The sequence below is a fragment of the Colias eurytheme genome, chromosome 18 (assembly GCF_061535395.1).
Source record: "Colias eurytheme isolate Ceu_HAF_F1 chromosome 18, ilColEury1 Martin Lab GWU primary, whole genome shotgun sequence".
Lineage (NCBI taxonomy): Eukaryota > Metazoa > Arthropoda > Insecta > Lepidoptera > Pieridae > Colias > Colias eurytheme.
Genome location: NC_142997.1, coordinates 9203489 through 9670412, shown reverse-complemented (window position 1 = coordinate 9670412; position 466924 = coordinate 9203489). Strand labels below are relative to the sequence as shown.

Below are 466924 nucleotides of genomic sequence, written 5' to 3'. Positions count from 1 at the left end.
CTAATGCTGGAGATGTCAGTCTATTGCGCGGGAAGAAAGCAGTGTGACGCGACATTCCGTTTGGATATATTAAAAGCTATTAATTCATTAAAAGTCTTTATTTAATATCTTATTAGATTCAGAAGTGGGATGTTTCTCACGAGCACAAACGATATATGTGATTTTTGGCATGATTAATTCGTTAACAAAAGTGTGTTGAAGTTTTACTAACCTAACTAATTGGTGACGGAAAACTTACTTGTTGAACTTTAATTTTGCAATAATGGATGCTTTTCACTGTTAAACGCTTAAACTAACTTTGGTGTGGGCTTTTGTTGTGTTTTATGGACAATTGTTGCTTTCTTAATGATAAATCTTATTGTGTGACCTTGCTCGCGGTACACGTGGTGACAAGTTTGAAATAAAAAGTTGGTGTGGTATATTGTGCAAGAGACCTTGGTGAGCTCCATCCATATTGTTTCTTTTCATATTGTCTTAATTCTGTTTGGATTACTAGAACATTAAATAAACAATAACTAGTGAATATTAAAACATTCTAAGTGTGTGGACTATTATAATAATAAATTATAATATTTTGAATTTATAGAAGATAATTTTAAAAACTTAATTTCTATTTTATTTCTTGTGTGCGTTATATATATTGGACAATTACTATAGAATAACATAGAGGTGTATATGTGTGAAACAGAACAATTTAATAAAAACCTAAGTCTAATTAGATTCTTGATATAGAACAATTTGTTATAAACCTAATTTTAAGTAGATTGTAATTAAATAAATAAGAGTAATATGGGTCGCTCCAAGGATAGGAAACGGGCTCATAGTAGCTCAAGTTCTTCATCTTCTTCTTCTGGGGAAGGTGGGAAAAAGCTGAAAAGTAGGATAAGGAAGAAGGAAAGGAGGATCAAGGATTTGAAAGAATTAGTCAGACAGTTAAGAAAGAAGAATATGCCCGCTAGGAGTGGGACACCACCCATATCTAATTCGAGTACTAGTTTTGATAAGGATATGCGACCTGTTGTGCGTTATGTAGGGCGTAACGACTTTGTACCAGAATTTAACCCCCAAACAACATCAGTATCGATTGAACATTGGATTCGGAACTTAGAGAGCACAGCCAAGATGCATGGGTGGGATGAACGTACCCTAGTATGCAATTGCACCTCAAAATTGAGTGGGTACGCTAAAGCGTGGTATGAACAACAAGCTTCATATGAGATTAATTGGGACGAGTGGAAGGAAAAGTTAATAAAGGCATTTCCTTTCACCAAGAATAAACTTTCTCAGATTAGGGAACTCGTCAATAGGGTGAGGTTGCCAGATGAGGACCCAATTGAATTTTTCTACACAAAGCTGGGTATTGGAATGTCTTGCCATCTGAGTGATGAAGTAATAACTGAAGCTGTCATTGGGACACTTGGTAACAAGCTGTGGGAAGTTGGTGCTAAGTCAGCCGGGTGCCGTGATAGTGGTTCTCTTTTGCAATACTTAGCTAGCATTAATTCTGCAGATTTGGGCAATGATAATGGTCAGCCAAGCACCTCCAGACCTAGTGACCAAAAATTAAATAAAACAACAAAATGTTTTTCATGTGGCAAAATTGGCCATAAGGCTAGCAGGTGCTATAGGAGTACTAAGAAGACAACTCAAATTCAGAACAAAAATAAAACTGACAAAAGATGTTCATTTTGTGATCGGGTTGGTCATGTTGAAGCTGACTGTTTCAAGAAACGAATCCAGAAACATTGCAATTTCTGTGATATTAAGGGCCACACTCTTGATGAATGTAGGAAACGGTCCAGAGCGAGTCCTCAAAACAAACTGGTCCGAAAAGTTCAGACAGTATGCAATGATGTCTCAGACAAAAAGTATTTTAAAACTGTACTGATTAATGGGAACCCTGCTGAAGCTTTTGTTGATTTTGGTAGTTCTTGCAATACTATGAAGCAAAGTTTTTGTGAGCAACAAAAATTGGAATGCACAACTAATAATGACATGGTTATAAAGGGTTATGGCGATGCTCTTACTCTACCTCTTGGTTTGACTACAGCTGTGTTGACGGTGGATGGACTTGAGTTGAAGACTAAGTTTTATGTAGTACCAGATCAAGTTCAAGATTTTGATATTTTAGTGGGACAACCATTTACTGAAGCGGAAAATGTGGTGGTGGTTAAGACTGCTTCTCAACTTAGCGTCTTCAAAAGGGATATGGCTTTGGAACTCGCAGAGCTGTGTGAAGACATTGAAAAGGTGCGCCTCTACCCTTATGTTGATGTTGTGTTAAATCCAGGCTTGAATAAAGTAACAGTCAGAACTGAACCATTGGCTAGGGGTATCATGGATGTGAAGCCCAGTGAACAGAGACTGCCAATGCATGAAAAGGACATACTGAGTGGGGAAGTAGAGAGTGAAGATGGATCAGTCGTTATAAAACTTATAAATAGGACACATGGACAGATTGAACTAAAAAGTGAAGAATGTGTAGCTCGAGCTGAATTAAAGAACATGGTCAAAGAACCAGTGAATGTACCTAAATTGGGTGATCACTTGACTGATGAGGAACAGGAAGCTTTAAACTCACTTCTCAAGCACTATAGCGGGTGTTTTGCCAGCAACGGCATGGAGTTAGGGAACTGTAACATTGAAATGAACATAAAATTGACAGAAAACAAGGTAATTAATTACAAGCCATACCGGATGTCCTTTCATGAGAGAGAAGTGGTAAGAAATATTGTGGCAGAGTTACTTGAAGCTCGTATAGTGGAGAAATCAACTTCGCCTTATGCAAGCCCTGTACTGCTAGTGAAGAAGAGGGATGGGGGCTATCGCATGTGCGTTGACTATCGAGCATTGAACAAAATTACCGAAAAAGAAAGATATCCCCTACCTGTTATTCAAGATCTACTGGACAGACTTGTTGATAAGACAATGTTCTGTTGTTTGGACCTGGCGAATGGCTATCACCAGATTAAAATAGCAGCAGACTCGAGACCTTACACGGGTTTCGTCACACCTGATGGTCATTTTCAATACCGGATGATGAGTTTTGGGCTTTGTAACGCTCCCGCCGTATTTCAGCGGGCCATGAATGAAATACTTGCTCCTGTTATTCATGAGTGTGCGGAGGTATACATTGATGACGTCATAATTTGGGGTAATGACGTCTCTAGTTGTCTGGACAATCTCAGGAAAGTTTTAGAGTTGATTGATGCTGCTGGTGTCAAATTGAAGCGGAGTAAGTGCTCATTTCTTACCAAAACTGTAGAATATCTTGGACATGAGATCCATGGAGGAGAGATACGACCATCTTCTCACAAAATAACAGCTGTTGCGGACTTCAGGGCTCCCTGTAATGTCCACGAGCTTCGTCAATTCTTAGGGTTGGCGAGCTACTTTCGCAAGTTTATTAAAGGGTTTGCTACAATTGCGAAACCACTTACAATGTTGACCAAGAAGACTGCTGAGTGGAGCTGGGGTACCGAACAGACTGAAGCTATGGAAACATTAAAGAGGGTACTTACTTCTGATCCAGTCCTTGCAATTTATAATCCGAATCGTGAAACACAGATCCATACTGATGCTTCGAAGTTGGGTCTGGGTGGAGTGCTACTACAGCGACAAGAAAATGGCGACTGGAAAGCTGTTGCTTACGCGAGCAGACAGACCACAGCTACTGAGGTAAATTACCATAGTTTCGAACTTGAGGCGTTAGCTGTCGTCTTTAGCATTCAAAAATTCAAAGTGTACGTAACGGGCATCAAATTTCGAGTTGTGACAGATTGTTCAGCTCTGCGACTGGCATGGTCAAAAAGAGACTTGTCACCTCGCATAGCGCGTTGGTGGCTTGATCTACAAGAATATGATTTTGACGTGGAGCATCGACCTGGGACATCTATGGTACACGTGGACGCGCTCAGTCGAAATCCTATTACAATTAAGCATATCGAAGAGAAGGATTTTATTAACGCCTTACAAGATGCTGATGAGGATATTCAGTCAACTATTACGAATTTACACTTGGAGTTAGACGCTAATAAACACAAAAAAGAGGGGTTATCTAAGGACTACAAAATTGTAAACGAATTGTTGTGCCGTATTGTGGATGGTTCTGCTAAGCCTGTTGTGCCTAAAAGCGCGAGATGGCATATCATGAAGACCTATCACGACAACAATGGTCATTTAGGTGTAGAAAAGTGTCTGGAGGCTATTCAAGCCAAATATTGGTTTCCTAAAATGCGGAAAAGTGTAGAACGGTATGTGTCAAGCTGCATTGGTTGTCAGTTCGCCAAGAAACCGACTGGTAAACAGCCTGGGCTCTTACACCCGATTCCAAGAGCTCCTGTGCCTTTCGACACCCTACATGTCGATCATTTAGGGCCGTTTTGCAAAAGTAATGGAAAAACTTATATTTTTGCTCTGATAGATGGATTTACAAAGTTTGTGTGGCTAGAAGCTGTTGCCAGCGCCAATGCAAAAGGAGCTATTACTGCCCTAAATAGGATAATTCAAGTTTTTGGTTATCCCACAAGGATAGTGAGCGACAGAGGCACGGCATTCACCGGACGCGAATTTAAGGAATATTGCAGTGAGTTTGGAATAAAGCATGTTCTGAATGCCGTGGCGACTCCACGTGCGAATGGGCAGGTTGAGCGCCTGAACCGCACCATTCTTAATTCGCTAACCGCTCATATGGGCGAGGAGCAAAAAGGGTGGGATAAATACCTGCCTAAAGTACAGCTAGGCATCAACTCGACCGTGAGCCAAGGGACTGGCAAATCGCCGTTGGAGCTATTATGTGGTTTGAGACCCCGTTTAGCTGGGGATATACAGGGAGCGTCATATGCGCCATCAGAGATAGCCCCGAACAGAGAGGAAGCCTCCCGCAAAATTATTGATAACGCCGCACGAATGAAACTGCGGTATGACAAGGGTCGTCGTGCTAGTTTACCAATTGCAGTTGGTAGCTTAGTGATGGTTGAGCGAAAAATTATGCGACCAGGGTTGTCCAGTGGCAAGTTGATCCCTAAATACGCGGGACCATATAAGGTTACTGCAGTTTTGCCTAACGATCGTTACGAAGTCACGTCAGCTGCTAAGGGCAAAAAAGCCTATAAAAACATAGTGGCACGTGACAAACTGAAGTTATGGCGAGCTCGATGTGAGTCGTCATCTGATGATAGCGCTACCTAATGGTGTATTAAATTATTATCAATGAGCAGTTTCGTGTTTTGATTGGTTACTGCGTTGCATATATTGTGCCAATTAAAGTAGTTTGCCTATGGGGCCTTATACATTTGATTTTTATGTAAGAATTATGCCTCCGGGGCCTGTCACTGTCCGCAGTGGTTACCTCCGAGTATCTGATACAATACTTGCCTCTGGGGCCTAGTGTATTTGTTAACACTTGTTTTCGGAGCCTGTTCACACTGAAATAACTTATGTTGCCTGAGGGGCCAAAGCATCATTGTCGTGTTGTACGCTTGCCTTAGGGGCCTTAGCATAGTGAGCCAATGTCTTGTTTGCCGTGAGGGGCCTCAGCATTAACTAATATCCTTTTGCTTGCCTTAAGGGCCTCAGCATTGACAACGACTCGGTTGCTTGCCTCAGGGGCCTTAGCACTATCACCGAAGCCTGCGGTTGCCTCAGGGGCCTCGCAGAGTTGGCTTGCCTCAGGGGCCTTGGCAATATCAATAAATCCTGCATTGCCTTAGGGGCCTCGCAGAGATGGCTTGCCTCAAGGGCCTTAGCTGAAGAGCTGCCGAAGCTGTCCGTTCGAGAAGCAAGAATCGTCGTGTCCGCGGGAATGAGTGAGTTCCTGTGGCCGGCCGGGTGAGCTTCCTTCGGGGACCGAAGGGTTGCAGGATGGCCGAGCTGTTAGATGAAATCAAGAACGCACATCACTAGTCGCGGCCACGTCCCCTCCCTAATGCTGGAGATGTCAGTCTATTGCGCGGGAAGAAAGCAGTGTGACGCGACATTCCGTTTGGATATATTAAAAGCTATTAATTCATTAAAAGTCTTTATTTAATATCTTATTAGTACATACCTTTTTGCAATAGATAATTAATTTACAAAGAAATAAATCTGCAAAGGTTGATATAACAAATTCTCATCAAAATCGCATTTATGTATATGTAACTACTTAATAAACTAAAACGATGAGAAACGTTGCTCACAATACTTATCCTATTGAACAAATGTGTTATACGCTACTTAGATTATTATTGGAAGCACCAATTTATTCAGCATGTTCGATAGTATAATAAATCGCAAAACAAAAGGTCACTTTGGATTTTGGAACTAATAAACCTGTTTATAGCTTCTAATTGTGAAGGGTGCGTTCGGATTCATGACCGCAATTAAATTTCTATGATATCGTGAGCCGATAACAAACGATAATGTAATTATTATACTGTATTTACCTTTGGCACATCGATTCGTTGAAAATGTTTTTAACGAGAACGTCTTTAGGATTTGTATCTTATTTTGTTTAATATTGGAGTATGTAGGTAATTGTTATTAGTAGGTATGATCTATACTATACTAATATTATAAAGCTGAAGAATGTTTGTTTGAACGCGCTAATCACAGGAAATACTGGCCCGATTTGAAAAATTATTTCGGTGTTAGATCGCCCATTTATCGAGGAAGGCTATAGGCTACCTAATACCTATATATCATCACGCTAAGACCAACAGAAGTGGAGCACTGCGGGTAAAACCGCAAGGCACAGCTAGTATCTAATAATTGGTGAAAGAAAAATCTATAAATTAAAATAAACAAAGGGTTACGGAACTTCATTCTCCTATCTTCTGTTACAAATAACCTTGCAAATAACTCTCATCAGTGAAATTCAAAGTTATTCCATTGAAAAGTTACATTTGGGGTTGCATTTTTTAGAGGACGCAATTTTATTTTTTTGATGTGTAGGGGGGTTCAGTGTGAAGCTATCACCAAGTTTGTGGGGTCGCCACCCTTGTCCCACGGCCGCCATCTTGAAAATTGCGGTTGATATGGTTTTTACGATATATCTCTTAAACTATTTATTTGATGAAAAACATTGAGTAACATTATTTGTTGCAAATTAAATTCTCTACAACTTTGGTCCAGTAACTTTTTGTCGTAGAACTATAAATAAAAAGTTATAAGCGAAAATGTTCAGAAATTAGAGATATTTATATTTTTCAATAAAACTTTTTTTTATCATTTTACGAAGAAATGATATCAGACCATTATTGTAGATTGTTTTTTGAGGAACAACTTTTACATACAACATTTTTTCATTAAGTAAATAGCTAAGATTTTACAGCGCTCCGAAGTGAGTACTATTTTTCAGTACTCTTAACTATACAGTATACATATATTATGTGTGTACTAATAATAATTTGTCATCAGTAATTGTTTTTAATATTTTTAATAATTAATAATTAATTTTGCAATATTATTAATAATTAATTATTGACTGAACTGACTTGAAGTCTGGAAGCGCATTTTTTTTACGTCGAAAAGCAGGGCTGAAATGTTCTGCAGTGTGCTTCCATTGTTCTGGAGTCTGGGAAAAGAGCCAATAGCCATTATATGTATAGTTAGGAGTACTGAAAAATAGTACTCACTTCAGAGCGCTGTAAAACCTTAGCTATTGACGTAATGAAAAAATGTTGTATATAAAAGTTGTTCCTCGAAAAACAATCTACAAAAATGGTCTGATATCATTTCTTCGTAAAATGATAAAAAAAAGTTTTATTGAAAAATATAAAAAGCTCTAATTTCTGAACGTTTTCGCTTATAACTTTTTTATTTATAGTTCTACGACAAAAAGTTACTGGACAAAAGTTGTAGAAAATTTAATTTGCAACAAATAATGCTAACAATTTTTTTTATCAGATAAATAGTTTAAGAGATATATCGTAAAAACCATTTCAACCGCTATTTTCAAGATGGCGGCCGTGGGACAAGGGTGGCAACCCCACAAACTTGGTTTTAGCTACTCACTGACCCCACCTACACATCAAAAACATAAAATTGCGTCCTCTAAAAACTGCAAGGTTAGGCCTAAAAAATGTAACATTTCAATGGAGTAAGTGACAAACGGCAAATATTTTTTATTTTTTTTATCCCAATGGAGGAGTGGTATATGAACAGCTGGGGTGTGAAGTGGATTAAGAACCCATTTTTATTTAGTTACTAGCGGTCAGCCCCGGCTTCGCCCGTGGTACATATTTCGCAGGATCTAAAGATTATCTGTGCCAAATTTCATCACAATCGGTCCAGTAGTTTATGCGTGAAAACCATACATACATACATACATACACACAAACCTTTCCTCTTAATAATATTAGTATAGAAGTATATATTTAAATAGTATACAGATTATGATGTGGAATATCTTACAGAAGCTTGTCCATTCGCAGTTTACTTTTTTTAGCGAATCAATATATAATCTTATATATAAAAATGAATCGCAAAATGTGTTGGTAAGCGCATAACTCGAGAACGGCTGAACCGATTTCGATAATTCTTTTTTTATTATATTTCTTGAAGTACGAGGATGGTTCTTATGTAGAGAAAACGTAAACATGTACCACGGGCGAAGCCGGGGCGGACCGCTAGTTATCGATAAACTTAACTTTACTATCCTACATTGGATTTTCCTGTCCCAAACATTAGAAATAACATTTTGAACGTGTGTTTTCACAGAATACAGTTATAAATGCTGTACGTAATGATATAAATGCGCCTATTTGCGATGCTTTGACATTAGTTTCGCGCGTTTTGCATTTACCACAGATTCGTTCCCACGGTGTCGGATCGCCAGTAGGTGACTGGTGTCCTAGAATCCAGATAGACGATAGGTCGTGTTTTGAAAGCTGCGTGTCATCATTCCCAAGGTTCTGATTTAATATATAAATTTTACCTTAAAATAAAATTTGTATTATGTTTCCTAAGACGTCCGTAGTCCATTATGAGAGTACATCGCCTTTTTCCCCGTGAAGTCGCTAGATGGTGCTAGTTTTAAGCCCGTCACGTGGTACCGCCGCCAGCGCCGCGAGTGGTGGGGGACAAAACTCACCACAGTCCCAGCAAGCCACCAGAAATATTCTCATTGTTCGTCTCATAAATGATACGGAATGAATGGTGCAAAAATAACACCAGGAAGACCTTATCTGGACTACGGACGTCTTAGGAAACATAATACAAATTTTATTTTAAGGTAAAATTTATATATTATGTGTTCCGTTTGACGTCCGTAGTCCATTATGAGAGAGTTGTTTGATATCTCCTGGTGGCTTGATAAATAAGATGCAACAATGTGATAGAGTAATGCCCCAAAAAGCTTATATACATCCTATAAACAAAGTATATAATGTATAAAATCATGACTTTGATAATTATTGAAAATTTGTCTCAATACCATGCATAAAATACATCCACAAATATACTTCAAGTATATCTTGTCAACATTTTAATCAGTATAATATGCACTTAAACCTGAGTAGGCTGAAAAATCTCGATTGTGATTACTAATGACTTCTATTTTGATTAGTATTAGCGTATTAGATACACTACGACAATAATATAATAATAATTCCACCCTGTGGCGGAAAGACGGGGGTTTGAATCCCACCTTGTGATCGAATTTATTATATTCTTTAAAAATTTGTAAGTAAATAATAATGTTTATAAACATATCTAGATAATTCTCCAAATAGATTGATGATGCTACTATAACTATGTAACATTACCCAGATTTCAAACTCGACTCTAAAAGAGCTCACTTTACCCTGCCACCTATGATAGCCGCTGTAGCTGGTCTCACCGGATGCTGTGTAGTAATAAACAGATTAGTCAGAGAACCTCTTATGGATTGGAAAATGCGCTTGAAACTGGATTCATATTTACATAATATGTGACAATAATTTAGCTAACTTGCGGAATGCGAGGTAAACGCGTCTTCACTCTCGACCCATTGTTTTGAATTGCAATGTAAACAGGAATAAATAGAAAACACGTCCAAAAGCTAATAACAGTATAGTAGCTGCGCGTTAATAAATGCAAACAATTTTTTTTTTTTTTATTAATTTTATAAATCACATAGTTAAATAATTATTTTTATTATGCTGATTTATTTTAAAAATATCTCGATAAGAGTTTTGAATAACCTTCCTTGCCTTCCGGATTTGTAATTTTGAAAGATTTGTTCTAGCTAAGGTAATGTTTGCTTAAATGATAAGATGAAATTTTAATATACTTTTATTTTAATACAAACCGACTGATTTTATGTATAAGAATAGTGTACTAAACCGTCAGTTATACATAATTTAGCTAAGTATTAAACATCCTTTTATAGCCTGGTCAGTGGCCACCAGCAGTCTATGTATGTTTATTTTTTTAAGCTGTCCCTCAAGGTGTACAACAGGTTGACCTATTCAAAATGAGCCATACTTTCAGCTGTAGGTTCTGTATTTGCTTTGGAGCTGAACCTGCGCGTGTTTGTCAGTGAACGACTGAGAGGACTTATCCTGATAGTAGCACGCCTCTTTAGGTCTGGGTGCAAAGAGGGTTTCTTCCACTTGGGTACTATAATAATGACCTCGAGGCAATAGAGCTGGTTGTTTAAGACTGTCTTACTTGAAATAACCTGTTTGAGCTGTGATTAAAATTTATTTGTAGAATTCCCCTCTGAATGGAAATGTTTGTGTCGACTGTTCGAGCACGTTGTAGTAGGAGCCGGTGCAATTGCGCGAGAATTCGGCTTCCTAGCTGTACAGCCCTAGAAGGTTGTGAAGTGTTCAAACGTTCAAACTAATAACTCTTGTCAAAGAGATTTCGTTCTGCCTTTGAATGAAATTTTTTCTTACTACCTCGACAGTCAAGATTAGGAAAGCTATTACTGCAAACATTTCAATAGCACTAGGTCCAAGGTCCTTTCACTGCCAAGACTATCCTGTGAATTGGGTACGGCTGGTAGATATTATACTTGTTTTTTCACTTACTTGTTTTTAAAAGATGTTCTTGAACTAGGTCTTTAACAAGAGCGGCAGTTCATTCTTCCCCGGAGGGAGACAAAGGTTTCAAAGTTGATTAGCCCAAAGAGGCGTTCCTGTAACGCTGTGGCGTGTGTCAGTACATCCTTCCCCGGAGGGTAATAAAATTTGCAACGATGACAAACCTTGATAGGCGTTCCTGTGGCGCTGCCGCGTGCGTAAGTGCTTCCATCCCCGGAGGGTGATGAAGGTTTCAAAATAAAAGGCCTGAGAGGCGTTCCTGTACCGCTGTAGCGTGCTGCGCCACTGCATCCATCCCCGGAGGGTGATGGAGGTTGCAAAAATAATAATAAGCCCGTGGGGCGTTCGTGTAGCGCTGCAGCGTGCTCCAGTGCATCCTTACCCGGAGGGTGATAGAGGTTCCAAAACTGATAAGCCTGTGAGGCGTTTCTGTAGCGCTGCAGCGTGCGCCAGTGCATCCTTCCCCGGAGGGTGATGAAGGTTGCAAAGTTGAGAAACCCTAAGAGGTGGTATGCCTGCTTGAGGGACCAACTGCCTGCTATTAAGCCTGTTTTTAGGCACTGACACTTTCAATTTAATTTCCATCGCCAATTTCAAATTTGCTTCCGTGCTCCAAACCATTCGTAGAAAATCTTAGCAACGCTCGGGTGTCAGAATAGATTCTATCGGATTGATATTCCAAAGTAGGTTAGAGACGGACTTTATTTCGAATTGAATCGAGTTGAATTGCAATTCCAAAGTCTCTGCAAGCCAATCAATTGACGATTTGTGCGGAATAATGAAACAATATAACATATGTAAATTTTTCACATTTCTTGCAAAATAAATCATTTCATTTCATTTCGTTTCAATGTGGTGTACATGCTGTTCTGGTGAACGCAAATCATTGCCCATGTAAATCACCAAGTAAAGGCCACAGCCCCTTGGTTCTTCAGCAGTCCAGTTTGTGACTGTTGCAAACATTCTTTGACCTGACGCTAGCCCGAAGGGCTGATACGTTATCTTATGTAATTGACCTTCGTTTATGATGTATTTATAATTATAATATCGATATGGTATACAATAGTGATACAAGGATATAGGAGGCGTCGATACGTACGGGTAGTCGATAGCCTCGCAAATACAAAAATTTATGATTTTATGTTGAGTATGTCATGTCACAGTTAACAGTGGGTGTGAAATTGAAAATTACTCTGTATTTGCAGAACTTGCTTTTCTTAATTATGAAAAGGGGTGATTAACAATAGTCATGGTGTTCGTTTGACGAACCCCTGATTTTCAATAGTGACTTGAATCTTCAAAGACATAAAGTATGATGTCAGAGTTAAAGAATAAATAAGTATTATTACCTCTTAAGTGAAAACTATGGCTGGTTTTCGAATTACATGGTATTCGAGGGTGACGAGATTAATTTAAGCTTTTATTTGTTGAAAATCTCCCCCCCCCCCTTTTTTATTCTTTTGGTGTTTCCTTTTGTATTCATGAAATGATTTGAAACGACTTAAAAAGTCGATCTTAACGGTTATTGAATGTACTGGTAAAAACTGATTGTGACGAGTTTTAAACCAAATTATCAAATCCGCCTATCTGCATATGCTACTAATCATGTTAGTAAGTTAAAAATTCTTTCCACAGCGGGACGAATTTTATATGACTTTAAACTTATCAATAATCCCCTTCAAAGCATCTCTATTAATTCTTAAGTTTATTTGTATAGAGAATAGAAGTCGCATTTAAAAATTAGCAGTAATTAGGCACAGAGTCGCGGACTAATTTAATGCGTCAGGCAAAAATTATTAATAAATTTTAAGAATTCGTAAAAATTTACCTATTTCTATTGTGCTTACAAGATATAGGCAACTACATTCTACTTGATTCGACTCGTATCGGATGAATTTTCTAATCTAACGAGATTAAGAATTCGTTTTTGATATTTACCCTCAATTTGGAAAAGGAAGGCACAATTCACATACATTTAGAATGTCCGCGTAGCGAATACGATTCAAGGAGGAATAAGATCAAAAGATCGAAACAAGTTTCGAATCTGCTTTCGGCAATTAATATACTATCTTAAAACAGATATTTGTGAAAATAGGTTATCTAACGCGTAACATCTAGTAATAACCATTAACGTTGAAAGATTTGTATTGAAATCATCGTAAATCACGTATAATGTATTAATAACATGACTCACCGTGTTGAGACAAAATCTCAAACCTGCATACGAGCGGCTGAACGCGCGCTGGCGGCGCCATACTCGCTGTGGCGGCTCCTCGTCGTCGCTGGACCCCGGACAAGAAGAACTCAGCTCGGAACACGTAGAAAACGCGCTGTTAAGACGCTCGACACGATTCGGTAGGCCCTTGGCCTGCGCTATAGACTTATGGTCGCGATGCCACGCTCGTGGTTGCAGATTTATACTTCAAATAAATCCGATTTTCGTTATTCGTTTGAAATAACGATAACGCAGGTAACACTTGAATATTCATTTCACTATGAAACGTAACGGACTTAAATAAAAACTATTTAAAAAGAAAAAACTGAACTTTCTACTTCAATCTCGAAAGTTCGTATAAAATTATTATTTAAATTTAAATTATTATGTAATTTAAAATACAGTATTTTAAAATTACATATAATCTAACGACTTGCGTACGGTTTGAAAAACGACGCAACAATGAGAATATTTCTGGTGGCTTGCTGGGACTGTGGTGAGTTTTGTCCCCCACCACTCGCGGCGCTGGCGGCGGTACCACGTGACGGGCTTAAAACTAGCACCATCTAGCGACTTCACGGGGAAAAAGGCGATGTACTCTCATAATGGACTACGGACGTCAAACGGAACACATAATTTAATGTTATCTGATCCCGGGAGTAAATGCCTATTTTGTGTTTCAATGTGTTTGGGACGTGAATTATTTAAATGTTATGTTTTATTCTGTTATCTATTTCTATCAATAATGTTTTTAGTTAGTTGGTTAGGTGTAGGTAATAATAAAAATTATTGACGGTCAAAATCAAGAAAAAGATATAAGTAGATAAGTATCTAGTTTATGTGTCTTTATTTTGTAGGTAATAATTTATTGTCTCAATTGTATGTTTATCATTATTTTAACACTGCAAGCACAATTCTTTGTACCTAGGTACATTCTACTAAAACTAAAATTTAAAAAAGAAAATATGCAAAAATAATCATTTAACTATAAAATCATTATAGGTTCCATCTGTCTAATGATTCGTTTTATATACAGGTATTATATATTATAGGTATTGCTTCTTCCGAGCCCATTACAAAAACATCGGCAATAACAAGGCATCAGATTTACGGCTCAGTAACCAGTAGGCTCGCGAGCGACCACGCCCTCTTATTATCCCGGTTTTTTGGGAACTCGTTATATGGTAACACTATATAATTTAATAACGGTTATGTACTTGTAGAGTATCAGTTGATGAAACGTTTATTATTATGTATTGCACCTGTAGGTATAAGAAGTTTGATATGTGTTTAAAAAGTACAATAATGTAGGTACTTTTACTAAGGAAATTTTGTACATAAATTCAACATTGGTTCTGCTAGAAATAAAATTAAATAATGTTACAATTACCTAGGTACTGTAAAGTGAAGTCTATTAAAATTTAAAGCTAGTTACAACGATCTGTTAATTAAATAATGCGAACCATAACATCGTTGAAATGATGGTACTTCTTTTTATAAATACAAGTTCAATTTTATGTTACATCGTACCAACATTTAATTTTAAAGGTGCAGGCAAAAAAACAACACTAAGACATTTCTGTCGGTCCATCTGCGAGATCGAATCAAGATTAAATTCGTTTCCATCGATTAAACCCTGCCACTTATTATACAAAACCCTTATTCAGTCCATTTTCTTACGTATCTGTATTATTTAGACGTAATTATAAACGGCCAGCATTTAAGCGCTTAGGTTAATTATAGTGGGAGCCTTTTTTAATTGTGGCAACCCCGTTTTTGTACTTCTATATTTAAATCGTTCGTGCATATAAAATGCTTATAGAATTATTGAGAATATCTACTATTATGATGGTAATTATTTATCTACGATATATCGAGTAATTACATTGTTTCTGCATTATAGAAATTTTTACTACTACTTTCGATATTTGTAATAACATGACAGAAATTGCCGCTTATTTAACATTGCTAATGCTAAAAACATGTTTTCAATATTTTAATAAATAAAATATAAGTTAAAAAATAAAATAAATAATAAGTTCTACTATACTTAATTAAAAACAATAACTAATAACATTTTTTTACAGACTTTGTTGTAATAACATGAAATTGAAAGAACATTGATTAAACACAGTAATAAACCAAGGGACATATAAAATTACAATCATTTCTTTTTGATAAGTTTCTTAATAATAATTGTGAAAGTGACATTAACAATATTACAAATTAATATCAATATAACCAATTTAAAAACTCATTAAATCAATTGTATCAACAATGTTGCAGGATGTTTAAGGGTTGTTAAAGAAATAAGCCTGTTGGCATTCATTAAAAACGGATGAACGAATTCCGAATCGCGCACCGTGAAACAATTTGGCGCGCCTGACCAATTTCTTCCGAGCTTCCTGATTTAAAATGTCAGCGGAAGTGACGTCCAACACGATAATGGCTGATGCGTGCGCGCGAAAATCGTTCACGTTCAGAAATCAACCGCGTCTCCGTGACATTTCACATTTGAACTTGTAATTTAAGTTAACCTTTGTGTTGACGGAGCGGGTTAATTAATAATTTAATCGTTTTGGAATTAGGTTTCATGTTTGTGTGTTTAATAAGTGGCAGGGGTTTAAGAATAGATAGGTATAGCATTAACATACCTACTACTGTGCTACTACCTAGTGACGAGTCTACTGATAATTTCTTTTTTAAAATAGGGTTAATTGGGCATACCTGCGCATAAAATAATGCCAGGATACCGCAATGTCCTTGCGATATGAATTATATTACTTTACGACCAATTTCATAAAAATCGGCAAATTTTAAAATAATTAAAAATTTATCTGAAACGTCAGATAAATTTTGTAATTCGTCACTATTTGGTATATTATTTTTTTTACTTTATTACTGCATTGGTTCGATAAATTTTAAGTAAATTAAAACAGCGGCATTAGAAGGTATTTCTCGAAAGCCTCATGTTCTCAAATATTGCAATTTCTAGATCTTATCAGACTTTAGCACAGCAAATTTATTCCCAAAACGCTAATGATGATTTCGTGTTGTTAATTGTATTCAAAACGTTACTATATACGCCCAGTCATTTAGATTCATTCCATTGCGGTTATTAATTACTATGATCTTTCAAGAAAGTATAAAAATAAAATTAATCTAGTTGTTAATTAATTACGTGTGACGAGTAGTTCTAGTTTTTAACCACTAGTTTAACTATGTTTTCATTCTTTCATTCGTCGTTCATTCGCACATTTTTTACCAAAGAGTTTTAACATAACATTTTCGCGCCAATTCTTTTTTAATTCTTGCATGATTGTGTCACAGACGTTTTCAACATGGCTGTCAATTAAGAAAATTACATCTGCCGTAAACTGCAAAATGTTATCGAGAAATCTGCTAGCGTCTTACACCGGCAGATTGTATGAGTTTTGTTTAAATTCAAAACGGTGTGTTTACTATCGTGGTTTCAAATCGGTAACTGTTAATTACGCGTCTGTTTTGGGAAATAAGTTCAGGTGCGTTTCGTTTTTTATATGGATCATAAATGGTGCAAATAATGGGATATATTATTTAATTTAACTGCTTGTTGCTTGCGTTTTAAATTTTGTTTTCGACGACACCCAAGAGCAGTTACTATAAATGTTTTTAAGCTGATTTCACAGTTGCTGCTGATAATCTCCGTGTCTACTGTCTGTGAATTATGAGTGATTTTTATGACTAGCACACATTTATTAAATTAATTTTTAGGTACACAGATTAAGTTACTTACACAATAAGTTTTTATAACAGAAACTTTTACGTTTTTTAATCATTATTTTTTTAACTAGAAGGCCAAGTGCGTAAACACTAGTGAAAGCCGCGTTGTGTTCTATCTAAGAAGTCCACTGTATCTTATGTTTAGACTTTAATTGAAACAGGACTCGAACCGTAGTTCCTGCGAAGTGCGATAAGAGTTTTCTAATTTTTTTTTCATTAGATTGGCAAACTATTCAGCTTTATGATGTTATACTATGATGTTACTCTACCTAGATTGCAGATTTATTCCACCAATTCATTTTGTTAGTGTATGCAGGCTGTCTGCCAAACCAAGTAGTTTTTAACTTATCTCCATGATACCATCAGGGTCTGACCCACGAAGTTATGTAGGTTTTACATTTGCCACCACTTATTAATTTAATTTTCGCTTGGAACTAGCTCAAACCTCATCATTTTAAATGAGCTTCGTTGCGCGATCTTTGTCACAAATTAATTTACGCGTGTGACGGTATTGATTGGGGTATGCTTGAATAAATATAATAAATTGATATAGCCGGCAATGCCACGTGCGCCATGGTCCACGCGAAGAACTGGACTGGCGTGACGTCACGATGGAAGCTGAGCAAATTGTAGGCTACCCTACATCGTTCCTGAACCTGCGCTGGCTGCTCAATGATGAAATTGCGAATACCGCTATACATTTGAGAAAATTGGTCAGTTAATTGTTTTTGTGTAGGTAGTTGGTACTAGGTATATGCACATATCATAATACAATAGATTAACAAAATTCTATACGTACCTAGTTAATAGTTTAGTAACAACTAACATGTGAACGGAAATGATGTTTTAAAAAGTAATCAAATGGTATTCAACATCATAAAACATACCTATCTCTTTATTCTAAATAAGCTAAACGTTATCAGGTCGGCACCAATCATCCTCTGCTCAAGTCCGCCAAAAATTTGTTGATCGGTTCCAAAAGTAACCTTCAATCCGTTGGTCTGGTCATTCTCCTGGTGTCCAAGGCCGCTGGCTTCGACAGTAGTCGGTATACTGGCGATTATCATGACTCAGGCGTCCTGCATTCGCAACGAGCACTTGCTGAAATAGTGGAAATGAAAAGAACGGGGCATTTGATACATAAGACGATGGCTAATCTTCAGGATAAGGAAAAAAGTGGAGAGAAGTATAAGGACTTGCTGTATGGGAACAAAATTGTGTTGCTCACTGGTAATGTTTGTTTCTTTCACGGTAGTGGTACAAAATCTCCTTTTTATTTTCTATTAGGTATGAATGCTTATGGGCGGTCGCGGCTCCTCATCAAGAAGCGTTCAACGTGTTCGTTTGCCTGTAATGATAAAGGTGTTCTAAAAATTCCTTTCGGTATTATTAACCTAACCCAACAATATATGTAAATGAAAAGTGGTTGTACTCATAAAAATATTATAATTTTTAGATGAACTTAATTTTATTACCTCTCTGATGCCTATATACTTAATCCACCTACCATTACTATATCGGATGATTCAGATCTTGATTTCTATAAATATCTGCAGGGGATTATCTTCTAGCTAAGTGTCTGCAGCACCTGGGTGGATTGAGGAACAATGAAGTTACTGAGCTTATCTCGACCGGTTTAAGAGATCTGGTGGAAGGCGACTTCATTGGGGATCACGATGATGAACATAAACCCTTGCCGAGCAAGCCTAAAGGTAACTTAAATTACATAACAACAATATGCTATAAGTTTTTTTTAAGACTACGGTAACTAGTTACAACTTATAGATGAAATAAGTATAGGTATCGATCAGAAGTAAAAGTACTTATTGGAATACTTCGATGCCCTGCAGGCTAGAAAGTTTTTTTAATTCTTTAAAATAGCGTGTTCAAAGACCATAATATAAGATTGGATTCGATAATAGTGATAATTAAAAAAGTTTGTGTATTTAGCTACCAATGAAGTAACAAGCAACTACATTTGGGAGAACGAAGACAACTTAGCCAAACTGGGATCGAACACATTTCTGGGTCAAGGGAAAGACGAATGGCTCTTACGAACTATGCTCACATCAGGCAGTTTACTTGGCAAGGGTTGCCAGGGCGCTATGAAACTCGCATACAAGGGAGAGCAGTTCGAAAGAGACGCATACAAGCTGGGAGGACATTTGGCCATCATGTGGCAACTCTACCTCGACATAAAGGACTTCTTTACACACCCATATTCATACTCCTTGGTTGGCGCGCCAGTAATAATAGCCATGTGGGAGTATCCGTCGCTCTATGGCCATATATGGTCCGCAGCAGTTGAGAAACGGCCCATAGAGTATAAGCAGTTGTATTACGCGGTAAGAGGCACTAGATCTATGGATTATATATCGAAGTTTCTAGACGAAGAACTAGCTGCAGTTCTGAAATATAGTGATAAATTTCCTGTGGAAGATGCGAGGTTGGCCCTCCAAAAAATGGCGTTGACTATACACGGTGAAACGTTGCAATATATGGAGAAATAATGCTTTTATGTTTTATTTTGTTTATTGTTTATATGGGATGTGCTTGCCTTGACATGACGTGATCAGTTAACCTTAAGAATCTTGATCACCTTACAAGGGGATTTATTAATTATGAGATGCACCTTGTGTATTATAAAGAGTAACCTTTTATCAAAACCGAAATAATTATATTCCATTGAAAAGTTACATTGGTGATTGGGGGTTGCATTTTTTAGAGGACGCAATTTTATTTTTTTGATGTGTAGGGGGGTTCAGTGTGAAGCTATCACCAAGTTTGTGGGGTCGCCACCCTTGTCCCACGGCCGCTATCTTGAAAATAGCGGTTGATATGGTTTTTACGATATATCTCTTTAACTATTTATTTGATAAAAAAAATTGTTAACATTGTTTGTTGCAAATTAAATTCTCTACAACTTTGGTCCAGTAACTTTTTGTCGTAGAACTATAAATAAAAAAGTTATAAGCGAAAATGTTCAGAAATTAGAGATATTTATATTTTTCAATAAAACTTTTTTTTATCATTTTACGAAGAAATGATATCAGACCATTATTGTAGATTGTTTTTTGAGGAACAACTTTTATATACAACATTTTTTCATTAAGTAAATAGCTAAGATTTTACAGCGCTCCGAAGTGAGTACTATTTTTCAGTACTCTTAACTATACAGTATACATATTATATTATGTGTGTACTAATAATAATTTGTCATCAGTAATTGTTTTTAATATTTTTAATAATTAATAATTAATTTTGCAATATTATTAATAATTAATTATTGACTGAACTGACTTGAAGTCTGGAAGCGCGTTTTTTTTACGTCGAAAAGCAGGGCTGAAATGTTCTGCAGTGTGCTTCCATTGTTCTGGAGTCTGGGAAAAGAGCCAATAGCCATTATATGTACAGTTAGGAGTACTGAAAAATAGTACTCACTTCAGAGCGCTGTAAAACCTTATAGACCGGGAGATACTGACACAAAATTTCGAGTCATTTGTAACAGGATGGCGGTTCTACAGGGGTCTTAGTACGCAATGACAAAAAGAAAAACGATGGCGTGAACGCTGGTACCGGCGGCTTAGTCGCGTGGGCGTTAGTCGAACTCGTCGGAAAATAGCGAAAGTCAAACGATTTGTAACAGTATGGCACTTATTTTTCCTGTAAGTTTGAGGATCAACAAATATAAATACAAAATTTCAAAGATCTATGTGTTGGAAATCTTCACTTATATAAATTAATAATAAATTAAGTTTTCAAGTATGACAGCACTTTTTCCCCCTACTAGAAGTATGGCAAATATAATAATGGTCACATTTTATCAAATACTCTCCAAAAATCCAAATGCAATACTGGTACAAAAAGTTTGGCGAAATAAAAATTTTTTGCAGATTTTCGGCGGTATGGCGACCATTTGGAATCGTCCGAAAAGTATGGCATGGCGATTTTCGTAAATGGCTGCACGACGATAGTTACCTGTGCAAAAGTTAGCCTGGTACAAATGGTTGAATGATTGTTTTATTTAAATCAACACATTCGCATCGGTATGGCGGGCTGTAAGTCACACCGGAAAAGTATGGCATGACACTACCGCCTACTCCTTTTTTATGGGCTATCGGTAAATTCTAAAATTTTTGTGTTACAAATCGTTTGACTTTCGCTATTTTTCCGACGAGTTCGACAAACGCCCACGCGACTAAGCCACCGGTACCAGCGTTCACACCATCATTTTTCTTTTTGTCATTGCGTACTAAGACCCCTGTAGAACCGCCATCCTTGTTACAAATGACTCGAAATTTTGTGTCAGTATCTCCCGGTCTATTAGCTATTGACGTAATGAAAAAATGTTGTATATAAAAGTTGTTCCTCGAAAAACAATCTACAAAAATGGTCTGATATCATTTCTTCGTAAATTGATAAAAAAAAGTTTTATTGAAAAATATAAAAAGCTCTAATTTCTGAACGTTTTCGCTTATAACTTTTTTATTTATAGTTCTACGACTAAAAGTTACTGGACAAAAGTTGTAGAAAATTTAATTTGCAACAAATAATGCTAACAATTTTTTTTATCAGATAAATAGTTTAAGAGATATATCGTAAAAACCATTTCAACCGCTATTTTCAAGATGGCGGCCGTGGGACAAGGGTGGCAACCCCACAAACTTGGTTTTAGCTACTCACTGACCCCCCCTACACATCAAAAACATAAAATTGCGTCCTCTAAAAACTGCAAGGTTAGGCCTAAAAAATGTAACATTTCAATGGAGTATTAATACTAATAAAAAAATGAAATAAAAAAACGCTATATTTGACAATACACGATTACTTTGTGACTGACTTAGGCGTTGCAACTTCGAAAGGCTTCATTGATTTCCGTCACAATCAATTATTATGTGTTGCAATAACGTTGCAAAGATCTTTCGAAAGACTTTCCATTCTGTGAATAAATGCAGTAGTTCGTGAAGGTCAAGTGAATATTTACGTAAAAATAACTAAAACAAATCGACATATCTCTTGATTCCTAATTAATTGGAATGTATATTTATAACGGTCAAATATAAATCAATATAATAAATTAAATTTGAAATCGTATGACACTGTGATTCCGGAGCGGTAATGAAATACATTTTCCCGCTCTCTGACCTGTCATGCGAAATGCGCGGGAAATGAGGTATGCGTGTCATTTTTATTCAACATCTGTATTTAGAACTCGAAGAGTAAAAACGAACCCATTAGAAATGAAGATTTCAAAACTTTTGCACGCCTCATAAGCGAAGCGTTGAGGTGGGTACTACTGTCACTTCGCGCAAAACATCTGATTTTTCAAACTTAAAATGTCTTTATGTATCATACATTGCACTTGTAAGATAATATATACACACACATATTAAGAAAAAACACTATTTTTAACGTTCATGATATTTTTGATGTCATTTTTGTTATTTAAACTAGTTAAAAAACAGTTTAAAAAAGTTCTGTCTTGGACGTCCGTGTGTCTGTATGTGCGGATCCTTTTTCTTGTTAACACGATAGCGACCGAAATACTTTACTAATCGAGTCTTTTTTTCTCTCTTACGCTTGAGTATGCTCAGGAATAGAACCCTTTCATTTTTCAGGGTCTGATTCGATGTGGTTTAATTGTTATTAAATAAACAAAAATAATAATTAATAAATATTTATTAAAAAAAAAATTATGAGGCGTGCACTTTTGGATTTTCCAAATTATTTTTTTATTCATTAAGATTCGGCGGTTTTTCGGCAAGTCTTGAAGATATTCATTTTAATAAGGTAGCATATTATCATAATTCATATACCTGTTATTTTAATACGGTACCTACTCCATACGTACGCCTTATTAGGCGATTTAATTTTTTTCCTAAGATTTTTTTAACGCATTTACGAGTATCAAGCCATCACATAATGAAAGCAATATCTAGTAAGTACTTAGATAAATATTTTTTATCGTAAGTAGGTATTTAGTATGTTTTAAACTGTGGTTTTAAATGAAAAACGTTTCTTAAACCACAATAAATTTATTTACACAACACTAGTTAACAATTTTCTAAGAATTATGAAATATCACATATTTATAGTAACTTGACCATAATAATTCCTTCTATCCAAATCAAAGGCAAAACTTAAACATATTTAAATATTAACACTAAATTAAAAAAAAAAAAACACCTAATCGGTTTTACTAATCTAATCTGTGGAATTGAAAATACAGTAAATTGTGCCAGTATAAAAAGAAAGACAAAACAATAAAAAATAAACAGTTAAAAAAAGGAATATTATAGATATACATATTGCGACAAAATGATTAATTAATTTACATCTTAAAACAGCTAATATTACATTTCATAGTTCTAACATTTGTATGTGTAATAAATATAAAATAACAATACAACTGTGTAAATAATTTATTTCTTGTAACCATTTATATGTACTTAAATAGATAGGCCTGCCATGATTGCAAAAAAAAAACAAACAAAAAGAAGTATCAAATGAATAATTGTACACAATATAAATTATAAATGACAATGCAAAAAAAGAAAAGATAAACCAAGATAAATAGATAGCAATTTTTTAACGAATAATGAAAACATTTTAATTTTCCTCTTCAAAAGTATCATTTGCAAGCCCAAACAGGAGAACTTTTTCTAAGATGTTTTTTTATCGCACTATAACTGATCAATGTTCTGTATGAATTTTTGATGATTATGTATCTTAATAATTGTTTTAGTTTTCAAACTGATATAGGCTTTCGAACAGTACCTTATATTGTATTCCGCTTTCAACATTTGATGAAAATTTTCCCTACATTTCTCTACCTAATCAATTTATACTAAGCCCACACAAAAATGCAGGTATCCAATTTTTTCCTATTTTCCTATACAAATCCTGCTATATATTCTTAATCATTCTCTTTATAGTCCTAACTGCTTCACTGTCACCAAACAAATCAGCATAGCATCTCGCTTTGTCCGCATTTTCGCTATATAGTAACTTAGTCCGTTCCACAGCATCCGTTTCTAGTAGTTCCTCTTTTAAACCCACATAATCAACTTCTGTGATATTTTTAACGTTAAGCTTTTCATGTAAGTGAGGTAAACGCTGCAAACCGAAAAGAACTGGTGCACTAACTAAAGAATATGGTTCTTTGGTGTTTGTGAATTTGTGTAGTTCGCTCGCAGCCTGCCACGCTAAGCACAGATGACAGCCGAAGAGGAAAGCCTTTTTTTGCTCCTCGACACTTCTTTCAGCGAGGTACATAGCGCCCTGACATCCTCTACCGAACAAGGTACCACCACTGTATAAAGTCCGTAGCGTCCATTCCCTTACTGGCGACCCTAGCACGTCGCTAACATCCAAAGGCATGGTTTCACAGCTAATCCTGAAGTTATCCACTACATTTTCTTTTGGCTTGCTTGGTAATGGCATGTTTTGTTCATCTCTAGGCCCAAAAAATTCTCCTTCGCTTATGTCACGCAGTGCTGTCGATATTAAATATGATAAGTCTTGATTCTTCAATCGTGCTAGCATGCCGTTTGCAGTTACCAGTAGATAGTCACCTATGAGGATGGCAATTTTATTTGCATATAGAGAGTCCATAGCAACGTTTCGCTGCTCTGGGGGTATGTTTAATAAACCTCTGTGTATGTAATGGCCTGTGCGTATCATTTCTGTAAGTTCGGCCAGCATTCTCTGTTGTTCAGCGATATTACTTGCATGTAACGATGATGCTGGTGCGACAGCTTTGGATAGTAGGAGAATAATAAGGCCCCAAGGTTGTAGATTATTGTGTTCATTGTATAGGACGGTTTTGGCAGTTTTCATTATTGGGTGATTGCTTCCTACCTACAAGTACAAATAAAAATGTGCATTACATTAAAATGTTTGACTCCATGGTTATTGTAGCAAGTTTATAAATAAGAATAATTGGCCGTAAGTTTAAAGACCCTATTAAGAGACATAAAAGTCTTGGGCGCACCAAATTTCTAATATCACAATATAGATTAGTGGAATGAATGCAAATGCATATAACTAAAGCAAACAGGTATGAGTCGCTATAATACTATTTATTTACTTATACACCATATTAACCTATGTCAAATTTTTATCTATGTAAATATTTGTATATAATAGCATAACATTGTATCTCACTTTATTTGATTAACAAGTTCTTCAGTATACATGAAAATTAACAACTTGTTCATGACAATACAATAACATTTCAATTAGATACTTTAAAATCATGAATTTCTGTTTAGTGTGTTTGTGTGAATAGTTTATAAATATAAAACTTGTGTGGCCTTAAAATTTTTCAAGTGTATAACTTACTTCCTTTTAGCTAACCTTGAAATTATCATTACATAATAAATATATTTGTGGTGTAATACCACATAATTTAATTTATGTACAATAATCATGTTGTATACTAATTATAAATGAAATAAAATTAATAATATAGCTAAATACGTCTTGAATAATAACATATTTACACACATCTAATAGATATCTGTTGCATTGGCATGTCAACTTGTCTAACTTATGTTTGTATATTGAATAAAATAGGGAATAATAATTGCAATGAATGAGTAGATGGTGTATAACCTAAGCTGCCTACAATATACATGTAAATATAATGACTATTCGGTGTAATTATTGTAAATAATGTAAAATTTCTACTTACAATTTTACGTAGGTGCATAGCTAAATTGGCGAATTCATCACTCAAAAGCCACCTCAAATTCATGAAAGATGTTGGATATCCGACAATCTTTTCAGCATCTTTAATAACCTTGCTCCACTGCGTGAAGGGAGGCCGAAAAATATATTCTTCTTGAGTTAGGTTGGTCATGGTGCTCTCGACTCGGATTTGTTGACTTAACACTAGGGTACGGCGTAAATGCCTCATTACTGCGTACGGCATGTTGATACACTGATTCTAACATAAATTTTCGACGATATTTACACTCGACTTCAGTCACGTTTGTGATGAATTGTGTTGAAAATTATTACGCGCCGTCCTTGCACCTCTTATCAAGACCATATCTGACGGCTGTCAATGTGACAAATGACAATTTCTTTTAGATTTGACAGCTGCGTTTGGAAATATGTATATGTAAAGTAAAGTAAATTGTTAAAAAGTAAAAACCAAGGAAATTTTAAACTTTTATGTTATGTGCTGTAACTGTATAACAGTTGAGATTAATTAATGTTGATAGACTCAGATACTTTTGTAATTGAATAAGTATTTAATTATTTTCTGTTTTTATTATACATTTTAGAGTTCATTATGGAGTTTAAACCATTTAAACGAGACCAGTCGTTTATCTTACATATTCGTTAATTTCGTTTGCCGACACTTACAATTTGCTACTATTTTATGGAATTGCATTATTTTAGGGTTATAAGTTTGTTAAAATTAACACAATGTACTTGTACACTCAGAACATAAAATATTATGTTATAATATTTATTGGCTGCCAGATAATTATACGTACGGCAAATAAATGAGCAGTAAAACCATTACCCACATCATAATTATTATTCATTGTAACTCATAAATTTGTACTAGCTTGCAAGTTGCAACCTAGTTCAAATGAAAACAAGGGCCTGCGTGTATGCAGGATTATCCCTATGTTCTATGCAATATGTAAAAGTACCACTGAAATAAGTAAGAAAAGCTATTCCAGAAATAAATCTGATTTAACAAACAGGGCAGAATGAAAAAAAAAGACATTGTATCATAGCTATGTCTCATGTGGTTATGTATTTTAAAATAGCCTAGGTTGAAAAAAGAAAATTTTGAAATACGGACGGAAAATCAATTTTAATTGCTGGTCTATAAGCTAGGGCCTAGGTATGTATAATATAATGTATCAATATATAGGTCAACGATCACGAATCACCCCCAGGACTGCGGAAAGAGAGGGGATTGCAACTCTTGATTTTTTCCCCTTGTCGCATGATTTTTGTACGGCGCCGCGGAATAATGGATTAACAGCCGTATTGAAATAGTATGACACAGGTGCCGTACAAAATCAAATGACCAAATTTATCCCGGTAATTGTCGGAAAATAAATAAAAATTCCGACTTTGTAGACCACCATTTTTGTACGGCACTGTGCGTTTTCTTATTACATATTTTTAATGGATCTATCGGTGGTAAAGAATGCCGTACAAAAATATGTGATCAAAATTTACTCAGTCTACCTGTACTTTCGAATTCTCATCTGCACTCAGTTGGACAGCTTACAAGTGACGGCATAGTGCTGAATCTTATTAATTTATGCTCTTATATCGTTCTAGATAGCCAGATAGGTCACCTGGTGGTTCAAATGACCCATAACTTTTTCAACATGGGCCTGTAGTCTAATACAAGCAGTATAAATTGTAGTAGAAAATCTGTAATAAAATTTTCGAATTATATTGTTTATAAAACATATCATTCGATATTTAATTAATGACTATATGAATATTTATATACCTACTAAAAATTGCACATATTTTCAACCTACTAATTCTTACTATGCCATTTCTAGCAGATGCAACTCAACTCAATTATTAATATCTACTTTACCTATGCTGTATGCATTATACCAAACATGTATGTTAGTCCGGGATACATCGCCCATTTTTGCAAGTGATTACTATCAAGCTAATTTTTCGTGAGTAGCTTTATTTTGATGAGATGCCCAATAATTTGATGTACCTACGAAACTCTCGATTGTGGTAGCTTACAGAGGTAACAAGGATAAAAATTTTTGATTTGACGGTTCTCAAATATTTATTACGCAATTTGTAGGACAATATGTCTGTTGAATTATATAAGTATTAAATAAGTGACAATAAAAAAATCAGCTGGTTAGTAATCATTTATGATGACTTCGTTATCGACACACATTGGAAAGGGGGACTCTTTGATCAAACCATAGATTTTGTAGGACAAATATTTTTTCGAATAATTTAGATAATTATCTTGAGATTGAACAAACAAAAAAACATTCAGTTAGTAATTAATATTTGAGAACCATCAAATCAAAATATTTTATCCTTGTTTCCTCTGGTAGCTACCACAATCGAGAGTTTTGTACATGAAATTATTGGGCATCTCATCAAAATAAAGCTACTCACGAAAAATTAGCTTGATAGTAATCACTTGCAAAAATGGGCGATGTATCCCGGACTATGTGGTTTAATATATCCTTTACTTAAACAGACATCTTGTACCATAGCCGAAGTAAATATTAATTATATACCATTTTTGTATTCTAGATAGAATTACCGCAATTACGTATTCCATTCTAGATCTTATCTTCACGAACGCGTTCATAAACTCTCCAGAATGTTAACGCTTCCTCGCCGGCCAATCACGTGTCTGCGCGCCATTATTCAAAAATAGAAGGGTCAAGCCCCTGGCGAAGTCGGTGGCTTCCATAGCAATTAAAAATAAAACTGACGTATAATTTGTTGCCAGTTTATAGTGGCCCGTTCCGTCCGCAAAACGACAAAAAAGTGTACATTTGCATTTTGATCGGCGTATTTCTGATTGAGGCCTGTTGGACCAGTTTAAAAAGAATAACATTTTTAATTTCGACGACAATAAGATGCTCGTTTTGTTGTTTATTATCTTGCAGGATGTGAGATTACACGATGGTAGATACATTATCAAATTTCTGCGCTTATTATTAAATATTAATATTTTACAATCTTCATTCCTTAATTTTAAGAGTCAAAATAAGTCACTATGAATCTTATTGACATGAATTTGCCATTTCATAATTGGAATTTAAAAAAGAAAATCGAAAAGGTACAGATTATACAATAGTCATTCAGTCGAGTAGATAATCTATTTTATCTGTAGATCTAGAGTGATGGGATGGCGGGCGGGCCCTTCGCAATTACCCGCCTAATTGCTGCATTCATTTCGTAGAAATAATTTACTAATACTCCTGTGAGGCCACGCCTTGTATGATCTTATCGTTTTGCATATATGAAGAATACATTATGAACGATTTTCCTTGAAGAAAGTTTTGGGAATGGAAGTCGAGCACATGCTCGTTTAGCAAGATATGACGTGGTTAATATGGTCTTAATATACGAAAAATAACTCGTTAAATAAGTGGTATACGCAGGACACATTTCTAATAAGTTGAATATTAGATATCTTTAAATTATGCATGACACAGAATAAAAGCACATATTAAAAACAAGCGAAACGTAGGAGTGGAGTGTAGTAGTGTGTAGTGTGTAGTGTATTGGTAGTGTAGTGTAGTTGTAGTTTATTTTGGAATTTAAATACCATGAAGATACTCTACGTGTACCGGCAATTCTAAGCACGCCTCAATTCTAATATTATTTTTAAAATTCCCCTTCATCCTCCGAGCTAATAGCAGATTTCAAACTCAAACTCAAATTCAAACATTCATTTATTCAATTAGACTACTATTTAGTAGCACTTTCGAATCGTCATTACATAAGTATTTTTAACATTTACCATTATTCATGATCAATTTCTTCCAGGCAATCATTTCTTCAATTTTTCTTTGTACTTGTAGGTACAATATTTATGGTATGTACTTGTATAATTAAGTTTATTTAAGTTGCTGGGTAACCTTCTAAGTAAGTATGTAAAAACCTGCAATAACGAATCAGCCGTTTGGGCGTGAAAACGGACCAAACGTAAACCATTTTTGCCATGCTTTTTGCTAATATTATATCTTTTATCCCACGAATTATATTTAAATGCACGGAACGGCTCAGCGCAGTTAGTATAGGTTCGAGGCTTGTGAGAGACCACGCCTACAGCGCCTAATTACGGCGGGTCGAAAGTTCGAGACCGGATGGTACAAAATTGTATTTATTTTACATACTGCTTAAGTTTTAGCGTGAGAACAATACTTTAGGCTAGAATACTTTGGCTTCTCTATACCTATAAATTTATAAAGAATAGAAAAAATAAATCTCTATAAGGACTTATTCATAGACTCAAAATAAAGACTTGTGTCCCAAACTACAGCACTATTTTTATATCGATGAAATTTGGATGAAATTTTGTAAGTATATTGTTTTTCATTTGATATTTGTGGAGATTTGGCTAGTTTGATTAAGAAGGACAGAAAAATGTATAGAAAATCATGAGGCATACAAAAAATTGTTGCAATATCTCAGCTCAAACAATAAAAAAGCTACGCAGTGGTACTTGGTAGAATCATCTTTCTTTACGAATATCTATCTACTGAACACATGAGGGGTCGCCATAAAAATTCGTAAGTATGAGTAAGGTATACCTTAGTTATGGCAACTAATATAAGACACCCCATAAGGTATACCTTACTTAGGCAGTATACTGCCTTTTCTTAATAAATAAATAAATATTTCAGGAAAATTTTCACACACAGCACGATCCGATCCTTCGCTTGTGTTATGGAAATCAAATGGCTGATAAACATACATGATATTTCATTTTAAATAAATACTTAAATAGATAATCAACACCCAGACACAGAGCAAACATCTATGTTCATCACAAAAATATTTGACCTGGGTGGGAATCGAACCCATGACCTTTAGCTTGGAAGGCAGGGTCACTAACAATCTAGCCATCCGGTCAGTCAAATTAATAATTTGATGTGATTCAAATTTAATAAATTCTCGTAAGCCTATTCACAGTTTTATACATGTCGTTTTCCAAACCACATTAGCAATAATTATATTTACAACAAGACAGTGATTATTTTAAACAGCCAAGCTATATAGAAGGTAAATTAACATTACATAAATATGCATAGAGTAATTTTAAGGCTAATAAGTATGGGCACTGCAGGGCAAATTGCCTTGGAGTTGTTCCCATCGCCAATCGGGGCTATTTAAAAACGATTATCTTTTATTATAGCTGTAGAAGAAGATGGAAGATGGATTTGATACGTGCGAAAGGGATGGGTGATTACACTTGTGCAAAACATTGTGCAAGTTACGTATGTGTAAATCCATGATTTATTTTGGTGTGTAGGTTACCTACTTACTACCTTGTACTTACTAAAATAATAAAATATTGATATAAACAAAAATTCCTACTTATGGGCAGTTAAAATTTCATTGCAGTTGAAGAAATTAAGTGCAATATCATGATATTATTTAATTTAAAAAAAAAAGGCCGTATTTGCATAACCAATTCCTTTATTTTATATATTAGGCCAGTAGAAATCGACACTAAAAAACCCTAAATTCGCAAAGCACGATGTAGATTTGAATTTTTGGTATGTTGTTTGGATCAGTTAGGGTGATGTAAATCCCAATTTGCAACTTCGAAAAAGTTGTGCTCGCTGCGCACCACGTGATAAACTGCGAAAATTTTGGACTTTTTTCACTTTTTGCTCTAAAAGTCATAAACTATGCGTTTCCGACAAGTATGATTCAGTACATAAATTAAGGTTATTAAATTTGCAACAATTTAAGCCTAACCGCAGCTCTCTAAACCTTATAACGACTTAACTGTGGCCATTCGAAGATGGTTCATTTTTCCCGAAATATTGAAATTTTTAGTTTTGCTCCCGTTTGAAGCAAAATATTGGCAAAAACCGCTCGTTCTATGAGAAGTTCGTATAATAAAGTTGTAGTGCATTTAATTTTCTTTCATAAGAGCATAGAACAAAGTCTGTGAGACAAATAGTTCACTCACAATATCTGAAAAACAAAAAGAAGGTAGAAATAGATTTTTAAAGAATTAAAACTGAGGGCATATAAAATCATAAAAAGGATAATACTTTTTCATTTGCAGGATAGGTAATTAACAAAATTACAAAGATAATTAAATTTGCAACAATTTAAGCCTAACCGCAGCTCTCTAAACCTTATAACAACTAAGCTGTGGCCTTTCAAAGATAGTCAGTTTTTCCCGAAATTTTCAAATTTTTAGTTTTGCTCCCGTTTGAACCAAAATATTGGCAAAACCGCTCGTTCTATGAGAAGGTCATAAAATAAAGTTGTAGAAAATTTAATTTTGTTAATTACCTATCCTGCAAATGAAAAAGTATTATCCTTTTTATGATTTTATATGCCCTCAGTTTCAATTCTTCAAAAATCTATTTCTACCTTCTTTTTGTTTTTCAGATATTGTGAGTGAACTATTTGTCTCACAGACTTTGTTCTATGCTCTAATGAAAGAAAATTAAATGCACTACAACTTTATTATACGACTTTCTCATAGAACGAGCGGTTTTTGCCAATATTTTGGTTCAAACGGGAGCAAAACTAAAAATTTGAAATTTTCGGGAAAAACTGACTATCTTTGAAAAGCCACAGCTTAGTTGTTATAAGGTTTAGAGAGCTGCGGTTTGGCTTAAATTGTTGCAAATTTAATTATCTTTGTAATTTTGTTAATTACTTATACTGCAAATGAAAAAGTATTATCCTTTTTATGATTTTATATGCCCTCAGTTTCAATTCTTTAAAAATCTATTTCTACCTTCTTTTTGTTTTTCAGATATTGTGAGTGAACTATTTGTCTCACAGACTTTGTTCTATGCTCTAATGAAAGAAAATTAAATACACTATAACTTTATTATACGACCTTCTCATAGAACGAGCGGTTTTTGCCAATATTTTGCTTCAAACGGGAGCAAAACTAAAAATTTCAATATTTCGGGAAAAATGAACCATCTTCGAATGGCCACAGTTTAGTCGCTATAAGATTTAGAGAGCTTTAATTAGGCTTAAATTGTTGCAAATTTAATAACCTTAATTTATGTACTGAATGGTACTTGTCGGAAACGCATAGTTTATGACTTTTAGAGCAAAAAGTGAAAAAAGTCCAAAATTTTCGCAGTTTATTATTTGCGTATAATCTTTTTTCCTACTTTCCCAAATTTTGTAATTTTGTAAATTACCTATCCTGCAAATGAAAAAGTATTATTCTTTTTATGATTTTATATGCTCTCAGTTTCAATTCTTTAAAAATCTATTTCTACCTTCTTTTTGTTTTTCAGATATTGTGTGTGAAATATTTGTCTCACAGACTTTGTTCTATGCTCTTATGAAAGAAAATTAAATGCACTACACTTTTATTATACGAACTTCTCATAGAACGAGCGGTTTTTGCCAATATTTTGCTTCAAACGGGAGCAAAACTAAAAATTTCAATATTTCGGGAAAAATGAACCATCTTCGAATGGCCACAGTTTAGTCGTTATTAGGTTTAGAGAGCTGCGGTTAGGCTTAAATTGTTGCAAATTTAATAACCTTAATTTATGTACTGAATCATACTTGTAGGAAACGCATAGTTTATGACTTTTAGAGCAAAAAGTGAAAAAAGTCCAAAATTTTCGCAGTTTATCACGTGGTGCGCAGCGAGCACAACTTATTCGAAGTTGCAAATTGGGATTTACATCACCCTAACTGATCCAAACAACATACCAAAAATTCAAATCTACATCGTGCTTTGCGAATTTAATGTTAATTTCCACTGGCCTATATCTAATATAAATCAAAATTGAAAGCTCACATAGTACGAGGCAAGAATATTGCGTGGGAGAATTTTGGCGCCATTTGACAGCATTGATTGCCCGCGCTATATGTCATTTTTTTTCTTTTAAAATATCGGCACGGGCGCGCTGTCTTGAATTTTGATGCGGTCGTGAATGGCGGTCTAATGGCTATAATATAGAATTAAATATAATAACGAGTAACATGGCGATTGAGAGCTTTTGTTGAGGTCGATGAACTGTATTGTAATTAATAGCTTTTTGTTTTACTAATGGTACGTTAATGCAACTAAGAAAGGTTTTACACATTAGTTTTATGATAACGTGCGTAAGAAAAAAATGAAATTATATATACAGATTCATAAAGAGCGTATTGCCGTAGCTTCGCTCTTGTACGATTTGTAAATCTAAGAAATTTTTGAATACACCTGTAGTGATAGAAAAAAAAAAATTAGGTAATCGTTCAAGGACTTCAGTGAAAAACATACCTATGCACATAATAAATATACATACAAATCAACACACGTATCGAATTAAATTTGATAATTGGATATAGCAAAGTATCTATCGTTTTCAGTAGATACATATAACTACCTTTTTTCATTGAGATATACATATGGAGACGACACCGCCTACATCACTTATGTTCACTAGATAATAATTTTTAAAACTTAGTTAGATCAAAAAAATGGCGCACAGATTTTGTTCGTAGTGTCTCCTCCATACGCAGTAATATTATCTCAATGCCTTTTTTATAGAAGTTTCTTACAAAAATGAATCTGGCCATAACCATAAGGCAAATATTAAATTGCTACAAAAGAGCTACATTATAAAACAGATACTTTTAAATGAGTTGAGACAGATATATTAAAACTACAGTCGCAATTAATAAAATGGGAATAGGAATCGCCACTGGCTATCGTTAAACCAATGGTGCCACCTGGAAGTCGTTATTTTTATTGTTGTAGATCGGATTTGGATAATATTCTCTATTATAAAAACAACTTTATTATTAAATGAAGTAATAAATAATAATAAGTAATAAATCCTTACTAATATTATAAATGCGAAAATAACTCTGTCTGTCTGTCTGTTACTCAATCACGCCTGAACTACTGAACCAATTTGTATGAAATTTGGTATAGATATATTTTGATACCCGAGAAAGGACATAGGATAGGTTTTATCCCGGAAATCCTACGGGAACGGGTTTTTCTCTGAAAACGCGGGCGAAGCCGCGGGCGGAAAGCTAGTAATAACATATTATCGAATAGTTTATTTTCCACACTTTGGCCTATTTTTGGATAGCTATGTTAAAAGGTAATTTTAATGAATGTTTTTGATTTATTTTTAAATATTGGGCAATGTAATGTAGCTTTAACACGCGACCTAAGGCGTATTTTCGTAAATATTATAGATGTAGTTGGAATTTAATACGGGAACTAGGTATCTGAGACATTTTAAATAGATTGAAGAATCTATATGAAACAGACATTGAGAGTCAGATGAAAACGTGATAAAAGGAAGAAGAGCTTCTGTCCGAATGGTGAGTGTGAACTAATCTAGTTACGACTAAAAAAATCTTTTTATAATTTACTAGCGGTCCGCCCCGGCTTCGCCCGTGGTACATATTTCGCAATAAATGGTAACCTATGTCCTTTCTCGGGTATCAAAAGTCCGGGAGCCAGCAGCAGATTTTATGACCAAGTTCCTCTCAAGCGGTAATTAGTAAAATGCATCAAAGTATAGTATTATGAAGCCTCGTGAACGTCAGCTGGAGCTCGGTTGGGGGGAAGAGCGGTTGTAGCCTCCCGTATCAGCTGACGGTTTTTCCACCAAGATACAGCCAGCTGACATATATATTTATCCACAGTTACATATAAGCTATCATCAGGTAAATTTTTGTTTGAGAGGAAATAACGGAAAATAAATTTTTCTTTAAATTTAACTTTCATGTTCGAGACACCAGCTGACGTATAATACCTACACCATGTTGTAACCAGCTGACTATTTTTTTTCGTTGAGATATTGGGTTAGCTACAATTTGACAAATTTTTAACTGAGAGGAAATGAATGAATGAATGTATTTTTTTTCCTATGTGCGTGGGAGGCTACAACCGCTCACCCCCCCAACCGAGCGCCAGCTGACGTTCACGAGGCTTTATAATACTATACTCTCATGCGTCTGACGAATTATCTCTTGAGAGGAAATAGTTAACCAAATTTGCACCTGGCTCCCTAACCATATCTCCATACCAAATTTCATGCAAATTGGTTCAGTAGTTAAGGCGTGATTGAGTAACAGACAGACAGACAGAGTTACTTTCGCATTTATAATATTAGTATGGATTCGTGTAGTTAGTATTTAGTTCATTCAAAGTGTCAAATCGTGAAAGCAAATTTGGAAAATTAAAAGGCAGTGACGTTGTAAGGGCCACTGACACCCCGGGCGAAAATATTGTGGCGCCCACTTGAGGTGTTCTGAAGGTTTGCACCAGGAGAGGCAAGAGACTCCAACTTCAGTCTTTGGCGCCTCCCAGAATTTGTCGCCCTGGGCCATCACCCCCTCTAAGCCGGCACTGTTAAAAGGCAAAACAACCTAGTTAAGTTATGAATGATGCCAGTTGGAATGAAACACAGACTATTAATTATAATGGATATATTATTATACTAGCGGTCCGCCCCGGCTTCGCCCGTGGTACATATGAAAAATAGATGTTGGCCGATTCTCAGACTTACCCGATATGCACAGAAAATTTCATGAGAATCGGTCCACCCGTTTCGGAGGAGTATGTAGACTAACATTGTGACACGAGAATTTTATATATAAGAAGATTTATAATGGACTAGTGATTCCCCGGCTTCCTGTGGTACCTACCTAGATAAGTGTATAACCTATAGTACTCATGGATCACTCATGTATACACAACGGCTAATTTTTGAAATCGGTCCATTAGTTTGTGAGATAAGCGCGTTCAAACAAACAAACTTCAGCTTTATATAGATAAACTATCGGTCCGCCCCGGCTTCGCCCGTGGTACATAGGTATGGAAAATAGATGTTGGCCGATTCTCAGACTTACCCGATATGCACAGAAAATTTCATGAGAATCGGTCCACCCGTTTCGGAGGAGTATGCAGACTAACATTGTGACACGAGAATTTTATATATAAGATGGACTAGTGATTCCCCGGCTTCCTGTGGTACCTACCTAGATAAGTGTATAACCTATAGAACTCATGGATCACTCATGTATACACAACGGCTAATTTTTGAAATCGGTCCATTAGTTTGTGAGATAAGCGCGTTCAAACAAACAAACTTCAGCTTTATATAGATAAATTGGGAATCATTTCGTCATATCAGATCCAGTTTTTATTCAAGTACTAATGATGTACCATATACATATACCTTTTTTAATTTATCGACGCGGCGACAATCGGCCTTTGTCACGTCGCAAGATGTCGGTCAGTCGGCGAGATGAAAGGCTTACGCTTGCCTCCATGGAAGGATCTACATACTGGGTGTACACTGTACAACTGTATAGAACATGCTTATACTAGGGTTTGGGTTGTTTCTTTGGAGGTGTGTGAGGGATAGAAAAGATTTTGATATTTATTTTTATGCTTGAATAGAAAAAAAAATCGAACTCAAGCCCGGAATCGAACCTGCGTCGGCGAGAAGAGATACCTATTACCTATAAATAAAACACATTTTATTTAACGTAGATTAGTGTGTTATCTATATTTTGATTGGAATTTTTTAATTGTAACATGAACAGGTTTTAATGAGGCTTCAATGAGGTTTAAAATGTATTAATCCAAATCAAATTATAATAAAGTACACGGATTATAAGCTACATATATAAATAATTGTCAAAACCAAAAATAATATGTAAGTAAATACTCAGATCTATTCGTCGATCCTTTTAATTTCTGATATATGTAATCAAGTGGCGTATCTGCGAAAAATAATAACATTATTCATATTTTAGATACATACATGAAGGTCTCAATTTCTTGTTTATTTTTGTTTGAGTAATTGCTATTATTACTGGAACAATAGAAACTATTTATTGTAATAAAGACAAAGTAATAAAACCTCATATTTTGTTCATTAAAATATCTCAAGGTGTTTCTTAAAGGTAATTAAGTAGGGACTTAATACGTTGGTCGTGCCGGAGGCGAGCCATTCTTATAATTAGTTTCCTAAATCTATTATATTTTAACAAATGTTTATATATTCGCATAGCTTAAAATAATATTTCATTAAATGAACAATATTAAAACATGTTGATTAACTATTTTTCGTAAAACCGTGCAAATGCTTTTTTGAATAGTTCCGCTATCTGACACTAGATGGCGCTAGATGTTCCGAAATAGAGAAGCGAAAGTTTCACATTTTTGTTACTCCTGTGTTGTTTTGAATGGTTTTTCGTTTAGTTGAATAATAAAGAATAATAAAATTGAATATATAAGTCTTAATAATTAAATTGTTTATGTCAACTGTATTATTTCTATAATAAATTGTGTCACCTAAGATTTCATATTTTTTTGCAGGAGTATGCTGATTATTGATAATGTTATCTAATAATAATGTCATTTTTTATAAATAATGTCTGAGCAATAATAAAATTAGAAATAGTAATCTTGAAAATTAGAAATGTATGTACCACATACTTCTTAATACGAATACGAAGTATAAAGGCGAAAGTTTGTAAGGATGTATAGATGTATGGATGTATGGATGTTTGTTACTCTTTCACGTAAAAACTACTGAACCGATTACAATGAAATTTAGCACACATATAGAGGGTAACTTGGATTAACACATAGGATAGGTTTTATCCCGGAAATCCCACGGGAACGGGAACTATGCGGGTTTTCCTTTGAAAACGCGGGCGAAACCGCGGGCGGAAATCTAGTGTATAATAATAAGACGACCCACACAAACATTTCAGATTATTGCATTGAAAATTTAAATACGTACCTATCTATAAATAAAGTAAGGATTTTAGAACGATAAATTCAGGATATTATTTTTAAAATTGAGAACGATGTGAGTTCTCTGTACATTGTTGAATATTAGGTTTTTAGGAAATAATTTCTATGTTGTGTCCAATAAAGAATTTTTAATTCATTTTATAAATATGTATTTATATAAGGGAATTCAAACATCATATTTTTGATCAATAATTTTATACACTACTAGCGGTCCGCCCCGGCTTCGCCCGTGGTACATATGAAAAATAGATGTTGGCCGATTCTCAGACTTACCCGATATGCACAGAAAACTTCATGAGAATCGGTCCACCCGTTTCGGAGGAGTATGCAGACTAACATTGTGACACGAGAATTTTATATACCTACTAGCGGTCCGCCCCGGCTTCGCCCGTGGTACATATGAAAAATAGATGTTGGCCGATTCTCAGACTTACCCGATATGCACAGAAAATTTCATGAGAATCGGTCCACCCGTTTCGGAGGAGTATGCAGACTAACATTGTGACACGAGAATTTTATATATAAGATAAGATTAGATTCGTATGTAGTAGCGATTTTATTAATAATTTAATATTCCATAAATATCTTTACGTAAATTTTAATGATATTTAGCGTAAGTTATGGCCTATCTTATTTCATTAGAAGTGTGATTGGCGTTTATGTATATTTTGTTGAGTGTTGAATTTAAATTATAATTTATAATACTGATGATTTGTATCTTGGTACTTATGTTGTAAATATGTTTAAATTTTTGTTTCATGAAGATCTTTATTTTTAATTTAATATGGTCATAAGTTTTTATATAAAGTGATGTGAGGAATTATGTATTTAAAATTAATTTCATAAATAGTACAGCATAAAAGTGAAGTCCCGTGTCCCCGTAGTGGGGTAGGGGGCAGATGTAATATTCATACACCTGTTTCACTGATCGATTTTTCTTTAGGGACAAGTAGGTGATCAGCCTTCTGTCCTGCCAGACCGAGACATTTTTTTTTTCGTCTCCACCGGGAATCGAACCCAGGACCCCTCGGTTCTACGCTCACGCGTCAACCACTGTACCGAGGAGGCGGTCTATAAATAGTACAGCATGCATAGTATTATTAAATAACTAGATTCCGGTTCGTCGCCCGCGTTTTCAAAGGAAAACCCGCATAGTTCCCGTTCCCGTGGGATTTCCGTGATAAAACCTATCCTATGTGTTAATCCAAGTTATCTTCTATATGTGTGCTAAATTTCATTGTAATCGGTTTAGTGGTATTTGCGTGAAAGAGTAACAAACATCCATACACACACACATCCTCACAAACTTTCGCATTTATAGGTAATATTAGTAGGATTACGTAACTAAATACATTTAAAAATAATAAGTTTAAGTAAATTAGGGTAAAATTTACATAAAAAAAATAATACCAAAAATGTATTAATTTTATTCATTTATTTAAGATAGTTCTTTTTAGGTAAATAAGTAGTTCTAGATAGGAAGGTAGAGCTGGACGGGAAAATGGAGAAAATAAAATGAGACCATTAAAATGCCTGTACAGGTACATATCATAAAAACTGCATTTGTTTCTAGACAATTAGCATTTTATTGTTTGTATTTAAAATCGATGTTTTAATTATTTATTTTTAAAGTATTTTACGTTTTGGGAGCAAGCTCGTGATTAACAAAAGCTTAGATTGTCCTGACCAATATCGCGTATAAAGTACCTTAATTGAAGTGAAACTTCTTTAGGCTGAGTAAAATTTCAATATCGCGTCATGGCAATACCGTCACGTTATGGAGTAAGGCGACGATTTTGGTATCTTTGAATCTTGCCAAAGAAGTTTCACTTTTGACACTTGCGGTCGGCACACATGCTCTTTTATAATCAACTAGCGGTCCGCCCCGGCTTCGCCCGTGGTACATGTTTACGTTTTCTCTACATAAGAACCATCCTCGTACTTCAAGGAATATAATAAAAAAAGAATTATCGAAATCGGTTCAGCCGTTCTCGAGTTATGTGCTTACCAACACATTTTGCGATTCATTTTTATATATAAGAAGAAGATTAAGCAAAGTCGGCTATATGCCTGGTAAAAGCGATTTCTTTTCTTTCCCCAGTGTGTAGAATTCAAGTGTACCAAGTAATATTTAGTTTATTAGCAAACCTAAGCTAGACTGCACATTAATCACATTAAAAATGTAAACGTTTCACCTCTTGGCACCTTCCCGGCAATCAGAATCGCATTAGAGGTCCCATTTGGCTCTGTACCTTGTATTGATTTTTGACGCAATCAACGTACTACAATTGTGTTGAAAAAAATGTATTTTTTAATAACTAGCCACTTTTATAGGAAATATGTATGATATAAAAAAGTGCAAAGATGTAGCTTTCTAATGGTGTAAGAACTTTTAAAATCGGTTGCGTAGTTTATGAGATAAATCGTTTCAAACATAAAAAAAGTCTATTAAAATTAGACTAGCTTCATTCGTTAGGTACCCAAATAGGTATTCTATCTACCTAGTAGCCTATAATCATAATCATTTATTCACCAGATAAAACAAAATTGAACACATGGAACCATTATGTAATTAATTAAACATTCAAAATACAATGACATTATAATATACATTGAACCTAGTTACTATAGTAGGTACATACGTTTATTTGCTATTTCAGACAGTAGTAGGTAGTTCTTAGTTAAAAAATTTAAACAATTCATGGCCACGGTCTACACATTTGTGCAAAATTCACATTCAATTCTTGGTATTAAATTCTAAAGTTCTTTTATTTATTTATTTAATTTATTTATTATTTTTATACGATTTAAACTTAAACAAATATTTATATTTACGTAACGTAAAACTAATTTGAATTACAATCATTTTTCCGCTCGACATTGACCATCCTACATTATCTGCGGCATTAATCCACAGATTAAAAATAAAGCAGGACATTCACGTGATCGTACATAAGCGGGTTATATTAAAGTGGATGGTTACACTAACGTTCAGAAACTAAAGTTAAATTTGCAAGTGATAGATATGCGAGGCGCTCTCGGAATGTAATTTTCACACGCTCAAGCGACGTCACTGGGCTCCCGGCCGCCTCCTGCCACCCCCACTTTACCCCCACCCTGTGGACTGAGAGCTGGATGAAGTTTTTAATAGATTGTTTTTGTTGTATCTAATTTATGTGGTTTTGGGTAGTATTTTTTCTCGGGGAAAAAACTATATTGTATTAATTGATATGATGTGATTTTGCAGTTCTTTCTTAGCTAAATTATAAATTGTTACAATTAAAGGTTTCACTAAAATCTATCGCGCATTCGAAAGTCAATTAAAACTTGAAGAAAGTACTGATTAAATAACATTTTAAACAATACGAATTTTAAGTAAGCAAAAATTATTCAATCAATTAATTGCAATTATATCAATTAATATTGTTTGTCTTGTTGTAAATGAATGTGCCTATCTTTTAAAGTGAAACTTTTATTAGATCGTCTCAAACTTTTTGGTCTGTGTAGCGCATGTCGCGTGTATCGCGGCTGCCGAGTAGGTATACCTACTCGGCAGCCGACCGTCACGCGACATGCGCTACACAAAGCAGTGTTCGGAACCGTTCGAACAGTTTCACTTTTACCGTGGTTTCATAAAACCACACAACATTTATTTAATTTATAAACAAAATTGATATATGAAATATGAATTTAATTGAAGTGAATGGTTTCAAAAATTAATTAATGCAATAACTTTCATGTTAGTTTTATAACAGTTTTATTTTATTTTATTTATTTATTTATATACAACCATTCCTACCATTACAGTTACCCAATGCGATAGGGAGGTCAAATTTACAATACAATTTGTTCATTAATACAAAAAAAAATATAACATTAATTAAGACTATAATATACAACCGCTACAATTATGTTTGATACTCTAGTGACTAGTCAAATATTATAATGATTAATACATATAAAGCTGAATAATACATATTTTTTAACAATGTCAAATTTAAAACATTTTCAATTAAAAGTTAAAAACTAAATTTAATACAAAAACGCAATTTTAGTATAATATAACAGTACTAGCGACCCGCCCCGGCTTCGCACGGGTGCAATGCAGATACTAAATACACTACAGAGAAACTCTGAACGTTGTATATAAAAACATAGCGGCCCGCTCCGGCTTCGCACGGGCTGTGGCACGGGTATAAAATAGATAGCCGGGCGGACGGCCGGTACCGCCGCAAACGCTACGTCCCGCAATTTTTAAATCTGTAATATCTTCGAAAATTTTCACTTAAATCATACGGTGTAAAGGGCCATATAGATCTATATTAAATGAACAATGTATTCAAGGTATTTAATTGGTTAAGGATTAATGCTGTATTGGTTAAAATCGCATCGAAAATAAGCCATTATTTGTCGTAAAAAGTAAATGACAAAAAAAAGTTATTGTGGGTTATCCATAAGAGATAGACATATACCATCGCGGACTTTTCTGTAGACCTTTTCAATGTGTATAATACTTAGTACATTATTTTGATAAAACTCGTAGGGTTCAGCCTGCGTTTGCAATGTAAGCGGAAAAAATGTAATTTTTTACGACATCACATTAGAAACCTCAAAAATAACAGTACTTCTCCACTATTTAATGGATGTTATTATACATATAAACCTTCCTCTTGAATCACTCTATCTATTAAAAAAACCCGCATCAAAATCCGTTGCGTAGTTTCAAAGATTTAAGCGTACAAAGGGACATAGGGACATAGGGACAGGAAAAGCGACTTTGTTTTATACTATGTAGTGATCACTACATTGATTTAAATACACTTTATAGGTATACAGTTTTAGCACGTTTTAGATAATGTCCAATAATTGAAAACATAACATTCCAAAATAAAATTAAGTTACATGTAAAGTCTAGTTTATAGTTAGCTCTTAAACTACCGCCCCCGCGGCCTCTCACGACGGATGCCCCGGAAAATTGCTACAATGATTGTGAGCGGGAATTTCGAAATGAAGGAAATGTACTTAAAGCTCCCGTCTGACAGACTATACGAACATACACGTCGCGCCGAGAATGGCGCGCTTTACCGAATTACATTTGAATATAGATCATTTAAAAGTGACGTCTTGTTTTTTTTTTTCATAGACAACGCGTAAGTGTCAATTCTTGTTTTTTCTTTAAGGTGATTGCAACGATCTGTTCCCAGCCAATATCCCGCTAGATGGCGCTGAATTCTACATTTCTAGTTTATTTGAGTTTTTGCGTAATTGGAATAGTCATCAAACCTAGGAATAGTCATGGCGGTTACTGAATATTATATTTTATTGAAATATGTTATATCATTGCCTTAAAATCCACCCAATTCGGTAAAATTATGCGTTTTAACATCTGTCATTGCATACAGGGTCGTTTACACACACAGACGTATACAAAAATGATAAAGATTTAACTCTAGATGGCGTGAATGTAAAGCGCGTCACACACGGTGAAGATACTACCTATAATATTTTATCTAATCTAGTAATATTTTATATTACAGTATCTTAAGGTATCCGGTATCAGCGTTCTGACCATCATTTTTCTTTTTTCGCTGTAGAACCGCCATCCTGTTACAAATGACCCACAAAGGAGAATGACCACGGGTGGTATCGGTAAAATTTTAGTTGTGCCACGTATTCGTTATATTGTTAATTCCTATTTGTATTTATAATGATCATATGTATCAATATTAAGTCTTAATTAAACCGGATAAATTGAAATAATAGTAAAAGTAAAAGTTTTTCTTTTGAAACATGTATGACTACGTATGGAATCGGTAAAATACTAGTTGTGTCACGTGTTCGTGATATTGTTAATTCCTATTTGTATTTATAATGATCATATTTATCACTATTAAGTTGTAATTATACCGAATAAATAGAAATAAAAGTAAAAGTTTTGTTTTGACACATACCTATATCTATCTCTCTTGCAAACGTCATAGTTTCTATTTGAAATGTCAAATGAATGTGTTCGACGCATTGTTCGATGTTATTTTGAAATAATGTTTAAATTACGATTTACTTTTCACATTTGTCTTGTAAATTAAAATATTACCTATGTAATAAATGTAAAACTTAACGTTCATCGTTAGTTTAAACTCGATTAAGTAGTTTTTTGAAGTGTTGAATAAAACTATTGTTTTATTTTTATTGTCGCGAACTGCGGCTTATATTTACATAAAAACTTTAATCATATCTAAAAGTACTAACATCAAGCTTTAAATTGAGCTATATTTCATCTTGACACAATAAGTTTGATTGCGATACCAAGTGCCATAGTCACTTGGGCAATCTCCTGTGGTTTTCATTTTTCTGTATGGGTAGACAAAACTTCAAAACGCCACCTGCTACGGTTTATATTATTATGAACGATTAGCTTTCCGCCCGCATTTTCAAAAAAAAACCCGTATAGTTCCCGTTCCCGTGGGGTTTCCGGGATAAAACCTATTCAATGTGTCCAAGTTACGTTCTATATGTGTGCTAAATTTCATTGTAATCGGTTCAGTAGTATTTGCGTGAAACACACACATACACATCCTCACAAACTTTCGCATTAGTAGGAAGTAGGATTGTTATAAAAATAAAAGTTATATTTGTTGGCGTAAACTATTTTATTGTAATTTTGGGAAATAAATAATGTCAAAATTGATTACCTACAATAAAACGCAGTTTTATTTTATTACCTACATTACACTATTGTTTTTTTTTTATCAAAACATGTATTTGAAGTAGCAAATATGATATTATGCTGATCCAAGCATTTTCACTCAAAACTAATATCACTAATGATTTGTAAAAGTAAATTATTTCAAAATACATTTCATAACCAACAAGTAAGAATAATTATTCATACAACAACAAATCAAAAACACTATTTACTATGGAAAAAAAACCAGGAAGGTGAAAAACATATTTACGATTTCGATGCACTCGACTTTTAGTAAAATAATAGGTAAAAATGTTATTATGGTTTTGATCACAGACATATCTGTGGTTTTGATTTTAGCTACTAGTATCAGAAAGCTGCGTGTTCAATGCACGTCGGGGTCCCACAACTGTGGAGGAAGGAAGGTAGAATACCTCCATCGAATAAGTGAAGTTTCTCGACATACTCGATTTGCCGGCCGGCCTCAATGAAGATTGTCCGAAAGTTGTATATGTGCTCTGTAACGAAAAAATTTCGCTAGCGCGATTCAGAGTGAGGTGTCGTACAATATACCTACTGAAGTTTTTCATCTTTTTATTTTACTGCAAATACAAAATAAAAATTAAACAATGGTAATGTAAATTCTAAACAAACTACTACCAAAATACAATTAGAACAAAAATCATTTGACTTGTTTATTTCACCCAGAGGCCAGAGGCGGCTCGTGACAAAATTGTATAGGTGTTCACTTGAAATAAAACAACGAAAATACAATAGCGTTCGGGATGATTTATTACAAAAAAATGAGCACCACATTTTATAAATGTCTATAACACTAAAAATTACAAAGTACAGGCTATTTCAAAACGAATTCAATGACTAGGTATCAATAATTAGTAAATCACCGAATTTGCATTCGCGAGCGTAGGTATCCATAGTGTTTGTCACTGACGGTCACTGACCTCTATAACTTATAGTTATAGAGGTCAGTGGTGTTTGTTGTGTAAACATGTATGTATGTATTTGAGTAGTTAGTAGCATATTATATTCTGAATTTCTGATCCATGCCTATTCACTCAAAACTAATAACACTAATGATTTGTAACAGTAAATTATTTCAATAGGTAGGTATTTGAACATTTCCCAACAAGACGTAAGAATAATTATTCGTAGGTATACAAGATACAATAACAAAATATCTAATACACTATTTATTATTTTATTATTTACTAGCGGTCCGCCCCGGCTTCGCCCGTGGTACATGTTTACGTTTTCTCTCCATAAGAAGTAATAGCTAGAGAGCTAGCGCAAAGCTACCTGTATGTATTTGACCAGACCTGGATTTTTGTGTGTTGATTCCCCTATACATGAGATGAGGAGTCACAGCCCAGAGTGGTGGACGGGGCGCGCGCTTAGGTAAGACAGGTGGAAATTTTTGGCGAACTTTGAAACCATTTGACCACGTCTGCCATTTTGATATTTGAAAATAGATTATTATTACTATCGGAAAATAACAATGGCAGACCATTATCACGCGGATAACATTCTGGCAGACACTTATGAAAGTGCTGAAAAAAATACAATTTTGAAAGTATTTGACCAGATCTGCCATTCATATATTTTATTTATTAGGGTCTTAAAAACTTATTTTCGAAACGGCAGACATTTTCATTGCGTACAGACTTCAGCAGACAACAAAACTTTACAGACTTCAGCAGTCAACAAGACTTAGCTTCTACATGGTCAGATGTATATATGTATTACGTTCCCTGACCTTACATCAATGATTTACTTTATTAATGTTTTTATGGTCATTTACATTTAATTTTGAAAACTATGGAATAAAATTTATAAATTTGATGATACAAAACTAAATATACATTTGTAAAGAATCTCAAATATAAAGTTGTGTTGCAAATAACAAATCATCATTTAAATATTTAGTTTATTTCTTTATTTAAGAAACAATTAACAATTACAAAACAACATAAAAAAACACGCATGCATTTATTGAAATGTTCATTCATCATCACTATCGAATGGCGTTGTGTGACTCGTCTTCATAATCCATTGAATCGGATTCTGTAAAAGTAAAACGTAAATTATATAATAAAAGAAATGAGTCATTATAAACTTACCTAGTAAGGCAATGCCTTTGATGTCGCACGATGCCGCCGCGCCGCCAGTGTAGGTACTTCTGCTGCTACATGAAAATATGCTAGGGTTGCAACAAATGGGAAATAAAACAATTGTGATTATTACTATTATGATGTAATCATTTATTCATATTATGTACATTCAAAACAATTGCTATTATTAAATCTGATGTAATTATTTTTTCATAAATATATAATTATTATTAATTACATAATATATTGCACTGTGAAATATTAACGTATCACTTTATTTTTGATGTTCTTAATTGTCTTTTATAAAATTTAAGTGACGCATTCGCATTGGGATCAACAATCCGATAAGAAAAGAATGGAGACAACATATACATAGCTTTGATTTCAATTCTACAGATACAAAATATACAATCTATCTAAAATGATACAACGGATGTTTCCTGCGTTTTCTCGTCAAAATACCGAAACAACGTAATTATTGTATAGTAGTTGGGCGTGAAAGTAAAAAAACAAATGAAAAGTGTTTTCCATATGATTATTTATTAAATTTACGCGATTAAGAATAATTTCAACGATACAATTTAGTAACCGAGAATTCAGAGGATTAAAGAAAATACCTGCCTGATCATTTTATCAAACTCTAAAAGAATTATGGTTATTTCGCATCACTCGGTTTATTAGTTTGGTAATAATTATTAAAGGTAGTTACAACCCTAGCCATTGAGTCGAACGGTAGGCAACACAATATCGACTTTGTGCGGGTACATATGGTACATTTCTTCTTGCTGTGAAGCGTAATTATTATTATTAAGATTTTTTAGGCTATTTTGAATCAGCTGTTCTAATTTAATTCTAGAAATTTATTAAAACGTGATTTTTTTAAAAGTATATTATGAGTTTATAAATACCTCAACCAATAGTTATTGTGTCCTATCCTCATTTCTTTATATCTTGGTAGTTAACTAAAGTGTTAAATTTACATAACCTCAACAACAACATTTACACTGCCACTGCACTAAAACTAAACTAACTAGCTCTCTAGCTATAAGAACCATCCTCGTACTTCAAGGGATATAATAAAAAAAGAATTATCGAAATCGGTTCAGCCGTTCTCGAGTTATGCGCTTACCAACACATTTTGCGATTCATTTTTATATATAAGAAGATAAGATTATGTGAAAATAACCAGGAAGGTGAAAAACATATTTACGAAAACATAGTAACATAATATGGCTGTCGCTACAATAATTATATTTCAATTTTATCTTTTTATACCTAGTAGAACTGGCCGACGAATAAAAAAAATCGTATTAGAATAAATACAATAAATTACGGAACAAAAAAAGGATTGTAACTGAATTAGGTATGTTTGTTTCTGGGCGCACCGTTTTCGACGACGCGACGCGCGACGTAAGCGTATAGGTATAGGTACCTACTTTGCTAAAACAAACTAATAAAATTGTGTGTCTGTCTGAAAATTCGGAAAAGCATATTTTGCAAGTTTGTAATTACTTTGATAGTTTACCGATTTATAATAATTGTAATTGTAATTGTATAATATATAATTTGCAATGTGGTGAAATTTCATAAAAATCACGGGCCAATTTTTTGTTTTGAATCCCACCGAAAATATAATTGCGTTATTAGAATAATTAATTACTATACCTACCCACGATCAATTATTACAATATAGTCTCAAATGCATACTAGAGAAATATTGCAATTTGATTCAATTAAAATGCATAGCATACAAAAATAAATTCACAACACAAGAAATTCCGCGCGCAAATCATAGCGCATGTCAATGAAATCAAGAATGTTTTATATCAAGCCGACGCGGACGACGACGCGACGCCGAACAAAAGTACCTACGACGGACGACCACGCTTCGAGTTGCCAAACAACATGAGTAATAAATTGTTTACAAAAAAAACAAGTTTTCCATTTTTCTGTATGAGTAGACAGAACTTCAAAACGCCACCTGCTACGGTTTATATTATGAACGATTGTTATAAAAATAAAAGTTATATTTGTTGGTGTAAACTATTTTATTGATCAATAATTTTGGAATTTAAAATTGTCAACATTGATTACAATAAAACGCAGTTTTATTTTATTACGCTATTGTTTTTTTTATCAAAACATGTATTTGAAGTACCATATAATATTATGCTGATCCAAGCATTTTCACTCAAAACTTATATCACTAATGATTTGTAAAAGTAAATTATTTCAATATACATTTCATAACCAACATGTAAGAATAATTATTATTATTCCTACCTACAACAACAAACCTAAAACACTATTTACTATGGGAAAATAACCAGGAAGGTGAAAAACATATTATTATTTACGATTTCGACGCACTCGACTTTTAGTAAAATATAGTAGGTAAACATAATATTATGGTTTTGATTTTTGCTACTAGTATAAGAAAACTGCGTGTTCAAACTACTTGTTTGTCTGTCTGAAAATTCGGAAGTACTTTGGTAGTTTACCGATTTATAATAATATTGTATATATCGTTGTTTAAAAAATATTCAAACACAATAAAATATGATATACTGATTTATCACTGGTTTCAGTGATGAACTGATGAGTCAATTATAGCCACTATACTTTCGTCATACGTGTGTATGATTGATGTGATTTGCAACGTGGTGATATTTCAGAAAAATCACGGGTCAAATTGTCCCACCGAAAATATAACTGCGTTATAAGAATAACTATACCTACGATAAATTATACATAATACAATATAGTCTCAAATGCATACTAGTGAAATATTTTATTTGAATCAATAAAATAAAAAAAAAAATAAAAAATAATAATAATACAAAAATAAATTCACAACACAAGAAAATCCGCGCGCAAATCATAGCGCGTGACAATGAAATCAAGAACTTTCGAGCCGACGCGACGCGGACGACGAAGGAGCCTAACAAAAGTACCTACAATCATAGGCGGCTCGTGACAAAATTGTATGGCCGTGTTCACTTGAAATAAAACAACGAAAATAGGTACCTACAATAGCGTTAGCAGTACAAAAATAAAACCGGCCAAGTGCGAGTCGGGCTCGCGCACAAAGGGTTCCGTAGCAGCAAATATAATAAATTACAGTTAAATCAACCTATCTCAAAAACTATAAGAGATACTTTGATCAAACCAAAAATCGTTGAAAGAGTTAATTAGCATGCATCACCTCTATTTTTTTTAGAATTTTATACCCCGTAGTTATAAAAATAGAGGGGGGGGGACATACTTTTTACGACTTTGAGAGCTGATATCTCAAAAACCGTTCACTTTAAGAAAAATGTTTTTTAGAAAACTTTATATCATTTTAAAAGACCTTTCCATTGATACCCCACACGGGTATGTACATCGAAAAAAAAAATTTCATCCCTCAGTTACATGTATGGGGGGCCCCACCCCCAATTCTTTTTTTTACTATTTAGTGTCATATTTTTGTAGCGGTTCATACAACACATATTCCCATCAAATTTCATCACTGTAGTACTTATAGTTTCCGAGTAAATCGGCTGTGACAGACGGACAGACGGACAGACGGACAGACGGACATGACGAAACTATAAGGGTTCCGTTTTTGCCATTTTGGCTACGGAACCCTAAAAATGAGCACCACATTATAAATGTCTATTTATACACTAAAAATTATAGAGTATTTCAAAACGAATTCAATTATTATTTAGCAATAATTAGAAAATCCCCGAATTTGCATTCGTGAATCGTGATCGTATTCATAGTGTTTGTCTACACTAATATTATAAAGAGGAAAACTTTGTTTGTTTGTTTGATTGTAATGAATAGGCTCATAAACTACTGGACATTTTACCAATGTTTGCAAGTTTGTGATTACTTTGATAGTTTACCGATTTATAATAATTGTATACTTATATCATTGTTTAAAAATATTCAAACACAATATGATATAGGTACTGATTTATCACTGGTTTCAGTGATGAACTGATGAGTCAATGTTAGCCACAATACTAATCACTTTCGTCATACATGTGTATGAACTATGATTGATGTGATTTGCAATGTGGTGAAATTTCATAAAAATCACGGGCCAATTTTTTGTTTTGAATCCCACCGAAAATACATATATTACTAATTGCGTTATTAGAATAATTAATTACTATACCCACGATCAATTATTACAATTTACAATATAGTCTCAAATGCATACTAGAGAAACATTGCAATTTGAATCAATTAAAATGCATAGCATACAAAAATAAATTCACAACACAAGAAATTCCGCGCGCAAATCATAGCGCGTGTCAATGAAATCAAGAATGTAATTTTATATCAAGCCGACGAGCGACGACGCCGAACTAAAGTACCTACAGTACCATTTACCTTCAGTGTACAATACAGTTTACAGACCTACGACGGACGAACAATAATGAGTAATAAATAAAAAAAAACATAGTTTCTAAGGTCATTAGTTTTATTTTATTTTATTGTTATTTTCTTTGAACGATTGGAAATGAAATTACTCAATTTTTACACAGAACTTTGATTTATTAGAATTATGCTCATTATGCATAAGATAACGAACGCGAATGCACGACATCTAGCGCGTCAATGTCTAAACATCGCCTTTCGTTTAGACATTGACGCGCTAGATCTGTAATAAGTATATAGTCTATGCGCTAGATGTCGTGCTTTATGTCGTGTTTCGCTTGGCAAAAGTCACGCACACTACTGTAGAAGTGTCAAATTTTTCCGGTATTTTACTGTTGTTTTTCTAAGTAAATATTGTAAATTATTGATTAAAAAGGTCGAACGCGCACACATTTCATTATAGAGAAGTGATAAAATGATTAGTTTTAAAGAAATAGTGTCTGTGTTAAGTGTTTAGAGGTAATCAAAAATGTATGGAGGGACGGTCGGAACATCAACCTTAAATAGACTGTCCGGAGCAAGAAGCTTATATATCTAATACACTGGAGATTTCAGTATGAACATTAACTTATAACAAGAAAATATGACCTTGAATGACGCCTGTATGTTTTTTATCCCTTTCACACCTAACTAACTACCTAGGTATTATATAAGCTTCTTGGTCCGGAGGTTCCGGAATATTTATGTTTCGGTTGCTTATTTTTGACGTGACAAGTGACAACGTCTTATAATTCCATAGCCGGCTGCACGCACGAAAAAACATGACTCATGCGGCGTTACCTCGCTCTGAGGCGTTCCACGTAGGCTTGAAGAAGCACAATAGGCCGTTGTCACGTTCAACTATCGTCAGTAAACCGACTTTACAGACAACCAATTTTTTTTTCATTTAATCTGTACACTGTACACTTTGTATTAAATTTTACAATAAAATGATATTTTTCTTTTATAGTATCATATAGTATAGACTTTTGTTGTAATGATACGAAATATGTTATTCTAATTCCTGGTATTGATTCATATCCATACACTTCCATAAATTCTTTCAATAATTTTTATGTAAAAATAGCAATAGCACATCTTATGAAAAAACCATCAACCTATCAAATTTTCGCATTTTTACTATTCACGAAAACTATATTTTTGGCATCTAATTTAAAATTAATTAATTCATAGACTAACTTTCAAAGTAATAAGTAGTTATTTCGAATCGAATATATTTTCAAAGTATACATTAGTTACCATTGAGTTACCATGTACTACGTACTAGAGAGGGCATCTCTAATAAACTATTTCTAACACGAGTTAGAGTCAATCGTCTCAAGCCATTTTTTTTTCATTACATTGATTGGTTTTAATTGATAATTTTATTCATATTTTTTTAATAAGATAAACAATATTTATTTGTTACATTGATTGGTTTTAATTTATAAGTAATAAAAGGCAGAATATCTACAAAGTGTCTACTGACTAGCCGGCCGGTGCCGCCGCGCTTGTTACACAGATTTTGTTCGTGGTGTCCTCTCTATAATAATACCTCAATGTTAGTTACTGAACTAATCTATTACGCTGCATGTTTGTGTACAAACCAAAGTTTTCCGATAAGGAAAATCAATGGAAACATTACAAAAGTACACCATAAATCACGGGACATCTTTCAATAATCCAATCAGAGCATTTCCCTCCAAAACTAATGTTATTGTCAAACGTCCATCAGAATGGCCAGTCACGTATGTGCGAGAGGGATGGAGATATATGAAATCACGTATGAAATGTTGAGGAGAGAAAGAGGCAGTGGTTATTTCAGCAATTGGTGCAAAACGGTATGGTTTATCATCTTTACTCAAATGTGCGTTTATAAATAAATTTGTATTTATAGACGTAAGCTTGAAAATACTAACTTGGATGTCTATGCCTTTCATTTCGTAAAAATATTTTATCTATAATAACTACCTACTAATATTATAAAGAGGAAAGGTTTGTATGTAGGTATGTGTGTATGTATGCAGGTTTTCACGCATAAACTACTGAACCGATTTTGATGAAATTTGGCACAAACAATCTTTAGACCCTGACAAGAGCATAGGACACCTTTTATTGCGAAATATGTACCACGGGCGAAGCCGAGGCGGACCGCTAGTTTTTAATATTACTACTATGCTCCATAAAGAAATGCTTCACGTCCATATCTAAACTAATATTATAAAACTGAAGAATTTGTTTGATTATTTACTTGAACGCGATAATCTCAGGAATGTTTAGTCAAACGTCGAGGAATAAAGATATTTAGATTCATCATTTTGTATGTTATTGTCATTTTCATACAACATGCTTTCATACAACTGATTCTCAAATTTTCAGGATTCAGCAAATGCTACCACCCTTTACCTGTTTTTGCCCTTTGTTTAACCGAATATTTTAATTATTTTTAAGCTATTGCATAGCTTCTATCGCAGGCCTTGAGCGCGGGGACCGAATCTCATGGGCGTAGCCACGGTGGGGCAGGGAGGGGCGCTTGCCCTACCCTGGCTCTGACCTGGAAGGTAGGTACCTAACCAAATCTAAAAACTAAATTATCTAGGTACTGACTATAAATCTTGATATCCGTAGAAAATTCACACAAATGTCGTCAGTCGAAACAAAACATGCGATCAAAACAAAAAGCGCGCGAGTCGAATCTAGAAATTCCGTAACGAAAAAACCTCACGCTCCCCACTCCGACGGGCGGAGGTGTGGCTTGAAGGCATAGCATGCAATAGCTTTACCGCGGCAGTCCCCGAGTGCCACACGTTTTTTTATCATTATTTTCCAATAAAGCACAAGGATGTTTATGCATTATGTGCTGAATGTGCTGCACTTTACAAGTATGCGGGTAGTTCCCGGTAAGCGAGTGTATAATTATTATTCGTCAACTGCGTGTTAATCAGCTGACCGCAAAGCGTTTGTATGTAGAACCATGATTTTTCAGGTGTCCACGAAAACTGATTATGTAGCGACAGCAAATAAATTGGTTTTCTTCAGTCGCTACTTTTTTTTTGTATGGACGCAACGTAAAAAAATCTGTGTCCTTTGCTTTTCTGTATGGACATCAAAAAATAATATCTTAATTTACTTTTGCAAAGATATTTCCAATATTTGAAGTGAAACTTCTTTATCAGGGTTGGAAAAAAATTTAGTGTAACATTTTTTCGTTACGTGTGACATTGTTCCGTTACGCGCCATCTTTTTCTTATCCCTACCACGCGTGATTCGACGTATTTCTGTAAAGTTGCATGTAGTAATTTTTTTTTGAAAAATAAGGTCATAAAGAAGTTTCACTTCTTACGTGTGTACACTAGTACACGCACACATTTTTTTAGCTAGTTTAACTTTTGTTATATACCCAGTGAGGATTAGTTTAATTTAAGCTACTTAAATTTATTTATATAGGCTTTGCTATTTTTTTACATATAACAGAGCCAATCAGCTACTAAGCTAATCGAAAGAGTAGGTACCACCTACCAACTTCGCTTTACTTCATATTCATTTTGCCTTGTTACGATCAAGTATTTCTAAAAATTTAGTTAAATAATTAACATTTGAGTTTAAATGTAATAATATTGTTGTGGAGAGACAAATAAAGTTATTTTAGTTATTTATTACTAGCTGTGCCCCGCGGTTTTACCCGCATTGCTCCGCTCCTGTCGGTTCTAGCGTGATGATATATAGCCTATAATAGCCTTCCTCGATAAATAGGCTATCTAGCACCGAAAGAATCTTTTAAATCGGAGCAGTAGTACCTGAGATTAGAGCATTCAAACAAACAAACTCTTCAGCTTTATAATATTAGTATATAGATTTACATGTATGCTGACGCTACACCGTGCGACATCGACACGGCCGTTAGTCGCGCGACTGATCGTGCTCCGGTCGCGTGATGAATGTCGCCGGCTGAAGTAGGCTGCGGTTGTTTTTCGGCAATGTACGCTGCACTGTTTAGGACGCGAGCAATGTATGCTGAATTTTAGGAGGATTTATTGTTTTTTATGGTATAATTCGGCGTAGGAGTAGTGCTGTATTGCTACAGTTATTAAGTAATATTAAAGAATAAGATCGTGTGTGCCGAGCATACGTGTCAGAAGTGATACTTTGGCAAGATTCAAAGATACCAAAATCGTCGCATTGCTCCATGGCGTGACGGTATTGCCATGACCTTGAAATTTTACTCTCAAAGCGCCTAGAGAAGGTTCACTTCAAAATGAGTGTCTGAATAAGATTAGCCGAATCTATTCTTAGAAATTAACTGTTCCAATAACGTTTTGGTTTTCCTATAATGTTATAGCGAAACTGTGTGCAGTGTGACCTAATATTGCCATTTTGCGAGTTTACGCTGGGATTCGAACCCAGGACTGCTTTCATGTCCGTCCAAAGTCCAAAGCTTCATGTCCATCCAAAGTCCTAAGTCCAAGAGTGTAAAATAATTTGTTGTATTATATCATGTGTGTTCATAATTCAGTCCTAACAATAATTATTAAACTATTTTTGTTTAACCACTACGTGGAACGTTCAGAGCAAAACAGCAAGCGACGTCATAGCTGCTCGATTTAACTTAAAATACCGTTGAGCGAGGATCCATGGATTTATTGTGCTGGAACGCTGACGCAGCGGTTCTGTGATCATTCTACTGACCTGTTTGAAGCTGTAGCTGATTTCGTAAAATGATGCCTTGTGTGTTTAATATACAATAGAACGCCGATTATCCGAATTAATTGTGACCGGGGTCGATTCGAATACCTAATCAAAAATTCGGATAACTGGACATAGACTGGTATTTAAGAAAAACGAAGTGCCACACACAGAATATACTTTAAAAAGCGCAACTTTCAACAATTACTGTTGCAAAATATTTGAATTCAAATTCAAATTCAAATCATTTATTGCATACCAATACGTGTTTACATACATATTAGCTACCTTTTCCAACTTGTTACAACAAAGCAAAACCAAAATTACTTGGTTTCCATTTTTTTATATGCTTAGGACCGATTCGAATAATTCGATTCGGTTAATCGGCGTTCGGATAATCGGCGGTATACTTACATAATATGATGGGTTGATGATTTTAGGTCTTTGGTGGAAAGAGCAATAGAGTTAGAGCTAGCGCGTAGTAAGCGTAGTAAGAAAGTGCGCGCACGTAGCGACGCAACTCCCGGGAGACTTTTAAAGGGAAACTTTTATTACATCGTCTCAAACTTTTTGGTCTGTGTAGCGCATGTCGCGTGTTACACCGACCGACAAAGCAGTGTTCGGAACCGTTCGAACAGTTTCACTTTTACCGTGGTTTCATAAAACCACACAACATTTTTTTTATTAGCCCATAGAGTTGATGGGAGAGACAAAATAGTTGCGCACTAGTTCTTAATACGTTGGGGGAACCCAAACCCTTAGGTTTATTACAACTACAAGTTACAACAAGGGCAGTTACACATACTTACTTATACACAATCGGACAATCCTGATGTGGTACCTTACAGTTATTAATATGTGATGGTTATTGTTGTTGGCAGATTTCCCGTGAATTTTGAAGTGCTTAAAGTGCACAATATTAAAATATGTATGTGTGCATGGTTTAGTTTAGTTGTAATCCATACTATGATATTATAAATGCGAAAGTAACTCTGTCTGTCTGTCTGTTACTCAATCACGCCTTAACTACTGAACCAATTGGCATGAAATTTGGTATAGAGATATTTTGATACCCGAGAAAGGACATAGGATAGGTTTTATCCCGGAAATCCTACGGGAACGGGTTTTTCTTTGAAAACGCGGACGAAGCCGCGGGCGGAAAGCTAGTAATATATAAACTTAAAAAGTTTATTAAAGCTCTATTACACATTTCTTGCATTAAATATTGTAAATTAAAATTTGTTATTTATGAAAGAAGAGTTATTGTTAAGTAAAATGTGCACTAGAAATAAATAAAACTTGACCATAGCTATCAATTGATTACCTACGTAGACTGGCCAGGTGTGCAGAATATATTGTATTTATGTATAAAAAAGTGAAAATAATAATGATTGGTCTTTATTGTAAAAGTTTGAGAACATCTGGAATACGTTTAATTGCACAGTCAGGTGTGTGTCTTTTTTCTATATTTAAATTGGGTTTTTTACGTTTTTTTGGTAAAGTGATAAATAATTTTCATTTGATACCTACATGTTAAACAAAAAGTTCATTAAAACTAATTGCAGCTTTCAACTATCCTCATTCCAAATTTCATCAAAATCGGTGCTTTTGTTTTGCCTAGCCTCACAGACGGAAGACACACACACATTTATAATTATTTTAGTTCATTTTAATGATACCCAAAATCAAATATAATTATTTCAGACCAATAAATTTCAAGTGTTTAGACCCATTACCGGTTTGTCCATTATAAAGTCAATTACGAAGGTGAGGGGGGGTGGGGTAGCGGGGTAGTGAGGTGCGAGGGGGGAGGGGGGTGTAATCGGGATCGCGGATAAATTGTGCGCTCGCCTTATTGTTTCGCAGGCCGGTGCCGTTCAGGTGATTTTGAATGTGTACGGTTGGCAAAATAGGTTGTGGATTTTATTAAAATGCGTGACTTTCCGTGCTTATTCCACTAACTAACCAAAGGAGTGGAGAGTAACCTAGAGTGGTCAGTTTTTGTAAAGATCCTTTTGTAAAAAAAAAATTAGTAACTACATACTTGTTTTCGTAGTTTATGTTTGTTTTGCTGTTCATTTTTTTTAGAATAAGCTATGGAGGTTGGTGATCTACTTTGTTATCTTTATTGTTGTAGGTTTATATTTTGATTCGAATATAGATTAAAATTATTTTCCTTAAATGGATCGATTGTGCTGAACTTAATTCTTATTATAGTTAGTTGTTTTAAAATAAAAGTTCGTATCAATACATTAAAATTGCATTTATTGAATTTTTATTGTACCTAATTAATTATTGAACTAATTTAAAAGCCTAACGTAAATTATTAGTGAGTTTTACAAAACAGCATTTAATTTTCAGTTCACAGAAATGTTGAAAACATTTTTATGCACACCGTACTAGCACTTGTTTGTTTGAACGTAAAACTTTAATTAACCGATAAACATGTCTTGGGCCATCTTAAATAAGCCTAAGTAATATAATCCCTTCCTTGCTATAACCTTGTGAAATAGGACTTCAATTTGGGCACAAAAATAAATATTTGTTAATTAATGTCAAATCTTAATGATTTTCAAGTTATTTTGGATCACTCAATTAGTATGGAAGTGTATGACGTAATGTATTTTCGATAGAAAAAAGGTTTTCTTAAGGATGGCAAGATTTTTAATTTTTTTTGTATTTATTCACTGACAGCATTATAATAAGTTAGTACGTATAACAAACAGTACCTATTGATAAGTGTGATAGAGAAAATTGTATTTAGTTTGATGATAAGAACTGTTTTATATTTTGATTTATCAGTAAAGGAATTGTAACTTTTAGATGACATATTATCATAAATGATAACCTAACTTTCCCTGTTAAATCAACGATGTGATATAATATTATATTTAAATAATTAATGCAATTAACAGGCGTATCGTCTATTCGAGATTTTGTACTTTTTGTTGGTTGGCTTTTTTGGGAAAATACGCCAAAGTTTTGAGAACGTGCTTGCTATTTTTCATAATTTGGCCTACCTAAATTATTTTAATTTAAATAAAATAACAATGAAAATACCCATACATTGAATTAAAACAAAAAAACAACCTAGTACAAGTGCACAGAAAACACCAGGGCGGCAGGAATAGCTGGAGCTTCCAAGTTTCTTTGTGGAGGCGCGGGGGTGCGGGGTGCGAGGCTAAGGTTGACAAATGGGCCGCTCCGAGCATCCGCGATACAATCGTGTTGCTTACAGCTACAGAGGAAAAAACTAGGGCTGCTGCGGAATATTGGGATGTGTTCTAGATCAGGGATGATTTTGGGACAATAAAAAAATTATTAAAAATTTCCTTACATGTATAACTCTATTCTCTGATCTCTATCTAATTTGATTGTACTATTTCAGTTAAAACTACATATTGAATATGTTCAAGTATTAACAGTCGTTCATAATTTGATTCAGCAATAAAAATTACTATAGTTGAAACATGGTATAATCAGCAGTCATAAATAGATACTATCCTACCTAGTAATATTATAAATACGAAAGTTTGTGAGGATGGATGTAGGTATGTATATGTGCATGTAGGTATGTATGTTTGTTACACTTTCACGCAAATACTAATTATATTGTAATGAAATTTAGGACACAATATATAGAGGGTAACTTGGATTAATACATAGGATAGTAGTTTTATCCCGGAAATCCCACGGGAACGGGAACTACGCGGGTTTGTTTGAAAACGCGAGCGAAGCCGCAGGCGGAAAGCTAGTCTCTAATAATAGATAGTCCACTTATTGCGCTGAAAACAGGTCTGTAAAAAAGATACGATTTTTATGCATAATTCATATACTTACCCCATTTATATTTTAAATACCAAAACCTTACTTAGAAGTGTCCTTGTGTTTCTTTTTAAACAAGAGGCTATATTAATTATTACAGATATATGTGTAACATGGTGTGTGTTCACTACGGATTATTAATATAATTGATTTACGGTATGGTTGCTATATTGAGCATATATCAAGGTTTATGAGCTAATCAATAAATCAAATGTGAACTTTGAAATTCTGAGTAGCATTGCAAGTACCATACTTACTACAATTCAGTATATTCGGTTCAATTTTATAGTACTCTATCGATTCAGTAATTTTTGTTAGATTATTTTACAAATGAACAATTACTTCTTTAAAACATAGTATTTATTTAATAAGTTTTAGATGTATGAAATGAATATCAGTGTAAGTAGCTTCTATGGGTACCCATTATCATCTGTAGGAGCTCATCGTTATGATAACTAACATGCGCTGGGTTCGATTCCCAGTAGAAATAAAATATTGAATATACGTCTACATTTAGCTCATTCTAGAGAGATGATCATCTAGTTGTAATTATAAAATCGATCAGAAAACAGATTTGTATATTTGTGCAGTGGGCAAGGGAATAAGACCACCAAAGATCTTGCAAAAAAGTTTTTTTCCCACTTTTGACTATCTAATGTTAATAATATATTTAAAATTATAACATCAATGTGACAGCCCTGCAGCACGCGTCACTGGACCCGTCGCAATGTGCCATTACTCACTGTCGGACGCCATTTTCGATGCCACGCCCGCTACGCCGCTACGCTGCTACGTTTGGCTACGCGCTACGGCGTAGTAGCGTATCTAAACATTCTCTTGTTTATGTCGTGCTGGTATTTTTGGTTTTAATTACTTCAATTGTTTGTTTGTTTGTTGGAATGAATATTAGAAATCGGTGTGTGATATTGTATGATAAATAGAGAACTGATGAATCTTTTTCAGAGCATTAAAAAAAAACAATGCAGTGTCTCGTAAGATACAATAAAAAAAGTATGTTGTTACATTTAATTTACATAGGGTATAGACTTGTCCCTGTTTTATTTCATATAAATGATACACAGGTGTGGTGGGATGTTAAATGATTCGATGAATAAAACGAAAGAGATTTTTTTTAGTTTTTAATATTTTTTACACAATTCGTAGCATTCATAATGCCGACATTTTTCCTCGAAACGTCTCGTCAGCGTGTTAGTACGATTCCTATATTATATAAACAAACAAAAAAACTATTTCGTGTCCGTCCTGTTGCGATGTGATAAAATTATACAATACAAATATATTCATGTTTTAAATTGATTTAAATCGCTGAGAGACGACAAATGTTCTTATTATATTACTATATTTACAAATCTCGTGACTTTCGAACTCATTATGTATAATACATACATATAATAATAAGAAAAATCAAAATAAAATTCTTCAATTAATACATTAATATCTAATAACTACTATTTAAGACTTTTCTTAATAAAATATATTACACGCGATGCATTTTAACAATAATAAAAGTGTAACAAATATTGGTTTTTGGGGAAGATTTTTGAACCGAAATCGGGTTTTAATACTGAAAAATTTCACTGGAAACGAAACGTTTATACAAAGATAATACGATATATTTACAGAGTATAACAAATATAATATGTTTGTGACGTGATTGTTGTGAACCTACCCTAAATCAATACGACTTACATAGGTCTTTGTGAGTGTAAAAATTTATCGTAATTGACAATTTATGTTAATGTGATGATTCGAAAAGGCAAGGCTTTTACAAGATAAGACATAAAATATGTTTCAAACAAGTTTTTGCATTCCACAAACCAACAGAACTGTTTTAAAACATAAATGATTGAAAACATCGTATACAGAGTCATTGTACAAAAAATAAAATGCATTTGACGAATTGTAGAAAACTATATAACAATCACGTCACATCAATTAAAAATAGAATAAAGCTTGATTCCGGATAACTATAGCTATCGAAAACCGCGATCGAATTATTTAAATTTGAAAATTTTGTCAAATTTAAGAAGCTCCCATTCGTATACATTGCATAAGGCTGGTAACGAGTCATAGCTCGATTTATTTACGTCCGTGGTCGTCACCTTAGTATACTATCAGTTATAACCCGTGCCATTAAAGGATCGAATGGCAAATTTTGTGATTCCATCCTTTATTGGCGCGGGTTAATGTTACACATGAAACTAATTCTGATTCATAATCCATGAAGATGTTTAAATGCGTCCTAATTTTTTTAAGTCTTTAATGTTTCTCGTATTTTTTGGAGATTACGTATTACTACATAAAGGATTTTTTTTATTGTAATAAATTTCAGCAATTGAGTTTAAATTTAGTATCCAAGTAATTTTAAATTCATATTTCGTAATTTATCGCCAACACCAAGGTAATTTTTCTTCTGATTCACGTTTATTCTGTCATTGGTTATAATTATCTTTTTTGTCACTGACGCATTTAAACAATCTCCCTTACATTCTTTGTTTATCGTTCCATAATTCTGTTTAAAAACGTGAGTTTTCAACATTAACCACATCGTTAAGGCAATCCACAATTATCAATGAAGACGAAAAATATAGCTAAAAATCTCATCGTTTTAACAGTGTAAAATATTATTTTATTTCATCGTATACATGGGTTACAAATTGTGCTATATTACTGAACACCAGGGCAAGGTGAAATACTATGATACTTCATACTAAATATCGTAATAAATATAATATATAATAGTATATAATTCAAGATATGTATGTCACCTGTAAAGCAAAATTGCGTAAACGATAAGGGAATTGACATTGGAAACTGAGCTTTATAAATAAGTAGTTAGGTAACAGCGTAAAGAAATTATCATTAAGAAAATCAAAACGATGGTTGTTCCCAAATTGCGTTCGGACCTGTTCACGAACATGAATGTGCGAAAAGTCGCGGTGTAGTCGCATCATCGCTATCTCAATGACGATTCACATTCATGATCAAGTCATTTCGCATAACAAAAAAATTATACACAGAAATGATTCTAAATAACCTACTACATACATAGCTCTTTTACAAAACTTCTATTACCTTCCAGCGAGCCCAGCACTTGTGATAGTTACATCTTACAACTATTCAATTATTTATTTATATTTACGTAATAACAATACACAATTAGCTATAAATATTTATACGATAACTATCAAACCGTTTATTGTTACATTCATCAACTTTGCTCCTATAGTTCCGAGTGATAAAACCGTTTTCATAATATTTATAATAAGGTGATTGCACCAGTCGTATAATACAGCGTCCACAGTGTCACTTCGTTAATTTACATTAATTTAAACATTAAAGTTGACTTTAAACCTTAATTTAGGAGATCGTATACTGTTTCAAATATTACAAAACGTATAGCTTTATGTACATTAGCATCGTTCTCCTGTTTTGTTCGTATCACGTGCCAGTCCAGTCGCGCGTCGCGTCACGTCGCGTCGCATTGCGTCGCGTCGCGTCGAGTCGCGTACAGTCGCGCGCAGCATTAGTGGGGGGCCTTATATGTCGCACACTACAGCCTCTAGCTGAGACATCGTTGTGTGTACGTTATTCATATCTGTGAAAGAGAAATTAGATTTAATTACAATCGAAGACGAAGTCTCTTAAATTGTTCTTTGGTCAATATAAAAAGAAATCCAAAACTACAAAATTGTTATTGATTTTGTCCAACTCTACTGAGCTTTCCATACAAGTATACTACTTCAGGTAAACCCTTAAAATTAGATACGAAAGACGATGATCAGAATGATGATAATAGATATGAAGACTATGATGATAGTAAAAATAGTCATAACAAAATGATACTTACATATGTACAAGTTACATTAGAGATGGTGGCCGTAATACTCGGCGGGGTAGTGCGCGTAGCCCTGGTGGAAGGCGGGGTCCGTGGGGGGCCTGTGCATCATCTGCTGGCCGTCCATCATGTAGCCCATGGTGGCCTCGGGGCTGTACGCGCCGCTGGGGCCCGCGTGGGGGAACACTGCGGGGTAGAACACTGAGCGGTTAATGCGGCCTGCTGTTGGTAAGCTGGTATGTTTGGGAGGTCTATGCGGTCTATCTATATTATAAAGGCGAAAGTTTGTATGGATGTTTGTTACTCTTTCACGTAAAAACTACTGAACCGATTACAATGAAATTTAGCACACATATAGAGGGTAACTTGGATTAACACATAGGATAGTTTTTATCCCGGAAATCCCACGGGAACGGGAACTATGCGGGTTTTCCTTTGCAAACGCGGGCGAAGCCGCGGGCGGAAATCTAGTATGTCAATATAGGGATAGTAGCTTTGATTTTGTTCTTTGTAGTATTATAGTAGCTTAGATTTCATACTTTATTAGAAAAATGAGTGGTTAATGCAGCCTGCTGTTGATGTGCTGGTGTGTTTGGAAGGTTTATACTCTATTTTGTTCTGTTTATTAAGTTAGGATAATACAATAGTCATACTTTCTTAGAGAAATGAGTGGTTAATGCAGCCTGTTGTATGTTGGGAGGTCTGTGCTCTATAGTACCTTTGATTTTTATTTTATTTATTTTACTGCTTACTGCTTTACTGCATAGAGAATTTTTGGACTGAACAAAATGGCCAAGATGATGTTCGTCTTGTTGTCGAGAAATATCCGGTGGAGACGAAGAAAAAAAATGTCTCGGTCTGGTAGGACACAGAAGGCTGATCACCTACTTGTCCCTAAAGAAAATCGATCAGTGAAACAGATGTATAATGCATCTGCCCCTTACCCCACTAGGGGACATGGGACTTCACTATGCAACTAGCTTGGTTTTGTAATGCATTGTATCGTGAGCATATTATTTAATACAAAGTAAGGATACGAAGGAGGAGTTTCTTGATTACTTTAGCAATTTTATTTTCAGCTAATATCCAGACATAAAAAGTTTCTTTTCAATTATTTTTTTTAATCAAGTTTATACCACGCAACTTTCGCAATAACGTCACGCAAGTGCGCTCGCAATTAAAAAGTTCAATCAATTTCGTTTCAGCTTCCAAACTAATAAAGCCTTCTTGCGACTCGAAATTGGTTGACAACAAAAAAATCGCAACTTCGGCAATTGTGGAGTTGGTTCGCTCAATTTTACCACAAAACTGTTATGCCTTCCGTTGGCGATATATCCTCGGGATTATCAATCGAAAACTAATGGTCTACGTCCATTATTGACGCCGATTTCCGCTTTCTCGTGGGGTCTTTATGGCGACACGCGCCATTGCTCTGCACTCGCAAACACAAAGTTATGTCGTCGCTCGAATTACACTTTCTACGCGACAATGTTGGTGCTTCAGATTTGACTATATGCAAAACATAGGACTTAGGAGTGCGAGATTCATATCTATACTAATATTCAAATTCTGAAATTTGTTTAAACGCGCTAATCTCAGGAACCACGGGTCCGATTTGAAAAATTATTTCACTGTTAGTTAGTCTATTTATCGAGGAAGATATCATCACGCTAAGACCAATAGGATTGGAGCAATGCAGGTAGAACCACGGTATACAGCTAGTTGTAAATGAGAAAACTACATTGGAGTCGGTAATTCATATTGTAAATATGGTTTAGGTAATCTATTTACATCCAGTGTCAATTACATCAGTTTTTACATTTATTAATTATTCAGTAATCATACCCGTGTTATTAATGCAAAAAATAATTCAAGTATAAACTTTGATTACATTAGTTCAGCTAGCGTTGTTTCATTGTCGATTTTTACGTTATAGATAACTTAAATGTTTTGTTAAATTTACATTAAAATAAAAAGTTAAAATGAAATGTTTTTATGTAATGAGCAGATTCTTATGCCTTGTTTTCGAAAATGATTTAATTTTGAATTGTATAACAGTTACGTACGTTGTTATATAATCCATACTAATATTATAAATGCGAAAGTAACTCTGTCTGTCTGCCTGTTACTCAATCACGCCTAAACTACTGAACCAATTTTCATGAAATTTTGTATGGAGATATTTTGATACCCGAGAAAGGACATAGGCTACTTTTTATCCCGGGAAAATGAAACCCCGGAAATCCCACGGGAACGGGAACTATGCGGGTTTTTCTTTGACTGCGCGGGCGAAGCCGCGGGCGGAAACCTAGTTGAATATAAATATGAAAATAATTAATATAAGATTACTTCATATATTGTGTACTTATGAAAAAATATGTAAATACATAGGATCTTGATGTTTTGTCCGCGCACGCAAGCGTACCCTACTGTGCATTAGCGATAGAGCGTTATGCTTGCCCGCTCTCTGTTTGCGTAGTTTTTCACACATTTTATTATTGCTTCTATAAAAGAAAAAGCTTTTTGCTATGCGTTGCTATGCGATGTTTTTGTTCGTTGGGAATGGATATTTTGGATTAAATTGTTATGACTCATTATAGTTGGAACCAATTTTAATTGAAGAATTGACACGTATGTGTAAAAACGTGTCAATTCTTCAAGTTTTAAGTGTCTAATTAAGTTAATTGAGACCGTAAAACATACGACTACATACTTTATGACTTAGTTCATAAATACTATTTTTATATAAATTTGAATAACTTAATCTCTCAATTTCTCTCATGTAGGCAATTTCGCCCTAATATGTGTCACACGAAAGTACCAGGATGGCATGATGCTATAGAAGCATTTCGCAATAACACGTGAAGGACGTAGATTATCGCTCACTAAATCATAGTTTCCTGGTGCCAGTCCCTCTCCCGGGGGACCCGTTATTGTTTCCGCTACCCCAGTACGGAGACATGCATCACTTGATATAAGAAACTAGTATTTATTACGTGGGAATTAACATTTTTTAACAATATTTCCATTCAGCACATTTCAATCTAGAATTTTGACAACGCTCTAAATTTAAAATCAATAAAAACCTTTTTTACAAGATTCACAGTTAGAGCTGGTTAGTTGTAATTTTAGAAACAAAAAAATGATTCTAGAATAATCGAATTCCATTTTTAAACGGTCAATACTGAAGGAAAAAGGCCTTGGCAGTCGGCGACGCATACAGAATACATAAATGCAGGGTTTGGCTTGACCACAGGAAATGCGGTGGTCGTTTTCTTTAAGCGATTGCCAAAACAATTTTCTGTGCTCCGCGTTTTTCTATTTTCGACGGAAAGTTCGCTATATCCGCCGAGAGGGTTTATGGCGCGTGAGCAAATTTAAATGGCACTATAAATTTGCGTGTTCTATGATTACCTGTGGATACTTCCTTGTACCAAATATTTTAAGTAAAGTAAGGTTTTGAAGAGTGGGATTATATCAATGATACAGTTTTACAAAAGTGAAAAATGATCATGTGTTTAAAACAATTATGGATTGATTTACATTATATCCATCCTATAAAGTAGGGCCTTAGACAAAGTAACAATTAAAAAACGATAACGAAGTTAGAAAAGGCAAAAATGTATGGGATTGATTGATTTTCTAACTTCGTTATCGTCTTTTAATTGTTACTTTGTCTAAGGCCCCAGTGTACATATAAATAGTAAAATCCTAAGTACGGTCTACTAAGTTATTAATCCTATATCCAGGAGACCACGAAAGAAAACTATTTCCTTATTTTGTACCTAACTTTTCATCTACAAATCGAACAATTCCTACCTTTTTTGACATTGCTAAAAATAATATCTCGATGTTTCTGATCGCTCGGACGTCATTATCTAAATTGGTAGCGAGCCATACGTCATTACGTCACGGCCCCCAGAGACAAAGGCCGTAATCCCCGAATAGGCAAGAATATAAGATAGGGTGATTGTCGGCCAAGTGATGGATGTACGAGGACGGGTCAACGAATTCGGACATTATTCTTTTTTACCCTTACACCCTTCTTCCTTGGGGTTTTTGCGAATTGCGTTTTATATAGAATTGTAGAATTGTTGATGTTTATTGCTCTGGTGGGTTTTTGGAGCTGCTTTGAGATGGCTTGGTGATCTTATTTGAGTTGTGAATCTTGTTTATTATGTTTTATAATTAATTGTTTATTAAGATTTGAATTTTACTGCTCTAAGACATGTCACATCAAACTTAAAAAGGATATCCTATATATGTCATTGTAATTAGCGCTCGATATTCTTATTTTATATGTTGAAATTGAGCGAAATTGGCATAACGACACAAAGAATCGAAGAATGCATTGTGATTTGTTTTGTAATTAGTAAAAATAGCGTAAAATTCGTTTTTATTATGCACTATGGTAGGAATTATAGATCAAAATTTGACGCTTTTTACAGCAAATCTAAAACCATTACATATCCTTTGAAAATACGAAACTATTGGTCGTACGTCCGGCATTTTAAAATAATACCCATCGGTATTCTTCCCGAGTCCGTTTGAAGTGGAATTGAATTTACTGACCGCACCTTCATACAGTATGCATTATGCCCCTGGGAAACGACGCTTGGACGTCCACCCTTTGGCTCAGTGGTAAATCGCGAATTTTTTTTAATATTTTTAATCGATTTGGTGTGTAAAAAAAAATAGTAATTATTTGTGATAATAATTACTATAACTATATGTATAGGTAATGTTTAGTTAAAATAATCAAAATAATTTAGCAATTGTAAGGAAAAGACGAATATTTTGTTGGTCATTAATCAGTAAACCTATGTAATTTTATAATATTCTGTTTTCAATGGGAATCGAACCCATTACCTACCAATGTACAAGGAGTAAAACTAATAAAAATATTCGTATAAGAAAAATGTTACCTGCTCTATTCGACTGGTCGATCATTGGTTGAACTATCCTACGTCTTGCGTTGATAAACCTGTAACAAACATACATACATTAATATAAGATAAATAATTATAAGGAAAAAACACATACTTATTTAAATAAAATAATTAATCAATAGGTATCATTCAACGTAATAGTGTGGTATGTGAAAAAAAACATATTAATCAGTAAACATATTATATATCAATTTATCAAGAAATAATAAAAATATCTCATATGTAAGTAATTTTCATGTTACACATTTTAAATTCAAATTTAGAGTAATTAGCACCAATATTTTCTAATATGAAACAATGTTTCGCTTCACCTCGACGTTAATCCTTCTAAAAACCTAATTAAAAACATCCAACATCTGATACTACAACTAATAAATTATCCGAGATTAAATTACGTCATAAAATTATGAACTAATAACACTCCACTGCGAGCGGGGGTCAAAATAACCCCGCGCCATCTTCGCAGGGACAACCCTTACGTCCGTTCGTAATGTATCGTTAATATCCCGATTAGTTCATTAACTCCGCAGGTCCCATGGCCCAGGCCCCAGGGAGGGGGTTGTAATTGTTATTCTTACAATATGACGCGTGACACGAGATTTATTATTCCTTTATTGGATTCCGAGTTTCTAATGAAATTGGCATTCGTATGTATGTTCTGATTAAGATGTAACAATGTGGACTTATTTGGAAATTGTGTTATAATATTCAGTTATTACATATCCTTTCCATAATATAATTGTCCGTTTCTTGATTGCATTCCTAATTATATTTAACGGTAACTCATTTAGTTGTATCTCGAAATTTAATTTATGTTTGAAACCTCATGTAAAATTTAAATTGTACTAATAAACCGATTTTAATCAGCATAAGTTTTTAATTTGTAAATGGTCGTCCTTTTAGTTTATGTAACAAACAAAATTTAATATTATCAATCTTTTACAAAACTCATGCACCCTTTGATAAGCAACGCCAAAAATTCCAAATGTTTTTAAATATTATTTGTCCTCATAATGCTATCAACAAAACGCATTAACCCTATAGAATTTGCATCTGATGCATTGGCACAATGTACCCCAATAGTTTGATCATAAATCATAAAGCGATCATACAAAGCCCCGGCGAGAAAGGGTTGGGATTCACTAAAAATGCATATGCGTGTTGATTTATTTATTTTATATGCAAATGGGATAATTGTAGCGAGATTAAGGCGTTAAAGGGTGTTAACGTATTAGGACATGGCTAATGGGAGATATTATATGTTATGATGTGCAGATGCATCTTCTAATATATTATGTTAAAACTAATTATGCAAAAACAAAAACGTAACTGCAGTTTAATAAAGTCGATGTTACTACTTACTGACCTTTGATACTGTTTTTAATCTTGGACTTATCTAGATACTAATATTATAAAGCTGAAGACTTTGTTTGTTTGAACGCGCTAATCTCGGGGACTACTGATCCGATTTGAAAAATTCTTTCGGTGTTAGATAGCCCATTTATCGAGGAAGGCTATAAATCTCGCTTAGACCAAGAGGAAGCACTGCGGGTAAAACCGTTGAGTACATCTAGTTTGATATAAAAATGTAGTACAGAAGCCTTGTAACACTATAAATGTATTATCTAATTGCATTACCAGAGTCCTAATCAGCTTACAGGCTTACTTTATAAAAATCAAAACAAACACCTCTCCGAGAAAGCTGTGAACAGTCAATTTCATTTAAGACCAAGCCAATTAACATGCAACGCCATTACCAACTTTAATGAGGCAAAAGCAATCCATTATTTCAGAGGCCATTTTTATAATATTAAAAAATACTAGCTGCGTAAATTAACTCAAGACAGAATTCTAATTTCTCGTCACGGAGAGCCGTGGAATGCGCCCTCTTATTTAATTTACTTTCAGGTAATTAAAATCTAAAAGTTCGAGGCGAAATTAAATTTTATTCGCCTCTGTTGTTAGATTACGCTGTGGATTGAAGTACAATTTGAAGAGAGATTTGATCGTCATTATAATCATGACTGGAAATGGAAATGCTGCAGTATATATAAGTGCGATCTCATATCTAAATTGTCTTGTATTAACTATTAACTAACACTTACCATTCTTTCGAGATACTTATTATATACAGGACATCTTCTGTTATATTATATAGGTATTCTTGCCAAGGTGTTTTGTCACTAATTGACTAATAACACAACGCTGCAACCAATCATCATGGTAGTGTTTGCAAAAACAAGTGATAACTGCGTTAAAAACAACCGACTTCAAACTTGCACTTGCAACATTTACAAATACAGACAAAAATGCTCATAAAATAAAAACTACTGGGCCTATCCGAATAAAATTTTTATGGGACCAATTCGACACCATCCCGCATCGAACAAAAAAGAATCACGTAAATCGGTTCAGAAACCTCGGAGTAATCGGTGTACATACATAAAAAAAAAAAAAAACATACCGGCCGAATTGATAACCTCCTCCTTTTTTTTGAAGTGGGTTAAAAAGTATTTCTTTCAACAGCAGACGAAGTTGGGTTAGTATATAAGGAAACAGCCAATATGTAGCATAGTTTTATCTAGCTTTAAACGTCGCAGTCCCCAATACAGAGGAACGTGTCTGGCCCGTCAAATGGCCCTCTTAACTTTTCCTATTTAGGGAGGAAATCTCTCCGTAATAATAATCATACATATCGGCTATCATGTACTTAAGGTGTTTGTAATGGTCACTGAGGAAATTGCCTTTTATTTGGACAAATTATAATAGAGTAATATTGAGTTGGAAGTTTAGGTGGTGCAAGATTAAGCCAGAAATATGATGGTTTTCATTTATACTTGAAGCGTCGAATTCAAATCAACAATTCTTACGATTAAAACAATGCATTAATACCAAAAAATAAACACTTTAACCTATGCCCTATTCAAATTACTTCTGATTGAAGTCTGTGTTGAAATTAAAGGGACCCCAAGACAGTTTTGACAAAATCCTTCTCGAGCAGAATTTGACGATATGAAATTGCTCCATCCATAGCCTTACTCCCGAATATTGGGCAAGTAAGGAGAGCGGGCAATAAAAATTTACGACGTATTAGAAATACGGGCCGGAGCCGCACATATTTCATTATTAGTAAGTTGTTTTTGTGGATTGTGACCGCGTGGGGCCTTTATGTAATGTTGTTTGTAGATCCCGGTGGCTTGGACAGTATGTGAAACTGCGACGGTAGTACCATGTCTGGTGCACTACATACAAAAGACGATTAATGCCATCCGTCTACCAATAGATGCCGCTAAGTGTATCATTTTAACCAGCAAGAAACAAAATTAGATTTAATTGCAATTTCATTGCTTTTTATAATTTTTTACATACTTTTGTAAATGGAACCTACCTATTTAATTTAATTTTCACTCGATTTTAACTAATTTTACAGAAAAGTTTATATTCAAAACAACGCCATCTCATGAAACTACTATAAACAAGTTATTCTCCTCCGATTTGGCGATGCTAAACGAATACTAGATGGCACTAAGACGTTTTTACGTTACTTTTCACGTTTTTAACACAGACTAATAATAATATCACAGACCACAGACTAATAATAATATATGTACTACGTTTTTAATACATAACCTCATTGCCTTTGCAGTACCTATAAAAAATATTGTAAATGGGATAAAGCCGTTATTAATTATTACTAACTGCGTTCCTGTAGCGGCTTATATTAGGTAGGTACCTAGTGTATTGATCGTTTTCATACGAAAAATGAATTGTCGGAAAACTTGCGAGATTGTGTGAATATTTGATTGCAAGATCTCATTACAAAATAATATACATTATACAACCTATACTTAAACCGTAGTAAGTATATTATTTCTAGTCACATTTAATTATAAGTATATAAATTATAAATAAATATTAAAGGACAATATTACACAAATCGACCTAGTCCCACAGTAATCTCAATTAAGGCTTATGTTGTGGGTACTATAGTCTGTCCACTATAAGCTTAGATGTATAATCTAAGACTATAAGAATTGCTTTTTGACAGCTCGACGGGTGATACCAGAAGTGATGTTCAAAAGATTATCGATTGTGATACCATTTCAATTATACATTAAAAATATTATCATAAATCGAATCAGGTACGTAAATAATAATTACAACGTAAACGTACTAATAAGATATGTAATAATAAGACCACATATCTATGCATTGTATGTTAAAACTAAACTAAACTAATATTTTATTATTTATTGGTTTCTATCTTACAATTTGGTTGTCTTTACGTTTAAATTATAAATAGAAGAGTTATTCTGCATCGGATATATTTTACAGAGTATTTCTATCGATTATTATAATCTATCGACCCATCATTGAATAATTCTGTGTAGACATCACTAAGTGGGCGGGACCTGTCCATGAAGAACGATAATTATTTGTAGGTATGACATTTTAACATAGACAATACAATCCTTCATAGGCGTGAAGCTGTCAAAAAGCAAATATTAAAATGGACAGAGTATAGACGATGATAAATATAATTTAATATTTTATAAATACATATATATAGATAACACCCAGACCCAAAAACACATAATCAAGTTCATCACACAAATATTTGCCCTGACCCGGGATCGAACCCGGGACCGTCGGCTCAGTAGGCAGTTACTTTACCTCTGCGCCAACCGCGTCGTTAAGAATATCAAGAAATCATCATAATGATAATAAATCGAAACTAAAGTTAAATACCTACCTACGTCATCTTGTTTTATTTTCTAAATAATCCTATCAGATTACCTTTATATGAAGTATGAACCAAAAAGTTTTGAGATTTAAACCGTAGAAAAGGTTTTGAATGATCCTTTGCGTTTTTTTTCTTTATGCGCCTAAAATTAAATATTTCGACATCGATTCCCATAAGAATGAAGTATTTTCCCGTTATAAAAAGTAGCCTATGTTCATCAGGTAGGTATAATTTTTGCTTCGAATGGTGAAATAATTTTTCAAATCAATCCAGTAGTTTCGGATCCTATCCAATACAAACAAACAAACAATCAAATCATTTCTGTTTTGTAGATAAATACGAAAGTTACTCCGTCATAGTAGGACAAAATAGAAAATAGTGGGACCACGAGAAAATAGGTATTCCCGCACGCGTCTGAACCGATTTTGACGGAAATTTCGATATACATACACGGTACATACCTACGTTGAAAAAGGACATCTCAATTTTGTTGCATAAATATTAGTTGGATTCAAGGTGTAGGGGTATTGAATAAGGCACACGGTTGAAGCCGTAGAATGAAAGTTGGTAATTTATAAGATTAATTTATTGTAAAATAAACTACTTCATTTTACTTAAACATATTCTATTTATCATTCATTGACTTATCATAAACTTTTGAGTCTAGTTAGGTACTAGTATCTATTATGTGAAAATTTTGAAAAGAAATGTTTTCTTTAGGAAATTATTAGCATTAATTACCTTGTCTTGTCATTAATTTATTTACCTACTTGGTAATTATAATCGGTCGAACACTTGTTTAAAGTTTATTTTCCTTGTCTTTTCCAGGTAATCTAAATTATTTAATTTTTGCAGTAGGTAATTAATTCATTTCGGCTTGAACAGACAAGGCCATTAGGTGAAGCGAGATTGCCAAATATGGGTGATCTGTAGATTGCCGTCCTGCTGTCGAGCGTTCGCGGTACGGACGCCGCGCTGTTGCCGCACCGTGCATTTTGTATGAAAACAAACGACCGGCCGTGCGCCGTACGACAAACGCACAGCTTCGGCACTGTAGCGACTAGCGGTCCGATACGAAACGCATAAATTGAAAGAGCCATAAGTGTTGGAACAACATTCCACCACCATTTAACCAGTTTGACAAATATTAATAATTTTCGTTTCCAATACCGGAGACATATTTTAAAATCCTGTTCTAACCCTGCATTTGTATCGAATTACAGTTTACACATAAACTTTAATTAAATATTTATTTTATTTACTGGTTATAATATAACATAACATTATATAGACCGTTATTTTCTGCCTATTTATCATTATAATTATAAACATTGTAAGTATGTATATGTTAACGGAAATGTATGTAATCCGTCATTGTATAAAATTCCCAGGAAATGTATGTAATTCCTAAAATCGCATGGAAATGTGTGAAATAAATTATTTTATAGTACACATTTCCTAAAACATCTAAGATATTGGAAGGTACGCGGGACGAGGGGTATGTATGTCGCAATCGGATTGTATAATCCGCCGAATTACAAACGGCCGGCATTTTGTAATATGCCGAAAATTCGTAATCAGAATTTTTTGGTTTGGATAAGGGGGTGGGTTAGGTTAGGTTCGTGTTTTTTAGAACTATACAGAAATAGGAGCCCCACGAAGTGGGGCTCCGTCGGCTCGCGACCGTCTTTTTGTAGAATGTTTGAAAAAGACGAATTTCGGCATATTACAAAATGCCGGCCGTTTGTAATACGGCGGATTATATAATCCAACTACGACATGTACACGGGGACAGCAGGACGAGGGGACTGATTACCTTAAGGACGCTGTCACAAATCTGCGTTACTCAAATTTAGGTATTTAACGTCGCAACGTGGTTCGCGGGACATCACGCTCACGTAAACATAGCGCAATCCATTTTATAGACCATCTTCATACTTGATATTTTTTTTTATATTTTTATTGAAATTGATTCCAGAAGATTACTGGGAACTTTAAAAAATTCATTTTGTTACTTTTATTAGTAGGTACGATCCTTATAAGTATTTAAGTGTATTCAACCAACTTAAAAAAGTGGGACTATTTTACAACAATTTGAATATGAATTGTATTATTGTATACAATATCGAAGCTTTTTAAGAAATATATAAAATATTTTTTTAAGAATTATTATCATACATAATATTATGTTACCGGCAATATATTAAACCCGGCATTGTATGCAATTCTTAGTAAATGTAGGTATGTTATTCCGAGAAACAGTCGGAATTAAATAAATTAAATTCGTCACATTATCTATATCTTTATCTGAACTTTTCCTAAGTAGCAAACACATTTGCAAATGTGGGTGGTTTTTGGGGTAGCTATTAACCAATATGAGGTCAAAACTAAAATCCAAGATGGCGCCGACGAAAATTTGAAATCTTTTCGTCATGGGTGTCATTTTCAAGGAGTTGGAGTAGCTATTAAACAATATGAGGTCAAATCCAAAATGGCGCCGACGAAAATTTGACATCATTTCGTCATGGGTGTCATTTTCATGGTTTTTGGGGTAGCTATTAACCAATATGAGGTCAAAACTAAAATCCAAGATGGCGCGGACGAAAATTTTACATATTTTCGTCATGGGTGTCATTTTCATGGTTTTTGGGGTAGCTATTAACCAATATGAGGTCAAAACTAAAATCCAAGATGGCGCGGACGAAAATTTTACATATTTTCGTCATGGGTGTCATTTTCATGGTTATTGGGGTATCTATTAACCTATATGAGGTCAAAACTAAAATCCAAGATGGCGCGGACGAAAATTTTACATATTTTCGTCATGGGTGTCATTTTGATGGTAATTGGGGTATCTATTAACCAATACGAGGTCAAAACTAAAATCCAAGATGGCGCCGACGAAAATTTTACATCTTTTCGACACGGGTGTCATTTTCATGGTTTTTGGGGTAGCTATTAACCAATATGAGGTTAAAACTAAAATCCAAGATGGCGCGGACGAAAATTTTACATATTTTCGTCATGGGTGTCATTTTCATGGTTATTGGGGTATCTATTAACCAATATGAGGTCAAAACTAAAATCCAAGATGGCGCGGACGAAAATTTTACATATTTTCGTCATGGGTGTCATTTTCATGGTTATTGGGGTAGTTATCTATTAACCAATATGAGGTCAAAACTAAAATCCAAGATGGCGCCGACGAAAATTTTACATCTTTTCGACACGGGTGTCATTTTCATGGTTTTTGGGGTAGCTATTAATCAATATGAGGTCAAAACTAAAATCGAAGATGGCGCTGACGAAAATTTTACATCTTTTCATCACGGGTGTCATTTTTATGGTTTTTGTGGTAGCTATTTACCAATATGTGGTCAAAGCTAAAATCCAAGATGGTGTCGACGAAACTCTTACATCTTTTCGGCATGGGTGTCATTATCAAGGTTTTTGAGACAGCTATGTAGGTATTACCAAATCCCCAATGTAACCGTCGATAATTAGGTATATTTTTCTTACTCCTTTAAAGTAAACTTAAATAAAATAACTAAAACGTTAACAACTACAGTTTTGTAGAAAGTCTTAAAAAAAAACAACTTTAAAGAACATTGAAATGCATATGCATTTCAATGTTCTTTAAAATTGTGTGTTGTGTTTTATATTACATTTCTAAATTCTAAATATTAGAATTTAGAAATGTAATATAAAACGCAACTCTGTGGCAATCATCATCTGTGTTTATATTCTGACAGATTAACTTTAAATATATTCGCTAAACTTTTTTTAAAATAAACTTTATCTAAAACATTTAAACGAAGATAATAAAAAAAAGAACGTGTGTGCCGAGAAAACGTGTCAGATTCATAGCTACCAAAATCGCCGCCTTGCTCCATAACGCGACAGTATTACCATGACGCGATCTTGAAATTCGACGACCATCTTGGATTTTAGTTTTGACCTCATATTCGTTAATAGCTATCCCAAAAACCATGAAAATGACACCCATCACGAAAAAAGTCAAATTTTCGTCAGCGCCATCTTGGATTATAGTTTTGACCTCATATTCGTTAATAGCTACCCCAAAAACCATGAAAATGACACCCATCACGAAAAAAGTCAAATTTTCGTCAGCGCCATCTTGGATTATAGTTTTGACCTCATATTCGTTAATAGCTACCCCAAAAACCATGAAAATGACACCCATGATGAAAAGATGTAAAATTTTTCGTCGGCGCCATCTTGGATTTTAGTTTTGACCTCAAACTGGTTAATAGCTACCCCAAAAACCATGAAAATGACACCCATAACGAAAAGATGTACAATTTTCGTCGGCGCCATCTTGGAATTCAGTTTTAACCTCATATTGGTTAATAGCTACCTCAAAAACCATGAAAATGATACCCATGACGAAAAGACGTAAAAGTTTTGTCGGCGCCATCTTGGATTAGAGTTTTGACCTCATATTCGTTAATAGCTACCCCAAAAACCATGAAAATGACACCCATAACGAAAAGATGTACAATTTTCGTCGGCGCCATCTTGGAATTCAGTTTTAACCTCATATTGGTTAATAGCTACCCCAAAAACCATGAAAATGATACCCATGACGAAAAGATGTAAAAGTTTTGTCGGCGCCATCTTGGATTAGAGTTTTGACCTCAAATTCGTTAATAGCTACCCCAAAAACAATGAAAATGACACCCATGACGAAAAGATGTACAATTTTCGTCGGCGCCATCTTGGATTTCAGTTTTGACCTCATATTCGTTAAAGCTACCCCAAAAACTATGAAAATGACACCCATGACGAAAATATGTCAAATTTTTCGTCGGCGCCATCTTGGATTTTAGTTTTGACCTCATATTGGTCAATAGCTACCCCAAAAACCATGAAAATGACACCCATGACGAAAAGATGTACAATTTTTGTCGGCGCCATCTTGGATTTCAGTTTTGACCTCATATTCGTTAATAGCTACCCCAAAAACTATGAAAATGACACCCATCACGAAAAAAAGTCAAATTTTCGTCGACGCCATCTTGAATTGTTTTACCCCACCAATCTATTCAACAACCCATAAAAAAGAGCATCTGAAAAGTATCAAATATTTCAAATCACGAAAACGACAGTGCACGCACAATAATCTTTTTCTAATTCGTTTTATTTTTGGGACAAGGAGCGATACACCCGTCCTTCCAAGAGCGCTTCTGAGCGCGGTCTGACGACCCGCGAGAGCAAAATGTATGAAGAAATCAAGAAGTATTTTTAATTTAGCTAATAATTGAAATAAAATTTTGATTTAGATACAAAAAAATTATCAGAATCTATAAAGGACTATAATATATCCCTCAATAATTTATAGGTAAGAAGATAGATTAGGCTTTTAATTTTCTTAAAATTGTACCGTTTTAGACCCCATTTTTTTGCATTTTATGCGATCATTGTGCTGGGAAAATCGTATTTCAGCGACAATTTTGTATGACGTCGTACAATTTTTATAAGATGATCGTAGATCTGAATATATTATCTTTAAATTAATATATTACTTTGTTCTCACGTGTAATTGCTTTGAGTTAAAATGGTACCGTAAAATAGCGTTTTTTGTTAAAAATCGGTAATAGCACCCTTAAATAAATGAAAATTTGATTTGATTGAATATAAGTTGATTTAAGAAATGTTAATTAGTAAGATAATATGAACATATTATTATTATTTTACGGTAAGACTGTTACCCGATTGTCTCAATAAGTGCTATAATAAAAAAAAATAACAACGTGTTTTATTACAGAAATCATTTACTTTATATACATTTCCTAATACGATATTGGAATTATATATAATTCCAAGGAAGATTATACATTTACTAGGATATGTATGCATTAAATAGTTTATTAAACAATATTTTATACATTTCCCAAGTGGCATCGGCATTGTACACATTTCCTATTAGTTTGAGACCCATTCGTTAAAAAGTCTTCAAATAACGTTTGTTTTATTATCTCGAAACTGCAATTAATAAAAAATGAAAATAATTTTTTTTTAATAATTAATAAAAAATATCCTGTCCAGGATTTTTCCAGTCAAACCATTTTTAATACACTTAATTTATTATAAAATTGGTCTCACTCTATTATCACGCCGTTGCATTTCGACTTATATTCGGATCTTAGACCACTAGGATTTGTATACAATTCCTTGATTTCATACATTTCCGGTAACATATACATAATTTTATTTATTTACATTAAGTATATACATAATTACATACTGATATTATATCTACCTATACATAATATATATATGTATATATATGTATATCATGTTTTAACTGATGTATTTATTTATTAGTATTTATCATATTAATAGAAATATATCTTTCACATAATATACTCATGTTAAATTATCATTATATACAATTCTAGACTGAAACTCCAATAGTCACTTGGGGTCACTGAAAATCAGTGGTGGTGAGGTATTAATCACCTTGCCATCATATACTGAGTTGGCTCCATTTGTCAGGTCACTCACTGCCACATTACAGTTCTTAGGAATAAGATTATTTTTATTTAATTATTTTTCTTTTTATTTCTTTTTGTTTTTCCTTCGTTTATAAATGTATCTCGTGTTGTGATCTTGACAATAAATGTGTTTTATTTATTTATTTATTTAATGTCCCTTACTGCATGCTTTTCATGCAGTTGTCCGCACCATATGTATTGTGGTCTTTGTCCATACACACTTTCTCCAAAGCCCTGCTTTGGTCTTGTTTGATGTATAAGCTCCTGTATATTAGTAAAAGTTAATCAAATATTTAATTCTTATTTCTTGAAATTTGGTATAGTATTCTTTGTGTGATACAAATCAAAACCAACAGTCAGGTTAGGTAGACTACAATTTACAAAACTGGCAGGGTTGCCATGCAATGGTTGGTGGTTAATGAAACACTTGACTCGACTGTAAGCTTGTATTGAACTGCTTAAACTGTAGAACAACAGGACTATATATTCTAGACGCACACATACAATAGATTACACACTACACTGTAAACTGTAGAATTAATATTAAAGACATAGTTCACTATATATTTTGTAGTCTTTGATTATTTATACAACAGACTAGAAATAAATACTATGTACATGCGATTATACCTATTCTAGCCATCCATTTTAGTGTTCCTTAAAATTAAGTACATCTTAGTCAAAGGACAACTTATTGTGTGTTTGCCCGTAATGCACTCATAATAATTTTAAGTTAAATGTTTGTCATTCTTTATGTACCAAACACAGTCACGGCCACGGCGCTCATTCCATTTTACTGGTATTAAAACAGATGAAATCCTTCATGATCCCATATCCTTCTTAGTAGCAAATGTAGAAATCCCTTTCTTGTGTCTACAATGTTTTTGTGGAGAATCGTATTTACATTTGGGATGGATTAATTCTTCTCCTCTCTTGAACAAATTTGTTATTGCGAACGTAAGCAATAAGTCTGTAATAAAACAATCTTATATTGGGTTACAAATCCCTAAACCAATCATTAAAAATCATGTTTGTAAAAATTTATGTTCAGAGAAAATATCAGTTTACCATATAAAGCTTATTTTCTGCCGTTTTTCTGCCTGTAGATTCTACATAACACTTATTTTAGCACTTATTTTTCAACAATTAAAAAACGAAAACAAACAAAGCTTCTCGTTTTGGTTTTGACAGAATCTCGTAAATAAACTGAACTAAATACCAGTCATAATAATGTAGGTACTCTGTGAGTACCCTATATATTATTATACTCTTTGTCTGTGAGTCAGCTTTGTCTAATTAAAAATCCGAGTAATATTATGTTGACAGTTGACAGTTGACACTTGACAACTGTCAAGGACTTGAAAATAAAAGGTACGTGTACATATATTTACATTAGTGCCATCTAGTGGCTCTGGAAGGAAAAGAACATCAAGTCTGTGTTTATCGTGCCATCTAGTGTGTTAAAAGCAAAAGACTAAGAGATATAATCGAACATGTAGTACGTTATTTCCCCACTGGCGCTTTAATTGCGTAAATTCATAGTGCAACTTTTTTTGTATGGAGTGCACCGTCTCACAGTGGATCCAAATTCAAGTTTCATGGACCTAGGATTCAATATCGGTCTATCGCGCTGATTTTTTTTTTTCAAGGCAGATAATTGAACACCGATCAACTTTTTCTAATGGTAAAAATCCCCTAGGCGTATAGTTTTTGAGAAAAAAAATTGTTGAGTTTTTTTTGTATGGAGAAAAATCTTTATTATTTTTTTTCTCGCGTTGCTTTAAATTGCGAATGCTTAGATTCATATATTAAGTAAGTCCGGATGATATAGTATCCAGAAAAAAATAAAATATCTGCATCGACTTGCAGCCCCGCGCAGGAATGATCGATAAAAATTTCAATTTTCCTATGCTCTTTTCTCTTGTATTACCTGCGTTTTGTTGCTCAATACTTGCTTATTCGTACTCCTTACATGACATTAATGAATATTGAGAACATTTCAGCCCACTAAATACGTTAAGTTATATTTTTATATCTTAAAAATTTTCAAAAACAGGCAATTATAAAATAAGTCACAGTACAACGTAACCCGTGCCTAGAAACCAATTAGGTAACGACAACAACCTATCTGGAATGCGGTGTTAGTCCCAGTTAGTTCCGAGTATATAAACAACCTCATTAGTGCCCAATCGTTAACGATGTACAAGTACATAAACAACCTCGTTAGCTTTAACGAGGTTGTTTATATACTTGGAAAGATTAAGAGATGTTAAAACAGCCAAGGATTTGTCTTCAGGAATGTCTTGCTTCTTTTTAATTAACAAAAATTCTGATACACTTGGTAGTATCAGGGTATTTTTCCAAATGCTCTAAAATTTTCGCAAAGCTGCTTTGCCGTGAGCTTTTAACTTTTCAGTAAAGCAATAAAAAAGTTCCTCTTCATTTTTTTCACTCATAGTAGAGTCGGATCGTCGTTTTTTTTTTGTTTATTGCTCAAATCTTGGAATGGAACTCTAGATATCTTTTCAGTGGATGTACTTGCTTCAGCAGTGGACGTTGATGGAACTGATTCAACTATAAACGAAGAAAAGTTGGTCTGAGTTTCTTCATCTACATCCGCACAATCACCAAACAAAACATTTAAGTCCACCGAATCACAAGTAGGCCACTGGATGTCAGATTCCAACCACCTTTTATTGTTTTCCCGAGTCAGAAACGTCTTCAGAGATCGGCTTGACTCAGACCATTTTTTCGTTATAATGTGTATAACTACGAGAAAAATCTTTGTGTTTACTGCGATCTTCTTCAGACAGTTCATATGGGATTTTTGAGATGATAACTTCAAACAAATGGTTGAAATTCTTCAAATCACCAAATTTCCTCATAATCAGGAACATATCCAAATTAGTACTCAAGCCAGCCATTGTATAGTATTCGTAAATGTCGGAAATATAATGGAGCTCAGTTTAATGTGCGGTTTATTTATAAAAATTAAGAGTACTCAGGTACTAAGGGCATGCAGGATTAAATGCGACCGAGTATATAAACAACCTCGTTAAAGCTAACGAGGTTGTTTATGTACTTGGACCTCGTTAACGATTGGGCACTAACGAGGTTGTTTATATACTCGGAACTAACTGGGACTAACACCGCATTCCAGATAGGTTGTTGTCGTTACCTAATTGGTTTCTAGGCACGGGTTACGTTGTACTGTGACTTATTTTATAATTGCCTGTTTTTGAAAATTTTTAAGATATAAAAATATAACTTAACGTATTTAGTGGGCTGAAATGTTCTCAATATTCATTAATGTCATGTAAGGAGTACGAATAAGCAAGTATTGAGCAACAAAACGCAGGTAATACAAGAGAAAAGAGCATAGGAAAATTGAAATTTTTATCGATCATTCCTGCGCGGGGCTGCAAGTCGATGCAGATATTTTATTTTTTTCTGGATACTATATCATCCGGACTTACTTAATATATGAATCTAAGCATTCGCAATTTAAAGCAACGCGAGAAAAAAAATAATAAAGATTTTTCTCCATACAAAAAAAACTCAACAATTTTTTTTCTCAAAAACTATACGCCTAGGGGATTTTTACCATTAGAAAAAGTTGATCGGTGTTCAATTATCTGCCTTGAAAAAAAAAATCAGCGCGATAGACCGATATTGAATCCTAGGTCCATGAAACTTGAATTTGGATCCACTGTGCGTCTGTTGTATACGTAGTATATTATTATTAGTCTGTGGTAGTACTAATCGATTCGGTTGAGGTAAAACATTCTGAGGGGAAACTAATTAAGGAAGAATGTTATGTTTTGTAAATGGAAGAATAATCAGAATTTTTCATATTAGAATTGAAGTAGAAGAATTTAAATATAGCTCAAGTATATATTAAGTTTAGAAAGATGTTAGTAGCAAGATTTGTAAGTAAACAAATACCACATAACCGTCAAGTTAGATTTGACATAATTGCTTTTATTTATTTATTTAGATTTGATGACCTATTTATTTCTCCTATACATTTTTACACATTGGCTAGCACAAAATTGTGAAATTAAGCATCGATAAATAAAACCAGATTGAAAGCGAGTTTAATAAAACAAGTGCAAACAATGAAGGGAGAGCGTCAAGGTTTAATTAGGTAAAGCTAATTTATCTCCTGCCCTACCTGCCCTCGGGACGTAATGACCTTAAGTATGCTTTACGGCTTTTCGAGTTTTTGGGCTCTTCGGCCGTTTCACCGTGGGTTAGATTCCTATGGAGCCTGAATAGAAGGGATGTTAGGCTTTGGAAATTTAGCAATTTTAATAGTAATCGTTTAAATAGTATTGAAGTAATATAGTGATAAGTGGTATTGAATAGTTGAATGAATAAATGCTTAAGTTTGCGTTTAAGTACCGTAATATGAATATATTAAAATGATTAGCTTTAAATTTGACTATTAAAAGACATATTGTATACATAATATAAAATATTTATATATTAAGACACACAAAAAAAAGGAAACTTTGAAACACTCTATACAAAAAAGGGAATCATAGTTGTTCAACTTATTATATCTGCTATAGCAGTTATATTTAATGTTATCTATAGTTATAACGGCTTCTGGTATAGATTTCAACAAACAAATCTTACAGATTTGTTCTATAGCTGAACAAATAAAGGGTGAATAAATTGGTGCGTCTATGAAATCCCCTTAAGCCACTCGGGATGGACACATGTTGATGCTGTTTGATGGATTACTTTATCTCCTTGAGATGTGAGTCTTGACATTGGGTATGATAGGATTGTTTTAATATTAATGAAGATTTTCACCCTCAATATTTTTATTTGAACTTACAATTGCAAATGCTAACCGTTTCTTGTCTATTTATTTTAAACTAGCTGTGCCGCGCGGTTTCACCCACATTACTCCGCTCCTGTTGGTCTTAGGGTGATGATATATAGCCTATAACCTTCCTCGATAAATGGGCTATCTAACACCGAAAGAATTTTTCAAAGCGGACCAGTAGTTCCTGAGATTAGCGCGTTCAAACAAACAAACAAACTCTTCAGCCTTATATTAGTTTAGATTAAAAAATTTGTATTTCCGTTTTACTTGGCCACATAATAGTCCTGGATATTTTCTATCGTAAATTCTTCAAAATGTACTTATGAAAAGGACTTTTTTCCTCAAAAATCTATTCAAAATAATAATGAACACAGTTCCAAAATACAACATAAAATTATATTCACGACATAACAAAATATCCAGAAATAATCCCCGGGGGTATGGGGCGATAAATATTTTTCCTGATATTATGAATCCGAGGTCCGTGGCGCATAGAAAGTGCCTCAAATTAGACAATTATTGGCGCCCAATTATTGTCCTGGGATCAAAACAATTGCTCGTATACTGACATGTCTTGTAATATAAGTTTATATGTATTTTTATATAATAAAAATATGTTTTGGGTGGTCTTGTGACGTCGTTCGTTTGAACGCGCTTATCTCAGGAACTACTGCCCCCTTACACAAGTGGCTTTCTATTAGCGTAAAGTTCAAAAGAATAGATTATGAATGTATGAAATTGACGTTTGATTACGACGACGACGACGATTGATTACGTCAATCTCATACATTCATAATCTATTCTATTGAACTTTACGCTAATAGAAAGCCACTTGTCTAGGGGGGCTGGACCGATTTTATAAATTCTTTCACTGACTTATACTGTTGGATATGTACATTGTACGAGTTAAAATGTATGTACCACAAGTGAAACCATGTGAACTGCTAGTTAATTATATTATTGTATCTATTGTTAGATTGTAAAATGTGTAATGTTTATTAGGTATTTAGCCTACAATAGACATTAACTAACATTGTTACTACCAGCTAACCGTCTCACGCAATTACAAGACCCATCCAAGACGGCACCTCACTCGACGCGACTTAACCTTAATTACGTAAAGTTACGAGTGTACTCGTAAAATCCGATCCGTTCGTAATCGTCACCCTATTTTGGCCATGTGTTACAGTTGAACATTGCAATATTAGCAGTTATATTTGACCCTTATAGTTTTGACCTGAAGTTAACAATGTAGGGGAAAACACATTAATTTAAGTGCGCAGTCTTGTTTTCATGGAACATAGAAAACTTGGTTTTTATCCACGTTATTTAAAACGGTGGAAGGTTCTTAAAACTTACAGTTTAGTAAAATAAAATTCCAAAATTCATCAGATTTTTGGATGCTGAACATTTAAAATGTACTTGCTGCTTAATTTATTTTTGATTTTATTTAATTTGTCACTGATTTTTTTCGTGTCGTGTTACTGTAAATGGAAGACACAGGCTCCTGAAAAACAGTTCATACTATCTTAGGAACCTGGGTCGCTCTAATTTGTTAAATGTTTTAAGTGAAATAAATGATTTATTTATTTATTTGCTAAAAGAAATTGAATTAAATTAATCTTATGTCAAAGGATTATTATTTATTTTCTTCGTTTATTATTTAGGTTATTATATTATTAATTAAATAATAAACAAAGGATAACTTAATAAAGTGTATGATTAACGGTTCCAATTACCAGGGCGACATAAATAGCAGTAAATATCGTTCTGTCACAGATGTTGTCAAAACATCTTGTTTCAGTGGGGCCAAGAGATACGCGTTTTGATAAGCGATAGCGATTTATGTAAGAATTCAATTTTTGTTTGTTTGTAATTTGAAACAAATATGGTAGCCAGATAAATTTGCTAATGAACTGCATTTGATGTTTTTTATTTAATACACAGCAAGTAGCTGTTTTTGTTACTTCTACTATCAATACATGCTCCCTTAAATCCTACATAATAAAAAAAATGGAATAAAAATACAAATGTACCTTCAGCCACTGTAATTCTTAATGCTACGAACTAAAAATATATCAATAAAGATTTATTATTTTTTAAGCCAAAAACTTGGTAACATATTATTTTAATTTGTACATTTTCCGCGTATTTCCTGCCCCCCTGCCATTGATACGCGAATTCCGTACGCGATAATCACGGCACCATATTGCACTGAATGCTCCTTAGTCCTTGCCGAATTTATTTCGGATTAAAGGGGTTAAGGTAAATATTATATTGTAGTTTATGTATGGGTATGTATGTATTGTTTTTGAGATAAGTAATCTGTAGCTTATTTATTTGGTTTGTAAGAAATGAAAGTATATATGACTCAGTGTCAACAATAAGGCTTTTTTCGCATTTTTCGCAAGAATAAGGCTTTTGCTACACAATCTATTCCAGACAATCTGGTAGGAAAGGAAATGTAAGAAGCTATAATAGTTATTATCTAGATTTATTATAAAAATTAAATCTTACGGAATACTGTGGTTCCTTAAATGTTAAAGTCAGTTCGTCCGTATAGAAATAATTATTTTGACTTCATATTAAAATATAAAACGTATCAGTATGTACAAAATTTACAATAATTTCATACTCTACATTCACACGCATAAAATTTAATATTTATTAATAAAATGAGTATAAATTCATACTGGTATTTTTAATTGTGGGTACCAGGGCAACATAGACGCGCAGCAATTCGTCGACCACTAATGAGTGCGACAGCAGCGCCGTGCGGCCGCTGCGGCCGCCGCGAGAACTAATTTACAGTGATGGATCGCTTTTGATTCCGCTCGTCTCATGCCAAGGCGTATTTAAAATCCATTAGAGATATAATCACGTATTATTTTAATTAGACAATAAACTTTTTAAAATCGAACGACGCATTCCTAATTTAAATAAATTCCATTCTAACAAAGAACATTTTTTGAATAATCGTAATCAAAGGGGTTATGCATCACTACACACTGCACGATTCCATTTCTTCGAGGGCGCAATTTATAACAATTATACACAATGATGTCTTTATGTGTGAAAGCAATTTATTTGTGATAATCAACATTTCTTAGCTCCGATTGCGACACGCTCAATTAACTTGCACAATGCTAATTTGGTTGCATCGACACGCTAAACCGTCGTTAAACAAAGGTTAGGTCTCGACCGAACAACTTATAAATAAAACACCATAATAAATATCAAATATTAATGTTTCAATGTTAATTTTTAATAGGTTGTTTGTGACCACCATTGATATATATATCGTTTTGTAAACAGTTTATCTTTTCAAGTTGCTAGAACTTGCAAATGTGACAGTTTTTATTCAAACAGCATCGACGTTACAGCGATTGTAATAAACAATTGAATTATTTGCACAAAGGTTTTTGTTAGAGTAAATACAGCGATTTATATGCAATAAATACGCTCTCTATAGAGATGTTCAAAGATTGTTGTGACGTCACAACAGCCATCAGGTGCCCTTAAAACTGATTCGCGCGCCATTAATTTGATAAATGTGCGCGGATCGCAACGGGACGTTGGTTGCGAGTTGCGAGTTGCGACACACCCCGTGTGAGCCGATCTTTATGTTGGCGGCTTTGTTTAGAATGCGTTCCAATTTTGAAATTCAAACTGGCTGTTTTGACAATTAAAATTAGATTTCGAAATTTATTTCGAACATCGAAACGGCTTAAGTAGGTATTTTGAATTTGGAACGCAAATTTTCGACTCGAAATTAGAAGGTAAATTAAATTTTAAAAATATTATGGCTGTCAATTAGAATGTTCAGTTTAAATTTAGAACCGACGTTTTAAAAATTGAAAAGATGAGAGTTTGTTTGTTCATGTGATTCGATCAGCGATGGCCACCGCACGCATTTGTTTTGATTTTATTATTTGACAGCGCGCCACAAAATGTTGACGTGAACGTACACAGACGCTTTTACATTTTATTTATTATTCTTTACGAACAAAACATTTATACTTGATTGATATCGTGCATATATCATGCATACCTTTTAAGTTTTAAGTTTTATACATTGCCCAATGAGGTTTGGCATTACTATTACCGATTTCTCGATAGCAATACCTCAGAATTGGCGTTTTAATCTATATGCTAAACTTAAATCTGTAAGCCGTTAATGTTTGATTGACAAACAACAAATTTATAATACACAACTGTATAATTGAAATCGAGATAGGCTTGTATCTGTATTTGTCACACTAGGCGTATTTTTTCAATGTTCATATAACTTATAGTTTAAACCAAGGTTTAAACACACCTGCAAGTTATGATCTCATGACTGTCACAGATAGCTTGTTTAGCCATGTTTTGCATAATTATTAACAACTCCTATATATTACTATGTTGTCTGTCCATTTTGCGTAATCTACATTAAACTTTAGACCTGTCCGTTTGCCCGTGGCTATCTCGGAAACTGATTAACTCCATTAGCGCTGAATGTTTGAATTAAGAAAAAGATTAATTACTCGCTAATTTATACGATTTATTAGATGGAGAGATTTGTTTAAACGTGGACGCTTATAATGTTATCTTCATTGAAGTGGTATTTAATACATATATGAAATAATTAGGATCGCTAACGGTTATAATTAGATTGTATTAAAAGAGATACTAGAGAGTTTGTATTAAAAGAGAGAACTAGTTTTTTATTGCCGATACTGTTACGACAAAAACTAGCTGGTAATCTACATCAACTGGGGCTTCGGAGAATTTATCAATAATATCAAAATGTACATATTTTTTTACTAATATTGGTAGTAGTGGTTCTGTTGTAACGCTCTACCCTGTCTCAGGATAAGTGAAAAACGCTCACATTTCACAATTCCATCTCAACTTTAACTTTTAATATCAAATGTTTTAATGAAGACTTACGCCATGCCTAGAAATATGGGATCAAACGTTAAATAAGAAATCAGATCATTCAAAGAGAATCCAAGACGTGTCATTTAGATACGAATCGCGTAATTAGAAATGAGTTATGCGATGACAGAGCAAGCGTTATCTCTCCATCTCGTTCCTTCGTCATGTGTCATCTGGAGTTATATTTTATCTGTAATTAAGAAAGTCTGTTTTGTCTGTAGCTAGTTATGATACAGACATAAAAAAGTGACGTTTGCGGATGGAATTGAATTTTTTAATGAAATAAAGGTATTATATTTATTTGTATTATATACCTAGGTTATAATATGTACTCCATTAATAAAAAATAATAGGATTTTTTTAAAAAAAGAAGTAAGTATTTACTTCTTTTTTGTTATTAAGAAACAGTCTGTTCAACAACAATTAATTTCCCGCTAACAAATAGAAAAACAATTAACGGTTTAATCAAGAAACTAAGATAAGAGAAGTATTTTAACAACGTGTAGTACAAGCCGAATCATAACGAATAGATGACGGCAGGCGATAGCCAACAAAAGACTATAAATAAAGTTAAAAATTTAAGGGCCGAAGCCATTAGAGGCCCTTAGCGTTACCGTAGATGTGATCGCGCAATCGGACGCCGTGAAATTGCAACTTGCTTATTGAAAATAAATAAATAAATCTATTGTTTAAATTTAAACCACGTTTACAGAACCGCTTATTTGTGTAAACCATTCGCGGCATATGAGAGCAAAAGTGTTCCAAATTCAAAATTTAAATTTTTACCGCGAGATTATTTTTCTAATTCGTTTTTAAATTGGTTTGACATTTTGACAGGCTGGAAAGAATTAAGAAGGTTAGGTTATAACGTTTTTTATTTATTTTGAAATATTTGTTGTTATATAATGTAGCATTCGTTATAGATTATCACGAATTAATCACACAACGTAAAGCAGTTCATTATAGAAAAATAACTAATTTTGTATTATGTAAATTCGTTTTCGTTATTTAACGAACAGTTATTTTGTGACAAATATTAATCGGTTTTACACTTTTTGCATTTTCAATTTCATATTATGCTATCGGGACATTAATCACTAAAAATATAAATACGCATTTCTGTGATTTGAATTTCATTAGCGTAATTTGCATAAATTTTATGTATTTGTCGTGGTTCTTTAAAATTGGGCGTTTTGATAAATCGATTTTGTTTTAACAGCTCATTTTGTTGAGACATTTTGGTAAATGGTACTACAGCTCAAAAATATATGAATTAAAATTTTGTAACTCGCACTTCAATTAATGAAAAGTGAAAACATACATTTTAATTCCAATTTTATCAACATTGGTAGAGTAGTTTTGTATTTAGTAGGTACATAGAGGGGTTTGGTACATATAAGATAAATTCTTCACATATTAAACACGGTAATACCAAACCGTTGTAAGCGCAAAACTTAAAACCGTAAACGTGCATAATGAAGAAACACAATGGGGTCGCGAACAATGAAAGAAAAACAAAAGCCGAAAATTTACGTTAAAAACAACGTAGATACGGGATACGTATCTATCCTATTTAGATATTAATCTAAACGAAAAAGCAATTCAAAATAGGCAAGCAACAGTAGGGTCGGATAATTGGCCATTTATCAACCGAAGGGGTTAGCTCCGGCGTCCTCTGCTCTCCTGGTACATCGCTTTCGGCGGTACTGAAGGACACACACACGGATTTCGCTTCATTTGCATATATTTTTTGGGAAATTGCGTTTTTAGATACCGCCGTACATACAGAACAAAATTATTAATTAAAAACTTAAACTAAACATTGCATTAAGAAACCTATGATTCGAATATACGCTACCTTCAAATAATTTATATATCTAAATATGAAACTAATTATATTATTAATTATTTTGGTATAGGCTTGCTCATTTAAGTCACACGCATTAATAAAGCGTTAAACTTTGCAATAAAAAATAATCCAATAGCAATTAAAATTAACCTAACCTAAAGAAAACACAATTTAATTCGAAAAACGATGACAACGTATTTGCGAAAAAATTAAAAGCGTGTGTAGAAAATACGCCCAGTAATCCATTTCCTAAACACACAGGTGAGGTCCCGTGGACCCCCATAAACCTTATTAAGCCCGGTTTTAAATTCAACCTCGCCTAATGAAACTTTCTTATCAGCGCTTCTTGTTTTGAATTATTGCTACGGCATTTAGATTAGCCTCTACTATCTTATTGTATCCTGGTACCCGAATTTTGATTAGTGGCTTAATTTATTTCGTTAAATTTTGCTAGTAAGAGGTAATTTTGTAAATAATAATTAGTTTTTACGTTATTGTAATGTGTTTTAAAATGTGCATGCGTCCCTTAAAATCATAATATATAATATTACTAGCGGCCCGCCCCGGCTTTGCCCGTGGTATATATGAAAAATAGATGTTGGCCGATTCTCAGACTTACCCGATATGCACAGAAAATTTCATGAGAATCGGTCCACCCGTTTCGGAGGAGTATGCAGACTAACATTGTGACACGAGAATTTTATATATAAGAAGATGGAGACGTTAATATGTGTATAAAATTTAACTTACGTTAAAAACAGAATGGCCATTTTGAAATAGGAATCTGTTAACCAAGATAACATTAATGGGTACCATTTGGTTTGGAATCTCATTACTAAAATTTAAATAGAACACAACATTAAGCTAGGGGCATAAACAAAATAAACTGACAGCAATTTGTCACCCCAATTCTCTGATTGTCAAAGGGTTGCTTGTGCCAATCCAGCCGTGTAAAATTTAAGCTTTGTCTATGGTGTTTGATCGGAAAAGTTAACTTGTAATCTCTGCGCTTGTTTCGTCATGCCATTCACAGATAATGATTTACATTCACAGACATTTAAACGCGATTATGTTTTTCTTTTTTAATTTCCAAAACATCCAAACCGAAAAGATTACAGTATTGTTAATTTTACAAATTCACTTCATCGTTACGCTTTTATAATTTATTATTTGAACGCTTTTAACAGCCATCATCGTGCTTATAAACGTCGTTAAAATTAAAACACTCTAATTAAAAATAGACGTTTATTACATAATCATCGGAGAACAGGTCGTAAACAAAAAGTTACTGCTTCACAAATGATAATTTTTACGATCATTTCGACGCATGCTCTGGCCCTACTGAGATTTAAGTAAAAATTCATTTAGCTATTCTTGTTTATGACTGGGATAGCTTTCTTTAATGTTCTAATTATATTTTTAATTCCGAAATAGGTAATTAAAAGACAGATATTATGAAAAATGGGGATCTAATTAGTTCCCTCAATTTTTTTAAGTCTTAAAGTGTTTTCATATTAATTAAAGTATTTTTCCACTGTTACATTTAAGGAAAATTTCAAGACCTCTGTTCAACTCGAAATGCGTAAAAACGACCATCTAATGGCGCTCATATTTCGATGTTTCTTAGAAAATGATAAGACGCCGTAAGATAAGCAAAATGGCGGACTCAAATGTCAAACGGGCACGCGGTGGCATCACTATGCAAATACACCTCTTAATTGCCGCCAGTATCTTTACTACGATCTCGGCTCGATTTACTCGCTTTTCTTTTAAAATTATGTTAATAGCTACAAGTTGCCCGAATGATCTTCACATTCGTGTCTGCGGTTAGACGTCATTTGGGTGTCCATTGACACGACGTAAACTTTTTTTATTCCAATCTTGACAGCCAGTACGAGCATAGATAAAAAAATAAAGTTCAGCTTCACGTTCTTTTTAAATGGGATTGTATTCAGCCAGTTTGAATAGCGGAATAATTAAAATAATACAATAAATCCATCGCACAAATCGTAACCGTTCGTTTGTGACAGACATCATAATCTGCGTACGTTTCAAGTATAAATTCAGCTGTGGCCCGCCAGCCGTACATACGTCGGCATTAGACGCTCAAATTAATACAACGGCCCGTCTGAACACCTGCGTCCCTGTTTCTTTCGGAATTAACTCCGTACAATGGAGAAGTTTTGCACTGTTATTTTTCCCTGCGGCGGCTATATTTCAAACTGTCATACTTAATCTTTTTATCAAAGTTGGTGCAGTCTCCGTCGAAGTCTCATCTGTTCTAATTGCGTTTGGACTTAAGTTTATTATTAAATTAATAAGTTAGTCGATTCGATGTTGTATAAGCGAATTATATAAGCGTACGCCTTACATGCGTAAATAAATTACGTTACGGCGTTTAAACGCTTAAAGAACGCCATTTTTGTTTCGCATTAATTAGATTTACCTTTAATTGAAAATGTAATAGCGGAATACATTTTGCGTAACGAAAACTTTATTTAATTCAGCAGTAGCAATTCGCATTACAAAACGAACAGCGTCTAGGCGTATAATTTATATTTAATTTAAACAAGACGACATCGCTATTCGGGATACGATGCGTAATTAAAATTCCCGCCATGGCGGCCGGGCGCGCCGCGACAGTTTTCGCGCCAATTTCAACGGACCCGGAAATTAATTGTGACAGAAGACGCGGTCACATCCGCTTGCGTTCCGTTATTGCAAATGCATTAACATGCTATTAATTGCGCGGCAAAAATATCATGATCGCTGATCGAATTGTCAGCGGGCGTTGTTCAGATCATCGAAAATGTCAAACGCAATTTTTTGTGTTTATCTCGTTATGTAATTGAATAATATAAGGACTTATTAATTAAATTGATTACGTATAAAACGTAATCAATTTCATTATTTTCATACCCGTCATAAAACAAATGATAAAAAAATCATAAAATTCTCTTGATTATTTATTACAAAATACAAATGGAGAGAATAATTTAGCAAAAGCCATAAATAATTTGAATAAGTAAATAGTCGTATCTTGAGTGTAAACACTCGGAAAGGATTAAGTGCAGTTTTTATATAATTCAGCGGGCTCAGGTGGGTCCCACTTGTCATTAGCTGATGAGGGTCCCGGGCCCCTTTGTTTTCCCTTATTTAAAGTGTAATCGAGGAATTAAGTGTCCTTTCATGATTTTTTTTTTGGTACAAACTCTTTTCGCAATGTATTTTGACTATTTTAAATTTGATATTTTTGTATAAATTCATGCAACCACAATAAACCAAACTCTATTGTGATAGAAATATTTCTAAACATTGCAGCGCTATTTTTTATTCGACACTAAAATCCTAAAACTATTCCAGCCGAAATTCGTTTGGAATTTTTGTATTTCGAACAATTCGAATGACAAGATCTTTGCGTGGATTAAAAAAAAAAACAAAGCAGTTATCAATCGAGCCACAGATTAAGCAACATTCAGCCAGCGGCGCGAAAAAAACAATAGACACACAACAATGGCGGACTGGTGGGTGAGTGGAGATTATTTCCATTAGAAATTGATGTATGTCTCGCAATTTCACGATAAGATTGGAAAAATTTATAGTTTTATGCTCTATGCTTTTAGTCATACAGTGAGATTTATATACGAGATTATTTGATTAATGCCCGACAATATAGTATACATTTTTAAAACACGTTCGCGTAACTTTTTCTTGTGCTGGAATCAATTTCATTACTTCTAAATTCAAATTGAAATTGCGCCAAAACATCGCAGTTACTGGCCAGTGAGAAAAGAAAAAAACGAAGTAATAAAGATACAACAACTTATAGACTGTCCTTTTAAAATATATTTTGTGTACCTAATTATAGTGTTGTGCCGGACACAAATGTGTCGATACATAAATAATCGATTTGTAAATCGTATGTAGTGACATCTAATTGTTGCTTATGTCCGTACGAGGCAATTTGCAGTGGTGATTGATCGCTCTGCTGTTAATTGCATGTCATGGGTCCCCATTAACACGGCCTTTTTACATTTACCGACATGTGATTAGAAAGCCTTTGGAATATTTCAAATAGGTTCTAGATGCTTCTGTTTCGATTAATATTTTTACGTGTCCATATGTTGAAACTTTATTGTAAATGATGGTTTTGTATTGCTATCTATTTGTAATCAACAATGTTTATGAATAAAATATTTACCTGTGTAATTGTGTATGTCATGTTTAAGTACTACATTCTATTATTTTTGAATATTATTGATGAATATACTACGCCTCTATATCTCAAAAACAATTTGTACGAAAAATTGCAAAATATGTGTCATTATTTAAATGAACAAAAAATTTCCTGATCAATTTATCAACTATACGCATCCACTTAATTATAAACTAACAATATAGCTGTAAATTAACACTAACTTCATAAGTCTAAACAATAGATCTTCAATAATGACTTTCATCCAAGTGACATAGCGATACATTTGAAACGTATCGGTGTGAAACCCAATTTCCGAACGTATAGCCACTGTACAATCAAATAGTTGCACGCTACAGAAAGCCAATTATATTATAGAGAGAGAAATAAAATTTCCAAGTAATTATTCGATATCACGCATCTCGATAAATCGAATACGGTACGCGCACCAAATGGTAATTTCACTTAAATGAAAAAATACGTGGGTGTCTTAATATTTTATACTCTTCCGATACGTAAAAACTGGAATCGATTACACACGAGCGGTCACGATACATTACCTACCGGGAAATTAATTAATCGAATTAATAACAAAACAAATGAGACGATATCTTACATAAATCGATGCGCGTGGGCACAAGACGAATGGTCATTCGATATACATACGATTTTTATTCATATTTTTAAGTGCCTTTGTGGAAATGGTGACGTTGATTTACATTCACCTACTCTGTCAATTGTCATGGATAAAAAAAAGAAACGTCAATTTTGCCGCTGCACAATTTACTTATTTACAGCTGTATGAAATGAATTTTCTGAGTGTAAAGAAATGAAAATATTTAAAAATAATGCAAAAAGTTTATTAAAATCATATATCGTCAAACAAAAAAGATCTAAGCTGGCGCTGTAAAAAACTTTAAGATATGTCAGAAAAGGCGGGCTGTCATTTTACTTTTTTAAATTGAGGTATTAACCAGCACAGATAAAGCAAGGCGCAGTCCGCTTTTTTAACTTTCTTTTTTAAATGCTTATCAGATGGCTTAGGTTTGAATTTAAAGGTACGACTCGGTGAGAAGTTTTAATAGAGTTCTAGCAATCTGATCGAACAAAGTATTAAATAAATTCTTTAAGCGAGGATTTTAATGCGATTGCTTACGAAGATTTTTTAAAAATAAAACCCGTGTACTTAGTGCGGCTTGGATAGCTGGCTTTTGTGTAATCTTGTCTAGGATAATAATAGGAGATAGTGAAAATTGTTGTATAACTGTAATTTTGGTTTTTTTGAAAGAAAAAGAATTCAAACAGTATGTAAAAACAATATCTTATTTATCTGTAAAATCAAAGAGTTGATTGAAGATTGAATAAAAACTGCCTAATATTTTTGAATTCGTAATTTCTAAGTATCTTATTTGTAATCAGTAGGTACCTATAAAAATAATTATATATTTCAATTAAATTGTATAAAACGTTCCGTAACATACATACTTGAAAAGTGACTAAATTTATTCTAAATTGTAAAAAACACACGTTAAAAGCAAGCAAAACGAAATTTCAATTTAGAGCACTGTAAAAATATTGGTTCACGCAGAGTATAAAAAATTTCGGCTCGAGCTCCATAAATCCGACTGTAGCTAACTCCTTTGTCCGAAACCGAAGTGTCGCAACAAACAATACTATATATCACTCGCTCGCACTTAAGCAAAGCGCATGTGTCAGAGTGTGACAACATGTCGCACATTGTTTTAATGGAATTTTTTGTTCCAATTAATGTGTGTAATTAGATTATGTAATTCTATGTAATTGTGAGCCCCGTTTTATCGCTCTGTTTGTACAACGTTTTGTATCTGTGATCTATTAATTGAGTTTTTGCTTATTTAAGGTAATTGTGTTTTTATCTTAACTGACTATCTAACAGTGAAATTTTCCAATCGGACCAGAAGTTCCTGAGATTAGCGCGTTCAAACAAACAAACTATAATATCAGTATAGATATAATTTTAAGGTTATCTATTATATTTCTAGATTGTAAGTAGATGGGATGTATGAAGTGACATCCGCCGCTGGCTTCGCGCCAAAAGCTATGTTAAAAGCCTCCGCATCATGAAAGCTCAGTGCTAATACTCTGATATATCGAGTATTATGGCGGACAGTTCGTTTTTTAACAGTTTAGAAATCGAACAGTCTTTAAATTCGATGAAACCATAGAGATAGGGAAACTTTTTTAAATTTCGAATTTCGAATAGCTATGGAATGTACTGTTAAATTCAAAATACTGGCTGTCAAATACAGACTATGATACCTACTTACAAATCACTGGCACATATATTTTTTTTATTTAAAATGATGACATATTATTTCTAAAATTGAATCTCATGTTTTGAAAATTTACGTCATACGCAGTTATAATAAGTATTTATTGGCAAAGCCAGGATAAAAACGTAGTCTCAATCCCGGACATTAGCCGGGGCAGGGACAATGGCTTGATTTATCGGTCCCCGGGTAAGTGCCCCTATCCGGGGACGCTGATCTCTATTCACGGGGTATTGATTTGTAACTCTTTACTGTGCGTGGCTTTGCTTGCTTTTAATATAGTTATAATAATAATATCTACCTATATGTAGGGATGAACTATGTTGTCCGGGAATTTTTTATTTTTTTTCTTGTTATAAGATAAATCTACACTAATATTATAAAGAGGAAAGGTTTGTATGTATGGATTTCACGCAAAAACTACTGGACCAATTTTGATGAAATTTGGCACAGATAATCTTTATAGACCCTGAGAAAGAACATAGGCTACCTTTTATTGCGAAATATGTACCACGGGCGAAGCCGGGGCGGACCGCTAGTTTAAAATATTTATACAAGTAATGTTTTGATGGATTTGAAAGGTTCAAGAAAATTCTGCTTTCTTTGTAAGTATACGTTTAAATAGATTCAAGAGTATACTTACTCTAAAATATAATATGATACCAGAAATATAAAATAATACGTTATAACAATATTCACGTTTCGCTTGTGAATAATTAAAAATTTGGCACTTGCTAGGCATGCGGCTTGCTGCACTGCGCTCTCTAGGTACATAAACTTAGTGTACTTATATGTATTATTAAATACTAGCTTTCCGCCCGCGGCTTCGCCCGCGTTTTCAGAGAAAAACCCGTTCCCGTAGGATTTCCGGGATAAAACCTATCCTATGTACTTTCTTGGGCATCAAAATATCTCTATACCAAATTTCATGCAAATTGGTTCAGTAGTTCAGGCGTGATTGAGTAACAGACAGACAGACAGAGTTACTTTCGCATTTATAATATTAGTATGGATTTTAGATTTAAATTGAAGGAATGTTTTGTATTACTTGAGAATATTTTGCTGTAATACACTATAGGTACTACTATACTACACTAGATATGATGAAAGTGAGATTTTTAGTTTATCTGTCATACAAAGAAAGCTGATCGGAACTGTATGAAATTTGTAGATACAATAGCTACACGGTTCTCGAAGTACAGGGATTACTGGTATTATTTTTTTAATTTTTGTTATCAATTGACCAATCAGGTTTTCTGAAGTATAAGAATAAGTCTATGTTATGACGATTCAAAAGTGTTTCTAGAAGAAGTCTGATTGAAATAAACAAATGTCTGTGTTTCAAGTGAGTTCCTTTAGACTGCTTATCGTGTTCTTCATACTTAGATAGTATCTTTTCATACTGTTTGTATTCTTCTGAAAATAAATTGTTGGACTTGTTGTGATTAAGTTGATAACATAATTCAAATTCTCAATTCCCAAAAACTGAATAGCTCATGTTCCTTCGCCCTTTTCCTGAGTCCAGATTAAATAAAACGTCAATTTGTCATCGTACCACAATTTCGGGTGTACCCAAATACATACGTACACTCATTCATAGCAAACTTATGTGACGCCGCGTCAGGTATGACACAGTACCAGGGCGGCATGAAGCGCAGCGGTTATGGCGTCACGTCACGGCGCACAATGCTTGCGTTATTCTCCAACAATGCGTGAAATGGCGTGACAAACGATGACAGCGGTCGCCCGATGCGCGCTAGCTGTGTGCGATTTATGATAGCCTAGTACCAGATTTAATGAATGCGCTGATAAAAATTCAAAAAAGTGCAATTACAAACGTTAATGAACAATAAATCAATATCAATTAATTGTACCGCATCTAATAAGCAAAAGAAAATCTGCTGTAGTGTGATATATCTGGCAATGCTTAGTCTTTGTTTAAATCAAACCAAGTGCGTCACAGTATTTACGTCATACGATAATTTAAATGGGACCTATGTATTCACTTTTCACCATATCTTTCTTTACGAGCAGGCAAAGCAAATCTTAGTTTTCCCTAAATATTTGCGAGAGCCTCATAAATTGTAGCGGCAACATACATAATGCGGAGCTCGGATCGGTAAACATATTGTAATGGAAAACGTTGTTTGCACTTTATGATGTCCTGGTTGTTGTAAACTGACGCGGCGTTTGGACGAGATAGCAAATATTGGGGAATTTTCGCTTCACAAGTGGCAATTTATGGCGGCTTTTTGATTCTATACTGTGTACGGGACTTAATTTGATTCCGTTTGTTTGACGTGAAGTTATTGGCGCATTAAACGAGGGAGTAATTAAATTTAAGAACCTCTTGCTGGCAACATTTAAAACAGAATAGCAAAATATTTAAATAAAGTTCGAAACTTAAAAATTCATTACATTCCAAATCCGAAATCTTTCAAACATCGAACAATCAGAATCGAGCGACTTTCGAAACCCAAAACCTTGTCTTGTCTATGATTCCATTTTTAATCTGGAGAAGGCAATAAAACGGGCACCTCTATCACGCATTTGACAGGACGAGCGTATCCCATTAAACGGGAACTCACCTTTTCTCGCGCAGTTATAGCACGTACAAAATGAAAATAGGGTGGGGTAGGTGGGGTTGGTATGGAAATGCTGGTCAAATATATCATGCGGTGCCTGACAGGGCAATTCTCTTATCGCCCCGGCGCGGCTCCGGAGCGATCTAAGCGAGCTTAGCTAATATAAAATGGTTTTAAATTCAAGTTTAATTCTGACTATCTCGCCGAGGTCTGCCCGCACAAAGGGTCGATTTACGTAGCTCGCTTGTGTCGTATGGATTCTGAGCGTTTGTGTTTTAGTGTGTGCTTCTGAAATTTTCATGTAGATTTTTTGGGGAAATAGTTTTTTATGTAAAGTTTTATTATCTTGGACATGAAAAGACAAACTTGTTAATTGTCATTTTGAATAAATTGGAACTTGTTCCAATTTTGATATGAAAAAAACTGAAAATGAATCAACTTGTAAATAAATTGATCCATAAGATAAAGTTATAGAAACAACTGAAAAAAGATTTGCTTTAATCATTGTTATTTAGATTTATATGGCTTTTATCTATTATAATTCGTTTACAGAAAACACAGCATTTTGTACACAATATGAAGATACATATCGAAAAACTTTAAAACATTCGCTTTCAATTTACTATAAAAGTTGCCCCTTGCCCCACTGGGGGAAACAGAAGTTAAATCAATAAAATACAGAACATAATGCCGTGGAGCCGCAGCTGCTTTAATATAGTTGGTAGGAAACTCCATTCCTATTTTGTTCTCGCCTCTCGAGTATAATTTTGATACACTTATGGGAAAAGGGTTCTTTAAGTAATTATAATTAAGGTTATTTCATATGTTTGAGTTAATTGTGTGTAGTTTTGAAGTTTCTAATTATTTTGGGTAGAGTCTTTAACACAGCTGACGCTACGTGAATAATGTTAGTAATTTTGTGTTTCTCGTGTTATAGTTATAGTTTTAAGTATTGAGTGAACAGATATTCTTAAAACTTCCATAATATGTATATCTGCTTCTAATAATATACGTTACTGTAATTAATGTTAATACATGTACTCAAAAGTTAAAACTATCAACGATTGTCTCTCTAAAAACATCACTGATTGATTTATATAATTAACTAGCTGCGCTCCGCGGTTTCACCCACGTGGCTCCGCTCTTGTTGGTCTTAGCGTGATGATATACAGCCTATAGCCTTCCTCGATAAATGGGCTATCTAACACCGAAATAATTTTTCAAATCGGACCAGTAGTTCTTGAGATTAGCGCGTTCAAACAAACAAACTCTTCAGCTTTATAATATTAGTATAGTATAGATTTTCCTATTTAAGTACTTAATTGTACTCTTTCATTCATTTTATAAGCAATCGGTGTATGCGACATTAGAAAAAGTTGGAAATCAGAAATATAATTTCAAAGAGGCACGCCGTCGTATCGCAATTTTCAGCGCGTTAATTTTGTCCGCCTGTCTTGTCCTGTCGACGAAAAGAATCCCATACCATATACCTCGCTCAATTAGCACGCAATTACTGCCCTTATTGCACAGTCATAAAGACCATTTCACCGTGATACACTTCGCAACAAAGTAAGTTTTGGGACTACCGTACGAATCAGCCACCCATACCCACCCGCTCATGTTATCTTGCCAAAGGAAAAAAGAATATCATATAATACCGGTCCGTTGAAAAAAATAACGGTTGAATAACATCAAATATGTTTGGAATGCGACGAGATCAGATCACTAAGCCTTCGGGCGAAAAAAAATAAAAAAGACTGACCCCAGCCGCCCGCGTAAATAAGAATCAAATCTTCCATAATCGAATGTCATGTGGCCGTTCTATTCTTTTTTCAAATGCTCAATATGGCTGTTCGAATTTTTAATTTTTAATTTTGTTGAGCTCTCGCTTACTTTTTTAAAAAGCGCGCGCAATTAATCGAATGTTTTTTTTTATTATTGCCATCGTACGTACGTAACGGCTAAGGTCACAGTGAGTTATTTCCACAGAACAGAGTATTAAGTTTATTGTTTATTCTTAGAACTATACCAATTTATATCCGAGACGAGAACAGAAGCAATTACTTCACGAACAAACAGACGGGAGATACGGACATTTCTCTCATATACAACGATTTTATCTCCACTCGATTCCCGACACCGGTTTCAATCATTCGAGTTAGTATCGAATGACGTTGGTGTCTGTTACGGGCGATTAACATCTCGCTTTTTTAGTATCGATTTTTTACTTCGCCGCGTTGAATAATTTGTATTGTAACTTCTTATTGTTTGATTTAATAGAAACTTTACCTCGCCGTTCTTTCAATCGAGACTTACCTGGAAGAAAAGAGCAATTATTACAAAGTTGCAATCGAATAATGCGTCATGAAAATTCGAAATTCAAATTGCTGTGTTGCCAGTTGCTACCGTTTAGCGAATTAAATTAAATCGGGTTATAGTATCTGTGGTAATTTGCGAAATCGCCAAGTAGCAATTGCGAGTGAAAATCACGTAATGACAGAGGCAAAATAATAATTTGTTGCAAGTAGTAATTTGTGTTTGATAACAGTTTGATTGATTCCGATATAATGCAATTTGCCTGACATATGGCTATTTTTAAAGGGGTCTGTTCAGCTTGCGACAATTACCGTAAATGAGACCTAACTATGAATACAGGTTGAAATGAATTGGAAAATAATCTATGTTCGTTGTAATTACCCAATGAAGTTGTTTTCATCGAGTAATTGTGAATAAGTAAAAATGTTATGGCTGCCAGGTATCTATAGCTTTTTTGGGCATAGACAATTAAAACTTAAAAAAATATATTGCAGCTAGTGTTACTTTTGTTCGTTACTATCATAGTCGTTAGTTCGATTCTGGATTAAGACAAAAAATTATTATTGTGGCAAGGCTTAAGACTATCTGCTTGAAAATATAACAATAAAATGTAATAAAAATGTACACACATATGCATTAGATACAGTTTTTTTATTCAATAGCCTCTTCATTCATTCACGTAATACGACAATTAACCGCATAAAGAAATAATAAGAGCGATTCATATTTTCTTAATTGCAATAATGAACCTATAAAAACATCAACAAGACCGTATTATAAATAAAAACGTATTAAAACAATAAAATTATAAGCATTGTCTGTATGTACACGCATTACGTAAATTACCAACGGGCTAATAGAAAATAATTGGATGTAATTTTTGGATCAGGCAACACTGATGTGTACACAATTGAAACGCAACAAATTGCTGAATTAAACTTGTTTTTGAGCAATTTGAACAATTTTCGTATCATAGTGAGTGACGCGTCACGCCTCACGGTCACGATCATTGGCCGCCGGGTTGACAGATTATACTATTATTTTATAACCCAATTTTGAGTTTCAGCCGGTATTGCCATGTCGTGGTTTTAATTTACCCAATTTCTTTGTTATTAAAAATTGTTTGTTACTTTTATTTGTAGTTGCTTGAAAGAATAGTTTATTCGAGGCGCGAATGCATAAACCCAACCATTTTATAACAACTTTAATAACCCGTTATTTCCTATGAATAAAAATACGATAAATTCAAACAAAATTACTCTATATTTATCAAAATCGTTCACAATAAGACGTTGAAAAATGTAACCGCAATGCATAAGTACTATTCGCACGCGATTTTTTCCATGTTTTTCCAGAAAATTCTTATTCGAAAAGACCCGTAATGAAGTACGGAACACGTTTTAAGATTTTCCACCGGTCTTGCAAAAAGTGCTCCTTCCCGCTCGCACGCACTGCACTTGCAACTGGAATTATTGCCATTTCGCTCTTTTGTTTCGTTGTCGACACTCCGCTCCGCCCATTTGTAAAATCGATCCGTCTCTTTCACATCCCAGTGATTTATGTGAGAGAGAACGGGCTTGATCGATGTTTTGTTTTGCCACTTCGAATGTCCGCGCTTTGCTGCACGTCGGATTAGGCACAGACTCGGATAGTGCGGACTATCCGCGACTCCCGACTTATTGTTTCACGTATTTTTGATATTATCGTTCCGTATAACGTTACTTGAGTTATGATCGGACAAACTGTTTTCTATTCGTGTATCGTAATAAATACCACCATTTATTAAGTGTTAAGTAATTATCTATTCATGCCGACGCTAAAGAAATATTGGTAATTTGATATTAATAAGTCTTTAGACTCTAGTTTATCGGTCGTGCATTTTAATCAGTTATATTAATCGTTAATAGCTGTCGAGGTTCGTCGAATGGGCATAACCGACGAATTTAAATTATTTCAGACGTAATGAAGACATTAATAAGCAAACATCTATTCGTGGTCGGAACAAATCGTTATTGCCGATTGAGTTCTATAAATCGGTGCTTGTTTACGGCCCGGAGAAAAACATCGGAATTAAGATTTCAAGAGTCAAAGCAGGGGCTTAAAAAAGATTTCAAAGCGAGCGCGCGGAATTTGGCGCGCAAAAAGCGCGGGCAGTTTGACATCTTGAGAAATGTCACCGCGACGTATTTTTTGGCGGGCTCGTTTTTTAATTCTATTCTAATCAAAATAGTTTACGCGTTCCTCATTACTTAGTTCGAGGGCATTGTTTATGGGTCGGACGCGTCGTGGGAAAAATATTTTTTCGAGAGCATCTTTTTTTTCTTGACACCTATACCGAAATGCCAGCTTGTCAATTCTGTGAATGTGTTGCTTCGGATTGGAATTAGTTCTACGAACCGTTCTTATTACGGCCGCGAATATCGACACCTCTATAGCGACATATTATTATATCTTCCATTCAAGGTTCTTACCTATTTTTAAGCTATTGCATAGCTTCTATCGCGGACCTTGAGCGCGGGGACCGAATCGAGAAATTCCGTAACGAAAAAACCTCACGCTCCCCACTCCGACGAACACGGAGGTGTGGCTTGAAGGCATGCTATGCAATAGCTTTACGTATATCTTTTTTTTTAATCCTGACATAATTATTAGGTAATACGATACGATACCAACATAATTTAAATCAAATCAAATCAAATCATTTAGGTATTTATTTCTCCTCACAATTCCCAATCACATAAATTAATCTACATGCATACAACATAATACAATAATAACATAACCAACATAATTATTTCAAATTAACATGAAAAACCTGTATAGCGATTGATTAAAGAATAAATTCTTTTTTCAGAATCATTTTTGCTTCCTTATTGTTTGAATGAAATTGCAACACGTCTGAATTCAAAATAACTACCTATCTACGCATGTACTTACCATACGAAAAATTGTAAATGCAAAGATGATTTCGGATTCATAAGCATGTCACCGCGCGTATTCATGGGCCGATATATCACGGGAAGGGAATACAAGCCTCGCACCCGGCTTGACGTGCAATTACAGCGATAATAACGTTCTCACCTCCGAGCGTTGTTTTGTGTGATTTATTTCTTCCGAGTATTTTCAAAGGACTTCAAAAAATGGTTCAATTCGACTGTATTTTTTTGCTACCTCAACTTTCGACTGAACCGATTTTGATGTAACTTTATTCATTTGAAAGCTGTGTTTCGCAGTTTGGACTATCTAACACAAAAACAAATTCAAATCGATCGCGTAGTTCCTGAGATTAGCGCGTTCAACCAAACAAATTTTTCAGCTTTAGGTATATAGATATTCCACAAGTAATAAACAATAAAAGCGTCGCAAAATATAATCCAACGGCCAATATCAATCGAAAACCATCGAAAGTGTCGGATCATTATCATAGAGCAGTGTCATAAGCGGTGTAAGTGTCAGTGTCACGGCGTGACAGCCAGTAACGAGCTGAGTCAGCGCGATGTGACGATTTTTGAACGAAGTTTTAGTTTATTTTGCTTATAAGGTATGTATGAATTTGATTAGGAAAGAATTTATAACGTACGTAGTATTGTACATCTTAATATACATATATAAATCTCGTGTCACAATGTTTGTCCTCAATGGACTCCTAAACCACTTAACCGATTATAATAAAATTCGCACACCATGTGCAGTTCGATCCAACTTGAGAGATAGGATAGTTTAAACATGTATAGGTACCACGGCGAAGCCGGGGCGGACTGCTAGTAATATATAATATACTATGACAAGGAAAAACTTAAAACTATAAAATATTTATTTTAGCGAACAGTTTATTTATAACCTTATTTGGATGGACGAGGTTAAGCGAATCAAATAAATAGCATAATCTATTAATAATAAAATTATTAAGTAGGTAAGTAACCAAACATTAATTATATAAACACTAATTAAAGTTGCATTTTCGATCAAGTTCGAACTGAGAAAAATTCACTCAACCTACAGTATCATTTTTTATTCCACAAAAGTTCGAACAAAGAATAGTATTACTCAATATAATATCAGCGCCATCTAGCGTCGAATAGACAGTACCACGTCACAGTGTCGATGACCGCGCTCAGCGAATTCAAAATATAAATACATATGCAAATGAGCGCCCCCGGCGGCGGGCGGCGGAACGAATTTATCGCTGCGCGCGCACCTCATTACAGCTAACAAGCCATCGAAACGTTTTCACAACTACATAAATATCATATATTTTTACACCTGCGTTAAAAACTACGATTCGCCATCTTTACCTTGTATTGGTGTGTTAACTGAAAAGGTTTTTTTATATAGCTGTATAGGGCATAGACAAAACGCGGTTAAAAACGCGGTTGCTTATTTATCTATAAGGAGTTTCGAGAGCCGCCTGTTTTCATGTTTTGTAAAAACTTTTTGTATTGTTTTTTCATTTATTAGTCATACGAAAGGTGCACACATATATTTGCAATGAAATTTATTGATAAACTATAGATATTATGGCCACAAACATGTAATAAAAGAACATTTAAAATAATGATCTCTGAAATCTCCATGTGTTTTTTTTCATTTCCTAATATGATATTTTCAGTGTTATAATAAACTATTAGCGTAGGTATATTCAAATATCTTAACAAATACTCACAAATTTTAAAATTTATATTATTACTAGCGGTCCGCCCCGGCTTCACCCGTGGTACATGTTTACGTTTTCTCTACATAAGAACCATCCTCGTACTTCAAGGAATATAATAAAAAAAGAATTATCGAAATCGGTTCAGCCGTTCTCAAGTTATGCGCTTACCAACACATTTTGGGATTCATTTTTATATTATAGAAGACTAGCGACCCGCCCCGGCTTCGCACGGGTGCAATGCTGATACTAAATACACTACAGAAAAACTTTTAACGTTGTATATAAAAACATAGCGGCCGGCCGGCCGGTACCGCCGCAAACGGTACGTCCCGCAATTTTTAAATCTGTAATATCTTCGAAAATATTCACTTAAATCATACGGTGTAAAGGGCCATATAGATCTATATTAAATGAACAATGTATTCAAGGTATTTAATTGGTTAAGGATTAATTCTGTATTGGTTAAAATCGCTTCGAAAATTAGCCATTATTTGTCGTAAAAAGTAAATGACAAAAAAAAGTTATTGTGGGTTATCCATAAGAGATAGACATATGCCATCGCGGACTTTTCTGTAGACCTTTTCAATGTGTACAATACTTAGTACATTATTTTGATAAAACTCGTAGGGTTCAACCTGCGTTTGCAATGTAAGCGGAAGAAATGTAATTATTTACGACATCACATTAGAAACCTCAAAAATAACAGTACTTCTCCACTATTTAATGGATGTTATTATACATATAAACCTTCCTCTTGAATCACTCTATCTATTAAAAAAAACCGCATCAAAATCCGTTGCGTAGTTTCAAAGATCTAAGCGTACAAAGGGACATAGGGACATAGGGACATAGGGAAATAGGGACAGAGAATGCGACTTTGTTTTATACTATGTAGTGATAGAATAGATATCACTATACATCCTGTACTTATTAAAAACATATAAATAAAGCGGAAGAATTAAATTCATGTAATCAGTAAAAAGCGAAATGGGTTATAGAATACAACATTTTATTAATGTAATGGTTTTATTATACAAAATATCCTTTGGCCAATAATAAATTAAATACGACATTCAACAACATATTAAAGTTTGTTTCAGATAACTATTAAAGGTCTGTTTTTACAATCGTAATTGTTGTATTCTTTTTATAAATTCACTAGCTGTGCCCCGCGGTTTTACCCGCGTTGCTCCGCTCCTATTGGTGTTAGCGTGATGATATATAGCCTATAGCCTTCCTCGATAAATGGGCTATCTAACACCGAAAGAATTTTTCGAATCAGACCATTCGTTACTGAGATAAGCGCGTTCAAACAAACAAACAAACTCTTCAGCTTTATAATATTAGTATAGATTTGAAATTTATAAAATGTCAAATTACTAATTACTAAATACGTCGTTAATTTAAATATAAAAATATCTATAGAAGACAAATATAAAAAAGAAGTTACCCCGAAATCACATTAAAATGCTACAGGAAATATCTATCTTAAAACACCAAAAACAACCGCAAAAAGAAATAAAACACAATTTCCAAGACATCATTATGAGCAAATAAGAGGTTACATGTCCTCCCAGGGGATGAGGGTATCAATCGTATCCATAATCTCCTACTGTTATGTGATACTGGATTCATGGAGTACCGTTACTATTGTGAATCGATAGCTTCATAGAGAACCTTTTGCCGATATTTGAACAAGTGAAAGGTTTTGTATGAAGTTTTTTAAACTATGAAATAATCTATACTTACTAATATTATAAAGCTGAAGAGTTTGTTTGAACGCGCTAATCTCCGGAACTACTGGTTAGATTTGAAAAATTCTTTCGGTGTTAGATAGCCCATGTATCGAGGAAGGCATAGGCTATATATCATCACGCTAAGACCAACAGGAGCTGAGCAATGCGGGTGAAACCGCGGAGCACAGCTAGGGTAGGTGTGATGCTACTAAATGAATCTGGTAAAGAGAGCAGACAGTTTTTGAATATATGCATCTAGGTTAGTTTTATAGGCTAACTGATATCGCTTTTCTTAATGTTGTTTTTCTGGCTTAGTATTTAGAGAAATTATTCAGTAAATAGTAAGTAGGTAGATGAATGGAATGGACTGAACGGTGAAACTTTGGATCGTAGATATTTGAAGGTAGATGTTTTATATTTTAGTTCTGTTTTCTGTTATTGCAGTTATTGTGTTATACTTTACAATAATTATCACACAAGTATTGACGAATTTACATTTATTTTACTAGCAATTTCTTAAGTTTTTACATTTATTGTTCAAACTCAAACTCAAAACTCAAACATTTATTTATTCAATTAGACTTCTTCTAGAAGCACTTTTGAAACGTCATTAGGTACATATTTTTAACATTTACCACCGATTCGGAAAGCAGTATCTACGGAGAAGAATCGGCAAGAAACTCCATAGTTGCTCTTTTTAATCATATCAGTTTTACAATTTTACAAATTACATATGTAACATCATAATAATTATATTAACATAATATGCCAAAGAACTGTCCTGTGGTTTTTACGCGACAACCCTCCATGGGTTTTTATCGTCCATATATTCCTTGATACTGTAATAGGCTCTCTGAACTAGTACATTTTTTATATAAGTTTTAAATTTAGAACAACTAAACTCTTTAATATTATGAGGAATTCTGTTGTAAAAGCGTATACCTTGACCCATAAAATGAATTTTTAACTTTAGCTAGCCGGAAAAATGGCATTTCAATTTTATTTCTGTTTCTTGTGTCATAACAATGTCTATCTCCGACTTTTGTGTGTAAGTAAGCGTTATTGTGTACATATAAAATATTATTAAATATATACTGCGACGGTACAGTAAGGATACCAGTATTCTTAAAGAGATCTCTTAGTGAGTCTCGAGCACGCAAATTATATATAGAGCGTATGGCTCTTTTCTGTAATATAAATATAGTTTCTATATCTGCAGCCCTGCCCCATAGCAGAATTCCATAGGACATTATGCTATGAAAGTAGCTAAAGTAAACCAATCTAGCCGTTTCTTTCAAATAGTTTATTACTATCCGTTCAAATAGTTTATTTGATCAGGGCTGTTAGGCGTGGCCAGAATAACTTTAGGTACCAGGCTAGCAGGAGCGTGAGGCGTTATCGTGCAGTCTCAGAGGAAATCATTGGGACGCCGGCGGAAAATTTACCGGTGCCCACCTGCACACTACATTACGATCCTTTCACAATCTTCCCGTGTTTATTATTTCCTGATCTATTCTCGAAATTAGTTTTACTTGAGCTAGATGAACTAAATAAATAGTGTCCGACCGAACTTTCGGTTTCGGTTTCGGTTTCGGCCGAGTTTCGGCGAAAAATCAAGTTTCGGCCGCAGTTTCGGTTTCGGCCAAAATCGGCCGAAACTTTTGCCGAAACCGAAACTTATTTCGCAAGTTCAGTGAACTTAGTTCACACACGTTCACGCTCGCCTAACTTCGTTTTCCTCGGCAACGTTGGTTGACCCACGCTGGTGGAAACAATTTTTGTATTATCTATGTTGAGATTGGAACTGGGTGTAATAGTAATTAATAATAATTATTTTTATATAAGAGGTACCTAAAAGAGACTGATTATTCTTCTAAGTACAAATACCAATCCAAAGTATTAAAGACTCTTTATAAAGAGAAAGATCTCAAAATACCAAAACTTAGTATTTAAAGTAACAGTAACAATTACTGATTTGATTTAGATGACTTATTTTACTGAGAGAAGAGAGAATTGTTATTATTAATATTTTAAAAATATTATTTTTTATTTTATATTAAATAAATGATAACAACAAATTTAATATACTGTGTTTTCATTTCATGCCCTAATTAAGGGGGCGCATAAAGCAAAATAACCAATCTTCTATTAGATGATACGTGTAATATGCAAGACCAAATCTAAAAAATAAAATATGTATCAAACTAGATGATATGTTCAACGATTCTGTTTAATCAAGAACATAAAATATTAAAATTTACTCGATAAAAAAAATCACCAAGTTAGCTCTAATTTTCACACTTTTACGTTTTCTACTTGACATGGTAATACTTATTATGATTTTTTTTTCATAAACAATTATATTAAAACATTTGCAAGATATTTGTCAGAGCATTTTGTGTAATTACTTTTAGTTTTGGTTTTATCTGCGATAAACCACTTTTATCGTGACAAAATCAAACGTTTATCTCGAGAAAAAAAGAGCGCCAAAAGTGGTTTATCGCAGATGAAACCAAAACTAAAAGTAATTACACAATATGCTCTGACAAATATCTTGCAAATGTTTTAATATAATTGTTTATGAAAAAAAAATCATAATAAGTATTACCATGTCAAGTAGAAAACGTAAAAGTGTGAAAATTAGAGCTTACTTGGTGATTTTTTTTTATCGAGTAAATTTTAATATTTTATGTTTTTGATTAAACAGAATCGTTGAACATATCATCTAGTTTGATATGTATTTTATTTTTTAGATTTGGTCTTGCATATTACACGTATCATCTAATAGAAGATTGGTTATTTTGCTTTATGCGCCCCCTTAAGGCAAAATAATAGGTAAAATGCACCAAAGTTCAGTATTTTTAGAAATTTCATAGTTGACCACGTGAGTTTCGGTTTCGGTTTCGGTTTCGGCCGAAACTGAAGCCACGGCCGGACATTCGGTTTCGGTTTCGGTTTCGGCCCGGAAACCAGTTTCGGTCGGACACTATAAATAAATAATTTATAGAATTTAGAAGAAATATTTAAGTAGGGTAGGATGGGAAAAATACGTTGAGTATTCATATCTTATCTTCTGATGAAAAATATGTTCTTAGAATAGGTAATGATAAAATTGATTGAAAAGACAAGGCAAAATATTTAAAATTGTGCTTAATGCATCATAGATTTATCTTGTGAACTCTATGTAGAGCAATACCTATCCCTAACCTATATTATTTAAAATATTGATACCATATCTTATATTGTCCTTGTAATATTTCACATTAAAGTCTTGCCAGTAGGTAACAGTACTTACAGAAATCAAACCGTGTCTCTAAACATGGTATTATACACATAACCGACAATGAAGCTATCAAAAAAAGTGCCCGGAAACCATCCAGATTCAGTAACCATTACAAAGGTCACATAAAGGTAACCTTAAGGTCACAGGAAGCCATTACAGCACATGCCGACCACAAGGTAAAAGTGACGAGATTTGACAGTTGGCGCAAATTGGCCGACGCGTGGCAACTGCGCACTTTGCGGCCAGCATTAGCCGGGATACGCTAGACAATTGTTTTTAATATGGCTAATTGGCCTTTTTGTGGTTGCGTTTGTGACGTGACTGAATTCTTGATATTGAATATGGTATTGTTTGTTGGGTGACGTGTTTTGAACTCGGATTTGAATATGTTGAGTTCTACGTTACTTTTTCTGTTACCAATTTTCAAAAGATTATTATTTATTGTTTGTGGAGGGTCTTTTATGAGAGTAAGGTCGGTTGATGCCAAGTCGACCTTTCTACTGATATTACAGTTAAGCAAATATTCAAGTCAGTTTGGTCTATTCACATACTATAAAAATGATCACGTTGTTTATCCATATACCAAAAGCGTAAAAGATCTTTACTCGTATTAATACTGACAAATAATGATATCTTCGTTTGTGTTTTTACTGCAATTTTTCTCAGGTAATAAACAGCACAAAACCAGATTCAATTATCATTTCCCGCCAATTCCACCCTTATTATACTAATTTTACAGCCCTACAAGACCTTGGTAACTAATAGTGTACACAATAATACTATAATACCTTAATTCCCGTAATTATGTGTAATTACTATTACTATTATATCGAATATTCGCGATCGGCAACTGATCGCTGTAGGTATACACATAAGTTGTAATAAGTTATCGTATTAATGAACGGTTATAACTTAGCTTACTTAAAGTTTGAAGCCAAGTTATTACAACAAGCTTAATCTGAACGACATTTTAAGGTTATGTTTTATTGTTTTTAATCGTGTTAAAGGCATACTAAACTTTTTGCGCGAAGCTCATAAAACTACAGCAATTAATAAATCAATCTACGGTTAATTTACATTTTAGCGAACACAAGATTATTGTGATTTATTGAACGTAAAGCATATTTACTTTACTTTTGATCCACAGATTATAAATAGCATGGACGAAAATGCAGCTGAATGAACGATCTGGAAGCTTTTCAATCTTCCACCCATTGACGTTTACACTCGTTCGCGACGCATAAAACTCAGAGATCCGAGTCTAAATCAAACTCCGGTAGTAAATTTAAATATTTTCACTGTCAAAGTTTCTATTCCTCAAAGGATTAAGTTAGCATTATTTAAAGAATAATAAATCAAATGGCCTGTGAAAACAAGGATTCCTTTGTAATCGTATAGGCAATTAAATTTGGAACGTAAAAATGTCCGACATGTTTATGTTTTGACGTGTTATTTTCGACCGCCATTTTGAAGGCGCCTGCGTTCAGGAATCATTTCGGAATGATTTATGGATGCGTTTAATAGATTTTATTTGCGTTTTTGAACGTCTCCTTGATTAGAAATTTTATGGGTCATTAAAATTTTAATTAGTTGTGCGCTGTAAATCTGATCTGTAATACAAATTTTTAATTTAATATTTTGTTTTGTACTTAATTTTAAACCCAAAGGCAATAATAATCAAAAGGATATTAGGAGAGCATGAATCGAAGATAGTAAGTACCAGGATGTTGAACAAAGAAGGTAAACAAAGCATTAAGCTGATGTGAACGATTACCAGGCGACCAGGAGAGCATAACCGCTAGGTGTTGGTCCCACGTGGCACATTAGAGCGCGCTCGTTAAGGCGCTATTAACCCTAACATAACGATATGAATGTATGTAATTATAATGTATGGATGTTTCTCTGGATTGCTTGTTTGTGCTTAGAGTTATAGTGGTAGATTTATTTCCTATCAAACGATAGGAAAAATAGAATTGAAAAAATAAGAGGAACTTTCTTATATGGCTATCATAGACAAAGAAAGGATTTATGCAAGTTTCTGATGGTACAAAAAAGAACTTACTGGAGAAATTAATGAGAAATACTACTTAAGGCGCACTTAAACTTGTCATAGACAATTTTTGGTCCATAAAATGACTGGTAACAACCAGGCAAATGTTCATAGACAATAAGGCCCCATCCACACGGGGCCGTAAACTCAACAAGTGAGCAGAGGTCGGTTTACGACGCTATAAACGTCGCGTCTGACATCTCACTAATACGTCATAAAGTGGAATTGTAGGGTGAATCTTGTCAACGCGTTTTATTGTGCCTTTACTTAATATTTGATGTACCGATTAACCCTTGCTTGGGTTGCGCAGGTTGCCATTTGGAAAAAACTAAATTTTTTGTTTTTTTGTTGTTGTTGGTTAGTTGGGTTCGTTGGTGTATTTATTTAGCATTCAATATAACCTAGTATCTCTTTTTATTTAGGTAATTAGAAACCATTTTGTTTCGTATTTAAGTAAAATTTAAGTCAGGCAAACAATTCTCGATATACCTATAATAAAAAAATACGTAAGTATATTAAACTCGCATGAGAAAGATAATATATAGAGCAACGGTTTATAATACAAATCGAACCCAGTACCTTTCCACGATCAAAGTATTAAAACGTGCTTTATCCTCTCAAGAAAGAATTTAAATAATCGATCTCCAAAACACGTGTTTAACTGTAAATAGGTTTATTTAAAACAATTTAGACGCAGTTGTTTTTATACAGCCCACAAACAAACAGACATTCAGAAGGGAAGTCGAGGGCTTCCGTCTCGCCTCGGGCTGAGTGCTAGTGATGTAGAATAGGTTTATCGATAAAAGTTAATATTATTTTACGAACAACTCAGATATTTAATCCAAATTCGAATGTCAATTAGCATATTTTGATAAAGTTTCCATTATGTGTTTATTCAATGAGTACTTGAATATAGTCAAAAATAGTAACAGTTAAAAAAGTATATTCTATTAGTCGGGATTCTCTATATGTATTTTAAACATGTTTTTTAATGTTCCTATTTCCATTAATTTAATTCTTCAAAGCAATATTTAACCAACAATTTATCTCCAGGTAATATTTGTACAAAATTATACTTCTTTTTATCAAATAAGATAGCAAATATAAAACTATTTGAAACAGTCAATAGAGCTTAACAGTCCAACCAAGTTAGTCGTCTACCTAGTCGATATTATTCACATTTATCGATATCGATACCACACTCACATCACTAGTCACCCCTGTATAGGGATGTTCCGGTCGTAGATAACAGGGGATGGAGAGCATTTCACTGTGTATATTAGCAATGTCATCTGGTTTTACTCGTATTTTGTGTACTTGCGGGGCGATGAATCTCGTACAGACAAAGGAATATTGGTTTGTTTATACTGTTTGGAATGGATTTAAAGCCGGTTTTATTTGTGTTTTCATTTGTATTAGTATAGTAAATAATGACTGGTTTTATGGTTAAATTGAATGATTGTAATTATATTTATGGATATAAGTATAGATAAGATTTAAAAAGTGCATTTTTAATTGTATTTAAATAAATGGTTTTATAAATAAATAAATGCATATATTAATATTAAATGAGATAAACAGCAAACTTAAATATTTAAATCGTGTTAAATTTATTAAATACATATTAAAATTCAAAACCAAATGCCAATGTTCATTAAGTACCCTTCTATTTGTATTCAAATTTAATATTAACAATAATTATTAACAAATTATACATATTTATTATTTACTACTGACAAGATATTCATTTATTGTGAATCCTTTTAGGGTATTCAAGTACTTTTCACAAATGTGACAGTTTAGCAGTTTCTGAGATACACACGTGCAAACAGAAAAATTATTTTATTTCTATCAATTGTAAAGTTGTTTTCCCTAATGGGGCATGGGGCAGATGTATGACACATCTGTTGAACTAATCCTGATATTTTGTATTGAGATATTTATATACCACCTGGGACCGAACCCGGGACTTTTCGCTAAATATGCTCATCTAATATCATAAAGAATCATCATTTGTATGGAGTTATTTAATGTTCATTAATTTTCTATATGTATAGTGCAGACATCAATGTGTTCTATAACTATCTATAGTCCAGACGTGAATCTGTTATTTTATGTAGGTACATAAATTTCAGAAGCACGAATAGTAATTTCAAACAAACAAAATGTGTATATATATGTATATAAAAAAGTTTTACTCACAAAATGGTACAAAATACGTCTAGAAATAAGTCCGACGAATTTTATTTTTATCTAATGAAACAGCGGATTCCGATCTGTGACAATACCGAGGGGGGTAAGGGGGAATGATTAATTGTCGCACGGGGGTAGACTTGCGTTTGGGGTGTTTTTGCTGAGCTGCTCGCGATAAGGTTTTTGTCAAAGGATTGATATGATTTGGTGATGGTTCTGCGATTTTGGCACGGTTAATGGTGTTTATCGGCTTCTTAGTTATTTTAATAACTAATTATATTTAGGAAATAGTTGTCATTCCTTTATTGCCTATAAAAAAATCAACAAATTCCAAAGCTTATACAAACTTTTTAACGCAAACCAATCTATATTCTTAATGACTCTATAGTTGTCTGAATAGGCGCGTAATGATTAAAAAAAAGAAAAAAAAAACATATTCAAATTTGGAACTTCGATTGAACCGTTCGCGGGTATAAATCATTCGATTCATAAAAACATATCATAGAAATTACGTAGGGTTCATACGCACTGGGGTGAGGACTCGGCACCGGAAGATGTAATGATGTTTGCCAAATGGAAAATGAGATAGGGAAATGTCGCTGAGTCGACCTTTTGGTGACACGCGCGAGCGGAGCGAAGGCGAAGCGAGATTTTTTCAATTTTAGACTTTTTCATTGAACCTTGGCATGTTATTATGTGAAATATATCAATTAGCTATGTGCAAAATAGTTAAGTGTTAAACTATGAATTTCAGGTACCTAATTTGTTTTTATCGTTTCAAGCAATTATTATTTATGTATTAGTAAATATCTAAGTACAATAAGAGATTCTCCAAAACCATATTAAATATCTTGTATGCGATTTGTCCATAGTGGAAGTGGAGCTTACATTTATTTTCATCGCTCTCTGTGGACGCACGCACTAAAATATCGACAATATTTTCAAAACGATACCTCATTTACTGTGTGTAAGCGCCCGGTTTTACGTTCAGATAAATGTATTAGATAGCGTTTAAAATGACATCCATAAATTGCAATCAAAATGAATTAATTAAATAGCTAAAGTGTTGCCCTTTACTTTGGCATTTAATTAAGCAGACTAGCAATGGATATGCGCTCAATTATTTTATATTTTTCGTTTATTTTTCACTCGTCTCCTTTATTGATGGCAATACGCTCGTTTTACCTAGACGTCCCGCGCTGTCACGCTGACAGATTATTGCCTTCACTATTTTTAAACTGTACACATTTCCAGATAATTAAAAATGGAATATCGTCCGCGAATCGTGACGATCGTTTCGATTTTAATCCGAATTTATACCGGCAGGGAATTTCAATGCTAAGTAGGATTACTTTCAAATGCAATTAACTTCAACGTTCGAATTGAATTCGATTTTGGGAACGCGCGCGAAAAAAGCCCGCGCTCGGAGCGGCATCGACGATAAATCTCATCGTCTCAACAGCTGATGTTCGAAATTCGAAACAGAGCCGTGGCTCGGAGCCGTATCGCGGAGAGCGTGCGGCGCACAGATAAAATAAATGGAAGGAGCCGTGAAAAATGAGTACACGCCGACGGCGCGGAAACTCTTTCAAAGGGGTCGGAGTTTTTGAACGACAAAGCTTTTGTGTTCCGTTCACCGTTTGTTTCGTTCTAGAAAAAATAAAGATCAACATTCGAAAATTTGAAAACGGAATGTTTTTTCTTATTTTGCCGAAAATTTGGGCACCGCTATTACAAGTAACGGTCAACCAAAGGTTCTAATTGCGAATGTGTCTTGTTTTTGTTTGCGCCTTTGTATTTTAGTTGGAAACTAGTCTTGTCGAAAGAAATACTTTGTGATTTTACTGTGAGCAATACTGTAGACCAAGTTTTGTTTATTCAAAGCTGCCTGTCACGAGTTTTGTTTAAGCAACCTTTTTTCATCTGTGTCGTTAAATTTTCATATAAAAAGAAATATAAAATTGCATTTAATTCCACTGCCAACTGAAATGACTTACCATTAAATATTAATTCATATCACGCCTTAACAGCAAATGGCACTTACCTGAAAACAAAGAGAAATATTTAATTAAAATAACAATGAAAAAGTACCCCGCGGCAATTTATTTACACAAAAAGCCCTTTAATTATAATTAATATTTACAAGAGAAAAATTGCGCGCCTTAAGATTTTGAGAAGTATATTCAAGACCCTGTACCAAGGGGCGGAACGATACTCTTGCGTTGTTATGATTTCCTGGTAGCTCTATTAAAATAATATTCTTCATGATTTCCTAGTACTTGCGTTGTCTAAACTATATTTTTTTTAAGTACATGAATTTCCGATAAAACTTATTTTGTTTCATTCTTAAATGCATCTACAGACGCTCCGATTTGGTTGGTGCCAACCATCCGACCACGACCAAATCGGAAAGTGTAGAGAGCGGTCGGTCCGACATAATTATTATTAATATTGGTTTGACGTGGTCGGATGCGCCAGCAATACCGACCAAACCAACTTTCTATCCGATCCAACCAAATTGGAACGTTTGGAAGCTTTGTTCCGACCAAATCGGCTCATTCCATAGAGTAATATAGGTAATTGGCTCATTCACATTTGCAACGCCGCCGGTGTAGGACGTCAACATGAACGCCGAGGGAGTTACTGTCACCGAACGTGACATATTAATAAAATTACTGGAACTATATAAAGACTTTCCCTGTTTGTGGGACTTAAGTAACAAAGATTACGCAAATAGAGATGCCAGAAATCAAGTGTATTTTATTATGTTAGAAGTATTAAAAAAATTGACAGTGCGGCTACATTAAAAACCTTAAAAAATAAGTTATAAGAGCCGCATATGACTGTAATTTTCTCTATTTCTATAGTAGAATTTAGCCCATTCTCTTCGTACTATGGTCAACTGACATATTACTCTATGGTCAACTGACAGTTGGAAGGCCAACCGTCGGACAATCTGTAGTAATGTTGGAATGGTTGCCATGTCGGTTCCAATATGGTTGGCACCAACCAAATCGGAGCGTCTGTAGATGCTTTAACTTACTTCGTACATAATTTGAATGAAAGATTTAGAATACAGATAAAATTAATTAACAACACTTATTTGTAAGTACAATTCTAATCACGTACCTACTAAGTTTGCGATAATGTATGTCAAGTAAGCTTGACTGTTATTTTTTTGATAGAGTTAGTAGTACTTTTGTAATAAATGAATTTAAGACCATTCTGTATGTAATCGACTCCTTTACTCGATTTTGATTAACATCAAACATACAGTTTTAGTTCAAACTTTGTACACTAATTATCGGTGACAAAACAATAATTTCACGAGCTTATTAAAGCCTTAAGCGCGTCACACACGGTGAAGATACTATAATATTTTATCTTAAGATACTGTTATATTTTATATTACAGTATCTTAACGCATCCGGTATCAGCGTTCGGACCATCATTTTTCTTTTTGTCATTGCGTACTAAGACCCCTGTAGAACCGCCATCCTGTTACAAATGACCCACAAAATTTCGCGTCACGCGCGTTTTTACACTACATATATTTCTATTCAGAAGGAACCCAGTAATCTTTTATAGTTTTTCTTCTATACCTTTTTCTATTCCCTGTATTCTACTCCCTGACACAAGGAACAGTAAGCAAAACCGCTTAAACACCCGTAAACTCGAGAGGCACGTTTATTACGACCTTTGTAGAGCAGAACAGCCTATAAGGGACTCCCTAAGATATCCCGAGCCGTAAAATAAAGCTTTGCTAGCGCGTAAAGAAAATTAAAATGAATTATTTTGACGAGTACACCGATTGTTATGGCGTAATTGTTTCTGCTTGGGATTAATTGTGTAATCGTTTAATTGCTGATCTGTTGTTATGTGGAAATGTGTTTTGAACGTTTGCGTATAAGATTTTTATGAGAGAGAGAGTTTATTATGAAATAGAATTTTCGTCAGAATTGTATGAAGGCGTGGATGAGCAGTTTTTCATGTTTTTTTAATAAGTAAAGAAATATTTTGGTTATTCTATCTTAAAGATATTTAAGCTTAATTTAGAGAACAAAATTGCACCGAAATTTTTTATATTAGTGTAGAGAAATTATTAATGTAGAGCCACTTGCTTTTCTACAATCTCACTTTACAAACAAAAAACTAAATTATTCAAATTGGTATATGTTTTAATATATCTATCATCATCCTAAAACACTTAAAGTATAGTTTCTCAAAACAAAAAGCCCATTATGCCCAATGGTAGAAGGCTATTGGAATCCATTCGCGGTCCCGCGATCGAATCACAACCACTATTGCGTTTTACTTACATTTTACAGCACCTTTGGAATCGCGTTTCCCCTTTGAAAATACACGGGAAATGCTTTGAGCGGGACCGCCGCGGTTTTGATTGTTGAGAAGAAAGATATTGTTTTATGGACGAAATGTTTTGTTATTATTATATTGTGTTTCTATAATCTATATCTTGTGTAATTCTTTCGGTTTTAAATTTAATATATTAAAAATAAAAGCAAGCACGATCGAAATTGCTTTAATACTGCACTATTTGCACGATAGCTAATTGTGGCATTGTGAGCAGAAACTATCACATATTTCAAATTCTGTTGTATCTTTCTATGCTTCCAGCGGACTATAACAGTATTAAATTAGTCTGAGTGATTACTCGATTATTTTTTTATGTTCTATATATTATATTCGAGTGTCCTGTATAGTGAGTTAATCTCAATCGGGTTTGAACAATGAGCTTTTTAGATAGTACTATGTATAATAGTCATCCCCAAATCGCGTCAGAACCGCCCGCATCATCCTCCCGTACAACCCGGACGGTTCCATCGCATTGCCCGTGATAAAACAGCCATTTCCCGGGCTGTAATCGTAGTCAGAATTTTTACCCGATCCCTATCTCGCCGGGGGAACAGTGCCATTCCGAGGTTTTAGATACGTCTTCAATTGTAATCTTGCGTTTACATAATCGTAATTTTATTTTATGCTCTTGTTTTACTAGGTTACGCTCCTGTGTTCGTGAAAAAAACTTTATTTTTTATAGAAAAGACAAATAAGTTAGATAATCTGCTTACATTACAAACAAACGAACTTACCTATTTGAGTTTTAAGTTAAAATTAAAATGCATAAATGTGGAGAACGCAATTGTTAATGAAATAAAATAAAAATGAATAAAACCTGTTTTGTTTGCATCCATCTAAAAATATATTCTTTACTTAATCTAGATAGCTCAAAATTTAGATGGAGCTTCAAGATCGGAAAGATAACAGAAAACATCACATAACAAATAACATAACAAAATTATACTAAAACCCATATCTATAATAGCCTCTATAAATAAATAAATGAATGTATATATATGTAATAACCAAAATACTGTAGGTACAATTACACACTACCATCAAAATCGAATTGAATAATCAAGGGCAAATGATAATTCAAGGTCTAAAACAATCCACACGTGGTATCTTATAATGCCCCATAAACTTGCCCCGAAATGTCTATCAAAAATCACTGTGCCAGTTTACGAGGTCCACAAGTTGCGAACGACACTTGAATGGCCCCCACAAGCGATAGCATCTCCCATCTTTTTACAAGCTTTTAAAAGCTTTTTTATATTATCTATGTATACCTACGCAATCTTTTAATTTAGTTGTGCGTTTGGTTTGATTTCTTTTCGGGCGGCTTCGTATAAAATTTTGCTATGTGTTTTTTTAAGTATGAAAATATTTTTTTTCGATAACTGTTTTTGAAAAAATAGTATGTTACGCTTACATGTAAAAACTACTGAAACGGAACGGCTGAAGTTTTAGTAATCTAACAATTTGAACCTGAATTTAAACTTACCTAAAGTTATCTTGCTCCTTATTTATATACGTTTTTGGTACTGTACTGTTAACAGAAGAACTTAGACATCTCCTAAGATACTGTCCTACAATTTATTCTAATGTACCTATATCTAAGCTTTACACTTGAAGGTAACATTTTAAAAGAAACTACAATAAAGGAAACATACCTAAATTAACAATGTCTTAATTATAAGCCTACTCATTCACAATCTATTGAGCCGGTAATCCTCTATGATCCTATGAGCCTATAATCTCCTACGTCGGAGCTCTAGACTAGCCCGGTCTAAACCTAGTGCATACATGTCTATGTAGCGTTGTGGCTTTGCGATAGGGTAGTAATATTGTAATTAAAGTGCAACGGAAATTGATTTAATACGGAATATACGCAAAATTTGGTGGATTTTGATTTAGATGATAAAAACCCAAAAGGAAGTTGAAATTAGTATATATGGTAATATTATGTGTACGCGAAGCCACAGGAGAAAAGATAGCAAGTAATGATTAATACTGTATTCATAATTCTGCTGTAACATCCAGTTTATTTATATTTTTTTCAGTTATTATGCAAGATACAAAGATATCAAATATCAATTTATTCAATACCCTAATAAAAACTTCGTTAACGTACAAAAAGGCAAACAAATAAACAAATTATTCAAATAGCCCCAACTAGTGACACCAGGCGGACATAAAATAGATGCAAATGTCCCATAATCACGTTACTACATCCCATCCGAATTGAAACCGTCGGGACCTTGTAGAATTAACGGGCGAACCCCTAATTGCTATTGTATGAAGATGTAAATTGGAACTCTTCCTTATTGTTGTGCTCCTGGTACATGTAATTGATAAGGCGTACGGATTTGAATTTCAAATTTTATTTTTCATTCATACCTCAAGGGGCTTCCTTCCGAGACTCGTATTGTTGAATAAATTGTGTTTGTTATCTAGACATTATTTAAAGTTACCTAGGTTTAATCTGATTTTGTAGCTAGGAATTTCGAATTTCCAATGCCATTAGACAATTTAATTTTAAGTTTCCATTAAATCGATCGTATAAAAAGTTAATCACAAAGTAATTAGTGTATGGACCAGGAGAGCATAGGTGAATAAGATCTAAACAATGGCCGACCCTTGACCTCTCAGAAATGTATTCTAAGAACTGTATGGGTCATACGAGTCGCGGGAACTTGGATCGAAAAAAAAAACAATTATTTATGGCTGATCTGACGTGCCACAGATTATTTAAAAGTTTCAACTAATGTATGAATTAAATTCTTGACATCTCTATGCTAAATTTCACGGCTTATGATGGGAACCGAATATGGATAAATAATAACATTACTATCAAAACATAAATCATTTTTTAACAATGATAGCCAAATAACTTGAGATTTAGTTAAGTTGTTAATAATGTGTTGGATTCATTAGATGTATTTTGATATCGTTATCCAAGCAAATAAATAAACAGTATCGTAATTTCAAAAGACTAATGAAAACACTTATAAAAATTTCCCATGATGTTGAGATTTTTATTCAGGTTCTATGATTTCTTGGACTGATTGACTATAATTTGACTTCATAATAACACTAAAAAAACACATAAGAATAAAATAAATACTTGTAGTTATTAATTTTGATCATCGCAGTTGTAACCATTTTCGCAATTCCGAATTTGCAATAGTCAGTGCAATCCAAAAGCAAGTCTATACCATTTGCATACAAAAAAAACTAAATAGAATTAAAACATATGAAGGATATCACATGACACACGTTGACCACCCGGGCTCGGCTATTTATTAAATATATACATATAAATAAATCGTTGCGAAATGCAGTATCTACAGGTCGGGTGGACAATTTGTCGCGCATTTTATAGCGGTGACGCCCACGGCGCAAATTACGAATTTCTTAGAACTAAATGATGCGGACTTATCTGGTTCTTTATTCACTCTGTATTGACTCGAAAAAGGTTTTATTTGTGGTTTTTGTTTTTAGATAGATAAGTTTGGTAGTTGTTTGTGTGAGCAGGTGTTAAAGTCCAAAAAATTAAAAATACAAAAAATGTTTATTTTTATTGTTTTGTTTTGTCATGGAATTTATAATGTGATTCGATTAGTGTTATTGTAATTGTAAAAATTATCCAAAAGATGTAATTAATGGTACCGAAATGTTTATTGTTATTTTAAATGTTTTTAAACTTAATAAAAGCAAAGTTTCAACAATAAAATCGACACCATTCTCTTCCATCAATTACTCTTATCCGAAATATCGAAAAATAAAAATTATTAAAAAACCATCTAAATAATTTAAATATTCGCAAAATAAATATAAAGATTAAAAACCTCTTACATTCCAATATGGAATGGAGGTACGTAATTTAAAAGCATTTACAACGACGGCGGTGGGAGGGGGGGCCGTAAAATTAGTACTTTATGCATCGACTATACTTGGTTAGGGCATCTTCACACGAACGGCGGTTTTGTGAATTGTGAACTGTTTTTTATAGAAGATTTTATAACGACTAAAGAGTAAGAAAGACTGATCTAATTTAGGAAGGTTGATAATGCAGAGGTAGAATAATGTCTTTAAAATTAAAAATTGCAAATCTATTAATATTAATTGAGGAAAACTCAACATTTTGTAATAATTTTCATATCAAAAACGTGAAACACAAAAATAATAGATACGCATCGTGAGTTACCTGATAATTTTTCAGATATCCAATAATTCTAAATAAATCGAAAATTAGCAAACCGCAGCCCGTGTGAAGTGACCACAGATGCAAAATAAAGATAAAGGTGTCGCATTACAGAGATGTACAGAAATGCAGCCGCTTTAATACTAAAGTGTCACCCGGAGCCGGCCGCGAATGTATTTTATCTGATCTAAGAGTTTCGATATTACAGTAAATATTAAATTACGGTACTGTATTTTTTTATACTGTGTTAATTCTAGAGTTGTATTTTAATTTTTTAAAGAGCAATAATGCTTAGATGAAAATTTATTTCTAAACTTGTAAATGATTAAGAAATGTTGGATAGACGAATTATAGAAGCCTATATACATGTAATTTTAATTAATAATTTTTGCCTATCTGTCTGTGTGTCTGTTCTGTACACTCATTACACAAAACTGCGTTGAAATTAATAGGTATAGTTGGTAAAACGACAAGTATGTTGTATAAACACATCCTGTGGTACTTTAGATGACACTTTTAAACACTAAAAAATGTTGTGTGGTTTTATGGAACCACGGTAAAAGTGAAACTGTTCGAACGGTTCCGAACACTGCTTTGTGTAGCGCATGTCGCGTGACGGTCGGCTGCCGAGTAGGTATACCTACTCGGCAGCCGCGATACACGCGACATGCGCTACACAGACCAAAAAGTTTGAGACGATGTAATAAAAGTTTCCCTTTAAAAGCCAGTATCTAAATAATACTTAAAATAACACTTACCAATTATTTACTTGTAGTATCGTTAACCCTGTGTCCTGTGCTAACTGCTTTTTCTGGTCCTCTGAAGGGTACGGATGCTGCAACAAAAGATTCAATTAGAATTAAGTAAATTGGACAATTATATGAAGGAACAAATTGACTTGGATAATTGCTGATTATCCGACAATTAATTCGGGGTGTTTTTATTCTATTGGGCTTGGGAAGGGTTGGTAATTTTGTTATTGTCTGTTTGTGTGATTGTAGAGTGATCTGTTTTAGTGTGTTTTGTAAGATTTAGACTAAGGATATTATGCAATTGTTTTTTCGAATTTAAGAATAATATAATTAGGACCATTTTAACGGATTGGTTTGTTTCTTGGGTTGCTTTTAATTGGAGTTTCTCATGTCTTGAAATATATTTATAGCATATTTATGACTGATTTATGTATTGCTTTATCGAAAATTTTACTTCCATAAATATGGAAACAAAATTGTTAATGTATACATAATAAGATTTTTAGACAAAATTTTCTTTCAATTGAATATTTTATTTGATCTTTCCAATTTTATCGTTAAATATTTATTTGAACAAAAGCTCAATAAATAATATAAGTACTAAGGCACCATGAACTCACGTGCACCTAATGATATTGGTTTTTGGCGTGAGGCCGATCCCGAGAGATCACCTCTATTTCATGTCATCCTGGTACGCCGCAGGTAGGATGTGTAAATTATTAACGGGTTTTCCTTTGCTCCGGGTACGTGACTTACTCGACTTGCAAAAATGAGGATTCGGAATATTTTGCAAATATTTATTTATAAATGTTTCACATACGAAAAAGATCAAGTTACGTTTGTAAAACTATTTTGTCCAGAATATACATTTGTATAGAATAGAAAAAAAAATCAAATGTATAGAATTTATAAACTGTCATATTTATGTTCAATCTGTTATATTTATGACTATTTTTTTGCTTAAGTGACCTTTCGACCCTTAAGGATGAGTATGCTGTATGAATATAATATTTACAATATTATTCATACAAGGCGTTTACACGCGGTACATTACTTTCGTAAAATCACGAAAGCTGTGTCGTAACAATAAATATAAAAATGACGAGATTTCACTGATAGCGACAGGGCCGGACTCGAAATCACAATTATTTTTATACTTTACAATACAATACTTTTTTGTCGTTTTTAGGTTTGGAGAAATTAAGTTCAAAATAATTAAGTTCTCATTAATTCTTAGAACTAAGGTCATTACATCTACTTTGCTCTACATAAAGATGAACTTCAAATATTGTTTAGGAAATACAATATATTTATTTATTAGATTTTTAAAGTGAAACTTTTATTACATCGTCTCAAACTTTTTGGCTGCCGAGTAGGTATACCTACTCGGCAGCCGCGATACACGCGACATGCGCTACACAAAGCAGTGTTCGGAACCGTTCGAACAGTTTCACTTTTACCGTGGTTTCATAAAACCACACATCATTTTTATATGGTGCGATGTCATCGCAAATAAATAAAATATTTACTTATAATATATTCAATTAATTCTCTCTACAATAATTGATTGTTTATACATTTTAGCAATTATACTACTTCCGAAAGTCTCCCGACACCAGTTCGTGCCATTTCGCCCTGCTTATACATGTTACTATTATTATAAATACGTATATAATTATAAAAGCAACAATACATCCCTGTGCGACGTTTTCTGCGAGGAATTGATACGTCACCCGCAGTCGTGTAGCCGACGCATAACGCATTGTCCGAGCACGGCTTTATTATGATTTACTGATTGTGTGTTTGTATGTTTGTGTGTGGAAAATATCGTCAAGGAATACTTGTAAAAAAGTGTAGTTAAATTCGTGTTTTATTGGTAAACCAGGTGATTATAATTATTGCAAGGAAAATTTAGAAAATGCAAAGTATAGTTTGTCTATTAACACGCTTTTTTATAATTATTTCTAAGAGCATAACTATGCCAATATAACTTTCTTTTATATTTTACTAGCTTTCCGCCTGCGGCTTCGCCCGCGTTTTCAAAAAAAAACCCGCATAGTTCCCGTTCCCGTGGGATTTCCGGGATAAAACCTAGCCTATGTCACTCAGAAATGATGTAGCTTTCCAACAGTGAAAGAATTTTTCAAATCTGCCAAGTAGTTTCGGAGCCTATTCAATTCATACAAACAAACAAACAAACAAAAAATCAAACCTTTCCTCTTTATAATATTTGTATAGACAAATCTCTGAGAAATTTTATTCATTAGTAGAAAGATCTGCCTTTTAAGAATTCGCAACTTGTCAAAGTTTCTAATCGTCCATAATCACTATAAAAATCCCATCAACGATCCCTACAAACAGGCATCCCATAAAACAACAAATAAAAATAAAAAGCGTATTTCAGATAATGTATTCATAGTGAAAATTACATGTAAGGAGATATTCCAATCCCATTCTATGGGGAACCTTGATGGGGTTTACGTGTGATTTTATGGGATACTCGTAAAACAATGTTTTAAAATAAATGATAAATAAGTATTTGTATTTGTGTTTTTTTTGTATCTGTTTATGATATTAAAAAGATACGCAATTTATTGTGAAATGCAAAAAAGAAGGTTTAATTTAAGTCTTATAATATGCCTAAGTTAAAATAAGTCTACGGAAATAAATATATATATATATGTATATATAAAAGAAAGTCGTGTTAGTTACTCCACTTATAACTCAAGAACGGCTGAACCGATTTAGCTGAAAATTGGCAGGGAGGTAGTTTAAAGCCAGCCAGGTGGTGGTAGTTTAGAGCCAGGACATAGGATACTAAATATTATGTACCACGGGTGAAGCCGGGGCGGACCACTAGTAATTAATAAATGCTTGATTTAGAATGAAAATACTTCTATGTATATCCAGGATTGTAGGTATCTCTTTTTGTTTAAATTATAAGTTCAATTAAAAAATTAAGTTAAGTATTTAATCGTAATATCTTCCAGTCCAGTATAATCTAGTCTTTATCATCTACTAGATTTCCGCCCGCGGCTTCGCCCGCGTTTTCAAAGGAAAACCCGCATAGTTCCCGTTCCCACGGGATTTCCAGGATAAAACTTATCCTATGTGTTGATCCAAGTTACCCTCTATATGTGTGCTAAATTTCATTGTAATCGGTTCAGTAGTATTTGGGTAAAATAGTAACAAACACACACACATCCTGACAAACTTTCGCATTTATAATATTAGTAGGAAAATGCTGTAAATTTTTCATCATTAAAAGAAACACCAACCGAAGAAGGCAACTTAGAAATAGCATATTCAGCTATACAAAAATGTAAACAAAACATGTGTATTCACATATCCCCCGACACCCCATAAAACAAACGCATTCCTAGAATTTATTCGTTTTTCCAAACGAATCATTCGCCAACTTATGCCGCATATAATCAGCATTTAATGCGTCGTGAGATTTATGCGTATAGGCTGAAACTTGATATCTTCATGTTTATGAACGCCTGGTACATGGCTCGTTATAATGGTGATAAAATTAACCTTTTAATTGCTGTTTTCTTAGAATAATTAAATAAAATTAAAATGGACAGTGGACTCAGCACAATAACTATTTTACCAGTTAATAAAAAAAGCTAGAGAAACAATAAAATATCTGTAATTTTTGCCATATCATATCGGATCGATAAGTACTAAAAATATCGATAGTTATTATCATCCTTATCATCAAACACATATTATACTTCAACAATTTTGTGATTCAATTTGAAATTGGTTACAAAACATGCCGACCACGCACAAAACAAAACCCAAGACCGCTAGTTTTTACCGCGAATGCTAGCACTCCAAAATTTCACTTTCAAATTGCACGAATTCTATACCGTTAAGGGTGGCCACGGAGCGTATTGCGAAATTAAAAATAATTGAGTAGCGTCAGCAAAAAGTCCAATGCCGGCATAAATTTGACAAATCCCGTTAGCGGCCGGCGAGGCAAGTTTATCATTTCCCTGTTTTTGTACACCGTAATAGGCATCATAAATTTTTAATAATGCTTTTTCGATTCCCGACTCTGTGCTTGACGAAAAACTTTCGGCAAAAACCATTTCGCCGGTTTCGCATTGAACAGTTACCAAAATAGGTGTTGCTACAAATTTTTGTTTCAATTTGTTGTAAGTACAAATTGTTTTTGTGCGCTATTGTTTATTGGTTTTTGTATGTTCGTGACTAACATATTTTTTGTGTTTTTCTTAGTTATAGATTAAGTAACATGCGAATATTTATTAAAATAGTAAAGATATCAATATACCTAGTCTGGTCGTAAGTTCTGTCACATATGTATTATTGAATAAACAAAAAGTTACTTTTATATATTTATTGTTTTATATGTGGCAATAAAGCTTACATATTACTTAATAATTTCGTATAAAAATTATTCAAAATGGCATCCATGTTTTGCGATACAAGCTTTCAACTTCCGCGGCCAGTCGTCTAGCGAAGCACGCACCATGTCCATGTTTATTTCAGCAGCTACTTTAAAAATGGATGCTTTGAGTGACTCCAAATTTGGGTAGGATTTAGCGCAGGTTCTCTCCTCTAAATATTACCAGATTTTATAATCCAGAGGATTCAGGTCCGGGCTAGAAGATGACCAATCTTCATGACGAATGATGTCAATCTGATGGGCCGCCAGCCAATTTTGGATACCCTTGGCTTTGTGGGCAGGTGCTGAGTCCTGCTGGAATACCCAGTGCTGATTTTTTAACATGGTCAGGTCAGGAGGTTTTACGAGGTTTGTTAGGACCGTATTTTAGTAAACATTGGAACTTATTTTCACACCCTTTGCACAGAAAAACACCTCTGTTAGGCTAAAATAAGACACTCCCAGGAAAACCATTACTGATAAGGGGTGATGGCCGCGTTGGACTCGAAATACACGTTGACACGCTTCTTCACTACTGTGGATATACACTTTGATATTCTTTTTGTTGCAGCACTCCTCCACTGTAAAAATTTTTTCATCTGAAAATAGGATTTCACGATACATTTTTCTCGCGTATCGTTTAAGTAAAGCGCGACATTTATCCAGTCTTAATTTCTTCAGGCGTGTGTTATGAAGATGCGATGTTTTTCTACAATAAGCCCATAGTCCTAGGTCCTCGTTCAACACCCTTTTAACTGTGGTACTGCTAAGGCCCATCTGCAGTGCTAACTGTTTGCGATTTCGGACCGGACTTTTCCTTATTCGCACCTTTACTGCATTTATCACTGCTGTCGTCGAAATCCTACGACAAAGACCACTTCTATTCCTATCTTCTACTCTTGAATCTTACTTAAATCGATTTATAGTGCAATAAAAAAATCTCTGTGTTATTTGTAAATTTTAAATCAAACTGAAAATTTCTCTTGGCGCGTAACCGCTACGATGCAGAGCGAGAACAGCGACTCTGTCTTCTTTATGCGTCCACTACATTGTAATAAATTCGTTATTCTAATAAAGTGTGTCGTTTTTTAACGCGTAAAATAATCAAAAATCGAACGTGAAAAAGAAATTTGCGGTAAACATTAAAAATTTGAAAATCTAACATAATGACAGAACTTATGACCAGACTAGTTATATTGCACGCCTCATAAGCGAAGCGTTGAGGTGGGTACTACTGTCACTTCGCGCAAAACATCTGATTTTTCAAACTTAAAATGTCTTTATGTATCATACATTGCACTTGTAAGATAATACATACACACACATATTAAGAAAAAACACTATTTTTAACGTTCATGATATTTTTGATGTCATTTTTGTTATTTAAACTAGTTAAAAAACAGTTTAAAAAAGTTCTGTCTTGGACGTCCGTGTGTCTGTATGTGCGGATCCTTTTTCTTGTTAACACGATAGCGACCAAAATACTTTACTAATCGAGTCTTTTTTTTTCTCTTACGCTTGAGTATGCTCAGGAATAGAACCCTTTCATTTTTCAGGGTCTGATTCGATGTGGTTTAATTGTTATTAAATAAACAAAAATAATAATTAATAAATATTTATTAAAAAAAAATTATGAGGCGTGCACTTTTGGATTTTCCAAATTATTTTAAAATTCAATCAAATTTGCCAAAAAATATACTAAGAGCCGCTGATCAATTTAAAACAAACAACTCAAATTTTGAAATGGCATACAGCTTCTATATTCCAAATCACATCTCACAACAGCATCCGAATCACAATTCGTCTCAAAATATTTATAAACCAATGCAATAACTGAATTAGAAGCATCTTCATCAGGCGCATAAACATCCGATGCATTAGCCATGATTGGTGATCGGAACAATAAACAGGACCTCCCACATTGTATACTGGTCATTATTATACCACTAGTTGTGTGCTGTGGCTTTACTCGTAATTCGTGAAGCAAAAAAATACTGAATACGTTATTTCGGCGTGAATAAGAATTGTAACTCTCATGTAATATTCGTTGGAATGTATATTTAATATGAAAAAGGAAAGTAGCAAGAAATTCAAATTTATCATATTTCTGCGAATTCATATTTAGAACGCTTTCATATTTCGAATTCATTCGAATTTCAAAATATGAATTTCTGAGAAAATTGAATTCAGATTCTTTACGAGAGATAAAAGTGGTAAAAAACGTTATTCTAGGCAACACATGCGAATGAGTTAGTTCCCAAAGCAACGCGTAATACGGCGTGCATAATTTATAGGCAAGATATGAAAATGTCACGTCTCGCGCGCGAAAAATTTAATACGTCAAGCTGTTACCGACTCCTGGGCTATAAATATTAAAGCTACGCCGAGTTAGCTCTGTTTTGATAGTTTTTTTGGAGATTAGAAAAGAAAAAGTTTATATTGCGTAGGAATTTTATTATTTGACCAAGAAGTGTTTAGTTGATAAACTTTTTCATTGAATACTTATAATAAAAAATTTGAGTTATTAGAGAATGAAGCGGCATTGAACTATTCTTTATTGAAGAATAGAGCCAAAAGTCTACATTCCTTCTAATGCAAACATTTATGAAAATACTCTACATTGTTGTAAACGCCCTTGTTAACCTCCTTTTATTATCACTTTGTTATCAAACTATCATTTTCCTTCACTTCCAGATATTGTGATATCTCCTAGAGAACCCTAAAATCGCACTCTAGAGAGCAACAAGATGATGGTTACGACACACGAAAATCAACCGTTTCTGAATATATTATTGTTATGGCGGATTGTGAAAAACGCGGGAAACCTTTGGGAATGGCGCCTTTCTGAGATTTTATTTAGATATATCGGCTTGATGCTCACTACGCAATATTTTTGAGGGCCCTTGACAGTTACCTGGCTGTGTATTCTTCGTTGGAAAGTGGAAAGAAAAGTAAGAATATAGGTCATTTTATTGTTATGTTAGTCGATCTATTCAATTATGCAAAGGTATTGCGTAATGGTATTCCGGTAATAAAATTACCTAGATCTCATATTTTTTACTGTATCAATTATGTACCAAGGTCCTAAATAAACATTTATTTATTTATTTATTATTTATTTATTTCTAAAAGGTACCTTACAGCTAAACATAAATTAAATAGAACATTATACAATACTATACGCCAATTACAAGGTACACCAATAACAATACGATACAGTGTGTGAGCAAAAAAGAAAACATAAAAGATACAGTACTAATAATAAACAAATCCTATATTACAATTAAGTATAAAGGTAACATTATGCATGTGTGAGTGAAAGTGAAGTGTATGTGTGTGTGTGTGTGTGTGCATGTGTGTGTGTTATTAGTGATTTTCATTACAATTTTGGTCAATAAGCTGTAGTATTACTTTTTTAAACTTCGTGCGAGATAATTGAAAGGGATCAGCCGAGGAGAATTTATTATTATAGTTATTCGGAAGTCTCAGAAAGGTTGAATGTTTGAGATAATTAGTAGAGGCTGCTGGCACACTAAAGAGAGGCGTATGACGAGTACGTTGTGATGGCACACGATACTGTAAGTATTCTAAAGCAACAGGAAAATCAAAGTTATTATTGACAATATCATACAATAGCATAAGGTCGATTACGTCTCTACGATCCTCTAAGGTATTTATTTTATAGTGAGAACAAGCTTGTGAATAGGTCAAGTCATATTGTTTATTTTTATAGTTCATTTTATTTACAAATACCTTTTGAATCTTTTCCAATTTTATTATATGGCATTTATAGCTAGGTCGCCAGATGACGCTAGCGAACTCAAGAATACTGCGTACGTAAGCATAGTACAGAACTTTCAAACATGCCAAATCATTAAAGGGTTCAGCTTGTCTCAAAACAAATCCTAAATTTTTATAGGCTTTTTGAGAAATAAATTCAATGTGCATGCGGTAACTAAGTTTGTCGTCGAGGATCACACCTAGGTCCCTTACTGACGTAACGGATGGAATAATTTCGTTGCTAATTTTATAGTCAAAACGTATAATTTTAGTAGCCTTATTTCGAGAAAAAGTTATTTTTTGGCATTTATTTATGTTTACTGATATTTTATTTAATTTATAATAATCGGTAAGCCTATTGAGATCGTCCTGAAGTAAGAGGCAATCCTGAGGGGTCGTGATTTTTCTAAAAATTTTCTTGTCATCAGCATAAAGCAGAAATTTTGAATTTTTAAAACAAGTATCAATATCAAATAAATAAATATTATACAATAAGGGACCGAGGTGCGATCCTTGGGGGACTCCGGAAGTAACATCAACAAAGTCAGATCTATAGCCTCCCAAGATAACAGACTGACTACGATTTCGAATATACGACTCCAACCACCTGAGGAGATTCCCTCTGATGCCAACCGCGTAAAGCTTGCGAATTAATATATTGTAACTGACTCTGTCGAAAGCCTTCTCAAAATCTGTATAAAGCACGTCGACCTGCGCTCTTTCATTCATGCTACTATTCACAAATTGTGTTAATTCTAATAAATTCGTAGTGACATTACGCGACTTAACAAAGCCATGTTGGTTGGAAGGGATGCAATTAATCGTTGAGCTATATAAGTGTTTATGTACAACTTTCTCTAACATTTTCGCGAATATATTGAGTAAAGATATACCTCTATAATTCGTTATTTCATTTTTAGATCCTTTTTTGTGTATGGGTATGATTAAAGCTTCCTTCCAGCATTTAGGGAAGACTCCTTCGTTTAAAGAACGCTGGAAGAGTAATCGTAAGGGTATTACTAAACTAGACTGACAGTTTTTGACAAAGATTGCAGGTAAACCATCGGACCCAGCACCCTTCCGACTATCAAGCTCTCTGAATAATGCTTTTAGATCCTTATCGGTAAGAAAGATTGAACATAAACAGTCGGCTACATTTGACTCCTTAATAGGATTTACAAGATCAGCAGAATCGTCTGATCGAAAAACAGATTGAAAGAAATCGCTAAATGCCGAGCACATATCTTTACCCTTACTTAACATATGTCCACGATAAGACATACAACATGGATAGCTAGAATTCCTACGTTTATTATTGATATACGTCCAAAATTCCTTAGGAGAAGATTTAATAGAATTTTGACATCGTAAAAGATAATTTGAGTGAACTTCTACTTTTAATTCTTTTATTCTAGCTCTGAGTAGTGAAAAGGTTGAATAATCGCTAGGATTCTTATATTTTTTCCATTTACAGTGAAATTTATATTTTTCTTTTATGATATTTATCAAAGCCGGAGTGTACCATTTTGGATAACGCCGACGCGAAGAAATACGAACAGAAGGCACATATTTATCTATTAATGACCTTATAATACCATAAAAATTATTGGTAGCATCATCAACTGATCCAGAGTTTAAAATTTCATCCCACTTAAATTTACTTAATTCTAAGTTGATAGCATCGTAATCCGCTTTAAAAAACTTTTTTACTTTACCAAACTGTGGTCGTAATGGCTTATTATTAATGTCGTAAATTGTAATTAATAGAGGTGTATGAAATCTATCCATATTGACTAAGAAATTAGAAGTAATGTCCTGACAGTTGATACTTAAATTAGAGAAAACTAGATCCAAAATATTTCCACAAAAGTTTGGTGTATGGTTAAACTGACCCATACCCATTAAATTAGTTATATTTAAAAAACCCAAACTGGCTTCTAAAAGATCCGAATTGCAATAATTGTTAATGCTGTAGTTAAATTTATCCACCCAAGAAATAAAGGGTAAATTAAAATCACCAATGATTAAATAATTATTATTGGGATAATTGTCATGAATCGAAAGCAACGCAGAACTGAAAGACCTTAAGAGATTAGGCAGATCTGAAGAAGGAGGCAGGTAAGCGGCAATAATGTGGAAATCCACCTTATCTTCGAACATATCACCCGACATTGACAGCCAAACACTTTCTACATTACCACATTGAACATTTTGAGTTATGAGAGCATTGTAAATTTTTTTAATGCAGATTAATACGCCACCGCCTTTCCTATTGTGTTTCCTATCGCATCTAAAAACCTCGTAACGCGAATCGCAAATCTCCGAGTCTAAAATTCCATCGCATAACCAACTTTCTGTGATAATAATTAAATCATAATTGTTCGACAAAATGTTTCTATGCAACTCCGGTAATTTCGTACGTAAGCCGCGAGTGTTTTGATAATAAATACTTATATCCTTACTTCTGGAAGCCATTGAAAAAGAATGAAATTAACAAAAGCTATGCAATAAAAAATAAAAAAACAATATTAATGAAACTATAAGAATAAGTTGATAAACTATAATTTCCATTACAATAGAAGCATATAACTCGGTAATCCAAAACATATTGTTAACAAACACGGTTTTTAATGTACTAAACGAATAATAACTATTTAAATATTCACGACAAAGAAATACAAGATCGTTACAAAAAATATCAAAAAACCCGCGGGCAGTTCTAAAAAATGTCGTCAAGTTCAATGTCCATTGCAAACGAACAGTGTAAATCGGGGGAGATAAACCTTTTAAAGATCGGAAGTAAATATGGTTATGCAAAATTATGGAATTATTAGTAATTATTAATAGATCGAACAGCACTTTAATATTAATAACTGGAGTAAAATTAGGACGATAAAATAAATATGTATGAGATTTATGACTAGTTATTATGTGTAAAAATGAGTGTGGATTTGTATAAAACTGTGAATACGTGTAATATGGGGTAAGTTTTAACGTGTAAATTTCAAACAATAACAAATAAAAAATTTCTATAATTTGGAATATAAAATTATTTTTAAATCTATTAGGTATATAAATATATGCATGATTAATTTTTATGTGTAAATTTGAGTGTAGATTTGTGTTACGCTGTGAATATGTGTTATATAGGATAAGTTTTAAAGAGAAAAATTTAAACATAAACAAACAGAAATTTACTACAATTTGGAATCTAAAAAATTTTTTAAATCATCTTCGGAAGATATAGCTTTGGCTGGAGCCTTCTCGTTTGCGCGTATGTATATGGTACAGTTTTTAATCCATACAAACTTAATATTCATCTCCTTGGCACGTTTCTTACAAGTATTTAATAACATTTTATTTGCCACGGTGAGGTGTTCGTTAATAAAGATCTTCGTTGCGGTACCGGTAAAACCAAGGTCATGCGACATAATACTCTTAGTTTTATTACACTTCTTGAAATTGCTTATCAAAGTATCTTTAGTGAGTTTATCCCTTAATTTGGCGACAATTTTACGTGGGGAGTCCCTCTTCTCTCTGAATGACTGAACGCGAGTAATGAATTCAATGTCCTCCTTATTAAGATCACAATTAATAGCTGATGCCAAACGAAAAAAAACTTGAAGTAGATTCTCGCTTGATTCTTCCGGTATTCCAACTATTTCCACATTCAAAAATCTACTTTTTTGTTCAGTACGCTTGGATTCACGTTCGAGGGATATGTAACAGTCGTTTGAAGGTTTTTTATCATATCATGACTCTTAACTAAATCCACCTCATACTTATGCAACCGTCCCTCGAATCCCTTAACTTGCGATTTGAACCTCTGGATATCTTCGTTCAATCTGTCTACTAAGGATAACTTAATGTCAATATCTTCGATTCTTTTATACATATCCTCAATGACATTGGGATTAATTTTGCTCGTTAAGTCATTAAGATCATTTCTTAATTTTTCGACCTTATCAGGCAACGAAGAAAGAGTCGAGAGCATTTCCTCAATTCGATTTAAAGATAACTGATATGAAGAAGGTTCTTCGCAGGACTTGGCGACTTCACCAGATGCAGCTAAATTTCTACACTCCGGACAACACCACGCACTCTGTCTTTCGTAGCCGAGCCTACGCCAGCCGATTTCTGTTAAACTAGCACAATGAAAGTGATATGTGGAACGACAGCTCGAACAATATGCTCCATCAGACACTAAGTCGCTACAACGTTTGCAATTCATGCCGAAGGTTGTAAGCACAGGCGACAATAGAACGTCGTACAGAGCTAAATACGTTCACTTGTTTCGCGCAAAGTCTCTTAGCATAGATAGCTCGAAGTCGCAACCGTCGAGCCTTCGATCCGCGAAACCAGAGTTCAAATCCAAGGCGGGCAAAAAAAAAAAAAAAAAAATTTTAATTTTAAGCACAATCTTAGAAACACAGACGGAATGTCCTGCCACACACAAATCGAAATTCGAACTGAAATAAACTGAATATAAATAAAACGGTTATTTCCATTTGAACCCTTCACTCATGTTCTTAAATAGCAAGTCCCTTTTCTAATTAAATAATACATTACCCAAAACAAGACATCAGACCACAAATAGATGTCAAAAAACTAGGGTCCACGGGTAGAGCCCATACGGCCCACCAGGGACCCATAAAGGTAGGTAACCCTATCGAAGATGTTGCAAGATGAATGGTGCTATTCGCCCTTGTGCAGTTCTTGCTTATTTATGTCCTCCTGGTATGCGGGGGACATTATTTTTTATATATCCACACGGAAATTAGATTTATATCTGTGGATTTTATTTAACTTTTTCGCACAATGGGAAAAGGGAAATTGGTGTTTTTTATTTCCATACACCTTAATTTTTTCAAGTTTACTTCTAAATCTTACATTAATGCATTAATCAGCAATGTGAAACAATATGAAATTTTACAATATTGTATTAATTGAAAAAAAAATAAACGTTAAAAGCGCTATAAAAACTGCTGAAACAAAGCAAAAAAGAACACCGGCTCGTAACTAGACACAATCCAATAGTACCAAATAAATTGACATCAAAAACTGCACATTAGGCACAAAGCAGACTGCGCTCTTAATTGCATACCACTGTCAACTTGTCAACGACAAACCAGCACTTTTTATTTCAGGACATTTGCCAATTTTCGTATTTCCACAGCGAAATATCTATAGATAAAGAATTCAGCGGTCCGACCGCATCCGATCCTCTAAATTATGCAAAACCGTAATGGACAACGTTCGTGCAATTTAGTAGCTGAAATAGAGCCTTTTTCCAGTTACAGTACGTCTATATTTGGTAGCTTTTTCATTGACGATAAAAGAATAACATTTTAATTTTTAAATCAATTCATATTTGGCGGGTTATTTGTTTCAACAATGGCTGCGTATAAATAATGTATTTGTATATCGAATTTAGAACGTAGAATATGACTGGCCACTATTTAATAATTAAAAAAAAAACAAAATTATATCTTGAGGATCGCATTTTCGAAAATGGAATCCGAGCTAACGTTCAGTCGAGTATCGACCAATAGGAACAAAGAGCGTCAAACGGCGATAGGAATCTGAGCGAGCCGGACGTGTTGACGGGCGCTCGGAACACGCAACTGGGTTAGGAAATGAGATAGATGTTCACAACAGTAGTGACGGGCTTTGATGGAATTGGGTGACGTCACGGCACAATGTATACCGTTTTGTGCTCCCCAATACATTGTGCTTGCTAGTAGATTAGATGTATCATGCTGAGATGACAGAATATCTAAGACAATGTGGATTAAGATTGTCGAATTAAAACAAGAAGTTCATTTAATTACGATACAACTATACATCATTGCGTCAACGTATTTGATAAGAAGCACTAAATTTACAACCTCGGCGACATTTAAAATTCAACAAATCACGTTGATGGCGGCAAAATTGAAAATGGGGATAAAAATGAACACAAAGTTGGCAACATTTTACTTGAATGGACAGTAAATAACATCTCGGAGCGGGAAGAGGGAACATTGTAAACAGAGCTTGATGAATATGTAAGTATGATACTTTGCATATCGATTCCGATCAAAGGACGCCGCCGAGCCACCTGCGCCCGCGCAAAATACAACACGAAAAAGTATTCATGAGATCGACGCTAAATGACAGCTCGGAATAGGGTTGACAGTTGAAAAAAATCAGATTTATTAGGGGTTTTCTGGCTTTGTCCTTCGCTTGTATGGGAGCCGGTAAAAACCGAAGATTGAATTATGTACTGCTACTGCTATAGCAAGTTGAGATACTTGTACGTGTGATTTTCACATTGTATCTTAAATAATTTGGAAAATCCAAAAGTGCACGCCTCATAATTTTTTTTTAATAAATATTTATTAATTATTATTTTTGTTTATTTAATAACAATTAAACCACATCGAATCAGACCCTGAAAAATGAAAGGGTTCTATTCCTGAGCATACTCAAGCGTAAGAGAAAAAAAAAGACTCGATTAGTAAAGTATTTCGGTCGCAATCGTGTTAACAAGAAAAAGGATCCGCACATACAGACACACGGACGTCCAAGACAGAACTTTTTTAAACTGTTTTTTAACTAGTTTAAATAACAAAAATGACATCAAAAATATCATGAACGTTAAAAATAGTGTTTTTTCTTAATATGTGTGTGTATGTATTATCTTACAAGTGCAATGTATGATACATAAAGACATTTTAAGTTTGAAAAATCAGATGTTTTGCGCGAAGCGACAGTAGTACCCACCTCAACGCTTCGCTTATGAGGCGTGCAAAATTGTTTTATAAAAATGTATATGTAACTTGTCAAACATACCAAAACATCAACAATACAACCAGCAAAAAGCAAGAAAATATTTTGTATTTCGGACTGTTTTTCTATGTATTTACTATTTACATATGAATAACATGAAAATGTATATGCAGGTCTAAAATAATTGTATGCTAGACTTTTTGAGATCTAAATAACATAATATCCAACAAGAATTTACTATTGAACAATTCTAGATCCCGACTTTCACAAACACAATATATGAGTGACGTAAGCACATACTTTACATCATCCACAGATAAACGCAAAACGTCATGGAAGACATAAAGCCGCATCCACACGTAACTCAGCACATAAAGCTGCATCCACACGACACAGCACATAAAGGTGCGTCCATACGTAGCAGCGAATAAAGGTGCTCCAACGCGCATAAAGCTGCGTCCACACGTTACAACACATAAAGGCGGGTGAACACCGCGCGATGATTTACCGCCCTGTGCCCGTCGATAGCCAGATACGGATTTGTCATGCAACTGTTTATGCGGCGCGTGTGACTTTCGTATTTACTAATTTGATTTACGTTTTGTTAATGGTCATTTGTTTTGTGTTCAGGTTTGTTTTGTGATGTGTTTATACCTACATAGTTAGCAATAGTATGTACCTACTGAGATGATGTTTATTGATAAAAATTTATTAACATGAGTTTTTACTATCGCTTTTTAGTTTTTATGAAACATCAATAAGACCGATAACCTCGTATTTGACATTATCATCAAAACATCTCATTGAAAGTGATTATCTATTTAAAGAGTTATTAATTTACATAAGAAGCTAGATAAAGCCCCGAAAGTTGCTTATCTTAATTCCATGTAAACGACTACGTCATAACTCCTCACCGTAGTGTTCCATTTTCGAATTACAAAACCGCGCTTTCTCATCAAGATCGCACGTTCGAAATTTAAAATCATCCACAGATAACAAAACTCGATTGCAATCATTCGAGCACATCGATTACTCGCTAGCTCGGAATCGATTATTATTCGCTGGAGGCGCTAATCAATGCCCTGGCAAATTTATGTGCGCTGTTCCTTTGCAATCATTAACACCTTTTATTATTCCGTGTCAATATTTTCACGATTCCACGCGACGTCAAGGTTTTTAATGATGAATTAAAATAAAATACACGTTTTTATCTCTAGGGTGGTCAAAGGATACATTTGTTAATGAAATTTATTGGTGTTATTGTGCCGCTGTCTGCTTTTGGTGGGCTTTTGTAATTCATCCGAGTTTCTCGATTTATGTGACAGTTTCTCTTTGTAATGTACCGTAAGTTTCTAATAGAGAATATACGAACATTCTTTACAATAGCATGTAATAAAACCAATTGATTGTTTTATTTTCATGCCTTTTCGATATATAATTCCGAATGACTAATTACTCAGGTGTCTTAACAATTAGTTACACATTCAATTAAGACCACCTAGACCTACGAAATATCTTCGAAAGCATTCAACCCAAACGATTATTCCAAACACCAAATTCCCAACTAACTAGGACCAGTAAAAACCGCCCCAAACCAGAACATGTACAGTACACATGTACCCAACACCTAGCGATGTCTTGTAGCCCCGCGGAGCCCGTGTCGGCGCCCTGGGCAGGGCGGAGCGCCCGCCCACGCACGTGACCCTCACGTGACCTCTTGTGACGGGACCTTGTAATTGTAGGTTTGAATGACTAGACCGTTATAGTTTGGAACCACTGTGATGTGTAGAATGAAGTCACGTGACTTTTGACTTGTTAGATAGCGTGGTTCATGAGACCTGCTCTAATTATTGGTTTGGATGACTTAAGGAAATCGTAATAGCATGAAAAGAACACTGTGATATAAAGAAAAGTGAAGAGGGGCTTGTTAGATGTCGTGGTTTGACGGGACCTTGTATAGTGGTAGATTTGAAGAACTAGAAAGACCATGAACACTCTGATGATGTAAAAAGACAGACAAGCTTGCAACTTGCGTATGTATCTGTGTAAGGAACATGAAGTCACGTGACCTCTTGTAACTTGATGGTATGGTCTTTGTATATTTACAGGTTACAATGACTAGATGCAAACAGACGGACAGGCTAATAGTATGGGAAGTGCTATGTGACATGAGCACATACTAAGGTTTAAAAGAGTACATATCAAGAGACAGGCAAACTTTACAGTCTGTGTTTAACACCATACTGGGAAGACTCGTGTGGCAGATCTTGACGACGTAAACAGACAGACAACTTTGCATGTATATTGTATATGTTAAAAGGAAATGACGTCACTTAACCTATGTTAAATACATGTTAGGTGGGATAGTGTTTGCATTAGCTAAAGTTATTGCCGATTTGAATAGCTAAAACTAAGGATAGTGATAACTTGCTTATAGAAAGTCTGTTTAATAGAAAAATATTAATTATATTGCAGACAAGACGTTTTTTTTAATCTATGATTATAGTCTTAGATAACCAAACTGCATTAGAATAAATAACAATCGATAAAACAAATTAAATTGTGTAATCATCTCTCAAAAAAACCGAACAAAGGGTTAATTGCGATTCAAACATAATAATTATAGAAATGTACTAAAAGGGGGGCGAGATAGTTTACATTATTTGCAAACACAAATTGCTATAATCAGATCAGCACCATGGAAGTAACCCCAAGCCCCCAATTACAAAGCACGAGCCCAAAAGATGCTTTTTCTAATCTTCCCACGCGCTTTGTGCGCTCGTAATTATACGTTCAGCGCGGTAATAACACATCGTTTCAATAAAATTGTATATCATTCAGTTTCTTTCCCCGTGAACGCTGATTAGACCCGCCATTTTGTAGGCGGGCACGGCCGGCGGCGGTTTCGTTCCATTTTCGAAAAAACACTAATCGCCAAATCGAGCACGCGCGCGTTTCCGAACGTGTGTTTTTCAAATTGGGAACGTCCTTTCCCGCTATTATTGGGCGGGATTTGACTACTGTCACATTTGACAGATGTGATTGACGCTCATAATGCTCAAGTGCAAGCTTGCGAGTAAGAAACGTATTTATTGAGGACGCGTTCGATGTCGCACGCTCATAGACGATTTGGGAGTCACGTCTCCTCGTTTTAAGGTGTATTTTCCGTTCGAGGCGTTTCGGTAATATTAATTACTGGCTGCCTCGTGGGGCAGATGAGTGCATATTGAAACGTCAAAAATCTGTGTTTCTTTTACTTCTCATTTTCGGTTCGTTCCAATATCCTTCACGTCACGCGCGGGATAGACAACGTCGCTGGGCAGCGTAGTTTTTGGGGAGATGAAATGAATCTGCCTATTTTACAGGAAGTAGCGAAATTGGAAATTCCCATTTCTTTTTCGGCCACCGTTTGAGCGATATTAGTTTCTGTCATTGGTGTTTCTTGCAAAAAATTCATCGAGGGTTGACAGTTCGGATGATTGTAATTTTACTGGTGTGCTAAAAATATCTCTGTGCCGTTTGTTTGAGAAAACCCAAGAATATGTAAGAATATAAATACTTAGATGAAGGTACGTTAAAATAATGACACACGGAATGAATTGCCAATTGAAAACCTCGTTCATACACAAAAGGCTGTAAAGCTATAGCGTATTATGCATTATTAATGCGAAGGTACATAATTTCATAGACAGACATATACTTTCTGGCAACAAAACGAATTGGTAAGGTACAGCGCTTCCAAAACAGCCACACGTAAAAACGCAACACGACGTCAGTTTTCCATAAAATACATATTAATACAATCCCTGATATAACCGCGAACGTTCAGCCAAAAGTTTAATCCAAGAAACGGGGATCATTCATATTCATAGTGGCGGAAGAGGCTTTCACGAAAATGGCTGACTAGGAAATGCATGAATATTAACACGGACCAGGGAACCATAACTATATTAGAGATGCCGGAGCACTGCATGCCAGTAGGGGCACGTTTGAAGTTGCGCCGAGAAATTTGACATTTTGACAGGTCGACGGCGGCCGCCTTGCTACCTCCTGCGCCCCCTGCCTCCCTGGTACTCCCTGTTCGTCTGACTTGTGAATTGTTAATGCATCGGTAATTGATATTATAATTTTGGCCGTTTTACTTAATGGCGGCTTTTAGGGTGTCATGTGATCCTATTGGAGTATGTGGAATTTGATATGTTGTCTTTGTTTCTGAGGCTATTTGCAGGTGCGGTGTTTGCGGGGCTTTATTACTTGAACCCAGCATTTATTATCTGTGAAATTGTTATTTTGATCCTAGAGTCAATAAACAAGTTCTAAATAATTTACATTGAACATGTTTTTTCTTTATTTCATCATAACAAAGTCTATAGAACTCTATCTTATTTTATTAAAAAGTCATCAAAATAAACCCAGTTTCAACGAACGGAACCATTCGTAACACAAAACTATTTTAACACTTAAAACAAGATATATCGCGTCAAAAAAGCCAAACTTCCAAACGACATCTGTGGACACGATTAACTAATCAAAAGTCCGCCCAAAAAGCGGCTACAGCGCTATCAATCTAACATGACGTCTAAAGGAAGAAAAAACCGGTGTAAGATTAAAAGCGCTATTCCTGGCTGGATCGTTTTAAAAGTAAAATTGACACGCGTTATAGTTACATAGAAACTGGCTTAAATTGAATTCGGTTATATTTTATGAGTTTAAGTTTTAAATTCGAATATGGAAAATGTTTGAATTTGGAATGGAACATACGATAACATTTTGAATTTGGAATAATATTTAAATACATATGAGAATTTGTTGCTCATTTTATTGAATATTTGAAAACATAATTTCCTTAATTCTTTCCCCCACATTTACTAAATTTAATCGGCAAACATTTCGTAAATTTTACAAGATGGTAGATCATGACAGAATCTTCAAAGTACGTGAATTCAAAGTGAATATAATCAAAGTGTTTCGTGTGATTAGGCGGTTAACGTGCCGTCGCTGGCGGCCATACTTTGTTCTCTTTTGAGGGTAGCTTTAGATAACATGACAGACTATTTTACCTTTTGCCTTATGGTATATGGTACTATGGTTAGGTATGTCATGTGTCACTTCTGAATGAATGCTTTGTGGAAGCTAAAAATATATGTAATATGTACATTTAAGGTGAGCCCGGGGTTTAACTTGTGTACTAGAGCTGCAACTATGGAGTTTCTTGCCGATTCTTCTCCATAGATACTGCTTTCCGAATCGGTGGTAAATGTTAGAAATACTTATATAATGACTGATTCGAAAGTGCTACTAAATAGTAGTCTAATTGAATAAATGAATGTTTGAGTTTTGTAGGCGGTAAAATAAGTAAAGTTATGTTTTCCATAATTTATCTGTTTTTTCATTTACCTAAAGTCTTGTTCGAAAAATGACTTTTTCGCATCAGAAACCGGATTTATAATATCGATATTATGAACGTAAATGTAGCTTATCTTTAATTGATATAAAAAAAGCTTTGACTCTACCTATCTAGAAATCCTTACTTTTTAAACTCAAACTCAAACTCAAACATTTATTTATTCAATAAGACTTCTTAGAGAAGCACTTTTGAAACGTCATTACATATTTTTAACATTTACCACCGAATCGGAAAGCAGTATCTACGGAGAAGAACCGGCAAGAAACTCCATAGTTGCTCTTTTAAATTATGTCAGTATTACAATTTAATCTTATATAACTACTAGCGGTCCGCCCCGGCTTCGCCCGTGGTACATATTTACGTTTTCTCTACATAAGAACCATCCTCGTACTTCAAGGAATATAATAAAAAAAAAATTATCGAAATCGGTCCACCCGTTCTCAAGTTATGCGCTTACCAACACATTTTGCGATTCATTTTTATATTATAGACTAGCGGTCCGCCCCGGCTTCGCCCGTGGTACATGTTTACGTTTTCTCTACATAAGAACCATCCTCGTACTTCAAGGAATATAATAAAAAAAGAATTATCGAAATCGGTTCAGCCGTTCTCGAGTTATGCGCTTACCAACACATTTTGCGATTCATTTTTATATATAAGACTAGCGGTCCGCCCCGGCTTCGCCCGTGGTACATATTTACGTTTTCTCTACATAAAAACCATCCTCGTACTTCAAGGAATATAATAATAAAAGAATTATCGAAATCGGTTCAGCCGTTCTCGAGTTATGCGCTTACCAACACATTTTTCGATTCATTTTTATATATAAAGAGATGTATATTATCATAATATGTCAAAGAACTGTCCTGTGGTTTTATTCCTTCCATTCTATCTATTCCTTTATCAACAGTCTCTTAAAAACTATTGAAACTAGTATTTCTAAATACATGACGTACCGAAACAGTCAAGCCCTACCAAATTGCTACCAGTACATTATAATTGCAATGACCAATATTCCCAATAAGCCAGTACATTGCAGCAACATCGCTACAATGATGAGTCCAATCAGAAGACAATGCCTTCCGAGTTTCAGCTAACAATAGAGGGGCAAGTTATAAACTGTAGCGTCGTCTATACATCGTGTAGTGTTTCGAAATTGGTTTAGTAGTTCGTAAGCCGGTACAATCAATATTTGTATAATATTTGAAGTAATGAAGCTATTCGTTACTCAAAAGCATTAGGTACTAGTTTTTAGCAGGCGAAGCTGCTGAAAACTAGCAGCTTCGCCTGCTTTGTAGAAAGCTTAACAAATAATATACTAAAGCCTTAAGAAACACTTTATCTATTAAAAAAAACTCATCAAAATCCTTTGGGTTATTTTAAAGATGTAAGTTACATAAGGACGGAATAACGATAAAGCAACTGTGATATTAACACGGTTTTATTATTAAAGTTTTATAATGAAAATAATTAACGAAATCCGTTCACAATTGGCGATTATTATTATATATAGAAGACTAGCTTCTATGTTCCTGCCAGCTGCTGCAATGCCTATGTTCTATCTCAGGGTCTAAAGATTGTCTGTGCCAAATTTCATCAAAATCGGATGAGAGGTTTAAGCAGGAAAGCGCGATAGTGATAATGACTCGCTACATCTCATCACTTGCGGCCAAGTATCTCCCATTCCGATAGTCCTGTCACAGAGTGACGGAGTGCGCCAGTTATCGCTTCCATTGTGCATTGTCTGGTTATATACTTTTACTAATTACGTGTGCATACAGTTGGGTGTTAGAAGGATATTGTCGCTATGAAATAGAGTTTGATATTAGAAGAAAAATCAGACTAATATTATAAATGCGAGTTTGTGAGTATGTTTGTTACTCTTTCAGGCGAATACTACTGAACTGATTACAATGAAGTTTGGTATGTAGGTAGATGAAGACCCACAATAACACGTAGGTACCTAGGGCTTTTATCTACTGAAAAAAAAGAGTTTGTATGAAAGTGCCCAATACTTTTACCTCCTTCAAGTAATTGTACTTTTGTTATTTTCTGTTATGTAAAATTAGAGGTACTAACTGCGCCTCACGGTTTTACCTGCATCACTCCGCTCAAATTGGTCTTAGTGTGCTGTTATATACCCAATAGCGTTCCTCGATAAAGTAGCTATCTACCACTGAAATCATTTTTCAAATCGGAACAATAGTTTCCGAGATTTGCACGTTCAAAAAACAAACAGACTCTTCAACTATATGCATTAGTACCTATAGATATAAATTGGTTGATTCGTTAAGATTCAAGTAATTTGTTGTTCCACATCGATAAATTGACCCTACACTTCTAATAATACATCTACTAAATAAACCCAATTATTTATTAGTCTTCAATTTAAAGTCTAGAATGCCCTTCGTGTAGACAATAGTTTAAAGATAAAACCCTGACTTGCGATTGGCCAGTCGCCAGCCGTCTGGCTTTTGATTGGCTGGTGAAAGTACGTATGGGACCTGTATAGAATACTAATTTATTAAGTAATTAATTGTATATAGTGCTTGTGATAAAGAGAAAACGTTGTAGACTACAGGCCCATGTTGAAAAAGTTATGGGTCATTTGAACCACCATGGTGACCTATCTAGAACGATTTAAGAGCATAAAATTATAAGATTCAGCACTATGCCGTCAATTAGCCTGTAGTATATATTGTAAAGTTTTGACCCCCTCCTTGGTACAGTGGTTGACTCGTGAGTCGTGAGCGTAGAACCGAGGGGTCCTGGGTTCGATTCCCGGTGGAGACGAAGAAAAAAATAATGTCTCGGTCTGGCAGGACACAGAAGGCTGATCACCTACTTGTCCCTAAAGAAAATCGATCAGTGAAACAGATGTATGAATAATGCATCTGCCCCTTACCCCACTACGGGGACACGGGACTTCACTTTTTTTTTTATATATTGTAAAAATCAATGTCGATTGATGTGTAATGGTGTCACCATAATAATTATATGGATTATAGTAAAAATCATTAAGGAAATTGTTGGAAAGGATTTTACTAATAAGTAATAAATAATAAGGAAGAAGAATGATGCATATATTTTTAACATGCGCTTAAAAGAGTCAATTATTTTTCATTGAAATACCACCAAATTCGAATGCCGTTACTATCGAGAACAATTATCAAGAAATTCTCTAATTACGACGTTCAAACCACCAAAAACTTGTCCAATTTTAAACACTATACCTACAATGCTATAAAACCGAAGATTCCCAGGAGAAAGTCTTGTAAATCAAAGCTGATCGTTTCACAATACCAAGAGATACATCAGATACATCGCCGGCGGTCGACATCTCAATCCTGCAGGTTATCTATGCCTTTAATCGACTTGTATGAAAACAATATTCAATAGAACTGCCATTTTATGCATTCTTAGTATTTTTAAGTTCTGCAATGTTTATTTCTGTGAGATTTTCGAGTTTTAATAAAATAAAACTAACTGAAAATGATTCTAAATGTTTACTGACGATATTATAATAAACGCTATTCAGCTCTAAAACAAGCAAAGTTCACAATATATTTAACAGTAGGTACCTACACAACTAATAACACACATATTTTATCAAAAATTATCTTTTTTATATGGTATTACCACCCCATACAAGAAACTCGTTTAAAAATAAGAGTAACAGCATTTTAGAAGCACAATTTTTCACCAATTCCACGCAATTCTAGCCCCTACATGGACCCCGAATCCAGCGAAATCTAATCGACATAAAAACTTCAAATAAATCCAGCCCAGACGTAAATCTAGACGGATTTTTAATGTGCCTAAGTGCTAGGTAATTTAGTAGGTCCCAGGGCTAGACCGGAGACTGCAGGCGTGGCGGAATTTTAAGACTACCTATATGATAAAGTGCGCTTGCCGTAACTCCACTGTCAAAGAAAATGGTAGAGAATATTGTAACAACATTTTTAGTAATCTGTGGTGAAGATATATGTTGTGCTGTGATGGAGAGCATGTGGCATGTATAATAATTTTACATTTTATCTTTACTTAATATTAAGCTGAAGAGTTTGTTTGATCGCGCTTATCTCAGGAACTACTGGTGCATTTTGAAAGATCCTTTCGATGTTAGATATCCATTTATCGAGGAAGGTTATAGGCTATATATCATCTCGCTACGACCAACAGGAGCGGAGCAATGCGGGTAAAACCGCGGGGCACAGGTGGTACTATAAAAATATAACTCGAAAATGCATACAGCTCTAACGTGTTAAACCAAATTCTCTAATTTTTGTCGTGATAAGATGTCTCGGAAAATAGAAAATATCAAATATTGTTAGATGAAAAGGCTATAAGGCTAGGCTATATTATTTCTTGTTAGACAAATTTGTTTTGGCTCACAATGTAGGACAGTAATGTCGTACTTAAAGAAAAAGGCAAGAGGTAAGAAAGGTTACATATTATATAGAATGAAATATTCAGGTATTAGTTTCTTTTTACGTTGTCTGTTGTCATTGAGTGAACAGGTACATTCTAGGGAAGCGCGCTCCATCTTAGGCCACATCACAGCTTACCATCAGGCGAGATTGTGGCCAAGCGCTCCCCTATTGTACAATAAAAAAAAAAACGTCCCATCGCTATTATAGGTACTAAAAAAAAGTGCCTATATAGTTATATCTGGTTATTACAATTTATATTATTTTTTAAAGCTTAAAAACATAATTTGGTAATTGGTAGTCGTAAATGATTTTTTTACGAACGGTTATAATACTTTACAATTTTGTCAATCATAACTCAATATTCAGAATCTCAGACAAAACCGTGCTCCAAGCTATATAAAAATGTCTCAAAATAACGTTCACAATTATAAAAATACCGCGACGTATACAAAACAATTACTTAGCGTTGCAGACGAAGGGGGGTGGGTGACCCGTGGGGGGCAGGGGGGGATCTGAAGCCATTTTCATAATGCACCGGTTCGCTTCCTTTAAACTTCATACTTTAAAATAATTCAAGTCCTCCTTTTTGCTAGCTCTAGTGTTGGGAGTAATTGTAGAATCCATACTAATATTATAAATGCGAAAGTAACTCTGTCTGTCTGTCTGTTACTCAATCACGCCTGAACTACTGAACCAATTTGCATGAAATTTGGTATGGAGATATTTTGATACCCGAGAAAGGACATAGGCAGAGGCTACCTTTTATTGCGAAATATGTACCACGGGCGAAGCCGGGGCGGACCTCTAGTGTGGTATAAACTAAATTAAATGTCTATCTTCTGTCTATATTTTTAGATAAAGATTAGGCTTTTGTCTCAAGCTGAGGCAGTATACTACTAATATTATAAATGTAAGAGTAAAGATGGTATATTATGCTCGTTACTCTTTCACAATCAAACTACTGGATGGATTTGGATGAAACTTTACGGTAGTATAGATAGGTTAAACATCAGAATACACAAGAGTGTAAAATGCTTATTTTTTTAACGTGATAACGTTTTTAAAATCGTTTTAGTCGGGTGACATGTTCAGAAACTTGTGTCACACCAAAACCTCACGAGCGCGATCGCAGGTATAACCAGAGAGAGACGGACCGATCTCCCGTCTCATCTCGAGCGCTGCCACTGCATTATGTTATCACGTAAACATCTCGATCGTAAACCTACTTTACAAACAACCAATTTTTTTGGATGAAACCGCGCTGCACAGCTAGTATTCTTATAAGAGTTTCAAATCATCTCTAACGATAAAGTTCGTACAATTATTATTTTTTTCTACATAATATCCGCTTTCAAGTTTCTAATCACCATTAACTAACACAAAAATCAACACAAGCCACTATCACACCACGAAACCGCATCAAAAGCTAGCCAGCAAACAATCAACCCTATTTATTTAATTTTAATATATTTGCATGAATACACCGTGCGTCGAGCTGATAATGGAAGCCCTTGACTTATGACCTCACTGGATATAACGTGATATTCTCAATTTTCGCTGTAAATTCAACTGAATTTCGTTTCGTTGAAATTAGTATAAATCATAGTCGCTTTCTCTGTCCCTATGTCCCTTTGTATGCTTAAATCTTTAAAACTACGCAACGGATTTTGATGCGGTTTTTTTTAATAGATAAAGTGATTCAAGAGGAAGGTTTTAGTATATAATTTATTAGGTTTTAGACAAAGCGGGCGAAGCCGCGGGCGGTAAGCTAGTGGTTGATAAATAACTGAATGTTTTGATAAAGTGTGTTTTGCAAACGGTAAGTTGTAAGGATAATCGGTAGCTAAAATATGAAAAATAGTAATATAGATTACAGATTTTCGTGATTGTTGTTGTTGTGCTTGAAAAAAATTAAATAATCGCGACTCTACAATTAATTTGTTTTAGTCTATGAGAGTTATTTAGGCCAGTTTAATTTTATATTGGAGATTTGTCTGTCTACATGTCATGTTAGGTTGTAGATTTAACATGGACAAATCAAATTTTTGCATCGTTAAAAATATTTAAAACTAAATAACAATTTTATTAACTCGTTTCCACTGTAATCCCCGAAATCCAGGGGTAGTTTTTACCCCAAATCTCATTACGTAAGTCGTGCTTACATAATTTGTACCAGGAGGCCAGCCGGGCCAGGAGCTTAGCTAATCAGCGCCGCCGGCCGATTGCCCCGGACGCGATAACGTCCGCGCGATTAGACATGCTGACCGCTCCTACACCCCTGCCGCCCTGGTACCCAGTTGCGAACTTTAATCCCTTCGGACGCGCAATGTTGTGGAAATTTTAGGATAACTTGGTTAAATAATTTATATCGAATTATATTTTAAACTCCTAAACTTAATAAAGTATGAGTTTTATTTCCAATGCCTTATGTTACAAACAAAAGTTCATGAAAAACCATTCAGTAGTTTCAGAGTTTACAAGTCATAGATAACGACTATGAATTGTAAGGAATGGTCTTGGTGTTAAGAATCGGTTAAAAACCAAAGATTATTATAACACATAGGCTTTTGCACGCCTCATAAGCGAAGCGTTGAGGTGGGTACTACTGTCACTTCGCGCAAAACATCTGATTTTTCAAACTTAAAATGTCTTTATCACTACATAGTATAAAACAAAGTCGCTTTCCCTGTCCCTATGTCCCTATGTCCCTATGTCCCTTTGTACGCTTAAATCTTTGAAACTACGCAACGGATTTTGATGCGGTTTTTTTTAATAGATAGAGTGTTTCAAGAGGAAGGTTTATATGTATAATAACATCCATTAAATAGTGGAGAAGTACTGTTATTTTTGAGGTTTCTAATGTGATGTCGTAAAAAATTACATTTTTTCCGCTTACATTGCAAACGCAAGCTGAACCCTACGAGTTTTATCAAAATAATGTACTAAGTATTATACACATTGAAAAGGTCTATAGAAAAGTCCGCGATGGTATATGTCTATCTCTTATGGATAACCCACAATAACTTTTTTTTGTCATTTACTTTTTACGACAAATAATGGCTAATTTTCGATGCGATTTTAACCAATACAGCATTAATCCTTAACCAATTAAATACCTTCAATACATTGTTCATTTAATATAGATCTATATGGGCCTTTACACCGTATGATTTAAGTGAATATTTTCGAAGATATTACAGATTTAAAAATTGAGGGACGTAGCGTTTGCGGCGGTACCGGCCGGCCGGCCGCCCGGCTATATACCTATTTTATACCCGTGTGCGAAGACGGAGCGGGCCGCTATGTTTTTATATACATACAACGTTCACAGTTTTCCTGTAGTTTATTTAGTATCAGCATTGCACCCGTGCGAAGCCGGGGCGGGTCGCTAGTGTATTATACATTGCACTTGTAAGATAATACATACACACACATATTAAGAAAAAACACTATTTTTAACGTTCATGATATTTTTGATGTCATTTTTGTTATTTAAACTAGTTAAAAAACAGTTTAAAAAAGTTCTGTCTTGGACGTCCGTGTGTCTGTATGTGCGGATCCTTTTTCTTGTTAACACGATAGCGACCGAAATACTTTACTAATCGAGTCTTTTTTTTTCTCTTACGCTTGAGTATGCTCAGGAATAGAACCCTTTCATTTTTCAGGGTCTGATTCGATGTGGTTTAATTGTTATTAAATAAACAAAAATAATAATTAATAAATATTTATTAAAAAAAAATTATGAGGCGTGCACTTTTGGATTTTCCAAATTATTTAAACATGCGAACAGGTATTAAAACATACAAGAAAAGCGCTATGCAATTACAATCTTTACAATTGTCTAAAAACCTTTTAAATAAATCCACAGCATAGGTCGGGCTTTACCCAGATATATGGCAAAGTTAAGATGTGCATCTAAATAGCCCCCGCTAACTTTAGATTACTTGCAACTGCTGGAAAAGTTGTGCGGAAAAATTCCGTTCCGCGCCAATTTACTGCGGAACTTGGAAGGAAATTACGTTGTGATCACCGTTGTGGATGGCCTGCTTGCTTATTGGTCCCTTTGTATACGACAATCTATGTATAATTATGTCTATTGTATTTTTATGTAGCTCTATGTATCAAGACATGTTTCGTTGTATGCATATTACAATGTTTTTGGCAGGTAGGAACTTGAAGATGAAAATTTCAACCGGTAAAAATTTTATAAATCTTGCTATGAGATGCTACATTCTTATTGCCTTGAAATGTAGTACCTAATTATAAAAAAATGAATCTGTGATACCCGTTTTGAAAGCAAGTTCCAATCAAACATGAACAATAAGAGCCGATTTTTCAATCCCATGGTTAAAACTTATTCATCGAATAACGTATTAAACTACCATTTCAAAAATGTATTCTAATTGTCCGTATTTGACAGTTTACAGATGACATTTTAATATGTTCGTGTAATACTTTATTGGATGGATAAATTTTAACCAAGTATTGAAAAATCGGCCCTAAGATAAACAACATTAAAAACCACAAAATAGGAACTGAATATTCATAAACTATTTCACAGCAATTGAATAACAACGCTAATCACAGAACAAAGGCTGTACGCCTGTGCCCATAACGAGCGAACTTCGTCAATAAGCACGCATAATTGCGCCAGGACAAAAGTTACTCCAGTACGACCAAAATGTACAAAAGTTACTTTAGTTTGACCAAAATCCCTTTGATATCGGCACAAGCATCACCCCTGGTCGTTTAGATAACAGTGGGATCAAGTCTCCGCTGGTCAAGGGTGTTTTTCATATTTTGATCTTTGAATTATGGGCGGCACGTTTCTGGTTGATTTAAAATTATTAAAATTGGCTTTACCGCCTTTTATCGTGGAGATTGTGTGCGGACGAACGTTTTAATGGGACATAATACTAGCTTTTCAACACGCATTTGTGTGTATTTTATGTTGAACTAGCTGCTCCGCGCGGTTTTACCCCCCCAGCGTGATGATATATAGCCTATAACCTTCCTCGATAAATGGGCTATCTAACACCAAAAGAATTTTTCAAATCGGACCAGTAGTTCCCGAGATTAGCGCGTTCAAACAAACAAACAAACTCTTCAGCTTTATAATATTAGTATAGATTAATAACGTCAGACGATTGAACCGATAATGATGAAATTGAAAATTTTAAAAGTAAATATGCTACTTTAAATTTTTTAAGACACCCAAAATATATAGACTTCTTCACGACAAGCGAAGTCAAAATTAAAACTAACAAATCTCGATTTAAACCAGCAGATAAACAGAAAATAAATATAAAGCAACAAGGAATAATTGTAATTGATTTTATATTATTATTTTATGCAAATGTAATGGAAGGAACATGTAGCGATAGCCCGCTCTCATTAACGGACGTCTTGCTTTTGTAATTTTCACTGTACCGATAATGATGGGATTATTTTAATCTGCTAGTATTTATATTTCCTCAGGTTGATTAGCTCTTTTAAAAAGAATAGAGGTGTCATTTAATAATTAATATCAATTTATTTATTACAAATACACTATTGGATAAAAAGTATTTTATGTCATTCTACAAGGTACATACGATCTATCTTTAAATCAGACTTTATCCAAATTTGCTCATTGATTAAGGTGTAATGTTGGAACAAACGGACACTGTTGTAATGCGCAAATCGATTATTATGCCTATTACTACTAAAATCTATAAAATTGATAGATAAAATAGCAAATTATTATTTACATTAAAACAACATGACCTATATCACATGTCCATAAAAAAATTTAAGGGACCCACATTATATGATTACAACGGACTCATAAATAGAAATTCACACAAAATCACTTGAAAACAATACAAATCTTTATTTGTATCCAAAACAAAATTTAAACAGCAAACAAGTCAACCCTTACACTTACCCCTAAACTATAGAAGGGTTCATTTTGTCATTAAATATTCATTGGATTCGAACCCGCTATCTCTGTGTATAAATTGTTTAAGTTACGTGCGCTATTTTTTTATTTGCGACAACAGGGAAGTGCTGAATAATATATGATGATAGTTTAAGGTTTTTTAAGTGAAAAAAAAACGAGCGAAAAATATGAAAAAATCAAAGAACTTGATATAGACCGTCATAATTAGTGGTAAAATAAATTTTACAAGAATGTTGTTATGTTTGATACTTAGTTAGGCAAAACCACTGGACACATTTCGATTAGATTCGGTTCACAAATAATAGGTAGATTATTTTTGTACACTGTCCGCTGAACAAAAAATACATTTTCGGTAAAAATGTAGCGTCTATATTATTAAGTTTTTTATACTATATTATATTATTATTAAGACATTATGAGACTAGTAAATATCCCGGATCCGCTTATGATTAATGCCTTTAGGATAGTCCTTTATTGCAATGGCTTGAAAATAATGTCTTCAAGTATATTAAGGTAGCAGGTGCGAACAAGTAGTTTTAGAGGCTATAAATTCTTTATTCAAATGTATTAAACACTAGTGTTTTACCCGGCTTTGAATGTAAATAAAATGTATTTCAAGACAATTGAGTAAAAAATGTGTTTCTGAAATGGAACATTATGCGTTAAATGATTCGATTTTAAGGAAATATGTAGCTTAATGTTTGTTAGTAACTGTAATGTAAAATTGAAATAAATAAAAGTCGTTAACAAAATTTCACTCATACACAGAAAAACAAATTTTCTAAAATTTTCAATATATTTGTATTAAAAATTAAAATCACATAAAAACATGAGATTTTTTCTGTTATTTAAAAATTGGCAAAAAATCTAATTAGAGATAGAAAAATAATATATTTATCTGGTTTATTTGTCACAGTTTTTTTTTGCAAAAAAAGTGTAAAAAAATGATTTTTTTCTTTCTAATATTTAATATTTAATTTAATATTTCAGGACAATTTTCACACACGGCACGATCTGATCCCATACTAAGCTTTCGCTTGTGTTATGGAAACCAGATGGCTGATAAATATACATATATAATTTTAAATAAATACTTATATACCTAGATAATTAACACCCAGACACAGAGCAAACATAAATTTATATATGTTCAACACACAAATATTGGCCCCGGGTGGGAATCGAACCCACGACCTCTGGCTTGGAAGGCAGGGTCACTCCAACCAAGCCAACCGGTCAGTCAAACAAGTCAATAACTGCGTTAAAAACAACCGACTTCAAACTTGCACTTGCAACATTTACAAATACAGACAAAAATGCTCATAAAATAAAAACTACTGGGCCTATCCGAATAAAATTTTTATGGGACCAATTCGACACCATCCCGCATCGAACAAAAAAAGAATCACGTAAATCGGTTCAGAAACCACGGAGTAATCGGTGTACATACATAAAAAAAAAAAAAAAAAACATACCGGCCGAATTGATAACCTCCTCCTTTTTTTTGAAGTCGGTTAAAAAATAGGTTTCCATTATTGATTAATTCCATAATCTCAGTATAATCCGATATCGGTTAATTAATACTTGTCACAGATACTGTTTGCGAGGGTCGCGGGTTCGGTTCCCGTTACGTTTGTTTAGGACGAAAGGGTTAATCTATTTGGCTAGTACTATATCGCTTGTTTTTGGATTTTGTCCCATAGTGGGGTAATGGGGTGGTATTGTGTCCCAGAGTGGGGCATTGTAAAGGTGGTTTTTCATTGTGGGTTTTTATTATTTTGTCAATTTATGTTTTATATATATAATTTATTTATTCTGTAACATATTTCTATTGTCATAATTAAAAACAGTAATTGTTCTAAGGCTTATTTTAGGTTTGGCTTTTAGGGCTGATTTTTCAATCCTTGGTTAAATCTTATTCGTCGAATAATGTATAAAACTACCATTTGAAAAACATATTCTAATTGCCCGTATTTGACAGTTTACGTGACATTTTAATATTATCGTGTAATACTTTATTGGACGGATAAGTTTTATCCAAGCATTGAAAAATCGGCCCTTAATATGATATGTACACCTATTATTACTAAGTAGTTATTTTATTATACAAGGATAGTTAACAAAAAAATAGCGTGTGTTCCGAGCACACGTGTCAGAAGTGAAACTTCTTTGAAAGATACCAAATCGTCATGACGCGCCTACAGAAGTTTCACTTCAAAATTTAAAATCTAAAAAACATAAAAGCTAACATCCACACAGAATCGAACTCCGTACCAAAAACTCGTTACCGTACCGTCTCGTTCTATTTCCTGCAGAAACGTATTTCCTGTCCGCGGAAAAATTCCCGGGCAAAAGGAAATAGTCTCCTGGATACCCGGATGTTGGGTGTATGTTAGCCTTTTCGTTGCTATTGAAATACTAGAGTTTTAACGTGACATCGTCTGTATCTATACTAATATTATAAAGCTGAAGAGTTTGTTGGTTTGAACGCGCTAATCTCGGGAACTACTGGTCCGATTTGAAAAATTCGTTCGGTGTTAGATAGCCCATTTATCGAGGAAGGCTATAGGCCATTTATCATCACGCTAAGACCAATAGGAGCAGAGAAATGTGGGGAAAACCGTGGGGCACAGCTTGTTCATTATATGACAGCACTTTAATAATAGTTATAAGTGCAACATTTAAATTTAATACTTTGTACGGAATTGTGTAATAACAAATATAGCATATAGTTTCTAGTTATTCTGCCACTTATATTATTGTAAATTGATTCTTGGAAATCAATGAATAATTTGATATGAAAATTAAAATAAACATAATATTTTATTATTATCCCGTATTGTATTAAATTGTTACTATGTTAACTTAATTATACCTTTAAATAATTATACTTTAGAGTTTGATTGATTGTAAATTTCCAAAAAATATAAATTATAACAATTTATAATAACGAATTATTCACAAACCTCATAAATATCTAGGTGAATATTACCTTTTTAATAAGTGTACAGTAAAATAAATTTAAAGTATATTTAATTAGAATTTCCAAGGAAAAATTACACAACACTGAATTACTAAATCGTTCGTGTTACTCCACATAAACCATTGTTTGTGTCACCAAAAAACCTACAACTTAATTCCTCTACCCGGCCTTCCAATATTTATAAATTCTCATTTTCCGGATTCGTATGCAATTTGCCCCGGACTTCTTAGAGTGAAACTTACGAGTTTCCCTTACCCTAAATAAAGTAGGAAAGGGACGGTGTTTTGAGCGAAAAACGAAAATTGACTCATATTTCGCTTCCCACTTTATTGGATTAATGGTGGGATGGATAATTTCTAACGGTTTAAACCCCCTTCGGATACTCTCTCTTTTTTATACGACTTATCTCGCCAACAGCGCAAAGAAGAATGCCGCTATTCAAATACAATTCTTTTTTTTTTTCAAAATGTTGAATTTAAAAATGGAATCGTCCGGCCAGCAACAAGCGATGTTGCCGCCACAAAAGACATTAATATAATTCGTCATAATTATTTATCATTGTAATCCTTGACATTATTTTATATACATGTATGTTAATTCGAAGCGAGAATCAATTTATTTCTCACCTATGCAACTTTATAAATCGAATGCATTATCATATAGCGGCATTACCATAAGAACTACCGGTTCTGTGCTTATTAAAAATTATTATGTAGTCGCTCGGGGAGACCGCCGAGGCTTTATAAATAAAACGTACCTTCGAAACACGAAACAATCAAACCCAGCTTTGATCTCCGCGACTTTCCCATCATGACATCCATAATCATAAAGTACCAGGCGCACATAGCACACAAAGTACATAAATAAAGTATAAATTCTTTGCTTCCATTCCGGCGCGGTGCCTCTCAAAGCGGGCTACGTAACACAACACCGCCTAGGAATTCCGTGTTTCGCCATCTCTCCACGTCTATGATGTCCTGGTACTTCTATTAATATTAAATGTCACGTGAGTTATGTTCGTGTGTGAAACGGAGCGTGATTTTTGGAAAATGTATTAGAAATTTTGCCTCGAGAAAGGTGAGGAGCGTGTTGAGTCAGTTTTGTTCGGTGCCTTTTCCCTACTCATATTATTTACATGATAAACATGCGAACGGGTTTTTATTTATTTCGCTATCTCGCTAGTTTTGCGCTGTCCCTTCATTTGCATGACGTTTGACACTTAATTATGATCTATGATCATTCTTGAAGTTTTTTGTCCCAAAATTTACAGCCAAAAAAAAAACATTTAAATCTCGAAAAGCATTTTTCCATTCCATCTGTCTAGAAATATCAGTATTGTCTAAAAGATTTATCTCCAACCAAATCTGCGAGAATGCTCACCAAAAACTATTTTATCAAATTACAATGTAATACACGCCGCCGTCGCGCGTAATACAGTTAATCATCGATCCAAGGAGATTGCTACAACTCCATAATGTTTCATACGTGTCGTAGCTCCCCAAGACATAATATTGAATAACGTCGCGTCCCAAATCCCACCTTGGGACTTTAAGCCCTTTCGGGGGGCAAAAATAATTATAAGGCTGAGGTAATCCCGGGACTCCCTGCTGCTTCTCTGCCATTGTTTTTGCCTCAACTACGCGTTAGATGATGTAACAGCTGTTATGGATTTGGTTGATTGATTGGTTCGAGCAGGTGACGATTTTGAACGATAGCTTCACAATTACTTGGAGATTAGTGGAACTTTAAGTTGGATATTGAAAGCACTTACTATTCGATCATGATTAGAAATAGGTAAATAAGTGTGTACAATATCAATGGCCACGAAATATAGGTACTAAACAAAATTCGATTTGTCTTACACTGTTTTATCTACCTATCCCTCCCACATTTCCTACCGTTGCTAAACAATTCAACGTTCAAACATTTCTCTGCTCTGAAACTAGCGTTACAAAATGCAAGAGTCTCGTTGCAGCAATGAAATTCAAACTTATTTGACATGCACGGTCAAGCCAACTTGACATGCACACCGGTCGCGGACAATCGGGTTGTTACAATATAGCACCGCGCTGAATATCAATGTGACCACGATCTGATATCGAAACTCTTTTCGGTATATTTTTGGTGTTTATTTGCGTCATGTTGGATTATTTGGAAAGTGTTACAAATCGTGTTTACAAATATGGGTATGTAATGATAAAGAAAGAAAATACGTCCATTATGGACACATATTATAACTGAATAATTATAAATAAGTAGCAAGATTCAAATATACCAAAATCGTCACCTTGCTTAATGACGTGACGGTATTGCCATGCCACGACCTTGAAATTTTATTTTTTAAAGAAGTTTCACTTCAAAAATCAAATTCTTTCCTCCTCCTAAACGAACACTTATCAAAAGGACTGTCCATCAAGACATTAAAAAAGAACAACCACGTAAGCACGCGAATTAAAGATCGTAACATCGATTCCATTTGTAACATTTGAGGCAATCAGCGCAGTGTCGGTGGCTACAGGTCGCCGGCCACAATCCAATATTACCGACGTGACAGTCGATATAAAATGGACAACCGAATCTGAATTGCCGCCATTTTGACACCGTGTGGTCTCAGGAACAGCTGTTAATTAAGAAAGATATTCGGCGTGTGAAGTTCATTGATGAGTGGAGGATTTTTGGCCTGGTTTTGTAATTACAAGTATGGACAAGGGATAAGAACTATAGATGAGTTATGTTATTAATAGATGGTGTGTTTAGAATTACACAGGTGCAACTAGTTAGAGGAATATAGGTCTAATTTTTGAATGGAAAGGCTTGAAGTACATCGTATCGACTTCAAATGTTTGCACGAAAATTTTGATAATCATAAATAACGCGAGTCAATACATTCCGCTTCGTGATTGATGATTTAAAAAACAAACATTAGCATAAGAAGTAACAGTGTCGAGTGTCGCGGAGTTGGGTGTAATTTCTGGAATGGCTCCGAGGGGGGCGGGGTGCGGGGCGCGAGGGGTAGGGGGTGCAATTTCATTACCGGTCCGGATCTGCGGCCATAAATCACCAAGCCCCGAAGAAGGCTCTGCCGTTCAGGTGACGTCTCCGCATTTCTGTTTTCCGAATACCAAAACGGAGTTTTAATTGGAAAGGAAGCGCACTAAAATCGCGGATTTATTCCAATTCAGCTTCCGAACTCTAAAAATCTGTTCCGCTGTGCGAACTTTAAAAACTGACAATCGAATTAGGGAGCTTTTAGCCGCGCGTTTTTGTCCCGTCTCTGGCCATTACGGCGCTCCAAATTACTTATAATTGCTTCGTTTAGCGGTAAGTGCTTTCATTACGGGCTGGCGGTCGCTTCCCGCGGACGTGTCAACCTTCTAACATCTAGAATATATTAAACAGAATACGCTGCTGTGCTATTTGGAAATAGTATCCTTGGTCGTGTATAGATTTTTCCAGTCGTATGACATTTATCGATTTCACAGTCAAATAATGTTTCGATTTCAAACTTTATCGTTTTTCTTAAACTAGTCAGAGTAATTTTAGTTTTCAAATACACATTTATCGGAGATACAATACAAATACTGTTTATTGAGTGTTTTATTTTAATAGTGTTGAGTGTCGAGGGAAATTTCACCTACAATATAACCATAATTTGCGTTTTTCAACATATTTTTCAAATAAAAAGCACTTACCGTTAAATGTTGAAAGAGCCACGCCCGGAGGATATTGGTGGCTACCTTCGGGAAGATCCCCCGTTTCTTCTGGTTCTTCTTCCCGTTCGTGTCGTCGTCCTCCTCTCCCGTTCCCTCCCCGGAACCGATACTCGCGTTGCTTGCATCCCCTGTAATAAATATAATATTAATTTAAATTATAGTATTAAAGATTTCATTTTTGTATCTACACACATCCGTAGAAGTCCCTTGTTTTTGATAAGTTCATATGTACTTAAGATATGGTAAATAAATGAGTTTTATTTTCACGCGGCATAAAATATTATATTGAGTCTTTATATAATAATGATAGCATAAGAAGACTAAAAAGCCGTCTAACTTCAATCTTGTTTTATATTATTTTAAACACTAGCGTAGGCTTCTTATCAGCTATCTCTAATGTCTATGGCCATATTAACGTTCTGAAGCCTATCTGACCGTACAGACGCTCTCATCCGAATGATTCACTGACGATAATTGCGACTGCTTTTTCACCGAGATACAATCGAAAACAAATCGTTTCCATTTGCAAGTTATCCAGGCAGATTCAATTAACATTAAAAATAGGAACAGCATCAGATAATACATCATCCACGTATCCGTTGAGAACAAGACAGTCGCGACAAATTTCAGCGTAGCTCATTAAAATAATGTGTTAATCGTAACGTTAGGAGCGACGGAGATATTTCGACGTTCTTATCAGCTGTGCGTCTGGCATATTAATTAGAAACGCCAACTAGTATTTATTTAATCACCTGCCACACCGCTGATTCCTATCTTGCGTATATACACTTAATTAATTCTTGGTGCGTCGCGCTGTACGTGTCTAGTTCGCTATTTGTTGCAGATTCTCTTGTTTTCCGCGTTTCGCTTATAATATATCTATCAAGTGCCTTCGAAGTGGCACGAGAGCATATTTTTCCCGTATTAAAGATATCACGTTACACGTAGATGAGCGCGATGGTATTGGGGTATCATGAAGTAACGAGTTTGTGACAATAGAAATAGCTTGTTTATTCAGACATAAAGACGAAAGCGACGCTAGAGCACAATACAAAGATACGTCTGTTTTTCTGAATAATTAATGCGAATTTCACTTCGGGAATGTACGGAGAACAAAAGCACACGATAAACAAATTAGCGTGCACTGAGCTACATCAAATATTCATTGGAAGAAGAACAAATCGAATCAGCGAGCGGGTGTGAGCTCCGTCTTACTCCTGCACTCCTTGTACTCCGATGTTAATAAATAAAAAAATCCAAAAGCAGCACGTTCCAATTGTTTCTGCTTGTTTGCCTTATTTGGACGATTTTATTGTCCTTTTTCCTTTAAACAAGCGACTTAAATTGTTAGAACAGTTTTTCTTTCCGTACGTTTCTATATTTCATTGAATCGGATGTTCGGTGAACGTGAGCAATTGGTGTTTTGTTTTGTTTTATTGACTACCTTGTAGCCTCATAAATGGTTAGGTCTGGGATTGAGGTAATGTAAGATGAAAACAAACGAATAGCATGTTTGTGACGAAGAACCAATCATAATTACAACATTTAAGTAGTTCAATTTCATTAAAAATAAATTTTCTAGACACATTACTAGTCATTAGAGAACGTATTATAACAGAGTTCTACAAGGTTCATATCCAGGACCGGTATTATAAAATATCTTCAACATTAGAAAAATGCGAAAGGGCCATTATATTACTGACAATGATGAAACGTATCGAGTGTCTGCATATCGCGACCGGTGGCATTGTGATGGTAATGGGGGCAAAGTAATAAAATTACTCTTACGCCATTACACAACACCCTCTAGTTGCATTACGTGTACAGGGTGGAGCAATAAAACGTTTTGTTCAAAACTTTATTGTCACTGTAAATGTTTTGTTTTATAGATTTATTAACGCTGTTTTATAGGGTTTTAATTAATAGAATCAGTCGTAACTTGTAAGCTTTGATTTAAATATAACAAAAAATCATAATCAAAAGAATATGTTTTAAGAATAGACAATATGTTGCAGGAATTGTTTAAAAGTTAAGTATAACACTAAAAAAGATTTACTTCATTACTATATAATATGTAGTTTTTCGAGGTTGTCAATATCACTATTTAAACTGTAATAACGTCACTGTTCTAATGAGTTCAATAATTTCTGAATGAGACGCATATGTGAATGATAATAAATGGATATGTATGTTAGTAATGATGTTGTTTGCTACGAAAAACAATAACTGTAAAATAGAAACAATTCACCCTGTACCACTAGCGTGCAAAATCAGAGTGCAGTTGCATTATGCGAATGTAATCCCCTAATTCATCTTAACACACACACACACACACACAACACCCCCAAATATATGCGTGTGAAAAGTCAAGAGATATTAACTTAATGATAATGCTGGGTTGCATTGTTTCGTATTATGGAATTTGCATTTTATTTTGGCGGTTTGAATCGGCTGTGTTATCACAGATAGGAGGAACTTTTTGATGGTTAAATATGCAAAATATTACTTAATTTTTGTATAATTTGAAGGAACACGATGGTGATTTGAAAGATTTAAGCATACAAAGGGACATAGGGACAGAGAAAGCTACTTTGTTTTATACTATGTAGTGATGATGTATAGAAGTAAAGACTATAAGAATTTTGTTTCCAGGAATTGATTTATAGTCAGAAATACAAATTACGAAAACTGTCAATAGAGAACTGCTAATAAATGTTGAAGCGAAGTGAAGAATACAATTAAAATCGATATTTTAGCTTCAAAACATTTTTTTTTTCACAATAAGTTTGAAAATCGTGTTTTTCTATGAAACATAACATGGAAATATTCACAACTAGCAAGTTTCAACTAAAACAGCTCATTAGTGTTAATCCTGCGGTGTCTCGTGGCGTTTGTAAGCCGATTGCCGCAACCCGACACCGAATCCGCGACCCCTGTGCGAGAGCACGCCACCACTGCACTGGGGTGAGGGTTGGCAATTTTGGTGGTTTTTTTGAAGTAAGAACTTGTAATATTTTGTGCATTTGTTGTAATATTTGATAACTTGAAAATTTACGTGTAAATTTAGCATGTTTTATTATGGCCAAATACAGAATTTTCCATATAACCATACTTGAAGAAGTTACAATTATAGAGTATACAGTTTACAACTTTAGTCGTCGTTTTAAATCTTAAGTGAACTTTCCCGAAATAAACTCTTTTATCATACTAAAGTGTACGCAAAAATGTCAAAGTAATAACAGCTCAATACAATTCCAAATAGTGATGTCCAATTTTTATCGAGCACTTTGCGAACCCAAGACCCCGCGTGTCATTGACACCACTGGTTCCTGCGAGATTTATCGCGTCCAACATTAGTGCAGGGCTATCGAGTTACGCCAATCAACTGAAAGCACGCGCCGCTAGTGATGGGACGACGTGGGAAATGTCGATAATATGGTGTTTGTTTACAAACATTGCGATTAAGTTTTTCAATTTTATTGAAACGTTGAGAAACATTTTAGATAGAAAAATATGCTGAGCATTGGACTTACAGAACCGTGTAAATTCATCATAGAGATAAGTTTAGTGACTTGTGATTCAAAAAATTATTTAAAACAACAGACGTTTTATAAGTTTGTAGAATTGTTATCGAATTTACGATAAAAGTCTATTATAGCTATATTTTTATCTGTAATCTTTCTTCATCCGTCCAGTAATATAATTCATAAAGCATTTATCTAATGAATTTTTAGTTTAGTTTTTTTTATTATTTTCAGTCCTCAACTCTTTACTCAACGCAAAAGTGTTTGAATCACGCACAAATTATCGACAACGCATGCATTGCGCAACCCTCCATCCGCGGTGTGGTAATGCCCAATTTGATGGATTGGCTTCTTTGCAGGCACTATTTGCAAACACCCTTATCTGGACGACGGAGGGGCAAGGGCGGGGGGCTAATTAAAATTGGCACCCGAAACGGGAGACTTATCACCAAGATCTGTTGAATCGAATATAGTCTTTATTTCGATTATGTTAAGGTATGATTTCCTGTGAATAAAACTATTGAGGGTATTTGCTAGCTTTTGTAAGCTTATTGGGTGACGTAATGACGGCCAAGGGTGTGACGGGAATGCGTGTTCTTATTGGAAATCTGGTCCGGATCGGTAATTTTAATGTTTTGTTTGCATCTTTGTAACGGTGCGGTGTTATTTACGCTTTTAATTTATTTAATCGATTCTAAAATATTTTGATACTTAAATTAAAGTAATTATTAGATCCTTAAGCGGTTCTAGTGCTTTTAGTCTTTGTTGTTTTTTTCAATTTTTTTTTAACTAGGTATTTTCTAACCCAGGCGGAGACAATAGGTACTTCAACATTATTAAAATCCGTTCAGCCGTTCTTGATTTAGTTGTTATACTAGCACTTTCTTTCATACCGATTTCTTCAATTCATGGCTCGCTTTCCTGTATTTTCACAGTCATCGATATTTTAACATTTTTGTTAATACATATAATTAATGTTAATGGTAACATCCCTATAATGCTCTTCAGTAATTATCTAGAGTGATTATTGCGACCTATAAAACACCACGTAAGCTTAATTACTAACGCTGTCAAATATTAATTTGATGTTTTAGCCAAATAGCGTGCTGTGGCTCAGTGGTTAACTCAGCATAATGTTAGAGGGTCGTGAAGTTATTATTCAATTTTTATTTAAGGAGTATACCGAAAAAATTTAAATTGATTGGTGCTTTCAGTGCCATCCTACTTAATAATATAAATGCGAAAGTTTGTGAGGATGGATGTATGTATGTATGTTTGTTACTCTTTCACGCAAATACTACTGAACCGATTACAATGAAATTTATCAGACATATAGAGGGTAACTTGGATTAACACATAGGATAGGTTTTATCTCGGAAATCGCATGTGACCGGGAACTATGCGGGTTTTTCTTTGAAAACGCGGGTGAAGCCGCGGGCGGAAAACTAGTTAGTTTTAAAAGAATATTTTATTTTCTATTTTTGAGCTTGATTTTTAAATTTATTACCTTTCTAAATAATGTATTTAAATGAATCCTAAAAAGACTTGCAATTTTATCATGTAAGTCAAAACTTATATTACAAAAAACAAGGTTACAGGGAAATAAATACACGCGTTATCTAATCAGCAAACACCTCTTGAGATAAAATCAAATAAAAAGTACATTTCGCATTTAATACGATAATGAACGCTTATCATTCGAATATCTAGAACGGCTAAGCTCGTAAAGATGTGGACGTATTACCTGCTGATAACATCTTTTATCTGTAACCGAAATTGTACTTAACGTTGATGAATATGCAATTTGGATTTTAACTGTCTGCCATCTTTGGTTAAAATCTGTAAGTGGAAATTTAATAATTGACTGCTCTTATAAACACAAATCCACACACGAATTGTAACTTTTTTGTTACAGATGGTGTGTAGATTTTTCTGTTGACAACTTGAAATTATTTTCAACTAGGTATTGTAAAAACAATGTGTGGCAACATATAATAAAATATCGTTTCACACACTTTACAGCAAGCGTGGTCAGTCTCCCCGTGACCGTCATAGTTTCTAAGGGCCGATTTTTCAATCCTTGGTTAAAATATATCCGTCCAATAAAGTATTACACGACCATTTTAAAATGTCACCTGTAAACTGTCATATACGGACAATTAGAATACATTTTTGAAATGGTAGTTTAATACGTTATTCGATGAATAAGTTTTAACCAAGGATTGAAAAATCAGCCCTAAATGAAATAATACTCGCGTTAAATGAAACACGAGAAAATACTACCTATCAAACTCAAACATTTATATATTCAATTAGACTTTTCTAGATGCACTTTTGAATCGTCCATCGTTACCATTTAGCACCGATTCGGAAATCATTTTCTACAGAAGAAGAACCGAAAAAAACTCCACAGTTAAGTGTAAGTAAGTAAGCCAAAGTACATGATATCAAATCTTTCTTTCTTACCCACACAATTAAACCATCCTTAAAACCTTCATACATCTACCATTTGAATAAACCTTCAAACAGCAGAACATTTAATGGATCATAAAGCCACCCCATAACTCGGCTATCTGTGCGTCTTAATTGGCCGTTCCGCCAGAAATCCTCTATTGCTGATATTAAACTAATTTTCAATGTCTTGTAATCGTCCGTGAGGAGTCTGTTTTATTGTTATATAATTGGTTATATTATGTTGAGTTGGAGTTTTCTGATTTTGTATGGTTCTGCTTTCGTAAGTAGTTACGTTAGACATAATAACAATTAACAACGTGTTTTGCTACACTGAGAAGGTAGTCAAAGATTTTTTATTTTTTTTTAACGTGGCAAGAGGCTCATTTTAGTTAGGTAAGGAAATTTAACAGCAGTGTGTAAATCAAGATATTTATCTTCCTAGAACCATGCTAAAATGTCAATGTGCATCATTTAGTATCTACAAAAGACTGACGTTCAGCAAGACCTAAAAATGCAATTACAACCTATTTACAGAACAATCTTTATATCCAGTCCCAGGTCCCTCTAACCCCCACGCCGTTTAGCACATAACGGGGTCGAAACGACCCCCGGAATGCGGCTTTTCATCCGCACATTGATTTCAATTTGAATTTTAATTGCGGAATATTACAAAATTACATTACTTTATATGCACCCCGGGCACTGATTTTTGCATATTTTTAACCCTGTTTTGCTGATAATAGTGCATATTTTAGCGAAGGGTGTTCGGGTGACTAGATTTGATTAATTCATATTTAAGTAAGATTAGAAATCGAATTTCGGCGTCAATAGCGTACAATTCTAATAAGATTAAGATATTATAATTCATATTGGTGGGCAATTTCTTTCATAAATAAAACCGGCCAAGTGCGAGTCGGGCTCGCGCACAAAGGGTTCCGTAGCAGCAAATATAATAAATTACAGTTAAATCAACCTATCTCAAAAACTATAAGAGATACTTTGATCAAACCAAAAATCGTTGAAAGAGTTAATTAGCATGCATCACCTCTATTTTTTTTAGAATTTTATACCCCGTAGTTATAAAAATAGAGGGGGGGGGACATACTTTTTACGACTTTGAGAGCTGATATCTCAAAAACCGTTCACTTTAAGAAAAATGTTTTTTAGAAAACTTTATATCATTTTTAAAAGACCTTTCCATTGATACCCCACACGGGTATGTACATCGAAAAAAAAAATTTCATCCCTCAGTTACATGTATGGGGGGCCCCACCCCCAATTCTTTTTTTTACTATTTAGTGTCATATTTTTGTAGCGGTTCATACAACACATATTCCCATCAAATTTCATCACTGTAGTACTTATAGTTTCCGAGTAAATCGGCTGTGACAGACGGACAGACGGACAGACGGACAGACGGACATGACGAAACTATAAGGGTTCCGTTTTTGCCATTTTGGCTACGGAACCCTAAAAGTATAGAAGAGGAGACAGGGTTATAAGATAAGCTAGAGATAATGTATAGGTATGTATTATGTATGTATTTAAGGATTGGTAACTTTACTCAATAACATTTGAATTCTAATCGCGAGAGATAAGTTTTAATCTCATATAACGGTCTTGAGTAAATTGTATTTTTTCACTCAAACGTGTTCAAGTATTTGCCATTTATGTATATTGTAAGATAATACTGTAATAATGTTAATTAATGTTTAATGCAATTCAAATAATGTTTGTGTAATTAAATTAATTATGCGCGAGTATTTGCGAAATTCATGGCGATATTAAATGGGTTTAAAAGCTTTTTGATTTTGTTTGTTATCTTAATATAATTACTGGAACATCTTGAAATGTATTTTGAGAATATTTTTTCATGTTATAGTTATTGAACTGCGATTTTGTATAGGTAATTTAATTTAGGGACTGTTTGTGTAGCAGAGTTCATCAAATACTTTAAAAAAATCAGCATGAATAAAAAAAGCATGTGTCAGAAGTGAAATTACTTTGGAAAGATTCAAAGATACCAAAATCGTCGTCTTACTCCATGACATGATGGTAATGCCATGACGCGACCATGAAATTTTACAACGCGCCTAAAGAATTTTCACTACAAAATCAAACCTACGCTAAAATAATTTCTTATCTATAGTTTTTTTCGTAAAAAGTGAGCCATATTTCACAGATGCCAAAAGAAAACAATACTTCAATCTCAAACACATCCTTTAAATCACAATTCCGACTCAAATCCCAACATAGCGACACTGTGATTAAAAGCTATAAGGGTCGTTTTGATACCCATTTGACATATAATTAAAATGCAAATTTTTCTAATACGACCCATTTCGCCCAGTCGCCTCCCGTTAAGAGACGGTTAGCGCCGGCAGCGGGGGGTTAGCCGTTTATGATATTAAGATTTTGTATTCATAATTGATGTGAAAAATTGGTGATTTTGAGGATCTTTTTGTGATTACTAATTTACTATACTACTAATGATTGTAATAGTTTAGGATTTAGTTTTTGATATGTTAAGAATTGTTCAATTTATAAAATTGATTGAATTGTTAAATTTATTTCAAAAAACAAAAAATAAATTAAATCTCAGTAAAACTGAGAAACAGAATAAATACATGCAAAAGTATAATATGATAACTAAGTAATTACACTACATATTTACAAAAAAAATATTCAAAGGTTTATATATAGGCAACACAAAATGAATATTTTTGTAGATAGCCTTAATCTCTAGGTTTGAGTTTCACCTTAACTGAATTAAGTAACTCAAACTCAAACATTTATTTATTCAACTAGCGGTCCGCCCCGGCTTCGCCCGTGGTACATATTGACGTTTTCTCTACATAAAAACCATCCTCGTACTTCAAGGAATATAATAAAAAAAGAATTATCGAAATCGGTTCAGCCGTTCTCGAGTTATGCGCTTACCAACACATTTTCCGATTCATTTTTATATATAAGAAAGAAGATTAGACTTCTTCGAGAAGCACTTTTGAAACGTCATTACATATTTTTAACATTTACCACCGATTTGGAAAGCAGTATCTACGGAGAAGAACTGGCAAGAAACTCCATAGTTGCATCCATATCCATCTATACATATATTCCATAGGACGTACTATTTCACTAATTCTCAACATTACGATTAACATTTGAACTCGAGTTAATCATATATAAGTATAAAATTGTAAATCCCAACGCAGGCAAGCCAAGCTCGTTAAGGTCTATAAAATTTTATGCATTGACTGCGGGGGGCGAGCGATACGAGAAATCTTCGAATTACCTGTTGATTTATTTTAAATAATTCGAAAAACTTTCGATTTTGTCGTATTTTTAAAGGCCCTTTGTCCAGCGGTTTCATTTGGCTTGTCAATTTTGGAACGGATTACGGTTAAATTCGATTAAGTTGAATATTTTTGCAACAAATTTACAATGGAGAGACTTTGTAATGCCTTTTTGTATTCCAAATGATACTAGTTTATGGAATAGTAATATCGTTGTGATAACAAAAAGCATCATCTTGTTTACAAAGTCTTTGCATTGTTATTGTACATTTCATATTTCTTATATACCGCTTCAACTGCAATTATGCTTTTTTCATACGTACTTATGTTTCCCATACATACATACACAATACTTAGCTATCATAATTATAATTATAATCCATACACATAAAACGGTACGTAAAAAAAGGCATGCCAATCGCCCGCAGAGCCTCCTACGCCTAGTAGCATCAACCGGTCATACCAGGCGAGCAGTAATCCGAGGCACTGTGTGCGGCCTGTATTTATGAACACCGGCATCTCATGCGACCCTGGTACACGCTCGTAACATTATACCTACTTGTTGTGTGATTAATCCACTGTTTGTCCGTTTGTGCGTCGGGCCTCATATTTCAATCCGATAAAAATAACCTCTCCCTCACTGTGACGGCTTATAAAAATTTCTTGGGAAATTCACGCGTCTCATAATAATATGACGATTTTATTCAAAATAAAATTTCTCACGGCAAAACCCATATTGGCTTGTAAAAAAAAGTAAAAATACACCAGTGTCATCGGCCTTTGATCGCTCGATATGTGTACGCCGAATCGATACAATCAATTTGTTTTTATTTTTTGGTTTGCATACAAAGATTTTTAATTACGGCAACCCAGAGACAAATCAGTCAAGGTTAATGATGTTTCAACATTAAATACATTCCTTCGATAATCCATACCATAGTTTTTAAGATAAAATCATAACGTATAAAATAAACAGTAAAGTTCAGACAGTAATTAATTTAAACCCAAAATATATCATTGATATGGTCAACTTCTAGAATAATTAAAATTACGAATGCGACGGACAATTTTAAAAACAAAATTTCCCTCCATTTGATATGTCAAAGTCATTTGACAGCTATAATGACATCCACATCGTAATTGCCAGTATTAAAAAAATATGTTAATTAGTCTATCTGTATATAGCGAGGCATGCATGTTGTAACCAAGTTAGGATAATTAAAGTAAAAACTATGCGTAAGGTGTTTAATGACACTTTTTGCTATAAATTCAAATTAGGGTTAATTAATGCAATTAAAAAATATAAGCTCAAATGAGAAAAACAATGTTGGAATTCGAATAAAAATAAGGGCCGAGTAATTATGTGATAGAGAGCTTCCTGAGTTGAATACTTAATAACGAAACAATTACTAAGCTTAAATTCTAGTTGTACGTAATTTTAAATTAGTAATTTATCGATGAATAATTTTTACCACTTTTTTGCCCTACAATTAAAATGATATCTATGTATCTACTAGTTATTTACAAATATTCTAAAACGTATCCTTTCTGTTTATGGAAATTCTTATTTCAATCAATCTTTTCGACATAACAAGTTTCTACTCTTAGAATAGTAAGCCAAATCTATGCTTTATTTCATTAAAAACTTCTCAATATTATACATAATTTGCTTTCGATAGTTTGCAATATGTACCTATATTGCAAACTATCAAAAGCTTCGACATTACAGTACACTATTTGCCCCTAAAAAAAATCTGCCATACCTGTTTGAAGTAAAGCTTTGACTTTCTACTTGCCCCAAAAAGCAACAAAATCTGCCCCAAACCAGTTTGAAGCAGTTCCGGCAAATACTATATTTATATTACTAGCTGGTTCTTACTCCTAATTGTTATTTGTAATGTGATTGAGCTGACGTTACTTGAATACTAAGAGGCGTTATTAAAACAATTATAGTGTCGTAAATCTTTTGTGTGCTGTGCATTTTTATGGCTGTCTAGATTTCAAAGAGCTAACGGATTAAGCCGGAACATTTCATAGTGTAGTGCTTTTTCCTTGTAATAAGCATAGTAAAAAACCTATTATAAATAGTACAAAAAGAGAGAATGGTCTTAAGTGAAAGCCATTTTTGTTCGCCCAACTGTTTTGGTGCAACTGACAATCAAACATGTAAACAATTTCTTCTCTTCGTTATATTGAAATATAATAGCAAATATTATTTTAGTAATTAAGTTGTATTATGTTGGAACCAAAGCTTTTATACAAGTTTTCCAAAATGATAAGATTTTGAATCAACTGTAGTTTGTAGTTCTATATTCTAGTCATCAATCCAAACGCAGCATTCCTCTACTCATCTCCCACAATATGCCTCTCATTGTATCGCCGATAGATACGACGACAGTAATTAGAGCCTCCATAAAATATTGTTCGGCAAAACAAATGGCACACATAAATCAACGACACAATTACAACAAATTGGACAACAAATAACGAATTTTGGCAATCTCCGTCGAGCACTTTACGAGTCCTGTCAATTGTAGATATTTAAGCATTCCACAAGATAGGGGAAATAGGTATTTGGCAACAATACATCGAGGAAATCGTATCGCGACAAACTTAAGAGGACGCGCCTGCCAAAATTTTAAAAGCTGGCAACACCACTTCTAATGTCACGTTTCCCGCGTCTCCAAACCGTTCAGTCCTGACGTCAATTTATTGATTCAAAGTTTTTCACGCGTTAACCTTTATTGTTGCGTTCATCGCGATAACTGTTGTTTTACCATAAATTATTTACAAGCTATCACGACTAACCAATAAAAACATCTTAAAATTATTATACAGCGCGCACGAAATGTCAAATCTCCCGCCGAATCCCATTCGCGCGCTGTCATTAATATTCGAATAGATCTTTAATTGAGCAGTCATTATCTGTGCGATCATAAAATGGCGATTTTACGATAGAGGGCGCGCATTAGCCGTAGTCGCGGGATAAATCAGGTGGAGCACAAATATTACTGTCAGTGGGAGCGTCATAAACGCCGGGCGTTTTGCAATTATTTATTTCGACTGAAATAACTTCGTCGTAAATGCAGTTTTGCAAATAATCTGCGGTATTAGCCGGATTGATGTTGGCGCGTTTTCGGCGCGTCTTGCGCATAAATACGCGATTATATTTGTCACGTAATTAGGGCTAGGACTCACGGTCGGCCACGCTAAGCACTTGACATAAATTTTATATCATTGAAACGCCTTCTTCAGAACTCGCCTAGTGCTCCACAATAAATATTCAATTCATTATTTTAAAAATTTTTGCGAACGCAAAGAAATTTCAAAACATATTGTGTAAAATAATAATAGTCGACAACTAACAATAATTTCATGTCGCATTAGTTGGTACTAAACGATAAAAGATTTTCATAACTTGTCAGTGGAGGCCGGGTCTTAAACCGTCATGTTAGCCAAATAGTAATTGCTACACTGTTATGTTTTCCTGGTACTTGTGCTGGACCTTAATTAAGACTTAATTTATGTTACATGGGCATCGCGACGCAAAGTCGGCTTGTTGGATGTGATAATTTGTGAGATAGTGGCCGGCTTTCGTTTACGAACTTTATGTCACGTGGAATTGGCGCAGAGGCAACTTTTATTGTTTTGCGTCATCCTCTTCCCTTGTGGTAAACAATAGTTGTGTGTATTTCCAAAAAAATACACTTCTAAATTTTTTTCCTGGCAGTTACATTTTTTTTATAAAAAAAAAATTATCGAACAACCATAAACATAATCTAAAATTAGAACGCTATAAAAAAGAAAAGTTTTTGAATTCCGAACGCAATTTACACATCTATTTTATCTGTACAGTGCCACAAACTTATCTGACCCGGTGGCAAAAACTGGAACTACGTGCCGCCATTTTGAAATGTCACATTTTCACAGACTTTTCATACGAAATATTTTGTTTATATAAAAAGAAAGCGACATCAGTGACACCGTCACCGGGTCAGATAAGTTTGTGGCACTATACCATGGTTTCGATGCATCATTGAGACAGAACAAAATGACAAGCAAAAAGTCACAACCGAAACGGGCTGTACGCCCACCTCGTTACGCGAAGTCATCTTCCTTTAAATATAGCACCGTTGACAAACGCGTTTGAACTGTTAGCAGTCTATTTTTGAACATAGATTAAATAGAATTTTCAGTTATATTAAGAGTTCGTGATGAATTCCTCGGAGAGATTTTCATTAATGTAAAATTTATTTCTATAATAGTGATGCACGAATTTTATTGTCTTTGCAACTCTACCTTATTAATTTTTACAATTTGTTTTACGATTTGAACAAGCTGGTAAATACCAAATAATAATGGTTAAATTGATAATAAAATAAACAGTTACATGCATTTAACAAGCTCGTCTGATTTTTGTACGTTTTTATTTTCACCTAAACGATGTCGCGACGGGTGTTAAAATGTAAATTTATGTGGAATCCCTCTGATTTATGAGACGTCCGAAATAACTGTGACATTGTTGATGCGATCTTTATCTTAAGCAGTTTCTTGTTTTAGGAACTAATTAAACACTCACAAAACCATTGCTTTCATTTGAGCTTTAGGATGGGTATTTTTAATCTGTGCTTGTAATTTCTATTTTTAATCTGCATTACGTTTGACATTCAAAAAGTTTTATGACACCTTGTGTTTCTGTTTTTATTTCTAGTTTCATATTCCTTTTAAAAATCTAGACAAAGACAAAGTATTATGTAATAAAATAAACTTTTTCAATCATAATTTAATATAACGAGAATAAACAATAACACAAATAGGCCACCTGCTCTATATGAAAGTACCAGGCTACTATAAATATTAAAGAGATGGCGGGCGCGCGTCGCATTTGCATACGATGTTCAATTACGATCCTGGAGTATGGAATGTATAAGTAGCTCTCATATTGTTATGCTTTTCGGGTACCGTGATATTTTTTTAATACCTACTATATCATCTACAAACAATAATTTAAAAAAAAAATGCCTACATTAATACTGTTTTCTTAAACTAGATACATACCTACATACATTATGTATTTTGGTTAGGTACCTATATATTATGACTTCAAGAATAAAATAATACTTCAGATCGTAGATTTGAAAAGAAGATAAGCTATATCGTATAGGAAACAAAATGCATATTTTTATTCCAGTAAAAAAGGAAATAATGTGTAAAAAACTACATATGAATATCAACGCCATCTGCCGGCAAGTAGCGGTATCTGACATCGAAAATCGATTAAAGTTTCGAATTGTTATTCTAAAAGGCGTTGAGCTGCAGGCGGTTTAATTTAAATATTCGAGAACAAAAATGATTTATCCTGCGGCTATGACAATGTTTAACTACGTGAAGTGAGATTGACCGCAACTTAAATATATTTTACTAGCTCTGCTTATGTTTTTTATCTATGGTCACTTGAGCTCATATTATCTTTTTTTCTAACCAGCCAGTCACAACTTGCGGTTACGCTGCGAATAAAATATAACCTTTTTCGTCATTATTTATGTGAGAATGAAAGATGAAATAAGTGTATTTACAACAAGAACTTGAGTTTGTCTATTGTTTTTTTTTTAAATTGACGAGCGATTAGGATTTCTGTCATATCTGACATAAGCGTCCACAGATTAAACAATATTATATCGGCTTTACTTTTTTGCGCGCACAATAATTTTCAGCCAGCATTATTTCGCGCCAATCTCGCAAGCTCATAAATCAATAATCATCCACAGAGTATGCAAATAAGGTATTATAACAGCAATATACAATCGTATTGATTAAATGACATCACGTATGGGTAATCTGTGTGATTATTTCAAATCACCGACACATTACATTAGAGGTAATCTCGTGTAATGGCGGCCGTGATCGCCTCCACTGTTAGTGTTGCCAGTTATACCTGATTGTCCCGAAATGTGGGAAACGAAAGACAATAAAAATTATGGGGACTTAAAATGTATATTGTGCTATTAAATTCACATTGTAAAGATAATGGGATTGTTGTTTAAACGTTTATCTTTCCGTCTGTTATAGCGTATTTACATAATACGAATGTCTCTTTTAAATATTATACGGAATAAACTTAATTCGGAGGTTATTATAAATACAAGTGCATGGTTTTGGAATGTTCAAAGATATCCTTAAATATGTGATTTAATGTTAAAACCGAGTGTACGTTTTGCGTAAAATTTAAATTAAGATATAAGCGATTTAAGGAATCTTCAATTACATATAAAATGCAAATCCGGAGCCGTTCCGACAATTTATGTCGTAAGCCCACTTCATTAAGCGTTTCCTTAAGGTTAAATGCTCAAAATTACTGACACATCATTTTGTAGCGCATTAAAAATATAAGTGTCGTATAAATTGGTTGCGATCGTAAGAGGTCTTGTAATTAATGGGATACAGGACAAGTTATGCACATTTGTCGGCTGGCAACACTGATTTTAGGCTTACCGCAAGCTGGCAACACTAAAAAAGAAAAGCAATAACACGCATGTCAAGGAGCAAAGTTATAATTTTAATCTTGTCAAATCCCTATTTTTATTAACTCGCTTCGCAATGTGAAATAAGAAATCGCATAAATTCGCAATTTTATATCTGTTATGATATCCGTAGGATGGTTTTGAATGTATTTATAATGCAAAAATATGTCGGAACTGTCGCCGCACGTGCGTGGGATGACATATCAGCCATTTTGATATGCTGTTGTGACATTTAACTTGCTTTTTATGCAATTACAGCTTATTGAGCTGTAGCTTCGATAGTTAAAATTGTTGACTAACTATTGTTCTATGATTTTACTATTGTTATGTATTAGGGAGAGCTAATTTTGGTAAGTATTAATTTCTTTTTAAAATATAAAGTATTTTTAACTTAGTTCGAATCTACCAGAAAAACTTCCATTAAAATTTATCCACCTGAAAGTATTGGCCGAACAAATGACAGTATTTTGATATTGTATACCTAAGTTACTATAAGTTCCCGAACGCATTTATTAAAAAGCGATTATTTTACCATTCCCAACTAACTTCATTTGTAACTAAAGATAAAGCTATCCCTTCACAACACCTCTAAACCAACATGACTCAAACATTCACAAAATACCACACATTCCCAATCTATTGAAACCAGTTTTTCAACAGCATTTGTATTAAGTAGATGGCCAATTCAAAAAATCACTATAATTTTGTCGGAGTGAAACTATGAGCTGTCAAAATTGACGTCCGTAAATCATCTGTGCGTTTTTTGTTCTCTAATAATTTCGTTAAGGGCTTTTCAAACGGAATATTTGGAATAGCTGCCGGTATGAATCGCCTTTATTGGAATTTAAATGGCCGGCATTAAAATGGATTATATCATACAATTTTAGAGGTATTCAATCGCTTTGGTTTGTGCGTGATATGGATATAATCTGTTATTATATTATATTGTGGTTTATGCTGGTGTGATTTATTTTTTATATAACTAGATACGTATTATGAAGTTTAATGCGTCAGTTTGTCTGTTTGTATGTCTGCAAGTAAGGCAACAGATTTAAAAGCGTTTACACTATCATTCGTCATAATCCTAATAATAAGTTATTTTTATCTTCTGCTCAATAATAAGTTGCTTAGTAAATTAGATCTAATCGTAATCAAATTAGCTCTTAATATCAACAAATATTTCAGCGCTATTTCTTACACTTCAATACAACGACACATCACATCACAGATAAAAAAGAACCAAAGACAAACAGAAAAAAACAGAACTCGCTAGAGAAGATTTATAATTCCCTCACGATATTCATATCTCGACAATGAAAAGCATAAATAACGAAGCCCGAAAATATCTAAATCCAAATTCATTGGTCCCGCCTGTCCCGGGCTACAGTCGAGCAAACAAAAAAAGAAATAAAACGCCTGAGACGGAAAAAAGTACGGATGGATGGAGCAAGGATAACCTTTTTAATTTTGTAATTTGGACTATTTTTTGTGGAAATATAAGTGGCTTAGGTGATGAATGTTTTAAATTCGATCGTTATTCCTGTGACAAAACCTACTATGTTGATTATATTCTCAAATAATTATAGAGTACATAACTGAAAAAAGCCTTATTACATTTCAATCAATAATTCACAAAGAAATTATTTCTCACAAGTGGTTAAATTCTTTGTCATTACAATATAGTCCCTACTTATTGTTTGCTAAATATTTCAGCTGCTGCTTAGAACTAAATAATTCAATAATTCAACAACAGTAATTTTAATTATAGGTAACTCAAAATATAAACAGACCAAATATATTAAAAACTGTTGAGCTGTGCCCCGCGGTTTTACTCACATTGCTCCCCTCTTATCGTGTGAGTCACAGACATAATATATTAAGGTGTGAGTCTTAGCGTTGGTGATATACCTATAGCCTTCCTCGATACACTATCTAACAGTGAAATAATTTTTCAAATCGGACCTATGGTTCCTGAGATTAACGCGTTCAAACAAACTCAGATCTATAATAGTATAGATATCTCCAATAGCAGAAAAGCCTTTTTTATACATTTCATTAGATTTGTTTCGTACGGGATTAGAAAGGTCCAGATAAAAGCGATGGATCCTGATTTATGTGGACCTCTCGGTGTAATTAATCTTCGGATCTTCAGGTGTCTCGGGTCTGACTGTCAGACGGTTTGTTTCGTCTGGTTATTTTGTTTTTGGTCTGGTAAGTTGAGAGTTAGGATGTTCTGTACAATGGAGATAGGAAATAGTGCAAGATGAGGTAAGGACTTAGGACATCTTTGGCAGAGATGTCAGTAAATAGGATAAAGGAGTTAGCAAAAACTAAGTTACCTAGTAGTAAGATTAAGTTAGGTCTGATATGCATGGTGCTGTTTTGCTAAGTTTTTATAGAAGTAAGCTTCACATATGCCGTGTGTGAAAAATTGTCCTGGAATATTTATTTATTTATTTACATAATATGTTAATAAGGTAACTGAGATAATACCTAATGATAAAATGAGGATTAATTTTTAGCCTATTAATATATGCTAATACGAAATAGGTATTCCTTATGATGGCTATTTATTTGACAGAAGACAATTGCTGCACAAAGCAGGTGCAATAAATATGAGCTTCAAAACAACTCAGAGCTGAGACAACTTTATTGACAATAATTTTCGATATCAATCATTATGATAAGTGATTACTATAACATACCTATAGTAGAGAGCGATAATAATCATAAGTTGGTAACTGTTTGTATACAGAGTTTTAAAGTGCCTATTTCATCCCTAATATTTTTAATGTTCATACAAGTTAAAGTATGCGTAAAATGTATGTTCCAATTACGAACAGAATGCAGACTCATCTAACAGTGCAGAAAATAATTACTCATACAGAGAATTAAAATGTTTATTTATCCGCTAAACATCGCCGCCGCAAGCTTAAGGTCACTACCAGACGCGGACCACGTGCGACCTGCCAGTGACAGCTCACAAAATTAGTCACGTGGCCGTTAATAGCCCCTGGGGTGGCTTTTTTCCCCAATACCCCGCTTGTTTACAACAGTTGGTAGCTATCGATCGAGCCCCGTAACTCATGTTTGTTTGAGGGGCGGCCGTTTTCCATCGATTTTCCGGTAGGTACACTACATCTGAAGGCGGCGGCACGTGTGTGTGCGTCGGGCGCTCGGCGCGCACTGCGCGATTAGCGGCCGGCACCGCGCCGCCCGATTGGGCCATCCATCACCCGCCCCGCCGCCGCCCCGCGCCCGCCACCCCCGCCCCGCCGGCCCCGCAAACTTCGACCTCACCGCTCTAACATAAGGTCCATCTTGCGATCGGAGGGCCGCGCGAGGCGTATTTTTAAGAAGGATACTTAGTGCGTTATATTATTATAAGTTTTTTTGTAGCCCGCTCGTATGGCGGCCGGGTCGACGCTCTACTCCGGTTATGATACGGAATGCTTTGAGATTTTTGATTGAGGTTTTATTTTATTTGGCGCGACGGGCCGATTACATTTCTCGTATTCGTGTACGTGTTTTTGTTTCGCATTTCATTGTTAACGAGATCGATTTTAACGATAAGGGAGCGTTTAATGAAGTCGTGGGTGTGCCGTGACCTGACACTAGCACTTGGCCGTTTTTTAGTTTCGATTCGCCCACCGATGACGTCACGAGCGTGTCGGTCCGTCTCACCGCAATCCGTTAGCCTCCTACACGCTACGTACTTTTCGGTTTAAAAGCTTTCTAATCTCTCAAATAACTTTATCATTTTCGATTTAATATATGGCCGCTATTAAGCAATACACGCTTGACATCGCACAAAAACTGTGAAATGATTTATAAAATCTGTCAATTCTTATTCGAATTTGGTAGGTAATATTTAGACAGGGAAACACTGATGACGTATTGGCGAACAAGATTCCAATTTCAAATTTGAATTTGGAAATCGAACTGTTTGCCGCAAAAAGCCTTCGAAATTTAAAATAATTGATGGTAACAAATTATTGGTATCTCTTAATATGGTCCATGGTGGTCTCTGTTGCGTGCGTCGGCAATTTGTACTGACCTGACCCGACAAGTATGCGATTATATGCTAATATTGCACTCACACGGTATTCACTAACATATTTATCTTTCTTGTTTTCTGTATGCAATTTTTGTAGTGGATTTTGGTATAAATCTAGCTTGTTATCTAGGTCTGTTAGTTATGGCAAGTTCTTTGTTTACAATGATATCAGCGTTAGAGTTAGGTACATCATTTTTATGTAAGTACCTAATCATCTACTTAATACGCTTCTACTTAATTTTTTAAGGCTAATGTCAAAAATGCATCTTTAGTAGAGTTTCTATAAGCCATATGTTTTACAGTTATTTCCAATGCATATATTAAAACGTTGATCTGTCATAAAATAACGCACAACAATGTTTACTTATTACTTTATTATGCAAATGGCGCATAAAATCTATTTCTATAATCGTTTAAAATGCCAACAAAAATCGTTATCTCGATATCAAGCAATCAGCGACCGGGTTAAAGGCATGTAATTCTATACGAAGGAACAGGTTCGCAAATTCGTATCTACATCGGATAGGTGAACATACACACAAACATGTATATAGTGGTCATTGGCTCGGAGAGTGCAATTTTCGCACGACCCAGCAACTTAAAAGCGAGCGAAATGAGCGCTTTGAGACCGCTAGCTAAAATGCATCTTTGCACCGGCGCGCTTTTGTACCAAGATGGAGATTACGCCGCGCCAGACAGAAACGCACTTGTACCTACGTAATACGATCTAAATTAGCGTGCACCAACATTGACGCTTACGACGTTCAACAATGCAGCTGTCGCTAACGAACACCGATTCCCGCTCTAATTTGCGGACATGGCGAACGATCGATCTTATTGGATTTTTGAAAAAGGAACGCGTTATGAGCCGAGACACAAATTGAGCAATTCCCTGCTCACTCGCTCACTCATACGCCTGTCTCTATCTTCTTATTTTGAATTTCATCGTTAAGATAATAATAATATTACAATATTTAGCTTAATCCTTGTTTCACACGCGTGAAGCTATTTATTCGAATTGTTTTCCACGATATAAGATGCAACATCGAGATTCAAATATTTTAATGCTCGCACATTCGGATAAGTACGCAATAAAATGATTTTATTCCGAATAAAAGTTAAGAAACACACAATCCTAAGTTTTATGATTCATCCGATATGTACCATTTCATCGATCTTCAAAGATAAGCTGCAGAAACGATACTAAAATCATTATATTGGTTCATAATAACTTTACAATCCATTTAAGAAGTTGCTCTTAAATAATCCTTGTTAGAAATAGATAACACCACAGATATGCCGAGCATTAAGTAAATTTGACATTATTTAATCGCCTTAATTATCCTTTTTACTTTTATTACACCGTAATTTATGGGAAAATCATCTGTGGAGAGCAACCCTGACTCAGCCTAAACATTCCAAAGCACGTCACCATAGTAACGAAAGCTCACAGCTAAAAGATCGGAACTACATAAAAATGCAACGCAAAAACAACTCTACTACTTAAAACATAAAAAAGAATATCGCAGCGAGCGCGCAATGAAGTTATAACATAAAATTCGATGGTTCCGCAATCGTACCGGCAATAACAATGAAACTGCGACCTTAATGTAAGTAGCTAAAGAGCTGTTTCGAATGTGTCTCATTCAAGGCGCGTAAGGAATTGTTTTATCTCTTTCTCACGTCGTAAAGACGTATCGTGCGGTCCCACTCCGGCGATCCTTTCTTGTTGAGGACGGAATCGATAACCTAGTACTGTCCCTTTCTCTCTTTTTTCTGAACGCAGCTCCACTGTAATCCGTCTTCGGCGTTCATTGAAGACGTTAGATAAAAATCGGAATTGTAACGAAGCCGAATAAATTGACTCCGCTCCTTCCGATTCCATTTCTGATTTTAGTACTTTATTATTTTTTATCTGACGTCTTGTATTTGTGCGCGGTGCTTTTGATCGGTCCGGTTAAGCGGATAAACTTATGGTCGGGTGATGGATGGGTCTTTGGATTTTAAGTTATGGTGGATTTTAGGAAATTTTATGTCCTCAATTTGTCCCTTTTTATGTTATTGTTAATGCTTTTTCGAATAAAGAGAGCTGAATAAATCTTAATATTTTGTACAACTACACCATATATTTTACAAGTAAATGTTTCAACTTTGATCGCGAATTTATTCCCTTACAAGTTCATATTTACTTAAATTTTTCACGTACAATCGACCGTATCGTATCGATGCACGGTCAAGTGAGCATCGTCCGTTAATTGATTTAGTGTAATGGAAACGGGCACTGTTACTGACGTATTATAATACAAGCGAGATGGATGATAACGGCGCGTACAAGTGGAAGTGAGATAGATGATCTATTTGTGCGGACATTGTAGCGTAGCAAGTGCATTTCAATGTTATCGTAATTGTTGCTCTATGCTTATATAGATAGAGTTTAGGTTAGAACAATGCTTCGGTTACGGGTTATTGTTATGAATGGGCCGGTAGATGGCGCTGCTATATTGATGTCATATTTATTTGACAGGCAAGTGTTTTGTATTGAGATGTTCGGTTTTTTTTAATCTAAAAATGCGCATAGACACTACATGTGCTGTTGACTTTTTGTCTCTAATTGCACTTGAATATTGTTGTTTTTTTGTTTTGTTACTACAATTAGAGCTTTCTGAGCTTTTCTCTTTGTTGTTCAGGCATTCATATGAATTTAAAGATCGGGTACATAAATGGAAACAAAAAATTACCAATAAATTATCATAATATACTGAATGCAATAACATCCATTAGCCAAGAGCTTTTTAATCTTTTAGCTTTTTCTAATAAGTATATTTTTTGTGAAGAGTATAAGGTACTAATTACTAATTAGTATTGTTTTGACCAATAAGACAATATTGGATTTATATATTTCTACTAGTGGTCCAGCCCGGCTTCGCCCGTGGTACATATTTCGCAATAAAAAGCCTATGTCCTTTCTCGGGTATCAAAATACCTCCATACCAAATTTCATGCAAATTGGTTCAGTAGTTTAGGCGTGATTGAGTAACAGACAGACAGACAGAGTTACTTTCGCATTTATAATATTAGTATGGATTAAGTATATTTTTTATTTATATCCAATCATAACAATACCTACGTAAAGTGGCTCTACATTTTGTTAATATTTAAATTTTTGAAAGGCGCTACATGTTTTTTTTAATAATGTGGCTATACTTAAGTCATTAGAAGTGTTGTTCCTTTTTCTTTGATATATTAGTGGGTATAGGTATTTTAAGAACCCGATTTAAATAAAAATTAAAAACGATGACACAACTAGTTTGGTACTTACGGAAAATTATCTTTGAACAGATTTTAAACCAGATTATACCAACTTGAAAACTAACATAACAAATGACTTCGAATAAATATTTGCTTATCACAATATGTCCTTTGCTTTCGACACTTAGCATCTAGCTGTCATCGAACCCACTGTATGCGAGATCTTTCAAATCACCGCCACTTATCGCGTTGACAAACTTTTGTATTCAATATTTAAACACTTCATTGATTTTTGTTATGATAAAAGCAAGGATAAAAGATTTGTGCATACAAATCAAAAACTTGAATGTTCTTTCAACTAACTAACTGTTTTCAACTAAAAAAACGGCGTGTAGTTTTTAGTCTGTGTCAATAAAAAATAAAATAGCTGGCTGGCTTCATTATTCTAAATTTGAACTTATCAACAAGAGACAGATGTGTGTAAACAGCAAAATTTGAAATGGCATTCGAAATTTAAATCCGATTGGAACAAGGTATTTTTTTCTTTTTTCTTAGCAGCCTGTACATTTTTTTTTTCATTCTTATTGTACATTGTATGCAGTCTGTACACAGATTAATAAATTCGAAATTGAAAGTTCTACGGCCGATATTTACCTGGATACTCACCGGGGCTGCCCAGGAACACTGACGAGTAGACGCGCCGCGCTACGTCCGGCGGGGAGGACCATTCACGCCGCGACGGGCACCATTTGCCTGAAAATGTATGGTCATTTTAATTATTGTTATACATAATTGTCTTAAAATATAAGAATTTCATTTTAATACGATTTATTTAAGTTTTATCGCAATGGTTTTAAAGTTAAATCATAGGGTCCGTCTTCATGGAATTTTTATTTAGTCTTCAAAGTTGAAAGTTAATTTTAAGTTCAGGACTTTATAAATAGTATTGGTATAATATTGTAGCGCTTTTTAAAGATTTAGTAGGTACAAAAAAGTTTACACTAAGTGTGTTATAAGTTTTAACATTAATCACAAATTGTTGAAGTTTTGTGTTTTGACGTTGTTAACGTGAAGAATCGTCATGCGTTTGCAACAAATTGGCAATACAATGTCCCCAACGCAGTCTGATAAAAAGCCATTACGACGCCTGCTAATGTCCTCCCAGCTACAACGTTTTTTCAACCGAGTTCGGGGTTCGATTCCCAAGAAAAAAGCCGTTACATTAAGCTCTTCCCGCCTATCTAATGGATTCTACCAAGTCTCTCAGGACCAAGGCGTCATTACGCAAAAAACACGACGAAAAAAACGAAAAATACTCAACTAAAAAACACCTCCTGGGAGCGCAAAGGTGTCGCCACCCCTAGTCCTTTTCCCCAAAAATAAGGGGAGGCAATATCATACACCATTAGCAATTTTCCTACTTTTTAACGGTGTCACACTGCATAAGTATATTATTCGCTGCGTAATAATGTGCATTTTTTTATACAGTCGCATTCAACGAGTTTAATAATAAGGTAGGTACGAATACAAACAGAGCTAAACCGAGGGCAAATACGTGATGTTCTTTTTAATTATTTAATTGAATAATAGCTCCATGGTAGTGCAGCATTTTAGTGCGAGCAACACTGCGGGAGGCGAGCGGAATGGAATTTTGAAAAGAGAACTCGACCATAATTTTCGCTCGCGTTATGTACCTTTTTTGAAATTCGTAATTCGAACAAAAGCGCGGCGCAATGGTGCATGCATGATTGATAGCGCGGCGATGACGCGCGCGCCAAATGAACATTCGATTTTTAAAAAAAGCCCTTGACCTCCGCTGTCTTTGTATTACTTCTCTTATCTGTGGTTCGTTAAAAACGGGAATGGCTTTTGTTTCGCGGGGGACGTAAAGCGGTCGTTGAGGAAAGCGAAAATCGCCCCATCGCGTCTAAAAACAAGTTAACGCCATAAACAAATACTAAAAATCTTGTAAGCGTAAGGCGGCACTCTAAATAAGAATTAAAGTAAAATTGCTGAGGTGTGACTCCCTCGCGAGGGTAAGGCGACGATATTCATAAGGCGAAAAATTATAATAACCTGCTGAATATCAAGACTGGGGTGCGGCGGTGGCAACTGGCAATACTATGTTATTTATAAACCGAGACCTCGTGTTTGTCGAGGAAATTGTCTAAATATGCCCTTACTTGTAACTCTGAGACGCGTGACAATGTTTAAATACACCGACAGCCATTTTGCGCACGCAAATTGATACGATTCGCAGTATTCTAACGGGATACACGTATAAAGCGATTGAACTATATAATCTGAAGACATAATTTCATAAACAATGCAATGATACAAATCTACAGCAATTATAAATAAAACAATAGAAGAATGTTTTTCTTCAAAACCTATTTTGATCCGAACAAATCTCGGCTTAATAACAGGCCAGTACCAGGCAATCATAAACACCCAACAATTAGTTGTTATAATGATAACTGTTAATTATTGTACGTTCCCCTCGATTTTTGTTAATTTTGACGCTTCAGGTGTTCTTTTTGTTATTGTTAATTAGTTTTGTATGGATGTGTAATTTTTGTATTGTTATGTTTATCGTTTGTTAACATTGCCTTTTAACGAATTATAGAGTTCTTGATTAAAATTTAAATTTAGTTTCTTGATAACGTTAATTGCGGAGTTTTAACTAAATATACTTAGTTGTGTGTTTAATTTGTTTTTAGGTGAATACTTCATTAATTATATGTTGTTACATTTACAATGAGTTATATTTTGACGAAAAAACTTGATTTGCCCTATGGTGTGAATGACCCGGGTTTTTACGCTAGTAGAGTGAGTTCGATTCTCATGACCGGAAAAAATAATGTGTTAGGAATATAGTGTTTTTCTAGCGTCTGAGTGGTCATGTGTGTATTATGAATGTATTTGTTTACAAGATAATCAATTGTTTTGTAAAATACGCGGAAACTATTTGAATTTTTTTAACAATTAGCACTTATTTTTACAATAGCAGGATTCAAACCCGTGTCATGACTGCAAGTATAATTTTTAAACAATAAATTAAAATACCTTAAACATGTCAAATAAATCAAACGCATTCAAAAGGCAATAAATATGTTTGGGATGATTTAGTGAGATACTAGGAGATCAGCACCTGCTAGCATGTAGGTACCTGCGTAAGGGATGTCTCCGTTCACACAATAAATCACATATTTAAGACGCCGCACGGTTATGTGACCCTAGTAAAGGTTTTATGTGTTTTTTGTTTATTTTATTCTTAATGCACGGATATGCTGCTTTAACCGACCGCGCTGAATAGAAGAGTTATGTTTTTATCTATCTATGGTCACTATATATGCCTGTTATCGAAATACCTATCAGTGGCTTATAATAGTAATTTCAAATAATAAAAACTAGTTTAACAGCTGATCCCGCATAAAATTTATGAATTACCTTAAAAACAACATAAGTAAAATGCTCTACATTTAAATAAAAAACAACTTATCTCTTTAAAAAACCGTCCAATCAATCATCTTGAAATAACCAATTTACATTCGTACTAAGTCATATTATTTTTCTTCCACATAAGTAAATTTAAAAACTCCAAAACACATAAAAAAGGTAACCGACATCGTAAGGTATATGAAGCAATTTTCGTAATAGCATAGGAACCCGTCCCCTAGGGTCTACGGTACTTATATAGGTATATTGTACCCAATTATTTATATCCAATAAGAAACCTTTAATTTTAGATGCGCAGTTTGGTAGGTTTTGATGGACAGTTCGATAAAAATGCATAGAAACTTAGCAAGTTATGTATGAATTTCTGTCTTGATTGATGCATTCGTATTATTTTGTAAATAAAATAGCTATAGTCGTTGTAAAGCGTCTGTCTATATACATCCTACTTCTCAATATACGTACATATAACAAAAAGCATGAAATTTGTGAATTGTGTGTTTTCTATGTAAAATCTAAATATAAAATAGCCTACCAATACGTAATCAGTTGGCTATTAACTACGTTAATCTAATTTATAACAGAATCGAGACGGCGAATCTATAGAATTAATATACCTACACATAAAACGGATATCGGCAAAAGAGCAACGTTAACCAAAGTTATGCTGAAATTCATAAAATCATATCCCAGACTAATTACAATAACAATAGACGCTACCTCAAATATCATCCGAGCGTAAAAACAATGTGTAATAAAAAAATGCATTTTTAAACGCGAGCTGCCTAATTGCGCCCGCCCTAGCCAGGGCGGATCCGCCTTACTCTTAAACCAATAGAAATAAACGCGAATATTGTCCGACTGCCCGATGTCTTTTACTGTCTTATTGAACATGATATACGTGGCAAGAAAGGCTCCGTTTGTCAGAGGAAAATGGGACGTCTTCCGTTCCGATAGAGCGGCGAATGCCTTGGGCGGAGACAGGGTCGATGGCTCGCTGAGGGAGGCATCCTAGGTATATCATCGTAGGTACGAATCGATAGTCTATGTGCTTAGGTGTCTGCTTTTAGTCGGTGTCAAAATTGCTTAGCTCATGTTCAGTTTGGAATTCAAGAGTCGCCGTTATGACGATATTTATGCGAATTTGTTGAATTGAAAAAGTTGGAAAATAAAACACATAGTTACGTACGCGCTTTTGCAATTCGGGATATACGATTAGGAGAAGGCATTTAAACTTTTCAAATTAGAATTCTTTGAAATCCAAAAGTCGTTGTATCTTTTGATTTGTTGCTATAAACAAAACATTAGCTGGAAACATTTATGCCAAGTTTAGAAATGAGAGAAAAAAATATTTCAAAGAGCCACAAGATTACGTTTCAAAAATATGAAGTTCGTTAACCTCAAAACAAACATGGCGCTCGTCCGGAAGGCTATCCATTACGGTCTGACAGCGGCGCGTTTTTCAGCACCGCGTAGTTTGACAGCCGCTGTCTCCGTTTGACAGCTGTCAAACTCGACCTTGACACTGTCACAGTGACAGTTCATCGATCATGGATGGACTGGAGTACGTCACTATGCCACGAGCTCTGACGTGCCCGCGTAATAATCATGTAAGTAGAAATATAGGTTGACATTTTTGTCGACCACATGTTGAAAACTGTAATTTAACATTACCCCGTCAGACAGCACATTCCACGGCATTTAACATTTATTCATTCATATTTTTACCAAAAAGTAGCTGGTAGTTACAAGCTCTTTTATCACAAAAGAGCCTCCTATCTTTACTCTGGTAAGCTTTAAATACTGACATCGTATTCCTATTAAAATTTTCTTCTGCACAGATCTGACATCTGTTTCTTCTTCTATCTTACAGTCAGTGGACTGTGGAAGGTCAGTTTATGGTAACACCAAAAGATTAAGTTATGGACGTCTATGGGCCACGCACTTTGCCATTAACAACAATATAAAAGGTAAATCAGACATAATCGAATAGCAGCAAAGCACCCAAGGCATAGTATTAAGTATTCTATGCCCAAGGCATTTAACATTAAGCACAACTTTATAATATCTCTTCCTAACTCTAAATTCAGCTCTACTCCTAACAAATCTTGAATGACAATACACAAGAAATACACATTCACACTTCAAAAATCCACATCTCTCCAACTAGAAAAATTCAAATTTTTACACTAAATATAAAAAACTAGCTGTTCCCCGCGGTTTCACCCGCATTGCTCCGCTCCTGTTGGTCTTAGCGTGATGATAAGCCTATTATAGCCTTCCTCGATAAATGGGCTATCTAACACCGAAAGAATTTTTCAAATCGGACCAGTAGTTCCCGAGATTAGCGCGTTCAAACAAACAAACTCTTCAGCTTTATAATATATTATTAGTTATTACAACTACATCCACTGAAAATCCAACACACAGGTGATAGGCTCCCAAACTAGTGTCCCAAGTCCCCGAATGAATATAAAACGCTCAGATAAAAGGTGGGGTGTGTAATGACGTTTTGATGGCCATCCACCGCTTACAAGTGACTCGGTAATGTGATTGACAGGGGGCAGAGGGCGTGGTTCATTTATTTAATTGTTTATCGTACTGTGGATTACAAGCGTATTTTTGTAATTAGGTTAGAAGGTGACATTTGTAGGTTTTTGTAAAACTGTCTGGTCGATTTGGAAATCTGAACACTTTGAAAATATATGAAGTCTATAACGAATCAAGGATTGGTTTGGCTACCTAGTATAAAAGAAATATAACTCCCTATTGCAATTAATAAATGCTCCAAGAATTAGTGTTACATTAAATCTGCTTGGTATACCAGCCAGTCTATGTCATAGACTACCGTCTTTATTTAGGTATGTACTTTATATACTCCTATAGTACTTTATTCCTACACTAGAGGTCCGCCCCGGCTTCGCCCGTGGTACATATTTGGCAATAAAAGGTAGCCTATGTCCTTTCTCGGGTATCAAAATATCTCTATACCAAATTTCATGCAAATTGGTTAATCAGTAGTTTAGGCGTGATTGAGTAACAGACAGACAGACAGAGTTACTTTCGCATTTATAATATTAGTATGGATTATTAAGACATAGGATCCATTACATAGCAACAGGAAGGCCATGTCACGTTCGTTACACAATAATTACATTTCCCTCGAAAGAGAAAACTCAGGAATAATTCACGTACAAAATATCTGTGTACGCTTGTAATAAAAAAGGGCGAAACACCAGTACTGAATTGTGCCAGTCACTGCTAAACCCCAGTTAAAATTGCACTTTATGTGTGTGGCATAAAGTTTGAGATCCCCTGTCCTGTGTTGAATGTTTTTTCGATTATTCATCGACTAAGAAATTACCCTCATATTCGAAGCGGGTATATTTTTAGACTGTTCAGATCAAATGTATCAGGATGTATGAAATATATGTTTTTATTATTATTTAAGTGACAAAACTATTGACGCAATATTATTGCTAAAACTACTGAATTTTAAACGTAAATTTCACTTGCATAAAATAAACAACCATGAACTATTTAGTTGCTGTTTCATCCATGAGCAAAAAGACGGGCAAAAATTTTCAGCCCTTCAGAATTTATACCGGTCTTCAACTGTCTACATATTTTCAATTTCATTCAAATCGGCGTTATTTTTAAGGGTGTGAAAGCGGTATAGACAGACAGACTCACTCATAATATTAGTATGAATTAGCATTTAATTAAAAACGTATAAAGCTCGCCAGGGTCATCGGCTCTAAATAATATCGTGCTGTCTTCGCGTGACCACACAAAATTAACTATCTAGTTAGGTGGAATTTGTATGTTTGTAATGGGAAACCTCCGTGATTGAACGTTTGCGTAAATGTGACGTTGAGGTGTCGGGGCCAGTTTTTGTAGAATAATTAATTATGTTTTGCGCTGTTTTATAATGGTTAGGGAGCCAGGTGCAAATTTGGTTAACTATTTCCTCTCAAGAGATAATTCGTCAGACGCATGAGAGTATAGTATCACAGTATTACCATTATTTCCTACAGTAGTGCGACGAATGTACTTGTGCAGAGAAACGGAGGGGAACTGGCGGGGGTCGGGCGACGCGGGCCGCGTAAAGCAAACACGCTTAGTTTGCTTTACCTAGCGCGAAAGGATGACGCAGTCGTATTTTTTGTGTAATAATTTTATTATACATAGGTACTTACATATTCTATTATGGCGCGCACAAACTGTTCGGTTTACGGATGTAAATCTACATTGAAATCCCAGAAGGAAACAATATTTCAGAAAGATTGTATTAATTGTATCTGTTGAATTAAAATCAAAGCTATGTATATATGTTGTCCTCATTATTTTCTAATCAGATTGTACATCCCAATGCGAATGCATTACTTAGTTAAATGTTATAATATACAATTAAGAACATCCAAAAATAAAGTGTCCACGTAAATAATATTTAGCAGTGCAATATCTGTAATTATATATTTATGAACAAATAATTACATCAGATTTAATAATCGCAATTATTTTGAATGTACATATGAATAAAGATTTCATCATAATATTAATAATCACAATTGTTTTATTTCCCATTTGTTGCAACCCTAGCGTATTTTCGTGTGGCAGCGTCATTACCTACGCTGGCGGCGGCATCGCGCGACATCAAAGGCGATTCCTTACTGTAGGAAATAATGGTAATACTGTGATAGTATTATAAAGCCTCGTGAACGTCAGCTGGCGCTCGGTTGGGGGGGTGAGCGGTTGTAGCCTCCCACGCACATAGGAAAAAAAATACATTCATTCATTCATTTCCTCTCAGCTAAAAATTTGTCAAATTGTAGCTAACCCAATATCTCAACGAAAAAAAATAGTCAGCTGGTTACAACATGGTGTATTATACGTCAGCTGGTGTCTCGAACATGAAAGTTAAATTTAAAGAAAAATTTATTTTCCGTTATTTCCTCTCAAACAAAAATTTACCTGATGATAGCTTATATGTAACTGTGGATAAATATATATGTCAGCTGGCTGTATCTTGGTGGAAAAACCGTCAGCTGATACGGGAGGCTACAGCCGCTCTTCCCCCCAACCGAGCTCCAGCTGACGTTCACGAGGCTTCATAATACTTTACTTTGATGCATTTTACTAATAGGCATGACGACAGTATCCATAAATGATCGTATTAGTGTTTTTAAGGGAAAATGTATAATAGATAAATTACATATAGTGACTTAGAAATCTTAAAAACATTAAGATTAATGAGATTATCAATAAAATAAAACATTGAAATACTGCAGTTGGCCATTTTGACTAAAACACGCGTGACGTCACGCTTAAGTAAACAACTCACGTCAGATGTTTTTTGTTGTTGTGAATATGTTGAGAATACGCATTTTTATTTATTTTCTATTGTTACACGTATGCTTTATCGACTCAGAACAGAAATATAATTGCGAATTCACGAATACATGGTTCGAGTTTCTCCGCGCCAACTTTAAACAATCATTTCTTATTATTTTCTCGCTTAAAATAATTACTAAAACATTTTTGAGCATTATTTTTATGTGGATTCACACTGCAATACTGCACACCACTTATAAACTTTTAAATTCGTTTCTATAACACATATTAAATAAATATTTTTTTAATTTTCTTCGCAATGCGTACAAATAATTACGTATTTACCAAAGTGTGACGTCACTCCTACGCCATGACACCTGCGAGCTGTTTTGGCACAGTTAATAAATATTTTTTGGAAAATGGCTTTTATCTTCGTTAAATTTAAGTATATTACCGAAATATAGGGTTTTTCTTGTATAGTAAACGTATACACACATTATGGAAGAGGATTTCAAAATCTTTCGTCATGCCTATTACCGCTTGAGAGGAACTTGGTCATAAAATCTGCTGCTGGCTCCCGGACTATAAGCTGTTGCTATAATTTTTAGATACCTACTTGGTACGTTTGGCAAACGAATCAAGAAAAATAGTACTGATTATGTTTTCTCATATGTTGTACCTACCTATGTTGTTTTCTCAAGAGCGACTAGTCTCATTTTGATGATATTTCTTGTTGCCTTTAATGATTTTTTCAGTCAACCCATCTTTAATAGATTTTTTAATAGACTACATTTATTATAAAATTGGTCTCATTCTATTATCACGCCGGTGAAGGTCGACCTTATATTCGGATCTTAGACCATAAACAAAATTTTTAAAATATCGGACCAGTTTATCCTTTGCCTGTATTTTAATACTAAGTCAATATCTAAATTACCAGGCTCTCAGAAATAGGAAATAGGTTGTAATTAGCAGCATCGACGCGTGCTCACGACAGACGCAGCAGGGAATCTACTTGATACGCTGTGTTCCTGGTACAGATTGATATTGCTTATTTAGTTCAAGATCGGAAAAGACATTTTACAAATCGCCATTTTATCAAATAAAAAAAACATAGATTGAATCCGTTGAATGCGATATATCATCAAAATGTGTTCAACGCTCTATGTGAATTAACTAACAGACATGATGAGAAACATTTATATGATTTACCTATATTTATTAAAATAATATTATATTTAATATAAAAAGGTACATTTTTATTTGAGCAAATTCAAAATACTACATACCACAAATCGCAAATGCCGTAACTAACATTTCAAAATGACATTTAATTTAATTTTTTCTACACAAATTCTAAATTCAAACGTATTTTTATAAACATTTCAAATTTGGAACCGTATTCGAACGCCGATGGCTCGATGGGAGAGGGCGCGGGGAGGGACCCTCTGTAACTAAATTTTGAACTGTCACGTAGATTAATGATGCCAGGACGGTGCGATACGCGCTAATGCGAACGGATTTGTGTGGATAAGCTGGATTATTTGAGTTTATAATTATTTTTAGTGCTTTTTTTCTTTATGTGAAAATACCGAAAATATGTCATGTTTTGATTTACACATAAAACTACTAGTATACTTAGTTGATAAAAACTATTATTGATTTTGAGGACCAAATTTTGTAATTCTTCACCAAGCCAATATTTTGCATAAAGTGTATGATCAACAGGAAAAGTATATTTCCTTAATACTGTAAAAAAGCATCTGTTTTTATTACAAATTATCTTCGTCTAAATCGAATAACAGGGAAATACCCTTTAAGGAACACTGAATACTTAATATATTAAAAGTTTATTTGAATAAAATAATAATGATAATCTCTATTATTATATTCTCAGAATGAAAAAGATATCTAGGAAATATTATTCTAATGCGAGGTAGGTATTACATCTTACGTCTAGGAAATAGAATCTAATTATTTAATGCATATCGTGACTGAATAAAAACTGAATAGCGATACAAGTTTTACCTTTGGCCCACGATTTTACATATTTCTAAATGTTTTTTAGTTTATGATAATCTTTTTCTATCCATACTAATATTATAAATGCGAAAGTAACTCTGTCTGTCTGTTACTCAATCACGCCTTAACTACTGAACCAATTTGCATGAAATTTGGTATAGAGATATTTTCATACCCGAGAAAGGACATAGGCTACTTTTTACCCCGGGAAATAGGATAGGTTTTATCCCGGAAATCCCACGGGAACGGGAACTATGCGGGTTTTTCTTTGACTGCGCGGGCGAAGCTGCGGGTGGAAAGCTAGTTTCCAATATTTATACCTATATCAAAGTTAGGTGTCTTCTTCTTTCTTTTTTTACCGCGAATATAGCTTGAAGTCTATGTATATTTAACAAAAATCGGCATTATCATGCTATATAGTTTTTTAATTAAATATTTTTAACGAAATTATTACTACATTAAAAAAAAAAATTTGCAAAACTAAACTTTACATAGCTCTACCTACCGGAACAAACAAAATTACAAGGATTTAGAAACAATTAATTTTACGTCAATTTATATATTGTAAAATATATGTATATTGTAAAAAAACAAAAAACCTTGATCTCAAAACACTGTGTTCTTCCGAATTTAGGATTTCTGATACGTTATCCAATATCTAATCTTGAGATAACTTCACGTTTGATGGATCGTTATTGAGAGCAAGTGTACCTTACGAACAATTATTACAAGACTCTCTTAAACTAGATGTAAGATGAGGTAGATTTTTCTTTATTCTATGTACTACGTTATCTACTTGTCTTTTTTCTAGTAACATCTACATAGATACTTAAGATTCATATAATTACTAGCGGTCCGCCCCGGCTTCGCCCGTGGTACATATGAAAAATAGATGTTGGCCGATTCTCAGACTTACCCGATATGCACAGAAAATTTCATGAGAATCGGTCCACCCGTTTCGGAGGAGTATGCAGACTAACATTGTGACACGAGAATTTTATATATATAAGAGATGATCGTTATATGGAATCAGTAATTTGTATTAAAAACATAAAATAAGTCCCAGTGTGAAGAACTATTGCGTTATTGAAGCAACGAAAGATAAGAGGGCTTGAAATGGAGAATTTAAAGGTACAACCTTTGACCTTCCAGACGTATCTACAATATCACAGTACAGTTACCTGATTTAACCTATTTAAATCATGATTTATGCCTGATACAGATAATGAAAATATAATGAACATCCACAAAATCTCATCGTCGCGAGGGGAATGGATTTCGGAAATCGATTGCCACCAAAAATATTTACGTATACCACGTGTGACGCACACATGAGGACTGTGGTATACTAGCTGTTCATCGCGGCTTTGTCTGTTTTCTGTTAAGTAATTATAAATTACGGTAGGATGGTACCTACTCTATATTTTCTTCAATTCATTTGCTTACTTGATTTCGAATAAATCATTTTATCGAGTTTTGTGTATAAAAATATATCTTCCTTATATTTTACTAGCTTCAAACTTTGTTTTCATGTAAAAAGTATATGTGCTAATTTATGATTTTTGAATAAATTCCATTTGTAACTTTGTCAAAATTCATCTGATTCCACACAGCAGTTTGGGTGTTAAAACATTCAGGCAGACAGGGAGACGATGTTGCATTATTTAAATATTTTTACCTAAACTGGAAAAGACTTGTATTTAAATGATGAAATACAGCCCCCTTCTGCCTGTAACTGAAAGTGGGGGTAAGAAGTACTTCAATCTCATTCTTTTATCATAGTGACTTATCTTCTCCCCCTTTTTGATTATCATCTACCTATAACTGTTTTAAATGTGAACTGGTAAGGAAGATGGTAAACTGCTATCTCGATTTTGGTGAAATTTGATATGCAAATAGATAATAACATAGATTAACATACAGGTTAAAGGTAATAAATCAAATATTAATGAGATACGACTTTAAAACATCGTAGGGTAAAAATATTATAAAAATGACATATAAAAGCACTAAACGTCAAGAAATCACGTTTAAAAATATCAACCATACAGATTTAACTCAATTTGAAACCATAAAGCAGCTTAATGGCTCCGTTAATTATCATTATAATTTTATTACGCGTATTATCGATTATTTTAATTTATATCGACACCAGACCATAAATAAACGGTAAATAACCAAAAACAGTTGTCGGTGCGAAATTTATCTGTCAACACTGGCCGCACTGAGGCCGGGGTTGCCATTAGATAAAATATTCCACATTATAAATAAAGCCGTGACCTATCCAACACGTATAAAAACATCCAAACCACTATAATATAAATTATGAAAAACATTACACATAGCCACACGCGCAGTTAACGTCATGACGATCAGCTGATCAAATATATTGCTACTATAAAAAGTGAAAACACTAACTACTCGCCCCCCTGTCCCCGTCCCGCTCGCACGTTCGGTTTATTGGTACGCGCGAGCGGGACGGCGCGCTCCGGACCGCGCCGTCGCGTAAAATGATATATTAATGTCAGCTGCGTTTAGGACCTCGCGAGTCTACAAAATAATAGATGGTCACAAATAAATTACTCCACTGCATTTCTGAACGAAATTCGGGCGGCCGTCGACCTCGACCGTGGCGCGTAAATCACGATTGATATACGACTTGCGAAGGTCGCCATCTTGGATTTGGCGTTCGAAATTTGAATCTTCCACCGATATGGCCGTTTTGGTACGTGTCAACGCGTTTAGCGCTGCGTGACTCGGACGAGCGTTTACAACAACACTGTTATAAATGTTAAGAGTCGCCTTTCTTTCGGTCATTGTCGAGTCCTGCAGCTCGTTTTGTTTGCGAAATTGATGCATAAAGATCGTTTTTGTTGCGTATCGTATATCGTTGGGTGTGTTTTTTATTTGTATTGTTTAAAAATTTCTCTTTCCAAGCGCCACATATGGATGCACTTAACACAAATTTCCTGTAAACACCCAGTTCGTTATCATAACTACTATTGTTAAGATATAAGTTATGACTGTAAGGATCTGATAATGGGACGCGATATTACTTCGTTTTAAGTTTATTTTTAAGTTATTTTTCGCTGTTATGCAATGTTTTATTTTTGCTAAATAAGATTAAAATCAGTCGTAAAAATTTGTTTATGATAATTATTCTTGTCGCGATTATGGACTTTCTTATGATAATTTTTAATGAATTTGACTATAAAATCGAATCAAATAAACCATAATTCAATGTATCGTATAAAATATTCATGCATAAATAAATATTGGCACAAACTTTTACTGATAGACAAGTTATTAAATAGTTGCATTTACATGTTCAAATAAAATGCATTTATGCTAATTATTTATGTAGCAATGGTGTCGCTTACGCCATTGTTAATCTAACGTCAATCTGTCACTATCTGACGCCATCTTGGCCTGATGCGCAATTTATGATGTTTTTTAAATAGATAATAGAGTAATTAACAATTTATTTAATTATGGGAACGGTTTGATTTCTATCTGTGTAATATTTTAATTATGGTGAAACGTTTTTGCTTTGTAATCTATCATTTTGTTAATGTTTTATGAATTATGTTCCACTCGTTTATCGTTTACTTTATGTGCAACTACTGTTTAGTTGATAAATAAGTGTTTGCTGAAATGTCATATTTGTATTTTGCGAGAATCTTACAAAACTTCAGGTAAAACGAGTAACATAGTCTACAATACTGAACCAATTTTGATGAAATTTAACGAAGATAACTCTGATATTATACTATACAATTAAATGAAATCTGGTTAACGATTTCTTTCATTAATAACTATAGAAATGGGATAATGACAGGCATCCCGTAGAACAATGGTTGCTAGGCAACGTGAGATGCTATCACTGCGGCCGGCGTGCTATGGGACTATAGGTTCATTAATCAATTTTAGAGATCCGAAGTTAAATATAAGTAATATTTTTATTACAGCATTTTAGCTGAATATATGAACTCGGAGTGATCAAGACGGCATAATTTTTGCAAGAGTTTCTTAATTATATTGAAACCGGACATAAAAATGTTACGCTCTTAAAATATGCATCTGAAGGGCGCCATTTTGGATTTTGTGTGACGACTCTAGTTATAACTAGCGGATAATAATCAATGCTAATTTTTGCCTATACTACACCTTGTTCCACTCATAGCTTCAAAGGGGATAAAATTTATAAAAATGTAACATACATTATTCGAGAAGTCAGGTATAACGCATTAGTGAACAAGAATTATCAAAATCAGGTAAGTTCTTTGCAAAAACTCTTGTATTAGTGAATATGTAAAAACGATAATAATGTTACATATTATGTATTTTGTAAAATTAAATTGTAAAACTGACATGATTTAAAAGAGCAACTATGGAGTTTCTTGCCGGTTCTTCTCCGTAGATACTGCTTTCCGAATCGGTGGTAAATGTTAAAAATATGTAATGACGTTTCAAAAGTGCTTCTAGAATAAATAAATGTTTGAGTTTGAGTTTTGATCAGTAAATTAGATGTTTTGATTGAATTAATAAGTAAATCCTATCTTATCCTAATAATACTACTAATATTATAAATGCGAAAGTTTGTGAGGACGGATGTGTGTATGTTTGTTACTCTTTCACGTAAATACTAATGAACCAATTACAATGAAATTTAGCACACATATAGAGGGTAGCTTGGATTAAGACGTAAGATAGGTTTTATTCAAGAAATCCCACGTGAACGGGAACTATGCGGGTTTTTCTTTGACAAAGCGGACGAAGCCGCGGGCGGAAAGCTAGACACTTATGAATCATATTAGTATATTGGCTAAGTTTACTCGTATACCCGTGTTTACCCGTTTATCGTTTGAAGCTTACCCTTGATAAATCCCAATTTCCTACAGAACCCAATTCCAGATAATATCAATTGATTGAAAAAATAAAAAGCTCATTATATCAATAATTAATATCATAGCCACGAACAAATCAACGAACACGATTCGAGATATTCCTTCCCTCTTGCACTTATGGCGTTAGAAAGGGACAGAAAAGCAATATTTTATGATAAATAGCCAAAATGTTTTGAGTGTGTTCCCGTGTATCGAATTCCTAACTTTTAATTTATTTTGTTTCGCGAACATTTGATGGTATTCAAATTTGAAATTTGATTTTTAACTGTCGTATAGGTTTTTGAGTAGTAAAGTATTGTGTATGTTTGAATGAGTGTGTTTATATCGACTGAGCGTGTGGCTGGACTGATTTGGATGAAATTTTGTGTAAAGATAGACGACGCTTTATTTCTTAGTAGGTACTATAAAAATATAGAGAAAAAGATTCTTGTCTTACTTATAGTGTCCAGTTTCTTTCTTTATCTTCCATTCTATATAAATTTAGAAAATTTTATGCCTAAAACGGCTAAACCTCCACGAAAAAAAGAAAACATTCAACAAAGCTGCCAAACTCAGCAAAAAAGCATTGAAGAAGGCAAGGTTTGACCACATTCGCCATATTGGACATAAATTAACCTCTTATCCTGCTGGAAGCAAGGCATTCTGGTCTCTTGCGAAAGTGGTTGAATCCAATTTCTCTCGACCATCAATTCCACCACTCCAAAAACCCGATGGAACACTTGCCCATTCTGCAAAAGAAAAAGCGGAGACCTTTGCTAAACTCTTTGCTGAAAACTCTCGCCTTGATTCCATGAATAAAACACCTCCATCCATACCAAATTGCGGTTCAGTTATGCCTAATATATCCATTAGGCAAAAGGATGTTCTACACATAATGCGTAATCTCGACGTGAACAAGGCAAGTGGACCAGATGGGATACCAGCTATAGTCTTAAAGACGTGCGCACCTGAATTGTCGCCGGTCTTGACTCGCCTATTTCGACTGTCTTTAAAGTTGGGAAAAGTTCCTAAGTCTTGGAAGCTGGCAAATGTGCAACCTGTACCTAAAAAAGGAAGTCGTGCGGACCCAGCTAATTACCGACCAATTTCGATAACCTCCATAATCTGTAAGATTATGGAGCGGTTGTTGAACAACCGGCTCCTCGCGTACTTAGAGACCCATGACATTCTCAGTGATCGACAGTACGGTTTTCGTAAGAACAGATCAACTGGTGATCTTTTAGTTCACGCCACACATCTTTGGGGTCAAGCCATTGAGAATTATGGTGAGGCGCTTGCTGTGTCGCTTGACATCTCAAAAGCCTTTGACAGGGTCTGGCACGCTAGCCTATTGAACAGACTTCCCTCTTATGGAGTACCTCCCGAACTTTGCGCTTGGATAGCTGACTTCCTTAGTGAACGTTCTATCCGAGTTGTTATCGATGGATGCACATCTGACCCATTTGATATAAATGCCGGCGTTCCACAGGGGTCTGTTCTCTCCACAACCTTGTTCTTGCTCCACATAAATGATATGCTGCGGCCCAATGTATTTGGATATGCAGATGACAGCACAGTTGTGGAGAGTTACTTTTCCAATGCGCTTGCGTCTAGGGACTCGATTGAAGCTGAAAGAGAAGCCATGATTGTGCGCCTAAATAACACCTTAATGGAAATCTCCAATTGGGGTGACGCCAATCTAGTGAAATTTAATGCGTGTAAGACTCAAGCGTGTTTATTCACAGCAAAAAAAAGCACACTCCAACTAACACCATCTTTTCGTGACGTGCCTATCGAAGTATCTGACCATCTTGAGTTGCTTGGCCTCTCCGTCTCATCGAACCTTAATTACGGTCATTTCATTGAATCTAAAGCTCAACTTGCAGCCAAAAAGCTTGGAATTCTGGCCAAAGTAAAGCAATATTTCACACCTAACCAACTCCTCAGACTGTACCATGCTCAAGTGCGGTCCTGTGTGGAATATTGCAGCCACATATGGGCTGGCGCTGCAAAAACCCATCTTCAAGCTCTAGATTCAATGGAAAAACGCGCGAAAAGACTTATAGCCGAACCTAAACTAATTACCAAAAGTTTTGGATCTCTAGAACACCGTAGAAGAATAGCCTGCCTTTCTATCTTTTACCGGTTGCACTTTGGTGAGTGTGCATCCGAGCTGCATAATCTTATTCCGCCATCTCCATTCCACTATAGAACCTCGCGAAGAGCGGCCGGCTTTCACCCGTTCGTAGTAGATATACCTCGATTACGCACTAAACGCTTTGAAAGATCATTTTTAATTCAAACTGCGAAGGAGTGGAACTCCCTCCCGCCTTCTGTGTTCCCTGAGAACTATAATTTGGAATTGTTTAAAACCAGAGTGAATAGACTTTTTCAGGACAGGCATCATTTGCGATCGACCGCATCCACGCTTACCACCAGGCGGGATCGCGGTCAAATGCCTGCTCTGTTATGAATAAAAAAAAAAAAAAAAAAAAAACGGTTTTCGGTGAAATATCTCACTGATTGTTTTTGACTCGCTAATCTTTAAAGTAGGTATAAAACAATGCCATAACTTCACTCTCATAATAATTTAAATATCTTTTATGTGTAAACAAAAAGCGACCCTATTTCAAGGTATTAAGGTTCTACAAATCACATGCGCCTGCGCAATAAATTAACGAAACTTAATGATCTAATCAAAGTTTACGATGCGCGTCGAATCCGCGACTTCTAGTCTTTCCCGATATATGCGTGTTAAAATAATAAAAGTAACATCAAAATGGGTTCAGCAAAGACGTGTTTAAAATTTTATGTTGTTGTTTCAAATTGAAACCGAATTTGAATGATTGTTGCTCTTTTATGAAAAACTACCAAACTGCTGAATCGATTCGACTGGAATTTTATGTGTGATAGATTATTACTGTGTATTTGTTTTTTTTAAGATTGATTGACAGAAATAAATGGCTGAAACTAGATTAGACACCATAGTATTTCTAAAATTTTTTTTACTAGTTCATGTTTATAATTTCATCTGATACAATAGAAAGGCCGATCACACAAACCAAAACCAAGAAACTTAATCAGTTGTTTAACGGACGATTAAAACTAATATGAATATTAACGATCCAACCGCGTTGACCGTAATTATTTTTCGGATTTTATGAAGATTGGAATTTTTCTTAGCCACGTTTATGGGGGCCATGATTTACTCCCGGTGTCTTCAACTTACCCATTGCATCTGAAACAAGAGAAAGAAAATTTAAATACATTTGTCAATAACATTTTAAAATACAGGTGTATAAAATACAATTTATACTTAAAATTAATTAATTGAATGTTTTTTCCGGTTCCGGTTTCCGTATAGTAAACACGTCTGTCATATCTCGCTACTAATTTAATTCTAAAAGTCTAAATAATTCACTCTCATCAAGTTATAATCATCATAAATAGTGAATATTATGTGCAATGAATGAATTAAACTAATAATAACAAGAGAACAGTGCAAAAGTGAAGTGTTTATACAGAAACAATAAAACGAAAAAGTGTGGTTAATAAGTCAATAACAATAACGTCATTCTCAAAAGTGACAGTTCAAAGTACCAACCTAACAAAAATTATGCTATAGACTATAGACATTGACAGCACCAACCTACATTTCCATCATAAACTTCAGTGTTGCCAACTACAATTCGGGGTTACCAAATTAAATTCAGAATTGCCAACTACAATTCGGGGTTACCAAATTAAATTCAGTATTGCCATTCGATACGTATCTCCCCAAAATTATGGAAAAAGAAATGGAAAATTTCTGGGTAAAATTGAAGGAACAAATGGCGGCACAAACAAGAGAAATAACAGAAGCAGTCACTAAAAACGTTACAGAAAGCATAAATGAGAAACTAATTGCTCTTACGGAAGAAAATAAAAACTTAAAAACGGATGTTAAGAAATTACAAGATAAAATCAAAACTATGGAAGAAGATAGAAGACGAAACAACCTCATATTTTTTGGCGTAAAAGAAGAAAATCGTTATGAGTCCCAAATTGATCTGATTACAAAATTGCTTGATAAGAATATGAATATCCGTATGAATCATCATGAAATTAATAATGCATACAGACTTGGAGAAAAGAACCATAACAACATGCGCCCTATACTAGTAACTTTCACAACGAATTGGAGGAAAATGGAAATTCTCAAGAATAAAAAGAAATTAAATTCGGATATTTACATAAAAGAGGACTATAGTAAAGAAGTTCTAGAAAAGAGGAGACAGCTTTTACCTCAACTAAAAGAGGAACGAGCCAAAGGTAAAATCTGCTACCTCGTTAAAGATAAACTGATTACTAAGGAAAACAAAGAGGATCAGAAGGACAAAAGAAAACGAGATCGCAACGAATCTCCAAATAAATCACCAAATCACGCAACCATGCCTGCTTCAAAGAAGGTTAATAAAACAAATATGTTGGACTATGTTGCTAGAGGAAGATCTTCGTCACTAACCATTCCAACAACGTCAAAAAACTGTTAAATGACATCGGCAACCGGAAACAAAAACAATTAAACGAAACTTATTTAAATATCAAAACAACCAAACAATACACCCCAAGACGGCTGGTCACCGTGGGGAAAAGCGACCACTACCCTCCAATCAATTCCACATCCGCGCCAATCGTTTCAGGAAGTAGTAAACGAAATTCGAAACAAATTTTTCATATAGCAACATTTAATACGCTATCATTGAGGTTAGATGAGAGTTTACAAGAATTAATTTTAGCCATCCAACATATTAAGTGGGACATAATAGGCCTTAGTGAAGTACGACGAATGGGTGAGGCTATTGAAGAACACAGCGAATTTCTTTTGTACTACAAAGGCGAAACACCTGGAAGACACGGAGTAGGTTTTTTAATAAAAAAAGAACTTAAAAGTTTTATCACGGAATTTGTTGGCGTTTCAGAAAGAATTGCGATATTAAACATAAGACTTCCGCCAAAGAAAGAAATTTGGTCTATTATTCAGATTTATTCCCCGACTGAGCAATCGTCTAATTCTGAAATTGACTCCTTCTACTTATCTCTAAACAATACCATCAATGAACACACATACAAAAATTGCATAGTCATGGGAGATTTCAATGCTCAAGTTGGAGTTTCAAGAACAGGAGAAGATATCATCCTAGGTCCTCACAGCAAAGGTAAAAGATCAAGAAACGGGCAAAAGTTATTGGAGTTTGCTTTTGAAAATAACTTGAAAATACTGAATAGTCTATACAAGAAAAGAATATCAAAGAGATGGACGTGGGTATCGCCGGATGGACGTTATAAGAACGAAATCGATTATATTCTCTCAAACAAAACGAAATCCTTTGAAGACTGTAGTACTATCGCAAATCTTAATTTCAATAGCAACCACAGAATGATACGGGCACGTCTAAATACATCTTCAGGTTCAGACAACAGTCGCCCTTTTAAAGTCAAAACTCGAACGCCAACTAACGCAACATCAACGGCTACGATTAGTGATAAACTAAATTCTTTGAAAGGAGCGCTTACTCAAGACCTAACTACTCAACAAAAATATGATATGCTTTATGAAATATTAATAACAAAATCTGGAAACAAAAAAACAATTAAAACGAAATCGACAATATCTGAAAAAACTTACGAACTTTTGGAAAAACGGTTAAATCTAATAAAAATACCTAATAAATCTAGAAGCATAAGAATGGAAATAGGTAAATTAAGTAAAGACATCAAAACACAAATGAAAAAAGATCGTAAGAGTTATAGACTAAAAATCTTTGAGAAACATATTGTCAAGACAGGGGGAATTAAAAAAGCTGTTAAGTTTATGACAGATAAAACAAACTGGATACCAAAGATGAAAGACCGAACGGACACGACGAAGACCAAAAGATACGATATATTAAACATCGCTACCAAATTCTACGAAGACCTGTATTCCAAAAAAATTAAAACCGACGAAACTGACTTACAGAGCAACGAAACTGTTCCACCAATATTAAAAGAAGAAATAATCAAAGCCATAGAAACACAAAAAATTGACACAGCTCCCGGACCAGACTCTATCAGTAATGCACTATTAATGGAGTGTAAAAGCGTTCTTGCACCAATGCTGCAATATATCTTTAACGACATACTGGACACGGAAACCATACCAACCCAGTGGGCAAACTCGTCAATAACCCTTCTCCACAAAAAGGGAGATAAGAATGAAATCAACAACTATAGGCCCATTAGCCTGATGTCTAATATATATAAAGTATTCGCAAAGATCATCCTCCGTCGAATAACCAGGAATCTAGACGAGAATCAGCCTAGAGAACAGGCTGGTTTCAGGGCAGGATATTCGACGCTGGACCACATACACGCAGTGAGACAGATTTTTGAAAAGAATAAAGAATACAATATACCGTTCTACTGTTGTTTTATTGATTTCAACAAGGCATTTGATTCAATCGACCACGAATGCATTTGGCGAAGTTTAAAAAAATCAAGGAGTTCAGTTAAAATACATCAGAATTCTAAAAAATATTTACACAATTAGTACAGCGAAAATAAAATTAGAAAAACACGGAAAAGAAATAAAAATAAACAGAGGCGTACGACAGGGAGATCCTATTTCTCCTAAATTATTTACCGCGGTCTTAGAAGAGATCTTTCGAAAACTCGATTGGGATCAATATGGCTTAAATATACATGGACAACAGCTAAACAACCTGCGCTTCGCCGATGATATTGTTATATTCGCGGAATCAAGTACTCATCTCCAAAGCATGCTAGAGGACCTAGAGAGAGAAAGTCGTAAAGTCGGCCTCACAATGAATATAACAAAAACTAAAATTATGACGAACGCTACGGAATCTCCTATTATATTAAACAGTAAACCCATTGAATATGTAAAAGAATACTCTTATTTAGGCCAACAGATATCCATAAATAATGTTATGTCGAAAGAAATAGATTCAAGAATTGGTCTTGCTTGGAAAAGTTATTGGAGATTGAAAGAAATAATGAAAAATGAGGAAACAAATGTATACATTAAGAAGAAGCTTTTTAACACATGTGTATTACCAGTTCTTACTTATGGTTGCCAAACGTGGTCACTTACCAAAGCGCAAAACTCAAAAATAAGGACATGCCAGACGTCTATGGAAAGGAGCATGTTAAATATTAGGAGAAACGACAGAGTAAGGAATAAAACAATAAGAAAGCGTACGAAAGTAGAAGATGTGATATGTAAAACACGGAAGCTTAAGTGGGAATGGACTGGCCATATATTAAGAGGATGTGAAAAATGGAATAGAACATTGATTTTCTGGTATCCCAAAAATGGAAAAAGGAAACGGGGGAGACAGATTAGAAGGTGGGAAGACGAAATCGTAGCAACAGCGGGAAAAACATGGACGAGAACAGCACTGAACAGAAAGGAGTGGAAGGGAATGGAGGAGGCCTTTGCCAAATTAGGGCAAACAGACCAATCTGCCGATGTCGACTCATCAGAGTCTTAATTAAGTTTTTAAATGCACATATTATTACTATTGTTGTGTCTGATTAAGGCTAATAAATAAAATAAATAAAATAAATAATTGAATAGGAGGAATTCATTTACACTATTAATGAGCCTCATGTCTAAAATTGTACAAACAAAAGGTCAAATAAAGATTTATTATATTATTATTATATTCATTTCATTTATCAACAGGTATTTATGTATTTAGGCAGTGTCTTATCATTTATGCTATTTCTGTCCGTTAAGTAAGTGATCATGTATTTTTATATGTAGTTTTTATTATTGATACTTATCATTATAATTATTAGTAGCTTTTATTTATAAGTTTAACTGAAAACACAGACTTATAAGCGACATTAATTTTTAGATAGCAAGACGGCCACCTGCTTTCAATATTAAGATTATTTACAGATTTTTGTTTTTGTAGGCAATCTTAACATAGTTTCTGGCCTTCTCTTTAAAGTCTCTTCTCTTTTACAGTTACTCAATTGTAAGTTTAATCAAATCTTGATTCAACAACAAATGATTCACAACATAGGAACACGGTTATCACCTTATCACTCCTAAGAAATGCGTTATCTCATATCGGGACATATTTGACAGTTTGACAGCTAGGTGACAGGTCTGACAGGTGACGGGCGGCGTAGGCTTGTATTGTAAAATGTAGCGTAAGAGTTTATTTGAATAATAAGTATTGATTTTTATATGAACAGTAATTTTTAATTGTTTTCATTTTAACCAATGGTTTTTATAAACATTCTTCATGGCACCGTATTATAATTTATTTTAACATATAAGTTCTTGCATATATGTATTATAATTCATCATGTAAATAAATAATCATAGATTTCAATTTTAGAATACAGACGTAAGTATCCTATGTGGCAAAATAATGATACGTTATTAAAATGATTGCCTATGATTTGTGTAAACAGGTCTAAGGAAAAGAAGACATTATAAATACCGTTATGAGTAGATATTATATTCCTTGATATAAAATAACTTTGAAAATTTAAAAATATGTTGCAAAATTATAATTAAGCACCAAGCTTATTCATGAACTTGGAACCCCTACTTCACCGTTCACTCTCAACGACTGGAAGCTGTACAGCGAAGGTTCACTCGGTATCTTGCCTTTATTTCACCTGGCATTTCGCATAGACGCCCCTACTATGATAGATTGGCCTTTTTCAAAATGGATAAACTTCATGATAGAAGAGTCTCCCTAGACTTAACATTTTTGTTTAAATTGTTAAACGGAAAAATCGATAGCCCAGATTTGCTCAATAGTATAATGTTTAATGCTCCCCGTTCGATTCCCAGAAAACCTATCCGAACTTTCAGCATTCCAACTTGTAGAAGAACTCTCGGTTCGAACTCACCAGTTTTTCGCTTATTGAGAACCTACAATGAATACCTCACTAAAGTTCCGAACCTTGATATTTTTCACGATAGTTTATCAATGTTTAAACGAAAAGTGCACAGATCATATCACATCACGTTTTAAAATTAAGCAATATTGAATTAATATACTAAGGTACTTTATTTGTATAAAACATCCCCATTAACTACATTTATCTTTAGTTTTTCTTGTAATGCTGTGTACATCTATAATAGGATCAAGCATTAGAATATTCTTACTTTGTATTTATTATTAAGGAATGATGTATGCGCGATCTGTTGATGTACCCAAATAAATAAATAAATAAATAAATAAATGATGGTAATTTAATTGAGTTAAATGCATAAAAAACAGTAGAGAAAGGATTCATAAACAATCAAGCTTAAAATGTTAATTAAGTTGTTTATTATTCAGTTGATTCGCGCTTGCATACAATTAAAGGCCAATTCAGTTTTATATAAAATTGGGTATCAGTGACCTTTGCATTGATCTATATTTTTGTTACTAATTTCAGTTTTAATTTACGCAAAGTTTCAAAATGTATATCTTATCTCAAAATAATGCAGCATATCAAATTACATTAAAATCCGCCCATCCGTTTAGGTGTGATTGACATCCAAACTTCTAAATTCCATCCGCTTTAATCTGTACTAACGTGCTCATAAATAAGCATTACGAGTATCCGAACATAATTGCTATCAAGCGAAATGTCAAAATGAATCACAGATAAAAAGGAGCGAAATTCGAATTTGGAACGTCAAAATTAAAGCGGGCAAAACGAACAACCGACGCTTAGTTCAAAACTTTGTTATTACTCTGTTATAATTTATCCCGAGCGGAGCGAGCGAGTAGTAAATAAATAATTAAAAGAAGTTTTTCTGACCGTCTCGCCGGTTGCTGTTTTCATTCTATTTACATTCCGCAGAGCCCGGCTACAACGCACTCATTGACAGACCGAGACTGATCCGATATTCATTAACGATTTAACATACATTTTAAACAGACCTATTAAAATAACCTATTATAAGCTAAATGTCCTGAGGCATAAATATTGAATAAGGATATAATGTCAAGAAAAAGAACCTTTACATTAATTCATATAATTGTTGCCCGGTTATGTAGAATTGGCTTCCATTTTACATAATCTCTTTAAGGAAAATGACATTTACGAATCTTGCCCATATAAGATATAGTGATTGAGTTTTGATTAATTTAATCATTGTAATGTTTAGGACTCAAGGATTTGGATAAAGTATGCTTTTCATTAGTATGTGTAATCGTTAATTTGAGGTAAGTAGGCATCTCGTATTATTTATGCCTTGTCCTTTGTAATATAAAAAATCTTAACGGATCTATAAATAAAATATCAAACAATTAATACATTTTTATTTACTCTCTACTGTTACTTCGGAAGCAAAACCGTGAATCAAACCTAGTATTTCATTAACCAATCGATTCGTTTACAAAAAAAAGTTAATAATCGTAACCTCCAAACCCCTAGTTAAGTAACCGGCGGTTAAAATAAAACCAAGAGTGCGGTTGCACCGGCCGTGTGACGCGGCCATACTTGGAAATGTACGTATGATTCCACTTACTGGCCTGCTGGGGTTACATGGCGCTGTTCTTTATTTATGTTTTTTGTTGTATTATTAATTTACATTGTAGTATTCTAGATGGAGTATGTTGGAAGACTTTTAGTGGGATATTATTAAGTAGCATGTGGATACTGCTGAATAGTTATAGGCGGGATGTTTGAACAACAAAAACGTTACAAAAATGTAACGTTAAATATGTTTAAGCATCCAAATTTCCAATATTTAAACACTTTTACAGGGTAACGTTAGAAAATATAGCCGAAAAATTTGTTGTTAAGAAGACGATGGTTCATAAAATATTCAAGTGAAATTAAAAACACGCGCAATGTAGCCCCATCCACTACATTGCGTGTTCGCCAGTGGGATTCGTTCTTAATAAGCGTATATACAATAACACACGCGTGATTAGGATTTCGAACCCTATCTGTAAGACGTACGGGCGCTAATCGCGTGCGCATAGGGTGCTATTTATACGCTGTGAGCTCAGTTTGACAATTTCAACAAGTTCAGGTGGAATGTAACGGTGCAGGGAACCGGGAATTTATCTGGACTTTGGAACATTGATGTTGCCCATCCTATTTGTGGACGGGGTCGGGTTGCTTAACCCTCTACTGGAGCAATGACAAGGGGATTCATCGAGCTTTAGCCAGCTTTTAAAAGCTACTTTTTTTGTTGTGTTCATATTCTGATGTGAGTAAGAAGAAATCAACGTTGTTGATATGGAAGACGTTAACATTTATTGTTGTATCGAGATTATTCTCCATTGAAAGAGCAAACGTTTGATTGCTTTCTCGAAATGCATTCACAATCTTGCAGCATTTTAGTTTATCCCCATTTCACAGACAAACAAACATACAAAACATTGACAAGATAAACAAGAAGTCCATTAAAGCTATCAAAAATAAAAATTTTAATCACACAACAATCAATTGAAGTACCAGGCCCGCATAACGCCGAGGCACTATAAATTACCACGCGGCGACAGCGCTAATGCGCCGAACGACGCTGACTGATAGCGCTGCAGCGACGATACGGTGACGGTTAAGTGCGATCGCTTGTACCGTTGATATCGGCCTACGCCTAGCTTATGCTATCCTGGTACATGCCTTGTTCATTATTTTTCCTTTAGGGATTTGACGGGATCCCGCAGGATCTATTTTCGAATGTGACAGATGCATCCCCGACTTTCCAATTTGTGCACGAGCGATAGACGTATTTAATTCTGTACTGAAGTGATATCTTATGTTTCAGAATATACCTCCCTACTTACAGTTAAATAGCTATGTATAAGCATCATGGCTAAACAGCTGAAGGGTTATGGATGAGTTTGGGTTAAGAGATGAGATACAGTCTGACTTGGATAGCAATACGGGACAAGCGCAGGGACGATGTCGAATGCAAAACTTGTATACATCACTAATAGTTAAATTCAAATAGTAAAATGGAATATGTAGTTTTTTTCTTAACAACATCAAAAGGTACATGTTCTAAATATAAAACAACCATATCAAAAGACATATCTCCCTAACCCATAAAAAGAAAAGAGGTGATACATTAAAACCACGATAATTCAAAGCCTACTGAGAGGAATCAAAAGATCCTACGTATCCCGGCGTATCCCACCGTATCTGTTATCATTCCGGGAAGCCGGAGCAAATCCCCGTATCCGGGACTCGAATATCCTGTAATCCCGGTTAATAACGGACGCTAGACATTCGATAATGAACATACGAAACTTATAATTGCCTATAATTATTGTAAGGAAACTGTTATAATTTAATTGAACGTTCTGCCCGGATAAATAATAATGCGATTGATAAATATTATGTATTATTTATATAAGTTATGTGTTACTTTGCAAAATTATAATTCCGTAGGTGGATGATGTTCGTTAAAATTTAGGATTATTATAAGATAATACTAAATTTTAACGAAGTTATTACTGTAAACGTTATATCAGTTTATTTTTCAATAATATGATAATTTCGTAAAATAAAATATACCAGAAGTCTCAAATATATTTTCGGATAAGTATCAGGGCTTCATGCCGATTGAGGAGCGCCTAATGATCGTGACGCGACGGCTCGAACAAATCCTACCAATATGGAACGGGAAATACCTGGAAAATGGGAATGTTATTTTCCCCTCGCGTTAAGGGAGAATATATGGCGTGTAACGAGAAAGAAAAACACAAAACATACGACTAACAGTTCTCTAGTACTGAGTTGTTACTTACACATTAACTTTTTTTATCGCCAGCAACTCTTTTGATCTCCGTCCATCTGTTCAGATTTCGTCGTAAGGGCTGGCCACACACGACCGTTTACGATACAGTTTTACAACTCGACAAACAAACACGCGGTTCCGAGCAACGCTAAACGCGTTATCAAAGGCGCCACGCCGAATTCCACAATTCCTAGGAACCGCTGCGTGAAGGCGAATTCGAATTGGAACAATAACTTTCTTTTATGTCAGACTTTTCATAACAAATCACGTGTAACAAATATCGCAGTGAATCCAATTTCAGAACGACGCGTAACAGACAATAAAGGTCGCCATTCATTAGAAACTGACCTCTACAGATGCCCACTAATTAGACGCGTACAATATTTAAATCGAACTGAATATAGTTAAGTTAATCTTGACGTTTCAGTTACAAAGCCGTGTGATTTACATTAAAACTCGCGCGCAATAAAAGGACCATTTCGGCTCGTGGTTGAACATGAAAATTTTCTATTCGAGCGCACAAAGGGCGCAATTAACGGGGCCATTGTAAGGGCCCGTTCTCGGGGGCGATTACTTCATTATTATATTATTTTATGTGTTCGGGACAATGCCTGAATGCATGTGCAGGTTTACGTTTACATAAATCATGCTTCTCTTGCTTATTTACCGCTCAAGTTATTGCAAACTGGGTTTAGTAATGAAATCCGTCTTACGTAATTGCAAATAAAAAATAATGAATTTCCAAGCTTAATTTAACTTTTTAATTTGTTTAACTAACAATAAATAATATGATACACCAAATTAACATAAAAGAAGATACCAGGCTAACATAAATGCGCGGGCATCTTCCAGAAAAGCCAGTAGAAATAGACTAAGGGTTGTACTTCTGAGAACTTCGCTTTGATATCGCTCCAATAATAAATAGAACTGCCGATTGTTACAATTTCATAGCTGTTTGTACGCCACATTAACATTGGGCACAGATAATTAAAATATTCGTTTAAAACAACCGTTAAATTGCTTCTAAGAAAATCTTAAAAAAGAGAAGAAAAATGTCAATAAGACTAAACATTTAAGAGATCACAACTCAGTTGTTTCTGATAAGAAATCAAGATTAAAATCAATCAACTAAAATCAGATGGACAAGGATTTTTGAAAGGTCAAATTTCTATAAGTACTTCCTGTAGCTCGGAAAGGTGTTTCTAAGAAAATGACACATCATAATACCGCAAAGCAATAAAATATTTTGAAATGGTTCTATTTATACTGAATTTAAGAGGAAAATAACTTTAAAAATATAATTAACCTTAGCAAATAACTGAACTGTTTTTTGATACTAATTTGTCCCAAATAGTTTTCCGTACATTTGATATAGATTGGCCAGATCCAGGTACTTAAATCTAACTCTCACCTATCGATGCACCCTCACGAGACCCTTGGGTGCGAATAATTCTCTAAACAACAGTTAATATAAGAATAATGGAATAATTATTGTATCGGCGTCGCGTGCGCTCCCCTGGACACCCTTGGGCTGATAGACAGTTTGCGTGCTGGTACCAATTATTTTGGGGTAATAGGAATTTGGCGCCTTAGAGACAATGGGGAAAGTTTATTTAGTTACGTTGTTTTTTTTGGGGACTAGTGTGTGCTCACACCTAGGGGATGTTTAGTTTTAGGAAGTTTTGGTAGGACAGTGAGTTATATACTTTTTATTGCGTATCTAAAAGTAATAGGTTCTCTGACAATTTAATGCAAAATAAATTGTTGTTGTACCATTACATCTTCGTATAGAAAAAGTGTAAGTTCACAGATGGAAAAGGTATAATTTAAAGATCTTTAAGTACTTTCATCCAATAACAATTAACTTTGTAACGTGTCGGCAAAGCTCTGCCAAATAAAAATTGAACACGCAATTGTCTACTAATTCGCGAACAATACCAGGCAGTCATAAAACGACTGCAGTAAACCCGAGTCCGCTAAAAGCCGCCGGGGCGGGGCCGGTCCGCCCAGCGTTTTACCACGGACATGCAATGCCAGCGTCTTTATTAACGCCTGCTGACTTATGCACGCCTGGTACTTCTAGGCGTAGCTGGTGTGAATTAGCTAATCAAGTTACTCCTGGTCATGTTTTATGCACCTTGGGTATTTAAATTTTTAAGTATTTACGGAAGTTATAGGTGTGCTCTAAAAACCTAACACTTCTTTTTGCACAATCGGTTAAAAAAAGGAAAGCTCCCTCAGTCACTATCTTTCATCTCTCAACTTCCTAATCTTTATGTAGTCCTAGTACACAGCTACGCTTGTACTAGGCGCCGTTTGATTATGAGCGCCTGGTACTTTAACTAACCACTTTTAATTAACTAGGGAATCTATCTATAGTTAACATTTTAAAATAAAGTATTTTATTATTTACCAATGTTAACTATAGAAATATCTATAAATAAATTGTCATACTAATGTCTTACAAATATACCGTAGCATTTTCAAAGTGAGCTAAAATACTACCGTCAGCACTGAAGAGATAATTAGACAGATCAAAGGCCTGACTATATATCCACAAAATGGTGTCAAACACCTATACCTGAAAATTATATCTAAGATACTGAAGATTTAAGACTATATACAGATCATACAAATACACAGCTAGCTATGCCACGCGGTTTTGCTTAGTCAAAATCAAGTATGTCTATAGCTCATGTGTTACTGATTATTGATTTATCTCACTGTAAATTTTCAATCAAATGTGTCCAGCAGTTTTTTCGTAAATGAGTAACAAACATACCTACATATTTCCTGCCAAACTTAGTAATTTCGTTATTTCTATAACTATTTTATAGTTCAGTAATACTACAAAGCTTTTCAAACATTACAAAATGAAAAGTGTCTATTTGTCCGACAACTGGGCTAATTACTAGTTAATGTTAAAACAAACATGACGGTAGTTAGAGAAAAGCGGTGTTTTGTCGTAATTGAAGGGATTATGAAGATACATCTAATCTTATAAAGGACTAATAGTTTATACATAAGTAGCGCCTTTTATTGTTTACTAGCGGTCCGCCCCGGCTTCGCCCGTGGTACATATTTCGCAATAAAAGGTAGCCTATGTTCTTTCTCACCGCCTCCTTGGTACAGTGGTTGACGCGTGAGCGTAACACCAAGGGGTCCTGGGTTCGATTCCCGGTGGAGACGAAGAAAAAAAAATGTCTCGGTCTGGTAGGACACAGAAGGCTGATCACCTACTTGTCCCTAAAGAAAATCGATCAGTGAAACAGATGTATATAATGCGTCTGCCCCTTACCCCAGTACGGGGACATGGGACTTCACTTATGTTCTTTCTCAGGGTCTAAAGATTATATGTGACAAATATCATCAAAATCGGTCCAGTAGTTTATGAGCCTATTCGTTACAATCAAACAAACAAAGTTTTCCTCTTTATAATATTAGTGTAGATACCGAGTACATAACTACACCGCATTTTTATAGGATGAAAATAGTTTCAAAGAAAATGGATTTAACCAAATTTCATGGAATTCAATTATGTCGTTACATACTTATACATCGATGATATTATAATGACTGTTTATAGAAATAATTATATAATTTTCCTGTAACCTCGCGATGGTAAAGCTCATTTACTGCCTTCAAGTTACGTAGAATCTCAAACAATTTATCCTCAAGCATAACAACAATGAGCAAACAGTTGAGTTACGTATCAGTGGCAGAACACGAAAACATCTTGTTTGAGTTCACGACTCACGTGGAAAGATCCAGCGGTTATCAACAGAGCAAACTTTGTCTATGCCCCATCTGATCTCGCCAACATCCGGCCTTATCTAATCTCTGGTCACTGTTTGAGCTACACCGAGATACACGCCACCGTACGTAAAAACTATTAAAAAAACAACATTTTCGAAATTGGAAGCCGTATTTATACACTGCAAATATCAATGCCATAGATAATAACTGGCGCCATGTTGACGTTCCAAATTCGAAATGTCATTTTTTGAAAAAGGAATGTTTTTCCCGATGACAGCGATGACAGCCGCCGTGATGTGCAACCGCTCTAATCGTTCGCCGATTGTTTACTTTCTCAAGTATTGTCACTACAGATTACAGCGCGTATTTGTATAGCCCATCGACTTTTTGAGTGGTTTTAAACAAACATCATTGAGTCGAGAACAGGAGATCTCTTGTGCACCCTCGCAGGCAAATAGCAGCTTGTATTTATTTAAAAAAGACTAATCTTGACGTCGAGAGTTATCGCCGCATCCGGCTACAGTTAAATCTCGAAGAGCAAATAATGTAAGCGTTTCTCACGGTAGCGAAAGAAAAACTTGTTAAACTTTAATCATTAAATGACATACATAAAAACGATATACAATCACAAATAGGCTGAGTGAAAAGCTTTGAACATTAATTAAAACTATGACGCGTTCACACGACATTCATTAGCGGTGTCATTATTCATTCCTATTTTCAATACTTTTGGTTTTTATACGCGCAGACGATGCCAAACTAGTGCCATGTTATGATTTGACTGTTAATTAATTCTGAGTGACGCACGTTGCGTGAAAGTCGGAGTGTCCTCACAGAGGGAACTGTCAAAATGTCCACGCTCGCGCTTGACGCCTTTGCTCTTTGTAAACTGGCGAAAATGCTGAGGAAAAAACGGGTTTGAAAATAGAATTCCAATAATATCATTTATCATGTTCACACAATATATCAAGATTTCAAAACATCCGATTTAGTTTAGCTCAATGTAAATACGCCCACGCGTAGCACGTGAAAAAGTGTTGTAATAATATAGTTCATTAACAACAACCGAGGATATAATGTTTTATGTTCGCAATTTCAATATTAGCACAATTCATTACGATCATTACAAAACCGAAACCAAAGCAAGTCGAACAATAAACATAAAACCGAACACAAGATGCACATAAAACGAACCGTTGACTTTTGGCGTCGCATTTAAAAGCGATACGTCCACTATCATTTTCACGCTATAAACTGTAACTAGGGTCGCCAGCGTCGATTACACTTCGAGCCGTGTCGCGTCAGCAGCGCCGAATAATTGCTTCCCATCGTATCGAATTTTCTGTGCATTCCAAATTTAAATTTACACATGTATCATAGATAAAACACTCTAGAACAGTTTCGCTAAACGAACGCATTAGTATTCGCGAGATTCGATATTCAAATTGAATTGTATTTGGAATACGAATGAAACGATTTGACGAGGTGTTAGTTGTACGTGGTTTGTTGCTTGTCTATGATCGATTGTGGCCCTTTACATTCTATTACCGTTGAAATAAATTAAATATAAATAATACAGATACTACTTTTTTCTTTTATATTAATTTATCAATAAAATTATGAGCTTATCTGTTTACAGCACATAATATTAAAAAGATTTTTGAAGTGAAACTTCTCTAGGCGCGTTGAGAGTAAAATTTAAAGTTCGCGTCATGGCAATACCGTCACGTAGTTAGGCGTTAGGCGTTGATTTTGGCATCTTTGGCGAAAACAGTTTCACTTCTGACACGTGTGCTCGGCACACATGCTCTTTTTTGAATGAAAAAATTAAGAAACAAAAGAAATCGCTACACTTGCAAACTAGTGACCTACATCATCAAATTTTCTTACTCACAAATTTATTGTGCAATACCATTTCAAATTTGAAATGAATAAATCAAAAACGTTTTACAAGTACAAAGAAACATTGTCCAGCCCATTGAATATTAATACAGGGCCATATTAGTGTATCTAGACTAGATATGATTGTAATTTGCATACTTGATACTTGTTTTTATTTAAGAGGTCATTGGCCGAATCTATATTTTAGTTTTTAATTTTTATATTGTAATTAGGATAATGTTAAGTACCGTAAGTACCAGTAAGTAGTAGGTAGGTAGTGTTTTTTAAATTCTATTTTTTTTAAGTATGTTTAAGTTTTGGGAGTGTAGCTTTTTATACTTCCTTTCTTCTTAGTTAATATTATAAATGAGAAAGTTATGAGGATGTGTGTGTGTTTGTTACTCTTTACGCAAATACTACTGAACCGATTACAATGAAATTTAGTACACATATAGAGGGTAACTTGGATTAACACATGGGATAGGTTTCATCCCGGAAATACCACGGGAACGGGAACTATGCGGGTTTTTCTTTGAAACGCGGGCGAAGCCGCGGGCGGAAAGCTAGTGAGACCTATATGATGATAAACCAAGATAAGTGGATATAACTTTAATTGAAATGTAGCAGTTTAAAGTATTATAAGAATGTCTAAACCCCTACAAATAAAACCATATTTGCATGAACAGAATCCATAACCTTCGAATATTAAATCATCTCGATAAATATTAAAATGTTCCCAAAATCCACTTACAAAACTGTAACTTGAATATATCGCATGCCATTTGACTTACAAATCAAGACTTGGGAATTGAATCTGTTACCCTCGTCGGTAACTAAGTACTCACTTCACTCAAGGGTCCACAATTCGATTACGGGGGCATGATTCAACTATTTCAAGTGTCCGTCTATAAGATTATCAGAAGTGCTGCGCACTTTTTGATACTTTAGGTAAGTCGTAAAATGTGATAGCTATAATCGGTGGACATAAAATTTTGTTGGATCAAGTTTTGTGAATTGTCACTATCTATTAAGTAAAACATATCAAAATCACATCAGTAGTTCGTAACGTTACACCTTTAAAACTAGCTCCATAAATATGAATATTATATTGTCAATATTTTAACGGTTTTAAAGCCAATAAATTGAATATTTAAGGTAAAATATAAAATAATGTAAATACACCCCAAGATCATTTCACTTCAATTCCGGGACATGAAAATTTTCCCGGGCTATAAACATAAATGTCATACCCGGGGAAACACATGCAATCCAAAGGTGGGGAGATTATATCCGGGGAAATTGGCAGAGATGACGGAAAATTACCAGGATGACGATACTACATTGCAGGAGTAAAATGTATTAAGGATTTATGAATTTTCAGTAAGAACATAGACGAACATACAAATTTATAGAAATTTTATCGTAATAACACAGAAGACAATAGTAGTGATATTTAATACATTAAATGAGGTAATCTTAATATATATAAATCTCGTGTCACAAGGTTTGTACTCAATGGACTCCTAAACCACTTAACTGATTATAATAAAATTCGCACACCATGTGCAGTTCGATCCAACTTGAGAGATAGGATAGTTTAAACATGTAGGTACCACGGGCGAAGCCGGGGCGGACCGCTAGTTAGGATATATATTTAGAATTTCAATAGAATATACCTTCTTTTAGAGCCAAAGAAAAGCTGGAATACCAATATCACTAAAAGATAGACGAACAGATAATAGAAAACAAAGCACGAATTAATAGCTCATACACAATTAGACAGAAAATAAAGCCGGTTTAAATCCGTTAAATATTTCCAAAAGAGCGCCATAAAGCCAGACCCTCTGGAGGTATAAAATCAGTAAGAGGTAAAATAAAGAGTCGACGGGGCATAAAACACTCTGAAAGCCTTTACGGCCCCTTCTGTTTTTGGGCCAATAGCGATCGGGGACATCTCTGTAATTTCCTTAATACTTGTATTTCCTTGTTAAATAGAAAGAATAGAAAGGGTTTAAATTTAATTATCTTTATAATGTTATCTGTGGATTATAATGGGTTTTATGAAAGGCAAGTTTTTGTCAATCATATCAAACGCCTGAATGAAATTTGGATCAGGCGTAGATGATTGATTCATTTAGAAGGTTGGTTATGAAGTAAAAGTAAAGCAGCAGGCCAAAGCTAGTGTAGTTTATTATTTTAACCCACTTTTCTAATATTTGTAACCACTGTGATCATGGTATTTATCACAGTTAATACATGTGGCATTAGTCTTTCAGGAACGGATTGAAGTAACGATTTAATTATTTTTTAGGTCATTACTTAACAAATTCCTCATACAGGTTGTAGCAAGTTCCTTTCTAATGAAAATTTAGAAAAAAAGTACTTCCGAATGTTTTACAGCACGCATTGAGATCCCTAATCGTTTAAAGCTTTCCTTCGCACATCTACTTTGTATTACATATTGCAGTAATACAGCATTTATAGAACATCAATTCAATACCTCATTCACAAGCATCAACCATTTCCCGAAGCATCAATAAAACATTATCATAACATTACGCGATCGTACGAGCGTCATAAAAATCGGAGAGGCCGTAAACTTCCCGCCGTCTCCCGAATACGCAAACCCGTTACCCACATCGCTGCAGACGATACTACGAGACAACGGACACATCCGGCGAGTCTTGTCTTTATTTAATCATAGCAATTGTATCCTCCAAGCACCAGTTGACAAATTCGCACGCCCCCGACATCGTCTTAAACGCGCACTTAAGCCCTACCCTTCCTTCACCCTTGGACGCCTCCATTCTTTTTATATCGCAAGTTTATTAACGCATAAAGGTCTGCCGATGGCCCTTTAAGAATTAGGACTCGACCCGTGGATGCGCGCTCGCTCGAGCCGAACAAATGGAGTGCCGGAATCTCCAGATCGGCACATCCCTACGCAATTAGTGGAGCCGTTATCGTCGCGCGCAAATTTGAATTCGGAACGTTCCAACGTTTTTCATTAACCGCTTCTTTTTCCAGCCGACTGTCGAACGTAGCTATGGTTCGTTCGATGGCAAGGAATTCTATTAGGAGTGTCGTACACGCTGCGAATGCGAGTATCGGAGCGATCGGATTTACATCGCGCACTAAAACGGAATCATGAATGAACGAAACCCAGAACATTATCCTTATGCTCCCATTTTACGACCTTTACCCCCATCGAAAGGGTCGCGACACGCCGTAAAACGCTCCGTCCCGCTTTCGCTCGAGGGCCGCTCGTAAAACGGAGCGAGATAATCACGAAGATGAGTCGAAAATTATTTTTTTTATTATCACCATCGGCGGTGCTCATTTATTTCCTTTTTACGGGCCGAGTACCTCATAAAAAGACAATAAACTTACTATTTACAGACCATCAGGAAATTGTTAGCCGAAGAGGTCCCTTTACGACACATGGTGGACTGATGCAGTCTTTACGAGAGCACCGACATTAACGGAATGATACATTTTATTCGCTACTAACTTTGCCGCCGGATTTGCTTAAGCGGTTGTAGTAAAAGTTGCTTGGGGCGAAGGTTACATTGAATTATTTACATAGTTTCGCCGTGATGTCTTTCCCCTGTTTCTTAAAGCAATTCTTCCTGAATTACATTTGTATTTGGTACTTGACTCAGAATAATAACAATCAACATAAAATCACTCAATTACAAAACACAACTACCCTTCTTTTTGTATTAAGACAGTTTATAACAAATTATTACTAACAGCTTAACTATCTACCACTTTCCAAAATCCACTTATATCGGTACAGATACCAGGGGATCATAACCGCCTAGTAGTCGAGTAGTTTTTTAATGCTTATAATAGCAGTTATTAAACGGTTGCCCGTCACTAATACGCGTTAACCGCTTTTTTATACTCAGATATTGGCCGCTGTAAATCGTAGTCAGATTATGGGCTAAATTGTTTTAAGATATATTTTCATTATTAATGAGAGGGAATTTATAAATTTATGCCCGCGTTGACGCCATATTGATATGTTGCTTTGTTCGCGATTGAGTTTTATGGACTGTATAATGAAGTTATTTTTTAAGTGGAAAATATTTTGAAGGATATTTCGTCCGTGTTGGATATGTATTTATGAATTGTAGTATTATTATAAATCCTATTTGAAGTAGCGTGGGCGTTTGTATTCAATCATGTAGTTGTATTAAATCATTTTTAATGGAATAAGATGAAATTGGCGCAAAGTTAGCTTAAAAGCTAGACTTATTAATGGTAGGTTTAGTTCCATCAGGGAAAACTCAATGATTAAAAAGTTGTTTTAATGTAAATTTAAGGAGCTTTGATAGGGTCAACTCATCTAATTCTGTGACAAAACAGAATATGAAAAAAAAACAGGTTAAACTTTATAAATTTTATTTTTATTTTTAATAGGAACATTAATCAATCTTCTATTTATCAAATGGAGCAAGTGTAATCTTAACACATATGAATTAACTCAGCGTAAAATGAGCTTAATCAAACCGCGATGACTTGTCTAATTCTGTGACAATCACCATAATTCGGTGATAGTACTTCTCTAATTCTGTTGTAACCGAATTAAGTGAGTAATTATTATTTTTTAACACAAAAGTAAAAAAAATACAATTAATAAAAATATAAACATATTGAAAGTAATAATTATGTATTTATTTATCAATGAGAAATTATCAAAAGAGGGGAACCATGAAAAAATTAATATTGGACTTTATAATTGTTTGTGTGAACAGTGTACAAACTCATTTTTGACTGCAGAATATTTTGAATTGCGGATGTCAGCGTTGTTTCATTATATTTTCTATTTTTATTTTTGTCTTCCTCCATGCTGTCTAAAATAAAAAAAATAACTCACTTAATTATGTGATAAAAAAAATAACGGACTTTTTTAAAATGCTTGAAAGCGATCCTACTTTTAAACCTGAGTAAAAATAAATATTTTCTGACTTAAACGACTAACGTATACGTACTAAAAACAATTATTTACACACGAATTGAAAATAATAAAAATTTGCTTGGTTAATTCGGTGACACTGTTTTGAGTTGCAATCTTGAAAATCGTTAACTTTTTGAACCCAGGAAATAAGGTATTATGCAAAAACAAATGAAAAATTACTAAAACCTTTATCGGTATCAACAAGAATATGTTTTTAACAATTAATTGTCAAAGTATCATGAACTTACACTCACCTTTTCTATTTAAAATTAATTAAATAATGACAGCACAGTTGCACGCTACCGGTGAAACGTCAAACATGGCGGGCGCAGTGACAAATCCCGTGATTGTTACTATCTCACCCGCACGATTTTAACAAAAATTTGTACACGAAAAGAAGCTTTATTACCATACCATAGGGTTAATTTTAATGTATTGGATTTTACTCCTATAACGCTGTAAAAGAGTCCAAACGTTGTATCTCCGAATTAAGTGAGTCCCATAATTAGGTGAGTTTACCCTACAATAATAAAGTTGACGCCTAAAAACAATAAACTAATCGGAGATGATAAAATTCCAAAAGACAATTTAATCAATATAGTGACAGCAAAATTCAACAGATACATTACACGATCAAATGAATCTAATTCCACATCTATGATGCGTGAGCCTGAACACAGTGTCAAGCGACAAGCCGATACAGATATCTGCAGCATGAAGCAACAATTCCTGTCTAATGGAATGTCGGATTAAAGATCCTGTGGAGCATTCGCAACGCCTACAATTTATTTGTCCCGGTTATAACCCGGCAACGGAACGCGAACGATTTGGATATTGTGAATTCCAAGACTGCTTTCGCATAATGAATTTTGGGATTGTCGTGCGGTTTTTCGCCGAATCCCTTAGACCCTCGCTTTCCGACTTTATCGGTACATACGGCCTATGTAAAGATAATTTTCGGTAAGGAACGCGTTTTCGATGGAGCCCCGCCGTTCCGTGCCGGCGCGCGCCGTGGCACGGCACAAATATATGCTAATAAGGGTATTATTTAGGTCCAGCAATTCGTATGATAAAATTGCTCCAATGATATTCGCCGCAGACGATTTCTATGGAGATTCCGGTCTTGTTTCGGGGCTAAATCTGAGCGGGGATGATATATACGACCGGCCCGAGTTTTCCTTATGCGAAAATATTGCTTCGAGAAATATGGGTGAAGCTCTATCGGAGGGTGGCTTCGATTGTGCGCCTGTTACGGATATCTGGTTCAAATTCCACCTCCGCTGTGATATAACAACCCTGTTTATGGCGCTATTCGAGGAGGCATTTAAATTGAGGTCTAAAAATGAGTAAATTGGACAGAATAACTAATAACTTGCATTAAATTTAAATTTAAAAAGAGAAAGAAGCGAAATTGGGTTGTCTTAATTACCAGCGCCTCATGAGCGGGCAGCGGGCAGGCATTAGACGCGTAAGGTAATTCGAAGCGCGTTGGAGTTAATTTTTTAACATTCCTCGAGCTCTGGCCGCCTGGTAATGCCCGAGGCGGGGACCGTTCTAATTAATATCGCCCCGTTTTCTCCGCTATTCATTTTCATCCTTTGGCTTTTTGTTGCTCTCCTGGTTAGGTTACGTTATTGTTGTGGCCGACTAATTTACATGTTAATGAGATGCTCGTATTCAAATGAAATCGATCTGTTTGGTTATTAGTCCGTGATTTTAACTAACTTTTATGTATGCGATGGCTTTTTGAAATTAGAACGAGGCAGATAAGATTATTTAGTATCTTAATGTGGTACATAATGAGCTGGCTCGCTTTGTATTAACTGGAAATAAAATAATAAGCTAAACAAAGATATAAATATTTGTTTTGAGGACTAAAGTTTATTTCTTATAGCCGGCATAAAACAAATCTTAATAATTATGAAAATCCCATACTTGCAGTCCTTTTTCCCTAAATAAAAACAACTATAAATAATCATGAGCTTACCAGGCGTACATAAACATAAGTGACTATTTCAAAGCGTACCTTAGGCCGCTTCTTTGTCCCGCGATTACGTATGCAAATGATGAGTACACCTGTGTCTTTATGCATGCCTGGTACACAATCGCCAGATGGAAATGGAGGTAAATTCTTTTGTTTAGGAATGGGACTACCGGTTTTTATACCGAAATTATGAATTACAAAACCAACAACGTCGCTAGGAAATTTTCCAAGACTGGCTGTAGTTATTATTTTTGTTTACAGTCAATTGATCTTTCTAAATCATGATTATATAGACTATTTACAGTAAAAGATACTGGCAATATGTATTGGTATTTAAAAAACATATAGCCCACCAACATCCAACCGAATTTGAATTTGGAACGCGATTAAAACACATGCTAATCGCAATGGCGGTTTCCTGCCTTAATTTGCAAACAGTAAGATGTGACGATTGTATGTTGATTATCCGTATTGTGACTACTGCCTTATATAGAAAATATGTATTCTAATAAGGGCCGATTTTTCAATGCTTGGATAAAACTTATCTGTCCAATAAAGTATTACACGATAATATTAAAATGTCACGTAAACTGTCAAATACGGGCAATTAGAATACGTTTTTAAAATGGTAGTTTTATACATTATTCGACGAATAAGTTTTATCCAAGCATTGAAAAATCGGCCCTTAGGGTTAAATTTAAACGCAGATAATATAAAATTTTAAAATTCGAATTCGCATTCCGTTCCAGATTAAAAAAGTTTATTTAGCCTGTGCGTGTTCGCGAGTGCATTATTCCACATAGTTGCTTGCGGTAATTTTTTCACGTTTAGCGGTTGCGGTTAATTATATTTATGATCTGTGAGCTAGTTACGGTTGCAGTATTTTTTTTTTACATGTATTTAGCTGCTTTCCGCTAAGTTTTCATTGTCAACTCAATCGCAAATGTGAAATTTACACGCTACACGTTTAAATGTTTCGTTTACTACACGTGTAATTTATTGTAAAAAAATATTACAGTATTATATAGAACCGACGGAAGCAATATAAAAATATGAAATCTATAATCGCCTCAGCGCTCTATACATTGAAGTGATTTCATCTTTTACTAGTTTTTATATTATTTATGGAAGTAAAGCGCACTTTTCACGCATCATTGCTGAAAGATCTTGACGTCGGAAAGCTTCGGGTAAGCCGATTACTTTAAAAGGCATTGAACGAACTTTAGAATTCAACTCCAGCTTGTGGTAACACTACTTACAAGAAAATAACGTTATTTCACTTAGTGGTTCGTAATTGAGAACAATTTTCAAATTTAGAAAAGTTTGTTTTTCATGGCACAATTGGATTTAGAATATTCGTTCTCTAAAACGGTGACGTATGTTCGAAATTCGAATTGCAACCGAAAATGTTCCAAATTCAAAATAGTCAAGCGTCACCCGCAAAGGCATTTCACTATTCCATTCTATTCTAAATTCAAATCGTCGCGGGGGATCGCTCCCTCGCAGCACAAAAACACATTCATCGAACAGAGCCGAATACAGCCGAACAAAACTGAGTGATAGATCACCTTCGGGAAATTAAAAATGTCTCTAAAACAATACTTTCTTGCACGTCCGTATTGCGTCCCTGTCTAGCACGTGATAAGGCATATCTTCCTCTCGCTCGAACAAAGCAAACGTTTAGATTTTCGCGCGATTGCTTCGACTTTAATTACATTTTTCAAAATGACAGCCGTAAGTCAGCTGTTAAGATTATGCAAGTTTTATCTCGGATGCTTTTAAAAGGGAGTTTTTTTAGATTGGACGTATTCATCATTTAATTAAATTTTCATATCTACGAAGAAATAAATTTGGAATTCACATTGATTAAGTATGTTGTAGTGATTGTGGCATTTATCATATTGTTAAAGACAAATTTATCAATCCACGACGAACGAATGATGCAACGAAGATTCTGATCAAAATATTGCCTTGCATAATAGGTATGTAGATTATTAAAAAAGTGTTTTTTAGAAAACTTATAAAACACTAGCGGTCCGCCCCGGCTTCGCCCGTGGTACATATTTTGCAATAAAAGGTAGCCTATGTTCTTTCTCAGTAGTCAGGGTCTAAAGATTATCTGTGCCAAATTTTAATCAAAATCGGCCCAGTAGTTTATGAGCCCATTCATTACAATCAAACAAACAAAGTTTTCCTCTTTATAAAATTAGTGTAGATAGATGGAATATCGATTATGTCGTACGAGTCGTAACCCAGACCATTGCATATTATTTACCCTGTTATTTACCTCAACGCAACGTTATGATATTTTTTTTAATTAAATTATGATTGTATATACTTTTGTAAGGCATTTATTTCGTGCACTTGCCACATATCTAAAGTACTATAGAAACATGCAAAAAACTTTTACGATGGAACACATAAACGAAAAAGTGTTCACGACAATAAAATGTTTACGATCAAATAAAATGTATTAATAAAAACTTTTGTTAAATCTCTAATTGACCTCACGGTACGACATTAAAATGTAAAAAATATATTTTTATGTTTAATAGGTCAGTTTTTCTAAATAGTTAGTTTAACGACCCGGGTTTACTTATAAAGCTGACAGCGGTTTTAATTTATGTCCCGTATTGGAATAAGAACAATTTTATGATGCTGTAAAACGTTTAAGATGATGTTTTTTGAATCTTTTTAATTATATTACTTATAGTACTGCTAAAATTTAACTAGCATTGTCATCCGGATGTGCTTACCAATATTTATGTTACAGACGACGCACGAATATAATTCAAGAATTCCTAGTAAATCATTAGATGCAATAAAAACATTTCTTTTTTCAGTTTGATATTTAAATAACAAAAAAACTTATTTACACTTCAAATATTACATTTTAAATGCAATATATTATCTAATCAAATTCCCACAAATGACAAAATAACAATGATAGATGTTTTTAATAATATTTCATCACTCTATTGAGCTCCCATTTTAAATGCCAAGTTTTAATTGAGATCATTATTCAGATAATAAAAAAATGTTGTGTGGTTTTATGAAACCACGGTAAAAGTGAAACTGTTCGAACGGTTCCGAACACTGCTTTGTGTAGCGCATGTCGCGTGACGGTCGGCTGCCGAGTAGGTATACCTACTCGGCAGCCGCGATACACGCGACATGCGCTACACAGACCAAAAAGTTTGAGACGATGTAATAAAAGTTTCACTTTAATAAGATATTCATATGAAGATATAATTTTTGCAATTAATTGACTTACTGTCTTCCAATTCTTCTTTAAACTCGTATTTCGGTCTTACCTGAAATAATAAAAATATTTTTTTTATATTTAACAAATTTTTAAAAACATACATTCATTTATTTAAAACTGGCAACTCCAATACGGAATCAGCGTAATGTGGTATTTATATACGCGAGTAAACACGCGGGCTGAAACTAGTTTAAATAATCGTATGAAAAGAATGTGAAGTAATACGTAAAAATGCTTTTCTTCTAAATACAATAAAACATATAATTATATAAACATTTATAATTACAAGAAAAAGGCCAGACATATTAATATGCAGTTATTTTTTAATTGTAGATATTAATTTGACACGACAGAGGAATGTCTTGTATATGTTGTAATTATCTTTTAAAAGAAAACTATTAATTATTATAATTATTGCGTCTTTCTTGATTCTTGAATTATAGATATTGAGGGGTGGTTTGTTATTTTCAAAGTAATATTTAAGGGGTTTGCCTTTTGCATTAGCTACTATCAAGTATAATGTGCCTTTTAAATTATAATAAACTGACATACTAATGCTGAATAATAATACACAAGTCAATAACTGCGTTAAAAACAACCGACTTCAAACTTGCACTTGCAACATTTACAAATACAGACAAAAATGCTCATAAAATAAAAACTACTGGGCCTATCCGAATAAAATTTTTATGGGACCAATTCGACACCATCCCGCATCGAACAAAAAAAGAATCACGTAAATCGGTTTAGAAACCACGGAGTAATCGGTGTACATATGTACACCGATTACTCGGTTTTTATGTAAAAACCTCCTTTTTTTTGAAGTCGGTTAAAAAGATTTTCGTTTCTGTAGGTTGGAGTTTTTGTCGTATGGAAGAAATGAATAAAGAAGTCAAGTCGTATCTTTTATGTTTGGTAAAGAAAAAGTTAGTATGGAAATAGGTGGTCAGTTTTTAAAAAATATTAAAAACTAGCGACCCGCCCCGGCTTCGCACGGGTGCAATGCTGATACTAAATACACTACAGAAAAACTGTGAACGTTGTATACAGGGTGTCCCGCTTTCGGTATACTAAGCGCGAAGGGACTTGTAGTTTTGCATACACTGATCACATAAAAAATACTTAAATAACAAAATTACGCGAAAAATTTTTTGCTAAATTTTTCCTTAAAATCCATGTATTCGTCTCTAGCTTCGCGCAGCCGGCATATACCGCTTCGCTAATGTGAGTATTTTGTCTATGAAAACATAATCTTAAACGATAGCTCACATGCGGGTGGCAAAGTTGGGCGGTTTGCTTGTTGGGGGTGTACACATGGAATTTTAAGAATTCCTCTATTTTAAAAAAAAATGCGTCTGGAATTTTATAATTATTTTTTACGTACTCAGCGTATGCAAAACTACAAGTCCCTTTGCGCTTAGTATACCGAAAGTGGGACACCCTGTATAAAAACATAGCGGCCCGCTCCGACTTCGTATAGATAGCCTGGCGGCCGGCCGGTACCGCCGCAAACGCTACGTCCCGCAATTTTTAAATCTGTAATATCTTCGAAAATATTCACTTAAATCATACGGTGTAAAGGGCCATATAGATCTATATTAAACGAACAATGTATTCAAGGTATTTAATTGGTTAAGGATTAATGCTGTATTGGTTAAAATCGCATCGAAAATTAGCCATTATTTTTCGTAAAAAGTAAATGACAAAAAAATGTTATTGTGGGTTATCCATAAGAGATAGACATATACCATCGCGGACTTTTCTATAGACCTTTTCAATGTGTATAATACTTAGTACATTATTTTGATAAAACTCGTAGGGTTCAGCCTGCGTTTGCAATGTAAGCGGAAAAAATGTAATTTTTTACGACATCACTTTAGAAACCTCAAAAATAACAGTACTTCTCCACTATTTAATGGATGTTATTATACATATAAACCTTCCTCTTGAATCACTCTATCTATTAAAAAAATCCGCATCAAAATCCGTTGCGTAGTTTCAAAGATTTAAGCGTACAAAGGGACATAGGGACATAAGGACATAGGGACAGGGAAATCGACTTTGTTTTATACTATGTAGTGATGATAGCCAAACCAATTCCGATCATTTTTACGCAAATAAAATTTTGAAACATAAAATTTATTCATCCTCATCTAACAAATGTTGCCACGTCCAAAATAGTAATAAATAACGATCACGCTTGACTAATTCACAAATGTAATACAGATAGAGGGGACGCAAAAAGCGCACTCAAACGGACAGACGGACATATTAATATTTATACACGTCGCTCACAATTATCATCTGTTCACTTGCACCTTTATAGTAATTGTCGCCTGGTGGGGTTGCCATTTTATTCATTAACATTATTTTATTATCTGTGCCGGAAAAAACGCGCCAAGTGCGAGGTTTCCTGTTATGCGCGCAATCAAGAAAGAAGTGGCATTTTTTTAAATCATTCTCGTAATTAATATGTATTATCAACCGCATTCCTCAAAATCCAACACTACAAAAAGGGCACTATAAAACAAATAACACCAATTGAACTCAAACAATAAGAATTAAACAATTTATTTAAACAATTTATTTATTTATTGATAAGCATGGCGGTGTGGTCACAATCATTTGGAACTTCCCTTTTAAGTCATATAGACCTGTAGTAGGGAAGTTCCCTCTTCCTTACTGGAAAATAGCTGTACATGCTAACAATACAACACAAAAGATTATTTAATTTAATATGGTACTAAGAAATAATAAATATATAAATATATTATATAATTAGTAAGTAAATAAATACAATAAATAAAATCAGACTATTTTATATTAAAATATACAATATACTAGTTATATATACAATATATATACAATATATAATATATAAATAAAATAGAATAATTTATATAAACAAAATCATGTTAATTTTATTATTATTATTATTTTTTTACAATAGCAAATCTTCCGCTTCATCATAAGTTATAGTTTTGAGCCAATTATGCACTGTTTTTTTACAGTCTGCAAAGGACATTGTGTATAAATTTAAAGTTCTATTCATTTTATTATATAATTTAATTGATTGCGAATAAAATTGTCTGGAGGCAAATAGTGTTTTATTATTTATTTGTGGTAGAACGGAGAATGGTATTCTTTTTTAAGAACAAACACACAAAACCATTGTAAACACAATCGACCGACGAAATTAAACATCAATAGCGACAATTACAAGATAACCAGCGGATTATCCGTCTAATATTCGTTGTTTCCCGCCATTTCACGCGCCGCCGCCCCGCCGCAGACAATAAAAACCCATAGAGAAACGTCAGATTGACAGCTGTCACTGTGCGCGCATACAGCCCGGGTACAGGGGAGCCGGTATAAATTTTTAATCAAAATATTTTTCCCCTCTCGTAAGATGTTAATTCCTTTGTGGGAGTGACAAGAGTTAACTGGAGACCGGTGGCTGGAATGAATAAATTATTTTTGTATCGATATGCAGATGTATGTAAATGTTACACTTAATGGTTGTTGTTCGGTAATTCAATATGGCGCTCGAACCTATGGAAGTGTTGTTTAGATTAGAGAGTATTATGTGGTATGGTTTTATCTTTTGACTTGATAATATAGAAAAGATTAAAGATCTTGATAGTGTTATTTCAACTAAATATAAAATTTTTTTTGATTGATTCAAATCATGTTTAAATCCATTGACAATTTAATTTTTGGTTTTTATTGTCTAAATTACGCTAATTTATGAGTATTTTGAGTACATTTTTTGCGTTTATTATTATTTTAATACGTTAGCTACATGATTTTCGTAAATAAAGCATTAAGGTGTTGTTTTTTGAAATTTTGAAAGTGCACATTATTTGGCTTGAGTATGCTCATGTAAAACTTGTTCTTAGTGTTAAATATGTAGGAAATTTAAATACACAGTCGATCTAGCGTAGCAATATTTCAAAAATTCTAACATATTCTACATAACAATACAAATGCTATGTAAATCATGCTTTCCGAAGCATTCTTACGCAGTGATTTATATCCGACATTTGCGGCCCTTTACCGAAAGACAAACAACTTTAAATAGGCTACCAGAAGTTTAAAAATGCTAATAACACGACCAGTTATTGAGACCCCTGAACTCTTAACTATCTGTTTGTATTCGAACCAGGTTAGGGATCTTTTAATTTGGTCACGTCTCAAAACAGTAGCAGTTGTAATGAGTGAAATGTAACAGTTTGTGATTATGTTTATGAGATGTTAAATATGGCTCCCGGTGATTTAACGTGTCATAGACAATGGATTCCCATTGTTGCCATAGACTACGCTCTACAATAGAGAATAGAGTACGCAGTTTTGAATTTCGAATTCAATCGTGGAATTAAAATTAAAAGAAGATGCGTGACAACGTTTATCTATCGATAAGAGATTAGTTGGAAAGACAACGCGGAATTTCAAGAATTATTGATAATAGGATATTATTACGATAAATATGTCATATTTGGATTTAACCAACTACCCAATATTACACAATCTTTCAGTATGAGTACGTACAGGTAAAATACATCGAAATAATCATAATTTAACGTCAAAATTATTCATTGGCCAAGCATCGACATAAACTACAATTAAGTTAACCGCCGGTGGCCCAATGTCCGTAGCCAATCGTAAGAATTAAAATTTTCTGTATACTAAAACCAAACGCTCATATATCATAATTGCGAGCCACGAATCACGGCTTTACTACCTTCGCAATAAGATCTATTTTCCTATGAAATGCAATAGTCATGTATGTACATAATTTTCACGGTTATCACTTACATTGGCATTTGGCTTCTGTTAGTAAATTCTATTGTTTTAAAATTAATTGTTGCCTTTTTGTTCGGATGGAATTTTAAGTTTTCTGTTACAAGTAAAATACGATAATTTTGTATTTTTCCAAAATTGGAATATGTCATTGCATAACGGTTTCTATGACATTGAAGGTTAAATTTTCTTAAATTCTCTTTTTCAAAACTATTTTCTCTTATTTATTATTATTAATGATTACCTAGTACCTACACTAATTCAAAAATATAATTTCACCAAGTTGATACCTGCTATATTTTTCTTAACTTTCTCTTATCTATGGTTTATCTACTGACAAGGTACTCTTTAATCAAAAATATAATTACAAAAACTTGCTAAACAATAACATATTCATAAAAACAACATAATATACCCTGCATCCCCTCCCCCACCCCCTTAAAAATCATTCAAAATCTCACACTACATGCCTTTGTTATCTCTTTCCACGCAGCTGTATGACGAATCAGTTTGTCATTTTTGACATCTCCAATTGTAATACACCCTTTATAAGCAAACAATGCAAGTATTAAATATAAAATTTTGTTAACAACGGCATTAATTCGTATTATTCACGTTTCGAATTTGACGCGTGAAGCGATTGTCTTTGGTCACTTGTTAAAATTTAAAAAAAGTTGTCTATGGACTGGAGTTCTATTTTTGAATGGCCCGTTGACCATGTAATTTTGACAAATAAAGGGTTTTATACAGTTCTGTCAAATGAATAACACAATTTGAAAATTAGAATGCATTATTATTTGTTTTATTTTTAAGATAAATAAAATAATCAATACTTAAATTTTATACAGATTACGATCTAGGATTTACAATCCATTTTTTTCAATGAATATGTTTATTTACGATCAAAATTATTGTTATGATAAATTTATATTTTCATCCCATGCCAAGCACTAAAACCTAGGCTTTCTATAGCCAGGTGGAGTCACCCACAATCGTTACCCCCATTCCGAGGGTTAAGCCGACAAACATACAAAAAGGGTAACGCCCGTATTCTTCTATTGTAATCAAACAATATTAACGTATTGTGATTTAGCATTTCTGTGGTATGAGAGCTTTTGACTTATTGTTATATAAATACTTAGTGTTGAACTCAAACTCAATTTTTTATTTATTTATATAAACTTTAACAAGTACCTATGAATAAGTATAATGTAGGAACACATCATAAGCACTGCAATCAATTTAATTTTTTTTGTATTTAAAATATTTCATTTAAACATACCTACATACTGTAAAACTCTATATTTTCAAGACATTAAACAGTTTTTACATTCTAAATTCAATTGCTTTTGTTTAATCCGTTACATTCGAAAATAGAACATCGAATTCGAAATTCGAATATCTATGACGTCACGCATCGACCAATCATATTTCGCGGCTCCATAGGTATCTCCCAACTCCGCCTTAAGCGCCCCTAATCTAATATTTAGGAATTTAATAGTGAATAATTGAAGCCCATTTTATGATTGCGTTCGAAGGTACGTGACTGGACGAACGTTAGTTAATATTTTATTGCCTTCGATTTACTTTCAATTGTAGGTCTCTGGAGGTTTTATATGTAGTGGAAAATGTTTTTCTGGCAGTATAACCTAGTCGACTGTTTCGCAGTGCGTATGGTGCACTTAATAATTAATATATACTTACATAGGTATTGAAAATATGTAACTATGGTTTCAGGGCCTGAAATTATTTGTTATTTTCATTTGAAAAGTTTTGCGAAGTACTTTTCATTAGGTATCGTAAACCTAGTGAAAAGTACTTCGCAAAACTTTACGTATGAGAAAATCTGTAAGTTTGCATGTGCGTCACAAGAAAACGGCTAGACTAATTTCTGTGTAAAATTGAAGAGTAACATTATGGATAATGGCAAAGCAAACTTTCGTTTATTACCATTTTCATATAAACACTGCAGATACATTAATTACTAACAACGGAACTAAAAATCTATGAAAAAAAATCCACGAACAGTACTCGGTGACCCATCCAAACCGCGGCCACCGCGGGCAACGCTTGCCCGTGATCAATTGTATCGGTGACCGACACAGTTTAACTCGACGTAACTAAATAATCAATGTCACGCCTGTCCGTTCTTTTGTTTTGTTTATTTGATGTTTTTTACGTCGCTACGGTGTGAATTGAACGATTTAATTATTATAATTAGTTTTATTGTAAGGCTTTGTAAATAAAATGGAATAACATGTGTAAAAATGTAGTGTACCTACAATTTTTTTTAAATGATTAAGAAAAACCGATCTAATTTTCATAGGTATAGCTTAGATTAATGATTCTTATTTATGTAAATCTTATTTTTTTTTAATTTCATGTGTATGTCTGCTTGCTTAACAAAACGGCTCTACAAACTTTGATGAGACTGTCATTTGCCAATAGGAACCTACAAGTTCTAAGTCGTCTATAGAACTACATCACAGATTATATAACAAGGCAATACCACAAAATATACCGATTATTGTATTACGCCGCCCTTGCAAGGGTCTCTAAATAAAATTATCGTCTCCGCTGTTGGATTGAATTTACTTCATAATTCTATGACAGGAAAGGTTTTTACACACGAGCGGTTCAACCGCTTGTAATATGTCTTACTTAAACTTTATTATTGAAAGTTGAAATTACATCGTTTAATCTTAAAGAAATTAAAATCATGTAATGAACATAAGTCAGCGAAGCTTTTTCATTAAAACTAGGAATAACAATTTGAAAATATATACAAATTTTAAACATTTTTCTTTCCCTATTGTATGTCTGCAAACAGAAGCAATATAATGTGAGTTTAAAAATTGAATTAAAACAATTTTTGGAAGACCTTCCAAATCGTTTTTACAGGGAAATAAATTAAAAAGTATGCAATAAACCGTCGCTTTGAAACGCCGCGTTTCACCCGTCCGTGTGTCAATCCTAAATATTATTAAAACACATCACGCGCCACGCCGGACAAATGTGCGTAGAATTATGCTGATGTATCCTGGTAGCTACTTCGGATTCTAAAGATAACTCCACTAATCTTTTCACTAATCTATCTTTTAAGATACACCTTATCTTCTATCTATGTACCACGAGGCCGAAACGAAATCTTGCATTTTCACTCCCGAAAATTTCCTGTGAAACCAGCGTAATTAACAACGTTAAATGTTATTTTAATGACAAAGAGTTGCCAATTTTAAGCACAGACTATAAAATAAATTCCCGGCTCATTCCACAGATGAAAAAAGCGCGAAATTACCAGAATCTCGCATCCGAATTTCATCGCATAATTGTCAGTTATAATTGAAAAACGTAATTACGGAGCGCACGTCAGTTAATTAATATTAAATTCGCAAATAATCACCCCTCCCCTCTCCCCCGGGATGGGATGATTGAATTATAGGGAAATTTTGAATTTTGAATAATTCACGCGGGAAAGTTAGCCCTTTTGCCGCGGCCTCGGCTCAAGTGACGTCCCATTTTTGAATTTGAATTTTTAATTAGTTTGTAGCTTAAGTGCGATTGTTAATTGTTTTATAATGTTCTCAGGGGTTGTAGGTATTGTATGCGTTTTGATAATTGACTGATCCCTGTTTTATTTGTATGTGTAATTCATCTAAGTAAGAAAAGATTGTTTATTGAAATAAAAAAAAATATACGTGGTATTCGATTAACGGAAACGTTATTGCATTGATATAGAAAAAAATTCAAACGAAGCAATACGATAGCTGCCGTAAAATGAAAAATAATTCGCGCATGGTGAATTTTAATAAACAAAAGGCAGAGGGAAACGAATTTCCCATTATGTAGGCGCAGATCATTGTACCGCCTCACCAAAATTCAATTTCGTTCATTTCGCCATGTTCGCGCCGACAGAGCCGGGCGACAAACCAAACAATTACACAAACGTGCGTCGAAAGCATAATTTTTCCACGAAAAAACTATGTGTGAAATGTGGAAAAAAAACCTGGCGCTTTGTTTGCTTTTCGCGCCAACGCGGTGGCCACTTTTGACAGCTGTCAAACGTGAGCGCGCGTCTTTTGTGCCACTTTCCCCTCAATTAAAAAAAGCGTCAAACGCAACGTAATCCCACACAAATTACCAGGGCTACATGAATATGAAAGCGGTAATCAATCGGAGATACGGCGCTGATACGTGCATAACAATTCAGCTCATTTCAATAGCTATTGTGGCGGCGCCGGGACAGAACGTCATAACTGCGTCCAGAGCTGCGCCCATCCGTCACTCGGGAACGAAAGACACGCGACAATCGATCGAGATCGAGACGCGGCGACGTGTTGAATGATTCCAATAGGCATGACGAAAGATTTTGAAATCCTCTTCCATAATGTGTGTATACGTTTACTATACAAGAAAAACCATATATTTCGGTAATATACTTAAATTTAACGAAGATAAAAGCCATTTTCCAAAAAATATTTATTATCTGTGCCAAAACAGCTCGCAGGTGTCATAGCGTAGGCGTGACGTCACACTTTGGTAAATACGTAATTATTTGTACGCATTGCGAAGAAAATTAAAAAAATATTTATTTAATATGTGTTATAGAAACGAATTTCAAAGTTTATAAGTGGTGTGCAGTATTGCAGTGTGAATCCACATAAAAATAATGCTCAGAAATGTGTTAGTAATTATTTCAAGCGAGAAAATAATAAGAAATGATTGTATAAAGTTGGCGCGGAGAACCCCGAACCATGTATTCGTGAATTCGCAATTATATTTCTGTTCTGAGTCGATAAAGCATACGTGAAACAATAGAAAATAAATAAAAATGCGTATTCTCAACATATTCATAACAACAAAACACATCTGACGTGAGTTGTTTACTTAAGCGTGACGTCACGCGTGTTTTAGTCAAAATGGCCAACTGCAGTATTTCAATGTTTTACTTTATTGATAATCTCATTAATCCTAATGTTTTTAAGATTTCTAAGTCACTATATGTAATTTATCTATTACACATTTTCCCTTAAAAACACTAATACGATCATTTATGGATACTGTCGTCATGCCTATTCTCTTGACAGATCAGAATGACGAAAGAAGAGTTCTTTTTTCAAAACTTAACGGTGTCTTTTGTGGAGGAAGGTGACGCGATAGTGAAGCGACGACGAGCGCTGTCAGTGTTCAATTGCCTCTTGACGGGCGTTGACGTGTGTAGGATCTAGATCGCGTGGACATGTTAATTGTCGGTCTGCGTGGGAGTATGTCATATTGACAGCGTTTCATTAAAAACACGTTCAACCCTCGACCTTTAGAACGGAAACGCTGTCAGAATTTCGCCAAGATTGCGCCAGAGGTTATTACACTATTAAAATTGTCTGTGGTTATTTTTAATTTGTATTGAGTATTGACTCATCGATACGGTTTAACAATATGCACTGAATTCTTTCATGTCATCGTTACATACGCTTTATGGCGGGTTTGTAATAACAATCATCACGCAAACTACTTCATTCGAGAAAGAATAGGGACATTTATTTATTATAATTGGAAATTACTAGAAGAAGAGATTTTAGAGCCTAGAGACGGTCACGTCTCAAACGAATCGAATCTAAAATCTCTCAAACGAATCAAAACAGGCAAAGCGACAAGCCAACAAACAATACTTACTCAACGCCGAAACAGCAAAAGCATGCAGCTGATCATAACATAATAGCGAAGACCGCATTGCACGAACATTACGCCAAGCGATTTGGTAACATTTATTCGAGAAAAGAATAGAATATGATTGAATAGATAATTGAGTAGAAAAGATGTTTCTTTAAAATGAATATATTCATGCTCTAATAGATATTGGCGTGGTTTTTAATGTCAAGATCAAGGATGAGCATTTTTTATAAAATGTATTATAGGTTTTGCAAATAGGTGACGAAAGACTAATGTTACCAGGCTGTAAGAAGCAGCAAGAGCTCACCTGGGTCTGTCGCGTCGAGGGTCTGCGGCGGCTGCTGGCTGAGCGGGCCGGGCGTGCCGCCGGAGCCCGGCGAGCGCACGTCGTCGTTCACCGCGCCGTACGACAGCGAGGAGGAGGGCGGCCTCTGTTGACAACAACCCAGTTATGACGGCCTAGTACCAACGCGGGAAGCGAAGCTAAGGTTTAGAGTTGGCTCTACAGAGTTAGGCTTAGATTTAATGTTGAATGGATAGGTTTCAGGGCTACTAGGATATACGGTTGAAAGACTCTGCCACTAACATGCTATGTTCAATAAGGATTAGAAGTAACCTGTAATGGTTTTGGTTTCAAAGCTACTAGAATAGGTAGAAAGATCTGTTTCGTAGCTATTACAACATCTGTTTTGAGGATACTACCAGATAAAAGGGGAAACTACGCTAAAATTCTCAAATAATTGACTTCAGTAGTTTGCGTGACAAACGTGTCTTTTTAATATACGTGTTGTACAATTCTAATTGTACATTAGATATCAAACATGACGTTAATTAGGGATAAAACGAATATAATAAAATTGTAATTAGGGAAAAAACTAGTATCAAAATTGGCGTTTCTTTCAAATCTATCGATAGAAATATCCACTTCAATTAAAATAGTAAACAAATAGTGATGAGGCAAATGAATTTGACCGTAACAATGCTTGGCCCATTACCCTTGCAGGTGCTCGTAATGGCGGGCTGGCGTGCGCGCGCGCATCATTACGCGCATGTACATAGAAATTGCAAAATATTTATTGACGGCGCTGAAATTTTTAATTCCGCTTTTTGTGATCGGCTGCGGCCTGCGTTATTAAATTCTTGATGCTGGTTCATTGTTTTTTGTTGTTTTAATTTATGGTTGTGTGATGAGCTTAAGTTACAAATGGTGATCTGATTTTATGTTGGTTTCATGAGGTCTTGGAACATTCAGAGAAAATTAGTAATAGCAGCAAAAAGAAACAATTTTATTTTATTTATTTATTTAATCTTACTTTGCTTGAAGTCAAGTCAATGATGGAAAACCATAGATTTCTACCTCAATTAATCTATTAAATATTGCAAATCCCACGATATAATAAAGCATTCGTAACAATTTTATTTGCCACAAATATGCGATGTTTTTATTGCTAGAGCCATAAATCTTAATTTACTTTTTATTTATGCATAGGCACTGGACGTAATTACACTCCAAATAGTAATTTAGGCAACATTTGATTGATACCTTTTCACAATAATTCGTCTGGCAATTATCTAAAAAAAAACAGCATTTAATTGCCATTCATGTATTTAATTGATTGTAATACTAACGATCGTTAGGTGTCTTATTACGACAGGAGATTGTTTTAATTTAAAATAATGGCGCCCGACTTAATTGAATATCGTAAAGATTACGGCGAATGCCTTAAGCTAATTTTAAACGACTCGCCTTAAATTAAAATTTGCTTCGTAATCTGTGCTGAAACCATAGATAATAAACGTGTTGTGTGGGGATACCTTAAGTCCGATGTAACACCAGCTGAAATTCCATTCAAAAATAGAACGCGCGGTATAACCAACTGGCAATTTCAATAATCATTACAGAAAGCGAACAGGCGGCGAATTTGAATTCGTATTTAGAACAGATGTCCGCCGCGCCACTTTCAATTACACCGATCAAAAACTGACGCTGCTCAGGTCTATTACCTAATTTGAATATCGAACATGTGTTTTGAAGGTTTAACGCGGATTCTAATTTCGAATTTCCATGAGAACTATGTGACTATGTTGACGAATAAAAAGGAGCAATCAAATGTGTTTGAAATTGGAAGCATAGACAAGATAATATATTGAATCTATTAAGCCGTTTAAATGAAGAGCATATTGTTCGTTTTTTGGACAGGAAGCGATGTCACTAATGCGCGCAGTTCACACCATGTGTGTCTGGGAATGGCTTACTGATTATCGTGTAATTTTGTTTGAGTTTCGTGTCGTTAGCGAAAACTGTCAGTTAACGATTGAACACCTTTCCGCTATTATTTTTCGATATTGTTACACGCGATATCGATGTTTGTCTATATCGTAATTTGTGTTTTGGAAACGCAGGTGTTAATATAGAGGGATAACGAGCCGATTGTTAGTCAATTCTACACGTTTTTTCATATGCAGTATTATTAGTGTGAGATCCGAAAGCTTGTGTGGTTTTGCAAATGTTTGTCGCTCTGTCAGACCAAAACTGCTGAACCGATTTGGAAAAAAATGCTAAACAGCTATAAGTAGACACAAACATTTCAGGCTGACCTTAAAATAATTAATGTGCGATTTTACACATATCAAATTTATTACAATTAATTAAGAAAAACAGTATTGAAATACTTTAAGTACTATATTTAATTATTATTACATTCATTTCAACCATTCACATGTCACTGGGTCGCAGCTTCGATTCCCAGAAAGGGCGTGGTCGAGTTTCGGTGTTTTTTGACACCGATCTTTGTGAGAAACGTCGGTTGTGGTTTTTGAACGATTTGAAACATGTTTTTGGAGTTTACATTGTTGCATTTGGTTTTAATGTTTTTTGGTGTAATTTAATTGTAAATTAATTTTGTTTTATTCAGAACTAAGTTAATGTAAGAAGTCAAAACACAGTAACTGTTTTACCAACGTAATTCTGTTATTTCATAAGCTATAAAAATGTTTGTTTGCTTGAACGCGATAATCTCAGGCACTACTGGTCCGATTTGAAAAATTATTTCGCTGTTAGATAGTCGAGTTTATCGAGGAAGGCTATAGGCTATACAGGGTGTAATCGTTAGGGCGCGTTCCCACCGTGTCGTGACGACAGATAATCGTGTAGTTTTAAGTGTCGTGGCTTATATGTTTAAATGGAGGTGTTCACATTTAGAACGACACAATTTACTGTCGTCTACGACAGTTTTTGCAGTGACGACACTTTGTCGTGACAGTGGGAACGGCAAGCACGACAGTCGTAAAACGATAAAAAATCGTGGACGGCAACTCTATGACGTCCATTGAACTCAGGAGAGTAAACGCACTAGTAATCACCAAGCGAACGCAGAGGCGACTAGATTTGTAGCTTGCTGATGATGTGTAAACGACAAAGCGACTGCCAGGAAACGATAAAATGTCGTCGCGATCCAATGGGAACAGCTAGATACGACAGTCGCTAAACGATAAAAAATGTTGACGACAAACAATCGTTATAATGGGAACAGGTAAAGACGACAGTCGTCGAACGATAAATTAGTCGTTACGACATAGTGGGAACGCGCCCTTAAGTGTGCACAGGCGATTTTTCCGTAAGTATTACAGATAACAAAAAACTTTAAACCGATATCGAAAGTACTTAACCTAATGAGTAAAATGGCCGTAATAAATTTTTAAAAATAAATCGAGAAATATCAAAAAAATTATCTTTAAACCCTCCCATACATTAATTATGAAATATGAATATCCCATATACATTTAATATGAAAGATTTTAGCTTTCTTTTTCTTTTTTGGTTTTCTGCTTTAATTACTTCGCAAATTTGAATTTTGAAGTGACATTTTCCACGTTTTTCCGGACATTTTCAGGTATTTTCCGGATGTTTTCCGGGAATTTTCCGGACATTTCCCAGGCATTTTCCGGGGATATTCCAGGCATTTCAACGCATTTTCCGGACATTTTCACTCCGATTGTAAATGTCTGGAAAATCCCCGGAAAATGCTCGGAAAATCCCCGGAAAATGCCTAGGAAATTCCCGGAAAATGCCTAGGAAATTCCCGGAAAATTACCAGAAAATGCCTGGGAAATGTCTGGAAAATATCCGGAAAATGCGTGGAAATTTCCGGAAAAACCGTGGAAAATGCCTGAAAATATCCGGAAAATGCGTGAAAATGTCCTGAAAATATCCGGAAAATGCGTGAAAATATCCGGAAAATGCGTGAAAATTTCCGGAAAAACCGTGGAAAATGCCTGGAAAATATCCGGAAAATGCGTGAAAATGTCCGGAAAATATCCGGAAAATGCGTAAAAATATCCGGAAAATGCGTGAAAATGTCCGGGAAATATCCGGAAAATGTCTGGAAAATATCCGGAAAATGCGTGGAAATTTCCGGAAAAACCGTGGAAAATGCCTGAAAATATCCGGAAAATGCGTGAAAATGTCCTGAAAATATCCGGAAAATGCGTGAAAATATCCGGAAAATGCGTGAAAATTTCCGGAAAAACCGTGGAAAATGCCTGGAAAATATCCGGAAAATGCGTGAAAATGTCCGGAAAATATCCGGAGAATGCGTAAAAATATCCGGAAAATGCGTGAAAATGTCCGGGAAATATCCGGAAAATGTCTGGAAAATATCCGGAAAATGCGTGAAAATGTCCGGAAAATGCGTGGAAATGCCTGGATAATATCCGGAAAATGCGTGAAAATGTCCGGAAAATGCGTGGAAATGCCTGTGAAAATGTCCGGAAAATATCCGGAAAATGCATGAAAATGTCCGGAAAATATCCGGTAAATGCGTGAAAATGTCCGGAAAATACGTGACAATGTCCGGAAAATATCCGGAAAATGCCTGGAAAATCCCCGGAAAATGCCTGAGAAATGTCCGGTAAATGCCAGCGAAATGCTCGGAAAATCCCCGGAAAATATCCGGAAAATGAGTGAAAATTTCCGGAAAAAGCGTGGAAAATGCCACTTCAAATTTGCGAAGTAATTAAAGCAGAAAACCAAAAAAGAAAAAGAAAACTAAAATCTTTCATATTAAATGTATATGGGATGGGATATTCATATTTCATACTTAATGTATGGGAGGGTTTAAAGATAATTTTTTTGATATTTCTCGATTTATTTTTAAAAATTTATTACGGTCATTTTACTCATTAGGTTAAGTACTTTCGATATCAGTTTAAAGTTTTTTGTTATCTGTAGTACTTACGGAAAAATCGCCTGTGCACACTTAACGATTACACCCTGTATATTATCACGCTAAGACCAATAGGAGAGGAGCAATGCGGGTAAAACCGCGGGGCACAGCTATTTATTTGTTAAACGAACTGAAATTTGAAATATGCACTGAACAATTAATAAATTTGATAATACGAAGGTTACTTCTACATGTCCGTAACATAATATGTGTAAATTTTAATACATTAAGGTTGCATGTATATCACGCGATGTGACGCGTGCGCTGGATCGGATTTCGTGGGAATTTTGCGAATGGATAGATGGGTTCGCACGAAATTATAGCATCTTGTTTACCGAGTGAAAAGGGGCAATTATTAGATTAACTCTTGTGGTGTGGGTTGGGTTTGGAATTCTTTTGATAGTAATGTTTGTAGAAAAAAACTATCTCATATAAAAAATAATCAAGTAACGACCGGAGTAAGTTACCAAAAGGTTAGGTTAGGTTTCAAGAAGTTTGTTGAATTCAAGTTTATCTATACTAACTATACTAATATTATAAAGAGGAAAGGTTTGTAATTATGTATGTATGTACGGTTTTCACGCATAAACTACTGGACCGATTTCAAAAATTCTTTCACCATTAGAAAGCTGCATCTTCACTGAGCAACATAGGCTATATTGCATTTTCAATCTATTCCTTGAAGTACGAGGATGGTTCTTATGAAAAAAAAAACGTAAACATATAGGTACCACGGGCGAAGCCGGGGCGGACCGCTAGTAAGTTTATAATAGAACGCATTAAAAATTCATTTTTTAACTATTCTAGTATAATGACAACAAACTAAATATTTATTTAAACATAACAACCATTCACATTACGATGTCTTGGCAAAAAACACTCTTAAAAACAAAACCCTATATTAAGACGTATGAGCTCTCTCGAAGCTTCTACGATTAATGATAATGGATCCCCCCTTACGTAAGGGGGGGTCCCGGGGGAGTGGACAGTCTTGGACAGCATTTATCGGAAAATTTGTGCCAATTTATTGTAGCAATGTGGATGTGTCAGCCAAAACGCAATGTCTGATGTTTTTTACACTAAGTTTTGTTTATATGTATTTTTCTGAAATATTTAAACAGATAACACTTTGATTTATTTATACTACGATTAAAGTTATTGAACAAAACTATTTGTGTAAAATGAAAGACGAGCAAAATTCTTATTTCCAAAGTAAATTTCAAAAAATAGAGACATCTAACAAAACAATTATGAATGAACAGACAGACAAAAATATATCAACGAACAATTATGAATGAACAGACAGACAAAAATATATCAACGAAATTAGTTTCAGCAGTTGACAGAGCAAACATTATTTTCATATAACTTTAGAAGTCGTACAATTAGCATATTACAGAGAAATTACTCCCAAAATGTATACAAAATAAAATTAAACATAATATCTATGACTTAGCAAAAAAAGTCATAACATCGAACTATCACAGAATATATATAAGCCAGTTATATAATAACTAGCTTTCCACCCGCGGCTTCGCCCGCGTTTTCAATGAAAAACCCGCATAGTTCTCATTCCCGTAGGACTTCCGGGATAAAAGCTACCCTGTGTGTTAATCCAAGTTACCCTCTATATGTGTGCTAAATTTCATTGGTATTGGTTCAGTAGTATTTGCTTGAAAGAGTAACAAACACACACACACATTCCTCACAAACTTTTGCATTTATAATATTAGTAGGATAACATATTTATAATTCACTACGTGTCCTCTTTTATGGTTAAAATGGAAGCTTTATTTCCGTCCTGGCAACAATTAGCCGATGTGTGATGTATTAGTGTTGCCAGCTATGATTATATAATTTATTAGTCCTTTATATGGCTGGCAATAAATTCTGATTGTTAAGTGAGACGTTGATGTAAATTTTAAGTGTTTTACATGTTAATGTGGTTAATTTAATTGTGGAATAATTGACTTCGATTGTGTTTTTTATTTATTTAACTTTATTGGTTTAGTTTCACTGTGACTTTTTTCTTTAAAAGATAACAGATGTATTGTTCTACTACATAATGAAAATTTAATCAGTTCAGCAGTTTATGTTAAAACTAGCTGCGCTTCGCGGTTTCACCCGCGTGGCTCCTGTTGGTTTGATATAATATAGCCTATAGCCTTCCTCGATAAATAGGCTATCTAACACCGAAAGAATTTTTCAAATTGGACTAGTAGTTCCTGAGATTAGAGCGTAGATACAAACAAACAAACAAACTCTTCAGCTTTATAATATTATATGTTAAAATGTATCCTATACCGTCTCATTCATCTATGAGACTGTGTGACTAATATTTTGCAAAAAAAAATATTTAGTATATCCTACCTAATTTATAAATTTATATTTATAAACTACTAGTTTTCACCCTGACTTCGTTCATGAGTAACCATTTCAATCAACAACATGTCGTAATTTTATTCTTGAGAAATTGTATCCTAAAAACAATTTCAGCGATTTACTCATATTATAATGTACATAGAACCTTAAAAACTAGTAAAACAATACTTCCAACCAAGGTGTGGCAACCCCTAAAATCTAGAATTTCCAATACACACGTATAGAAAACAAGGGGTTTTTGTTTTAAAATCAATAGCCAAATGAACAAAGTTTGTATTGTGACGTCATGCGCGTGCGCAGGGTCCAATTACAACAGCTGTACTTAGGGCATTATTCCGTAAATTATTTTGTAAAAGTATTTTGAAACCCTTTATAGTTCGGCTCGGAAATTGTTTGTGTTCTAAAGCTATTGAATGTAGGTATATAGAGAACTAGCTTTCCGCCCGCGGCTCCGCCCGCGTTTTCAAAGAAAAACCCGTTCCCGTAGGACTTCCGGGATAAAACCTATCCTATGTCCTTTCTCGGGTATCAAAATATCTCTATACCAAATTTCATGCAAATTGGTTCAGTAGTTAAGGCGTGATTGAGTAACAGACAGACAGAGTTACTTTCGCATTTATATTATTATAGTATGGATTATATTGCCTTTTTGTTCTGATTTTTAAGTATAGATTGACTTTCAGTGTGTTGGTATAAGAATCTAAAAGAGGATAAAGCTAGGTCATAGATTTTCACGTCCATAACATGCAGACAGATAAAATATACTTCAGAATTACTGTTTTAAAAAAGCTCGGGCTTAGCTGCTTAAATAATAAATTAACCTTGCAAAGATTTGATTAATTTATAAATTATCTGCTGTGTTGCAATTTTCTAAAGGATTTCTTCCAATGTTCTGTCCTGAACCTTGTCTCTCAAACCAGCGCCACTCATTATTCACCAACAGTCCCAAGGTCAAATTTAACGGGCCCCTAATCCGTGGACAGCAAATAGTTTTATAGCGATCGTGTGTCAGATACTAAGTAGTAGGCGCCGGGTCATTGACCGTGGGAACTGGACGTGATAACGTATCAACTGATAACCTGGCTATAGTCTAGTTCTCAGTCTTGAGATTGTGGATTTTTAATCGTTTTTGTTTACCTGGTCTAGTTTTGAAGCTATAGGTATTTTAGGTCAAAATTTTATAGGAATAAGTTCAGTAAAAAAAAATGTGCTAAATACTTTGCTAATATGGTAGCTATTTATGAGGTAAAACACAAGTTATTTTAATAGAGTTTCTGTAAATAACATTGACAGTTCAACAAAATAAACAAATAGAAATAATTAAAGTAGTTGACAGCCCTATCCATAAAGCTCAGAAAGCTTTCCACAATCGGCGCCATTTCGCGCCGTTCTAAGATATTAATTTTAATTAAGTCTACGCAATCAATGACATTGAACCAACTATGTAGCTAGCTCGCAGTGTGGGTATCGTAAACTCTCTAATAAGTGATAGGGTTGTCAACAACATTGTTTTTAGGATAAAATTATTTTTATAAATGTATCTACGTATATTTACATTATTTTACCTCTATCTAGTAAGAAATGTGTTACATATAATTTAAAAACAAGTACCTATTTCAAAAGAATGATAATAAATCAACCACTTTATACACTACATGTATTTTGGTTAAAATATTAACGTGTTTAATCCACAAACATTAAAATTAAATACATTGTACCTACTGTTAACGGAATAATAATCCGAAAATTGCCCCAGATGCAAGTTTCACACGCGCACAATAGTAACCCGATCTGCCTCAACAATTGCCCCTTGATTAGCCATTCAATAAATTGGGGCATGCTTTAAATGTTATGCTTTAGTTCATTAAAATATATTATGTAGTGCTATAGATAGTTATTCTAAAAATGTGTTTATGACCAAAAGGACTGTCAATCATCTTATCATTTGTATTTGAAATTTTGTCGAGTTTAGAAGAGATTTTAAACTGATAAAAGTGTATATGACCCAAAAAACATTGGATAATAAAAGATATTAAAGTATTTAGGAGTGGAAGGCAAACTTCTAGCCAAAAAGATATTTCCGAAATTTAATAGGATTTTCTTTAATAAGTTTTAGTTTAAATTTTTACTTTTAATCCTTGAGAAAAGTACCAGGGCATCATAATTCATAAGATAAACTTAATCCTTACGAAAAGTACTAGGGCACCATAAGCTAAACTCTAATCCTTAAGAAAAGTACCAGGACATCATAAGCTAAACTCTAATCCCAAAGAAAAGTACCAGGGTACCATAAGCTGTCACGGATGAATTCTACACATACCCGTGGCCCTGTCGCTGATGCGGCTTGACGGAACACAGTGGGGTTTTGGTCGGTAGGAATCCGACATAACCCACGGCCTCTTCCCCGGAGGCCGTGGGTATCTATGCAAGATTTCCCCACTAAAAAAAAAAAAAAAAAGGGTACCATAAGCTACAGGAGCATTGTCTATTCCCGCAGACGCATCGCAGACTCGTATAAATATTAAATAGACAAACGTCATTAGCCAGTCAATGTCTCGGAACGAGAGCATTAATAATGCAGTAGTAACGTATAGAAGGTAATATTGTGTTGGCGAAAAAGGTCAAGTATTATGTGATTGTTTGTGGTTAAGAACAGGTGATTATAGTAATATTTAATCAGAAGTTTGTATTATGATTGCCAAATTAATAAAATTAAGATTTAAAGAGATATATGTTGATAATGAAATAAAAAGCAATGATATAAGTACTTAGTATTTATTGTAATATAGATGCGATTTCCTGTTCCATTTTTCAGTTTAAGAAAAATTTGCAAGCAAATACTTAAGTAAAATATAGAAGGAGAAATCATACGAATAGGTAATATAACATTATCAAATATGTCATTCCCAGAACTGAAAATTTATCACTTATTTCTTGTGATATCTGTGACGAAATATTAAATACATTTTATCTAAAAGGCTTTTCAGATTCGAATTGAATTTGCCATAAAGTTACTTATCGTATAAGGTACGCCTTTCAAACATTAAAACAACATTAATATTTTATGATTCGTCAATTATTTCACAGCATTGTTTAGAATACGTAATCACGTTACACAGACGAACAGACAGACAGTTAATTAGTACACATATATCGTACCTAATTGTAGGAACAGTACTCATTTAAATAACAGGGCTATAAAAATCTTGGCACGGATGTATTGACGGAAACGGCATAGGCCGCTTCCTTCCATGGGATTAGCGGTATTCATTATAAGATGAATAATTACTTCATTAAATATATTATCTTTAATTTTAATCTCTTGTTCATTGCTATCCCAAATTAGGTGTGATTTGCCTGCGAAGTTGTCTAATTCTACTTAAGAAAATGTTCTTAAAGGATCTCTAGGATCTATTTATTTATTTATTTGGGTACATCGACAGATCGCGCATACATCATTCCTTAATAATAAATACAAAGTAAGAATATTCTACTAATGCAATAGGTATACAAAGTAAGGGTCCAAGAAAAATATTCGTAAAAATGACTCATGTTGCTTGAAAACAAATTTTTATTTCTTAGTAGAATTATAAATGCATTAGAATTTGCCATAATATTCCTTATCTACTTGAGTAAATGTAAGTATATAAATTAGGTATGTAATTTAACGATTTTCCCTGAAAACGCCTTAACTTTGTCATAACATTAAATGCACAAAAACAACAGTTAATAACAGCCTTTATAAATAAAAATAAATATTTTACCCTTTAATAAAGTGCATTGGACGTATATAATTTCAAAACATATAAAGAGCAAGGCCGAAAATCAAAGTCGCAGCGGGAAGCGACCGCATGCTATGCGCGCGCGCATCGTTTGCGCATTTATGGCCGAGTTAGTTAATAAAAATAAGATCCAATTTGCAATAACTATTAAATGCGAGTTTAGTCTTAGAGCTTGATTAATTGTAAGGTATTTTTGGTACTCGATGATATTAAATTACTAATCAATTTTATAAATTTAATGACCTTTTTCTTCTAATAGCGACATTTTAGTGCCTAAGATGCTCTGTAGAAGAAAATATTAAAATCCTGAAAAGTGTGACAGTTAAAAACATGGTTTTCCATTGAAAGGGACTTTCACACAGTCCCTTCTGGACCACAATTTTATTTCCACAATATTTTTATTTAAGCTGCATTATGACCTCAAGTTTTAGACCCCATGAATAGGCAAGTTGAATCAATGGTCCAAAGGGTTCCAATATGTCGAGCTAATTAACCGAGCCCTAAGTCGTAGGGTTGAATTGATTTGAATTTGAATTTGAATGTTTGTTTGTATGAGATTTCATTTGTTTGCGGTTTTATTTGCCCTTTGGCTGAGCTTTGTGGGATCGGTTTTGAATTTTAATATCATTGTTTTGGGATTGGTGGTGAAAGATTTTTGTAAGGAAATTACTAAAATAAATGGAACGTTAAATGTTGATATTAATACATATTACTGTTTTGATCAACTTCGCTAAAATAATGTACGTTATATTATGTTGTATTGTAGATATTTAAAAATCTAAGAAGCTTATGTACTTATTAAGATGTTATCATCTTGTGTAAAGAAATTATTAAACATAAAAAATATCAAGTAAATTGTCACTTTCAGTACCAAGCTATTATTTTGTTATTCGTATTGTACTTTAAATTACTCTCTCATTCTGTCCACCATATTTTGAACCCTTATAGTGCCTTTATTCTGTCCATACGTTTTAAATTCGTGTACTTTTGTACCTCCCTTCTCTATTTTCGACAAGCACTAAACCTCACTACACTACTCTCGACATCTCGAGCACCTCAAGATTCCGGCTGACTTGCGCCAATCAACATCAAATTAGCAGTAACACTCGAAGCGTCCCCTTCCGAAACATAAACAATAATTACAGAGAAAACAAACAGGCGAGGGGTTAGTCACAAAGACGACAATGGTGCGCGTGTGGGTTCGGTTCCTGCGTGTAATGCCGATTGTGGTATTGATTGTTCACAATGTGGGTTCTTTTGGCAATGTGGAAGAATAGAACGATCTATTCGCTGTGGTGTTCGTGTGTATATGTCCTAGTGGAGTATGAAATAATAGAAAGGTCTTTTGGTTGTTTGAATTTGTAAGTTGGGAAGGTATGTTCTACTGGAGTATGGGAGAGGAACGTTTCACAAATGTTTCTTTAACGAGTTTCCTTTGCTAGTTTTGAAATTATGTTTTATTGTATCATTCTATGTTCAGCAGAATCAAGACTATTTATCCTGGTCTTGTAGATTTCACTGGCAGTACAAGCTTTTGTTTTAGAGGATTTCGCATTACCTCGGACGTCACCTATAACATTTTCATCAAGGGTTTCATCGACTATATCTCTATCAGGAGCTATCGAGGTTTTATCGACTTAGTGTTTGAGTTAATAATCTGATGTTACTTTTTGTTACAAAAGGTGCATCTGAAGTTTTGAATAGAACAGTATCTATATTACTTTCTGTTTTTGCATAAACCAACAAACATCTGAAACTTTCGAATTTATACAAACAGGAAGCAAGCAGTTTTCAACTTTCAAGTACAAAAGAACACAAACCACAAACATCAGCGATACAAAACTCAAACTGCTAAGGAAGGAAGTGGGGAATTTCGCAAAAATTGTCACGTTTTCATATTTAAAGGGACAAAAGTTAGTAGCAAATCAATTTCGGCTAAAAGGGAGTCCGGGAGGGCCTGATTGAAAGAGGCCATGTAAAACTTTGAAACACGTCCGACCCTAAGTGTATTAAACAGACAAACTTCACAAACTGAAATAATATAAATACTTTCAATGATAAAAACTTCCTATTGGTACGAGTTTTTTATCTGTGGTCCAAGGTTGGAGCGGGTTTTTCTAAAAATTGTTGGAATAAGGGAAAATCTAATGCAGATATTAATGTAGAAACTTATTTATTGTAAGAACTAACTTAGATATATTAGATATTCAATATGCATTATTTGAAAAAAAACAGTGATTGATTCTATGATTTCATTGAACTATTAAATTCACTTAAATCTCTTTTTTTTGTTTATTTACAACTTTTAAACTAATCAGGTTGATCATATATCTGTAGTCTATTATATTATTTCTTTACCAAGGCCCAACCGTGCTTTTCAAGCCATTTTTTAATGTATTAAATCGCTTCAGCCTATGCCTTTAACTGTTCTAGTTTACAGCCAAGCAAGACACCATTCGAGTACGTTATGATAAGCCGAGCGAAAAACCACTAAACTTTCTTAGCACCATAAACAAGGAAATTTAATGCCTTGAGTTTCATATCGCAGGCTCTTTTAACTCTAATTCAATATAAGATGTGTTCGCTTTGCATAAAACTTTAGCTTTAAATTTCAATATTTTTATGTCTGAATCGAATTTCGCAATTTCTCTTCAAAAAAACTTTCTGATGCAACAAAAATTTCATAATATGATTAGAGTCTTCGATGCCATTTATCAAGGACCTATTATTTCAAATCTTTATACACTTATGACTGAGTTTCACGAATTCTTCAACAAAACCTTTTTCTGAAATATTTTTTTCATAGTTAAAGTCTTCAATACAAATTTCCAAGTATCTATATAATAAAATCACTTTGTCCGTCTGTTTGCTGGACCCCACCTGTCAGAGCTCAATTGATTTTTGTTATTCATCGCCCGTTGGAGTTTCCATACTGCGAAATGTTTTAAGGGGATGCCTTTTTTATCTCATCTAATATTATAAATTCAATAGTTTGTTTTTTTGTCTCCTGGGAACGAAATTGTGTAAAAAGTTTATTCGCAGTAACAGTGTACATAAGTACATTTCTTTAAGGAAGGAAGTTTTCAATCTATAGATTTATACTGGAGTATCTGTTTTACTGTAACAAATAAGTATGGTTTCATATCTCTCTAAAACTGCTAAAATGTATTCTATTAAAAGTTCATTGGAACCACATCCTCCACAACACAAACTAAAGAAAATATAACCTACATAAGACCAAGTAACTATATTTCAAGTAAAATTTTGTCATTATCATAAGAACCATCATCACGTGAGAGCACTATCAAGCGATACCAAATCCTCAAAGACTATCACTATCAAAACTTAAAAACCTTCCTATCGGTCAAACCCAAGATTATCATTGTTATCAGATAGCGGATATTTCACACCGATCACATTTATACTCCAATATTTGTTGGTTTACGAGCTTAGAGATTTATGGCTGGTGCTAAATCAAGTATTGACAAGGTGAGATGTAAAATAAAATTAAATAGACGAACTATTGATAAAACGATATGAGTGGGAAATTGTATTTTTAGCTTGCAAGTTATTCTAATAACAATATATCTCATTACATTAGATTAGAAAGAATATTAAGAACGATTTGATAAGAATGAATATTATAGTATCAAAATAGAGTTTCGACAATAGAAATAAAATCTAGTAAATCGTGATTGATTGATTTTTATTGTTAAGTATATTAATTCGATTGCCATTTTCAATATGGTTGGCTTCCATCTTTTACTGTTTTATAATGGTAAAATCAACGATATATAAGACTTATAAACCATTTATAAAACAAAATATGAATATATTTCACTGATTTTCTTTCCTGATCCAATTAAGATATCGACCAGACCCAATGCATTTCCTAGATATCAAATTTAATACACCATTTGCAAAGTAATCACTGTGAATCATTTCATATACGATAATGCTTAGTAATCTTTCTTCAGCGAATTGTCTCACGCAAGCGCAGTCGCAGGGAACAGCTAATAAATTGGAATAACTTTCATTTTTACACATAAAACACGGACTAGAATCGCGTGCAAGGTGGACATTAAAATCGTAATGCGTAAGAGTGAATCTGAATTTATTGTCAATCGAATATCGCCTTTAGGTGGTACCACTATAGACAGGTCTAATTAGGAGCGAAACTATTCTTATATCTAGAATGTGGATTTGTAACTTGTAAAATGGTAATCCGGGCAGATTCATTAATTAAATAACTTACGAATTACTTCAAGCGTAATAAATGAAAAATGAGAAAGGAAAGAATACAGTTTGCCAACTTTAAACATAATAATCAACGTTTCACTAAGCGTTTCGTGTTAACTTTAAATACCTGTGTTAAAATATAATACCAATATTGCTTCATTTAAAGTATTTCATATTTGTTTGAAAAGATTATCAATGATAAAAAATTTTCATAATACAACTATTATAATTTAAAAATTGTGATTTTCGTAATTGATGTTATATCAAGATAAGAAAGCTTTCCCCAAACGACATCACCACTAGTGAAATAATTGCCAAAAACTAATTCAATAATGCCGAGGAGTAAAACAATTACCCGTAATTAAAATAACGAACTCGAAACTTAATTTAATTTGGCTAAAAACAAACTTCGAACGCTCCGGAATGCCATGAACGAATTTAATGAAGGAAAGTGTCACTTTCTAAGCTAACATAGCTCGTCTAATAATAACGCGAGATCCACCCTTTAAGAGTTCCCGACAAATAGAACTAACAGACAGACAATCCATCACCGCTCCCCCTCCTATATATTATTTATGGGACATCCTGCAACCCATGGCTAATCTTTCAATATCTTGAGAAATTCGGAAACAGAACATGGGGTCTTAGGCATTCCAACGGTAGCGACCCAACACATACGAATATAGATCTTACCCAATATGTATATAGTGCTATTTTGCTAAACCCACCACACTCCATCGTCGGAGTTGACCACAAAATAGATGCTGCACTCGTAATGGACGGTAAAACGAATGCGGTAGAGCTTCTTTTCGCTTGATTAGATCGTATAATCGATACAGCAGAAATAATTGCAGGATTTGTTTGTTTTGGTGCGGTAGGAAAGTAATGGCATTGCATTGAAGAGAATTGTAATTAATAGTTCTTTCTTAATGAATTTCGCTATGACGTCCGCTCGCCGGCAATTTTGGGTAATGGTGTTGTTATTATACTTGTAGATGTGATTTTGTTGATTGTATCTGATATATCTAATGTTTCGATACGATTTCCGTGGCTATATGATTAATGGTTTCATAAATTCTTAGGACAGCATTTTTTTTTTCATTCTTACCCTTAATTTGTACATCTGTTTATATTATTTTAATGCAAATAAGCCTTATATTCAATGTACAATAAAATTTTCATCAAAAGTTAATAAATTGAAAATATTTATTTTGAGATAGACCAACTCCCTTGAGGTAGATGTTTCAGACTTTTCTGTTACATTTCTATAAATTGTTCGAAACAGGGAGGAATCAAAACAGCACCGTCTATTTCTATAAATACGGATTAGAAAAAATCCATAAGCTAGAAAGAAAGAGGGAACGAAAATAGATCCCTGTGGGACTCCTGAATACTTGCACCCTACGTAATATGACTCACTTATGTGGTACAGCAATTGTTACTTAATCAGATGTATCGTAGAAATATTTAAAAGATAAAACCTCACTTATATTATTTAGTTATTTTAACATTGTTTTCAAGGAAGAAGCTTTCAGAAATCGTTACTATAATACGTGCAATTATATCTTAAACTAAATATGTAGCTTAATTTTTTAAGGTTATTTTTTTAAGTTTCCAAATGAAAAGACGTAGAATTTTATTTCTTAATTTAATTTTCCTCAAGTCAAAGATCGAGCATTGCACCATAAGAGCATGAGTTTTACTTTTTGTTAATTTATACACGCGCATTACTGTGAGATTGATCACGACACGAACAAGCCCGTAAATCGAGAGGCCTTCGAGATCAGAAGTATCGATTCGTATTTGGTTACCGATAATCGATTTTCTATCGAATTTCTTAATGACCCGGTATTTGGTTATAAGCCCTTTATATTTATGGGATTGGATACTAATGTACGTTGGCTGTGAAGTTTGGAATAGTAGCGGCTTTTATTGTTTGTTTTTGAAGTGTGTAAATAGTTAAATTTAGTTTATTTTATTGTATTACTAAATTTAACATTGTTAACTATAACGTTAGTAAGATTGAAATATGTAGTTTTAAATGTGGAGATGTAAAGATTTAGAAAAGTTCAAACTTAGAAAACAATACAACAAAGTATGGGTTGACATTTAGAATGCAGCTGTTATCTTTTATTTATAACTCCCAAGAGTAAAAGCTAGTATTACACTCTAATACCAATATCTGCTTCAAAATTATCAACAAACATTCCTTCAGTGATAATTTTATAAAACCTTTTCAATACACTCGAAAACGATACGAGCAGCTATCGCACTGAAACAAACTCTATGTCCAGTGATGAAAGTGTAAATTCAAATGATGTCTAGTGAAGATGACCCAGATTGCGCATCCACGCTGCCAAATTGACATCGATGTCATCGTATGCCAGCGTCGGTATTTCGTAATTGGCAGGTACCTGATTGAACAGAATTCTTGAACCATCTGCCAAGTCTTTGTTTTAAAATTATTAATCCGTACAAATTAATACGCTTGAAATATAATGTATCGTTAAGCGCTATCTATCTTTGTCGCCTGAAGGTGTAGTGCTTTGTTATTGCTACGATTTCTCTCAGCTCTCTTTCAGATTTGACATTTGGTATTGGCTTGAGAAAATCACCATCACTATTATAAAATATAAAGTAACAGTAACAGGTATAGATAGGCAGGCCAAAAGACTGAAATTCCCCAGAGAGCCTATTTAGTATCTATTTACTCATTCAAGATCATTGCCATCTATTCACAATTCACTTCAATCACTTTCATAACTACATCTCTAACTACTAATCTATCACATATTCCTAAAACAATCTCAATAGCGTAGTCTGAGACAGTAATAAAGGCATTGGCATCACTCCTAATCACGCGAGGCATATATCTGTCCCGTCATCGTCCCATTCCTAGATGTACCGCTGACTGACAGCTCCCGCTCCTGACAAATTGTCGCAGTTTCACCTGCGTTCATTCACAACTCGAATTCAGATTGTTACTCTAGTTCGAATTCAGATAGATTGAGCAGATTGGTAGCATTGTAGAGGTATACTAGTGGCGGTGTTAATAGGGGTATTTAGACTGTTTATGTAAAAGTGATGAATGTAGGAATTAAAGGAAGTTTTGGCGAGTACTTTGGTGTATAATTTAGCATAGGTTTTTAGGCTAGTTGCATGACAAACACTGTTATATTAATGTTTAATGAAAACACTTAATAATACAAGCTAATAGGTATCATTGTGAGTAATAATTTTGGGATCAGCAAATTTCATAAATAACAAAATTTAAACTCATTGAAATACGAATAATATAATAAATGTATTATCATTGGTACATATACCACGGAGCGTAAAATATCAATAAGAGTACAGTTACTTTAAAAGATTCGATTGAATAAGGCTGTATTGATTTTCATACAATACATGTAGCAGATTCTGAGGTATAATTTATTAAACTATACGATACATTATGAGATCGTTATCTAGATATCAAATATCGGTTTTAACAAAGGAAGTTTCTCGACGCATCTACTGCCACCATTTTCCTGATGATGGAACCTAATGAAAGCCTCTCTAATCGGTGTTAAGTTTCCGTTCTATAAATACTTATGAGGTAATAGGAGAGATTCTAGGAAAATAACAGATGGTCAATAGGTTATGTTTTTATCGCAAACACATAATTAGAAATATTTTATGAACGATGAACGTTCCTTACGTATTAAAAAGTTTGAATGCTCTTTGATTTTACTACTACTATAATGACGTTGCTTAAAATACTATCAATTCCATAAATAAATCCTTTCTTTATTACAGCAGAATTTAATAAAAATCGTCTATTTCACAAATCACAATCCACAGCTTACCAAGATTGTCCCTTGTTACCCAAAACGGCAGGCCATTAAACTTAAATATAATAAATGACATACGGACATAAAGCATTTCAATAGCTGTCCAGAGGAAAAAAGTCGCCAAATTCAAACACCAGACGATTCAAACAACAACCAGGTTTTTGCGGCCTACAACTTTTCGAACAACTCATAAAATCTGAGGAATTGATCTGCGCCGGCTCAGTTATTTATGATCCCGGGTTCTGTACGTTTAATTGAGTGATTAAGAAGACGTATGGTGGATTTTTATTGCATTGTTTGTTTATTGATATTTCGTATTGTGCTTGTCATCATGTAGATTATATTTTTGATGCGCTATGACGTTTTAAGTAGCTATATGGTTTATAGTCTCTGTTAGTTACGTTTTTGTTGTAAGGTGTCATAAATTTGGCAACACGATTGGCTACTACAAGAAATACACAATTTTTGTTAAGGATTATAAGATATTGGTATATCAAGGATTTTTTTTTCAATAATATAACAGTGTCATACTTATATTATTACTCATAATAACTGTACGATTATAATAGTCCATTGACTATTATTTTATCTATTAGTATACTAAAATCGCAGATACCAAAACTTTAACCATGTACAAATTTCCCCAAACCGCACCCCGGCACAATAAACTAACCTTAAAGAATGTAAATTGAAAAATCAAGAGTTATTCAAAATAGTTGATCATAAACATTAACAGAGAACCCAAAAAGCTAATTAGCGGTGGAATAATTAAAAGCCGGCCGTCCCCGGCGCGGTCTTCACGCAAAAAGCTATCTGGCTTTCAGATTTCACTCCTCGTATTTCGAAAATTGTCGCGCTCATCTTTAACTTTGAATTCCAGACCGTTTTCTGTATCCGAACGACGCAAAACCTCGTCTTAATCAATGCAAAACTGACCTTAAAACGAGGGTAGTACAATTAATTTTCGATCGCGGTGCGGCTGGATGCGAAATGGACTGGTCAGTTTAAACTGAGTCGTATTATGGGGTGGTAGGGTTTGGTTTTGAATGTGGGTATATCGTTCGCGTTGCAACATTGAATTATTCTTAAGATAGTTTCGGAGATATGGCGGTTGTGTTCAAAACAAAACTATTCGGCTTAGCAAATTGAGCTCTCGAATGGATTCGGATCTGGACTCGGGCCGACCATAAAGGTCCACCTTTTTACTTTTACCGTTCATAGATTATTGCTCGCGTGTTCGTATTGTAATTAGCTTCGGTTAATATTAAATGTTAAGCTTTGGAAGTTGTTATTTGTATAATTGTTTGTATTGTTCTTGTTTTAATGTCACTGGCATTAAGTTATTTAGGTTTAAGACTTTGCAAATTTGGTAAATTGAAATTCATGTTTTGAAATATCTCTCCTTGATGTCGATCGTGAGCTGATTCTATCTTATATTGTTTTGTTATTGGTTGATAAAAGTACAGACCAACTTAATTTTGCTGATTAAAACATTCATATCGTTTTTCTGTATTGCCTTTACCATTAGCATTCACATTAAAGCAAAGCGCTCCCAACCTGACCGAAATATAACCATAAACTAAATAAAAGCAATCCTCAATGACCAGGGGCACTGAAATCAAAAGTGGGTTCGTTTCAAATTTGAAATTGTAATAACCGCCAGCGACGTAATATTTGAAATTTAACAAAGCCACTTATACTTTTTAATTTTATATCTCGCCTGACCTTCGGGGATTCGAATTTTTTGACGTATCGTTTATATTATCTGTAACGGTACAGTTATAAACAAAAAGTGAGACGTCTTAAGGATACGTCGGTAAGTGCTAAGTGAGCACACGTGCGCGGTCGCGGGTTCGTATCCCGGTTAAATTTAGCCGGCGAGGGGTACAGGGAAACGGCGCCTTTTTATAGAAACGAAGCGACTGCGCATCCAGTTACTGTCTGAACTAACTAATATTTAACAAGCGGCTCATTTCGAGCGTATTGTAATTTTAGACGCAAAGTTTTTCAAATGTAAGAACTATAGACTAACAATAGTTTTAAATAACTCAGATGTTTGTATTTAGTTAGTAGAAAATATACTCCTCATCAGACTTTAAACAATTCATTTCTTAAAAGCCTTTGTACGTTGTAGAATTTAAAGAAAGACCAGGGTATAAATTTTTACATTTTTAAGGTTATGATATAAATTCTAGAAGCTTCTAAGCTGTTACATAAGCCCGCAAAAGACATAAGTTTCACATCTACGCTGAATATGAAATTCAAAAACTCGCGTTGAAATATTGTAGGTAAGTGCAGTTGTTCAGGACTTCAATGCAATCTATTCGCAAATTGATTTAAAAAAAACTTCGCGAAAATTAGAGTCATGGGAACCGCGAATGAGTTGCATGCGCACGGAATAAAAACGAGCGGTTTTTACATGATTTTCCAGTAAAACCGTCGAGGGGCGTAGCCGGCGAGGTGCATGGCCGTCTTGAATACAAAATGTATTATAAGTGCACAATATTTGCATTTTGGATTACGCGCCGGAGGCGTCGTAATCATGCCTCTTGGAAAGGGTAACATGCGAGGCTAAATATCTTGATAGCCCTTTCGTTACTGAATCTACAGCTTTTCCAGCTGAAAATTGCTTAATAAAAATAATAAATAAATAAAAATCGTTTATTCAGAAACAATACATACAAATTACAAACAAAAACAATTTAGACACGACGATCGCCTCAACTAGGAATATACCTGTGCTAGAGACGATCGACGCCTTCCTCGCCAGACTTAGCCAGTATCTATTGTTAATTTAACTTATATACTACTACATATTTTTACAAAATAGAGAATCATTAAGAACTAATTGAGGTAAATTATCCTATAAATTCTTTTTTAAAATGACTTCTTTATTAAATAGTTGAGACCTCTTTGGACTGTAAGTGCTGGATTACCATAAAACCCCATAAATAAGAAGAATCAAGTCTGCCTCAATAGAAAGTCGATAGTCCTCCATCTCTGCTGAAACTTTATTTATTTATGGGCGTTTACGTCGCAGTAAACTTGGAAGTTACTTAGAGAATAAAGCAGTGTTTTATTCTTTTAGACGAGCTGCATCTAAAGATACCAAGATGTTGTTTATGTAAACAAAATCGAAGTATATTTTATAAATTTTAATCTTCTTTTATGCGTTTAAAGCATCGGTGCATTAATTACCTTTTATAGTGTAATAAAAAAATTCAAAGTCAATAATAATTGTAGTTAGCATAAATATTTCAAACTAAAATCATCGAATAAAATCATCGCCAAAGAAATATATCCCCTAAATAGATGTGCATATTGCATAATCTATTCCGATTATTAGAGACCACATCGCAAAATTCAAAAATTTCTAAGTCCCAAAACCCACACCAAACTAATCCACCTACTATATATCATACACAGATAAAAACAAACAAAGTTATTCTCGACTATGTAAAGCAGGCATCAATATGCGCTGTAAGTGTTTGTTGGTATTCATCACCACACACTCCGACCTGAGTGACGTCCATCACCTACCAATTTGCTTATCATCTTTCGGCAATGCCAAGTAATTTTAATAGGCGAGTGACCGCATATGAATTAGGGAATATACATGGTTTAGTCAATATCTCTTTTATTACATAACTAGCTTATCGCCCGCTTTGTCTAAAACCTAATAAATTATATACTAAAATCTTCCTCTTGAATTACTCTATCTATTAAAAAACCGTATGAACATCCGTCGCGTAGTTTTAAAGATTTAAGCATAAAACGGAACATAGGGACAGAGAAAGCGACTTTGTTTTATACTATGTTATGACGGTTAATCTTACTACTCCTCTATTTACTTTTACCAACAAGATTACTTACTCCTCTATCTAAAATCAATACATTCTTAATATTTTAACACCAAATAATTGAGAATAATGTAACAGCTATTACCGTATTTTAGTTTTAAATCATGCCGTACATTGTAACAACAGAGAAGCCGACGACATGAATACACGAATGTCTCGGAATATTTTGGCATAATTTGGCAATAATAACTTAAATGTTTCCGGACAGACAGTATTTAACATTTCTGTATATCAATCACAGGATTGTGGACAAAATTTCCAATGGGCATAGAGTTTATGGCCTTCCTTATTTATCTAGATCTTCTTTAGAAAAAGGTCATGAAGTGTCTGTTTATGGCATAAATACAGAAATTCTTGGGATATTTCTAAGTACTATCCCCATTTTCATTCCACCCACCACACTTACGTATAACCAATTTACATCCTTCATATTTACATCAGCGAGATCATGAGAAATCAGCCAAAAGCATTTGTTTAGTCATTATGTATTTAGTTCGGTCCACATGCGCGTGCGCCGAATGCCCATTCACTGCGAGGACTGCATACGACAAAGTAAAATGCGACATAACTACTTTTTGTGAGCTGCAGACTTAATAGTGTTATCTTTTAATGTCGCCATAAAAAGGTATGCATTTAGATTAAGGCATTTGAATAACTGGTGGTGATCGAAGAATTATAATTGACATTCAAAGACTAGGTTTAATACAAGTATAAATATCATTGATAGTTACAGTTATTCGAAAGTGAACATTTTGGCAAAATCGCTTTTCATCTAATTAAGTTATTAACTAAATGCTTTAAGGTGCTCGTTTCACAGTACATCAAAAAAAGAAACATTTAATTAGAGACAGCTAACAGCCCACAAAAACAAATTTGTAACATCAACACTAATTAATTCATAAAAATCGCGCGTGAAAATGTTTTTCCTACGACACGAATTCCTATTCATCCCACCGACTTATTTGGGAGCACGCAGACGGACAATGGTCGATAAACGAGTTTAAATCGTAGCCGTACGACGAGACGAGCATATCATTAAGAAACCAGTGTTCTTACTACTGCTCGATGAAAGAAACCACGCGACGTCGTTATTCCCAAACACATAAGTACCGTTATTGCGTAACAGAAGCCCAACGACGGCAAATACCCAGTTGCGAGCCGCTATATTGAATTGACATATCTCGAAGTCAATCTAGGGCTCCCAAGTTTTTCAAAACAGGCACAGATTACGCGTCGGATTACCGGCCGCTAAACTAACTTTGACGTTAATTGTAGGTTCTTCATCCGCCATTTGATGTAGATGATCGCTCGTAACTGTGTTTCTTTTATCGTGGAATGGCAACGGTGTTTCGGTTATGATTGAATCGGTCGCTTAACGCTGTCCGAGATCAATCAAATCCATCAGTTTTTATGCCTCCATTATGTTTATATCTCGAATGATCTCTACGAGAGAAATATTTGTAGTTTTAAAGTGGCACTAGTTACCGCGCCAGATGTTTCGGGCCGATAGGATCTGTGAATAAATCCACATCTAATTTGATCTGTTTCCCTGCCCCTACATTCCAGGCAGGTTTCAAAAGAGCTGCGCGCGCGCCAACGTCGCGTACCCATCTGTCAAACGTCACGGCCGTACCTCCCCGCAACTCCTGCGCACCTAATTATAGCCACGCTAATTAATTAGGACGATACCCACTTTTATTTTATTAGAAGTACAATTGAAAAATTGGCAATTAAACTTGTTGGATCTGTCTTAGCACGGCGCGTTACTTCGACGATTTATTAACGACAAATTGTTAATTGCTCTGCAGCAGCGCCGACATCTCAGCACTTCGGATGATATTTTAAACTCGCCGCGCTCATAGTGTTTAACTGAGCCGTTAATAAGTACTGCACATATGAAGAATAATTTAAAAATACAGTGAACCCTGTTCTGCAACTTGATACAAAATCGAGCCATACATAATACAGACGTCATGATTAAAGGACGCTCGATGATAAACTGCGAATGTGCAGTGACAATTCATGAGCGAGCGAAATGGCGTTACAGCGTTCCCGATGGGTGTAAGCGAGATATTAATTCACACGTGAGGTATAAAAACCGGGGCCGTTGATTTTATAATTTATTTGTAACACATTTGTCGTTGCGTGAAGATCGGGAGATACATGTGCTTTTTGTAGACTAGTGGGTAATACGCATCAGATGTGATTTGAGGAATAATTTATGTTGTTTGTACAGCGGATGTCACCATACTAGCTGTCATAAAGGGGCTCGTTACTGGTGTATGTCGTACGAGCCGGTAAGTGGTCGATCGTAAACCAGCGCCACTCGGAAATGAAGATATTTAACGTGTCACGAATTAGAAATATTTTTATTACGCCCGTAGTAAAGAGCGTGCTGAATAAAGAATTAATTTAATGTATTTAAATTGCATTTTATTACCAACAATGCACGTTAAATCTTCCAGTGTAGCAGCGGAGATCAATCACGGGCGTATTATCGTAGTTTTAGGTTCGCGCCAAGTCGCTGTCCGACGCGACGCGGCAGCCATATTTCAAATCAGTTTGAGATATAGACCATCTTTTACCGATGCATCGTCGCGATGATACTGATGATTTATAACTAATTATAAGCTCTTGTTAACGTCGCATCCGAGACGGACAATTGCCGATCAATTTACATGCGATTTTGCGTATAGTTTAGTTGAATAGAGGTTAGGATTTTTAGATTTCAAGTCGGTTGTTTACAGAGTTGAACGCCCTATGGAGGCGATTCTGACAGTTTAGCGTTCCCGGGTAAAATATAGCGCTCAGACGCTAAGAGGGGGGAGGTACGCAAATAGCGAGTGAGTAAAACAATGCTATATGATATATCGGATCAGTGCGCTATGAAGATGGGATTATTGGCTCAAAGAGCGGTTATTTTGGGCCTCTCTGTTGTGTTAAATGTCATGTAGGTTAACCGCTTTTTAAAGATCACAAATAGGAATAGAATGATGAATGTAACAAGAAAATACGTAATGATTTTTCAGCGCTAAATTGTATTTACGAAGATTTAAAGCGAAACGATACATCTGAAATGTGTACAATGTGTTTTCTGTTAACATGTCGGAAGGTGAATAAGACCGAAGTTTGTTTTATTACAAACAGAACGCGAAATTTAAGACAATACCTTCAAACATTTCTGGCGCCATATTTTAGGGAGCGCTCCAACAAATTTCGTTTCTGACTTTTGTTTATATACAAAAATATTTATAATGGGACAAAGAAATACGGATGGCTTCAAAATGTAAAGGGGTGTTCACACAAACGTGTTTTAAACTTAATTTTGCTTTGGGATTTATGTTACCAGAATAGAAAGCCAGAGTTAAATAGAGCTCTAATTATGACAAAATACCATCATTGCAGCCTTAAACACAAAAGAGACTAAATCCAAAAATTTATATTTTCATAAGGTCGAAACAGGCCCAAACCTTCATTTCGTATTTGACCTAGGCTGATGCAAGTCAATAATATATTCTCCGTTCGCAATGTGAACGCAGTCCAACAGACAGACGGACGACCGACAGCCGCAAGACTATAAATAAATAATGCGCCAACATTTTATTATTATCATCATGGGAGCACGTGCGTACAAACTGACGGAGACATTCTCTATTCTATGTGCCTATCAGTTTTGTTGTTTACGTCGCCTTTATAAATAGTCAATACGTTGACCTTTAATGGAATATAAAGAATTGTCTGTTCATCCTGTTCCTATATTATAATTCAAAAGTTATTAATATCTTAAATTTCTGTTCGATTCCCAGTGGACACCAATAACTAATAACCAAGTTTGAAAGGTCATACAACTAAAACTATCGCAAACGCAGGTCTACCCACTTTGTAAGGAAAATCGATCAGTGATTGACATGTTACAACATGTTACAAGGTTTCAGCACTTAATTAGTTTATAATATCATGTTCAATAAAAGATAACAGAAATAAAGATCAATCAAGTTTTATCATAATGTGCTCATCGGTTTAAGGTATAAAATCGTAGAATAATTTTCAAGTTCACATTTACAAGCAACAAAGTTTTTAATTTCTAATGACACGATACGATAGTTCTGTATGTCTTAATTACACCGACATTTTAATGTCTCCAGCTATCATCCGCTCAGTAAGTTGAAAAACATTGTAATACCGATAGCATCACCTAACAATTTAAAGGCCATAAATTCAAGATTTTATTTCTTCATTTTATACGCCATAAACCTAACCTCTTTCTGACCATTACATCTAGTATTAAACAAACTACAATTTCACAACACTGGGAACGTTACAAAGACTTATTCAACGATGACGTCGACTTTTTAAATGATCTGGAACAATATTTATAAACTCGTAGTTCCAAGGTTGTTAGCGCCGAAGCTCATAATCAGCCACCGTTACTTAATCGTTAAATATTATTGCCTGTTCGCGTAGCCATAGACGCTATAGTCCAATTAATTCGAGAACCTAATTAGTGGAAGTATTATTAGATGCGGTCGTGGCAGTTACCTCATCGAGCTTTATTTTGTAACCAATAACGGCCCATAAAACGGAATAAGATGCAAACATTCCCGGCTTATCTAGATCTCGATCGGCTTACACATTGCAGAATATTTTAGCGGCCACAATGACAATCCCGTTCTTACACGAGTATTACAAATAGCATCGTGACTAAATAATCTGAATCTATTTCGGTGATAAACCCGCAGCACCTCAATGTCGCCCTGGTCGCAAATAATATCTTCATTTACAAAGTCGTTTGGAGCCGAATTATTTTTATAATCCTTTTAATGTCTCATTAGTACTTGGCACATGTGCGCCGTCTAATTATCCTAGTAGCTATCCACTGAGGTAGTCGCCTCATTGATTATTATTTTAACGGACAATTAAAATTTGATGGCCACTTCTACCACATTCATCTTCGACTCGGTACGTATTAGTACCGACTACTCGGTACTAAAATATTAAAACTATATCGCGTGCTCGATGGAAAGCCGACCCTATCGCGAAGGGAGAGAGTCCCTTTTGGGCTAATCTCACGGGTGTGTAAGCCCGTTCGCGCTGCAATTGCTACACTGAGTGTCGAGACTTGGCGTCAATAAAAATAATCGTAAAATTTGCTTCCGAAACGAAATGAACTTCAACTGTTCTAATTTAAGGTTTAGTGTCGCGTGCGCTTCGCTCTCAAACGACCGTCGGACGTGTGAAATAAAAATCATGCGTATGCACACATTCGTTAAGAATTGACACTTATTAAAGGGGATAATTTTTTTTAATTGGCATGACGACATCACTTTATTTAGCGACAGCGGCCACTTGTAGCGTGACATTGGTTGATTTGAAAATTCCTTTTGTTGACTCCACGTCAATCATTTTGACACTCTTTGTTCGTTGTTAACATGCTTTGTTTTTGCCTCTCGAATGAGACCCCGCGATACGAAAGCCCTCGTGTGCTCCTTAATTACGCCGCTATTGATACTATCTACGTTCATTTTTAAATTAAGATATCTGATAACGTTATTGTTTTAATTAAAGCTGTAAAATATCTGAATTATTCACGAATTATATCGAAAGCAATCTAAATGTATAATTAAATTTTACATTTTGAAATGTTGAGTGATCTTCAGAAAGGAATTTCTCATCCGCATTTTAACCTCGATCCGCCATTATATTTTTAATTTAAACTTGTACGGGCGTGCCAAATCTGACGTGTCATTAGGTATAAATAACTTTAAGATAATTGAATACATTCGAATACAGAAGTCATTTAAACGAAAAACAAGACCGTTATCGATGAATACAAGAAGCATTGTGAGCAGATCATAAGCTGAACCATTCCAAATTCAAATTGCCCGATTCGGATTTGGAATCGAGTGCGATTGGCCGCCGAGCGCGTGACCAATCGCTAATTAGAAAATGTGTTCACTGTTGTGCTTTTACGGAAGCCGATCGCTGTTCTGTAATTAAACTTTTAAATCTAATTCAAAATTTAAATTCTAAAGCGCTATTTCTACTTCTGGTGTTACCAAAGCGTCGGTTATAAAGGGTGCCCTGTAGTAGCTAAGAAAAAACGCAGTAGCTTTGAGCGGGTACGAGTAGAATGATTTATTTCTGTTTTTCAATATGTTGATGTGAATCTATCGAGTTGGAATATTAATTTATAATCGATAATACTTAAGTGTTATTCAGCCTATAAATCAAAATATGTGTATATAAAGTAATTTGTATCGAGTTTAATTGACCATTAATTCTAACGTTTGAAGTTATTATATTATAGCAATATTTTTACATTTACAAAGTTATAAAAAAATGACGATCTAATTAATTTTAGAGCAAAAACAAATTCCATAGATAGACCTATAACCACTTAATGAACATAATAATCAATTACTGAAGAGAATCAAACTGTAGACACAGAAACAGACTTTCAAAAAATTATCGATTAAAGATAGTTTTCTCAATAGAAACAAAGTTTGTTAACCCCAGTTATTATAGAACTCGGGGTGGTCTGCGGAAATCTTTGGGCCAGCAAATGGCCCAGCGGGGCGCTACGGGACCCCAATGTCACGGTGTGATGGTTCCGTATGCGAATATTGCAGTTTTTACACGATCTAATTTCCGCTGTATTGTATGTTTTTCTTGTAATTATATCTGTGGGAGACGGGTTTAGATTGTTATGCCTTTATATGTTTAAGTTTATACTGTTTCTAATTTTAATGTCTATCAACAATAATGGTAGAAATATAATACTTCAGTTCTATAAAAATTAAAAATGACTTTAAAGTGCTTTAAAGGGATGAATTTTAAAAACAAAATAGTCTAAAGCGAAAACCTTCTTGTTGAAGTTCTAACAATTAATGTATATTGAAAATCTGATTCCAATTTAAATCTTTAATTGAGTACAAGATTATTGGCTAGTCCTGGTGACTATAAATATCTAAATTTAGACATTATCTCAAGATCAAAATACCCACAAAATTTTAAATCTTTTCGAGTAACCAATCTTCTCAAAACTTAATTCACAAATATGTATTCAAACATTAACCAATCTACTTAAAAACTCAAAATCGCAAATAAAACACTCTTTCCAAAGCTCATTCTGAAAATCGCAAATACTTAAGAATTAACAATAGCACAAATGAAGACGTGGACCGCCCGCGGTTGGTCCAAATGGGACGCAGCGGGTTCTATTCCGGGTGAAGCTTGTTGGTAAATAGATGGAATTGCTGGTTGTGACGTCTGTGCGTCATTCGGTACAAATTGTGTGTATTAATTTCGGAAGTTGGGATATTTTAAGGGACTGATTAAGATTTTTTGATATTCTGTTGTGATTCCGCTTTGTAGTTTTCATATATTTGTTTTTAAATGATGCTTAAAATGAACTATATTAAAATATAGTTTCAATTTATATAAACCTGTTTTTATTGTAGCTACTTATTTCAAAAAACCTTTAAAATCATCGTATATATAAACAATAATTTATGAAAATTGAGATTACCTACATAGTTAAATATATTGGTGTTGTAAATTCCTTTTTTAATACTTAATTGGTAACAATTCATCGATAACTTGAGTCGTTCAGCTGCAAACAGTCTATAGTTTTAATATCGAATCCACAGCTTTCTCTGTTATTAAATCTTTGTGGAAGAAATGTTGTGCTATTACAGCACAGTAGGGAGCCTATCATGGCAGTATTTTCTATTAATAAATGACTAATCATGTTTATAGTTTTTAGCTATAGTTTGTGCTTCGTGTTTTATTATTTAAGTTCATGTACATTGCAATATTTTTGAAGTTCTACTTTAGGCGTGTAGAGTCAAATTTCAAGGTCGCGTCATGGCAATACAGTCACGTCATGAAGTAAAGCGTCGATTATGGTATCTTTGAATATTTCCAAAGAAGTTTCACTTCTGACACGTGCGCTCGGCACACACGCTCTTTTTTAATCCATCAGGCCCCGGAATCACAGACACAATAGAAAATCTATTGTGTCGCGGTCGGATCTGGCCGTCCGGGGCTCAATGGGTTAAAAAATATTCAAGAAATTAGGTCTATTGGTTTTGTTTATAAAATACAGATTTAACAGTTAATAACAGATTTAAAAAGAAAGTGTCTATAGGTACTCAAAGATTTCTCGTATTGAATGGGAATCGAACCCAGCACATATTTCTGATGCTAATGCACTAACTGTACGACGACGGTCAAGTGTCAAGCTATAAAATGAATAAAATTTAACAACCTCAAGAATAGTGGTTTCCAGACATCTATTTAATTTCCTCCAAGTCTTGTTTACAGCTAAATATATCATTGAAATGAGCCAGTAAAAGCCATAATAACAAATACTTCTAATAAAGGGAATAATTAGAGAAAGCGCCATGACGATAAATTACGATGTATTTACGGCTAATTTATTAATAGAATTATTTGCGAGTCAGCAGTCGTAAATACGGCGCGGTGTGGCCAGCGTCGTCGTAAAATTTATTTCAACGAGATTGGTTAGCGGGCAACCAATGGACGCGCGTTCGAAATTTAAAAGCGGCGGTTTACGAGCGAACGTCTTCGTTTTGCCGCCAAAACCGCTTATTGGGTCGCCTTTGTTGACGTTTGGCTAAATCCGTTTGCAATTGTTTTTAGCTGGGTAATAATGATTTTATGTAACTGTAATGTTCCCATAAAGTGCGTGGATTATTATTCTGAATCCCACCTCACGTTGTAAATTCGAAGGTGTGAATTTTATATGTATTTGTCTGTCTATCCTTCTAAAAACCAGATGCATTTTCAGATATTTTCTAATCCTCTGAATAAGTTAACTTTTTATGTGTGCATCAAGGATGAGAAACCATAAATGGACAATGTCACGTACACTAGTAAAAACTGGTAAATAGTAATTAATATAATTAAAGAATATAACGATCAAAATGCATATGAAACTACACACTCGACTGCTCATAGCTTATGGAGCATGATACACGCATTTCTAATAAAAATACATCATAAAGATATAACCATCATGCTAATAAGAACGCATTAATAAACACATCACACTATGCTTGTAAAAATAGAAAATATATTTAAAAAACACTTAAAGGCTTCTTTTTTACATTACAGTTCTGAAATCTGATTCTAATAAACTGTAAAGGACTTTGTAATGTCAAAAAACAAGTCTCAATTTAAGTATGAGTTGGATGAAAATTGAATTTATTGGTCACCATTTTCCTGTCCCAAAAATTAGATCTAAAAAGTACTTCTGAATCACCTTACACCTTCAGGGAGCAAAACAATTTGGTCTTAATTAAGGGAATTCTCGAAACGATTGTAAATGTAAAATTGGCAAGAAATACTACGTAATAAAGCAGTCTGGTTGACACCGTGATGTATGCGCGCGCGCAGCCCGCGTAAACTGCGCAACGCTCGCCGTACATATCCAATGAGATTGGATTATTGTTTTGTTTATCTGTGCATACTGATGGACCTGTGATATTTTGGTTATATCTTCTTTATATTTCTTCATCCATCTAGTAGATATATTTCGATAGATTGGCTACCTTTTGTTCGACAATTGCTTTTGCATTAGGCTCAAATTTCTAGGGACATTTTAAAGGTTAAATCCTTTTATTTCTATTTATAGATCAACAACAGAAAAACCTGCAATAGTAAATACAGCAATTTTCATCTTCATTAGCGACATATTCTTAACAATATTTAGAATTCATCTATCTTTACATAGGATTTATTGCACGTAATAAAAATTGAATAAGTTGTTTATTACTATTTGCTGTCAATAACCATTAAAAAGCAATCATCCATACTAATATTATAAATGCGAAAGTAACTCTGTCTGTCTGTCTGTTACTCAATCACGCCTTAACTACTTAACAAATTTGCATGAATTTTGGTATAGAGATATTTTGATACCCGAGAAAGGACATAGGCTACTTTTTATCCCGGGAAATAGGATAGGTTTTATCCCGGAAATCCCACGGGAACGGGAACTATACGGGTTTTTCTTTGACTGCGCGGGCGAAGCTGCGGGTGGAAAGCTAGTTTTCTATAATATCACATATCTATATGTAGATATGTAATTTATTATCTTTCAAGATTTCTGTACGTGTGAACGTATTTATAACGTCTTATATTTGAACATTATCTACCAGATTCGAAGTATTATTTTTAGTATTAACTACTTCTATATTTACTTATTGTAATCTTCTAGATATCACTTATGGCTGCTGTACACGAGTAAAGTAAACTACTGTTTACTTTACTCATGTACTCTACTGAGTGAACTAGCATACTACTCTACTAATTTTTATTGAAATTTTAGCGCTCTACCAATGGTGTGTCCCCATTATTATAGTAAATAGGATAGTTAGTACTCTACCACTCTACTCCACCATTTACTCTGCCCGAGTACAGCCATTAGAACTATTATTTTTAAGATTAGCTTGTTATTACGTCACAAATGTTATTTCTTCTTTTCCTTTTACATTAAATACATCCTGGATTGTATTTTTACTTGGGGATAAAAAATGACATTACTTCAGGCTAATATCAGAATGCAGTACCCCAGTGTATTGTGGCCGTGACGAATCCGTGACGAATTGCGCTCTATCCGGGATCAAATCCCGCCTTTGTCCCCTTATTTTTATTATTTTTCTTATTGCTTTCCCCACGGCTCTTAAATTATTCATTGTGCGTGCGCTTTGTGAAGCTACACTATCTGTTTATTTGACAGAAAAATGGTGCAAATTGAAATAGTGGTTCTAGCCCTCTACTTCTTAAAATTAAATGTTTCGATGTCAGTTTCACTATTGAAAGAATATTCTAGATCTTATTCTGTTGTATTGTAAAAGTGTACTTAATAAAATGTGTGGAAGAAAAAAGGAAGTGTACCTAAAGTATCTTAATTTATATTCTATTTCATCTAAGACCAGGTTTTCCTATGCATCTAGAAAACTCAATAAGCAAGCATTTAAAGTTACATTGATGAAACTGTATTCAAAATCTCTTGACCACCAAACACCAAATGACAATATTTTTCCATAGCTACAAATGTTTGTGCCAATGATATCCTTAATCAATTTAAAACAAGGATTATCGACATAACCACAATCTCTCGCCAATTATGATCCCCTCATTTCCTAAGTTCCCGCGGTTCTGGCCAATCGGCATCCATCAAACGTCAATGGCAGACTATAAAAAATAAATAAAATATCAGATTGTCGCGTGGAAACCTCTTGTGAAAGGAATACGGGGTGTCTTCGCGCACTGCGGTGTCAGGTGTTTTGATGCTATTATTTTGTTGTGAATGCTTTTGATTTTCAGAATAAGGTATGTTTTATTTAATATTGTTAATATTGTTTTGAACTACAACTATAGAAGTAAATTTTGTTCTTTTGTAATTTGTAATGGAACTTTCTATTTTTTGAACGGTTCTTCTCAAGTAGTCTTCTAAAGAAATAACAACTTTTTACTTTATCATCAAACTAATCTCAAGTGTTGTTTATCTGAACATATTTTGTGATGATTAACTGGATAAGGCTCTACAAGAAGACTTCACTAAAATTGTTATGACGTAGGTAGAAATCTTATCCAAATCTAACTTTCCTTACACCTTGTATGAATACCTTCAAGATCTTCATTCCTCAATCTAAAATCTTATCCAGATGTAACTTTCGATACACCTTATATACCTTCAATATTCAACAATATAAAATGTCCTCTGTCCCACAGTGCGCAAAGCCCCCAACAGATTATCGCGGGGCGCAGTAAAGAAACAATTTCGTAACATTTGCCGCCAGGGGAGGCTTATAGAATCCCGGTACATGATAAAAATACAATATTACCACCCTTAAATATTCCCTTTTTCTCAAAACTCGCCTTTGAAACATTTAACAAGTTTATTTCTGCTTGTCATGGGACGTTTGGCCTCAATTGTTTAGTTCTTTGAATGTGTGTGTGTTGCATTAGTGTACTAAGTTTGTATTTTCGTTTGTTTTCCAAATCAAACTATGAAACTCGTGTTTGTATGAATAGTTCCAAATATTTTGGCACAACTTAAGAAATCAAAATTTGTAGTCTTGCGGTTGTTAGTAAGATTAGTCTATCGATAATGATTCGTCGTAAATAAAATTCTCACATATTTCAAACAGAACATTTTATTTTTTAATTCGTTCAGAAAAATAATATAAAATTAAAATCACATTGACATACAAGATGGACGTACACCAAATAGCTATACATAATGAGTTAGATTTAATGAGAAATTCAGAACATCTACCGCTTTATATCTAAAACCTAACTTAGACAATCAACTACTTTATGTTAAAACTCATATACAGACAAAATAACTAATATTACTCCCCAAACCAACCAGGCTAGAACTGTATAAGTTATGGCTGTTAACAATGTGAGAAATAATATAACACAAACAAAACAATCAGTCTCAACGCCCAAAAATATCTTATCATTAAAGAAAACGCGACACCGACCAATCCTGCCACTTGGCGCCAACTTCGCACAGATAATAAACCTCTAAACGTCACAGAATTGGTCGGCCGAATCGATGTCTATTCGATTTTCCAAACTGTTCGATCGTGACCCATAACAGACTTCCCAATGTACAAAAATACTGCAAATAATTTTAATTATTCTTACGCTCGGAACAAAATGGCGACTTATTTTTAATCTGTTGAAGCATCTACTTCTATAACGCACATACATACAATAATATATCCGACAGATAATCGATTCCATTTACAATCGATTAATGCGATAGTCGCCTATCGATTAGGACTCGTTGGTAAATGGCAATCGATTGTTAGGGAACTCGATTACACCTAGCGTATACTGCATACGTATTTATATCCATTTTACTAACTATAAATCTATTTTTAATATTTTCGTGCTTCGTTAGTGAACGCAAATGCAATTATAAACTATTTACGTATATATTGTATTATTATTATTTACTAGCCAAAAAGATTAGCAACTACCACCTTTAAAATCAATGACAATAATTTAAAATTCTTAATTATAACTTAGTATCTCACTTAGGCAAGTTAAAGTTGTGTTTTTACGTATACTTCGTTTTCAAATAGTTCTCCGAATATCCTAATTAAGTTAAACTAAGCTCAGAATTGTAATCGTAGCTTCTAGAAGGATTATGGCAATAGTTTGCTCACAGAGTGAGAGAAGAGAAAAGACTTATGCTGTTTACTCACTAATCATAATTATTAGTATACACATATTACAATCAACGTTATACGTATGTTTTTTTTTAAATCGTATACATATTTTCAGCGCAAATTAATCGACTGGCGCGTCGTCGAATCAAACAAAATAAAACCAGAGAGTCCAATGGAACTCTCTGGAGTCGCACCCACAACACCCCTTCACTGTATGAAGAATCAATGATCGTTCATAAATTTTGAAAATGCTTTAAAATTACAGTGCTTTAGGGTTGGCCAATTGCAAAAACGAAGATTTGAACTTAATCTAGCGGCGGTTCCTTAGGCTTCACTGGGAAGCCCTCGGAGGCCGGCGGACGCGTGACAAGCGGGGAGGCGGGATATTAAACTAAAATGCGAGCACCCCCTTATAGACTTCGTTTTTGCAATGGCCAAACTAAGAACAGGGGTGCACGAGGTAGCTCGTGGTCGAATTGGGTGCTAGCTGGGGATCGCGCCTCTGAATGAGATGGGACTTGCTGAAGGGGGTACTCACAACGTCCGGGGTGGAGGCTCCGTCGTGGCTGCTGTCGGGGGCGGAGCGCTCGCCGTTGGAGTCGGGCGGGCGGGCGCTCTCCCGCTCGTCGATCACCAGGTCGATGGGCATCTTGCCCTTGAGGCAGCTGATGTAGCGGTGGCAGAAGTTGTCGCACAGCTCGTGCACCTGCCGCCAAACGGACTCGTTAGTGGTGGCACAACCGAATGGGCTGGTCAACTGGTATCTTAATATGTATATAACAAGCTGGTTCTGCTAAGATCTGTGTTCAGTAATGTGACGACCTAGGCTTTCAAATAGCCATCTCCAAATAGGTATTAAATAACAAAAGTGAAATTCCTTAAAAAATTTGTTGTTTGTAAAGTAGGTTTACGATCGAGATGTTTACGTGATAACGTCTTATTGGTGGCAGCGCTCGAGATGAGACGGGAGATCGGTCCGTCTCTCGTTATACCTGCGATCGCGCTCGTGAGGTTTTGGTGTGACACAAGTTTCTGAACATGTCACCCGACTAAAACGATTTTAAAAACATTATCACGTCAAAACGTTATCACGTTAAAAACATATATAAGTAATTATAAAAAACACTAGCCTAAGTGAATTCACACTTATCTATGTTTCTGCTAAGCTTAAAGAATTCTGTATAGATATTTAACTAACTGAGCTATAACAAATTATCTGTAATATTTATACACATTGTATACTCGTAGCAGCTTAAGAGCACCGCTAGTGGCCTCCCATCAGGTGCTGGTCGCATAAAATTATCAACCAGCCTTATTTCCATATTCGCTTCAGTAAACCGCTTAAAATATAAGTGGTTATTATTAATAGCATATTTTCGTTCGGTAAAAATACCCAACGTGGCTGCAATCCAATTTGAACCTAAAGTAATGGAGCAAGGAGTATAAATCGCATTGAAGACGCAGGGTTCAGCGACACCGGCGTCGAAAGGCGACCTTTAAACTAATGTTAGTACACAATGCTTAAACAAAAACACAATAACAATAGAAACAAAGGGAATACATTTGGAATCGCGAACCGTCTGTCGCGTTTACGCACGATAGTAAAAACTGGGTATCATAAAATAAAAAACGATGGAAGCACGGTTTCTACAATTTTTTCGGGGCCAATAAAACGCGACCCCCGCCGGGCGCATATTAATTCCTTTCGAGACTTATAAATTTTCATAGGCATAATTAGTTTAGGAATTAACATAAGGCAATAAAGAAGGTAACGAAATTTTTAAGCGATCGGTGAAATGTGAGCAATAAAATGAAGGCAGGTGATTCGTCCGTTTCAAAAGGACTAGGACGTTTGGCGGTTTTGGAAATAGACGCAGCGGAAACGGAAACACTCCAGCCGTTGACAGCTAATTATGTTCTTGGGCTCTAACTTCCTAATCGACAGCTTTTTCTAATTTATACAAAACGAAAAAAGAAACGTTGACGCGTTTTGACTGAATCAATGTTCGTCAATTGACATGTTTTTATTGATGAATAGAGGGTATTCAACGAGAAATATGTATAAGGCGATTTAAGTGTTAATTCATAAGAAAATACTAAATAGAAGCTAACATGTTCTTAATTGAAAGCAAAATTGAATTTTGATATAAAAAGGTTTTAGATAGAAGTGAAGCTGCATACCGCTGAGCATAAGTGCTTATATTTTACGGAATAATAAGAAATTTGTAAAGAAAATATCAAATTATTATTAGTAACGTCATCGACACAAAGCTATGGCACAACAAAAATATAGGTACTAGTTCTATTTCAAAGAATTCGTAAACTTTTGAGAACAAAGAATTCTGTTTTAAAATCCTATATATAAAACAAAATAAATTCCAATATATCTCGCTTTCAAGCGAAGCATTGGTTTCACCAGACAGTGACAAAGATTTGACACCGTAACTCTTTCAATATCCAAATTCGGATCTTTCATCCCATCAAAATGTTAACATCACAACTACCAATCGCCGTAAGCAATAATAACTCTTAAACGCGTCATCCAAAGTGCCATTATCGCGTGAAAACATAATTGTGATGGGACGCTATGAGCGATCTGTTGATGTCTTTAATGAGATATTACAACATTCCGAGTCCCGAATCCGAGCCGATTATCGTTACCAACATCAGAACTCTTTCCAGAAATTTAAATTTGGAACTCGGATTGAGATGGCGTCTTAACGATTTGAATTTCGAACGTCTATGATGTCTGATAATGGTATTAATACAAAATCCATGGTTATGGTTTGAATTTGGAACGCGAATTGTCTATTCGATTTTCGAATGACAATGGAACGATGATGAGTGAATCCTTACTGGCTGTGTTGGCCGGCGTCCGGTGAGCAAAACAAATTAATTTGAATGTATCGCCGATCCGGGTGCCATTACACAGGTATGCACGGAGTATTTTTAAAGTTTTCGAAGAGGGCTGTCAGAGCGTTGCCAACGCGTGGGCTGCGAGATCGGCTATAATCTGTGCCTCGCCGATTAAAAGGGTTTTTTAACGTAATACCACTTCCCGCGCTAATGCGCTTGTGGGTGTGACTAGTCGCGTAAATTGGAACGTTGTTTTTTTAACACATTTAGCTATCATAGGATATTTTGACACGCGCAAATTTATTATATTTACGCTCTATGTAACATTTATCATATTCCGCAATTTGTCTTTATTTTTTGCGGATGTTTTATTCAAATTTGATTTATCAAACGTGAAATATTATAGTGTCATGATTGTGGAGCTTTTTAGAAAATGAATATGACGTTACTTAAGATTAATATGTACAAGTTTATTCATTTAAATATGAGATGTTTCGTAGAGACAGGGAAAATATATCGATAAGGACATAGGTAACACTGCAGTTTATTAAAGCTAGATATTACGTAAAGTTTAATTCGCTAAGCTCCTCTTATAAATGGTTCTTTAATTCACCGCAATACAGATAAAAAAGCGACGCATTTGGCCGACATTGCGAAGCGCGCATTCTTCTTTTTCGATTTAAATAAAAATAACCGGTCCGGATCCAAATGGTGCCGATTCGCACCTCACTTCACTGTTTCTATCCACATTTCCTATTTTTATCAGGCTTTTAATTAAAACTTTTTATAATCCGACGTGTGAATAACCTGTGTTGTGTATAGAAGCATGGTTGTAAAAGTTTGTTGCGTCATAAAGCGAGGGTCCCAGGTTCGAGGCCCGTAAACTAACAAATCTGACCTACATCGTAAATCACTTAGCCACGTTGTTACAGATAACGTTTACGAGTTAGAAACAAAATATGAAATAAAAAGCAACAACGCAACTTTAGTTCGCCTTTAATGACTTCACTTGCGATAAACTTGCGCGGTTTATTGAATAAACAACCAACTATTAAATTATACGTCAGTGTCATAACTTTGTGATATATTTTATTCGTTTACAAATAGCTGAAACGGAACGCGATTTAAACGCAGAAGTAACACATTCCATATTTAAATTTACAGCGAAAACATCGAATCTGATATCGGAATGCCTCTTTCAAAATTCGAACGGAGTTTTGTATTTTTTAAATTTATCGGGATGAAATGAAGGCTGGGATACACGCTACATAACGTAATTAGGGTACAATCGTGTACATAAAAACCCGCTAGTGTAGACCAATCAGATCGGATCGTGACAGAACCGCCGATGTAACCGCCGGCGGCCATCTTTAAAATATTTCGAACATAAATCAAAAATGTTATTGGATATTATAATGTTGGAATAATTCTCTTTCGTTAGTGACGCGCTCGTATGAATGTTAAGTGAGTTTTTGTCATTTATTATACTTTTGTTATTAACGAGTTTCGTTAAATGCATCTGCGGGATTACCTTTAATCTAATACTTAAAAGAACTTTGGATGTTTAATGAAGCGGAAATGAATTCGTATAACGGAATGTTTTTTCTTTTGGGCAAAAAAAGACGAGATACAATCCGACATGTATGGGATATGAGCGGCAAAAAACTGTTTTTCGATACCAGATACAGGTATGAGGGGCATTAAATTAATAATGACTAGTTTACACTCGCGGTGTTGTCTACTATTGTAAACTTAATTTATTTTTCTTGCAACACGCACAAAAACTTGAAATTTAGCGAATATAAATCAAGAAAATCTTCATACTTTTGCGTACTCCTCAATCATTACGCGCACACTACATCATTGCATAAGAATGTTTTAATGCACACAATTTTATAATTTAACCGATTCACTTATGTGCTATAATTGCGTGCCCATATTTATCATGGAAACCGTTAACCTGTCTTTACTAAATACGTATAATTGCATCGACTCTCTTGAGCCGTCCGAAGCCGATATTTTGAATTTGGAACGCGGCTTTTTATTTTTTTAATGGCTTTTATCTCGCCCTCCGGCCAGCTTCGGATCGGATTACACTCGTTACGAACCGCATTGTATATACTTTTTCTAATATTACCGTTTCCGAACGCGTTCCACAAATAAATAGGTAGCCAGATGAATATATAAGATGAGGATCCATCAAACTAACCGCCAATTAATGTCGAAATATGGCATAAGGCAGTTTTTAAATTTTATTGTATGAAGCCACTGTATTTATTATCTATGAACTGATCAATTTTAGTGTGCTAGTTGTGTTTGAAGAATTTCATTCACATGTTAAAATCTATCCTCAAACTCATTTTATTATTACTGATTAAAAATTAAAAATGTAGATAGCATTATGCATCAAATTTGACCCTAATGTTAGATGTCTAATTAACGTATACGCGCGAACGGTGACATGGAATATATTTTACCGTTATATAATATAATATCAATCATAATTTGGACCGGTTCGAATCGATATGTGGAAACGAACTACGCATTTATTATTTCGTGTTATTTTGTATCGATCTTCCGATAGAAATCATTCTAATTTTCACACTTAACAACGTTTCGAATTGGCTGTTTGATTAGCTTTTTAACGAAGAATGTACAAATTTTAAATGTCGAACGCAATCAAGGCTCGTATAATTCCAAATTCAAATGAACATCGTAATATTCAAAAAGAAATGTCAAATGGAATTTCTATTTTGACACTGATTTCCATAACAATGAGAGCGGTCATTCGAACGGAGAATTAATTTTGAATTTTCGAAGTTGGAATCGTAACCGGTCTTGTGTGAGCGTGGAATCGATATTATCAATCGATACTCTGGATAATCGAGAATCGAGACGATAGCGTCAGGTGATCCGGGTTCCGTAATGTATTCCCTCATTAATAAATAATTATTATTCGAAACTTACTTTTTCTAATTCTAAGAGGTGAAACCGGAGCACTTGTATTGCTTGCACCATCTGGAACAAAATAAATTACATTTATCTTATGTTTTGGTAGGTACAATACAGCGAAAACTAACGTAGACCACTTCATGAAATAGTACCTCAATAAGTTACTAGTAAATATGGCTAAAATAGTTTTAAGGATTAATACAAACAAACACACAAACAATTTTTTTGACATAGATTGAATACAACTGCACAGAATGATAATAAATAACACTGCATTCAATATGAATTCCTAAGTAGATATAAATCAATTCTAATTTGTCTGTACGTTTATTGTTACATCGAAAACTACTAAACGAGTACCGTAATGTATTCGAGTCCTATAGTAAATAATATCACATATCGATACAACTGATGCATTTTTAATATAACGTGTGTTTGATTATTTTCATACGTGACAAGGGTTTGTAAGTCTGTCCGTGATTAATGTGGGAGTGCTACACCTGCTGTAGTTGAGAATTTATGTGTAGATTTTATGATATGGATGTTTAGTTTACTATAAAGACTTATATTTTTAAGGCCAAATCGGAAAGTCGATTAATCCTTATTAATTCTAATGTACGTTTTTCTAAGCAACGAGAGATACTACTATAGTGACTTAGGATATTTTTTATTACATATTGAATTTTGACTCTAAAAAAATGAGATTCCAAAACTTTGACACCGGTACAACCTTTAAAAATACTTTTCCTATACAACTTGAATAACAAAATTTTTAATGTAAGTAGCAATAAAATGCTAACAGAAACAAAATGGCGTTTACGGGTGTACAAACATTTACAGAGGCACCCTCAGTACATACTGTTATCAGCTCTTGCAGCTCCTACTTTAATTCAATCTCTTACATACTTCTACATGCCTGGTACTTCAGCTTAAAGAACTATAGAACAACTAGGTTTCCGCCCGCGGCTTCGCCCGCGCAGTCAAAGAAAAATCCGCATAGTTACCGTTTCCGTGGGATTTCCGGGATTGCGTCATTTTCGATAAAAAATAGCCATAATTCATGGAATAAAGAATAGCCTATGTCCTTTCTCGGGTATCAAAATATCTCCATACCAAATTTCATGAAAATTGGTTCAGTAGTTTAGGCGTGATTGAGTAACAGACAGACAGAGTTACTTTCGCATTTATCATATTAATATATATAGTATGGATTAACATAGTAGCTTCTACTTTAATTCAATCTCTTACATATCTATACCTACCTAGATACGTATCATTCACAAATGAGATCACAAAACACGAGCTACAAAAGAGCAAACAGACAAAAACATTCAAAACAGCATCAAAACAATCAACTTATAACCCTTATTATGAAAAGCCACCAATTGAGTGTTGACACTGGCTAAACCATATTTGATGGTGTTAAACTCGAGCGCAGCAGAACAAACACAGATGTGACGTGAGCAAACAACTTCACTGCGTTTGGGGTGTAGGGTGGACATACTTATGAATTTTTAAGAACCAATAAAATGTATTAACCGATAAAATATGTACATACTTTTAAATTTTATTCAAAAAAATATGTTTAATATTCAGGAAATTATGTTAAACTTTTACGTCTATCATTCATATTTAGAAGAGTATTTATATTAATGATTTAATTTAAATAAATTTTGCATAAAATGAAGGTAGTAGTACTTAAATCAAACAAAAACGATAACCGGCATTATTACTTTCTTTATAATATTATGAGAGAAAAAATTAAAATATATCTTGAAAAAACATTGCTCTTTCTGTATTTTGCCTCTTCAAAAAACCCCATAAAATACAAAAGTACCAATTTTTTAACGACTCCATACATTTATTGTCCAAAGAAATAACACTTTACTTGTACACCCTAGCCGTAACTAATCTGACGGCACATGGGTCAATATAGCCCACTGTGGGTTTTTAGTTTATACTATTCAAAAATAAACTGTTGGTCTTTGGCAAACAGTTCCATAGTGATAATGTGACAGACTGACACCAGTTTTACGGAAGCTAGATATCTTGGACATATTATTTGAGGTTATTTTATTTAAAAAGCATGCTAAAGTACTATTTTTAACGTGATAACGTTTTTAAAATCGTGTTAGTCGGGTGACATGTTCAGAAACTTGTGTCACACCAAAACCTCACGAGCTCGATCGCAGGTATAACGAGAGAGAGACGGACCGATCTCCCGTCTCATCTCGAGCGCTGCCACCAATAAGACGTTATCACTTAAACATCAAGATCGTAAACCTACTTTACAAACAACCAATTTTTTATTTATATTATCTGAGGTAATTTAAAAAAAAACTATGAATCAAATTGTAGTGCCATATTTGTATCTGAATATGGTCAAGTGATTTATTTGAGCTCAATTTATCAAAAACACTTATTAGTTTGACAAAGATCAGCTTCTTTCAAGTTTACATAATTTTTAGTTACTGCCAAGCTATAAAGAAAGATTTCAGTAGACTCCATAATTGCAAAACTACCCTAATGAAAGCAAAAGTCACAAAAAACCACAACATTCTAAAACCTACATCGAATGAAAACACCCAATAATCAAGAATTCAAAAGAAACAGTCTCTAGATTACATTAAAGTGACAATAACCATAAAAGGACATTTCAAAAGCATAATTAGTTTAACGCATAAAGAATCGACACATTGCAAGCGGGCAATGCTGTTATTACCCTCGTTAACAATGACCAGGCAAAGCGTGTCAGCTGCGTAAAGACAATAGCCTTTGGCTAAAGTGAAGGGGTTAGCAATGTCTTTTAATAATTCATTTTTAACCCATATTTTAGGTCTAACGAACTGTAGGAAAAGAATACTGTAAATACTATAATTAATGGACTGTATGACAGAATTTTGATAACATTATTCCCTGGCTTTTCACGAGGACTTTGGCTAACAAGTGTATACATATAATCATAATACTGTTACTTTGTTTCCTAAATATCCTATCAATCGATTCAGATTTCAACCATTTTAATTTTAGGCTTGTCAAAATGTTGCCAAAGAAAGAAAGGTTTAGTTTTAGCTTCATTTTCTATTATAATATTGAAGAGATAAAATGAAGCCTCCTAAAGTAGAACTTCACAATCTACTTATCTATAGCCTATATTCATATAAGAAAGATTTCAACCATTTCATTAATTGCTGTCAATATCCTACCTCTCAGTTATTTCGAGGCAAAGAAAAAGAATCAAAAAAGACAATGCCCCAAAATTGACCACACTGCTACTTACTAGTTAGTGTTAATTCAAACCAATACATCCAAAACCACATTACTTGGTAGTGGAATGAACCGTATTTTTCTAACTAATACGATTAGTACACAAGCACTTCTAGGTCTTTCGATATGTATCACTCGGTTCTCGGAATCAAATGGTATGACTTCTAAAGCCTTTAAAATTTATCAACCGTAACAACAGTTCGCACTTATATCAATGTTGTGTAAATGTAACAAACAAACAAATTAGAAGGCAATGTATTTTTTTAGTAGATTCAAATTAATCCAATAACAATCCATACTAATATTATAAATGCGAAAGTAACTCTGTCTGTCTGTCTGTTACTCAATCACGTCTAAACTACTGAACCAATTTGCATGAAATTTGGTATGGAGATATTTTGATACCCGAGAAAGGACATAGGATACCTTTTATTGCGAAATATGTACCACGGGCGAAGCCGGGGCGGACCTCTAGTAGCATATAAACTATTCTATTATAGGTATATTATGTATTGAAGTGATATCTTTGGTTATACTTAATTAAGTATCTTGATGTACTGGAATTTCCAAATTATCCTCATTTTAAGGTAGGTTTGCTGTTGTTTTTTTTCAATGACTTGGCATTCCATATCTCAATTCTTGAGGAAGATCACAGCTGATACAATATCTGGTATCACAACGTGACAATTTAACAGAATTATTTCAAGTAAAACTTGTACGTGGAACTATTATCACATAGCTCAACCGTTGTTTACTTGCCTGTCCCTTATCACAAGGGTGCAGCTTATCAGAGCAGGTAAGTTTTATTGCGCCCTGCTTGCTACCGTTTCAAGGTTGTTTGCTTTAGGTTTACACCCCGAATGGGGCATGGGACGGATGCTGTTTTGATATTTTATAAGAATCACGCTTATTTGGATGATTTTAATATTTAGAATATTATGGTGATTGTTGCATTTCTTATTTTTCTATTTACTAAAAGTACCAATAAATTCATGTGGTCCTAAATAGTAATACTACTACAATTGTTTCATTGAAAAGGAATCTGTCAGCTAACAGTCCTAAACAATGTAACTCCATGATATATTATTATAGAAATATATACACAATGGCTCTATATCATACTGAAAACAAATCAAAAGATAATTCGATTTGTGTACGATTACAAAATGTGAGAATTGAATCAAACAGAAAATATAAAGCATCACCAATAATTTCTAGTTACTGATTTAATTTTACCATGAACGGCCACCGTCAATTCGTAATGGCTCAAATTTTATTTGTCCGAAATCGGTTAAGTATCCGTATCGAACGACAGAGCTGGGTGGTCGCCATCTTTTTTAATTTTTTGTTAGCGCTTGTAGCTAGCCACGGGTTGCCAACCGTCTTGCGTTACTGGGACTGTCATAAACTAACAGATATCTAACATTTTTATGTGCTTTCGCCTTTTAAGTGGCATTATCCGTAATTTATATGATATTTTCAATCATTTGTGTGTCTAATATCTGAATAGTTAAGTTATTTAATAGACTTTTTCATAGCTTTATCGTGATTAACACAAATCCCATAAAATCAAAAATCATGGGAACGAAGGCCGAATGTTTGAACAATATTCCCTACCATTCAGGTACCTGTGGTTAATTTTAGATCTTGAAGCAATTAAATCGTAAATTATTTAGTCACTAACCCATAAAGTGGTCACCGTTTTATGGCGTATTAAACTGGGCCCGTTAAGGGTCGATAAATGTGGATACTTACTAATGAATCGACCTCAGGATCCGCTATGTAATAGGGTTTTTCTTGACGTATCTGGAAAGATAGAAAGTCATTAGATAATGGTACACATTCTTATATTGACCGCGTGTGGTGTCCACACGGTAAGGTTATATGGGATAAATGATATGCATAATAATGTTAGGTGTGAAATACGAAAGTTTATCTATCAAACTGGTTGTCATAAACAATTTATTTCAAAACATATTTTTATTTTATTACGTTTTTACACCTTAAAATTTGCATGAAGTGTGAACCACAGCTTTCATAATTTAGCCATCAAAATAAAAATGTAATCAGCTAATGATAATAAACTTATAATAAATATTGACATTTGGTCCCTTATAAGAAAGTCACATCTGCGAGAATAATCTTTGACGAAGAGATTACCTAGAAGAGTCTAGACATTGTAGTTTTATAAAAACTTCTATTACAGTAACCTGTTAAACAAACTAAAAATTTCCAGTGGATTAGCGTAATATAACGAAGAATTTTCGCTTCGTTTCACATCATAGATTATATGATAGATGTTCTAATATTATTTTATTACTTTTATTAAGATTTTAAACATAAATAAATCAGACTTTACTAAACTAAGATTTTATTTTATTGGATTAAACTTTTATTACTTTATCTATAAAAAAATAACGGAATTTCTAACATAATTTTTTTACTCACAAAACGAACAGTTTATAAAAAAACAGCTAAATCAGTAAGAAACGAAGCATAACACAACCAAACGAAATTTCCTTAAAAGTACTAATAACAAATATGAAAAAATACTAACAAAGCGTGTGACTTTCCCTGCGTTTACAATAAACTAAAGCTATAATGAGTGTGTTACTTTTTATCATACTCTTTGGATTTTAACCTTTTTTGTTCAGGCGGAAATGTGATACCATCACGCATACATACTGAGTAAATGTCAGCTTTTTGCCTAGGTATTAAAAACAAGATTGTTTTAGGTTAGGTTATCCACTTGGGAATGTATTTTTAAACTATATTTGTTGTTGAATTTTAGAAAAAAATGATTAGTTTTTTATAATGTTATAAGCAAGGTTATATATACTATTGATGTACCTTGATTGAATAATAATCATGTTTTTGCGTGTTTTTGCAAACATACAGACATACATTATTTCGAAAACTTGTATAAAATTAGTCACAATTTTTGTTCAAATTAATCAGTCTATAAGTAATTTGATAAAATTCAGTTCCTCATTATTCACGATTAGATGCCCTTTTCCTTTTATTTATCAAATGATTAAATAATTTGATCGCTGCACTCTGATTATACATTTAGATAACCTATCACTATATGATCAACAAATTGCCCAAAAACTTTAAACTAATACATAAGGAAGGCGTGGGCTTATAAGTGTCGAAAATGGGGGGTTCTGGGTCGTCGGGCTCCAAATGATGGACTTCCTCCAGCATGGGCGGAGGTGGGTCAACGATCGCATGTATCGCATTACCCCGCGGCGTTGCGTCTTTTATCGTTTTATAGTTGAGATGTCAGGGTTTGCATGTTCTATATGATGCACTTTTTTGTGGTAAATTTGGTAATTTTAAGATCAGTTTTTAAATATGGTTTTCGCTAATAAATAGTGTTTAACAATTGATTTGGTAACAGTAATTTTAAGAACAGAGAAAACTATGCATCCCCCAAATTAAAGTTTCATTTTTACGACCACCGCATAAATTACCTACGGAGAATTTTCGAGGTCCATAAATTTCAAAGTTATTTTATAGTACCTACTATAAAATAAACAAGAGTTTCTGACAATCGTCACAGCATCTACCTGAGTCTTTGTGCATTTTCAGTCGATTGATAATAATTGAATTTGCCTTTGTACCTTGGGTATTGTGAGGAGCCGTGACGGTACAAGTTTCTCATAACTTTTGTCAATTTTTTGTGACATTTGTATATACAAATGTACTGTGAACGGGTGGAGGATTATATTCTGTTGTATTATTATTGTGAAATTATATTCATTGCAAATTGTGAGTATTGATAGATCTATATAGGATACTTTAAATGATCGAAGTCGACTGTCGTAATCTTTTTTTAGCATAAATTGTAATCATAAAACAAACGGACACTCCATAGATTTCTGTATTCGCAAGTCATGCCCTAGGAAGCCCTAACGAGGCAGCACAATAAAACCATCGGACACATTTTACTGCGACATTTATAGTTACGGAAGAACAGATAACCGTCGCACGCGCATCCTATAAATAAAGTTTTCATAACAGGAAAGGGTATTAATGATATATAATTTGAAACTTCTTCAGAAGCATGCGTTTTTGGACGCAAACTAAAAAAAACACCTGCCTTCAATCTTAAAGTTATTAAATAGGAGGCGACTTCTAAATTACAAACGACCTTTGCGATATAAAATAATTTAGCATTAAACAATGTAATTGTTTAAGTGAATATGGGTCATATGTTTGGTGTGACAAGTGTCAAAATTGCGTGTACACTTTGATATATTGAATCTCCGATCGATCAGCGGGCATCTTAGGTAGCCCGGTTTATTTTCTCGTATAAAATAGATTTTTTATTAAAAATTACAGGGTACAAGGCTTTTGGTAGCGATTTTGATGTCGCGATACTATACTTAGGGTAATAACCGTCCCTTTAGTGGTATCCTAATATGTGCTTTATAAATAATGAATAGGGTTCATTATGAGTTATATTTTGTTTATTAATTTAATAGACATGAGATGGAACGCGTAGATTTATGGCCACATTCTTCGGGCGAGGCGCTAACAATGTATAATGAAATGTTTTTAAGTTTAATCTTTATTAAAACTTGGTCAATATTAAGTAGTTTTGTGAATAGTTATTTTACGTAATTGTTAATTATTTAGTTTTAAAAACAAAACACGTGTAAGCAATAACGACATGATATCCCCTATCTTATAAAAAGTTTACGGATTTATACTAAAACTATTAAAATATTAGATTTAACAATGATTGAAAATGATTGTAATTTTCACTTCCATAATAATAAAGTGATTTGATATTTGGTTAATCACTTGTTAATTAAAATGAATCTGCGCATAACAAAATGAATGACGTAGTTTTCATACGAGGAAACATTCTCGGAATATAGGTAACTAGCTTACCGCCCGCGGCTTCGCCCGCTTTGTCTAAAACCTAATAAATTACATACTAAAACCTTCCTCTTGAATCACTCGATCTATTAAAAAAAACCGCATCAAAATCCGTTGCGTATTTTTAAAGATTTAAGCATACAAAGGGACATAGGGACATAGGGACAGAGAAAGCGACTTTGTTTTATACTATGTAGTGATATTCTGTAATAATATTTTAAAATGAGTAAAGAATGCATTAAATAAACGGGCACCTACAAGATAAATAAAACTAATTCAAAAGGATTTTAACTTGACAATTTTAATTTAAAACTTCATTCCCCATTTTAGTAAAATAGCAGTAAAAGCAAAACTTTCCAATTCGAATTAATCGATACGCGACGAGCGCCTTTTGCTTCCCGCCATAAATATGTAAATCATAGACAACTATTCATATCGGAGCGTATTCATAAATATTTTACTGGTTAGCAAATAGCTATGGAACTCGGAAAAAAAAATTTGTTGTTCCAGCGAAGCACATGTTTGTAAGTTGGCAGATGGAAGGCCAAGACGGCGGGGGGAGGCGGGGGTTCGGTTTTTTGCTGCGAGCCCAAAATTTTATTTTTAATACAAAACTCTGGAGTGCAGGTAGACGGACCACGGGTGTTTGGTTAGTGTTTTTTTGCCCTCGACTTGATTTATGGCCGCGTTCGTTGACGATTTGTGAGCCGTAATTTCGGTGCGTTTTGTCACTGTGTGCATCATGATTTATTAATTTATAAGCTGAGGCGTGATTCTGGACTGTCGGAAACGTATAATTTTTGTAAGGTGTTATTTGGACGTGATTTGTCAGTCGTCCGCGTAAATGATATGTAATTTTTGTAATATCTCAGCGTTTTGTGGTTTGTTAGTTGCGGGCTCGTAAGCGGTGCTGTCAGCTTCGCATTGTGGTGTCTTTATTGTGTCCTTTTTAAATTGTTTAATTCTAGGACACGAATTCAATCCTTTATCTCTTGGGTCCTTGTACTATATTTAAGCTTTGTGTTCTGTTCCATCCAAAACAATTGGTTCAGTATTTTTCTTGACATTACAGTTTTATGTTTCATTATCTGTTACAGTTAAATTAACATCATCAAATTCAACACAGCAGTTCTATACAAACACAATCTCCAGATTTATGATACAATTGCATTGTAACAATTAAAGGAAATCACAAACTAGCACGTTTCGTTCCGTTATACGCCCGTTTAACACTCCCAGGGGTGGTTTTAGGTCAGTTTTTCGGTCATTAATACAGGGGCAGAATTAGATGGTCGTAAAAGTACTTAATTACTCACACAGGAATTGCGTACAAGTGCTACCTTTGTTTTCGTTTTTATTGTTATTACTTGAGTCAATAGAGACGCGAAGAAATTTGGACATGTTGGTATTGAGTAGGAACTATAGTAACTTAACTTAAGGGATAAGTAATAACAAAAGCCGATGATGATGATTTGTGGCAACATAGTTAACTTAATATAGAAGCTGATTTAATTGACCGGGAAATAATCATCTTGACATATTATAACATTGTTTTACAGAGGATAGAAGTTAGACACATCTTCGCTACCAGCAGGAGATCGTGGTCAAGCGTTTCCCTATTGTTCATAAAAAAAATGTTGTGTGGGTTTATGAAACCACGGTAAAAGTGAAACTGTTCGAACGGTTCCGAACACTGCTTTGAGTAGCGCATGTCGCGTGACGGTCGGCTGCCGAGTAGGTATACCTACTCGGCAGCCGCGATACACGCGACATGCGCTACACAGACCAAAAAGTTTGAGACGATGTAATAAAAGTTTCACTTGGACAATGGAACTCAAGTTTAATATACAATAACTAGTGAATCATCAAGAGCCATCAAAAAAAGTAAAGGCTTCAAAGAAAGACAAAATTATTTTTCTACAAACGAAAAGAAAAGTTTAGGTAATTATTGTTAATGAATTTTCTGATTAAACTATAGCGCCGATTGGGAATTTTACTATCGAGAAGAATCAACAAACTCTTAAATTACATTTTACAAAGTAATTTGCTTTTAAATTCCATTGAAAAAGTGTTATAATTATAAAAATGAATAACATTAAAAGAATTTTTCAAACCATGATCATGAATACAAATTAAATCCAAAGCAAGGCGGGTATGGATTAGGCAGATGCTAGGTTTTTTATACTATTTTATATTTATAATCTTCCTTTACAAATTTCGTATTTAAACGGTTTTAATTCTTCACTTTTTATACTTATTGTTATTTTATGAATCGTGAAATATGTTTGAGATACTTTATTTATTGAAGAGACGTTTGTTATGTGTGTTTGTTTATACATTTTGAAGATCTATGCTTTATGATGCACGTAAATATAAAAAACGTCTATCCATTCTTATGAATGTTTTTTAAGAATACAATGTTTAGTTTGATTTTGTAAGTATGGTACAAATATACCTAAAAACGCACAATCCAGCTAAATTTCAGGAAGAAAAAACCCAAACAGATCGTTGACTTTATCAAAATTAACTTCAATTACAATATGGCGGACTGGCTCAACATATTTTAATGCAAATTTATTTATCATGTACGTACGTATGTGCGGACAAACAGACGCTTGTTTACGCCTGCAGCGCATGCGCCAAACAAAATAAACATCTTTTCATCGGTTGAATCCGGAGTTTAAAATTGATCGAATAATCGTGGATTTGGGTTAGCCCTTGTTAAAGCTGTGTCGATGACTTGCTTGTTTAAGTTATCAAGTGTTCTTAGAATGACAATAATGCTGGATTGAAAAGAAACAGTTTAGGCTATAGGTTTGATACAGAATAAAGTTGCAATAATAGTTGTGTATTGAAGGTAAATAAATTTTGCATATTGGCGTATAGACTATAGACGCTTATTTCATGTTTATGATAACATTATTAGCTTCTTAAACACATACATTTTACATATTCAAATATCACTTCCATTTCAGTACATATATTTACTTTTATTTAGCATTCTTACAATTCATACTATCACCCCACCAAATTTCATTAGAATCAGTCTATTTATTCAGGATTAAATATCAAAATCCTCACATGTTCCATTATTGAGTGTTTAAAAAGTTAAAATCCAACCACGTTAGATATTGGTTTTTAACACTAACACGCATTAACCAACTACGTATATGAATAATAAGTGCGGTCCCAAACTACCCTTGCACCACCCCAAGACCCCTGGGGGCAGAAAATTAAAGTGTAATGGTCCTATGTTTAATATTATCTGCGGGTGGATGTTTCGCTTTTGTTAATATAATTTATAAGTTAATGCTTGAAGGGGACGTTTGTCTTTTTGTTTAGTTGCATAATGGGGTATAAACAGTTTAAGTTTTTGGGTAAGGTGGACAATTTTCGTGTTTTGTTTGACGAATATACCTGAGAATTTTAGTCAACCATTTCACTGACAAATAAATAAATATAAAAACAGGTATTTAAATAAAATGACAGTCCACAAATTGTTTGTCCCGTATTTAGGTCTATATCATTGGCTTAAATTTTCACAATTTACATACAATCATACACAAACTGCCGATCATTTTACTATAAATTTGTTAAAACCAATACCATCAACGCTATTCCATCTAGCTTTACATTCCTTAATCTTTCTTCCAAAACAAAACCATCTAAAAATTCATCCAACGTACTGAGTGCAAACAAGAAACCAATACTAAAGTACAGTGTGCAAAAACAACAAGGAACGGCCATTATCCACCCCAAAGCAAACATCCCTTAAGGAAGGGTTATTTGATTGATTTGCCACTAATACATCCCTCTTATCGTAATTTGTGAAGACGTGTAACTCTAGAATCATTTCTTATATCTATAGCTAATGCATTATGTAATTTAAAAACAAGATGGAAGGGAATATTTTAGATAAAGTCAAGATGGAATATTTAAGATTTGCAAAAAAGAATCTTTTGGCACATTGAAGTGAGGTGAGATATGAGAAGGTATGAAAGGGGCATATTATAGATAAAAAATCTCATCATCATTTGTTTAAAATGGTATTTTGTTTTAGGTAAAGCAAAGACAATACCTAAGTGAAGTCACTTTTAATATTGAAAATAGGAATGCATGATTACATTTAAAACAAATAAATTTTAACCCCCTTCCAATTATTGATACCTAGGATACCCTGAAGGTTTGACCTAAACTATAGAATGATGAAAATACCCTACAATTTCATGAGCAATACAAACCTGTACAATGAATAAGCAAAGACAGAATGGCACTAATTATATGTGAATTACCGTATTCATAATTACAGACGTTTTACCCAGGGCTAGGTAATAACAGGCGACTCTGATCGGACTAAATGCATACAATTGTAAAATTATTGAAATTCCCTTTCATGTCCGTTTTGTTTCTAATTTATTAGGTTCAAAGTTTCCTGGACTAAACAATTACTTTGATAGCAACTTTGTTAATAAACTAAATTACTCATAATGATCTATCTAGCAATTACCTAAAGATTATTTTAAAAACGCCATGATTATCTGGGTGATAGGGTGCGCCAATATTCCAATACGATAAATCATACCGCATGTCACATTAGCGCAGCTTAAAAACATTAAAGTCTACAAAATTAAACATAACACAATTAGCAAATATACGCCGCTGTATACATCCAGTAATCCGCGTCAGCTGTTTTTGACCCACCCTTATTTACCCTTAGAGAACCACCCCAGGCTGATATTTTAACGAAACAAGAGGTCATGTTATGTTGGACGCAATAACCGGAATTCCTTGACCCCTATAAAAGTACCAGGGCCATAAACTTGACGTTTGAATTACGGCGATGGGGGGTCAGCTTGTGCTGGTCTGTGTCTTCGCTTTTTAGGGTAGGTAAATGATAAATGTAGACAATGTTATGTGTTTACATAGGAAGGTATTTCGCGTTCAGTCAAGCGGCGATTAAAATTCTATAAAATTATCGTTAATACGTGGATTTTGTTTCATTGGATTTTGATTCATAAGGCACGTCATAACTGGTACAAATTACAATGTACTGTAGTTAACTTTTACTTTAGCCAACAAATACAGAACCAATTTTATTCAACGATACAATAAGACTCCTTTGTGTAAATGAAAACATACTTGAATTTGACACTCCAAACTGCACCACTATATACAAAAAAAGATTCAAACCTGCACTTAACCACTACACCACGATAATAATCCATAAGCCACTTATCTAAACCATAATAAAGGCATATTTCTATACATAGAAACGTCACATAACTTTCCTTTTTAAAAGTCGGTAAAGCGGCGGTCCAAAAGCCGCGACGTGTTGCGCGGAATGCGCCTGCGCCTGTTATAATTACACCACCATATACAGGCTGATTGCATTTCTAAACGCAGGTTTTTTTTTATCTATACTAATATTATAAAGCTGAAGAGTTTGTTTGTTTGTTTGAACGCGCTTATCTCAAGAACAACTGGTCCGATTTGAAAAATTCGTTCGGTGTTAGATAGCCCATTTATCGAGGAAGGCTACAGGCTATTATTACGCTAAGACCAACAGGAGCGGAGCCACGCGGGTGAAACCGTGAAGCAAACCTAGTCTAGAATAATTTCTTATCTATAAAAACTTGATTATCTATATTTTTATAAGATTGGTTTGATGGCCTGGTTTTGATGTGGTATATTTAACATAATGATCAATAAACAAAAGCTTTTTAATTTGAAGAGTGCAATGAATTTGAATTATACTATGTGTTTATTATTCATTTCCTGCGTAAATGCTTAATAAGATTCCCAGTTTTGGTGTTTACCTGACCGTGATATTTAAATTACTTTTTAACACACTTTTTGTAAAGAAATTTTTGTCTTTTCGTCTGTTTGAACAAAATTTTGAATTTAAATTTAAACATCACCCTGTAACCATAGAGTATTTATGTCATTATTAACGGCTGCGAATTAATTCTTATTTGGCCTCCATTTTTATCACGAGTTTTCTTTAAAAAATCGCCATACCACCGCCGGCCGGCTTCAACTTTTTACCACCGAACCGGCACGGCCCGAACCAAAAACGGATATAATATTCGTATGACACGTTATAAAGGAAAGACTTTTAATTACGGCGCTTTCTAAGTATACCCGGGAATTACCGGCCAATCCCGACAACGCATGCCCATCATTGGCGCATTCAAATTCGGAACCCTCTATTCAAATCGTCCCTAATCGAAAATATTCAAAATTCGAATTACGCGTTAGCGAACCGTAACGTTCGAAATTGAATTCGAAAAATGTAGAGCGTACATAGCGATATTAACAGTTCTGTTTTCGAAAATCTAAGCGGTTCGCGTTCGATTTTCGAATATTTAAATACGGAACGTGAATGAAATGGAATGGAATTATTTATTGGTGTTGTAAACGGTACCGAGTGGCATTCTGACGTCATCAGTGTTGAAAGAGCGTATGTTTAGTCCAGCATATTAATGCTAAGCGCACAAAAACGATGTGAGCGCCGTGTCAGCCGCTAATTGAGTGGCTCACGCAATCCTATGGGGTTCAATCACTACTCAATTTTATAAGCAAGTCCTATAATAAGGTTTACCTTTAGTAAATAATATAATTACCACATTGAATGTAATAAAAAACTATGCTTTGGTAATGTCATATTTTTAATGTTAATATTGATTTCCTTTTAAAGATAATAAATAAATAACAAGCATGATTGATTCAGAATAGAACTATGTATGTGATAAAATGTAATGTTACCATTAGCTGAGAGAAAAATCTTTTATAAGGATTTATTGAAATTCCAATATTATTAGTTAAGTGATATTGAGCTTGGTGAACGATGACATACATACATACAACGTGTCTTTGTAATTCTTTATATTTATCAGTACAAAGATTTCATTTTGGTAAATAGTTGTTACAGCATATATTCTAACACAGTGGTGACGAGAGACAAAATTAAAACACTTCAAACTATCTTATCAAATATATTATTCATCATCAAATCAAAAGAATAAAACTGCACAACAGTTAATTCATTGCATTATGCGCTTGCGCAGCTGCGTCACCATTTTGTGAAATGGATCATCGCGTCGTCCGAGGTATAGTCGTCAAATTGCGCGCCAAATCCCTCAACAATACACAATGGTTGTTAAACGACAGATGTAAACAAACAGACAAACGGACAATGCTTGTATGTTGATCTAATCATTTTGACTCCCAATTGTTTGTGGGAACATTACAATGATGTCAAATGTTATCTGGATGCAAGAATTCTTTAATTGAACTAAGTATCATCTATGTAGGGCCTGTGTTAGCTTAGACAATTTTAATTTAATTCTGAAATTGTTAAGATATTAAAAACTCGATCATAGTATAAAACAAAGTACAAAACAAAAATATTTCATAGTATAAAACAAAGTCGCTGTGAATCCGTCTGTATGTACCTATGCTTAAATCTTTAAAACTAGAACGGATTTTGATGCAGTTTTTTTATAGATAGATTCATTCTCTAGGAACGTTTTATTATATAATTTAGTTAAGACAAAGCGAGCAAATCCGCAGGCGGAATACTAGTTTATGTGTAAGTAAAACGCACTTTTCGTTCCCTCTGTATAATTTTATGGGCAAGTTATCTGTTTTAAGAAAAAGGATTATAAAAAGTTGTCACAACATTTCATATTAATTGCATGTTGTATCATTATAAGTTGTAGGAAGATGAACACGTCACGAATTAACAAACACTGAAATCTCTTCAAACATACTGTTATCTGAAACATCTTTATTTCAAGACAAATTAATGTGCAAATATATTCAACGCAATGAATAACTAATAAATGAATTTTTAATAATAATTAGTAGACTATTATTGTTATGGAACTATTGAACTATAATTATATCTTAAAAAAGATTATTATTGATTTATTGAATAGTTTTTTAACTGTTAATACATTCATAGTTGTTACATTTTGTGACAAATAACCAGAGATTTTGAATTACCCTAAATAATAATATACCTACCTCAAAGGTTCAATTCTAGTTTTGCTTGTCAAATATTTTGGCATTAGTGAAACAATGTTGATTACAATATTAATAATAGGTTGTGTTTTCTTGTTTTTCATTTTATGTAAATAAGAAAACACATTTTAACGGATTTAAAACAAGTCTTATTCAATTGTTGTGAGAACAATGTATATTATGTTATGCATATTTTACTTGCAAAAACTTTAATTACAAAATACAATGTCTGTATGTATGTTATAATTATACCTATTACATCCAAAACATCTGATGATCATAAATTGCGATAAAATCATAATTCGAGGTTTACAATCATTTTCCTTATTACGTGGTTACACATACATACAAACAATTAAACAAATAGTTAATAAAAAATGTTATAAATCAGTTTGGCGCGTCTGTCCGTTGATGAATGAACTTATTAACATTTTATTGTTATCTGTGCGTAAATCTTTTGTGAATTTTTAGGGTTCCGTACCGAAACGGTAAATCGGGACCCTATTAGCTATTACTGAGACTTCGTTGTCTGTCTGTATCCAGACTGTATAACCGTGATAGCTAGAAAGCTGAAATTTTCACAAATGATGTATTTCCGTTGCCGCTATTACAACAAATATGTACTAAAAATTAAAAATAATAACATATTAATGGGGGTCCCTATAGTTAGGAACCCTTCGTGCGCGAGTCCGACTCGCACTTGGCCGATTTTTTATTTAATTCGCAATTGCTGGTTCGGTTTTAACGGTGCAGACAATTTTACTGTTAGTTCTTTGTTAGCTCTAGTTTTTATGTATCTTAATTCAAATTTCAAATAGTCTGTGTTAATAGCCAAACAAAAGAAATCATTTCTAGAAATATACTTTGATAATTAGTAATTACAAAAAGTAATTTTATTTCATCTGTAACAAATTTCATCAGACATGGTTTAGCCATTTTTATGCTAAACTTCGGCACGTGCAAGCTTACGTTTTTTATAAAAAAAATATATCTAAATTCGACATAACAAATCGCAAATACTCAATACATCATTCAGAACATTTATTAGATATCAATTTAAAACGCGGATGCTGTGGATTTTGATAGATCCCTCAAAAAACCGGTACTTATAAAATCGATATAAAAATTAATGAAATCGATATACGGCGTGGCGTACGTGGGAACCGATAACACTTATACATCGACAATTATTGCATATTACACCTATAGTATACAATTTAATTAATACTTCAATCGGCTCATTCTAAAATGGTATCGAGTTTTTACAAACCAATTAACACGGCTGCGTAAAAAAATAACTTATTCCCGTCGCATTTTGCGCATACCAGAGCAAATGCTTCGTTTATGACAGCTTATTCCAAGTGTCGATATTGCATTAAAAACGCAACGTGACCTTGTGAAGACGTCACGAATAAAGACAGTTTTCCTAACGTTCCGCTGCGCCGTACACCGCGCCGTCCGCCCGCGCACGCATCGACGGCGATCGGCAATTAACATTCCCGCAATTATTTTTCATTATACACGCTTCCATATAATATCACACACCGGCCACTTATTTGAGACGATGCGGTAGCGATTTTCCATAAATATTTTATTAATCGATGCTCACAGCGACGTACAAAAAAAGCCTTTAGAAACGATCGAGCCACGAACGTTAAGAACTTGTTATTTTTTCACTCTTTTAATTTCTCGCTCCAAAGATTATAGCAGTCGAGACGACTATGTGTTACGTTATTCTATGTTAATTAAGTCAGTGTACGACAAATGTTCATTAAAATATCACACGTGTGTTTTATCATTCGCCGAGTGAGCGCATAGTCTCATTAAATTCAGATCGTATGGCGAGACAAGTATTTAATAATGAGCGCAATACCTGACCACATTAAGAGATAATAAAAGCTGTTGCGTTAATAAAACAGTCGTAAAGTTAGTTATAATTAGATAATATTGTCGAGATAGTAAATACGAGATCGGGTCATAAAAACGCGGCTGACATTCGGCGCTAGCGCGAGGCTCTCGGAGCGGCGGCGGAGGGCGGCAGGCGGCAGGCGCAGAGGCGACTGTATCGATGACAGCGGGACACTATCGCAGCTAAACCGATCGCACAGCTCTATATCAATCACTCCACAATCATACCGCGTGCCACTTAAATAAATTTATAACATACTAGCGGTCCGCCCCGGCTTCGCCCGTGGTACATAATATTTACGTTTTCTCTACATAAGAACCATCCTCGTACTTCAAGGAATATAATAAAAAAATTATTATCGAAATCGGTTCAGCCGTTCTCGAGTTATGCGCTTACCAACACATTTTGCGATTCATTTTTATATATAAGATTAAGTACGTTGAAAATAAACACTTTACCGTTTATGATTTATTTCGTGCGCCGATGAATTATGTCCGCCGCTTATTAAAGTGTTCTAGAGAGGGAGGTCCGAACTTTATCTCTTTTTGTGGCGATTTCACGTGCCACCGCCACCAATAAACGTTTTATTGAAGTAATTAAAGACGCGATTAGCTTACGTTACATGTGGAACCGGCGATAAATGTGACGGTCGACGTGACGGCCGCGGCGTCAAAATATATGTTTCCCAATTATCGGTTACCGTCACCCGATAGTCGTTTCTTGAGATTTATGTAACAATTAAAGTTATTAAATGTCAACAATCTCGATTTATCGAACCTAAGTCAACCCAGCATAAACAAACGTGAACTGGTCAGTACTCTGACACTGACATTATCTCGGAGCTATCGTAAGGTCAGACTCGCAGTAACGATATTAATACACTATAATGCATTACAATTTCAATAATTAGCTCACAGTGGTGTCTTTGACTGATAACGAGTAAATAAACACATTATAAAAGTGAAACTTGGACGTCTCGACAATGACACTTCCGCTTTTGTATATTTTGACGTTTTAATGTGAGAGTGACAGCTTTTTTAAAATTGCATTCTACCGCAACATGTCATCGCCTGTTAGCGTATTGTTGGAATACAAATAAAAAATGGAGACTTGTGGTTTAATAAATTTATAAGGAAATTATAGAGCCGTTGATTGTCGGTCTGCCAGATTACCAGTTTCAATCGAACGGCCACAAAATGACTCCATTTTGCGGCGTTTTGGGGCTTTTTTCGTTTCAATAATAGGTGTCGCTAATGTATGTTATCGGCTTGTAACCGCAATTGTATGCTTTTAACAGCATACAGATTATAAAGAACACGTAGTCTGTCTTGTTAAGAAATTGAAAGTTGTTTTTTTTTTGTATTTACTACGCATAAACATAATCGAAGTTTCAGACATTAAAATAAACTAATATGTTTCAACGCGTGTACAAATAAAAGTTTAATATAAATTTTACATTCGCGTCAAATCGATTGGCATACTAAAATTAATTTAGCTCACGGTACAAATGAGATGAAATTGAATCAGAACTACAAATAAGCGTAACAATCAATAGTCGATAACAGATTTACCGTTGCTAATTTTGCTTTATAGTTATTAAAGGCATTGAAGAAATTGCCGTTGTTGATTTACGTCCGCCATTTTGCGCGCGACATTTTAATATTCGAATTTCGAATGCGTTGGCGTTCTTTTTTTCTTTTTTAATTCTGATGGGTAATGGAGGCAGGTGCACAAAGTTATTCAGCCAGGCTCGCGAATCATTTTCCTTTCTAAATGGGTCCGTGTGGAATCGTATTGGTTTGCAGGGATTTTTATTATGGTTCCGTCTCGTCTAATTTTGCATTTTAGAGTGAAAAAGCTTTATGCTTGTAACTGAAGGATTCTTTTTTTAATATCGTTGATTATGATGCAGATATGAATAGACAATTACTTATCTGTTATACAGATAATCCATAGGGATGAGTATTTTCGTTTTAAATATGTAATTCCACAGATTCAAAATCATTGGTATTTCCAAAAATGTAAGGGGCTCTACCTGACTTAGATTCCACAGATAAAGCTAATGCCAAAGATTATAGAGATAATGCCAGGATATACAGGTTTTCCCCGTTTTTGTTTTTTATTTTTTGGACACGATGAATTTATTTATCAAAATTTTAATACCTAATATTATAAGTTCTTTTCTCAACACAAAAAAAACTAAGCCCAATTTACGGAAAAACACCATGAAGTATCAAGTAGGTAGGTCCAGTTCTTCTTTAAAACTTATTATCAAAATCAAAGATAATCAAAAACCACTCTACCACTTTTGAAAATTTTTATTAAAAACAAATAAAAATGAATCTGTTAACTAAAAATTGTGACATTTGAAAAGCGTATTATCTAAAAACAACCTATACATTATATCAATTAAATTGCATATGTAGGTATAGCAAGTTTAATCTGTCCTTAAAACCCACCTATCATTAAAACATTCGTTTTCATGTTTAGTTTTTGTCAGAAATCATAGCTCGCGCTGTAAAATTGCTGAAATCTGCGATAACTCTATAAAATATCAAATAATTCGCCAAAATATTATTAAAAAAAAACACCAACCTGTTTGCTAAAAACCGCAATATCCTCGTTGAACGACTCCGACGAGCAGACATCCCCTCCCGCGACCCCGGGGTCCCGGGGGGTGCAGGTGGCTAGCTCGCACTTCTCGAAGATCAGCGCCAGCAGGGGGAACAGGGGGTGCCTGGGGGCAGGAGTAGAGTTAGATCATAACCAAGAGAAGAATACAATGGTGGAAAGCATAACTGCAGAGTTATTACTCTGATGCAGTATATTTACTGTAATTAATCCTACTAATATTATAAATGCGAGAGTTTTTCGTTACTCCTTCAGTAAAAAACTGCTGACCCGATTTTCATGAAATTTGGTAACCGGAACTGGATTAACATATAGATACATAGTCCCGATCCCTTTGACTATGGGCGAAGCTGTGGGCAAAAAGCTAGTTGTTGTAGCATAAATACATAAAAATAAGAGTCAATAAATTAAGTGTATCCACTTCAATTTGAATTACATTTAACATGATGTCTTTTGTATCAAGTAGGCAATATAATTTCCATTCAAATACAAAAAAAGACGTGTGGCACTCGGGGACTGCCGCGGTAAAGCTATTGCATGCTATGCCTTCAAGCCACACCTCCGAGCCCGTCGGAGTGGGGAGCGTGAGGTTTTTTCGTTACGGAATTTCTCGATTCGGTCCCCGCGCTCAAGGCCCGCGATAGAAGCTATGCAATAGCTTAAAAAATACTTTTTGCTATAGGTACCATCTACTGTCACGCTTACAACCTTACTCCATTATCAATTGTTATGACTTATGATATAATCCAAAGAAATCTAAAACCTATCGAATTTACAAAACAATCTCTCTTAAAAGTGAAAAACCAAAGTGCAAGTGTACAAAGGTCACAAAATCGAGATTATCTATACTAATGCGCTATAAAACTAATAATTGAGCATTCAGATAACTTGGAGATCGCACGTGATGTGATAAAATCGCTATTGTGGCGCGAGTGACAGCGGACAATGTGTATAAGTTTGTTGTAGTAAATGTTACAAATGGATGGACCGATTTTGATGAGATTTAAATGGCTGATAGGTGATTTTGTGAAATACAATTGACGATTTTTTTATACAAATAAAAATAGTAATTAAGACCGTAATGTTGATAATAATTAAAATAAGGATGTGCGAGTGAGCACATTGGTCAATATCTGTTCGAAATAATAATGTGTGATTAACACATATTTAATATCTAGTTACCTAGATAGGTAGATATTTTTTCTACTCGTCTGGTTTACCATCAGATTCCGCTAAACTAGCTGAAACTGCTGAAACTAACTCTTACACAATATATATACTTTTTTAACCTAAAACTTACTAGACAAGAATTACATAAAATACCTAATTATCACGTCAAAAATATTAAAAATTTTACATCCTACCAAAAAACGTAAACAATACCATTGTCTCATAAAACAACTCTATAAACTTATGTTTCTCCCGCGATCACTCACACCACAAAAGGCTCGACAACTTTCGATCAGATAACCGAGATGATCCGCAGATATCACACCTCTGTCATATTTAAATAAGATTTATACTTAGTTCTAACTTAGTTACTTAACAAGTAGTTTTGAAATTTAATTACCATAAATACTAGAATAACTTGTTTGTCTAGGCACTTAGGTTGATTAAATTAAGTAACTTAATTATACGTTTACAATTAAACGAGTACATCGTTAAAATGATAAGTGACGTCACTTAATTTATACTATACAAATAGAGGATTGTATTTTTGATAGAAATAAACATACATACATACAAATTATATCAGATGTAAGTATGAGACCAGCATCCCAATTTTATTTTATACTAGCGGTCCACCCCGGCTTCGCCCGTGGTACATATTTCGCAATAAAAGGTAGCCTATGTTCTTTCTCAGGGTGTAAAGATTATCTGTGCCAAATTTCATCAAAATCGGTCCAGTAGTTTATGCGTGAAATCCATACATACATACATACAAACTTTTCCTCTATAAAATATTAGTATAGATATGTCGTTTTGTATTGGATACAATTCATATTTTTCAATTCATATTTAAAATAATGGAAAAAGTAAGTAGGTAGCCAATAATCTAAATGCCTTTTATTTTTCACATAAACAACTTTATCTGTTTCAAATGTTAATTTAAATACTTATAAAAACTAAACGCAAATATTATTCAAATAAAAAACCCAAAAACGGCCCTATAACTACACAGCATTCTCCATCAGCCAAACAACCTTTAGAATCAAATATTACATGAACCTACATTTCAAAAATCTATGCCACCTATAATCTTGTGTTTTTGAATTTTACTTTTTATCGTTATCAGTGATAACTGATAAGCTACTGTGCATATGGGTGCGATTATGGATTAACGAAAACATTGTTGATATACTTAATATCATTTAATACTGTCATTAATGGAGATATGGCTCAGTGGGAAGGCCGTGGGTTCTATTCTATCATAAAACAACATTTATAGATGTGGTTGTTATTTTTATAATAGGTGTGTCACTTTGTGTTAAGTTTTTTAATGTAAATAAATAATAATAACAATGTTTAAATGATTAGGTAATAAATGGGTAAAAGAAAAAAATAAATTTAAAAAAATGTGACGACTCATAAGCATACCTATATGTCACAAACTCCTATGGCTATTTTGGTTATATGTTTATATACAGATAGCTAATATTCAAGCGCGCAAGCAAACCCGGCTTGTAAACTATATTATCAAGGTTTGTTTATTAATATTAGTAGGTATCACTGACACCTCATTATAATTAATCACTATCATAATTGATAATTTCCCTGACACATCAATTGTCCATCAAAATATTTATTATTTTATACAATCGTTTTTTTATCAAACTGACTCACCAAATAACATCATTATGCATCAAAGATAACTATAATTTAATTTTCTTCACCCATTAATAGAGAATAGCGTCTTTGTCCAATAGAAACTCCGCAATTTAAAACCAACTCATGTTTATAACTAATTGAAAGCTCAGCTCACTCATCTACGGAATACAGAACACACTTTAGCACCCTATAATAATCTACTATTAGTCAATCAACTCATGTTACCAGCTAAGCTCACTCACCTACGGAATACAGACAACACTCTACCATATACATACCTACCTAAATAGCGCCCTTCTACCACATCTTATTAAAAAAACTATTAGATAGTTAACTAACTCATGTTACCTGCTAAGCTCACTCATCTACGAAATACAGAACACAGTACCACTCACTCATCCATACATAGATATTAGCGTGCTATCTAACTCTCAATTTGTAACTAACTCATGTCACCAACTTATTTAGTTTGTCTACCACAACCTACGGAATACAGAACACACGTTACCACCAACTCACCCATATATAGCGTCCTTATCGCGCTTGTGCACGAGCGGCTCGCCGGGCAGCGCGTGCGACGCCGCGGGGGGGTAGTGCACGGGGGGGATGTGGGGGTGCGACAGCCTGTGTTCGTGGTACATCCCTCCCTCCATGTAGCCCCCGCCGTGGAGGCTTTCGTCGTACTGTAAACATATAAATAATGAGTTAATTTGGATATTAGCAGGCTTTATATGTTAATATACATGTAGGTGTGTATGTGTAAACATGAGTTAGTTCGATATATAGAGAGTGAGTTGGTTTGGATGTGTGTGTGTTGAGTTGGTTTGATTATGTTGTCTGACTAGGTGAAGAATTGAATCCAAATGTAGAGTTTGGAGGTTAACTTGTTTTTTAAATGAATTAGACATGTTGAAGTGAGTTGGTAGAAGATATATAGTGTACTTACATATTATGTTTCAATAAATTATAATTTAAAGACGAATGTTTGCAATATTACTCCTTGAGATACGGGGCAGATTCATTTCACACACACTTCTTTATTGTTTTTCTCTATTGCAGTTATTAACCGACTTCAAAAAAAGGAGGAGTTTAGTATTTAGTATGTACACCGATTATTTTCTTACTTCTTTTATTAAGTCCAAAATCTGTATCAAGCGATCTGCATTAACATTGGCTTTTACGCGTAGAACAATTAAACAAAAAGCAATTTGAATATTCATAGTAAGAGCGAGTCATGTAGCTGTATCTCCCATCGAACCATCAATTAAGGCTTGGAGGCTTTTAGGGTTAAACATCTTCAGCGCAATTAAAACTAATGGAAATTTGTTTTTTTATTGTGAAGCTGTGGATTGTTTGATTGTAACTATTTTTGACTATATTATCACCCGCGACTCCGTACGCGCGGAAAAATTAAGAAATTTTAAGATTTATTGTTTTTCTACGTATTTTTCCGAGATAAAAAGCATCCTATTTTATGCCCAGGATAATAAGGCATAATTATACCAAGTTTCATCGAAATCGAACCGTTAGTTTTCACGTGATGCCTGAACATACCGACAGACAGACAAAAAATTTTTTTATCACATATTTGGGTTTGGTATCGATCCAGTAACACCCCCTGCTATTTATTTTTTCAATATTTTCAATGTACAGAATTGACCATTCTACAGATTTATTATTATATGTATATAGATTCAGATTATCTATGTAGATTGGTGCGTAAATTCTCATTGTGTTAGTAAACAACTACGAAACGGCTGAGTTGATTTTTATGAAACGATTGTGTTCCGGAAGTTTTAAATCGTACGGTCGTAAACTATTTTATCATATAACACACAAATCTTGTAACAGTTAGGTTTAGAAACTTACATCTATATTAATATCTTTGTAGAGGCTCGTGGCAAATTTAATCTACCAAACGGCTAAACACATTCCGATGAACCCAACCCTAAGCCACATTTAAAATATATCATTTTCGTGAAATACCATAGCTACAGTAATGACATGACGTTTCATAAAAAACACCGGTCCATCAAATTTGATGAGTTGGCACTTTTTTGTATCGATCCTACACACCTGTAGGACCCTTTTACTGTTTAAATTTGACGCCTACCCCACTATTATCGACTATCAGGGAGACGCGATCGCATCCATTACAATACAGCTTTTAGTAACTATTGTATACTATTGTTCTTCAAAAGTATGTACAGTTTATTCCTAATTAATACCAACAATAATGTTTTTTTTATATATTTTATGTTTTTTTTTTAATATTATATACCGTTATACCTGCACATAGGTCTAGTAAAACAAATTCTAGGTTTCAACTCGATTAGTATTATTTTTTTTATTACCAACTTTGTTAAATACTTAGTACATACTTAATTTAAAAACTAGCCATGCCTTTTAGGTATTAAATTTCAATATTTCCTATATAATAAAAATACTCCTGTTGGGGATTGAACCCGGTAACCCTATACTTAACCGGGTGTTAGCAATACCTATACCTTTTAACTACCTACAATTAGGTTTCCTATTATAGGTAGTGCATACAATAGGGTGCCTAGATCTTACTTATTCATATGTTGTAGGTATTGGCTTATAATTTCATAGTTTTTACTTTGAACTTTTTATAACTTGTAACCTATCATTTCGTTCTTTCCATTGAAGTATTTTGTTTAAACAATAGTTTTCTGTAAGTACAGTTTATTGTGGTAGGTACTACTTAAGAATTTTATTTGTTTTTTTTAAGATTTCACGCTGTTTAAGTGACAAAAACATCAATAACATACCTTGTAAAAGTTTAAAAATTACATACTTATTGATTTGATATCTATAATAATATTATATAGCTGAAGAGTTTGTTTGTTTGCAGTTTGAACGCGCTAATCTCAGGAAATACTAACTAGTCCGATTTTAAAAATTCTTTCGGTGTTAGATAACCCATTTATCGAGGATGGCTATAGGCTATTATATCATCACGCTAAGACCAACAGGAGCAGAGCAATGAAACCGCGGGGCACAGCTAGTTGTTAGATAAATTTAAAACCTGCTTGTAGGTATAAAATTATCTTAGTATTTCTTGTTAATACTGAAAATATTTGAAATTTGTCTCTACATGTATGAAGCAAAAATCAATTTACGAGCAAAACCGGGTCGCAAAGCCTAGTACCTACATTTCCTAGTCCTAGTAATCGCAGTCATCAAAACCAACAATAAATCATTATATTGAAACCACACACATATCACGCGAATTACAACTCTATCCCATTGTAATAAGGAACATGAGACCGCACTTTAAACTACATTACAATTAATATGTTGACGATTCACAAACATACCACAAATATTGCTATGCAAATTTCAACCGTATCATGTATAACATAAGGCAGTTTCTATAAGCACGATTAACTGTAGCTCTAAATGAATATGGCGTCAAGACTACATCATTTTATTGGCTAAGAAACAATGGTATCGACGGGTTTAATAATTTTATGAGACCATAAATGTGCTTGATATTAGTATTTATTAAATCACATATGATTTAAGTGCCTACTTAAAGAGCGTAGCAAAGTTGAGAAAGTAACCTTTTGTATGGAAAATTACTAATTAGTAATTACATTTCATTTGTGATTTTAACATTTATGGTATACCTACAATCCATCTTAGTAAGTTATTTTCAAAATTGATCAAATCAACTATTAAGTTATTTAAATGAACACTTTCGCATTCCGCCATCATGATTAATTCATCACATTCTTACGATTGATTATATAACTCAATAGTCAATAAGTAAAAACAGGTTTTCCCTAAATCTATGCTAGAAAATTCAAATTACCCCTATCTTAAACACGGCAATGACCTAAAATCATTTTAAAAACTTACAATGCAAATTAATCAATGTAACAGCGATGTTATAAGATATTAATTTATTTAATTATGCACATATGTTTAAATGACACATGCGTCAGTCTTACATGTGGTGTCTCTACATTCCCGTAGTTTTGACAAAAACCATTAATACCGCTCACAAATTAATAAAAAACTAACACAACACTTAAAAATCGAATGTTGTGACGTATACATACAACTGGATAAATGTATTCGTTCCAAATTCGAATTGCTTATCTGTGGAACTAAGCCCCATCCCCAAAAAATAAAACTAGCCATTAAATATTACGAAAATATGTAATGACTACCTTTTGACGTCTTGAAAGCCGGTTCCAAAATTAAATGATACGTTTTAAAAATGGAATCGCTCCGTCCCGCCTTTTCCGAGATAACCTTTATCCCATTCGGTTTGCGAACGAAAAAAATAAGTATCGTACGTTTTAATTTTTTTAAATGACATTCTTGTGGTTTTTTCTCGCAGGGAATCTTCGGTGTAATATGTTTCGGTGCGGCTTTTTGCGATCCGTATGCTTTTCGATTTGTTTTACGGTCGTGATTAAATTTTGTGAGGCATTTTTTAATTATTTAGTTTCGAACGGTTATTGAAGTGAATAAGTCACGTCAGTCGGTTCATCATAATCAAGTTCCTTTGTAAATAAATCGCTCGATTTAAATATTGTAAAGCGCGGCCATTTTTTCTGATTCCTGAGAGATTAGCGGAGGTTGATTCTGCGAATTTTGCGGTGATATTTAGTCATAAGCTTGTGGTTTCGAAGATCACCTTCAGGATATTGTAGATACACAAATAGATGGTAAATATATGGTTTGAAGCATAGAGTATATAAAAACTAGAGGGTTCCACAGACGGTCGGAAAGACGTCACTTGTAAGCGACACGGGGTGGGACAAACGCCACCCTTAGGATGTTCCCTCTCTGTCTTACACGATACAGTCGGTATGTCTATCCTGCTCCGTGTCATCTGGCAGTCTGGGGCGACCAGCAACAGTGAATAATGTATAATAGTTGAAAATACCTAATAATAATTATAGAATGGTCTTTTGTTAGTAATCGTTGAAGTTCTTACTATGAAACTATCGTACGGGGAACAGTGCGTAGAATGTGCAAGTTCAAGAACATAAATAAGTAGGTACCTACATATTTGAAACAACGCAATTTTATATAGGTATGTAAGTTAAATAAAAGACCTAGCCAATCTTCGCAAATACTTTTTTACAATCACATTTATTTACTTTAGATCTATTACGCATCGATATCCAACGACGATCATGTTCAAAACACGTCTATTTGATAAAATAACGGTGTTAACTTATTTTAATAGTCTCAACTTTTGTTTAGTCACTCCGAGTGACGCATCTCCTTACAATTAAGCGACTTCATCATTTAAATCGACGGAATAAATCAATACATGCGACGCTATCTGATTTTACAACCGCGTGTACCGTAAAACTTAGAAAATGGTTATATTACCTGTTATACGGCCGAATCGAGATGCGTCTCTACACCCTTATAAACCACATTGACATCGACCGATTAAATTTATCAGCATAACATTGCAGGCGCTAGTCGTAAATTCCGATTCATTCATAGCAAAGAATGTTCCGTTTCGAACCATAAATACTAATAAAACGGCCTCGTTACGGAGTCGGATCGAAAATCGGGCACACGACGTCTTAACGACACCTATTAGGGATCTTCTGTCTGGTGTATTTAATTGAAAAATTGTATCGTTGCAAGTATCCGAGCGGATGCGGGCCCAGACGACCATTATTCCATTTGCTCATCCGCATAGGGACCAACACTAACACGTGTCAATAAACCGATTTCCGAACGCACCCACCTTAATTACTAACTCGTACTGTAGTCTGTAATACGCACTTGAAGTTCTCATTCGAATCCGCGTTCCAATATTCGAAAATTAAACGCGAATAACGTTTTATGACCGTTCCAAGAAGCTTATATATAATATCTAATACACTGGAGATTTCAGTATGAACATTAACTTGTAACAAGAAAATATGACCTTGAATGACGCCTGTATGTTTTTTTATCCCTTTCACAAATCTCCAGTGTATTAGATATAAGCTTCTTGGACCGTTCCATAGAATACTTTTATTTTGAATTTGCATTTATTCTTTTTTTAATGGATACAAAATTGAGAGTCACGGCAAAGCTTCCCGCCAACGGGCTGTTTTGAAGTAAACCATTACAATTCATTTCTACGAAGCGAATGTTTTCAATAAAAATACACAGACGATGTTCGGACATATTCAATTCGCGATCAGATTTATCGTTCAAGTATAAAACAGCACGTTAATGCTTGTTTTAAGGTAACCGATGAAAGCTTTACGTTGTAAACTTGTAACATTTTTAATTTTTAGCCCACAAACGTGTGGACTTTCATTAAAACAATGACTAGGCGCTTTATATTATAAATGTGTGTTACTCAATAAATAGTGTATCAAAATAATAAAATTTAAAGGGTCACTTCAGAGTTTTACATCATCGGCTTGCGATTAAAATTAATTATGTTTTAATAGACCGTTAACCTCAGCCTTAGATTAAATTTACAAATTGATGCTAGTTATCATTCGCGTATATATTTATATTGTAAAATTGTAAACAGTGGGGTCAATAGCTGGCATATGAACCCAGATACGGTTATCGCCGGGACAGTTTCTTAGTCAGATTTTACGTAAATATTCCGTCGTGTAGATAACGATTTCCTTTTGCTAACAAAATATTTGTTAAGGATTCTCGTCGTCCGTTCCAAATATAAATTCGAATTGAATTCAAAAATCATTCCTTTCATAAATGTGACCGGCCAGCGATCATTAGCTTGAAATTCGTTTTTCAAAATTGAATAAAACAATTCTTACTTCTTAGAGTTAACGTTCGCTGTTCTAATTTTAAAAACTCATCTTAACGGCCGGTGTTGGTTTGAAAAAAAAATAGAAAAGCTGCCTCATCATAAATAACGTTGACATAAAGCCGCCCACGCGCGTCTTATTATCGTGTCTGTCCGTTTGTCCGTTCGTTACCTCTATTGTGTGTGTGTGAATAAGATTAGCCACACCGACTCTTGATTGACTATTTAAAGCCGAATTCTTTAACTGACACGTTTCTAAACAACATTTACTTTACGCAAGAGTTCTATTGCAGTATCCTTTTGATCGTCTATTTTTAACAATCTAGATTTTAGCCCTAGCTTGAAAGCAATAAATCTTTGAATTTGATTTGTGTAAACATTTAAAAATTATATACCACTGTGAATGTTTTACAAACAAAGTAGGTATATACTTGTAAATATTAATTGAGAATGTAGTTTAACGCGAATCTGTTTAATATGTTTAAAATCCGTCTTTTTTTCAGAAACAAGAATTTATATAAATACGTCTACAGTAAACATACAATTTCCTCAATAAATTATTATTTAAAATAAAAACAGTCAATTAATTCCACGATAAAACCACCCGCTGATTGGAGCGCAAATTATTTCATTACGAACATCCCGAGATACTTATAAATATTCTTAAGAGGACATTTAAAGGATTTGTGTGCGTAGTGGATAGTCAGTAATAATCTGGTCATCGCCCCGTGTGACCGCCGTGACCCGGTGCTAACAACCCAGCCAATACATACACAATTAATGAAACACCCAACTATTTGCAAAACAATACAAAAATAATCTCTCCCTGCACCTGCGACAAGCGACGGATTAACGACGGTAAAACATCTCATTCTTAATAGAGAAAACAACGATAATTGGGTGCTCAATAAAATCACTGTCAATGGAACACCGTTAATCGCCACTAAACAAACCGACGTGATTCCAATTTCAAACCTCGTTATCGACAAAAATACAAAATAGGCGCCAACATTTTGAATTCGAAAAAAATTCTAAATTCGAACGCATTCCGCGCGCCGGCCAACGTTCATTGTCCTTCCAACCCTTGGCCGATAAACAGCTGAATCATCTCGCTTCAATTAATATTATTTAATGTATCTGACGTATTAGAGGAATTACATTCGATAAACAACGCGTACTCTGTTGTGAGAAATAACGCGACATGAATGTGAACATGTTCCTGCGAGAGATTAGCGCGATTTCTAGGATTCGGCTGGGAAAATGAACAGATACATGTATTTGCGAATGCCTTGTCGATAATAACAAATGAATATCGTTGTAGGTTATTGTTTTATATTTATCTACGTGATCAGTTATTTTACATAATATATGATTGAACATACCTGCCTAGTTTAAAGTATAAATTATACGGTTTCTTTAAAAGTTTTGTTTCAAGCGAGATTACAAAACACAAAATCATTGCGAATATCCCTTTAAGGTTCTAGTAAAGTAAATATGGCGTTAACTACTTTACGCCTACCTTCACTCCTTAAAACAGTACACTCAATACTTCACAATAAGTACAAGGTACTCGTATCCGAAACAAACGCGGCTAGAATCGCAAAAATTATGACAAACGATTAGAGTCAACACAATTATGAATTCACTAAGAGCACCTTAAAAGGATGTTTTAACATTCGCTTACAATAAAGTCTCAAATTAACGAATTAGCTCTGAATCTAAAGTGCGCAATTAAGGCGTCTACAGAACACCAATTCTAAAATGAACAGCGATATTCAAATTGAAAAAGGAACGCGCTACGAATAAAACAATGAGCCATAAGTACGGGCGACATAATGACACTGACGTTACTTATTATAGGTGTATGCTAATTTATCCCGTGTTGTATAAAAATAAGGGTGAGAATTGTACACGTCTGTTTCTCAGCGAGGCTGTCGGTATGCGAAGACGCATCTAGAGCGGTTCGCTTGCGAATCCAAATTCAAAAATGGAATGGAAGATCGAAATTTAAATAACAAATATGTAGGTGCGTTCGGAAAGCGACGGTCATCCGTTTTAGGTTATTCGTTTTTATGTTTTAGAAAAAAAAATAGCTCTATGGCCAGGAACTTCCTATTCAGTTAAAGACAATGTAGGTATATTTTGTTATAATATTCCGTGCACTTATGTTTGTGTGACATTTTTCTCTGAAATCAATCTTTGTGAAAGATACACAAATGAAAACAGTTATAAACCAGTAAACAATAGTTATTTGGCCCAATTTCAGGAGATTACGACCCGTTAAAATTGTACCGCGATTTAAGCGTTAATAAAAATTTGTGATTCCGACATTTAAATTGCAGACTAATAAATTATCTATATTGGCAAGCTGTTAAGTGTCTAATTATATTATACGAGACAAGCTTCGCAGACACTCTGGCTATAAACACGACCATATTGTATTTAAGAAACCGACATTTTTTAACGAAAGAACACTTTTTGACATTACCACATTTTAAGATTTTAACACGCTTTTATATCAAATACTAGTTTACCGCCCGCGGCTTCGCCCGCCTTGCCTAAAACTTAATCCATTATATACTAAAGCCTTCCTCTTGAATCACTCTATCTATTAAAAATAACCGTATCAAAATCTGTTGCGAAGTTTTAAAGATTTAAGTAAACAAAGGGACATAGGGACAGAGAAGGCGACTTTGTTTTATACTATGTTGTGAAGTATGATCTACAGTTTCTTAATTCCCTACACATACGAGTTTTTATATTACTCGCTATTAAAAACTTTAAATCGCTTCAAAACAGATAACATTAAAATTATTTCAAAGTAAATAATCACACTTATTTATCTACCAAACTTTGATCGAGCTAAAGATTTATCTGAACACATTATACGAATGTCCCAAACCGGAATGACCAGTTTATTTTATATTATAATTTATCAAACTTATGTAATTTTATCTATCGAGTAGATTTTATAAAAGAAATTGTATAAAATAGGCGCGGTTCAGATAATGGATATAGCCATTACATTATCTATGTTATTAATATCCCGGCTATTTGAAAAACATTCCAATTTTCAAAATAAGAATTTTAGAATTTATACGTTTAAATTTGGAACGCAATTTAAAAACAAAACTGCACTCCGCGGCATTTTTAATCTATACATTTTGGAACGTCACTTATGTTTTTATTATCTGTACAATACCGGCTTTATCTTTACTGTTCCTGTGAGTGCCAATAATAAGTTTAATGGCCGTTAGCGACCCGCAGATTGACGTCTTGGAATTAATGACGAATAAAATTATTTATGTATTTGTTGAACAAGAATATGTTTAGTTCTAATGTTAGGTTTTACGTTAACAGTAATCGTAAAGGGAACTTTGAAAGTAAGATTAGGCTTATTAGTAGTTATTAGGGTTGTACCTACGCATTTGTATCGGTTTTATTTTCAACAATTTGTGCTCCGCGGTTTTACCCGCAGTGCTCCGCTCCTGTTGGTCTTAGCGTGATGATATAAAGCCTATAGCCTTCCTCGATAAATGGGCTATCTAACACCGAAAGAATTTTTTTTTAACAAATCGGACCAGTAGTACCTTTTAATATATTATTTTAATACGTCTAGCTATTGCAATATATATTTTAATAAAATAAATTCATCTTAGTTACACGGCATCAATTATTTTGTAGATATTGACGCAATAAAAAATATGATTTCAGTATTAGAACAAGATAGTTTTTTGTAATAATCTACGATTTTGACTCAAACTCAAACATTTATTTATATTCAATAGACTTCTTCTAGAAGCACTTTTGAAACGTTATAACATATTTTAACATTTACCACCGATTCGGAAAGCAGTATCTACGGAGAAGAACTGGCAAGAAACTCCATAGTTGCGCTTTTTACAATATTATAATTATTATTTAGACCCTGAAGGCTGAATCTAGATATTTTTTGTGTATAATTACGTCAATACAATTTAAACTTAATATTTTAAAATAAATAAATAACTTAAGCTTTTTAGGCAAGGTTTTATTTCATGTATTTAATATAAAATATTAAGTATATTTCTATTTTTATTCCTAACTTACCTTATAGATAACACGGAACAAGTTTTTACAGTTAAAATGATAGGTAGAGCATTATTGCTTTGATTAAAATTTAAAATAATACGATTTAATTATTTTTAGAATAAGATAGGTATTTAAAGAAATCAACGCAAATTTTATACTCAGTTTTAATATTTATAAATTATTTATCAAAGTTTACCAAAGAACGTTTTTACTTTCCGTCTTATTCAATAAGATTAATTTTATCAAAATCTCTTTAGCACTTTACTAGTAAAACACAGTTATTTTAACAGGTATTTATTATAACATATTCGTATAGATATGCCTACTTATTAAAAATCGCAAATAAGACCCTATTGGATGGAATACCAAAGACTAATCAAGTAAGTAGATACCTACGTCAAAGTATGAAAAACACAATTTTCACTAGAAAAACATCTAAACAATATCTAAAACGGCTCAGCCAGCGAGATACCATATCACATTATCGGGACAACAGAATTATCGCCGTCCAAATTGATAATAAAACCTATCAGTATAATAAAATTTTATTACACCACGAATTTTAATACGAGAACAGTGCAAATATCATTATGTCCAACTAATGAAAACAGTATCTTTTGCGTTACGGCCGTTTATTGTGTACGGAGATTGTGATAAATGAGATACGGATTGACCAGTATTTGGGACTTTCGTTTGAAGAATATAAACAACTTAGTAATATTACTATTTTAATGGCCGATTTTTCAATCCTTGGTTAAAATTTATCCGTCCAATAAAGTATATTACACGAACATATTAAAATGTCACCTACAAACTGTCAAATACGGAAAATTAGAATACATTTTTGAAATGGTAGTTTTAATACGTTATTCGATGAATAAGTTTTAACCAAGGATTGAAAAATCAGCCCTAAATAAAATATGTTTTCGTAGCGATATAGATACTATGGAAAATGATTTATTTCGTTTTAAATACCTATCAGTAAGTAGGTACGAGCAAAGACAAAATTTGAAGATTAACAGTTCGACTAATTTTAATTGAAATTTATATTTTCACACTTTAAATTTATCTATTACTAGCGGTCCGCCCCGGCTTCGACCGTGGTACATATTTGGCAATAAAAGGTAGGTAATAAAAGGTACCTTTCTCGTTTATAAAAATATCTCCATACCCATGCAAATTGGTTCAGTAGTTTAGGCGTGATTGAGTAACAGACAGACAGAGTTACTTTCGCATTTATAATATTAAGTATGGATTTAAAAATTAAACGTACCTATTTAGCCTTTGCAGCTATTAGTTTGACAAAAATATTAAACTAGTTACCTATTAAATTAATTTATTAAGGTGAGACTCTACAAAAGTACCTAAGGTAAGTAAGGATAACATCTAGGATTATTTAATAAATAAAATTAATAATACCTATCCCTACTAATTTTATAAATGCGAAAGTAACTCTGTCTGTCTGTCTGTTACGCTTTCCCGCTTAAACCTCTCAACAGATTTAGAAGAAATTTGGCACAGACAATCTTTAGACCCTGAGAAAGAACATAATATAGGCTATCAAAACACCACGCGGGCGAAGCCGCGGGCGGAAGCTAGTAACCAATATACGTGTAAAATATTTAAAAGCTCTTTCTAACAGCAGTCTAGAAGTAAGGAAAATCTGAACATAGATTAAGTAGGTTTTGCTTGATGAAACAGACACAAAAACAATTTTCATTATTATATTATTATAATTCTATTTGTTATTATTTCTTGTCTTCTACAAATTTCAAAGCACTTACGTACCTATTATATACCTACCCCATTTTATTTTAAACTTATAAATGTTTGAGTTTGAAAACCAAGCGCCATTTTAAAATCATAAAACTCAAACGAAAATTTAATTGCACATTAGCTATTTCATTAAGTTATTTTTAAGTTTAATTTTCCTCAAAGTTAAGTATGTACTTAATTATATGTTATGACCTATTCTACCTTCATATTATAGGTTAATGGTAAATACCTAGACACATTATTACAACATTTATAAGCCTAAAGAACTACTAAATTAATCTACTAGATTTATAAGTATTAACTAGCTTCCGCCCGCGGCTTCGCCCGCGTGGTGTTTTGATAAAAGGTAGCCTATGTTCTTTCTCAGGATCTAAAGATTGTCTGTGCCAAATTTCATCAAAATCGGTTGAGAGGTTTAAGCGGGAAAGCGTAACAGACAGACAGAGTTACTTTCGCATTTATAATATTAAAATAACAAAAAAACACGCCTAAACTCATGAAATTATTGTATTGTCACCGATTTTTCATAAGTGTAGTATATGAAATCTGTCCGTTTAAAGTTTTGTCAAAATCACTACATAGTATAAAACAAAGTCGCTTTCTCTGTCCCTTTGTATGCTTAAATCTTTAAAACTACGCAACGGATTTTGATCCGATTTCTTTAAATAGATAGATTCAAGAGGAAGGTTTTAGTATATAATTTATTAGGTATAAACAAAGCGGGCGAAGCAGCGGGCGGTAAGCTAGTTGAGTATAAAGTCCGTCCGTCAGTCCTTTACATAGACATATAAAACTAATAAAATCGCCGGGAAGTTCTACATTATTGTATATCTTTACCTGTTCATATTAAAAACAATGACGGACTCCAAAAAATTCGCAAAGAATAATGAAAACCAACAGACGATCGAATAAATTAGCAATTATAACGTCTAGAGAGGTTTTTGTGAGGTTTTTTAAATTAAATATAGACGCAAATAAACTTAGTGCAAACAAAAAGTTTTTGTATTTCTCCCATGCATTTTCTTTACGGTAAACATTGATCAATCATTAATATCTAATTTCTTTTTTTGCACATTTATAAAATGTATAATAAGTATAGGTAAATTTAACAATTATTTTTTAAGTTTTTTTTTTATTGTCATATTGTGTGGTTGTTTTAAATGACAATTAATTTATTTCTTTCATTCTAATTAAGTAATTAGTACGGAACAATTTTTGTGAGTTTTACACATTGTAGAAATTAAAATTTTGAATGTTGTTTTATATTCTTGTACATAGGAAAGTTATCTAAGTACCTAGTTTTACGAATGTTTAAAAGTTTTTGACATGACTGGAAAATTATTGTAATTCTTGTAGCTATCTATACTAATATTATAAAGAGGAAAGGTTTGTAGGTATGTATGTATGTATGTATGTATGGTTCTCACGCATAAACCACTGAACCGATTATAATGAAATTTAGCACACATATAGAGGGTAACCTTGTTTTAACACATAGGATAGGTTTTATCCCGGAAATCCCACGGGAACTATGCGGGTTTTCCTTTGAAAACGCGGGCGAAGACGCGGGCGAAAAGCTAGTGTTTAAATATCAAGTAAAATCCATAGTTTCGAATACGATGTTTATTTTTCTTTATTATGTAGGTAGGTATCTACCTATTTATATATATATTTTTAAAGACATTTTGAAGGTTTTGTTATAAGATACACAGATAATTACGTCTAAGAACGTTTATACTTTATTCGTTTGTATCTTGGAATCTACCGAACCGATTTTGAAAGTTCTTTAATTATTATTCTAAGAAAAATGTATTATTTTTATGAAATATATCATAATGTTTTATATGTAACTAGCTTCCGCCCACGACTTTGTATGTGCATCCCCGTTTTTCCCCGTTCCCGCAAGAATTTCGGGAAATCCTTTCTTAGCGGATGCCTACGACCTACGTCCTAGCATCTACCTGCATGCCAAATTTCAGCCCGATACGTCCAGTGGTTTTGGCTGTGCGTTGATAGATCACTATATCAGACACCTTTGAGTTTTATATATTATATAGATTTTTACGCCAATGAGAAGATGAATAAAAATATTATTACTTTTAATATTAATTACCTATTCATAACGTTTCCTAGTTATTTTTAAGCACTAAGAACATTTTAATAGGTATAATTTTATGTAATTGTGTTTTAAATCTGTAAGATTACATTAACATTTGCGTTTTATTTAAAAAGTAGAGTTACCTTTTTAAATGATTTTCTAAGTTTGCAAATATCTATAAATCTTTATACCTATATGTTTCTGAAATAATTAGACGCATAAAGAAATATTAATAGTTATTACTTACTATTTTACCCACTTCATACAATTTATATTAGACATTTATTACCACAATAATTAACGTTACATTTTCTATTACGGTTTGCTATGAAATTTTAAAACGTCTACTGTATTAAATAATTAATTAAACATTATGACTGCCTTATAATTCAAAATCTATAGGTACCAATTATAAAGCTGAAGAGTTTGTTTAAACGCACTAATCTCAGGAACTACTGGTCCCATTTGAAAAAGTATTTCACTGCTAGATAGTCCATATATCGAGGAAGGCTATATATCATCACTCTAAGACCAATAGGAGCGGAGTAATACGAGTAAAACCGCGGGGCAAAGCTGTTTTGTATGTTTTGCCGTTTTAATAGACAACAGCCTATCCTGTTAAACCTAGGTCATATATAAATGTCAAATAACGACCATGACATTAATGTCAAATACTTACATTGAACTATTATTATTATATTAATAAATAATAATATATTTATCTTTATGCGTAAATATCTTTTAAGAAATCTTCAGTTACGCACTTTATAACAAATAATGTAATCCCTACTATCCCTACTATAATATTATAAATGCGAAAGTAACTCTGTCTGTCTGTTACGCTTTCCCGCTTAAACCTCTCAACCTTTTATCAAAACACCACGCGGGCGAAGCCGCGGGCGGAAGCTAGTTATAGTCAAGGATAATTTTATTTATTACAATAGTAAACCATTTATCAACTTTATGTGGCATATACTTACCTAAATAAATAAATATATTTTTATTTCATTAAAAGTTATTGTTATCAAGCCCTTTTCTTGATGATTGCTATAATTTTCTATTTATGTATTAAAGTATTTATTAGATATTAGTAGATATTAGAATTTTATTTACTTGTGTCGGTTAAAAGATAATTGTACCTATTTGATTTGATGAATTAGGTATACAAAGAGAAATAATGAAACCCACATTTATTTAAACTAAATTAGTTATTGCTATATTTTAAATGATAGATTTTGCCTCATGCATAGATATCTATTTTTTGGTAATATTACCTACAAGTTACTAAGTTTACATTAATCGCATCTTTTTTAACTATTTCCGAATATTATTCTTAAAAAGTTATATTTTTATGTTTAGGTATTAATACCTAAAGTTATTTATGTTATTATTTAAGTATTTCATAGTATATTTAAGTATCAGAAACCTCATGGAGCTTATCAGATGGTAAATATGAAACTATGTAAAAATAGCAAATTATTTTTAGAACTAGATACCTATTATTGATTTAAATTTTAAAGCCATGTTTTTTTTTCATTTACCGTATTTTGGAATCTTATGTTGACATATTTGTGAATAGGTATTTTCTAAAACTGTGAGTACCTACCGAGCTATTTTTAAATTCAAATTTGGAACAATGAAAAATTTTTTTTTATTGTCTATGACTCTATGTTATAGGTCGTTAAAGATGTTGAATTTTGATGACATCTGTGTCAGAGTTTATTATTAAAAACAATTTTTTTTGTTTTAAAATGATATTATTTTGATAAGTTATTAAATGCACACTGCATGTCAGAGCCGTCGGCAATCTATCCATGCGTTGATTAACAAATAGGTACTTTGCGATAAAAATATCAAAATTCCTTACATTTGTTTATCATTAAATAATATTCATTATCGGATTAGCTACTGTATATGACATGTGATAAATATTTTTACTTACTTACGAGTATTAAAAATAATACGCTCATTACATAATAATGCACTTTTTGTAATACTCGTGTCCGATTAGAAAGATTGTGTTATGATTTCTTTGTATTGTAAACTATATGCTATTTTGTATTTAAACATGTAAATCATTATATTATTGTTATAAAAATTCATATCAAGTCGAATTATAATTACAATAAACGGAATACAAAATGGCTTACAATATTATTATTCATTTTGTTACATCGCAATAATAGGCCCTGCATCACAGCCGAATGCCTCGTCACAGATCGTGAAAGGGGATTAACTATTTCGTGCATTACCTGAGTAAAACAAAACGACCCTAAATCTTTGGGGACTTGTCTCCTATGGCACCGTTAGGCCTCTTTGTGGCGCGAACGAAAAAACTTTTTCTTTTCATTGTCAATTGAATTTTATTGTTGGTTTCCGAGATAGGCCCTTTTGTGCCCAACCGTGCGTATAAAGCCGCTTGTAACTCCTATTTTACTGCTCCGTTCCGATCCCTATAAGAGCAGTCGACAATAGACGCCCCGCTGTATGCCATTTCATCTCATTTATTGTCAAAAACGCCACACACCAGCCATCAGGTGGCCGTCATTTTACAGATTCGATATTCCCACTAAATCGGGGCAGAGACAATCTTGTTTATTTTATTTACCGCGGCGCCGGCGCGGGTCATCGGTCCGCGGACATAATTCACGAGCGACCGACTCATTATCTCATACAACCTTATGTGCATTTTTTAATTTTTATTACCCGCGAGACAGGTTATTGTTGTGATTACATTATCTAAGCTTTTTATGGCCATAAAGCGTTCATTTCGTTTTCATTATCGCCGGTAATGCGTCGGCGCTCGTTCGGCGCATTCTAAAACGCTATTACGTATTCATTTCGCGTTCGACTTGTTAAAACAGTTCCCCGGTGATGGGACACGGTTAATATATCGTTTCGAATCGTTCCCCTGAGGCCTACACACATTAGATTATAAAGAAGTTTACGCGACTCTACATTTGCGCGGCTCGAGTATTGCTCGGCCGGTCGGACTGCAATCTGCACCCGTATCTCTATGAATGTCTAGCCTAGCTATCTTTGGCGGTATCTACGCGCCCCTAACTCATCTCTCTCGTAAAGCACACTGTACATACCCTAGGCTGAGCCATGAAAGCTCGCCCCGAGCCCGGGTGCAAGGCTCCGCTGGCCACCACGAACGTTTTTAATCACGGGCCAAGCTAACACACACCACAAGCACGTGAACACTTACACATAAATTATTCGACACCGTCACAGCGGCCCGCTAGCTCACTAGTGTCATAGTGCACTCGCGACGGTCGGTTTTGAAAACGCACACGGATCGCGTCGTGGCCGAGCTGGCGCGGGGTGCGGGTGGCCCGGCGCGCTCGGCAGTCGGGCAGACACTGGCGCGGCGAGCGCGGCGCCCGAGCGGGCGGGGCCGGCGCCGCCCAGCGCCCTGCTCCCCGCACCCCGCGCCACACCCCGCCCGTGCCCCGCGCCCGCCAGTCCCGCCGGCCACTCCTCGCGCGCCGCTCTACCAGACGCACGCTTTTCCCGCGCACACACTACAGTTTCCCTCCGATTTTTCCTAATCAAAATACTCGAGCCTCTCGCGTGGAACGTCTATGATATTCGAATGTTTTTTTCTGTACATATCTATAATTATCTAAGGATGTAGCGCGCAGTAGGTACATTAATATACCTATAAACTTTTGCATGTGATGCTAATAATATTTTTAATTCCACTTGTAAATAATTAAGAGCTAGGTAATTCTTACACGAGTGCCTTACAAGAGAATCTAAAAAATGCGATAGTGTTATCTTACGTAATTGTACAATTAAAAACAAGTCACGTATCTACTTATAATTTAATTACGGATCCTAGTTTTGACTAATTTTAGGAAATTAACATTTTTTATACATTAAATGAACTATTTAGATTTTAATTGTGTTCAATGTTGAATTTAAAGCGTCGGTTACGATATTTGTAAAATTAACATGAACAATTTAAAAACATAGACGTTACGCTTATTTTTTACAAATTCACAAGGTAAATGAACCAATATGTTTACATACTCATATGTAAATTGAGAAATGTATTATATATTATAATAATGAAACATGAATTCTATTTATATTCATAAAATATCTCTTAATTATTTTAATTTTACAACTCTAGGTAGAGTCATTTTTAATCCTACCTAAGTTAGGTATTAGGCACCTTAAACCTATTCAAACTATTAACCAGGAATTTACAATTTGTGTGTGTGGAAAAATTGTGAAAAATAAATAAATTTTGAATTTGATTTGATTTTGAAACTTGCCACTATTTGGTATAAAATATGTAGTCATATTAGGTACTTTTTATTTTTAATCTAGGTATTTAGCCTATTACCCCTACCTGGTTGAATTTGTAAGAAAATGCAATACCTACATATAACCTACCTATTTTATAAAACAGTTGAAATTGATTCTTATAAAATAACTAGCTTTCCGCCCGCGGCTTCGCCCGCGTTTTCAGAGAAAACCCCGCATAGTTCCCTTTCCCGTGGGATTTCCGGGATAAAACCTCTCTCTCAAGTTGGATCGAACTGCACATGGTGTGCGAATTTTATTATAATCGGTTAAGTGGTTTAGGAGTCCATTGAGGACAAACATTGTGACACGAGATTTATATATATTAAGATATATTTAGGTTAAAGTAAATTGTCGCTCTTATACTTAAATTATTACCTATAGGTAACCTAACTTTTATTAATTATGATTATTGTATTAATAATAATTATTTCTTTCTAGGTAAATTGACTAAAGGCTTCTAATAATAAGACAATTTATTTTACAATAAACCTTGTTAATTTTATAGTTATTTTAATAATGATATTAAAATTTTTGTGAATGAGGAAAAGTCACATAAAATTGATTTATTGTTTTTTTAACAATGATTTGACGTCACAATTTGATGTTATTTATTTTTAAAATACCTACCTATTTATACTATTAACGTAAGGTAATAGGTATATATACCTACCTATATATTTATTACCTATTTATTTATTTAAAAGGTAATTTTTTATTGAAGTGAAACTTGCGCGTTGGGAGTATAAAATTTCAAGGTGTCATGGCAATACCGTCACGTCATGGTGTACAGCGACGATTTCGGTATCTTTGAATCTTGCTAGAGAAGTTTCACTTCTGACACGTGTGCTCGGCAGACATGCTCTTTTTTTAAATAGATATTTGATTACGTTGACAAATAAATCTCTACATTCCTTTTCTACCTGTAAAAATGTGTGTTTGTGTATGTGTTTTTATCTTAATCTTATCTTAATCTTAATACTATTATAAAGGCGAAAGTTTGTAAGGATGTATGGATGTATGGATGTATGGATGTTTGTTACTCTTTCACGTAAAAACTACTGAACCGATTACAATGAAATTTAGCACACATATAGAGGGTAACTTGGATTAACACATAAGATAGGTTTTATCCCGGAAATCCCACGGGAACGGGAACTATGCGGGTTTTCCTTTGCAAACGCGGGCGAAGCCGCGGGCGGAAATCTAGTTAAAAATAAAGTTTTATTTTAACATCGTACAAAGTATAAACTATAAACGTCATATTAAAGATTATAATATTTGTATGTGTGTTTACTCACTCATGCAAAACTTCTGTATCGATTCTGTTCAGATTTGGTTGGAAGATAAGTTATTGCCCCATTCCGGGTTTTATAAGGGTGCATACGGACAACATGGAGCATTAAATTATATAGACATAATACCTATAGGAAATGTTTACTTTTGGAATCATGTGTAGGTACTTACATTAATTTTCGATTATTTTCACAAACACCTACCTGATATTTAAATTAGAATTCAGATGTGTATAACTATTCATATTGCGTATGTAATTTAAAGATTTTCCTTGTGGATAATTAATTTTATACATTTATACTAATATTATAAAGCTGAAGAGTTTCTTTGTTTGAACGCGCTAATCTCAGGAACTACTGGTCCGATTTGAAAAATTATTTCGGTGTTAGATAGCCCATTTATCGAGGAAGGCTATAGGCTATATATCATTACGCTAAGACCAACAGGAGCCACGAGTTTGTTTGTTTGTTTGAACTCGCTAATCTCAGGAACTACCTACTGGTCCGATTTGAAAAATTATTTCGGTGTTAGATAGTCCATTTATCGAGGAAGGCTAGGTATAGGCTATATATCATTACGCTAAGACCAACAGGAGCCATGCGGGTGAAACCGCGACGCGCAACTAGTAAAAAATATTCATGTAAGTAGGTACATATACTAGGTATGACATATTACCTATATGTAATTTTAAACTACCAGATTCTGAACGTCGCTTTCAATTTTAAAGAATGACATAGACAATAAACATATAAAAGGCGGTATTATCGCTTGCGGCGATTTCAACCAGACAACCTTAAGAATATAATTTGATTACACAATATTAAGTGAATGTGTATTAAATCCTAATATGATTAGTGCGAAAGTTTGGAAAAGCTTTTCCAAAAAAGCTTTTTTTTGTTACTTTTTCACGTTTTAAATTCAAATTAAAATTATATTTATTTGCAAGAATATTACAAATTATAGATGTTTAAATTAAAATATAATGTGGCTAATACATTCTACCCATCGATTGGGTGTGCAAATATTAAAAAAAGACGTGTGGCACTCGGGGACTGCCGCGGTAAAGCTATTGCATGCTATGCCTTCAAGCCACACCTCCATGCCCGTCGGAGTGGGGAGCGTGAGGTTTTTTCGTTACGGAATTTCTCGGTTCGGTCCCCGCGCTCAAGGCCCGCGATAGAAGCTATACAATAGCTTAAAAGGAAGATGAAAATCCATGGAGGGTTGTCGCGTAAGAACCACAGGACAGTTCTTTGGCTTATTATGTAGTTAGATATAAGTTACATATTATGTAAAACTTAATTGTAATATGACATGATTTTAAAAGAGCAACTATGGAGTTTCTTGCCGATTCTTCTCCATAGATACTGCTTCCGAATCGGTGGTAAATGTTAAAAATATGTAATGACGATTCGAAAGTGTTTCTAAAAGAAGTCTTATTGAATAAATAAATGTTTGAGTTTGAGTTTGAGTTTGAAATTAGTCTAATTATTTAAATGTAGTAGGTAATTTATATTTAATCTTAGTGAAATTTGACACTTATTATAATAATATAATATAATTATTATAATAATTTTAGTCTGGATTGTTACATAGGCATATATGTATAGGCTATTTTAAGTATAAACAATATGAGATAAACATGACTTGTTTAAAAGTGCTTAATGAACATTAAAAATTTTAATCTATACTAATATTATAAAGCTGAAGAGTTTGTTTGTTTGTTTAAACGCGCTAATCTCAGGAACTACTGATCCGATTTGAATACTGTCAGTGTTAGATAGCCCATTTATCGAGGAAGGTTATAGGCTATATATCATCACGCTACGACCAACAGGAGTGGAACCACGGGGGTGAAACCGCGCGGAGCAGCTAGTGATAAAATAGGTATAGAGATTACATATTTGTTAATAATAGTAGGTATAATAGTATCTACAAAGTAACAAAAAAACGTGAAAAGTTACTTATTCATTCAAATAGTTTCTGAGACGAAAAATTTTTGATGATAGAGTCAACTCTACATATTTATTTACAAAATCACTACGTTTCTCTTCTTACATCTGTAACTTAAGTAAAACCTTGTTACTTGTAGTGATATTAAATTGTAAGGTAAGTGCATTGATATATTAGGTACCTATGTTAAAATAAAAACACGCTTAAACGCATGCAATTATAGTATTTGCACGGATTCTAGATAAGATTGGGTACCTACAAAGTTATTTTTAAATGGGTCAAAATTGAGTCTACGAGTCGGTTACATACAAAAATACAGGTGAAGCTAATAAAAGTGAGTTAAAAATAAACATTTTGTTTTCTTATTGTTATTATAATACCTATTAGATATCTACTTATAATGAAAAAGAAACATCTGTATAAAATCTGGTACAAAAACAGTAATAATCAATGAAAGATTCTGCATATAACATAGGCTACATTTAACTTGTGAGTAAAGCCGCGGGCTCCAGCTAGTTTTAATTAATTCATTATCAGCCATCTAAATAACTCATAAAATGTTTAAAATTTGTCAACAGTGTATAATTTATTCATTCATTTGGATACATCTATGAATATCATTAGGAATGACTTTAATTTTTATTATTAGTGGTACTTTCGATATTTATCTGAATTAATAAGTACGTTATTTTCATATATAGGTACCTATATATAACTATAGCGACCCGCCCGCGGCTGCGCCCGCTTTGTCTAAACCTAATAAATGATACACTAAAACCTTCCTCTTGAACTCTCACACAGTCTATTTATAAAAAAAAACCGCATCAAAATCCGTTACGTAATTTTAACGATTTACAGCATATACCTACATAATATACTAGCTGTGCTCCGCGGTTTCACCCGCATTGCTCCGCTCCCGTTGGTCTTAGCGTGATGATATGCCTATAGCACATAGCCTTCCTCGATAAATGGGCTATGTAACACCGAAAAAATTTTTCAAATCGGACCAGTAGTTCCAGAGATTAGCGCGTTCAAACAAACAAACTAACAAACTCTTCAGCTTTATAATATAAGTATAGATATAGCAATATAGGGACAGAAAAAGCCACTTTGTTTTATACTATGTAGGGATCGACATGTTAGTTACCATACTCCTCCGTCCTCCGAAACGGTTGAACCGATCTTAATGATTCGTGTGCATACCTATTGGGTAGGTCTGAGATTCGGACATTTATTTTTCATACCTGAATGATATTCAGAATTATAATAAAAACAATAAAAGGACACTGTATTTTATTTAATTAATCATATTCTTGAATCGACCCTGTAATTTAAGTTTAATTTAAAAATAAATAAAAAAACCAAGAAGTTACCTACTACCGACCTATATTTTAGTCTAAAAACTTTTAGATAATAACAACTGACACTGGAAAACAAAGCCAACAACACATTAAATATCTCTAAATATATCTTTTGTAAGTACTAAACTACTATTTCTATTATTACAATTTCTATTATTGTATCTAGATACGGAACAAACAGACAAATCATAATACTTACTGCAATTGTCTATTTTTTATTATAATCACAATAATCCAGATATATATTTTAAATACAAATAACTCTATATTCCGAGAAGAACTATATAACAAAATCAAATATGTACTAGTAGGTATCTATAATTAATTAAATAAATAATTAACAGTACATTATAAATTAATGAAATAAATTCGCAAACATAAAATTTACACTATTAAAATAAATACTAACTTCACTAATACAAGATTCCGTAGTACCATTTTCGTATAAAAGCTTGTAGTAGCGCCATCTAGTATGCAGCGGTGGAACTAAAAGTTTTACGAATGGTTCGTATCGTGGTTATAATGTGTTATCTTTTATAAATCTTATCTTAATTAGTACAAATGTTATATGAATGCTGCTCTAATTACGTTAAAATATCAGAAAAATCTATTTTTTAAGGATTCTTTGCTTTGTTGGAATAGAGATTCTGCAGTTTATAAATTAAAATTAATGTTTAGTAATAAAGACAGAACAAACATTTCAAACTCAAAATCAAACATTTATTTATTCAATTAGACTTCTTCTAACACTTTTGAATCGTCATTACATATTTTAACATTTACCACCGATTTGGAAAGCAGTATCTATGGAAAAGAACAGGCTCTTTTAAATCATAACAATATTACAATTTTATTTTTAATTGTACTTTTTATAATAAACGAAAATACAATGTAAGAATGTAGTTAATAATAATAATGCAAAAAATAATCCGTCCCACGGGATTAAATTGTCCGACAAAATACCTGACTTACAGTTAATTCATATCGGATTAAAAATTTTAATCTTCTATTATGTCAATACTTGCAAATAAATGGAACCCGCATAACGGCTGGACCCTTTTTGAATTAGGGTTGAGTTTTTAAGAAACAATAGCTATACATTTTTAAATTCATATAGGTATCTACTTTTAAAAATATATCGAAAAAAACAGATTTTCTTATTTTATGGTGGGGATTAGTACCTACTTTATTATAAATGATGTGAACTGAATATGATTTATGAATCAACTATCTAATGAAATCATAGTGTTTGTAGCATAGACTTCAATTTAATATTGTGAATTTTATGAAAATCAATTCACTTTTCTAAATAAAAGAAATGATCAATATGTTTTGTTATCATACCTAGTAGGTATAGGTAGGTATTTTTTTTTATAACATCTTACACACTTACGCAAACCTTCAGTTTAACTTTTCCTTTCAATAATCAAGAATTATTGTCATATTCTGTTTAACTTACACAATAACTAAACTCACAACTTTTAATTTACTTAATTCTCTATCTAATACCCTTGTAATCTTCTTATATATAAAAATGAATCGCAAAATGTGTTGGTAAGCGCATAACTCGAGAACGGCTGAACCGATTTCGATAATTCTTTTTTTATTATATTCCTTGAAGTACGAGGATGGTTTTTATGTAGAGAAAACGTAAATATGTACCTGCCACGGGCGAAGCCGGGGCGGACCGCTAGTTCTCTATATAATAGTCCTTTTCTATATTATTTAATTATTAATCCATTTTTAAAAGACTCTATGAGAATAAATATCTACTCTTATTCTATCAGTACAAACAAGAATTACCCGTTACAGAAATCACAAAAACAATACAGTAATAGCTTGCTTGTCGGGAATCGAAGGCGGGACCTCCAGCCACGCCTCAGCTCGTAGCGGGCACACTTGGCCGTTTTAATGGTGCTGGTGTGTCCTATATTGTAAATAATTGTACGAACACTGACCGATGAAAAAATGTCATGTATGAAGTAATAATTGTAAATATTCATGTTACTGTCTGAACTATACCTACTGGTACCTATTCTGTTGTTTTGTATCAAAGGATTATAGGTTTTGCTGATATACATGATCATCAACATCATGTACACATGATATAACCAATATAATAACACTTTTATGAATTATACACAAACTTATATAAAGTTGTTGAAAAACGTACATGCAAAAACTCTTGAGTTATTTTCATAGAGATTTACACGATTTTGATAGGTGCCTACCAGATAGAAATATACTTACATTAAAATACCTGCTTCTCACATACAAATATAGCAAAAAAAGAAAATTTAATATGAAATTAAGTACGATACACTATTATCGTACTTAATTTCATATTAAATTTTACACGATTTTGATACGTGTCTATTGAAACAGATCCTCACTTTTACCTTTTTTTCTTACATAGTACTAGCGCGAATAGATATAAATCGAGCAAGATTATTTACAAATCAGGACGCGGCGGGTAAGCGAAGTAAAAATTTAATGAGCGATGTAATGGCTCACATTCTATTTTTTATTACTACGTTTTATTTGATTCGTGATTCGCGATCCGACTTTATTATTTATCGTCTTATTCCTTTTGCCGTTTGAGAATTTTCAAGAATTGGCCTTTGATAAACGGTTTTATTGAACATAAAACTATTTTGAGGTAACTTTAACTGTTAGGTATTTGGGTAATGTCTTGCTGATATTTAGGTTAGATATGTAAATATTGGACTTATTATATGTGTTTAGACGCAAAAGATCTAAGCATATTTAAACTAATTTTAAATTTCAATTTCACGAGTGGCTGAATTGGTCAGGCATCCGCCCCGGTTTGCCGCGAAAGGATGCGGGTTCGAGTCCCGCGTCGTGATCGAATTTTATCTATTCTTTATAAATAAATATTTAAAAGGTTTATGAAATGAAAAAAAATTATAAAATAACCTATGTTTGTACGTAGTGCATACGCTAAACATCACACAAACAATAATTTCAGATTTAAAATCTTCTTTCTAGGTACAATGTTATAATAGAACATTCTTAATAATAGGTGACTTAAATGCTAACTAAATTATAATTAAATAACACATTAGACACAATTCTATAGAAAATACATTAAAAACTATGACACGTGTGGGTCGTTAAGAAAGTATTGGTCATCCATATTAATTACTTTACACGTTGTTTTTTACATCAATATAAATTAAATCATCATTTTAAATATGTTTTCGTATGAACACAAAATATAACGTTTCATATTTATAATAAATAACTCAAAACAGTTTCTTAAATAAGTGTTAGTTTTAATTAATTCAGTTCATACAAAATATGTTTAACAATCATGTTACTTCGTAGCGGCGCGCTGCTGGCGCCATCTCTTGAGGAGTAGCGGAACTAAAAGCGTTTGTACTTCAATAATAATAATTTATAAAGTCTGATTCGACATTTTTTATTTTATTGTGTTCTGTTAATAAAATAAAATAAGCAATGAATATTAATTGTAATAAAAGTTTTGAAACAAATTACTTCTTACTTACTTACCTAAGTACTAAGTTATTTTATCGAGTTTTTTTTAACATTGATTCATCACGGTGAAATGAAAGATTATTCGGGAAGAAAGGATTTTAACTTATTAACACGTTCACTGCGGCATGTCCAGTATCGGGCCATCAGCGACTACACCACAGTGCGGCGCCCAAAATCGCAGTTTTCACCGTGGTGCGGCGAGGTTTTTTATATGTTAATGAATGACTAGAAAAGAGACAAATATATTTTTGTGATCACAGTTTGAAGTAGGACTCAATTTCGTTTAAAAATCGTATGGCAAAATATTGGACACACGCATAGAAAAGAAACCGTTTCTTTTGTGTGCGGCATGTCAAATATTTTGCCATGGACAAGCACCTCATGCCGCACTGTACTGCGAGCGCGCCGCGTGTCAATCTCGCATAGTGATGTACCAGGACCGCACGCGTCGTTATCAAATTTTTAAATGACAATGATACCTTAGAGGCTTTAGTTTTTTTTACTTTCTTTTATTTCGTAGCATAAATGCAAAAATGTGATGACAGTTGTGAAAATAATATAAAACATTAAAACAAAAGTTACTGAACAAATTAAAACAAAAGTTACTGAACAATTTCCTGATAGTACTCTATCAAGTACCTTGTTTTATATGTGTTTTTTTTTGTATCGACGATCTCGTTATCTGTTAACAAACAGACTGAAATATACAAAATTGATTTATATCGATATCGATGTTTTATTTTACAGTGTTTCCCATCGCTATTACTGTAAACATGCCGTATCAACGCAGTGCGGGATGGCAAATAATTTTTCACAAAATCAGGGGTTTACATTTTCCCTCATATCTTTTAAACTATTGAGTCAAACTAAAAGCTATTTATGCGGTATATACAAGACTATATATACTATTATCCGAAAAAAAATTTTTTGAAATATCTTGAAATTTCATGAAATTATTAACCTTCAAAGTCAGTAGGTGCGATGTGATAAAAATGGCTCATGACGCACAGTGGTGAACTTGCCGATGTGAAGTATTGAAGACATGCCGCACCAACGGTAAGTTTGGCATTTTAGGTGCCGCAGTGAACGTGTTAATAAAAATCTAAATTTAGTGTTCAGCGTTTATTGTAATTTATGTAGGTATGTTTGTTTGGAAAATACCTACTTGACCTGTTAATTATATTGTTGCTCCATCTCGTAAGTCGTTTTTATCAGGTACTAACGGTCCGCCCCGGCTTCGCCCGTGGTACATCTTTCGCAATAAAAGGTAGCCTATGTTCTTTCTCAGGGTCTAAAGATTATCTGTGCCAAATTTCATCAAAATCGGTCCAGTAGTTTATGCGTGAAAACCATACATACAAACCTTTCCTCTTTATAATATGTATTAGTATAGATTAGATAACCTTTAAAAATGGTATCCACAATAATTATTAAATAGTTAGTAATAATTAATTTATTCATTGTTCTGTCTCTATTACTTTCAAGATGTTATAGACATAAAAAAGGCAGACTAATTGAAATAACTAAAGTCTGACATTAAAAAATAATTAGGTACCTACTACATACTTCTAAAGGTTAAAAATAGAAATGTGGATAGATATTTTGTTCTGCGTGTGTTTTAGAACTATTGTCTATTACTTACCTATTATAAACTATAAGCTTTCCGCCCGCGGCTTCGCTCGCTTTATCAAAGAAAAACCCGCATAGTTCCCGTTCCCGTGGGATTTCCGGGATAAAACCTATCCTATTTCCCGGGGTAATCCAAATCCTATGTGTTAATCCAAGTTACCCTCTATAATATGTGTGCTAAATTTCATTGTAATCGGTTCAGTAGTATTTGCGTGAAATAGTAAAAAACATATCCAAACACCTATCACAATCTTTCGCATTTATAATATTAGTAAGATAAGAAGTAAGATTCTGAGCATTTCATATCCCCCATTTTTTTAACTTGGGGTACCAGCACTAGATAATATTCAATTTAACAAAAATGTACTTCAATGAACACAAAATATATTTTCAAAACAATAATATCCAAGCACAGTCTTCAGAGGATTCTAAAGAAATGCATATCAAAATTAAAAGTTTTAATTACGAAAGGTCGTTAATCTCGGCGCATCGTTTGCGGCGGTTATTAGGAACAGACAAAAAAACTAATCATCGAGCTTAGACCTTTCCTCATCCACATTTGTTAAACATAGATTTTTGTCAGGCTACGTTAGTGTGGAGGCGACTTCTTGAATCATTAGCTCTTGTGACAATATATTATTTTAATATTAAAAAAATAACTTTTTAAATTGCACATGTTTTTTAGATAAATTTAATTGTCAAGTCCGAGTGTTTCGATTCCTTTCCATTCGTCATTTCATCCATTTTTTTTGATTGCTAAGTTTTCAATGCAAAAGCACTTCAGATTATTCAAATACATATTATCAAATGAAATACTTTGAGTGGAGTTACTGAAAAGGACAAGTGTTCACAAATATGAACAAATACAATATAATGCACTTGATCAGCGGGGTGCACTAGTGGACCACCCGCATAAAAACAAAAAAACAAAATGCAATAGAATTATTATTTTTGAGGGACCTATCAATGAAAGGCGTTCATAATATTTTGAAAATGCTTGTAATAAAAAATAATTGGTAGTTTTTCATGCGAAAGCAAAACTTGACAATCGTGAAAAAAGAGAAACTTCAAAAAATGCATAAAAGATAATTTAACACGAAATTTAACATTTTAAGCTTTTAGGTGATAGAAATAAATATGTTAACTGTCTATGCCATGAAAGTTTTATTTATTCATTCATTCCATTTCATAAATAACGGGCTGAAAGCTAGTATCTATTCACCTGTATAATGACACTGTTACACATAGGTCTCGATAAATAGCTCCCATATTTATTATTTACGCAAATAATTAAAACCCGCCGCCACATTGGCGAGCCGACGCATGTGCGATCTAACACATGGTGCGTTTCGACGAACAGCCCTGTTGGCTGTTTCTTATTTACTTGTGTAAAAAAAAATAAACTATGTACTTGTAAGTACATATTGTATTATAGGTAAGATGTTTTAAAACAATATACCTATATGTCGCAAGCAAATTGTATAATCTCGCCGTTTACAAATGCTCTGCATTTTGTAAAATGCTGTGGATTTACTTTTTCCAAAATTCTACAAAAAGACGGTCGCGAGCCGACAGAGCCCCACTTTGTGGGGCTCCTATTTCTGTGTAGTTTTAAAAACACGAACCTAACCTAACCCACCCCCTTATCCAAATGAAAAATTTCTGATTACGAATTCTCGACATATTACAAAAATTATTGACCTACTGATTACGAAAGCAAATCAAAGTCATTTAATATACCTTCGTATACGTTTATCTAAAGTCCTAAATTGCAAGACAGATTTTGATGTTATTTAATTTATTCCTACTAGGTAATATAATATTATAAATGCAAAAGTTTTTGAGGATGCATGTGTGTGTGTTTGTTACTCTTTCACGAAAATATTACTGGACCGATTACAATGAAATTTAACACACATATAGAGGGTAACTTGGATTGACACATAGGATAGGTTTTATCCCGGAAATCCCATGGGAACGGGAACTATGCGGGTTTTCCTTTAAAAACGCGGGCGAAGCCGCGGGCGGAAATCTAGTAAGTATAGGTATATTAAATCCAAGACGAGCGTGTCATCAAAACAATCTATCCCAAACAGTGTCAGGCACAAACAAACAGACTAAACTCATATTAATAGATTACAGACGACAGATTGGTAACGCCATTGTTACCATAGACAAATATTGACCATAGATAATTATAAAGATAGATATAGTCTATGGTAATATTTGTCTGTAATTTTCCGTCTATGGCTAAGAAGTTTCTAGATTTAGATTGCATTTAGTATTATAATATCTTGCTTACCTACCTATAAAATAAAACTTTAATTAAATGAATGGTTATAACTTATAAATATTATATGTTTGTATAATATTATTAACTTAATTGAAGGTATTAGGTATGTAGGTAAGTCATTGCATGTATTTACTAGAAAATATAATAAAATGCAGTATGTACCTACATAAAGCAATTTTGTCTCTACATTTTTATTTTTTACTAGCTGCTCCGCGCGGTTTCACCCCCGTGGCTCCACTCCTGTTGCCCGTAGCGTGATGAAATATAGCCTATAACCTTCCTCGATAAATGGGCTATCTAACACCGAAAGAATTTTTCAAATCGGACCAGTAGTTCCCGAGATTAGTGCGTTCAAACAAACAAACAAACAAACAAACAAACAAACAAACTCTTCAGCTTTATAATATTAGTATAGATGAATCTATGGACAGACTTAATCAAGTTGGACACGACTTTCTTTGGTAGATAAATAGTTGATATTATAAGAAGGCAATATAGCTTATTTTTATTACATAAATTCTTACGTTTAGAGTAGGTAGTTACCTACTTCGAATGGAAAACTTTGAAAAAGTGCAAGTGAGAATTTTTTGATCGCTAACTAAAAATTTTGTGCAGTGCGAGTTTCATATTCGGTTCAGCAGTTTATAAGATACAGACCGAAATGTTGTTTTTATTTTTTATATTATTTCTCTAACCTTTCTTGCAACGTTAGCAATGTCCCGCGGCTTGTCAGAGGCAGAGTCAAACAAATATTAAAAAATTAGAAAACCAGAGCAATATAATTATATCAATACAGCTTTTTATAATATTTTTAACCTTTATGAATACGGAGAACTAATTGTGCCCCGCAGTTTCACCTGCATACAAAACCACGGGAAAGAACCTATAGGTATTAACAAATAAGCTACCTTTAGGGTAATTGTGCAAGGAACATACCTACATACATGAAAATTTATGAATAAAACGTATAAATTTTTGAAGTGAAACATCTTTATCGGGGTTGCTAAAAAATTTAGTGTAACATTTTTTCGTTACGCGTGACATTTTTCCCTTACGCGCCATCATTATAAAAAATAAACCTAACTACAACCTGTAGGTAACAAAATAATCTCATAATCGACTCAGTAATTCCATAGGTTCTTAAAAACAATGAAATAGACACACGTAGGTACCGGTAAATTTTTTGCTCTACTTTTTGCTCTATACCAATGTTTTGAGAGCTGTTTATTTATGAGCTGCCAAATGTCACTCGCAGACAGACACACACTTCATGGGTTTTGATTTATATGAATACTAGCGGCTTCGCCCGTGGTACCTACATGTTTAAACTATCCTATCTCTCAAGTTGGATCGAACTGCACATGGTGTGCGAATTTTATTATAATCGGTAAAGTGGTTTAGGAGTCTATTGAGGACAAACATTGTGACACGAGATTTGTATATATTAAAATAAAATAATAATATTATTATCTTAGATAGGTATATCTAAGATAAGATAGAAGAGTTTGTTTGAGTGAACGCGCTAATCTCAGGAATCACGGGTGCGTTTTGAAAAATTATTTCACTGTTAGATAGTCCATTTATCGAGGAAGGCTTATAGGCTCTATATCATCACGCTAAGGCCAATAGGAGGAATGCAGGTAAAACCGCAGGACACAGCTAGTAACTTATAATTCTTCAATTACAATTATTTTAATTGTATCTAAATAATTAATTTAACTGTTAAATTGTAATTTGTTTATTTTTCGCACATAAATAGCTGAATGCATCTTTATTATTCAAAGTAGTATTACATTATGTAGGTACTACTTTCCGCCCGCGGCTTCGCCCGCGTTTTAAAAGAAAAACCCGCATAGTTCCCGTTCCCGTGGGATTTCCGGGATAAAACCTATCCTATGTGTTAATCCAAGTTACCCTCTATGTGCTTAATTTCATTGTAATCGGTTCAGTATTATTTCCGTGAAAGAGTAACAAACACACACGTATGTGTGTGTTTGTGTTGTCACGTAAATGCGAAACATCCTCACAAACTTTCGCATTTATAATATTATACCTATTATAAGTAGGACTTAATTAAAAGGTGTTTCGAAATCAATGAAACCTAATTGTAAACATAATTAAACAATTAAAATGCTATAGTTCAATAAAAATATGACTGAGTATAAATAAATGTTACCAAGTTCATTAAAAACTCAACTTTGAGTTTAAACAACAATTAAATTGTAATTATTTAAACAAAAAGTGCAATGAGCAAGTACCGATGAAAGACATAGCAAGCTAACTGCCCACTGGATTCATCGCCATTAAAATTTTACGACTCATCCGAATTTTATGCGATTTTTAATATTTATTTTGACTGCATTTGATTTACGATGCTCTGTGGATTTTTAACACGTGGCAGACATGTTATGTAGTTTGTTACAATTTTGGATGGATGGATGGATTTGTAAACGAATTCCTGTAGGTTTGAGTTGGATGTTGTGAATTTTTAGTATTGAAGTGAAACTTCTTTATCGGGGTTGGAAAAAAATATAGTGTAACATTTTTTCGTGCGTGGCATTTTTCCGTTACGCGCCATCTTTTTCTTATCCCTACCACGCGTGATTTCTGTAAAGTTGCATATAATAAATTATTTTTTGAAAAATAAGGTAATAAAGAATTTTCACTTCTTACGTGTGTACCTACACTAGTACACGCACACATTTTTTTATCTCTATTTTGGTGTAAATCAAGTTAAAAAAATATCAAATGTGGTAGAGTAGCGAAAAATTACATATTCCATTTAGTTTCAATGAAAAATATTATAAATTTATTCTGTTCGTGTCCTTATTATTAGCAGATAATAGTAGAGTGTAAGGGTGTAAGAATCCGATATAACCCACGTGGGTATCTTTGGAAAATTTCCCCACTTAAAAAAAAGTATGTACATTATACGTATTACAAAATAAAACGTATTGGAAAAGCTTAAGAATTTGTTTGTTTTCTTCAACGCTCTACCTACCTAATCTCAAAAACTACTAGTCTGAGCAAAAAAAAATATAATTTCCTATTCAATTGTCCAATTATCGAGAAAATAAACCTATATCACAGATTAGATAGGTACCTACTAGATGCCTATATTAAGAAGCCACGTAAAATAGGAGGCGAGGTTTCATGTAAAAAATTTGCAAAAATGGGAAAATATATGTATCACTTTTGAGCTTACAAATCGCGTGATTCAGCTGATAAATAAATAAGGTCTTAGAAACTCAAAAAGGACCTACGCAAGTAAGCGAACCTCTATGTAGGTATGCTAATTAATACATTCCTACTTATTACGTCATTCACGATTTAATAATAAAACATACAAAATTTCTAATACAATTCGTATTTAAATTTTCCTAATGGTTGCCTTAACACATCAACTTTTACATTTCAAAAATTAAATGAATTAAAATTTTTCCTAACCTAAAAACGATTTCCCGCGCTTTTCCATGTCATGTTGACCATTACGACGCCATATTGTAAGCCCCTCCCATACACATTTCCATGAACTATTGTTGCCATAGTTTTTTTAGTTTTAATGGATATTTTAGTAAAAAGAGTGTTATTATTCATTGTATGGGTTGTATGTAGTTTTTCATACAATTAACATGTAGGTATGTTAGGTATGTGAGTATGTAGATATGTAAAAACATACATACGGAATGGAAATACATAGAGCTGTTTATACAAATTATAGTTTTTTAAACTTTTTATTAATAGGCTTAGTTATAATAATTGCACGCCTCATAAGCGAAGCGTTGAGGTGGGTACTACTGTCACTTCGCGCAAAACATCTGATTTTTCAAACTTAAAATGTCTTTATGAATCATACATTGCACTTGTAAGATAATACATACACACACATATTAAGAAAAAACACTATTTTTAACATTCATGATATTTTTGATGTCATTTTTGTTATTTAAACTAGTTAAAAAACAGTTTAAAAAAGTTATGTCTTGGACGTCCGTGTGTCTGTATGTGCGGAGGATTTTCTTGTTAACACGATAGCGACCGAAATACTTTACTAATCGAGTCTTTTTTTTTCTCATACGCTTGAGTATGCTCAGGAATAGAACCCTTTCATTTTTCAGGGTCTGATTCGATGTGGTTTAATTGTTATTAAATAAACAAAAATAATAATTAATAAATAATTATTAAAAAAAAATTATGAGGCGTGCACTTTTGGATTTTCCAATTATTTACCATTAGGTACGTAGTTATCAATATGATATGATATTTTTTTTCAAATTCAAATTCAATTTTTTTGTTGATTAAATATGGACACCTACTGTTGATATTAATTCACTTGCTACAAATTTAAGTTTGGATGACTAAAATATATTTCTAGATAGCCACAAAGGCCAACCAGTAGGTACGGCTATACAAATCCGGATGAAATTCAGCAAATAGATAAATTATAAAGGTAATACTGAAACACTTCATTAGTTTAGAAGACTAAAATTGAGAAATAAACACTCACACACCTATATTTATAAATGAAATCCTTTAAAGTTTTGCCACTCGATTCCCAGTACTTACTGGGAATCGAACCCACGATTATCCTAATTTAATACTATTGTTAGAATATTTAGGATTTAAAAATAAAGGACGCACCGAGGTCACTGACCGGACAAAAATATCAATGTGCGCTCTTGACCTTATTTCAAAAGTTGAAAATCAGCTTTTAACTCAGATGTATTATAGGTATGTACAATTAATTCTTATAATATTTAACGGTTTTAAATATTACTTATTTCTAACTCTGTTTCTTAGTTAATTTATTTATTATTTTTCCAGAAAATGTTATCTGTCATGCGGCTTCTGTCGCAAAAATAGAGAATTTTTCATTAAATATACCTATGCCCTTGAAATTCCAATTGACATTTGTCTAGCTATTTTTAATGACAGAAAAAGTAGAAGGACAGACAAACACTCGTTTCAATTATTGATTTGTACCCACAGTTATTATTTTATTTCAAATACACACGGAATAAGAATCACATGCACAAGTCACATCCATTCAACATATTTATTTTCAAATTCAAATTATAATTTATAACCTCTTTCTCCATAATATTTAAATAGGACTTACCGTTCATAAAATACCTACTCGTTTTTTCTTTATAATACACACTACAAACATACCTAATTGATAATGAGACCCTAAAAAATATTAAGCTATTGCATAGCTTGTATCGCGGGCCTTGAGCGCGGGGACCGAATCCAGAAATTCCGTAACGAAAAAACCTCACGCTCCCCACTCCAACGGGCGCGGAGGTGTGGCTTGAAGGCATAGCATGCAATAGCTTTACCGCGGCAGTCCCCGAGTGCCACACGTATTTTCGCGGTTTTTAAAGCCCATTATGCATATTACAGCCCGAGCGGGATCGATAAAAATGTGGGAAACACGGCCATACACGTTACCTGTTAACCGACTTTAAAAAAAAATAGTATCTACGTATATGAAAGAAAGAAAGAAAGAAAGAAACCATTTATTCCAACACACACAACACACATATAAAATAGCATTGTAAATTATAAATAATAGGTACTATAAAACATAATATATATATATATATATATATATATATATATATATATATATATATATATATATATATATATATATATATATATATATATGTATATATACACTAATAATACTTATCTATACTAATATTATAAAGCTGAAAGAGTTGATAAAAATTAAAAGCGAACGCGCTTATCTCAGGAACTAATGGTCCGATTTGAAAAATTCTGTCAGTGTTAGATAGCCCATTTATAGAGGAAGGCTATTGGATATATATCATCACGCTAAGAACAACAGAAGCGGAGCCACGCGGGTGCGTAACTGCGCAGCGCAACTAGTCTACAGTCTACACTAATATTATAAAGAGGAAAACTTTGTGTGTTTGTTTGTTTGATTGTATTGAATAGGCTCATAAACTACTGGACCGATTTTAAAAATTCTTTCACCATTCGAAAGCTACATTATCCACGAGTAATAAAGGATAGGTTTTATTTTATCCCGGAAATTCCACGGGAACGGGAACGGAGCGGGCGGAGCCGCCGGCGGAAAGCTAGTATTATATAAAACGATCCTATCATCTCGCGTAGTTATTTATCTATCAAACATCCATCTCAGCACAATAGTCAATACTCTATTAAAATAATTTACAAGTATATCTATTAACAATCTGGCTATTACATGGATAATTAACGTAACCAAACAAAGCTCGCCAAATATTTAAACTATACCAAAAAACGTGTCAAAACCGCGGCTCCGGCTCGTCTATGACGGCCATAAAGAAACATCTGACAATTGATGTTCTTATAATTGACATGTCATCTTTCACAGCCACTTTTTAAGCACTCATTCCGTCCATTGTTACTGGCTTAGTCAAATAAAGCGCTGAGAATTAATATAATCATTTTCGATATTTTAAATGGTGATTGATTATGGTGACTCGGCGATTTTTACGAGTGTTCGCGCCATTATAACGAAAGTATGTATCATCTGTGGCAACATTCTTTTGGCGGGACTGTCACTTTGACAGTTCGTTTGGACGGGGTAGTTTGGCGGGAAATTAATTGTGGGTTTACTTTTTTTTGGAATTGATCATGAAAAATTGGTTTATAATAGTGTTATCACTAATTTATTGACCTTATTAAGTGTAACACCCATTTTGTGTTCCTCGGACGAACTTAATGCCACAAATTTTGATAAAAATATTTCTTTCTGATAACCAGACTAGGTTAATTGATAAGTTTATAAAGTTAATAAGATTTTGGAAGCTTAAATACTTGTTTTATTTCAAAACCTACTATAATAGACTACAATTAATGAATGAAATAATATCAAAATTTTCTTACGCTTTATACGCGCTAAATAAATTTATATAAGAACTAAGTAAAAACAAAAAATAAATCAAATTACCACTAGAAGGAAAGCTCTTATTCAGTTATCGTGCATCTGAACACGAGTCGCTCAGCGGCCATCTTGAATGATCTATAGATCTCCGCGCACTGAATGATCTATAGATCAGCGCGCGCACCGATTTACACGCGTCCGCCGTGTTTGTACAGACGGACATGCTTTTATACAGCTTATGTAAATGTAAAGTGGATTAACTTTTTAACAATTTTTTAGGTGTTAAAGAATTGAAAAACATAGGTAGAGTATTCTCTACCTAGAGACCTATTGTTATACGTTGGTGTCAAAATAAATAATAGACTTTCTATTATTCTAATAACGCATAAATATTATATTACTTACTAAGTATAACACTTGTGCAATAAATATATAATTTTAAACATTTTGTTGTTGTTATATGCCTTGTCGAAACATTTAATTCATAACAACAGAAACTATAAAAATATAATAATAAAAAGCTCTACAATATTGAATACCTAATTATAGAAATCCTAAGAGTATTGAGATTTGAGACCTACGTAAAGTTTGTAATCTACACTATCTACACTAATATTATAAAGAGGAAAACTTTGTTTGTTTGTTTGATTGTAATGAATAGGCTCATAAACTACTGGACCGATTTTAAAAATTCTTTCACCATTCGAAAGCTACATTATCCACGAGTAACATAGGCTAGGTTTTATCTCGGAAATCCCACGGGAACGGGAACTATGCGGGTTTTTCTTTGAAAACGCGGGCGAAGCCGCGGGCGGAAAGCTAGTGTTAATAATAAATAGGTATTATAATACCATGGAATTATCAAATTGCATTATTATTTGAATTACTTTAAAACATAAGTATAATAGTTAATTATAAAATAATTTGCATAAATTTTACATTATTATAAACTAGATTAAATATATACTTAGGTATTTAAATATAAGAAAAATAAATATCTTTTAAGTTTTATTACTTATAGCAAATATTTTTTTTTTTGTTACAGTCTGTTACTTAGTTTTATTCAAAACGGGTAATTTTTTAAATTGCAAGTATTATTAAATTATTTATAATTAATGGAGTTGTGTATTATTATGGATATTAATAGATATTATCTATTTAATATCAGGGGTATTTAATTTTTGTTTACTTATGAATTTACCTAAAGAAATACCATTTCTTTACAATTAAATACATACCTACTTATTAAGCTTATTCCGAGTTACTTTTTTTCTCTAGAAAAGTACGTTATTTTCTATGAAGTTTTTACTTTTTCTTATACCTAAGTATATGTATATTGTAGGTACCTTCATTATTTTTCTTTAAATATTTTTATGAAACATGAAAATTATTGAAATCGTTTGATATTTAAAAAGGATTGTGCGAAACAAACATAAATCTTCTCGCCATTGGTTAACATAAGACTATTTTATATTTTAGAAAGTCAAACCACTTCAACTCAAAACAAAACTATTGTTTCGGATTTCATTGTTAAAAATGCATTGTCTAACCTAAAACCATTTAAATATTTCTATAGCAAGGACACTCGTTATGATTTACAACTTAATTATTTCACAAAAACTTATTTTTAATGTACCTGACAATATCGCAAATTCATCTCAATTTTACACATTTAAATAAACAAACACGTCGCTTTGACGAAGGTCAAACGCCGTGTATCGACGCCCACTTCGCAAATCTCATAATAACTTCACGAATAATAATTTTCGACAGGCCGACCGACCATATGCTCAGTGCCTATTTCAAATGAAATTAAAAAAAAACACGCACATGACGCCCAAATCCGAAATTCCCTCCAAAACGATCTCACGCTGCGCAAAGAAAAAGATACTTGTTCTTTTTTCAAACATCTTTTTTTTTATTGTCAAAGGAATCGGACCCTAGACTTAACAAGATTTCGTATATTCTATTGTTGCTAACACTTTCTATGTTCAAATTTAATTTTTTTCTAGAGCAGTTTGGACATTTCGCTTGAATTATAACCGGCCAGCTCTAAAAGCCGCTTTTTTTTCATAAACGTCAGTGAATGGGCGCTTTTGACGTGGGTGAGCGCGTGTATAATTGCTATCCCACCAAAAACATTTTCATGTAAAATGTTGCCAAGACGAGCCCATATGACTCGCACTGTCAAAAAGTTATCAGATCTCATGTAGAGCCAAGCTTCTAACACTACACGCCCTAACTCTACAAGGCCTAACTTCACAAACTCTACACGTTAGTCAAAATATGTGGCTTGGCCATTTCGCTACATTCACATCGGCGTAAGGTGAAAAATTAATTCACTGTTCATTACTTTTGTGTTATACAATAGTTCTTGTAGTAACGAACGGCCAAGCCACATATTTTGACTAAGGTGTAGAGTTTGTGAAGTTAGGCCTTGTAGAGTTAGGGCGTGTAGTGTTAGAAGCTTGGCTCTACATGAGATCTGATAACTTTTTGACAGTGCGAGTCATATGGGCTCGTCTTGGCAACATTTTACATGAAAATGTTTTTGGTGGGATTTCATTTCTTTTTGTAGGTTGTTTGTAACAATTTTTTTTTAACAAGGAGTACCTATACATATATATATCTAGGGGAACCAAGTTTTAGATTATTAGATTAGACCTCTAGCGTCATCAAAATTTAATTTAAAATTACAGGTCTCATACAAACTCCCATCCCCTAGTTTAAGGGGTTGGGGGATGAAAGTTACAAGTTTTATAATTTTTTTGTTGTTTGTGTGCTAATACTAGCTTACATACAAAATTTCAGCTTTCTAGGACATTAGGAAATACCTTAAGAATTTTGATGATCATCAGTGAGTCAGTGACGAAATTAGCGTTTTTTAGATATAAATAAAATCTGAAGTATAAAAGCTAATGTAATGAAAACTTAATATGTTCAATAAGTCCGCTATTGACAATATATCCCGAAAATTTTGTTGATCTAGCATAATCCAAACCCAAGTTATGAGGGTTCAAAAAAACGTCGAAGCGCTTCGAGAAAAGGTAGGTAGTGCCCGTGCGCCTCGCTTGGCTTGTCTTGGCGGGGGCACTACCGTGCCCCCAGATCAGGTAGTTTCGAGCTCGGATTTTGTAATATATGGATAATTAAAGTACGGCTTAAGGTGGAATTTTTGTCAAAGTTTATCGTCGTTTTGATTGAGGTTACGACTTTGGCGTTGTTATTTCCCTTCGATATGGTCCGTGAAGACGTTATTCGGTGGGGCGGTAGCTTTATGGTTTCGTATTAAAATATCGGCTATCTAGTTTGATAGCATTCGATTTGTCGCGGTGTATTATAAAAGCCGATAATGCGTTTTGAACGATGAAATAGGATATTGAAGTTCATTAAACATTATAATGTAATTTTATCACCGTTCTTAATAGTTTTAATATATGTTCTATGCGCGGGAAACGCATCAAAACAGCCCCACAATGAGTTTTAATAAACACATACATTATAAAAATTAGTAATCACCTTCCATTTTTACGAGTAATAAAATATTTTTAACAGCTGAAGATAATAAAAACGCGTATTAAAATTTATATAACAGCCGAAATTTTAAATTTGGAAATTACGTGTCGATGCAGATTAAAAAATATTTTTTATTCGAATCGAGGGTTTTAAAATCGTTCGATAAGGCGAAGGAAATCGTAACTTAGCGCGGAGTTATTTGAAGAAAAAAAAATAATAAGGTTTTAACTTTTAAGTGAAGAATTCAGCTTAGCAGATATTACCTATATTCTTGAGAGCTGACCCCCGCTGAGAGTGACTTACAAACTGTATACAGACAGACATATTACACGACGCAGATAAGCGGAACTGGATGTGACGCAATATTTACATTTTATATTAAAATGCAAATTTTTACACCTTTTATGCTAAACTGCGTAGGAATTTATGCGATGTTTTATTGGTTTTGCTAGCTTGTGTCACATTTCACCTGTTACTGTGATCGATTAACTAATGACTTATTAACTAATCACTTATTTAAATCTAAATTATTTGGAAATTATAGTTGTAATATATTCATGGCTTATAAATGTTTGTTAAGTTTAGTGCGAAGACATTCCTCATTTTAAGCATACCTTGTTCGTGGTAAAATGAAAAATGGCGGCGAGTACGAAATGATAATATCTTGGCAAATGAATAATTACACAGAAATTCAGACATACTTCTATGTGAACGCAAAAACAAAACTATGAACACAAACATAGAAGTATGTGTGTGGTACTCGTAATGTAATTTTTAAAGATTATTATTGTTAAAGTGAAACTTTTATTACATCGTCTCAAACTTTTTGGTCTGTGTAGCGCATGTCGCGTGTATCGCGGCTGCCGAGTAGGTACCTATACCTACTCGGCAGCCGACCGTCACGCGACATGCGCTACGCAAAGCAGTGTTCGGAACCGTTCGAACAGTTTCACTTTTACCGTGGTTTCATAAAACCACACAACATTTTTTTAGGGTTCCGTAGCCAAAATGGCAAAAACGGAACCCTTATAGTTTCGTCATGTCCGTCTGTCCGTCTGTCCGTCTGTCCGTCTGTCACAGCCGATTTACTCGGAAACTATAAGTACTACAGTGATGAAATTTGATGGGAATATGTGTTGTATGAACCGCTACAAAAATATGACACTAAATAGTAAAAAAAAGAATTGGGGGTGGGGCCCCCCATACATGTAACTGAGGGATGAAATTTTTTTTTTCGATGTACATACCCGTGTGGGGTATCAATGGAAAGGTCTTTTAAAATGATATAAAGTTTTCTAAAAAACATTTTTCTTAAAGTGAACGGTTTTTGAGATATCAGCTCTCAAAGTCGTAAAAAGTATGTCCCCCCCCCTCTATTTTTATAACTACGGGGTATAAAATTCTAAAAAAAATAGAGGTGATGCATGCTAATTAACTCTTTCAACGATTTTTGGTTTGATCAAAGTATCTCTTATAGTTTTTGAGATAGGTTGATTTAACTGTAATTTATTATATTTGCTGCTACGGAACCCTTTGTGCGCGAGCCCGACTCGCACTTGGCCGGTTTTATTGTAATAGTATTTTGTAGTTACATAATACTATGTAAAATTAAATTGTATTATTGACATGATTTAAAAGAGCAACCATAGGGTTTCTTGCCGGTTCTTCTCATACTGCTTTCCGAATCGGTGGTAAATGTTAAAAAATGTTATAACGATTCAAAAATGCTTTTATAAGAAGTCTAATTGAATAAATGAATGTTTGAGTTTGAATAGTAGCTTTATAGCCGCAACTTCATCCTCGTTGTGTAAAACTGAACAAATAACATACCTACTGAAAATTTTCTCTTGAAACACTCTATCTAGTTAAAGAACCATATCTAAAATCCGTTTCGTAGTTTTAAAGATCTAAGCATACATAGGGACAGACAAATAGCGGGAATCGACTTTGTTTTATTCAATATATTTCTAGCAAGTAAATATGTGTTCAAATATTATTAATAATATTCTGTAGTATTATGAGTAGTAGAAGTGAGTAACAAACACCCAAACATACAAACTTTTAATAGCCAGATTAAGACGTTTAGGGTCAAATAGGACATCAACATATTATCAGACGACGCTCATAAACACTGACAGATAATTTGCATTTTATATACATTTTATAGTAATGGGATTAATATGCGAACGAGAAACATCCTGTTTCCTATCGGTTTTTAGTTTTTATATTTTTTATTTTTATTTTAATACACTTATATTAGCTTCAGTTGTATGTTTGTATATTGACTCTACTTACACCTACTAAACGGACAGATTTATATTCATACTTTGTAAACAATGATCGGTGACAATGCAATAATTTCAGTGTACATCTTTAAAAGATGTTTTTCAATCTTTATTTTTTTTTAATATCCTCATGTCGAAGTAGTTAAATTTTTTGTTGAAGTGAAGTCTTTAGGTGGGTTGTAAGTTGTAACCATCCAATGCCATGTACATAAATAGTAAATAGTAAATACCATCATGTCATGGAGTACGACGATTTTGGTACCTTTGAATCTTGCCAAAGAAGTTTCACTTCTGACACGTGCCATTTTTTTTTCTTCCAAGAAACATTGTAGTAATTATTTTATTTCGCAATTTGTCTCTTCCAGCACTCTATAGCCAGACCAAATGAGCCCAAGGCAGTGACCAGGTACCGTGTAACGGAACGTAGATTATTTTCACCCCCCCCCCTTGTCCCCCCCCACGGTTCATTACAGAACGGTATACTAGCTGCCACTTCTGGGTTTACTTACTGTAATTTGATTTGATTGGGAATGTTGGTTTTATAGGTAGGTACTGTAATAGTTTAGTAGAATTGTAATGGTTTTTGGATGAAGTCATTTACTTAGTAGATTTGAATCTTATTAGTGGTTTTTAAAGATAATTAGACGATCTTTAAGATCATTGATATTTTGATAGCGTCCTCAAATTGTAAGAACCTATTTATAATATTTTTATTTATCAAAATTTACGAAAATTAGCATTGACGTCGAATAACACAGTAGGTATAAGTAAGTTCCTAGATTTAGATTTATTCGTTACTAGATTTCCGCCCGCGGCTTCGCCCGCGTTTGCAAAGGAAAACCCGCCTAGTTCCCGTTCCCGTGGGATTTCCGGGATAAAAACTATCCTATGTGTAAATCCAAGTTACCCTCTATATGTGTGCTAAATTTCATTGTAATCGGTTAAGTAGTTTTTACGTGAAAGAGTAACAAACATCCATACATCCATACATACTTACAAACTTTCGCCTTTATAATATATATTAGATATTAGATATTAGATTCAGCAGGTATTAAAACCATCCAATGTATCATAAAATATGCAAGGTCGAACCTTAAAGTCCTTAATCTAAGTTCAAATGTATATCATTATTTATATAGGTACTAGCGACCCGCCCCGGCTTCGCACGGGTGCAATGCTGATACTAAATACACTACAGAAAAATTGTGAACGTTGTATAGGTATAAAAATATAGCGGCCCGCTCCGGCATCGCACGGGTATAAAATACATAGCCGGGCGGCCGCAAACGCTACGTCCCGCAATTTTTAAATCTGTAATAATTATCTTCGAAAATATTCACTTAAATCATACGGTGTAAAGGGCCATATAGATCTATATTAAATGAACAATGTATCCATGGTATTTAATTCGTTAAGGATTAATGCTGTATTGGTTAAAATCGCTTCGAAAATTAGCCATTATTTGTCGTAAAAAGTAAATGACAAAAAAAAGTTATTGTGGGTTATCCATAAGAGATAGACATATACCATCGCGGACTTTTCTGTAGACCTTTTCAATGTGTATAATACTTAGTACATTATTTTGATAAAACTTGTAGGGTTCAGCCTGCGTTTGCAATGTAAGCGGAATAAATGTAATTTTTTACGACATCACATTAGAAACCTCAAAAATAACAGTACTTCTCCACTACTTAATGGATCTTATTATACATATAAACCTTCCTCTTGAATCACTCTATCTATTAAAAAAAACCGCATCAAAATCCGTTGCGTAGTTTCAAAGATTTAAGCGTACAAAGGGACATAGGGACATAGGGACAGGGAAAGCGACTTTGTTTTATACTATGTAGTGATGAAGGTACAACAAAATATGTACAGATTTGATAAATAAGACTTCTCTATAAGAAAGTTACGGCCATAAATATTCTAATCACAAAACTCTACATTTCATATTTATTTGCAATAGATTAAATCCATACTAATATTATAAATGCGAAAGTAACTCTGTCTGTCTGTCTGTTACTACGCCTAAACTACTGAACCAATTTGCATGATTTGGTATGGAGATATTTTGATACCCGAGAAAGGACATAGGCTACCTTTTATTGCGAAATATGTACCACGGGCGAAGCCGGGGTGGACCTCTAGTATTCAAAAAATAAAAGTCGTAGCTTGAATTCCCGCAGTGCGAATCGACACTCATAATGACGACAAAATAGAAAGTGTTGTACAACTTGATCGAAAAGGGAAAAGTATGGAAAATTGAGAATTATACGAGAAACTATTATGTATTTGACGCGACAATTTAATAAGTACCTAAATTAATAAATTTTCTCAGGGGGTAAGACAATTTTATTTCGTAGGGAGGTAAATAAAAACATCATTCAGAAAGGCACTGTAGACTGTAGTTATTATTTTATTACCTAAATGTTGGTTTGCATCTTTAAAACTGCTAAACCGATTTTCATAAAAGTATTAAGTCTTACCAAAGATAATATAATAGGTACTAGATATTCTAGGTCTTACTTAAACTGAAGTAAACGTAAGCTATTTAAAATAGAGCCAAATGAACTAAATTACATTTAAGTAGGTATACTATAATTTTTATTAATATCAATCTCATTATTTTGCAATAAGTAAGAAGTATACCTACCTACATACGCATTTTACTGTGAACCCCTTTTGATTCATCCACACAAACTGGATGGTGTCCCATACAATTCAGACATACATACATCCATACACAATGATGAATGAAGCTTTGTAAATTTTAACACCTGCAATTACCTGTACGATTATGATATTAGCAGGCAAAAGAGCATGTATAAAGGTCTTTTAACCCTTTAAAGGTCGATAAAATCTCTATAATACAAATCCATAGATACTAATTATAAATACCAGGTAAACCAAAGCACCGATTTAGATGAAATTTGAATTGAAAATAGTTGAATACGCAGCGTAGGTATATTGAACTAACAATTTAAACTCAATTTGAAAATCAGTTCTCAAAGAGTTTAGGTTGAAAGTTGTTTCAGTAGGTAATTTGGTAGGCACAGATAATAAATCTGAAAAATTAACAAATAAAACATGTCCAAAAAGTCGCGTGTGTCGTTTCAACTTTATTTTTTTAAATCCTATCAATGGGAGGCTAGTAAATCTGAAAAATAAATAAATAAAACATTCAAAAGGTCGCGCGTTTCGTTTCAATTTTTTTTAATCCTTTAATTTTAATTAATTAATTTTAATAATATTAAAAATTTTAAAGTTAATTACAACCAATCAAATTAAACAATTAAAAAAAATTAAACAATGAAATTTTCGCACCCGACCAATACCAAATACCTACATAGTACATACACAAAACCCACATTATATTTACTGTTTACATAATGACGTTGTTTTCTCGAAAATCATGAAAACGTTAAAACACAATCGTTTAGAGAACAATTAGTAATAACCGGCAGTTAAAGTTAACAGCGTATTGTTGCAAATGAAGAGAACTCGCAATGGCTTGCGCCATGACAGGGCTAAATTAAGAAACCAATATATCTATAGGTATTGATTAGGTATAAAACGAACGAAAATAAATTAACTTGTAGGTACATATAACATACATAGAGCTCAGCCTCACATTAAAGAGTTCATTAAATTTGCGAATTGGTCACAAACTGGCTGTATTTCGCTTCTGCGTGCTGCGTGATAATACAATATTGCCTTCATTGCTCAATAAATAGACTATCTAACAGTGAAATAATTTTTCTAACCGAACCCGTGGTTCTTGAGATTAGCGCTTTCAAACAAACTAATTCTTCTAGCTTTATAAGTATAGATCGAAATGACATAGGGGAGACCGGGTTTGGTTGTCTCACGGGTTGTTTGTCACAGCGGTCTTAACACAAAACTGAACTATCGAATAAGTCTGTTGAACAGCGTGGCAAGAGCGATACAGTGAAAACGCTGTCCCAACTTCGCGTCAGACCGCTCCGATCTGCCGTGAGGGCCTCACACGTGTTTATTGTTTTCGCACAGCAAAAGTAAATTTTTGTGCTGCTGCGTCGAACCTCGTAATTATACGTTCTTGTTTTACAGTAATAATCTTTCAGTTCATTTGATGATGATGAAATGTGTTTTATAATATCGTAGTATAGTTTTTTAGATATTCATTGATCGGAATTTATTTTCAATTTTATTTTCATGAAACGTGTTATGGGGCTCGTTGTCACAAATTTTCGGGGGCTGGTTGTCACCTATCAACCAGCCCCCTGTATGCGAGATGACTTTAATTGCGTTTTGAGGTTGTTTGTTTTAGCCGTAAATTTTCAATCAACACCGGAAAATCACCCTAACAAACCTGCTGGAAGTCCATCTGTCCTTGATGACTCTATATTGACTCACGATTATTATTGTTTGCTAAAATTGTGATTGATTAATATTCAGACTGAAATAAAGACCGTAGACACGGTTTCATTTGGTTAAGAGTTCTTAATTAAAAATTATTCCGTAAAATTATAAGATCAAAGTGTGACTTTCTATTTATAAATTGCCTGTTATTTAGTACGTGACTACCTACCCTAGGCATTGTGACAACCATGCCTGACCCGGGGTTATAAGTCACATTTTTCTTTAGAGTGAAAATACAAAATATTTCTACAACTGATAATATTACACAAAAATACGTTTATTTATTTTGTAACAGAATAATTACACTATCTTTTGGTATACAAATATCATTCCTAAACAACGTATTTTGGAAGTTACATAAAAAAAGATAAAAATGTGACTTTCATCCCCGCTCTCCCCTACTAAGTAATTCTTCATTCTTCAATGACAAGACAAGATTGAGAAATACCCAATATAACTACCTCGAGACTTCGATTTCGATAATTCTTTTTTCATTATATTCCTTGAAGTACGAGGATGGTTCTTATATGTAGAGAAAACGTAAATTTGTACCACGGGCGAAGCCGGGGCGGACCGCTAGTTGATAATAAAATTAATTAAGTAGGAACTTTAACTCTTACGTCGAGCTTTTTAGTATTAAATATTATTAGAGTTTTAAAAAGTTAAACACTAGATTTAAATTGAAAATTCATCATTGTATCTATATTTCCAAATCTAAATCAAAGACTCTACCTGTATTACCCTCTACGCGCTTTAAATGTGACAAAAGTACCCAAAACAGTAAATTTTAGATACCGACGATTACATTATTTAACTGCAGTACAACATTCTCAACATTCATTAAAGTTACTAAACCTATTATTGTAATCTGTTCGAAGTTATCTAGAAGCAGGAATGCCATGCCAATTGGTACAACATAATTCCCGCCAAATAAGAATAAATTCATTCCCATATCTCTCTAATTCGCGCCTATTCCAAATTGAATACAAATTTTCAAATACGATTAAGAATCAAATTAGAAATCGCGTGACATTTTGGCCTTTGCCTATTTACACAAATAACATATTAAAAAAAAGAAAATAGTTGACAATTGACATTCATTTGTGTTCGACGTATGAAAGAGTAATTCGTGTTTTTAATTTATCGTGCCATAATTTAAATAAGATGGCCGCCGTAAAGCGGACTCGGGGCAAGTTAATTAGCGTATATTGTTATGTTATATTGTTGTTTTTCAAGTGGGATTGCTTGCTTTGTTCGTTATCCGTGCAAATGTCTGTATTTGGAGAGTGACGTTCGGAAACGGGGTTTGTTTGGAGATGTCGTTTATGTACAAAGTTAATTACTTACATTTTAACTGCAACACGGTTAATTATTTTGCACCTAAGTTTTACTAAGAATGATTTGAAATTTGAATATCGGTTTGTTAATTTAAAATTTTAAACAGGTAATAAGGAATTCAAGTGAGTTATGGAGAGGAAATCACAAAAGATAAAAAAGTGGTAGAGTAAAGGAAACTAATCATAAATCAAACGAATTTTTTTTCTGTAGGTAGGTACTTGTCTGTCTGACAGTCTACGCTTTCACGGCTAAACCGCCAATTTGCATAGAATTTGGAATAAAAACAGTTATAGACCCTGAGTCAAACATAGAATCAATCCTTAAATAGGGCATAAAAATTATTCGCAGGTTAAACTGTAAGCGCGCGTATTGAAATAAAACTGAAATGGTGATGAACATAAACCGAACATTGCAAAGGATCCACATTTTCAATTTTCAATTAGATTTCCAATCTTTATCTTATGTATATTCTAGGTAGGTGTAGGTAGGTACCTAAAGAGGTAAAGTTGGTAATTATTACGAGAAATCTGATAATAATGTGTGATTGCATAATTTGAGCTCTACGGTCTATTAATATCTCTTACGAAGTTGGTATTCTCTCTAAAAATAGTCTGAATTGGAAAAAAAATGTTGTGTGGTTTTATGAAACCACGGTAAAAGTGAAACTGTTCTAACGGTTCCGAACACTGCTTTGTGTAGCGCATGTCGCGTGACGGTCGGCTGCCGAGTAGGTATACCTACTCGGCAGCCGCGATACACGCGACATGCGCTACACAGACCAAAAAGTTTGAGACGATCGCGATGTAATAAAAGTTTCACTTTAAAAATAACTAAAATAGGAATCAATCGCAACGAACCAGAAGATATCTATCTAAATAACGAAAGACTGACCATTTCGAATATGGGTATATTCACATCAAAAACTATTCCGGAATCGAGAAGGTAATATCTAAGACTACAGGCCCATGTTGAAAAAATTATGCGTCATTTGACCCACCACCTGACCTATCTAGAATGATATAAGAGCATAAAATAATAAGATTCAGCACTATGACGTCACTCGTAAGCTGTCCACCTGAGTGCAGATGAGAATTCGAAAGTTCAGGTAGAGATTTTCTCCCCTTGTCTCCATGATTTTTGTACGGCGTTGCGGAACAATCGTAAAAACAACCGTACAAAAATCATAGAGACAAGGGGAGAAAATCTCTCTCTACCTGAACCTTCGAATTCTCATCTGCACTCAGGTGGACAGCTTACAAGTGACGTCATAGTGCTGAATCTTATTATTTTATGCTCTTATATCGTTCTAGATAGGTCACCTGGTGGGTCAAAATGACCCATAATTTTTTCAACACGGGCCTGTAGTCTATAAGGTGGAATAAACTAACACATAGCTATTTGATACCTACCTTATATCACCCAGGTACTTACTATTTTTTTAAATTAGTCTAGCAAGTTATATTGGCTTGTAAGAGCTAGCTGTCAGCAAAATATAATTTAATCCCTATTAATATTTGTTGAGCCGTTTTCGCGTGACCGCGGACAAACAAACATCCTAATAAAATATCGCAATGAATTTATAATACTACATGATATTTCTAACAAATAATATTCACAAAAGATACCGTTACACACCTTGTAAGATTTATAATGTATCTTTCGCAGGTGTGCCTATTTTTAGATTGGCAGCCATTTGCATTTTTCAAAGGTGACAATAGTCGTTATGGCGTTTTAACGAAAATATTTTATCGAATATTTTCTAAATTGTGTGTTTTAATGTGATTTGGAAAATTTTTGAATGACAGGGTAAATTTAAAAAAGGGGTCTGTTAATAGATTTTCGTAGTTTAGTTTTATGAATTAGGTGAATCAGAAGATATTATGTTTTATTATTTACCTAAGCTTGCTGACGCCTCAGAATTTAACCACTTACGTTTTCTATCAACAGACGTTACCTATACTTGAAAGATTTTCAATGAAATAAATATTTAAAAAAAACTTGTGGTCTCTCGTTAGTAGGTACCTAGATACCTACGTATTTGGTTTTGAATTGTGATAGATGCCTTTAAATCGTAAACATATTCACCTACGATCGCATAAACCTAGGATATACCTTTAAATTTCAAAATAATGATTGATATCTCTCTATCGTGCGAACTGCGAACTTTCCACGTAAGTACCTACTCCTGTAAGAAACAATTATGTATTGAAAAGCTGTAAAACGTGTTGAATATAACATATTTATGTTATATACTTATCACACCGGACCAGTACATAATTTACTTGTTCGGTGTAAGATAGTGTATAATATTGTCCTGTAGCGCGCGCTCTTCTGTTGAATGAACGTTATCTTAAGACGACACTCTGACGTGTCTCACACCAACGTCCAAACTCGTCTAACTAAAACCTCATTATCTCAAGTATACATCATTATCACTTAGTTTTAACATCATAATTCCACTGTTTGTCGCCTAATCCAAGCGTCCATGTTTGTACGCGGATGCCGAACGGTAGCGCTCATATTCATGACATATGGCTGTATCTTATCTATGGCCACTCGACTCCATATGCTACAGTCTACACTAATGGACTAACCGAGTTAAATTAACTTAATCACCCCAAACAACATCCACCCGACCGCAATTAACGCGAACGGCGCGCTGTTTTCGCACGATTAAAATTCGCAACTAAATTTTTACTTCGCCCTACGTACGTTAATTCGAACGGAATAGTTGCACACTTGCAAGTCGATCGGTTTCCGAACGCTCCCACTAATTCGCGCCCTTTCACCTGTCAGTCAAATGTCAAGGCGGACGCCCGCGCGGAGCAGAAATTAGCGCGCGAAAACGGTGCGTGCAATCGCGCCGCGATTTGCCGAACGACTCTGTAATAAGAAATAAAAGCTATGATTTAGTGTGATTGGAATATAAGCGGGATTACCTGTGGAAATAATGCTCGCAGCTATCGAAGTTTTCGCGCGGCGATGCGTCAAAGTGACGTTCCCGGGCGAGGCTCGCGTGCCGCGGCGGCTCATTTCACTTTAATAAAATTTAATCGAGATTAATCTCTCAAGCGAAACAGTTACGCTGATAATTTGGCTTAAAGTCAAGCGGGTGGGTGTAATGGCCGGCTTGGTGTCAACTTTAAAATGGGAATACATTTAGCTGTTAGGTCATAGGTACTTAAGTTCGAGACACAGGTGGTATTGCGTAACGATTCTGTTTAATCTGCATTAGTTATTTGCGTGACCTTTAGACGCTAGGCGTGTGTTCGTTATTTATTTCTAAACAAACACGCACATAAATTATATCATGTTGTAATATTTGCTTTATTTGTACACATTTGTAGTTATGTCTTAATACGTATTTGAATGATAAGAAGTAGACTACAGTTTTACAGCGCAATACTCAGAGATAACTGATTATATAGCTACTGATTTATGTTAACTTATTTTTTTATAATATCCTTCGTTATCAAGACTTAATTAGATGCATTTATTGGGTATCTCTATTATTAAGTACCTACATATATTTTCTTACCACCCCCTATCTTTCTGGAATGGTCCAGAATTCGTTTGATGGAAATGCACCCTGTTAAAATATAAAATCACTATTAAAATCATTGCGTATACTAAAACCCCTGTAGAACCGCGGCCATCCTGTTATTTATGACCCGAAATTTTGTGGGTCATTTGTAAACACAGTGTTCTACAGGGGTCTAAAGTACGCAATGGCAAAAAGAAAAATGATGGTCAGAACGCTGATACCGGATACCTTAAGATACAGAAGATTAATTTAAAATATTATAGTATCTTCACCGTGTGTGACGCGCTTTATACGTTGAACGACACTGAATACGAGTTTTCATTTACACTAAAATATCACGAAAGAATGCTCTTGCTCTAGCTCTATGTTCTTTTGATGTAAATTCACCGTTATATAGGAAACAAGACCAACAAGACTGAAGCGGCGCATGACCTCACAGGACCTAAAGCAACATGTGCTCTGGCGCAGGTATATTTCAACGCATACGCGAACTCTGCTTCTATTGAAATTTACGCAGAATTAAAAAGAATTCTAATAAGACATCTCGATCGAGATAAGACAGTCAATGAAGGCAAAGAGGCCTTCCTTTTCTATACTATTCACAGTCCATAGAGTAACTTATTATTAACAGTCCATTTCTTTAATCTTTTGATAATTCTTGCATTTGGAAAAGCTCTACTTCTCCAAATTACCTGAAATGCATAAGCCATGTACTATTGTATCGACATATACGTAGACTAAAGTTGCTTGCCTTGGCTTCGCTAGGATTGACCCTTCCTAACAATAAAAGAATATTCAAACTCGATCAAGTAGTTCTTGTTTTATATCGTAAAAAGCAAACGAACAAAAACATTTTCCGCTCCATAATATTATAGTTATAAATAGGTAGGTTTTTCCTTATTAGGTTAATGTAATGTGGTCTAATGTATCCGATATCAAGCCACTCAAAGTGTCGAATGTGTCTGGCAACTGTCACTTTTTATAATGGCGTTTATCAGACGATAATAGTCGAGTAAACAATTATGGAAGCAAAATAATGTCTACTTTAGGGTGCACTCACACACATCAGTCACCGTCACGGCACGTCACCGGACAGGATTAAAAAAAAATATGTATCAATAGTTCTAGTATGACTCTGTTCCCACACGACAGTCGCCGGCACGAAATCTATCAGTGACGTCACCGGTCAGGCACGTCAAATAATCTTTCCATACATGTATCATACTTTTATCCCCACTCACCCGGTGCCGTCACGTCTCAGTTCAGTCAGCGTCGTGCTACCGTCAATTGCTACATGTTCTCTAGCGTGACACACGTCTAATCACTGACTAACCTGATGTATGTGTTCAATGATTCAGTCAAACCGGCGACGTGACTGACGGACAACATGACGGTGACTGGTGTTTGTGGATACGTACACGAACCGTCACCGATCAGTCATCGGTGACTTGACGGTGACTGATGTGTGTGAGTGCACCCTTAATGTTGTAACAAGTGCTTTTTGGATTCTGTATGTGGGTTGTTTTTATTTCTTATGTATTTGATTGTACTGAAGATGTATGATGATGTATGTACCTACATGGGCGTGTTATGTACCTACTTGATGTGTTCAATGATGAATTTAAACTCACATTTTCCGTGAATGTGAGGATACTTACAATTTTCTACTTGAATATAGTTATGTTATTTATAGGTAACTCCTTGGTACAGTGGCTGACGCGTGAGCGTAGCACCAAGGAGTCCTGGGTTCGATTCCCGATGGAGACGAAGGAAAAAAATGTCTCGGTCAGACAGGATACAGAAGGCTAATCACCTACTTGTCCTTAAAGAAAATCGATCAGTGAAACAGATGTATGCATCTGCCCCTTACCCCACTAGGGGACATGGGACTTCACTTTTACTATAGTCCTTTTCACCTATGATGATTCCTGTGACACTTCATCGTGTTCCGAATTACGAATTTTATGTTTAAAAAGTCAAAATAATTTTAGTGCATAATATTTTTATTTTATGGCGGCATTATTACCAAAAATATAAAAATGAAACATCTTAAGCTTATAAATCAAAAACAGTATTGTTTAGTTTAATATAATGAAAAATAAAATAAAATAACACAAAAATATAATACCTACGCAATTCGTGTACATGAAATGGATCGTTGAAAAATCATAGAGTTGGAAAATCATATAATCGGCGCCCATCTTGTGATCGTTTGTCAATCGAGTCAATCGTCTGTACGAGTGCGTCAGCCTTGTATACAAGTTGCATTTTTATATTGACACTTTACGTGGTATTCTGTTATTGTTACTAATTGTTATTGTTGACTTTTTGTTGCTGTTGTTTGCTAAGTTTCCTTAGTAAATTGTTGGCGAAATGCCGAAAAAACTAATTTTGGTACTTTATTCAAATCGATTTCATTTCCATATAGAATATTATCGATTATCGGAAACAATTGATACGATTTCAGTAACCGACATCTCTACACGTGTCAAACATCGATGTGTTACAGAAATAATCTTAGGTGGAAAGGACGAACTAAAAATATGCTTCGAATTGACAAACGTCTTGTGACTTGTCTGTTTGAAATAGTAATAGTCTTTTATCGAATATAGTACCTAGGGCTCATAAAGCGCATCACACACGGTGAAGATACTATATACCCGAAATTTTGTGTCAGTGTTTCGGGTCATTTGTAACAGGATGGCGGTTCTAAAGGGGTCTTAGTACGCAATGACAATAAGAAAAATGATGGTCAGAACGCTGATACCGGATACCTTAAGATACTGTAATATTTTATATTAGAGAATCTTAACATAAAATATTATAGTATCTTCACCGTGGTCGAGAATCTAGATTTTATCCAAGCTGGCCAAGTTCGAGTTGATATATTTGATATTGGTTTTTTTTTCGCTGATTTTTATGATAATTTCTTCCTTCGAATGTAGTGCCAATGGTGATGTAGATATAAGGGAAATTAATAGAAACAACATGGTATTTAATTTAATTTTAATAATTTTAAAAGATACAATTAAATTACATATATTAAGACTATGTGGACTCGTGCTTGTTTCGCCTCCGTCTCGGTTTTACCTGAAAAAAAAGTAGAGTGAGCAAGGTAAAGATATAGCTGTAAGTACATACTCACAATGGTGAAATATTTTTTCAAATACTTATAATATGTACTTATTTGTATCGCAATTAGCAACTACCAAACAATATATAGGTATTTGTCTTTTTAGATATTGGCTTAAATATCGTGTAAAATATAAAAAAAAGATTCAAGAAAAAATGAAATAATAAATAACAGATACACTACTTATATACAGGGTGGTCCAAAAATGTCACAGATAATATAAAAACAAAGTCGAGTGCATAATTTACAATGTGCTAGTTTAAAATGTTTATAGACAACACTCGAGTCGAGTGGTTGTGCTTTGGTCCAACTGGGGGGTCGTGTGATCGATGCTGGTGAAATTATTGTTTCGTTTTCGTCTTATTTATATGAACCCTAGTATTTACACTATAATAACTTATACCCTATACAGTAGGTAGACCCTATTATTTACCTATATAATTTGATTTACTTACTTGAAAACTTAGTTAACTACTATTTACTTGAAAAATTTCCTGAAAAGAGGTTCTATGATTCACTGTAGGTATATGGTAAGTACCTACCTAACTATGTACCTATTTTTGTTTTTATAAGCTTATGGTGTAATAACATTTTCAAAAATATTCATATCTATACTAATATTATAAAGCCGATGTTTGTTTGTTTGTTTGAGCGCGCTAATCTCAATAACTACCGACTGGTCCGATTGGAAAAATTCTTTCGATGTTAGATAGCCCATTTATTTTGAGAGCTTTTCCTTGTTGTGTTATCATTAAAAGCTCTACCTAGTCCAAAGAGAGCTTTTACTCATTGCCCTATAATTAAAAGCTCTACCTAGTAATCAGAGAGCTTTTACTTTCTATCCTATTACTGAAAGCTCTACCTAGTCTAGAGAGAGCTTTTACTTACTGTCCTATCATTGAAAGCTCTACCTAGACCTAAGAGAGCTTTTACTTACTGTCCTTTCATTGAAAGCTCTACCTATTAATGAGAGAGCTTTTACTTACTATCCTATTACTGAAAGCTCTACCTAGTAATGAGAGAGCTTTTACTTACTATCCTATTACTGAAAGCTCTACCTAGTAATGAGAGAGCTTTTACTTACTATCCTATTACTGAAAGCTCTACCTAGTAATGAGAGAGCTTTTACTTACTATCCTATTACTGAAAGTTCTACCTAGTAATGAGAGAGCTTTTACTTACTATCCTATTACTGAAAGCTCTACCTAGTAATGAGAGAGCTTTTACTTACTATCCTATTACTGAAAGCTCTACCTAGTAATGAGAGAGCTTTTACTTACTATCCTATTACTGAAAGCTCTACCTAGTAATGAGAGAGCTTTTACTTACTGTCCTATCATTGAAAGCTCTATTTACATATTATTGTATACTAGCGCATACTCGTTGAGTATGTCGGGTTAAACAATATAGACTGGGGTAGAAGCCTTTGAAAATAATGAAAGGATAAAAAAAATCGCAGTCGGATGAAACCCATTAGAAAAGGAGGGGAATATGATAAAAATGTAAGGAAAAATAAATTACGGTCAATCCGAGTTCGGGAAGCGGGAGGGGGGAGCTTTTAAGAGAAAAGAATGGTTTCTCTCGATTTCCGACAAAACTAAAAGTCCTATAGAAAAAAGTTTAATGGCAAAGTTGTAGGTAATTAAAAGTTCTACAACTTTTGTATTCACAATTTTTTCACATAACCTAAAAATTTAGGTGAAAAATTCAAAAAACCAAGTTTTTGGTCTTTTATTTCTATCTACTTCAAAATTTATTTTTTTTCTACGAAATTTGGTGGAAACTTACTTTATTATGTCCCAAATACACTGTAATTTATTTGATTGAAAATATTTATTTTTTCGCCTTATTTTGAATTAATACCAAAAAAACAACCTAATTTTCAATCGAAAAGTCACCCGTCAAAATATCAGCTTTTTTCAAAAACTTGGGGTGCCTTTTATTCATTGAAATCTCTACTTTCATATGGTGTAAAAAAAATAAACACCACCATAGTAAATGTTCTCAGGAAATGCATACAAACAGTCTGAAAATTAGCTTTTACTAAATCAGGCACACTTCTTGAACTCTATATCTTCTCTTGTATCGGCTTTTCGGTAATATTTCAAAAGAAAAATAATTATCTGTTCTAAGTTTAATATTTTACAGCATATTCAAAAGCAAAATGATGTCGATAAAAACATTTCAGGTAGTTCGAGAAGTGTGCCTGATTTAGTAAAAGCTCATTTTCACACTGTTTGTATGCATTTCCTGAGAACATTTACTATGGTGGTGTTTATTTTTTTTACACCATATGAAAGTAGAGATTTCAATGAATAAAAGGCACCCCAAGTTTTTGAAAAAAGCTGATATTTTGACGGGTGACTTTTCGATTGAAAATTAGGTTGTTTTTTTGGTATTAATTCAAAATAAGGCGAAAAAATAAATATTTTCAATCAAATAAATTACAGTGTATTTGGGACATAATAAAGTAAGTTTCCACCAAATTTCGTAGAAAAAAAATAAATTTTGAAGTAGATAGAAATAAAAGACCAAAAACTTGGTTTTTTGAATTTTTCACCTAAATTTTTAGGTTATGTGAAAAAATTGTGAATACAAAAGTTGTAGAACTTTTAATTACCTACAACTTTGCGATTGAACTTTTTTCTATAGGACTTGTAGTTTTGTCGGAAATCGAGAGAAACCATTTTTTTCTCTTTAAAGCTCCCCCCTCCCGCTTCCCGAACTCGGATTGACCGTAATTTATTTTTCCTTACATTTTTATCATATTCCCCTCCTTTTCTAATGGGTTTCATCCGACTGCGATTTTTTTTTGTTTCAAAAATTATCTACTCTAGTCTAATATACCTACATCATCACTATCACTACATAGTATAAAACAAAGTCGCTTTCTCTGTCCCTATTTCCCTTTGTATGCTTAAATCTTTAAAACTACGCAACGGATTTTGATGCGGTTTTTAATAGATAGAGTGATTTAAGAGGAAAGTTTTAGTATATAATTTATTAGGTTTTAGACAAAGCGGGCGAAGCCGCTGGCGGTAAGCTAGTACCTAATAAAACGGTTACCTATCTTAATCTCGAATTTTAATATTCCGAATATCATAATCCAGAAAACGTTTGGACATTTTTTCATAACCCCGAATTTTAAAATTTCGAAGTTTTGTTTGCCATAATATAATCGCAACTCCGAATTTCATTTGCCCATTTCTTTATTTGTACGACGTTTTACAATCCAGACGAATGAGTTCCAGACATACGAAATCTAAATGCACAAAATCCAGATGACCGTAATCCATATGCACGAAAGCCAGATTTTTAAAACACAAATTTTTGAAACACAGTTAATTGATATCCAGACAAACAATGTCCAGATTTTTGAAATTCAAATAAACGATATCCAGCAAAACGTAATCCTTCCAGGGGGTCACAGTTCAAACCTAACCTAACCTACTGAGTCGAATTTGACACTTAAACCTTTCTGTAATGGGCAAGTAAAACAATAGCGAGTCGGTTCTGACACTCACCGGCCGCTTTCGCGGCACGCTCGCTTCGCTCGCTCGGCTCGTGCGTAGGGGGTCACAGTTCAAACCTAACCTAACCTACTGAGTCGAATTCGACACTTAATCCTTTCTGTAATGGGCAAGTAAAACAATAGCGAGTCGGTTCTGGCGTGGGGGTCGTAGTTCAAACCTAACCTACTGAGTCGACTTTGACACTAAAACCGGTCTGTAATGGACAAGTAAAACAATAAATTTACTTACTGACAATGTTTATTTTCAGTCGATAGTAAAGGTATAATCACGATTGTATGGAAATCAAATAAAAATATTATGAAAATCTGGCAATAGTTTATCTGTTATATGATTATATGGGAACCAAATAAAAAGATTATGAAAATTTGGCAATAGCTTATTTGGAAAATGGTACGATGGGAAACAAAAAAAAAGTATTCTGAGAATCTGGTATAATGAGATCTGGATTATGAGAATACGGGAAACAAAAAAATACTTTTTAAAAATCTGGTTTTGGTGCATCTGGAAATTGATTCATCTGGGAAATTAAAAAAGGAATTTTAAAAATTTGTCATTCATTACATCTGTCTTTTAAAAGTTCTAACAACCGTTTTCGGGGTTTTAAGATTCGGGTAATAGAAATTCGAGTTTTTAATAGGTTACCTAATAAAACTAAGTCGTTGTCGCATTCTGTCTATTCCTATGTATGTTTAAATCTTTAAAATTAAGCAACGGGTTTTTTTACGGTTTTTTAAATTGATAGAATGATTCTTGATGAAGGTAAGTAGCCAAGTAGGTATATAATTTATTAGGTTTTAGACGAAACGGGCGAACCTGCGGTTTGAAAGCTAGTAATAGCTACACAGGGTTACTGTAAAACTGCACCAGCAACTTCGCAGGACAAGATATCTGATATCATAATTCATAAGTAACATTTGTTGTACGACTATTGGCATATCGTAATAAATTATCCATAGGTACTAATATTATAAATTCGAAAGTAACTCTGTCTGTCTGCCTGTTACTCAATCACGCCTTAACTACTGAACCAATTTGCATGAAATTTGGTGTAGAGATATTTTGATATCCGAGAAAGGACATAGGCTACTTTTTATCCCGGGAAATAGGATAGGTTTTATCCCGGAAATCCCACGGGAACGGGAACTATGCGGGTTTTTCGTTGACTGCGCGGGCGAAGCTGCGGGTGGAAAGCTAGTATTTTATAAGTGATTAAAAAATCATTTTTAGCTTTTAGTACTCTCCTAACATTTGTAAGTCTATGTTCTATTTATTATCGAAAGGACGACGCGACGCCCCCTTCCCCCTTTCGTTCGCTTCTTGTGCACGTATTTTTTGGGATGCGCGTAGAGTATTCAAACGGAAAATTAAGTGAACATTTATTTTTGTATGAAAATGAAATCTAACAAATTATCAAAAGTCGTAGAACAAATGTTGTTACTTATGATGTTAGCTATCATGTACTGGGAGGTTGCTGGTGTTTTACAAGTAACCGTGTATAAATCGCGTTTTAAATTTAATTACATATAATATATTAACTAAACCTTAACTTTATCCCTATTCCATAGATTTCTCGGAAATCATAAAGTTTCTCTAGACTTACATAATCCCAACCTTGAGTAAACTCAATCTAAACTTAACCCATATTTTAAACAAAACATTAGCGGCTTACAGAATTCTACATAAATTGTAGGCACGTATTTTTCTTGTATATAATAATGTAGAAAAACAACTAACACTTGACTAAAATATGGGAATATCTGCACAGATATCTGTTGTTTTGTTTGCTAGTGTTCCAGATTTTGCTGAGATATCTTTAGCTAGATTTTTTAACTCCCGTTTTTGCACTGACTTCTGACTGACTAGTTATTTATTTATTTATTTATTTAACACTTTATTGTGCAATAAACCAGGTACATAAAATAACAATTTACAATAAACAAAGCACAAAGCGGCGGCCTTATCACTATGCAGTGATTTCTGCCAGGCAACCACGGGGAGAAGGCAAAGAAGCGAGATAATAAATTGAGAAACAGAAGAAAGTTAGTTAGTACTTTCTTCTTTGTAAATTATTATTTATTAATTAATAAACTAATTCAATATAGATTACCTACCGTTAGACAATATTCTTATCTCAATTCTCTCAGTAAATAAGTAGATTGGTAGGTTTAAGGTTACTATACCTTCGTAGATAGATAATGACAAAATTTCATACATTAGGCACAATTTTATTTATTGAAATTTATAGATTGGTTATATTTTGTGATAGCTACCTACTTATTACATTTAGCTATCATTCATCATGAGAATTCGCTCAAACGAGCGAATTCTCATTCTAACCGCACTATGTCAAATGCTTTCAGTGTAAACAGACGTAGAGCATTCTTTTTATTTATTTATTTATTTATTACTCTTCAATAAAATTATACATATAAAACTTATTGCTAATATAAGTATACAAAACAAAAAACAGTATAGTTTATTAGGCGGCCTTATCACTTAGAAGTGATAAGGCCGCCTAATAAACGAAGTGATTCTTTCGTTGTTCTAAGTGTATTTGAAAAGATTCTATGCAATATTGCAATACTGAACAACACTGAATACGAGTTTTCGTTTACACTAAAAGATCACGAAAGAAGCTCCAGCTCTATGTTCGTTTGGTGTAAATGCACCGTAAGATAGCTTAGCATTACCTAGGCACAGAACCTAAAACCTAGACACCACCTTACACCGGAAACTCTACACAAACGTTCAACCAAAAATACCATCGAAAATGCACTAACCTATTTACCAAATAATTTATATTCACGGTAATTACAGATGGATTCAGTTTAGACATTCGTGAAATAATTGCTACACAGAATAATTGTAAAATTCCGCAATTTAATTTAAATTGTTTTTTGGAAAGGAAACGCGAAATCATAAATAACATGATGGCATACGGACGGTTGCATCACCTAGAATTCATATTTTTTTTTACAATCGTTGAAAGCCTTGGGAGTTGGGTATGTTATGTTACCTAGGAATATGAAAAAACAAACATTTCTTAACCATTAAGTTGGTATAAATTTTGACAGTCTAACAAACAGTTATACCTACGAAGATGATATTATGATTTGATTCTCTCATTTATTATAGGTTATTGTGCAATAACATACCTATACCTATTACAAACGCTATGCCCTGTTTCACCCCCTTTAAAGTTTATTCTGATGGCAAGAAAGGGCATTATCTACCAAATTCTAAAAGACTCGATGGCACATTAAAAGTTGTAAGTCTAGGCAAGATTAAAAAAAAAGGTATTGATTGATAGAAATACGTTTTTGTGTGATAACAGTTCTTCTAACTTTATCCCCTATTTTACCGCCTTATGCAGGTATGTTACATCGTGCCTACTCATCTGTAATAAGTAGTTATTTTACTGATAGTTTGTGCTCAGATAACGTCATGAAATATCTTCAATTTCACCATAATAGACATCTTTATTAATATTTTAAATTAACTAAATGAACTGCATTTAAATAAACCCATAAACCAGCTTCCTTGCCGCAAACGATTATGTCACTCGTATAAAATAATTTAAACGTAATTAGATATTCATTTCATGACAAATTATTTGTTGTAGGTACGTCGTCAACAGTCCATCAAGCCATCAACACGCCGCCTAGCTCCATAATGACAAAGCCCGCCCACCTAATGGTACATATCCCTAATTAATCGCCAAAACATCAATAAATCCATCAAACATCAGCGCGTTAATGCGACTTCATAAATCCCAGCAGATTTACGTTATGTGTACCGCCGCCATGCTATAACACGGCCGAATCCAAAAGGATTACTGTACAGCGACTCACGCTCGGGACAGGTGTCGCTCGATACGGCGTCATAGCCGGCCGCCTCACCATAAACAATCACTGAAAAAACATTTACTTCAAAAATAGAATTCGAATTCCCGCGCTAATTGCGCTCCTGCCAATGAGGAGTCGTCGCGTGCGAGCGGGACGACGCTAGGTTTGTTGTAATGAGTGGGAGGGAGACGTGGCCTCCGAGGAGTTCGTAGCCGCCCCGATAACAACATGGCGGTCGTGTTGATTGGCGGGCTTTTGGCGGGTGCCTCCCAACGCGTGACGCGGGAAAACGGAAGGCTATGGAAATGTCACAAACAGCCGACGGGGCGAAAACTAGCCAGCGCGTAGAAAAAGGTTCGGTACGAAATGCAAATAGGATCATTGTAGTGTGAATGTATTTTTTGCTTTCATGATAGGTTGCATTAAATATTCATAAGGGAACACTTATTATGAATTATGCTCAGTTTTTAAACACGTTTCTTTGAATTAAGTGTTTTTAAGTTTTAGATCTAGACACATCATTAATTAAATTTGTAAAAAATTATCAAGGAACTCACAACATACAATGGGTTCGCGGTATAAAGCCTTTTTATTCGGGAATTTAAAATAGAGAAATTAATCGACACATTATTCAAATACGCAAGAGCAGATAATAGATATTAAACGCAGTAGGTAGGTAACCTATCCTACCTATTATAAGATATTATATTTATTCTTAGTAAAGAAAAATGAAATATAAAAGCAATAAATTATTTTATTAAGACAGGAATAGTTAACAATTGATTAATTGTTATTTATTATTATAAAACCTACCTGTAAAATCTGAGAAAAATATATATTTTATCTGTAACAATCTCAACATTAAGTTAATTTAAAATGTTTAATTTCTTAAAATTTCTGATGTCATGTCATTATGATTAAGTAGGTAGATACAATATACACACTTAGGTATCTACATAATAATATATCTTCCTATTTGAAATATATAATTATATTACCTATATTTGGTTATTACTTAATTTACTTAAGGTAGGTAAATGTGGATGTGTTCACATACCTACTCGCTTATTGTGGATTAGAAACCTTCCTCTATCAATCATTTTATAAATTATATTGGGTACCTATAGGTAAGTTGATAGGTATTGGTACTTAAGTAGGTTCTAACTTGTAACCTATCTAGAAATCTAGATTCTTAAACCTTCCTCTATCAATCATTTTATAAATTATATTGGGTAAGTATAGGTAAGTTAGGTACTTAAGTAGGTTCTAACTTGTAACCTATCTAGAAATCTGTACAAGAATATCTAAGACAATATGTCTATATAATATCTAGTAGGCAATTAAAATTATCAATCGAATACGTAATTATACGTATGGTACATGTAGACCTATGCAGGTACTCTCATAAATAATATTTTACTAACTACCCAAATCTTACTTCATTTATTTATTTATTTATTAACACTTTAATGTGCTGGCATACAAATAAATCCTTAAAAATAAAACTTATAACTAGTCCAGCACAGAAGGCGGCCTTATCACTTAAGAGTGATCTCTCTAGATCTTAGTAGGTATGCGCGACCATGAACACTAAACAGAAAGAAAACCACATAAGAAAATAGACGTGTTTTACTTTTATGATATTAGAGCGGGCGATCGTTCTGACGGAAAGTCATCACCGCCCATAAATATTTTCAGAAGTAAAACGCTCTGAAAATGCGTTGTCTGCATGGCAAACTTACAACCAAATTTATCTAATAGTTTCAAAAGATAAACAAGTCGACAAAGACAATCAAATGTAGGTACCTAGAGTAGTAGAGTCGTATTATTTTTGTGTACTTATTTATGAATTTTAACCGAATTTGTTCATTAGTTTTTAGGAGTAATACTTTAAATTGGTAATGAAATTGAAAATATTTGAAAATCTCGTGACAATTCGTTTCCCTATAACTTCAGTAAAAAAAAACTTAGAATTAAATAATATTTTGATAGAAACCTACCTACATACCTACCTACTGTGTTTGTATTTGTTTGTTGCATCTTGATTCTAGGTAGGTATCAACCTATATCTCAATAAAAATATAATTAATTCAATTCTGAGAAAGTATGTCTTCCGGCGATACCTACGTAGGTACCTATTACAAATACTTAGTCTGCTGACATTTTAAGTGAATGTACCTACCTATTGAAAATTAACAATAATTTATTTAAGAAAAATGACTATAAAATTAAAACACATTCTACATTTAAGTTAGGTACTTTACGAACTTAACTTTTAATTAAATGTCCTTCTGGCCGCAGTAAACGGTTTTTGGTGACACATCGATGCAGGTGCAAACTTGGTGCAAAAGATATCTAAGGTGTGATAGCGTGTGTGATATAGGTAGGAAATAGGTATAGTAGGTACCTATATAGGCAGTAGGTGCTATCTATTGTGGTACCTACCTAAGTAATAAGTAGGTATACCTACCTATGTATGTATATATATGGCACTTAATCACGAACAACTTTCTTTTGAAGCTAATTAAATGCTAAAAGTCAACTTATGTTTTTATCCAAAATGTGTGGACTTTGGTTTTCGGCTGTGTTTCAGGTAATATAATATTACCAAACAAATGTATACAGGGTGTCCCAAAAAGTAGTGATATACTGAAGCTGGGAGGTAGAGGACTTAGAGGGCTATCCGAATCACCCCCATGTGTGTTATGCGATTTTTCGTATTTTCGGAGTTATTACATTTTTTTCAATTTTTCATCTATCGCCGAGTACGATGAGATTTTTATTTATGGTGACGTGAATTATTGCGCTAGATGCTTGATTTTTTTTGTGTGCTAAGCTGAAAGATAGGCCAATTCAGTATGGTAACATTTACTATCGTTAGATCTTTGAATGGAATAAAAAAAACAATTAAATGCCAAGAAAGATAAAATTACCCAGTATGTTTATAACTTCAAGGGCCCATAAAAAAATAAAATCACATAAAAAAGGTTTTCCATTTGGCTTTTAAAAACTTGCTCTATCGATCAGGTAGCTACCCTAAAAAATTCATTTTATTATTCTGAAGGCTTCAATCGAAAAATTGAAATCTTAATGTGGTAAGTGCAAAATTTTTATTAACATGATGATCATTAAAACCAATAAATAGGTGTTTAATTACCAGAATTTTTTTAAAATAGCCCCGCTGTTGCTCAATGCAAGTGCGACATCACCGTAAAAAGTTATCTTTTTAATGTCTGAATGTTCTTTTATCATTTTTAATGGTTTCTTCTGCTACTATGAATTTCCGGGTTATTTCGTCCAAATTGTGGCAGTCTCTCGTCTTTGTAGTATCCCCACGGAAAAAATTCAATAGGGTTTATGTCCGGAGACCGTGGAGGTCAGGCTAAAGGGCAAAAATACCCTGAAAGATGGATTGGTCGTTGCAGCCTGCGCATGCGCCGGTGACGCCTACCTTAAAGCCTGGCCTCCACGGTCCCTCGACCTAAACCCCATTGAATTGTTTCAATGGGGATACTAAAAAGACCTCGGCTACTTGAGAGAATGCCCCAATTTGGACGAAATAACCCGGAAATTCATAGTAGCAGAAGAAACCATTAAAAATGATAAAAGAACATTCAGCCATTAAAAAGACAACTTTTTACGGTGATGTCGCACTTGCATTGAGCAACAGCGGGGCTATTTTAAAAAAATTCTGGTAATTAAACACCTATTTATTGGTTTTAATGATCATCATGTTAATAAAAATTTTGCACTTACCACATTAAGATTTCAATTTTTCGATTGAAGCCTTCAGAATAATAAAATGAATTTTTTAGGATAGCTACCTGATCGATAGAGCAAGTTTTTAAAAGCCAAATGGAAAACCTTTTTTATGTGATTTTATTTTTTTATGGGCCCTTGAAGTTATGAACATACTGGGTAATTTTATCTTTCTTGACATTTAATTGTTTTTTTTATTCCATTCAAAGATCTAACGATAGTAAATGTTACCATACTGAATTGGCCTATCTTTCAGCTTAGCACACAAAAAAAAATCAAGCATCTAGCGCAATAATTCACGTCACCATAAATAAAAATCTCATCGTACTCGGCGATAGATGAAAAATTGAAAAAAATGTAATAACTCCGAAAATACGAAAAATCGCATAACACACATGGGGGTGATTCGGATAGCCCTCTTGGTCCTCTACCTCCCAGCTTCCGTTCATCACTACTTTTTGGGACACCCTGTATATACATAATAATATGTATTTTGTAGTATTCAAGTGTGTATCTAATAATAATCTATCCATATTTCTTGGGTACAGCCAGGACGTCCTGTTGAATAAATGTGAAATAGATAGGTATAAGTACCTATAATATTTGTTTAAGGTGGATGCTTAGATCATTAAGGTGGATGAAAATTATGATTTTGATGCCAAATTGTATACCATGCATGGTGGGCAAACAAACTACCTATATTCTAGGATTGTAAAACACACAGGTGATTTTATCACTAAACTATAATTTCCATCATTTTACTTTTTACTTCACTCTGACCGATTCTTCAGCAGTTCTGTTCTCTCAAAGGACAATCCGATTTTCGATTGTCCAATTTTCCATCTCATCGCTTAGGGATAGAATAGTTATACTATTACCTACTATTACTATTACCTACTATTATATGTACTATTACTACTATTACCTAATGTAAAATAAAGAAAATTTTTATCCAAAACGTGCCTTTGATACCGATATGTATTGGAAAACTTTTCCTTTTGATTAAGAGATTCAGGTAGGTACCTACCTATAGGTATAGTTTGAAGAAATTTCAGAAAGAGCTATGTAAGTGCATATGTAAGTATAAGCTTTCGTAAGTCCTACTAATATTATAAATGCGAATGTTTGTGAGGATGTGTGTGTGTGTGTGTGTGTTTGTTACTCTTTCACGCAAATACGACTGAACCGATTACAATGAAATTTAGCACACATAAAGAGGGTAACTTAACTTGGATTAACACATAGGATAGGTTTTATCCCGAAAATCGAGAATTATTATTAAGTACCGTTCCTATGGGATTTCCGGGATAAATAAAAAGAAATGTCTTATTCTGGGTCTTCGGCATACATACCAAATTTTATCGCAATCGGTTCAGTAGTTTTTACGTGAAAGAATTATATATCACAATATTATTATCTTACAAATTTTTTTGCCGGTTCTTCTATGTAGGTAGACACTGTCTGACTGTGTCTTCCGAACCGGTAGTAGGTATTTTTTTTTTTTTAATGGTCTAAAAATATCACACCGAATTTATAAATTTATTTAATTGCAATATAAAGCAAAATTGTATAATAAAATATTTTTAAACATGGATTCTGAAAATGTAACATTAAGAAAAAAATCTCAGAGATCACAATCGATGGAATCATTATCACTCTCATTCATAACGAGCGATGAAGTTAACGTAACGTCCTCCAGCATACCGGACTTGACGACATCTAGTAACACATTTATGTTTGGACAAATTAATAAGCAACAGCAAGAACAAATACAACATCTAAAGTCAGAATTAAGCATTGCTCATAATGAAATAGAAAACTTATTGTTAGAAAATAGCTCACTTAAAAAACAAATATTGGAACATCAAAGCGCTATTACTCATCTTAAAATTTTATGCAAAACTCCGGAAAGAAGCACGTTAAAGAAAAAACAACCCACTAAAGAAAATTTGATACCAACATTGCTGACATTTACTCCCAAGAAAAAAATTAACCTGTGTCCAAACGATATATCGTCTAACTTATCAACACCTACACCTAAAAACTCAGAAAAAATTGACGAATTACCTCAACATTCCCCAATATCACCCCAGAAAACCCAAATAATTTCTACTAATTCTAATGTCAATAAGGAGTTATTGAAGAATAATAATGGAGCACTAAAATTAAAACAGAAAATTTTTATTTTTGCCGACCAACAAGGTAGAGGAGTACAAAAGGCTCTTCAAAAGCTCTTGGGTGACGAATACATCGTAACTTGTTTTTGGAAACCTGGCGCCGAGCTTCACGAAGTTATTAAATCATCAAATTGCTTCGATGAGTTGAGTATAAACGATATCATCATTATCTTAGGAGGCACAAATAATAAAAATCCCCATGAACTGCAATATTGCTTAGAGAATTGGTTAAGAAAAATGAAATATACGAAAAATATTATTATACCAGAAGTACCATACAACAGCTATTTAAATGAAAAAACGTTAAATTATAATATAAAGTTTATATGTAACAAATTTAATAATACTACCTACTTAGACATGAATTATTCATCTTTTTTACCCTTGAAGAAATTATTTACAATTAATTTATGTCGTTCGTTACTCCGGGAAGTGTTGCGTCTAGACTATCAAAGAAAACTATTTACATTGCGTAAAAAACAAAAAAATAATAAAGTAAAAATTGAACCGCAGATGGTACATAAGACGACACAGACAGATCCAGATAATATTGTTAATGAAATCTTACACAAAACTACTTCACTACCAAACAAACAAAATAATAATAGTCTTTTTCGTGAAAAATAATCTCAACATTCTACATCAAAATATTAATGGACTTATTAATAAATCAGATTTATTGACAGTTAGCTTAGATAATCTGAAAGACGACAACGTATATATTGACATTCTTTGTATAACTGAGCATAATATGATTGAAGCAGACACAGATTTAATTAATATAGACGGTTTTAAATTGGCAGCAATTTCTACGAGGAAAAATAGACATGGTGGTACCTGCATACTGGTGCGCAGTACTTTTACCTATAGATCTTTACCGGAAATTACGTCACGATACAGTATATCTAATATAATTGAATGTTGTGCCATAGAAATAGAACACCTACTAATTATTTGTGTATATCGCCCGCCGAGAAATAAATTGGAAGATATAAATCTGTTCTTTCGAAATTTTACAGATATTTTAGAAAATTACTGTCTTACTAAGAAAAAAATAGTAATCTGCGGTGACTTTAATATAGACACTCTTAAAGCCACCAGGGAACGTTCAGAGCTATTACATCTACTAGAGTGCTATAATATAAAGCTAGAACTAAACAAACCAACTCGAATCAATAGTGGTACGTGCATTGACAATTTCATGCACAACGTACGAGGATGTAAATCAATTATTATTGAGCTAGCGCTATCAGATCATACATCTCAAATATTATGCTGTCCTATAAAACCTTTAAGCGTTTTCCGAAGCTGGTACATAAAAAAACGTGACTATAGTAATGAAAACGTAATAAAATTTACAGAATATATGAAATCTCTGACATTTAATGAAGTATATAGATTGCAGGATGTAAATGACGCATTTAATGAATTTTTTGACATGTTTAAATTATTGTATGTACTATGCTTTCCAGTAATAAAAATAAGGGTTCTTGCGCATAAACGACAAAGATGGATTTCTAAAGGTATAAAAAAATGCTCTATACGAAAACGGCAGCTACTATGGACATACAGGAGAAATCAGACTACAATAAATAAATTAAATTATAAGCAATACTCTGGACGACTTAAAAGGATAATTAAATTGACCCAAAAATCACAAAACGACTACTTTATTAAAACCGCACATAATAAAGTAAAGGCCATGTGGAACGTTATAAACAAAAGCAGACAAAATACAGACAAATTCAATGAAATATCTACAATTACTGTTGATGACGAGAAAATTGAAAATCCATTAAAAATTGTACAAATATTCAATGATTATTTTACAAATCCATTAAAAATTCAGAATATTACGGACATCCCATCTAAAGACTGCTTAAATTTTCCAAGCACATCTCATTCCATGTTCCTCAATCCAACAACACCTACAGACATAAATAGGATAATAATTTCTCTTAACGACACCAATAGTACGGGATATGATGAAATAACAACTGGTATCATTAAAAAAGTTTCAAATATTATATCGCCAATACTATGTCATATTATAAATGTATGCATGACTAGTGGTAAATTTCCCGATAAGCTAAAAATAACTGTGATTAAACCCATATTTAAGAATAAAGGAAGTCAGGAAGACATTAATTTTTACCGACCTATAGCACTCATACCAGTTATATCGAAAGTCTTTGAAAAGGTAATTTATAACCATCTCAATAATTATTTTGAAAAGAAAAATCTATATGCTGAGGAACAATGGGGATTTCGTAAAGATAAATCTATTAACATGGCCATTCATCAATTTCTAAAGCGAATTATGATAAGCCTAGAAAACAAAAATAATATTTGTGCTATATTCATGGACTTGACGAAAGCATTTGACTGTGTGATTCATAAAATATTACTAGATAAACTAGAAAGATATGGAATAAGAGGTAACATTTTGAATCTGATTGAATCATATTTAACTGGTCGTAAGCAATATACACAAATAAAGCGAATTTGTCCTGATACTAGGGTCATGAGAATATATAAATCAAAACTTGACACAGTTAGATATGGTATACCCCAAGGCAGTGTACTGGGACCGCTATTATTTAATATTTATATAAATGACTTCCCTAAATCCATTAGAAATAGCATAGTTATGTTTGCTGATGATAGTACTGCAATTTTCACTTCGGAAGATATAATAAACCTCAAAGAAGATGTGACAGACTCCCTAGACAAAATGATTACATGGCTTAAAATGAATAATCTGACATTAAATTTAGAAAAAACAAAACTAATGACATTTACTAGACATAAATTAAGTAACCCCCTGAACATAATGTACAAAAACAAATTATTAACGCAAATAGATGAAACAAAATTTTTAGGTATATATCTAGATGAAAATTTGAATTGGAAGGCTCATATTGACCATATTTGCTCGAAGCTAAGCAAACTGTCTTATGCCCTTTATATGCTGAGAAAAGTAGCAAACGAGGCAACTCTATTATCTGCGTATCATGCCTACGTGAATTCCATATTACGCTATGGTATAATATTCTGGGGTAATAGTACAGATATAGAAACCGCATTTAAGTCACAAAAACGGTGTATAAGAGCTATATCTGGTATAAAGCAAACAGACAGCTGTGTCCCATATTTCAAAAAGTTTTTTCTATTAACTCTACCGTGTTTATATATATATGAAGTTATAATGTTTGTAAAATGTAATCTCAGTATGTATGAACATTTAAAAAGTAAGCGTAATGATCATAAAATATGTATGTTACCCAGTAGAACTAGACATTTTTCTAAAAGCATTTTTGGTATGGGTCCAACACTGTATAATAGACTACCTAAGGCAATAACAGAAATAGGAAGTATAATTAAATTCAAATGTAAATTAAAAGACCTTTTAATACAAAAATGTTATTACTGTATTAAGGACTATATTAATGATAAATCACTCGCTGATGTGTAATAACGACTTATTAATGTATATCTATTTTATTAAATTTGACTTGAATTTAAAATAATTTTGGACCTTAAAGATAAAATTATTATTTGTTTAGCTGTAAGATTATGTATTTGTAATTTCATATGCCTAACAGGCAGATTATGGCGGGACTTATGTTTGTATAAGATCTGAATTGTACCCATATTCATGAATAAAAATATTTGAATTTGAATTTGAATTTGAATTTGAATTTAAATGTTAAATTACGTCAATTCAAAAGCGCTTCTGAATTAAGTCTACTTGAATGAATAGGTACCTATGTGTTTAAGTTTAAATTTTATATTAGTTATATTGTAATAGAATAGGTACTTATTTTTTTAACTGCGATTTCTTCGTCTCCTTCCTTCTTCTTGTCTTAAATATACGATCAATTAAAAAAAAATCAGAATAAATTAAAAAAAAAAACTGCTCTACTTGAAAAATATTATAAAAAATCACATTCAAAACAATTAATAAAAACAACGAAGCCAAAAAAAACAACTAATCTAGACAAGTATCCAAATATTTTGGCAAGCAAGTGCAACCACGTGCAACACTAGGCTATAAATCATTATCGACTCGAATGTTGGGTGGTCTTACTTGTGACGTCACATGTGTGATTTTTGGAAGCTGTGCTTTTTGAGTTCTGTTGTATCAATCTGTAGTTTCTTTTATTGTTGTAGGTAGGTTAATAGAGCCATGGATAGAAGAATTAGCTATATTTTTTATTGATTTATAATACATACTAGCTTTCCGCCCTTGGCTTCGCCCACGTTTACAAAGAAGAAACCGCATTGTTCCCGTTCTCGTTGGATTCCCTAATCCTAAATTTGTGCCCTGTGTGCTAAATTTCATTATAATCGGTTCAGTAGTATTTGCGTGAAAGAGTAACAAACATAAACACACACACATCCATCCTCACAAACTTTCGCATTTATAATATTAGTAAGAAAGATAAGATCAGATTATCTATATCTATATATATAGGTATAATAATTTAAAATTTAAATGAATCGCCAAATGCGGAAAGCTAGTGATGTATAAAGAACTATATCCCAATTACCATGGTTCTTAAACTGGAAAATTCTATGGATTTTCAAGAAATTTTCAACAAGTATTATTTTCCGATTTTTTTTTTCATTTTGGTGGACGATACCTCGGTACGGGGACTGCCGCGGTAAAGCTATTGCGTAGCATGCCTTCAAGCCAGACCTCCGCGCCCGTCGGAGTGTGGAGCGTGAGGTTTTTCGTTACGCAATTTCTGGATTCGGTCCCCGCGCTCAAGGGTCGCGATAGAAGCTATGCAATAGCTTAAAAATGCAAGAGTAGTTGCTCTACCTGGCTCTACCATTGATATTAAAACAGTTAAAATTAAATATTATATAATATGACCTTTGTCACTCACGCTCAGGAATAATGTTACTTTCTGTTCCTGTCGATGAAATAATCCAATCCAAATTGAATCCAATTCAATCAAAATTGGTTTAGTAGTTTCGGAGCGTTTTGGTTATAAGCAAACAAACTGACAAATTAAAATAAAACATAGAATCAGTAGGTATCTAGTATCTAGTTTACACCGTGCTTAATAGTTCCAGAACTCACCACAATGGCGCCAGCGTCGTGTGAAGAAAAGAAAATATATTTAGACAATTTCCATACTTATAAAGTTATAAATAACATTAAAAATATGGAAGTCTGTTCGTTTATTATGTTTGCACGAATAAACTACAATACGGATTTCGATGAAATTTGTTTCAGGCTACCATTACCTATACAGCTAAAGAATTCACTAATAAGTAAAAAACTAATAAGTTTAACATATGGGTTGAAATTTTTGTCCATGGCTTTCACAACGGTAACTGAAGGGCACAGCTAGTTAGCGATAGACTGTTAGATATTTTCTGTATCTACTTTGTCAGAGAAAAATAGACGTTTAAATTTAAAATCAATGACCAGTGAAAGTTGAGCTTTTAATTGTATGGTGATGCATATACATCGGAGGTCAAGATACACTAGATTTTATTATGCAATTGTTTTTAGTTTAAAATATGATAATAAATATTAAATACTAGCGGTCCACCCCGGCTTCGCCCGTGGTACATAATATTTACGTTTTCTCTACATAAAAACCATCCTCGTACTTCAAGGAATATAATAAAAAAAGAATTATCGAAATCGGTTCAGCCGTTCTCGAGTTATGCGCTTACCAACACATTTTGCGATTCATTTTTATATATAAGATGTTTCTATAATTTGATGAAAATAAGTTTTGACGCATAACATTTGAGTACCTAAGTTAATGAGATTATTTTTTTTATGTACCTATTCATAATTTTTTGTAATAGATAATCTTATTAAATGTAAAAATAAATGTATTTCTGTAGGACGCCATCTATTTGAAAAATAAGAAAATTATTAAATAATTGTGTTGTTTATATATTAAAATATATAATGCCACATAACTACGAAAGCGTTGGACAGTGGACTAATATACCTAGTCAGAATTTTCACTGGCTCATAGAAGATTTAGAAAAAGGTCAGTTTTAAAACTAGAATAAGGGTTGCCTGCAACGAAAATTCATTTCCTTGTACCTATAACTGTAGGTACTAGCTAGCTAGATACTAGTTAATATTATCTGTGACTGTACAAAAACCATAAAAAAATAAAATTAAAAAATCAAATGCGTTGAGCATTTTAAAAGGTCACTTTTAAAATTAGAATAAGGGTTGCCTGCAACGAAAATTCATTTCCTTGTACCTATAACTGTAGGTACTAGCTAGCTACTAGTTATTATTCTGTGACTGTACTAAAAGTTAAAACCATAAAAAAAAAATCAAATGCTCACCAATTTCCCACCCCAATCTACACACGACAATACATTCAAAAAAGAAAGAATAAATTACACTCAACAAAAACAAATTAATACATCATTTATTTAGATTTGAACACACCATAAATAACTCGATACACATTAAACACTGTCAAACAATTAACACCAAACCAGAATAAATTAATTAAATTAAAAACAATACAACATTATCTGTGGTCATCGTGTGACTGGCCATCAATAGAATGAATTTAAAAAAACAAACATGGCGGGAACAGATGGCGGGAATTTGCATAACTACATATTTTGTTTGTTAATTGATTTGATAGAGAATGTTTTAGATTATTTCGTCGTCAAGGTAATTTTGGATGTGTCATTAACAGATAGATATATGGGATAAAATATCAAATAATATCTAGTTATATGAAAATCGGAACATTTAATTTCATACTTGATCAGTTTTCTTATCTATTAAAATTTTCAGCCAAGTTTACAACTTACGACGTAGAGTCACAGAATAATAACTAGTAGCTAGGTAGAGTGCAGATTTATTCTTAACCTCATAATAATTCTTTTAATATATCTAATAGTAACTAAGTATAAGATGTTTTAAATTTGATTGACCATCACCTATGACCTAGGTCAAGTTTCTCACAAAGCACGATTTTCAATCCACATTGATAGGTACTAACCCAAGCAACAAATCGTTGCTCTATAGAAGGGATAAGAACGTTTCAGAGGTGCTAACTGGTAGTTCTATAAGGGTGATAAGAACGTTGTATAAACCCCAAAGTGGCGCATTTATAAAGCCATTTGATGGTATTGTGTTGCTGTAGCAGCAACTCATATGCCAATTGGACCTATAGAAGAGTACACTTATAGAATCGCGATGCTGTTATAGAGCGAAGTAGTGATATAAAAGGAACCGCGATGCTGTTACAGCGCGAAGTTGTGTTTTAAGAGTAACCGTAAATCTTTTGTAGCACGAAGTTGCGATGTACAAGTCACTGCGACGCTATAATTATAATACAAAATGGTAAATCGTGTACCAATTGATAATACGAGTAAATGACTATAGGAACCATCATCGTGGTGTCGAATATTAATTTTTGTTACACTGTTAATTATGTTAGATACGTAAACTGACTTGTGAATGAAATTTTACTGATAGATTATATGCATAATTACGCTGTTTTTTTCATGCCCCCCTCGAATTATTGAGTTTTAAGTAATTAAAAAACTAATTTTACACCAAATTGCTGTATAGGATGCCAAATAGCAACTCCGTGGCTATTATACGTCCGCAAACGAACGTAGTTTTGACAACTGTCATGCCATATACTGGATTAAATTAGTAGGGTTCCCTGATGTAAATAGAAAACCCATAACATGTTTTATTTTGTATTTTCTAGTGTAAATTCCGATTTTTAGATTCCGATCCCGAAGTGTCAAGCAAAACACTAGTGTCTGAATGGTCTGCTTCTGAATTATCACAAACCACATGATGGCTGTTAACTTGGTTCTGTTCATAGGATGTAACAGATTGTACGGAATCATTGTCCGTATTCGAAGCCTCACCTTGAATTTGTCTGGTGTCAATCGTTACTGAAGCTGCGATTTTTTTAAATTCATTCAATCCATGATTATTAAATAGAACCCTTCAATTATTTACGAGACGGTGCTGACAATATGGCAGGTTTTTGTTGTTTTAAAGTGAAAGAAACTCTCTTATAGGCCGTATATCTCTCGTAAGTGTCGCATTTTACTACATTAATACGCCGTTTTTGTTACATAACAGAGTTATTAACTCTTTTATACAGTAAATCAGTCCTATAACTCTGACCACTCAGCTATTAAACCACTGCGATATAATGGGCAGAAAAACACTAATATAATTCAATTAGGTTACAAAGAAGTGATATAAAACTCGGATATATCACCTAATTGCTCTATTATGGAGTTTCAGCAACCATGAAGATTCACAGTGCTATAATAGTAATAAGGAAAACCATTACAACACTAAATTGTCCTATTGTAGATTTTTTTACGCCTCTATAGGCATGGGACTATAAAGGTTACCCTAGAATCGTTTATTGCACTAATTTGCTGTAAAAAAGAGACCACCAGCGCTGTTATGTGATAATATCGTCCTGTTATTGCTGTACCAAAATCTGGATAAGAGCTGCTCTATAAACGCCGTATAAAATAGTGATATAAACGTTTACATCACCTTGTTATGGGACAAATTTGCTGTGTATGATTATAGAGCAGAATCATCTCATTAAACGCTATTATACAACAAGCTTGTCACCGCGACACTGTTATACGTCATTTAAAAAGCTTTTTAGTGATGTAAGTTATTGTTATAGGACATCTTTGCTGGTTGGGAAAGGTCAAAACACTTTTATACATGACGTCAATACCTATTTGCTGATTCTTTTTTTTAAATCCTTGTACATATCTAGAACAGTTGGATAACATTTCAAATGAATTTTTTTATAAATTTAGAAAATTTTAATATTTTCAAGTTTTCTGTCTTAGAAATGTTAGTCGGGTCAGGTAATAAATAATATCAATCAACTTTTTCTAATTTGCTTGTGTCCTTAGCTAATTGTAACTAACTGTTGACTAATTCTCAGCTGAAATCATCACGCGGTTACCCATCCATCAATTGACCGCGCTCTTAGTAGCTTAACCTAGAAAGAGGTCAACTAGCCAAAGTTGGAAAAATAAATATATAGGAATAATATAACAATAATAATATGCAAAGTGTGATATATTAACATCTCGTGTCATTTATAGGACAGATGTATAAAACATCTGTTTTACTGATTCTCTCTTAGGTCAAGTACAACAGCCTTCTGTATTGATTTTGATGTTCTATTTACCTTTGCTAAATTGAATATGAAAATTAAATTAATTTTAAAGTGTAAACATATACCTACTACTTAAATATTGAAATCATTACTACAATTTCATTTTTTTATGAAATTTTAAACGCCTTTTGAATTTATACAAGCAACAGTTAATAAAACGTGTATTTTGTAAAAACTATAAAAATTAAAAAATAATAACGCGTTTCGCGAATTTACAATAGATTGGATGTTTGTACCAATATATCTACATAGCCTATTTTGAAGAAAGATGAAGACAATTCTCTCCCTACTTCAAAAGTTGGATGTATGGACGTTGTAGTAATAAATGGCTGGATGTATGTTGCATTCTAAATAAATAAATCATATTATGTTAAGTACAATTAGATTACAGACTTAGAAACTAAAAAGTCATCTGATAAAATATAAATGTTAACTGTTTTGTTTGTTACTATTTTCAAAAATAATTGACCCAGGTTCAGAGATTAAGATTTTTAAAACTGGTCTATTACATAAATGTAGGTTATGGCCTACTGATGTGACTTTTGACCCCTGAAAGTTTTATCGAAATCGGTTCAGCATTTTATATTACAACTTAGGAACATATACAAAATACTTACACAGATCGTTGTTAATTGATAAATGCATATTATTCGTTTATGGAATATCACAAATAAGAGTTTGATCAAAATTGATTCAGCCGTTCTTATGTGACCGAATAACGGTACATGAATAATCATATGTGGACGTAGTATTATACACCATATCTCATTATAATTTATAGTGCGTATCTAAATGCGAAAGGTTAGGTACTTTTAAGAATCTAACTAATTACAACTTATACTTTTACTTAGATTACAGCACGTAAAATAAAACGTAACAATAAAACAATATACCACACTCAATAAAAAAAAAAACAAAACGCGGAAGTGCAAAACGGCGGGATACGTCAGTTCCGGCGGCCATTAGCCACAGATAAGTGAAAGGTACAGATTATGACATAATTCCGAGATACACTCATGTGGAATCTAGCCCTGATTAACGTTTAAGTGTTTATTAACTTTTACTGCGGTTTATTTTGACAGTTAATTACAAAAACAAAAACCGATATATTAAGTATACCGATATTTTATGAATAGATAGTTCATAAAAAATATTAAAAAAAGTAACGTGTTACGCCTCCTAACACTAAGCATAATAACAACAAAATCGACTTCTTTGAACTCGATTTTGACCCACTTTAAACGAACAGATTTAATTCAAACTTTACACACTAAATACAATAATTTCATGAATTTTAGTGTTTTTATTTTTTAACGACATAAGTTACATACTAGCCCATAGGTATTTTTTTTTTTTTCGTGTGTACTTACAAGTGTCTACCAGTAGTATTTTAGAGTGGGACATTGGAGTTTAGTAACCTTTTTGTCTTACGGTGCATTCACATCAAACAAGCGAATGCTCATTCTAACCCTGTAAATTGTAATGTCAAATTATTTTAGTGTAAACAGGCGTAGAGCATTCTTTCGTTGTTCTTAGTGCGTTTGAAAAGATTCTTTGCAGTGTTCTAATACTGAAGAACACTGAATACGAGTTTTCGTTTACACTAAAAGAACACGAAAGAATGCTCTTGCTCTTGCTCTAGCTCTACGTTCGTTTGATGTAAATGCACCATAACACGTGCACGTTTTTGTTATTTTTTATTCTATAGTTTTACAATCTTGCAAAAAATAGTGAACATTGAAACAATAATCAAATATCTATGAGGATTGAGGGGTCATCCACCACGCTGCAGCTGGCCAAGTCCCGTACTTTGCAGATGTCGAACTTTTGATTCTTCGACATGTCGCGGTCGGTTTCCTCATGATGGTTGATTCCTTCTCTGGTTGAAGAAGTAATGATAAAAATATTAAATGTTCATTTTTCACTTCGTATAATATACATTATACAGGGTGTCCCACTATCGGTATACTAAGCGCGAAAAGCCTTGTAGTTTTGCATACACTGATCACGTAAAAACTATAACCTCCTTTGAGCTTAGTATACCGAAAGTGGGACACCCTGTATAACTAATTTTATGGATGTTTTACTTTCATGCGATTTAATTGTAAGTGCGGTGTGTTATTGTAATTACTTTTTGGGTTCCTTAAATCTTTCAAAATTGTTAATTTTTTATCAAAATAATATTTTCTAATTTTGTCTTAATTGTACCTCAATAAAACATCACAATATGCAGTCCATCCATTTCTGGTATTTAGACAGACATCAATTTTAATTATGCAATGCTTATTGAATACCAAAATAAAAATCCTTTACAATTTTGATCGTTCCCGTAGAGCAGTTGAATCTTTGAAATAGCTCAATTGATATTAATGAAACTGGACTGAATGATAGAGGAGTATAGGTATATAGGTCAAATAACGCAAACCGAATACTTATACATATTAATTAATTTTAGATAAAATTATTGCCTACCAAGAAAGGAGGTTCAGTTCTTTTTACCTAAAAATATTTAAGTAACCTTTGACAGTTGACACATATAAAAGGCCTACTTTACTAGTAACCTAGATATCTTAATACGATAAAGGGCTGTCAATAGATAAGAACTCTATTTGCCATCGCTATTTATCATAATTTTTACTTTAATGAAATAATTATTATTTAATACCAGTAAATTATCTCATAATAACAAAAACCATATTTTAATTAAGAGCGAAAGTGAATTGGACCTCTCATTAAATTTATTAAAAAACCACCACACATAACAACTATCTCGAAAAAATAAACAAAATCCCTATTGCGGATAGTAATGTAAAAATGTAACCTACATCCTATAACAAATTGTAACTAGAATATCAAAAATATCATCATCCATTGCTTGTTGTAACAACACTTTCAAATATGAATGTGGTTGTAAACACGCAATGGATTGCCAAGTTCAAAAAGCGTCGTTCGATAAGGCAACTTTAGGTGACGGTAGTGAGAGTACCCTATCACATAATGGAAAGGAGTGCGATACATTTCACCAAGTATAAAACGTTCGCGGGGAGAACAACTGCATCAGTCAATATTCCGAAGCCAACAGCATCCAAGTTTATCAACATGATCGCTTACGTAAGTCATTTTTTATCTGTTACATCATAACAAGCACAAAAACTTAAACAAAATTAGCCTATTATAACTGTTAAACGTAAAATCGAGTGAACTCCCAATAAAAATTGTTCGAATAACTTTAAATGTCAAGTTTATAATTAAAATTCCTAAACGATTCTGCGCGTCACATCGGACACAAAGCGGGCTATGCGTATTTCAAATTTCATTAAAATCGACATTCAAATTCACGTCCAATGAGCCACAGATTAAAAATATGCAGTGACACGGACTATTAACGTGTTTATGACAGTTCATTTACATTTTTAAATATGTGAAGTTTACGAACTGATTCATAACTGTTATTTAATCTGCGGTAGATACAGTTGGAGCGCGTAGTGAAAGGACAAATTCATCTTTTTTTTCTTGATGCAGCTTCCGCATTTAACTGTGATGTAACTAAACTTCCTATCATTTAACCGTTTATTTTATGTCTTGTTTCTTGTCACATGCCAATATTTATAGATTGTTAAGACTTATGTGGTTCACTTTATTATATCATCGAGACAATTAGTATGATAATGATTTATTTTATTGCTATTAATTAGCAATAAAACGCTTAAGTTAGGAATATATTTAATATGTTAAATCCACGCTTCGATGTTATTTATTCCCACGATAATCATACATAATTAGTCTGATATAAATATAACATAAACATTCCGGTTATAGAAATCATTAATAATTATGAACCTTATGTGTAATTAAATATAATTAGATCATTTATTTTCTTAATTATTATCTATTTCCTATGCTTTTGTCAGGATTTTGTATTTTTTCCCCTAGGACTTAAAATTCATAGATTTATTTACATAACAATGCGCTAAATACTTTAATAAAAATAAACATTTTTTTTTCAAATACTCCCTATATTATTTTAAATAATATTATTCATCAACTTCATTCGAAACTGAATGAAAAACTAAACTTCACACCAAGCATCTTATAAATATTTGTTTGGCAATTATTTAACTCATTATAAATACGAATACACATCCATTTATTAAACTACTTACCTACCTTAAAAACTGAAAACAAAATACTTTACCAACTACCCTCTTTCTCCAGACAACAGTCATTCTGCTACTAACCGCGCTCGCGGCCGGACGTCCTTCCGACGGCTGGGAGACAGAAGGGCAGACACACTCGGAGCACACGAAGCCGTACCACGTGACCGTGGTCAAGAAGATCGGCGTGCCCATACCGCACCCCGTGGCGGTATCTGTACCGCAGTACGTGAAGGTTCCGATACCGCACCCATACCCTGTGCATGTCACGGTGGAGCAACCGATTCATGTACCGGTTTATAAGGTATGTCCAAAGTTAATCGTATTTTTTAATTACATTTGACCAAAGACGTAATACTACTACATTTGATGTAAAGGTCATTGACGTTCCTATTCTTAGTTTGATCGCAAAGTAAAATGAATTTTAGGACATTTATAATGATATATGTTGCTCTGATTTTAAGGAAACTGAATACCTATATACATATATATTTTTTTACGAAAAAACTTCCATATTCCGATCTATAGTAACAATTCAAATTAATTCAGCTAAAATGAAGTAAAAAATATCTAAGTTTACAGTGAAGGTACATCTAGCAAAAACTACAAGCAATAATAACCAAGCATAGACTAAAAAAGTTTATATATTTCATTCACACGTAAATCTTAATTCAATGCCATTAAAAAACTTAGTCTAGATGTTTTCCATCGTTTGTTACGTTGTACATAAGAAGAGAAAATCAATTTTCCAATTTTCAACACGAGATTCATACGATCACACTTTTTTTTATCTGTAAGTATTGTTTGACAACTGTCAATGCGATACAATTTCGCGCCAAAAGATGAATAAAACATTATTTGGTTAATTTATTTAGTTGTCAAGTTTCGAGTACATAAAACATACATAACATAAGCGTTTAAGATTAGATTAAAATGGTAATAAAATTTAAATCATTATTTATTATATTTTATTTTATTGTCTTAAAAAAACACGAACAAATGTAAATAATTTGGAAAATCCAAAAGTGCACGCCTCATAATTTTTTTTTAATAAATATTTATTAATTATTATTTTTGTTTATTTAATAACAATTAAACCACATCGAATCAGACCCTGAAAAATGAAAGGGTTCTATTCCTGAGCATACTCAAGCGTAAGAGAAAAAAATAATTTGGAAAATCCAAAAGTGCACGCCTCATAATTTTTTTTTAATAATTATTTATTAATTATTATTTTTGTTTATTTAATAACAATTAAACCACATCGAATCAGACCCTGGAAAATGAAAGGGTTCTATTCCTGAGCATACTCAAGCGTAAGAGAAAAAAAAAGACTCGATTAGTAAAGTATTTTGGTCGCTATCGTGTTAACAAGAAAAAGGATCCGCACATACAGACACACGGACGTCCAAGACAGAACTTTTTTAAACTGTTTTTTAACTAGTTTAAATAACAAAAATGACATCAAAAATATCATGAACGTTAAAAATAGTGTTTTTTCTTAATATGTGTGTGTATGTATTATCTTACAAGTGCAATGTATGATACATAAAGACATTTTAAGTTTGAAAAATCAGATGTTTTGCGCGAAGCGACAGTAGTACCCACCTCAACGCTTCGCTTATGAGGCGTGCAAAAGACTCGATTAGTAAAGTATTTCGGTCGCTATCGTGTTAACAAGAAAAAGGATCCGCACATACAGACACACGGACGTCCAAGACAGAACTTTTTTAAACTGTTTTTTAACTAGTTTAAATAACAAAAAAGACATCAAAAATATCATGAACGTTAAAAATACTGTTTTTTCTTAATATGTGTGTGTATGTATTATCTTACAAGTGCAATGTATGATACATAAAGACATTTTAAGTTTGAAAAATCAGATGTTTTGCGCGAAGTGACAGTAGTACCCACCTCAACGCTTCGCTTATGAGGCGTGCAATAAAGATAATAAAGTATTATATCATTTGAAAATATTTTTGAAATTCAAATTTCGAACACCAGTCGCCATTTTTCTTTTTAATTTTTTTTTAATAAGCCATGGACAATCGAAGTTCAATCACAACTTTTAAGAATAAACATTGCCATTGTTAATAATCATTTAAAACGATATCTTAACGATATTATATAACAGTAAATCGGAACGGATACGTAATTGATAGTGAGAGTGGTGTTTATCAGACCGTGTACGGCAAGATTATGTGACAAATCTTTATATTGTAGCCTTATAGTTTACATAAATTTGTATTGGGTCAACACACAGGGTCAACACAATGAATGCGTAAATGGAAAATAGGCTGAAGAAAAATATTTAAACTACATAATATTTATATTTATTAAGGCTCTCCTTGTTAATTTTTACACATAAAAAAGCGAAAGTTGAATTCGAACAGCAAATATTTTATTATTGTGAGGATTTTTTTTCACTATATGTATATATACACTACCCTATATATATTACATATATACTACGATACTTAGCTTTTTTCCCAAATGTGTTGATAATATTTATTTTTTTCATACGTTTAACCCTATCATTCTTTAATCCGTTTATAGAAAATATTTTAATCATCTTTCTTTTACAGGTCGTGCCCCAAATCGTCGAAAAACCGGTACCGTACACGGTAGAAAAACCGGTGCCCTATGAGGTCGAAAAGCCCTACCCAGTGGAGGTCGAGAAGAAGGTTGAAGTACCGATCCCTAAGCCCTACCCCGTCCATGTACCTGTTTACAAGCACATCTACCACCACAAGGGAAAGCACTAAGCCCTGTTTGATACCTCTAGATATAGTACAAAATTAACACCTATAAATTTTCGGTTAAAACAAAAATAGTTCAATTACGGAGATAGTGCTGTCTGTCATTGTCTCTCACTCGTACAAATAACTAAAAGCGATAGAGATAGCAGTCTCGAAATTAAAACCTCTTCTTTTTCCTTTGTCGCAAAACTGCATCATGTAAAAAATAATTGCATTTGCAATTGGCTATTGTTTATTCATTAATTATTTCGCTTATTGGTGATTAAAGCCATAGATATTTTAGGGAACAAACAGTTCTGTGTCGGTCAAAGCTCGCACTGTGAGCTCACCGCTTTCGGTATTTACCGGATAAAACCGGTAAAAACCGGATTGTAAATATAACGGTGTCTCGCCTGTATACAAATGTGATATTTATTGTGTGTATCGATCTGTTGTTTGTTGTATTGTTATTGTTGTTGACTATTGTGTAGTTATTGTTAAGTTTTTTTAATACAATATGTTGATATATTTTGGTGGTTTGATTTCTCCCTAGGTATGATTATACCTGTTATTAAAAAAAAAATACTTGTTATTACTATATAGAATGATAACAAGATAAACCTATCCCAAGTATTACCTATAATTTAGCATAACATCTTTTTATCAATGTTTTTGAGTCGTAGTAAACTGATTTTCTTCTAACATTAACAGCTAACTTATAGAATCGGCTGTCTGATTAAAAAAAGATGGCACAAGTATAAATTAAACAATTTATACTATATTATATCATTTACATACCTATTATATTTTAAGTGCAATTATACAAAACCGGTGCTAGTTTTAATATATTTTTTAGTTTTTACACATAGTTAATAACCAACATAGAAAGTACTTAGGACTTTCACCGGCGGTCAACGACTCTAACTTGTAGCCTAGGCATAGACTAACATTAAAGATAGGGCTGTCAACTGATTGTTTTAAGGTAACTTATACTTGATAACGTCAGAATAATATTAGGTATATGTTTTTAGACAAAAAAATATACCTACTTACTAAAACGGAATTCAATTAAAATTTCTCACTCGAAGATTATTCTTATCAAATCAATAGGTAGCACTACAATTTGAAAACATAATTCAAAGGCCTAGACTTACAACAAATACTTATCAGTACAATTAGGCTACTGTACCCTATATTTATTCATCCGTATAGGTACTTTACAAGCACTGATACAATATTAACGACTAAAATTAAACATACTCAAACAATATGGCAGTATAAAAAAAGTTAATAGCGATCCTAAACGCCAAAGCCTAGAACAGACTCTTCCAGTTAGATGCTTAAATTCCTATGTGTTTATCCGTCTTTATAAAAAAAACGCATCAATCAAACATAACATAAACAGAGTATCCCGGTATCTAGTCTATACGTAAACTGGCAACAAGTAAAAAAAACAAAAAAAAACACCACAGCATAGCGTCAAAATCAAACAACACGCAGTAAGGTTTTACAGCGTATCATCGTCAATGTCTGTTTTATATTTTTTATTTTTCTTAGCGGCAATACCACCTGCCAACCCCCTACTGCGACCCGCCTGCCTGCCCAATAGGGCTGTCACATGCAAGAAAATAAATTAAAAGTGCTTGGAAAAATGTGAAAGTTTGTATGAAAGAATTATAATTAATTTATAAGTGATAGCGAAATTGATTAAAAATCGTCTTGATCTTCTGAAATCATGATTAGGTAAATTAAAAAAAATATAACAAAAATCCTTACAATCTACATTTTCTTATGACTTATAAGTTATAACACTTCCTAGTTCAGATAAAAAGATCAGATATAGAATATAGATCCATCAAGTAGTCTTGTTACATTTTTATAAAATTGGTTGTTAAGTATATTAACTATAACATTAAAAGTTCAAAAATTAAAAATTATTTTTATTCTAAGTAACTTTCTAGAAAGTGTCAACCCTATGATATTACCATCGGATTATTGTTCGGACTTTTTAACCCAAAGTTCACGTAAGGTTATAATTTTTAATGCTATGAATCATGCAATTGTAACGATTTTAAACTTACAAAGTAATTTTAATTTTTGTGAATTATTTTTATGATAAATGGTGTGGAATTATATTATTTCTTTTTTATAAATATGGACGATGGTTTAACTAAAAAAAAATCTTATCTCTAATCTATCTATTCTTGAATCCTATTAAACCAAGAGATATTCTATTACCTTCTTAATAAAAAAAATCCTTAAAGAAATCATGAGTAACTAACAATTAGATAATTAAGTAGATATGTAATTATTTTATAAGAAGACGATAAAATCAAAAACCAACTTCCAATATAAAAATGATAATATGTATCTCCATTACACAATTTACTTACCTATATCTGCTAACTAATAACTTATTATGTATTTCAGAACGAATAAACAATGTAAATTTGGAAAGCGCGCGAAATCTGGATAATTTCGCGCGTTAAACAACAAACATGGCGGGTGTAGGAAACAAGCGGGAATTATCAAAATAGCTTTGTATTACTTGATCATTTATAATGTAGTGTTATTTAAATTAAATTGGCCCACTTATTGTAATCTGTGGCTGTTTAGTATTTTGTGATAATATTACCGCTATATGTTAGAGGTATTACAGCCATGGTAATTGTACTAAGCAGGCCCTTTGTGTAGACTTATGTTTACTGTTGCTATAGTTAGGTAATAGACAAAGACCATAGAGTAAAATATTGTTTATTTTTTTGCTCTATAATTTTTTGAAAATGACTGACAGTTTTCAGTTTTTACTCGTATTTTGCTTTTTCGTTTTTTAAATTACTTTGACAGTTTTTACTCGTTACATTTTGCATTTTAAATATGTACCTATAGCACTGCCCGTTAATTTATTTCTTACTTCATGAATATGATATGAATAGAATATTTATTTATGCCACCAACAAGCTTCCGATCTTCAAGCCACGCCAAAAACTCACTCATTTTGAAACGAAAGCAAAAACAAAATCACAACACTAAAGAAACACATAAAAATAAAACCACCACTCTAAATTAAGACCTAAGCAGATAAGGATCTAACCTAATTCGAGCACCAGTCGTTACTCGTTGCATGTCAACCGAATACGCTAATTACAGGGGGCGGGACTTGACGCAATTTGCTTGAACACGAATCAAACCTGTGACTGATGACCTGATGCGAAATTGGGTACATTCAATGTTGCAAATATCGTGGATATTTTAATATTTATATATTATTCCAATCAGTGTACAAAGACAGGAAAGAACTACTTACTTCTTTTGTTTGATCGCATATGTTGTGAATTTTTTTTTCTCCTATGATATTTAGAATCGTAGGTAGGTAATTAAAAATTAATAATAGGTACGTACTTATCTGTATTAGGGGCGAAATCGGACCTCTAGCCAAAATAAGCATCAGCAAACCCCCAAAGCTGTAAAAGAAACAATTGAAGTAGATAGTAGATACCCTAGCCTACTACGGCCTACCCTCCTTAAGGGTGCACTCACACACATCAGTCACCGTCACGGCACGTCACCGGACAGGATTAAAAAAAAATATGTATCAATAGTTTTAGTATGACTCTGTTCCCACACGACAGTCACCGGCACGAAATCTATCAGTGACGTCCCCGGTCAGGCACGTCAAATAATCTTTCCATACATGTATCATACTTTTATCCCCACTCACCCGGTGCCGTCACGTCTCAGTTCAGTCAGCGTCGTGCTACCGTCAATTGCTACATGTTCTCTAGCGTGACACACGTCTAATCACTGACTAACCTGATGTATGTGTTCAATGATTCAGTCAAACCGGCGACGTGACTGACGGACAACATGACGGTGACTGGTGTTTGTGGATACGTACACAAACCGTCACCGATCAGTCATCGGTGACTTGACGGTGACTGATGTGTGTGAGTGCACCCTAATCCATACTAATATTATAAATGCGAAAGTAACTCTGTCTGTCTGTCTATTACTCAATCACGCCTAAACTACTGAACCAATTTGCATGAAATTTGGTATGGAGATATTTTGATACCCGAGAAAGGACATAGGCTACCTTTTATTGCGAAATATGTACCACGGGCGAAGCCGGGGCGGACCTCTAGTTCCTTATAATGCTTATGTTAATTATATTGACTATATTGTACCAGGTGCCAATGTTTTAGTTCCCGCGCTATTTATCCTTCGAACACCTTCACAATCAATCAATTTAAAAAACGAACAATAGCAATTCGAATTTCATTTGTTTTTTTATTTATTATTATCTATGCCACAAAACAAACATCCGTACACATAGCGGTTGACATTCCAACCTCCTTCGAATATATCCAAGCATTTGATAACAGATCTCGGTTGTAATCGAAAGTACCGATCGAACTTTTAGAACAATTTAAATTTGACATTTTCCTTTTTAATCTTCAAACGAATATGGGCCTTATTGCTTCGGCATAGAGTGCATAGATTAGAAATTTTATCGTAAAACACGTTGGCTCTGATCGAATGTAGCGATCGAACAGATTCAAAACAAATATAAATAGCCCGATGATTTATGAAGAGCTGTACGATAATGATCGTTATGCTATTGTAATAGAGTTCTAATGTTTATATGCAATAGAATATAAATTTGTCAACTTAAGACACTCAACATTCCAGGTTGTCGAATCGGGATGACTCAATTTGAACGCATTTATAACTCGAATATGATTTTTTAAATGATATGTAATTTTGTTTTGAGTATTATCGTTAAGTAAATCATCGGACCTATTAAAAGGTTTATGAGCGTATAGAAATAAGCATACGACTGTCAATTATTTTGATTGGGTGTATTAAGTAAGAGGGTACTTTATTTACCTTAACGGATATCACATATCATGTAATTTATAACGTTTTTAGTTCATTATTAAGGAAACAGTGATTTTTGGATACATTGACACCATAAACTAGTAGGTATCTAAATCTAATGGTAGGTAAACTAAAACCAATCATTCAATATTAAAAAGTAAATACATATGAATCATATTAGAAAAGTAGGTATACACAGACCAGAGAATTCAGTTATCTTCAAATCTTACTGTAACAAATTTCAAAGAATAAGTACAAACAGTCACATAGAAATACCTATAATTAATAACAAAAAACATCAATTACTAAATCGGTTAATCTACTCCACGTTACAATCGATCAATTTGTTTCCTCCATAATACGTAAATGATAAAAAATCCATCGCAAATCGATCAGTCAACAGTCATGAGTCAACATCAATAATTAATAGTCTGTTGACATCCCAATCCCAAACTCGCGCCATTTCGAACGTCAAGCGCATTCCCATAGACAAGCATTAGTCAAACTGTCAAACTCGCAACTGTCAATGTCATCGAGGCCATTACGTCACCGGTAGCAGATTTAAAAAGCTGACGAGACTGTTTGATATATTATGGCGGCCGGGTTATTGATTAACTAGCTTAGTGAATAGTGATGTTTTGTCAAAATAATTGAGGACTTTATAGCTGGCGGAGTAACTGCGCACTGTGGTTTAACCGACTTTAAAAATATAGTCAGTTTCATGTGTTCTTATGTAACAATTATAACTTTTATCGAGCTAAAAATTTTGAGTCAGTGTATTAGGTATAGTACCCCGCGGTTTTACCTGTATTGCTCTGCTCCTATTGCGTGAGCTGAAATAATTTTTCAAATCGGCCCAGTAGTTCCTGAGATTAGGGCGTTCAAACAAACAAACCAACAAACAAACTTCAGTTTTATAATATTCGTATATTGAAGGAATATAAATTACAATGCATATAATTAATAAACTTTCACAATCTTTACCTTCTCTTTTAATTAGTTTCTAGTCTATAATATCACGGATCGCGTGCCACAGTGCGAATAGGTGCGCTTGCGCATTCATCACTGCAGATAAGTTCAAAACAAACTGCAGACAACAATGGCGGGATTTGAATTGAATCCTGGGACAAGGGCCGCTTGGTTGTTTAGAAATGTAGGCCTTCTGGGTTGGTACTGTTTAGAAATAGAAACTTTTTTTATAATCCTTCTCATATTATAAAAGCGAAAGTGTGTTTGTTTCTCGTCGCAACGAAGCGATTTTTAACCGACTTCATAAAGAAAGGAGGAGGTTCTAATGATACCATTTTGTTGTCTGGAGATAGGAAGCTAGAGCGTAATATAGGCTTCTATTTACCTCAATGAAAATTTCAACCCCCATTGGTATTTTCTTTGACTTTTTCAAGTGTACCTAACTAACCACATTTCATTTTTGTGTAATATCACATAGCTACTATAGTACCTATTATATTATCTACTATTATCTACTTATTATTTAAAAACTGCTTTACATTGAATAAACATCAATATTAGAGTTGTTTATTTGGACATAGAGCACTCTACACTAATTTAAAAGATCGTATCTTTCAGACTATTCTCCAATCTAGATTCTACCGTGACTTTAACCCTTTTAGATTAACCTGACACGCTATAGAAGGAAACTTGTGTCGGAAGCTAGGCTTTGACGTCTAGTAGGTACCTACTATTAGGTTTACTACGTTTACAGTTTGTCTATTGTAGATGGAAGTTGCAGTTTCACGGCGAGTTTTCACAGTGATGATATTATTTATCCAGACAGATCCAACAAAAAGTAAAAACTGACATATTTTATATTTTACATTTTGGGTTTTATCCATTCTCTGTTGAATAAAAATATGCATTTAAACAAGCAATATTCAAAAGAATGATCTGTTGAAACAAGCAACATTCTAAAAGCAATATTCCAAAAAATGGTTCTGATTAGAAAAATATATTCAAGGATTTTTTAAATTATTTACATCAATCAAAAATCCCATGAAATGCAAGTAGCTATTAGTAAACGTACTTTTTTTATTTAGTTGTAGTCTGTGGGTGTAGTACACACGACTCATTATTAAAAAAAATAACACAAGAAATAAAATTGATCTCTAAAGAACATTTTGTGCTCTTGTATTTTAGGACCAAGTTGATTTCTCAATTTTACTATTTTATAATATTTACCCAAACCATCCAGTAGCTATGCCGATTTTTATTTATGGAAAATAATAACTTCCGTTGACATTTATCTGTTAATGTTATCTCTAGAGCCTACCATCTTACGTGGTCACTGGCCAATTTACATTTAACATGCGCCCGCGCACCTTGTGTTTTGCACCTGCATACGAATCCGCCATTTTATTTTTATAATTGTCTTTGATGCATTGCTAATTCAATAATTAATCAGAGGTTGAAATTAAAATAAATTTTGCATCTTTTTGTAAAAGACTTATTATTAAGTAGGTAATTATGAAATGAAAATGAAAAATGAAAAATATTTATTTGGACCCACATTATTATGTTTTTCTGCAAAATTATCTAAAACTTACAGCAAAAAAATAGTTCAATTTTATACAAAAACTAAAGATGATGAAGAGTAGGTATGAATGAAGAGTTATTCAAAATATGTTACTTGTGAAATACTTAGGAGGTTGCAACACCTCAAAACCTCTTTGATCAATTTACATAATGGAATACCGGGACGAAAAGCACTGTTATAACCGTAGTTCTGCTCACGGGACGATATGCAATGTAACCTTAGTTCTGCTCATATAAACTTCACCTTATTTAGGTATACTTGTTAAAAGATATTCAAACACACGCAATATTCGTTAATCAGTAAGCTAAACCTGTACCTAAAATTGCAATACCACAGTAAAACTATCCAATTTATCAGTTATTACAATCAAATAAATGACATGGGCGTACACGGTTATGAATAAACAGCTTTTTTATCAGCCCATGAACACCAATTACAAAAGGTACCGCCCTTTATTGACAAATTAATGTTCACTGAACGCGCCCTAACACCAATATGGCCGACTTTGACATTTACCGTATGTTATTGTATCCATAGACTATATTTATACTAGATCTTCAACATGAACTTACCGCCTTTTTTGGTCTCCTTACATTTGTGTTTAATGAAACAGATGCGTAGTAATTGTATTTTTGTACGCGAATAATTCATTATTTTCAATTTCAATTTCGAATTCAATTATGGTAGGTAGGTAGGATGTGTACACGTAAATTAATATACTGCTTAAAATGCAATAACGGGCATGTAAAAATAATAATTAATTTCTATATTGCCATGTAACTTTACTTATTGCTATATAAATTCTTGTATTCATTCAAACAATTTCCGACCTCTCATTATTTAGGTAAAAACATTGGCGAAAAGCAAAAAAATTAAACTGTTTTAAATTAGGATGGTACTTGGTATCTCACGACGACATCTAAGCCAAAGGATCAGCAGTAAATTACAAGCAAACTGGAGCGTTGCATCGCATTGTATGCAGATCAACCTTACAAAGCGTCTCCGCCATGATTTGCATCAACTTTCGGCTTCAGAAAGCAAATAATCTCGACCTAATTATAAACACATTGTTTTTATTTACAAACCTTCTATAATATCAGCAAATTACATACCTACTACCTACATCTAGACCAGTTTTTATAACTAAAATGATATACTACCTCCTTTAGGACAGGTGGTAGATATTTATGTTACCTGTGCCATAATTTCAATGATAGAAACAATGGGGAATCGGAAGCTGCCATTGTTCAAACTACAATGGCGCGTCTCATTACTCAACAGCTCGTTAACGTCGCGACCGCCGCAAAACACTAACTTTATCAGTCCCTCACGTCAAATATCTACCGATCTCGAACTATATCTCAGGACACAATGTGAAAATAAGAAAAAAACGCACCAGAACGTTCCCCAGAAGCCAGATGCGTATCGCGCGCCCAAAAAGCAAAATTCGACGATGATATGACGTTTGCGCGTTCCTTTTTCGAAATGCCCGCGAATTGTCAACTGTGGCATAGACAAAGAACGCATTTGAATGCGTCCAAATTTGAATATAAAGGTCGGCAATCGCGTGTCGCCGCCATACATCAAGCTGAGGCTTTAAGTCTTTCGAGCGCTTTTCGGACACAAATAAGCGTCTGAAATTCGACGGGCGCATAATTCGATTTAGTCAAGATTACAGAATATATTATATCATTTATGAACATTTTAAACAAAAGCTATAATATTGAAATCTGCCAGCTTATGTAAAAATAGAACTGAAGTTTATGTTATGAATTGAAAAAATAACATTAACGCGTAGGTTTAAATAAATTTTCTTCATATATGTACCTACCTATAGTCATAGAAAATGATGCACTAAACCTAGCTCTCATACCTTCTACCTCATGCGTGCTGTCAACAGTTATGTAAATTAACTAAAGAGGTAGAAGGTAATTTAGAATATTTATAGCGTGTAAACGTCGATATTAAAGCGGTCTCACCCACGACACAGTCCGAAACGACCATATTTCACTGGTCCACAATTACAACCATTAAACAGGACGCAACTCTTTGATAGTTATTTCTTTTTTTTTTCAAACCGAACTTATTAGGAGTCTGTGGCGTTAATGATGACAGATGATCCTGGCTTAATGTTGATGTTCCTACTCCGGAGTTAACCCGATCTTTTAGTTATTAAAAATAAAAATTATGGTTCGGGATTTTTTTAATTACATGAATGGTATGGCAATTGAATGATATTTAAATTATTGTTATTATTTAATAAACTATGCATTTGATGTTTTTTTCCCAATTAATAGGCTTTAGATAGCTTATGTTAATTTAAAGTGAATCGATTTTAAAGCACCATGATGGGATATTCGTCGAATATTGAATACCTATTCAAAAAATAAACCATATAAAACGATACAATGCTATTAACATTTGAATCTCTCGTTTTACTTTAAATTAATGATTTAACTAATTGAATACCTACGCAACAAGAAAATGAAATAAAATGTACACCGTGAAGTAAACTAATTATATTTATCTATTAGCAGGAATACAAAAGTCACAGACAAATGGACGAAGATCGAATCAAACGAAATTTGAATAGAAACTAACGGAAACGTTGTTTTTACCGCGCTTTAATTTAATTTTGGAACGTATGTCCGGCCCCCGTCGCTTTACAAATGGCGTCGATACATCATTGCGATGATATCTCTTTCAAGTTACGGAGCCCGACACGGCCAGCGAATTAATTGTGTATCTAAAAAGGAAAAACGAAGTTTAAATTAGATATTACATAAATTTGATTCCGGCTTGCATGGTAGGTACCTACATTATTTGAAACGACTCTAATTTTGCTCATAAGTCATATTCTCTTTATGTTTCTTGACCATGCCATGATATTATGTATTATAATCACGGATTATAATGAACACAAAAATACTGCTTTAAAAATGCTAAAGTCAATGCAATGTAATGTGTAGGAATAGAAATAGTGATTCCTTATATCTAATGGGGTTAATAAGGTGTTAATTAAATAATGTGAAATTAATACGTAACAACTTTACAAGACGTGTGATTGATAACACAAATATGAATGTTATTATTATTCAATCCGTAAGTTATCCCTTCTAAACTGGAAGCTGAAGACTTATTTATTGACTAGCTGCACCCCGCGGTATCACCCGCGCGCGTGAATGAGTTTTTCCTTTAAATCCTAGAGTGCCTGTGAGAATATCGGTATAATAAATAGCTTAAGTTACTCCTTACAGCTATCTGTCGGTGAAAGTCCTGTTAATATCGGTCCAGCCGTTCCTGAGATAATAGCCGGAACAAATAGACAGACAGATAAAAATTTTAAAAATTATTATTTTGTTAATTATAACGTGTTTACACTGTACATATTAATGTACAGTGTAAACATCCATATGCAATTTAGTAAACATAGGTTATTTCAACATTAATAACACACTCCAATTTTATTGTTGGAATAGATGAAATAACTCGAGAAATGTAACGCCTACGGGTTCTTAGGTAAATGGTAATAAGAAGATATATGCTTTTTGTTAATAGTAGGAGTAAACTTTCTTTGCATTAATTATATTTTATGTCTCTTTGTTAACGCAAATAAGTAAAATTAATAACCAGAAATTCTTTATAATATATAAACAAAATGAATTAACAAATATATTATATTATTCTTACCCATATTTACTTTCTAAATTGTTTCTGAACGTATCTGTCAAACTACAATGACAGTATGTCCTGACAGTGACAGATGTCAATGTGCAGTTATCACAAACGTCAAAACAAAGTCCTCCGAGTATCGAAGCGCGAACTCGACTTGCATACTAATACCTCCCCACCAGCCACCAGCTTTCACCATGGTACTTACAGGTCATAGACTATATACTTAGTTACAGGTTTGCTTAATTACGCGATGTTTACCGCGGAGCTCTGACGCGTCTAACATAACTGTACATTCGACAGGGCACAGCTATGTTCGCGCGAGTGACGTTCTATCCAACACTTTTGTACAATGTTTTAATGGAAAAGGTGACCAGTAGACGGTGGTACGATAGGATGGACGACACAGTGATCCTGGGAGCTCTACCGTTTCAGGGAATGACCAAACAGGTAGCCTATTTCGTATGCTAGGTTAACTTTGGAAACCTACTTTTGGACTACATTACTTAGATTGTTCTAACTGTTTTATTGACTCTGAATTAATTTAAACTTTAAATCAATGAACATGTATTGATGCTGCATCATTTTTATGTCATAACATTGACTTGTAGTTCAAATAACTTAATTTTTAGTGGACTGAACTAAGCATCTTATATTTTTATTTCTGTATTAATTTTTTTTTGCAGTTAATAGAAGAAGAAAACATAAAAGGAGTGGTATCAATGAATGAGACTTATGAACTGAAAATATTCTCCAATGATGCAGAGGTATGTATTCATTTTTAAATATTAATATGATTAGAAAAAAGAAAGTTGTCACACTATGTAAAAGTAAATAAGTTCCACCATGTTACTACATGTGTAACAATAATTTAAATAAATGTGTGCTTTCAGAAATTGATAAGATATTTTCGGTGAGGAAACTAACCAAGAAGGATAGTTCGATTAATTATTTAAAAAAAATGAAAAAATGTTGTGTGGTTTTATGAAACCACGGCAAAAGTGAAACTGTTCGAACGGTTCCGAACACTGCTTTGTGTAGCGCATGTCGCGTGACGGTCGGCTGCCGAGTAGGTATACCTACTCGGCAGCCGCGATACACGCGACATGCGCTACACAGACCAAAAAGTTTGAGACGATGTAATATAAAAGTTTCACTTTAAAAAACTATAAAAATGTAAAAAATTCTGACAATTATTATTTGTTGCGATTTCGTCGACTGCTTCAACAAGGCTTCAACTATATTGCGTTGAAATAATATTATAACGTTAAAATTGAAACGGAGCCCCTGACTCATTCAGTTGAACCAACCTAAATTGCGTTTTGAAGATTACCCAGCAACCACATAACTTGTATATTAACCAAAAATATATACAGAATTATGACTTGAAGTTATATTAATTATTTAAATTGTCACTATCCAAATATAAGTACTTTATAAAGGCATTTGCTTTTGCATTGATCGAACTAGAACTATAAGTAATAATAACATCGTAATTTGAATTTGGTTAATAACTCAGGCCCCGGAATCACAGACACAATAGAAAATGTATTGTGTCGTGGACCAATCGGGCTGTTCGGGCTCAATGGGTTAATGGATAAAAAGGCTTGGAATAAAAAACAAAAAACAGGCGGATTCAAATGAAAACTTAAAAAGGAGTACACTGATTATTTCACTGATTATTAATAACTAGCAATGCCCTGCGGTTTTACCCGCATAGATAGCGATATCGTGACAGTGAAAAGTCTACTATAGGTTTAATTTTTAATCACATGAAAATCACCTTTACCCCGTCCCGCACTACGGCCTGCTCATTGTATTGAACAGTATACCTACTATTTTCTGTAGATTGACACTTTTAAAAATTCGTTATATCTTATGAATGGAATATCCATTTTTTTTCATTTAAAAAGTATTTTGCTGGTATTGAAACAGTCTATAATAAAACATCATTTAATGGGATAAGGATTAATATATGTGTATGGATAACATGGTTTGATTACTGTCGGCACTTCTATTTACTTTGAAAACGTTAAACAGTTTTCTTTTTTACAAAGTAATTACAACAGTTAGCATTGTTATGAAATTTTAATTACAGATTGTAATTTTAAAAGCTATATATTAATTATTAACTGTATTGAAGTCGCAAAAAGGCCATTTGTTTATTCATGTGCTTATAACTGACTTAATTAATGATGTAATACGATAATTATTATAATGCTTTATAAATTGCCTTCATTATTGCCATGCGCAAGATGCAATGACATATGTTCGTCATTATGGTTGGCCTGGTTCTATTTATTACATTTACATGTAATCCAAAATGGATGGAAATTAATTCAACTGCTGCTTCCCGGATGGATATATTCAATCGAATGAAAAAAATCAGGCTTGCAGCATGCACAAATTTTGAAAATTCGGGCAGATAAAATAGATGAGATTGTATGTGCGGGGATTGCTAATCCTGAAACCGATCCAGACCGACATTATCTTGTAATGAATATGATTCATGGACCGTGTGCAAAACTTAGTTTAATGAAATAATTTTTCTCTGACACGTGTATGGAGTAAGTAATTAAGTATCTAATTATTGTTTTTTTTTATTCTATTTACCTATACCTATGTGTTATTCATCGAAATAAAATGCTGTTATATACAGGGTGTAATCGTTAAGTGTGCACAGGCGACCGTAATTATTACAGATATAAGAAAAAACTTTAAACTGATATAGAAAGTACTTAACCTAATGAGTAAAATGGCCATAATAAATTTATAAAAATAAAACGAAAAATATCTAAAAAATTAACTTAAAACCCTCCCATACATTTAGTATGAGATACAAATATGTATCCCATGTACATTTAATATGAAAGATTTTAGCTTTTTCTTTCTTTTTTTGGTTTTCTGCTTTAATTACTTCGCAAATTTGAAGGGAAGTTCATTTAGAAACTAAATAGAGCTCCTTATTGTATTGCACAATGAGGACATCACTTCGAAAATCTGCTATGAATACAAAATGTATGGGAAATAAAATGTATGGGAGCGTTTAAAGTAACATTTTTGGATATTTCTCGTTTTATTTTTAAAAATTTATTATGGCCATTTTACTCATTAGGTTATGTACTTTCGATATCAGTTTAAAGTTTTTTGATATCTGCAATAGTTACGGAATAATCGATTGTACCCTGTGTAAAGTTTTATTTTGTATCATTGTCCATTCATCAAAGCCTAAATTAGTTCCAAGCCCAATAGCCCAAAGGTAACACGACATTTAGTTTCTGTGATGTGCACGACATTCATTGACTGGGCGGTACGAAGTTCGCCGGGCCAGCTAGTATCAAATAAAGAGTAAGATGTAGCCATAGCTCAGAAACTACTGAACTAATATTGGTCAAATTGTACACACCGTTTATGAATTTTCTTCCAACTTGAGGCATTATTTTGTTCTATATAAGAAAAGCTAATTATCCTGGTTTTTCTACAGTAATAATACTAGCAGGAGCCCTCGACTTCCCTCGCATGTTATCCGGATAAAAAGAAACCTATGTGCTTATCCAGACCAATTTTGCATATCTCTGTAACAAATTTCATACAGATCGGATGAGCTGTTTTTGAATAGTTTCGTAGAACAGTAACAAACATTCCCATTTATTATTTTGAATAGGATAGTAGGATTATGTTAATTAATTAAATATTATTTGGTAATTGTTCTGTAAAGCCACGTCGCCTCACGACTCCCATATCACGATAGAAACACGCGACGAAGTTATTGCATTTCAAATTTTATAACCGCTGTTATTATGTTGATAAGAAAAAATTGTAAAATAGTTTTTTTTTTTCGAATTTTTTGTAAAATTTATTCCATCAGATTCAAGTTATCATAAATGTAAATATGTTTGCAATTTTGTTGTATGTTGCAATGTCGCCTTCATAATTTAATTTGCTCATCAATTTAAATCGAGTTAAAATCTATCTCAGTGCCATATTTCATCAGTTGTTTTGCTAGAAAGAGTAACAAACGTTCTTAACCCTCAAACTCTTGCGTTTACAGTACATGTAGTATAAATGTAAAAAAACGGTTTTATTGGCATACTAGCTGGCCCGGCGAACTTCGTACCGCCCAGTCAATGAATGTCGTGTTACCTTTGGGCTATTGGGCTTGGAACTAATTTAGGCTTTGATGAATGGAATACAATGCTACAAAATAAATATAGATATATATGATGAAGGTTGCCTGGCAGAGATGGCTTTGAGCCATAAGGCCGCCGTTTGTACATTTTAAATGGTTTTGTTTTATGTACTTTCATTGTAATATTTTGTACAATAAAGAGTAAATAAATAAATAAAATAAATAAATATATAACGACATTTTATTTCGATGAATAACACATAGTTATAGGTGATAAGAATAAAAAAAAACAATAATTAGATACTTAATTACTTAATCTTACACGTGCCAGAGAAAAATTATTGAATTAAAATACGTTTTGCAGCCTGGGATGCACTCGGATTAACTCTTTTCATTCTTTATCATCGTATTCTAAAAGGGAATATTCTAAAAGCGAATCGTTATACATTTTTTTGGCACTGTGGCGTTATGGCATTATTGTCAACTACTCCTATTTATATAAAACAAGCAAACCGGGCGAACTCCGTTTCGCCACCAGAGACACCTTTTCTTTGCTATAAACCTCACGGCGCCCGAGACCTTTCTAATGAATGCAAAACCGTGGAAATCGGTCGGTGCGTACCTACTGCGTTCTGGAGTTATAGCGTCAGGAAGGAAAACCCGACTTATTTTTATATAGATATATATAGTAGATAAACTACTTAAGTTACACACCTATCTATATCATCATTTAAGAACATCTAAAATTATCCCAATTGTCATTCTAATAATCTATTGTAAAGTTCAACACGAGTTTTTGTAATGTTAATTCGAATATTTTTCAAATTTGCATCAGTATAATATGTCTTATCCTGACTCCCATCTTGTTATGATGTTACTAGAATAATCCTTGCACGATATTTATGTCAATGATACTTAGTCTTCTACGGCATTGCTTATATTCGAACTGTTTTGGTTTCTTTATGTTTTAAAACGGTTGCGCCGCGACCGTTATATTGAAATTCATGTTTAGACCTAGGCTTCAAACTATCTAGATATTTAGACAACCTAGCAAGCTAAACGTCAAAGTCGTTGCTTTAGAAAAATAAAAGAACATTTTGTCACACCCCGGACACTCCATACAAAATGATCGTTTTGACAGTCACACTGTAGAGACTGCAAATGTGTGTGTTAACGCTTTATGGTTGGCACATTTGTGACTAGCGTAAAAAAAAATTCGCTTTTTTCTGATGAAATACATCCGTAAACAGCACAATATCTAACCATTTTCTACGAAAAACGATAATCACAAATCCAAAATAATAAAATTACTTTAAGTCAATTTTATTAATGTTGTCAATCTTCGTTGCGTATCGTCCTTGCAGAAAAATATGGCCCATTTTATGTCTGATCGCGAGGGGGTGAGGTAAGTTTAATTTTGGCGGGAGGCGGAGAGTGTCCGTTCTGTAGCGTTTAGCTACTATTATGTATTCTGTGATTTTGTGATAAAAAAAAATTAACTGACCGTTAGATGATCTCAATCCGTAGCTAGCTCAAAAATACTAGTTTTTATTTTTAATACCTACTTATATAGATTATTTATTTTTATAGAAATGGCGGGAACACGGCGTCGAATTTTTGCAGCTAGCAACAACTGATATATTTGAAGCTCCGGATCAAGAGAAATTGTTCGAGGGTGTCCGTTTTATTAATAGGTAAGTTTAACAGATTATAATTTTTGAAGTGGAACTATCATATCATGGAGTAAGGCGACAATTTTGTCAATTATTGCCAAAGAAGTTTCACTTCTGACACGTGTGCTCGGCACACACGCTCTTCTTTTTTGTTTAGAATTTTCTTTGTGTTCGATGCATTTCTTATCCGTTTCACTGATTGAATTTTTTAAGACCAAGGAAATAGTAGTCCTTTTAATAACTAATAAAATATATAATCCTACTATACATACGCAAAAATTATTAATGAATCCTGCTTCATAATCCAATTTATACTGTTCCTATTCCTTTACTTATTATTTATTAAAGTTTCTTGCCTATTCTTCTCCGTAGATACTTCTTTCCGAATCGGTGGTAAATGTTAAACGTATGTAATGACGATTCAAAATTGCTTCTAGAAGAAGTCTAATTGAAAAAATTATATAGTTTTGTTAACAATAACAACACATTGCAGATTCCTTCCTCTAAACAGTAAGCTCCAAGGGCTAGAAGATAAAGGGCGGCAACCGAACTGTGGTACTGTGTATGTTCACTGTAAAGCGGGTAGGACGAGAAGTGCCACACTCGTGGGATGTTACCTTATGATGGTGAGTGTTGCTATTACACAGTATATATTAAACAGTACATACAATATACATAAATTAATAGATTATTATAATTCAACAATAAAAGGAGAACATGTGTTTGCATTTCATGCTTGGAATTGGAAGTTGTTATTGTTATTGTGAATCAGTTTGTTTTCTAAAGATTTATCTACAGAAGTCTACACAGAAATAAAAAAGTTTTCGCGATTATGTGTACCTGTAAAAAAATAAAACTATAGTTAATATAAAATGGACTGGTAAAATCAGCCTATATAATGTTGTATACGATTTAAATTCTATTGAATTATACTTATCTGATCATGATTAACTAAATTTCAGCGAAACGGCTGGACACCAAAAGAGGCGGTTGAGTACATGAGATCGAGACGGCCACACATACTTCTACACACAAAGCAGTGGCAGGCGCTAGACATCTTCCACAGAAACCATTGCTCTAAATCCTGCTAGTTAGCAAAATATAGATTAAATAACCAATATAGATATACTTCGTGAATGTGAAAAAATTGAGATAAAAAATTTAACAAAAAATATTTAATGAATATGTTTACCATCTCTGACAAAGTTACATGAGTAATTTTTATTAGATTTTTTTGCAATTTTGAATATGCGTAGAATGAAATATATGAGATACTTATCTGAAAATAAACAATATTTAATTTATTGTTAGTTACTTATTTATTAAATGTAAAAAAAATAAAAATACAATGCGTATTTTTAGAGGTATATTTGCGAATAACACGGGTCAGCATTAAAAACGTTTTTATGTAAAGATGCAGTTTATCTTTTCATTTTAACTAAGTATTGAAGGTTATAAATTTTTCTTTTTGCTGTACACACAAAATACAAAGATAATAAATTTTTATATAGATTTTTTATTAGGTTACTGTAGTAATACTATCGCAATAAACTTGCATTTATACCACAAATACCTATATTTAAAATATAATTTCATCTAATAATTATATTTTTATAGTTCAAGAGTATTGGCGTAGGTAGAATAAATTATATCATAAAACGTGAGTTGTTAAATTGAATATTATGATTGCTATTGACATGTAAATAAATGTTATTTTAAACATATTGAGTTTTTTATTTTACGTGACTTTTTTCCTAATATAGGTACTAAATCCTTATGAAGGCAAGCAATCTTATAAAATATAACTCTCATGTTGTCTACCTTGGCACCGATGCTAAATAAACATATACTAGCAAAGGTTTTATTAGATACTTGAGGTCAAATGAATTATGGATTAAATACAGCACTGAATACATAAAAAAAAGGCCTGTGGCACTCGGGGACTGCCGCGGTAAAGCTATTGCATGCTATGCCTTCAAGCCACACCTCCGTGCCCGTCGGAGGTGGGAGCGTGTGGTTTTTTCGTTACGGAATTTCTGGATTCGGTCCCCGCGCTATAGCAGCTATGCAATAGCTTAACATAAAAATATGTCAATCCCATTATGGAGAAACTATTACTTTCCAGAATTTGATCCTTATTAATTTATTAGAGGCATACATCTGTTCTGTGGGCACCATCAATTGATATAATGGTATTTTTTTATTGATGGCAATGGTTACCATTTACTAAAAATGTTTAAGACGAGGCTCCCTAACATCATTTCTGGCACTGAGAGACGGTACTAGACGCTAATACAGCCGCTAATAATAAAGTTGAATATCGCGTGCGCTCTTTGATCGCGTTCGAGCTCGAAAAGTAAGTCTCAATTCTTATTTCGTTTATAACTAAATTAATAATTGATCTAGAGAAGAAACATCTTGGCATTCGATAGTAAACTCTATTTTCTTACTGTTAACATTTATTTTAAACATAAAGTCCTTAAAAAAGGCATAATTTTTGAATAAAAAACGAATCGAGCGAAAATGTTACAATTACGTAACTGTCTTGTACATCGAAAGAAAAAGACCCAATAAATCATATACTAAAGTTTCATTTTGATTGTATGTGTGCCTGTTTCAGAATATGCAAATTCACATAAAATTTAGGCAGCCTCCCCTTAATGTCCTGGAGAAAATATCTAGACTTACACTTCGCCATAACACGGCATATTCAATATTTAATTAGGGAACCAAAGAAACAATATTCAACTATTAACATATTTATTACACTATCAATAAATTAAAACAAGATACATACGGCATGCTTAATCCATTTTAAAATGAATAATACCAAAAAATACTGTCGCACATTCAATTTTCATCATTTTATAACAAACGAAATCTATTTTATTAATTTTGCGTTAAGTACTGTAATTTTACAGACCGTTTAGATCACAATAAGGCGAAAACAAATCTCAAAACTTTCATTGAACTAATCATTTTACACTTCAGACGTTGGTCAATTTAAAGGCAATTTTTATAGTCAATACATAAGAACTAAAAATGTATCGTTGGGATAATAAATGAACTACACATTTGTACTATATTTAAATACAAGATGACTGCAATAAAACTAAAAAATTTACTTATTCTCAGTCAAAATGTGACAGCTGCAGCACCAGGGGGTTATTGCCATGTTGTCTTATAGCAGTATTATTTTCAATGTGGGAAAAAGACGGCGCTATCAACCTATATTCCACACTGGAAGCAATACTGCTTTAAGACATCGGTACATGCACAACACAAAGTTGCCATTGTAGAAAATCAACCAACATCCAAGTTATGGTTTTACGCGCTTTGCTTAGCTTTAACCGCCCAGAATTGTTTGACCGCGTTGACGAGACCAACATCATTGCTGATGAGGTAGAAAAGACCTCCGAGGGTCGCGATAGAGATAATATAAACTAGAGCTATCGCAATTTTGGGGATAAGTGGTCCGAACATGGATGCGCGCACGTAGTCAACGGCGATTGCCTCCAGACCCCTGGAATGACACAAATATATGTGAGAAATATGCTTAAAAGTCCTATCCTGCCCAATAAAAACAATGTCTAATTTGTAACTTAGCAACACTTTAAACTAAGAAAGTAATACACATAAACATAGTTAAATATACATGACACTGAGATCCAATATTTCCAAAATGTAAACACGGTAGTATAGTATTAGTAGTACAGTATATTGGAATAAAACAACCTCCGTCGTAATGGTCCGTGTAAACTACGCAAAACTAGTTCCAAGTTCTATGATAAATACTACTTTTACAAATAATACAATAGGAGTAACATATATTAAATACGCATTTTCTTTGTGTACACTTTGTGACTCTATGAAGATATTTTCCCAAGATTTATTATCACGTTATATGTATTTATGTCTTATACTACATTATATAAGGCTACACTACTTATTTTCTTCTGCTGTTCATTATTTAAAATAACAATGAATATATAACACAATTTCTACTACAATTCACTTATCAAACGAACCGCAGGCTTTCGCATATTGCGCCAAATACGCCAAAAAGCCCTGCACAGGCCGATATCATTGAAGATCAGGTAGAAAAGACCGCCCAGTTGGAGTACGGTAAGGAAGTAGACCACACCCATCGCTACTTTGGGGATCATGAGACCGAATAGCAAGACTCGTACGTACTCTACCACCATGGCTTCGAGACCCCTGGGTTAGGATTACAATGATATAAGTAAAAAGATGTAGGTTATTAGCGCTCCAGAGTAGCAAATCGCTCAAAATGTGGCAAAAAAAAAACAACAGAAGTAAAATGTTACCAATTATTTTTAATTTATTTTTTCCACTAAACTTATATTTGAATCATGCCAACTAAAAAATAAAAATAAATAAAAAAAATTTAATTCATTAAAAATGTCCTGTCCAGGATTTTCCCAGTCAACCCATTTTTAATACATTTTTTAATAGACTAAATTAATTATAAAATTGGTCTCATTCTATTATCACGCCGTTGAATTTCGCCTTATGTTCGGATCTTAGACCACTATGTACACCTCTTTACTTGTAATATCATTACGGGATTAAAGGAAGTGAACCAAAATAGGATGGGAATATGTTAGGAATACAGTTTCCCTTTTCAATGTGCTAAAGTTAAAATTTCATTGCACTTATGTTAATTTTTTTCATACAAAATTTTATCTATAATGTAAATACAACATATAGAGAACTGATCAAAAACAAATGATATCAAAAGTTTATGTGGTTTTGTTTCCTTTTTTTTTAATAATGTGGTTTTTATCATACTATTTGTATAATATTGATGTGCCGTTATAAATATGTAGCATAATTTTTTAATACAACATTTGTAAAATACTTTTAATCTATACTAATATTATAAAGAGGAAAGGTTTGTATGTATGTATGTATGTATGTATGGTTTTCACGCATAAACTACTGGACCAATTTTGATGAAATTTGGCACAGATAATCTTTAGACCCTGAGAAAGAACATAGGCTACCTTTTATTGCGAAATATGTACCTGGGCGATGCCGGGGCGGACCGCTAGTGATTAAATAAACTCACCAAAAGCTATGGGCCGTTATAAGAATAGCCAGTGCGGAGTCGAAAATCTTATTAGGCATCATCAGGCAAATCGGGATTAGGGGCACCAGTGCTGCAGACGTCACTTTCTCAATCACCCACATTTTTGAGTGGTCGTGAGCTTTTTCCTCCGAAAGACGCGCCGGCGACGTCTTGAATTGTCTTACCTGTAATAATAATGGTGGTTATAATTTAACATTACTACATAGCATATAGCAAAGTCGCTTCCCACGTCTGTCCTAATATATGTATGTATGTATGCTTAGATCTTTAAAACGACACAACAGATTTTGACACAGATTTTTTAAATAGATAGAGTGAATGAAGAGGAAGGTTTTAGTTAGACAAAGCAGGCGATGTCGCCGGCTGAAAGCAAGAATATAATATATATTTATATTATGATACATACATATTCAGATACACACAATCTCATCTTATCTCATTTTTTTCTACATTTCTTTATAAATCCCTGCTGCAATATGTTATATGACCAATCCTATTATCGTAATCCTAATTTAAATTAGGTATGTTATAATTACGTAACTCAGGAAATAAAACAGGACTTTTATTTTGTTGCCTAGTTTCGATTTTTTTGTATATAGCAGATTTTGGGTAATAAAGAGTTTACTGTAAGTAATTATGTTTAAATTTTCACCAAACGATTTCACAAATACATTTATTGAAACTGCTAAATGTCTATATATAATGAGTATCGCTAAGTCTCGGTTTAACTACTTAAAACAAAATTTTAACTTTCCTTTAATATTTCCTCTTTATTTATGAACTTGCTTTGCGCCCATGGCTTCACCCGCGTTTTCAACAATTTCCGGGATAAAACCTATCTTATGTGTTAATCCAAGTTACCCTCTATATGTATGCTAAATTTCATTGTAATTGGTTCAGTAGTATTTGCGTGAAAGAGTAACAAACATACACACATCCCCACAAACTTTCATGTTTATAATATTAGTAGGGAGCAGGATTAAATTATTTCCTCAACAAATATGTGTGTATCAATGATTCATAATCAATAGTCACTAACTAATGGTAACTTTATGATATAATAATTTGATATTTAATAAATGTTTTTAGTTTTGCGTTAAATGTAATATAAATTGTTAAAAATGGTGTAAAAGCTACTTCTATTTGCCCATAAGATTTTCTTTTAACATTAGTTATAGGAACAGAAATTAAAACTACAGAATAGTGAATACTTACAGCATTTAAAATGCTACCATCAGGTTTGAGCAGTGAATTCTGCAGTGCCAATACACTTGGCGTCATCCCTTGTGTTACGGCTGGCTTCAGGGCTTGTTGCGTGGATAGCCTCATAATGTGCTGCGAAAACATTCGACTGCTGCATGCTGAAATAGATAAAACAAAACTATTTAATCAAAATGTCATAACAGATGGTCAATGTTGAAATGTAATTTTAGTAATGTGTTACATGTTATTGTTATCATAATGTATTTCTTTCTGTGTTGCGACTATTTAAAAGCGCATATAAAATAGATCTGGTTGAATAAATGATTTGGTTACAAGGTTAGGTTATAAGTTACCAACAAATATTATGGTTTTGAATCGTAACTACTACTTATTATCCGACACTATGAAATGGCTATGTATGGCTATTTTGTATACCTTATCAATGCATGCATGAACAAATGATAATATTAATGAAAGTACCCTATTGATCCAGAACAATAACAATTATTATGTAATATAAAAAATGCATAACTCCAACTTTTCCACTCACCTGGCGCACGGAGAAATACTGATAATGCCATTATGAGGTTATCGGATATTGCAACCTATAAATTAGATTTAAATAATATTATAACAAAAAGGTGCTGTAAAATGGAAATTCGAAATTCACAAAAATCGAGTCGTAACACGAAAACAGTTTAGCAATATTGTCAAATGCCAAAGCCCAATTGCCAAATGCCAAGTGATGTGACGTTGAATTGACAATTGAAAGCATAATCTCTACGATAATCTCCCTAAAGTGATGCAGCACCACCACAGATCACCACAGAATACGAAACACACTGAAAAATTATTATATAGGTACCTGATGATGAAATTAATTGTCCTACGCTGAAAATTTAAATGAAAATCTAATTATAACAAAAATAAATGGTTTAAAAGAAATTTTATTCAATATTGATACATTTTATTGTATAGCAATTTTAGTTGCTGGTAAAAGTGCATATTATTTGGTAACACTGAGCAATGACAATTCAATATTCATTTTGTGTTTTGTGTGCAGTGTTGGTTGTTTTCAAGAAATAAGTAATTTATCCAGTAAACATTAAACTTATTTTATAACAAAACTCTCAATGGCGACTACATTAGAAGATAAATCTATTTGGGACGATGGAGAGGAAGCGCTCAGCGAGGAAGTATTACGAATGCCAACAGATGAAATTATCAGCCGGACTCGATTATTGGACAATGAAATTAAAATCATGAAGAGCGAAGTTATGAGGATTTCACACGAACTGCAGGCACAAAATGACAAAATTAAAGAGAATACAGAGAAGATAAAAGTGAACAAGACACTGCCATACCTCGTATCAAATGTGATTGAACTTTTGGATGTAGACCCACAAGAGGAGGAAGAAGACGGTGCTGTAGTGGACCTGGACTCACAGAGGAAGGGTAAATGCGCAGTAATCAAGACTTCAACACGTCAGACATACTTTCTGCCAGTCATAGGTTTGGTAGATGCTGATAAATTGAAGCCAGGAGATTTGGTTGGTGTGAACAAAGATTCATACCTGATTTTGGAGACACTGCCAGCTGAATATGACGCGAGAGTGAAGGCTATGGAGGTGGATGAGAGACCAACTGAACAATATTCAGATATTGGAGGGTTGGACAAACAAATACAGGTTTTTATTCCTTTTTTTTCATTTTGTTTTATTTGAGAGTTGTATTCGATAATTTCTCTATTAGAAATGTAGGTAAATAATTTTTTATTACATATATAGATATGTTTCTATTATTTATAGAAATACAGTGATTTTAATCTTTCTTTCAGGAACTCATTGAAGCAGTGGTACTCCCAATGACGCACAAGGAAAAGTTTGTGAACCTCGGCATCCATCCACCCAAAGGTGTGCTGCTGTACGGTCCCCCTGGTACCGGCAAGACCCTGCTGGCGAGGGCCTGTGCAGCGCAGACCAAGTCCACCTTCTTGAAGCTCGCTGGTCCTCAGTTGGTGCAGATGTTTATTGGTGAGAAATTTTAATTACTTACAACATGTGGCGACTCTGTGATAATATGAAAAAAGTAGCGTTTGTATGACAATAGTCAATAAATTATCACATTCAGAATCAAGGCTAATTTCTTTCTGTGTGATTTATGTTTATATCAGCTGCATTTGTTGTGAGTGAAAAGTTTTATAACAAAGTTTACTAGCCTTACAACCATGACACCTAATAAGGTCACAAATCAAGACATATTTATGTAGGCTGAGTTTCAAGCAAACTTAACAAAATGAGAGCTCACTTCTCACTGTTATTTGCCACACAATATTTTTACGAATATGTGATATCTAGTTTGTATACAATATAGATTGAGCAAAACATCTATTATTATCTGCTAACAACATTATTCACAATCTCAGGTGATGGTGCAAAGCTCGTCCGCGACGCCTTCGCCCTCGCAAAGGAAAAGGCTCCCGCTATCATCTTCATTGACGAATTAGATGCTATCGGTACCAAGAGATTCGACTCAGAAAAGGCTGGTGACCGTGAAGTGCAGAGAACCATGTTGGAACTGCTGAATCAGCTTGATGGGTTCAGTTCCACTGCTGATATTAAGGTATTAAATTATAGATATTAGCTTACTAATTTACAATAAAAAATAAAATACAATTTTAGTAACAAAACAGACAATGTTAAACAAAGTAATAGTTTGAACAAATAATTAAAATTATACACAATAAGAAAATTTTACTTCTTGCATTATTATAATTAAATCTTCCTTACAGAATTTCTATACATAAAATCTATCACGGCAACAAATTCTGTAACAGCAGAAGTATTTTAATTTCACATTTTAATCTCAAACATATCCATTATAAAGCCAACAAGTTAAATAGATATTTTTTTATTTTCAGGTAATCGCCGCCACAAACAGAGTAGACATTTTGGATCCGGCCCTGCTGCGTTCTGGTCGTCTTGACAGAAAGATTGAGTTCCCACATCCCAATGAAGAGGCAAGAGCGAGAATCATGCAAATTCACTCACGGTATGTTGCTTTTAAATTAAACTACATGCAAGTAATAAACCTCTTAAACATGTTATTAATTGGTAGAAGAATATCAGCTTGCTGTATACTTAATACTTACGCACAACATTTTTAAGCTATTGCATAGCTTCTATCGCGGGCGCGGGCTTGAGCGCGGGGACCGAATCCAGAAATTTAGTAACGAAAAACCTCACGCTCCCCACTCCGACGGGCGCGGAGGTGTGGCTTGAAGGCATAGCATGCAATAGCTTTACCGCGGCAGTCCCCGAGTGCCACACGTCTTTTTTTTAAATTTATTTAATGTTTCTATATTTCGAAAATTGATGATTTGCTCTATATTATATATCATATTTGTAATTTTTATATTGCTCTCAATAATAAGACAACAGCTACAACATATCTTAATTCTTTTATTGAAGTATGTATATGTTAAATTGATGGTTCACTTAAATTGCACAATCGGAAAATTTACATTTATGTAATGTTTTGAATAATTTCAGTAAAATGAATGTATCACCCGACGTTAACTTCGAAGAGTTATCTCGTTCAACCGATGACTTCAACGGAGCCCAGTGCAAGGCAGTGTGCGTAGAAGCCGGTATGATTGCGCTCCGTCGTTCCGCCACTGCAGTCACTCATGAGGACTTTATGGACGCCATCTTGGAAGTACAGGCTAAGAAAAAGGCCAATCTCAGCTATTATGCTTAGTTTTTAACACATGTAATGGTTAAATAAATATTAATAGTGATATATTTTGTTCTTATTGTATCCTAAACCGACATAAAAAATAAACATAAAATCTTGTACAAACAAAATCATCGATAAAGTTATTGGCTTCACGACCTAGAAATTCGTCACAATGGTTCAGAATATACTAAATTCAATCACTATATACAACAGAATTTCTTAGGAGCATCAGGGAGCACCTTATATTAAAAATTATTTCATAAATACCCGCAACTTATACATGGAATTAACAGCATGTTAGATTGTTGATACCCAACAGCAACAATTTAAGTCAGTTATCGTGGGGTATAAATTTCATAAACCAGCTATGCCGGTGACTTGTTCACGCGTGTGTGAATTAAACAAACATGTTGCTGAGATATTCCTCTATACCTATGTAATAAAAACGTTTTATCGAAATCCATCCAGTAATTTTTATGGTGTGAACCAGTAAAAAGACAGTCTAGTCTTACTATTTACGTGCTATTTACCTACATGTATATTGTATAGATAATTATAGCATTTTTACAACTTAAAGTTTAAACAAAGCGTAGATCTTACAAATAAAACCTTAACATTACTAGTGAAGTCTTAATCCCATTTATATCCTGAATTAATTGATATTTGATTTTTAATTTTTATTTATTTTCATATTATAAAGTATGTAGACTAACCTTTAAAATTTTCATGCATATGCAGCCTTATAAAAACAGCTGATTGACCTGTCATAAAAATTGCGTTCACTAATTCACCAAAGTTACAGCTGATTAAATTTATTTACAATTTATTATTACAAACCTCGTATTTTTTCATAGGGGTCATTTTGAATACTGAACTGAAAGTGAAAATATTATTTGTTTCATAATTAAATTGGTTAAAAATTATAAAACTCAATAAAGCGTTTGATCGCATCCATAAAGTTTCTCGACGCGCGTGTGCTAAATTTGAAACATGAAATTATGATGGATCTATCAAAATTTTAGTTGATATATTTTTGTAAAAAATAGTGTTAATAAACCAAAAAAAATCAGAAATGTAAAATCGTTAGTGTATATTTTATGTTGGCCCGCTTATCACCGGCCGAGAAAATTTGCCAGTAAACGTAAGTAACCTATGTAAAATTTTATATTTGACAAGATTATTGTTTAAACATCTGATTTACCGCATAACGATATTGATTTTTGAATGTTCAACAGTATGCGGCGAAATGCTTTTCGTATAAAACCGTAGCTAATATGACTCGCTTGATATAATTAAATCTATTCAAATATACTTAGTTTAGTTTTTACTGTATATTTATTTGAGATCGTATTTTGTTTATATTTAATTATATATTTATAGCGGGTATATGGAAAATTTATATTATACATATTTTAATGTATTATGGATATGTATTTATGTATTTTATTTGTCTCTCAAAAGTCCACCATGGATCCAGAAGACGAAATCGAGCTACAATATAAGGTACCTGATGATTTTCCCAAAATACACACAAAATGCAACAGCAACCGTCCACACACCAGGTTATTTTTAAAGAGAAATAATTTACGATTTTACTCATCACTCAAATTGAATTCCAAAGGGGTTTGTTTTTTGTTATACACTGAGGAATTTTTTTATCCAAATTAATAGAAAACTGAAAAAAAAAACATTGATTCTCTTTATTCTCATATTGTATAGCTTTGGGATTCAAACCCATTTATTTTACTTTTCTCACCCTTACCTCCAAGTTACATTATGACTGCAGAAGGCACGCTAATTTTCAACTATAGATGTTCACTACTTTGAATATCAAAATCTTCCACTCCATCATTGACTTATAAAGCTTTATCATCTGCTAATATTTAAAAAAATACATATTAAAACTTAAAATATTAGATTTCAATTATTTACATTATTATCTAGTGAAGCGTAGAATCCAATGTTAAGCCAGTCTTTGCTGCTCCAAACTGAGAAGTAAACTTCTCCAAGGCAAATAAGATATTCTAGTGTGTACTGAACTCTGAAATAGTTGTATAGTTCTGTATCATAAAGAAATTTTATCCACATCCTTTGCTTCTTGCTGGTTTGACCTGTCAAAACAAAATAATAAAGAATTTGATAACATAGTTTTGCATAAAAGTATAAATCTTATTAGATTCTGTTAGCCCTTTAAGTGTATTATGCTGGGCACTCACATAAACGGAAAAGAAAGGCAAAAATTTTTACTGAAAATCTTTACCACACTTTTATTAGCTTGTTGAATGTTTATAGGTTTGCATTTAACTCCTTCAGACTCGATTTCGTACTACTTGAAACGGATTTATTTTCATTATAGGAACTGCTACTCCCATTACCTAATTTTTTTTTGTCATGACCTCTTATTCCCAGTTAGTTTGCGCCGTGAATTGAACTGCCTGGCAAATTCATATTATGATTGCAATAACCAGCCATAAAGCAGTGGTGGCTCAGTGGTGAGACCTCGGACTTCAAATCGATAAGTCCGAGGTTCGCACCAGGCGAGGCGAGCGCGCAGGAAATAAATAGATTTTTCAATTTATCTGTGCATGTTGTAACATCACCACTGCTCGAACGGTGAAGGAAAACATCGTGAGGAAACCTACATGTCGAAGAATTAAAAAGTTGTACGACATGTGTCATCCGCCAACACGCACTTGGCCAGCGTGGTGGATTATGGCCTGTACCCCTCATAGGAGGCCCGTGTCCCAGCAGTGGGAACGTATATGTGCTGATGATGGATGATGGAACCAGCCATGGTTAATTATGATATTTGCACCACCAGAGATCAAACTCGCGACTTCAACCAACATGACGTCATATTACTCATAACACCATTCAACATAACTTCATATTACTTGCTCTGTGATAACTTCAGTCATCATGTACGTGCGTTAGAGTGCGGTCGTGCGTGCGTGGATTTATTACGAGCGGAAGGCAATAATAAATTGTTTTGTGTTATGTGAATGTTAGCGATAAATTGTAACAATGGGAAAGGTGTTTTTGTGAGTATTTTTAAAGTAATATTAAGTATTATAATAGACGTGATGAATTAATTGTAAATTTTTAAAAGAATATTTATTTTTACGTGTATGAGATCGAAATTGTAGTTAAGGTCAGGTGGGGTAAGAGGAACATATTTCATTTTCAGTAAAATATTTTGACTGCTAGGAACAACATTTATAGCTTTTTAAGATGTTTGAAACACACAGAACTTACCTTTATGTATTAGCTTCCCGTAGGCTAAATGTAATTACTCTAATAACAGTTCTTACGAAGATATTGACATTAATGTCAAGATTGAGTAATCGTTCCTCTTCCCCCTTACAAGGGGTAAGAGGGACAGTCATTGTATTTCCTAAGATTGGAGTTTGAATTAAAATATTCGTTGCTAAATGTTCGTTAATTTGTAGATAGAATGTCTTTGATCAATATTAGATCTTAATGTCGATGAAATAAGGTATAATTTGGAATAAAAAACAAGAATACATCAATTCGGGGTAAGAGGGACATACAGGTTCGATCAGGGGTGGCAAACTAAAAAGAAGTCGACTAGTTATAATTCTATTTTTATTTAATCATACATAGTAATGGTAAACAGTCTGTCCCTAACTAGTTTTCCTAGTTAGTTACTCTTTAAAAATAACAATGGCACTATGTGATGAGATCAATATTGCGAATCAGTATTTTAATTCATCTATTAAGAACCTTCTCCTTTTTAAGAAGTCAGTTAAAAATATAAATTATCTTCTTGATCCAAAAGAAATTCTTTGGAATTTCTGGAATTTTGAGACAGGCGAACTTAGCGAAACTTGGCGAATAGTGGTGCTTGCATCACTGTGTTCCGGTTTGGTGGTGAGATGAGGCCCTGAAGTAATTACTGGCACAGGAGGCATAATCCTTTAGGCCAGCAACGCACTTGTGACTCCTCTGGAGTTGCGAATGTCCATGGGCGGCGGAAATCGCTTAACATCAGGTGATCCGTATGCTCGTTTGCCCGCCTATTAAATAAAAAAAAAAAAATATAAAAAAAACACATGAGCGAGAAATTTTTAGTTATAATTTAAAATTGTAATAGGTACAGAACAGTCAGTCACTTCTTTTCATTTTATCCACATATAATTATAAATTAATCAAAATGTTGGTCACCCCTCACACGGGGGAAGAGAAACATATGTTCCTCTTTCACCGTCAATAGTGAGCCTCTTACCCCAGCTATTGTTTTTGAAGTCTAGGATTTTCAAGCGAAAGAAACTCACAATATTTAGTTGTTTCTTAACTAAAATGATTAATAAAAGAAATACTTACAGTTTTCTCCGTGTATCAGGATATTTAAAATATTTCTAGCACACTTTTATCACTAAAATATGGGTTCGCAAAAAAACGAGCGAACTTGGTGTTAGCCGAATTCGCAACTGTCAAATTTGTTTACATTTTTTGTGATGTCTGTGCTACGTAGCGACATCTACTCAAAACCGCTCAAACTAATTCGCCTTCACTTTTTTATCGACGGAAAGTACATAGTCATAAACGCTTCGGTTTACTAGTTATGGTCTCTAGGCCCTCTTCCCCCAGTGACCCTCTTACCCCACCTGACCTTAGGTAGTTAGTTGTTATTTTAATGAAAAAATATATTAAAAATGCGAAAATTGTCCTAAAATTTACGATAGTACATAAAAATTAAATTATATGTATGTAGATTTTAGATAAGTACAAAAAATATATTTTTTCGGGTAACTTTTGTAATAAAGCTTTGAATAAAAATCAGTTGCTATAAAATTTAAAACCGTGTAAATATTTATAAGGATATCCTTATTTTATCTTTATATAAATATCCCATTAATACGACTAACTTTTACCTGTCCAGATACATTTTACAAGTACTAAATGCCTATAATCAATCTCTTAGTTTCCTCAAACAAACTTCAATCAGGCTTGCAGTATTATCGGAACTTGCATCCAGTTTTCCAAACGCGATTTTACACGCATGTTACATTGATAGGCGAAGCGAGTGCGGAAAATTGGTTGCTGCTTATACTTTTCTTTTGCAAATTTTAAATTAAAAAGAAAAACTAGCAATGACTATAAAATATTTCATAATTTATTGAGAACAATCTTTATTTTATAAGGCAGATAAAGTTAATTTCAGGAATTCCTGAAAAACTGTCTGAAAGTCTTTCCTAGATTGTATTATGTATATATTTGACAACAGATGTATACATTAGTATTGCGATTTTTTTATCTTTTTGGACTTGCCTATGCGTGCAGTTTTACTCCGAGAAGAAAGAAATTGTCCCTGAAAATATTAACTTACATTCTCAAAACAACGGAGATTTTCAATTCTCTCGCAATTCTTTTAAATTGTTTGTACATCGATATCTCCATAGATTTTGAACCTATTGATTAACTTATTTAATCGCTACTGCTCTTGTTTCCGCTCCGCTACTCTCAGTTCGTAAATGGAGGAATTAGGGTCGAACCCCTCACGTTATCGATACGTCGATAGTCGTATCCAGGGTAACGCTTAGATGCTATTTTTATTAGCTTCTGTTTAAGGGGTGAATAGGATTATTTAATTAGTGTAGCAAAATTTAAATCAATGGATTAAAATATAAAGATGCGCTTGCTTATAACATATTCTGTAGTAGAAGATAGGCCACCATCTACCAGGCCCCGAAAAATTTCATGATTATTTTCGTGAGCAAAATTCGCGTACAAATTCGCGGGTAGCAACTAGTCACTAGTGACTAATAAACATTCAAATATTACACACGAAATTAACATTCGCAAGGACCGGAACGGCTCGGACCTTACGGATAATTTTATTCGTATTTTTACCGTAGATATAATCTTGATAATTCGAGCATAAATTACTTTAGAAAGTTTCATACATAAAGGTTAGCATTTAAACTTTTTTTCTTGGTCTTTAAGGTTGATGTTCCGACCGTCCCTCCATACATTTTTGATTACCTCTAAACACTTAACACAGACACTATTTCTTTAAAACTAATCATTTTATCACTTCTCTATAATGAAATGTGTGCGCGTTCGACCTTTTTAATCAATAATTTACAATATTTACTTAGAAAAACAACAGTAAAATACCGGAAAAATTTGACACTTCTACAGTAGTGTGCGTGACTTTTGCCAAGCGAAACACGACATAAAGCACGACATCTAGCGCATAGACTATATACTTATTACAGATCTAGCGCGTCAATGTCTAAACGAAAGGCGATGTTTAGACATTGACGCGCTAGATGTCGTGCATTCGCGTTCGTTATCTTATACATAATGAGCATAATTCTAATAAATCAAAGTTCTGAGTAAAAATTGAGTAATTTCATTTCCAATCGTTCAAAGAAAATAACAATAAAATAAAATAAAACTAATGACCTTAGAAACTATGTTTTTTTTTGTAAACAAACTCATTATTGTTCGTCCGTCGTAGGTCTGTAAACTGTATTGTACACTGAAGGTAAATGGTACTGTAGGTACTTTAGTTCGGCGTCGTCGTCGGCTTGATTCTTGATTTCATTGACACGCGCTATATGATTTGCGCGCGGAATTTCTTGTGTTGTGAATTTATTTTTGTATGCTATGCATTTTAATTGATTCAAATTGCAATGTTTCTCTAGTATGCATTTGAGACTATATTGTAAATTGTAATAATTGATCGTGGGTATAGTAATTAATTATTCTAATAACGCAATTAGTAATATATGTATTTTCGGTGGGATTCAAAACAAAAAATTGGCCCGTGATTTTTATGAAATTTCACCACATTGCAAATCACATCAATCATAGTTCATACACATGTATGACGAAAGTGATTAGTATTGTGGCTAACATTGACTCATCAGTTCATCCCTGAAACCAGTGATAAATCAGTACCTATATCATATTGTGTTTGAATATTTTTAAACAATGATATAAGTATACAATTATTATAAATCGGTAAACTATCAAAGTAATCACAAACTTGCAAACATTGGTAAAATGTCCAGTAGTTTATGAGCCTATTCATTACAATCAAACAAACAAACAAAGTTTTCCTCTTTTAGTCCGTTTTCTTATGGGCATGCTTGTATGGAAAGGTATACATTTTTGAGTAAAGCAATGCCATTTGGTACGAATGTTGTACTCGGCCACCTAAGCCCAAATCGCCTGGTAGCCAGCGTCTACTCCCCGGCAGAAGGGAGGGAGGGGGGGTTATAGAACAGAGCGCCCGGCGCTCGGAAAAAAAATTCTGGTGGATTCATTTGGCCCTTTGAGTCGAGTTTGGTGTCGTTATCAGGTAACTAGATGATGCCCGATTCATTCCCCATACCAGTTTTTTAGGGTTCCCTAGCAAAATATGTCACAATCTTTAAAATAATAAACTTTTGGCAGTGGCAAAATCCAAACAAACCAGTATATTTTTATATTTTTGTATGAAACTTGGTTTATAAAAAAATACTGTCTGAAAGGCCATTTCATGCAGATTATAAAAACATCAACATGTAACATATATCTTACCATTATCAATGTGAAATAAATTATAGAAAGTACAGGAACGTTCGTCAGCGCAGCGTAGGGGACGGCTAATAGACCCGAAAAATAAGCAATAACATAAAACAAAAACCAATCAAGTGCGAATCTGACTCGCCCATCGAGTGTTTCGTACTTATTTGTCCTATACCATGTTATCTTGTCTGGTAGGACCTGGTTAACTGATACACACACACTTTCGTCTTTATAATATTAGTGTGATTTTTAATCATCTTTAAATTATAAATGAAGTCAGGTAACATTGTTAAAAATAAAGATATATAATAATAGAACGTTTTTGTTTTAATAATAATGACAACCACCTCCACAATTACATAATTCGGTACATTTGAGCTGGCGTATAAAACACTTCAATCTGGAATTGCAAGATTTTACGCACCGACATCTTATCAATTCAAAGCTTCTCTTTTCTTTTTATTTCAGATGGGCAAAGAATATTTTGATTTTTTAGGTCCCTACATATATACAGCCTGTAAAACTGCCCTTAAGGTGTGTTGTTTAAGCCTTAAGGGCAGCTTCTGTGGGAGGCAAATTTTCGATTTGCCTGTCCGTTTTTGTTAAAAATTTGTTTGCGACCCTCATTTACTGTCACAGCGGGGTACAATGTGAAAAACAAACATGCACTTATAATAATTATAAAAAAATATAAGTTCTGGATAAGAGTATCCTTAAAATATTGTGACCGTCCTTACCTATCATGCATTGTAATCACAAACTTTTCAATTTCACTGTCTGCATATTTGCCACTGTAAAGTGCTTCAAATCCTCGTGTGCTATTCGGATATGCCTTCCATACCTCAAATGCATGTGTACCTATAGTTTTTTTAGACCTTCAAGCTTTGGAACACACGATATAGTAGTAGTAGCCAAAATAATGTTAAGAACAGTCGACAGATATGGCTAGTACAGAATATCATGTATTCCAAGCTAGAAGGTCTAAAAAAACTATAGGTACACATGCATTTGAGGTATGGAAGGCATATCCGAATAGCACACGAGGATTTGAAGCACTTTACAGTGGCAAATATGCAGACAGTGAAATTGAAAAGTTTGTGATTACAATGCATGATAGGTAAGGACGGTCACGATATCTTAAGGATACTCTTATCCAGAACTTATATTTTTTTATAATTATTATAAATACATGTTTATTTTTCACATTGTAGGTACCCCGCTGTGACAGTAAATGAGGGTCGCAAACAAATTTTTAACAAAAACGGACAGGCAAATCGAAAATTTGCCTCCCACAGAAGCTGCCCTTAAGGCTTAAACAACACACCTTAAGGGCAGTTTTACAGGCTGTATAATATATTTAGGGACCTAAAAAATCAAAATATTCCTTGCCCATCTGAAATAAAAAGAAAAGAGAAGCTTTGAATTGATAAGATGTCGGTGCGTAAAATCTTGCAATTCCAGATTGAAGTGTTTTATACGCCAGCTCAAATGTACCGAATTATGTAATTGTGGAGGTGGTTGTCATTATTATTAATACAAAAACGTTCTATTATTATATATCTTTATTTTTAACAATGTTACCTGACTTCATTTATAATTTAAAGATGATTAAAAATCACACTAATATTATAAAGACGAAAGTGTGTGTGTATCAGTTAACCAGGTCCTACCAGACAAGATAACATGGTATAGGACAAATAAGTACGAAACACTCGATGGGCGATTCAGACTCGCACTTGACTGGTTTTTGTTTTATGTTATTGCTTATTTTTCGGGTCTATTAGCCGTCCCCTACGCTGCGCTGACGAACGTTCCTGTACTTTCTATAATTTATTTCACATTGATAATGGTAAGATATATGTTACATGTTAATGTTTTTATAATCTGCATGAAATGGCCTTTCAGACAGTATTTTTTTATAAACCAAGTTTTATACAAAAATATAAAAATATACTGGTTTGTTTGGATTTTGCCACTGCCAAAAGTTTATTATTTTAAAGATTGTGACATATTTTGCTAGGGAACCCTAAAAAACTGGTATGGGGAATGAATCGGGCATCATCTAGTTACCTGATAACGACACCAAACTCGACTCAAAGGACCAAATGAATCCGCCAGAATTTTTTTTCCGAGCGCCGGGCGCTCTGTTCTATAACCCCCCCTCCCTCCCTTCTGCCGGGGAGTAGACACTGGCTACCAGGCGATTTGGGCTTAGGTGGACGAGTACAACATTCGTACCAAATGGCATTGCTTTACTCAAAAATGTATACCTTTTCCCATAAGAAAACGGACTATTTATAATATTAGTGTAGACAAACACTATGAATACGATCACGTATGCAAATTCGGGGATTTTCTAATTATTGCTAAATAATAATTGAATTCGTTTTGAAATACTCTATAATTTTTAGTGTATAAATAGACATTTATAATGTGGTGCTCATTTTTTTGAACTGCTAACGCTATTGTAGGTACCTATTTTCGTTGTTTTATTTCAAGTGAACACGGCCATACAATTTTGTCACGAGCCGCCTATGATTGTAGGTACTTTTGTTAGGCTCCTTCGTCGTCCGCGTCGGCTCGAAAGTTCTTGATTTCATTGTCACGCGCTATGATTTGCGCGCGGATTTTCTTGTGTTGTGAATTTATTTTTGTATTATTATTATTTTTTATTTTTTTTTTTATTTTATTGATTCAAATAAAATATTTCACTAGTATGCATTTGAGACTATATTGTATTATGTATAATTTATCGTAGGTATAGTTATTCTTATAACGCAGTTATATTTTCGGTGGGACAATTTGACCCGTGATTTTTCTGAAATATCACCACGTTGCAAATCACATCAATCATACACACGTATGACGAAAGTATAGTGGCTATAATTGACTCATCAGTTCATCACTGAAACCAGTGATAAATCAGTATATCATATTTTATTGTGTTTGAATATTTTTTAAACAACGATATTACATACAATATTATTATAAATCGGTAAACTACCAAAGTACTTCCGAATTTTCAGACAGACAAACAAGTAGTTTGAACACGCAGTTTTCTTATACTAGTAGCAAAAATCAAAACCATAATATTATGTTTACCTACTATATTTTACTAAAAGTCGAGTGCGTCGAAATCGTAAATAATAATATGTTTTTCACCTTCCTGGTTATTTTCCCATAGTAAATAGTGTTTTAGGTTTGTTGTTGTAGGTAGGAATAATTATAATTATTCTTACATGTTGGTTATGAAATGTATATTGAAATAATTTACTTTTACAAATCATTAGTGATATTAGTTTTGAGTGAAAATGCTTGGATCAGCATAATATTATATGGTACTTCAAATACATGTTTTGATAAAAAAACAATAGTGTAATAAAATAAAACTGCGTTTTATTGTAATCAATGTTGACAATTTTAAATTCCAAAATTATTGATCAATAAAATAGTTTACACCAACAAATATAACTTTTATTTTTATAACAATCGTTCATAATATAAACCGTAGCAGGTGGCGTTTTGAAGTTCTGTCTACTCATACAGAAAAATGGAAAACTTGTTTTTTTTGTAAACAATTTATTACTCATGTTGTTTGGCAACTCGAAGCGTGGTCGTCCGTCGTAGGTACTTTTGTTCGGCGTCGCGTCGTCGTCCGCGTCGGCTTGATATAAAACATTCTTGATTTCATTGACACGCGCTATGATTTGCGCGCGGAATTTCTTGTGTTGTGAATTTATTTTTGTATGCTATGCATTTTAATTGAATCAAATTGCAATATTTCTCTAGTATGCATTTGAGACTATATTGTAATAATTGATCGTGGGTAGGTATAGTAATTAATTATTCTAATAACGCAATTATATTTTCGGTGGGATTCAAAACAAAAAATTGGCCCGTGATTTTTATGAAATTTCACCACATTGCAAATTATATATTATACAATTACAATTACAATTATTATAAATCGGTAAACTATCAAAGTAATTACAAACTTGCAAAATATGCTTTTCCGAATTTTCAGACAGACACACAATTTTATTAGTTTGTTTTAGCAAAGTAGGTACCTATACCTATACGCTTACGTCGCGCGTCGCGTCGTCGAAAACGGTGCGCCCAGAAACAAACATACCTAATTCAGTTACAATCCTTTTTTTGTTCCGTAATTTATTGTATTTATTCTAATACGATTTTTTTTATTCGTCGGCCAGTTCTACTAGGTATAAAAAGATAAAATTGAAATATAATTATTGTAGCGACAGCCATATTATGTTACTATGTTAGGTTTTCGTAAATATGTTTTTCACCTTCCTGGTTATTTTCACATAATCTTATCTTCTTATATATAAAAATGAATCGCAAAATGTGTTGGTAAGCGCATAACTCGAGAACGGCTGAACCGATTTCGATAATTCTTTTTTTATTATATTCCTTGAAGTACGAGGATGGTTCTTATGTAGAGAAAACGTAAACATGTACCACGGGCGAAGCCGGGGCGGACCGCTAGTCTAATATAAAAATGAATCGCAAAATGTGTTGGTAAGCGCATAACTCGAGAACGGCTGAACCGATTTCGATAATTCTTTTTTTATTATATCCCTTGAAGTACGAGGATGGTTCTTATAGCTAGAGAGCTAGTTAGTTTAGTTTTAGTGCAGTGGCAGTGTAAATGTTGTTGTTGAGGTTATGTAAATTTAACACTTTAGTTAACTACCAAGATATAAAGAAATGAGGATAGGACACAATAACTATTGGTTGAGGTATTTATAAACTCATAATATACTTTTAAAAAAATCACGTTTTAATAAATTTCTAGAATTAAATTTGAACAGCTGATTCAAAATAGCCTAAAAAATCTTAATAATAATAATTACGCTTCACAGCAAGAAGAAATGTACCATATGTACCCGCACAAAGTCGATATTGTGTTGCCTACCGTTCGACTCAATGGCTAGGGTTGTAACTACCTTTAATAATTATTACCAAACTAATAAACCGAGTGATGCGAAATAACCATAATTCTTTTAGAGTTTGATAAAATGATCAGGCAGGTATTTTCTTTAATCCTCTGAATTCTCGGTTACTAAATTGTATCGTTGAAATTATTCTTAATCACGTAAATTTAATAAATAATCATATGGAAAACACTTTTCATTTGTTTTTTTACTTTTACGCCCAACTACTATACAATAATTACGTTGTTTCGGTATTTTGACGAGAAAACGCAGGAAACATCCGTTGTATCATTTTAGATAGATTGTATATTTTGTATCTGTAGAATTGAAATCAAAGCTATGTGTATGTTGTCTCCATTCTTTTCTTATCGGATTGTTGATCCCAATGCGAATGCGTCACTTAAATTTTATAAAAGACAAGAACATCAAAAATAAAGTGATACGTAAATATTTCACAGTGCAATATATTATGTAATTAATAATAATTATATATTTATGAAAAAATAATTACATCAGATTTAATAATAGCAATTGTTTTGAATGTACATAATATGAATAAATGATTACATCATAATAGTAATAATCACAATTGTTTTATTTCCCATTTGTTGCAACCCTAGCATATTTTCATGTAGCAGCAGAAGTACCTACACTGGCGGCGCGGCGGCATCGTGCGACATCAAAGGCATTGCCTTACTAGGTAAGTTTATAATGACTCATTTCTTTTATTATATAATTTACGTTTTACTTTTACAGAATCCGATTCAATGGATTATGAAGACGAGTCACACAACGCCATACGATAGTGATGATGAATGAACATTTCAATAAATGCATGCGTGTTTTTTTATGTTGTTTTGTAATTGTTAATTGTTTCTTAAATAAAGAAATAAACTAAATATTTCAATGATGATTTGTTATTTGCAACACAACTTTATATTTGAGATTCTTTACAAATGTATATTTAGTTTTGTATCATCAAATTTATAAATTTTATTCCATAGTTTTCAAAATTAAATGTAAATGACCATAAAAACATTAATAAAGTAAATCATTGATGTAAGGTCAGGGAACGTAATACATATATACAGGGTGTAATCGTTAAGTGTGCACAGGCGATTATTCCGTAACTATTGCAGATATCAAAAAACTTTAAACTGATATCGAAAGTACTTAACCTAATGAGTAAAATGGCCATAATAAATTTTTGAAAATAAAACGAGAAATATCCAAAAATGTTACATTAAACGCTCCCATACATTTTATTTCCCATACGTTTTGTATTCATAGCAGATTATCGAAGTGACGTCCTCATTGTGCAATACGATGAGGAGCTCTATTTGCAGTTTCGAAATGAACTTCCCTTCAAATTTGCGAAATAATTTAAGCAGAAAACCAAAAAAAGAAAGAAAACGCTAAAATCTTTCATATTAAATGTACTAGGTTGATCCAAAAGTAATGATAATTGGGTATTTCCTGTGCACATAAAAATACAAAATAACTGTTTTTTGCTTGCTCATGTACTCACTAAGTTATTACAAAAAAATCATATCAATAGGCCACGTTTCCAAGTATTTACATTAATTTGAATGTGAACCGTGCGTGCCAGAATTTTTGCCGACAAAAAGAAGAAACAACAATTCGATATTTAGAGGGTGAATTACTAAATTTTTAATGAGATCAGGATAATTTTTTGGCACGATTTGTGACCATGGACGTTACCCGGGTTCACCATGTTTATGGTGAAACCAAGAAACAATTAATGGCCTGGATGCGAGCTTCCAAAGTGACGATGAAGAAATTCAAAGTGAAAATTAGTGGGATAGATTAAAGCGGCAGTTTTTTGGGGCGCCGAAGGAATAATTCTGGTGGAATATTTTAAGAAGGTAGCCACGATGTTGGGCTCTTGCTACACAGACCATATTAAAACATTGCGGTAGGTTAGTAAGGAAAAGAGACATGGCAAACTGCGGGCTTGAATGTTGTTTCACCAAGACCACGCACCAGATCACAAAGCGTCAGTTGCAATGGCTGCCATTCAAAAATCGGCATTCCAAATGCTTGAACACCCACCCTGTTTGTTAGATCTAGCTCCTAGTTATTTCTATCTCTTTCCTCGGCTCAAGAAACACCGTCTTAGCAAAAAATTTTAAGACGATAGCGAAGAGATGGCCGCGTTGAGGGGTTTTACGGATGAAGTCAAAGTTTTTTTTTCTAAGTTTTGGAAAAAAAAAATCTAGTTAGATTATATTATATTATATTATGTATCTAGAAGACTATCTAGCGAAATATTGTAACTGTAATGACCTGGTTTAATATTGATTATCATTCTTTTGGATCAACTCATGTACATGGGATAGTCATATCTCATACTAAATGTATGGGAGGGTTTCAAGTGAATTTTTTAGATATTTCTCGTTTTATTTTTAAAAATTTATTATGGCCATTTTACTCATTAGGTTAAGTACTTTCAATATCAGTTTAAAGTTTTTTGATATCTGTTATAGTTACGGAATAATCGCCTGTGCACACTTAACGATTACACCCTGTATACATCTGACCATGTAGAAGCTAAGTCTTGTTGACTGCTGAAGTCTGTAAAGTTTTGTTGTCTGCTGAAGTCTGTACGCAATGAAAATGTCTGCCGTTTCGAAAATAAGTTTTTAAGACCCTAATAAATAAAATATATGAATGGCAGATCTGGTCAAATACTTTCAAATTGTATTTTTTTCAGCACTTTCATAAGTGTCTGCCAGAATGTTATCCGCGTGATAATGGTCTGCCATTGTTATTTTCCGATAGTAATAATAATCTATTTTCAAATATAAAAATGGCAGACGTGGTCAAATGGTTTCAAAGTTCGCCAAAAATTTCCACCTGTCTTACCTAAGCGCGCGCCCCGTCCACCACTCTGGGCTTAGTGACTCCTCATCTCATGTATAGTAGGTATAGGGGAATCAACACACAAAAATCCAGGTCTGGTCAAATACATACAGGTAGCTTTGCGCTAGCTCTCTAGCTATTACTTCTTATGGAGAGAAAACGTAAACATGTACCACGGGCGAAGCCGGGGCGGACCGCTAGTAAATAATAAATTAATAAATAGTGTATTAGATTTGTTATTGTATCTTGTATACCTACGAATAATTATTCTTACGTCTTGTTGGGAAATGTTCAAATACCTACCTATTGAAATAATTTACTGTTACAAATCATTAGTGTTATTATGTAGTTTTGAGTGAATAGGCATGGATCAGAAATTCAGAATACTAACTACTCAAATACATACATGTTTACACAACAAACACCACTGACCTCTATAACTATAAGTTATAGAGGTCAGTGTCCGTCAGTGACAAACACTATGGATACCTACGCTCGCGAATGCAAATTCGGTGATTTACTAATTATTGATACCTAGTCATTGAATTCGTTTTGAAATAGCCTGTACTTTGTAATTTTTAGTGTTATAGACATTTATAAAATGTGGTGCTCATTTTTTTGTAATCAATCATCCCGAACGCTATTGTATTTTCGTTGTTTTATTTCAAGTGAACACCTATACAATTTTGTCACGAGCCGCCTCTGGCCTCTGGGTGAAATAAACAAGTCAAATGATTTTTATTCTAATTGTATTTTGGTAGTAGTTTGTTTAGAATTTACATTACCATTGTTTAATTTTTACCTACTATATTTTACTAAAAGTCGAGTGCGCCGAAATCGTAAATATCTTTTTCACCTTCCTGGTTTTTTTCCATAGTAAATAGTGTTTTAGATTTGTTGTTGTATGAATAATTATTCTTAGCATAATATTATATTATCATAGGTATATGCTACTTCAAATACATGTTTTGATAAAAAAACAATAGTGTAATGTAATAAAATAAAACTGCGTTTTATTGTAATCAGTTTTGACATTATTTATTTCCCAAAATTACAACAAAATAGTTTACGCCAACAAATATAACTTTTATTTTTATAACAATCCTACTTGTTTTACATTCACGCCATCTAGACTTAAATCTTTATCATTTTTGTATACGTCTGTGTGTGTAAACGACCCTGTATGCAATGACAGATGTTATAATGCATTTTTTTACCGAATTGGGTGGATTTTAAGGCAATGATATGACATATTTCAATAAAATATAATATTCAGTAACCGCCATGACTATTCCTACGACCTTAATCTTTTCCAATTACGCAAAAACTCAAATAAACTAGAAATGTAGAATTCAGCGCCATCTAGCGGGACATTGGCTGGGAACAGATCGTAGCAATCACCTTAACAAGAGCATTTAACGGATATAAATTGTACTTTCACGTTTCAGTTTTAATGGTTTAGTTAGCTATAAAATACTACGTAAAACTGTACGACGACGATGTGCGTATGATATTAAACATTTTTTTTTTATTATTTCGGGTAGCAAAGCACGTATAATCTAAATAATTTGGAAAATCCAAAAGTGCACGCCTCATAATTTTTTTTTAATAAATATTTAATTTATTATTTTTGTTTATTTAATAACAATTAAACCACATCGAATCAGACCCTGAAAAATGAAAGGGTTCTATTCCTGAGCATACTCAAGCGTAAGAGAAAAAAAAAGACTCGATTAGTAAAGTATTTCGGTCGCTATCGTGTTAACAAGAAAAAGGATCCGCACATACAGACACACGGACGTCCAAGACAGAACTTTTTTAAACTGTTTTTTAACTAGTTTAAATAACAAAAATGACATCAAAAATATCATGAACGTTAAAAATAGTGTTTTTTCTTAATATGTGTGTGTATGTATTATCTTACAAGTGCAATGTATGATACATAAAGACATTTTAAGTTTGAAAAATCAGATTCTTTGCGCGAAGTGACAGTAGTACCCACCTCAACGCTTCGCTTATGAGGCGTGCAAAAATGGTACAAACGACTGCTAAGTTCAAATTAAAATACAAAATTATGTGTTCATTAAATAAATTTCAGTTGAATCATTCGTCTCATTCATTAGAATCCTGTTAAATGTAAACATCTAAAAATAACAACATGATCTGAAGTTTATTCTGGGAATCGATGGTTATTGGGCAACAAATATTTACTAATTTGTAAATTATTAAACAACAAATGAAACGCTGTAAGAATAATCTACATTTATTTTGACTAAATCCTGCAAGAGAGTGAATAGATTGTTGGAAAATTATTAAAAAGTCTTCATCTATCAGAATTCTGCCTACAAATATATATCGATAAAAATAGATATGAAAATAAAAATAAATATATTCTGTACTGAACGAAGGGAGAAAACCTTTTGCTTTTAAACGGGTTTATTTAAGTTGCACTGTTGATAATTACGGAGGTTCCCAATTCGGAGCGTATTTTTAAACACAAGTCGCAACTGAGGGATGTAAGTTTAACATCTGTGTCTGGCTCCCAAAGAGTTGAACGGATTTTAATGCGGTTTTGTCATGAAGGCATCGACATTTTCGTTTCGAAAATAATCAGCAAGTTTCAAATTGGTCAAAATTTTACAATGGTATTCGGTAGGTATTCTGTGTAATTAAAATAATTAAATATTGATTTTATTAAACACTAGCTGTGCCCCGCGGTTTAATCCGCATTGCTCCGTGCCTGTTGGTCTTAGCGTGATGATAATTAGCCTATAATAACCTTCCCCGATAAATGGGCTATCTATCACCGAAAGAATTTTTCAAATCGGACCAGTAGTTCCTGAGATTAGCGCGTTCAAACAAACAAACTCTTCAGCTATACCTAGATGTTTAATTGCACAAACAATCTTAATCGATTTAATTATAGTGTCCATTATAATAATTAAGTCCATGGATAAGTAACTTCAATTTCATATAATGAGTAATACATACGAAAATACAGAAATCGATTGATGAGTCGGCACTGAATATCTCGGTGATGATAAATTCACCAATTGCATATTTGCATCCTTAGAGCAACTTATAAATAAACATTAATTACCACGTGGGTATTATTCGCTTGTTTGCTTTACGTGAGGGTATTTTGAGATTAAGTATGTACGTTGATTTTATGACTATGTTAAGTGATAAAACAGATGTTTATAAACACTTGCTATAATTACTCATAGTATTCTAATTGCCTCTATTTAATTTAACGAATTATAAATAACACACATTCTAGCATCGAGATAATAATATGTACTTCGCATACTAGTAATGTACTTGAAACTTTTGTAAAGCTTCTTAAATTGCTAGTTTCTAGTCTACAAAGGTATTTCTTATTTAAATCAGTTTCTGAGGATCGAAGCTTTTTCAGAAATTGTAACTTGTGTAATTTTCATTTCATTATCAAATTATATCGTTCATAGGTCCTTTTGCTTAAAATTTAAATATTGAACTCTTTCCTAATTATACTTAGGTTGCAGTTACCTTGACGCTTTTCTTCTGAAATAACCTCTATATGTTACTTTTTTAATCAGTCACATCTGTTCAGTGTAACATCACCTTTATACAATTTATAAGCAATCGGCAAAACTTTGTTGGCGTGACATCCTTCCGCCAATTTAGATTTACGGCATATTGTATAGACTGTAGAATGTTGGAGCGCTTGACTCATCACTTTAATTTAAGTTAACCCTAATATACTTGCAAAGTTCCTTTCCTTTTGAAAGTTTTAAACGGTTTAGACATGGGATCATCAATTCTTCGCTATTGATGTAGCTATAACGTATTATCTCTTACGGTGTCCATAAGAATATATTGTGAATATTTCAAAAGTAACTACATTTTGACTCTTTACATACCGGGAAGGGAATTGAAATTTCAACCAAAAGCGATGAAAATAGAATACAAAAGAAAAGTTGTTTCCTGAAATCCGCAGCTCTATAAATATTTGAGCCTAGAATGGGCCACACAAAGGCTTTTTATTACGATGGGCACTCTACCATTCCATTGGAGATGGAAATAAAAGTTTTATATTTCTTTACTAGATTTCCGCCCGCGGCTTCGCCCGCGTTTGCAAAGGAAAACCCGCATAGTTCCCGTTCCCGTGGGATTTCCGGGATAAAAACTATCCTATATGTTAATCCAAGTTACCCTCTATATGTGTGCTAAATTTCATTGTAATCGGTTCAGTAGTTTTTACGTGAAAGAGTAACAAACATCCATACATCCATACATCCATACATCCATATATCCATACATCCATACAAACTTTCGCCTTTATAATAGTATTAAGATTTACCTGCTAGGATATACAGGATTCCATAAAATAGGCTCAGTCTAAAAGCCGATTTTTTCAATCCTTCTTTAAAACAAAATTGTTTCCTGTAAAATTTCAGAAGCCGAAGAACTTACAACACTATTCTGTAATGTTTGATTAATACTGTTGGATGAATAAGTTCTGTCCAAGGATTGAAAAATTGGCACTAAGACGTCTATATTCCATGAAATGTTTAAGCCTATATACATTGAAAAACAGTCCTAAGAAAACGTCCGTAATTCGAGATATTATGTTTAAAAACGTACATACATGACTGGCTAATGTATCTCAGTAATTCGCGATAGTCCAGCGCGTGCTAATGCGCTGTGTACTTGGGATTTATTTTAAAACGTTTCCTTATCACTAACCTACATTGCACGGGGTTTCGTTTTAATGGTTTCGACGAAGATGGGCCTTTATGTTGACTTGGTATAAAGTAATAAAGAGGAAACTTTTTGGTTTATTATTTTCAAATCATATTAATTATCGATAAAGATGTGTTGATTCTTGTTAAGGACCGATTTAAAAAAGGTGGTAGGTATTCATTTCTCTATCGCCTAGTAACCTTTTAACCTACACTACTACTAGAAAAACATAAGCATGACAAGTCTTAATAAGAAATAAAAACTCTACTTATAAATGTTACCGAGATTGTCCGAAAGAAATAGACTAACGAACTTTTCTATTTTTTATGTTATCTTTCTGTCTGCACTGTACACAGTCATATGCTTATCTTGAGAACACAAACAACGAGTAATCTAAATGTATATTTAAATTCCTAAATGTATGTTTAGAATATTAGGAAATAACATGAAAATAATCTACTCGCAGACAAATGTTTTAAAATGACAATCTAGATTAAAGTAGGTACTAGGCGAAATAGTATGGCGAGAAAAAAATTCATTACAAAAATTCATTACCTTCGCTTCAATTTGTATGAAAAAACAGCTTTATGTGTCTGGCAATTCTATAAATCTAATAACTGTTTAATTACTCATAGTTACTTATAATTAAAGTTCACTAAATACAGGCGAATTCTATTATATCTCCGCAGTAATTTCATTTAGGAGTTTATTATGAAAAAGTTTAAAAGCACCATAATTTAAGATTTTCAAAGTTTATATGAAACTAGATCTAGTATCCCGAAACAACTGAATACAAAATTTCACGAATAAAATATAGAAGTTATTTTATACCAACTAAATAAAAGTTTTACTACCGTAATAACAATAATTTTTGACATAACGGTACATGCGCTTGCACTGAATGTGTCATAAACGATTTATGCGAGGTACAACACTGGCCATATATGAACACAATCGATCCGCTGACCATATGTGATCTGAATAGCTTCAAGAGGCTTTAATAACAAGGTCTTGTTAACTATTTTATTAGAACAGGGTGAAATGATCACTTGTAACTTTAGTAGTTATTATCCTAAACTAGGGATGTTCTATAATCTTTGAATTATTCAAGAGGCATGACGACAGTATCCATAAATGATCGTATTAGTGTTTTTAAGGGAAAATGTATAATAGATAAATTACATATAGTGACTTAGAAATCTTAAAAACATTAAGATTAATGAGATTATCAATAAAATAAAACATTGAAATACTGCAGTTGGCCATTTTGACTAAAACACGCGTGACGTCACGCTTAAGTAAACAACTCACGTCAGATGTTTTTTGTTGTTATGAATATGTTGAGCATACGCATTTTTATTTATTTTCTATTGTTTCACGTATGCTTTATCGACTCAGAACAGAAATATAATTGCGAATTCACGAATACATGGTTCGGGGTTCTCCGCGCCAACTTTATACAATCATTTCTTATTATTTTCTCGCTTAAAATAATTACTAACACATTTTTGAGCATTATTTTCATGTGGATTCACACTGCAATACTGCACACCACTTATAAACTTTGAAATTCGTTTCTATAACACATATTAAATAAATATTTTTTTAATTTTCTTCGCAATGCGTACAAATAATTACGTATTTACCAAAGTGTGACGTCACGCCTACGCCATGACACCTGCGAGCTGTTTTGGCACAGTTAATAAATATTTTTTGGAAAATGGCTTTTATCTTCGTTAAATTTAAGTATATTACCGAAATATAGGGTTTTTCTTGTATAGTAAACGTATACACACATTATGGAAGAGGATTTCAAAATCTTTCGTCATGCCTATTATCTAATTGTATTCAAGCATAGAGAAAAGAGTATATGAGCCTCTAGATATATAGTAATACAAACAAACAGTAATACTAAATCTCTGTTGAAGTTTTAGATATCAATTCATGCCGATAATGTACCTATTCGTTATTAGTACACTTTACCATTGTAATTAATGTCAACCCCTACAACAAACATTTCCGGTGGCAATTAACATATTGTGTCCAGTACTTATAGATTCATACAACAGCTGTTTGTATTAGTTTCGATCATTTGATAACTTGTCGCCGATCAATACGGTCAAGGGTACATATATTTTTCCACCGCGAGACAATTATTAACATGAACACGCTGCAAATGCTTTTAATCACTAAACGCTGATGAAGCATTGCTTAACGCTTAGCTATTAGTGTCCTTGACATGGAACTGATTCGCTTTTTACGGTCTATTTACGTTATATTGTGAAAAATGATTAGAATGCCAACATAACAAAGGTTTAGTTTAATATGAATAGGTACAGGTACTAGAGGTACCTACATCATTATAATCTTCTTGTTAGTTGAAAGGAGACGTAGAATCATATTGGAATGTTTGCCATTCTAGAATTAGTATATTCACTGATATTTTATACCATCCGTCTGAATCTCTGTTATAGTAGTTATGAAAACTTTATGTCATCTTCGAAGTTTCGTCAATTAGGTACTAGAAAATCAACGAAATAGACGCTTGATGACATTTTTTTCACATTCACGTTACCACCTCGGCACCCTGAGTTTATTACATTACATTAAATTACTTTTTACCTAATGTAAATTTTTATTCCAGTCCACATGTATCAACAGAAACCACAATTCCGTCTACATCTGGCCTTCAAACCGCAGAAAGAGAGACAGATAGCATGAGAAAGAATGACGAGGCCCCAAGCAACCAGAAAGAGAAGGAAAATGAAGGGTCCATATCCGACTGGGTTTCCGGCGGGCCGGTCGGTTCCAAGGGCGCCGTCCTGATATTCAGATCGTGCGTCCTAGCGTCCAGAACACCCTCGATGGAATCGACGACCAAAACAGTAGGCAATAATACGGGGACAACAATTTTATTGAATAAGGCGAAGAATATGGCGAAGAGGCTGGTCGCCGAGCCGCATTCCTTCAGCGTGCGGCCGAAGACGATCATGCACGACGTTATGGAGACGTTCGGAAACCACACCAAGTTTACTGGGCAGGCGTACGTCGTTCGACACGTCAGTGAGGCGGAGATACCAGAGACAGTGTCGGTGGAAGAGCAGGGCCACGAACACAAGAGGGACATTGAAGATGTGCTCAATGATCTCAGTAAAATTACGCTGAAGAAACATTTGAATATAGAGAACACGACCGCTAATATAAAACCCCCAGAAGAACCTCCGCCAGTTGTTAAAGGTAATGTTCATGCTACTACAACTACAACTATCTGTAAAAAAACTTATAATAATCACCTACTGTCCTGCTATAATATAGAGGAAATATAGCAAATAATTATTTTCTTTTCAGAGATTAAAGAAGAAAAGAAAGGTAAAAAGAACAAAGGGAAAAGTAAAAAGAATAAAATACAAAGGACGATATCGCCCGGCAACGACAGCGACGACTCTGAACATTCTCTAGTCAAAGTTGATAGTGTTAAGGTGCGTACACTCTCATTATACTTACCTATAAACAAATGCGCATCAAACGTAGCAAAACTTCTAAGTTAATGTCATTTTGATCTACAAATTACATGCTATTCATTTATTACTTCAATAACGTACAGAAATGGTATCTTTATGCCAATTTTTATACTGTTATCATATATTTTTGAAGTGAAACTTCTTTATGCGCATTGACAGCAAATTTTCAAGGTCTCATCATGGCAATACCGTCACTTCATGGAGTAAGGCGACGATTTTGGTATCTTTTTCATAATTTCCAGGTATTAGAAAGCTGTCACATGCCGGCCTGGATACTCCGGCTCACGTATAAGCTAGTGAACACGGAGACAAAGCTCCTCCACCGCTTGCTGCAAGCCCACGGACTGCAAGAGGCCTGCTCCGAGTCGAAGGACTTCAACCTTCTGTGGGCGGGGCTGCATCCGAAGCCCGATGTGCTGAGATCCCTGTCGCCGTATCAACGGGTTAATCACTTTCCAAGGTAGGGAAATATAATTGGAGAAAAATATATTGGTGAATGGACTTTTTTTGGGGAAACTTTTTCTGAGGGTAGTTTTAAGTACTTAGTGTATTATTACCAGGAAAATCGATATAAAAAATGACAATGAAATGTTACTAATGTATCACTCTTCTATTTCAATGCTTAATGGTTAAATTACAATGATTCGAATTTTTCGTTTATCTTCCTGAAATGTGTGTACAATTTAATACGCTTTTATCAATTTCCCAACACGCATACAATTATAAAGTTACTGTAAGATTAGCTCTTATGTCTAAACCAAAACCACCCACAGGTCATACGAGCTCACGCGCAAGGACAAACTGTTCAAGAACATAGAGAAGATGCAATATTTCCGCGGTCTTAAGCACTTCGACTTCATCCCCACCACGTTCCTGATGCCCGGCGAGTACAAGGAACTATGTACCACGCATTATCGTACCAAGGGGCCGTGGATTGTGAAACCGGCCGCTTCTAGTAGGGGCCGAGGGATTTATATTGTCAATACGGTACGTATAAGTGGTAGGGTAGGCGATGAACTTATGGTCTTCTCTATAGAAGTTGGTTAAAGCACTTCGACTTCATCCCCACCACGTTCCTGATGCCCGGCGAGTACAAGGAACTATGTACCACGCATTATCGTACCAAGGGGCCGTGGATTGTGAAACCGGCCGCTTCTAGTAGGGGCCGAGGGATTTATATTGTCAATACGGTACGTATAAGTGGTAGGGTAGGCGATGAACTTATGGTCTTCTCTATAGAAGTTGGTTAAAGCACTTCGACTTCATCCCCACCACGTTCCTGATGCCCGGCGAGTACAAGGAACTATGTACCACGCATTATCGTACCAAGGGGCCGTGGATTGTGAAACCGGCCGCTTCTAGTAGGGGCCGAGGGATTTATATTGTCAATACGGTACGTATAAGTGGTAGGGTAGGCGATGAACTTATGGTCTTCTCTATAGAAGTTGGTTAAAGCACTTCGACTTCATCCCCACCACGTTCCTGATGCCCGGCGAGTACAAGGAACTATGTACCACGCATTATCGTACCAAGGGGCCGTGGATTGTGAAACCGGCCGCTTCTAGTAGGGGCCGAGGGATTTATATTGTCAATACGGTACGTATAAGTGGTAGGGTAGGCGATGAACTTATGGTCTTCTCTATAGAAGTTGGTTAAAGCACTTCGACTTCATCCCCACCACGTTCCTGATGCCCGGCGAGTACAAGGAACTATGTACCACGCATTATCGTACCAAGGGGCCGTGGATTGTGAAACCGGCCGCTTCTAGTAGGGGCCGAGGGATTTATATTGTCAATACGGTACGTATAAGTGGTAGGGTAGGCGATGAACTTATGGTCTTCTCTATAGAAGTTGGTTAAAGCACTTCGACTTCATCCCCACCACGTTCCTGATGCCCGGCGAGTACAAGGAACTATGTACCACGCATTATCGTACCAAGGGGCCGTGGATTGTGAAACCGGCCGCTTCTAGTAGGGGCCGAGGGATTTATATTGTCAATACGGTACGTATAAGTGGTAGGGTAGGCGATGAACTTATGGTCTTCTCTATAGAAGTTGGTTAAAGCACTTCGACTTCATCCCCACCACGTTCCTGATGCCCGGCGAGTACAAGGAACTATGTACCACGCATTATCGTACCAAGGGGCCGTGGATTGTGAAACCGGCCGCTTCTAGTAGGGGCCGAGGGATTTATATTGTCAATACGGTGAGTATGTGGTAGGATAGGTGATGATGTCTTCTCTATAGAAGCGGACTGAAACACTTCAAAATGGCTAATACAAATAACTATGGGAAGTTGGCAATAGAAACCATGAAAACATCGTTTTTTTTTTAATCCGACAACTTTCAAAAAATTTAAAAAAAATGGCATAAAATTCTGCAACAATGTAGTGTACATTTTTTGTGATCATCGTCGTCGTCATCTATGTAGAAAATAAATTGTTTTCATTATTGTTTTTATAATACACTGCAAATACATAAATTGGTAACTGTTCCCTTTTTTTTTAAATAATACTTCATATTTATTTGTAAGTTTTTTGTCGTCTTTTCAGCCAGAACAAATACCAAAAGGCGAGAACGTAGTAGTAGCTAAATACATAGACAAGCCGCTCCTGATTGGCGGACACAAATGCGATCTGCGCTTGTACGTGTGCGTGACGTCAATAGATCCTCTACTTATATATTTGTATGAAGAAGGACTGGTTAGATTCGCTACTGTGAAATATGACAAAACGAACAAGAATTTGTGGAACCCGTGCATGCATCTGTGTAATTACAGCATTAATAAATACCACACGGATTATATTAAGTGAGTGAAAGTGAAGTTCTTTTCTTTGATTGTTATTCGTATTTGTAAAAATATTAAAATTATGATACAATATAATAAAACCTGTTACCTGTGTAATATTGACAAAGACATGAGCAACACCAAAGTATATCCATAATTTCTCTAGTTACCCACATTTATTTGCTTAGAATTGATAATAATCGAAAAAAGCACATTTTGAGCTTTCTATTAAGTGCTTGGTCAAAAAATTAACCTATAAATTGAACTATTAATACTGGTTAATAATACCGCCTTTTGTGCTGGTTTTTTTAAACAACTTTTTTTATTGTAAACAAGTTATAACAACCAATTTTTTAAACAAAAAAAAAATGTAATATAAACAATAAATAAATTTCACAGATGCGACGACCCAAACGCTGGTAACATCGGCCACAAATGGACACTTTCAGCTCTATTACGTCACTTGCGTAAACAGGGACGTAACACGGCGGCTTTAATGGCGGCCATTGAAGACCTTGTTGTCAAGTCGATATTATCCTCAGCGCAGACTATAACGGCGGCTGCGAGGGTGTTTGTGCCTAATTTGTTTAATTGCTTTGGTAAGTGATGGTACAGGGTGGTAATTTTAATAAAAAACATCGTGTGTGCCGAGCACACGTGTCAGAAGTGAAACTTCTTTGGCAAGTTCGTTCTCCATGACGTGGCGGTATTGCCATGACGTTGAAATTTTACTCTGAAAGCGCCTAAAGAAGTTTCACTTCAAAAATTTGTGGTCAATAAATGTAAATGCAATTTTAAGATTTATTGTTGTTCCATATCAGGATGTAACTGTTGCTCAAAATTGAATTTATCTAAAATGTATATAACTTAAATTATTACCTAAAATGTATATAATAAATCATATCATAATATGTAATACTAGCGGTCCGCCCCGGCTTCGCCCGTGGTACATATTTACGTTTTCTCTACATAAAAACCATCCTCGTACTTCAAGGAATATAATAGAAAAGAATTATCGAAATCGGTTCAGCCGTTCACACGTGATGCCATGACAACGCGAAACGGGTGCAGACCCGCCGCCTTTTTATAGCTCCCGCCGCGTAGCGCGTCGAACGCGGCAACTGATACACAAAAATAATCCTTATGGCTGCATGATTCTGTATTCACGCGCGATGACTTATAGCGTATTTCATGTATAACTTTGGTGTTTCTACACCGACTTACATGATTCTTTTACTATAACCTGCCCAGGAGTATGAAGAATAATTGTGCCAAATTTGGTTAAAATCCGTCGTGTAGTTTTTGTTTCTATAACGAATATACAGACAGACAGACAGACAGACAGACAAAAATTTTACTGATTGCATTTTTGGCATCAGTAGCGATCCCTTATCACCCCTTCATAGTTTTTTTTTAAATATATTTCATGTACAGAATTGGCCTCTCTACAGATTTATTATAAGTATAGATTATGTATTATTGTTACAGAGCTATTTGGCTATGACATACTGGTGGACGATATGTTGAAACCGTGGCTATTGGAAATCAATTTATCTCCCAGGTATGTATGCTTAAATTTTCCATGCAATCGGCGAAATCTACAAACATTTACGGTCACTCCTAATTATTTACGTTTGCTGATAATTTATTTTGGGTACACTTAAAATACTCTGTATTATATCTAATTTTACAATCACTTGAAATCACTTATTTGAAAAAAAAATATATATATAAATATTACACTAAGAAGTTAGAACACCCTGTATAATATCAACGACTAACTTTATGACGTAATTTTGACGTAATTTTCCAGCCTAGCGTGCGAGAGTCCTCTAGACGCTCGTGTGAAATCAGCTCTATTAGCGGACACGCTCACGCTAGTGGGGTTACCCGCCGTGCCCATGTCGCGGGCTGATACCGCGCCGCAGTCGCTCAAGATGCGGATCGGAGCGGTGAGTGTACACATACACGTACATAATAAGTACACGTACATAATAAGTACACGTACATAATAAGTACACGTACATAATACGTACACGTACATAATACGTACACGTACATAATACGTACACGTACATAATACGTACACGTACATAATACGTACACGTACATAATACGTACATGTACATAATACGTACACGTACACTACATAATACGTACACGTACGTAATACGTACACGTACATAATACGTACACGTACACGTACATAATACGTACTCGTACACGTACATAATACGTACTCGTACACGTACATAATACGTACACGTAAACGTACATAATACGTACACGTACACGTACATAATACGTACACGTACAAGTACATAATACGTACACGTACACGTACACGTACATAATACGTACTCGTACACGTACATAATACGTACACGTACGTAATACGTACACGTACACGTACATAATACGTACACGTACACGTACATAATACGTACACGTACACGTACATAATACGTACACGTACACGTACATAATACGTACACGTACATAATACGTACTCGTACACGTACATAATACGTACACGTACACGTACATAATACGTACACGTATACGTACATAATACGTACGCGGTACACTATACGTACAGACACACGTGCTAGCACACATGTTCATATACGCGCACGCCTGTGAGCACGCTAACAGGTACGTATCAGCAATCAGTTGACGTATATGCGTGAATGCACGCACACCTACACGCAAATACGTGATTGCACTTTTACACACGGACATGTATGTAAAAGTGCAATCACGGTATGAACGTATACGTATGCTTATGATTCATTTCAATTAAAAATGTCGTTAAATTGAAAGTGTTTTTAAACAATAAACAAAAATTTGTTAAATTTACGTTTAAAAACGCATGAATTTTGAATAGTTCCCAATAATAACATTGAAATGAAAATAATAAATTACCTAAATGACGCTGTCAACAGTGCCGGCGCGTGCACTCAGCGGAGAACGTCAGCGTGCGCGGAAAGAATCCTACCACTCAGGGGCAAACGGGGCAGACCCAGGGGCAGACGCTGGGCAATTCTCTAACGGGTGAAGAGCTGCGCATAGTACGTGCGGTGCGGGCGCAGTACGCACGCCGCGGTGGATTCGTGCGCATCTTTCCGAGCCAGAACTCGTGGCAGAAGTACTCGCAGTATCTGGGTGAGGCACGGGCAGGGTTGGGGCAAATTTTTTAACATGAAAAATTAGCTTTATAAAAACAACAAAATTTTTTTTTCTACTACAACAAATTACTGTTTGAGTTTCACATTAATCTTCGCAGATATTCACATGCACGGATATTTATTTAAAATGTTTTCTTATTTTTAACTCGCTGTTTAAAGTAACAGAATTATTTTCATTATTTTATTTATTTTTGCCCATCGCATCCCACACTAAATTTTCCTGCCCATTTTAATTTTCTGCTCTATTTATAATTACAACATGCTGCCCATTTTTGGCCGTGAATATTTTCACACTAAATTTTCATTGCTCAATTGGCTCCATTTTAATATTCTGGTCTATTCATAATTACAACATGCTGCCCATTTTTGCCCGTGATTATTTTCACACTAAATTTTCATTGCTCAATTAGCTCCTTTATAATTTTCTGGTCTATTCATAATTACAACATGCTGTATTTAATTTTGTCCATGATTATTCTGACAGGAAATTTTCATCGCCCAATTATAATTTTCTGTTATATTTATAATAATATCCCCCCCCTACAGACCTTGTTATATTTATAACAATATCCCCCCACAGACCCAGTATCGGGCATCCCGGTGTGCTCCACGTCACTGAACAACAACGTGCCGTACACGGTGGTGCAGCACAACTACAACCTGCTGGTGCACTCGCACGTGTTGCCGCACTTCCAGCACGCGGCTGCCGCTACTAGCCTCACTGATACTCCGCAGAGGTGTGTTTTGGAATTGCGGGTAGTTGACAAAAATTTATAGGAACAGAGCAATTGGAAAATTGCGGGTAGGTGAAAGTTCCAGTTGTACATAGAGTCAGTTTAGAGATACTTCGTACAATATCATTTTTTTGAATTGGTTAAATGTTTCGCTTCGCTTCATCTATTTTACCTTACATTCTACTCATGTCTTCGCTCGTGATGAGGTGGAGTGAAAAGTTTTATTGTCATTAATTAAACTATACACAGCTATCTTAAATTATGTCAAAAGTTATACATTTTCATAAATTATTTTTTCATATAAAATTAAAATATATCGAGGTATTCCTCGATCACAGGTTAAAGCGCTACGAAGCAGCGTGTATAGCGGGCGCAGCACCAGCCGTCCAGATCTCAACACCAGCGGACACAACCACACCGCCGCGAGACGCGAGACGGGCCAAGGAGCTTATAAAGCGACAGATCAACGATGGGATGAAGCTCACGTTAGTGCTTTTTGAATTTAGAATGCTATATAGACTGAATATGGGAAAATGCTGGCTGCTTAGATTACAAAATAAAATACAGATGGAGCATGACAACCGCCCGTCGCCCTTGTCAAAGAAAATACGAAATCAAAAGCTTTTTGATTTTGTTCCCGAAAACAAAAAAAAAGGTTAAAACATCGTTTCACAGGTTTTCTGTAGATTATTTGGCTGATTTATTTCTTTATACGAATAATAATTTTACAGATATGAAGGAATACAAAACTTCAACGTATGTTGCCAGTATTTTGAAAATGAATTTGCCATTTTTATTGGTAAAACGGTTAAAAGATCTTCAGGGTAATGCTGTTGGATTTTTCGATCGTGAATGTGATTATTTGTAAAGTGCACTAAAGGTTCATGATCATTATTAGATTATTTTAATAAGCATAATACATTATTTTGTTACTTTTATAAAGCTTAAAAACGCCATAGTCGTTTTCGCTAGCGATTTAATTTATGTGAACTCTATGATGTATATGATGAAAATAAAATGTCCCGTATTCTCGACTAAAAACTACCGCTATTTGCATTCATATATGTATTTTGAAAAATAAAAAATAATATAATTATTTTAGTTAATATTGAAAATCTTTGAAGTGAAACTTCTTTTTCGGGTATGGAAAAAAATTTAGTGTAACATTTTTTCGTTTCGTTACGTGCCATCTTTTTCTTGTCCCTACCACGCGTGATTCGACGTATTTCTGTAAAGTTGCAAATTATTTTTTGAAAAATAAGGTCATAAAGAAGTTTTACTTCTTACGTGTGTACACTAATACACGCACACATTTTTTTATGTAATTTATTTAGTTAAAAATTGAATACAATTATTTTGTCCATATATAACTTTAGTAGGCAGGTACTTTATATAATAAAAGAATTTTTACAATATTATAAAAAAAATATCAACAAACCCGAAATAATATTAAAATAAAAATTAAAACTTGACTGCTAATTTATGTATATAGCCTACGTCACTACCGCCACTAACATAATAATTCAGATGATTGCAATTAAACCTCACAACTCAAAATCGGTCCAACGGTACTGCAGGGCGTGTCAAAGAAATATTATACATACATACATAAACTCGAAAAACATAACCCTCTTTTTTCCGTAGTCGGGGAAAAATTTGGGAAATTTTTCAATAGCGGGTAACATTACACGCACACAGAAGCACCGTGTACGTACAGTGCAGCGGCGAAATGACAGCACACATAGCTTTATTGAAAATGACGATAAATCATTCGGTTTAGTTCGGCAACGCTCCATCTGTCTTTTATTTTGTAATCTAAGGCTGGCTGATTGAGAAAATTTTCGAATGTTGTTTGAATTTCGAATGTGGAATGTGAAAAATAATGCGGGATTGAAAATCTGAGTGAATGAAGATATCTAATTGTCGAATGTTTTTTGAATTTAGAATGTTTACATGTTTAAACCCCTTCCAGACGACGCAATTTTTCGTCCAATTTGACTAGTTTGGCAATCAAATTGGGTCGTCTAGACGGAAATATGAAATTGAAGGTCATTGGGTGGTCGGGATCGGCCGATTTGCGATTGCCTTGGGATTGCCCGATCAAATTGGGTGGTGTGGACGCTAATTGGCCAATTTTTACTTGTAATCTCTTCCAGATGCTAGATATTTAAGTCTCTCCTCAGGACTAACAGCTTCTCTCATAACAGTGTCTTGTTTAGTAATGTATGGGCTTACTAGAGATAATAATTCATTAAAAGTGTCATGGTCCATCCGCATAAAATTTGTGAAATATTACACGATAATATTAAAATGTCACGTAAATTGTCAAATACGGGCAATTAGAATACGTTTTTAAAATGGTAGTTTTATACATTATTAACGGCAACGGAGCAGAACTAAAATTGGCGATTTAATTGTGTACGTGTGGATAGACGATCAAATTGGGCCCGATTTCATCGGCAATCAAATCGGCTGATTAAATTGTGTCGTCTGGAAGGGGTTTTAGATTTGTTTTATTTTAATATTTTCAAATTCCGAACAGTAGTTGTTTTAATCGAATGTCAGTTATAGCTGGCCTATTTGAAAGTTTATCTATTTTTTTTTTATTTGCACAGCATGGGTGAAGGCCGTCGCGCGTTCGGGCTGTACCTGACGCACGTGCTGAAGCGCATCTCGTCGCCTAGCAACGAGCTGGGCGCGCAGCACGCGGCGCTCGTGCTGCGCTTCCTGCGGCGCGCGTCCGCCTCGCTGCGCATGCCGTACAATGTAAAGGTGACGTGTGTGTGTGTGTGTGTGTGTGCGCACCCGTCGCCTAGCAACGAGCTGGGCTAGGAGCTTACGAGATGTAGCTTAGCATGAAATATAATTGATGCGCGTGCGCAAGCGAAAAACAACATGAAAATAATTTCATGTTGCAATGTCAAATGAAACAAATGGATTGTGGATTTGAAATTGAAAAGTGCATGCATACACAACACATTAAATCATTTTTACAAAGAAAAATATGATCGGTTGTTGCGGTTGGGTGAATATGCAGCTTTTATGTAAAATTAGTAACTTAGTGATGCTTGATCATTAATTTTGTTGGAGTAGACTTGTCCCTTATATTGTATTGTTTTGACTTTAAGCAATTAAATTATATTATAGTATATTATTATTTTTAGTCTGTTTTAAGTTCTTTAATCTAAAGTATGTTAGAAATAAATAGAAATATCTCCGAACTGAGCTAAACTAGTTACATTTGAAAATAGGTATAATAGTATGTACTATGTATAATTTAACATAAGTGTCACCATCTAAGAAGTATTACAGATAGAGGACTTCTCCTTTCATATATTATTCGATTCTTTCTCGCGCTCTATCCATAATACTTCGCCGCGAGCGTTTGAGCGTAACGTTCTACCGCACATCGAGCGTAACGCTCTACCGCACATCGTGCGTAACGCTCTACCGCACATCGTGCGTAACGCTCTACCGCACATCGTGCGTAACGCTCTACCGCACATCGTGCGTAACGCTCTACCGCACATCGTACGTAACGCTCTACCGCACATCGTGCGTAACGCTCTACCGCACATCGTGCGTAACGCTCTACCGCACATCGAGCGTTACGCTCTACCGCATGTCGAGCGTTACGTTCTACCGCACGTTGTGCGTTACACTCTACCATGTGCCGGGCGTAATGCTTTACCGCGCCGCCAGGGCCCGTCCGCGAAGATGTGCGACAAGGACCGGTGCGCTATCATCGCGAAGCAGCTCAACGACTTCCTCTACATGTACTACAGAGAGACGGACCTGTACACGGACAGCGCGGACCGCGACGGATGCGTCTCGAATATACACTTTGCGCACTTTTTGTACGCGGCCAGGTGGGTGTTTGTACTTCTACCCTCATTTATTAATAGATTTTTTCCATTTTAACACTTCCCGTTTGCAAAGTAAAAAAATCTTTTTTTTTAGTTTTTAGTTAATTTTTTCATATTTTTACATGATCACTAATACAATTTCGCTACATTGTACACTTTTTTATATCATGTCGTACATTACAACAATAAAACGTGCATTTTTTGTAAATTTTGTACACTTCTATTACGTTAAGTTTTCACAACATTCTTCGAGTGCGTAATCGGTGACGTGTCGCAGCGAGGCGGACCTGGAGGACGTGCTGCTGCAGGTACTGCGCTCGGAGCGCTGGGTGGCGACGTTCCTCGGCGACACGCGCAGTGCGCTGTGCGTCGACGCGCCGCCCGCCGCGCTCGCGCGCTGCTCCCGCCACACGCTGCTGCGGCACCTCGCCGCGCTGGCGCCGCTCAACTGCCGCAAGTACAGGTACCGCTCTGTGTGCACTACTTATATACAGACAGATAGCAATGTTAGACTACAAGCCCGCATAGGAAAAAAATATGGGTCAAATGAACCACCAGGGGACATATCTAGAACGATAGAAGAGCATAAAATAATAAGATTCATCACTATGCCGTCATTTGTAAGTCCAACTGAGTGCAGATGAGAATTGAAAAGTACAGGTAGACTCGGTAAATTTTGGTCATATATTTTTGTACGGCATTCTTAACCATCGATAGATCCATTAAAAATAATAAGAAACCGCTCAGTGCCGTACAAAAATGGTGGTCCACCAAGTCGGAATTTTTATTTAATTTCCGAGAGTTACCGGGGGTAAATTTGGTCATTTGACCATGTACGGCATCTGTGTCATACAGCTCAGTAGCTGCGAGAGACGGGAAACAATACACGAACAGTGTTCACGCCCAGATAAGAAAGACTCAAAAACTACCGCATGTCGAGCGTTACATTCTACCGCACATAGAGCGTTACGCTCTACCGCATGTCGAGCGTTACGTTCTACAGCACATCGAGCGTTACGCTCTACCGCATGTCGAGCGTTACGTTCTACAGCACATCGAGCGTTACGCTCTACCGCATGTCGAGCGTTACGTTCTACAGCACATCGAGCGTTACGCTCTACCGCATGTCGAGCGTTACGTTCTACCGCACATCGAGCGTAACGCTCTACCGCACGTCACACGGCACGTCTACCGTAAAGCTCAAAAACTTTTAACCGTAAAAGTTCAATTAAGAATTTAACACAAATTATATAAAAATTCTACAAGTTCAACTATTGACGAAAAATGTAATCAATTTACATTCTACATAATACATCAGCCACAATCTCCAATAACTTTCACTTTCAATTCCAGGCCGACACCAGATATGAGCCAATCAGAATCAAGCGCAGCAGCAGAGTCAGAAAGCCCCCCTCCTCCCCCCTACACGACATCCGATATCGTGCTGAAAGACTCCCTCAAGGAGGAGAAGCCGCACAACGTGGCTATCAAATACGCGAAATCATAGACCATAGACAATATATTTTTGTCTTTAGAACAGGACCCGAATAGACCATAGACAAGATATGTTTGTCTATAGAACAGTGTTGCTATATTAAAAAATATGGTTCACAATGTGGAGTCATGATTGTTTATAACAAACAGATATATTTGGGAGCAATTCTTTGGTAGCTGTTTAAAAATACCCAGTACATTTTAATTGGTTCAATAGATAGTTTTTTAGAATGAACAAACTGACACATTCACTCGCTATAATATCATGGCTCCACTTTGGTAAATTGTATTTATTTATAGAAAATATCAAATGAACAATATTATTCGACGAACCGATCGCGGCAATACGATGCGTTTTAAATTTTTAACTACCAAAAAAAAGAAGTGTTCATCGTAAATAATAAAAAAAAATCGCAATAATTACATGTGTGTTCGGTGAAAATAAGTTACCTAAGTTCGGTGTAGCGACTTAACAGAACCTCCAGTAGTATAAGTAAAACCGTTTGTTAATAAAAATTACCTATATCCTTCCTGTTTCCTTTGTTCCCTTTTCCCTCCTTACTTATCTTCGATTCCATCAGTAAAGTCACTAGAGGAGTATAAAACATAAGTAAAAAAGTTTTTGTATCACCCTCTTGCTAAAAATGTCATCAAAAACAATTTCTAATAATTGTAGAAAGTGTTAAAATTTTACTAATGTACAAGATTATTTGTCACTACAATGGTCACAAGTATTGTTTAAATTTTATCTTCACCAACGTTCTACTTATGATTTATATTTTATATTTCTCGTTAAAAATTATGTAATAATACCATGTCTGAAAAATCTTCAAAATACCGAGTAACTCATTCCTTTATCGATACTTCTAAACTAAGCTTCTAAATAATTCTTATGCACTTAAATCTTACAGCAATACAGCTTTGAATCTCGCCATTTTTATAAAATCGTAAAAACAAAAGCAATTAAAAATACAAAGTAAAATAAGCAATAAATATGAGAAAACCTACGAATTATATTTAAAAACTAGATTTGCACGTTGCTTCTGAGATTGACAATAGAAAGTAAAACAGTATTTTTACATCATCTAGTTTTAAATTTATTAGAACAACAGATAGGCTAAAAATGGTAATTACATGAGTACAATATTTGTTCAACAAAACATTAATAAAATAGAACATCATCAATTTGTAATTATGAGTAGGCAAATAAAAAATATCAATATATTCCTTATGAAATAAAGAAAAAATACTAAACATTTTATTAAGGCACAGAAACATCGCTTGTGAATTTCGTAATTCTTGGACTTAAAATCGCCATAAACATCGTTTCAAATTGAATTATACTATCATAAAAAATGTTATAGTATTTGTACCGACAAATACTATACCGATACGAAGTAAAAAACTACCAGTTCTATAAGGGTGATGCAATCGAATATTTTTTTTATTTTATTTTATAATCTTGCAAATAGAGTAAGGTGACAATTTCCGTAAGTACATAATATATTAAAAAGAATAAATAACTCATTTCGTTACCATACAACCAAAATACAAGTGAAATAAATTCATAACATGTCGTACCTGCAATGTAGATATTGAGGAATACATAAGGTGCTAAATATTACGAACAACTGTAGAAGTAGCGACTAGTGAAATCACAAATGCGATATTTTGGGTATTCTCTTATATTTTTGTTATTCACCCGTCATTTCGACTTGCAGTAACAAATTCGCGCCTTTTTAGTACCGAAGAGCATGCGAAGAACAGATTATATAAAAAAAATCCACTCAATTTAAATTTTATAAGTAAAAAAATGAAACAATGGAAAAAGGTTTTAATTGATTGTTAAATTGTGTACCACAGTTGTGTACGCTGTACATTGTACAAACTTACATAAGCAATATCCAAAATATAGTAGAAGTGACATGTTGCCGTTATATTTATTTGTAGACTGAGCTAGCTGTAGTTATTCGTTAAAAATAATTTTGCATTTTTAAGAGGTTCGTGAATATACGTTTTAATGACGAATAGAGCTCACTTATTGTGACAAAATATTTCATCCATACATTCATCTATTTTTACATATTATTATAGATATAAAATATCAAATAAGGACTTCCCATGTCGAAATATGCTTGATTGTGCTTAAAATAAGTATTACTTAATTATTAGTTGTTGGAATTATATGCAAAAATTAATAAATTATTATTGTTGGAATTATATGCAAAAATTAATAAATTATTATGAGTATAGTAACTCATTTGATCTTTTTTGTAAGTATAAAATAACCGCCACCCGTTAATATTTGTTCAGTCCTGTTTTAATTTGTGAACAGTACACAAGTATAATACAGTAAAATAAAAAGTGATAAAGTGAAGTGTAGTATTATTTTATACCCTAACCTCCTACAGGTTATGGGCCCAGATTACGCGAGTGAAAATAATAGTGCAGTGTTTGTGCGGTGAATTGTTAAGTATAATACATTAAGTGCGTATACGTTAATATTTAAAATGGAGAACCAAAAAATGAAGCGAAACATTAAGCCGTTCGATGGCGAAAAATATAGTACGTGGAAATTTCGTATTCGTGCTTTATTGGCCGAAATGGACGTTCTTAAGGTGGTCGACGAGGATCCCATCATTCCGACAAATGAGTGGGAGAAAAACAATAGGATTGCAAAAGGTATTATAGTGGAATATTTGGCGGATTCTTTTCTCGGTTTCGCTAAAGAAGATTCTTCAGCGAGGCAAATTTTCAAAAAATTAGACAACCTATACGAGAGAAAAAGTATGGCTACACAATTGGCTATACGAAAGAAGTTATTGGCGTTAAAACTACAAGGCGATGTACCTCTTATCAAGCATTTTACTACGTTTGATGATTTGATAACGGAGCTCTTAGCTGCAGGCGCTAAATTGGAAGAGACCGATAAAATAGCCCATTTATTTTTGACACTACCCTCATCTTATGATGGAATCGTCACTGCAATTGAGACGTTGACGGAAGACAATCTAACGTTAGCTTTTGTAAAAACGAGACTTTTAGACCACGAGGTGAAGCTGAAGAATGAATCTGGTGACACTAGTATGAAAGTCTTACAGGCTAAAGTTGAGATTCCGAAGAAAAGGAAGTTCAATCGTCATAAAATTAACTACGATAGTCATAAAAGAAAGAAGACATCACATTTCATAAAGTGTCATCATTGTGGGCGTAAAGGACACGTTAAAAATGACTGCTACTATTACAAAAGGAATAATCAGGCATTTAATCAGCATAAAGATTATACCGACAGACAAAAAACGCTACAAGTAGTGGACACAAATCAACCGTCAACTTCAAATTATGTTTCTGGGTTTGTTTTAATGATGGGAAATTATCGAAATGATCCTAGAGGTAACAAATTAACATTTATCTTGGACTCCGGAGCATCGGACCATATAACAAACAGGGAAGATTTGTTTATCAATTGTACTCTTTTAAATTCGCCTGTCAAAATTTCGATTGCTAAAACCGGTCAATTCATCTGTGCAAATAAAAAAGGAGCTTTGCAGGTAACCAGTGATACAGGCATACAGGGAATCTTGGAGAACGTGCTTTACTGTCCTGATGTGCCGTATAATCTCTTGTCCGTGTCGAAAATGCAACAAGCTGGTTACACCATCATTTTCAACCAGTGCGGTGCTCGTGTACTAGATAAGAGTGGTAATGTCATCATGCGAGGTATGTTGAATAATAATTTAATAACTGTTGATTTTATGACTTCGTTACACGAGAGTCACTCTGTTTCTAATATTTGCAATAATAATATTACCAAGTACAAATTATGGCACGAACGTTTGGGCCATATTAGTAAAAATAAATTTTTAGAACTGAAAAATAATAAAATGACAGATGATTTTAATGAAATTGAAACATTGTTGCCAATTAATGAATTTTGCGAAGCCTGTATAAAAGGTAAACAGAGTAGACTACCGTTTAACGACGTCAAGGATAAAAGTTACGTGAAGAGACCTTTATTTATTGTTCATTCGGACGTCTGTGGACCTATCACTCCTCCGACCGTAGATAATAAAAATTATTTTGTGCTTTTTGTTGATCAGTTCACGCATTACGCCGTGGTTTACTTGATAACGTATAAATCGGACGTATTTTCAGTATTTAGGGACTTTGTAGCTAAAAGTGAAAGTAAATTCAATACAAAATTAGTAAATTTATATTGTGATAATGGCCGTGAATACTTATCCACGGATATGAAAAATTACTGTGTTGAGAAGGGTATTACTTACCATTTAACTGTACCTAGGACCCCACAGTTAAACGGCGTCTCAGAAAGAATGGTTAGGACTGTTACTGAAAAAGCCCGCGCTATGATTAACGGCGCTAAATTAAATAAAGTATTTTGGGGTGAAGCGGTATTAACTGCTGTGTTTTTGATTAACTTGACTCCGACTAAAGCGGTGCAATGTCATAAGACACCGTTTGAGATGTGGCATGATAAAAAGCCCCGAATTAAATATTTAAAGGTGTTTGGATCGACTGTGTATGTTCACAATAAAGTTATGAAGTCAAAGTTTGACGACAAATCTTGGAAGGGTATTCTCGTGGGTTATGAACCAAACGGATATAAAGTTTGGAATCCTGAAATTAAAAGGTTTTGTGTTGTTAGAGACGTTATAGTTGACGAGGTCAACTTTATTAAAACTAGGCCTATAGATAATTTTGAAGAGAATGTTCGAAATTCTCATGACCAAACTGATAGTGACTTTATGTCGAAATCAGTGTCAAAGCCTAGAGTCTCTGCAAGTAATAAATCTGATGATAATGAGTGCCCTAGTAAAAAGAGTAAGAACCAAGATGTAAATGATTGTGAACAAACACATGTTGATCTACAGTCTGTTAGTCCGAGTTCAAGTAATAATGAATTAAGGAGGAGTGCTAGGCTTAAAGGGCGTCCGCCTGTGTCATATAAAGAAATTGATGAATGTAATAATGATTACTTAATGTGTGCTCATTCCGTTTTGTATAATATACCCGCCTCTTTTAATGAAATTAAATTTCGGGATGATAAAGTTTATTGGGAACAAGCAATAAAAGATGAATTGAATTCATTAGATATTAATAATACATGGGTTTTAGTTCCTAAACCTGAAAATAGAAATATAGTTGATTGCAAGTGGGTTTTCACTCTGAAGACTGATGAGTTTGGAAAGCCTTTAAGATACAAAGCTCGCCTTGTTGCAAGAGGTTTTAGTCAGGAATATTTAACTGATTATAACGAGACATTTGCCCCCGTTGCAAGAATAGCTAGCTTCCGATTTATTGTTAGTTTTGCTAATCAGTTTAATTTGCTCATTCACCATATGGACGTTAAAACAGCTTTTCTTAACGGTGACTTAAAAGAAGAGATATATATGAAAATACCTGAAGGAGTACAATACAAAGATAATTATGTATGCAAATTAAATAAATCATTGTACGGGTTAAAACAGGCCGCTAGGTGTTGGTTCGAAAAATTCGAACAATGCCTTGTGGAAAAAGGTTTCCAAAACTCTTCTGTAGATAGGTGTATTTACATGTTAGACAAGGGCAGTGTGTATAAAAGTATTTATGTGCTATTGTATGTTGATGATTTAGTAATTGTATGCGCTGATATTAGTGTTATGAATAGTTTTAAAATGTACCTAATGAGCAAATTTAAAATGACCGATTTAAAAGAAATTAAATTATTTCTGGGCATTAAGATTGCAAGATCTAACGATGAAATATTATTAGATCAAAGTGCATATATTAAAACAATTTTACATAAGTTTCAAATGCACGAATGCAATCCCATAAATACTCCTATGGAAGTAAAACTTAATTATGATGCCTTAAACTCAGAAGAAAAGTATAATGCACCTTGTCGTAATGTTTTAGGCTGCTTAATGTACGTAATGTTATGTACTCGGCCAGATTTAAGCTTGTGTGTTAATATACTTAGCAGATATTCTAATAAAAATAATAAAGAGTTATGGCTGTGTTTAAAGAGAGTTCTCAGATATCTTAAGGGTACTATTAATTTAAAATTATGTTATAAACGGTCTGATTATGAAAATATTTTATGTGGATATGTTGACTCTGACTGGGGTGGAAGTGATACAAAGGACAGAAAAAGTACAACTGGCTATATATTTAAATTGTTTGATAATTGTACTATAACTTGGTGTACCAAGAAACAAATGTCGGTGGCAGCCTCTTCGACTGAGGCTGAGTATATGGCACTGTATGAAGCTGTAAGGGAAGCGTTATGGCTAAAATCATTAGCGGCTAGTGTTCATTTAAATATAGATAAACCCATTGTTATATATGAAGATAATAATGGTTGCATAAGTATTGCAAATAACCCCACCAGTCATAAGAGGTCAAAACATATAGACATAAAATATCATTTTTCAAGAGAAAAGGTTGAACAAAATGTAATAAAATTAAATTACATTCCCACAGGTTTGCAGCTAGCAGATGGACTCACAAAGCCATTGCCTGTCGTGGCCTTTCAAGCAATGAAGTCCAAATTAGGATTAAAATGAATATGGTTCATTTTAAATGATTCAATTAATTTATTGTGAAAATTATGAATTATGTTTGATTGATACATTTATGAATATTATATATTATATAGTCTGATTAGGTTTTTCTGGGTTTTTCCTAATCCTTGCAACAAATGTTGGACTATTATTATGTATTCCCAGTGTATACTTGTAAACTGTACTGTACTGTGGTAAATGTTAGAAATATGTAATGACGATTCGAAAGTGCTTCTAAAAGAAGTTTTATTGAACAAATAAATGTTTGAGTTTGATTTTGTAAAGATTGATTTAATGATTAATTTTTGAGGGGGCGTGTTGGAATTATATGCAAAAATTAATAAATTATTATTGTTGGAATTATATGCAAAAATTAATAAATTATTATGAGTATAGTAACTCATTTGATCTTTTTTGTAAGTATAAAATAACCGCCACCCGTTAATATTTGTTCAGTCCTGTTTTAATTTGTGAACAGTACACAAGTATAATACAGTAAAATAAAAAGTGATAAAGTGAAGTGTAGTATTATTTTATACCCTAACCTCCTACATTAGTGATTAAATTGATGCTAGTCGTGTTCAGATTATACGCTTTGATAAATCTTGGAACTAACCATGAACTAACTAGACAAATTTGTATTTAATCCACTTTAGTTATGTATTAGTGTAATTTTATTTAAGATTATTTATTCCTGTAAATGCCTTTATTAATTGCTCTTGTATTAATTGTATTTGAAATTATAGCATGACAAATAGCTTAATTTTAAACCAAAGTATTTGTTGGCAGCTTAGCTGATTCACAGTTTTATTTTTAATCAGTTTGTATTTGGTAATAGATTATGTTTTATTATTTTGTATGTTGTATTAGGCATTTATTCTATGACTGACATATGCTGTGCTATTAGTGATAAAATTGCCAATTTTGTAGGTCAAATCCTTATTGGTTAATAACTAAAAAAAATTGTATGGATTGACTTCAAATATTTCAGATAATAATAATAAAATAAGAAATTATGATCTATTTCTTACAAAAATGTGTGTTTAAAATCTGTATAAATTATCCATGTGCGTAAATGTCGCTATAAGATTGTAAAACCGTGAGATCTAACACGTGAAATTCGACGCATGGTGTTTACAATATTTTATTATATACCTCCTATGAACATTTTTAAATTCAAATCAACATAACATTTAATAATTGTGATCAATATAATATACTTACCTTCTGTACATCCAGTCTATCCATCTAAACTAAGGAAGGTTGAGATCGAAAAAGGCTTCGCTTTAGTACAAATGTGTGATAATTCGTGGATCGCAAAGAAAAATTTTAATCAGTGAAAATTATATTTTAAGCTAAATAAAAGGGTTACGTACTTATTTTGTTTTTTATTACTTTGTTATTTAATATCTCCTCCATTTGAATAATTAACGTTAAGTGGGTTAAGTAACTAGGTACTTACCATAGCTAGTAGCTACAATTACTTTAATAGAATGTTTTTATCCCGAGTATTAGAAAAAGATAGGTTTACAGTGCAGTGGCGTAACGGGCTAAGACTGACCGCTGAAGGCAAGGGCATCATACATGTGTATAATGAATAATCTATGGCCAATTATAGGCCATTATATGCTACCTCTCCGAGCTGGGACGTGTCTCGGAAATTGTACGATGAATATGTGTTAAAGTCATTTAAGTATAATAATCAATTTTAAATTTTAAAATTTCTACAATAATGAACCATTATTCGTGGTTGTGGCATGGGCATGGGCATCCAATACTATAGTAAGTAGCAGTGTTGTAGGTTTATTTACATAACAAGTAAAATAAGTCTAGCTAAAACATCCATTGCATAGGGAATTTTCTACATAATTACCAACGAGTACCGGTCAAATGTGGCTACTTGACCACATTTTTTTACTTTTTCTTAGCTAACTTATTTATGTTAAACTTTTATTAACATTTTATGATTTGTTCATGTCATGAATGATTTCATCATTCACTTTTACTAGGTATTTCTTTAAAATATATTGAATCTGACATTATTTACAAATAAACGTAATACAGGTCAAGTTGACACTGATGTGGTATCTTGACCTTGCACATCAGTTTTCATAGGTAGATGCTTAACATTCTTGTTTTAGGCTAAGTTGCTATTACTTTTTAAGTCTTCGACTTATTAAATATTGCAGCCCGAAGCTTTACAATAAACTGTTAGGCTCTGGCTACCTGGTCAAGTTGCCACGGGATTTGTAATGATTTCATACAAAGCATTACATGACGGATAGGGTTGTCACAAACAAGACACAAATTTTAATGAACTATTTATTTATTAAACTAAATTTAATACATATGTATATGTTTATTACTTAATACTTATAGGTATTTATTAATAGGTAAGGAAACATTTATTTTTCATTAGAAATATGCTAAATCGTTGTCATCAAAGAGAGTATTTAAGTATCTGGATTGTCCGAAATTTGCAGCAAATTTATTGATTTTACTATGCAAAACTCGAAACAGATAAAAAAAGGAAAAATGCAGTCACGTTATTTTTTGTGTCAACCCTAGGCGTCGGTCAAGTTGCCACGCAGCGGTCAATGGCAACTTGACCTAACCTGAGGCATCAATGCCCAAGCAAATATTTCGACAGATGAGCCTAAAATTGGATAGTTCCCACTGTAAAATCAATCTCTAGGGTTTATTACACAACATATCAAAACTGTACTCACCTGAGATGTGCAGTTTAAGCTCTACAAACATAATAATACTGACACCGGCAAAAGATCCTTAGTCACAGTCACACTTCGATACGTCATATTGCGAGAACCAACAGCGTTACCGCTTTAAAATTAAAATATGTTGCCAATTAATATTTTAAAAACCTACCAACATCGATACGTTAGGTCAATTTGCTTTCAATTCTACAAAATTTGATATTTTGTTGTTAAACGGAAGGTGTGGTCAAGTTGCCAAGTAAAGGTCAAGTAGCCACATTTGACGGTACCTATTGCAATACAATATTTATATATATATATACCTCTGTGTTAAACACTGAAAATTATAATTACTTTTCATAGAGAACGCGCCATTTTTTAAATACCTACCCATAGTTTGAATAGTGTTGCCATTTAAAAAAATTTACTCATCCGTTAGTGACATATCACACTAGCGGATTGCGAGCGGTTTCAAAGCGGAGCGGGTGCGCAACGAATACGTTGCGGTTGCGCAGCGAATTCGTTGCGGACGCGTGGCAGATGCGCAACGTTTACGTCGCAGTCATGTACACTCATTAACAAAATGGAATCCGTGCTGGTTGTTACTTATAACTTGTGATAGTATAATAATTATGAGATCATTATTTTTTACGAGTTTCATAACATGTTAATGTTTAGGGTATTGTTTTATCTATTAAATCTTGGTCGAAATGCAATCAGATAACTTAATTGCTCATTAAGAAAGTTCATTAGTGAAATAAATGTTAAAGCTCCTTAACTAAAACAGGGCTATCTTATTATTAGATAAATAGCAGTGAATAGAAAATTTTATCAAGCAACCAGCAACTCACTATCACTTTGCTCATAATTAGGTTCACAAAATCTCTTTATAACATACGTTGCTATGGGAGAGATTATACTGGTCAGTCGTTACATACTTTTGGAATGTATGGTACATTCTAAAAGTCCTAGTAATTCAATTTTATAGCACCTTTTTTTAACAACTCCAGTTGTTATTACATCTTTAGTTAACTGTTAAGTAAGTGCATTTCCACAGTACGGTTAAAAAATTGAGTGCTACAGAAACGATGGAAATATTGAATGGAAGTTAGGCAAGGCGGAAGGGCTGGCTTTTGTGCGAGAGTATACAAAATGACGCGTCCGCAACGAATTCGCTGCGCAACCGCGGCGTGTTCGTTGCGCGCCCGCAACGTATTCGTTGCGCACCCGCTCCGCTTTGAAACCGCTCGCAATCCGCTAGTGTGATATGGCACTTACAAAAAGAAACTTATCAATGAGTTATTCAAGAGTTATTCTGATAATTTCATATCTTATGCGTATTTTATCTGAGTATTTTATACTTATATTATTATTGTTGAAAGCGCACTGTGAATCCTTAGCACAAATCATGATTGTTTTCATTTGATACATCGAGTACACGCCCTTTCTATTCATAACAAGAAATAATTTTATTTCAAATTTCAATGTACTTATAAATGTTTTTGATTACATTTTCTAATTTTGGTATTGTTACTACTTATTTTAATTCAAAATTTAAATTAAAAGTTCACATTTATAACAACACGTAACAATTAACACGTAACAATTAATTTAATAATAATTTAATAATTTTACATTACTGA

At 34.0% G+C, this 466924-nt stretch overlaps 8 protein-coding genes and 1 long non-coding RNA gene across 12 annotated transcripts; 5 read left to right on the top strand and 4 right to left on the bottom strand.

The window, feature by feature from the left end:
* Positions 1 to 13191: 13191 nt before the first annotated feature.
* LOC149900874 (all trans-polyprenyl-diphosphate synthase PDSS2-like) lies at positions 13192 to 19493 on the top strand. The gene is made up of 5 exons (XM_090112733.1): positions 13192 to 13361; positions 17537 to 17696; positions 17907 to 18213; positions 18540 to 18695; positions 18934 to 19493. The coding sequence occupies exons 1-5, from the start codon at positions 13192 to 13194 to the stop codon at positions 19491 to 19493; spliced, it is 1353 nt and encodes a 450-aa protein (XP_089968859.1).
* Positions 19494 to 23743: 4250 nt separating this feature from the next.
* On the bottom strand, positions 23744 to 26037 carry LOC149900873 (all trans-polyprenyl-diphosphate synthase PDSS2-like). Its single transcript, XM_090112347.1, has 2 exons — positions 25679 to 26037; positions 23744 to 24843 (listed from the first exon to the last, which is right to left on the bottom strand). Exons 1-2 carry the CDS (start codon positions 25916 to 25918, stop codon positions 23890 to 23892), a joined length of 1194 nt encoding a protein of 397 aa, XP_089968473.1. The 5' UTR covers positions 25919 to 26037; the 3' UTR covers positions 23744 to 23889.
* Positions 26038 to 61348: 35311 nt separating this feature from the next.
* Positions 61349 to 325822, bottom strand: hth (Meis homeobox homothorax). Of its 4 annotated transcripts, none has more exons than XM_090112569.1 (14): positions 325562 to 325822; positions 308263 to 308426; positions 304879 to 305020; positions 289215 to 289265; positions 284208 to 284258; positions 278923 to 279090; positions 242154 to 242277; positions 205997 to 206005; positions 187724 to 187822; positions 163948 to 164096; positions 126530 to 126606; positions 68996 to 69054; positions 64085 to 64271; positions 61349 to 63830 (listed from the first exon to the last, which is right to left on the bottom strand). In XM_090112569.1, the coding sequence occupies exons 1-13, from the start codon at positions 325574 to 325576 to the stop codon at positions 64099 to 64101; spliced, it is 1281 nt and encodes a 426-aa protein (XP_089968695.1). In that variant the 5' UTR covers positions 325577 to 325822; the 3' UTR covers positions 61349 to 63830; positions 64085 to 64098. The 4 variants fall into 4 exon arrangements, with proteins under 4 accessions (XP_089968695.1, XP_089968697.1, XP_089968696.1 ...); XM_090112571.1 differs by having other exon boundaries at positions 64085 to 64256; XM_090112570.1 differs by having other exon boundaries at positions 187736 to 187822.
* LOC149900872 (uncharacterized) lies at positions 79541 to 81523 on the bottom strand. Its single transcript, XR_016457736.1, has 2 exons — positions 81350 to 81523; positions 79541 to 81251 (listed from the first exon to the last, which is right to left on the bottom strand). It is a non-coding gene; the product is annotated as an uncharacterized LOC149900872 (long non-coding RNA).
* A 63592-nt stretch (positions 325823 to 389414) lies between the features above and the next one.
* Positions 389415 to 393877, top strand: LOC149900870 (uncharacterized). Its single transcript, XM_090112401.1, has 3 exons — positions 389415 to 389568; positions 390673 to 390915; positions 393197 to 393877. Exons 1-3 carry the CDS (start codon positions 389455 to 389457, stop codon positions 393374 to 393376), a joined length of 537 nt encoding a protein of 178 aa, XP_089968527.1. The 5' UTR covers positions 389415 to 389454; the 3' UTR covers positions 393377 to 393877.
* A 10685-nt stretch (positions 393878 to 404562) lies between these two features.
* On the top strand, positions 404563 to 411429 carry PTPMT1 (protein tyrosine phosphatase, mitochondrial 1). The gene is made up of 6 exons (XM_090112346.1): positions 404563 to 404653; positions 404757 to 404903; positions 405140 to 405220; positions 410173 to 410276; positions 410749 to 410881; positions 411218 to 411429. Exons 1-6 carry the CDS (start codon positions 404651 to 404653, stop codon positions 411344 to 411346), a joined length of 597 nt encoding a protein of 198 aa, XP_089968472.1. The 5' UTR covers positions 404563 to 404650; the 3' UTR covers positions 411347 to 411429.
* A 1569-nt stretch (positions 411430 to 412998) lies between these two features.
* SdhD (succinate dehydrogenase, subunit D) lies at positions 412999 to 417310 on the bottom strand. The gene is made up of 4 exons (XM_090112639.1): positions 417122 to 417310; positions 416584 to 416729; positions 415348 to 415532; positions 412999 to 413778 (listed from the first exon to the last, which is right to left on the bottom strand). Exons 1-4 carry the CDS (start codon positions 417150 to 417152, stop codon positions 413583 to 413585), a joined length of 558 nt encoding a protein of 185 aa, XP_089968765.1. The 5' UTR covers positions 417153 to 417310; the 3' UTR covers positions 412999 to 413582.
* Positions 417311 to 417595: 285 nt separating this feature from the next.
* On the top strand, positions 417596 to 420366 carry Rpt5 (26S proteasome regulatory subunit Rpt5). Its single transcript, XM_090112477.1, has 5 exons — positions 417596 to 418259; positions 418409 to 418604; positions 418997 to 419193; positions 419492 to 419622; positions 420123 to 420366. Exons 1-5 carry the CDS (start codon positions 417705 to 417707, stop codon positions 420328 to 420330), a joined length of 1287 nt encoding a protein of 428 aa, XP_089968603.1. The 5' UTR covers positions 417596 to 417704; the 3' UTR covers positions 420331 to 420366.
* A 2838-nt stretch (positions 420367 to 423204) lies between these two features.
* On the top strand, positions 423205 to 456703 carry TTLL5 (Tubulin tyrosine ligase-like 5). Its single transcript, XM_090112323.1, has 16 exons — positions 423205 to 423350; positions 443059 to 443651; positions 443763 to 443893; positions 444178 to 444395; positions 444709 to 444922; positions 446487 to 446743; positions 447122 to 447321; positions 448211 to 448283; positions 448536 to 448674; positions 449668 to 449887; positions 450491 to 450647; positions 450983 to 451129; positions 453260 to 453416; positions 454347 to 454513; positions 454788 to 454973; positions 455864 to 456703. The coding sequence occupies exons 1-16, from the start codon at positions 423334 to 423336 to the stop codon at positions 456015 to 456017; spliced, it is 3030 nt and encodes a 1009-aa protein (XP_089968449.1). The 5' UTR covers positions 423205 to 423333; the 3' UTR covers positions 456018 to 456703.
* Positions 456704 to 466924: the final 10221 nt, after the last annotated feature.

Coding starts and splice junctions, on each gene's coding strand:
- LOC149900874 (XM_090112733.1), top strand. CDS start 13,192: ATGACTCACCGTGTTGAGACAAAATCTCAAACCTGCATACGAGCGGCT. Junction 13,362..17,536: donor AAGACGCTCGACACGATTCG/GTAGGCCCTTGG, acceptor AAATTGATATAG/CCGGCAATGCCACGTGCGCC. Junction 17,697..17,906: donor CTATACATTTGAGAAAATTG/GTCAGTTAATTG, acceptor AAACGTTATCAG/GTCGGCACCAATCATCCTCT.
- LOC149900873 (XM_090112347.1), bottom strand. CDS start 25,918: ATGCCGTACGCAGTAATGAGGCATTTACGCCGTACCCTAGTGTTAAGT. Junction 24,844..25,678: donor CTATGCACCTACGTAAAATT/GTAAGTAGAAAT, acceptor TTGTACTTGTAG/GTAGGAAGCAATCACCCAAT.
- hth (XM_090112569.1), bottom strand. Junction 126,607..163,947: donor GGCTCTTTCAACATTTAACG/GTAAGTGCTTTT, acceptor CTTTTGTTGCAG/CATCCGTACCCTTCAGAGGA. Junction 69,055..126,529: donor ATACTACAAGTAAATAATTG/GTAAGTGTTATT, acceptor TGTTTGTTACAG/GTTTATCAACGCAAGACGTA.
- LOC149900870 (XM_090112401.1), top strand. CDS start 389,455: ATGGAAAGGAGTGCGATACATTTCACCAAGTATAAAACGTTCGCGGGG. Junction 389,569..390,672: donor TTATCAACATGATCGCTTAC/GTAAGTCATTTT, acceptor CTCTTTCTCCAG/ACAACAGTCATTCTGCTACT. Junction 390,916..393,196: donor TTCATGTACCGGTTTATAAG/GTATGTCCAAAG, acceptor TTTCTTTTACAG/GTCGTGCCCCAAATCGTCGA.
- PTPMT1 (XM_090112346.1), top strand. Junction 405,221..410,172: donor TATTCTCCAATGATGCAGAG/GTATGTATTCAT, acceptor TTATTTTTATAG/AAATGGCGGGAACACGGCGT. Junction 410,882..411,217: donor TGGGATGTTACCTTATGATG/GTGAGTGTTGCT, acceptor ACTAAATTTCAG/CGAAACGGCTGGACACCAAA.
- SdhD (XM_090112639.1), bottom strand. CDS start 417,152: ATGGCATTATCAGTATTTCTCCGTGCGCCAG. Junction 416,730..417,121: donor AGTATTTCTCCGTGCGCCAG/GTGAGTGGAAAA, acceptor TATCTATTTCAG/CATGCAGCAGTCGAATGTTT. Junction 415,533..416,583: donor ATGGTAGCATTTTAAATGCT/GTAAGTATTCAC, acceptor TTATTATTACAG/GTAAGACAATTCAAGACGTC.
- Rpt5 (XM_090112477.1), top strand. CDS start 417,705: ATGGCGACTACATTAGAAGATAAATCTATTTGGGACGATGGAGAGGAA. Junction 418,260..418,408: donor GGTTGGACAAACAAATACAG/GTTTTTATTCCT, acceptor TCTTTCTTTCAG/GAACTCATTGAAGCAGTGGT. Junction 418,605..418,996: donor GTTGGTGCAGATGTTTATTG/GTGAGAAATTTT, acceptor TCACAATCTCAG/GTGATGGTGCAAAGCTCGTC.
- TTLL5 (XM_090112323.1), top strand. Junction 443,652..443,762: donor ACCTCCGCCAGTTGTTAAAG/GTAATGTTCATG, acceptor TTTTCTTTTCAG/AGATTAAAGAAGAAAAGAAA. Junction 444,923..446,486: donor GGATTTATATTGTCAATACG/GTACGTATAAGT, acceptor TCGTCTTTTCAG/CCAGAACAAATACCAAAAGG.